The following is a 519,435-nucleotide window of genomic DNA, read 5'->3' as shown; positions in this document are numbered from 1 at the left end:
TCTTTCTTTTTCTTAACACTTCTCTATACATTCCAATATTTCTATAATGAATGCACCATGTTTTAATGAACGGGGAAAAATAGAAGAACTGAAAGGAAACTCAATCCTCAAATCACCAAGAAAGAGCCTGGAGCGGTGAGTACCCTGGGGTCTGGTCCTGGACCTTTCACTCATGATTTCTGTAGCCTTCATCTCCCTATGAGAGGGAAGGCTTTAAATCATTTCTAAACTCTATTCCAGCCATCAGCTAATGGAACATGTGAATAAGTTGATTTTTTTTTTAAGGCAAAACAAACCTCAGGGACAAAACTTCATCATAGGCAATAAAACAAAGAAACCAGCCTTGAGCAAGGTTATCGGATTCAGCCACTGACCTACCAGTTAGCCATGCTAAAAGGACTCAGCCCTTAGACCTCAGTGCAATCCTGCCATGGGGACGGTGAACACACACACACACACACACACACACACACACACACACACACACAGGAAGTAAAACACTGGAGGACTCCTTGAGCTGGAAGAATTTCTTTTATCAGTGATTTGCTAAAATGTTGTCAAAAGTAGAGTCTCAAAATACATTTAACTTCAGCGTTAGAAATGAGTAGGACGATAGTGTTACCAAGCAGTTCCCCTTGAGTGAGATGATTATTGATTAATACTTTCTCCATTTCTGAAAATTCATGCACGTTCTGCTCCCCCAAAAAAGTCTCTACTCCTACTCATATTTGGGGGAGGTCTAATGAGTGAATGGCATCAATCCCCTTCTCCAAGACACTAGAGGACTTCCCCATGTTCTGAGAGACAAATAACATTTTGGGGTCTCCACTGTCAGAAACGTCTTCCTGTTTAACAGAGAGCCAGACACGGGAGACCTGTTGGTAGAACCAAAATCAGAGTTCACCTGAGTTTCTATGGGGGCTTTATCATATAAGAAGAATAGTGAGGCTCCCTCTCCACCTCTCCCTGTCTCTGGATGGTCAGCAAGGGAGAAATTGCCCCCTCTACCCGGCTTGAGTTCTTACAGCTGAACCAATAATAAAATCAACATGACACAGATTGACGGGAGAAAAAGAAACACATTTTAATTTGTGTGCACAAAGGTCTCATAGAAAGGGCACCGAAGTGGCCAAAGCAGACAGTGTTTATGCTTTTTAGATAAAGAAACAACAAATTTGTGAACAATCGACAGGACAAAGAAACTTAGGTTTTGGGTGCTCAGGTAGTGAAGAATCTAAATGGAGTTTGGGCTTGGGGTAGTAAATTAAAGAACTAACAAGGTTTGTCTATATAGGCTTCCTGGCCCCAATTCCCCATCTCTGGCTGTAAGGGTGTCCTACCTCCAGATGTAGGGAGTTCACCTTTCACATGAGAGATTTATTTCCTGTTTTCAGGGAGACGGAGAGGAGGGTCAGAGCGTCCCTCTTGCACTGGTCATTTCTTAAGTAACTTTATTATTTTTTTAATTAATTAGTTTATTTATTTGTGGCTGCTTTGGGTCTTAGTTGCTGCACACCGGCTTTCTCTAGCTGCGGTGAGTGGGGGCTACTCTTCCTTGTGGTGCATGGGCTTCTCACTGCAGCGGCTTCTCTTGCTGTGGAGCACGGGCTTCAGGCGCACGGCCTTCAGTAGTTGTGGTGTGCGGGCTCAGTCGTTGTGGCTCGCGGGCTCTAGAGCACAGGCTCAGTAGTTGTGGCGCACGGGCTTAGTTGCTCCGCGGCATGTGGGTTCCTCCCGGACCAGGGCTTGAACCTGTGTGCCCTGCATTGGCAGGTGGATTCTTAACCACTGTGTCACCAGGGAAGCCGCCTTAAGTAACTTTAATTGAAAATGATATGCCTTGGAGGCACATTTTTGGGTGGCCTGCCCTGGACTTCAACAGGATCACGGTTGACCTCGCCACCACCACCTGCACATTCCCACCACTCGTGGGGATTTGCTTGAACTTGAGAACATTTGTTTGTGGGTGCCTTGAGAGAGCTTGAACCCTGAATCACAAAAATCAATGTCTAAAACTGACAAGTTGCAAATCAACTGAGAAAGCTATTCGCATATTTGAAATGTATGGTTCAACTGTGTCATTTAACCTCCACAATAGTAGACTGCTGGTTATTGGTGCTCTCATTTTGTAGATCAGGAAACAGAGGCTCCTTGAGCTATATTAGGTCTGCATTGAATATTAATCTACCACTTTAATGTCAGACCTAAAATAACTGGGAATAAGAGATCAAATAAAAATCAAAAGGCTAAAAAGAGAAAACAAGTCTATCATGAGTCAGGAGAGTATCAGGAGATTTCACAATTCCCTGAAATCCCTAGAATATCACTGTCTAATCTGATCACTGTGACTCGCATGTGGCTATTTAAATTTTAATTAATTCCTCGGTCACATGAAGCACATTTCAGTGTTTAATGGCCACACATGGCTAGTGGCTACCTTATTGGATAGCACAGATTTATATAGCGTTTCCATAATCACAGAAAAGTCTATTAAACAACATGGCTCTAGAATGTATCCTCATGAATGATGGGGTCTATTCTTAGAAGATGATGGTTTTTTAAATGCTATTGTCTGAGCAATACTTATACTGAGCTCCTAGAGAACAGAAGGAATCGGCTTTCTCCCACTGAAGGGACAAGAGGCAGCAGACAGTCTTTCACGAGACTTCCCTGCTGGCGCAGTGGTTAAGACTCCTCCTGCCAATGCAAGGGACACGGGTTCAAGCCCTGGTCCGGGAGGAACCCACATGCCGCGGAGCAACTAAACCCATGCGCCACAACTACGGAGCCTGTGCTCTAGAGCCCGTGAGCCACAACCACTGAAGCCCATGTGCCTAGAGCCCGTGCTCCGCAACAAGAGAAGCCACTGCAATGAGAAGTCCGCGCACCACAAGGAAGAGTAGCCCCCGTTCGCCACAACTAGAGAAAGCCCGCGCGCAGTAACGAACACCTAACGCAGCCAAAAATAAATAAAATTAAATCTTAAAGAAGAAAAAAAAAAGAACCCGCTCACTTGCCTAGGAGGCAGAGTTGCTTCAGTGGCCAAAGGGTGAGGTCTTTTATGGTCCAGTAGGCACACAGTCTTCCTCTGAGCTCTCTCTTCCACTCCAGGTGGCCTGATGGACAAGTGGACTCAGGGCCTTCCCTCAGGAGGCCCCATCAAGTTGCTCACCTCAACATCCTTCTGTGACGCAACCAGCCAGAGGTAGGTAAGATCCTAAGACTTAGGTTTGACCCAGAGTGGGGAAGGGCCAGGAAATTCAGGGTCACAAATCTCATTTATGCCTCAAGCCTAAAGAGCTCCATCGTATCCCCACCAGAGCTGCATTGAGAGTTATTGCCATTGGCTTGGTCCTTAATAAAAACTGCAATGTGATTTTTATTTGATATTCCTGTATATACTGTTCTTTGTGGAACCTGAGAGAAAGAGACTAACAGGCAGGGAAGGATGGAGGTGACCCTGGGATGCTAAACATTAACTATCATTAAAACCCCATCTCCCAATCACCAACACTTTGTCCATTTTCTTTCTTGGGGACACACTGCCCATTCCCTTCTTTCCGAAAGTCTCCTTCCTTTGTTTCAACGACAGGATTCTCTGAGTTTTCTTTCCACCTGTTTGACTTTTCATTTAAAAAATGCCTTTAATTTGTTCTTCTTTTTCAACTTCTTAAATGTTGATCTTTCCCAAGAGTCCACACAGAACTCTTTTCCCATTCTGAACAGTCCTACACAATCACACCTCTTTTTATGGTTTTGCCCACTTGCCATGTATTAATGCTCTGAAGGTTCTAATTACATCTCACACCTCTCTGTTGAGCTCCGCACACAGCTACTCAATGGCCTGCTAGATGTCACCATTTGGATGCCCCACGGGCAATCCAAAGTTATTTTATCTTAAACGGAGCTTGTTCTTTTCTTCTCCATTGCTAAACCTTTTTTCGCCCAGCTTCAGCCAAGGCTGGTCATTGCTAGTGTTACTCATCTTTGCTGGTCAGCTTAAACCAGGGTTATGTTTCCGTTGACCCTAGGCTACCTCAAACAGCCTGAGACACAGAACTCCATGAAAACAACTGATAACATATCAAAGTTTTTTTTTTTTTTTGGCTGCGGCACTCGGCTTGCAGGATCTTTGTTCCCTGACCAGGGATTGAACACGGGCCCTGGCAGTAAAAGCACCGAGTCCTAACCATTGGACCACCAGGGAATTCCCTGCAAAGGTTTTTAAGATAATGTTCAGTGCTGGTGAGGATACAACGTGAGAGCCCCTATCACATGCTCTTATGATGGGAGTATAAATGTATACATTTCTGGGCAGCAATTTGGTGATATGTATTGTTAACAATATTAAAACACTCCTTTAGAACACTCTTGGGTCCCTGTAATAACATAGTGAGACAGAGACCAGTCTGGCGTGGAGAATCTTTGGAGTCTCTACTGCCTTCTTGATGCCAAGAGACACTCCTACAAGCATCACAGGTATAAGGAAGGTGATGCCTTAAGACCAGGTTATCAGAATAATTTTTCACAAAAGTTTAAGTGTACTGAACCCATCTTCAAATTACATCATCCGTAATTCCCTCCAGACCCATTTGTCTTTCATCATGATAACAATTCACAATTTATTATATCAGAATATCAGGTCTGATGATAGACATTCCCTCCCAGTTTGGAGACTTTTGTGCTCAAGAGTCTCATCCAGGGCTAGTTTCTTCCTCTGGCAGGTGCTCAGATGCTAGATACAAGACCTCAGCCAATCAGAGCTTGAGAGACACTTTCTAGACTCAAGGCACTCTGCTATCTCATTTGCAATGAGATTATATAGATATATCCTAAGTAGAAAACGTGGAGACAGCAAAGAATTCCAATTCTATCAAACCACACTCCAGGCACAAAAGTCAACTATAAAACTTTATAAATAAAATGTAACGCAAAACAGCACTACCAGAAATGGGTAGAAAGCTCTATTCAGGGAAATCAAAGAAACAATGAATGTAAACCAAATTAGTGCGTGGATTGGAGACATGATGTGGTACTTTAGCCCCTAGAGCTGTGTGCCTGAAGAGATGCTAAGTCTTCCCAACATGTGTCGAGAGTTTCCAAAAATTTATTCTCAATTCCTCCCGAATGGATGTATACTAAATCAATAAGTAGAGACATAGGTAAAGATTTGTGGTCTAGGGTGTTCAGTGCAATATTATTTATAAAAATAAAAATATTGAAGACTATAAATGTCTAGTTATAGATGGGTAATAAATAAATTATAGTACAATGAATACTATACCTCCATTAAATTATATTTTGAAATAATTTTAATGTCATGGTAAAATGCTTATGATACAATACTATTTAAAAAAGATACAATTTAAAAAAGAACATACACATATGTACAGGTATAGTTTAATTTTAAATGTCTAAATATATGTATATGTGCAGTTGAAAAACAAGAGTTAAAGAAAATATACTGAGTGATGGCACTAGAGATTTCCCTACAATGTGTAGCTGTTATCTTTTGAATGAGAAAAAAATTAGGAAAGCAATCAGGCTGTCTCCAGCGTATTAATCAATACCTGGTGACAAATAAATAGTTTTTTTAACATCTTTATTGGAGTATAATTGCTTTACAATGGTGTGTTAGTTTCTGCTTTATAACAAAGTGAATCATCTATTCATATACCTATATCCCCAGTTTTTATAAGTTCTTTCCTCCATTTAGATTTGAGTACCTTGAGAGTAAAGACCCTGTCTGCTATGTATTTTGTTTTCTCCCTTATAGTACAGGGTTTTTTGCACAAGGAGGCAGTCAACCACTAAGTCTAAGGAGAAACAGCTAATGTGATCAGCTCAATGATCACTTCTAAAAAGGCTCCATGGTCAATCTGTCAACAAAATGAATGGCCACTAACCAGGTGAAATTCTACAGCTGTGAAGATGCCAAAATTCCCAGTGTAGAGGAATACCAAAAAAATTCGAGTCAAGCATATCTGAGTTCTAACCCTAACTTCATCACTTAATAGCTAAGTAAGTTTGGCTCAGTTACCTGCTTCTGTGAGCCCCAGCTTGATCACCAATAATAATACCACTCCTAAAGGTAGTTATAAGAATTAAAGGAGGTACAGTGCCTGGCAACTTGTCGGTATTTTCGTTTCCCCCTTTTGAGACATGCATCTTTTCACCAAGAAACAAATGTTATGAATAATTAAAATTGTCATCAGCATCCTCTGTTCATTACTATCTTCTTTTGAAGAACTCAAAGGATTTAACGTTAAATTTTAAATGATACTTACGTGGACAGAATCCACCCACATCTAGAAAATTAGAGGGTGAATCTTTGTTCTTGCTGCCAGCAATTGAATTTTTCAGTATTTTCCTGAGAACTTTTTGTTGTTTCATCAAATCTGAGAGGGGTGGGACACTAGTTTCCCCAGGGTCTGGGGTTAAGCATTATACATAAAAGTCACACAGATATCAGGAGAGATGAATACTTTGTCTCAGGTCACTTATTTTCAAAAGGCTTTTGAGGCAGGAGAAGAGGTGGATGGGAGGAACTTTGAAAGAGTAACCAGCTTTATGAGGCGAAAGGAAGTCATTTTCATAATTTAATACTAGGAAGCAGAATTATCTTTGATGAAATAGTTACCTTGGAACTAGAACAGCTACTATTTCTTTTGTGTTTTTCCCTTACAATACAGGAACATTACAGTGAATGTAATAGGGCCATGTAAAAATTTATTTATCACCCAATCCCATTTCTCCTTGTGCTGTGACTAGTTGGTTAAGCAGTAATTTTCAAAATATTTTTTTCTTAGTTATCTACTGAGAAAGATATTATTCTTTCAAGAGAATATTCAAAACACTTCTATATTCTTTCATTTGATCCATGAACAATTCAACCTTTACATTGCCCCTACTTTGAAGGTGGTGGCAATAATTAGCTTGCGCTATTTTTGCATTAAGCAAACTAGTCATTTCAACAGAGAAGAAAACTGGATAGTAATAATGATTTGATGTGCATGATTCAATGTTATTTAATCTAAGTCTGTGTACAGTTCCACTTAAACTGATTCCGTTCCCCACCACCTTTGGGAAATATAGTTTTGTCATTATCATATCATTCACATTCCAGAATCCTTGATCCTTAACACTACAAAATTCTTACGGTGTAGCTTTTGTTCTCAGGGACTCAAGCTTGTACTTCTACGTCCTCTAGATACTACATCATCATTCCAGGTAGGAGGAAGGGGTAAGGACAACAGAGTGGGTCTACCAGCTACTCTTTGATTTTCACCAGGAAACAATAGTTTTCCTAGAATTTCCACCTCAGTCGAATGCAGCTTGCATATCACTGGTCAGAATTATGTTACATATTCATTCCTAACTGCAAAGAAAGCCTGAGAAGTCATCCTCACAAAACATTTTTCCTCTGCAAATGTATCAGATATTCTATCAGATCCATTTTCACCCCCAGAGACATCTTCCTGGTGCCTATTGCCCTCCTCCAATCTGAGCTCAAGGTGCTCTAATCTTAATACTCAGCCAGAAACCCAGGACACCTCAATTTTCATCATCCTAGGAATTTTTCTTCCTCTTGCTCCTGTGTTAGATCCTCTGTTTCTCGGATGCTTAGTTCTTGGCTTACTCCCTTATTTTGGTGGTGTACATCCTTCAGTAGCTTTTTGAAAAGACAAGAAAATTTTTGAGACCTAACATCTGAAAATATGTTTTATCTTGTGTCACACTTGAATGATAGCTTGGCTGAGTAGAATCCTAGATCAACAATCATATTTTGGGGCTGATAGTTTATTTTTTTCTCTCAGTATTTTAGCGATGTCGGTCAACTGTCCTCTGGCTTTCATTAGTTCTGATGAGAAGTTCAACAATCATTTTTATCACGGTTCTCCTGTATATAATACATCTTTTCTTCCCCTCTGGCTGCTTTCACAGTTATCTTTGATTTTATTAATTTTATTATGATGAGCCTAGGTGTGGTTTTCTTCATGTTTATACTGCTGAGGTTTTGTTGAGACTCATAGATCTCCAGGTTAATATTTTCCATCAAATGTGAATATTTTTTAGCCAATGTGTCTTCAATTTTTTTTCTCCACTGCCTAGGATTCCAGTTACATATATGTTACACCACTTGATATTTTCCCACAGCTCACTGAGTTGGGTTCCTTCTTCTTCTCAATCATTCTTCCACTCTGTGCTTCAATATGGATGGTTCCTATTGATTTATTTTAAAGTTTATTGACTTTTTTTTTCCTTCACCATTGGTCAAATTACTGTGAAGTTCAGTCAGTAAATTTTTCATTTCATATATTTTATTTTTCAGTTCTAGAATTTACATTTGGTTCTTGTATTCATTTATTTTGACGTTGCATATGTTCTTTCCCAGCTTTATTGATGTATGATTGAGATACCAAAAGAACTGCATATGTTTAGTGCATATAATTTGATAAGTTTGGACATGTGCATATACCCATGATACCATCACTACAATCAAGGCAATAACATAAACATATCCATTACCTCCAAATGTTTCCTTTTAGTTTTCTGCTTATTTTATTTTGTTTGTTTTGTTTTTGTGGTAAGAACAGTTAACATGAGATCTACTCTTTCAACAAATTTTTAAGTGCACAGCACCATATGGTTAACTGTGGACACTTGGGTGTACAACAGATAGCTAGGACCTATTCATCTTGTATAATTGTAACTTTATACCTTTGAACAACTCCCCAATTCCCTCTCCCTCATCTGCTGGCAACCACTGTTCCACTTTCTGCTTCTGAAAGATTGAGCGTTTAAATACTTCATATAAATGGAGCTATGTAGAATTTGTCCTTCTGTGACTTATATATTTTACTTAGCAAAATGTCTTCCAGGTCCAACCGTGTTGTGACAAATGATAACATTTCCTCCTTTCTTAAGGCTGAATAATATTCCATTGTCCGTGTATACTGCATCTTCTTTATCCATTCATCCATCAATGGACATTTAGGTTGTTACCATATCTTGGCTACTGTGAACAATGCTGCAATGAACATGAGAGTGTAGATATTGCTGCAAGATCCTGATTTCAGTTTTTTCAGATATATACCCAGGAGTGGGATTGCTGGATCATATTGTAGTTCTATTTTTAATTTTTTTGAGGAAACTCCATACTGTTTTCCATAGTGGTTGCATCATTTCACTGTCCCACCAAGCATGCATAAGGATTCCCTTTTCTCTACATCCTTGCCAACATTTGTTATTTCTTGTCGTTTTGATAATAGCCATTCTAACAGGTGTGAGGTGATATCTCGTTGTGGTTCTGATTTGCATTTCCCTGAGGATTAGTGATGATGAGCACCTTTTCATATACCTGTTAGCCATTTGTATGTTTTCTTTGGAGGAATGTGTATTCAAGTCCTTTGCCCATTTTAAATTTGGCTATTTGTATTTTTTGCCATTGAGCTGTATGAGATCCTTATATATTTGGGAAATTAATCTCTTATCAGATACACGGTTTGCAAATATTTTTTCCAATTCTCTGGGTTGCCTTTTCACTCTGCTGATTGATTCCTTTGCTGTGCAGAAGCTTTTTAGTTTGATGTAGCCGCACTTGTTTATTTTTGCTTTTGTTGCCTGTGCTTTTTGTGTCATATCCATGAAATTACTACCAAGATGAATGTCATGAAGCTTCTCCCCTGCTTTCTCTAGGAGTTTAACAGTTTCAGCTCTTGTATCTAATTTTTTAATCCATTTTGAGTTGATTTTTCTGTAGAGTGTAAGATATGGGTCTACTCTCATCTTTTCACATGTGATTATCCAGTTTTCCCAATACGATTCGTTGAGAGAGTATCCTTTCCTCATCATGTATTCTTGGCACCCCCCATCTAGTTCTTTTAAAGAGTTTCATTTCTCTGGTGACATTTCCCATCTAATTATTGATTGTGGATATTTTCCTTTAGATACTTAAACATAATTATCACAGTTATTTTACAGTTTTGGGTGCTAATTCCAGAACTGTGTCATATCTGGGCTTGTTTGTATTAAATGTTATTTCTCCTGGTTATGATTCATGTTTTCCTGTTCTTCATATGTGAGTAATATATATATATATATATATATATTTTTTTTTTTTTTCGGTACGCGGTCCTCTCACTGTTGTGGCCTTTCCCATAGTGGAGCACAGGCTCCGGACGCTCAGGCTCAGTGGCCATGGCTCACAGGCCCAGCCACTCCACGGCATGTGGGATCTTCCCGGACCGGGGCACGAACCCATGTCCCCTGCATTGGCAGGCGGACTCTCAACCACTGCACCACCAGGGAAGCCCAGTGAGTAATATTTTTTATTGTGAGATGAACACTGTAGATACTCCAATGGGTTTTGCTGTCTTCTAAGAGTGTTAAGTTGTGTTCTAGCAGACAGTTAACTGGTGGTTCAGCTTAATCCTGTCGAATCCTAGTTTTACTCTGTATGAGACAAGATGAAGAGCAGCCTTGACTCTCGGACTTCCCTAAGGTGTAGTCGTATTATCTCACCTAAATAACCAGAATATGTAGTGAGGTCTCTCCACCCTGGCGAATTAGCATTCAGATGTCTCCCCAGCACTGTGAAATCCCCGGAATCTTCAGTCAGCTTCACGGAGTCTCTCCATCCATGTGTGCAGTTTAGTATTTGGCCAAAGATTCAGGAGGACTCCTTTGCTGATATCTGAGTCTCTCCTACTCTGTGCCCCTTCCCTCTCCCTAGTACCTGACCCACAGATTTCAGCTATCTTATTGTCCGCGAGTCCCAATTTCTGTTTCTCCCCGCTCTGGCTTCATTTCCATGTGTCACCTTTATAGAGAGCCTTCAGGTAGAAAACAAAGGTGAAGGTGGTAGTTACTTTATATGTTTCCCTTCTCTTAAGAAGCTTAGCCCTGCAGTGTTCAATGTTTAATAACTGAAAAGTTACTTCATATACCTTGCCCGGTTTTACAGTTGTTTGCTGTAGGAGGGTGAGTCTATACCAGCTACTTCATTAAAGCTGGAACTAAAAGTCAGATTGACTGAATTAATTAATTAATTTTTTATTTTATTTTATTGGCCGCACTGTGCGGCTTGTGGGATTTTAGTCCCACGACCAGGGTTAACCACTGGACCATCAGGCAATTCCCTGAATTTTTTACTTTTAACTTTATATTTCCAGTGCCTATACAACAGTTTAACTCAACACTTTAAAAGGGACAATTTTTATGATGTTACTGATTCTGCCCACCCTCACCCCCTGTATTTAGTGATCAGTATAGGAAAAAGTGGGGAGTTTGAGAGTGTGTAATATATGTAAAAACTTAACAGCATAACTGCTGGTAAGATTTATTTCTCACTATAAAGTAAGGCATGAGTCAAAGAAGATGTTTTTGCTCTGGATTAATTCAGTGCAGATTTGGATTTCTATTTTGACAGGCTCCCCGGAGTCTTCAAATACTAGCTTTAGAAAAATGATTCCCAGCTTAAGAATGGAGAGAAGATTCTGCCAGAATGGATACATATAGAGGAACCTCAGTTCACCTGGTTGGTAACAAAAAGGTAGAAACTGAAAGTATTTGAATCCTGGTCATTGTCCAATTTGGCCAGGACCAGAGAAGTCATTTTACATACTCAGTACTTCCCTTTCTTCTCTGGTGAAAATCAAGAGGCAGACAGGGTGTTTATGGCAGTGATGGCTATCTTCTTTTTATACTGAGGGAGTAAAAGTATATAGTTTGAGTATGAGAGAACAAAACACAAAAACAAACTTCTTGATTCTAAAGAAGAGATTCTCATAGGATCAAGAAGGGGACGAAGCAGTAACATTTGGTTTGAAAATTTTGAACAGTTTATCACCATTGTTCAAAATATTAGATGCAAACGATAGATGATAGATAGACGATAGAAATATTGCTTTATTTTTCTCTTTAGGGTGTGTGTGTGTGCGTGAAAAGAGAGAGAAAAATAAAACAGATATGGAAAAATGTTAATTGGCAAATTTAAGTGAAGGATATATATGGGTATTTCTTTTAGTAATCTGTAATTTTTCTGTATATTTGAAATTTTTCAATTAAAAATATAATCATGATTAATAAAGGTGAAGCTCTGTATTTTTAAAATATTATATGTGTCTATCCAGGGAGTTTGTAGAAGCTTCATTTAACAATCCCCTGCATTCCTCTCCCCAAGATTCTATCTTTCTACACACTTAGAATACCTAAGAATCTCTGCTGTGGGACATGCCCAAACCCTCCCCTCTTCCCACTCCTCCCAGACATCAAGCTAGTCCAACTAAGAGCCACCGCTCTAGGGGTTGGGACATTGGAGCGGAGTACCAAAGCAGGTTATGTACCATCATTCTCCTGGAGAGATTTACATGCTTTGAAGTTTTAGATGTAATCTTCCTCAGAGACAGATGGTTGAACTGGATAAGCCTCCCAAGGTCCTTTGGATTGCAAACGTGTCTGACTGCTGAGAGGTAAGGGTTTAGAGTCTCTGGAGGAAGTATCACAACTGTTTATTTTCCCCTGTGGTCTGACTACTCAGATTTTTGAAGCTAGCACACACTTTTGCTTTGCTCTGTTTGCTTTTCCATCTCCTGAAAGAGCTAAGATCCAGTGTCTGCCGGGCAAAGTTGCCAATGGCAGCATATTCCCGGAAGCTCCCACCTCCAGATGATGTCAGACCTCACGTGACCCAACCACCACTCGTTGGGATGCGTGACATCATTCCAGGATGTGATTCCTTCTAATGCAGAGCTTGCTGTCAATGTGCTACTGTTGCTGCTGCCACTGCTAGGAACAGCAAGCCATAACCTCAGGCAGAGTCAGCTTTACACAGGTCAGCAGTCAAGGCTAAGTAGACAAGAGACTCACCTGAAGGTCACATTGCCCCCACCAAAAGGCAGGGACTTTGAGGGCGGGCCACGCAACACATTAAACACACATAAAGCATTCTCTGACCGCAGATCAGAAATGAAAGAAAGGTGCTTTTTTCCTGCCAAGATGTGGTAGCATGTGGTTTATGCTTTGTTAAGTCAGGCGTTTTGGTCTGTCAGGATGGGGTTATGTGGGTAAATGTTGGGGTGAATCATCACTGTTCCTTGGTGGAAAGAGACTGAGTATAAAACTCACATATGAACAGTAACGGGACAAGAAACCTTTAGAGGGGCATTAAAAGAAGACAAGGCATACTTTAAAGACACTTGTAATTCATAATCACCTCAAAATAATTATAGATGCAAAACCTGGGGGTGGAGGGAGAAGATGAATAGTCAACACCCGTCTCTAGGATAGTTATAAATAAAGCACTAGAAATAATAGCAACTGTTTATTGAGCTCTTACCACGTGCCAGGTGCTGTGCCAAGCAAGCTTGTGGCCTTGTTAACAGCATGACCAGGTAAGTAGGAGACAGGCTGGGTGGGGCCTGGGACCTGGGACCCTTTGCTGCAGTGCTTGCACCTGGAAAAATATCTCCTGGAGCAACAGAATAGAGAAACTGTAAGGGACTAAAAATAACTGCATGCATGCGCAGTTGGGGCAAATTATAAACAAGAGACAAAAAGGCCAAAACCCAACTGCCGCTTCTGAGATGCCAGGAGCCAAAGCAGGGGCCGCACATGATCCCTGCACACAGCACCACCAGGGGGTGGGCAGACCACCCAAGCCACGCCTCGGGTCCGACTCACTGATCTGCCCTCACTCTCACTCCACTTAAGGCACCAGCTCTACCCACTTCAGGGAGCGAGCAAGCGCACCTGTTGCTTGTTTTCGCTCCCTTGGGCTGCGGCATGGGTCCCAATAAAGCCTTTCCTGAATTCCTCGTCTGGCCTGTTATCAATTTCTATTGATTAAAGAGTCCAAGAACCCAGGTCAATAACAAGCAGGCCTTAGAATATAGTCTTAACCTTGTGTCCCAAGGGGTTCCCATCATGGTCCAATCGACCATTGCTCCCACCTAGTGACACTGAGCTCCAGTGCATCAGCCTCTTGCCATCTGGAGCAATTCAGACACATCTGCTTTTGGATCACCTTGAGTGATTCCCAGAGACAAGCTCAGGCCCAGGAAGGATGGCCTCAGTCATGTGCATCTAAGCAGTCCTGCAGGCATTCAGCCACCTTGTCAGGCCTGAGGAGAGCAGGGAACCATTAGTCCCACTCCAATTCATCAGGAGCTTCAATCAAGATGACTTCATCTCTATTTATCTCCTCTGAGCACGAAGCCTTTGGTTTCCTTGCTGTCTACACAGCCTCAGGTAACACCCACCTCATGTAGAGCCTTGTCTTGGATCGATCCCTGTCTCTTATCTATAAGCTCTTCCCTAAAACTTCCTCCTTTCCCTTCCCCAGCCTACTCCCATTTGTACTATAACTCTGTTTTTAGTTTGTTTGCTCGAATTTCAACGGCTTTTTGATAAATTGAAGTATAGTTGATTTACAATATTGTGTTAGTTTCGGGTGTACAGCAAAGTGGTTCAGTAATATTTTTTTCTGATTATATTCCATTATAAGTTATTACAAGATATTGAACATAGTTTGCTATGCTATACAGTGAATCCCTGTTGTTTATCTATTTTATGTATAGTAGTTTGTATCTGTTAATGCTATACTCCGAATTTGTCCCTCCCTCCCTCCGTCTCCCCTTAGGTAACCATAAATTTGTTTCCTACGTCTGTGAGTTTGTTTATGTTTTGTATATAGATTCATTTGTCTTATTTTTCAGATTCCACATATAAGTGACACCATATAGTATTTGTCTTTCTCTGTCTGACTTACTTCACTAAGTATAATATTCTCTAGGTCCATCCATATTGCTACAAATGGCAATATTTCATTCTTTTTTATGGTTGAGTAGTATATATATATATATATATATATATATATATGAACACTGGGGTGCGTGTATCGTTTCAAATTACAGTTTTCATTTTTTCTGGATATAGACACAGGAGTGGGATTGCTGGATCATGTGATAGCTACTTTTTGTTTTTTAAAGAACCTCCATACTGTTTTCCACAGTGGCTGCACCAATTTACATTCCCACCAACAGTGTAGGAAGGTTCCCTTTTCTCCGTACCCTCTCCAGTGCTTATTATTCATAGACATTTTGATGATAGTCTTTCTGACTGGTGTGAGGTTGTACCTAATTATGGTTTTGATTTGCATTTCTCTAAAAATTAATGATGTTGAGCATCTTTTTATGTGTCTGTTAGTCATCTGTATGTCTTTTTTGGAACAATGTCTATTTAGGTCTTCTGCTCATTTTTTTTATTGGGTTGTTCATCTGATGTTGAGCTGTATGAGTTGTTCATATATTTTGAATATTAAGCCCTTTTCGGTTGCATAGTTTGCAAATATTTTCTCCCAGTCTGTAGGTTGTCTTTCTTTTTTGTTGGTTTCCTTTGCTGTGAAAAAGCTTTTAAGTTTGATTAGGTCACATTTGTTTATTTTTGCTTTCATTTCTTTGGCCTTGGGAGACTGATCTAAGAAAATATTACTATAATTTATGGCAGAGAATGTTTTGCTTATGTTCTAAGAGTTTTATGGTGTTATGTCTTATATTTAGGTCTGTAAACCATCTTGAGCCTACTTTTGTATATGGTTTGAGGGAGTGTTCTAATTTCATTGCTTTACATGTAGCTGTCCAGCTTTCCCAACACCACTTGCTGAAGAAACTGTCTTTTCTCCATTGTATATTCTTGCCTCCTTTGTCATAGAATAATTGACTCTAGGTGTGTGAGTTTACTTCTGTGATCCCTCCTCTGTTCCACTGAACTATATGTCTGCTTTTGTGCCAATACCATGCTGTTTTGGTTACTGTAGCTTTGTAGTATAGTCTGAAGTCTGGAGTCTTTGTCTCCTGCTTTGTTCTTTTTCCTCAGGATTGCTTTGGCAATTCTAAGTCTTTTGTGGTTCCATATAAACATTTAGATTATTTGTTCTAGTTCTGTGAAAAATGTCATGGATATTTTGATAGGCATTGCATTAAATCTGTAGATTGCTTTGGATAGTATGGTCATTTTAACAATATTAATTCTTCCAATCTGAGACCATGGAATATCTTCCCATTCCTTTGAATCATCTTCAATTTCCTTTATCAATGTTTTATTGTTTTCAGTGTACAGGTCTTTCACCTCCCTGGTTAAGCTTGTTCCTAGGTATTTTATTTTATTTTTTGACATGATTTTAAACAGGATTTTTTTATTTTACTTTCTCTTTCTGATATTTTATTATTAGTGTAAAGAAATGCAACAGATTTCTGAATATAAATCTTGTACCCTGCTACCTTGTTGAATTCATTTATTAGTTCTAATAGTTTTTGTGTGGAGACTTTAGTGTTCTCTTATATAGAGTACCATGTCAACTGCAAATAGTGATAGTTTTACCTCTTCCCTTTCAGTTAACTCTCTTTTTAAAAACTAGATCTGGAGTCCAGGAAGCATTTGCTTCCCCACTTACTCAACAGTTGTGTTCACCCTCCTTGCTCTCCCAGTGAGCTGAGACCCCCTTGATCACTGCCTGCTGCTTCAGCCCCAGTCTCCTAGCAACACTCAGCTCTTCACAGTTTGGGAAGTAGAGGTGTCAAAGGGAGCCTAGGTGGCAGAGATGAGAACACGGGGAAAGCTCTTTGCTCTCAGGTCCTGAAGTAAAGAATTGCTGCTTCACAATCATTAATATTACAGAAGAAGGGATTTGCTTTCCCTGGCATATTTAGGACTCAGCCTTAGGGTAGGAAATAATGTGCCAATGAGGGCAGGGCTGTACTTTGGTGCCAGAAGCAGAGAGTTCTGTTTGAAAGATGCTTAATGATTCCTTATCTAGCTTGCCCTAAGGACTGATGAAGAGACGGTTAAGTTAAATGTTTATCTTTTTGGTACAAGAACAGTTAGACTGACTTGCCATTCACAAAGCATGTGCTTCAGTTGTTCTTTGAGAATAATGTCATTTTAGAGTCCGATGATATCTTAGGATCACGTCACTCAAGTATCCTATCTTTTGTAACCTGGTAAACTGAGGGCCCAGGAAGTTAAATGACTCTTGGAGTCTCCCAATAAGGGAAAGGTGAAGTTGGAACTAGAACACGACCACTTAAGGCTCAATCTTATCCTCCTTCTATTAGGCCATGCTCCAGAGTCATTGTAGACATGCACTGACCCATGCTGGTATACATCATGGTCAAGGTCATGGGTTGCAAAACAACTGGCTGTTTTTAGGGGTAAGGCCTGTGTTGTAGATAGAGCAGAAGTAACTGAAACACATGAACTGTGCCCTTGGCTTCACTAGCAGCATGTTCTTCTTGGTTGAGCTAACCAGGACAGACAGTGAGGAAATAGCAAAAACAACAGCTAAGCACTACTCACCCATGAGTCTGGTATTTGAAAGATGGACTCTTGGCTTGACCCTTTGTTTATGGTCAGAAGAAAGGTGATATCACCCTATAGAACTGTCTCTGTACTCGTCAAAATTCTTTTTTGTGACAAAAATCTAACTCAGGGCTTCCCTGGTGGCTCAGTGGTTAAGATTCCACCTGCCAATGCAGGGGACATGGGCTCGAGCCCTGGTCCAGGAAGATCCCACATACAGCGGAGCAACTAAGCCCATGTGCCAAAACTACTAAGCCTGCGCTCTAGAGCCCTTGAGCCACAACTACTGAGCCCACATGCTACAACTACTGGAGCCCGCATACCTAGAGCCCATGCTCCGCAACAAGAGAAGCCACCGCAATGAGAAGCCTGTGCACTGCAACGAAGACCAGCCCCTGCTCACCGCAACTAGAGAAAGCCACACACAGCAACAAAGACCCAATGCAGCCAAAAATATATAAATAAAATAAATTAATTAAAAAAATCTAACTCAAACTATCTTTAAACAACAAGGACGTCCCTAGTGGCGCAGTGGTTAAGAATCAGCCTGCTAATGCAGGGGACATGGGTTTGATCCCTGGTCCTGGAAGATCCCACATGCCGTGAAGCAACTAAGCCTGTGCATCACAACTACTGAGCCTGTGCTTTAGAGCCCATGAGCCACAACTACTGAGCCCACGTGCCACAACTGCTGAAGCCCACGTGCCTAGAGCCCGTGCTCCGCAACAAGAGAAGCCACCGCAATGAGCAGCATGCGCACCACAACGAAGAGTAACCCCTGCTCTCTGCAACTAGAGAAAGCCCGCATGCAGCAACGAAGACCCAATGCAGCCAAAAATAAATAAATAAATTTTAAAAATAATAATAATAAAAATTAAATTTTAAATAGTTTTAAAATTTTTTAAAAAATTAAAAGAAAACAACAAAAAAGGAATTGATCTTAGCTCACGTAGCTAAGCATAACAACTAGGGAAACTCAAAGAACACAAGAACCTGAGGAGCCAGGGCTGAGGACAGGAACTGGGATTCAATCCTCCATCTGGCTTTATCTCTGGGTCTGTGATTAGCTCTCATATATCCTCCAGTAGCAAGTCTTCTCCATTTAGTTCAAAAGAGGACCACAGTCATCTAACTTCATATCCTTTTGGTACCATAACCCCTGAGACAAGACAGTTGTTCCTCCAATTGCAAACTCAGAAATTCCAGGGAAGGACTTTGATAGGCTCAGCTGGATATCATATCTTCCCCTGAACCATCACTGTGTCGGGAGGAACAGGAAGTTATGACTAGCCAGAACTGTGCTACTGGCCCACACCTCTGAGAGTAGAGGAGGGGAGAGGGAGGATATTTACAAGAATAAGTGATAAAGGAAAGCTTGTTTGTATAACAGAAAAACCATAACTACACCAGCTCCTTCCACTGCATCTTGTCTTCTATAAGTGTTGGCATTCAGCACAACTGCCGTTACCTCATGCTACTCCTCGCTCCAGCCCACACGTATAGATATGGACTATTAATCAATACACTTGGATGATGACATTGGTGGCCCAAGGATTTCTTAGCAAGTTAAGCAGCCTTGCCTAAATCGATCCGTATCCGTGGACCCTGCAAGAATCCTCCAAGGACTGGAGGGCAGGAGAGGGTGTACAGAAATGAAGAGTGCTAGGAGAGAAAAGAAGAGGTGTGGGGTTTGTTACTAACCAGCCCCGTGACCTTAGGCAAATTCTTTCGTCTCTCCATTTGTTTATGAAATGGGAGAAGTTGGCCCATGAGATCACTAAGCTCCGTCTAACCCTAATGTCCTACAGGTGCAATGCAGGTGCAGCAACAGAGCGTGTGTGTCACTGCCCCCTCTAGTGGTTAATTTAAAGTAGGAAAAGCGTGCAAGAGTATTTCAAATTTGAAATGAAGAGCGGAACAGCTATCTCTACAGAGCCTGACAAGAGCATTCCCACAGAACAAAGTTAAAAGGCAAAGTTCTGGGGGCAGAAGGACACCATTGCTTTGTCAATGGAAGCCCTGGGGAAGTGCCAAGAGAGACCCTACTCCTGCACAGAAATGCAGCGGCCACCCTTGACGCCAGGATTCACAAAGTCACCACGTGTCTAACCTAGGTAGTGAAAATTAGAAACTGACCATAGAGTCAGAAACCTTGTAGAAGAGTGTAAACAGCTCTGCAGACAGTAGAGGGTGAGAGGGAGAGAGAGGTTAGTCTCACAAATGCTGTTGATCGAAACTCATTTATTCCAAAATGTTTATTGAGCATCTACTATGTCCTAGGCACTGATTATGATTTATAGCACTGAGGATAATGGAATTCACAGTTCCATCCCGCATCTTTTTTTTTTTTTTAGAACACATATCCACAATAATAGTATATTCAATTCAAGCCAACTGTAGTAACTTGAGTCTCCTGAGCTTTGACCCGATGAATAGGCTTTCCTAGACAGTGTCTTCTGGCCCATGCTCTGGAGCCTTTCAGCAAACACCTTGGTGCCCTGAAAACAGCTCTTAATTAAACAGAACCCATACGGGTTTAGAAGGGTTTCTCTTCCTCCTTCACCTTGTCCCTCTGTGCCTTCACCCACATGCAGTGAAACTCAGAACATCCTTCTTTTCTTTCTTCCTAGTTAAACCACACTCATCCTACAGATGCAGGTCAAGTCCCATCTTCTTGATATAGGTCCTCTGACAACCCCATGGCACAGCAATCTCTCCAGACCTCACCATGTTTGCCTGAACCACTCTCTTTCAGTATAAAATCACATGGGACCTCTTTTGATTTACCTATTTTGACAGCTATGTCTTATCTGTCCAATGGCCCTGCTGGCAGGCAGGATCTGTTTCATGTCATTTATCTCCACCCTCTGGTTACTGGAACCTTCCTTCTTTTCTTCTTTCCTCCCTTCCACAAATATTTATTAGCAAGCTCCTTGTTTTTCAGGTACTTGTTTGCTAGGCACTGGAGAAAGAAACAAATTTGAATAAACCATTGTCTCTGAGTCTATGAGTCAGAAACAAATTTGAATAAACCATGAGTCCTTTGAAGGTTGTGCCCCTCCTTCCCTCTCCAGCCTCACCTTAACACTTTTCTTTTAGCTCTAGACAGACTAAAAGATGTTCAATTCTCTAAATACACTACTTCCTCTCACCTCTGGGGTTTTCAGCTGTTTCCTGTGTCTAAGAATGCTTTGCCCTTTCTACTCCTGTTCGGTCCTCCATCCAATTTTTATCTGACCAACCAACACCTACTCAATCCTTCTGGTCTCAGCCTAGATGATAATTTCTCCAGGAGCCTTCCCTTATCCCCAAAGTGGGGTGCCCTTTTTATGTGCTCTCTTGTACCGTTCCTGGCATTGCACTTCCAAAATGGAGTTATAATTGCCTGTTTATTTATCTGTGTGTGTCGTTGAAATCTATTATCTATTCGTACAGATATGTGTTTCTGGTGTGCACTGGGTGAGTCATGTGCATGGTTAGCTCTTGGTACCTAGCAGGTATTTTTAAAAATGTAATGAATGAATGAATGAATAAATGTCACAAAGGTAAACAGGTCACAATCCCTGCCCTTGAGGACATCACCATCTAGTGGGGGAGACAGAAATGCAAACAGATACGCATAATACAAGGTTCTACATTTTACAATAGATACATGGGGGTCCAAAGTGACTAATTTTGCCTGCGAAGACAAGTCCTTCACCAAGGAGGTGATATTTGAGCTGAGTTTTGAAGTCTTTCAAAGATGTACTGGGTAGAGAAGAGGCACATAGCAGATGCTCAGTGATTAACTCCTTTCGAATGTTCCAGCATAGCTCTGTACAAGTCTATATGGTCTTAAATGGTTCAAACCTTCCAGGTGCCTTTCAGTGTAAGAAAGAAAAGAATAGAGTATGGCCATAAATGAAGGATTCAACTAAGCAGGACAGTGGGAAGATTGTATTTGGAAAAAGGTTCAACAATGTCAAATATAAATCACACCAGTGGCTGCTGGGAAGATATTATCACTGACTACATCTACTGGAAAGAAACTGTATCAAGAAGAGTGAAACACTAGATTGCCTATGCCGGTCAATGTAAGGAGAAGAAATTAAAAGGCCTGAGAGAGGGGAATTCTTCACTGAACACATAAGGGAAGTTCTACAGCTCTGGAACCTTTTAGTCTGTGAAAATTTTACCAAAGAGGAACAGAAAGCCAACATTCAACACAAATCTAGACTCTAGTGGAAATAGTCAAACATGTCATGTGGAGCTGGGCCAAACTAACATGTATGACTCTCACCTATAAAACCTTCCCTCCGCAGCCCTTTAGACTGCAAGCAAGATGTGAAAAGTGGTAGTAATAAAGAAAATGAACAAAAGGTGACTTTTCTCACCTTTAAGCAAGCACAGAAATATTGATTAGCCCTTAATTTCTGGAGGAATTAAAATTTAAGTTAAAATAATAAAAAATAAAATTTTGGGACTTCCCTGGTGGTGCAGTGGTTAAGAATCTACCTGCCAATGCAGGGGACACAGGTTCGAGCCCTGGTGCTACTGAGCCCGCGTGCTGCAACTACTGAAGCCCGGGCACCTAGAGCCCATGCTCCGCAACAAGAGAGGCCACCACAATGAGAAGCCCAAACACTGCAATGAAGAGTAGCCCCCGCTCGCCACAACTAGAGAAAGCCCTCATGCAGCAATGAAAACCCAATGCAGCCAAATAAATAAATAAATTTTTAATTTTCCTTTTTTTAAAAAAATAAAATAAAATTAGAGTAAGTTTAAAATCACTATGGCTACCTCTCTGGACTCACCCCTGACCATGACGTCACAATTCACATTCCAGAAACAGCCCCTTGTGTTTCTCTGCACACACAAATTGTTGCTCCAAAGCTTTTGGAATGTTATTTCCTTTGCCTGAGTTACTTTCTCCCATCTCGCTTCTACCATCATTAACCAGCTGAAATCTATTCTACTTTCAAGACAAAGCTCAGATATTACCTCTAAAAAGTCTTTTCTGAATCCCAAGACTGTGGTATTCACCGCTGCTCTGTGCCCTTGTAATATTTTTCCCTGTTTGTGTCTTGGTAACCTATCAATTCTGCCAGTACAGGGTCTTATTTATATTTATGTTCATAGGGTCTCTAGCTATTCCTAGGACCTACCGGGCACCCAGAAAATAGTTCTTAAATGAATGAACAAATTGAAGAATATATTAAAGTGCCATTGGAGGATTTACTAAGTACTTTGATTAGATCGATGCCTCAGGAAGACAAATCTGGCAGCAAAGTGCAGGGTGATTAGAGTGGGAAGACATCAGAATCAGAAGCAAGAAGAACTGGGGGCTATAAAAAGAGTTCAGGCAAGTGGCCATGAGGGTCTGGATTAAGGAGACGGCAGTGAGGACCATAAGGAAAGGGTCAATCTGATATACATTTTGGAAGTTAAATCAATGGAGCTTGGTGGCTGGCTGGTGAACAAGGGGGACAAATAATATTTTTAGTCTTTCTGTTATTCAGTAACCAATCAGCAGAAGAATAATGCCATTAATGAAAAGAAAGGAGTCTGGAATAAGAGTGACTTTGAAGAAAGGACTGGAGAAGGGAAGAAAGACAGCAAGAAGCTAATAAAATATCCAGACATAAAGTGATCAAAGGGGAAGAAAGGGGCCAGGAGGATGCAGATTCATTGAAGCTAAGGTTTGGGACAGCTTTAAGGAAAGTGTGGTCCAGAGTGAGAAAGCTGCGGTGAAGTCAAGAAAGATGTCAGGGAATTCCCTGGCTGTCTAGTGGTTAGGACTCCATGCTTCCACTTCAGGGGGCATGAGTTCAATCCCTGGTCTCAGGATTAAGATGCCGCAAGCTGTGCAGTGTGGGGAAAAAAAAAAAAAAAAGTAAGCCTCAGTTATCTTAGCTCACAAATCCCAAGGCAACGGCTTTTGGGATTTAGGGTGCCAGGTTTAAATACAGCTCCCTCCAACAGTTTCCCCTCTTCCTAACCTGCCCTTGATTTTCCATTATGAAAATTCTTGGTTGAAACTTATCACTCAGCCAGTACACAACCTTGGGGATATTCCTTTATTTCATAGAACCTTTTAAGGAGCTATTTCAGTTGTGCCAAAAATAGGAAAACAAGAAATATTTGGTCATTTGGAGCATATTTTTATGTCCAAATGAAACCAAATTATTTAAACAATTAAACATATCCAGGTAATTGGTTTAATCTCTTCTGAGCTATGCTGAGAAAAACGATCAGGGAAATAAAAAGGCTTTTATTTAAACAAGACATATGAAACAGACCAAGCTTCCTCTGCTAAAAGTTCCTCTTGTGTCGGGATTAGGTTTAGCTACAATAAAAGAACCTAAAATAACAGTAGCTAAAACATGTAAACATTTATTTTCTTATATAAAAGAAGTTCAGTTGTGGTAGTCCAACCTTAGATGGCAGCTACAGGAAGCAAAGGACACTCAAGCTCCTATCTCCATGCTCTGCCATAGTTCAAGTCACTTCCTGGTCTAAAATGGTTACAGGAGCTACAGCCATAATATCAAATTCCATGAAAAAAAACAAAAAAGGGGAATGAAAGGTTAGAACAGTTTTCCTTAGCTGTCTGTTCCTCTTTTCAGTAAACTTTCTGGAAATCCCTCCCAATAATTCCAACAATTTGTGCTCCATCTCCATGGCCAGCACATGATCATTTGGATCCACACAGTCAAGAGAAGTTGAGGAACTTCCTTAATATGGTAAAGGAAACAGTCAATCAAGTCCAGGAAGCACAGAGAGTTCCATACAGGAAAAATTCAAGGAGAAATACTCCAAGACACATATTCATCAAACTATCAAAAATTAAATACAAAGAAAAACTATTAAAAGCAGCAAGGGAAAAACAACAAATAACGTACAAGGGAATCCCCATAACGTTAACAGCTGATCTTTCAGCAGAAACTCTACAAGCCACAAGGGAGTGGCAGGACATATTTAAAGTGCTGAAAGGGAAGAACTTACAACCAAAATTACTCTACCCAGCAAGGATCTCATTCAGATTTGACAGAGAAATTAAAACCTTTACAGACAAGCAAAAGCTAAGAGAATTGAACACCACCAAACCAGCTCTACAACAAATGCTAAAGGAACTTCTCTGGGCAGGAAACACAAGAGAAGGAAAAGACCTACAATAACAAATGCATAACAATTTAAAAAATGGTAATAGGAACATACATATCAATAATTACCTTAAAAGTAAATGGATTAAATGCTCCAACCAAAAGACATAGACTGGCTGAATGTGTACAAAAACAGCACTCATATATATGCTGTCCACAAGAGACCCATTTCAGACCTAGGGACACATACAGACTGAAAGTGTGGGGGGTTGGAAAAAGATATTCCACGCAAATGGAAGTCAAAAGAAAGCTGGAGTAACAATTCTCATATCAGACAAAATAGACTTTAAAATAAAGACTATTACAAGAGACAAAGAAGGACACAATGTAATAATCAAGGGATCAATCCAAGAAGAAGATAATAACAATTGTTAATATTTATGCACCTAACAAAGGAGCACCTTGACATATAAGGCAAATGCTAACAGCCGTAAAAGGGGAAACCGACAGTAACACAACCATAGTAGGGGACTTTAACACCCCACTTTCACCAATGGACAGATCATCCAAAATGAAAATAAATAAGGAAACACAAGCTTTAAATGATACATTAAATAAGATGGACTTAATTGACATTTATAGGACATTCCCTCCAAAAACAACAGAATACACTTTCTTGTCAAGTGCTCATGAAACATTCTCCAGGATAGATCATATCTTGGGTCACAAATCAAGCCTTAGTAAATTTAAGAAAATTGAAATTGTATCAAGTATCATTTCCGACCACAACGCTATGAGACTAGATATCAATTACAGGAAAAAAATCTGTAAAAAATACAAACACATGGAGGCTAAACAATACACTACTTAATAACCAAGAGATCACTGAAGAAATCAAGGAGGAAATCAAAAAATAACTAGAAACAAATGACAATGAAAACACGATGACCCAAATCCTATGGGATGCAGCAAAAGCAGTTTGAAGAGGGAAGTTTATAAGAATACAATCCTACCTCAAGAAACATCTCAAATAAACAACCTAACCTTACACCTAAAGCAATTAGAGAAAGAAGAACAGAAAACCCCCAATGTTAGCAGAAGGAAAGAGGTCATAAAGATCAAATCAGAAATAAATGGAAAAGAAATGAAAGAAACAATAGCAAAGATCAATAAAAGTAAAAGCTGGTTCTTTGAGAAGATAAACAAAATTGATAAACCATTAGCCAGACTCATCAAGAAAAAAAGAGAGAAGATTCAAATCGATAGAATTAGAAATGAAAAAGGAGAAGTAACAACTGACACTGCAGAAATACAAAGAATCATGAGAGATTACTACAAGCAACTCTATGCCAAGAAAATGGACAACCTGGAAGAAATGGACAAATTCTTAGAAAAGCACAACATTCCAAGCCTGAACCAGGAAAAATAGAAAATATAAACAGACTAATCACAAGCACTGAAATTGAAACTGTGATTAAAAATTTTCCAACAGGGATTCCCTGGTGGCGCAGTGGTTGGGGGTCTGCCTGCCGATGTAGGGGACACGGATTCATGCCCCGGTCCGGGAGGATCCCACATGCCGTGGAGCGGCTGGGCCCGTGAGCCACGGCCGCTGGGCCTGCGCGTCCGGAGCCTGTGCTCCGCAACGGGAGGGGCCACAGCGGTGAGAGGCCCGCGTACCGCAAAAAAAAAAAAAAAAAGCTTCCAACAAACAGAACCCCAGGACCGGATGGCTTCACAGGCGAATTCTATCAAACATTTAGAGAAGAGCTAACACCTATCCTTCCCAAACTCTTCCAAAATATAGTAGAGGGAGGAACACTCCCAAACTCATTCTATGAGGCCACCATCACCCTGATACCAAAACCAGACAAAGATGACACAAAGAAAACTACAGGCTAATATCACTGATGAACATAGATGCAAAACTCCTCAACAAAATACTAGCAAAAAGAAGCCAACAGCACATTAAAAGGATCATACACCATGATCAAATGAGATTTATCCCAGGAATGCAAGGATTCTTCAATATATGCAAATCAATCAATGTGATACACCATATTAACAAACTGAAGGAGAAAAACCATACGATCATCTCAATAGATGCAGAAAAAGCTTTGACAAAGTTTAACACCCATTTATGATAAAAACCATCCAGAAAGTAGGCATAGAGGGAACTTACCTCAACATAATAAAGGCCATATATGACAAACCCACAGCCAACATCGTTCTCAATGGTGAAATAATGAAACCATTTCCACTAAGATCAGGAACAAGACGAGGTTGCCCACTCTCACTACTATTATTCAACATACTTTTGGAAGTTTTAGCCACAGCAATCAGGGAAGAAAAGGAAATAAAAGGAATCCAAATTGGAAAAGAAGAAGTAAAGCTGTCTCTGTTTTCAGATGACATGATGCTATACATAGAGAATCCTAAAGATGCTACCAGAAATATACTAGAGCTAATCAATGAAGTTGGTAAAGTAGCAGGATACAAAATTAATGTACAGAACTCTCTTGCATTCCTCTACACTAATGATGAAAAATCTGAAACAGAAATTAAGGAAACACTCCATTTACCATTGCAACAAAAAGAATAAAACACCTTGGAATAAACCTACTTAAGGAGACAAAAGCCCTGTATGCAGAAAACTATAAGACACTGATGAAAGAAATTAAAAATGATACAAAGAGATGGAGAAATATACCACGTTCTTGGACTGGAAGAATCAACATCATGAAAATGACTATACTACCCAAAGCAATCTACAGATTCAATGCAATCCCTATCAAACTACCACTGGCATGCTTCACAGATCTAGAACAAAAAATTGCACAATTTGTATGGAAACACAAAAGATCCCGAATAATCAAAACAATATTGAGAAAGAAAAACAGAGCTGGAGGAATCAGGCTCCCTGACTTCAGAGTATAAAACAAAGCTACAGTAATCAAAACAGCATGGTACTGGCACAAAAACAGAAATATAGATCAATGGAACAGGATAGAAAGCCCAGAGATAAACCCACGCACATATGGTCACCTTATCTTTGATAAAGGAGGCAAGAGTATACAATGGAGAAAAGACAGCCTCTTCAACAAGTGGTGCTGGGAAAACTGGACAACTACATTTAAAAGAATGAAATTAGAACACTCCCTAACACCATACACAAAAATAAATTCAAAATTGATTAAAGACCTAAATGTAAGGCCAGAGACTATCAAACTCTTAGAGGAAAACATAGGCAAAACAATCTATGACATAAATCACAGCAAGAGCCTTTTTGACCCACCTCCTAGAGAAATGGAAATAAAAACAAAAATAAACAAATGCGACCTAATGAAACCTAAAACTTTTGCACAGCAAAGGAAACATAAACAAGATGAAAAGACCACCTTCAGAATGGGAGAAAATTTTTGCAAATGTAGCAACTGACAAAGGATTAATCTCCAAAATTTACAAGCAGCTCATGCAGCTCAATATCAAAAAGACAAACAACCCAATCCAAAAATGGGCAGAAGACCTAAATAGACATTTCTCCAAAGAAGATATACAGATTGCCAACAAACAGATGAAAGAATTCTCAACATCACTAATGATTAGAGAAATGCAAATCAAAACTACAATGAGGTATCACCTCACACTGGTCAGAATGGCCATCATCAAAAAATCTACAAACCATAAATGCTGGAGAGGGTGTGGAGAAAAGGGAACCCTCTTGCACTGTTGGTGGGAGTGTAAATTGATACAGCCACTATGGAGAACAGTGTGAAGGTTCCTTACAAAACTAAAAATAGAACTACCATATGACCCAGGAATCCCACTAATGGGCATATACCCTGAGGAAAGAAAACCCCTAATTCAAAAAGAGTCATGTACCACAATGTTCATTGCAGCTCCATTCCCAATAGCCAGAACATAGAATCAACCTAAGTGTCCATTGACAGATGAATGGATAAAGATGTGGCACATATATACAATGGAATATTACTCAGCCGTAAAAAGAAATGAAATTGAGTTAATTGTAGTGAGCTGGATGGATCTAGAGTCTGTCATACAGAGTGAGTCAGAAAGAGAAAAACAAATACTGTATGCTAACACATATATATGGAATCTAAAAAAAAAAAAAGGTTATGAAGAATCTAAGGGCTGGACAGGAATAAAGACGCAGACGTAGAGAATGGACTTGGGGACACAGGGTGGGGGAAGGGTAAGCTGGGACGAAGTGAGAGAGTGGCATGGACATATATATACTACCAAATGTAAAATAGATGTCTAGTGGGAAGCAGCCGCATAGCACAGGGAGATCAGCTCAGTGCTTTGTGATCACCTAGAGGGGTGGGATGGGAGGGTGGGAGAGAGAGGCAAGAGAGAGGAGATATGGGGATATATGTATATGTATAGCTGATTCACCTTGTTATAAAGCAGAAAGTAACACATCACTGTAAAGCAATTATACTCCAATAAAGATGTTAAAAAAATATATATATATATATAAAACGGCCAATTAAAGCTAAAAAAAAATAGTGGTTGAGAAATGTAGTTTGCTTTTAAATCTGGGCACATAGCTGCCCCAGTAATATAGGGGTTATTTTGTAAAAATGAGGAGGGGGGATGGCTAATGGGCCACAAGTAATCTCTTCCACATGTCGTCTCATTGTTTTAAATATGGTGGCTTATTTACCTGAAGTCCTAAATGCATTAAGTTCAAGAATATGGAGACTTATATGTGGAATTAAAAAAAACAAAAACAAAAAAAGAGCTGTTAGGCAACATAGTGGTGGTTGCCAGAGGGAGGGGTGGAGGGGATGGGGAAAAAGGATGAAGGGAGTCAAAGGGTAAAACTTCCAGCCATAAAATGAATAAATCACAGGGGATGTAATGTACAGCATGGTGACTATAGTTAATAACAGTGTAATTACACTGTAACTTAATATTTGTAAGTTGCTAAGAGAGTAGATCTTAAAAGTTCTCATCACAAGAAAAAAAATGTAACTATGTATGGTGGTGGAGTTTAACTGGACTTATTGAGATGATCATTTCACAATATATACATATTGAATCATTATGTTGTACACCAGAAACTAATATAATGTTATATGTCAATTATGTCTCAAAAAAAGTAATCAATAGCACACACACACAAAAGAAGATGGAGACTTAAAAGCACTATAGCACTTAGATTTTTTAGCTGAGTATGTTAATATCTTCCTTTCTTATGCTATTGTAAAGTACATTTTGGCCCACTATAAATATTGGAAAATATTGAAAATATAAATATATTTTCTTGTATTCAAAAAAGCAATAAATGTTGCTTTTGTTAAGTGAAGTTAGTTTTTTCGTGATTGGTAAATGCCAGCAAAACAAACTCTTCTTTTTCTTTCTAAAATATTTCTCCTTAAGCCAGAGTTAAAGACAAAGATTGCCATAGCTAGCCTCTGTGGCTGTTCGAAAAAGAATCTACTGCTGAAGTGAGGTTACAAATTTTCTGCCAAGGAAACAAAGTTTGGCTCATCTGTAAGTTGGATAATCACTTGTGACTTCCCCCTTACTAAATGCAATCATCTCTTCTCAGCCTTCACTGACCTTAAATTCTTTATTGAATTCAACACAGTAGATTCAACTGTTCATGAAATTTTCTTTTCCTTCCCTTGCCCTCTGTGACATGGTGCTACTATGTACGGTTTATTTCTTTGACTGCTTCTTTTCAATCTCCTTTTCTAGAGCTTCTTCCTCCATGCACCCCTAAAAACGTAATCCTCCCATCTTGTTTCCAGGACCCAGTCCTTCTCTTACTCCATGTAGAGTTCAGTGACACTTTCATCCCCACCCTTCAATATAACTCCTGTGGATGGCCTCTCTAATCCCACATTTCTAACTTCTGTTTATAAAAACCATGTTTGTTTGTTTGCTTGTTTTAACCTAGATCTTCCATAGACACTTCGAATTCAACAACTCCGATACTGAATTCAGCCTATTCCTATCTGCACCCTAATTCATTCCCCCTTTTGCCTTCTCCCTCTTGGTTGCTGACATGACACTGCCATCTCTCCAGTTCTTCAGACGGAACACCTCAACGTCATCTTGAGTCTCGTCTTCCCTCCCCACCATCCATATCTAATCATATACCAAAAATCCATTGATTCCAGCTCCAGAATCATTTTCATTGCCATTACTTTTCATCTAGAATAATGTTATGTTATCTTGAGGTGTCTCTCTGCTGTCGGTCATGCCACGTACTGCTACCCATCATGTCCTACCTCTTCTAAAAAAGATCTTCAATTGGCTACACCTTGCACAGAGAATAAAGTTCAGATTCTAGTATTTGGACTTTGAAGTTCTCGCTAATGTGGAACCAATCTCTTTATCGCCTTTCATACCTCTTTCCCCACTACTCCCTTTCCACAGGACAAGCCTAGGAATCAAAATGAATCTCCCCCTTATTTCTCCCACAGCACTTTATGAGCACCGGAAGTCACCCATGGTACTCATCACACTCTGCTTTTTAGAGCTATTTGGGCTTGTCTGTTTCCCTGGTTAGGCAGTGAGTCTCTGGAGGACTCATTCTTATCACCTCACTGTGCTCACAACAGTATCTTTAGTGTAGTAAGATAGATGTTATCCTCCGTGGATGTTTGCTGAAGAAAAACGAGTTGTGTACAGCCTTTGCTTCCGCTCACAGAATTCAGAGTTCAGTTCAAGGATGACCCTCAGCACAGCTATGACATAAGGCTTCAGTGCTTCAAGATATTCCCTTTTTCCGCTCTCCTTTATTTCACTTACAGATGCTCAGTGCCTTCTTGTTCACTCCTGCCCACCCAGGCCCCTTAGTAGGGTGTCTACATAGACCTGTCCTTTTGAGCAACTCCAATGCCGAGAACCTTTACTTCCCATTTTCTTACCAAAACCTACACATCCCTGAGATGGGCTTCAGACTCCATTCTTCTCATTTCATAGCTCAAGGGACTAAGGTCCAGCAAGGTGATATGAATTGCCCAAGTTCATGTGACCTATTAGGAGGCCTAGCTGAGACAGAGTCAGGTCTCTTGACTCCAAGTCCATTGCTCTTTTTTTCACACTTTGCTGCCCACCCTGTCTCTCAACACCTTCAGCCTCTGGCTGCTGTTAAAAGACTGGCAAGGCCAAGCCTGTAATGCTCAGCGAGCATCTCTCTTTTAAAGACAGTTATCCATGCTCTAACTCACAATAACAGATATCGGAGAGAGTTCACATTAGTCCCCTCTTGCGATTGTTTGGTCACAGTCTCTTCCTAGCTTCTGAAGTCAAACCTTAGAGAGACACTGTCTAGGCTGGGATATGGAAAGCCTGCCCATTTTCTGCAATGTGCTTTCTTATGGCTGTGTGGTTAGTGATATTCAGTGTGTAACACAATCCTCCCACGCCCCACAGAAACCATGGCAGCAGAACTCCAGAGGCATCCCCCTGCCGCTTTAGAACTTCCCCGGGGGGAAGAGTTCAGTTCATGAATATGAGGTAATTTCTGTGAAGGGTATTTAAAGTCCTTAAAAACATTCATGAATGAGTCTTTTCAGTACTACTTGGAAGGAAGTCAGGGATTTCACCATTGAAACCGAGCAGTAATGAAATTCAATGTCCCCCACGCAAGAGATATGAATGCCTCAGGGCAGAACAAAGACCAGCTGAATCAGCGAAGGGCAGTTACTTCCACAAAATGCATTTACCTGAATAGGAACTTGAAGGGTTTTCAAGGAATGACACTGTGTCGTTTCCAAAAGTATCATGTGTTCTTTAGTCATCATGTAAAACTAAGAATCTAAATTAAAATTTTATTCTAGTTTGGTCTTGGCGTCATATTTTACGGTTTAATCATCAGGGCTGGATGATGTGAGGAAGCACTGCATTTTTTCAGATGGAAAAAGGAAGCAGTGAAAGCTTGCCTTTTCTACAGGTTTTGATTTTAGAATTATAGCTCTCTGATGCTGAAGGAACTTTGTAGCACATCTAAACCAACCATATATTTTAGAGGTAAAGAACTGGTCCCTGTTCATCTGATAACATAGAAATTATCCTATTTTATGAAAATCATTCTACTTTAGAAACAGAAGTTAATGAAGTAGGAATCTGGGCACTAAATCACAGTTGTTATATTACTAGGACTGAGTGGGCACAGAGATCTGACAGAAATGAATGCTCTGGACTTCATCTATTTGCCTTCAATTTATTTCCATCCCATTTTTCTGTTGTACAAAGTAGACGACCACTTTAGGTTTCCTTTGGAAAGTTTGTGTCTACATTTCTTTATGCTAACATTAAAATAATTCCTTTGGGCAACAAAAATTAATCCATTGATCTAAGAAAGAAATGGAAAATTTTATTTGAGCCACATTTCAGGATTATAACCCGGGAAGAGCATCTCAGAAAGCTCTGAGAACTGTTCCGCCAGTTAGAAGTCCAGGCACAGTTATATAAGTGTTTTTTGAGACAGAAGACTGTACATCAAATGACGTATTATTGACAGTTTACATAATCCAGATCTAAGTGCCATGTGACCCCTTACAAGATCAAGAAGGAATGTTATCTTTTTTGGGTTTTACTTTTTAGAAAAATCATTTAAATGGACTTAAAGAGTCTTCTCAGAGACACACAGATAAATTTCTCCGTTAAAAAAATGAGATAAGACACACTTTTTCAGGATGGCATTGTGACTACCTAATCGGACAATGTGTGGAAAAATACTCTAAAAAATATATAGTGCTTTGTAAAAGAAGCAGGTTGTTCTATTTACTTTATGTACACATTCCATTTATTCCTCCAGCAAATATTTATTGAGCTATGTGCCACGTCTTGTGCTATACACAGGATATAAAGGGCACGAAATGACATCCCAGCCTTCAGGAGCTTATAATGAAGTCTGTTCCTGATCTTGGCAACCCTCCACCTCCACCCCAGCAAAACAAAGCAAAAAAAACACAACTAGGTGAGGTTCCCTGTTATGTTGTCACAGCACTTTGAACTTACTTCTTTCGTTCCTGGCATTATCACAATTTGAGTTAAATAGGTAAGTAAATAATCGCTTACTACCCGTGTCAGCCACTAGAATTTTGAGCTCCATGGAACAAGTATTTCATCTCTTTTGTTCTTTGCTTTATACTCAACGCCTTGCGTGGCTGACGTAGAAAAGAGGAGCAATGTATTTGTTGAATGGATGGGTGAACGAATGAATGAAAGGGAAAATGCATGTCGAAAACATGACTACAATACCGTATAACACGTTCTATATTAGGCGTGCACAGGATGACAAGAGGATTTACAGGAGGAGCATTTAAAGCTAGGCTTGAGGGGGCTGATTTCCAGAAGGGAAATTAATCTTTTCAGATTCAGATACTAGCGTGATACTGTCCCCCACTGGCCTGCCAGTAGCTTAACAGGGATTATTCTCTGAAATATCAAGATCATGCCAATAGTAGGACGTCAAGAAGCTCGGTTAAATGAATCAAAGGCCGGCGCGGACAACGTCCAATTAGATCATCTCTGGCTAACAGCCAGAATGAATAAAAGGGATCAATCCCGGGTGCAAGCGCAGAACTGTGACTAAAGCCGACTCCCAGCCTCCGCTTCAACGTTAGACACCCCGCTGGCCGCCGCTGATCACGTGACCCGGGCCGCTGCAGCCTGGGCACCTGGGCCGTACCGCGCATGCGCAGTGCCCGGGCGGCGGACCCGAGGGTGCTGACAGCTTCCGGTTTTGTTTCCCCGTCCCTGCGTGGCGAAAGCTCTTCAGGCTCCGCGGTGGCGGCTGTAGCGGCGGCGGGGGGGCGGGGGGCAGGGCGTGGTGAGGTAAGGTGAATGCCCGAACAGGGTTCCCCGGAGCCATGGCCTGCTCCATTGTCCAGTTCTGCACCTTCCAGGACCTCCAGGCCGCCCGGGACTTCCTCTTCCCTCGTCTGCGGGAGGAGAACCCCAGCTGCACCGTGAGGAGGGACCCCAGTAAGTGCCCCCGCCTCGCTGCTCCCTTCCCCGCCTCCGCCCGCAGGACCTGCTCGGCTGCGTCGGGCCTCCCACCCGCTCCGCCCCTTCTACCCCGCGGCTCCTAGTTGCCCCCGCGCCTCCCTTGTTCTCTCTGCGCGGATCCCTTGCCCTCCTCGTCCTGAAGCCGCCTCCGCCCGCCCTGGCTGCGTCGTTGCTGTCTTCCTCTCGCCTAAGCCACTCCGCCCTCTGGCAGTACACTGCGTCTTGCTTCATCTGGTCTCTACCTATCCCACTTCCCCATGCCCAACTCCTACTTGTCTCTCCTCCATCTTCCCTCCCTCCAGCCCGGGGTTCCCTGTTAACACTCTGCCTGCTCCGCGATCGCATCCTCCTCCCCATTCCTTGCCAGCTGTCAGCGCTCTAGCCTCGTTTTTCCTCAACCCCTACGCTCCTCTATGCCTGGGACTGTGGCCTTCTGCTACCTCCCCTCCCGAAAGGGTTTATCATCGCCCACACTCTCCCTTCTTCCCTCCCCTTTCCTCCCATTCAGATTTAGAGAATAAGTGATTGACAAGTGAGAGACTCCAAAGGTGGCGAGTAGGCGGCTCTCAACAAAGGAAAATAACCTGTCGGGGAGCGAGAATCCGCATCAGGAACTAAAGTTACACTAGCATGGCCGTGAAAAGTTAATTTGCTTTATTGAGATGAGAAACCGTCCGCCTTTTATTATCATCAAACAGTGTGACTTGTCCACGTAGTATAAGATCCCAAGTCTGGTTTATTGGCTACTGCATAGTTCTTCAGAATTTCCTACATTTCTCCTATTGAAACGGTGTGTTTTTTGTGTTTGGTTTCTTCGTATTTCCGCTCTACTACAAAGCCGTATGTCCAAAGCACATTTGGCTTTGCAGTATAGTGCTTTTACTTTGTGCTCTACTGGAATGGTGATGAAAGGCCCACTAACTAAGCTCCTCCCCTTTTTAAAAATTTAGAAGATATCAAATCAAACCTACTTATGAATATTTACTCTGTGCCAGTCAGTAGTGCTGCACATCCAATACGGTTGGTGGTCTCTGCCATCTAAGAGCTTATAATTTGCTGGGACAAGTAAATTAACCCCTTGTTAATTTATATATATATATATATCTCAGTATAGCGTGATTATATATATATATGGCACTAGGGGATACTTCCTTGAATTGGAGGTACTTAAGCCTACCTTTGAAGTAGTAGTTAGATGAATAAGGGAGAGGTAATAGCATATGCAGAGGAAGGGAGGCCTGAAATGGCATGCTATTTAGAGAGCTAAGAAAGGCTGAATGGCTGAAGAGGAGAATATGAGGGAAACGGTTGCGGGGGTGAGCTGTAAAGGTAATAAGGAGCTTGATCCCAAGCCTTCTGAAAGGAGTGGGATGCATCTGAAAGACATTAAGCAGAGGAATGACGTGGTCAGATGGTACTTAATGTAATCAACAAAGTTTTGAATACCTGTTTTGTGCTTTGACAGCAGTGTGGAGGAGAGACAGGAAGCAGGGAAATTGGTTGGGAGGCTATTCCAATGATCCATGCAGAAGTGATGCGAGCTGGAACTAAAGTAGCTTCAGCAGGACTTGAGAGCAGGAGCTAGATTAGAAAGATATTAAGGAGGTAGAGTCTACAGGACCTAATGAAGATCTGGGGCTAGGGGTTGTAGCTGGTGAGGGAGAGGGAGTGCAGGATGCCTTTGGCTTTTGGCTCGGGCAAGGGTTTCTCATGAAGGGGAATGAAGGAAATAGGTTTTGGACCTTTTTCATCTTAAATGTTTGCAGTTTGTCCAGTTTTAAATGTATGCAGTGAGTCTAGTAGAACAGGTCTAAAACTTAGTAAGTTTCCCTGGGCCAGAGGCATTAATTTGGGAGTTACCAGCAAAACGTGTCAGTCAGTCTCAAGGGTTATGAATATAGTGAAACGAATGCAGGACTGAAGATGTAACCGTAGAGGAGCACTGAAGTTTTAAGAGTCAAATAGAGATTAATGGGAAGAAGACTGAGAAAGAGTAACAGAAAGAGAAGAAACCCAGGTGAGAGTAATGCCCCAGAATTGAGAGAGGATTTGATGAAGGGAAGAGTGGTCAGCAGTTGCAAATGCAGCAGAGGTCAGCTAGGATAAGAATGGAAAAGGGCTCATTGGCTTTGGGAAGGTGGAGGTGACTGGGACCTTAGGACAGCTTCAGTGGAAGGGTTGGGGGCAGAAAGCATATTACCAGATATTGAGGAGTTAAAAAGTGAAGTTGCCTATTTCAAGGAGCCAGGTTGTGAAGGATGGTGAACACAGGACTGTAGACAGGGGATGTAGAGCATTGACACATTTTCTCTATCCCATTCCCACTCCCCTGGTCCAGGCCACCATCTTCTCTCACCTGGGCAATGGCACTAGTCTTCTTTTAACAGATCTTCCTGCTTCTACTCTTGGTTTCTTTTCTTTCTTTCTTTCTTTCTTTTCTATATATAATAGTTTGCATCTACTAATCCCTAACTCCCAGTCCTTTCCTTCCCCACTGCCCCCCATGACAACCACAAGTCTATTCTCTATATCTGTAAGTCTGTTTTTGTTTTGTAGATATGTTCATTTGTGTCATATTTTAGATTCCACATATAAGTGATATCATGTGGTATTTGTCCTTCTCTTTCTGACTTACTTCACTTAGTATGATAATTTCTAGGTCCATCCATGTTGCTGCAAATGGCATTATTTCATTCTTTTTAATGGCTGAGTAATATTCCATTGTATATATAAATACATACCACATCTTCTTTATCCATTCATATGTCAGTGGACATTTAGATTGTTTCCATGTCTTGGCTATTGTAGGTAGTGCTGCTATGAACATAGGGGTGCATGTATCTTTTCAAATTATAGTTTTGTCTGGGTAAATGCCCAGGAGTGGGACTGCTGGATCATATGGCAACTCTATGTTTAGTTTTTTGAGGAACCTCCATACTGTTTTCCACAGTGGCTGCCCCAATTTACATTCCCACCAACAGTGTAGGAGGGTTTCTTTTCCTCCACACCCTCTCCAGCATTTATTATTTGTAGACTTTTTAATGGTTTCTTGTAATTTGTAGACATTTTAATGGTTTCTTATGGTTAGTTCCCAAAAGCAGTCAGAGTGAACTTTTAAAGACAACATAATCATAACAGTCCTCTCTCTGTAACCCTCTGTGTCTTTCAATTGCACTTAATATAAAATCCAGAGTTCTCAAATGGCTTACAAGGCCCTTGAGGCCCTGCTTCCTGCCACTTCTTGCACCTCATACTCTTCTCTCCTCATTCCTTACACTTCATACACACCTTCTGGTTGTTAAACCAGTCAAGCCCATTCGTGCCTCAGGCCTTTGTCCTTGCTCTTGTCCCTGCGTTGGATATTCTGTGCAGGTCCTTGCGTCCTCGGTGCATTTTGTTCAAGTCTCAACATCTCAGGGAGGCCTTTTCTGACCATCCAATCTAAAACAGTCACCCCTACTCCCTTGTTCTCACTTGTTACTCGAAATCATTTCATCTTGTTTATTTTTCATCACCAAGCCTATACTGTCCAGTATGGTAGTCTCTAGCCAGAACTAGCTGTTGAAATGTGGCAAGCGCTACTGAGGAACTGAATTTTTGATTTTAGTTAGTTTTAATTAATTTAAATTTAAATAGTCAGATATGGCTAGTGGCTACCACATTGCATGGCACATTTATAAATGCTAAAATTTAGGTACCAACAGATTGAATACTTGTCCAAGGTCACACAATGAAGGGTAGCCTTAGGCTATGAACTTGATCCAGGCATTTGGGAATATAATCATACCCCAAACATCTAGATTAATTTATAATATGCCTATGGGTTTGCAAATATGATTTAATTTATTATCCTTTTAAATAAAATTCTTAGGCATATGTGTGTTGGTATTATTGTGCTTACCAGCGATTCAAGTAGAAAAAAAGTGGAGAAAGAACCTCTTTACCGGTGAGCCCCTTTGCCAAATCTGTATTTTACAGTTAGAATGGTGCTTTAGTTCAGAAATGAAAATCAGAAAAATAGCTTGTCCTATTGTAGATGGTTTACTTGGAATTCTTGAAATGACTGGGACTACAGATTTCAGTACTCACTCCAGGCCATCCTTTACAAAACATCAGGCTTTGTAAAGCTCATCATTAAGAAAACCTGAACCTAAACTTTTGTGAGGGTGAAAATTTAGAGTAAAAATGAAGTTATGGTGGTGTTTGGCTTTGCTTTTCTTCACTTTTTTTATTAGTGTTGTAAATGATTACTTTATTGGGCAGTAGAAATCATGAGATCATTTTATTTAGCTTATGTAGTTTTAATTTCTTATACTAGCTCATCTCTAGAGGCTATATAAGGCAACTGATAATTTTGAAGACTTATCTATTAGTTTAATAATTTTTTAATTTTAATATGGATAGCTGCCACTGACATAGTGATACCTAGTACCTGGGCACCCAGATCTCAATACTACTCTTCTATATTTGAATTGTCAGAGAATAACAGTATGACTTTACGTTACTTTGTATCATCAATTATAAAATGAGACTGTCTTCTATTGCTTTAAAAGAGGTCTTGAACCCTACTATTTCTCAGTGTTTACATTAGTGATAAATATTTATAATTGGTTCTACTCAATCTAGTGCTATCTATTTAGACATAAAATTTGGTCTCATACTTTGAAATTTTGGAGATGGGCAATAGTATGTGTCCCCACCTGGCCTACAGTGACATAATTTCAGGGAGATTGGATTTCTATACCAGAGCCGTCTGATATTTATAATTGAGTTAGGTGAAAGAAAGGAGAGAAGGAAGGAAGGAAAGAAAGAAAGACATGTACAGAGAGGGAGAATCAAAATATTTGGAGGTAATTTAAGTATAATATTGTGGATCTATTAATTTACCTAATAGTAAAATAATTTTCTGTTGCCATACTAATGAGGTAGAGCAGGTTTCCCTCTTGCCTCTTTTATCAGAAAGATAGAAGAAGGTAAAGCATACAGAGGATTACCTTGGAGTCATCAATTAAAGTCACGTTTTTGTCCAATCACTGAGAAAAGTATGCTTTTTAGGATAACCTAAGATCATGGAATCACTTTGGGATATTATAAATGGTGTAAAGTACCCACTTTTTTATACTGAGTGAAAATGCTTTCTTTGTTTGTGACCATAGTGGGGAGAGAAAAGTAATCTGAAAGTAGAATATTTATAGGAATTTCAGAAAATTTATAGAGGTATTGGATTTCATTAGCTATTTAAAATTGGAAGAGGATCTTAGAGATAAATTTTTGTCCATGACAAAAGTGACACATGAACAGTCTAATTCCTTTATTCAGCTAATATTTATTGAGCACGTACTATGTACAAAGTAGTCTTAAAGGTAAATAAAATAGGTCCCTCTCCTCAAGGAGCGTTCAGCCAATAAATGAGTGTTAGAGGTGTTATGCTATAATTTGACACATGATAGTTGGAGAATGAAGGAGTGTTGGTTCACGCTGTTTAGGGGACTTAGGAAAGTCTTCACAGAGGAACTGATATTTTCACCATGTCTTAATAGTTGTCCATCAGGTGGAGAGAAAATGGTCAGGCAAGGGATGTGAAACAGCACGGGGTTCAGAAAGATGCAGATAGTAAATTCTGGTGGAAGAGTGGGATATGGTGGGATAAAGCCAGAGAGATTGGCAGAGAAGTTTAGATTTTACACAGTAGCAAGGAAGTAAGACTACCTTGGGGATTACAGGGAAATTTGCTGAAGTTTACTTGGGAACAGATAGTTTTAAGTAGGTCAGCTTCCAGATGCACCTATATAAGTGCCAACTTTCCCACCGTACCTTCTCCTGTTTACTAAACAAAGGCTCACCTCTCACACATTTCAAATATTATTATAGTAAGTTGCTTCCAAGGCATTTTAAAAAACCTCCCCTTTAAGGCACCGTAAACTCCCCCATCCATCAACAAGAGACTTCCAAATAATTTTTGCTATTTACGTTTAATAATTATTTGTCAACATTTGTGATAATGTATGTTGTTTTTCTCAGTTATCTGCTTCTAATAATAATTACAATAAGTCAAGTAAAAAAAAACTTAATACTTAGAGCCTTTGATCCCAAGAAAACTGCTTTTTCTCAGTTCTTATCTGTTTTTGCAGAGAAATTTTTGGACTGATGATACATATCTGTATTATATTAGAATAGCATTCTGTGGAGGAAGTGAATGGAAATAAGAATTCAAGGAGAAAAAAGGACTTATAAAATTACTCTTAGAGAAGATAATCATATTTTTTAAATGGGTGTTTGTGGGTAGTATTTCCCAGTAGTATTTAGAATCCACTGAATAAATTTAAAGGATGATATAAATCTATATTGAAACATCCATGTTTAATATATCAGAAATTACATTTTTTGTGCAAGGGATCCATATTATTGAAAAACTCTTTTGGGGTGTATATAATCAAAAAGTTTGAAGACATTCTTCTATAGGCCTGTCCTTCCCAATCTTTTTTCTTTTTTTTCATCATAGCATGCATAAAAAGTGAGACCTAGGCCCTGAATAGTGAAAACAATTTTGAAGTAGGAGGAAAAAGTTGGAGTACTTCTACTTCCTAATTTCAAAACATATTGCAAAGCTACAGTAATCAAAAGTGTGTGGTACTGGCATAAAGACAGACAACTAGGATAATGGAATAGAGAGCTCAGAAATAAGCCCTTGTGTATATGATCAGATGATTTTTGACAAAGTGTCAGGACCACTCAATGGAGAAAGGACAGTCTGTTGAACAAATCGTGTTGGGAAAACTGCATATCCAAATACAAAAGAATGAATTTGGATCATTATCTTATACCACATTCAAAAATTACCAAAAAATGGATTAAAGACCTAAATATAAGACCTAAAACTATAAAACTGTTAGAAGAAAACATAGGGGGAAAACTTCATGACATTGGACTTGGCAGTGAGTTTTTGGATATAACACCAAGAGCACAGGCAACAAAAGCAAAAACAGACAAATGAGACTATATCAAACTTTAAGACTTTTGTGAATCAAAGGCTGCAATCAACGAAGTGAAAAGACAGCCTACAGAATGAGAGAAAATATATGCAAATCATATCTGATAAAGGATTAGTATCCACAGCATATCAATACAAAGAACTCCTACAGCCCAACAACAATAAATAACTCAAGTGAAAACTGAGCAAAAGACTGGAATAGACATTTTTCCAAAGATTTTATAGAAATGGCCAGTAAGCATATGAAAAGATACTCAATATCACTAATCATGAGAATCACCAGCTTGGCTACTATTAAACAAAAACAAAACAAAGAAAAACAACAGAAAATAACAAGTGTTGGCAAGGATATGGTGAAATTGGAACTCTGTACACTGTTGGTAGGATTGTTAAATGGTACAACTGCTCTGGAAAACAGTATGGAGTTTCCTCCAAAAATAAAAAAATAGAATTACTATATGAGCCATCCCATTTATGGGTATATATCCAAAAGAATTGAAAATAGTGTCTAGAAGAGATATTTGCATACCCATGATCATAGAGGGACGTTCATAAAAGACAAAGAGTAGAAGCAACCCAAATGCCCATCGATGGATGAATGGAATGGGGTATTTATGTACAATGGAAAAGTATTCAGCCATTAAAAAGAAGGAAATCATATCACATGCTACAGCACGAATGACCTTGAGGACGTTATGATATGTGAAATATTCGCCAGTCAAAAACCATAAATGCATGGTTCCATTTATATGAGTTATCTAAAGTAGTTAAATTCATGGAAACAGGAAGTAGAATGATGGTTACTAGGACCTAGGGAGAGGGTGAAAAGGGGTCTTGTTTAATGGGTTTTACAGTCTCAGATTTGCAAGATGGAAAAGTTCTAGAGATCTGTTTTATAACAGTGTGAATATACTTAACATTACTGAACTGTACACTTAAAAATTGTTACAATGATAATTTCTATGTTATGTGTTTTTAACATAATAAAAATATATAAATTAGTATGGTAGTAAAGAAATGGGTCATAAAATGTAAAACAAAGCTGTTCATGGTGGGAGGTGACCTGCTAGAGGTTCCAGTAGTCCCAGGCCCTACTTGGCTGTCCTGAGAGCTGAGAGGATCAATATCTTGGCTCACCTGTAACCCATTTGCAGTTTACGGGGAATCTCTGCTACAGACAGAGGGTAACCATTGGTGGTTTTAAGCAAAAGTATAGCATTTCAAGATTTGAGTTGCAGAGAAATGGATTTGGGGGCTCTGAAAAAGGTTGGGTAGTTCAAAGCTAGAGGTAGGTGACCATTTGGGAGATGTTCATACAAGTCCAGATCAGGGCCTTCAGAAGTAAAGACAGGACTAAGGTAGTAGCAGTGGTGATACAGTTTGAAACTTGCTAGCTATAGCAGTGGCAACCTATGCAAAGAATTTGAGCCGAGAAACAGGATAACCAGGTTAATATTTTAAACACATTCCTTTGTCGGCAAAGAAGAGAATGAATGGGAATGGTGGGTGAAAGTGGAAATAGAATGACCAGTTGGGTGGCCTTTGCAGTATCTCCCAAAAGGGGAGATAATCTTTTCCTTAGCTTGGTATTCTTCAGATGTTACTTAATGGTCTACACAGTGATAATCCTGGAACTATAAGATAGCAAGTATTTTTGAGTGACTACTATGCTAATATCATTTGGGACTTTTGAGACCCTAAATGAACTTTCCTCATGAGAGGGAATCCTTGCAACTCTACAGTGTCTGCCATGCCATATTCCTCCTTTGAAAAGAAGACCAGAAACAGTCCCTTGAACACAGATCACTTTTCTTTGTATCATGTGAGCATAAGTCTCACATATAAATTCCTCAGAAGAGAGAATCTCAGGTCAGGAGAGAGATAATTACCCATGATCACATTGCCTCTTTTTATTTTTTTTAAGTATATAAAATCAGACGTATAAACAACCTTCTGGCTACTCACATCCCACATTCCAAATGTTAAAACTTTAGTATTATGCTGTCCAGTATAGTAGCCACTAGCCACATGTGGCTATTTAAATTTAAGTGTAAATTAATAGAAATTAAATAAAAATTCAGTTCCTCAATCATACTAGTTACATTTCAGTGGCCACATATACCTACCTAGTGGCTAACTAATTGGACAGCACAGATAAAGAACACCTCCAGCATTACAGGAGGTTCTATTATAAAGTGCTACCTTAGTGAGAATCTTCCAGACTTTCTGCTGAGACAATAAACACACATATACTGCTTGGGTATTTTATTTATCTATTTTAAATTTTATATCATGGACTCATTCTTGTAAAATGTATATGCTGGAACTTTTTTGGTTTACTTAATGTCAACCACTTTTCAAGCTGTATATATAACTCTATAGCATTTTTTCCTAATGTCTGTACAGTATTCCAATGAAGACTCTACCAGGTTTTAGTTAACCATTCCCCTATCAGTGAACATTTAGATTATTTCCAATATTTTTGCTATAAGAAAATGCTCCAGTAAGCATCCTTATATATGCTTTTACCCATGATGCTAATATTTCTGTATGTAAATTTCTGGGATTGGAATTGCTGAATAATAGAAATTCACATTTTAATTGTTGATCATAGTTGCCCAGTTACTCTCAAAATTGGTCAGGTTCATTCCTATCCATGGTAAACAGAAGTGCCCATTTACACACTTACTTGTCATCTTTCTGTGTTATCAGTTTTTTTGATTTTTGCTCTTCTGATAAATGAAATGTGGTTCTTGTGTGATACTAAGATAATTATCAGACTTTATCTGTATTTTTTTTTAAGCAGCAAGTAATAGCAAAATTAAGCTGGTATTGCAAGAATTTAGCTTAAATATAAGGAAAGTTTTCTCACAGGGACAATAATTGAATATTAGACTGTTCTAATAGAGGAAGGAAGGAAGGAAGATACTGAATTGGTTTTAGAATATGCAGAAATTAGCTTTGGTGAGCAGTGTTTATGTACCTCCATCCTCATTTACATTCCCTCACATTATTTTCTGCTGCTTTGGATATAATAAATCAACACATAATTATGAAGTGGTAGGAAAGAATTATATAAGTTCTATCTAATATACGTAATATATTATTGCCTTTAGTGACTTCCTTTGAAAAATAAAATGAAAAATAAAATAGGGCATATTAAATTTCTCCAAGTCTACAGATTTGTTTTGTTTTGTTTTGTTGTTGCTTTTGTCAAGATAGGTCTAAAGATTTCTTAGGTTTTTGAGCAAAGGAAGCATGTTTAGTTTTTAAATTTTAGAGGAGGAGGATACACTCTATTTCTGCTTAAAAATATTTTCAGTTCTGTCCTTTTGTGATTTGATTATCAGAACATTCTTCTTCTGTGATATAGGAGGCCACTTATTTGACAACAGGAGTCATTAGAATTCCAGAACTGGAAGGGACCTTAGAGACCTAGTCCGATTTAATCATGGTGTTTTGAAAGAAACTCCTTCTTATTGAAAATGGGGTGGCCTCGTCATTTTAGATTGCTGCATATTTTTATGTGCTGAAAGGAATATGCTAATTTGAAATTTATATTCCCATTTCCATTTCCTTAGAAATAGAAAAAGATTAATAATTCTGAGGCATAGGAAATTAAGCAGCTTCTCTGTTCTTTAGTCCTTTTTTTGGCTTTGTATTGCTATGTGATGCTTCCTGTGCCTTGGCCAAGAAGAGCCAACTAAAATTGTTACATCCCCTGAATTATTTACAAGTCATAGGTTCTAGAGGTTCGTGCTCTTTATAGAAACAAGTACATTATCTCTGTTTTTTTCTTGTCTTAGAAGAATGGAAATGGATTTGCTTCAGCGCTAATAAGATCTTTTCTTAGACCACGGAGATTAAGTTTTCCTTTTCCTAACGTCGAAGGATTTCAGTTTCTCATTTACTTTTTGATCTTGACATACTCATATTGGAAAAAGCAAATACTGTCAAATTAATTGCCCACTTCTAGAATTCAGTTTCCTTTCTAGCTTCAAGTTCTTGTTAAATGAAAAACCAATACTCAGTTTATGAGGACAGACTGTTCAGAAGCAAATCAGAATAATGTATATTTTAAATTAAATAGACCTACGGAAAGCAGCAGTTGAATTTCTCATTTAAGCTTTTGTTGGTAGAATAATTCATTCGTTGGAAATGTCCCTAAAAAAGACATCTATAATTTTTTGATGATTGAATTACAGTGTTTTCTCTATAGTTTGAAGGTTTCAGTGACTATAATTTGTCAAGTGAGAAACTGAACAGTTTTTTAATACTAGTATAATCTACACTTCTCCTCAGGGAAAAAATTCTCTCCAGAGGGAGTTGTAGTTACATTTTACTAATATATTTTAAAGTCATTGGTTTTATTCATTCAGGCAAAACATTTAACTTGATAAGGGTAAGAACAAGAGTTTATGTTTATGTTACCAATTATTCTAGACAGTTCAAAATAGTCCTCTTCAGTGATAGGTATAAAAAAATGTTAAGGATTGAAAAGTCAAGTTACTAATCAATGAAGAGGTAGTTGCTTTTTGTTACTGTTACTTGTAACTTCATCTTGCTTGTTTTTATTTCTCTATATATCATGTCAGTTGGTTGGAGATCAGCTTAGGAATTTTATTTATATAGAGAGCAAGTATGATTCAAGGTGTGGTATGAAATAAAAGTGAAAGGTAATTTCAGCAGATGAGGTCGACTAACAAAATAATCTAAACTGGCAAACTTCTTGAAAGACTTAAATTGAATCCTCAGTGCAATCCTTGATTATCTGTGAATTTTAAGGAAAAATGATTAAGAATGTGAAAAGAATAGAGTTTAAAGGAAACTCACCCCTCAAGAATGGTTTGCTCCCCCCTCCCCCCCAAAAAAGTTACAGATTCAAAACTAAGCAGAAATGTCTCTTGGACTTGGAAATGCCATTTTTTTTCTAGTAAGTTGTACAGGAAATGAGGTGGGAAAGCCCAGTTAAAACATGGACCTTTGAAATATTTTGCTTATAGCTGATGCTGTCCTGATGTAATATAGTCGTAAAATGACTGCTTTAGGAGCAAACATCTGGCACATGAGTCATAGCACTAAAGTAACAAGACTAGGGAAGCATTTTCATGATCTATTTTTAGATGTCTCCAATAGGCAATTTTAGCTGTTTTTAGTATAACCTGTTTTATTCACTATTGGCAAAAAGAATATTTGCATAATAGAATACAGACAGAATTCAAGAATGATGTGGGTGTTCTTTTCTCTCTCTCTTTTTTTCTTTGCCTTTAAAATGGTATGGTAATTTATTTGGGGACTCAGTGTTCTTTGTAATTATTTTTTTCTAGCCTACTAAAAAATTAGGTTGAGAGTCATACTTAATGAATGTGTTGGTTTTCCTTTATTGATGCAGGATCTTTTTTTTAAATTATTTTATTTTATTTAATTATTATTATTATTTTTTAAATTTATTTTGGCTGTGCTGGGTCTTCGTTTCTGTGCGAGGGCTTTCTCTAGTTGTGGCAAGTGGGGGCCACTCTTCATCACGGTGCACGGGCCTCTCACTATCACGGCCTCTCTTGCTGCGGAGCACAGGCTCCAGACGTGCAGGCTCAGTAGTTGTGGCTCACGGGCTTAGTTGCTCTGCGGCATGTGGGATCCTCCCAGACCAGGGCTTGAACCCGTGTCCCCTGCATTAGCAGGCAGATTCTCAACCACTGCGCCACCAGGGAAGCCCCGATGCAGGATCTTTTTTAAGTAATGATGCACTGTTGTTTTGAAATGTTGAAATATACATTGTGTATGTGTGTGTGTTTATGAAATATAAAGATCCATTAATCCATATCAGGCCAACTATTTTGAACTGTATTTCTAGAGGATCTTTTTTTACATAGTCAAATTCTGCCACTTAGACTTGAATTAGAACAAAAATACTCTATTTTTCCTATTCTTAATCAAAACTAAAGCTAAGAATTGTTTAATTTTTTTCTTACTAACTAAAATTGAATGGAACAGAGAATTATCAAAATAAATATATTTATAATTTTATATAGAAAGCTTATTTGAAAGATGGTTTTGATCTGGGATATAAAGTCTGAGTATATAAAATTTATAAAAAATAAAGTGTTTTTGTATTTCTTTGGAAATGTAAAAGGTTTAGAATCAGCGTCTGATTTGGTTACTATATTTAAATATATTAATTTAAATCTTGATGCTTTGATCCCTATAAAGGAATATATAGGGAAACATTTGGGTGAGAAGGTCATTTTATTTATATTCTAAATGGATATAAATATTTACTACATACTTATAGTGTCCTTGAAGATACTTATATATGTGTGTGTGTAAGAGTTTGCGCGCACACACAATATACATATTCCCTGTCCTCCAAGGCTTAATGGTTAATTGTATCGACAAGATGTACATTTATGATAAACAAGTTAACAATGCAATAAATGACCCAACGCAGTTTATAATTAAGTTCTGAAAGAAAAATATAATCAAATGCTATGGTTTCACAAGATCATTGGTGGGTTCAAGAAAACGTCATGAGGAATTAATCCGAGTCCTGAAGGAGAAGTTGGATTTGGAGAGGTGGAGACAAATGGGAATGCATTTTAGTTGACAAATATGGGATAGGCAAAGGCAGAGAGTAAGAATGAGGAATGAGGGTGCTGTATTTGGAGAGTAATCATTTTAACAGCCATTAAGGGTGTATATGTCGCAAGCACAGTTATTAACTCCATTTTGCTAAAGAGGAAGCTGAGAGGGAAGAGATTAAATCGCCCAAGGACATATGACTCTTCAGGGGTAAAGCTGGGTATCAAACCATGCAACATGATATCAGAGACCTAAGAGTTGTTCTAGACTTGTGCTGTCTCAGACTGTAGCCAAGAGCCACATGTGCAGTGGAGCATTTGAAACACGTCTGGTCCAAACTGAGATGTGCTCTAAGTGTAAAATACATGTCAGATCTTGAAGTCTTAGGATCAAAGAAAACAATGTAAAATATCTCATGAATAACTTAATATTGATTACATATTGAAATAATGTTTTGGCTATATCATATTAAATAAAATGTATTATTAAAATTAATTTCACCTGTTTCTGCTTTTAAACTATGGCTACTAGTCAGTTTAAAATGGTATGTGTGGCTTGCATTTTATATTTATTGTACTGCTGCTAAGGACTGCCCACCAGTGAGTGAAGAGTCTAACTGAAGTGAAAGAACAGAAACAAGGGTGAGGGCAGGCAAAGGAAAAAGGAGATTAGATTGGCATTGAAATTTATCCTTGAAGCTAGAGTTCCTCAGAGCGTGATCCGTGGACGATCTGCCTCACGTTTTCAGAATGGGGTCAACCCTGAAACTTCAGTCATCCCTAATTCATTATTTTAGTCTCTTCCTTGCAGACATTTTAAGGCTACCTAGAGAGGGGAATCTGCAGAAGAGACTGTAACCCTGGTTTTACAAAAACAATGAACATGGATGCCATTTTCTTAATATTCTGATCAATGTTGCTGAATTGGACTTCAGCAAAATAAAGGATACAGGCAGTTGATGACAGTGTCATTTAAAGAATTGCTTTCTGGAGATTGGATGGCTGCTACTTATTTATTTAATATATGGAGGGGGAAAAAACGCTTAAAATTACCCCGTAACTTATAGCTTAGCCTTTGACTGAAGTGATTGCCACTTGGCTCATTAGGTGAACTAGGTAAATGCCAATACCAATGTGATTTGGCGATTTGTGGGGTCTTTGGAATGTTTACATTGGACCCTGACCACCCTAAAGAAGTTGTATGTCCTGGTGTCCATACGCTATAGTACATTTTGTTAAGCTGACTTACCTCTTAAGTCATACCAGAGCTTGGCACTTTCAAATTACCCTGGCCGATAGGAGATTTTGATCTGTTTATTCTAAGAGACAATCATAATTGGATAACAAAAAGTAAATTAGTTTTATTTCTTCATGAGTACATAGAAATTTATAGATCTTAAGGTTTTACAGTAGATGTTCCGTATTGACATTAAACAGTGCATAGTTCTCAAATGATAGACACGTTGCTGTGATCATCAACAACCTTGATCAGTGATCAGTTAAAATACACTGATGATGATGTGGATTGAAGAATACCATCCCTCATAGAACTGAATAAAATTCAGGACTGCCTGAATAAAATTCTGTACATGAACGGCAACTTTATCAGACATTCAGCGGCTATTTTTTCAGTATAAACTTTTTTTTTTTTAAGAATGTGCTTGATCTGCTTGCATATTTTGAGGGCATAAGAAACAACCTTGGTAAAGTGCTGAGATTTTGACACTTTTTACCAGTCGACAATAATAGCTGTCAAATAGCAGCCTGCAAAACAGTATCAAATGATTTTCAACATAAGTCAGGAGGCTGCAAAATTTTTAGCACTGGCACTGAGTAGAAATAGCCACAAGGGTAGTACCAAATCTGCAGCTATTTCCGTTTTTGTTTTTTTTAATGTTTCCCATTTTTAGGTTGACTAGAATTTGGAATGCATTTTCTTACAGGATTATAAATAGAATTCTAGACCAGCCTTCAGAAACATCTTTAACCTATCTGAGTCAGTTCTGTTTCACCTTCCTTTGACCTCTGTTTGTACTGTGACCTCTTTGGGAAATGTATTCCTGTGATAGTGGGAGATGCCTGATTAAATTTTCTTTGTCTTATTAATAAAAATTCCCCAGTCAGAGGCATTGAGGTATGGGTAAACTGTCATGAACACAAGTATTTTGTAAAAAGAAGGTATTTCTCAAGGTCTTTCTCGTCCGGATTGGATTGTTTTGAATTGCGCTGTAAGGAGATAACTGGGTCTCTGCAGGGGCAGGAAATCCAAATTCCTGCTGTCTTCTGTCGATCCTGTGAGTCATTTGTGAATTGAGTCAGGTACTTTTTATACCAATATGGAAGAGAAATAACACATTTTTCATAGTTTTCTTTTGTACAGCATTCAACAAGGTTATGTGCACAAACCAAGCTCTTTGAAGGCTTATTTGCTTTTGTATCTCCAGCACTTAATTAGCACAGGGCCCAACACAGAAGAGGTGCTGTGCTGTGTTTGTTGAATGAATGAATGAGTGAATGAATGAATAAATAAATGAGTAGCTGACCTTTATGAAGTACTTTAAATGCTGCATGGTCTCCCAAAGATTTGTGGTAATTTGATAAATATTTTTATAGGAATTTTAACATTGAATTGTGGACCTTAGAGTGATAAGCTTTACTGGGTCTTTGCTTCTCACGAGAGAGAGCATTTTCTAGATGCGTATAAATGGGATGGCCTAGTTGCCATCAGCCCACAATAAGACAGTTGTTTTTGGTGCAGTGGAAAAATTAGCAGAATAAAGAGATTGCCTAACGGAATTAGATTGCCGAAGAGCAAACTGTAACTTTCCAAGTTACAAAAAAAATTTACAGGTCTGAATATCAAGGGAATACTTCCCTTTTAAAATAATAAATATCTTGCTTTTGACCTTATTTGCAAGCACCACTGTTTCCTAATCTTATCCTTCTTTATAAGCCGTAGGAGTAAGTATAGCAGAATACTTGCTAGCTTGGGCTTTGGATTTCAGGCAGACCTGAGTTCAAACCCCATTCTGCCACTTAATCCTCTGTCATCTTGGTAGAGTTACGTAAACGAGGTAATCTGTATTTCTCATTGTAAAAAGGGGGTGATAAAAGATCCTTGTCATGCTTATGTGAATTAATGTCTATAAAGCATTGAAGCATATAGAAATGCTGAATAATGTTAGTTGCTATGTGATAACCCCTATCTGAAAATGGCATTTTTTGGCCTCTGCCTTTGAAAAGTTCCTAGCCACTTTTTAAAGACTTAGTTGAAGATGACTCCTCACTATATTTTTTCATCTCTGTCACTACCTCATCTGAGTTCCCATAGTATTCGATTACAGCACTCACCATGGCTGTTACATGTTTGTTTCTCTCCTACACTAGATCACAAATTCTTTCAAGAAAAGGAGTTCATATGTTTGTGTTTTTCTGTGTTTCTCCTACAGGGTTTGGCACATGGTATTTAACAGAACATTTGTTAAATTGTTTTGTTTTGGTTTTTTTTTTGCGGTACACGGGCCTTCCTTCCTACTGTCAGCATCCTAGATAACAGGTTCAGTCCCATCTTTTAAGTTGATTCTTCCCCCAGAATTTTGAAGCTGATTGGTTTAAATACAGTATTTTATTTATATTTTGTAGTATTTTGATAGCTAAATCCTGATGACTAGCATTGAGAACTTATTATGTGTCAGGCACTGAGGACTTTCGTGTGCTGTCTGGTTTAAACTCTCACAGCAACCCCACTAGGTACTGTTGTTTTCCATGATGTTATGGTAAGAGAACTAAAACTTATAGGTACAGGGTAACTTGCTCCAGGTCGCAGAGCTGGTAAGTGCTGGATCCAGGATGTGAACCTAGGTAATCTGATTCTGGGGCCTAAACTTATAATTAGGCAACTGCCTGCTCTTCTCACATTTTCGGGGAACTTTTTTTTTTTAAATTTAATTTGAGGTAATACATATAAAGTATACTGTTTGTTTCAGAGTAGTTCCTTTAAAAATTATAGTTTTATTCCTTCTCTTCTGATATGATGTGAGATAAATTCAAAGATAATTATATAAAAATGAGTAACACGAGCATTGTAAGGGATCACACTGTCCAAATCAATTTTGGGATTTTTAATTCCCCGTTGCAGTGTTGGTTGAACATCTTATTTTAATCCAAGAGAGTGTTCTCACATATAAGAAATCACAGAGTATCAGGAAAAGGTGGTGAATAGTAGACCTATCTGGTTTCAAAATTCAGTTTTCTTTATCTTTGATACCTTGTCTTATTAAAACACTTCTAAAGATATCTGTGTGGAATTTTAGGTATGTTTTTGGTCATTGTGTATATTTAACTTGTCTGATGTCTTAAGTAACAAATATTTGTCATTTTAAGATTCTTTTAAAGTCACGTTTGCAGTTTGATCTAAATGTAAATAAACTCGATGTCCAGTATCTTAAGGTCCAAATAACCTGCACACTTTTACAGACATTTGGAAATTCAGGTCAAATGTTTCCCGGTTGTCATTACATAGAGCAAAATCCTGATCTAGTATAGTTTACCATTGTTTTCTTCCTTAATATGAACATTATATTTATATAATACTTATTATATATCGGGTTGATTCTATTATGTTTACAGGAAATGTTTTTAAAATATTTTAAGCTCTATATTTCATGTAAGCACTTTTCATCTTTTTCAAAATAGGTAAATCAAACTGGGAAGATGATGGTTGGGGAGCATGGGAAGAAACAGAGCCCCAAGAACCTGTAAGTCTTTGTAAACATGTGCATGCTTTTTGATAGCGGCATTTTCCTTTTGTTATGATGGTGACATATTTCAGTGTTAGGTTAACATTTTAAAATCAGGCAGGCCTGGTGTAAAGCTTTGTAAATTTGAAGTTTAGTCTGCATGTGATCAGAAACTGCGCTATCTGATTTCTGGTTTTTAAAGCTCACCTTGGCTGCTTTATGGAATAGGTTGCCTCTCCTCCTCATAAAGGTCATGTGTTGGTTTATTTTACAGTATTTCATTTTGATGTTCCACTGTTTCAGCTGATTCTGGGTGACGTAGACAATGACAGCCTAGTTAGAATGTGTAAGTGTTGTCAGGCCTCCTTTAAATCTGACCTGTAAAGTATGTTGTCTTCTCTTTATTGGCAAGGAGATCCTGAATCTGGGGATGACGTATCTTAACTGTTTCAGTTAAAAGCTGAAGTATGCTTCTGCTCATTCTGAAAACACATGAAATTACTTACACGTGGAATATATTTTCATTCGGATAAAATTTGAATATTTACAAGTGGCCCTCAGGGATGAGGGAGGCTTGTTGTTCTCTTTGTCTTGACAGATTTGCCCACACTGTGGATTTGGCAAATGTGGCGAGTGAAACAGTATTGTTAGGCCTCGTTGACAACAATTCTGGGTGTAGCAATCATTCCTAACTGTTTGAACCCTTTACCCTGTCACAGTCTTTTGTACATGGTGAGGGTATTTGGAAGACAACAAAAGTGGGCCAGGACAGTGGGGTTCAGAGGTTATTCAGATGTTAAAGTCACCCTGCAGTGTTTAAGAGAGCTTCTTTGAATTTGGATCCTGTCCTCAAAACAAGACAACATCTTTGCCAAGGGAGCCTGTTTGGTGGGTGAGAACATAAATGGCACTGTGGCCAGGGAAAAGGGTATGACCTCTGCCTTACACTGCAGCGTCATCCAGAACTTTCCATGTATAGGATCATTATGAAGTTTGGCTGAGAAACATGTTTTATACCAGGACTATTAGAAGGTTTACTAAGCTGAGGCAAAAGATTACTGTTATTTCTGCTACCAGCTATGGTGATGAACCAGTCCAAAGGCACAGCCAGCTCCAGAGGCATGGCAAGAATCAGAGTTAACTTTTGGCAGATGTGTGAAACGCAGAAGTACACACCCTAGTCAAGGTTAATAGGTGTAGCCACCTAGTCGGCATGGAGAGGGAACTTCGACTCTCTCTTGTCATGGACAGACAGCAAACTCAAAACCTGCCTTCCTTCAGAGTCCATCTGGCGGGCCTTGGCCACATTAAAGATGAGAGAGACCAGGACTGGAAAAAGCAGACTGTCATAAAGTCAGTTTATGGTTGTGTCAGGGTGCTTTAACTGTCAAAACAATGATAGGCTTCTCTATCAATTGCCATTGGGTGGTGGTTACTGTGACCAGCAGAAGAAAGTAGGCTTTCATTCTTCATTAGTCTGGCATTAGAGACATGTTGTGTCCTGGTCCGTTTAGGTGGGCTGCAGCGGTGTGTCGGTGAACCACAGAGAAGGGTACCTAAGAGGAAAGTGCAGTAGCCACTGCCACCGAATGCCGACCTGAAGGCCAACTCGCTGCTACTGAGTCCAGCAGACAACTATAAAAACTTCAGGGTGCTTTTTATCTCCAGAAGTCTGTCAGCTCTTTGAGAGTAGTTTCTTATTTTTATGGCAGAAGAGAGTAAAGGGCTTTTGTAATCATAGAGATTTAGTACCAGGGGTCTGGATAAGGCTTTTCTAAGGAAGGAGAAATCCTCTTTAATTTCGATTCTGGGGTGTCAGCTGTAATGAGGGCTTAGGGAAGAAAGCATATTCTAGTATCTGTTATCAGCAGTAGCCAGCCACGTCCAAGAAAGCAAGCATCTGTGACGCTGGTAGGCTTTGGAACTTTAAGGATGGCTTCTCTTATAGAAAAGGACAAATGTCCTTCTCCTATAGATATTTCGTACCTGTGTTAGCCTGCTTGGCTGCCATAACAGAATACCACAGACTGGGTGGCTTGAACAACAGAAATTTATTTTCTCACCGTCCTGGAAGCTGGAAGCGCAAGATCAAGGTGCCATCAGGGTTGGTTTCTGGTGAGACTCCTCTTCCTGGCTTGCAGATGGCTGCATTCTTGCCGTGTCCTCACCTGGCCTTTCCCCTGTGCACGAAGACAGAGAGCCGGTTCTGGTGTCCCTTCCTCTTCTTAGAAGGATACCAGTCTATCAGAGGGCTGTGCCCTTATGACCTCTTTTAACCCTAATTAACCTCCTTAAAGGCCCCATCTTCAGATACAGTCACATTGGGGGGTTAGGGTTTCAACATGTGAAGTTTGGCTGCAGGATACAATTCAGTCCATAACAATGCCCCAAATAATGGATGCATGTCAGGCGTAACTTTTATGTGTACAAGTGCAATGAATAAGGTTAAGGAATTCCTCCTTGCCCGTGAGTAAATACACGAAAGGATTGAAAGGCAAACAGAATAGGCTTTCAAGATGGAAGAAAAGGCAAAACAAAGATCTTCCTCTGTACTGTATTTTAAGCTGACATCATGACAAAGGGGACCTGGCTGGGGGAAATGGGAAAAGAAGGTAGTTGTACTACAATGTCTACCTATTAATGATCCTATAACAAATAGTAAATAGAATTGTTTACAGTGTTGTAAGGGCTTTTAGTTGGGGTTATAATTGTTTTGCTTTGGGAAAGAAGTGGTGTGTTGCTCAGCCTCATGCTGTGATGGGAATCTAGGCGGTTCGGGAAGAAGCTTGGTAGGGTTTAATTTAATTTTAACTGGCAAGGCAGATTTAATGAGCTTTCCTTCGTTGGTGTATTAAGACCAAAGGGTTGGAAGTGTAGAATCAAGGATTTGTTTGACGGCGATTTCTGGAACAGGAAGCACAGAAGGTCCTGGGTTAAGGTCCTCAGTTAAGGTAGGCAGCATGGAAATTTTCCACTTAAGAGACACCTTAGGAATGTGTCCCATCTGTTTTACAGAAGGTGACATAATGCAGTTTACGGAGGCACTAATGATTTAGCAGATTAACAGGGAATGCAAAAAGCATGCTGGTCAGATAGAGGCCCCAGAGAAATGTTTGTTTACAGGCTGAGCAATAGGAGACAGCATGACCTGATTAGAGCATTAGAGCATTAATAATCTGGGGTAATGCTGGAAAATATTTTGCCTTACTTTAGTGTCCTTAGACTGTGGTGCTATCTACCACGCAAGAGACATAAGCAGTGGATTGGCCAGAGGCAGAAGGAGAGCACACACATTACGCTAAGGATGCGCCCGAGGCCCTCCTCCTGTGAGGGGATGGTGGCCGCAGAGGGTCTCTTTCCTCAGGTGGGCTCTCATCAGGACTTTGGACCTTGGACTATTAGAAACACTCATTTTGCCAGTGACTTTCCATGTTAACACAAGCTGGGTTTAGCCTAGTGCTTCTCAACTGGGGGTGATTTTGCCCCTTAGGGGGCATTTGGCAATGTCTGGAGACATTTTTGTTTGTCACAACTTGGGGGAAGGCACATCTAAGTGGGTAGAGGCCAGGGAGGGATGCTGTGAAGCGTTTTACAATACACGGGACAGCCCTTCAAACAAAGGATTGTCCACCCAAAATGTTAGTCGTGCTGGAGTTCAGAAGTCTTGGGCTCGCCCATGGCTTTCAGTATAACTCTCCCAGCTTTTCTTGCTGCCTTTACCTTTTTGTTCTCTAAAATTTCTTGGCCCCTTTTGGGGGCCTCAGAACTTTTGATCTTGTAAATCAGCCCTACCTCAATTTAAAAAAAGTTATTTAATAAATGAAAAAAAATAGCAGAGGGGGGTAAAAAAAACCCTTTGATCTTTATGGCCATGAGTTGGGTTTTCGTAGATACCGGTGGAGTGATTTGCTAGTGTGAAAAGTGCAGTTAAAGGATTGTTTGCCAGCCAGCAAAGGTGAGTGTAAGCTGTTCCCCGGTCTTTGGCCACAGACCAACCAGTATCCGGGCTCAGTCTTGGGGGCACTATTTATGCCTAAATATTTAAAAGTGACCTATTTTTAGTCTCACTATGCGGTCAGCCACCACTTTTCCTTGCTCTTGTTGACAGTTGTTCATTTTAGTTCAAGTCTGGACTCCTCAGGCATTCCTGTAGGGTAGCTCTGTCAGTTGGTTTTGGCTTGGTGATGGCTTCTGCCAGGGAGGGAGGGACAGTGGCTGACTGTGTGGGATGGGGGAAGGGATCTGGGGAGCTGCTTTCAACCAAGCCTCCCGACTTCAGCCACATCTCTGCCCTCACTCCCAGGGGGAGCTGGCACCAACTCCTAAGCCTATTGGCAATCTTGCAGTGCAGCTGGGGTTGCTTCTCATCTTTCCTCGCCACCACTTTAGTGGGAGTTAGTTTTCCAGGGACTGTAAAATCAGTTACCACCTGTCCGTCTGCTTTCTAGCTCTCAAATTTTAGTGGCTTTTCTCCTCTCCTTCTTTTTGTCTGTACTTGAAACAAACTCTTCTACTGTTGTTTTTAGTGGGGTTGAGAGTGCTGGGGAAAGTGAGAGTAAAATTGATCTGTTTAATTCTCTCTTTACCTGAAAGTCCATGTAGACTTCATTTTTACGTATTGTTCTACCTCTTGCCTTTTACATTTAATGTAATATGGAGGTTTTTCTGTGTCTGCATATATAAATCATCTAGTTCTTATAAAGGAATACTAACTGTTACATTGTATAGATATACTATGATTTATTTAGCCACACCCCTGTTGAGGGACATTTTGTTTTTGTTTGTTCTTTGTCTTTTCTGTTTTCTATCACAGGAGATGCTGTAATCATCTTTATATCTACTATGCATCTTTGGTTACACATGCGTGTAGTGTCACATGTGTAGAAAGTCAGACTGCCTGAATTTCTATCCTAACTCTGCCACTCAGTGACTGTTAAACCTTGGGCAAGTTACCTAACTTCTCTCAGTCCAGTTACGTCATTCCTAAAGTGGGACTAATAGGATTATTATAGGATTAAAATCACAGGATTATTAAGAGGATGAAATGAGACGTGCTTAGAATAGTACCTGGAACATACGTAGTATGTGCTCAATAAATGTTAGCCATTCTTATTTTTCCTTTAGAATAAATAACTAAACGTGGAATTGCTAAGGTTAAAAAGTGTGCATGTTTCAAATTTTAATAAAAATTGTTGAAGGGTGCTGCCAAAAGCCTGCCCCAGTGTGTATTCCAAACACAGTACATGAGAGTGCCTCCTTCTACTCTCTGTGTCACAGAAATGAAAACATCTCCGAGGTAATTGCTTTTTACCATTGTGCTCTATTTATTTTGTAAAAAATGAAATATTTCTCTGTACCCATATTTTTATCAATTTTGGGAAACTCAGAACTATGAGAGATGGGTATGTTTTCTTACAGAGGCCTGCTTTTCTCAGGTACTTTTTGAAATTGTTTGCCCCTAGTAGATTATCCAACTTTAATCTTTGCAAAATCAGAATGGTGTGAAATGCCATTTCAGTGTTTTAATTTGTACTTTTAAATTTATGAGTGAGGTTTGTCATCTTTTCAAGCTTTTCACTCAAATATTTTTTAGGAACGTGTACTGTTATCGTGTGTGTGTGAGCGCGCGAGCGCGTGTGTGTGTGTGTGTGTGTGTGTGGACACTAATAGCAATTTAAAGTCCATAGCATTTAATTTAACTATTAGCTCTATTCTGATTTATATTGGGTGCTAATTGATTCTTGTTTATTAGTCTTATTTGTCCAACTAGACAGTAAAGTTTTTGAGCAGGAATTGTTTGGTACTTTCTTATATCCCATGGTGACTAGGGAGCACATAGATTTAGTATTTAATATTAAACAGTTGTTTCAAAAATAAAGAAGTATGCTTTTTAGTTTTGGTGTTTTATTCTAGTTATTTGTGAAATGAATTTTTTTGTGAGTAATGAATTTGTTTTGTAAAAATGACACGTTTATTACCGAAAATTCAGGTATTATAGAAAAATAAAAAGAGTAAGATAATCAACTTTCTAACACCTAAGGATAATCATCATTATTAACTTTAAGAGGTTATAAATGTAGGCATATTTGGTTGAGTGGTTGGATGAATGGGCCACACAGAAAATTCTCTAAAAATGGAGTCACATTATATATACAATTAAAAAATAAATAATAGCAGAATTAATCCTACTTGAATTGACAATTGAAATAAAACTGTAAGAGTTACTGAATTATCATTAACTTCCTCTAAGGTTAGGAAGAAAAATAATTTTAAAAATTGAGATTGAAGTCAGAGGGTTTTGTGACTAATTGTGTTTGTAATTCTTTTTTTCTTTGGGTTATCTGTAATCAAATTTGTAACCAGATTTAGAGCTCTTGCCTTGCCTCATTTTAATTTTGACAAGACCTTAAGATCTTTCACTTGAGAATTTTAGTCCCTGATCTGGAAAATGGCCGGGACCAGTACTTTTCATGCCATGTTAGAGAAAGCTCTAGGGCTCTGCAAAGGTGCTAGGTAGCTTCCTCATTTCTGCTTTTATCTATATCATATATTAAGATATTGTATAAAATTTTGTTCGGGAATAAAAAGTCTTGCTACCTAAAAAAATGTTTGAGAAGCATTGGGTATTATATATGCTAATAGTAGACTAGAAAAAAGGAAAACTTACATGGCATTATTTACTTTTTTGTGTTTCAAAATTGCTGAAGCACTTATGTCTCTTTGTTTAGAAAGTGTAGCTGACTAGTTTATTTCTTTGCTTTAGGTAGTAAACTACTGAGAATTACAGTGAATATGCTGACAGACCCTTATTTATACTGAATTTTGCTGGCGCCACTGTTACGTGTACATGCCTGTGAAAGTTAGCACGATGACAGTGACAGTGAAAATTGCAAACGACGGACTTATTAACTAAAATTGAAAGCTTTGAAAAATTACTGTGGGCTACTTCAGTGGTTCTCTAGTCATCACAGTAGCTGATACACCAGAAAACATTTGCCACTATGTTTACAGAGTGATAATTTACCAGCCCCCATGGTGGCCAGCTATAATTGAAAGGCGGTTAAATTACCGCAGTTTTACCATCTGCTGCGTTGTGAAAGACTAATCGTTTGACAAATTTGTGGGCTTAAAATCGAAAGAAGTAAATTTTTAAAATATATATTTGTCACAGCCCTAGCGTTTAGAAAAGATTCCTTTTCATAACCCACACCAGTGGTTTCCGTTATATGTGCAGATTGAGAAAAAATTTTACTAGTCTCAAGGCAAAGAAAAATCCTTGAAGTTTAGGCCATACTAAAATAAAATTATACTTTCTCTCTTCCCACCCCGAAACAGGGGCTGTGTTTTATGTCTAATGGATGTATTTAATGTTACCTTTAGTAACTGGGTACATGCTGGCTTTTGTGAAAAGCCGTGGTAGCCCCTGGTGATGCTGTTTTTGTTTTTTTTAATATCATGCCTCGCTGGGGAAATTAACTGCCTTGTCAGAGGATGGCATTATTTTAGGATCATTATCTTCAAGGGAGTTTTGTTCATGGCTGTGGGCCCCATTATTGTGTGGGAGGTTTTCAGAAAAATCTGATTGGTAGGCAGATGCCCTTATGGTAGAAAACAGTGATGAGCTTACATCTTACTGGCCAACGAGTGTGTGCTGAGACTTCCTGGCGCATCCTTACTAGGCCTTTACAGCCCTCTTTCCTCCGTTTACTTTTTTAATCATTGAGGGGCACTCGTCTTTTAGTCTAGAAGCGGGGTAGAGCTTCTCGTCACCCCCTTCATTCTGAATGCCCAGCAGCAGAGCAGAGTTAAAGGTGCTGTGGCAGTTCTCCTTATAGGGCCCAGCTTCCCGGGGCAGTGCAGTTGGAAGCAGCACAGAGGTTGCCCAGGCAATTGAACCCCAGGGCCTGTGTCCAGATGCCTGTGTCCAAATCCCTGCCCGGTCTGTGTCATGTGGAGAAGTTACCTTGATCAGTCTCTGTTTCTCCATCTCAAAATGAGGGTAGTAATAGAACCTTCCTTATAGAGTGACAGTGAGAATTAAGTAAGACTTATGTGTAAAGCATTGAACACAGTGTCTGGCTTAGTAAGTGTTTGGCAGATGTTGCTGTGTACATCATCCAAATCACTGCCGTCCTTCCTGTCTCATTCCTGCCGAGTTAGGTGGCCAAACGCAAGCACACATCTGGGGCAAACGCTTCTTGACGGACCCACTGTCCTCTGCTTAGGATGATACCAAAGGATTTCCTTATGGTGAGAGGAGATTTCAAGTGACTGTGGCCTGATTTCTACCAAATTGCTTGGTTACAGCGTAGCAGACATTATAGAACCATTTAGGACATGTACTTTCCCATCCTTTTATTCTTTGTTTGCCTTTGTATATAGCATGTTGATTGTTGATGCACATCACCCAGATGTACCAAGGGATTTTTTTTTCTTTTTTGAGGACTTATTGAAAGAAATTTGATTTATGTAAGACTTCTTCTCCCACCTCCACTGCCAGTTGTTGTCAATTTGTAAATTTGCTTTATGCTTTTCTGATAACATTTACACTGCTTGGGGAAAAATAGCTAAACCCACGGAGAAATAACAAAAATCTACCACTGTGTATAATTTTAAGGATATCACTTGTTTTTAGTTGTGTCGTTAGCAGCCTTTTATCTTATTGAACCTGATACACTGAATGTTGTGCCTTTGGAATTACATGTGACCGGGAGCTGGTGGTCGTCCCACGCCCACCCCACTGTGGCTGTGGATCAGAAGAGCTGTTGAGCTCGTCCTCAGAGCACGCAGCCTTGCATTTCGTGACAAAAGCTAGCATCCTTCCCAAGTGGCAAGACTAAAACTTTAGCTCTAGAATTTTATGACACGTCAAATCCTAATGATGATATGATATAATAATATAGCATAACATATACACTACAAGCATGCCCCGTTTCATTGCACTTTGCAGATACAGCTTTTTTTTTTTTTGCAAATTGAAGGTTCGTGGTAACCTTGCCTCAAACAAATTATCGGTGCCATTTTCCAACGTTTGCCCACTTCATGTCTCTTTGTCACATTTTGGCGATTCTTGGACGATTTCAAACCCGCCACCAGCAAAAAAGATTATGACTTGCTGAAGGCTGAGATGATGGTTGGCATTTTTTATCAATAAAGTATTTTAAAATTACAGTATGTACATTTTTTAAGACGTAATGCTATTATTACACACTTATTAGACCACAGGACAGTGTAAACATAACTTTTATAGGCACTGGGGAATCAAAAAATTCACGTGACTCACTTTGTTGTGATATTTGCTTCATTGTGGAGGTCTGGAGCCAAACCCGCAACATCTCTGAGGTCTGCCTGTATAACAGAATCACGTGAGCGTTTCCTAACCTGTTTTCACAATTGGTGTATGGAACTCCTGCTTGTACGCGTCCAGCTTTGCCACGACAGACTAAGGGGGTCTGCTTTTAGTCCCACAGCTACAAGGAAAGATGGAGAGTTAGAGAGGACATAGAAAAGGAAATGCAGTGAAGAATGACAGAAGATATTGGTTTTCACCCCCTTTCCCCCCCATCATCAAGAGATGAAACCGGAATGCTGACCCATGTGAAGATTCTTTTTCTGGTTTCATGCTACTAAAAATGTACATTTATGAGATGGCTCAGCAGGGTTGGGGATGTAACTAGTCATTGTGGAGTAGTGTCTCTGAATTTGCTTCTGTGTAAGTGATATCGGTTTCTTGTGCTTTTATCTTGGTTAGTACTTATGTGGCAAAATTCATGTTTGCTCTGGGATCACTTGTAGTCCATTTGCTGGCAGACAGAGCATGATCATAATTTGACATTGAGTTCTAGGCCCAACTAAGGGAGTAGTACTCTGTCCCTTTTTATATATAACTTGTACCTGCCATGGATATGTCAGCCAGAATCTTGAAATGTTAAATCGTAATATTACTTAAGGAAAAACATAACTAAAGATACTATTACTTAAGGATACCTTACTTAGGATACTAACTTTGAATCAATTGCTCATTGTCGTACAGTTTCATGTGCAAGAATAAATATTAGGTTATTCAAATATCTTTGTGACTACAAGTAAGGAGAAATTGGAACGCTATTATTTCCTCATTTTTACCATTAGGGCTGTGCTGTATGTGGAGTTGAGTCATAGAAAGTATAGAAGGCTTCTAGTCTAGCATGGGAGAAATGCAATCCCAGCATAAACAGAGGATGGTAAGAGTTTTCATTGCAATAAGTTCGAAAGACGGTAGAAGTCAGAGGAGGATGGAATTGTGATAGGAACTGGAACTTGAGATGGACAGACAGAAAAGAGAGGGAAGAGTATTTCTAAAGGAATGCTTAAAGGAATGCCTCAAGAATATGCTGGCTCCCATGTTCAAGTATGGTTCTTCATGGCTCTAAGTCGGTTCACAGAACCACAGAAAGACTAGCCTGGTATATAGTGATAAGTAATAGGGAAGTTCTTTTTGAGAAGGACTTTTCATTGACTGAGACTAGAGTCAAGTCCCAAGGGGAGCCAGGCTTCTCGAAGAGCTGTCGCAGGTACCCGCCAAGATGAGCAGGGCCCTCCTTTGGGCTCTGACACTGATTGTGTGGCCTGGAGCACATCTCTCAACTGCCCTAAGACTCTGCTATCTTTATTATGAAATGAGGTTTGGGCCAGTTAGTCTTTCAATGCCTTCCATCTTTGAATTTCTTAAACTCTTTGTCTTTTGAGCAAACATAAAAATACAGATCTCATCCTTATTAGTGGCATTATTTTGAAAACAGGATAGAAACACAGAAATCGTGTTCTTTGTTGAAAAGTAACTTTTACAGACTTTTTAGAGTTTACTATTTGTACATAATTTTGGAAGTATGATAAAAGGAAGAACCCATTTGTATAGATGTTCAGTTATTCTTTTCAGTTATTTTTTGTGGAACTTGCCAAAATGAGAGCTGCATTATCCCTTTTCTGGAGCATTGTTTGGATTTCTTTTTTATTGCAATGAGATGGAAATTTTAGGATAAGAGACCAATCAAAGAGTTTTAGACGCTCCTAATTTCTTATCAAACACAATACCTAAATTATATCCCTGTATGACTTGCCCTGCTTCTAGCCTTCTTACTGAAGGGGAGACTCCAATCATGTGAAAAATCCTGAACCTCAGAGTTGGTATAATTGGGTCTCAGTTCCTGGGGAGGGAACCATAGGGTTGTGATGCCCTCAGCTTACAGCCGAGGCACCGTGAGGAGTTCTGGGTGAGTGCCAGCTAAACAGAGACTGTATGCTCTGACAGAAATTGTGGGTCCAGGGAGAACTGAATTACAACTTACTTTTAACTTATAACTTTCATCTTTAGGGGATCGTTTTCTCCCTAGTTTATATGTAGAAAAATACACATTCAAAACAGCAAACTGAAAAAACAAATCAAAACAAAACAGCAAACTGGATAGCAAAATTCCTAAAAAATGGAGCTTTACTAAAACAAAACTGGGATTTTGCCAGTATTACTCTTCTCGTTATCTTTCGGGAGCGGGTGCAGCCTCTTCAGCATACCTTGCAGAAGAAAGAAGTTCCAAATCTATTCCTCAGTGTTCCATTGAGAAGGAAAAATAATCACATGACTATCCCAGAGGCTTCAGACCTACTTGGAGATTTTCCTGAAGATGTCCTATAACCCATATTTTATTTATATTTTAAATATTTCTTTGATAGTATCACAGCAAGAAATAATTTATCTTTCCTAGAAATACTACTGTAATATTTCTGATTAGGATGATTTTCTGTTTTTAAAATATTTAAAATTTCATTATGCTAGTAATACATGCTTACTGAAAGTTTAAAAAACACAAATGTGTGTTGTTGTTTTTTTTAATGAAAGCAGGCTGCATCTCTTCCCCCCTCTTACCCGCCCCCATCTTGATAAATTCAATCCAAAAGCTATCGGGTAGGGTTGCGTGAGGTAGGAGTCCGCATGACATAAAACCTAGAAGCCGTAAGAGAATAAGTAGGTTGATAATTTAGCTACATAAAAAAACTTCTGCATGAAGAAAAATAAGCTACGACATGAACTGGAAAAACTATTTACAACTCTTAGGTTCAAAGGACCAATTTTCCTTGTATGTAAAGAGTATATACAAATCAACTAGAAAAAGAACAGCAATCCAGCAGGAGATCTGCAAAGGAAAGAACACGCTGTTCATAGAAAAGGCTCTTAAGCATATGAAAAAATGCCTCTTCTCACTCATAAGAGGAACGCAATAGACTGAGGTATTACTTTTTACCTGTTAGTTGGACGAAGATCAGTCAGAGTTGAAGCATCATTTGAAGAGCCCCTGAGGAAGCAAGCACTTTCAAAACTTGCTGGGTCAGATTATAAATTAACACAACTTCTGTGGAGCACACTCTGGGGATATCTGGCAAATTTACTAATACACATTCCCTTTGACCCAACAGTTTCACTTCTAGAAACTTAGCTTGCTGACACACTCCCACATAAACTGACAAATGTATAAAGTTATTCATTGTAGCATAGTTTGTAGCAGCAAAAGAGTGTAAACAACACAAATGTCCATCAGTAGGGCGCTGGTTGACTAAATTATGGTGTGTCTATACAATGGAATGCTATGCAGCCGTTTAAAAAATTAAGAAACTTCATGTAGAATGAAGTCTGAGGTATATGCTAAGAGAAGAAAGTAAAATATAGAAGTATGCATATAGTATGCTACCATTTGTGTCAGAAAAAGGGGAAAAGGGGTAGTTAAATGTATTTGCCCATGTGAGTTGTGTCTCTGGAAATGATGTACGAGAACCGGTCACACCGCTGTCTCCGGAGTGAACAAAAGGAGGGCCGGAATACAGGAATATCAGAGAGACTTTGCAAAGAAGACCTTTTTAGATCTGTGAATTTTTAACCATGGGAATTTACCTACATAGTGAATGCATTTTCAATTAAAAAGGGAGAACACCTTTCAGGTTACATAAAAAGATGTGTCCAAATTATCATACTTTACAGGTCATAATTGTCAGATAATGTTTTCTTTGCTGTCTAGCTGCAGATACCCTAGCTATCTGTCTCAAATAGGGTTATTTACTAAATTTCCTAGTACTGAATTATTCCTAGAATAATCCCTATGGGAGGTTCTTTTAATGTCTTGCTATCTGTTTTATTTTTTTAAATTTCAATTAATATTCAAAACTGAGATCTGCTTGTAGTAGATATTTTGTTTATTGGTCATCTTTGACATGTTTTGATAAGGAATATTACTGAGACTATAAAAGAATTGGGAAGGTTTCTTTTCCCTTTTTTCTTCTCCCTTGCTTCTCAAGGTGGACGTGCTGAGTTGAACTTTTCTCGATATTTTTCCATGGAAATAATTGTAGTTTTATTCACAGGAAGAAGAAGGAAATACGTGCAAAACACAAAAAACTTCCTGGCTTCAAGATTGTGTTTTATCCTTATCTCCAACCAATGATCTTATGGTTATAACTCGGGAGCAAAAAGCTGTATTTCTAGTGCGTAAGTACTCTGTTATTTTCATTTATTTTAATGCATAGAATAGAAAATGGATTAGGCAGAAAGAAAAAGTTTTACTTCTCTCGTATGCATTATATGGTGGCATTCCATAGTTTGATACGTTATATAACACTTTTTATTCTCTTTCTTTTTATTTCTCTCTCTCTCTTTTCCCCTTTCTTTTCTGTTTCTTTCCTGGCTGCAGATACTGTAGCTGTCTCTCTATGGCATTTCAGAGGCAGTACTGGGCATTGCCCAGTTCTTGCAAGGAGCAGTCAGAGCTAAAAAGGGCACTGACTGCTTCTTAGTCATAATGTGAGTCAAGTGACTTTCAACTCTAATTTGAAAACTCACAGTGCTGTAGTTTCCTGTTTGGGGCATAAGTTTTCAGCTTATAATTTTTGTTGAAGATTAAATTTAAAGTTTGGGTATATATAGAATGTGGAAAACCTCACTGATCAAAATAAGATCTTATCTTAAATGGATATGGAATGGTCTTATAAAGCAGATTTGCCCTCCAGTAGCATAAATCTAATAGAAAAATTTTCTCTGCCAACTAAAGATAAAAAGTAGTTTTATAAATAAGAAAGGTGGGGGCTTCCCTGGTGGCGCAGTGGTTGAGAGTCTGCCTGCCGATGCAGGGGACACGGGTTCGTGCCCCGATCTGGGAAGATCCCACATGCCGCGGAGCGGCTGGGCCCGTGAGCCATGGCCGCTGAGCCTGCGCGTCCGGAGCCTGTGCTCCGCAACGGGAGAGGCCACAACAGTGAGAGGTCCGTGTACCGCAAAAAAAAAAAAAGAAAGGTGGGGTGATACATAAGAATTAATAACTTTATTATATGGATTGAATTGGAGGAAAGAGACTAGAGAGAGAGTTTTATATAAATCTTATAAAAATTTTTAAACATTATCTTATATTTACCTAGAAAAAGACCCAAATCAATTAATATAGAACTATTCAATTCTGTACTCATCATTCTAAAGGGAGAGAGTGAAATTTATAAATTCTGTTTTAGTATACTATAGTTAAAGAAGTTATTTTGTGTGATAACTTAATTTTTTCTCAGCAAAATGGAAACACAGTGATAAAGGGAAGGAAGAAATGCAGTTTGCTGTTGGTTGGAGTGGCTCTTTAAGTGTCGAAGAAGGGTAGGTACCAGTTCATTTTTTTTTGTCTCTCTGTGTGTTAAATGTATATGCGAAATTGTTTGACTTGTATGTGAATCTATTAAGAAGTTTCATTGTTTGGAATGTTTAGTAAATGTATATTCTTTGCAGCTTTAGAAGTTGTAGAGCATGATTTGGCCAGTAAATTTTAATTTTATTAACCATGTGATTACTTAAAAAAAAAAAAAAAGACCTGTTTGGAGAGAATTTAAAGGAGAATTCAGAGAGAATCCCATAACATCCTGCCTACATTTTGTCTTTTCCTCAGCTCTTCATTAATTTTATTCAGCTAAAAAGTCAAGGGCAGCCCTTGTCTTCTCTGCTTTGCCAGCATTGGGCTTGTACTTAAAGGGGACAGTGCTACATTAATTCTTAGAACTCATAAATACTTCAGAAATGCAAGCTGGTAAATTCAAGTTTCCTACTGATCCAGTAAGAGGTTTTTTTTTTTTTTAATTTTATTTACTTTTATTTATTTATTTTTGGGTGCATTGGGTCTTCATTGCTGCCTGTGGGCTTTCTCTAGTTGTGGTGAGCGGAGACTACTCATTGCGATGGCTTCTCTTGTTGTGGAGCATGGGCTCTGGGTGTGCGGGCTTCAGTAGTTGTGGCACGTGGGCTCAATAGTCGTGGCTCGCGGGCTCTAGAACGTAGGCTGTTTAGTTGTGGCACACAGGCTTAGTTGCTCCGTGGCATGTGGGATCTTCCCAGACCAGGGCTCGAACCTTTGTCCCCTGCATTGGCAGGCAGATTCTTAACCACTGTGACACCAGGGAAGTCCCAGTAAGAGTTTTAAAACCAGATCTCTAGCATGGTTCCATGATGGAGCTGCTAGCCTGGAACCTGCAGCCAAAACGTGTTTTCAGTTAAATTTTTATGACTGAAAGGTACCTGGTCGGAATGAATAAGATTCTTCAGACTTTGAATTCAGATAAAGACAACCAAGTAGAAATCCGTAGTACATGTCTGACACTCTGTAGATACTCAATGAATTGTCTTCTACTTTTATCAAAATAAATAGTATTTCTCCTTAAGTCATTTATTAGTCTAAGCATTTTGAAGACATTTAATTTCTGTCCGAAATGCAAAGCAAACATAATGGTTCAATTACTTTAGAGACGACAAACAAACAAAAAGGTTAATTTTGTTTGGTGATTATCTGGTTTGATGTATGTGGAAGAGGGTTTATATTTTGTTGAATAAGCTGGTGATGGTCCTGAGGTTTTACAGGTTAAATGAAAGTCAGTAGGAGTTATTTTAAGTAGGAGTCTTTTCAAGTCTATGTGTCAGGAAAAAAAAAACCTTTTAGGGACCATCCAGCCTAGCAGGTGCGTAGAAATAGGTTATCAGGAGCAATTTCTGCAAAATATAAAAGAAGCAGCCAGCCAATTGAAATACAGTAAGTCTCTAGATTAACGTACTCAGCAGAAATGCAGCTTGCCTGTAATGTGATTGCCAGTTCCTCCCACCCTCTGCCCAAGTTCTTAGCTGATGCAGGGGAGAGGGGAACAGTAGGAAATGACTGCTTGGTGATCATTTGATGTTTTCTCAGTTTTGTGCTTTTCACGACAATACAGAGTGAAAAACACTGTTTTTTATTAACTACAAGTGAATATGACATTACCTTTTATGTGAATGGATTTTATGACCCTACTTGTGGGGGGAGTTTTACTGTTTTTTTATGTAGGCATTGGATACAACTGATCCACAGAGCTCCTCTTCCGCTTATTGCCCTTTAATATCCCATTATAGAGCTTTCAAAGTAATTGATCAGTTCATTAGGTAAGCATATGCTTTTGTTTTTGTTTCTAGGGAATGTGTAACCAGTGCTCTGTGTATCCCACTAGCAAGCCAGAAGAGGTAAGGATTAATGAGTCATTTGTTTTCTTTGCTTTGATTTATGAGCGCTTCAGATCGTCACTTTTGTTCGTAACAGGAGTTCCACTGGACGACCAGACTGGACCTGCATTGTGGTGGGCTTTACTTCGGGTTACGTACGCTTCTACACAGAGGTGAGTTGAGTGCTGTGCGGTTCCGAGATAACAGCTGACTGGTAACCCATCCCCATCACACTCACTTGTGACTCATGACCACCTGCCCCTTGGGACTGTGTATTTGATACTTTATGGGGTGGAGGCTGGAACAGGGGGAGCAGTGGTGGTAGAAAGTTCTGATAGGAACTATAGAGAAGAGAAGCCATATTCTGCAAACAGACTACCAGGCATCCACGGAAGGCCTGTTGGGGGAATGATGCTCTCTGGCCGTACCTGTTCCGGTATATTGGTAAGAAAACAAGCAGGACTTATCTCTGTGCTTCCTCCTAGAGTGGCGTGCTCTTGCTCTCACAGCTCCTGAATGAGGACCCAGTGCTACAGCTCAAGTGCAGGACCTATGAAATCCCACGACATCCCGGCGTGACGGAGCAGGTAGCATAAGAGATTGTGTCCAGAGTAGTAGTGGCTTTACTTTGAAGTCGTTTCTTCCCTCTTTCATTGGGTGGAAACTTTAAGTATCTTCTTGTGGCACAGTTAGCTGTGCTATCATATTCTAAATAGAAATATAAGCTACTCATAGCTGAGTAAAGAATACCAGTCTTGCTTTTACTTAATGAAATATTGTATGCTTTGCTCTATAATGAAATAAAACACTTAAGTCAGAAGATAAAAAGTTTTCTCAGTATTAGAATTTAATAGTGACTTAAGGTACAAAATGGTATTTTGTAACTTTATTTGAACTTAGGTGTCAAAATTATATAGAGAGTAAAAGAAAAAAGTTCTAGCTGTATTATTCATAGTGCTACCACATTGCACTAACCTATTTCTCAGAAACGGGGTTATTAAATTTTTATTTATTGTGGAAAATATTTTATATTCATTGAAGATTTTGATAGAGAAAATAATACTGTTGAGTGTCTAAGGCTGTCCACAGTTTTCGCTTCTTCCTGGTGCTGTGTGAGATTTTCATTGTCTCACAGTCACATAAACTGATACACTCTTAGCACATCTTGTTTGGTACCCTGTCAAAACTATATAATATGCCTTCCTTCTTTGTGCTGTCCTGCTTCCAGAAGATTTGAAGTAAACAAATCTTCAGATTTGACTATGTGGACTTAAATTGTGCGATAGATGGACTGGAACTCTAGAAGAAACTTAACTAGTAAGAGAGACTAGACTAATACCTATTAATACCTATGAATGAGTTAATCAGTAATATTAAACAGTACCGTATTATTTGCTAGTTTTTATGAACAGAATAACTTCTGTGCACGTTTAGAGAAGAGGGAGCTCAATTAGGACTAGGACAAAACAGGAAAATTTCATTGAGGGGGGTGAAGTTTGAATTAAGCCTTGAAAATGGGTATCGAACTTAATTAGTGAGAAAAGAAGGGAAAGCATTTTAGGTAGTCAGGAGAAAAATGAAGGAAGATTCGAACACAGGACTATGTATGAGACAACAAAGAAACCTATGTTAGAAACTAATGAGACATTGTTGAATAGGCTGAGTGGCCAAATTTTTCATAAATTTGAAAGCCAAGTGAAAATCGGAGTTGATTCAGGAGATTTAGAAGCTACTAAAGATTTATGAGAAGGAAGTGATGTAATCAAAGGGATCTTGAAGGACTCTTTCTTCAGGATGAATTGGACTTGTGAGAGCCTGGAATCAGGGAGGCTAGTTATCTGGTTTTTTAAGTGATCTGTAATAGATGTACAGTGCTGGGAGCCAGGACTGCAATGGCTGTGGAAAGAGAAAGGACTAGTACAAAAATCATTTTGGAGGAACATTTGACAGGACTGGTTATCGTATTGAGATGTTGAATTTTTTTTTTTTTTTTTTTTTTTGCGGTACACGGGCCTCTCACTGTTGTGGCCTCTCCCGCTGCGGAGCACAGGCTCCGGACGCGCAGGCCCACCGGCCATCGCTCACGGGCCCAGCCACTCGGCGGCACGTGGGATCCTCCCGGACCAGGGCACGAACCCGCGTGCCCTGCACTGGCAGGCGGACTCTCAACCACTGCGCCACCAGGGAAGCCCGAGATGTTGAATTTTAAAAAGAAAAATGGGTTGGCTCCAAGATCTCCATCCTGAGGTGTGCCGTTGACAAAGCTGGAAGAGGGGACTGCTTTGGCAGTAAACAAAGGTTATTAAATTGGGTTTTGGACGTGTTGAGTTTGAGGTGATGGTAGGAAATAAAATGAAAATACCATCATGCCTGTAGTGATACAGAACTACCATATAGACACAAAGACTAGATTGAAGACGATGGTTGAAGTCATAGGTAATGAATGAATTCTTCCGCATAAAGGTTATAGGAAAATAAAACTGAAGACTTAAGTCTTATAATAGTCATCGTAAGGAGACAGGAGAAAATGGAACTATTGAAGGAAACAAGGAAGAAGCTGTTGGAAATCCAAGAAGATAATTTTTTTTTTTTTTTTTTACAAATTCTCTGGAAGATGAAGCTTCTTTAAACACTTTAAATTTGGTTATGTCTATAATAACCTTTTTTTTAGAGCTGGCGGGAAAATATAACTCACATTTAAATATTTGTTTGCTCTTTGCTTTTGTGAGTCAAGAAAATCCTTTAGTTGAAAAATAACTCTTATTAAACATGCGGAGAGAAGCCTTTGTCGTTACCCTGCATTCTACACAGTATCTCTGGATCTAATACATCAGTTTATGTATCAAAAATATCTATTTGCTGCTTCTTCAGTATACTCCTAGATCTATTAAAGATCACAGGAGCAGATTTCCTGTAATTCAGTTCTGGGGGCAGTGAGTGTAGTAGGTGTGATGGCTGATCATTGCAGGAGAAGATTCCAAATGTTTTTCTGGAATGTCAAAGAAACTTCTTCCGCGGTTTCTGCATAAAGATCTCTGTCATTTAGCATAATTTCTGCTGCTGTTGGACCACTGGTGTTTGTATGAGTGTCTTCTTCAGGAAGGCGGTCTCGTTTTGGAGATAACTGATGAGCTGGTGATTAGTTCCTCCGAGTTGGGGGCTCTCTCCCCGCTGCTACACTCAGTGGACTGTGTAAGCGTAGCTTTGTGAACTTGTTATGTGAGCCCACACCCCAGCTCCCTCGTCCCCTGCTTCCCACCCCTTGTGGCCCACAAATGTCTTTTAAAAATGGAAACACCCCAACAGTCCAGTAGAAAAAGGGGCAAGGCAATTCTCAAAAGAAGAAATATAATTGGTCTAAAGCATATGATAAAATTTTGAACCTTATTAATAATCTAAGGACTATAAGCAACTACATTTGGATAATTTTTCGCCTTTCAGATTGGCGAAGATTAACAAAAGTTGGTGACAATATGGAAAAACAGACACTGTCATGTATTGTTGATAGAAGTAAAAATCGATAGGTACTTTGTTGAGACAGTTTAATAACACAAATGAAAATCGTGAACACCCAACAGACCCCCTTGAAGGAATTTACACCAAAGTGATGTGAAAAGATATATACAGAAGAATGTTTATTGCAGTGATGTTTATAATAATGAAAATATTTAATTCATTCACAAATATTTATTTACTGCCTATTATGTGCCCAGCCCAGTTCTAACCACTGAGAATCCATTGGTGAACCAGACATGCAAAGTTTCTGCTTTCGTGGGGCCTGCAGTTTGGGGATGGTGGAGGGAAACCAACGATGAATAACTAGGGATTCCAAGACGATTCCAGCCTCTGATAGGTGCCGTGAGGGAAGTAATCATGTGGATGAGAGTGTACTGAGATGAGGGAATGGAGATGATGTTCGAGACAGAGGCTCAGGAGTGGCCTCTCAGAGCAACTGCATTTGAGCCGAGACCTGAACGAGCAGAAGAATTAGGCAGGCAAAGACCTGGGAGGTGAAGGTCCAGGCACACGGAAAGTACTGAGGTGATAATGGCCTTCGTGTTCAAGGAGCCAGGGCAGGGAGGTGAGATGAGGTTAGAGACGGGCCGCATCTCGTAGCATGGTTAGAGTTCAGGTTTATTCTAAGTGCAGAAGGGAGCCATTGGAGAGATTTAATCAGGAGAGTGGTTCCATCGGCCGAGTCTCAGGAAGATCGTGCTGTCTGTGGAGCATGGGTGGTGGAGAGCAAAGGCAGAAGCAGGAGGCCAAACTAAATGTCCATCAGTAAGAACTGGTTAACTGAATTGTGGTTCATACAATGAAATACAGCATCTCTACAACAAAAAATGATTTGCTCGCTTATTGAAATGGAAGAATATAATGGACGTATTATTGAGTAATGAAAAACATGTTATAGAATAGTTTTAGAATACCAAAAACATGTTATATGGTGTAGTCTCATACAAAAGTGTGCGATTATATGTGACACTATATACTGATGTATGTCAGGGATTTCAGGTGAGTTTCCTTTTTCTCTTCTTTTTACTTTTATGTGTTGTTTTTAATCCATACAGTGACTATATTTCATTTTTATGAAACTTGTACATTTTTTTGGTTACTCCCACCATCTATCCTGAAAACGTTATTCACCATGTACAAAGGCTCATATTTGAGAAGAATGTTAAGTCCTTGGCCAAAAGGCATTCTGAAATTGTCTATTTTTACTGTTCCTCTGCCTGATACTGTTTTGTGTGTTGGGTGTTTGACAGTTGTTTAGTTATAGTATTTTTAAATTTGACATTAATAATGACATTCAGCTATAATAGAAAAATAGATATGCTTATTTGGCAATAATGAAAATTTATTATTTTCTTCTTTCTTATTCCTTTAATAGAATGAAGAGTTGAGTATCTTATATCCAGCTGCCATCGTGACTATTGACGGATTTAGCCTTTTTCAGTCTCTTCGTGCTTGTCGAAATCAGGTGGCCAAAGGTAATTTTGGCCAAGAAATAGCTAACCTCTGGTGATGTTTGTCTTATTTAACTTAATCTACTTAGAGAATTAAATATGTCTTCTAAATTAAAAAGGCCTTCTGAACTAGATTTAAAGGGAAAAAAAAAAACCGGTTACTGTAGAAATGGGAGTGCATTGTTGGGTAGATTGCTTAGTAAGATAAAGGCCAGGACTAGAACATCAACTCTCTTTACATGTTGTCAGTTGAACTGCAGGCTTTATTTACTGATTCAGCAATATGTCTTGGCCAGTTAAGAGAGAGATTCAACGCTGAGGTGGAGAATTTAGTTGCATCTAGCTGAGAGACCAGATTTCTCGCTAGATGGGCAGCTGTTTGGGCCAGCATACTAAAATCTTGTGATTCTACGTTGTTTCCATTCTCACTGAGGGTAAAGATAGCATAAAGTTTGCAGGGGGCGTTTTCCTCACAGGAGGCAGGACCCAACAGGAAGTTAACATCAGCTGCTTTCCGCAACTTGAAACACTTCTGAACAGAGAAAAGTTAGAGACCTAAATATAATCTACATAGGCGGCTACATCATTTCCAGACTTTGGCATGAAAAATGCACAAATAATCAAGAATTCTTAATCTTTACTACCCCTAGTTTACACTCTGATGCTATTATGTCTTTAGAAGAGGATATTGGTTTTCATCAGATTCGAGATGCCATTGATTATAAGGTGCACTATTATTTTCTGTTTCACTAAGAAGTAAAAATGCTGCCAGTGAGAGTCACACCATTGATTTTAAGATTCCAGTTTTAGAGATGTTAAAGTCATGGGAACAAAAAGCCTTAAAAGCAATGAAAATACCAGTGTTGGTGCTGACTTTCCCCACTGGGTTTGGATAAAGGAGCCTAATGGTCCTAAAAAGAGCAAACAAAGTTTAACTCTTAAATGATTTAGACAGCTCCCTGAAAGAAGAGTTTAATTAACTCTGAAAGAAGAGTTTAATTAAGATGTGTTATCTGATTCATAAAGATTGTTCATAAATCCAGAACTAAACTATAAGACACAAAAGAAACAATTTCTTCTAAGGAAAGAATGCAGCATCTTACATTGCAATAGAAAAATTTTCACTGTCCTTTTAGCAGATTGTAACATTCTTGGTTATATTGCTCTTTAATAGTACATGCTTTTCTGTAAAGTCAAAATTTGTTTGACTTTTTATACCTATTTTCATAATCTTTTAAATTATTTAAATTTAGCCCACCATAAGTTTCAATATCTTTGTTGTCTTGGAGACATAATAGTTACCGTTAATGTATGTGCCCAAAGAGACTGGCCATTTTCTGTAGATAAAAATTCTGTCCATAAAATAACCTAGAAATAGACAATTGTGTTTTAAATGGTATCGTCAGCCGTTTCATTTTTACTATTTTTGAATTTCCATTTATTTTGTTATGTATGAGTCCATAAAGCCATTTTATCTCCTAGGAGGTAAGTAAGTAAGCCACTTTGTGCCTTCTTATTTATTTTAAGTTGCTCTAAAAATAACTCTGATTACTTAGCTGCAGACTGTTGTGACTTTTATTTCACAATATAGGAAAACTCTCTTCTTGGCCTTACTCTCCAATCTGGAGTGCTAGGAGGATTACATTTTTCTTTTATCAGAGTACTTCTACTTCCAGAATAAACAACCAGAATCCAGCCGTTTTCTAATATGTAGCATGAGAATGTACTGATGACTGGGGCCTTGGGCATGAACCTGTGACAAGAGCTGGAACTGTTGCTTTTCTTTTCATTATTCACTCCCTAGGTGGGAATGCTGAGGTCAGTGATCAGCATTGCATTCATTTTTCTGGCAGTGCTATCACTGTTAGCATATCTTTCTGTCAAGCCTGGCCTCAGTTACTTGCATTCAAGACCCTTCTATGATGTGTCCTTTGCTGGGCATACCATCAGGTTTCACTAAGGCACTGGTTGCTGTTTCCAGGATTTTATCCACTGTCTTACTCAAGGGGGAGAAATTAGTTACTTGGCTTCTACTGCAGTTTGAATTCACCTTGATTTTTAGTGGTAGTCTAGAATTTTTAATAGTCTTCTCTAATTCCTTGAGTGTTCCAAAATCTCTTATGACAGCCAACTTAGTCTTTTAATGTTTGCATTTTACGTGCCTTGTATTGGTGGGAATAAATCTCACTGTATGCCTAGTTTACATTACTTTGCCTCATTATTTTTAGTTGAAATTTTAGAATAATAAACCAAGTTATTCTTGATGATTTTTTGGTAAAACTTCATTTTCTCCATTATATTTAAGTTTGGATTGTCTAATTTTTCTCTTTGACAGCTGCAGCATCAGGCAATGAGAACATACAGCCACCACCGTTAGCTTATAAGAAGTGGGGTCTACAAGATATTGACACAATTATCGATCATGCTAGTATTGGTAAGCCTGACTAGTTCCAGTTCTTTTGGAATTTACTTCTTATACTTTTTGATTGAACTATCTCATTTATTGGAAATGTAGATTTATTCTCATATGAAAAGAATATGCATTGTCTTTAGTGAGACATCTGGAAGGTAGTTCAGACGTAGAGATTATCAGAGGTTTAATGTCTTTAAGAAATGGTAACAGTTTGAGCAGTTATGCCCTCAGCAGCAGTACCGTACAGTTTTAAGTCACCCACTATTTGACTTGTTTTTATACAGATGTGTTTAATTCATATAATTACCAGATAGATCAGTCTTCTACACATGTAACTTGTAGGCCAGCAAAATATAGAGAAAAGCAGATTTTTTCTTGCAGCTAGTATTTGAAGGCACACTGTCTTAGGTATCGGGAATGTGGAGGTGGAAGGACGTGGGTCTCTGCTGTCAGGAAGCATGAGGCTAGTTGGGAGAAACATGTGAAAACAATACGGTGCCACACAGCATGATGGTAGTCATAGTAGATAAGTGGACCGGCTGTAGTGGGAGCAGAGGAGAAGCCCAGCACCAAGGGAATCAGGGAACAGGAGGTTGACTTCAATCTGAGATGGAAAGAATGAGTAGGACTTGACCAAGAGAACAAGCGTGGGTGAGGCACTCTAGCCAACAGGTACTAGGCCTGGGGTGGAAGTGCCTTGTGTGCAGGAAAAAACAATGAAGACTGGCCCAAGCGAGGCCAGTCTGTAACTAGGAGTCAGATTCTGAAGGACTAGTATACTATGCAGAGGAACGTATATCTTCCTCCTCACCACGTTGAGAGGCATTGAAGAATTCTGAACAAGAGAATGGTATTATCACTTAGCCTGTTGGAAAAATCACTTCGGTGGAAGTCTAGAGGTTGCAATGTAGGGGTCAAGACTAGAAACTAGGTGCAGTAAGGAAGCTATAATAATCTTGGTGAGAAGTAATGGGCATCTAAATTAAGAGTAGAAATGGGTGTGGAGAAGAAGGAAATGCTATTTTAAAATACATACTTATTTTTTTCTGTTTAATAGTATAGTATATGCTTGTTAAAATTTTCACATAGTACATAAAAATATAAAGAAAAAAGGAAAAAAAAATCCCTCTAAATCCTACCGTCTAGAGATACTCACCATTGGCTTTGTGGTAAACATCCTTACAGACGTGTGTAAGTGCAAGTGTAATATGTGTATGGTTATGCAGAGATATGTCTTCATAAAAGGATTCTATCATGACAACTACATTGTAGCCCTTTTCCAATCAACATATTACAAAGAGGCTTTCACCACAGTTTTGCTAAATATACGTTTTCTCAGAGTCCTAGTAGAAGACAGATGGCATCCTTGAAATAGGATAATTGAAAGAGGTTTTATTTGCAGAGAAACTACTTATACAGATGTTGTATAGGAGAACCACAAAGGATAGTACAGCGTCTTGCGGGCTGATTAGCAGTGCAGCTGTTAACCACTCCTAGGCCTAAATTCTGCTCATTGGAGATAATGAGTAGAATCAGCGCCTTAAGAGCAGGATGGCTTTTGGCCAGTGGTCGCAAGGAAATAGATATCCTGTCTTCGTTCTCCTTTCTGTCTTTGATGTCCTGGTGAGACTTCCCATTGTCTGAACCCAACTTGAAGTCTGGGCTAATAATATGCACATACTGGCTCCTGGGGCCAGCAGGGAGAGAAGGAAGGAGTGTGAATCCAGAGGGGGGGAACAGAAGATACCTGACACGCAGATTATCTTTGTGTATTGTTGCATTTCTGGTACAGAATACAGGTAGACCTTGTTTTATTTTGCTTTGCTTTATTGCGTGTCACAGATACTGCTTTTTTACAAACCCTGTGTTGAGCAGGTCTGTTGGTGCCGTTTTTCCAAAAGGATTTGCTCACTTCGTGTCTCTGTGTCATATTTTGGTAACTCTTGAAATATTTCAACCCCTCTACCAGCAAAAAGATCATGAGTCGCTGAAGGCTCAGATGATGGTTAGCAATTTTTAGCAATAAAGTATTTTTAAATTAAGGTAAGTATATTTTGTTTTGTTTTTTTTTTTTGCGGTATGAGGGCCTCTCACTGTTGTGGCCTCTCCCGTTGACGCGCAGGCTCAGCGGCCATGGCTCACAGGCCCAGCCGCTCCGCGGCATGTGGGATCCTCCCTGATCGGGGCACGAACCTTTGTCCCCTGCATCGGCAGGCGGACTCTCAACCACTGCGCCACCAGGGAAGCCCAGTATGTTGTTTTTTCAGACATCATACTGTTGCACACTTAACAGACTACAATATAGTGTAACCATAATTTTTACTTGCACTGGGAAACCAGAATATTCATTGACTCACTTTGCTGTGATATTTCCTTTATTTCAGTGGTCTGGAATTGAACCTGCAGTATTTCCGAGGTCTGCCTATAATCTGTAATAAGCACCTTGTTGGTAGACATTCGTTTGTCTTTACTTTTTGCTAAGATAAAAATGTGCGAAATTCCAAAGTGTTGAGTTCAGTTCAGGGTGACTTCCTTGTTCTGTTAATTAAACTTTGGAACATTGAGACAGGCTAGGAGAAATGATTGGATAGAAAATATTATTCTATTCATTTATCTCCCAGCCTACAAAATGAAGAAAGAAAAAGTGCCATGAGCTTTATTCTGTGTACATCTTTATGTAGAGGTCTGACTAATTCATTCAACAAAGAAATGAATGAATACCTGTTACATCCCCAGGCACTAATATTGGTGCCAGAAATACAAGGCAGACAGTACCCCTGCCCTGATGAAGCTTACGTCCTGGTGATGGGGAGACAAAAAATAAACAATTAAACCGAATGAATAAATAGGGTAATAACGAAATGTTAGTAAGCATCATGAAGAAAATAAGCAGAGGGTTATGACAGAAGTAAAGGAAGAGGGGACTCTGGGTAGACTGGTGAGCACAGGCCTCTCCTGAGACATGCAGGATGGGAAGAAGCCGAGATAGAGGCCCGGGGTGGGGAGACATGGAAGACTGGAGGCTTAAAGAACAGAAGGGAGGTTGATGTGACTTGATTGTACAGTGAGGGGGAAATGGGACCAGGTAAGGTTGGAGATGTAGACTGGGGTCAGATCTCATAGGGGTGAGAAGTTCGGGTTTTATTCTAAATGCAGTGGACGTCATTGATGGAGTCTAAGTAGGAGATATTTAAAAATATCCCTCCGACTGCTCTTTAGAGAGAGGCTTACGGAATAAAGAGAAGACCAGCGAGGAGTTTGTTACAATAAGAGAGAATGAGGACTTTGTCTAGGGAGGAAGCAGTGGTGCTAGAGAGAAGTAGACAGGTTGGAGATGTATTGGCACTTGCTAAGGGATGGGTGTTAGAAACGAGAGAAGGAAAAGGGTCAAAGACTTCTTAGCTTTTAAGTTTGAGCAGCTGAGTGGATGGTCAGGCCATGGCTGCAATGTGCGTAGAAGGCAGAGGTTTGGGTGGACAAGTGGAGAGTTGTGTTTTTTACAGGTTAACTCCTGGCACAATCAGACATTGAAGTGGCGATGCCAAGTAGACAGTTGGATATACGAGTCATAAGGTCAGGAGAGAGCTCCCGATTCATATAAATTTGGGAGGGAATGGCTAACTGTGGAATGCGTCATAGAATTCAAGAAAGGAGAGGGTCCACTGGATTTGACAACATAGAGCTAGCTCTTCATTGACTCTCATCTGAGAAGTTTAAGTGGAATGGCAAGGATGAAAGCCAGATGGGGGTGCATTTAAGAATAAATATTTCCACCCCCTACTTTCAAAACTCAGCAACATAAGAACAGGAAATCAACTCACAGCATCTCCATTTTGACTCCTGTCCTGACCTCTTCACTAAACTTCTTACTCATTTTCCAACTACTGAACATTTCCCCCTGGGTATCCAAACTTAACAGATCCCAAACAGAATTCTTAATTTCCTCTCCTCACACTTGGTCCTGCTTTGCTCTTCTCTCTCGTCTTCGTCTGCTTTCACCACCACCAAAAGCTTTTGAGTCGTCCTTGACTGTTCTCCTTTTGTCACACTCCTCATCCAGTCCACCTTTGTCTCTCCTACCCCCACAGTAGATCCTGAATCTGACCGAGTCTCATCTCCATCGTTGGCAGCACAGCAGTCCATGCCACCATTGGCTTTTGCCTGAAGTATCGAGGAGAAAGAAATCCTAACTGGTCTTCCTGCTTCCTTTCTCTGATCTCTAAAATCCGTTCGCCAATTAGCAGCTGATTTTGAAATATAAGTCATATTTTTGTCACTTCTCTGCTCACAACCTTATAGTGGCTTCCCCATCTTATTCCTGATAAACCCAACGGCCTTACGGTGGCATCCAAGGCCCGACATTGTCTGGTTTATGGTACCTTTTGACTTCACCTCCTGTAGAACTCTCCCCTCCTCACTGCCCTGTTCCACCACGCTGATCTCCTTACTGACACTCAAATACAACAAGCATTCTCCCACTTTGCAGTCTTTGTAATTGTTGCCCTTTCTGCTTGGAAGGTTTTACCCAGCTAGTCACATGGCTCTCTCCCTCACTTCGTTCAGGTGTCTGTTCAAATATCATTTTGTCAAAGAGGCCTTCTTTAGCCAGTAAAATAGACCTAGAAAATTATCCAGTGAGTTTGACTTTATGGAAATTTATATTAAGAAGAACTGTAAGGTGTTTGAAAGTGTGGAAAGGCCTCAGTTGTTCAGGGAAAACCCTAAATAACAAGGTAGTAATAAATCCAGAAAAGAAAAATTCACATCTAAGGCAGTGTAATTACAGTAGGCAGCTTGTCTCAGCAGCGAGTTCTTTATAATGAGAACAGAGAGTGTGAATTTAATTTAAAAATTGAGATATGGTTATATTGGAAGAATATGGGGGGAAAAAGAGGGGCTGTATATATGCTACGTCTTCATTTACCTTAAATCAATGAAAAATGGTGCTAAAATTGGTGAATCAAAAGACAACAGTCCTCTAGAGCCCACCAATTTGCCACAATGTAGAGAGCAGGAGAGAATGTTAAATAATACCACAGGGATGCAGTCAGCAAAATCTAGACTGTAGGAAATTAGTGTCCAACAGCCTGGTTTCTTCAATGAATAGATTTCAAGAGATTTGGGCATGGGAGGGTAGAGGGGCAGAGAAAGACAGTAGGATTTTGGGCTGGTGTTATATGCCCATTTGTTTGTGGTCCTTATGCTAAAACTCAGGTGTATTGTTTTTCTCTGACAATGATCAGCTCTTTCGGTGCAGACAGCAGAGAATGCAGAAAGTTTAGGTCAACCAAGGGTGAGATTGAGCCAGGTGAGTATGTGGAGGAAGAGGGGGACAGGGGAGTCGTGCAAGAGTGATTGTGATGGAACACAAATCAGAACCAGGTAAGAAGCGAAGTGATCACATGAGTTACTGGATAAATAGTGTGAAAATGGTAGGAGTAATGTACTGAAACTCTTAATGAGATGCAGAATTATTACAGGGCATTACTAGAGTAGTTAAGATGGAAAGCTAAGAGGTGGTGGTCAAAAGGTGGTACGCTTAAAATCAAAGTTTCAAAAAATATATAGTTGATAATGACAGGATGCAAGGGATGGCATTGAAAGTGGGTGACCCTACTGGGTGAAGTAAGTCAGACAAAGACAAATATATGATATCGCTTATATGTAGAATCTAAAAAAATGGTACACATGAACTTATTTACAAAAAAAAAGTCACAGTTGTGAAAAACAAACTTGTGATTACCAGAGCGTGGTGGGGAGGAGGGGGAGGGATAAATGGGGAGATTGGGACTGACATATACACACAACCATATATAAAATCGATAACTAATCAGGACCTACTGTATAGCACAGGGAACTCTATTCCATACTCTGTAATGACCTATATGGGAAAAGAATCTGAAAAAGAGTGGATATATGTATATGTATAACTGATTCGCCTTGCTGTACAGCAGAAAGTGACACAACATTATAAATCAACTGTAGTCTAATAAAAATTTTTAAAAATTGCATTTGACATTATTAATAAAGATTGTCAATTGTACTTATTAATGTTTCAAAATGATATTGCGGCATACCTGGCTGATAACTTGAAAGTTCTGTAGTTATAAGAAATGACAAAGTGTTACTGAATTTCCTATATAATGAAAACAAAAAGCGGGTGACTTAAATTGTGGGAAGAAAGAGATCATTCGTGGCAGGGATGGAAAGAACTGGTCAACCATCTCTTTAGAATGGGTGAGAATAAATCCACTTAAAATTTTGGATCCATTTTGCTGGATAGCTTGTAGCCGTTTATACTCACACCTATAGTGTGTGGGAATATGAAGAGAGAGTATTGAAACTTAAATTTCAGTTTCTATGTGACACCATTCAGCCTTTGATGTTGTGCTGGTAGAATAAGGCAGAACTTATGCCAGTTTTAATTATGTAGTAAAGACATTCTGTATGTTGAATCATGAATTCATTCATAAATATGAGACAGGCATTGTAATCTTTCAGAACAGTTCAGCTTTTGTAAGGATTATTTGATGACTTGAATCCCTAAATCCAGTAAGTTGTTTGCTTATGAACTCCCTAAAAGCATTTCCTTTACCAGGATTCTTCTTCAGGAGCAATGCATTTTTTGGACCATTTGCATTCAAAGTCGAGGCAGTACACACATATGAAAATTAGAATAACTCATGTTCCATTTTGCAGTGTGTTTGTGTTCGGAAGCTGTCAACCGGGTATCTTCATGTACCAAGAGTACCCGAGTTGGAAGACGCTGCCCAAGGCCACATGTGTTGGAATCTAGCAGGATCTTTACTTTCTAGATCTCTAAGGTCACTGCCCCCCTGCTTCTCTCCCTGCCACCTGGTGCGTTTAAATGGCGCTGGCTTCTCTGCTGCCCCACACAGCATGTGGGCGTCAATATTCAGTCTGTCTACTTCTGTTCTTAGAGCCTTGGGGAAATGATCAGTACCTCTGCATTGTAAAAGCCTGGGGATTTCTGGACTACAGGGTATCAGTAGATGTTTGAAAGGGTTTATTTTCACTGTGTTGGGAAGGATAAGGGAGTACAGATGCTCTCCTACCTTTTTGGTCGGGGTGTACATCGGCAGCACTCTACAGCATGCAACGTCACTGTACTTAATAAAATTTTTTTTAAAAGGTAGATCCCCTTTGAGCCTGCACTTCTGTTTATGAGGATTTGCCATACAAATGAACTTATATATAGATATGCACAGATCTATCAAGGATATATGTTGCAGCATTATTTGTAGTGGCAAAAGGTGGGAAACAACATAAATGTCCATCAGAAGGTCAGACCAGTTATGGCATGGCCACACAGTGGAATACTCTGAGTGATTGCCAAGAATGAGGCATGTCTCCTTGATATTTTATTAAATTAAAAAAAACAAGGCACACAGCAGTTTATTTGGTGTGCTGTCATTTATGTGCATACAACATTTCTGGAAAGCAGCATAAGAAACTGTTTCAGTTGTTACCTTGAAGAAGTGAACTAATACCTAGAGATATTGGTGGACTCTATATATCTGTACCATTTGAATTTGTATGTTTAAAAAATTAATATTTAAATTTTGTAGTATTTTATAGCTTAGAGTAATTATAGGTGGCAACTTTAATATCTTTATGTTTTATGATATTGATCTTGTAGCTTTTGAAAATGACTTTTGTCTGTTAAATGAAACTCAGCAGTTAGCATCTTAGAATGGAGTGGAAATAAAAATCTGATAACCTAAAATGACAGTGTCATTTCAGTTCATTAAAATCATGTGTTGTTATTGCTGTTTTATCATTAGGTATTATGACTCTGTCCCCTTTTGATCAAATGAAGACTGCCTCCAATATAGGTGGATATAATGCAGCAATTAAAAACAGCCCACCCGCTATGTCTCAGTATATCACTGTAGGGTCCAATCCATTTACGGGCTTCTTCTATGCTTTAGAGGTAAGTGTTTCATCACTGATCTTGATTTTTCAACATATCTACAAATTGGGATGGTAACATAGCCTTAGAAAGATTAAGCAGTTTACATTTCTAAGTTTCAGTGTAAGCTAAAATTAGTCTCAACTCACTTTCTTCTAAATTCTTTAGATTAACTGAGAAGGTACTAAAGTCAGTGTAATACAAGCAGCCTTCTTTGTTTCTGATGCCCCGAATTCTTAGTTGAGTTGTCTTTAAATATTGGTGCAGTAATCAGAGGCTTAGTGTTGTTAGTGATGTCAGCCCACCAGGGATTTGAGTAAATGAGGAATTGTAAAGACAGAGCAAGCCGCCAACTATAGTTGATAAAGTGGTGAAAATTGCTTCCTAAAATTGGGAAAAATTAGGTGTTAGATTTGGTATCTACTGTTGTTCGCTTAAACAGCACCCTTCTCAAAATGGTTCAAACCATCTTTTTGCTTTAATAAATACATTTTAAAAAAAAAGAGGGGGAGGGATAAATTAGGAGTTTGGGGTAAATATATACACACTCCTATATATAAAATAGATAAATAACAAGGTCCTACTGTATAGCACAGGGCACTATATTCAATATCTTATAATAATGTATAATGGAAAAGAATCTGCAAAAGAAAAACATATATATATATAGCTGAATCACTTTGCTATACACCTGAAACTAACACAACATTGTAAATCAACTATACTTAAAAATTTTTTTGTATAATACGAAACATTTCTAAAGAAAAACTGGTTAAAAAATGGAAAAAAAAAATAAGAGGGAAAAGGGCCGGTTGTATATGGATAAGAAATCAAAAGCCCTGGTAGAAAAATGCCATTTTACTGTTGTAGTTTAATTTTTTTCATTAATTACAATTTAAAGAGGGAAATCCTAAAGATAACTAAACTACTAGTGATTTTACTTTTCTTTTTCTTGTTTTAATTGGCCATGCCACATGGCTTGCGATATCTTAGTTCCCGGAACAGGGATCAAACCCGAGCCCCCTGCAGTGGAAGCATGGAGTTCTAACCGCTGGACCACCAGGGGATTCCCTTTTAAACTGTAGAGTTAAAACTTTTGATTATATTGCTACCTCCTACCTTTTTAAGGTACATCTCGTTTAGAAAATATATTTTGTTTTTCTGTCAGCTGTTGTTTTCTCTTTCAAATGTTCTGTTTTTCAGGGAAGCACGCAACCATTATTATCTCACGTTGCACTAGCAGTGGCAAGTAAACTCACTTCTGCTTTATTTAATGCTGCCAGGTAATTACATCACAATTTAAATGATCTAATTTGCATCTCACTAGGTTTTAACTTATATTTTGATAGTCTGCAGTTTAAAACTCTGGAAGCCCTGGTTTTAGTCTGAATTTGCTTTTTTCCAGTGGTTGGCTTGGTTGGAAAAGCAAGCATGAAGAAGAAGCTGTCCAGAAGCAAAAACCCAAGGTTGAACCAGCTACCCCATTAGCTGTAAGGCAAGTCTGTCGTGCTCTTCTCACATTTTAGTATTCTTAGGAATGCGCTCTTGAATTAATGGTCTTTCTGTGTGCTTAGCTGATTTGTTGATTTCCTGAGTCTTTGGAGCTTCTAAAAGTCATTAATGTGGGACTAATTTATATATATATATATAAAAATTTATTTATTTTATTTATTTATTTTTGGCTGCATTGTGTCTTTGTTGCTGTGCACGGGCTTTCTCTAGTTGCGGTGAGCCGGGGCTACTCTTTGTCCTGGTGCACGGGCTTCTCGTTGCAGTGGCTTCTCTTGTTGCGGAGCACGGGCTCTGGGTGCACGGGCTTCAGTAGTGGTGGCACGTGGGCTCAGGAGTTGTGGCTCACAGGCTCTAGAGCACAGGCTCAGTAGTTGTGGTGCACAGGCCTAGTTGCTCCGCGGCATGCGGGACCTTCCTGGACCGGGGCTCGAACCCGTGTCCCCTGCATTGGCAGGCGGATTCTTAACCACTGCGCCACCTGGGAAGCCCAACGTGGGACTCGTTTTTTCCACCAGAATGTAAAGTCCACGAAGACTAAGCTATCTTGCCTGTTTTATCACAGCTGTCTCCCTGTCATATAGTGGGGACTCAGTATGTATGTGTTGAGTGTGCTCTTCTACAAACACCTGTACACTTAGCGTAAGTTGCAGGAAAATTGGTTTTTTGATAGCTGTTGGATTTCTTTCTGTAAAAAGTTTAGTTTGTCATTAAGGTGTAGAAACTCAAAAAGGACTTAGTGATTTCTTTAAAAAATAAATAAATAAAAAGGGGGGGTCCCGTGCATCCAAGCATCTTCAACATGCCGGCTTTGCTTCCTTGCTTGCTTCAGCAGTGCTGTAGGATACTGAGTGGATTCGTCAGGTTTTGCGGGGAGTCAGTATGATTTTTGCCTGATTCTGTTTTTAAATCATTTTTTATTACCCAATAGAAAGGGAACTAGAAACCTCCCCTCCTTTTTTTAGATGTTCTTCAACTAAAGAGATATAACTAATTATCTGTTATTAAAATTGATTAAAGATAATCTTCCAGGGTTTTTTCCATCTTAAAGTATGTTATAACACATCACATTTTCTAAGATCACCCAAGAATCAAGAAATAAGCCCAGTGGCCCTTATGCATCCAAAGAGATGTAACAAAGTTTGAGTACTTTGTCGCAGGGACTTTTTTCAAAATGAGCTCTTCTGGTCCTTTCTCAGTACCTCTTTACTTTTATTTTACTCACAGTTCTAATAAGATTAATAATAGACCAAGAGCAGTTTACAGATAACTATTTAGAAGAAGGAACGTTCTTGTACCTGCATTGGTATCAGCAAGATATGATATCTAGGGAAAAAAAAAGAGAATAGATCAGAAATCAGAACTACACAGATGCCTGTGTAGGAGCAGAGTATTCTAAAATTTAGTTGGTTGTGAGGGTATTGTTTCCTATGATGTATCACTTAATCAAGGAAATCTAGTTGTACTTGAGACTCTCTGAAAATAGGTTGTGGATATCTATATAGAAAATCTCTGAAATAAAACCTAGGTGTTTTTATTTTGTAATAGAAGAAATTTCCTTATGCATTTTGTATTGCAAAATGTGGTGTAATCAGTTAATAAATTAGGTATTAATCCATAGAAAGTTCATACTTCTTTATATAAAAACAGATTCAGCCTATTTTGTTAATGCATTTCATTATTCTTTTATGTATTTCTAGATTGCACTTTGATTTGAGCTTTCTGTTTTCTTTCAAATATCAGGTTTGGACTTCCAGATTCTAGACGCCATGGTGAAAGTATATGTCTGTCTCCATGTAACACGCTGGCAGCAGTAACAGATGATTTTGGCAGAATTATTTTGTTGGACGTAGCTAGAGGAATTGCAATACGCATGTGGAAAGGTACTTCCTTACAAAAATCCAGAAAAAAAAGTTAATTTGCTTTCTACCCCAGCAGTTGGACAGTGTCATCCTTCTTCAGCTTCTGGTTGATAACAGTGTTTAATTCTTTACGTTTATGCTTTTTGTTTGTTTGTTTGTTTAAACCATAAACTCAGATCAGCAACACTTGGTCCAGTAGTCTAACTGATACATCCTTTAAGTTTGACCAACTCAGGCACTTTTAACCTCTTCCTTACATACCTCCTTTCAGTTTTCACTGTCATTGTCAATTCCTGAATTCAGTTTCTTGCCCCCTCGAATGCCAAGGCAAGTGTTTCAGATTTAAGATGGCAAAACCTAGCAAAATTCATTTTTTTCTCATTTGACTTCCATATCTACGTGCTTGGGTCAGTTCACTTAAGTGTCTCAGGAACTTTGTCAGTTAGAAGTTGCATTTAGTGGCAAACAATAGAGCCAAGTACAGGGTTGATATGGTGTCACTGTGATGTCCTCAGGAACTCAGTCTCCTTCCATGTAGCTTCCCCATGCAAAGGTACCTCATGGTTCAAATGGCTGCTGAAGGTGTAGCCTTTTAATCTGCATCCCAGGAAGGAAGAAGGGGAAAGGAAGACTGCCAGTTTAGTCCACTTTGAAGATACTTTCTGAAGTCTTGCCGAGCTTTTTCTACAATACATTAGCCAGGACTTAGTCACGTGGACAAACTTAACTATAAGGGAGACTTGAAAATATCTAGGCACATTGTCAACCTGAGTAAAATAAAATCTCCTCGACCAAGGAGGAGGGAAGAATGCATTGTTTGAAGTTACCTGGAATAGCAACATTTCAGCTCAGACTACTGGTTAGAAATCACAATTCTGGTGCAATCTGGTCTGTTTTTAGCATTGTGAGGAATAATGGATTTGAGGGCATTAAATTACTGTGGACCAGACTGAGGCCACTATTAACCTTCTTGCCAGAGAATTCCTGCAGTGTTTACCTGCCACAGGTTTAAGTGTCTTTAGAAATAGGTTTTAATGCTGCAGATACATCATTTCTCCCTGAAATGGTGTTTGTCTTCTGAAACAACATCAAGGGTATGTTCTCAGCAAGACTTTTCCAGAATATATACCAGCTGGTCCAAATCCCCTATGGCGATCTTATCGCTGCCATTGTTGCCTGTCCTTCTGCAGCTGGTGCAAGTCTGTCGTTTTCCTCCCTGTACTGGAAAGAGAGGGATCAGTTGCCTGTGAGAGGGGCCGCCCTCAAGTGGAAGATGTGTCAGCTGCATCTTTCTTCTCACAAGCCGGAGCTGTTTCCCATCTCTGCAGTCCGTGTTTTCCCTCTGTCTGCACATCACCAAGGGACTTGAATAGCAGGGAACCAATTTGATCTTTTTCTTATATTTTAATTGTATTTTTAAGTCTGAACCTGATAACCTCCCCAGAATTTTTTAAAAAGAGGGAGGGAGGGGAATGAGATGAGGGAAGGGTGCTCACGAAGCCTCCGGGATAACTGTTTTTTTCTTAAAGAAATAAAAGTGATCAGAAGCAAATATAGCAAAATCTGAAGTTTTAATAAGACTTGGTGATTTAGTATTATCATAATTATTATCTTCTTTTCTGTTTAATGTATTTCATAATAAAAAGATAATGTACTTTTTTTTAACATCTTTATTGGAGTATAATTGCTTCACAATAGTGTGTTAGTTTCTGCTTTATAACAAAGTGAATAAGTTATACATATACATATGTCCCCATATCTCTTCCCTCTTGCGTCTCCCTCCGTCCCACCCGATAACGTACTTTTTTAAAAATTTTTTTATTATTATTATTATTTATTTTTTTTTTTTGCGATACGCGGGCCTCTCACTGTTGTGGCCTCTCCCGTTGCGGAGCACAGGCTCCGGACGCACAGGCTCAGCGGCCATGGCTCACGGGACCAGCCACTCCGTGGCATGTGGGATCTTCTGGGACCGGGGCACAAACCCGTGTCCCCTGCATCGGCAGGCGGACTCTCAACCGCTGCGCCACCAGGGAAGCCCCCGATAATGTACTTTTACAGCTTTTCTTAAGGCTCCCCGCCTCGCTGCCAGAAACATCCCAGAGTGCTTCAGGAGGCTACTGCTAAACCTAGATGACATAACTAAGTAGCTTTCCTTTCCTCTGTCTCCAAGGGTATCGAGATGCACAGACTGGTTGGATCCAAATTGTAGAGGACCTCCACGAAAGAGTGCCAGAAAAGGTGGACTTCTCCCCCTTTGGAAGTCCTCAGGGTCCAAGTCGAGTAGCTCAGTTCCTTGTGATCTATGCACCGCGGAGGGGCATTTTAGAAGTGTGGAGCACACAGCAGGGCCCTAGAGTAGGCGCTTTCAACGTGGGAAAGCACTGCAGGTAAGCTGCAAACGCCGGGCCTTTTCCTGGTTACAGAAAGGAATGCTTTTGTTAGAGTAAAGCTTTTATTAAAGCTACTTATTAGATTACAAGTTGTTTGAGAATTGAAATGTCCTTTATTACGTTTTTTTCCTGCGAGTGCCTGGTATATAATTAAGGATTAAGTATTTAAGAGCAAAGGAATCTGATTGAAGAGGCCGTGATATGCTACTGAATTAAAGTCAGCTTTGGTGCTGTCATTTGTCCCCAGCCCTTACTTACACTGTGGAGGCTCGAAAGGAAAGATTCTTTCCGGTTCCCCTGGTGATGATGTTGAGTGAGGTGAATGCTTTGTTTGCCACTGCAGCTTAGGCCTGATTGTGTTCATTTAATTTTCTAGCACATTTTAACAAGGTGTAAGAACCCTGCTAGTTGGGTCCTGCTTTCCTTATGTTTTTGGTCTCAGTATTTATTTGCCTTACGAATGCTCCTGAATTGGTAATAATGCAGGGGTCCCAAGCTGTAATAATAGCATCTTTTAACATTTTTCCTTTCTCTACGATTTTTACCATGTTGGTATGTGATTTCCTCAGGCTTCTGTATCCTGGCTATAAAATAATGGGCTTAAATAACGTTACCAGTCAGAATTGGCAGCCGCAGACTTACCAGATCTGTCTGGTTGATCCAGTGTCTGGAAGTGTGAAAACAGTAAATGTCCCTTTCCATTTAGCATTGAGGTAAGTTGTATCACGTGCCAGCTTACTCATGTCCCTCTGCTAACTTTTCCTGGTCCTTTATTTGCTACTTGTTTTACTTTGTTTCATAGTTATCATTTTGTTCTCTTTTCGGATTAGACTGATAACCTCTAAAGTTAAATAGGAAGAATAACAAGGAAAAAGAAATCTGGAGCGTGTCAAAATTAGAAGGAAAACAGTTTCACATTCTGTAAGAATTTGTTGTATTTATTGTTTTAGTGATAAGAAGAGTGAACGAGCCAAGGACATGCACTTAGTGAAGAAACTGGGAGCCTTACTGAAAGCAAAATCTCCCAATCTTGGTAGGTGTCCTTCAATAAAAATGAAGCAAACCGTTACGTCATTTTTTTTAAATTAATAGAATATTCTAAATGGAACAATCAAAACACTTCAGTGCATTTATGAGCTATTTCAGCTCCTTTTTTGGAATGAGGTGAGGTACAAGTAGTCATGTGTAGTTTTTACTGGAATTACTCTGGAGGATGAAATGTGCCATCGAGGGAGTATTAAAATTGGTAACAATAAAACAATGATTTCCGCGAGAACCCAGAAATCCTTTAGACTGACTGATATTGCAAATACATGATTTTTTCTTTCAGAATAAAGTTTAACTGTCATAAAAGTGAAAATCTTACTTTGGTTAATTTTCTTTCTAGATTTGATTGAAACAGAAATAAAGGAATTAATTCTCGATATTAAGTACCCTGCAACCAAAAAACAAGTAAGTGTATATAATAAATGAACTTTCTTGCTGAGTAGCTAGTACATATCCTTCTTAACAAAATCTTTTTCTTCCTATTTCCCTCCAAACATGACAGGCTAAAATCTTCCTTTGTGTTTTCATTCCTGTTCATCCTTTTTTATAGTCCCATGTGGAAGCTTCTATTGTTTCTTTTTTTCCTCTCTTCTTTTTTTAATTAAGTAATATTACCATACGCGGAAGCACATGTGTTTTATACACATAAACAAACCCATACATAACGTATATTCAAATTAAATAATAATAAGACAACGACGTGTGTGACCACCCACCTTAGGAAACAGAATGTTACCGGGAAGTCTGAAGAGCCCTGCACGTCCCTCCTCCATCCCGTCCCCTTCTCCCGTCCCTAAGGTAACCAGTCTTCAGAATTTTGTGTTCCTTTCTCTTTTGCTTTTCTTTACAGATACAGCATTTCTGTATGGCTCCTTTAAAACATATTGATGCATTTTCTGCTTTTTTGGAACTTTATATGAATGGGGTCACGCTCTGCCTTCCTCTGTGACTTACTTCATTCCTTCAGCATTGTGTTTCTGGGACTCATCCACGTTGCTGCCTGCAGCTGCAGTTGACTCATGTACTGTGCTATATGAATTCCACTCTGTGACTGCCATTTATTTGTTCACTCTCCTGTCAGTGGACATTTAGCTTGTTTCTAGTTTTTTGCTATTAACAACAATGATAGTGTGCTTATCCTTGTACATTTTTGCTGGTGCACATGTGTAAGAGTGGAATTGCTAGGTATGAGCTTTGGCTGTACTAGTTGATGATAAGTTGCTTCTCAAAGTACTAATTGACATTCGCATTTATACTGTGGAAGAGGCCTTGTAGCTCCACAGCCTCCGCCTCTCATGATATAGTCAGACTGGTTACCTTTTCCAGGCTCCTGCTTATAATACGGTAGCTCATTATATTACTCCCACTCTCCTCCTATCCAAGTCCCTCATAATGCTGCTCAGGTTCTAACTATAAATTCTTACCTGACACATCAATCCTCATGGATGCCTCTGAGCTCTACTTTTAATCAGAACCAGAGAGCTAATGACTATAATCGTCCCTAGTATCCTCGGGGGCATTGATTTCAGGACCCCCTGTGATACCTAAATGTCAGGATGCTTAAGTCCCTTATATAAAATGGTGTAATATTTGCATATAACCTAGGCACATTCTCTTGTATACTTCAAATCCTCTCTAGATTACTTGTAATACCTAACACAATGTAAGTGCTATGTAAACAGTTGTAAATACAATGTAAGTGCAATGTAAATAGTTGCAAGTGTGTGGCAAATTCAAGTTTTGCTTTTTGGAGCTTTGTGGAATTTTTTCTTTCCAAATATTTTCAATCCATGGTTGGTTGAATCTGCAGATGCGGAACCCATGGATACAGAGGGCCGACTATGCTTGTTTTCTAATTATTTCATGTATATTAGTCAAGCTCCCCAACTTTTTCCTCTTTACCTCTTTTAAGCTCCTTCAAACAGGGACCTTACCAAATACGTCATTTTCATAATGCACAGCATCTAAAGTAGTGGGATGAGTTAGTGAATACTAATTTCTTTCTATCCCTCTTATTCTACTGTGACAGTGTTTTTTTTTTTAACATCTTTATTGGAGTATAATTGCTTTACAATGGTGTGTTAGTTTCTGCTTTATAACAAAGTGAATCAGCTATACATATACATATATCCCCATAGCTCCTCCCTCTTGCGTCTCCCTCCCACCCTCCCTAGCCCACCCCTCTAGGTGGTCACAAAGCAAGGAGCTGATCTCCCCGAGCTATGCGGCTGCTTCCCACTAGCTATCTATTTTACATTTGGTGTATATATGTCCGTGCCACTCTCTCACTTCGGCAGTCATTTTTTAAAAACGCTGTTTATCGTCTTATTGTACAACAGGCAAGTCTCTGACTTTTAATTGAGTTTTCCATTCCACTGACAGCACTCATGGGCTCTCATCTTCCTCAGGGCAGCCTCCGTTATTAAAGGGACTCTTGTGAGAAGGTGGGCATGTGGAGAGGCAGTTTAGGGCATCGGTCGTGGAAAGGAAGCTCATAACCCACACAGTTCTCATTTTGATACCATCTTTCTTATCTTACATCGTGGAACAACGAAATTGGGAAACTTCAGCATAGTGCAAACTGTCTTCTTGATTTTTTTTGTTTTACTCTACTACTGAATTTTGTATGAAGCTATGAATTTTATTAAAAATACTAGACAACCTAACAGTGAAAGTTGTGTATTGTTTTACAACAGTTAAGGGGGAAAAGAAACCAGTTTAGACTTTGGAAGCCTGAATAATAGGACAGTGAGCCAGCTGCTAGCTTGTGTGATAGTAGACAGAACAGAGGCAGATTACATTTTCCAGGGTATTTGCCTCTTTGGTCACTTTCTTTATATCCTCCACCCAGTTGCCTCATCATAGGCCGGACCAACCTCTTGAGCCGCCCTCTACGCCCATTTCTCCTCCACAGACACACAGAGTTGTTGTGTTACAATCTGATATTTGTCTCATGCCACATTCTTAGCCTACCTTTTAGACTACTTAATGTCATCAGTCAAAATCCAATTTAATGTGCTGATATGAACAGATAAGTAGGAACTTCAGGTGCTGTGTCTGACCCATTTGTGATTCTGATTGTTGCTTCTTTAGGCATGAAGAGGGATTTTGGAACTGATGATAACCACTCTTAAATATCTACTAGTGGGTAGGAAGCGGGTAGGTGGGGAGTGTGTGTGTGTGTATATATATATATATATATATATATATATACACATATCTAGCATGGCCTGTGGATTCAGCCAGCCATGCTCAAGTGCAGTAATATAGCAGTAATTAAGTTATTGTCTGCTTTTATTATTGACATGACAATGACAGTGTCTGCTTTTCATTTATACCTATAGAGTATAGACTTATTCAGACTCTTATTGGTGAATACCTTTATCTCTGTTTCTGTTTTGTCTTGGCCATTCTGTTGAACATCAATAGCCTTCTAAGTTGTTTCGTTCTCAGTCTGGACTTTCTGTCATTGTACCATGTTTGGCATGACATGAAATTGATTACATAGTACTTATGATGCAACTTTAACTCTCAGGTAAGTATAATAAAACATCTTAAAAATGGATCTTCCCTTTGAAACTTGGGGTAGTGAAAGTATAGGCATAAATGTAAACTTTAAAGAACAAAATCATTGCCTTCTAATTATGAGAATTGCTCCATATCTTTCTTCTAGGCATTGGAAAGCATTTTGGCAAGCATACGTTTACCATTTTCCTGCCTTAGAAACATCACTCAGACGTTAATGGACACTTTACAAAATCAAGGTAATAGGATTTGTACTGACTGGAGGTTATGGTCTCATCTCAAATTTTATAACTCTGACGATAGAAAGTATTAACTGCTTATGATGCCATCACGTTACTGTATTTTTTAATTAATTAATTTTTAAATTTTCGGCCAGGCCGAACAGCTTGTGGGATCTTAGTTCCCTGACCAGGGATCGAACCTGAGCCCTCAGCAGTGAAAACGCAGAGTCCTAACCACTGGACTGCCAGGGAATTCCCCATCATGTTACTTTAATGTGGAAATAATATATAAGAAAGAAGGAAACTTATTTCATACCTTTAGTATTGGGGACTTTTTAATTCCCTGTTGCTGTTTTAATTCCCTGTATGCTGTTGATCTTCCTCTGAGCTTTCTCTGAATATGTTGCCTCTGTTTCTTACTGTAAATAGTTTTCGTTTGACTCCATCTACTGGGAGGAAAGATATCAGTATAGAATGATGGGAAGTGATTATTGTGGTAATAGCTGTAGAGCATTGTGAAAGCCATTGGCAGGAGGGGACGAGATGACTGGTGGTAAGCAAAAAACAACCAGGTTCTCTTGCTGCCATTATGTCTTATTTAACTTTAAGTAATGTTGTTTTGACTATGATAATGATTAAAAAAAAATTCTAGGCTTTGATTTATGTTTTGTTAGTGTATGGAATCCACAGTTTTTCATCCATGTCCCTCATGAATGGAACTAGGGCTTCCAAAATCACAGACTATGATTACATGACCAGTTCTGAGTTTTCTGGTTGTTTGTTACTGTTCAGAATGTATTTGTCTGGAAAAGAATTACATCTGTAACTGTGGGTTTGTAACCCCACATTCTGTCCAGCCGAGCTAGCAAAATTTAATTTATTCTGAATTCCTAACATCATTTAAAAATGTAGTGTGTGATGCAGTGACTTCATCTAGTCATGACTGTTTGCTTGTTGTGTAAATATGAAACCAGCTGTGTATTTAATTACATTTAAGCCAACTTAGAGTAACTTAATAGATAAGTCGTAATATGCTGTTTCAGGACTTCAAGCATCCTAATTTTGAGAATTTTTTTTTCCAATACATGTGTAAAGCTGACTCTTGGTAAATAGTAAACTCCTGTAATGCATACAGCTTGTTAGAAATACCTCTTTCAAAAAGTATAGTGCACTGATAAAGTCCCCTATCCCATCCTAAGGCCTTAAAAAATATCAAAATTTATTAAGTTAAAAATTACCTTGCCCTAGGCTGGGAGTAAACCAGACACCATTGTCAGAGTTCTGTAACATCACTAGTTCCAAGTTCTACCCATAAATGAGACTCCTAAAAATGTCAAGTATTTAGTATGCTAAGTTTTATTATGGCTGTAAGAACTTGGACAGTCTTCCATGTTGCTATATCCCATATCAGAGTTCTTGGGAGTTTTCAGTGTCTGCCTTTTTAGAGAAGAAGTATTCATTTGTATTAGAAATAAACATTTAAATTATCATATGTATTATACAGAGAGTATTTTTCCAGCACTAACCTTGAAAAAACACCTGATTGATGGAGGATATTAAGTGGAATTCTACTTTTTGCCAGCCTTTCTTGAGGATACCTCTGTCACAATCCACATTTTCTGGTCGAATTATAATATCTTTGACCATGATAATAAGAAGAGGCAGGCAACTTTCTATTTGTCCTTCCTCAGGGTGTGAGCATAATAGACAACATATGATTGACAGGGTGAGGGAGAACATTTTCAAACCTGTTTCCAAATCATTTATTTAAATTTGAGTACTAGACTAAAATATTTCTTCTGTCTTTCTTTTTTTTTTTTTAACGTCCCCTTCTATTAGAGCACCTTATTTCATTAAAAAATTTAGACATTTTGCCATGACGGGAAAAATTATTTTTGCCTTCTTAATCCATTATAGCTTAAGCATCCCAATATTTAATAAAATAGAGCATCAAAGAATTATGTAATATTAAGAGATTTAATGAAAGAAAGGCCTTTTTTATCAGTCTGTTAAATATATCTCTTTATTTTTTCCTTCTACCTTATAGAGCTTGAGTGTGTTGATGAAGGATTGCTACAGTTTTGTGCCAATAAATTGAAATTACTCCATCTTTATGAGTCTGTCAGTGAATTAAATTCCATTGATTTTCATTCAGACACGCCATTCTCGGATAATGTGAGTAATCCCATTATTCATTATACAAAATAATCTCTTTGATTATTTTTTATTTTTTTAATTGGTAGTAAAGAAGTAGAATATTAAGGTTTTGGTTTTTTCTAGGTGTAAAAAAACAGTATTTTCTTTACAAGACCTTCTGCTGGCTTTCCGTGCCTTGGTGCTAAATTTATATTATTTAGGCTAGAATATTGAACTTATTGTTAATCCATTTTTAATACCTAAAAGCATTTGGTTTTCCTTGTTTTTTAAGGTTACTTCATACAATACAACTTCTTCTGGACAGGGTTTGCCAATTAAAATATATGCAGTTTACTGAAGTAGCAAAATTTTAATTTCTTTTAAAGAAAAAAAAAGATTCTGCCAAACAGAAGAGTCCAGCTTTTCTGTGTTGTTAGCAAGCTCATACTACTCTGTTGTTTCCTGTGTAATGAAATACATTTAAAAAAATATTTTATCGTACATCAGAGTGTTTAAAGTCATTGTAGAAAGTGTTCTGTGTTTTTATTCTATAAAACGTAAAAAACTGATAGCACCTTGTAATCTCTGTTACAGTGCAGTGGTGCTCATTTCTGAGGAGAGTATACAAAATTCTTACTTTCCATCTAGAGAAATCGCATTTCTCCTGATAGAGAATAGAGAGAAATATTGTCCTCTCTTCCCTCGACTACTGTGTGACCTTGGGCAGGTTGCCTGGCATCAGGGCCTCATGTCTTTTATTTGTCTAAAGGAAAATTATTAAGGTGATTTTAGTGATTTTTCAAGTCACTGGTAATGCTTTTATAAAACTCATCTGGTGTATCTGAAAGTTAATTGAGTTTTAAAGTGGATGCCTTTTATTGTAAATACACATACACGAATACAAATTTTTAGACAGAAAAATGAGAGAAGGTTTTCCCTTTGTATTGGAAATAACCTACAAGTCCTAACATCTTTTTTTATCTTTGGGGTTCTAGATGGATTTTATAAAGCGTTTTAACAATCTCCACAATAATATTCTGTGAGTGCCATTATAAATGACAAAGCCATTTTTCAGGAGCTTTTGTTTTGCTATCTATTTCACCAATGAGAAAAATCATTTCAAGCAACAGAAAAGTTCAAGTTGATTAAGTTATGTCTATAGGATTGCCTGGACATTTCATAGATTCTTCAATGCCTAAATTTTTTTTAATAAAATCAAAACTATCTCTCTTGAACCCTGCAAAAGAAACTTAAATATATGGCATTAATAATCCCTTGTAGAATTCATTTCCACTGGATAGCCCCAATATAGTGTGCAAAAGAATTATAAACGTTTAAAAATCAGTTGACAGATTGTTCTTCTTTATTATTTTTTTTATCTTTAAAATGCTTTTAAAGAATTAAAACCGTATTTTGCTGTAGACTTATTTGGATCCTTAAAAAAACATGCAGTCAACTTCTAGGCTGAATGGCTAATTTTGTACATACAAAACTAAAATTCAAATCTAAACTAATTCATTTTTGCTGTCTGTAGGACATAGTTCATATAAGTTTGGTATAGCATTGAACCACCTGTGTGTATTCCATAGCATTTTGCAGTTTACTACTTGTTCTTAAAACAACATCCATAAGTAAATAAATAACAAAACTGCTCTTGTTTAAAAATGCAACTTTAATCATGTAGCATGAGGGGAAGAAAGTTTTGCTTGCTATGGCGAATGCGTGCGTGTGTGTGTGTATGTGTACACTTGTCCCTAGTTTAGAAGAAGAATAGTAGATCAGGAGATGTTTCTGCACATAAGGTGTGTAAAAACAGTTTGAAAGGCTGGCAGGTTGTATCTCTGCAGCCCCAAGAGGCACATAGAGGATTTATATGTAGATACAGTGAAGACTGTTTTCCACTGCTTTTATTTTATAATGTTTATGCTGCTTAATAAACAAGCATTAAATTTCAAATAGTTCTTTAGTTTCCTCGGAATCACAAGAGTTGGCAGTTGACACCCTTTTAATATTTTTTTTTCCAGCAGAGAAAGGTTCATTGCGGGGCCGAGCCAGGAGAACAGGGGGCTCATGCTCAAAACCCCCGAACTCCCTGATGGTTTGGGGGGAAAAGCTTAAATTTTTTTTCTGATTAAGCAATAATACATGTTTATTAAAATTTAGACATTTTAGAAGAGTATAATCTCAAGAAACTTTCTAAAAGTGGTACTTTCAGTAATATGTAGTATTTCAAGATTAGTTTATTTAAATAACCTCCTACTCATGAATTGAGAGTAAAGTTTTAAGCAGAGCACATCATAGCTATGACATTAATTCAAAAGTCATCATCTTTTGCTTAGTCTTGCATTTCATTTCAGATGACAGTGTTGACACTTACGGAAGAGTCATAGAAAGAGACATGGTCTATTCAGAACTGTTTTTTTTTCCCCTTATATTTAAGGACTTGGCTGTGTTACTAAGGCTTGATGAAAAAGAACTTCTTAAGCTCCAGGCGTTATTAGAGAAGTATAAACAAGAGAACAGCAGGACTGCTGTCCGATTTTCTGATGATAAGGATGGTGTATTGCCTGTCAAAACATTTCTGGAATATTTAGAATATGAGAAAGATGTGATCAACATAAAGAAGATAAGTGAAGAGGACCGTGTGGCTTTAGGTAGGTAGAATGAGAAATTGCTCTTTGAATCCTCCCTATTCTAGATGAAAGCCTGGGAGGAGCTTATAGCATCTCAGAGATTGAGTTTGTTTTGAAATTAATTAACCGAAGAATTTAATGTGTGTTTCACAGTCAACAGAAGATCCTCTGGACAGGTAGGCACTATGTCATAAAAGTTGTACTGAATTAGTAAGTACGCTCAGGAGACAGTGTCAGACATGTAATGATTTGCCTTCTGCTTTAATCACTTACGCCGGTTACACCACTGATTTCTCTTCTCTCCTGTTGTCTTGCTCCTCTGGGGATCTAGGTTGCAATTCAGGAAGATGGTGAGTCCAGATGGTAAGTGGTCATTGACTGACGTGTCTTGACTTTGTTTTACCAGGCAGTTTCTTTTTTTGGAAGTGCTTATGTGGAGAAAGTTCCACTGAGGATATGTGCCACGCTCTGGAGTCAGCTGGACTTAGCCCCCAGCTGTTGTTGGTAAGCTGGAGTCAGCTGGACTTAGCCCCAGCTGTTTCTTCTTTCTGGATGCTCTTCCTTGCTACTGTCACCCAGACGTGTCAGTCTCTCTTTTTTTTTTTTTTACCATTGTCTAAAGCATATCATAGAACATACATGAAAACTTTCTAAAAATGATCAAGGCTATTTATAATCACCGTATTTAATGGAATAATATTACCTTACTTTTCTCGTTCTCTGTAAGTTATAACCAGCATATTCCGGGGTGGGCCTAGAATAAATGTAGAATCTGTCACGTATGCACGCATTTACAATGGACTGTGATCTTCAGTAAAAACGTTCATATTAGAACTAAAAAGATCTTCTCTGGAGAACAAAATGGAGTTCCCTTAAAGCATTATAGAATTATCAAACACTCCCAGACTCTGAATATATATTAGGAGTTAATGTCTGTGCTATAACAAATGCAAATAAAAGAATCGTCCAATGGAAAAACTACAACGCTAAATTTTCACCCTTTCTGAAAAGGGCAGGGGAGTTAGCCCACCATCACTGTCCTGCCCTCTACCACCTCTCACATGTACACATACACATACTCTGTCACAGCCCCACACACACATCTTAAATTTTGGCCAGGATTTGGGCATTCCACCTCTATGAACTTGTTGACTGTGTTAATGTATTGTTTTAATTGAACATGTAAACCCTTTAAAAAGGAATTCTGTTCTGCCTCACTCTGCAGTGTATATGTCAGGAAGGAAAGCAGTTAAAGATACACATGGTTGCGCGTGGAGGTCCATAAGATGCTTTATTCATACTAGCCAAACACTGAAAACTACTCAGTGCCCTTCAGTGGGTGAATGGATATACAAACGGTGACACATCCTTACCGTGGAACACTCCTCAGCAACAAAAAGGAATAAACTCTTGCTACAAGCAATAGCTTGAATAAACAAGGAAAATATGCAGATAGAAAACAGCCAATCTTAAAAAGATACATACTACGTGATTTTATTTTCTTTATAAAATAACACAGTTGTAGAGAGAGAGGACAGATTAGTGGTTGCCAAGGGTTAGGGATGAGTGTAGGGGAGGAGACGGGTGTGGCTATAAAGAGTTAATAGGAGGGAGTCTTGTGCCGATGGTAGAGTCGAGTGTCTTGATTGTGGTGATGGTCATGTATGCAGTGCTACACGTGATAAAATTGCATGATGCAAAACGAGTGCCTGTATTACCGGTGAAACGTGTGTCAGCTTTATGGATTTTACAAATGGCAGTTTCTTGGCTTTGTGTAGGATGTGAACATTATGGGAGACTGTGGGAAGGGCGCACGGGACCGCCGTGTGCATTCCTTTGTGCCACCAGTGAATCTATAATTACTTCAAAATAAAAAGTTAAAAAGAAAGGAGACAAGTATTACCTATCACTCAAAATTGTGATGCTTAAATAGATGAACACAGAATACGACTTATTTTCCATTGTGTTTAATCAATTTCATTTAAATTTGTTGTCTACATTAAATCGGGGTTAGAGAAACACCTGGAAAAAACAAACCTCACACCTTTACCTCAAGCCATATATAAAATTTAAGTCAAAGTGGAACATAAATATGAGGTAACACTAACCAAACCTATAGAAGAAAACACCAGAGAAAGCTTGGTTTAGGCAAAGGTTTCTTAGGGTACAAAGAGCATGAACTGTAAAAGAAAAATATTGATAAACTGTGCTTCATGAAAATTCAGAACTTCTGTTTTTTAAAAGACTGTTAAGAAACTGAAATGGCAAGATTTTTTCAAAACAGATCTGATAAATGAATTGTGTCCACATTGTACAAATAATTTGTACAACTCAATAATAAGACAACAGTACCGTTTAAAACTGAGCAAAGGATTTGAACAGACACATGACCAAAACACATACATACAAATGGCAAATAATCAATCACCTGAAAGATGTTGAACACCATTAGCCATTAGGGAAATGCAAAAATAAAACCAGTATGGCCTCTGTCCCAGGAGGCCTAAGGAAGTGGTGGAAATGGGATGTAGATCCCCAACAAATGATAATCTCTTAAGTTAGACAAGCTGCCTGTTCCACCCCTCACGCTACATCATGTAACAAGCAAGCACTTCCCTCTCAACCAGAGAACCCGGATCGCTCACGTGTACATGTGTGCTCTCTAGAAAAGTACAAGATTTTGTTTATGGTAAATATTTTTTTAGACTGAAAAAGATTTAAAATCTGATTTCAGTCTCTGCTCCTGAGTGTTTGGCTTTCTAAGGAAAAAGATATTTTGGACAAACCGCAGTCTGTCTGCTGTCTCCATACGACGCTGTGCCTCCTGAGCAAGATGAAAGGTGAGCGTTGTGGGCGCCGAGGTTCAGCTCTTCGGGAGCGTGGGCCCCACTCCCGGAAACCGCGTGCAGTGTTGAAATTCTGCAGACACGGGAGGGAGGGTACTTTCTCTTAACAGGAGGAGGCCAGAGGGTACCAAACATTTCACTAGAGAGACTCTTCTGTGTAGTCATAGAAAGCTCTTAATGCGTTCAAAGTGTGCTTTATGAAAATTATATTTTGCATCATCATCAAAAATGATGTGAACAGTGCATTTTCTCAACTCAGTGAGGTGAATCGAATGGTCTTCTGTGGAGGTAATATTTCTCTTATTGTTTTGGCATGATGAGAACAATAGTCTGTTACATTAAACATTCAAGAGTAGTTTTCAGCAATGATGAAAATTTTCCAAACGGAGCTTTACAGTTGATTCAGAAGCAAGATGTCTAACAGCGTAAATAAATAGACTATAAGTGTTCTGAATAAAATAAATTGTAGATTTATTTTCCAATTCATTGAGGAATATATAGATGCATCAGTGGGGAATTTAGTTTTAACATTATGTTTAATGTCAAAGTTTGGACCAATTAAAAAAAAAAAAGTCTCCCAGCTAAGCGTTTCTTTTTTTTAACTTTCCCCCTTTGCCTGCAGTGGCCATCGAAGAGACCTGGGACTCTCAGTCAGTGTCCCCTTGGTGGCAGCAGATGCGCACGGCCTGTATTCAGTCTGAGCACAACGGGGCTGCTCTGCTTTCCGCGCACGTCGGGCACGCTGTCGCAGCCCAGATATCCAACAGCTTGACCGAGAAGAAAGTGAGCGGGCAGAGGGCTGCTCTGTAGGTGGGGGGCACCTCTCCAGCTGGCTCCCGGGCCGCTTTCCCCTTCCGGGCTGCATCGTCTTCAGTGTTGTGCGACATCTAGGATTTGACGTGTGTGTCCAGCAGGATCTTTTCTGTCTCTCTGGGGGGTGAAGGGTGCTGTCCTTAGTTTGTTTATTCCGATGACATGCATACTTGAACTTAGTCTCCACGTGGCGTAAGGGGAAAAGCACTGGATTCGGAGGGCAGAGATCTGGTCTCCGCCGTCAGCTGGTGATCTGTGGTGAGTGCCTTTAAAAGGCGGGTCCTGGTTCAGTTTCCTCGTCCAAAAGGATCAGGGTTAGACGGCATCATTTCTCAGATTTCTTGCGGCTCTGAAGTCCTACAATTGTATTTATACTCCCCTTTTATAAACAAAGGTGGCTTTGGCATAGAGTGTTGAATGACTCAAATGGAAGTTTCCGGTTGACCTTCTGCTTTGTGGCTTTTCCCCATCTCTTGAAAACTGAAATTTATTTAAGAAAAGAAAAAGACTTAATTAACATCCCTTATATCTCATGGTAAATCAAATAATTTTTTCTAGGGGGATGTTGCATTAAATTAGATGAGATACTTAAATAGGTCCGTAGAGGTTCACTCAACACTGTCAGTCTCAGTAGTTTATGGGCTAACTTTAATATGACTGGCTTACGATGTTTATACTAATGGAGAGAGAGAAATTTAAGACACATTTTTTATGTTGGCAAGTACATTCTGAGGAACTGTCGGTATCCTGGTGCTGACAGAAAAAGCTGTGGCCCTCGTAGGGATGGCCCTGAAAGCTTTGCAGAGCATGCTAGCTGAACTGGAGGCCTCACTGCTGTTCTCTTCGTAAATGCCCCGACTCTATCATCGTTGCCCCTAAATCTCCAGGCTCCTCCTGACCCCCATGTTCCATCCAGCCAAGTAGTAATATTTGTGAAACAGCATCTGTGTATCGCTTTGTGATGTATCCTGACTACGCATCAGCTTTCAAGTTAAAAGCTCCTTCAAGTGAATGTAGATCCAGAATCTTGGCCAGAGTATCACCTGTGCATTTTCTGTTAGTTTTCCCAAACAGTTTCGGGTACTGATTCGGAGGCCCTCACTGATTCCTGGGAGGCCCTTTCCCTTGACACCGAGTACTGGAAACTTCTGCTGAAACAGCTGGAGGACTGTCTCCTTCTTCAGACTCTGCTTCATAGCAAAGTGAATGCCTCAACCTCCAAAGCATCATCACTGCAGGCTGAGCCGCTTCCGAAGCTTTCTGTTAAAAAGCTGTTAGAAGGAGGAAAAGGTAACCTGAAGCTTATTTGAGCATCTGTATCCATATACGTTTTTTTTTTATGGTTATGGGCTATTTTGGGGTTTGCTTTTTATAGAAATGACTGAAAGAATAAGGAAAGAGAAATACACTCAGATTTTAAAAATAAATAACCCACCACATACTTCTTCTCAGTTAATCTCCTCCAAGTCTGATCCTGTCAGTTCCTTGCTCAGGAACCACCAGCTACTTCCCCTCGCCTTAGAAAATAAGCCGCGGTTCTCAGAGTGGTCGCACTCCTATTTTTTTCCAACTTCATATCTATGTGAGGCCAGATCTTCCTCATACACCTCAACCAAAACATCGGATCACAGTGGATAGCATGTCGAAGCTGATTTGGGCAGTCCAGATCCAAGCTAGACATCAAAGAGATTTGCAAAAGTGTAGTGCTCACTAAATATCTTGTTTTGCTTTGGCAGATACAATTATTTTCATAAAATACTAGCATGTAATGGGTTTATTATTTTTATTTTAAAATGAATTAATAAAATTTTTTAAACATTTTCTCAGTTTTAATTTCTGATACCGTAATTATCAATAAATATAACCCATAAGCTAAAGTCCTTTGGGCTTGTCAAAAATTTTTACTGGGGGGCTTCCCTGGTGGCGCAGTGGTTGAGAGTCCGCCTGCCGTTGCAGGGGACGCGGGTTCGTGCCCCAGTCCGGGAAGATCCCACATGCCGCGGAGCGGCTGGGCCCGTGGGCCATGGCCGCTGAGCCTGCGCGTCCAGAGCCTGTGCTCCGCAACGGGAGAGGCCACAACAGTGAGAGGCCCACATACCGCAAAAAAAAAAAAAAAAAATTTTACTGGTTTAAGGGACTAAGATTGGGACTAGGAAGTTCAGAAGTTGCTGTGGGACAAAGTGTAAACTCTTAGGCCTGCTCCCCACGGACCTTCACCTTGGAATGCAGCTCATTTCCACCTCCTGCTTGCTTGTTGCTAGATTCTAATTCACACGGAACATCTGTGATTCCCCATCTCTGGGTCTGAGAGGCTGAGCTGCTCCCGCTCGTGGGCCCTAAATCTTACTCAACTGCCAAGGCCCGCCTCGAATGCTGCCTCCCTCCGCGAAACCTTGATCCACTGACTGCAGGTTCTCTCTTCTTCCTCCTAACTTCCCCAGAACTTCATACCGCTTTTCCGATGCACCACTCTCTTCTGTCCCGGAGTCGCTGGCTTCCTTTGCTTCTATCTTGCAGGATCACAGGCGTCTTAAATTTTGAGTTTCTTGTGGCGTGTACCCTCTCCTTACCAGCCGCTCTGTCAGGCTTTTGATACCAGAGTGACTACATGTCTGGGTTTAGAAATACTGGTATTTATAGTTTTTATTTAGGTAACTCGTTTTTTCATTCATTAGAAGGCTTGTGAACATTTTTAATTGTAAACTCACTGCACTCCGTGCTGCCACCTGGTGAAAATGTAGGAACGCCATTTTAATATTAACCCGAGCAATAGGATCAGGGCCTTGATCCTGGAACGGGAATTATCAGATGATTTAGAAGCCAAGCATTTATTGATATTTCCACTGATAATTATGACTTCACATTCTTTTTGTCAAAAGGTTTATATTTGAATCAAAATAGAAAGAAAGTCTGAGAGGAAAAGTTTTGGTTTATTACAGAAGTTTCTATTTCTTTTAGGTAATGGGACTCTTCATCTTGAATGTTTTTTATAATTTATAACTTCCTAAACTATATTGATGACGGAAATATGGTATCGCATCATGTTGTTAATTAACTATGGCTAAATTTTGCCCCCAAATATTCCATATAGGCAAGTTAGTTGACTATTAACAGTAGTGTTTTGCCCTAAGAAACCTAGACACAAGTATCATGCTAATCAGTCTGTTTTCACTTGCATTTAAATGAAAGCATTTGAAACATGTATTCATGTCTCCATCTATGTCCGATAAAGTGCATTTTGAATTTGTGGACTTTGAAGGTATGTGGTATACAGACTTATATATGCATCTGCATTAATATTTAGCCAATCTTTTACAAGAGTATAAAGATGCCCTTAGAGATCCAATATCCCACTTGCCCTCATACAGTGAGTGGTAGGCGGCGACACCTATAAATCTCATAGCTTTGGGGTCCCTTTCAGGCTTAAAACAACGTGGCACTTAGATCTTCATGGAGACATTCAGATCCTGTGCTGTACGGGCTCCTTTTGGCAAATGCTGCCAACTTTCATTTCCTTTCATATCTCCAAACTATAGGTGGCATTGCAGACAGTGTAGCCAAGTGGATATTTAAACAGGATGTCAGCCCTGAAGTATTAAAACTGGCTAATAAAGAAAGAAATGCAGAAAACTCAGATGAACCCAAAGAAGGTATTAACAGAGGTTTATCTGAGGTGTCAGAGGTGGAGACGGACTTGGGAGCCATCCCAGGTAAGACGTAAACACGGGGAAACATGAAATCTGGCATAGAGAAGGCGGGCGGAGCTTTCCTTCAGGCAGGAGCAATACATCGCTCTCCTCTGACTTTCAGACCTGCTGCATTTGGCCTACAAGCAGTTTCCGTGTAGCCTCGAGCTGGACGTGCTGCACGCCCATTGCTGCTGGGAGTATGTTGTTCAGTGGAATAAAGATCCGGAGGTACGACTCTCGTCACCACTTTAGTGTTGGTTCTGTTTTGTGCTCATGCTGTACGTACGTGGGACTGTTTCCATAAGTCACTTACAAACACTGGCTTCTTCCCCTTTGGAATGTCTCCATACCAGGAGCTGTGCCAGGCCCTTTTCATACACCCTCTCTCAAAATCCTCACCGTAAACCTGTGAAGTGTGGGTGTCATCATTATCCCCACTCTAGAGAAGAGAAAACTGGCTCGGAGGAGTCAGGTTCCTTGCCTGAGTCGGGCCAGGATTCATGCCTAAGCTTCTCTAACGCCAGCGTGTTTTGCCCTACTCCTGGTTAAACTGTGATGAGTGTATTTTGTATTTCCTTTGGACTGTCTGTGTGAGATAGCATCTACCTATAGACAGTTCTTCGTATTGTACTGTAGTCATCATGATAAAAACCAGAGTGAAGACTCTGATGCCAGCCTGACTCTCCGCTTGGGCATCGCTCTCTGCCCCTTCCAGCAGCCGCCCTCGCTCGCAGGCATTCTCAGTCTGGAAGCGGTGCAGGGAGAGGCCCGAGGTCTGGAGGCTGGAGGCCTGGACTTGATGACTCCAGACAGGTGCCTGGGTTTGGCCCAGTCACTGAACCTGGTTTTTTGCTCGCACCCTTTTTTAATGATGGTGCCATTCCTTCAGGGTTGACACCAGGATAAGATAAGATGTAAAAACACATGACATGTATTTCTCTTTGCTGCACAGTCGTTCACATAGGCTTCCTTAGTCAGTACTCTGGTAAATTAACCTTCTCAAATCAAAATTCTTTCCTTTATTGTCCTTATATCAGGTTGTACTTTTGAAGAAGAATCTCATTGATGAACTAATTCACACTAATACATTAATGATAACAGTAGTTTTCCTTCCTCTGAGAAAAATGTTGTCTTGAACATGTAATCTCTTTCATATTAAAGGAAGACATTTTAAAAGTAAGTGCTTGAAACAAAGTAATCGTCTTTGATCAGTTAAACTTTGACCAAAAGATGATTTTAGGGTAGGGGGCCTCTTGATACGCCTCCCGTCGCCGTCTTCGGTTGACTGTCCTGCGGCCTGAATGGTGGACGTATTCAGGCTCCTCCTATACAGGATACTTTTCCCGCATGAGAAAAGAACGTTAGGACCGGAACAGAGACACAGTAGTTTCTAAAATCTGAATGAATTAATTCCAGATTCAGGTCTAACATTTAAAATAAGTGGTCAGTTTAAAATGTTTGTTTAGTGGTCATTTTTCTTGTTTGTTCTTTTCCTGTTAAATATTTATCTCCTTGTCCCATTCAACAGCCCCTATCCCAATTCCACCATTTTACACACACAGCTTTATTAGGCTCAAAACAGTCAAAATTACTTGTGGGGAACTTCTGACACGTATTAGCAAAGGTGATGTGTTTAATATTGTACAGGCCACACATTTTTTAAAAATTAATTTATTTATGGCTGTGTCAGGTCTTCGTTGCTGTGCACGGGTTTCTCATTGTCGTGGCTTCTCTTGTTGCGGAGCACGGGCTCCAGGTGCACGGACTTCAGTAGTTGTGGCACGAAGGCTCAGCAGTTGTGGCTTGCAGGCTCTAGAGCGCAGGCTCAGTAGTTGTGGCGCACGGGCCTAGTTGCTCCGCGGCATGTGGGATCTTCCCGGACCAGGGCCCGAACCCGTGACCCCTGAATTGGCAGGCAGACTCCCAACCACTGCGCCACCAGGGAAGTCCCCCAGGCCACAAATTTATTTAGCAAACATTCAAATAATTTCATCAGTTTTACATACCATATTTGCGTTTTCATACGTAAACTACCTTGATTAAAAGTAGTTGAATTTCCAACATCCCCTCTGCTATTTCCTATTTCCCTTTACTGCTTTAATGTTTTCTCTTTGGCACTTATTACTAACAACCTATGTAATTTACTTATCATATTTATTATCTAGCGCCCTCACTAGAGCATAACCTCCGGGAGGGCAAGGATTTGGTTCTGTTCTGTTCATGACAGTATCTCTGGTGCCTCCAGCAGACGGGTGCATAGTAGTTGCTCAATAAACATTTGTTGAAGAATGAATGATATTTGCAAAGAAAGTAAACCTATTGTTTTCATATCTGTGTGAAATTCAAGTATTTATTGGAGAGAATACTGCTATGATGTACAAACCACAGTAAATTTTGAATCAGATGTCCTAGGAATCAATCATTATATAGATGATGTAAATTTAAGAGCGACCATTAACATTATCTTATGCAAAATTACTTCTTCCCTAATAATTCTGTGTTCTTAGTATAACATTCTTGGGTAACTTTATGTGGAAATTTATGTAAGAAGTCTCCGTTTGTATTTGAAACACCTATTAAATAATATCTTTTTTCTCTCTTTTTGCTCCCTCTATGTAAGGAAGCACTTTTTTTTGTTAGGTCAATAGAACACTTGGAGCACATTCTTAATGCACATGTTCAGAATGGTAAGTAAACAGGTGTTAAAAACGTAACTGTTTCATTCCAAAGAGCCAAGTCTCTTAAATTCACATCCTGTTAAAATTTTCCTTGACAGTCCTGCCACCTAACACATTACTGTGTATTGCTGTATGCAAAGTATTGGCTGTTTTAACTGCTTGAAAAAAGGCTGTCCCCAAAGGGGGAGGGGGCTGGCACTAATTATCACCTTCTCTCCCCACCAATCAGTTTCCCACACTGATGACTATTCCTAGGTGTAAGTAAGGAGAATATTATGCATGAATTATTGATTCCCTCTGTAGTTCACAGGTAGATAAGAAGAATGGTCTGCTCAGGACTGTAATTCCTGATGAAAAAGTTAGATAGCCAAAGCCTAATAATACTGTACCCTACAAACTACTTTGTGCTTCTTCTTCTTCTCCATTTTTTTTTGTATTTATCAATAACCTAAGTTTATTTCATTTGTTTACAAAATGAATTGTCTGTGTCAGTATCTGCATCAATTAAAAAAATGTTTTTATTGAAATATAGTTGATTTACAATGTTGTATTAGTTTCTGGTATACAGCAAAGTGATTCAGTTATACACATATATGTTCTTTTTCATATTCTTTTCCATTATGGTTTATTATAGGATATTGAATATAGTTCCCTGTGCTATACAGTAGGACCATGCTATACAGTAGGACCATATTTTATATATAGTATAGTTTGTATCTGCTAATCCCAAATTCCTAATTTATCCCTTCCACCTTGTGCTTCTTTTGATAAACATGAATATTCTCCATTGGCTGCTGTACCACAGGGACTGCTGATGTCTCCTTGAAAAAAATGTTACAAATTATTGTAGAAAAATTGTCACCAGATTGCTGGTTCCATTTAATAGATAGATTAGATTCCCTATGAATTAATCGAGGAGCTCAGTACTAGGCTAGTCAGATACTAAGATAGGAAGTTAATAAAATACTAAGTGGTGAGACTAGGTTTGGGTCCAGGTAAGGGGAGGTATCTATCACCTTTATGTCTCTGTGTTACATTCTAGAGAAGCTACTTATTTCCTCTCCTGTAACACCTTGTTGCAGGTGGTATGAGGTCAAATTGCAGAAATTCTAAAATGTCTCATTTTACATGATAAGAACTTAAAATTTATTTTATATATTCATATCTTAGCTCTTACTTTCTTCCAAAGGCGAAAACAAACGATTTAAAGTGGCTCATTTGGAAAATATTGTCTGTAGAATATTCTATCCTTACTGAAAAAATGGTGTTTCTTCAAGTTAGAACTTTACCCAATTTGTTAGGGGAGGGATACATTAGGAGTTGGGGATTAACATATACACACTACTACATATAAATTAGATAACCAACAAGGACCTACTATATAGCACAGGGAACTATACTCAATATTTTGTAATAACCTATAAGGAAAAAGAATCTGAAAAGGAATATATACATCTGAATCACTTTGCTGTACACCTGAAACTAACACAACATTGTAAATCAACTATACTTCAATTAAAAAAAAAAACTTTACCCAATTTGCGCATTGAGTAAGCTTCCTGGCTTCCTCTGCAGGACCTCACTCCTAGATACAGAACCAGCTGTGTGGGTAATAATACAGCATGTGAAATGTCATGTTTACACTGCCTGTCAGCTGTTACAGAAATTTAATATCAGTGCCACAGTTTATTGTATATGGACATGTAAAGCCCAGATTTTTTGTTTGGTTGAGTTTTTTAAAAATAGTTTTTTTGTATTTTGTTTTGCTTTTTAATACTTTTTTTGTATATCACTTTATTTAGTGGTCACATATTAGAAAACTCCATTGAGGTTGTTTCCAGTGTTTGGCTGTTATGCATAAAGCTGTCCTTGCCTCTCTTCTACACGTTTTTGTGACTGTTTCTGCAGTGGAATTGCTGGGTCACACGGTAGACATACTTAGCTTAGGTAGATACTGCCAAGTAGTTTTCCAAGTGGTTTTACCAATTTATTATCCCCCCAGCAGTGTATGAGCATTCTCATTGTTTCCACATCCTCGTCAACACTCGGTGTTGTCATATAAAAAAATTTTAGCCTTTCTGTTGGTTGTGTAAAGCTCTCTCTGTGTAGTTTTAATCTCTGTTTCTCTCATGACTAATGACATAGTCTTTTCTTATGCTTATTGGCCATTTGGATATCCTCTCACGCGGCCCAGTTCTGATTTTTATTAAAGATAAAGGTTTTTATTAATTTTATTACATAAGATATAAGAAATAATATCTAAATAAATAGCCCAGATAGTTTTATAAGCTTAAGGAAGACAGCAATTTGTTATATATGATGAAAGAGAAAATATAGAAGCATTCTGGTCACTGCTTTACTTTTCTTGTTGTCCAGGCATCGCACTGATGATGTGGAACACATTTTTAGTTAAAAGGTTTTCTGCTGCTACCTACTTGATGGATAAGGTAAGGTAATTGTAAATTTCCTGTACCGACTTCTTGTTTATTTGGCTCCCTTAATAATTGACTGATATAAGAAAGATTATTTACATTAAGCCTTGTTAGACTGTTTTTTATTTGACATTACATTTTATTTGTGCTCAGCTGTGCTGGCCTTTTGATGATGATGACTTGAAGAGCCCAAATCCTTGAAAGAGAGTAATGTCCTGTAAAAGCCTCTTAACCCAAGTGATTAGGACCAGAGGTCGATTCAAGCAAGGATTTGCACTTTATTTTAAATTAAAACATACAAATGCACAATTCCTCGCCAATCTTTGGATGTAGGGCCAAGATATTTTCTCTGAATAGGGTCGATTGCAATTTTACTTAGGTTTTCCTACATTAACCTCACCCATAAAGCATTGCCTGTGATTTCTAGATCCTGTTTCTTTAAAGCTATGATGCAATCTGAGTGCAAAATCTTCAGATTTTTATAATTTACCCCCTAGTTTTGTAGTTGTTTCCTCTGTATCTAATCCAGTAGACCTAGGAGTTAGCTACTCTCCTCCATAAATCTTTTTAAAGGGGTCAACACAGTATTCACATAAAGAACTCCCTTTTTTCCTCGTTCATATTTCATCAGTTACTTAATTACAGTATGTACAACCAGCATAAGTAGATTTGGGAACAAACCTAACAGGTAAGCCTATAACTCAACCGGTGGGAGAAGCTGCTGGTGTACTGGAGGGGAGCCTTTGGGCCTCAAGCAGTGTGGCCAGGCCCTTGTCAGTGTGCTTTGCAGGCCAGGTGAGCATGTCGGTTACTCTGGCAGCAGTTAAGTGGATGTCAGGAGAACTACCACTATAATGACAACATGTTCTTTGAAATGTACAATGACAGACATTCCTAAACGGAAAACAGCACTCCAGCTCAGACCCCCTATAGGCCATGGCTCCTCTAGAAAGTGCTTTGAAATCATCGGTAACCTTTTTGTGTAGTTAAATCTGTTTCCTGTGCGCTCATCTTTCTTGCCCACTTACCTGCTTCTTTCTTGAAACACACTCCTTTTGGCCTTTATGGTATTGTTCTATTTCACCTCTGACCACCGTCTTGAGAGACTAATAATACAAAGCCTTTTCTATGTTTGTGTTACCGTGTACAGATGTTCAGCATTCTATACCCACTGTCCCATCTGACCCTCAAAACTCGGGGTTTAAGCAGTCCTGAACAAGGAAGCAGAGAGTTTAGGATCATTCATTCAACAAATATTTATTATAAGTGTCTCTTATGTGCCAAGGACTGTGCTAGGTTCTGTGGTTGCAGAGGTAAAAGTCACAGCCCCTGCCCTCAAAGAACCCACAATCAGAAAGATGGTAAACAGACAACAGGGTGCTCTTTGAACTCGGAAGAGGAAGTAAATGACAAGGGAAGGCTTCTGGGCTGAATTTTGGAAGATGAGTATATATGAATCAGTAAAAAGTGGGTGAGGAGCAAATGTTTCCAGCAAAAAGTCCTGGAGATGGGAGACAGCAATGTTGGATTCAGACAGCTGCAAGTAGCTTTGATTGGTTGAAGTACAGGCTATAGAAAGGAGCAGGAGGCCAACCGTGGAGAACTTCCTGTGTGCGCTCTGGATCTGGGGTTTTCTAACATGTGTAAACTACTTAGCATCGCGCCTGGCACAGCTGGTGAGGGCGCAGTAAATGGTAGCTGTCATTTTTGTCTTGAAGACATTGGGGCAGTTTTAAGCAGAGGAATGATATGTTCAGATTTGCATCTTTAGAAAACGATTCTGGCAACAGAGTGAAGTATGTTGAAATTGGGGTTGAAGGCCATTGCAGTAATCGCAGTGAGAGGTAATGAGGCGAAGAGTCTGTTGTCCTTTTCATTTTCACTGTTTCCTGTGAATTGTCTTATCAAGTAATGTTCCTGAAGGGCAGAACCTTTATCTCCCACTTATTACCCTGTATAAAGTATACAGTTGAATCTCACTAATTACTTACTGAATAAGGACACCAGCTGATTTTCTGAGCCAGGAATATAACTTCTGTCTGCTTTAGACGTTTCTTCCTTCTTTCTGACCATTTAAAGTTTCGTATTGTGTGTGTCTTCATCAACTAGCAGAATTCTTAGCTGCTGCTTATTCGTAGCCTTGAGTTTGGTTCTAGGTTTTAAGGTAGTGCAGTAATCTGATTATGCAAAGTGGGAACCAGATTTTTGGAGTTTTTCTTATTTAATAGTTCAAAAATAAGTATTTTTGAAAAGGGTTATTTGTGAGCCTAGTGTATTTTTCGTAATATATTTTTAAGTTTCACCACAAAATTAGTTGCGTTGTGTTATAAATGAGTAGAACCAATGTTTAATTGATGAAATTAGTACTGCCTTTATTCATAGCTGCATTTACATTTTTTAAATTTGGTTACTTTCTACTTCCTGTACCATGGTAATGCCTTTTGATTTAAATTATTAATTAAATGCAGCATCTTATGTCCTCTTGTCTCAGGTTGGAAAAGCACCAAAGGATAGGTTATGCCGAAGGGTAAGTGAATCTCCCTTAACTAGATGTGTAGTTGTTAATTTTGCACTTTATGTAGTACCTTATTAACTGTGGCGATGAACTCTGCCTTTAACCATTTTGATGACGCATCGGGAGATAAGAAAAATGCAAAGAGAATAGTATATCAATAAGGAAACTGGTCATGAACTATGGCCAATTTTAATTTACCTTTCCAGATTATCAGATAGTATGTTGAAACTAAGTTTGCCAAGATGTCTGCAACTTTGGACTGTGGACAGGAGGGTAACATGCGGCCACTGCTGCGTATTTTTGCTGTCCTTCCAATTAGAAATTTATAATGGAAGTGGATTCATATGAGTAGTGAGTTTGATCTACCTTTATCTAATAGCTATTGTACAAATAGTCTTCAGTAACGTTCCAGTCCATGGATACTGGGGCTTATATTTGAGGTCAGTGATTCACAGTGCTAGCGTTTGCTCAAAACTTTGAAATATTCTTATTACAAATATCTTAATAAATACTTGGACACAAGAACCCAGCCATTATAGGCCCTTAGGTCCTGAAAAATCTCCGTTGTTGAAGAAATCATCTGTATGCTCTTGAGAGTGGCTGTATGACTACCGTTCATATATGTGTGTACATACACACACACACACGTGCTGTATTCCTTAAGGACGAATTACTTAGGGATGTAAGGGATTTGTTGGCTCTTGGTTTAAAAAAAGACTGCATGTGAGCACAGTGGCCCCTTGGACAGGCCCCTTCAGGAAGGATCCGTTGCCCACAGCATCAGTCTGGTGTTTAGTTCACTGGCTTGGGGATCCTAGTTTTGTTCAGAGGGTTCAGTTCAGTCCCTCAGAGATGCTCTGGAACCACACCAAGCTGTTTTCTTGGAACTTTTAAGATTCACACACGAGAGGAATCTTACCGCACACCGTGACGGTTTGGCTAGCAAATGCCTCAGCGAGCCAGATGGGAGCGGGATTGCCACCCCGCTATCTGTGGTTCACCGATGACACTGCGTCTTTCCAATACAGAGAGACATTTTTTAAAAGTTGAGGGTAAAACCATCTTTTTTAAAGCCTAATTTTAAAATTAGTTGAATCTAAAGAAAGGAATTAAAGTCAAGTGCCTTGACTTTCAATTCTTACCTGGCTATTCAGTGCAGAAAGTCAGTCGAATAGGTGCGTTTTTTGTGTGTGTTCTGTTTTTCTGATTAAAAACTAGCAGTTTTGCTGCCGGAGCTAATTATGTCCCTTCTTAAAAACAGGATGTGGGGATGAGCGACACAGCAATGACATCTTTCCTTGGGTGTTGCTGGGATCTTCTTCAGACTTTAATGGAGGTAAAAGAGCTGTATTTTCATTCTGAACTGTCTCTAAAGTGTCAAATATTTTGAAAGTCATTGGACTTAAGAACTATTAAAAGAGATTATTTTTCATTGATTCACATCTAAGTTTTGACTTAAGCCTAAAAAATAGTGATGTTTCTTATTAGAATTAGATTTTATGGTTTTGTTTTTTTTTTTACTATTATAACTTGAGGGGTGGGGAGAAATACGGGTTTGTACTTTGCTGCTGGTAGTAAGCTCATTAAGATGTTTGCAAACTATTATTTCTCCAATTCTGAACACGGTTCTCCCTTCTCAAAACACCCAGGCAGACGTCAGCCGGGATGAAATGCAAGTGCCCGTCTTGGACACGGAGGATGCCTGGCTGGCCGTGGAAGGACCGGTCTCCATAGTGGAGCTGGCGCTGGAGCAGAGGCACATCCACTACCCACTGGTGGAGCACCATTCCATCCTGTGCTCCCTCCTGTACGCTGTCATGAGGTTCTCTCTGAAGGCCGTGAAGCCACTCTCTCTCTTTGATAGTAAGGTAATCCTCGGAGGACTTGAGAGCCTCTCGGAGCTGAGGGTCTAGCAGGACTGTCTTATCGAAGTCATTCAGCCCTTTGTGTGTGTCTTGTATAGGATTATTCGTCACGGGGGTCTCTGTCCCCTATTCCTTGCCAGGCTTCCTTGTTCTGGTCTACCTTAACTATTGGTGTCCCAGGGTTCTGCCCTCTCAGCCATCTGCCCTTCTCATTCTGCACATGCTTCTTGGATACACTCCTTTTCTCCCTCTTGTGTGTCTTGTGTGTCTCCAGGCCTGACCTGTCCCCAGAGTTTGGGGCATGTATTTCTACTGAACGCCTCTCTTGGCATGTGCTGTGGACTGCAGATACCTCCTTCCTAAAATCTCTCTACCCTCACCTGCACCTCCCCTTACCTACACTTGCTGTTCCCCCCGAGTTCGCTGGCTTGGTCAGTTGATGAGTGATGTCGCTGTCTGTGCCCTGGCGTAAACTAGCAACCTTGGAGACAGCTAGCTCAGTTCCCTTCTTCACGTCCCACAGTCACTGTAAGTTCATTCTTACCAGTTCTTCCTTAAATCCTTTCCGTCCGTCCCTCTCCATCACTGTAGCCTGAGCTCAGCCCTCGTTGTCTCCCCTAGGGTGGTACAGCAGCCTCCAGTTTCCCTCCACCCAGTCCCATGCTGCCAGAGCTTTCTTCCCAAAACACAGATTCAGTTGTATTAGTTTCATGCCAGTACGTAAAACACAGCCTCAACTGGCTTCTCCACCCCAGCTTGTGTCAGTAAACGATGATCCCGCTCTTGCGCAGCCACGGCACCCCCGGACACCTGCAGGCTTCCCGTCGGGCTCCTGGTGCCGGGAGCTCCCCCAGGAAGACTGCGTCCTGGAAGAAGGGGGAACAGGGCGCTGCTGAGAGCTCAGTTCCTTCTCCCAAAGGCACCGTCCATTTGGGCAGCAGCGAGTGAGGGCGGGAGACCTGGCATAGTATTAATATTTCCTGCCACGGGGAAACATGGAGCCCGAGGAAGGCTTCCCCACCCCATAATTTACCTTTTCTGCCGTCCATTCCTCTCTTACCTTGTGCTCTAGCCACTGTTCACTACCCCCCACCCCTCAGAGAAGGCAGACATTCTTATCATCTCTTGTCGTGTTTGTATCGTTCTGTTTTCACAGGCAACTATTCTGTATGGTCAGCTCCTATTCGTTATTCATTTATTACTTAAGTGTCACCTTCGCTTCAAAGTCTTTGTCTACATTTCCTGAACTGACCACCTCTTTGCCATATCCCCATGTCTATGTGCCATGCTGGCCACATAACAGGAGCCCAATAAATGTTTAATGCATTCATAAGTAAGGAGGTGATAAAGAGAAGGTACATGACAGAGGTCTGCAGAAGGGATGGGAGGGCGTGGTGAGTAGAGTCTGGGAAACCACTGGGAATCAGGAGTTGGTGAGGATGTGGACTGGGGAGAATAATACAGATCATGAAGGGATTTCCAGGAGTCAGTAACCTGAGGACACGCTAGGTTCAGCGCTGAAGCAGAGGGGATTAAAATTAAATCCAGTTTCAAGTTTGGGAGACTGGGCATGCCATTTACAAGGAAGCCCATTTACAGTGGTTTGGAAGTGTTGAATCTGAGAGTATATATAAGCAGAAATAGTATGTTTTAAGAAATTTATTTCCATAAGTACTTAAAAGTTTTTTTTGTTTTGTTTTGTTTTAAAGCAACCAAAATAAAGTACCTAGCTCAGTATTCCCCTCAAAAAGTTACTTTTAGAAACCAGAATATGTCCAGAATTGGACAAGCACAGTGGTGATGTTAGTCTCAACCCGGATCATGCTGGGATGGCCTGAGACAGCTGTGTGACTCTCATGTGCAAATACCAAAGCAGTGTGTTTTGGCAGGTGAAACGGAATCCCACCTCTGCCATTTACCGGCTAGAGTTACTTCAGTTCTCCTAGCCTGAGCGTGATTATTCTAGTGCCTACCTCATGGTTGTCATGAGGGTTAAATGACATACTCAACATGAAGTACTTTGTGTCTGGAACGTAGTAAATAATAAATGTGCACACATATTCCCAATCCAAAGGCTCTGGTGTAGAATAGACCCTTATATCTAAGACCTCCGGGTAGAAACTACAGAGTAACAGACTGTGGGTGAGTGTGTGGGAAAACTTTCAAACGGTGATGTCCACAGGTGGTGGGTTGCCGTTGGAAGTCTGGTATCTCTCACCACTAAAGGATGAGTGGCTTCACCCTACTTGGCGGTCACACCAGCTGACCTGCAATCATAGATTAGGTCTAGAAAGTACCTTAGGTGATATCTGGCATGACCTGAAAAAACTGCAGCCCAGGATGGTGGGGTCATTTGTCCAAGGTGACCTGTTTGGAAGGGGTGGGCCTGGGACTAGAGCCTGGGTCTTCCAGCTCTTTGCTCTGTATTACATTTCCTTCCTGGGGACTTCTGAAATCCTATTTCCTGATATTCCTTTTTGGCTCTTCGGAAACAGATCTGTTCTCTGAAACAAATGTTTTTAAACAGTTCAACAAGTGTTTTTAAGAGGATGCAGAGTATATACTATGTGTTAGTTATCAATTATTGCACAACGAATGATCCCCAAACTTAGTGGCTGAAAACAGCAAATGAGTAGCATGTGTGTGTCTTGTTTAGGTGGCTCTGGCCCCAGGTCTCTCGCAGGTCTGCAGCTGGGGTGTCAGCCAGGGTTGCAGTCTCACCTCTGGGCTCCACCGGGGGCGGGATTGGGGATCCCCTTCCAGGCTTACACGACTACCAGCGGGATTCAGCTCCTTGCCACACGCGTGACTCCGTAGGGCAGCTCACGGCACAGCAGCCCTCTGAGTAAGTGAGAGTGATTATGAGCTCCTAGGGCAGAAGGCACAGTGCTTTTGTTACCTGATCCTGCAAGTGACCTGCCTCATCTCTGCCTAATTCTGCTCACTAGCAGTGAGTCACCAGCACCCCCTCGGGGGAATGGGATTACACAAGGCACGGGTACCAGGAGGAGGGCACCACCGCGGCCCACCCTAAAGGCTGCCTACCGCACGCTAGATAATAGTTATAAAAATTAAATGAATAGAATTAAGTGTTATTGTTCAAAGACAAAATAAATCAAGAGTTATTCTTGATTAAATGACTTCGTTTTTAAATCTTTTTTTTCACCTTAATAACAGTTCATACTCATCAGTTTTCTTGGTCTCTTCTCTTTAGGGGAAAAACGCATTTTTCAAAGACCTAACTTCAATTCAGTTATTACCTAGTGGGGAAATGGATGCAAATTTTATTTCTGTACGACAGCAGGTAATTACAGTTATTGGGATGACCACCTCTAAGGTGTTCTTGGGAGTTAACTTCCCTTTAAATTATGTGTCTTTTTTTGATAACTATTTTAATGGAAAAGCCACAGTAATTGACAGGAAAGTCAACGATTACTTGGATTTGCATATTTTTTAATGAAACATACTAACAAGATGTTGCTCTCCTTCTTTGCCCATCTTCAAGTTCTTATTGAAAGTCGTCAGTGCAGCTGTCCAGGCCCGACATGCAGTCACGAAGGACAAAGGCTCCTCAGAAGAGGCAATGACCACTCTTTTGGGGAAAGACCAAGATTGGCCAGTGCTGGCCCTGGATCTGGCCCATCACCTTCAAGTTAGTGAAGATGTTGTTAGGAGGCATTATGTGGGGGAACTCTACAGCTATGGAGCTGACCACTTAGGAGAAGAGGTAATAATCACCCGGTGAATGTCATTTGGGCTCAAGTTTTAAAATTGATAGCTCGAGTAAAGAATCAGTAAAGTTGCCAATAAAGCTTTTTGCTTTTCCTTCTTTTGTTAGAACTTCTAGGCACAAAACGTGAAGAGAATTAAAATAGAAAACTAATCAGATTCCTGTTTCTGGTCAATGTTTAGTGTAACTCCTGCCGTATGCCAGGCCTGTTTTATGCAGAGGGACAGAGCCATAAACAAAACAGACAGGGTGCCTTCCTCAGAATCCACAGTCTACTCGTAGGAGCAGAGACGCATGCTCAATTCTGTACTGAGTGGTAAATGCTGCGAAGAAAATTCACAAGACCATGTGAATAAACAGAAGTATAACAGGGTGGTCAGAGGTGACATGAGAGCCGAGCCCCCAAGGATAAGAAGCAGCCCAGCCACTCAGAAAACCAGGGGGAGGTTTTCTGCCTCTTACTGCTAGAGGCAGAAAGAACACGAGGTCTGAGGTCAGGGACCAGGTCACAGGAGGTCTCGTAGCCCACGGTTAGTCACAACATGATTTAATATAATCCCTTCTTTTGCCTAAAGCTTGAAAATGACTCCTGTAGTCATGCTGAACTGAAAAATTAGGAGATAAGAGGCGGCCAAGGTCAGGTGATGAGAAGAAATTTGGGTTTTAAATGCTGTTTGAATTGGGCTTTCTTTTGGTTGTATAAATGGCCATACCTCAGAAATGAAGTAGCCTCTCCTAGGCACCGAACTAGGCACGGGTGGTGCCTTTCCTAAAGGAAGCCCAGCTGTTAGCTTTTGCATCTGTTTGTTCACGTTCATCTCCACAGGCCATCCTCCAGGTTCAGGACAAAGAGGTCCTGGCCTCGCAGCTGCTGGTGCTGATAGGGCAGCGGCTGGCACACGCGGTGCTGCGCACGCAGACGAGGGAGGGGCTGGAGCTGCTTGCCAGGCTGCCCCCGACACTGTGCACCTGGCTGAAGGCCATGGTAAGTGCCGGCAGTGAGAGGAGTCAGCAGGTCACTGGATGTTTTTTCATGTGCATTTTCAGTAGAGGAAAAATTTAAGTTTAATCTACTTAGTTCTGAAGAAAAGCATTTTTATTGGGAAATTACTCTCTGGCTAATGCTTAAGTTCAAGTAAGATGATTCAGTTGTATGTAACTGACGGGTTATTTTTGTGTCCCATTTGCAGAGCCCCCAGGATCTTCAAAACACAGAAGTGCCAATTGCAACAACAGCTAAACTAGTAAATAAAGTAATTGAGCTTTTACCAGAAAACCACGGGCAGTATAGTTTAGCCTTGCACCTCACTGAAGCTGTGGAAGCCATAGCTATTCCTCCTTTATGACACTTTATCTACTGTAAACAGTCTAAAATTGTGTGACTATAATATGAATTAGTGCATGGTTATTTTACACAGTAAGATCTGGAATTTTATGGAGGGAATATGGTTTTTTTCCTTTTGTAAAATAAATAAAAATACATTATTACTTTTAAAAAGTGCAGTCTTGGCTAAATTCCCCTCCTTTGGTTAATACTGATGATAAAATATGAACAAGTATCAACTATACTATTAACTCCTCTTGCAGATGTTTGACTGTTTATTTTTAATTCAAGCACTTAAGTAGCTTTATTGTTAAACTTTGCTATTTAAAACTGGTTATAATTTACAGATTATGTTCTTATTATAACATTCTACATTTCGTACTCAAAACGTTATTGTAATTAAATTTAAACGTGTTCATGTATAGTCCCCACCAGTTACATGAGAGAAGTACACCACTTTCTTTTTAGTAAATGCTGGGAAAACGCTTTTGTTATCATGCTTGGTCCCGTACTGGGGCACTGCCCCCTGGAGCTCTGGATGCTGACAGGTTTCTTTCCCAGAGGTTATGCTGTTGCCATCGGAGGAGGATGACCCTGCCTGTGGCGGAATAATGGGTTCAAGATCATATATTCATCAGAATGGACACTAAATGGAACCCTTAACCTGCTGTACTTGCCAAAACAGAATCTAAGATGCAAGCAACACAGCAAAATTAATTAAAATGCAAGTTAAGATTTGCTTTTTGCCAAGATTCAAAGCTGTATCCACATCAGGTAATTGTAAAAATGTATTATCTTGTAAAACTTACGTTTAAAAAAAGGGGCAAAGATGCTAAAAATCTAAGGTCCAACTTTATTTTTCCTACGAGTGTTTTGAGATGTCTGCTTCTGGGATTTCGTAATGTTACCTGTTCTTAAGAACAATACAGAAAATGCTTAGTGATGATACTACAGCTTTAGCGAACCTACCTCACAGCTGGCTTGAGAGGATAAATACAACTAATTTTGTACCCTACAGTGCCTAGAGCAGTCCAAGTGCTGAATAATCATTTGTTGATTAAAACCAAATTAACCAAAAAACTGTAAACCAAAACTCTGTAAAGAGCTGTACAAATAACACCAAGTATTTATTATGGTAAATCTTTGGAATGTAGCCATACAGTGCGAGTACTGACATGTCCTGGATCACAGTTGTTATTCGTAGCAACTCGTTGTGATACAGAAGTTTGTTCTTCACTTCCTTAGGAAGAAGCCAACTCTCGCAATTGTACAAATTTGAGGCGTTAATCAGGAACATAAAGGAAAAGTCTGATGTTTGAGGATATCCCAGTGTAAATTCTTTTTAACTAAGAGATCACATCCAAATAAGAACTGTCTAAAACTTAATAATTACTGTTTCATTTGTCGATAAAATCTTGAAAGATTAATTTTTCCGATGTCTTGAGGACGTGGGGTGAGGGCCTTGTATGTCTGATTGAGGCACACGCTGCAATAGAAACACTGAAAACGACCTCGGGCTGGTCTAGCCTCTCAGCCTCTGCTGGAATCTCTGCTGCCCCATCCAGACACATTTATATGATTTCTCGTAAACATGTCTAGCTCTATATAGTCACTTGCGTGCATTCTGAAAGATTAGTTCTTTCTGTGACTTTTCTAAATACTCTGAAAGTAGTTATGAACCTTGGAGGCTGGTCAAAGAAACTTGGAATTACAGGCGTTTTTAAAGATTAATAAATCATAGTCACTTTGATTCCATTATCACTTTTGGGGGAGAGGGTATCTAATAAGCATTTTAGATAATAAAACTGGCTGAACTTATTCTAGTAGGACATGTAATCAAATTTGGGGATTGTTGAGAATATTAATCAGCTGAAATATGGCTCCTAGAACCATAACAAAGCATTGAGTCTCTAGTTAAGATTTATAATCCTAAACATTGCCATTCAAAGAATTTTAAAATTGAATTCTCAGTTGTATGATTAAAAAAAGCAGTTAAATATTTTACTACTTCATTAAGGGCTTTTAAAATAAACCTGATAGAGGAAAGGAAAATAAATACCTGTGTATGCATTGTGTAACCATGAAGAGCCACAAATAACGATACAGAATGGACAGTTTCTGAAACAGGCATGTTGCACATACTGCAGTTATTGGTGGGAAACCGATAACTAGCGAGTAGTGTTTTCTTAGATCTACTCCCACCGCCAACCCCCCAATGCACCTTTCCTCATGAACATTAAATAGGCATTTTATACCTTGTTAAATTCTGTTGTATAATGCAAAGGAAAACAAAAGCGTTCAAATAATCATAAATTCTGCATTACAGGTTGTATTTAGATGTAGAACTAGAAGAGACAGGATAAATGCAAATGAAGAGGAATATAGCACACCAAGCTTCTAAATGGTTCATGCTTTTGCAAAAAGAAAAATGAGGTATGGAGAAAAGTGTTTCACCTTTGTTATAAAAATTAAACTAAGGTTGAAGTAAACACTGTTCAATTTAAATTGCTTTCTTTAAAAAAGAAATTGATTACAGTTTAAAATCACAGAAAACTCAGATTTAATAACACTAAGCATACATGGAATAATAAGTTCTCTTAGCAGTTGCTGTGGTTCATTTCACTTACAAGAGACAAATATTTTTAAAGTACTCAACAGCAACAGTGAAAGCCCTCTCTCACCCTGACAGGAATGGATTTGCTGTATTTCTGCTAAACAGAATTAACCATCCTTGGAAAGATTCTAATCCAGTACTGAATTGTTTATAAAATGCCCTATTATCTACTGTAATGTATTGTAAGTAGTCAAATTCTGTATATACTGCTATTTTCTGTGTCTGTTCATTGTAGTGAACTTTTATGTGTATTAGTGAAATAAATTTTCAGCTTTCATGTTGTTTCCTTAACATTTATAAATATAAGTATTAAGATACTTTCCGCTCTTACAGGAGAATAACAAACTTGGTGATGTCTTCGCTTCCGAGGCAACCCAAAAACTAGCTGTTCTGAAAAGGTCGGTGCGTGCTGTTAAGGCGGAGTGAAATTACTCTTGTCATCTCTTAAGCGAGACACCCCTCTGCCATTCCCCTTCAAAACCACAGGTTTTTTACTGGATATTCACAACTTTTGCACCACCATCAGTCAGTAATTTCCCAGGTGCCTTTATTTTTAGACAGACATTATAGAACTTAAATACTGAGTCAAGAAGACTGATAAAATATAAAACATTTTCTGCTGAGCCATATTTGTAGGCAAGCATTTTCAGTGTCTGTGTTCTGAGGAAGTCCATTATGGATCCATCTGCATAGGTATATTTTTCCATGTGTATATATACACATCATTTTTTATTTAGTTGTTGCAGAAAAAGCTTGTAGCTCTAACTCTGACTCTCATCCTCTACCACTTACTCTTCCACTCATTACCTAAATCTTGGATTTCTTTGCAGTGCTGTGAACAGTCCACCTAAACCCCCAGGCAGTCCCGTCAGAAGTTCTTGCTCAGAAAGCCCTCAACACACAGCGAGGTATTACTTCCCTCTCACAACTTCTGTGCATCGCGGACAGAGTGTGTCTGATGACTCAGCAGTGTACTTCCAACAGCGAGGGCATTTTTCCCTGGTAGTGGGCATGACAATTACTTTATATGAAGACTCTTCACGAATATCACCACCTATGAAAGAAAAACACGTGAAGAGTATTTTTGATAGGCCACTGAACTTGTACAGCTCTTTACTTTTTAATTGGTTGGCAGGTGCTCCTTTTTCAAAGCTTCCTCCTTCCTGCCTTGGAAAATACCGCTTCATTTGCACATCTGTACATAAACAGCCAAGACAGTGGACTCACTCACTCATACAACCTGACTGACTGGGGAGAGATGAGGAATCTGAGACCCTGAGAGACTGATTTTTCCACAGGTCACTGAGTTCTGTATCTACTCAGGCAGAGCAGGCCTTCTAGCTCTTCATCTGGGTGCAGTTCTGATAAATTACACTGCCTCTCCAGCTACATACTGGTTTAAGAATTTTAAAAAGAGCCAAATTAGACTGACAATGGCAGTGTCCCCACATTAAACTTCTTGGTTTGGACAAAAGGAAACAAAAACTTCTCCACAATGAATAGACCTCAGACTAGTAATGTACAGTAAAGAAAGTAAATTATTTTCTGGTCATTGCACAGAGAATGTAGATTAACATTTTGAAAAGCAAATTAAGCCAGAATCTACTACATGGTCAATGCTGCCAGGCCTCAGATTTCAACCGATGCCTCCCACCTCCTGCTGGTACCTAAAAGCTATTATGAAAAGCACAGACAGCATCACTTTTCCCAAAATATCTGCAAGTTTTTCTCTCTTACCATTACTCGGCCTCCTTTCCATCAACGAGAATGAATTAAGCTGACAAAATGCCCTATCAAACAAATAACTACAAAATGCTTATATCAATGTGGGAATGAGTTCAATAAAACTTCCTTGATTCTTCATTAACGGTGGCTACATGATACTTTAATTTGGGGTGAGCATAATAAGAAATTTTAGACTCAACAGTGGGGAAGGGTAGCAGGGCTGGGCAGGACTAAGTATCAAAGGACAGGGGGCACAAAAGCCAACCAAAGTAAGGTAGACTGACTTCACATGCAGTGACAATGACTTATTCCCTCTCCTCCCCCTACCCCTGTGTTCCTAAGATCGGCAGGTACCGCACTTTGAGAGCTAGTTTTGAAACCTGGCCATTGTTGACACTGCTTCCATAGAAAACCGTATTCCAAGTGTATATGTGCCTTTAGAATACAAGTAGTCCACTGCAAAGCTGGAGATGACCTATAATTATCATTCAGTTCCCCAGATACCGCTGTTACCCTCACCTCCTTCTTACCTTCTAGGTTGATTAGAAATGTCCCTTTAAGCTCAGTGACATCTGCAGTTACTGCTCGTGGTTCCTGAGAGAGCAAAGTTGTCTGGGACGCCATCATTAATTCATTCAGCTGAGAGGTGCTGGACGTCTCTTCAGCCTGTAGCATCTGGGCACGAGCATTTGCAAGTTACTATCTATCTAAATTAAGCTGTTACCATAAACAGGTTATAAAAAGAGATGCTGCAAGTTCTTGTGTTTGGTGAGGAACCCTTTGGGACCATTACCTCCTGAGCTAATACTATTAAATAAATCAATTCTTACTAGTATAAAAGGTAATAACTAAAAACTTCTAATTAATTATATTGATTGAGAATACACTGTAAGCCAGGCACTTCACTTTGCTAGATGGCTAAATGTCCAACCAGTATTTGTAATGATCACAAAACAGCTACAGTGTTTTTTATCCCCATTTTACAAGTGAGGAAGCTTGCTCAGAGAGGTTAACTTGCCAGGCGTTCCCGACCAGTAAATAGTACAGCTGCAGTTCAGCCCAGGTCTGTCCACCTCAGAGCCCATACTTCTTCCCTGTATCATGCTTCCTACAGTAGGAGAGGGGTTAAGATACTATCTAAACAAGGATCTGCTTTTAGCAGTGTAGACCAATGGTGACAATCTGAGTAATGCACAGAGCTCTTCTGAAGCACACAATCTGGATATCTGATAAGCACTCTTACATTTTTTGTTGTAATTTCCATCTTCAAAACGAGTGTGTGAGCTAAGTAATACAAAATTCCTTAAGGAGAAAAAAAATCAGCTCATGACAAAACAGGAGATTCAGAGATTAATTTGGTTTTAACAAATTCATACAGTTAGTAACTGACAGATCCAGGACTCCATTAGCTAGTTAGTGTAATTCCTAAGAAAAATACATTCACATTTTTGAAAATCCCAAAGTATTTTTTTTCCAATATAAATGATCCAAACAAGCTGTATTGTTTTCAGCTTATTACTCAGACCTAATGAAGTCAAAGGAAACATGACATGTAGGGGAAAAGCCCAGTACTAGGCTGTGTGGCCCCAGCCAGGTCACAGCTTCAATGGGGCTCAGTTTCCTGGCTCATAAAATGGAGTCATCAGCTTCCCAACTTGTAAATTTTAAAATGTGAACATCTTACCAAAATTCTGTTATCTGATCAACAATCGTATACCTACTGGCTATTTCAAGCCTCAAATCTTAATCAATTTAATTATATTATTAAAAGTTTAAATTGAAGTTCCAACCAAATGAGACGGTCATTTTTTAGTAAACTATGATACCAGTAAAACTTTTTTAAAAAACATATTCACTACCAATTTTCTTCTCAAACGTTAAAACTAGAGAAAGATCTTGAGTCTATGTTAAGCTACAAGTCAGTCTGCCCAATCAACCCCTAAGAATCCCAAGAAGAAACTTCTGATGGCCCTTTTGAAAATTAAAAAATAGGATGAATGCTTTGAGATCCCATGATAATTTGCTGGAGCAAATGAATTTTCTTCAGATCTCACGAGAAAAAGATAAAAATATTTTTTGGGATTTGTTTTGAATCTGGTCCAGATGGACAAAATTCTCAAAAGCTCCCAATTTTTGTGTATTCTGATACAACTGCCATATTGTCTAATTAGCCCTGAGGGCTTACATTTCAAACAGAACTTTATTACACCTTCCCATCCCAACCTAAAAAATAAGTAGCAACAGTACATGTTTCATAAGAGAAGAAAAAGGAAGCACAGAGAAGTCGGAAACAAAGAATCAGTGATTAGTATTAGGATTAGAAAACAGAAATCCTAATTTATAATTTTTTTAAAATATATTATTTACACTGAGATTTTTTAAAACTAGATTTCACATGAAGCTGTATGATATGAACACCATTTCAAAAGGAACAAATTGCTACTTACTTCTATTATCTCAAAAAGCAGTCCAGGCTCAATCACAATGATAACCTCATACTCAGCTGCATTTCTGCCAGGGATGCTTCCAAGAAATGAATCTCTCATCGCACATGCACTCTCTATTGCTTCTTCCAGTCCAGGCTTCTTCCAGATAGAACTGGTTCTAATCCATCCAGTACGAAAAACACTCTTGGGTTCTTATAAAAAAAAAAAAAGTTAACCAATTTACATATATTTTAAACTGTATATAAAGCTCAAACCATCAAATATTTACTATGCATGGAAAATAAGAATTGTTATTTATGACAATTAGCATGGAGCCATCCTAAATGCTTACCAAACATTTCTATCAACATTTGGAAATGTAAACAAAGGATAAAGATATACAGTGAGATCTCAAAGGATGCCTAGAAGAAAATAAAATAGAAATATCCCAATATTACAGTAGTTGTCTCTGGGTTATAAGTAAGATCATGAGTGACTTTTGTCCTCTTTCTAGAATTCTACAGTTTCTAATTTTCTGTAAGCTGTAATACAACCAGACAGAAAAAACTATTATAAAAATATTACAAAAAAAACTATTATAAAAATATTCACAGACACTATACGTTTGTTTTAGTAAAAGCCTAAAATATATTTCTGACATTTATAAAGGTATTTAAGAAAAAGTGATTTCTCAATATAGTCAAGCTGCTAATACATTTCAGAAAGCACTTTAAGGTGGCATGAAGACCACGCTGAAATTCATCCTACTCCACACACAGGTGCAGAAACTACTAAATGATCGAGATGCAAAAGGCCACAAAACAGTCACTGTAGATGAATAAGTGCCTCTTTTGTGAAGTAGATAAAATGAGAAGCTGCACCCTCAGCCAGGGTCTTTCTCATTCAGAGAACAAATCAAGTATTTCTTACCTTTAATGTAAGGTACGTACTGGAATACCTCTTCAGCCAAGTGAGGAAGAATGGGAGCAAAAGAACGAACCATTACATCCAAAATTTCGGCTAATGCAGTCTGACAAGAGCGTCGTTTGGGATCATCTGCATTTTCACAATAAAGCCTGTTGAAGAACAACTTATTGAGCGGTTGACAACACTTTGTACACGATGACTGCCAAGATGGGATCTGCCTCAGGCTGAGTTCATTCTGACAGTGCCTAAGCCTATGGCTCCAACGTCTTCTAATTAAAGGATAAAATATTCCATCATACAACTTTTTTTTTTTAATTTATTTATTTTTGTGTGTGCTGGGTCTTTGTTTCTGTGCGAGGGGTTTCTCCAGTTGCGGCGAGCGGGGGCCACTCACTGTCACGGCCTCTCCCGTTGTGGAGCACAGGCTCCAGACGCGCAGGCTCAGTAGTTGTGGCTCACGGGCCCAGCCGCTCCGCGGCATGTGGGACCTTCCCGAACCGGGGCACGAACCCGTGTCCCCTGCACTGGCAGGCGGATTCTTAACCACTGCGACACCAGGGAAGCCCCATACAACCTTTTTGATAACATCCTCTATGCCTTCCAAGTGTGCCCACCTCCTCAAAAACTCTCATACCTACGCTATGTCCAATTCTGTTTTTCCGATCAGTAACAGCTAGAATCTAGACAACTGTGTTAAAGGAAAATTAATGTTAGTTGAAGGTATTTAAAAATGTGACTCCCCACCCCTGTGACCCTCTCAGTGTGTCAAGGGAAGGACTGGGAGTTACAGTCCCAGTGGAAGGTCCCTGAGGTGCTGATAGACTGCGGCTGACACCTCACACTGGCTCAGTTACTGTCACACATAAGAGTCACACCGTGTCGCCTGCATTCTGGAGCAAAACATGAAGACAGCACCAAGCCTGCCTCTAAAAGGGTATCGCTGATGTTATACAATGTCATTATATTAATAACTGGCTGAATACTTCTCTCTGAGAAATATCCCCCTCAAAGTCAGCAAACTCCTGAGGACAAGCAGTACGTTCGCTACCTCATATTCACAGCTAGTACTTACTGAGCACTTACTCTGTCAAACACAGCATTCAGCACATGACTTACATTGTATCTTTTCATTTCCACATTCTGAGACAGGTATTATCGTCACCATTTTACAGATTAAAAAACTGAGATTATAGGATAAGTTGCCTCAGCTCATAAAGCTAGTGACAGGATGAAACTTCCTAATCAGACTTGACTCAAGAACCCAACTTCTTAATAACGGTACAGGGCAGCCCCTCTTGCTCGCCTCTGCTTTCCAACATCTGCCAGGCAGCGCAGATGTTCAAGCAGTGTTTGCTGAGTATTTCAATATTCAGTCATACATACCTATCTTTGATTATGCTGAAATAAAAGTTGGAGAGTTCTCTGGTATAAAATGCTCGTAATAGCCGAACAACTTTTCCAAAGTCATACTGCTTATATGCATCGGTAATCTAGGGAACAAAGCCAAAATAAATTCGGAAGCTGGGATAAGCAAATAAAAATGCAAGTCATCATGAGCAAAATATGTTCCTTTTCAAAATATGTTTCAAAGGCAGACAAATACAAAACCAGCAAAATGCGAGAGCACTTAAGGATCTTTAAAACGTCATTTCTGGATATGAAAGTCACCATCCTCAGAAAACACTGAATAGTCTACCCTGAAAACTACAAAAGAACACACACCAAATGAAAAGATCAGGTTTTAAATGATGAAGCCACACTATTTTAAAACCACAAAGAGTTTAAGTTACCAATGTTCCTTCATTTATGCCTGAAAAGTCAAATTGGGCGAAAATCTGCATGTACAACTCTTAAGGGTATGTGGAAGCAATTTTAATTTTTGAGAAAACACAAAATATTTGTGTTTATATATGACAGGATATCTTATAAGACAACATAGGAATCATCATTTCAGTTATTTCTATACTTTTGAGAAGTATATTTCTATACTTCTGCAGTTAAATAAAGTACAACTCTATTTTATTCCTTCCTATTAAAGAAATACATGGAACTGATTTCAAGAGAAAAATGTGGTCTGAGGGGAGGCCTGTGCCTACTGCTGCCACCAGGTACTCCTGTAGTCTTTTGAGAGACCAGGAAAGAAATCATAAGACTTCATACCTAATCAACCTAGGACCATGTGGAATTTATCAACTTTTTTTTTTTTTTTTTTTAATTTGCGGTACGCAGGCCCCTCACCGTTGTGGCCTCTCCCGTTGCGGAGCACAGGCTCCGGACGCACAGGCTCAGTGGCCATGGCTCACGGGCCCAGCCGCTCCATGGCATGTGGGATCTTCCTGGACCGGGGCACGAACCCATGTCCCCTGCATCGGCAGGCGGACTCTCAACCACTGCGCCACCAGGGAAGCCCAAGTATAACTTTTTTTAGTGCTTTTAGATACTATTTCTAACAAGGAATGCTCCACTCGTGTACAACCCAAATTTCAACATACAACTGTGCTATTTCCAAAAGCTTATTAATGCACACTTACCTTGTTTGCTAAATCCTGCAGTAAGTGTAGCATATACTGGTCTATGAAATACATATTGTTAACAGGGATAGAATCTGTTTCTGGGTTGAAACCAGCCACATTTCCCAAAAGAAAGCGGAGTGTATTCCTAAGCTATAAATATTGAGGAAAAAAATATACAGTCAAACAATATATGAGTCCTTCAATTATTACTGAAAAATTATTTTCTTTATAATTTTTATCCAACTCATGTTACTTTCTTAATGGGATACTTTGTTATATCATTCCTATAATAAGACTACAAATGCAGAAAAACTCTCATTTCAAAAGCTCAGTTGCAGAAACAACCACTGTACTTTATACATAAAAACTGAATTTTCATTATATTTCTTTAAAATCTAAGGGCAAATCGCCTTTCAGTGGCCTAAGTTTGTTCATCTGTGTCGCTAAGAATGTTGTGTAGGTAAAAATAAATGGAATAAATGTGCACAGTCATTGAGCACATAAAAAGTATACAAAATTAGTATAATTTCATATTATATTAAAATATAAAAAGACAGTGTATAAAATTATCAGCATTACTACTACTGGTTTTAAACAAATAAATTAGCACAGGATATTTTTAAAAGCTCCTAACATGTGGAGACCTCATTTTCATTCAGTTGTGAAGTGCCAACAAAAATGTGCCTCATTTTTTTTTAACAACGACTCAGTAAACTTTTCATTCGGGAATAGTACATAATAGAAAGAGTAGTGACTCTGACCTTGCTAATATCATCTCTGGCAGCATTCAGTACAGATGGACTAATTATCACTTCAGTGAAGACATTGGACTCAGCGACCCACCAGCGAAGGACATCAGCACCATAGGGAGGCTCTTTGCTTTGATCCTTTTCATTGAGGGAAAAAAACATATAAACATATAAATGGCTTTCGATTACAATTTGGTGAACAGAGGCTTTAGGTAAGACTCCTATTTAGAAATGTTTGAGCAAAATGTAAGCATAAAATATAACCATACTGTAACAAAATAAGGGCTAATGATCTCAGAGATCAGGCTGAATCTAAAACAACAACAAAACTGGAAAAAGGGAGAGTTCGGCCTGCAATCTTGTTCAATGGTTTCCTGTCATGTCTGTAAACAGCCACTACAGCAGGTGGACAGAGTACTGGCCCAGATGCGTCTGTGATGGGGGAGCGGGCCGGGGGAGGGGAAGGATTGCTTTTCCCTCGCAATATTCCCAAGCTACTCCGACAAAGAGAGTTGATTACTGGACACTAGGAGGGCAGTAAAAAGCCAAGGGAGTAAAATAAGAGAAGGGATTTCTTTTCTGAAAGCAACTCCAAAATAAACCAAAGTATCAGCAACCCCAGACTGATGTTCATTAATGACTTGCTTTAAAGTGTATCATTTCCAAGAATATAATAATAAAACATTAATTAATTCATTCATTTATTTATTCATGGCTGCATGGCTTGCGGGATCTCAGTTCCTTGACCGGGGATCGAACCTGGGCCCCCACAGGGAAAGCGCCAAGTCCTAACCACGGGGCCTCCAGGGAATTCCCTGAAACATGCATTTAGAAGATGTGATCTAATTTTTTTCCTATACTGTTTCTGTTTAACTGTAAAACTACAGTTTATAAAGTTTTAAAGTTCAGACAATTAAAAGAGGGATAGCATGGCTCAGGACCTAACTGGAGATTCAGACCTGAAATGAGTCAAAAGGGCCACAATCCCAACCCTGCCCTTTTTCAAAACAAAAGAAAAAAATCACATATCATTCGAGAGTCTAGATTTAAAACATGGTAAAGCATTTGCTATTAGTATAAAAGATAGTTTTGTGAGGTTTTTGTTTTTTTTTTTTTACATTGAAGTAACTATATTAAGGGTTCTGGCTGCCAACTTAGCCTTAAAAATAAAATGAATTTTTAGGGAACCACCTACTTGTCCTCCATTAATGACAACATCAGGATCAATGACATTCCCGAGAGACTTGGACATCTTTTCTCCCTTTTCTCCAAGGGTAAATCCATGAACAACCACTGTCCTAAGAAGACAAATTAGCTATTATAATAATGAACACAATGATGATGGTCTTTTTGAAGATGACTCACAGCTTAAAAAGAGTAACTTAGTTTGACATAAAAATCTTTTTTCTTGACAAATTATGTATGAAAACTTTTCTTCAAAGTCTGATTCTCAGCTACTTGTTTATCCTGATAAATAGTAAGCTCTCTTATACACAAAATTTTTATGTTTACATTCACTAAACAATTATCTCCTGAGCATCTATTATGTACTGATTTTGATCATTAAAACTAACCAGGAAAAAGTATGTCTTAAAAAAAAAATTATCTTCAAAAGGACAATTTGAGAGAAATATATATCTGCTGTTCTATCGACTTTTAAAAGCATGTTATACAAGAGACATAAAACATGCAAATTGTGAGATGGGTTTTCACTTTAAGATAGCAAAAATCTTAAGCTATTAAAGAATCTTTCTGATTAGAACCTCCATTCACATATTTGAATAAGGAAAAGCTATTCTCTGTAACTAAATAAGAATCCCTAATTTAATAAAATTCACTAAAGAAATATTTCCATCCATTAGCCACTTGTGGAAATTACAAATGTAAGGGTATCTGACTGAGGCTGTCCTCAGTCAAGCTAGAATATCCTTCTCCACATCCATCGTGTGGGTTTCTCCACTACTCCAGTCAATGCCGGTTTTACCTCTTCTAGGAATTATGACCTGTATTGAAGTGACAAGGCTTCTTTGTACTGCTGTCTCCATTTTTGTCTCCTTTTTTTTTTTTTTTTTTTACTTCAAACCTATTTCTCTCCTGAGACTGCAGACTATAAGCTAATTAATTAAGGGCAGTGTTTTATCACATACATATTATTCAGTACAGTGCTTCACACACTGGCGAATATTCAGTAGAAATACTCAACCGTGTGCTGACTTGTTTAGCTCAGGTGTAATACTTACTTAAAAGGTGATTTATTCCTTGCTGCCACACTTGTTAATAAGGAAGACTGAAACCAACCCCCAAGCTGGTCTTTTCCTTCCATGTACAAATCTGCTCTTTGGTCAGTACCTCAAAAATAAATATGAAAAAACAAATTTAAGTTAATTAAATAGGAAAATGGAAATGAATATTTATCAAGGTATTAAAATATTAAAAGTAATCATGTTACTTATTGCTTGTGTCATGCTATACCCAATGGCTAGGTTGCATTCACTTGGGCTGTTACCCTCACTGCCAATTTATTAATCAAGATGAAGAAAATAAACCTTGGAGTATGATCTCCTAAACCACAGATAACTAAAATATTATCTAAATTAGGGACTGATTCATATTAACTACCAATATCAATATTTCCAGTTAAATCTTTTATGAAAATAAACTATTTTTATTAATTCAACAATTATTTGCTAAGTATCCAATAACTTTATATGTTGTCATTTAATTCTCATAGTAACTCTAGAAAGTAGATATTATTATTATCCCCATTTTACTGATGAGGAAAGTGAGACACTGAGAGATTTTATAACTTGCCCAAGGTTATGCAGACAGTAAGCAGTAGACATGGAGTCTAAATGTAGACCATCTGGCCACGGAGCATATGCACTTAACCAAGATATTAAACAAATTAGGAAAAAATGTCTTATAAAGGGCAAGTTATTAACTTCTAATTTGACAACGACCCAGTCAAAAGATGGGCAAAGCATAAAAAAGCCCTATGAGCCAGGGGTTGAGGCACGAGGTTGGTGGCGGGGCAGGGGAGGAATGAGCAGGCAGAGTGCAGAGGATTTTTAGGGCAGTGAAAATACTCCAAATGATACTATGATGATGGATACATGTCATTATACATTTGTCCAAACAGTAAACCCTAATGTAGACTATCTACTTTGGATGATAATGATGTGTCAAGGTAGGTCCATCCATTGTAACAAATGTACCACTCTGGTGGGGGACCTTGATAACAGGGAAGACTGCCTGTGTGAGGGCAGAGGGTACAGGGAAATCTCCGCACCTTCCTCTTCATTTTGCTGTGAACCTGAAACTGCTCTTAAAAAATTAAGTCTTGTGAACCTGAAACTGCTCTTAAAAAATTAAGTCTTTAAGAAAAAACATGGCAAAAGAAAAAAAAAATGCCGTACAAATAATTTAGCCTCAAATTCGTTAGAACATATATGTACCCAAGCTTGAGAGCTACTTCAGCATTCAACAAATAACAACAGTTGATTCAAGAGTTAAAAATCCGAAATACGGGACCATTTGGCAAACATCATAAGTAATGATCATTTCAGTCAAAAATCATCAAGGACGCTTAAATACTAGGTGAAAATCTGGTGAGAAAAAAGGATATTTCCACAGTCTTAAAGTATCTCTCTACAAGATACAGTTGACCCTTGAACAACACTGGTTCGAAATGTGAGTGCCCACTTACACCCGGAATTTTTTAACTAAATACGTGCTATAGTGCTACATGATCTGCCGCTGGCTGAATCCATGGATGTGGAACCACAAATATGAAGGGCCAACTATGAAGTTAGACTTGGACTGCAGGGAGGGTTGGTGCCCCTACCAACGTTGTTCAAGGGTCAACTGTACGTATAATAACAATTACGATGGGGAGATGGGGGTGGGGGAGGAGTAACCCTGCAAGAGAAAATGGGCAGGCACCACCTTAACCAAGTGATCAAAGTTAAACATCACCAGCAAAGACATCATGTGACTTCTGACATGATGCACTGAAAAGGACACAGTATCACTTCTGTGATATTTCTGCCGAAAATGCACAATCTAAATCCAACCATGAGAACACGTCAAAGAAACCCAAACCGAGGTACTATCTTCTACAAAATAAACCACCTGTACCTTCATGAATGTCAAGTTTATGAAAGACAAGGACAAAATGAGGAGACTAAAGAGATAACTAAATGTCACATGAGATCCTAGATTGGGTCTAGACCACTTTTTATTTATTTTTTTCTTTTCCCATATAGGACATTACTGGGTGAAATTGGAGTAAGATCTATAGATAGGTAACAGTATGGAATCAGTGCTAATTTCCTGATTTTGATGTTCATATTGGTTATACAAGAGACCGTCCATGTTTTTAGGAAACACACTGAAATATTTTGGGATAAAAGAGCATCAAGTCTGCAACTTACCTTTAAATTGTACAGAATAAAGTTTGTTTATATATCCATATAGAAAAAATATATATAAAGCAAATGTGGCCAGATGTTGACTATGGAAAATCTAGGTGAAGGTATGTACTTCTTTATACTATTCTGTGACTTTTCAGAATAAAAATGGTTTTCAAAAACAGGAGCATGAGGTCTTTGGGGAAGATTACTTCCATATTTTAAAGCTAAACTCAGAACTCTAAGAAACCCCCACAATCCCTTTTTATTTGTAAAATGATGGTGATTTGCTCTTATGTCCTAACATTGAAGATTCAGTGTTGTAATCCTTATGTGACAAAGAGTATCTGGGTGAAGGTGGGAGACAAAACTGAAATAATGTAATCAAACATTAAATTAGTTAAATTCAACTAACATTATCAAGCACCTAGCAGGCACTGTGCTATCTGCCCTCTTGGAGATGATAGCCAATAGGGTAGATTTTCTGTTAAACAAGAAATAACTATGTTGTTATCAGGGTGAAAACACAGGTTAGCCTAGTCTATGTAGTTAGGAAAGCGTAGGATAATATAAAATGATAAATGCCTATGCAATGAGAACAAAAATTTTATCCTCAACGTCTAGAATGTTACATCTATATCCTACTTTCCTTCTTCCTCTACCGATCTGTAACCATTTAAACTTTTACAATACCAGTACTTAAACCCCATCCCACCCAAAATGTTAACTTCCTACTGGAGACCACATTTTGGATGTAGCAATAATTAATGAGAAGATTAATAACAGAATACTAGGGGAAATCCTTCTCTGAAATAAGTGGAAAATGAAATAGCAGGAAGTATTCCCAAGAAATTTTCATTTCTTCAGAAAATACCTACTTCTGGCCTAATGAAATGACAGTCCATAATCATGAAATCCAACTAACGTTCTGTCATCTTGGAGAAATAAATCATAGCTTCCAAGCCTTGATTAACACACCTAAAAAAACAAAGGGTTTAAATAATCTCTAAAATCTTTGCCAGCTCTAAAATTTTTAGTTTTAAGAAAGCTGGCTGTTGCCTAAGGACTTACACTATGCCGAATAAAAGCAATTTGAAGACTGCACAGTGGCTAGATTCAGACTGCCTGGGTCCAAATCCTGGTTGTGGCGCTTACTACCCATGGGGCCTTAGCATAACCTTTCCATGCTTCCATTTCTTCCTCACTGAAATGAGGATAACACCAAAATCTACTTACAAGGTTGTTCTAGAGATTAAACACGTAATATAACATGCTTAGGACATAGTAAATACTCAGTAAATGTTAATTATTATTAAGATACATCATAAAGAGCACTTGATAGTTGCTGATGGTATATTTTTTCAAACAGTTTTATATGAAGGAATACTTGCAAAAATGTGATTAGGTATACTAAATTACTTTTAAAATACATGGTCTCTGATTCTGTCCTAGAAACACATGTTGTACCTAATAAAATCAGGCCATTAATAATAGCACAACAAAACAACTAATTCATATTAAGGGTAAAGTCTTGGTGTCTTTCTCATTTCTCATATATGTTGAATTACTGGAATTGGGTAAGGAGCAAAATATCATTCTGGAAAAGGAAGTGTAACCCTAGAAAATTTCTGCAAACAAGAGCCTGCCACGATGGTGTATGAAACCAGAAGAAAAAGATGGAGGTGGGGAAGTTTTGGAGTAGCAAAGCACTGAGTAAGAAATGAAAAGATAAAGTTTATAGGAACTTTCAAAATGAAGATGAGAAGTTTAGTCTTGGATGGTAAGTAATACGAACCACAGTCAAACTCAAGTGCTGGTATACTGTAGAATCATTTAACAACCTCATATAATTAATTACTGGGACTATTTTCTGTTATAGTAAGTTTATTTTTAGTAATGCTTAATTTCTTTTCTCACAACAAAAAGCACATTCTCACTTTAAGAAACTTGTAAAATAGTAAAGTTCAAGAAAATAAAATCACATATATTCCCGATACCCGGAGATAATCACTTTATTTCAGCATATTTCCTTCCACTATTTTGTCTATGCATACCAATATTTACATGAGTAAATATCCTACATCTTTGTATTCTGCACTTTTAAAAATTTAACACGCCCTTAAATAATACTTTCCCATGACCATTTAATGTTCAAAAAATGTTCAAAAACATGACTTAATGGAGGCATATCATTCTATCATATGAATGTATGCCATATCACTTCAGCCATTTTTCTACAGATGGACATTGGGTTGTTGGTCAATGTCATTTACTATTTGAAATAATACTGTAATGAATATCTTCACACATAATTTTTCATCCAGATCTGATTACTTCTATACTACAGAACAGATTCCTGTAAGTGGAATCCCTCAGTCCAAAGACAGAAAACTACTTCAAAGCTTTTGACGCATAATGTGAAAACCCCTTATGGTAGGGCTGTGCCAATTTACACTTCCACTAGCAGTGTACAAGAGGGAGAAACGGTACCGCTTTTTTTCTGCCTATTTTTTATCCTTTTTCCTTCCTGCATAGATTTTTTTGTAATTTTATTATTATTACCATTATTTTTTAATATTTTCTTGGCAGCATGTGGATCTTAGTTCCCCAACCAGGGATCAAATCTGTGCCCCTTGCATTGGAAGTGTGGAGTCTTAACCGCTGGACCGCCGGGGAAGCCCCTGCATAGATCTTTTAGTGAAAGAAAAATTTAGAACCTTCTTATGGAGGCATAGTATGTTTGGTGTCTTAAAATTCCAGGAAAAGTAGCGATTAACCATGTGGTAAAAAGTTAGTATTTCTTTACAATAACTTTTGCTCTTATGAAAATTGTAGGAATTCCCTGGTGGCCTAGTAGTTAGGATTCTAGGCTTTCACTCCTGTGACCCGGGTTCAATCCCTAGTCAGGAAACTGAGATCCCACAAGTTGCCAGCGCAGCCAAAAAAAAAGTAAAGATTCACGTTTAGAGGAAACAACTGTTCAATACCTCTAGGACTGTGATTTAGGTATGGTAAAAATTTAAAGAATAAACCAACTGCTAAAAAATTACTATCAAAGAGGAATTCGCAAAAAACTGAGTAATCTACAATTTCATTACTAAATTGGTATAATTTTGCTGAATTGATGAATTTTGAGCAAGATTATTATATTGAACTAAGAAGGCAGGTTGTAGAACCAGCACAAACATTTGGCAAAACTACTGTTTAAGATACATACATTTAAAAATAATTTAAACAAAAAATAATTACTAAAAATAATCATTAATTTTTGAAATTAAGCTATTAGTACTGTATATGTCCTTAAACAGGTAACTTTAAAAAAAACTTATTTGTAAATCTAAGTTTCTGTTTCAAAAAATGATCTCTTTTCTCTACTTCAAGTTATTTACCTGTTAAAAAGAATCAGAAATGATGTAGAATAAATATTTTAAAACACTAATTACTTCACCAGGTGAATGGATAAACTGTGGTATATCCAGACAATGAAGTATTGTTCAGCACTAAAAAGTAATGAGCTATCAAGCCATGAAAAGACATGGAGGAACCTTGAATACATATTATTAAGTAAAAGAAGCCAAAGTGAAAAGGCTACATCCTGTATGACTCCAACTATACCACATTCTGGGAAGGGCAAAATTATGGAGACAGTAAAAAGGTCAGTGGCTGCCAGGGGTTAGTAGGGAACAAGGGATGAAAAGGTGGAGCAGAAGATTTGGGGGGCCATAAAACTATTCTGTGTGATACATGCCATTATACATTTGTCAAAACCCACAGAATGTACATCACCAACAGTGAACTCTAATGTAAACTATGGACCCTGGATGATAATGATTTGTCAACGTGGGGTCATCGAACGTAACAAATAGACCACCCTGGCGTGGGATGCTGATAATGGGAAGGCTGTGGGGAAGGGGTTCAAGGGGTATGGATTCTCTCTACTTTTCTATTTTTAAAAAATTTTAAACATTAATTCGTTTTATTTTTTAGAATTTTTATTGGAGTATAGTTGCTTTACAATATTGTGTTAGTTTATACTGTAGAGCAAAGTGAATCAGCCGTACATATATCCCCTCTTTGGATTTCCTTCTCATTTAGGTCACCAGAGAGCAATGAGTAGAGTTCCCTGTGCTATACAGTAGGTTCTCATTAGTTACCTATTTTATACATAGTATCAACAGTGTATATATGTCAATCCCAATCTCCCAATTCATCCCACCACCCCCTTTCTTTCCCGTTTGGTATCCATAAGTTGTCATCTGTGTCTCTATTTCTGCTTTGTAAATAAGATCATCTATACAAATTTTTTCAAAAAAATAAAGCTATTTATTAAAAAGTTTAAATATTAATTAGTTTTAAATCAATGCAATAATTAATATCTTTGGTTAACATTTAAGGAATGTTTTAGAAATATGGATATGACTTATTACTTATATTTAATTCACTTTAAATGCCATTCCCTTTCAGAAAGTGTTCAAGTTTCAATTTCTTAAGTTTTACTGACCTTGAACTCACTCACAGTGAAACTCACAAAGAACTCACCAGGTACTTGACCTGGTGTGAAAACAGAAGCGAAATCTCTTTCACTGCCATAAAATCTGTCACCAAAAAGTAAAACTAGATATGTATGCTATGTAATCACCAAATTCAACTCGTTAAACATTAGTAGATACTGATGAAGACTGGTATCTAAAATTAAGCTCAAAATCAAGCTGATTTTACTTTGCAATAATACACTCTCAAGGAAACATGCAGACATTGAATCATTTCATATTAGACTTGATACAAGCCATCTGAGAATGAAAAGTACAATAAGCCTTCCCAGGAAAGTAGATGACTGCTCATTTTGTTTTGTTTTTTAAAGGAAAATCACCTTTGCTTTATGGTTTTTTGAACTATGAATTCACCTAGTATCTGGACTCCTTCCCACCTCATTCTTTCTGCCTATCTTTTGAAATTTTTTATTATGAAAGAAGAAAAGGGAGGAAAACAGGATGAAATATAAACCAATTAATCTGTTACTGATCAATCTCATAAGATTTTTATTTTATTTTTTACTTTTTTTTGAGGAAGAGGAATATAAGATCTCAGTAAAAAAGTAGAAACTATAGTCTAAAATTGGGTTTGTGGGAATTCCCTGGTGGGGCAGTGGTTAGGACTCAGCACTTCCACTGCCGGGGGCCCGGGTTCAATCCCTCGTCGGGGAACTAAGAACCCACAAGCCGCACAGCACGGCCAAAATGAAATAAAATAAAAAAAATAGGGTTTGTGTATCTGTGAAGATAGTTTACTTATGTTCTGGCATCCTCCTATGCATGCAACACACATTTAAATGGCAAAATGATTTTCTTTCTTTGAATTAATTAGCTATATATGACATGGAAGGAAAAAATGATTTACTGATTAGGTGCATCTTTACCACTAATTGAGTTTGATAAACTATTTCTGTCACTGTCAAATATTTGGTTAAGAACAAACTTGAAATAGTACAACTAAACTCTATCTGTACCACCAACAGCAGCACAGATAGGTTTTAATGACAATTTTCACACAGTTTAACAGTCAATGGCTCCAGGTATAATTTGCACGTGCTGCACTTGGTAACATAAAACCACTTTAGAAATTAAAAAGCAACAATGCCAGTAGCAGCAATTCTCACCAAGGCTGAAGCAGCTAATGAACTTCGAAATATACTTTATAAGCACTATTTCACATATGGCATATTTATTCTATTTTGAAATTCAGGATGCTGCCCCAAATGTGGTAGGAGGTAACTCTTTTTCCTGTTTATAACATAACACTATTTAACCCACCTACCTACCTTCTGTAGTGTTATCCGCCGACATTTTCAATATAATTTAGGAAAACAAAGTACCTAAACTGGCAATATTTTCTCTTGAGTATGGTGGGAGAAACGTATGAAATAATAATTCTGAAGATTACTGCATACAATATTATAAAAATTATATTAGATCATTATGAATTTTTATGTACAGTTTAGCTATAATACAGAGTAAGCATGAATTTCTGTGTATTTTGCTTTTCAAATTTCCTATGCTGAAAGAAAGGCCCAATTAGAGCATTCCCAGCATTTACCTGCTAGGAATCACATTGCTGTCCTCTCAGTAATGAGGCCTACTACCAGAAGTATATCCCAGGTAAAACTTGACCACGATCCCTCTTCATCCCTTTAACAATGGTCAGCTGAACAGGCAAGCTGTTTTCCCACATTCCTTTGCTCCAGAAAGCAAACAGGATCTCCTGGGTAAAAGCCAGCACTCAGCAGCGATGTGAGGACCTGTCTGATGCAGCGCTGCTTCCCTGGCACCTCATCCCGGTCTTTAACCTCACAGTGGGGACAAGCTCTATTTCATTGCACTTCTAGCTTCTCACTTAGTATCCTTGAAGGTATCTTCTCACATCTAAACACGTCCTCTGTGTGCCTGCTACTACTCCCTTCTAATTCCTGCCCAATCTCGCCTCCCTTTTTATCCACGGAGTCAAAAGCTTCCCCTAACTGTGAGGAAGTAGAAATTAGTCAGCTGTCTGCATAGACAGGGGTAAAGCTGTGAGAAGGTAACAGAGTACAGACGAATGAGAACCGGAAAGCAGGGTACCCGACTTCTAGCCTGACACTAAGCTATGTAACCATCACCTAATTGGACCCTAATCCAATCTCATCTCCTCTTCTGAAAAATGATTGGGTCAGGCTATTTCAGTGATTTCCAAACTTCGTTTTACAGAACTGAGGGCCTTGGGGTCAAGGAGAACGAGCTGACCGAGAGGAGGAAGAAAATTCCCATTTTTATTAATCTTATATATTGTGGTTCTATATAAAAATTTCAAATGGAAAAAAAAAGTTTAGAAAGCATTGGATTAAATGATTTTTAATCATTTTTTTAAAATGATTAAAAGATCCAATAGCTCTTCCAGATCTAAAATTATATTATATTATAGCCGATGTACTTCCAAATAAAGCATAAAAAAAAAGAGTTCTTGATTATAGATTTCTTCTGATAGCATTTATTTATTTTCAAAACTGCTTGATTGGTATTTAATCTACTATTTTAAATTACCTGGAAGAACATAAGACCATGAAGTTCCACTGTCAAACCAGATGTCCAAAATATCCTGACCTGGCACATACTCCAAAGCATCAGGACCACCAACCTAGTAAGATAATGTAAAAACATTTTAATTACACAGCCATCACAACATTTACAATTAATACCCAAAAAGGTCTTAAGAAAATGAAATACAACCATTAAATTCACATTTTAAAATGAAATTTCAGACATTTTTAAGTATTCTGCAATTACGTACAGCTGCTTCATTTCCATGTAAAAGTGATTGTGGCCACTTAAGTATACATTTACTAATGGAAATACAAACTTTTTATTTCTTGATAATCTTCCAATTTGGATTCTTCAACATGTGATGCCATCAGTTAACTCGAATTCATGTCCTACAAAGGCCTGATATACCAATGTTAGGCACTGTTCCCTCAAAGTCACAAGTGCCTCTCTCTGCTCAGCCAACAAAGCAGTTAAAATCAATCTTGGCCCTCAGTGAGACAGCAAATATCCCTCACACTCTACTGCTACACTATATACCCAGCTTCTCTAGCTAAATAAAAATGTCTACTCTCAAACTGCACCGGCTCCTCATTTAAGATGAATAAACTCATGCACTTGACATGATAACTACTTTTTAACTCCCAGGGAATCTCGTGTTGTCATTAAATCATGCAATACATAACAAAGGCTGTTAAATACGAACAGAAATTTACCTGAGATAAGACTTCTTTTGGAAGAAGTTGCTCCGGGGGAAGAGTCCACCAGATATCACTGCCATGTTCCTCCACTAGTTTAATAATGTGCTCAATAGTTTGGCTATTTTAGGGGGAACAAAGTAGAATTGTTCACTTAATTATTGTGATTAATACCTAATATTTTAAATTTAAGAAACAGTAGTACTTTTTCCCTATCTGCAGGATATTTATCCCAATATGCAGGGTATTTTTTCCTATCTTTTCCCCCAAATTTAGTGGTATTATCTTCAGTTACTTGCTTACTTAGTTCCTGCTGTCATCTTAAATTCAATAAAATAAAATAAAATTGATCATATGGAGCCCTTAAAAGAAAAAGAAAAACAAAAACGACTTCTCCTGATGTCCCTATTTCAGTTACTGAGTTCCCTGTTTCTATCAATCTATTTTCTATCCAAGTACCTATATTCAAAACCTGCTAATTATCTACCTCCTCCAATTTCTGCTCAAATTAAGCCAACACATTCTGTCAGTTTCTACCTGGAAATATTACTCAAATTTATTCTTTGAGTAAATAAAAGAATATTAGTCCAACCTCACTGCGTCAATACTAGATTGATGCAATGGTCTGACTTTTCCCCTATGCTCATTCCTCTACATGACACATGAAATTTAATTTATATGACACATCTTTGAGAGAGTTGCACTCCTAAAACTGCTTTTATCACACCAATCCCCTCTCAAAGATTTGCAGTGCCCCCTCACTGCTTATAGGACTGAGTCCAAATACATCTGTATAAGAGGCAATACTGTACCAGAGCACAGATTTTGAGATCTGATATTTGATAACAGATATCCAGGTTTATATCTTGACTCGGCTACTTTATATATATATGACCACACACAAGTACTAAAACTTCTCTAAGTCTTGGTTGTCCCTTCTGTTAAGAAGAATAGTACGATTTTTGTTCAAAAATAATTTGAGTATCTCCAATGTTTTGGACGCTGTTCTAGGCACTGGAGATACAGCACTTAACAAGGCAGATAAGAGTCCCACTGTAGTGGAACTTGCATTTTAATGATCCTAGATACTCTCCTCAGAATGACTGCAAACTAAATGAGATGATCCAGTAAAATTTAACACATGCCTAACACACAACAGAAAGCCAATAAATGCATATCAAATGAGTACTGAAATTGATCATTATCTTTGGGAAGATAAAATACACAGTTATAAATTGTCTGAAAATTAAACTCAGGGAAAATCTTATACTAAATTTTCTCACAGGAATAATATACTTTTAAGTTATTATCACAGCTTTATGGACATTACAACTTCCTCTAGTTGCTTTCCACTGAGACACAGAATATATTGGTCAAGAACATGGACCCTGTGTGGAGAGAAGGGAACCCTCCTACATTGCTGATGGGAATGTAAACTGCTGCAGCTACTATGGAAAACAGTTTGAAGGTTCCTCAAAAAACTAAATGTAGAGTTGCTATATGATCCTGTAATCTACTACTGGGCATATATCCAGAGAAAACTATAATTCGAAAAGTGACAGATGAATGGATAAAGAAGATGTGGTACACATACACAATGGAATATTACTCAGCCATAAAAAAGAACAAAATAATGCCATTTGCAGCAACATGGATGGACCTAGAGATTATCATACTAAGTGAAGTAAGTCAGACAGAGAAAGGCTAATACCACGTGATACCACTTATATGTGGAACCTCAAATATGACACAAATGAATTTACCTATGAAACAGAAACACACTCACAGAGAACAGACTTGTGGTTGCCAAAGGGGAGAGGGGGGATGGATTAGGAGTCTGGGATTAGCAGATGCAAACTATTACATACAGAATGGATAACCAACAAGGTCCTACTGTATAGCACAGGGAACTATATTCAATAGCCTGTGATAAACCATAATGGAAAAGAATATGAAAAAGAATTCAGTGTGATACACTGAATCACTCTGCTGTTCAGTAGAAATTAACACAACATTGTCAATCAACTATACTTCAATAAAATAAATTAAAAAAAAAAAAAAAAGAACATGGACTCCAGAGCCAGACAGCTTTCATTTAATTCCCGGCTCTATAACTTACTAGCTATGTGACCCTAGGCAAAGCACTCAACGTTTCCGTACCTTGGTTTGCAAAATGCATATAATAACAGTATCATTAATAGAGCTATTATGGATATGAATTGAGCTTATATGTAAAATGCCTAGAACAGTGTCTGGCACATATTAATAGGTATTATATAAGCATTAGCTATTATTTAAACCGATTCTTTTGGGGTTTTTTTGGCCTTGCCACGCAGCATGTAGGATCTTAGTTCCCCGACCAGAGATCAAACCTTGTGCCCTGCATTGGGAGCACAGAGTCTTAACCACTGGACTGCCAGCGAAGTCCCATAAACTGATTCTTTGAAGTCAGGAAACTTAAGACAGTTAATTTTGTTAACCAGTTACCAAAACACATATCCATATTAATATTTAGAGATTAAAGTATATACACTAAAGCGAACTTTCCAATTATCCTCTTTTCTACCACACTCCATTAATGTAAGTAACTAAAAATGTAGGTCTATGAGAGTCGATGGAAATGGAAGGAGGAGTGGATAGGAAAAGTTCTAAGTTCTTAATCTGGATCTGCTTCTTATTAATCATGACTATGTATGGCAAATCACTGAACCTCTCTGGGTCTGATAATTCAGATAAAATGAAGTGTTTATGAAAAATTGTTGTGGGAAGCAAAAATCAAATGGGCATTTAAATTAAATATGCTCTACAAATTGATATCCAAAATACCTAAGTTGATTACACTATGAAGGACAGAATGAAAAAGTATAATGCTACCACATCTATTCTGAAGAAATTATGAACAATAAGAATGTTTAAATGGGCACAAGTCCATATTTCTAATACAGTCACACATTTCAGATGGACTTTAACAATAAAGATAAACTTTTGTGACAAGAGACCATAAAAACTTTGCGCAATAACAACCTAGTTATATGACAATATTTAGTTACATATTACTATTTTAATAGTTTGCACAGAACATTTTATCAGTTAAGAAAATATGAATATACTGTAATAGAAAATCTGAATAAACCTAATGCTATTACTCTTAGAACTAAAAAAAAGACAGATACTAGCAAAGTACATTTATACACATATATCATACCAATTATGAAATTTTCACTAAAAAAAGATTCTAAATATGAGTGTCATTTTTATTTTGCCCTTCTTTTTTTTTTTTTTGGCCGCTTCATGCGGCATGTGGGATCTTAGTTCCCTGACCAGGGACTAAACCCATGCCCCCTGCATTGGAAGCTCAGAGTCTTAACCACTGGACTGCCAGGGAAGTCCCCTCATTCTGCCTTTCTATCTTTACAATGTTATCATTAGATTGTAATTTTCGGTAAATAGTAAAATAAAAACAGTGAAGCACCTTTAAATGTGTTGGAAAGAAACAGATAAAAAAATACAAACATAAAGGAAAATCATTCAAATTTCATATTAATTTAGAAAATAAGGTAGAGACGTTAAGAATAATATTATTATTAATCAAAATAAAAGCATTGGGCTTCCCTGGTGGCGCAGTGGTTGAGAGTCCGCCTGCCGATGCAGGGGACACGGGTTCGTGCCCCGGTCCGGGAAGATCCCACATGCCGCGGAGCGGCTGGGCCCGTGAGCCACGGCCACTGAGGCTGCACGTTCGGAGCCTGTGCTCCGCAACGGGAGAGGCCACAACAGTGAGATGCCCGCATACCACAAAAAATAAATAAATAAATAAAAGCATTTATGTGTATACCACAAATTATATACACACATTTATGTGTATAATTTTAAAAGGACTTTACAAGCACTCTCTAATTGGATTCATAAAAAAACATATTTATAGCTAAACTGACAGATAAACTGTTCTGTGCCTTGGGGTTCCTTAAATCATGAGCCTAATAAGCAAGTAACACAACTAAAAGTGAGGCCTCGAAACTGTCTCTCCTAAATCACGGCTTGATTCTGCTTTTACTTCTCCATTCAGCCTTTCTAACTCATTTATGAAGACAAACACTGTATCTGTGAACTCACACTCCCCTTCTCTGGGGTTTGCTAAGCAAAGGCAAAAAGACTCTTATTACCCATGTGTAATGAAAGCGTGAACCAGAGACCAAGTCAGGGCAGCAGGGAGTCTCGGGAGATTAGTGTGCTGACAGAGCAGGCACCAAGTCCAAAGAGCAGAGGCTATCTGCAACTTATTAGATACTGACAGGAATATATCATTTTTTTTTCTGAGCTTCAGTTTCTATGAACATTCGGAAAAGCTGGGAGAAGAAAGGCTATGTGAAAAATTTTATTCTTAAAAAAGTCCTAACATTGTAGTCAGTAACCTTAACAACTGTAGATGATACTTACATATCTGTTTCACAACGCCTGATTCAACTCTAATGAAACTAAGTTCTTTTTTATATCGCTAAATAGCAGATAAATTCAACGAAGTTTCAGAATTATATTTTAAGTATTACTTAACTATATTCAAGTATCTTAGAGAGTCTGTAACTAAAAATACCCAACAGCAAAGAAAGATTCCAATTTTGCAGCTGGCATGTTATTAAGGCAACTATAAAATCCTACCAAGTTTAGTCAACCAGCTCTAGTCTAACTAAAGTTGAAGTTTTAATTGCTACATTTTCTTATAAAGATATAGGTTGTTCACTTAGATATACAATATAATATTTCAATATGAGAAGAAATTTAATCTTGTATTATATACACCTTATTTGCAAATATACTTTTTAACTCATAAAGGTCTCTTATTTCAGTGAGGAGGAAAGTTTGGTTTTGTTTTTTTTAGTTTACCTAAATAATACTTACTAAAAATGGCATAACCATACAATGTTAACTGCACCAATGAAAATAATCCTGTAGTAGCTTTTAAAAATCTAGTTTCAAAAAGGCTGTCATAAATAAAACTACATACTACTAAAAATATGACTCATTATATTTGTGTCCCTTCTGACATATACAGATGAATTTGGACCCCCAAAAAATGTTTTTTCCAGTGTATCGAAAAGAAATATGAAACATTTTAAAGAGGGGAGAGAAGCAGCTCTGCTTCATTAATAGACCAATTCCTACTAATATTTAGAGCAAGACTTGCTTCCTTTCTTTTTATTGTGAAATATAAAAATATGATGTACTAAATATACTTTAATGGGCATTATCTTCTGTAACTTAATTCTATTTTGAGATCTTAGACAACTATACTACTTAAGTTTTTAAAAACAGGAAAATAAAGACAACTCAGAGTATAAAAACTGAATAAAATTTATGACAAATAAGAATGCAGATTTCAAAGACAAAAACATTCTCACAATCCAAACAAATCAAAATTTAAGTGCACGGAATTGGTATCACTAAGTGAAAACTTTCTTCTGACTTGTACTCTGGTGGTCTGAATGCTCCTAAAAATATTGTGGCAGAGTTTTAAAAACAAAATTTGCAATAAAAAAACACATATAACCTCCAAACTTGAGGTAACTATAGTAGATTGCAAAATAAAGATAAATTTAACATTCAAACAAAATCTGAAAAGATAATTGCGATAAAATATACAAGTAAATGCTGCACAAGTGCTCAAAAGATACTCATTATAGCACTAGCAAAAACTTAGAAACAGCCAAATGTCAGGATGGGCTACATTTATTTGATTTTCATACACAACCATTAAGAGCTAAGCTACCATTTTTAATGGCTACCTATTCATTCTTCCAGAATTGACTTTAATTATTTCTTCTTTTTCATATAATTACGTTTCTTTATAAACAACTGTATTAGACATATATTAGACATTAGATATATATCCTTACAGATATATATATATATATATATATATATATATATATATACACACACACATATATCTTTGTACAAGAGATGTTAGTCCTTTTGTTTCCTTCGGATAAATACTTAGAAGTGTAATTTTTTATTACAAAACTGAGATGGTGATTTAAAAAGTTTTAAGACAATTTTATGGGCATTTCTAGTGATATTAAATATTCTTCCAAAACACACAAGTAGTCAAAATTTGTCTTTTGAAATGTAAGAATTCCCCCCCTTGTTAATTATACCCTATACTTAACACAAACACACAGTTAACTTATAACCTAAAGATCGTATAAATTACTGTTGATAAAAGTGGGTGAAACCACTTATCACTACATAATCTCTATGCTTCCATCTTAATGCTGTATTTCATAAAGCAGTAAGTCCATCATAAAACTTTGTACTTTACGCAACGGCCTTATCTAAACACACGCATTATGTGTCCTTCTTAGGTTTCAATCCATGAAAATCCGCTAGGTAGTACCAGCCACTATAACACCAACCAATCATTCTAAACTTTGCTATCAACTGGGCTGAAGCTTATTTAACGTGTTACCAGAAATTAAACAGCATTAAGATTGCTACGTAATGAACAAACTGTTGCTGTCGTTTCATTTTCCTGTATTTCGTCTTTATAAAAGCCAAAATATTAAGGACTATAATATTCTTTTCTTCTGGAAGTTACTGGAATAAGAATGAGGTAAGAGGCTAAATCTTTCATATTTATTTACTAAGTTTAATTCTAGAACACAATGAAATGTGGGGGAGCTCTATTTTTAATTTAATTCTATACTTATGTTTTGAAGATGACAGGAAACAATTTTGGAGAAATTTTTATTTGATGAACATTACCAAACTTTTTCACCAAAAAGTCATTATTATTAACATGAGCAAAAATTTGAGGTAGCTAAAGCTAACACCCAAACTTGAAAATCCTTGCCTGCTTCTAGTGAATTTCTCACAATTTCCAGAATTTGGGGGCTAAGTTTCCTAAATGCATGTTAACTATTGCATTAATACTCTTAAATTGATTAAATGGTCTGAAATGAAAGCAATTTAACTAACAACCTCTTTTCCTTCCTAGGTGGCAAATGTTTCTACATTTTATCTTTTTTATGCTAAAAAGTATTTGTTTTATTAATTAGTAATAGATTTCCACCTAAATTATAAAGGCATTATATTACAGATTAAGAAAAATGATCAATGATGTTAAAGTCAAAAATGGAATTATTTCTTGAGAAAATACAAAGTGCAAATGAGAACATTAATTCAAATAAAAATTAAACATCAGAGTTTCAAATCTACCCATCTCTCAGCTTATTCAGAACATGAATAAATCAAGATTTTCTTCTGTGAAACTAGTATCCTTAAGAGAGACTTTATAGACTTTCATCAAGAAAAGCAGAAAGGGGCTTCCCTGGTGGCGCAGTGGTTGAGAGTCCGCCTGTCGATGCAGGGGACACAGGTTTGCGCCCCGGTCCAGGAAGATCCCGCATGCCGCAGAACGGCTGGGCCCGTGAGCCATGGCCGCTGAGCCTGCGCGTCCAGAGCCTGTGCTCCGCAACGGGAGAGGCCACAACAGTGAGAGGCCAGCGTACCGCGGAAAAAAAAAAAAAAAGGAAACTTCTGATCTGCTTAATGGGGTCATCAACTGTAACAGCAACTCCATGTGGACTGTGCACCAATTTCCAGTGGAGATGCTGTTACTTTTGATGGCTACCAACTCACTTCAATGTAGAGGCGTATTCAAGAAAGACAAAAAAAAATTATGGTCACTTGAGTCTCATTTGATTAAGGAGGAAAAAAAAAGACAGCCTTTCATGCCGTCTTTAAAAACTGACAAAGGGGCTTCCCTGGTGGCGCAGTGGTTGAGAGTCCGCCTGCCTAATGCAGGGGACACGGGTTCGTGCCCCGGTCCGGGAAGATCCCACATGCCGCGGAGCGGCTGGGCCCGTGAGCCATGGCCGCTGAGCCTGCGCGTCCGGAGCCTGTGCTCCGCAACGGGAGACGCCACAACAGTGAGAGGCCCGCGTACCACAAAAAAAAAAAAAAAAAACTGACAAAGAATTAACATCCATTTTTAAAAATTAACTGTTATGTCACTTAAAGGACCAAAAATGGAAGAGGATTAGAGTCATTATTCAGAAATGGTGTACAGGAAAATGACCTATGAATTGACAGACAGTATGGTTGTTTGTCTGTCATTTCTGTAGGCCAATATTCTGTATATCTCTGCGACTTCAGCATCAGAAATCAACTACACCATGCAAGCAACACAACGGCAGATGCACAGAAAAGAATCTGTTACATACCATGTAAGTGTATTGACTGTAAATAAAACATAAATGATACCTAAAGAAAATCTGCTTCTGTTTCTCTGACAAAGCTCACATTTATTTCACCTAGGTCACTGACCAATCGATCTATGTACCATTTTATTGTAGTGATTAAATAATGGTCAAATAAACCAGCTTGCTCTACTTACTAATACGTACATTGGTCCACTTGAATCACTTCAAGGAAACACCCTAAAAATCCTGCTCTCTAAATATGGAAAAGAATGAGGAACAATGGCAGCGTCTTATAAAGGTTTCCTTAAAAGAAAACTCTCCAGTGTGGAATTTTAAGCAATTCTTGTGTAAACTTATCTCAACTTTAATTCTTAGTAGGGGAAATAAGATATTAGTTTTTATGTGATCAAGCTCTAAATTTTAAGAACAACATATGCAACAATATTTAGGCCAAACAGTCTTAGCTCCAAGTTGTAATAATACTGCAATAGCCTTAAAATCACTTCCTGGTCTCTAACCTCTAGTTTCTTTTCCTAAAACATACCGTGACTCTTCATGCCTACTTAAAAGTTTAAATTCCTTAGCCTGGTATTTAAGACTCACTTCAATTTGCCCCAATCAATCTTTCTTAAGTGTTTATCTTTCTGTTCCCCTCACACAACCTGCAGCCCCATTATGGTTCCTGTAAACATGCTATGTTTTCCCCACTCTGGGTCCTCAGCTCCTAATCCCACTACCTTCCCCCATTTGCCACCTAATCCTCCAGGCCCTACTCAAATGCCATATCCTTTATAACTGAAGCAAATGAGCTGTTTTAGGGTTCAATATTTGTTCAAGGCAGAGCCTTTAGTTCTTCCCTCTGAACCATGTTGCCATAAGGTGTCAGCCATAAGGTGAAGCAGTGATACAAGGAACATTTCAAAGTGAAAAGGAACCTTCACACCAAGGATACTAAGAACTAACTAATACTGGCTAAAGGTAATATAAAAAAAAAAAACCAACAGTGTAGTCAACAATTTAAAAAAAACCTAAAATGCATATATTCACAAAAGTACCACCTAAAGAAATACTAATAATGTTGACAATGAAAAGCAGAACCTTTTTACAAAAATGATGATGAACCCCAAGGTAGGACATTCAACTCTGTCATCTCTCCATTACTTAAATTCTCCATTACTTGCTGGCGTCCATGCCTTCAAAACTCTCACTAAATCCTCAACTGATGAAATGTGAAAATACTTACCAAAACACAGTCAAACTCTTTGCTCATGATCTAGAATAACTTAGTAAAATGTCCAAAACAAAATTACTCCAAAAAAAATGATAACCCAGGATGTATTCGCAAAAGAAATGATTAATATTCCCCTTTCCACATCTGTTAATAACAGCAACAATACTGAGAGCCACCTTAATTTACTAGAAGATAAACTAGCTAGATTATCACCTCATCAAGAGCAGGGACCATGTCAGTCTTGTTTACTGCCTCAAAAAAGGGTCTAGTATATGATTAGGGAAAACAATCTTCTTTTTACTGTATAAGCTTTTCTACTCTGAATTGTTCACTAGGTTCATGTATTATCTTTCCAAATTAAAAAAAAAAATTAAGGAAAAAAGAAATAACTAGGAATGTAATCATCACTAGAGTTAGTTATGTGCATTCAATTATATTATAGTTTCTTAAATTACCTATACAATTACCTAATGCCATTTCTACTGAGAGGGAGCGTAGACTCGGAGTGAAAGACTGACACTAATTCCTGAAGAAAAATCACATACTGGGCTCCACCACTCAACACTGCTTATCTCTGGGCTCCTGACACCTTATCCCAGCACAGGGCACAGTCAGGGATAATGAATTCTCATAGGAAAATATTCACGGTCTTTGCTTCTACGTATCAATACTGAAAAAATAATCCAGTGTTTGTTAAAATTTCATCCATCTGAAAGGATCTTTCCGAAATTTATATTTTACTCCCCTCAAAAAAGATAGCTATTTTAGAATATTTTATTTAACATATATCAAGAGTTTTCAATAGTCCACTATTTTTCCATTTTTGAAGAAAATACAACTCACTTTAAAATGTTGACAATTTTAGAAAGAGTTCTACCTGTTGATCAAGAATTCATCTTTTGTCTTATGATGAAACACAGGAATTGGAACACCCCAAACTCTTTGCCTTGATATACACCAATATGGCCGCCTGTCCATCATTTCAACCATGGCATTCAGTGCTGATCCAGGAATAAATTTCACTTTTTTTAACAATTCCTGCAATTGATTCACAAATCAAGTTCAGTGAGAGAAAGCAAAACAAATTTTCTAGAACTGCCATTATTTATCCTAATACAGTTCTTTATTTTAGAGGTTTATAGTCATTTACATGCCCCCTTCCCCCACCAAAAAGAAACTAATCTAAAAACACCATAGATTTCAGAGCAAATGAGACAATGTTAAAATAGGACCACAAATGATCTAATAAATAACATCCAGAGCAGACTTCACCTTTGGAGGATGTGACAAGAAATTTTATACTAATTTCCAAGCACCCTAGATCAAAACTGGTAATAACAGGTTTAGTAGAAGTATTATACTTTATTAAACTACAGTTAAAATCAATTCAAACTTGATTTCAATAATTCTTCTTTAAATGCTTAAGAAATAAGCTACTATCTTAGGTGGACAAACAAGGACTGCAATGTAACCTAATTTTACATAGTATGGTTTACAACATAGAAAACACTTTCTCAAAATAAGTTACTTCCTATTTACTGGCTGTCTCTCAAGAACTCTCCTTCTCTCCACCTCCCGCCTCCAAAAGTTGTAAACTACTAGCATTTGCTTTCATTCGTTAATTACCAAGAAAAGAATTGTATAGCAAAAATGTTTAAAAATATCCGTAAGTGAAAATATAACTTCATTTTAAAAAGTCTCTCTACCCATCGATAAAAGCATTTTTACATTTTTAGAGCATGTTTAAACAGTTTCCTCGCTTACCTGAACCACCAGAAATCCCCTCCCCCAAAGCCCTTTGTAGCACCACCCACTGGTAGAAAGGCAACATTCGCAATTTATTTTGATTAAAAATTGAAACGTGATACTGACTTGATATTTGATTTTGTTAAGGAATAACTTATTTTTTTAAGGTGGTAAAAATGGCATTAAAATTATGTTTTAATTTTAAATGTCAGATATACATGATGAAATATTTATGGAAAACATAATGCCTTTTAAGTTGCTTTAAAATAATCCAATGGGTAGGAAGTGTAGATAATGGGTAGGGATGCAGATAAAAATAAAATTGGCAAAAAGGTGATTATTGTTGAAGTTGGGTGATGGAAACATGGCAGTACATTATTCTCTCTATCTCTGCGAGGAACAACTGAAAATTTTCTATAAAGAAGTTAAAAAAATATATGGCTTCAGCGTATTGCATCAGCATCAGACTCAGATGTTCTGCAACAAAAATCCGTGCAGAGCTGAAAGTTACAAATTGTAACATTTACAGGTAAGAAAAACAGCCTTCACAGAAATGTAAAAAACAGAAGAAAACAAAGAAACGGTCCATAGCACAGTTATCCACTCTACATGAATGTAGAAAGCATAAATTGCTTGCATAGCTTTGGCATGGACCCCAAATTGCCATGTCAACAAATGAACCAACTAATATTAGCAATGTTACATGCAAGCTGTAAAGCAAAATATCTGTATACTCAGCCTGGTTACCAAATATATATTTGAGTTCTTTCATTTAATAGAATCAAGTTGTTCATGAGATATACACACACACAGATACATAAACGTATTGAATGAAAGAGCTCAAATATATATTAATATTTAAAATGCCAGTTATAAAATATTTGTTAACTCAAAAGAAATAGCTTTTCAAATGAACTGCAATTTCAATTTTAAGGAAGCAAAGAGTTTTAAAAGAGTTTTGCTGAATGCCCACTATGTGCCAGACACTGTTCTGGGAACTTTTATTCACTTATCTTGTGAGGTAGGCATTATTATCACTTTTATACAGATGAGGAAACTGAGGTTCTGAGAGGTTAAACAATTTGCTGAACTGAAGTCCTAATTCTATGCTATTTTCACTACACTGGGCAGGAAATTAGAGCAACTTAAACTCTTTAAGCGTGTATAATGAAGGCATGGAAACCCAAGGTCCTTCCAGATCTAAAATTCTACAAGTTTATGAAACCAAATAATACTAGCATTAATCCCTTCTACTCCCAAAACCCTACCCCAACCTCACAGGTAAACCTTTCATACTGAGGGAATGATAAACCCAGCCCTTACAGTAGGACGCCTTTTATACCTTGGCTGTAGTCTTAATATCCGTGATATTTACAAACCACTGCTTGCTGGCACGAATAACTACTGGTTTCTTAGTCCTCCAGTCATAGGGATAGCTGTGTACCAATTTTTCCTTTTTCAACAAATTCTTTGCAGCCTGAAGCATCTTTATAACTTAAAAAACAATTAATAACAATTTACATTAGACACAATTAAAAAGCACTATGAAAATCCTAATAACTCTCTAAACTCCCAGGGAGTACTAAATCTGGGCCAACAGGTGACAGTAAGAGTAGCCATCTACCAGGTAGCAAAGGCATAATCTGGGAATCTCCAGGCAATAAAAGCAGAAACTGTAAAACCTTAATCAGACTCCAAATTATGCCATTCCCATGGCTCTTCTTTTCAAAGATGACAGAATACATCTAGAATTCTACATCTCAAATTCAGAGTCACAATCTTTCATACTATGAATCTTAAAATGGTCTCCAGGTAATCCAGAAGAAACCAGGTATACTGAGTTGAATTCTGTCCCCCCAAAAGATAGGTTCAAGTCCTGGCCCCTAGTACTTGTGAATGTGACCTTACTTGGAAATAGGGTCTTTGTAGATGTAATCTGCAATTAAGATGAGGTCACACTGGATTAGAGTGGGCCCTAATTCCAATGCCTGGTGTCCTTCTAAGAAGAAAGGACACACAGAGACACACAGAGCAAAGAAGAACATGTTATAATAGAGGCAGACTGGAGTGATACAGCTATAAACCAAAGAATGCCAAGGATTACCAGGAGCCACCAGAAGCCAGGAAGAGGCAAACATGAATTTTTCCATAGAGCTTTCAGAGGGAGCAGAGCCTGGCCAACACCTTTGATTTCAGACTTCTTGCCTCCAGAACTGTGAGAGATAAGTTTCTGTTGTTTTAAGCCACCAAATTTATGGTAATTTGTGACAGGAGCCCTAGAAAATTAATATACCAGATCTAATTAGCCTTAGTCTTAGTGTGGGCAAAGAAAGGTTTTCATAGTACCTGGTCCTTGGATCCATATTTATAGAAAGGCAGAAAGAAAACTCAAGACTGGAGGACCCCTAAAATTGTTGATACATCAACTATCCTATATGTATCAGTGATATAAGGGTTACAAATGGAGTGCGAGTGTCCGATTCACAGTCAGCATCTAGTCCCAAGGTTGATTTCATCCTTCCACAAAACTAACACTGCTGATGACTATCTTTATAGTCCTAAAATAACATCACTCTCTGTTGACTGCCTTGATTTGCTTAAACAAGTAGAGCAACTTCAAAGCAAAAGATGAAAAAGTGCCAAACTCCATTTTAAACCATGTGGCAAAATAAAATATAAATAAAATATAATTTTAGCTTTTTGTTGAAAGTACAAAATGAGAGAATTGTCAGCAAAGGTTACTTCTGGCTGCTTTTCAGAAAATACATATTTATGATACCAACATAAACAGTACTCACCCGCATCTGTTCCCTCTTCAAGAACAGCTTTGTTTTGCAGTTCAGGACCTGCAGCATCTGTGAAGACTCCATCTTCATTCACTAAACAATCCTAAAAAGAGTCATTTTGAACAATTAAAATAAAGTATCAAGACATTTCATCTTATGACAATATCTAGCAAAGCAGTATACTATATAAAACATCTCATTACAGTCTAGTCTTTCACTACACTGAAAATTTGGATACTACTTATTCAGTCAATCAGAATTTGTGAATTTACACATTTAAATCACCAAAGGCAAAATGTATTATTAAAACATACACCTAAAGTTTAATTACAAAAAGTAACAAAATATACTAAAAACCTCAATTTACAGATCTATGGCAGTGTACATACATTGTGACGACTTTGAGACTTGCCTTTAGCTAAATGGAAAAACTTGCTAAGTAACTGACGTGTGTAAAATAAATTTAGAGAAGACTGTTTAGTCTGAAAAAAATTTAAAAACCGGCTCTTTTCAACTATTTAGTAAAACCCACTTGCCATTTTTCAGGGATTGAAAGTAATTTGTCTATGTGACTTAATACTTGGAAAAAAAAATGCCCCCATTTACTATGCATTCTTCAATTCTAACTCTGTGACAATTTTGTGCTAATTCTGGGAAATCGTTCTCAATTAGTATGAGTTAATAAGGCTTTGGAGGCTTATTGCACAGAAGCATTTCACAACTTAACTACGATGACAAAAATTATTGTTTATTATCAAAAGTAAAGACATTAGTTAGGGTTTATTGCTTTAATTCTTCAAAAGCAATAATTTAAAAGGAAAAAAGAGGATCAGTACCATGGACAAGTTGTGTTGAGAAGCTACACTGTAATCTTCCATACCATGAGCTGGGGCTGTGTGAACCAATCCTGTTCCTTTTGTCATGGTCACATGACTGGCAGGTAAAAGAGGAGACACCCTCTCAGAAATGAAAGGATGAGCACAAGTACCATTTTCCAAGTCAACACCTGTGCGGAAAGAAAGCCACAATTAAGAATTATTTTAGGGTTTCCCTGGTGGCGCAGTGGTTGAGAGTTTGCCTGCCGATGCAGGGGACACGGGTTCGTGCCCCGGGCCGGGAAGATCCCACATGCCGCAGAGCGGCTGGGCCCGTGAGCCCATGGCCACTAAGCCTGCGCGTCCGGAGCCTGTGCTCCACAGCGGGAGAGGCCACAACAGTGAGAGGCCCCCATACAGCAAAAAAAAAAAAAAAAAGAATTATTTTATATAGCAATTCTTCTACCTCTTTAAGATTAGCAATAGACATCAGCTGAAAAGAGCAGAATCTGGGATAAGACTGGGCTCAAATTCTGGCTTTCCCTTTTATTTGTTCTGTGACCTTCAGGAATCTATAAAATGTGAACAATTACGGTTCCTACCTCAGAGGTCTGCTGTGAACATAAACTGGGTTAATGCACGTTAAGCATTTTGGGTACTTATCACAATACTTGCCACACTGTAGATGCTTTAAAATATTAGCAATTATTATAAAAAATAGATAATCAAATGAATCCAAAATAACTTCTCTAATTTATGTGCAGTTATGTACCTTTTAGAATAGAGGACAAAAAATTCTAGATCAACAGGTCAATGACTAGTACGTTCTAATACTATCTCTGCGGGAACTCGTAGCTTTTCATGTTACCCTAAAAAGGTAAGAGATGATAAATAATACCTGACAGTTACTGGGCACCCACATGTACTAGACTCAACATAAATTCTTACCTCATCTTCATAATACTACAAAGCAGCTAACATTATCCCCAATTTACAAATCAGAAAACAAGAAAATATAGGCCACGAATGAGAAGTATATATATTCCTCTGAAACATGGTGGCTAAAAATGGCAATAATTAATTTTTCACAAAGTAATAATTTGAAACAATAATGCAGTCTAGAAAAATGACCTTTAAATTTAACCTTAATACTTTCAAAAACCCTTTGAGAAGCCACTCAACTTCTGTAACAACATCTAACATGTCAAGGAAGTCTATTAATACCTTTTGCACTTAAAAAAGAGGTGGACTGTGGTTAATAATACTGTGCTGTATATTTGAAAGTTACTAAGGGATTAGATCTTAAAAGTGCTCATCACAACAAAAAAAATTTGCAACTATGTGTGACGATGGATGTTAACTAGACTTATGGTGATCATTTCACAATATATACAAATATTGAATCATTATTTTGAATGCCTGAAACTAATATAATGTTATATATCAATTACATATCAATTTTTTTAAAAAGAAGTGAGAGAGGTGTATGGAGTAAAGAATATACTGGAGCCTCTAAGTTACCTAATGCACCAACAAGGTCCAAAGGGTATTAAATATTAAACATTCTGGAGCTTCTTTCATGCCTTTGGCATTAAAAACCTTTTGATTTTTGTTAAGTTTGTTTAAACCTCTAACTGGTTTATATCTAAAGCAGTGCATTTTGAGGCCTTCCTTACTTTGCTAGACAATCTTTCCATTTTTGAGTATCTACTCTTGTGATTTTTTTTTTCTTTTGTAAGAAACTCAAAGATATATCATCCCTAAGGATCAAAGGTAATTTTAAACTTCCCTAGATTTCCAGTTATATTTTTTTAACATCTTTATTGGAGTATAATTGCTTTACAATGGTATGTTAGTTTCTGCTTTATAACAAAGTGAATCAGTTATACATATACATATGTTCTCATATCTCCTCCCTCTTGCGTCTCCCTCCCTCCCACCCTCCCTACCCCACCCCTCTAGGTGGTCACAAAGCACGGAGCTGATCTCCCTGTGCTATGCGGCTGCTTCCCACTAGCTATCTATTTTACGTTTGGTAGTGTATATATGTCCATGCCACTCTCTCACTTTGTCACAGCTTACCCTTCCCCCTCCCCATATCCTCAAGTCCATTCTCTAGTAGGTCTGTGTCTTTATTCCCGTCTTGCCCCTAGGTTCTTCAGGACCTTTTTTTTTCCCCTGAGACTCCATATATATGTGTTAGCATATGGTATTTGTTTTTCTCTTTCTGACTTGCTTCACTCTGTATGACAGACTCTAGGTCCATCCATCTCATTACAAATAGCTCAATTTCGTTTCTTTTTATGGCTGAGTAATATTCCATTGTATATAGGTGCCACATCTTCTTTATCCATTCATCTGCTGATGTACACTTAGGTTGCTTCCATGTCCTGGCTATTGTACATAGAGCTGCAATGAACATTTTGGTACATGACTCTTTTTGAATTATGGTTTTCTCAGGGTATATGCCCAGTAGTGGGATTGCTGGGTCGTATAGTAGTTCTATTTTGTAGATTTTTAAGGAACCTCCATACTGTTCTCCATAGTGGCTGTATCAATTTACATCCCCACCAACAGTGCAAGAGGGTTCCCTTTTCTCCACACCCTCTCCAACATTTATTGTTTATAGATTTTTTTTGATGATGGCCATTCTGACTGGTATGAGATGATATCTCATTGTAGTTTTGATTTGCATTTCTCTAATGATTAATGATGTTGAGCATTCTTTCATCCATAGTTGTATTTCAAAATCAGCCACTACTTCAGAAGTCCCAAATTATAGCTTACTAAGGATCCTTTTGATAGAAATGCTATCTTGGAAATAACTTTCAGAATTTATTCAACTTCCTTATTAAAATCATATACCCCAAAATAAATGTATTTATTTCCTTCCTTGCTCCCTTCATCAAATCAGATAAAAGTAATTTTCAATAATTTAATTTTGAATAAAATTTTAGAGGGAAATTTGTACATTATATGTTGTACAAAGGGCATCTGTCTAATTTTCCACTGGATATTTGCCAAAAATGTTTTTTTAATCTATTGTGCCTTTGTCAATGTTCACATTTTCTATACTCCTATCATGTTCAATGCATATTCTCCTTCAGTTTAATTAATGTAAAATATATTCTAGAAAGGTAGAGGCCATATCTGTTTCGATTCACAATAAGAAATCTTTAGCAAGGTACTAAACTAAGATCAACCCAATATTTTGATGACTTTGATGGTCAGAATACCTGTAAATCCTTACCAGAAAATGTTGAAATAACCTCAAATGTTGTTTCCAAAGTAGAAGCAACAGATGTTACTTTATCTGCAGCTAAAACGTAGAAGTCTCCAGATTTGGAACACTTCACGACAGCATACCTAAAATAAAATTTTAGGAGTAAATTACTAATAATGAAAAAAGAAAAACCACAGATAACATTTTAAATGTTTTACATTATTTTAGAAAAACTAACTTTAAGATCAAAAAAGTACTATTTTCAAGGGACTTCATTCCTTACATTTCTGTTTTCTTTTCCAAAAAAGGTAGAGATAAGGTCTTAAGTAGAATCCTCTAAAGCTTAATAAAATCTATATGAACTGAAACTTATAATCTTTTTTTTTTTTTTTTTTTTTTGCGGTACGTGGGCCTCTCACTGTTGTGGCCTCTCCCGTTGCGGAGCACAGGCTCCACACGCGCAGGCTCAGCAGCCGTGGCTCACGGGCCTAGCCGCTCCACGGCATGTGGGATCTTCCTGGACCAGGGCACGAACCCGTGTCCCCTGCAACGGCAGGCGGACTCTCAACCACTGCGCCACCAGGGAAGCCCTATAATCTTTAATCTATATGAACTAAAGCTTAATAAAATCTATATGAACTAAGTTATAATTCACTAATTTTAAAAGGATAATAAGGATTAAATAAGATCAAAATAATGCTAAAAATGGAATTGATCCTATTTGTGAATAAAACAAAAATTGCAATAATATACCTACTTTGATTCTGGCATATAACAAACAGCCTGATTGGCTGGAATTGTCCAAGGCTGGGTGGTCCAGACTAAGAAACTAACAGGAGATGAACCATCTGTGAAAATAAAATTTCAAATATGCTAGCAAATCAAATGTTATAATTCCATAACTTTAATAAACTCAAGCAACAGATAAATCTTACCTATAAGAGATGCCAACTTAGGAGAAGGTTTCAAGAGAGGAAATTTTACATATACTGAGCAACTGACATGCTCTGGATTATATTCAAGTTCTGCTTCAGCCAATGCAGTCCTAAGGTTTAAAAATATTAAACATAAATATTTGGAACCCTCACAAAATTCTCCCCTTGAATACCAAAAAGACATAAATACCTTGATGAGGGAGACCAAAACACAGGTTTATAAGATCGATAAATTAAGCCCTATAAAAGACAAAGAAAAATGAAAGCTGGAATTCTGTAACACATATTTTAACATACTCAAAGAAAAAAAAACTTTTATTACCTTATCATACATTTCATAGAAAATTCTCAACTGTCTGGCTTCATATCTTCCATCAAATGTATAGTAGCAATTATTCCAATCTGCCATTATTCCCCAACGAATAAATGCCGATTTCTGTTTCTCAATTGCTGCCTTGGCGAATGATCTAGCTAAAAACAATAAAGAAACAAAAAGCTTTTGAAAACAAATTAATTCAAATTCTTAAACGTGGTTTAGCATGTATCTCTCTAAATGCAGGTACTGTACACAATTTAGACTATAAAAATTTTTAATAGGAAAATTATCTGAAAGTTAAAGTGTTCAGAAGATACCTACAACAAATTCTAAAATTAACTAAAATTTCAGAAGTTAAAATTTTGTTACCATCTCCTCTACTATTGAGAGATCATAAAATGGCCTTACTTTTAGAAAAAATAAACTGGAAACGTTATTCTTCATATTTCTCAGTTTAAGAAAAGGTCAGAGAACAATTCTTATTTCATTATATATACACACACACAAAATTAACCAGTACAACCAATAATACTCTTTCATAAGGAAGTATGAAATCTTCACAATCATATCCAATTATAAAATAGTTTAGGGACTTCCCTGGTTGCACAGTGGTTAAGAATCCCTCTGCCAATTCAGGGGACACGGGTTCGAGCCCTGTTCCAGGAAGATCCCACATGCCATGGAGCAACTAAGCCTGTGCGTCACAACTACTGAGCCTGTGCTCTAGAGCCCGCAAGACACAACTACTGAGCCCGAGAGCCACAACTACTGAAGCCCATGTGCCTAGAGCCCGTGCCCTGCAACAAGAGACGCTGCCACAATAAGAAACCCATGCACCACAACGAAGAGTAGCCCCCGCTCATCGCAACTAGAGAAAGCCCGCACACAGCAGTAAAGACCCAAAGCAGCCAAAAGTAAATAAATAAATAAACACTGGGGAGCCCTTAAAAAAAAAAAAAAACAGTTTAACATATAAGAACAGAAGGGGGACTTCCCTCGTGGCATAGTGGTTAAGAATCCGTCTGCCAATGCAGGGGACACGGGTTCGATCCCTGGTCCAGGAAGACCCCACATGCCGCAAAGCAACTAAGCCCATGCGCCACAACCACTGAGCCTGCGCTCTAGAGCTCATGAGCCACAACTACTGACCCTGTGTCACAACTACTGAAGCCTGTGCACCTAGAGCCCGTGCTCCACAACAAGAGAAGCCACCGCAATGAGAAAACCGCGCACAACGAAGAGAAGGCCTGGCTCATCGCAACTAGTGAAAGCCTGTGTGTAGCAACGAAGACCCAATGCAGCCAAAAAAATTAATTAATTAAAAAAAAAAGAAAAAGGATAGAAGAGTCCTCCCTGACACATTCTATGGAAGGAAAGGATCAAAAAAAGAGATCTTTTAAAACAATTTTTAATTTAAAATTTATTTTTGGTTTAGCACCTAAAATAGGTCAAGTCCTAGCCAAGAAAGTAAATAAAAACATTGACCAAAATCATAATTTCAACAAAATGTGAAGACTAAAGAACTGAAAAATGTACTTGGATGTGTTTACAAATCTTTCCTTCATTTCTGAACATAAGTTCTCATAAAAGTCAGTTACACAAAATCTTAATTTTCTTTGACACAAAGTGGTTTCCAACAGATGTCATTATAAGCGAAAAACAATAGCAAAAACCAAAAAACAACAGGTGTCTTTGATAAAGCCCTGACTTTTCCAAGGAAGCAGTGTTTACAAATACCATTTTAAAACAGAAATAGAGATTATTTACCTTTCTCTCTAATTTCCATAGCTGAAAGATTCTGAGCTTTTCCACCAAGTTCTGATAATACTTTTATTTCAATGGGTAAGCCATGACAATCCCAGCCTGGCACAAAATGTATTTTGGAACCTCTCATCATATGGTATCGGTTGGCTATATCTTTCAAAATCTGCAAAGATAAAATGATAATCATCATTCACACATAAAGCATGTGGCCTACAATTTATATTCTCTTCTTAATATTTTAAAACACTAAGAAAACCTAATTTTAGTAAGATTTATATAGAATTATCTATTAAACCTACCAACTCCCTCAAGTTCTACATAAACACAAGAGTAACAAATACCTGATTTTTCAAATGCCATTAACTCCCCCAGAAGGAAGTTGAATTATAAAAGATTCTAAAGTGAAAAACATTACATCCACATTTACTAATTTGTTTGTAAAGTTGGAGTATGCAAATATGCAAACCATACTACCTTTTTAAGAAGTGATTTGAGGGCTTCCCTGGTGGCGCAGTGGTTAAGAATCCACCTGCCAATGCAGGGGACACGGGTTCGAGCCCTGGTCTGGGAAGATCCCACATGCCGCGGAGCAACTAAGCCTGTGCGCCACAACTACTGAAGCCCCCGCGCCTAGAGCCCATGCTCTACTACAAGAGAAGCCACTGCAATGAAAAGCCTGCACACCGCAACGCAGAGTAGACCCCACTCGCCACAACTAGAGAAAGCCCACGCGCAGCAACGAAGACCCAACGCAGCCATAAATTAATTACTTAATTATTAAAAAAAAAGAAATAATTCGAACTTTCTAAATATCAGAGTACAAATTTGCTTTACTCTTTTGAAAAAAAGTATTAATGTGAATAATCCAATATTATGTATATTTAGTTAATAAATATCATAGAATCAATGAAGAATTTATAATGCACTCAGAGTATGAAATATCACGGTTAACTTTTGTTTTTTTTTTTTTGGCCACACCTCACGCAGCATGTGGAACTTCCCTGATCAGGGATCAAACCTGAACCCGCTGCAGTGGAAGCATGCACGGAATCTTAACCACTGGACCACCAGGGAAGTCCACGGTTAACTCTGTTATTACTAAAACCTTAAATAAAACAATAGACCTCTTCACTTAGTATAGTTCTAGAACTGTTTCTCAGCTCATTTTAGATAGTAGGGGGCAGCAGAGTCTTTTAAAAAATATATTACCACTAAGAAATGGGGGCGGGCTTCCCTGGTGGCGCAGTGGTTGAGAGTCCGCCTGCCGACGCAGGGGGACATGGGTTCGTGCCCCGGTCCAGGAAGATCCCATGTGCCGCGGAGTGGCTGGGCCTGTGAGCCATGGCCGCTGAGCCTGCGCGTCCAGAGCCTGTGCTCCACAATGGGAGAGGCCACAGCAGTGAGAGGCCCATATACCGCAAAAATAAATAAATAAGCAAACAAACAAATAAATAAATAAAAATTAAAAATGGGGGCTCAGGGACTTCCCTGATGGTCCAGTGGTTAGGACTTCCCCATCAATTGCAGGGCGTGCAGGTTTGATCCCTGGTCTGGGAGCTAAGATCCCACATGCCTCTTGGCCAAAAAACCAAAACATAAAACAGAAGCAATATTGTAACAAATTCAATAAAGACTTTAAAATTGGTCCACATCAAAAAAAAAAAATCTTAAAAAAATAAAAATAAAAAATGGGGGCTCAAAGACAAAGGACAGATTTGGCTCCAAGCTTAACTCCTTCCCAAAACTGAACAGTGCAGTAGTCCAGAAAAATATTTCTTCCTTTCCATGTCTCTCAAAAGTAGAAAAGATAATACACATTCTTCCCACTCACCCCTTCTTCCATGTAAAAGTCTTTCAAACTTCTTACCAAAGGGCAGGGGGGCCTTGTGATCTGGGTGGTAGTCATACTGCATAAACATTCATCTACTGATATATACTTAAGATCTGTACACTTCATGTTATGTATATTACTTAAATCAATCAATATAAATAACATCCTTCCCACTTATCCCTATTCAAAGTTATTTTATTTATTTAATTATCTGTCCCTTTGTGAGAAAATATAAACTCCTGAAACCAGAGATTCCATCTGTCTTCTTCATCCACAAACTCCAAGCATTTAGAATGGTATGTGGAACTATTCTAAAGTGCTTACTGAATAAAGGAATGCATGCATATATGTTCTAGACTGTGATGCCTTATACAGTAGTCACTAGCCACCAGCAGCTAATGAGCATCAAAACTGACTAGTCTAAATTGAGATGTACTGTAAATATAAAACATATACCAGATTTCCAATACTTAATACCCCAAAAAAGAATGTGAAATATTTCCAACAAAATTTACAATGGCTATATGTTAAAATGATGGTTCAGATATGTTGAGCTAAACATAATATTAAGATTAATTTCATCTATTTCTTCTGAAATATTTTTATGTGGCTACTAAAAAATTTAACTTACCTATGTGGCTCACATTTGTAGCTTGCAACATTTCTACTTTACAGTGCTGCTATCCATCATGTTAACAGAAAGGCATCATTTAAGCTACTTTTAATCAACGAAAATTTTAATTTAATCGAGCTAGTAATTAACAATGTCCTTAATAAGGAAAGACAGAAGCCTTTATTAGAAGCCTCTAGTAAAAGAAACAGCAGGGATGCAACAGGAATATGTTCCTAATTGCTCAGTATCAAACATTACCCTCCTCCTCTCCAAACAAGTTCCTCCATACTTTAAAACCCAGTTGTCTCTTTTGGTCATGACAGTCCTCTCTGCCCTCATTTCTCCTTTTGTTTTTCATTTTCCTATCACAATACTCGTGTATTCCTTTGTTTAACAGACAAATATTTGAATGCCTGCAATGTGCCAAGCACTGTCCTAGGAACCTAGAGTATGGCAGTAAACTGGAGAAACAAGGTCCTTCTTCAGATGGAGGAAGACAGAAGATAAACATATTCACTCACTATGAAGTTAAAAGCATGGTAAAGGGTTTGAAAGAGGCATGTGGCTGGTGGTGGTGGCACTATTTTACAGGGACATCAGTAAGCCTGAAGAGATGACATCTGAACAGAGATATGAAGGAAATGAGGAAGGCAGCCATCTGAACATCCGGGATGTATCCCAAGCAGAGAAAAACAAGCAAAACTATACATGGCACTGTCTGAGGAAGAACAAGAACTGTTCCTCCTCTAGTTCCAAAGTGCCCATGGTCTTGGACAGAGCCTCCAACTAGGCACAGAAGAGACTGTTTTGTGGGGTGCCTCAGTTTTTCAGAGAATTACTCCTCGATCCTTAAGCCATGTGGAGCCTACTGCCCTCCATTCCAGCTCTAAGGGTGAACACATGATCCACTGCAGCCATCAACATATTTTATCCCCAAGTCCAAATTGATTACTTCGGGGATAGACTTGTGACCCCAAACAGGCCAAGTACTTGTGTAAGAACTGTTAGAAAAGAAAGGATGGACGAATGTAAGCCTGAAAATGTTGGGAAATGAGGGGTGGAGGTAAAGGTGAGGGTACAGACATCAAAAGGGGGAAAGGCTGCCTAAGAGTGAAAGTGAGAGAAAGCAACCCCTAATATTATCTGAGTCCCTGGGTGCAGCCATGCACGGAGCTAAAACTACCATTAAAACAGTCAATAAATTCCCTTTTTTGATTAATCCACATAGAGTTGGCTTTTCTATTCCTAGGAACCAAAAGAATCTGGAACAGTAGAGTTTTGTTTTGGACTTTTATTATAACATACAGTCTCATTGAGTGTATTAAAAACAAGAGACTAGGCTATCTTTCTCAAATTAATTTAAAGTGTCTTCACTTAACATATGCAGCAGAAAGTTCCAGAAGAAGAATGGAACAGTCAGCCTTAAATAATTTAAAATAGAAGAAATGACTTAAAAGCAACAACTTTAAAGCAAAGATAATACCTATTCAAGCTTCTGTGTGGTAAATAACAATATATTAGACTAAAGATTAGTCCAGACACCTGTTTTGTCTTATTGATCTGAACCACAACCAGATAATACTGCAGGATACTCCTAATGGATAGAGCAATTCAGTCCTCAGTCTTCCTCTAAATTTTCTTGACTATTTAAACTCATTAACTTTCCAGATTTACTTTTTATCCATTAAGAACATTTAAAAATTTTTTCTGTAAGTGACGGCCTTCCTTTGCCAGAGAGGTATCAGTGAAAACTAGCTAAAACAGAAAGTTCTAAATAAGATGCCAAATCTCACAATACAGAAAATGCCAAGGTTTCAACAAAAATTCACTCATACCCAAAACCAGGAAGATCTGAAACTGAATAAAAAAAGACAGTCACTAGATAACCAAGACTGAGACGAGAATAACCTGAAAATGACTTTAAAGTAACCATGATAAAAATGCTTAAATGACCAACTGTGAACATACTTGAAAAACATGAAAAAAGAGAAAGCCTCACCAAAGAGTCAGTAGATATCCAAGAAAAAGTAAATGGAAAACGTTTTTTCTTATATTTGATAGCTCAATTTTACTGAGCTATCAAATGCAAATTTTAAAAGAGAAAATAAGTGAAATAAAAAGTTCTGTAGGGCTTTCCTGGTGGCGCAGGTGGTTGAGAGTCCGCCTGCCGATGCAGGGGACAAGGGTTCATGCCCCGGTCCGGGGGGATCCCACATGCCGCGAAGCGGCTGGGGCCGTGAGCCATGGCCGCTGAGCCTGCGCGTCCGGAGCCTGTGCTCCGCAACAGGAGAGGCCACAACAGTGAGAGGCCCGCGTATCGCAGAAAGAAAGAAAAAAAAAGTTCTGTAGTTGGGCTCAACTACGGAATGGAGGGGAAAAAGGGAAGAACCACTAACCTTGAAGTCAGAACAATAAACGACCCAATCTAAAAAGAAGAGAGAAAAAGGACAGAAAAAAAATATCATGCAGCTGTGGGACTATAACAAAGATTTAACTTTGGTGCCACTGCTGCCCTGAAAGGAGACTTTTTCAGAGCTGAGAAAGGTACACAAAAAAATAATGGCTGAAATCTCCCCAAACTGCCATGAGACATAAACCTATAAATTCAAGAAGCTTAACAAAATCCAGAGGAAAAATCCAAAGAAATCCATGTCAAGACACATAATCATTAAATATTTGAAAATAAAAATGTCTTGAAAGCAGCTGGAGAAAAATGACATGTTGTTTATTAGGGGAAAAATAATTTAAAAGACAGCAAAGTTTTCATTAAAAAACATGGAGGCCAGAAAGAAGTGGAACAATATTTTTCAAGTGCTAAGAAAAAACTAACAATCCAGAATGCTATATACACTGAAAGTATACTTCAAGAATGGAAAGAAATCAAGACACTATCAGATGAAGGAAAACTAAAAGGATATGTGACCAGCAGACCTACCCTAAGGAATGGCTAAAAAAAACTGTCTAAACAGAAAAAAAAACAATAAAGCAGAGATGCTGAAACATCAAGAAGGAAGAAAAAGTATGGTAAACAAAAATATGGGTAAATATAATAAACGTTCCATTTCCTCAAGTCATCTAAATTATGTTTCACAGTTGAAAAGATAACTGTCAAACACTGTCTTATATGGACCAAAATACATGCAGAGGAAATATGTAAACCAAGCTAAAAGCAAGGGAAGGAAAAAAGATATAAAGGGACAACATGCTTCTAAATAATCCATGGATCAAAGAACTCTCAAAGGAAATTTTAAAAATACGATAAGATGGGGCTTCCCTGGTGGTGCAGTGGTTGAGGGTCTGCCTGCCGATGCAGAGGACATGGGTTCATGCCCCAGTCCGGGAAGATCCCACATGACGCGGAGCGGCTAGGCCCGTGAGCCATGGCTGCTGAGCCTGCGCGTCCGGAGCCTGTGCTCCGCAACAGGAGAGGCCACAACAGTGAGAGGCCTGCGTATCGCAAAAAAAAAAAACAAAACAAAAAAAACGATGAGATGAATAAAAATGGAAATTCAACATGACAAAATTTGTGGGACACAAGCTACAGGAGTGATGACACAGAAATTTATAGCAATAAAATACATACATTAGAAAAGAATAAAAGTCTGATCAATAATATAAAGTCTTATCTCAAAAACTAGAAAAAGAAAAACAAATGAGCCCAATGCAGGCAGAAGCAAGGAAACAATAAAAAAACCCAGAAATTGATGAAATTAAGAACAGAAAAATAAAAGAAAATTCAATGCAACAGAATTTGACTTCAGGCATGACAGTGTAAAAAAGCTACATGGATGGGATTGCCAGGAAAACTGGTGAAAATAATTTAAAACCCTAATCATTTAAAGCTTCTGGAGGGACTTCCCTGGTGGCGCAGTGGTTAAGAATCCCCCTGCCAATGCAGGGGACACAGGTTCAAGCCCTGGTCCAGGAAGATCCCACATGTCACGGAGCAACTAAGTCCGTGCGCCACAACTACTGAGCCTGCACTGTACAGCTCGTGAGCCACAACTACTGAAGCCCACGCACCTGCAGCCCGTGCTCTGCAACAAGAAAAGCCACAGCAACGAGAAGCCCGTGCACCCCAACAAAGAGTAGCCCCCACTCGCTGCAACCAAGACCCAACACCCAGCCATAAGTAAGTAAATAAATAAATTTATATTTAAAAATAAATAAAGCTTCTGGAAATGGTCCTAAGGGCATACAGCAAAGGAAGAAATATCTAAACAAGAAAAATGCCATGAAAGTTTGGCAAGAAAAATGAGAACCAAGACCACTCCCTCCCTCCAGCCTGCCAGCTCTGTGAGGCCGACTCCACTCCAGACCGTGCAGCCAAGGACACAGGGATCCTGGGGAGAGCAGGAGGTCGGCATTTATGATCCTGTCCACCTACCTGTTGCTGAGGCTACAAGGTCGAGATTCTCTACTTCTAAGACCCCACTCATGGAACAGAAACTTTACCGTGTGTGAGAGTCTGCTGGGAATACTGGAGCTCTAATCACCCTTGTTTGGGCTCATGAAATGGTGGTTCCACACCCGGAAAGGCAGTTCAGGAAGATCTCAGGCTACTGACCCTCCCCATGGGTGCTCAGCTCCAAAAGTCGGGGTGTCTCTCACACAGAAGTGTAGTTTCCCCCACTCCCAGTTCCAGAGCCCTGCCTGGCAGGTTCTGCCCGGGGGAAGGAGAAGCGGGCAGTAAAACAAATAGCTCTTACTCTCCTCCCAGCAACAGAGCAAGGAGAGGTTCAGGCCTAAGAGGGCTCTGAACAAGAGTAGAGGCTGTGGTGAAAGGTAATTGGGAAAAGGTTCATAGATTCAAGATGACAGAGCTAAACTCTAGGCCAGCTCATTTGCAGGAGAGAAGACGGCTGGGAGGAGTCCTCCTGAGATCAGAACAAGAATCAAAGACTGACCTCAGGAACCAATACTTCAAAGGACCCCAAATTTGATTGAATTAGTCTACAAAACAGTTTATGCCCAAGGGCACTCTTGAAAACAACAGAGCCAAGAGCTGGAAAATTTCAGAACAAAACAAATGGGTGTTGGCAGGGAAAGAGGATGGGAGCTCTGCCCAAACCACTATCCTCTGAGGGTGACTGAGCATACCCAAAGCTGCTCCTCCCTGGGAAACAACATCAGAGGCTTAACACTAGAGAAACACGGGACAGGGTGGGACCAGACCTCATGAAAATAACCCTGCCAGTCACCAAACATATAAACAAGCAAATTACAATGAAAAGCCAGGGCAGGAAGCAGGCGGTGGCAGAAAGACCAATATACAGACTTATTATATTACTAGAATGCCTAATTTCCAAGAACAAAAAAAATTACAAGACATACAAAGAAACACAAAAGTATGGCATATAAACTGAAAAAAAAAGCAGGCAACATCAACTACCTATGAGGGCAACCAAATGTCAGGTTAACAGAAAAAGAATTCAAGACTGCCATTATAAACATGTATAAAGGGGAATTCCCTGGCAGTTCAGTGGTTAGGACTCGGCACTTTCACTGCTGTGGGCCTGGCTTCGATCCCTGGTTGGGGAACTAAGATCTCACAAGCCACTTGGCATGGCCAAAAAAAAAAACAATGCGTAAAGAACTTAAAAGGAAACTAGGATTAAAGAGATAAAGGGAGGAATGATAATGATATCATATCAATAGAAAATATCAATAAAGAGACAGAAATTGCTATTTTTGTCAAAAAGACCAAAAGGGGAATTCCGGAGTTGAAAATAATAGCTGAAACAAAGAATTCCCTAGAGGGGCTCAACAGTATATATGAACTGGCAAAAGAAATAACTAGTGAATGTGAATACAGAGCAACAGAGATTACATAAAACAAAGAAAAAACAGAAAAAAGAACAGAAAAAAATGATCAGAGCCTCACAGAAATGTGGAACATGCATATTCAGTATACGAACATAATGGAAGGAATGGGAGTTTCAGAAGAAAGGAAAGGAGCTTAAAAATATACAAAAAAAAGGGGGACCTTCAAGATGGCGGAGGAGTAAGACGTGGAGATCACCTTCTTCCCCACAAATACATCACAAATACATCTACACGTGGAACAACTCCTACAGAACAGCTACTGAACGATGGCAGAAGACCTCAGACTTCCCAAAAGGCAAGAAACTCCCCTCGTACCTGGGTAGGGAAAAAGAAAAAAGAATAAACAGACAAAAGAATAGGGACGGGACCTGCACCTCCGGGAGGGAGCTGAGACGGACGAAAGTTTCCACACACTAGGAAGCCCCTTCACTGGCGGAGACTGGGGTGGGAGGGGGGTGACAGGGGCGGGGAGGGGGGAAGCTTCGGAGCCGCGGAGGAGAGCGCAGCATCAGGGGCGCGGAGGACAAAGCGGAGAGATTCCCGCACAGAGGATCGGTGCCGACCAGCACTCACCAGCCCGAGAGGCTTGTCTGCTCACCCGCCGGGGCCGGCAGGGCTGGGAGCTGAGGCTCGGGCTTCTGTCGGAGCGCAGGGAGAGGACTGGGGTTGGCGGCGTGAACACAGCCTGCAGGGGGTTAGTGCACCACGGCTAGCCGGGAGGGAGTCCAATAAAAGTCTGGAGCTGCCGAAGAGACTTTTTCTTGCCTCTTTGCTTCCTGGTGCGCTAGGAGAGGGGATTAAGAGCCCTGCTTAAAGGAGCTCCAGAGACGGGCGCAAGCCGCAGCTATCAGCGCGGACCCCAGAGGCGGGCATGAGACGCTAAGGCTGCTGCCGCCGCCACCAAGAAGACTGTCTGCAAGCACAGGTCACTATCCACACCGCCCCTCCCGGGAGCCTGTGCAGCCTGCCACTGCCAGGGTCCCGTGATCCTGGGACAACGTCCCCGGGAGAACGCACAGCGCGCCTCAGGCTGGTGCAACGTCACGTTGGCCTCTGCTGCGCAGGCTCGCCCGGAATTCCATACCCCTCCCTCCCCCCGACCTGAGTGAGCCAGAGCCCCCGAATCAGCGGCTCCTTTAACCCTGTCCTGTATGAGCGAAGAACAGACGCCCTCAGGAGACCTACACGAAGAGGCGGGGCCGGTCCAAAGCTGAACCTCAGGAGCTGTGCAAACAAAGAAGAGAAAGGGAAATCTCTCCCAGCAGCCTCAGGAGCAGCGGATTAAAGCTCCACAGTCAACTTGATATACCTACCCTGCATCTCTGGAATACCTGAATAGACAACGAATCATCCCAAAATTGAGGCGGTGGACTTTGGGAGCAACTGTAGACCTGGGGTTTGCTTTCTGCATTTAATTTGTTTCTGGTTTTATGTTTATCTTAGTTTAGTATTTAGAGATTATTAACATTGGCAGATGTGTTTACTAATTTGGCTGCTCTCTTCCTTTTTACACACACACACACACACATATATACATACATATTTTTTCCCCCTTTTTCTGAGTGTGTATGTGTATGCTTCTTTGTGTGATTTGCTGTATAGCTCTGCTTTTACCATCTGTCCCAGGGTTCTACCTGTCCATCTTTTTTTGGTTTTTTTTAGTATAGTTTTCAGCACTTCTTATCATTCGTGGACTGTTTTTTTTTTTTGGTTTGGTTGCTCTCTTCTTTCTTACTTTCTGTTTTTTTATTATTATTACTTTCCTATATATTTTTATTTTATTTTATTTTGCGGTACGCGGGCCTCTCATTGCTGTGGCCTCTCCCGTTGCGGAGCACAGGCTCCGGACGCGCAGGCTCAGTGGCCATGGCTCACGCGCCCAGCCGTTCTGCGGCATGTGGGATCCTCCCAGACCGGGGTACGAACCCGCGTCCCCTGCATCAGCAGGCGGACTCTCAACCACTGCGCCACCAGGGAAGCCCTATTTTTATTTTTAATAATGTATTTTTTTTTACTTTTTATTTTAATAACTTTTTCTTTTCTTTCTCTCTCCCTCCTTCCCCTCTTCCCCCTCCCTCCCTCTGTCTGTCTGTCTCTCCCTCTCTCTTTCTTTCTTTACTCCCTTTTCTTCTGAGCTGTGTGGCTGACAAGGTCTTGGTGCTCCGGCCAGGTGTCAGGCCTGAGCATCTGAGGTGGGAGAGCGGAGTTCAGGACATTGGTCCACCAGAGATCTCCAAGCCCCACATAATATCAAGCAGTGAAAGCTCTCCCAGAGACCTCCATCTCAACGCTAAGACCCAGCTCCACTCAACGACCAGCAAGCTACAGTGCTGGACACCCTATGCCAAGCAACTAGCAAGACAAAAACACAACCCCACCCATTAGCAGAGAGGCTGACTAAAATTATAATAAGGTGACAGACACCCGAAAACACACCACCGGAAGCGGTCCTGCCGACCAGAAAGACAAGATCCAGCCTCATCCACCAGAACACAGGCACTAGTCCCCTCCACCAGGAAGCCTACACAACCCACTGACCCAACCTTACCCACTGGGGGCAGACACCAAAAATAACAGGAATTATGAACCTGCAGCCTGCAAAAAGGAGACCCCAAACACAGTAAGTTAAGTAAAATGAGAAGACAAATACACAGCGGATGAAGAAGCAAGATAAAAACCCACCAGACCAAACAAATGAAGGGGAAATAGGCAGCCTACCTGAAAAAGAATTCAGAGTAATGACAGTAAAGATGATCCAAAATCCCGGAAATAGAATGGAGAAAATACAAGAAACGTTTAACAAGGACCTAGACGAACTAAAGAGCAAACAAACATTGATGAAAAACAATAAATGAAATTATAAATTCTCTAGAACGAATCAATAGCAGAATAACTCAGGCAGAAGAAAGGATAAGTGACCTGGAAGATAAAATAGTGGAAATAACGACCACAGAGCAGAATAAAGAAAAAAGAATGAAAAGAGTTGAGGACAGTCTCAGAGACCTCTGGGACAACATTAAACGCAACAGCATTCAAATTATAGGGGTCCCAGAAGAAGAAGAGAAAAAGAAAGGGACTGAGAAAATATTTGAAGAGATTATAGTTGAAAACTTCCCTAACATGGGAAAGGAAATAGTCAATCAAGTCCAGGAAGTGCAGACAGTCCCATACAGGATAAATCCAAGGAGAAACATGCCAGGACACATATTACTCAAACTATCAAAAATTAAATACAAAGAAAAAATATTAAAAGCAGCAAGGGAAAAGCAACAAATAATATACAAGGGAATCCCAATAAGGTTAACAGCTGATATTTCAGCAGAAACTCTACAAGCCAGAAGGGAGTGGCGGGACATATTTAAAGTGATGAAAGGGGAAAACCTACAAGCAAGATTACTCTACCCAGCAAGGATCTCATTCAGATTCTATGGAGAAATTAAAAGCTTTACAGACAAGCAAAAGCTAAGAGAATTCAGCACCACCTAGCTTTACAACAAATGCTAAAGGAACTTCTCTAGGCAGGAAACACAAGAGAAGGAAAAGACCTACAATAACAAACCCAAAACAATTAAGAAAATGGTAATAGGAAAATACATATCGTTAACTACCTTAAAGGTAAGTGGATTAAATGCTCCAACCAAAGACATACTCTGGCTGAATGGATACAAAAACAAGAGCTATATAATTGCTGTCTACAAGAGAGCCACTTCAAACCTAGGGACACATACAGACTGAAAGTGAGGGGATGGAAAAATATATTCTATGCAAATGGAAATCAAAAGAAAGCTGGAGTAGCAATTCTCAATTCAGACAAAACAAACTTTAAAATAAAGACTATTACAAGAGACAAAGAAGGACAATACGTAATGATCAAGGGATCAATCCAACAAGAAGATATAACAATTGTAAATATTTATTCACTTAACACAGGAGCACCTCAGTACATAAGGCAAATGCTAACAGCCACAAAAGGGGAAATTGACAGTAACACAACAATAGTAGGGAACTTTAACACCCCACTTTCACCAATGGACAGACTAACCGAAATGAAAATAAATAAACACAAGCTTTAAATGATACACTAAACAAGATGGACTTAATTGGTATTTAAAAAGACATTGCATCCAAAAACAACAGAATACACTTTCTTCTCAAGTGCTCATGGAACATTCTCCAGGATAGATCATATTTTCGGTCACAAATCAAGTCTTGGTAAATTTAAGAAAACTGAAATCATATCAAGTATCTTTTCCAGCCACAACGCTATGAGACTAGATATCAATTACAGGAAAAAGTCTCTAAAAAACAACAAACACACGGAGGTTAAACAATACACTACTAAATAACCAGGAGAACACTGAAGAAATCAAAGAGAAAATCAAAAAATACCAAGAAACAAATGACAATGGAGACACGACGACTCAAAATCTATGGGATGGAGCAAAAGCAGTTCTAAGAGGGAAGTTTATAGCAATACAATCCTACCTCAAGAAACAAGAAAAATCCCAAATAAACCACCTAAACTTACACCTAAAGCAAGCAGAGAAAGAAGAACAAAAAAACCCCCAAAGTTAGCAGAAGGAAAGAAACCATAAAGTTCAGATCAGAAATAAATTATAAAAGAAATGAAGGAAACAATAGCAAATATAAATAAAACTAAAAGCTGATTCTTTGAGAATATAAACATAATTGATAAACTATTAGCCAGACTCACCAAGAAAAAAACAGAGAAGGCTCAAATCAACAGAATTATAAATGAAGAAAGAGCAGTAACAACTGACACTGCAGAAATCCAAAGGATTATGAGAGATTACTACTAGCAACTATATGCCAATAAAATGGACAACCTGGAAGAAATGGACAAATTCCTACAAAAGGACAACCTTCCAAGACTAAACCAGGAAAAACAGAAAATATAAACAGATCAATCACAAGCACTGAAATTAAAACTGTGATGAAAAATCTTCCAACAAACAAAATCCCAGGACCAGGTGGCTTCACAGGTAAATTCTATCAAACATTTAGAGAAGAGCTAATACCTATCCTTCTCAAACTCTTCCAAATTATAGCAGAGGGAGGAACACTCCCAAACTGATTCTACGAGGCCACCATCACCCTGATACCAAAACCAAAGATGTCACAAAAAAAGAAAACTACAGGCCAATATCACTGATGAACGTAGATGCAAAATTCCTCAACAAAATACTAGCAAACAGAATCCAAAAACACATTAAAAGGATCATACACCATGATCAAGTGGGGTTTCTCCCAGGAATGCAAGGATTCTTCAGTATACACAAATCAATCAATGTGATAAGCCATATTAACAAATTGAAGGGGAAAAACCATATGATCATCTCAATAGATGCAGAAAAAGCTTTCGACAAACTTCAACAACCATTTATTATAAAAAACCTCCGGAAAGTAGGCATAGAGGGAACTTACCTCAACATAATAAAGGCCATATATGACAAACCCACAGCCAACATCATCCTCAGTGGTGAAAAAACGAAACCATTTCCTCTAAGATCAGGAACAAGAAAAGGTTGCCCACTCTCACCACTAGTACTCAACATAGTTTTGGAAGTTTTAGCAGAAGCAGTTAGAGAAAAAAAAGAAATAAATGGAATTCAAATCGGAAAAGAAGTAAAGCTGTCACTGTTTCCAGATGACATGATACTATACATAGAGAATCCTGAAGATGCTACAAGAAAACTACTAGAGCTAATCAATGAATTTGGTAAAGTAGCAGGATACAAAATTAATGCACAGAAATCTCTTGCATTCCTATACACTAATGATAAAAAACCTGAAAGAGAAATTAAGGAACCACTCCCATTTACCACTGCAACAAAAAGAATCAAATACCTAGGAATAAACCTACCTAAGGAGACAAAAGCCCTGTATGCAGAAAACTATAAGACACTGATGAAAAAAATTAAAGATGATATAAACAGATGGGAGAGATATACCATGTTCTTGAATTGGAAGAATGAAGACTGTGAAAATGACTGTACTACTCAAAGCAATCCACACATTCAATGCAATCCCTATCAAACTACCAATGGCATTTTTCACAGAACTAGAACAAAAAATTTCATAATTTGTATGGAAACACGAGACTCCAAACAGCCATAGCAATGTTAAGAAAGGAAAACAGAGCTGGAGGAATCAGGCTCCCTGAATTCAGACTGTACTGCAAAGCTACAGTAATCAAGACAGTATGGTACTGGCACAAAAATAGAAATATAAGGGCTTCCCTGGTGGCGCAGTGGTTGAGAGTCCGCCTGCCGATGCAGGGGACATGGGTTCGTGCCCCGGTCTGGGAAGATCCCACATGCCACGGAGCGGCTGGGCCCATGAGCCATGGCCGCTGAGGCTGCGCATCCTGAAGGGGCCACAACAGTGAGAGGCCCATGTAAAAAAAAAAAAAAAAAAAAAAAATCCATTCAGCCACACTGTTTTTCCCAAAAAAAAAAAAAAAATAGAAATATAGATCAATGGAACAGGAGAGAAAGCCCAGAGATAAACCCACGCACATATGGTCACCCTACCTTTGATAAAGGAGGCAAGAGTATACAATAGAGAAAAGACAGCCTCTTCAATAAGTGGTGCTGGGAGAAGTAGACAGCTACAAGTAAAAGAATGAAATTAGAACACTCTCTGACACCATACAGAAAAAAAACTCAAAATGTATTAGAGACCTAAATGTAAGGCCAGACACTATAAAACTCTTAGAGGAAAACATAGGCATAACACTCTGTGACATAAATCACAGCAAGATCCTTTTTGACCCACCTCCTAGAGAAATGGAAATAAGAACAAAAATAAACAAATGGGACCTAATGAAACTTAAAAGCTTTTGCACAGCAAAAGAAACCATAGAAAAGATGAAAAGACAACCCTCAGAATGGGAGAAAATATTTGCAAAAGAAGCAACTGACAGAGGATTAATCTCTAAAATATGCAAGCAGCTCATGCAGCTCAATATCAGCATCAAAAAAACAAATAACCCAATCCAGAAATGGGCAGAAGACCTAACCAGACATTTCTCCAAAGAAGATATACAGATTGCCAACACACACATGAAATGATGCTCAACATCACTATTAGAGAAATGCAAATCAAAACTACCATGAGGTATCACCTCACAGCAGTCAGAATAGCCATCATCAAAAAATCCACAAACAATAAGTGCTGGAGAGGGTGTGGAGAAAAGGGAACCCTCTTGCACTGTTGGTGGGGATGTAAATTGATACAGCCACTATGGAGAACAGTATGGAGGTTCCTTAGAAAACTAAAAATAGAACTGTCATATGACCCAGCAATCCCACTACTGGGCATATACCCTGAGCAAACCATAAATCAAAAAGAGTCATGTACCACAATGTTCATTGCAGCTCTATTTACAATAGCCAGGATATGGCCGCAACCTAAGTGTCCATCGACAGATGAATGGATAAAGAAGACGTGGCGCATATATACAATGGAATATTACTCAGCCATAAAAAGAAACAAAATTGAGTTATCTGTAGTGAGGTGGATGGACCTAGAGTCTGTCATACAGAGTCAAGTAAGTCAGAAAGAGAAAAATAAATACCAAATGCTAACACATATATATGGAATCTAAAGAAAAAAAAATGGTTCTAAGAACCTAGGGGCAGGACAGGAATAAAAATGCAGATGTAGATGTAGAGAATGGACCTGAGGACATGGGGAGGGGGAAGGGTAAGCTGGGACAAAGTGAGAGAGTGGCATGGACTTATATATACTACCAAATGTAAAACAGATAGCTAGTGGGAAGCAGCCGCATAGCACAGGGAGATCAGCTCGGTGCTTTGTGACCACCTAGAGGGGTGTGATAGGGTGGGTAGGAGGGAGATGCAAGAGGGAAGGAGATATGGGGAGATATATATATATATATATATATAAATATATATATATAGCTATATATATATATAGCTGTATATATATATATAGCTATATATATATATATATATAGCTATATATATATATATAGCTGTTTCACTTCGTTATAAAGCAGAAACTACCACACCATCATAAAGCAATTATACTCCAATAAAGATGTTAAAAAAAATTTTTAAATATATACAAAAAAACAATAGTTGACAATTTCTGAAATTTACTGAAAAACACTAACCTACTCAACCAGAAAGCCAAATGAAGTCCAAGAAGAATAAACACAGACGAATCCAAGCAAAGATACATTAAAAATGCTGGAAGTGAGAAATGAGAAAACCTTGAAAGCAGCAAGAGAAAAAAAGACTATCTACAAGAGAACCCCAATAACACTAACAGCTGAGTTGTCAGCAGAAACAACGTAGGGCAGAGAGCAGTGGGATCACGTACTGAAAGTGCTCAAAGAAAACATTCTCAACCAAGAATCCTACATCCAGCAGAGCTAAATTGAAAAAATGGAAGCAAGATAAAGCCACTCTTTTATTTAAAAAAAGAAAAAAAGAGAAAGAGAGAGAGAGAGAGAGAGGGAATGAATTTGTTGCTGCAGACCCATCTCATAGGAAAGGACATGAGAGGATGTTTTTCAGGCTAAAAGCAAGTACCCACAGATGGTAATTCAAATCCACAGGAAAAAAACATTCCGTAAGATGTTACAGAAAAACCCTGAACGAAGTTTTTGGCCAACTGAATACTCTCTTCTCCTAACTGGTGTAAAAGGCAAATGTTCAAAAATATGTATGTAATGTGTTGTCCAGTGTAAAACATACAGAAATATATTTGCAGATAACAGCACAAAGGAGGTATATATGAGAAGGGCTGCGTTGGGCTAAGAAAATGACTACAGATGGGAATGTAATTTGGTGCTGCCACTATGGAAAATAGCATGGAGTTTCCTCAAAAAATTAAAATAGAACTATATGATATGATCCATCAATTCCATTTCTGGGTATTTATCTGAAGGAAATGAAAACACTTGGAAATATATGTGCACCCCCATGTTCACTGCCCCATTATTTACAACAGTCAAGGCAGGGAAACAACCTAAGTACCCACTGATGGATGAATGAATATGGAAAATGTGGTCTATATATACAATGGAATATTATTCAGCCATAAAAAAGAAGAAAATCCTGCTATTTGCAACAACATAGATGGAACTTGAGAGTGTTATGCTAAATAAAGTAAGTCAGACAAAGAAAAGCAGATACCCTATGATCTAACTTATATGTGGAATATAAAAAAAAAATCAAACTCCTAGGAAGATTCTAAGTTTGATGAAATCAAATTTATCCGTTTTTCCTCTTATATATCATGGATTTTTTAAAAAATCAAACAGAGAACAGATTGGTGGTTGCCATAGGTGGGGGCCGGGGGGGGTTGGAGATATGGGTGACAATGGTCAGAAGGTACAAACTCCAAATTATAATACTTACCAGCTCTGGGGATGTAAGGTACAGCATGCTGACTATAGTAACAACACTGTATTATATATTTTAAAGTTGCTAAGAGGGTAGATCTTAAAAGTTTTCACCATAAGAAAATAAAAATTTAGAACTATGTGACACAATGGATATTAACTAAACTTACTGTGGTAATCATTTCACTATATGTGTATATATATATATAATATTATATTATATATAATATATGTATAATAAATATATATATAAATAAAACTGGGGGTAATTTTTTAAAATTAGTTCTCACAAAAAATTTGCATACTGCTTGCTGTTTACTACCTACCCACACAATTGACCTGGTACCTGCTAATACTCCCAAAATTCAAAGTCAAAAAAATTATTCTAAATTTTAATGTAAAGGCAAAGAAACCAAAATAGCTAAAGCAATTTTGAAAAAAGAAAATGGGAAAAATCAGACTACCAAATTTCAAAACTTACTCTACAGCCATAGTAGACAAAACTGTGGTTATTTGTGGAAAGAGAGACATACAGAACAAAAAAACCAAACAGAATATCCAGAAATAGGCCCACACAAGTTTGCCCAACTGATTTTTGACATTGGTACAAAAGCAATTCATTAGGGAAAAGATAATAATGGTGCTGGAGCAAGTAAACAACCATATGGGAAAAAATAAACCTCAATCTAAGCCTCACACCTTATATAAACCCAAGACAGATCATGGGGTTTTTTTAGAAAAAAAAAAAATCTTCAGGACCTCAGGTTAGGCAAAGAGTTCTTAGACATGACACTAAAGGCATGATTCATGAAAGGAAAAACTGATAAATTAGACTTCATCAAAATTTAAAACTTTCAATTTGCAACATACCCTGTTAAGAGGATGCAAACACAAGCTACAGACTGGGAGAAATAGTTGCAAACCACATATCCTGGCAAAGATTTAGTACCTAGAATATATTAAAAACTCTCAAAATAAAACAGTAAAAAATTAAACAATCTAATTAGAAAATGGCCAAAAGACATAAAGAGACATTTCACCAAAGAGGCTCAACAGATGGCAAATAAATAGATGGAGATGTGTTTAACATCATTAGCCATTAAGGAAATGCAAATTTAAAACCAAAATGGGATACACAGCCATCAGAATGGCTAGAATAAAAAACAGTGACAACACCAAATGCTGCTGACCTGCAGAGAAACAAGATCATTCGTAGGTTACTGGTAGGAATGTAGAGTGCTAAAAGCCACCACTTAAACCAGTTTGGTATTTTCTTAAAAAACTAAACATGCAACTACCATATGACCCAGCAAGTGCAGTCCTGGGCATTTATCCCACAGAAATGAAAACTTACATTCAGACAAAAACCTATACGTGAATGTTTATAGTAGCTTTATTCCTAATAATATAAAAAACTGGCAACAAGCCAGGTGTTAACAGGTGAATGGTGAAACAACCTGTGGTACATCACACCAAGGGATACCACTCAGCAATAAAACAGACTATTATTGATATGCTCAGTAACCTGGATGAGTCTCAGGGAAATTATGCTGAGTGAAAAAAGTCAATACCCAAAACTGTATGATTACATTTACACAGCATTCTTGAAATGACAAAAATATAGAAGTAGAGAACAGATTAGTAGTTAGAATAGCTAAAGGAGGTGGTGGGAAAAGAGGGAAATGAATATAGCTATAAAAGGGCATCATGAGGGGTTCTTGATGGAAATGTTTGGTATCTTGATTGTATCGATGTCAACATCCTGGTTGTGATATGGTAGTTTTGCAGGATGTTACCATTGGCGGAAACTGGGTAAAATGTACAAGGAGTCCTCTCTATTTTTTCTTACAAATGCACTTGAATCTACAATTACTTCAAATATAAACTTTAATTAAGACAAAATTTGAATGATATTGCTTTCGAATAGCATGTACTTAAAAAACAATAAAAAAAAAACCAAGCACTTCAGTTTTGTCCATGGAAAGAAATAAATGCCCTTTTTACCATCTGATGTAATATGTCTAATAATTTGAAAGTGAGCTATCAAGCAGCATAATTTGGCCTCTGTGGAAGCAAACAAACTTAATACTGAGGAATGTGCAATATGTGTAACACATCTCAAATGTTTCAAAAGTTTTCAATACAATTAACTGTTCTAATACATTGTATAATACATATTATAATTCTGCTTTAATAGCAATACTGACTTGTTTAGTGACAAGATTTCTGGTTTTGAAAATACAGACAGATGTCAAAGGTCATGCCCTCTCCAAATTTTCCATTAAAGTATACATAAAAATAAAGGACTGAAAAATATAGTGAATAAATTTTGGTACATTCTCTCAGTGGAATGCTACTAACCAATTAAAGACAATTAAAAAGGAATCAATTACTGACATCTATAACAGCACCTACGAGTATCAAAAAATACTACATGAGTTAAAGAAGCCAGACACAAAAGAATATATGTTATGATTCAACCCACCTGAAATTTTACAATGGGAAAAAAAATTAAAGCAATAGAAACCAAAACAGTGATGAGGGCAGGAACTCCTCATTCTATGAGGCCAACATTACCCTGATACCAAAACCACACAAGGACACTACTAAAAAAAGAAAATTACAGGCCAATATTACTTATGAACACAGAAGCAAAAATCCTCAACAAAATGTTAGCAAAGTGAATTCAATAATTCATTAAAAGGATCATACACCATGATCAAGTAGGATTTATTCCAGGGATGCAAGGATGATTCAGTTTCTGCAAATCAATCAATGTGATACATCACATTAACAGAACAAAGAATAAAAATCATATGATCATTTCACAAGGTACAGAAAAAGTGTTTGCCAAAATCCATTTATGATAAAACTCTCAACAAACTGGGTATAGAGAGAACATAACCTGAAATAATAAAGGCCATATTTGACAAACCCACAGCTAACATCATACTCAGTGGTGAAAAGCTAAAAGCTTTTCTTCTGAGATCAGGAACAAGACAAGGGTGTCCACTCTTACCACTTTTATTTCAACATAGTATTAGAAGTCCTAGCCACAGCAGTCAGACAAGAAAAAGAAATAAAAGGACTCTAAATCGGAAAGGAAGAAGTAAAACTGTCACTGTTTGCAGATGACATAATACTATATATAGAAAATCCTAAAGATGTCACAAAAAACTATTAGAATTCATCAAGTTCAGTACAGTTGCAGGATACAAAAATAATATACAGAAATCTTTTGCATTTCTTTACACAAACAACAAACTATCAGAAATAGAAATTAAGAAAACAATCTCATTTACAACTGCATTAAAAAGAATAAAATACCTAGGAATAAATCTAAGGTAAAAGATCTGTGCTCCAAAAGCTATGGCACTGATGAAAGAAACTGAAGATGACACAAACAAATGCAAACAAATGGAAAGATATATTCTGCTCATTGATTGGAAGAATATTGTTAAAGTGACCATACTACCCAAGACAATCTACAGATTCAATGCAGTCCCTATCAAGATACCAACAACATTTTTCACAGAACTAGAACAAATAATTCTAAAATTTATATAGAAACACAAAAGACCCTGAACAGCCAAAACAATCTTGATAAGGAAGAACAAAGCTGGAGGTATCATGCACCCTGATTTCAAACTACACTACAAAGCCACAGTCATCAAAACAGTATGATACTGGAACAAAAAAGACACATTAATCAATGTAACAGAATAGAGAGCCCAGAAATAAACCCCACATTTATATGGCCAATGAATCTATGACAAAGGAGGCAAAAATGTACAATGGGAAAAAGACAATCTCTTCAATAAATGATGTTGGGAAAACTGCATAGCTACATGGAAAAGAATGACACTAGACCACTTTCATATACCATATACAGAGATAAACTCAAAATGGATTAAAGACTTGAATTTAAGACTCCTAGACAAAAACAAAGGCAGTAAGCTCTCTGACATGGGTCTTAGCAATGTTTTTTTGGATCTTTCTCCTCGGGCAAGGGCAACAAAAGCAAAAATAAATAGGACATCAAACTAAAAAGCTTTTTGCACAGTGAAGGGAACAATCTAGAAAACTAAAAGGCAATCTAGGGAATGGGAGAAGATTTTCAAATGATATGTCCAATAAGGAGTTAATATACAAAATCTATAAAGAACTCATACAACTCAACAGCAAAAAAAGAAAGAAAACACACACACACACACACACACACACACACACACACACACACACAACTCAACTAAAGAATAGGCAGAGGACCTGAACAGACGTTTTTCCAAAGAAGATATACAGATGGCCAACAGGCACATGAAAAGATACTCAATATCACTAATCATCAGGGAAATGCAAGTCAAAAGCACACTCAGATATCACCTCATATCTGTAAGAATGTCTATTACCAAAGAGACAACAAATAATAAGGACACAGAGAAAAGGGAACCCTTGTCTACTATTGGTAGGAATGTAAATTGATACAACCATTATGGAAGACAGCATGAAAATTCCTCAAAAATTAAAATCAGAACTATCAATACCATACTATTTAGCAATTCCACTTCTGGGTATTTATCTGAAGAAGACAAAGACACTAATTTGAAAAGATACACACATTTCCATGTTCACAGCAGCATTATTTACAATAGCAACCTAAGATATGGAAGCAACCTAAGTGTCTATCAATAGATGCATAGATAAAGGGTATGTGGCATATATATAAAATGGAATATTACTCAGCCATAAAAAGACAATAAAATCTTGCCACTTGGGACAACATGAATGGACCTAGAAATAAGTGAAATAAGTTAGACAGAGAAAGACAAATATCTATGATTTCACTTACATGTGGAATCAAACAAAACAAAACAAACAAATATAAAAAAAAGAAAGACTCATACAGAGAACAAACTGGTGGTTGCCAGAGGGAAAGGGGGTAGGGTGATGTTCAAAAAGGTGAAAGGAAAGGTGAAAGGGATTCAGAAGTCCAATTTACACTTATAAAATAAATAAGTCACAGGGATGTTATGTACAGTATAGGGAATATAGTAATATTGTAATAAATTGTATCGTGACAGCAACCAGACCTACTATGGTGATCATTTTGTACTGTATAAAAATATTGAATCGCTATGTTGTACACCTAAAACTAATTAATACTGTAAATCAATTATACTTCAATAAATGTATGTATATATATACACATATATACATATCTTCTATATCTTGCAATGGGAGACTAACAGATGTATACAGCTGTCATAACTCATCAAACTGAATAATTTAAGATTGGTGCATGTTACCACAGGTTATTCTGGAAAAAACTTTTTGAGAACAATGAAATTATACATTCGTCTAGTACTATGCAAAGGTGCCAGTCTATTTCAAGAGAAAGAGCTTTACATCATAATGTAAGTCAACTCACTGCTTCCTTCATCAAGAAAGTCTTGCTACAAAAATAGTCACTAAACTGTGTGCTTAGTAACCAAGTTGATTTACATTCTGGTTTAAACTCTCTATTTCAACACAGGCAGGCCTGTAACATACAATTGGATATCAACAGCCGCTCAGCTGGGCTAGCAGCCTGTGGGAGAAGGATGAAAGAAGAAATGGGGCTTAGAGCAAGCTTAAACTCGAAAATCCCTTCCATTCCTCTCAAATTCAAAGGAATTTTGTATTCCATTTCATATCATGTGTTACAGTCTGAATGTCTGTGTGTCCCCAAAACCCCTCCTTTCATATGTTAGAGCCATAACCCTCAATGTGTTGGGAAATGGAATTTTGGGGGTAATTAGGGTTAGATGATGTCATAAGAGTGGGGCTCTAATGATGGAAACAGTGCCCTTATAAGAAAAGTGTTCTTCCCCCTCCCCCTCTTCCCTCCACCACCCCCTACCCCCATGTGAGGACACAGTGAGAAGGTAGCTTTCTGTAAGCAAGGAAGAGAGCCAAGATCAGCTGGCACCTTAATCTTGGACTTCCCAGCCTCCAGAACTGTAAGAAATAAATGTATGTTTGTTAAGCCACTCAGTCTAAAGTATTTTGTTATAGCAGCACAAGCAGATTAATATGTATCTTAACATAAAATGGTTTTGAATAACTGGTTAAATATCTTTTTTCTCCCAAACTACAAATAAAATTGATATTATGGGAAGATATACCACACTTACCCTAGTTTTAAAAATACCACCCAAGACTGGGGTATCATAATACCTTAAATGGATCAATCACATACCTGCCTATTTTATTTTATTTTATCTTATTTTATTTTTTAATTTAATTTTTCTTTAATTTTCTTTATTTTATTCTATGCTATTCTATTTATTTATTTCTGGCCTTGCGATGCGGCTTGCAGGATCTTAGATCCCCTACCAGGGACTGAACTCAGGACCCCGGCAGTGAGAGCCCCAAGTCCTAACCACTGGACCACCAGGGAATTCCCATGCCTCTTATTTTAAATAGAAAAACAAGGTTTAATTTATAAAAGTGCTCAAACATATCCATTGTAAATATTGGATAATACCCATAATGCAAGAACAGAAGGAAAAAATTACACGCCATTTTGTCTACAAATGGGGGCATTTTGGGCTTCCCTGGTGGCGCAGTGGTTGAGAGTCCGCCTGCCGATGCAGGGGATACAGGTTCATGCCCCGGTCCGGGAAGATCCCACATGCCGCGGATTGGCTGGGCCTGTGAACCATGGCTGCTGAGCCTGTGCATCTGGAGCCTGTGCTCCGCAACGGGAGAGGCCACAACAGTGAGAGGCCCGTGTACCGCAAAAAAAAAAAAAAAGGGGGGGGCATTTCAAGGAGTCTTACAAGGCTCATCCAAGTACCTGAGTAAGTTGAATAAAAGGGAAAAAAAATTCTGACTGGATGCTAGAAATTAAGATTTAGATACTCTTCTAGACTCAAAAGGAACACTGATGTCAAGCAACAAAATCACTGCTTTGCAAAAGGCATGCATGTGTAATTACTGCTCTACTTGGCAAAAAAAGTCTCTTGGGGTTCTGTAGGGGGTGGGAGGGAATGCCAAATGAATTTAAAAACTCAAGGAGAGTACTAATATAAAATGATTTAACCTAATGTAGGTGAGAAATAAGAATCAGTAAAGAAAGGTCAGCTGATAAATAGCCTGTAATAAGAAACAACTGTTTCCTGGAAAGCAGACCACTTAACTACTATTACCTCAGCATAACCATGAAGCAAGCTATAACCATTCTTACTCTTCATGGTAGAAAGCAGAGAAAGCCTACGTGACATTCAGGGAAGTCAAGTGAGTTCTCTTAGAGGAGAACCTAAATTTCTCACTCAATTCATTTACTATTTAAAATGCACCTAGCAGCCACCCCTCAAAAACAAAACAAAATGCAACCCTGAACTGTATAGGGTGATGACCTGTCACTTTACATATCCAGTATGGACCTCTCGCCTCCAACTGCCTATTTAATATCTCCACCTGCACGTCTCATCTTGTCTCAAGGGAAACATGCCCAGGTCTGAACTCCTGACTTCTTCCCCCAAACTGATCTTCCCAGTCTTCTCCATCTCAGGTAAGAGCTCTTCTGACTTTCTAAGTGCTCGGGATGCTTCTTGGAGGCATCCTTGACTCTTCTCATTTTCTCACCCCACACATCTAATCCATCAGCAAATCCTGTCAGCTCTACCTCCAAACTATACCCAGAACCTGACTATTTCTCACACCACTTTCATGGCTTCAACCCTGGTCAAAATGGCCATCATCTCTCTCCTGAATTATGCACTAGTCCCCTTCTTAGTCTCCCTATTTCCAAACTCCCTCTACCTCTACAGTCTATTGCTCACACAGCAGCCAAGAATGACCTAATCACCTCTCAAAGGCCCCACCTCCAAATACTACCACATTAGGGATTAGGTTTCAACATATTATTTGCAGGGGGCGGGAGCCAGGACGACACACAGACAAATATTCAGTCTATAGCAGTTGCTATATTATCTAACATATTAAATATTTTACTTATTTATCTTATTATGCCTTCATGTTTAGAGCACAAGCTCCATAAAGCCAGGACTTATCCTTATTTTGTTCACTGCTATTCCCAGAGTCTAGACAATACCTGGCACATAATAGGCGCTCAATAATGATTTACTGAATAAAATGATGCTTACTAACATAAAATAAGTTCAAAGCAAATATGAGTGATGTTATTTTTCACACAGTACTGAAACTGTTTATTGCTACTTTCTATTAAGACATTTTAGTTTAAGTATGCCAATGCAAATTTACATAACTGTCATAAAACTAGAATATACTCTTTTGCAAAGTGTATTTAAATAAAGGTGTTCCCTCAAGTCTAGTAACCTAAATTATAATTACCTTATTTAAAGCATGTCCAACATGAGGGTCACCATTTGCATAAGGAGGTCCATCGTGAAGACAAAACTCTGTCTTCACTTTTCTTTCTCTTTGCCATGAATAAAGTTCCAAAAATCCACATTTCTGTTTAAAAAGAACAATAATGTCTGAACATCATGTAAATACATACTCCTGAATCTTACCATAAATAACAACCAACACTTGCTTATTTCCTATCCCATTCTAATGTATTCAACTCTAAAATACAAATGGTGAGGTTTCTAAAATGCACATCTGAGTATTCATCTTTTAATACTTTTGAATAGCTTCTCCGTAGACTTCAGTTTAAAGTCTAAGTGCTTTATAAACGTATACAGGACCCTACAAAGGTTTAGTACCACTAAGTTCTTGGGCAGTCTCTCAGCACTCCCCACCCTCCACTCCATGGTGAAGGACCTGAAGATCCCCCATCTCTCTCTCTCTCTCACACACACACACACACACACATACACACACACACTCACATCTTATTTCTGCTATCCTTTGGCCTCAACACTTGCTACTCTCTTAATTTGGAATAACATTTATTATTCATTTTGCCTTTGTAGGCCTATTCCCTCATCTGAAAAAAATGTTCATAATATCCAACTCACCGAGCTGGTGTGAAGATTATATGAGAAAATATCTGCAACTGTCATAGTTCCAGAAATACAGAAGGTACTGGATAAAACACTTTAAAAAATTAGATGGCCAAAACAGGTTTGTGAGTCTAGAACTCTGAGAGCTGTCATAAGAATATTTAATCTAAGCATATTTACTTAGACAATACATCCAAAATATCAGGGATTTTAAAGACTCTATAATTACACAAACTAACAAGTGAATCTCTGCCCTTAGAAAATTCAGTCTAATACAGGAGACAGAGGCACAGTTTAGGAAGCGGACTCTGAGGAAGTAACCACACTACCTGACCTTTCAAACAAGCCGTAATTCCAACTAGGGACCTACTGATACCACAAGAGTGAGCTTCAACTTCTCATAATCGAATTTTTATTTATATGTGTACATGTTAATTTACTTTTTAAAAGCCACTGGAAAAGCGTTCAAATTCGACTGGTTCTGTCTAAGCTAAAACTGGGACTTCTATTCCATCCGTGCTGAGAATCGCTGGTTCCCCCTTAGCATTCCGCTCTGGAACCGGCCACCTCTATGGTACTTGCCTAGAGGTTTGTGCACTTCTGTTTTCACCCAATACAACCTGTGGGAAGCGCATGATTTCCACTGACCTGGTCGCAACACCCCCGGCCCAAAAGGGCCTGGAGCCTGCGGCCGGGTCCCGCCCCACCCGGGGTGTGAGTGGCCCAAGCGTGGCTCCGGGAAGGGCCCGTGTCCCCCCTCCCGAGGCCCCCCTCCCGGCCCGCGCCGCGCACAGGCCGGCCCGTACCTGTTGGACCTCCAGCTCCGTGTCGGGCTGCTGGCGGCCCAGCAGCTTCATGGGGAAGCTGGTCTGCGGCAGCAACACCGTGTCCCGATAGCTGCCATTATTCGAATTCTGCAGCTGGTTACTGGCCCCGGTGACTGACCGCACCAAAAGCTTCCTCGTCGCCCCTCGCCAGCCAGGCCGACGAGGAAGGCGGGGCGGCACCCACAAATTCCGGGCCACGGCCAGGGCCGCTGCTCCCGGCCCGCGAGGGCGCAGCCCGCAACGCATGGCGAGCCAGGCCAACCCCAGGCTCCAGAGAGGCGCTGGGGCCTAGCTTCCCGCCCGGCTCTGGAGAAGAGGGAGGCCAGAGCACCTGCGCGAGCCTTAGCAGGAGTGCGCAAGCGCGGGGCGGGGAAGGGGCGGGGAGACGCAGGGGGCGGGGCCACATCCGGGTCCCCGCGGCAACCATCCCGGATCGGGGCTGATACCCAGGCGCCGAAGGAGATGGGGCAGGTGCGACCGGCTCATATTTCAATCACAGCGGCCTGCCTTTTTAGAAAGTATATTTTCTTTAATCCAGTATAACCCAGATATTATCACTTCAACAGGTAATTAACAAAAATTACAAGTATGATATTTCACATTCTCTTCATGCTAAGTCTTCGAAATGTGCTATGTATTTTACACATACAGCACATCTCCATTTGGACTAGCAGCTTGCCAAGTGCTCAACAACTACACGGGGCTAATGGCTACCTTACTGGGAAGCACCGCCTTAGCAAGTACAGCCTACCTCCACATAACATGTTGTTGAATGCAACAGTGCTCTCTGTTTACTCCTAAAACCTGCACTGAGGGTACACTGAGCTATCAGAGCATAAGGCAACTCTCTAGGATACCCGCACACTTCTCTTCCCACCTGTTGGGCTCACAGTCGGTTGTGTTTATCCTTGAACTTGTTCATGCCAGTTGTACTCGCTGTGTAATTATACAATTTAATTATAAAAACCAGTGGATGGTAAATTTTGTTATACTTATTTGTAACATAATAAAATAAATGGTCTGACTTAACTCAGTTATTATGAAAATCAAATGAGATTGTGTAAGTAAAAGTCTTCTTAAACTAGAACTCCATGTAATGGCAGCCATTTGTTGATACTGCTCTCTGGTGAGTTTTGTTTTTTTTTTAATAGAAATTATTGTTTCTTTCTAATTACAAAACTTTGGGAGTTACAGAAGAGCACACAGGTGTAAATTGTTCACTAACCACCCTCTCCCCGAAACCAATTTTTTTTTTTAATTTTGGGCCCTGCCACATGCAGGATCTTAATTCCCTGACCAGGGACGGAACCCGTGCCCCCTGCATTGGAAGCACAAAATTCTAACCACTGGGCCACCAGGGAATTCCCAAAGCAATTTTTTTTTTTTAATGAAAACTAAGCTGATGTTCTTAAGAATCTAGTAAAGGCATGTCTCTAAAAAACAAGAACAAACTGCTGTTGAATTAGATGAAGCTAAAACAATTGTAAAGTAGTGGGGAAAACATTGTAAAAATTTTGTAAGTATTCTGCTCTTAGAGTTTTCCTAATTGTCTAACCTACAAAACCAGATGGTGCAGTATGGCTCTGCATTGTCAGGAAAGATAAAGCAAAATTCCAATCTGGGGACAGAAGCTCTAAGAAGGTTTGGACACTCCTACACTGTTGATGGGAATGTAAATTGGTGCAGCCACTGTGGAAAACAATATGGAGGTTTCTCAAAAAATTAAAAACAAAACAACCATATGATCCAGCAATTCCACTATTGGGTATGTATCCGAAAAAAACAAAAACACTAACTGGAAAAGGTACATGCACCCCAATGTTCATAGCTGCATTATTTACAAAATTGTCAAGGTATGTAAGCAACGTAACTGTCCATCAACAGATGAATAGATAAAATGTGTTATGTCTATAAACAACGGAACACTTCTCGGCCATAAAAAATAATGAAATTTTGCGTTTGCAGCAACATGAATGGACTTGGAGGCCATTATGCTAAGTGAAATAAGTCAGAGAGAGAAAGACAAATACCGTTATGGTATCACTTATACATGGAATCTAAAATATACAATGAACTAGTGAATAAAACAGAAAAGAAGCAGACACAGATATAGACAGCAAACTAGTGCTTACCAGCAGAGAGAGCGGAAAGGGAAGGGGCAATATAGGAGTAGGGGGAAAAGGTTATTATGGGATTATACGAAATCATGTGCAAAATTTTTGAAAATTGTATAGCACCATAGAATTTAATGAATCTTTTACCCAATAAAAAAATGGGGCTTCCTTGGTGGCGCAGTGGTTGAGAATTCTCCTGCCAATGCAGGGAACATGGGTTAGAGCCCTGGTCCGGGAGGATCCCACATGCCTCAAAGCAACTAAACCCGTACACCACAACTACTGAGCCTGCGTGCCACAACTACTGAGCCTGCGTGTCACAACTACTGAGCCCACAAGCCACAACTACTGAAGCTCGCATGCCTAGAGCCCATGCTCGGCAATGAGAGAAGCCACCACAATGAGAAGCCCACTTTCCGCAACTAGAGAAGGCCTGTGCACAGCAACGAAGACCCAATGCAGCCAAAAATAAAAATAAATAAATTTATTTTTTTTAAGTGAAAATAAAATAAAGCATATGAAACTAGGAAAATAAGAAAAAAAAAGGCTTGGACAGATTGTTGTGGGGTTTTTTGATTGTTTTTCTTTTTTAGCAACGAGAATGCAGTGATGGGTTATTTATTTAATTTTAAAATGTTTAAAAATAAAGCAGTTTTATTAATATAAATGATACCTTTAACAAAAAAAAAAGACTGTTCCCTTTGATAATTTTTCTTACCCTGAATTCTACTCTGATGAAACAGTGGGTTTGGCTTTCTAATTAATCAGAGAATTTCTGTCTTTAAATGGATGAGTTTAAACAATTTACATTTGTTGTTATAACTGATATGTTTGCTATTAACTCTGTCATCTTATTTTATGTTGTTATATTTTAATGACAGTGCCCTACTTTTCAATACTGAAAAAAAAGATCATTGCCTCTTCGATCTGCTGTTCTCACCGCAGGTTGGCTCCCACATGGACACAGAAATACAGGCAGACACAAGAAGTGTGCTCCTTAAATATGTGGTGAAAGCCGAAATGAATAAACAGGCAATTTTTGGTTTTGCTTGTTTGTTTTTACTTTTGGCAGTGCAATAAAAGTCGTAATTAGGTTTTTTTTTTTTCTGTGCTTCAAAAAAACAAACAAAAATAATTAATATGGTACATCCGACCAGGAAGAGAAAAAATCTCCCAGGACTAATCAGTAGCCGAATGAAAGGGTCACAGACCCTTTCAGGAATCTGATAAATGCTTAAAAAAATAAAAATAAACGCTAGTAACACACTTCTGCATAAAGTTTTCTTAGGGGGAACAGACGTAGGGGCGTCGCGGACCACCTGAAGCCAGTCCACGGACTCGTAGGGTTTCGAGGTTAAGTAGCCGCCTGCCGCCACGGGGCGGTATCACTAACCGGACAAATATCTTAAGAGTAAACTGTGCGCACAAAGTGGATTGGAAGACACCTGAAACCAGAATGATTACTTAATACACCTTTCGGTTTGACTTCAGGGGACTGGAGCCTATGGAAAGCTTGGAAAGCTTGGAGAAAACACGGACAAGTGGAACTTTCCGGCGGTCTGAAATCAGACCGGGCGGTGGCAAAGTAGCTGTTCTGCGCCTGCGCCGAACTTCCCGCATGCTCAGTAGCTGAGGTAGGTTTAGTCTGCATCCACTGAAGACCTATCCGCGGAGGGTAATCGCTGTACTGGACGCTGCGGGGGACCTGTTGCTTGGTAACGCTTTTTTGGTTACCCCTGAAGTCTCTTTCGTCTGACTTGGTGCCAGTCTTGTCACTGTAAGTAATTTTCTCTCCTGCGGGGCAGCGCAAGGGCCTTAGGCAGATCTGAGTAGTTTATTGGTCCCCTAACTCCACCCCTCTGCACAGATATGAAGAGATTCAAAGGATTTATGTTAAAAAAAAATTACGCAAATCAGAGTACTTTTCCAGATATTCCGATATCGGACCTAGATTCTTCAGTGTCAGCATTTTGATTGTTTACCTGTGCCCCGGGGTCTTTTTATGGCCATATGTTGTTGAAATAACAAGGCAGACTTAGACGGTGAGTTCTTTAGTGCATCCAAATTTAGAGACTGTCTTACGCCTAAAATTAAATTTCGTTAAAATAGCAGACATTCTTCCTACTGCCTTTTCTGGTTGTAGACTTGCTTTATTTATTTAGATTCCCTGAAAATGTGATTGCTAGTTTAAAAGATGTGTACATTTTACTGTTAATAAGATTTTCAAAAAAGCGGTTTCACCACTTTACATCCTCGCTAATAATGCTCAGGAGGATCTTCCCTCACACTCCAGCCAACACTGGGCAAACTTTCTTATCTATGCCAGTCTTACATATGAACAATCATTTCTCATTGTTTTAGATTGCATTTCTTTCATAATTAGTGAAATTGAGCATTTCACGATTTAATGGCCTTTGCTTTTATTTTTCTAAGTATTGCCTGTTGGCGTCGCTTCCACATTCTTCTGTTGAATCATTCATCTTTTACATATTGATATATGTAAACCCCTTATGTAACAAAATTAGCACATTTGTCTAGTATGTGATACAAATTTTTGTTATCATTTTGTCACTCATCTGTTTGCTTTGTTTATGGTATTTTGGCTATATAAACATTTTAATTTTTATGCCTTCAGATTTATGAATATATAATGGATTCTTGGTTTTAGTCATGTTTAAAAGTGCTTTTCCAAATTTATAAAACATTTCAGTCATGTTTTATCCCCATACTTTTATAGTTTCATTCTTTACTTTTAAAATCATGCATTGATCTGGAATACACATTGATATAAAGAAGGCAAAAAGATTCCAACACTTTTTTAAAAGATTAACAATTGTCCCCACCGTTTTTTGCACAATTAACTTTCCTCCATGATTTGAATTATCACCTTTAGTGTATTTGGATCTATCTCTGGAATTTATTTGATTGCATTGATTTGTCTCTCAAATTCTGCCCGGGACTAAACTTTTAATTACTATAGTTTTATATCATATTTTGATATATGCTCATTTCTCTTTTTTTCAGAATTTGCTCTGTTATAGTCAAGTTCCAAAAGATAAATTATCTTAGTATTTTGAGTGGGAACTCACCATTTATTTATTTATTTATTTTTCTTTTTTTTTTTATGATTCTGGCAGCTTTATTGAGGTAAAATTATCATACAATCAATGTAAATATTTAAAGTGTATAATTTGATATAATTTGTTTATCCACTCACCTGTTGAGGGACATTTGGGTTGTTTTCAGATTTTGTCTGTCACAAATAAATCTGCTATAAACATTCATGAAGAAGTCTTGGGACTTCCCTGACGGCCCAGTGGTCAAGAATCTGCGCCTCCAGTGCAGAGGGCATGGGCTCGATCCCTGGCTGGGGAACCAAGATCCCACGTGCCGTGCTGTGTGGCCAAAAAATTAAAAAAAAAAACAAAAAAAAAACAACCAAACAAACAAAATTCATGAAAAGTCTTTGTGAGCACTTACACTTCTTTTTCTCTTGGCAAATAGCTAGGAGTGGAATGCTGGGTCAGCCAAACTGTTTCCCAAAGTAATTGCACCCTCTTACATTCCCACCCGCAATGTGTATTACTCTAACCAGTGTGTTGTAAATGATGAGGTCTCCCACTGGCTAGTGGGTGCATGAACTCCCAAGCCGTGTGAGCTCTGAAGATCACACCTACTGTTCCTTCAGGTAGTTTCCTCACCTGCCTGCACTGATTAGCAGGTCTCCAGAGGTCTCTCTGGTACTCTGCCCTGCACACTCCTATCATCTTGGCCTCCGCAGACACCCAGCTCCATCTCCTCAACTTGGATACTACTGCACTCCCCCTGGGTTCCGATTTCATCATTTATTTTAAGAACCTAATCCTCATATGCTCACCACCTTTATATTGAATTCAAGATACCTCTCCCAGGCTATGAGAAGAAATGGATCATTGATTCCTATTGTTTTTGTCCTTCTGAACTAGCCATGTTGACAGCTGTAAAGATTCCTTAAATGATAGGATATTAGGTTGATTGCCTTAAATGTTGTACAACCTTTTTTCATACTCCAAGCCTCAAGCCCAGAACATTATGAAAAAGAACCTGTGCTGTGATTCTGGGTCATATTGGTAATATTATATCCTCAGAGTCAAAATAATGTTGCGGAAGCTATAGGATTTTTTTTTTTTTTTTTTTTTTTTTGCCATTAACGCGGCCCTAATGTCCCTGCAGGATAGCCAGCAATGAGAATAATCATTGTAATAATGGTTAGCCAGCATTATTTAGTGCTTACCTTGTGCCAGAGACTGATTTAATAATTACCATGACTCTGTGTTATAATACTATTGCTAGCTCCATTTTACCAATCGAGGCACAAAGAATTTAAGTGGCTTTCCCAAGGTCACACAACCAATGTGTGCCAGAGCTAGGGATTGAACACAGGAAGTAGGCTTCAGTGCCTGTGCCTTTAATCCCTGTTTTTGATGAGCTTTCAGAGAGACATGCTTACAAAAGTTAGTGTTTTACAAGCCAGAAGGTGTAAAACTAGTAGAGAAGGAAGTACAGTGGATGTAATCTGAACTGCTGGATGTAATCTGGATTTAACCTGTAAACTGGATGTAATCTGAGCTGCTATAAGGAAGTTAAGGACTTGCAGCTTCATTTTATTGACATATTTGATAAGTATCCTTTCTACATCCTCCTCTTCCACAGCACTTTTGAAAAGATGCGTTCAACAAATTCTTTAAACTGTATTTAAGGTAATGGCTAAAGAGAAAAAGACAGTCAGGGCCAGAGTCCTGCAATCTGTCAACCAGTGACGCTTTTCCAACTTGAAAGTGAATCATGAATAAAATTATGGGGTAACATTGTTCACCTAGTTATGAGTACACCTAACAGTGGCTCAGGATGGGGGATGAGGGCAGTTGGACCATGATTCAGTCCCAACTAAGGCTCAGCCCACCCCACTGGGAATTTGGAAGCTAGGAAGGCCCAGCAGAATTGGGGTGGCAGTCCAGCTGGAGTGAGGAATGGCCTTTACACCCCCCTGTTGACCAGTTTCAGGTGAAATGAATTCCTCAGCAGATAAATTCCTAAAGACGTGGCAGCCAAAGACCATCTGTTGGCAGCCCTCTCAACAGCTGGGGAAGTAAGTCCTTCAACCCCAGAGGGAATCTGGGTGATGTATCCCAGCATCAAAGCAGTCAATAAAATTGCAGGATTTGAATCTGTATTTTCAAAAAGGAAAGTACTTGATCCTAAAGACTGTTTTTTTCATAGTTTTTAATTGGGCCAGGGACTGCTTGACACTCATTACTTTTCCAAATGCTTGGTCTTCAGTCCAGTGGTTATCCTGCTTGTTCTCTTTATTTTGCTACTGATGAGGATGGTAGCCAATAACCAGCAGATTAAATTTTATTCAATCTCTAAAGGAATATTCATTGAGTTTCAGAAACTAAATGTAATCACAGGCAGTCCCTCCCCTTTTTAATTACTTCCCACATACACACACATCCCTTATGCTCTTCATACCTCTGTCAGCACTTACCAGTTTTATGTTATAGACATTAGCTTACAGTATTTTACCCTCAGCCCACCAAAATATTAGCTCCTTAAGGGCAGATATTATACCTTATTTTTTAGCCCCTGCAGCACGTCCACAGCTTTTGTACATTACATTTGTCATACATAAAACTTATTCACATGTTTATAGTCCTGGGCCAGTTACCCCCATGCCTCAAAATGTCCCATCTGCAGAGAAAAAGAATACTATAGAATTTATTGGGAGAGCTAATGCTGAAATGGAGTCTTTTTCCAAGTCTCTCTTAGTAAATGTTTATTAGAGAATCTATACAGTTAATTGAAGCAGTCTCAAGTAAACACTCAATACCAATATGTTGAATTGAATTCAAGTAAATGAAACCAGCAGTTGGCTTTGAAAGTAACATAACATTTCTCTCGATTTTCCTTTAGGGCACATCATGGCTTCCAGTCACACTGTGTTGATGCGGTTGGTGGCTTCAGCATATTCTGTTGCTCAAAAGGCAGGAACGATAGTCAGGCGTGTTATTGCTGAAGGAGACCTGGATATCGTGGAGAAGGTACTGAAAGTCTTGTCTCATTTCATACTAACTCTGTTTTTGTCCCTTGAGGTTTAGTTAAAAGGATATAATAATCTGGACAGACTTTAATAGTTGAAATACTCAATGGCTCCCTTATGGGGATTGCAAGACCCTTAGTTCAAATGGGCTCCATTTCTGCTCTGCAGAGGACTCTAGACTTCCTACCTCCAAAACCTTTACTTATATGACTGGGCCTTCTAACCGCTGTCTAGCTCCAGAGCACTGGAACCAAGCTTCATATCCTGAAGTAATCTACTTCATGCAAAGCTGTGCAGTCCTTGGTGAACTTGACATGTTTGGTAACATTTGGCATTTAAATAAGTATCCCCTATATTCAAAGCTTTAAAATGTTTTTTCTGCATGGAAAAGAAACCTAAAGCAAAGGTTTTCTTTCCAGTATGGTAATTAAAAACTTAGGTAAATTAACAGAAAGATAGTTTATAGTGTTAGTTGATTCTTAAAAGAAATCCCACCATGCATGTGTTCTAGTTTAAAATATAATTTCTTCCACAAGATTTTATGATTATTTCACATTACAAATTTTTTTGTTTTATTTTTGCGGTACGCGGGCCTCTCACTGTTGTGGCCTCTCCTGTTGCGGAGCACAGGCTCCGGACGCGCAGGCTCAGTGGCCATGGCTCACGGGCCCAGCCTCTCAGCGGCTTGTGGGATCTTCCCGGACCGCGGCACGAACCCGCGTCCCGTGCATCGGCAGGCGGACTCTCAACCACTGCGCCACCAGGGAAGCCCTGTCATAATCTTTAAGGAAAATTGTATTGTAATTTTTCCCAAGTGGGAAAATTTTAGGATATGATAAACATTTTAATGATTTGAAATAGAGATGTAGTTAAGATGCTCCTTTATGATTAGTCAAGCATCTATTTAAGGCTATTTGTATAAAAAAATAAGGACCTTATATATATAAGTAAAAAACAACTTAGAAATAAGTTCCTGTGAACTAATTATAGGATATTCAACATAACTACTTTTAAGAATAAAAATCACAAGAACTAGTGAAATAAATCTCATTTCCTTTTTTGATAGATTTATGGGCTTAATAGTATAGGAAATAGATATAGGGTATCTTGATTTTGAAATCAAAATTGATTTGAATCAACTTTTAAAAAAATTTGTTATGGTCCCTCATTTTCCATTTTCAAAAAGCATTCAAGCTATTTATAATATATAGATGATATCTCTCATCCCCCATCCTGAGCCACTGTTAGGTGTACTCATAACTAGGTGAACAATGTTACCCCATAATTTTATTCATGATTCACTTTCAAGCTGGAAAATGGTCACTGGTTGACAGATCGTAGGACTCTGCTCCTGACTGTCTTTTTCTCTTTAGCCATTAACTTAAATACAGTTTAAAAAAATTGTTGAATGCATCTTTTCAAAAGTGCTGTGGAAGAGGAGGATGTAGAAAGGATACTTATCAAATATGTCAATAAAATGAAGCTGGAAGGGCTAGTTGTTGTATTGGATTACAGAATAAGTATTCAAAATAGTTGCAAACTCTGAGAAAGGTGGGCCAAATTCAACAAGATATCACAATAGGAATAAAGTCCTATATTAATGTTCAAGTAATAAGGGGGGAGTCTGATTCAAATTTTTGTGAAAAAGAGGTTTTAGTTGATCACATACATGCTCAATGACAAGCCAACAATGTAAAACAGCTACTTTCAGAAGGCTACTAATCTTACTGTCTTTCCTTTTTTATTGTTTTCTCTATCATGAAACATAGGAAGTGGAGAAAAACAGCAAAAAGTACAAAATCATCTATTAGGCCACCACTGCCAATATTTTGGATCATATCTTTGCATATTTTTCTCTTAGCATTATTTATTTTGTTTAAATTGATTTTCTCTTGTGATTATATTAGATGGACCACTTTGTAGCCGATAGCTAAAGAGTAATAGAAATATAGTGTTCAAGTTAGAAAGAAAGATAATAACCTCACTGTCCTCTCTACTGGTCAGACACTTCTAGTACTTGATATCCACTTGTTGACACCTCATTTTAAAAGAGGGCAAAAACAGATTTGTCACACAAAGTATCTAGAATGGTGAGATCTGGCACTATGTCGGTAGAAAGAGCAGGGAATATCTTATCCTAGAGAAGAGTTGGGAGAGCTTTCCTCATAGAGTTGAATGGCTATCAATGTGTCTTTTTTTCTCTGGAGCAGTGGTCTCTAAACTTGATTGATAGGTAAGTAATCTTCAATTTCAAAAATTCTTTTAAGTAGTTTCATTCCACAGATATTTACAGAGCACCTACTGTGTGCCAGGTACAGTTCTTTAGAAAATAAAACAAAGATCTCTGCCTTTGTGGCACTACATTCTAGCAAAATTGTTCTTTACATTGAGATAATCAGCAAACTTCACTGTGGCAGAAAACAGTTTGATTTTCATAGTCATTCCTTATCTCACTACGAAGTATTGCGAAAGATCTGCTATTTAAGATAAAATAATGTGTAAATCCACCTAAACAGGCATGTATAAATTGCAACATGTCCTAATTCTCTGAAAGCAAGCTAACCAAGGAAGTGGTCACTGTCTTTCACAAGTGTGACTATATGAGTTATGGATTGAGTTGAGTGCCATAGGTGAGTTATGTAGTAAATACTACTGCCATTCACTTTTTTTTTTTTTATAGTTTAGAAATAAAAATTTTGAAATAAGAAATAACGAATCATTCTGAGGACCTCTTGAATTATTAAAATTAGGATTGAGTGGAGTTTATAGAAAGATCCATATAAGAAATACCTTTTAAATAACGAAAGAGTTATTTATTATTATTAACTGCCTTGAAAATTGTGAATTTCTTGTCTGTCAACCTGCTTAAGCAAAAGATTAACATAGAGATCTTATAAAAGGAATTTGTGAACTGGGGGAGAAAATATTCTAAGTAATTTAAAAGCTCCTTTCCAAACTTTAGCCACTATAAATCCCATGAGAAAAACCCAGCCAAGAAACTGACTCATATGATGTTAATTTAAGCTTGATCAATCTTAAAACAGACAGTGTAATTTAAATGGATATAGATAATCACGCATGAGGCATCAAAGAACAACTTATTTCATACTTAGTTCTGCTAAAATGTGCATTCTTTGTTGCAGACCTGTGCAACAGACCTGCAGACCAAGGCGGACCGATTAGTTCAAATGAGCATATGCTCTTCTTTGGCACGGAAATTCCCCAAACTAACAATTATAGGGGAAGAGGTAAGACTATCATATATTTTTTTAAATCCCTGTTTACTGTATGGATTTGTAATTGCCCCTTTAGTGATTTATACACTACTTTTATGATTTCAAGCATTATATTTTTGTGTTTTAACACAAAAATAACTATCATTTTTCTTGGACTTTCAGAAAATATCTGCTTTTAATATTTTGGTTTATTTCTAGCCCACATATGTCAGTTCTTGACCATAGATGATATGGTTACTGTTGTGACATTCAACATACAAAGTATAAGATGGGTGGAGTTCTAGAACTTTGGAATAAAATGGGTTTTATGGTTCCTGTTTTTTTTTTTAATTAAGGCTTATTTGCATACTTATTCAAAGACTAACACTGTGAAGGTGAAGGAATTGACATCTCATGTATTTGAGAGTTAGACATAGCTGATAGCAGAGTCACTTGTGTAAATAGGTGTATACTACTTAAAAATTCTTTTCTTTTTAATCCTTGAACAGGGATCCTTTGAAGTTGGGATCCTTTGTAATCAACTTTGATGAGCCATATGTGGTTGTTTTTGCAATTTTATTCGGTGTGCTTTAAAAGCTCTAAATAGAAATGGTAAACAGGAAGGACTAGTGAAACTTGTGATACTGCATTTCTTCTTGTTGCTGAGACAGACGGTATTCTGTAAACAGGAAACCGCTTCGGTCATCATCTGTGTTCTCTGCTTTAGGATCTGCCTCCTGAAGACGTGGATCAAGAGTTGATTGAAGATGGTCAGTGGGAGGAGATACTGAAGCAACCATGCCCATCACAGTACAGTGCTATCAAAGAGGAAGACGTATGATCCATGTTATTACTTAACTTTCTATTTATCTTCAGTTTTTGTCGTAGTAAAGGAAATAAAATTTGCCATCATGATGAAAACTTGGTAGTTATAAAACAAGGGAAACCAGGAACTTGAAATCTTTCAGAGCCAACATATAAGTGCCTGGCAACCATATGGGATGTCTGACCTATTCACTTCGAGTTCATTTTCTCATTCTATTGATTTCCTCTTCACTCTAAAACTGTTATTAAAAATACTTTTGGGGGAATTCCCTGGCAGTCCAGTGGTTAGGACTGGGTGCTTTCACTGCTGGGACCTAGGTTCAGTCCCTGGTCAGGGAACTAAGATCCCTGAAGCCGCGTGGCATGGCCAAAAAACGAAATACTTTTAGGGAGAAAATCTAATTTGTTATTTAGTAAATTTGGTAGTAAAACATTTCATTGGTAGTTGGAGCTGGAAGGAGATGAAATGGATTGCTACCTTATATTTTTGGAAGGCCATAAAAATTACCCCCCTTGCTTTTGATTGTTGCTTAAATTAAATCTATGACTTCAGATAACTATCACACTTCTTTAATTTTTGAGTTTTAATTTATGTAACACTCATTCGTTGAGCACTTACTATGAGTAAGGCACTTTGTTCTGTGATATGCAGTATAGAAAAAAAGATGTGTCTCCCGTCAGAAATATGCCCTCACAAATTTACATCAAGCATCTAGTGGTTAATGGCTGCGTATCCTGAATCATATTAAAAGTCCTAAGAAGAGGGGACTTCTTTTTTATGCTACTGCCAGTTTTATAAACCATTCATTTTTCTTGGCCGCATATACGTGTGTCCTTACAATAATCAGACTGTCATTATTTATCTTAAATCAACATTTATATATAAAAATGAGTAGCATCCACACAAAACATTTTTGGTGCCACTTTAAAGTTTTCCTTATATCACCATCTAGAGCCCAGGATGTTCATGGCCACATGTTTAGTGTTCAGGTAACAATAAACTTTTACCAGTTAACCATTTTATATCAAAATTTTTTTATTGAAGTATAGTTGATTTACAATGTTGTGTTAATATTTTACTTAATATTTTACTTTTTTACTATTATTTTTTAATTATTTTTAATTATTATTTAATTATTTTAAAATTATTTTTATTTTTAATTATTTTAAATTATTTTTATTCTAATTATTATTTTTAATTTTTAATTATTTTAATTATTATTTTAATTATTTTTAATTATTACAAAATTATTACAAAAAATTATTACAAAATTATTACAAAAAATTATTACAATGATGACATTGGCTTAAGCCACCCATAATATAATTTCAAAAATTAAAAAAAAAGATAGTTTTAGTTTATCCATTTAAATCAATTTTTTAAATTTTATATGCTCAATTTGGACATTTCCTCTTTTTTAGCTTGTGGTCTGGGTTGATCCTCTGGATGGTACCAAGGAATATACTGAAGGTTGGTATCTCTTTTATATTTGTATTTGACAGCAGTAGGACTAATATATGATGTTTAGTTGTAAACATTTAATCTCCTTCAAATACCACCCCCCCCATACTCCACCAGTCCCACAATCCTAATGTCCCCTAGATGAAAATAACTAACATTAAACCAGTGTAACCGAAGGGACTATACTGAACCCCCAGCTTTATTGGGTAGAAAAATGATGAAAAGTGTCACTGTATCGCCTTGCTCTGCCACCATCCCATGCCCATCCCTCGCTAGCTTCCTCTGCGAACTGCTGTCTCACTTCACAGCCTCACCTCTAAAGATGGGTTTTGAAACACAGTGCAATATTTCTCCTTCCTGAAATTATCTAAGATGAGCAAAATTAGAAGGCAGCAAATTAAAATAAAGTTGGCAACGCTGAAGTGAGAAGTGCCAGGCTCAGAGCCAGAGTGGTAGGTTTTAGGAGCGTAGCATAAGCTTAGATTCTTATTTTTGAGAGGAAGATCAACGTAGCTTTTCTTATATTGGTTCTCAGCTGAAAAAAGAAAACTGTCTCGTAATTCCTAGAAAAAACTCTCTCTGCCCTTGGATGAGACATATCTACGAGGAGTGAATCCTGTAGTACGTGTGAAAATGTCTCTGTAATCCATTGAGAAATAGGGGCGCTCTAGGCAGCTTCAGTGCATGTAAGAACACCTAAACAGCTCATTCAGCTCTCAACCCCGACCTCCAGAGGTTTTGATTCACTAGCTCTGCAAAGGAGCCTGAGAATCTGTACTGAAAAAATTGAGCCAGTTAATTCTAATGCTGCTTGTTAGTCCATTGGCCCCACTGTGAGAAGTCTTAATTTAGGGGCTTGAAATGCAAATCTAGAGAGTAATCCTGCAATCGAGAGTGATCTAGCAGGCAGAGGTGAGTCGGATGGTGGTAGAGGGGGGCACAGAGGAATCTGATGATGATGGCTGCAGAGTTATGGCTGATTTACTTGATTGGTTTACAGATGATTACTAATGGGACCATGAGACGATGTGTATCAATTCAATTAAGTGGCTGTAGTCCCTACTTCTGTCCCTGGCCATCTCTCATAATTTGTGTATTTTGCCAGAGTAGGTTTAATCATGGATGAATCATTGCAAATTCCTTACCTTTATTGCAAAAATAACTTGGAGCCATTGATGTGCTGATGATGAGTCATAACCTGAGAAGGTTATGTAATTGATACAAATTTCTTCTTTTTAGGTCTTCTTGACAATGTAACAGTTCTTATTGGAATTGCTTATGAAGGAAAAGCCATAGCAGGAGTTATTAACCAGCCATATTACAACTACCAGGTATTACTATAAATGATACCAAAATATTTTATTAGATAAATAATTATGGTATTATATGATTCTTAATGTTATCTGATCCAATGATTTCTAGCTTGGTTGCACATGCAATCATCTGAGGGAGCTTTCCAAAGTAAGGATTCCCAGGTTATACCCCAGATGTATGGAATCAGGTCCTCTGGGGGGTGTTGATACCAGGAATGTGTATGTATGTATGTGACTGTACACAGACACACTGTATGATTTGCACATATTTGTTATGTATGCCTTATGATTCAAATCATAAGCAAAAGTGTGGGAATTACTGATATGGCTCTTGGTTAGCTTGGTCATTGAGACACCTGATTTACAGGTGGTGCTTGAAGCACGTTGAAGAAATGAACCATTTCAACCAAGAAAAGAGGCTAGCCATGTGGTTTTGCAGGTAATACTACATAGTGCCTAAATTATAGTCAGCATTAACTAAACATGTTCTTGTACTCTTTTCTCTCATTTTGTCTCTCTAATCTGCTTTGACTTTCTACTATACTCCCAAGAAATTGTCTTCCTTAGAAGTAAGAGGCTAATGTAATTCCAAATCAGGAATATACTGTTAGATCACATTAAATGTTAAAGGAAATTGTTGCAATAAAATACTTAAGGTATTTACGTTAGTGTGACCTTGATAGAACTTTGGAGAAACAAAGTAACCAGAGTGGGGACTATTACTTCTGAATCTCTAATTTGAGTTGAGAGCAGGATTAATCTCTAGTTCTAGGATAAGTTTGTTGTTTTTCATATCATTTATGTGATTATAACTTTTTATTTATAATCGTGTGCATCTTACGATTATTCAGCAAAACTATTTATGCATTCATTACTGGGAAAGTCTCACATTGAACTGCTTAAGAGTCCATTCATTCTTTTAATACGACTAATGTTTATACAGTATGATACGCAGACACAAGTTTGCCGTTATCATGTAAACTTTAAAGCAAGTGAAATAGGGGCATTTAATTCATAGATAATATTGCAGTGCGTGGCACCTTCTATCAAAAAAGGATCTAAGCGCTTAGGAATTGTTGACAATTTCCATCACTTCTTTCTGAGATTAGAAAAATTGTATTCATTTTCCACAGAACAATGAAAATCAAAAGTTAAGGGAACCCAGGAGTGAAGCAAAGGTGAGAAAAATAGCTAGGCTTTTGGCTGCACTGGTAGGCAGAAAAGAGGTAGGCAACTTGTGGTACCCCAGTAGTCACTGTCGGTCCCACGTACCAGCTCATTTTCTCCTGCTCTGCTTCTCTCCTTTGTTACCTGTCCCTTCACCACATTCCCTTCTGTACACTTTCTTTCCCTCCTCTCTTCCTTCTCTCTTGCTTATGCCTTAAAATTTGTTGCAACCAGGAGAAAAGTTGCTTAGCTTTGTTGGTAGTTTTCAAGGCTGAATGTCCAATTTAAAGTCATTATCATCATAGCTAACATTTATCAAGAGCTTACTGTGTACTGACAGACTCGAGGGATTCACATGCATTATCTCATTCTGATACTCACCAAAGTCCTTTAAGGAAGCCTTTATCCCTGTTTTAAAGAAGAGGGAACTGAGACAAGTAACTTGCCCTAGTTGGTCAATGGCAGGTCTGGTATCTAAACTGCAGTCCAAGCTCTTAGCCACTGCTCTACATTGCTCTCTTGAGCCAGGTAGAAGACTTTTTATAGTTCAGACTTTATTACTGCTTCTAATAGATCCTGAAGCTGGGAAGCACTCAAAGGAAAGAGCATGGAATAGTGCAAAGAAACCCAGTCTGTCTGTATATCGGAGGTAGCTCCTTAACCATTAGGAATCTTACTGAACTCATCAATAAGGTGAAAATGTTAGCCTTTTTTACCCCCAGACAGTTGGTGTGGGAACTCTGAAGGAGAGAGTCAGCAAGAGAGGCTGAGAGATCAGGAGCACAGAGGAAGGCTAGTTGGCTGCCTCATGGGATTGCATTTACCTCATCAGGGCGCCAGATTCCACAGTCCCATCCTCTTTGCTGACATATTCATTCACAGAGGTCATATGAGTTTTTAGGGACCAGAGTCCTCATGTCCTCTATTTAGTATGCTTTCCTTTCTTTTTCAGAATAACTGGAGAGCTGAATTAATAAATAGGTTTCTTGGGCACATGAAATTAGTCTCAGCAATTGAGCTGAAGCATAACGAGCACACAGAGCCTCTCTGTACTTTTCCGATTCCAGCCTCTCCTATAGTGTAAACTCAAGAGGGAAGAGGGGAAGCACTTGAACATATACTGAGCCCCCAGTGCTTGTTTTTTGGTTCCTCTGTTGCCCCATTTGCTGGGAGTGCTGCCCGCACAAAGCCTTCAGCTCTCAGCCTCTTTGGGGATCGCCTCACCTGTGAAGAACCGCCTTGCCAGTGACACGCTCATTCCCAAGGTAGTCCATTTCTAGTGACTGATGATTGGAGGGGTGTAAAGGCCTGGCATCTCATCCCAGTTTGGGATGTGTTCTCCCCAGTTTGGTACAACTCTGAAGAGCCATTCTGGCTCCAGAGCTCCCCATGGGGTTGGCTGAAGCTGTGGTCGTGTCTGCATCACAGCTCGGTTTCTCCCTCTGCCCACTCCCCTCCCTTCCACAGGTGTTGATCTCCGCTTCCCAGGGAATCCAACCCTGCAGCCCAAGCATATTTCACTATAACAGCACCCAGAGTACTGCTGTAGGGTAAATAAGATGATGTGTGTGAAAGCATTTTGAGAAGTAAACCGAGGTAGTCTACTAGTTTAGTGATGACAAACATTGGCTTTTTAAAAAAATTCTATTTATTTATTTTTGGCCATGTCCTGTGGCATATGGGATCTCAGTTCCCCAACCAGGGATCGAACCCACGCCCCCTGCAGTAAAAGTGCAGAGTCTCAACCACTGGACCACCAGGGAGGTCCTGAAAAACACTGGCTTTGAACACAGATGAGCCTGAGTTTGATTATGATCTTCTTAGAGTCCTTGGTCAGGTTACGGAATGATTCCAAAACTCATTTTTCTCATCTGTAAAATAAGGATGATAATACTATTTCATGGGATTGTTCTGGGGATTAAATGAGATAATATATGTAAAGCACTTAGTATGGTGCGTGGTACATGTTTAGTATTAAGTAAAAATATATGTCTGTATGTCTACTCTATTGATATAGTGGTATTTTGACGACTTTGTGTTAACCTTTTATGCATCAGGTTTACTTTCCATGAAATACCGGTTATGTTTTTCTATATGAAGTGTATAGTTATAACAATGTGGCTGAAAGTTCTTTGAGCGCTGCAAAGGAAAATACAGATTCTGGGATTGCACTGTCATTGTCATTTTACCACCCCAATTGCCAGTAAAATCTTTTAACCCTGACCCCATTATACATGGCCACTCTTCAGTATCGGCATATGCACTCGCTTTGTCTCTATAGCACCATTATTATATTATCACCATTACCTATTCCCATAGTAATGTGATCCTTATTGTTCCTTGGACAATGAAAAGTAATCAATACACGGTGTTTCATTTCCTGGGGACTTTATGTACCTTTTGCAAACAGCTATTTTCAAATACAGTAATGAGATTGTTGGATAATTCTGAAAGGAACAGGAATCAGTATGTGATGTTGCCTTTCCTGAAGACTGCAGGGAATTCCAGGGAATTCCAGGGAATAACCAGAAGTTCCTTTCCGTACCTTTGGAACCCAATTATTATTATTTTTTTTGGCCGTGCTGTGTGGCTTGTGGGATCTCAGTTCCACGACCAGGGATAGAACCCAGGCCATGGCAGTGAAAGCCCAGAATCCTAACCACTAAGCCACCCGGGAACTCCCTGAAACCCAATTATTAACCAAAACAACAATGAGAACGATCAGTTGATGTTCTCAGGAAAATTTCTTTGTCGATGATACTGCTTTTGTACTTTATAACATTATCATGTTTTTATTTTTAAAAAAATCATGTTGCTAATATAACTAAATGTTCTATTTATGGTGAACCTTTCTCTCCAAATGATGACAAGCTTTGCCATTGTTTCACCCATTTACATAGGCAGGACCAGATGCTGTGTTGGGGAGAACAATCTGGGGAGTTTTAGGTTTAGGTGCCTTCGGGTTTCAGCTGAAAGAAGTGCCTGCCGGGAAACACATTATCACAACTACCCGGTCCCATAACAGCCAGTTGGTTACGGACTGCGTTGCAGCTATGAACCCTGATGATGTGCTGCGGGTGGGAGGAGCAGGAAATAAGGTACCAAAATCCATCCATCATCTACCCTGAAATGCAACTGAATTATTAAAATACTGCACTGTTACAAAATGTGAAATAAGAGTTTGGGAGAAGAGATTAAAGATTGTAATTTGCCATTAAAGACACATTTCAGCAACATGAATTTTTTTTTTTTTTTTTGGCCGTACCATGCGGCATGTGGGATCTTAGTTCCCCAACCAGAGATCAAACCTGTGCCCCCTGCAGTGGAAGCGTGGAGTCCTAACCACTGGACCACCAGGGAATTCCCTGAATTTTTTTTAAATGTTGTGGTTCAAGTCTTTTTTATCTAGGAGAATTCAGTGATAAGCCATTTGGATAAGACCCCGGGCCTCTTGCCAGTCCTCATTTTCTCAAGGATCCTTTTGGATTACTTCCCAGACCTTTCTTCTACAGACTCCAGGATGGGCCTGCCTGCCCCTTTCTGGATACTTACCCCATTCATTCACCTAGGCTCCCATCCTCCTGAGAACATTGTGAATTGGAACACAATTTGATCTCCATCCCTGATCTCTTCTCATCTGATTGCCCCTTGGTTGTCATGATGACATCCATCAGGTATCTCAAATTCGGCATCCCCAGTTGGAACGCATCCTCTTTCTACCTGCCCCCAGATGTGTTCCTCTCCCTACTTCCTATCTGCTTAATGGCACCGCCATTTTTCTAACTGCTCTAGCCAGACATCTGAAAGCCATCCTAGCCTCCTTCCTGCCTCACATCCTATCAATCTGATCCTACCTATAGATCTTCTTAATTCTTCCCTAATGTCTCATCCATCTCAACCGCCAGTGCCTTAGGTGAAACCTGTCATCATCCCTCAACCAGCCTTTACAGCAGCTTCCAAAGTGATCTCCCTCTAAAAGCATTTACTTATAAGAGGATGAAAAATGGAAGTTTAAAAATAGCAGCATTTTGAAAAAAATGTAAAACATTTCAAAGTAAAAATATATTCCTGATAGTCACTGAAATATGATTTCTCTTTGCCCCTACTTTTGTAACTACAAAATGCCATTACCTCTTTTATTCCCAAGGAGGTACCATTCCCCGTAGGAGCAAAGTCCCCACCCTACACAGCTCCCACCTTTTCTCCTTGCAAAGACCTTGTTGGGCAGTTCTTAACTTTTCTGCATCAAGGACCTCTTTGAGAATCGGACGAAAGCCACAGTCCCTCTTCCCTCAAAAAATGTACCTGGCATAGTTCTTGGCACGTAATAAGACTTGACACAGATTTCTTAAAAGAAAGAGAAAGCTTTTACTCAGAAGTCTGCAGCAAGGGTTAACGGTTTGAACGTGTCATTGAATACAGTAATCCTAAAAAGAATAGCTGGTTACCTTGTGTTCACTGAGGCTCTCCTTATTCTCCCAGGCTGGCCTCTTCATCTCAATATTTGAAGTCTGAATTTTACAGCACTAATTACTTTATAGTATAACCAAAAAATAAGTCAAGCAACTAATGAAAGGCTGATAGCAAGTTACTGCTGAGAGTCATGCAGTTTCTATCGGTGACCTCAGATTTTTTTTTTTGGCTACATCACGCGGCATGCGGGATCTTAGTTCCCTGACCAGTGATCAAACCCGCATCCCCTGCGGTAGAAGCATGGAGTCTTAACCATTGGACCACCAGGGAAGTCCCTCAGTGACCTCAGTTTTGTATGAATATTACAGGGCATTAGTAAGATGACTGTTTGATTTGATTTTTATTTATTTATTTATTGGCACACTGTGCAGCTTGCGGGATCTCGGTTCCCCAACCAGGGATCAAACCCGCAACCCCTACAGGGGAAGCACGGAGTCTTAACCACTGGACCACCAGGGAAGTCCAAGATGACTCTTTTAAAATTCATACTTTGGTAGCAGAAATAGCAACAGATATGATACCAAAACAAAGACTTATGAAACTGCTTTTAGACTAGTCAGCATCACATATCTGTTAGGATTTATTACAACCTATACACTATTGTACTGGTCGATATTTCTGTATCCTTTATATAATAATGGTCAAATTTTTTACAAGATTAAAAAGCTTTATTTTTTCTACAACAAATATATATTGCTTTTACTGTAAGAAGAAAAGAAAGCATAAAAAAGAAAACCTTATTTTAACTAACTTAGAATATAGAGACCATTCAGATATCCTCCTTGTAGCTTATTTGACTTCTTTTTTTCCCATCAGATACTACATTATTATGCATGTATTCTATATGTTTTTTCATAATACTCATTTACACCCGCTAAAGGCTTTAACCCAAGTCTGACAGAGGAATTGAAATATACTGATAGAAACAAGCAGTTTCTCTTTATTTGTACCTCAGTTATTTCATGGTTAAGGGATAATTATTCTCTTAACCTTACAGATTATCCAGCTGATTGAAGGCAAAGCCTCTGCTTATGTATTTGCAAGTCCTGGATGTAAGAAGTGGGATACCTGTGCTCCAGAAGTCATTTTACATGCTGTGGGAGGTTAGTCCATTTTATTTGGGGGAATTACAGTTTTTATACAGTTTTCGTACTATGCTAGGACATGATATTTCAGTAATGTTACTTTACCTAGACTCTTAGGATATAAAAGATAGAAGGAAAGTTAGAGGTTATCCAATCTAAGCCTCGCATTTCATAGGTGAGAAAGTAGATTTTCAGTGAATTCATTTTCCTTTAGTTACAGTTTCTCTTTTGGACCTTGATCTACACACAGTTCATTTAATTAAACCCTTATTAATTTATGGCTTTAATGCTTTTAGGGGTTTTTCTTCTTGAAAAGTAAAATATTCATCATCATCCTCATTAGTTTCTTTTGAACCAATATTGTATTGGTAAATGTCTCAGTGCTAGGGCTTAAAGATCATAGAGTTGGAATTTTTTTAATCTACCTACAAAAATACTACAGATATATACACAGCAAGATGATTTTTCTAATTCAAATAGACATCAGATCACATCTACTCTTTTTTTTTTTTTTTTTGCGGTATGCGGGCCTCTCACTGTTGTGGCCTCTCCCGATGCGGAGCACAGGCTCCGGACACGCAGGCTCAACGGCCCTGGCTCACGGGCCCAGCCACTCCGCGGCATGTGGGATCTTCCCGGACAGGGGCACGAACCCGTGTCCCCTGCATCGGCAGGCGGACTCTCAACCACTGCGTCACCAGGGAAGCCCCCACATTTACTCTTAAACACTTGACTTTTATTTTATCATTTCTCCTGGTACATTATTGTGTCGATATCTCAGCATATTACATGACAAGGAAGTTAAATTCATCACGATCCATTCTCATTAGAATGTTAAATGAGACTGTAATATAACACAGTTATGTTTTATGAACATACTTCACTTAAACTCTTACCAAATAAAATGTTGCTAATAAATGGTAGAATGAAGAAAACACTTTTGAAACCGGGAATCGTGGGTGATGGAGTATAACCAATAGGAAACGTAATCACTCCAGGAAAAGAGAAATTAATTGATACTGAGAAGTATAAATTGAAAATACTAAGTGAAATTATTTTAATGAGGCAGAAAAAATAATGATTTAGCCTTTAGTTAGTCAAGTTCCTCTGTAGTCTTAAATTGTAAGTGAATTAATACTTAACCTTTGTGGTCATGCATTATCTTCCTTATTTTATCCAGAATTCAATGGATATTATTATATAGGGAAGCAAGAAGCTGTTAGAAATAACTAGAAACATAATGATCCGATCAGCCATTGACATTGTATTGATGTTTTTTCCATAGGCAAGTTAACCGATATCCATGGAAATGCCCTTCAGTATAACAAGGAAGTGAAGCACATGAACTCAGCTGGCGTCCTGGCCACACTGAGGAATTATGACTACTATGCAAGTCGAGTTCCCGAATCTGTTAAAAATGTACTTGTTCCTTGAAGGGAAATCTCGTCGACTCAGCCAGGAGAAGGACTTGCTCCTCAAAAACCAATTGGATGGAATTTGAGCTCTACCTTTACTTCATTCGTTGTTGATCACTGATTTACATTTGGTTACTTAGGAGTAGAAAACTGAATTTTTAAACGTCTTGATTAATGAATCAACCAGACCAATTTTGACATCTGGAAAACTTGTAAAGTCAGTATATTTCACATTTCATTTTTCCTCCTTTTATTTGGAGCAGTGAAAGTAAAGCTTAGTTCCAACTGGCCATCCTGGTGCACTGTTGAATCAGCATTCCTGTTTTGTAAACCAGATTTCTTTAGGGCACAGAACCACAAGTTATTACCTAAATCTCATTCTTGTCTTTCACAGTAATGTAAAACGTTTTCCTACCCCCATTCTGAATACATTAAAATATCATTCTATATGTTGATGAAACAGATTTTGAAGAAACATTTCTTTATAATAAATTATTTAATTCTAGCTCTCTCTGTTATTCACCAGCATTTTTTGTTTTTAAGTAGTTGGAAACTATGTATTCTCTGCTGTGGGCATTACTTTATCCTTATGGCATCGTTATGCAGTTTAACTGTGGAAAGTTAGGTAATTGCTCCTATTCCTTCCAAAGGAAGATTATAATGTATGCTATCAAAATTATTCTGACATTCTGCCTAGGTTTTTAGTGTTTAGGACTCTGTCCTGTGCTTTTAAATAAATTTCTCTCATTGTATTAAGCAAGTGGTTTAAATTAATCATTCCCAAACCCACTGCATGTCAGAATCACCTGGGAAGCTTTTCAGAAAATACGAATTCACAGGCTCCAGCCAAGCGGTTTTGTCTTAAAATTCCATGTATTTTAAGACAGCTACTCCAGGGATTCAGTAGTCATTTAAGTGTAACACTCACTAGAGATGGTGTTGGAGTACTGTTTTCACAAGGCACCTGCAGGAAGAGGTCTTTGTGGCTTTGACACCATTGGCCCCTCTCCCTCTTGCAACTCTCTTCTCACTGTCCTGTTTTTCTTCTTCCCCCTAATAGCCACTCCTACTCAGTCTCCTTTCTTGGTTTCTCTTTGTCTCCCTTTCCTTGAATGTCAGTGTTCACCATGATTCTGTCCTAAGTTCTCTCTAGATGATCTAATCCACAAATATGGCTTCACTTAAGGGCCTTTTACCCAGAATTCCAAAATCTGTATCTAGCTTAGAACTCTCAAACTCTAGATTTCTATACCCAAAAGCCTACTTTGATGTCTCACAGGTATCTCTGAATTATGTCTAAAAAACTCTTCATTCTTGCCTACCCCTCCCTAAATTATTTTACAAATCCCCAAGGTGATCCTGATAATTGGCCATGTTTGGAAAGTACTTCCTTCTAAAAGAGTTCTCTGTCTATATGAAAACAGTGGACTAGACCTAATTTTTTTTTTTTAGACCTAATTTTTTAAAAAATCTAAGTACAATGTGAGAATAACTTTGAAGTTATTTTCTATAGGCTCTTATATAAAAACTTTATCCAAGTGACATATTTGGAAGTCTGCATTCTCTCTCCACTCTCATTTCTTCTACATTAATTTACACACTCACACCCCTTTATTTCTTCCTTGAATCACTGCAGTGTCTTCCTGTCTAATCTTCCTTCCTGCACTGTTACTCCTCTCCAATCCATCTCTCATTGGCTCCAGGTTTTTTAAAAAGCCAAATCTAGTAATGCCACTCACTTCCTCAAAAATCTTTTATGGCTTCCTATTGCCTTTAGGATAAAATGCAAGTTCATTACAATGACATGTGAACCTCTTGATGTTATAGCTTCTTCCTTCTCCAGGATCACCTCTGTTCACTAACCTGTACTCCAGCCATGCTCAACCATTTAAAGTTCCCCCAAAATACCATGTTTTCTCTCACCTTGGCCTCCATTTATTCCATCATTCATTTACTCAACAAATATTTATTGAGCACCTGCTGTATATTAGGCATGGCTCTAGGTACTGAACATTCAACAGTGGACATAAGTCTGTTCCATTGTTGAGCTCATGTTCTTGTGAAGCAATACAGATAATAAGTAAATGAAATTATTTTAGATTGTGGAAAACGCTGTAGAAGAAATCAAGCAGGAAGATGAGCTGGGAAGCGGCGGAGGCAGGGAGGGAGTGGGGGGGAGAAGATATCCGGTAGATAAAGTGGGGATGTCTTCTCTGAAGAGGTGATGTCTGAGCCGAAAACTGGCTGGAAAGAGGTCAGCCATATCGAGAGCTGGGATTATTAGTAGGAATAATAAGCACATTGTCTCTGAGAAGAGAAAGGAAAATAACAAACACAAAGGAAGCCAGAGTAGGCGGAAGTAAGATGAACAAAGAGAGGAGTGTTATAAAGTGAGGTCGGGGAGGCAGGCAGGTGCCACATCATCAAAACCATTTTTTTTTTTTAATTTTAAGGGTTGAGGGAAAATGAGAGTGCCTATTGAAAGGTACAGAGCTTTTTTTGGGGAGGTGATGAAATGTTCTAAAATTGATTGTGGTAAGGATTGCATGATTCTGAATATACTAAAAGGCATTGAATTGTACTCTGTAAATGGGTGAATTGTATGGTATGTGAATTTTAGATATATTTTTTTTTTTTTTTTTTCATGGTACGCGGGCCTCTCACTGTGTGGCCTCTCCCGTTGCGGAGCACAGGCTCCAGGTGCGCAGGCTCAGCAGCCATGGCTCACGGGCCCAGCCGCTCTGTGGCATGTGGGATCTTCCCGGACCGGGGCACGAACCTGTGTCCCCTCCATCGGCAGGCAGACTCTCAACCACTGCGCCACCAGGGAAGCCCGCAAACACTATTCTTGATAGTGAAATAGTGACATTCTCACTAAAGTCAGCAACCAGACCAATATGCTTTTGTTCAACATTACCACTGCTCCTATTCAGTGTTGTTCTGGAAGTCCTAAACAATGAAAGAGATAAGCCTTCAGAGATACAAATGTTGCATAGAAAGAAAAAAAATATCTATCTAGAAAACTCAGCATAACTAAAAAAAAACTCTTGGAACAAATAAAAGCATTTAACAGATAGTGACATTAAGATCTAAGACACTTACTGCTGTGTCTCGCTTTCCTGAATACAGGTTTCTTTTTGTGTACCACAGCTCTACACTGTTTTTATTGTTTTTATTGATGATATCCCTTTCTTGATGATTCCATGCTTCTCAAAATCAGTGATCTGGGATGTAATGCTCAGCATGGTGACTATAATCTGGGAATGGGAAGAATAATAAAACTGGAAAACTCTAAACAACTGGAATAGGTATCATTACTCCCTAGCACTTACCTCACCGTAAACAGTCCCACTCTCTTCTGAACTCTTTCCTTTTTTTTTTTTTTAAGATGTTGGGGGTCGGAGTTTATTAATTAATTTATTTATTTTTGCTGTGTTGGGTCTTCGTTTTCTGTGCGAGGGCTTTCTCTAGTTGTGGCAAGTGGGGGCCACTCTTCATCATGGTGCGCAGGCCTCTCACTATCACGGCCTCTCTTGTTGCAGAGCACGGGCTCCAGACGTGCAGGCTCAGTAGTTGTGGCTCACGGGCCCAGTTGCTCCGCGGCATGTGGGATCCTCCCAGACCAGGGCTCGAACCCGTGTCCCCTGCATTAGCAGGCAGATTCTCAACCACTGCACCACCAGGGAAGCCCTCTTCTGAACTCTTAAAACATCTCTGGACTCAACCAGTCATTGGGCCCCTGGAATGTTCTGCTTTGTATTGCAGTCTTTTTAGAACCTTCTGTTCCGTTTGACAGTAGTAGATGTACTGAATGACAGAGATGGGACTAAAATGATCTCAAAAGTTAAAATTTAGCAATATTTTAAAAGAGAATATTGGCTCCGTCGAATCCCCTGTGCGTCAATATAAGGGTAAACTGATACATGCAAGGTCTTATATTAGATAACTGGAGGATGGAGAACTCTGGGGATTTTCATTGTTTATAATCTTACTATGAGTCAACAATTTAATGTGGCTGTAAAAAGCTAGTATGGTGTATGTTAATACCACTGTAATGGGCAAACTAAGAGAGGCAATGCTTCTGCCTTTGCTCTGCCCTGATCACACCACACCCAGAATGTTTTGTTCAGTTCTGACTATCCCATTTTATTTTATTTATTGTTTTAATAAATTTATTTATTTATTTTTGGCTGCATTGTGTCTTCGTTGCTGCACGTGGGCTTTCTCTAGTTGCGGCGAGCAGGGGCTACTCTTCATTGCGGTGCGCGGGCTTCTAATTGCTGTGGCTTCTCTTGTTGTGGTTGTGGAGCACGGGCTCTAGAGCGCAGGCTCAGTAGCTGTGGTGCATGGGCTTAGTTGCTCGGCGGCATGTGGGATCTTCCCAGACCAGAGCTCGAACCTGTGTCCCCTGCATTGGCAGGTGGATTCTTAACCACTGCGGCACCAGGGAAGACCTGAGTATCCCACTTTAAAAGGCATACTGAGTAGCAGGAGTATGTTTGGAGGAGGACAGCCGGGATAGTTTAAAACTATCACTTGAAGGAGACATCTATCCTGGAGAGCAAAGGAATGGGAGACATAATGACAGCCTTCAATATATGAGAGATTGTCATGTGGAGGATTCTAAGCCTGTAAGCCTCAGAGGAGAGTGGATAGAGGTACAAAAAAGCAGATTTAGGTGCATCTAATAGTAGTAGGTGTTTAGAAACAGAGGGAGCTGTCTTGGGCAGTATTAAGTTCCTCATCACTGAAGGTGTTCAAAACCAGATTATTTGGTTATTCATTTGTTGAATAAATGATACCAGGATCCTCTTCATCCCTAGTGCATTATATGGTAGAAGACCATATAATGGCCAGCATGACCAATCAGTATGAAAAGAAACTTGAAAAGAGATCCAAGGAGTTCTCAGCAAATAAACAGAAGTATCTAACAAAAGATGATTTAAGACTACCCTGATTTCAAGTAGAACATTTTGTCTAATTTACTGACTGAGATATAACATCAATAGAGAATATGAGGCTGAACAGGTTATGGGACCAACTTTACAAGGCTTTTTGTGTTTGTATATATGTTTAAAAGACAATCTGTAAAGATGATGTTTGAAAGATGATAGATAAGAAAATCCAAGATTAGCAAAAAAAAAAAAGCTAAAGACATCAGAAGAAGGTGAAGGTATATTCAGATCTCAGATTTGAATAAGAAGTTGGTCATGAAAACCTGGGTGAAAATTATTTCAGGCAAAGGGAATGTGCGAACAGATAAAAGGTGTGAAACGAGGGTACAGTCTGCAGGAAGCTTATAATACAAAAGACAAAATAGGCAATTACAGTGTAAAATGATGTCTGAAACAGTGATAAATATAAGATGTTAACAATGCAATGATAATAAAAGGTATAAGTTGTGCTAGTATTTTCTCTTTTTTGTTTTGATTTGAGTCAGTCATTGTTTCACTGATAATTTACTTTATAAAATAAAAAATAGGCATTTAAGGGCCCCAGATATAACCTAAATGAAAAGAAATGTAGGTGTCCAAGTTAAAAAGTTTGGAGAGCAGGTGTAATTTGGTTTGGTTCATTTAAAACAGGTCACATACAGAACAATATTTCAAATTTAGACGATAACAGTATTGAAATATCCCCTTACCTTATCTTAAAGTTGAACAATTTGTCCAAAGGGAATTTTTTTTTGCGGTACACGGGCCTCTCACTGTTGTGGCCTCTCCCGCTGCGGAGCACAGGCTCCAGACGCGCAGGCTCAGCAGCCATGGCTCATGGGCCCAGCCGCTCCGCGGCATGTGGGATCTTCCCGGACCGGGGCACGAACCCATGTGCCCTGCATCGGCAGGCGGACTCTCAACCACTGCACCACCAGGGAAGCCCCAAAGGGAATTTTAATGGGACAAAAAAAGGGTTTCTCTTGTGTGTGGAGAGAGATTGCCTGACATTCTATTTCAACTATTAAATTCTTAGTGATGACTATGATATTGGAAAGGAAAATGAATCAAAGAGAACCTATTATTTCTAGCAATCAATTTACTGGAACAACTCTGTGATCTTTTCCCAAACGCAGTGACAGGCTAATAGCCTCTGAGGGAAAGCAGCTCTGCCAAAGAAGATGATGCCGTTGGTTTTACTGTGCTTGATAAAGAGAAAGGGTAATCACAATAGAAATGTTCATAAATTGGTAATGATGCTAGAACAGTTTCCACACCAGTGGCAGCTGCAGCCTCCATGCTCTGCTCAGTCACCTCCACATAGAACTTGTGCAGGATTTTAGACACCATGGTGCCCGAGAAGCCGGTGTCCTACTGACTGAAGGTGTCCACCGTCTCCATGGCTCCCAGCATGGCCTTGAGGTCCTAGCTCTCTTCCATTTTGAACTGAGGTAAGTACAAATCCACATCACTCTTGCTCATGTTCTGTGAGCTTGCTCAGGCTCTTAATTTCTCAGTGCTGAGTTTACCCTCAAGCTCCTGCAGACCATTTACATTTGACAGCAGCAGAGTCATGCTTGGATCAGCAAAATCATGCTTGCTTTGTATGGTATTTTCGGGATCTTGGCTTGCACATCCTTCAGGAAGGTGAAGTGAAGGGTCTTGCTTTGTTTCATCATCTGCATGGATTTGCTCACATCCTTGTTCAGCCAAGAGCCTCCTTCTTCAGTATTTTCTTTATCAAGGTCCTGGTCCCACTGCCCTTTGTAATAGACTGTGTCCACCAGAGCCAGGATGGCAGAGCTGCTGAGAGAGCCCTTGGGAAATGGATCCTTGATTTTTTTTCATTCGTTTGGCTTTCCACCCAGGAATTAATCTTTTTACTTTCTTCTACAGCATTTACAAAACCAGCATACTCCACACTGACTAGGTAAAATTTCCTACCATTATTCAAGTACCCCTAAAGAAATCTATACATCATTTCTCTTAGAGTCTGTTGGTGATGTTCAGTTCAATATATATCAGTGGTTTCTTTAATTCAGAAGCTTTCGAAATTGGGGATGCACATTTCCCGACTTTTCAGCATGATCTATTGTAGCTCTTAATTTTGTGTTCATTAAAGTAAAGGACCTTAATTTTGAATGCAGTGTTTTCTCAGGCTTCTACACACAGCAGGCCTAAGGCTGATAAGATACCGATGGGAAAAGAAAATATTGTCCTCTCTTGACTTTATGAACTTATGAAACAGATGAAATGCAAATTGGGTGTTTGCTTCACTGAGTCATGTGCTAGTATTTTCAAACTAAAGACCTATTACGCTTTTAATTTTTTGATCTATATTTTCTTCACCTCAAGCTTTTCTTTTCCACGAATTACTGAACTGCAGAATTTTTGCCTATAAATATTTTAAAATAAAATATACCTTTTAAACTTAAAAACAATACATACTCACTAAGTGAATATTCATTGTCTTCACAGTACACATAAACTTTTTCATAGCGCTTTCCTCAGCAGTTATGAAGAAAAATAAGTTATCCACAAACACCATTTTCTTTTTTAGTGTCTGCTAAATATGGCACATATCATGACAACATTTATAATTACAGTTCACTGCACTACCTTCTATAAGAAAGAGGCACAGCCAAGAGTAGAGAACTGTTATCAATGACACTATGATAAACATGATTTACTCTATACAGTAAGACGCTGAAGAATTTTTAAACTTTGTAGTAGCCAGTCTCCAAAGATTGCCCATCTGTTAGTTTTCCAGAGCGGCTGTAACAAATGACCACAAATTTGGTGGCTTAAAGCAACAGAAATTTATTCACTCACAGTTCTGGAGGTCAGAAGTCAGAAATCAAGGTGTTGGCAGGGTTGGTTCCTTTAAAGGCTCAGAGGGAGACCATTCCATACCTCTCTCCTCCTTTCTGGTAGTTTGCAGTCATCCTTGGCATTCCTTAGCTTGTGGCTGCATCACGCCAGTGTCCGCCTCTGTCTTCACATCTCTTTTCCCCACTATGTGTCAAATCTCTTTCCCCTGTCTAGGATGATGTCATTGCAAGATTCTTAACTTTATTTCTTATGCAAAGACTCTATTTTCAAATAGTTAACATTTGGGGGTACTGGGGGCTAGGACTTGGACATATCTTTTCCAGGGGACACAATTCACCCCACTACAGTCCCCAGTGAAACACACGTCCTGGTATTCATGCCTTTGTACAGTACCCTATTTTGTATCCGGGCGGGTCCTGTGACTCATTGGTCACCAATCTAGTGCCACAGAAGTGATGCTGTGTGACTCCCAAAGATAGATCAGGAGAAGTCTTGCAGTCTTCATCTTGGTCTTTTGGAACCTCCACTCTTGGGGCAGCCAGCCACAACTTATAATGTCTTACTACCCTGCTTATTGTATCACAGGGAAAGTACCTGAGAAAATGTGGAGAGTAAGCACGGTCCATCTGAGCCTAAGCTTCCAGACTTCCTGTCCTAAGCACCAGGTGAGTAAAGTTTTTTGCAATTTCAACCACCCTAACCTCCAGTTAAATAGCACCAAAAGACCCCACTCGACGTTACTTGGGGCTTCTATTGGTTACTCAGCCAAGGACTGTCCAAATTCCTAACCCACAAAAATATGAGATCTAATAAAATGGTGGTGTTGCTTTAAGCCACTAAATTTTGTGGTGATTTGTTAATAGCAAGAGATAAACAGAAAAAGTTACTTTGAATTTCTATTTTTCTATTGAAAATAAATAAATCACATATTAAAATAAGGGGACCAATAATAGTTACATAAATTTAATTGTAAGGAACCCATTTATAATTAAAGCATCAAGAATCCTGTTAGATAAGGAACTAAATTATTCCTCTTCCAGTTCTTACAAATCCATATGTGCACTTGACATTTAACTCATGTCTTTAGTTTTTAAGTCTTCACGTGTGTTATTAGGTGGGTTATTGAGTAAGCATAGTATATTATAGATTGCTTTACATGCATTTATCCACTCATTCATTCAACTCAACACTTATTGAGACCCTTCTATAAGTCAAGCACAGTGAATAATGTTGGAGACCCAAAGATGAATAATACATAGCTCTTGGCATTGGAGGGCTCAGGTTCAGTGACAATAGTGGGTTGGTTTATATCAGAGATTTGCATCTGAAAGATTCTCCAAAGCAGGATCTACAAATCTTTCTTTAAGAAATAAGTCAACTTTCCCTCCAGTGATGAAACATCAGATCTTTGAATACTTGTATCCTTCTCATTGGACTGGGCTCAGTGTACATGCCTTCTTAAAGAGGCCTTCTTTGACAACTGTATCTGAAGTTCCCCTTCTCTGATTTCATCCCTTTTAATCCTATCATATCCTTTTGTTGTCTTTATTAAACTTATTATTTTATGAAATTAGCTGGTTTATTTTTTGCCTCATCCCACTATAATGTAAGCTCCACGAATTTAGAGACCTTATTTTTGTTCACTACATATTCCTAGCACAAAGAACACTGCCTGGCACATAGTTAAAATGCTAACTTAAAAAATGTTGTTGAAAGAACAATGTATCAAAATTACTGTAGTATGTGTTGAAACCTTTTATGGTGCCCTCTCTATAAGAAACCTTGAGAATGTCTCTGTATTTAATTTAATTCTGGTCTCTGTATTAGCACAGTTGTGCTTTCCTCAACATATAGTAAATATTTTTCCTCTTGGCTTTTATTCCAATTTTTTAGCTCATCCCAAGAAGGTGAATAGAGTTTCATGCCATCTATTTAGTGTTCTAGCTTCTCTCTTGATGTCACCTTCCTTTTACATTCTTATTGTCTGCTTTCCACAATTAAAATGATTTGTTTTATCACGTTTCTAAGTGAGGAATTGAAGGATTTACTCCTCAGAACAAGATAAGGCAATATAAGTAAATAAGTATGATTTAAACTTCGTAAGATCCCAGGTGACTGTTTTCCATTTTGCAAGTCTCTCATAGACCTGTTTTCCTGATATCCCTCAAACTAGCTGGTCAAAGAGCAGGCCCAGGGCTTCCCTGGTGGCGCAGTGGTTGAGAGTCCGCCTGCCGATGCAGGGGACACGGGTTCGTGTCCCGGTCCGGGAAGATCCCACATGCCGCGGAGCAGCTGGGCCCATGAGCCATGGCCACTGAGCCTGCGCGTCCGGAGCCTGCACGTCCGGAGCCTGTGCTCCGCAACGGGAGAGGCCATAGCAGTGAGAGGCTCACGTACCGCAAAAAAAAAAAAAAAAAAAAAAAAGAGAAGGCCCACATTGCTGCATTTGCCCTAAAATGGGATGAATCATAAACGATTCTAGTTTGGTAATGAGTCACTAATAGGCAAAAATGTAAAGTTTTGTTCTTAAGCCCTTTCTAGGCACTTGTGGTCAGTGCTTTCCAAAAGGACAGCTCTTAGGTTCCTGGCCCAAAACTCTTGCCTCATTCCCTTTGCTCAGCAAAACTCAAACAATGAAAAGAAACATTCAATATCTAATTTATTCTTTGTTCTATGATAAGAATTAACACATAGTTGCAAGAATACCTAAATTTTGTAAGATAAAAGATACAAATTTATTTATTTTAAAAAATTTATTTATTTTTATTTTTGGCTGTGTTGGGTCTTCATTGCTGAGCATGGGCTTTCTTTAGCTACAGCGAGCAGGGTCTACTCTTCATTGTGGTGCATGGGTTTCTCATTGTGGTTGCTTATCTTGTTACAGAGCTTGGGCTCTAGGCGCGCGGGCTTCAGTAGTTGTGGCACACGGGCTCAGTAGTTGTGGCTCACACGCTCTAGAGTGCAGGCTCAGTAGTTTTGGTGCACAGGCTTAGTTGCTCCACGGCATATGGGATCTTCCCGGACCAGGGCTTGAACCCGTGTCCCCTGCATTGGCAGGCGGGTTCTTAACTACTGCGCCGCCAGCGAAGTCCTGCAAATTTATTTTGTTTCATAATTCTATTTTTCGAAGTCAATGTTTAAAAAATTAATTAATTAATTTTTGGCTGTGTTAGGTCTTCGTTGCTCCACCCAGGCTTTCTCTAGTTGCAGTGAGCGGGGGCTACTCTTTGTTGCAGTGCGCGGGCTTCTCATTGTCGTGGCTTCTCTTGTTGCAGAGCATGGGCTCTAGGTGTGCAGGCTTTAGTAGTTGTGGCACGTGGGCTGAGTAGTTGTGGCTTGCGGGCTCTAGAACTCAGGCTCAGTAGTTGTGGCACATGGGCTTAGTTGCTCTGCAGCACGTGGGATCTTCCTGGGCCAGAGCTCTAACCCATGCCCCTTGCATTGGCAGGCGGATTCTTAACCACTGTGCCACCAGGGAAGTCCTCAAAGTCAATTTTGTATCACTCCCCACTGCCCCAGCAATCAATGGCTTTCTGTCCTTTTCCCTGTACCAATTATGATAGAGTAGGAAGGACCCACAGTATGTGCCAGGCATTGTGGGGAATCCAAGGATGTCTGTTAGATAAGGTTTCAGCAAACAAGAATGTGGAGAGCTAGCAGTGTGTGCAGAAGGGAAATCAATTTCAACAAAGAGGTGGAAAGGTGCCGTATACGTAGGATCACCTGGGGGACTTGATAAAATGAGATTATGGATCCCAGCCCTACAGATTCTAATAGGAAGGTAGGGGTAAGGGGACTGGTCCTGTTCTGATGCAGGTACCTTACCTACTCTGGAGGATGGCCATACATAAGACGGAGCCATCTCTGATAGTGGGTTAGGACAGGCACGGATAACGCCTCTATAGCTGTATTAAGCACTCAAGGTTCATATTTAATTTAAGCAACACTCACTTCCTAGTGATAATAGAGATGTCTTTGGGAAATTGAGGTATTTCTGTAATCAGTCCTTGGTCCCTTAAGCTCTAATACCGGCCCCTGGAGTATGCTTGCAGAACACTCGCCAGCACACAAGTCACAAGGTTTAAGAGGAGGACAGACAACCCTCTAAAAGGCACGCTTCCACAGCCCAGGCAAACAGAGCCAAGACAAACTGGGGCAATGGCTTTTAGCATTGCCTCTTATAAATAAACCCTTTATTATTCAAGTAGGAAAATCACTTTTGAAAATACATTCTTCTTTTGAAAGAACTGAGGAAACATGAGAAAAACCTCCCCCATCCCCAGTGTAAACATGGCTGTTGGTCTACATGCTTCCAGGACTTTTTTTGTGTTTACATACAGTGCCCCCCAACAGTATGATCTCTGGTGGCCTCGGCCTGCAGTGGCTTGAAGCTGGGTTTCGGTTCCCAGCCAGAGATTGAGGTTGGGTCACAGAGCGCCAAATCCTAGCAATTAGACCGGTGGTCAGTGACAAAACCCTGGCCGTTCGGCTTTGCGGAAAAGAATTCCCACAAAGATAGAAAGTAGTGAAACAAGTAAAGTATTTATTAGGAGGAAAAGAGTACAGTACATGTGGATAGACACACGGGAGGACTTTGAGAGAGTCGTGCCCTTGGCGTAGTTTAAATCACTAATGAGGAGCATTTCTTCCGGGTTCCCTTTGGCCAATCATTTTGATTCTCCTGGTTCTGAGTCCATGTTTGGTTTATCTCACGTTCCTCCCATGTGCACACGCATCTCTCAGCCAAGATGGATTCCAGCGAAGAGGCCTATGGGCAGCTTGGCATCACTCCCCTTTTGACCTCCAAGGAGCTCTCTAGTCGGGAAGGTCTCCTCGACTTCGAGAAAGAGAAATAGGTGGTCTCTTATCTTTTACCTGCGCAGGGCCCAGCCTCCTCTCTTGACTGCCCTGCTATTGGTATTTCGGGGTTTCTGTCCACAGGGAACGAACTCCAATTAATCACCCTGGGGGCGGGGCGCCCATCTATCTCCTGCCTCAAGTATACCACCCGTTTGTGCGTTTTGTTTTGGGCTTCCGGTGAACGCCCATCACACTGCAGAAACCGTCTTACCACTTACTTTTCTCGCTTTACGAACTGTCGAAAAATGTCGTGAGTTTCAGCGTCTCTCCCCCTTCAGCGGCTTGAAACTGCACGTTGGCCCTCGTGACCCTAGATGCCCGGGGCACGGTCGAAGGTCCCCGGAGCAGCTGCCAGACGGCTGCGGCGGGCGGTGATGACGCACTGTGCTGTGCGCCAAGACGCTGGCTGCGGCGCGGGGGAGGGGCGAAGGCTTCCGCAGCGTCAGGCGTGCGCACACGTTGCACCTTCTCGCCTTGGGCGAGTCGGGGGTGTTTTCGGGTGGCAGGGCAGGCGCACCGATAGACCGGCGGAGCAGAGCAGATGGCGACGCTCTGTCTGACTGTGAATTCGGGAGACCCTCCGCTGGGTAAGGGCCCGGGGCCGCCAACCTGTGTGGGTTGCATCAGCCCGGGAGGGTGCGGGGAGGGGAAAGTCGCCGCGCCCAGTCTTGGCGCAGTGACGGTCACGGTCTGGGAGGTTAGGCCTGCCTCTCACCCCCAAAGTGTACACGGGGTAGGCTCCGCGCCCCTCGCCCTATGTCCCTGGCAGGTGGATTTGCTCCTGAAGACGTTTTTCTGGGGCGTGGAGGTAGGCGCTGTGTGAGCCGGGGCAGGGCCACCCGAGGCTCAGCTTTGGACCTTCTCTCCCGGAGGGATGACTCCCAGCTTACTCTCCTCTCCCTTTTAGAAATGATGTCTACTGGAGACCGAGCACCGGACGTAGAAATAACATTTTTAAAACTTGAAATCCCATTACTTCGCTCCCCCTCTTTTAGCGTTTTCCCCTAAATCCACTTATCTTTACCTCCCTTCCTTCGTCCTCAGAAAAGATCTTCAACCCCCTTGACTTAACTTTTCTTTACGTTTCATTGGGTTCAAAGGGAACGAGGAAGATGGTCGTAGAAGCATTTAAAATTTTAACCGAGGTTGCATTTATATTAATTAAAGGTTGAAGGGTGATTGCTGGAACACCCAAGTACACTGCGGACTGATGGGGTTGGTTTACTACACATCCGATGAAGGTAGTAAACGTCAGAAAAAAGGTCGGACTTGTCATCTTCCTGATACATCTTAAATTCGATCTGGAATTGCATTTTCAACGTGGCCAAGGTTACTGTGGATAGATAGCTTAGACTTTCTGCTGTTTTTTTCTATTGCTTTCAGAAATTACACAAAATAGTCAGTTTATTGAGCTCATATTTGCTAATGCATTTCTTAACATATGCATGCAAGTACTTTTCTAATGTTTGAGAGGCCTAGACTTTTAGATACAGTTGCCCACATAGGGCTGATGATTACTCAGTACATTCTCATGACAGGGTGTTTAGTGTCTGTTGGAACAAAAAACACAATTTAATAGCCATTTAAAATACTTTAAAAAATATCTTTTAGCATATTGGTTCAAGTAATTATGGGCTAACCTCACACAAATCACTGAACTCTGAAAGAACTGGGTTTGATTCTGCAGTTGGAAAGCACTAAACAGTGTGACCTCATGGTTAAGGGCAACGACACTTGCTTCTTGGAGAGCAGGTCCATCCTGACTGCCACTTACTAGTTGTGGAACCTTGGCAATTCCTTTTTTGGCATCTCCCACTGTTTCCTTGTTTGGGAAACATGGAATAATATCTCCCACATACAGTTGCTTGCCAGAATCAAATGAGACTGCAGGTCAAGTTCCTGACACACTGTAGATACTCAATAAATAGCTGTCGTTTTTACTGATGTAATTTAGAAAATCACCCTGAATATGATAGATCTGTTTCCTTAGTGAATACTGAGAATCACATCTGCCAGTATACTGGAAGTGGGTCTTAAAGAAATTTGTTGTCATTATGAACTATAGTCCAATTATAGAATATATGTTTCTGTTTGCTTCTCTCCCTCCTTTTTTTGTTTTTGATTTAATTGTTCCCAATTATTTAATTCAAATACATTCTGTTTTTAAATAATCAATATAATTAGATGAAACATTCAGAAAAACAGATTGCATTGTGAGAATTTCCCTTATTTTACATGCATTCACCATTTTTTTTAATGTTAAAATAAGTTCACACTTAAAAAGGTATAAGAATAGAACAAAGAACATTTTTTCTCCAGTGCCTTTGGAGAGCATACTGCAGGTAATGATGCTTCAACACCCCAGAATACTCCAGTATACATCTCTCTTAAGTAAGAAAACTATATGACTTCACAGGACCATTAAAATCAGGAAATACACATTGATACAATTCATCCATCTTCGTAGTGCAAGGATCAAAATCTAGGATCATACCTTGCACCTACTCATCACGTCTCCCCAGTTTCTTTCAATCTGGGATGGTTTTTTTAGTCTTTCATAGGTTTAACCTCTCTGGAGATTACAGGCCGCTTACTTAAAGAATGTCCCCTGATCAGGTGTTTCATGGTCCCTCATGACTAGATTCAGGCTACAGATCTTTGGCAGAAATAGCATAGAAACAATTCGTTGTTCTTCATTGCAGCCCAATAATTGGTACCTGAATTTTTCCCATTACTGATGATCTAATCTTGAGTACTTAAGATGGTGTCTGACAGCTTTCCCCACTGCAGAGTTTTCCGTTTTGCAGTTAACGGGCATTTTGTGTGGAGATGCTCTGGTACCATGTAAACATTTCAGTCCCCATCAAACCTTTACCCACTGGATTCAGCATCCGTTGGTGCTTCCTGCCCAACTTGATTATGATTAAGATGATGCCGGATGGTGACCTTCCATTCTGCCGTTCTTTCCACATGTATTAGTTGGCATTTTTTTGTGAGAAGATCTTTTTCTCGTTTAAAAAAAATTCATAGCAAAATATACTTAATAGGTTATACTCCGAATTATTTTTCATTTTCTGTTTTTAAAGTTAAAATTTTTCTCCGCAACGGGAGAGGCCACAACAGTGAGAGGCCCACGTACTGCAAAAAAAAAAAAAAAAAAAAAAAAAAAAAAGTTAAAATTTTTAAAATTAGTTTTATTGAGTTACAAGTTGCATATAATAAAGTTTGCCAGTTTTAAGTTGTAAATTGATTGACAGATGTGTACAGTGTGTAACCACCAAAATAATGAAATAAAATACTTCCCTCACTTCAGAAAGTTCCCTCATGCCCCTTTGCAGTCAGTTCCCTTCCCCCATCTCTGGCCCTTGATAGTCACTGATCTGCTTTCTGTCACTATTTTTTTCTGCTTTTCCTAGAACTTCATATACATTGAGTCATATGAAACTATTGTTTTGTACATAGGATAGTTCTTTGAGATTCATCTATCTTGTTGCCTGTAATAGGAATTCAGTTTCAAAATTTGCTGTATAGGATTCTTTGGTGTCGGTATTCTAAAACTTAGATTATTTACTTTAGTGGTTAAATTGGCTCTATTTGCCAGTGGGAGCCCCTCCAGGTTGACCTCTGTGTCCTTTTGGCATATCTCTTATCATTCTTTGAGTACTTCTTGCTTTCTAGCACAGTGAAATTTTCCAGGTTTATCTTGTACCTTCCCTACCACAGCCCTGTCTCCAGTGGAGCGTGGTATTTAGAAACCAGTATCTGGTTACCAGTTGTCCATCTTAGATAAATTAAGGACAACGGATTAATGAATATTTAGTAAACTTTATGATGTGTTGAGAGGCACGTATCACTGTTTTAGAATATGAGTTCTGGACTGCCATAGACCTGCGTTCAAATCCTGACTGCCACATATTAATCAAGGACTTTGGGCTAGTTATTTAACCCTTCCAAGCCTCAGTTTTCTCTTCTATAAAACAGAGATAAAGGTGCCTACCTCTTAAGGTTACTACAGAGATTAAAAATGATAATGAATGTAAGGCATTTAGCACAGTCCCCACCACATAGTAATCACTCTAATACTATCAACAATAGCTTTTATACAAGGAACTATTCTAATTTCTTCTTTTCTCCCGAGAGAGGGGAAGATTAATTTCAGTGTCCCTAACTGGACACTGAGTATATTCAAAAGCAGTTGGATTATGCCAGGGAATGGTTTCTGGTTTGTTACTTCTCCAAGACCAGAAGGCCATACTTTGCGTCTACAGACTCTAGGGAAAAATGTTTACTCCTTGCAGGTCTTAATACTGGTTTGTTGACTCATTCTCATTGCTTTATGATTCAGGTTTTAAATAGCACATTGTTTATAAAGAGAAATCTTTTCATCTCATTTTTAGGAGCTTTGTTGGCAGTAGAACATGTGAAAGACAACGTCAGCATTTCTGTTGAAGAAGGGAAAGAGAATATTCTTCATGTATCTGAGTAAGTGCTTTTATATCTGGTTTTCAGTACTGAACAGCATTTTTAAAATATTTAGGATTAAATGTTATGCTTGTTTCACTTGCTAACTGGTAAACGGTCCCTAAAAAGAAATACACTTTCTTCCTCATTCTAAAAGAACTATATCCAGAGACATATCTGTCAGCACACTATCTGATCATATATCTAACTTGTCAGAAAGAAACTAGAGATGTACAGAAGGATTTATATATATGGGTTTTTAATTCTGTTGTAATGTATTCTGGTGGAAAATTGGAAGTTTTTAAAATCAGTAATAATAGGAAATAAATTTGGTAAGTCCACAGCATAGAATATTAGGCATCTGTGAAAAAAAGGCTTATGAAGAATTTTTAATGGTGGATATGTTCATAATCTAATGTTAGTAAAAAAGCAAGACATAAATGTAAAATTACATATCTACAAAGAAAAAAATGAGAAGTATACAGCACTTTTAATATTATTTCTTTCTGAGTTTTGGAATTGTGGGGTTGTTTTTTTCTTTTTGCTTCTCTGTGTCTTCAAAATTTTCTGTAATGAGCATATACTTTATGTTCTTGATTAAGATGGATTATTTGCATCCCAGGATATAGGGAAGATTGCGTGCCCTCGGACTTATCTCTTTCTTTTGGAACCCACTGAAAAGAATTTAAAAGAACTGGGAAGGGAAACATTCTCTTGTTTAACGAAACTAAGGAATAAACACAACATGGTTTCAGGTCCTTTGAAGAATATTTTGCCAGATGGTGGGATTTGGACCACATTGAAAGAGGGTTTCAAGGGTATTCTCAAGCAGGATGCAGAATTCTGAAATGGTTTAAATGGTCTATAATAAACTGACAGAAAGACTTGTATTGGGGAAGGGCAATGTATGCAACGTATACAACGTATGTATGATTGCTCTTCATGTACAATTTTTACTTTTCCGTGGAATTATTGTTGTTTGCTTTGTTCTCTTCTGAAGCCTTTCTGATTCCTATCTTTTCTGTGTGACTTCAGGAAGTTTGCGGACATCTTCCCTTAGGATTCAGTATTTAGAAATTTCACAATAATATGCTTTAGTCTGGATCTATTTTTCATCTGTTCTTCTGGGTGCTTGATTGCTCCCTTTAATGTGGAAACTTAGAAATCCTCTTTTGGGGAATAAGAAAATATTTTCTGTGATCACTTTCCATTTACTGTTCTTTATGTGGGTGCTGGGATTTGTCCTCTTATTTTCTTAAAGTGTCACCTTCACTCTCCTTTTTTTTTTCATTTTTCCTCACTTTCTGGAGAGTTCTTCAACTTTTTTTATTCTGTTTTTCTATTGAGTTTTTGTTTTTGCTGTTACCTTTTTTGTATCTGAGCTTTCTGTTATTTATTATCTAGATATAGTATCCTGTTCTTATTTTACGATTGCACTGTGTTTTGTTTTGTTTTTTCTTTTTTGCGGTACGCGGGCCTCTCACTGTTGTGGCCTCTCCCGTTGCGAAGCATAGGCTCCAGACGTGCAGGCTCAGCGGCCATGGCTCACGGGCCTAGCCGCTCCGCGGCATTTGGGATCTTCCCGGACCGGGGCACGAACCCGTGTCCCCTACATCGGCAGGCGGACTCTCAACCACTCCGCCACTAGGGAAGCCCTGCACTATATTTTTTAATTGCTCAGAGGAAATTTATTCACTTACTTTTAAAGTTTTCTATTCCTTGATTTGTTCAGTTTACATCTGTGTGTTTGTTTTGGTTGCTATCTTTTAAGTTAAAGGCTTTCTTCAGATATTTGGTAACTTCCTATGGTTTTCTTAGATGTTGACTGGGAGAGTAAAGCTATTTACAAGTTCTGAACTCCAAGGTGAGCCTGTCAGTTCTGAGCTTTACTCTGGGGCGATGTGACTGAGCTGCTCATTTGAAGGAACTTCTGGTGTTAGCATCCTTGGTTCTTTTCTTCCTGGGTGGATCAGATTATCTATCCAGAGATGACTTTCAGTCTCCTGTTCGGAAGGTGAAGGAGAGCTGGTGCCAGAATATTTTGGGAGCCGAGGGTCGGAAGAAAGCTGAGGATCTCAGCATCCAGTATACGTGTATTCTTTTATTCTCTTTGTTACCTCTATAGCCCAACTTGCACCTGTGCCAGATTTCCCCCATTTGAGAGACCCTCTGTTTTAGTCTTTAGAGAATAAGGCTCCGGTTTTTGCCAGGATTGGGTAAGGGGAGTAGCCAAGCTCTGCAGCATAGGGTTTGGAGCTATCTGTGTTTCTGACTGATTTTTAAGTAGACTTTCAACCAAGCCTCCTTATTTTAGTCCCAATTCACTCTCACTTCCAAGGATACCTGGTTTCATTGATTCGTAAGTCTTTAGAGGATTCTAAAATTTAAATTGGCTTGGTTTTCAGCTTTGTCCACTGTCCAGTTAAGATTCAGTTTTTTAGGCCTATTAACTCCATCTGCTTTCTAGCTTCTGAAATTTTACTGCTATTGTCTCTTCTCCTTAGTCTCTTTTTCCTTATGGGATCAGTTTTGATGAGGTTTGATCTACCATGTTTACCTGCAAGTTGATAAAACCAGCTTCTTTATGATGGTATATCCTTGGCTTCTTTGCCTTGATTTATTTTAAATCACTTTATTCTCGATATCCCAATTTTCCTGTTTTCACCACTGAATAGACATGTAGAAACCAATAGTTTTAGAAAGATAAAACATCATATAGATAGTCTACTCTGAAGTGAATTATTGGATTTAGCTGAACATCTCAAAACAAATTAGAATTTGATAGAACAGAGTAAAGAACAAATTAGATCTATGTTTTTTTACTATACTAGAAAATACATGGCATATATTTGTATCTTTTATAAGATTTCTATTTTTACATTTTTCATAAGTCTCATGACTACTGATTTGCTAGAGCCACAGTAATATTTTATCTCATACTTATATATTCTAGAAATGTGGTATTCACGGATATAAATTCCATACTTCGCTACTTGGCTAGAATTGCAACTACAGCTGGGCTGTATGGCTCTAACCTGTTGGAACATACTGAGGTAAGGAATGAACGTTTCCTTGGGTGTGTTTTATTTTGTTTTGTTTTAGGCTTTGGCTTTTTTGCGAACTTCATTTTATTGTTGGCTTATGGACTATTACTCTATTTAAGGATATTAACAGAGTGTTAATCAGAGACCAAGTTAAGGAATTCTCATCTGTTTTTATTTTCAGAAAAAAAGTCTTAGCTCCTAAGTTTGCACTTTCAAACCCATACCAGCTGTTGGGTCATTTAGTGCTGTCTTCCTCTTCCTGGATTCCTAGAATTTCATAGCTGGATGTGACTGCAAAGGTCATCTTATGCTCTTATGCAGCTTTCTTACCTGGCAGATGAGGCAGCAGTTCTTGAAAAGTTACAAGGGCCCAGGGTCACACACATTTTCCTTTTTAAGTATATACCTTATTAACTATAGCAGTAGTAGATTAACTTTCAATACGGCACTTTAGATGCCTTTTTTTTCCCTGTTTGTATTCAGCTCTAACTTTCCTAAATCTTAGAGAATTCAGAATACAAAGAATAGTTTCCAAGTATTTACTTTTAAATTCCGCAAGTGGATGAATCTGTTTGGCTGGGTACTGTCTGTTGCATTCGGTCAGGCTCATTATTCCTTCCTGCTTCCAGTTCTCATATTTTCCTTTTTCTTCCCTGAAGTGCCTCTTCATACCCCTGCAAAAAAAAAAAAAGAAAACAGAGAAAAATAACCATATGTGTTTAAGTGCCAGTTTAGATCCCAGGCAATTACAGTTAAATCCACGTAATGGTAAATTCTGTAATTGAGATGAGACAGGCATGGTTCTAACTGAGGTTGTTTGTTTGCTTGTTTGTTTAACTCTAAACCCTGGGATGCATTTCTTTTCACAGATTGATCACTGGTTGGAGTTCAGTGCTACAAAATTGTCTTCATGTGATTTGTTTACTTCTGCAATCAACGAACTCAGTCACTGCCTATCTCTGAGAACATACTTAGTTGGAAACTCCTTGAGCTTAGCAGATTTATGTGTTTGGGCCACCCTAAAAGGTATCAGTAATTCTTCTTGAAGAATTCCTATTTTAATTATTTAATATTTTGCTGGATAAGAGGTACATATGTTTCTACGTATATGAGCATCTATCTACCTCATGGCAGTCACTTAGGACTTTCTCACAAAGGAACGACCTCCCTGGCAATTTTATTCCTCTCCGGTTACAGGAATTCCCCATCCTCTGCTGTCCCTGGAGGTTGGCCCCATCTTGCCGCTGCAGCTCCTCTCTTGCCTTTGGAGCTGGCCTTGTTCCTCATCCCATTTATGTCAGCACCTTTCCTGTCTCAGCCATTACTTAACTCCAGTTACTGTTGTTTCTGGTTGTTCAGTATGTGTGTGGGGGGCGAGGTGAGCTGGAGTTGTTTCTCTGGGAGGTCACTTTTTCCATCTTCTATGAGTAGTCAGAATATGGGACTGATGAGAGACACAAAGGGGGCTTGAATTTTGTTAGTTTATTTAAAAAACAAAAAAACCCTGCAGCAAATATGCCAAAATGTTTTATCATTCTTTAAATCTGGGTTATGTGAGCGTTTTTAAAATTTCTTTAATATACTCTGTACCTTTTTTTTGGGCCACGCCCCGCGGCTTGCAGGATCTTAGTTCCCTGACCAGGGATACTGAACCTGCGCCCTCGGCCGTGAAAACATGGAGTCCTAACCACTGGGCAACCAGAGAACTCCCTCTCTGTACTTTTTTTTGTGGCTTAACCTTTTCTCCAAATTAAATTAAATTGTTATAATAATAACCAATGTAAAATGAAGGACTTTCCTAGCTAGAACTTTTCATCTGTAGGTTTATGACATTTTGGTCTTTTGATTTTTGAGTTAATGTTCATAAAAGGAAGATAATATCTTATGGAGGTAGCTTTGTGATGCTAAAGAATTACGTAAACTTTCCTTCAGTACCGTTTTTGATATTACAACTGAAGAAAAGAGCTACTTCTTGATCTTGATTTTTATTTTGTTCTCTAGTGGATCCACTTAAAGCTTTTCCTCAATTATGAAATGTAGCATTGGCCTTGTAGTGGGTGTGTGGCAGTGGTGAGGGCAGGATTTAGGATTCACTCTAGTGAACTGAAATGAAAAAATACTTTAAATTAATTTTTGTGAATTCTTAAAATATGTTGAAGTATTAGAAATCACTTCCATGTGTACCCAGATTTTTAAAATTGCATTATAGAAGCACAGCTTTAAGCCATCTCATTTACTTAAATTAACCACAACTGGAACTTTGCTTTTGAATTTGCAGATATGTTGAATGGTTTTAAAATTATGTTTGCTAATAGGAAATGCTGCATGGCAGGAACAGTTGGAACAGAACAAAGCTCCAGTTCATGTAAAACGCTGGTTTGGTTTTCTTGAAGCCCAGCAGGCCTTCCAGTCAGTAGGTACCAAGTGGAATGTTTCAACAACCAAAGCTAAAGTGGTAAGCCTTTAAAATTTTTTTTAATGCTCACATCTTGTCTGCCTGAGATCTTAGATCTGAAAAGAAAATTATGTTCATAGTTTGGTTGGTTTTTTTTTTCCCTGATCAATTAAAAAGGATCTTCTTGGAAGAATTTGTCATTGTTGAGTCTTGGCTTGCCTTTAACTGCTTGCCTACGTTAAGCCTTAATCTTCATAATTATATTTCTAGATGATTATGATCATCTAGTGTGCGTCCCTTAGGAAATCCAAAGTCCAAGTAACTAAAATTATTTTATAACTATACCATCTTTTCTTCCTCCCAGATTTTCTATTCTCTGGGTTTTGAACCATTGTGACCTTTGAGTCCTGGGGTTCTGTAGAGCCTTTTTGTTGATTCTGTAGGAAGATGTGACACTGAGTACAGTAGAAAAAGGCCTTCCCCCCAGTTAGCGTCGCTCTACTTTGATCTGTTTACATATTACAGAGAATATGTTTACATATTTACATATTACAAATTTTACTCCGATGCAGTACAATTTGAAAACTGTTGTCTGCTTGGGTAAAGACACCACAGTCACCTCAGTTGTTCTGAGAAAGTATTCACCACTTTCACCTCTAACTGGTCAACAAGTTCCATTATTATTTCTTGTATCTATAGATTTGTTTTCTCTCTCCACTGCTGTTGATTTTTATTGAGACCTCATTACCCCCAGTTTGTTTTAAGACCATAATCTCATCACTGAACTTCCTTTTTTTTTTTGGTCTCTTCTTTTTTCTCGTTGAGACTTTGCACTGTACTGGGTATAGTTTTAGAAAATACAGATAAGTAATTCCATACCCCTGAGGATTCCCCATTGCCAGAAACATAAAAGTCAACCTTATAAAGGCCTTCATGTTTTGGACTTAATCGACTGTCAGCGTCTTGCCTACCCACTCAACATGCATTCCTAACATTGCACTGCTCTTCCCTGACTTTGAGTCTTACCTGTGCTGTTATTCCTTTTCTTAGAATGACTGCCCTTGTATACTCTCCATCTGATACATTTGCATTTATTTTTCAAGGTGCAGCTTGGTTCTTGCCTCCTTTTAAGCATTTTCCTGATGACCCTAAATGCTGTTGGTTAACTTCAGCTGATTTTGAATCTTCAAGTGCAGGGACAGTATTCTAGCCAGTTTTTTCTCATAACCATGCTTGGTGCATAGTGGGTACTGAGTAAGTATTTGTTGAATGAATTTATTTTTTAAGCATTTAACCGTGTAACTATTTTTGTTGTTGTTGTTGTTCTGCTTTTCAGGTACCTGAGAAAAAGCAAGATGTTGGGAAATTTGTTGAGCTTCCAGGTGCTGAGATGGGAAAGGTTACTGTCAGATTTCCTCCAGAGGCTAGTGGGTAAGAAAATATAACTTATAATTGGATACATTTAGTGGAAAAGCTTTAAGACAGTTATCAAATACTTTAAAAATCAATAGGTTGATATATAGAAGGAAATAAGTAAGATTTTAATTGTGGGAGTTAAAATTCTAAACATCTTAATAGTTTTAAAATTATTGATAGTTAATTTATAAAAAGTTTGTAGTTTTTGCTTATTAAAGCAATAGGAAAAATAACATTTTAATTTTATTCCAGGCAGAATTTTAATTGTAAATAGAAAAACATCCATTAATAGAAAGGCTTAAGTTTTATTTACATTTTGAGATTTTGGGGGTATCTTTTAATAAGGGTTTGTATTTGTACCCTGAGCAATCCTTTCAGTTAGCAGAAGAAGTTATGGTAGACGTATTTTAAGTTATTTTTTTCCCCAAATAAAGTAAGTGGAGTCTTGAAAAGCCCATTCCTATTCATTTGTTTCCACTATTAGTAGGTTTCAAAACCCTTTTCACTCTTGGCAGCCATAGAAAATAATAATATATGACTAGCTTGTTAGGGAAAAGGAATGCTCTGGCTGGAGCCACCGGCATGGGTCTGCCTGGGTCCTTGCCCAGCATTCCCCAAGGCTGAGGGCAGTCTCTGCCTTTGCACATGTCAGTCTCTGTGACTCATGCTGGACGAACTTTGTAAAAGAACCCTTCCAGTGATGCTAATATAATAAAATGCCTTTTGTTAAAGCAGTTAGCCTCAGGAACTTAGCCATTGGGAAAGTATTGTGTCATATTTTACACATGAGATGGTTTTTTTCCCCCAAATTTTGTTTAATTTCAGATTTTGTATTCTATAGCCAAATTCTTACCCATCTGTGATAAATGGAGTATGTAGACAGTAGGAAGTGGCAGATAAGGAAACAATTTTATTTTAGCCGTTCTTAATATAGTTCTTCACAAGCTATTTTATAAGTGCCATTAACAGCAAGCCAGTTTTAGAATTCCACATTTTCTCTCTGCTTTTCTAAGTTTGCCGATTTAGGTGGTGAAATAAAGGACAGGTAGAAGGAGATGAAGGGGAAATAACGGTTCTGGGAAATACACAGACTGAATCATTAAATGATTGATTGATAGCTAAGTGGAGTCAGTCATAAATAATATTTATTTTACATAGTTTAATTCCCTCAGATATCCTGGGTCCCTACCACCCAATATTCTGCTCTTGTGTTCTTGGTGTGAGAGGTCATGGTTGTTCTGTTGGGTAGTGACTTTAATGGTTTGATAAAAGCTGGTTTTTTAGCCATGGCTGTTTATAGCTATGCCATTTGAACATTTGTCCCTTTTGAATCTTTTTATATTTTCTGTCACTCTCACTTCTTGGAATAGTGAGCTCCTCATATTTATTATTTACTGTATAAAATATGTTTATTTGTTGTGAGTTATGTCATTTCAGTCCAATAGTTGAATACAGTTTTGGAATTTGGAATATAAGTCAGTGTTCAGGTTTAAAAACATTCATAATTTTGATCATATCTCCTTATACTGCAAAACAAGTCTTCTATAATTGGTTTTTTAATCATTTTTTTTTCCTGTGTCTTTCATGAAGGCCAGAAGGCTTGAATTTTGCCTTTTATTCGTATTCATAGCTAACACATAGATAGCACCTGTTATGTGCAGGTACTAACCAAGCACTTTACGTGTAGTAACTTGTTTAATCCTGTCAGCCCTGTGAAGAAGGCACTGTTATTATCTCGTTTTCCAAATGGTGTCAGAAACTGATTCATACAACGTTTTAGCAACTTGCCAAATCCAAACCTACGCTGTCTGGCTCTAGAATCCATATGACTGAAAATTATGTGCCTATGTCTGTTTTGTGTGGGAAAAGCCCAATATAGCATCAGTACTAACTAATGCAGCATGGAACATATTTTTCTTTAGCTCTCCTGATGTAGTTGTCTCTTGAGCCAATTATTTTACTTATCTTGTGAATATTTTGTAGTCCTGTTAGCTTTTCTGAGGTTTAGAATTGTTAGAATTGCACACATTATTTTAGATTCAGAGATAGTATCTTTAAGTGTAATAGTTTGATTTCATCACACCTCTTAAGGGTAATTCCTGTATGTAAAGCACATTAACTGTCAATTAGTAGGTAGTCAGTGATTATTAGTCTTCTTTTTTCTCTTCTTAACATGTTATTTGGGTGTAACACTTTCAGTGAAAACTGCACAAAGTATTTCTGTTTCGTTTTCAGAACTCACAGTCCTTTGTTTTACTTTTAATAAACCTTAAATTTTAGAGTAGTTTTAGATTTATAGGAATATTGCAGGAAAAAAAAGAAACCCCAAAAGTTACCTTGTACCTGTACCCAGTTTTCCCTAATGTTAACTAACATCTTACATTACTATGGTACCTTTGTCACAATTAATGAACCAATATTGATATATAGTTATTACCTAAACTCCATACTTTTTTGGATTTCATTAGTTCTTCCCTAATGTCCTTTTTCTCTTCCAGGATCTCATCTGGGATGTTACTTATGGTGCTTTATTTTATGCAGAAAGTTTTGAATAACCCTAAATGCATTGCATTGTACTTGCCTGCATTAACCTATGCATATAAACTCCTTAAAATTGAATCATTGACCTAGAATGCTGTGTGACTATCTAAAGAAATAGACTGATTTTAGAAATGATATAAAGGCATATCATTGTACTTTTCCCTCCCGGAGCTCTTGATATCAACTGAGATCAGAGGTGTGCATGAAACCAGGTGACTGTAGAGCAGTGCAACTGTGGCTGCTGTTATTGATGAAAAGTGTATTTTCAACAATAGTGGTTTAGGATATTGCTTTTTACCCACTTCATTGATAGAGGAGGATGTTGATATGTAATAATATTAACAGTGCCTCTGATTTATTTTATTCTATGTAATGGTCAGCTGCCCATAGAACAGAATAGTGTTTTCATAGGTTGTGATCTGTGGAATATTGGTACTGGATGAGACCTTCAAGATCATTTAGTTAAAATCTTTTCATTTTGGCTTCTGAGAAAACTAAAGCCTAGAGAAGTAAAGTGCTTTCTTGTGGCTTTCTAATTCTCATGTGCTCTTTTATTTGTCACAGTCACAGTGGCATCCTCAGAGGTGCTTCTGTCTTGTTTGCAATGGATGGGCTGCCAGTTCTCAGTAGCATCTGGTCTTAGTAAAGATCCACTATTGTGTAGCGTTGCAAACAGTTTTGGAAGCAGTTTTCCTCTAACTAAATTACCTTTCATTCCTCAGTTAAAAAAAAAAAAAAAAGGAAAATAGAGATTAGCCTTAAGGTTGTAATGTTTGTAAATAACTTATTCCTTTGTGAGAGTTTACATATGAAATTGTTTCTTATGATTATTTTATAATTGTTGTAGTCTTTTTTTCTTCCTCAGGGGCAGATTTTCTATTACAGTACTTCTTGTTAGCAAATAAAATAAGACTTGGAATACCAACTAGAAGGATTTCTGTTTAGTTCTCATCTCCTCGAAAAGGTTAAGTTTAAGTATTTAGTTAAAACATGTTAATGAGTTTCTTTGTAAAATGTTTTTGTTTTAGTTACTTACACATTGGGCATGCGAAAGCTGCTCTTCTGAACCAGCACTACCAGGTTAACTTTAAAGGGAAACTGATCATGAGATTTGATGACACAAATCCTGAAAAAGAAAAGGAAGATTTTGAGAAGGTAATTGGTGTAGTGATGACCCTTTGTCAGTAAAGTTGATTAAAATTAGAGGGTGACCTGGTACCTTCATGGTATGAAAATTTAAGTTTGTTCTCATAGCTGCTTCTTTTGCTCATCTATATATTCTTTGCCTGAGACCTAAGCCAAGAATTGTTGAGCTCCCATACCAAAAAACGTCAGTTTATTTTTTTCCTCCTCAAGCTGTTGTAGAATTTACTTAAGTGTTACATTTTCCTGCAAGTATCACTTTCTTAAATGAATTGGTCACTAGAGGCAGGTTTCCTTTTTGTCATATAATTTTATGAATGAAACGAACACTAAGTAGGTATTGGAAAATGTGAAGGTTTCCTAGCCTCTTATATCATCTGTTTAGAAGCACTGTAATATATTCAAAGAGAGGGCAAATAATTGTCAGCATGACCAATAATAATCAGCTTTTCCAGAATAAATGGAAAGCACCATGAGATCAGCTTTCTCAGCTGAAAATTTGGAGGCTAGTATAATGAATATCTCTCTCTTTTGTTTGTTTGTTTTTTTTTCTTTTCTGATCTAATATCATACAGCTTCCACAGCCATTTCCAGGCTCTGTAAGACTGATGGTGTATTATTACATTTGCCCAAATGCAGTGTCAAGGATTGAAAATACACAAGAAAATGCGAAAGATAAACTGATGGTTATTTCGGATTCTTACTGCAGGTTATCTTGGAAGATGTTGCAATGTTGCATATCAAACCAGATCAATTTACTTACACCTCGGATCATTTTGAAACTATAATGAAATATGCAGAGAAGCTAATTCAGGAAGGGAAGGCTTATGTGGATGATACTCCTGCTGAGCAGATGAAAGCAGAACGTGAGCAGAGGATAGAATCCAAACATAGAAAAAACTGTAAGGCACATTTAGTGTTTTATATTTTAATCGATATTCTTCTTGTATTCTGCTTCAGTAGAAAATGATTTCTGTGAAAGATGATGGTTTGAAACATGTTTGGAAATATGTTTCATATGTTAATTCATCTCTTAGAAACCTTTTCTCTTTCTCTATCATCTCTACGTTGTTATTACTTTGTTAGCATGTGTGTGCCCTCAGCATCTCACTTGTTACCTGTAGTCTTTTGCACTGCATTCACTCCATGTAATTCCTTCTGCAGCTTTTTGTAGTTCTCTCAATTTAAATACTTAGACTTTCTAATTAGAATGTTTGATGATAATGTTAGCCATACCCACATCTTCCTGTCAGCGTGTGAGTAAATGTGAATATAATATGTAAGCTTGATGCTACCCTATGTCTGAAATATCACTTAACAAAAAAGTATATCTTTGTTATTACTTGTTCTGAGCTTCTGAATCTGGCAATTTTTATTCTGTAATTATGTTCCGGAACTTCCACACTACTATACTTAAATGTTTTTTTTTTTTTAAGTTTTTTTAATCTTATTATCCAGTCTTTTTTTAGTATACATATATATTTTTTAAATTAATTATTTTTGGCTGTGTTGGGTCTTCATTGCTGCACACGGGATTTCTCTAGTTGTGGCGAGTGGGGGCTACTCTTCATTGTGGTTCACGTGCTTCTCATTGTGGTGGTTTCTCTTGTTGCGGAGCACGGGCTCTAGGCACGCAGCTTCAGTAGTTGTGGCTCGTGAGCTCTAGAGTGCAGGCTCAGTAGCTGTGTCACATAGGCTGAGTTGCTCCGTGGCATGTGGGATCTTCCTGGACCAGGGATCAAACCCGTGTCTCCTGCATTGGCAGGCAGATTCTTAACCACTTCTCCACCAGGGAAGCCCTATACTTAAATCTTGAGTGTCACATTTGGGAAGTGTAGTAAATTCAAAGTGTTATGGAAGTCTGTCTTTTTTTTTGTTTTTTTTACCCCCTTTTAAATGTTTCTCTACATTTTCAGAGATAGTTAACAACTGGACTTTTAGACCTAACCTGATTCTTTGAGAACAGGTAAAGCGTCCATCGTATCTTCAGTAGATTCCACAGAGAATCATTGTTTAACAGTTCTTTCTTATTCATATGGAGCAGGTACCTACCTGAGATAGGTAGGACCGTAGTCAGTGGGGATATAGAGTTTTTTCCCTGGGATAAACTTGTATCACTGTTTCTATCATCTCTCATTTTTGGGGATCCAAGAGTATCCTGCTTTCTGCTGGAATGACTGAAGGTGCTTTTGGGGAGCCGAGGGGCTCAGGCTCTCAGCCAGAGATGTGTTCTTTAGATGGGCCTGTGCTGCAGTATCAATGCCTGGGCCGGGTCAAACCGGTCTGTCCCATGGGTGTGAGGTGGCAAAGGAACAGAACGCTTCTGCTTCCAACACCCAGTGTTAAATTGGAGGGGGCGACTGACCGGCCAGCTGTGCCATGATGGGAACATGGAAAACACTGGCTGAGAGAAGCCTTCAGGCCTTAGACATCATCTCTTACCCTTCATCAGTGCTACATCAGTGGAATGTATTGACTTCTAAAACAGAGAGAGAGTACGTTTCCTAAGTGTTTTGTGGAATTTCTTCATTAAAAAAACAATGCATTTACTCTTGGTATCAGATATTGGAACTATTACGTTACTTTTAAACTAGTGGAGTGTGCTTATAAAATGAGAATGTGAAAATTTCTGTCAAATTATAAGGCTGTTAAAATAATTTGAATTCAACCAGATGAGTAATACATTAGATAAACTATAGTATAACTATCATTTTATAGCTGTTGAGAAGAATCTACAAATGTGGGAAGAAATGAAAAAAGGAAGCCAGTTTGGTCAGTCCTGCTGTTTGCGAGCAAAAATTGACATGAGTAGTAACAATGGGTGCATGAGGGACCCAACGCTTTATCGCTGCAAAATTCAGCCACACCCAAGAACTGGAAATAAATACAAGTAGGTGTATTTCATTCATTATGCTCGGTAGCTTACTATGCTTTTGCTTTGATGCTTCTGTGAACATGGAGTAGGGAGTAGCTGCAGAATAGTCAAGAGATCTGGATCTTTGTTCATTCCTGGCCTTCGGTAAAGCATGTAGCCTCTCGTTACTTACCTATCAATTAATGTTATACTAGGTTATGTCTAAGATCATTTCCATCTATAAAAGTCCTTGAGTCTGCCTAAAGTTGCATTTTATGTATTGATCAGGTATGCTGTGGTGTGTTTCTTTAGATGAAGATACTTCTTTTCCTATTATAAACTTTGATTCTGCTAGACATAAGTTTATTCGTAAACATGATAGAAGGTTTAAAGAAATATGAACAAGAAAGTATCGTCTTTTTTCTAATTTTGGTTAGTTTTCTGTGTGGTTTTCAGGTTAATAGATGTTTTTTTTTAAAATCTCCCCCACCTGGCCATTAATTTATAAAGTAATCACAGAATATATTTTCTTATACTTTGAAGAAGCCTACTACATACAAATGCTGAATTGTAACTTCTGAAGAGATTGGTGAATGTAAATGATTTCCTGAGTAGCTAATATAACTTTCTTTACACTTGTGGGTACAGGTATGTGTATCTGTATCTGGACAAACACTTCATGTGTGTATATATATGTCCTTCATTTTTAACAGGACAATTGCTCCTTGTTTACTGAATAGATACTTTGAATACATTTGGAAAAGTAAATTTGGATACACATTTTCAGTATCAGATAATTGCAAAGCATAGTGCAGTAGCATCTTAATGAAGTTGTACCTTAAAAATTAGAAGGCATAATGCAGTAATATATGTGTTGTGTACATTATTTTAGACAGAAATTGTTTTTAAGACTATTCCATCTTAAATGGAATTTTAATCAACCTAATTTTCTTTTTTACTTGACAGAAAAGGAAACATTCTATTCTTGAATGCATTTACTTATGAAAGTATTAAACCTAGAGATTTACTTGAGTGTGGGGTTATTTCAGATATTGAAAAGCTAAATTCCCTTGAAATTATTATTGCTTCTTACCATGGTATACATTGGCCATTACAGGAATATGATTATAGAATTCACTGCACCAGTATCCAATTGTCTGTTAAGTTGCATATTTGCTTTTGTGTTTGAGTATTCAGTGGGTAACTGATGCATTGTCCTCAAAGTCTGATTAAAAAAAATGTTTTGATGTACTTTGAGTATTATGAGTCATAACACCTGTTGGTTTTTAAGGAATTCTTACCTTGTAAAGAATTATGTTTTAAATTAGTACTGCTGCTTATAATGCCTAATCTGAGGTGAAAAGGGTAAAATCCTTCATTGATTTTCAACATATTCACTTTTTTTCCTAGTGTTTATCCGACATATGATTTTGCCTGCCCCATAGTTGACAGCATTGAAGGTGTTACACATGCCCTGAGAACAACAGAATACCATGACAGAGATGAACAGTTTTACTGGATTATTGAAGCTTTAGGCCTAAGAAAACCATACATTTGGGAATATAGTCGGCTAAATCTCAACAACACAGTGCTATCCAAAAGAAAGCTCACATGGTTTGTCAATGAAGGACTAGTAGACGGATGGTATGTTTGCTCTTATCTAGAATTTTGAGAGGAAGTCAGGACATGGTATATCACTAATTTTTAAACTGCTTTGAGGCGTGGGGAGGATGAAAGGGAGGGGTTGAAATGGATAGGGCTATAGGGTTTCTGGTCCTTGTCTTTATTTTATCCAGGTTCTCAGGTACTGCTCTCTTTTGCTTTAATGCAGCAAACATGGAGTGCCCATGTTTGGGCACAAAGATGGAGTCTATGTTTGGGACTAGAAAAAGTTTGAAAATCTCTGTAGCACATTAATAACCTATAGTTTGAAAATCTCTGTAGCATGTTAATAACCTATATGGGATTTCCATGAGAACGATGAGTATAAAAATTAAAGTCATCTTAGAGGCATGTATCCATGTAAATGAAACCTGTTCAGTTGGGTTACCATACTTACAAGCCTAAGAATGTTGTTTTTTTTACATGAATTAACAAGAATATATTAGTTTTTATTAGTATCATGTAATAGTGACACATATTAAGTATATATTGAATAATATGTGATTTTAGACTGTTTTACTGTGGAGCTGAATTTGATAAAGGGGAAGTTTACCTTGGGCCGCATACAAAGGGTGTTATTGCAAACTTACTGAAGTTTGCAGATCTCTGCAGAATATTAATAACCAACATGTATATTTTTTACAACCCAAAAGGCTTTATAAAGTGTATTTGTACATGAATGAGAGGCTAACCATCTCTTATCTGTGTCTCATGGTCATATGTAGAATAGGGATCTTGTATGTTTGTTAAATAAAAAGCAAAAAGCAAATAAAAATGTTGTAATGCATATGTTTTCTGTATTTGAAAATGTCACCTTTGTGTCTTTTTTCCAATGTACTTTTACTGTTTCCAGTAGTGCATTTCTTTTACTGAGTAATTTTTGACTAGTAAGCAGCTTTCTTCTTCCATGAACTTGGGCTCAGTGGTATTATGATCTGCCTAATTATTATAACCAGCTCTTAGTCCACATATTTAACAAACGGAATATAATGTTATGCAATAAGGTATATTGTACTCTCTGCACCTACACGTTAAAAATGTCTCCTTGGTTCTTAAAACTTGCCGTATTTCCCAGGGATGACCCACGATTTCCTACGGTTCGCGGTGTGCTGAGAAGAGGGATGACAGTCGAAGGACTGAAACAGTTTATTGCTGCTCAGGTGAGTTATGGTTTCTTTTCCAGCTCCTCTGTTTGGATTTTTAAGTATCTAATAATATCCTTTTAGTCTTTATTACTCCTGTTGTTCTTTTCTGTTCTTTGCTTGTTGCTTATAATGCAAGGGCAGAATGTTTTTGAAAAAAACACTGTTATGATAGTGGGAAATTGAGAATGTCCTAAACTATGCTAGGGTTGGACAAAGGCAGCTGTGGTGTTTTCACCCAGTGAAATCTATGACTGTTGACTCTAACTGTTCAGGGTAACGAGATTAGTGTGTACAGACTAAGTTTTATATTCCAGTGGAAGTAAACTTGTAAGTATTGACTGGGTTTATTTTCTGGCATGCTTGACTTAAAGAAAATATTCTGGTTAATACTTCTTGCCCTTTAAGCTGTTTTATTATTGTTTTTCTAGGGTTCTTCACGTTCCGTTGTGAACATGGAATGGGACAAAATTTGGGCATTTAACAAAAAGGTACATGTTTTGACTCCTGGTCCTCTTTTTTTCATGCCTAACTCCTAAGTAATAGATTACATGTAGAATTCATTAGTGTGCTCATGGCAGGGAAAATTTTGTGAAGAATATTACAGTTTTGCAGAGTTTTCAGGAAAATGGAATGTTTTACTTTTTTAAACATATAAAGTGCATTAAGCCTATAAACTATACCAAACAAGAACAATGATTAAAACAAACTTGGAGTTATGGGGAATGGTAACAGTTTTTTCCTTAAATCTTTTTTGAACACTTTGCATTTCATTTTTCTGCTTTCAAGCTGCGAGCTCTCTGTAAGAAGGTATTACTTAATGCTTTTATTTGCCTTACTTAGCACATAGCTTTTAGCATCCTACATGTTATAACCTGAGATGTTATACAGCTTTGAAGCACAATCACATTTATATGAGACTTGCTTATACAGACCCACTGAAATGCATTATTCCTAGTTTAAAAAAACATGTCCTCTAGTTTTCTTAGTGGCAAAGGGAAGATTTGGCTAACTCCATTCTACTGTTCCCTTGTTTACTGAGAGGACATAGAGTTTTAAAGTTACAGATTTCATTGAATTGTATTGAAGGTTCATTAATTATAATCCCTGTGTCTTATTGAATCTAGCTTAAAAAAAAAAAAGCTGTGTCTTAAATAAAAGTCAAATGAGGAATACTGCATATTGACATTGTTAATTGGAAGCAGATGCTTAGACACTATAATAAGGCAAATCACTGAAGTGCCATGTTTTATACTATGGTTTCTGTGATTGTGTTCTGTAAATTCTTTTTCTTTGTATTGCTGCTTGATTGTGCTGATGCCTTGCCTCAAAAAATAGTTGCTTGTCTCGCATGTGTCTTGAATTTATTTTGTCTTTTGTGTTTAGTCAGTTTTTGGATACATAATGGAATTATTAATTGGTTCACTCTGTTGCTGCAGTTACTAATAAATACATTCAAAACTTATAGGCAGAGTTAACATTGGAATACTTTTCATTAATAATCCGTGTACATTTAGTTCAAATATAAGAAATACATTTCACTACAGGCTGATAATTCTATAGGGTTTGTTAAATGAACAGCATATTCCCCTGTCTTCTTTCCTTCCATTTTCTCTCGCTAGATAAATCACTTTCAGCTCTTCTAGATAATTTTTTTGGTATTTATTGCCCATGTCTCTAAATGAGATGTGTGTTTTGCTTCTTCTTGATTTTTTTGTTTGTTTGTTTGCTTTAGGCATCATCAGTTTACTTTTCACAATGGAAGATGAGGATTTAGGTCTCCTATTTTTTCTCATAACTCGTTGGCTTTCTTGTGGCTAATTGTTTTGTTTCCCTCGTTTGTTTAATTTTCTAATTCCATCTCAGACTCTGCGCAAGTTATCTAAATTTCCTGCCAAAATGTTCACATGCCTCAGGTATTTCAGTTTCACGTTAGAGACGTCTCTGCCGGGCCCTTCGTGCTGCTCACATCTGATCTAGATGAGAGGCCTGTTAACTTCTGAAGCCCAGCTGTGCTCCCAGGTCAATCTTCCTCATCATCCTGGGAATTCCCTTTGCTTTTCTTCTGTGATGGATCATCTGGTTCTTGGATCTTCCTTCTCTTTTTATTGCCTTTTTGCTTTGCTGTACTATATCCTCTGGTAGCTCCCTGAGAAGGGGAGCATGGGATGAAGATTTTTGAGACTTTTATATGAACAGCTTCTTCACTTTGAAATTTCACAGTGATGTGCCTTGGGGTGGGTCTGTTTTCATTCATATCCATTGGAAGAACATGTGGCTTCCAGACTGGAAACTCATTCCGTCAGTTCTGGGAAATGTTCCTAAGTTCCTTCTGTTTCTTTGTTTTTTTCTCAACTATGTTGTCTTTCTCCTCTGTGGAACGTTTCTTGAGCACATGTTGGATTTCCTGGACTGTTGCTCTAATTTTGTTTTCTCTCTTATTTTCCATCTCATCTTTTGGCTCTACTTTCTGGTAGATGTACTCAGCCCTATCTTCTCAACTTCTGTTGAGTTTTTCATTCATGCTGTCATATTTCCAAGATTTCTCGTTTGTGCTTTGAATTTTCAGAATAACTTCCTGTTCCTATTTCATGGTTATAATATAATCAATGGTATTTTTTCTTATGTCTTTCCTCCAGGTTGTTTATTTTGTTTTTTCTTTGATATTAAAGGCATTTCTCAGACATCTGGTGAGCCTTGGTTATCTGCTCATCTTTAACACAGGGGACTGAGAGAGGGATTGGAAGCCCTGAGAAAAAGATTGGGCTTGTCAGCTGTGCCTCACTGTAAGATGGTCTGGCTGGCCGGTTAATTGAAAAGCCTCGGCATCAGTAACCTTACATCTCATCTCTTGGACTAGGCAATTTTTCCAGAGGAGATTCTTTCAGTCAAGTTGCCAGAAGTGTGAAGGTCTGACTGCCAGGGGAAAACTCTGGGGACTTGACATTTAATATCATACATTTTCGTAATACCCTTGTCTCAGAGCAGAACCCTCAGCTTCAGAAGAAGAGTCTCTGGACCTTTTGGAGTAATTTAAAACCACTGATCCAGAGATTTTGAGAATTGTACAATTTTAGAACTGAAAAAGACTTAAATCTTTTAATCCAAGATTTCCCAAACTTGTCTGATCCTAACCATCCTATGGAATGCTTGTTTAAAAATAGATTTCCAGGGCTTCCCTGGTGGCGCAGTGGTTGGGAGTCTGCCTGCTGATGCAGGGGACACAGGTTCGTGCCCCGGTCCGGGAAGATCCCACATGCCGCGGAGTGGCTGGGCCCGTGGGCCATGGCCGCTGAGCCTGCGCGTCTGGAGCCTGTGCTCCGCAACGGGAGAGGCCACAGCAGTGAGAGGCCCGCGTACCACAAAAAAAAAAAAAAAAAAAAGATTTCCAGACTTTACTTCAGATGATTAGAATCGTTGTCGTTCAGGGTTAAGTGGCATGAAACTCTGTGCCAGCCAGTGCCCTAAGGGATCATTGTAATTAGTCAAGTGTGAGAAACAGTCTTCTGCTCTCTTTGTCAGTTGAGGAAACTGAGCTGCAGTGAACTGAAGTAAGTTTCTCAGGTTGGATCGTCTAGTTTTAGCTTCTTTAAAAGAAGAAATTGTATCTTACTGGCTTAAATACTAAACTGAGTAGTCACAAATTAAATCTGTGATCATTCTAACCCAGTAGAAGCTGAAAGAAGGAACCCTTAACCAGTAAGAATGACTTTTAAACCTCAGGGAAGGAAAGAATGAAACAGTAAGTTTAGAGGGGGGCTGGCGCTGATTTAGTACTGGCATGAAATATAAGCAGGTAAGGAGTAGCAATCAAGGGGAAGTTAGATGGCTTTTCAGACTTTTCTGACTGACCCTCTGAGCATGGTTTCTTCTCTAAGTTCATTCAGAATTTCTGAGAAATACTCTCAAAGCAAACAACAACAACAAAATACCAGCCAAACAATAGCAACAAAAACCCAATATAAACCAAAAGGCACAGCCAAGTTTAATTAGCCATACCACTGTTTCCTGCATCCTTCTAATGGGAAGAAAATGACTTTCATTACTTTACTTAGCTATTTGACTCCACACTTGCTTCTGTCTACATTTTTCTTCCAAATGCTTTATTTAGTATCTAAATACTGCTGTTGTGATTGGTCATCATGGATAATTTTAAATTGAATAGTGAAATGAGAAAGATACATCGGATCCAGAAGGGGTGCTGCTTCTGTTTTGGAGGTAGAGTAGGTTAGAATGTAATGAGTACTACCATTCATTCAGTTAACCTGTAAATATGTGTTGACTACCTGCATGTGCCAGGCCCTTGGTAACACAGTGGTCCCTATATACGTGTGTATATATATATAGCATGCAGACCAGTAGAAATACTTGTTTACTTTTACTCTATAGAATTGCCTTATTATAGTGATCTAATGCTGTTCTGCTTTTGATGGTGGTGTGTCGCCTAACACTGCTTATAGAAAATGATACTAAAACACATATTTCTATATTCCTTCAAAACAGTCTTCTCCAACAATACAAAATGGAGTATCACATTTACCTGTAGGATTGTTACATAACCCCACAGGATAATTTTCCTTTCTAATATCATAGTTAAAAATTACTTTCGGAATATTTCTAATATGCTTTAACTATTGGTTTCTTTTCACTTGTCAGTAGTTACTCTTGGAAGGGAACTCTAAATCCTTCATGCAGTCTTTGTTTATGATGGTTTTTCTTTTTTCTACTTGACAGCTAAATGTTAGAGAAGAGTTAGCTGGTAAACCAAAAAATTAGTAAATGCAGTAACAAAGAATGCCAGTTGTTATTCCTCTGCTATTACTTATTTTATTGATGAAGTTCTAAAAAATCTCTGAATGCTCTAACACAAGGACGCCTTTGTTGCAGGTTATTGACCCGGTGGCTCCACGATACGTCGCATTACTGAAGAAAGAGGTGATCCCGGTGGACATCCCTGAGGCCCAGGAGGAGATGAAAGAAGTAGCAAGACACCCGAAGGTCACTCTCCGGTTTCACCAATGTTGTTCTCTCTGTTAAAGGAGCAGGATAATCAAAGGGAAAAATGTACTTCGGTGGCAATAGCATGATTGGGGACCATTTTTTTTTTTTTTTTTTTGCGGTACGCAGGCTTCTTCCATTGCGGAGCGCAGGCTCAGCGGCCATGGCTCACGGGCCCAGCCGCTCTGTGGCATGTGGGATCTTCCCGGACCGGGGCACGAACCCGTGTCCCCTGCATCGGCAGGTGGACTCTCAACCACTGTGCCACCAGGGAAGCCCTGGGGACCATTTTTGATCCAACATTATTTGTCAGGATTTCATACTAATTAAAAAAAATTTTTTTTTCAATTTTTTATACAGTTTTTAAAGGTTACTTTCTGTTTACGGTTATTACAAAATATTGGCTGTATTCTCCGTGTTGTACATCCTTGAGCTTATCTTATACCCATTTGTTGTACTTACCACCCCTCACCCCTATATTGTCCTGTCCCCCACCTCTCCCCAGCTGGTAACCACTAGTTTGTTCTCTGTATCTGTGAGTCTGCTTCTTTTTGTTATAGTCACTAGTTTGTTGTATTTTTTAGATTCCACATGTAAGTCATATCATATAGTATTTGTCTTTCTCTGTCTGACTTATTTCACTTAGCATAATGCCTCCCAAGTCCATCCATGTTGCTGCAAATGGCAAAATCTCATTCTTTTTTATGGCTGAGTATTCCTCTGTGTGTGTGTGTGTGTGTGTGTGTGTATGTGTGTGTATGTGTGTGTGTACACACCACGTCTTTGTCCATTTATCTGTTGATGGACACTTCGGTTGCTTCCATATCTTGGCAATTGTAAGCAATGCTGCTATGCACATTGGGGCGCATGTATCTTTTCGAATTAGTGTTTTTGTTTTTCTCGGATATATACCCAGGAGTGGAATTGCTGAGTCTTATGGTACTTTTATGTTTAGTTTTTGGAGAAACCTCCATGCCGTTTTCCACAGTGGCTGCACCAATTTACATTCCCACCAACAGTGCACAAGGGTTCTCTTCTCTCCGCATCCTCGCCAGCATTTGTTATTTGTGTTCTTTTTGACGATAGCCGTTCTGACAGGTGCAAGGTTACAGTATCTCATTGTGGTTTTGGTTTGCATTTCCCTGATGATTATCAATGTTAAGCATCTTTTCATATGCCTGTTGGCCATCTGCATTTCCTCTGGCAAAACGTCTGTTCACTTCTTCTGTCCATTTTTAAATTGGCTTGTTTGTTTTTTTGATGTTGAATTGTATGAGCTGTTTAAGAATTTGATACTAATGGAAGTAAATGTTTTTGTGGATTTCTTACTGAAGAAATTTATTCTAGCGGTATTACTATCCACAGCACATCACACAGAAGTGTTACACTCGGTGCCTATTTTTTATTTTGTGGAGATAGCATATTAGTGTATGATAAGAATTTATTTCTTCCTGGAGGTATTATATAATCCATGCTCTTATCTCTGTGTGAAAGCTGAGGTGCATTCTCTATTAGCTGGGTTATTCGCTGTTGCCTTTAAGCCAAAACATTTGACCTAATAGTATTGAATCACAGCTTGAGTCCAGAGTCTATCATGCTGCCATTGGCTCTGTTTTAGAAAATATCAGTGAAGTGACAATGATATCTGTCTATCTGAATTCGGAATATAAATCTTAAATACAGGTAGCAGGGAGTTCTTCTTAGTTAAGCCATGTTTGTTGTCTCACATGGTTATAACTGCTAGGTTGATAGTCTTGAAGAAAAAATAGATCCTTTTGTTCCAGCTTTGTGAGTTGTCTGTAAATATCTTTATTATCCAATGAAGCTTATGTCCATAGACTAACTCACTCATATACTAATAGACTAATATATTCATAACCTTACTCATAACTATGTTATGTTCATAGACTTACTCAGGTGTAAGGTGATATGTTTCATGAACAGCTATAAATGTTTTAAGTGGTAGCCTATGATTGCCTTTCTCTGTATGACATTAGCTTCTTTTTAATTTGGAAGACTTATTTTAAGGGTACCCCTAATAAGACTTGGGGAGAGAGAGAGAGAGAGAGAGTGTGTGTGTGTGTGTGTGTGTGTGTGTGTGTGTGTGTGAGTGTGAGTGTGAGATTGATTTGGCTTTACCGTTGCCTTTATCTTGCATCTGATGGGTTCAACCAGGTGAATGGTGGTTTCTGATGTATCATATCGCCCACTACAGTCAGCTTAAATGTGAAGCTTAATGTTTTAAAATTTGAACGGTGAGAATAAAACTTTTAAGGGTGCTTATTTGTAATAATAAAGAATAAGTAATAGTTAAATAACTAATTGATTAGGAAACACTTTAAATGATGACTGGATTGCTCAGTTTGCTCTGTGGAATTTTCATTATCCTTTCCCTCACAAAGTGTTCTACATTTAGCCTGTCAATATTCTGTTCTGAGCCCAGCATAGTATAAGTTGTTGCAACATACTGACTTTTTTCAAGTGCATTGGTGCATTCAATGAACAATTATTGAACGCGTGTTATTTAACATTTATTCAAAGGATCTTCTTACACTTTTTTTTCTTTTGATTTCGGTCAAACAAAAATCTGAAATTTAACAAATATAGCATTCTTTTTATTTTCTGGATCTCTTTTTCTTCTTCATATAGTATATACTGAAAAGGCGAAAATTCATCTTTCTGTACATGTATGCTACTGTCTTTAAAATTTGTCTCCTAAAATGTGAAAGATCTACCATTTCCTGCTAAGATGACGTCTGTTCCTATAGTGACGTTCCACAGCCACTGATGAGGAATGACTATTTTCTCCTTTGCTGCAAAAGCAGTGAGATTTTTGAGGCTAGCAAAGCAGATTCTGGTTGGAGGGACACTGTGAGACAAATACTGTCTTAGTTCTAGAAACAAAGAATGATTGTTTTAGGCTGGAAGTAATCTCAGGGGCAGACCACCCTCATCTGACTCCAGTACATTATTGGTCAGGTGTCTGACCCAGGGTCACAGAGCTGGGAATCAGACTAATACAGATGACTTCTGTTTTTGTTAAGGAATAAAAATGAATGAATGTATAAATTTCATACTGGGTTCAATAGTTGTTGTTTCAACCAACATTCTCTCTTTTTTTTTTTTTTTAATCAGAATCCTGATGTTGGCTTGAAACCCGTCTGGTATAGTCCTAAAGTTTTCATTGAAGGTGCTGACGCAGAGACGTTGTCAGAGGGTGAGATGGTTACATTTATAAATTGGGGCAACATCATCATTACTAAAATACACAGGTAAGAACTTTTTGTTTGTTTTCAAATAAATATGGAAGGAAAGTCTTTTATGTTTATTCATTTATTAAAAATTACCTAATTCAGACGCATTGATGGTGCTGGCTGGTACATCTACCCAGGCATAGATGCTGCAAATTCTGGACACATTAAGGTTTTTTTCCATATATGTTTCATTACATTAATAGGGTATTAGGATATTGCTTGTGATGTTGAAAACGACAGCATGTAGATATAAAAAATAATTCTAATGCTTTAGGCCCCCCTTTTATCATCTAATTCTCAGAATGCGATTGCATGGTGGAGAGATCCTTTGGACAGAAATTGTATGTATAACATTCTGTATATCCTAAAGTCTACTTTATTTTTTATTTTTAAATTTTTTTTATTAATTAATTTTTATTGGAGTACAGTTGCTTTACAATGTTGTGTCAGCTTTTGCTGCACAGCAAAATGAATCAGCTGTACATATACATATATCCCCTCCCTTTTGGCTTTCCCTCCCATTTAGGACACCACAGGGCATTAAGTAGAGTTCCCTATGCTATACAGTATGTTCCCATCAGTTGTCTATTTTATACCTAGTATCAGTAGTGTATGTGTGTCAGTCCCAGTCTCCTAATTCCTCCCGCCCCACCCCTTTCCCCCTTGGTATCCATACTTTTGTTCTCTACGTCTGTGTCTCTGTTTCTGCTTTGCGAATATGGTCCTCTATACCATTTTTCTAGATTCCACATGTATGGGTTAATATACGATATTTGTTTTTCTCTTTCTGACTTACTTCACTCTATATGACAGTCTCTAGGTCCATCCACGTCTCTACAAATGACCCACTTTTGTTCCTTTTTATGGCTAATATTCCATTGTATATATGTACCACATCTTTTTTATCCATTACTCTGTTGATGGACACTAAAATCTACTTTAAATTTAATCGTTTTGTGCTGAATGTGAACTTTCCAGTTATTATAGTGTGCTACACTTACCAGTTCTTAAGATCACACAAATGGGACATAGTATGCTAAGATTAATTTAGTAAACTCTGAAATATCAGTTGTCGTGTCATTACATATGATCTCAAGTAATTGATAAATGTTTTGAAAATACAGTATTTTAGATTTTTTAATGTTTAGTCCAGGTGACTTTAAAATTCATAAACATCATTGTAAAGCAATTATACTCCAATAAAGATGTTAATAATAATAAAAAAAATTCATAAACATGTTCATGTTCTTCATCAGATGTATGGGGGATCTGTCCACATATTAGTATCTTGATAGCAGGGACTCTACTTCATTCATCTCTTAACCAGTTAATGTCTGGCACCTACTAGAAACTCAAATAAATGTTTTATTTGAAATTTTTCCAAAGAAAATTCCCTATCCATTTATTACAGGTACAGAACAAAATAGTGCATTTGTGGCAGTTAAAGTTTGTTTTCTGAAAACACTTTCCTATCTTATTTTTAGAAATGCAGAAGGAAAAATTGTATCTCTTGATGCAAAATTGAATTTGGAGAACAAAGACTATAAGAAAACCACTAAGATCACATGGCTTGCCGAGACCGAACGTGCTCTTCCTGTCCCAGCAATCTGTGTCACTTACGAGCACTTGATCACAAAGCCCGTACTGGGAAAAGACGAGGACTTTAAGCAGTATGTCAACAAGAACAGTAAGGTAGCCTCCTGAAAGAACCCCTATTTCATCTTGCTCTGTTGTATCAGTGTAACCTTTTCTTTAGAATTTTTAAAATTAGTTTTAAGTATTTGTTTCCTCAGATAAAATGGAAAAGGTTTCTAGAATTTTGTTAAAAATGATATAAAAGAATAATGTTCCCATTTTATAAATTCTAGAAACCGAGGCACAGTGAGGTTCAGTAAGTTGCTTGAGGACAGGCAATAAGGCGTAGAGCTGGGGTTCAAACCCAGGCCTCCTGGCTCTAGAACCCTTGTGCTTTAGTGCTGCGCCAGCGTGCCTTTCAGCTAGGTCTGTGTGCTGCTTGTATTGTACTTCATATTTATAGTGGGAAATTTCTCTATATCTGCAGGGACACCAACCAAGTTAGTTAAAAGGTTCATGAAGCCCATCAGTATATAAATGTTAACTTTTAGAAATATAATGAATAATTGTTATTTATTTTAATATTTCACCGTTTTACTGCATGTGCTTAAGTAGTAAAGTTTTTAACATATCCTGTTGCAGCTACTGGAAAAGCTGCTTGCATTTTAGGGTTGTTTTTAGTGCTCTGATGTTCAAGAAAGTGTATTTTGGTCTTATACCATCTTTACAGCATGAAGAATTAATGCTGGGGGATCCCTGCCTTAAGGATTTGAAAAAAGGAGACATTATACAACTCCAGAGAAGAGGCTTCTTCATATGTGATCAACCTTATGAACCCATTAGGTAAATCAGTGTAACTGAACATTTAAGTGAAAATGCTTAAAATTCTTATAGTGAATAATATTTTAAAGATTGAACTGCCACTAAAATACTGTACCTGACAATTCTCTGTTCGGTTTCATTTGTTCTTCTGTATTTACTATTTCAGACATCGTTGTAACAAATTTTAACTTTGAAACAGCATAATAACAAATTTTATTTCTAGAACTAAACCATTCATCTTCACATGGTCGAAGTAAAAACTTTCAGTGTTATCTTTGGATAAACATTATAGCTATTACCTTTTCTTTTTTCTTCTAAATTTATTTTTTATTGAAGTATAGTTGATTTACAGTGTTGTATTAATTACCGCTGTACAGCAGGGTGACTCAGTTGCACATATATATATACATTTTCATATTCTTTTCCATTATGGTTTATCACAGGCAGCTTTTCTTTATAGTGTACTTTAATTAGATATATTGTAGAATACAAATAGTACAGCAGGTACAGTTAGAGGATTATAACAAATGTTTGTGTTTTTTTTAAACCATGAAGTAATAGAATTACTAGGAGAACTTTCAGTCTCTGAATTTTTGTTCGCGTTTCTTTTTTTTGTCTTTGCTGTTTTTTATTGCATCTCTTTAACTTTGTGATCAGACCTCACTCCTGAGCTCCAGACTTGTGAATCTAATTAAATGCCTTTTAGACATCTCTGAATAGATAACTTTCAAGTACCTCAAACTTCAAAATTCAAGATCCTAGTTACCATCTCTCCTCAGTTCTTCTCCTTCATCCCCCATTCTAATCAGTAAACCTTGTTGTTTGTACTGCTTGCCTAGTTCATCTCTGTGCTTCTACTGCTCTGCCTTTGTTTCAGGCCCTTAACATTTCTTCCTTGATTGCCAAAACAGTTTCTAAAGTAGTCTCTTCCTTCCAGTTTTGCACTTCTCTGATCCACTTTTCATATGGCCCCCAGTCTAAAACTTTCAGAGTAACAATTTTATCACATTATCCTCCCCTGCTTAATAATTCTTGTTAGCTTCAGAGGAAAATCTAAACTTCTTAGTTTGGCGTGCAAGAGTTTCCATGTAATGGCCTCTTGACCCACCTGAGCCATCTGTGTTGTAGCTGACCTCTTCCTCCCTTCTGTTCAAGATACTGCACTGCTTGGGGCTTTCCAAAGTCATCAGCTACCTTTGAACTTCTTGCTTTTTCCTGGAATGGCCGTGCTTCTTTTTCTTCATCTGGGTAACCTTTCAAATGTTACTTCTTCCAGAGCTTTCTTGTATTCCTCTAATCTGGATAGGCACCCAACCTATGTGTCCCCATTGCAGCGAGCACTTTCCTCTTTAGAATATTTATCACATGCTGTTGTATCTATCTTTCTGTCTGTCTGTCTATCTACCTATCTTGTTTCCACCACTGGAAATTCATTAAGGGCAGATACTTTTTTCATGTTCATCTTAGTATCACGTTGCCGTTAGTCAAATAAGACCATGTGTGTAAACAGCATGCACAGTGCCCAGTACTTATTAAAGCCCTTGTTAAATATTTAGTGATGGTGGTGGTGGTGGTGGTGGTGGTGGTGGTGGTGGTGGTGGTGGTGGTGATGGTACCAACTAGAGTCATGCCCAGAAGAGAGTAGGCTCTCAGTTTATTCTGAAAGATTGTTGAACGTTTCGACAAATGGTGCTGTATCAGCAACCACATGCAAGAGTGAACGAACCCCTACCTCATACCATGTATAAAAATTAACTCAAATATGGATCAAAGACCTAAATGTAAGAGCTAAACTATAAAACTCTTAAAGGAAAACATAAGTTTAAGTCTTTGTAATCTTAGCAGTGCTTTCTTAAATATAACACCTAAAGCATAAGCAACCAACGAAAATATACATAAATTGGACTATATCAAAAATTTTTGTGCTTCCGAGGACACCATCAGGAAAGTGAAGACAGTCCACAGAATGAGAGAAAAATATTTGCACATGTATCTGATAAAGGACTTGTATGCAGAATAAATAAAGAATCCTTACAACTTGATAATAAAAAGACAGTTAAAAACGGACAAAGACATTCTCCGAAGCAGATATACAAGTGATCAATAAGCACATGAATAGATGCTCAATATTATTAGTTATTAGGAAAATGCAAATCAAGACCACAGTGAGATATCATTCCATATCCCCTTGGATGGCTGTAATCAAGAAGGCAGGCAGTAACAAGTGTTGAGGATGTGGAGAAATTGGAACCCTCATACAATGCTAGTAGGATTGTAAAATGATGTAGTTACTTTGGAAAACAAAGTGGCAGTTCCTCAAAAAGTTAAATATGGTGTTATCATTTGACCTAGCATTTCCACTTTTATATATATACCCAAGGAAAGTAATAACATATGTTCACACAAAAATTTGAACATGAATGCTCATAGCAGCATCATTCGTAATAGACAAAAGGTACAAACAACCCAAATGTCCAACAGCTGATGAATGGATAAACAAAATGTGGTGTACCCATACAAGGGAATATCGTTCAGCCATAAAAAAAAGTGAAGCGCTGATTCATGCTATAACATGCATGAACCTTGTAAGCATTATGCTAAGTGAAGTAAGCTAGTCACAACAGACCACGTATTGTACGATTTCATTTATATGAAATGTCCAGAATAGACAAATTCATACAAACAAAGTTAGATGAGTAGTTGCTAGGGACCAGAGGCATGGGAGACTGGCAAGTGGTAGATAAAGGGTACAAAGATTCTTTTTAGGGTGATGAGAATGTTTTAAAATTAGATAGTGGTGATGGTTGCACAATTTTATGTAACCAGGGAATAGTGTACTTTCAAAGGGTGGATATTTTGGTATGTGAATTATATTTCAATAAGGCCATATTCAGAAATACTGAAGAGATGTATAAGATTCTGTTGTTACTAAAGTCTCTCACTTATTTTTACTCTGTGGCCTTTGCCACAAAATTCAAAAAAATATTTTGCTTATGAGTAGTCTCAAGGGCAGTGGATTTTGCTAATAACTGTACCCTTTAAAATTGAGAAATTCTTACAAAATAAATGTTTTACAGAAATTCTTCTGCTCATAAGCAGATTAGGTATGGTATGTAGATGCATTTCTTTTAAGTCAAGAGTGAGACCATGAACATCCACTAATGCCATTTCTGGTGGCCAGAGTAGATGTAACTTTGTCCTGGACTTAGCATTTTCATATCCATGAAAGTTTATGGTTAGCACTGTCAATTTTTATATATTGTTTTTAAACTACTCTGAAGAGACTGATTTGAATAAGAGAATGGACTATTTACTTATACCTTGAAAAGTATTAACAGTGCCATTGAATTAATCTAGGAATTCAATTTTAATTGCTGTTCAGATAATTTTGTTCAAACTTTTTTGTCCCTTCATTTTCTTTTTAGTCCATATAGTTGCATAGAAGCTCCATGCATTCTGATATACATTCCTGATGGGCATACGAAGGAAATGCCAACATCTGGGTCAAAGGAAAAGACCAAAGTAGAAACGACAAAGAATGAGGTAAATAATTTACTTTTATGGATATGTCTCTAATCAATGATCTTTCTGTCCTAGGATTTAGAATCTGTTTGTTTACAAAGATTGTCTTCCTCACTGTTGAGATCGAAGAAGACAATAACTCTAACTTTTGCGATTTTTGTTGTTGTTCTTTCTTGTAAGATTTTAAAATACCCTGCAAAACAAGATTTTCAAAAGTTAATTTTTTTTATGTGAAAGAGTAAGAAAGACTAGATTAAAAGAATCTTTTAGAAAAGCCTTTTTTTAATTCTAATAGAGCTGTAGTAGATCCTTGCCCAAGAAAACAAGTCGTTACGACAGTGTTAGGACAGTGACCTGGTTTTCTGGCTCCCTGTCTGCACTTTATCAAACTCCAGTGCATCTTGGAGAAGAGCTCCGAGCAGTCATTGAGGGTTAGAAAAGAGAAAAAGGGCAAATAAGAAACTTTGCCTCTGTTTTTTTTTTCATCTCGGTGGTAATGCTTAATCTCTGTCTTTAAGAATGAGTTAGGGGGCTTCCCTGGTGGTGCAGTGGTTGAGAGTCCGCCTGCCGATGCAGGGGACGTGGTTTCATGCCCCAGTCTGGGAGGATCCCACATGCCGCGGAGCGGCTGGGCCCGTGAGCCATGACCACTGAGCCTGCGCGTCCAGAGCCTGTGCTCCGCAATGGGAGAGGCCACAGAGGTGAGGGGCCTGCGTACCGCAAAAAAAAAAAAAAAAAAAAAAAAAAGAATGAGTTAGGAATCTTCCTGGCAGTCCAGGTCTGGAGGACATTCCAGATAGAGACACAGCTTCTGTCCTCATTTTACAGGATATGGATTTGAGAGGCCGTGACATGTCTAGAGAATTAGGGGGGTTATTGTGCAGGCCAGAGGTCCTGAAACTTCCTTATTTCATAGCACCCTTAGTTTCCCAGTAATTTTTTTCATGACACCTCTAGGCTGAATGAAATTCCTAACTGTTCTCTTTATTAGGTAGTTAAGTTCAAGCAACTAGATAAATATTTATATCCCAGTAACTTAGTAGCCATTTGGAAAAAATAATATACATAAATTGAAGGAAAAGGAACTTAAATTTCATTTATAAAAGATTTTGTTCTTAAATGTTAAATATTTAAATTACATTCTTATTTTTATTTCATTCTTAAAATGACGTATTAATTGAAAGAAAAAAATAATACTTTTATTTCTCTCTTGAACCTTGGACCCAGATTGGACACTACCATGCTTATTTTCTGTTTCCACAATGATTTTCCTGTGGTATTTGATTTTTAACACAACAGCTGTGAAAAATCCAGCTTTGCAAAGATATGGCATCATTGAAAGGAATGTGGCACACACTAATGTTGAAACCGAGCCACCTTGAACTTGTATTACGCAGTGTTTGACAGATGTTGGATATGTTACTGTTAACCTTAGATATTTAAAACATCCCGTGGTGTCCCTAGGAATTTCCAGTGGCTCCCTGGAACACCTTACTGCATAGTTTGGGGTCCATAGGTGTTGGCAGTTGGGTAGTCATTGAAGATTTGGTAGCAGTGAAGAAGATAGTTTGGAGGGTGGATTGGACGTAGGATTAGAAGGTGTGATAAGTGGTCAGGAAGCCAGAGCATGAGGGCATGGAGGAAATAAAGTAGGACATGAATTCAGGAAGTAAAATAGGAAGACAGTAACTTCTAGTTTTGTTTTGGTTGACTAGGTAAGTGAGTGGTAAATAACCTGAGCTAGGGAAGACAGAAGCACAGTTTATTAGGAGATACAAGTTTGGAACTATTAAGAGCGGGAATGTCATGACTGGAGCTTTTAATTTACACAAACTAAAAGCTGTGTAGTCTTAGCCAAAAGAAAATTAAAGGACGAGAAGTGAGAATTTAAGTAGGGCAGTATCCTTGTGCTATTTATATACCAGCAGTTCTCAGACTTTTTGGTTTCACACTTAGAAATGATTGAGGACCTTCGTTTACGTGGATTATATTTATCAGTGTTTGCCATAAAAATTAAAATTGAGAAGTTTTAAAAGAATTTATTAATTCATTTAAAAATAGCAATAATAAACCCAACCGTATGTTTATGTAAATACATTTTTTTATGAAAAATAACTTTTCTAAAAGAAAACTTTCAGTTAGGAGAGTGGTATGGTTTTGCATTTTTGCAAATCTTTTTAATTTGCCTTAGCCTCCATAAAACTGCACTGTGTACTCATGAGAGAGTGAGAGCAAAAACTACAAATTACATCTTATTATTATCATGAAAATAGCTGTGACCTTGCAGACCTCCTTTGAAAAGGTCTCAGAAACCCTCTGGCGTTTGTAGGCCACACCTTGAGAACTGCTAGTATATATACTAGAATAGCACGAGATGGGAAATTTGGCTACTGTTCCCTCATTGGTCCCAATTTACACCTCTGCCTCTCATCTTTTACATTTTCTGTGAAGTTATTAGTATTATGCTATGAGTTAATGTATGTGTTCTTTATTTTCGGTCTTCATTGCTGCACATGGGCTTTCTCTAGTTGTGGCGAGCAGGGGCTACTCTTCGTTGTGTGCGGGCTTCTCATTGTGGTGGCTTCTCTTGTTGCGGAGCACGGGCTCTAGGCATGCGAGCTTCAGTAGTTGTGGCATGCGGGCTCAGTAGTTGTGGCTTGCAGCCCCTAGAGCACAGGCTCAGTAGTTGTGGCCCACAGGCTTTAGTTGCTCTGCATGTGGGATCTTCCTGCACCAGGGCTCGAACCCGTGTCCTCTGCATTGGCAGGCAGATTCTTAACCACTGTGCCACCAAGGAAGCCCCAGTGCGTGTGTTCTGAAAAACTTTATGTTCTACAAGGTGACATACTAATCAGGAAAAATAGGATTGGGGCAAACCACTGAAAACTACATCTTTTATGGTTTCATTCATATTGTGGCTGGGTAGCAGTCATTGAAGGCTCAACAAGGCCGGACATCCCAAATGGCTCACCCACATGGGTGGCAGTTGATGCTGGCTGTTGGCTAGGAGCTCAGTGGAGGTGTTGACAGAGAGCTGCAGCATGAGTGTCAGGGTAGTGAGACTTTGTATATGACAGATGAGGGCTCCAAAAGTGAGTGTCCAGTAGACAGGTTCAAAGCATCACTGTATGGTTTATGATTTAACCTTGGAAACCTCACATAGAGTCCCTTCTGCCATGTTGTATTGGTTGAACAGTCATAACTTTGCCCAGATTCAAGGGAGAGGATGTAGAGGCTTCTTGGTGGGAGGAGTATCAAAAAGGTTTTGGAAAAGCTTTGAAACCTGCGCAGATCCTAATAGAAGTTAAAATACAGTTGACGGGCATTTGTACCCAACATTGCAGTCAGCCATCGTTGCAGCCTTAAACCTTAGGGGTATTGCTCTCTCTTTTGATATATAGATCTTTGAGGGTATTTGCCTCCAGTAGATACCGGTGTTATCAAAATTAAAGTCTGGGGCTTCCCTGGTGGCGCAGTGGTTAACAATCCACCTGTCAATGCAAGGGACATGGGTTCGAGCCCTGGCCCGGGAAGATCTCACATGCGGTGGAGCAACTAATCCCGTGCACCACAAGTACTGAGCCTGAGCTCTAGAGCCTGCAAGCCATAACTACTGAGCGCATGTGCCACAACTGCTGCAGCCTGCGTGCCTAGAGTCCGTGCTCCGCAACTAGAGAAGCCACAACAGCGAGAAGCCCGCGCACCTCAACAAAGAGTAGCCCCCGCTCACTACAACCAGAGAAAGCCCGTGCACAGTAACAAAGACCCAACACAGCCAAAAATAAATAAGTAAATTAATTAATTAATTAAAAAAAATTAAAGTCTGATCCAGGGAGTACCCTGCTTCAACACTTTTTTTTTTTTTTTTTTGAGAAGAGGATATATATATTTGAAGCTTCTTCATCCATGCTTACACCTTCATTAGATGGTTTAATGTTATGGAAAACAATTTTTTTAAAGTACCACCTGCCCTAAAGGAATGCACTTATACAGACTTTCTCATTCTTCTGTAAGATTGTCATGTATTTCTAAAGCTTTCTCTTTAATTGTGAGTAAGCTTTTTCGTTTATGCTCCTTTGACATAAAACATTAACACACTGGGAGAAATCACGTACAAGGTGATGTGATTTTTCAGCATTATATTGATATTGTTCCCCTGTTTACCAACCATGAATGAGTCAGTTCATCTTACCAAAAATAAGTGTAGCAGAACAGACTGTATATAGTTTTGATACAATGGCTTCCTTTATTGTAGTCTTCCCTTATTATATAATATTATGCTCTTAATATATGAATGTTTATGATTGTACATATATATACCTCACGAAGAAAATACTATAAATTATGAGTGATTTAAGGAATTTGGGGGGACTAATTTTTTAGTGTATGTGGTTTTTGACTTACATGGTGATTTTAGAACCTAATCTCCATGTAAAATGCAACTTTGATACAGCTTGAGGTGCTTCTTAGCTATCCAGGTAAAGATGTCTAGAAGACCATTCAGAATACTGGATCTGGTATCAGGACAGAGTTCTGGAGTAGAGCCAAACATTTTGGAGTTTAATACATATGGCTCAATGAATATGTATGAGATTATTCTGAAAAATTAAGTAGAAGACCATTAAAGAAAAAAGTCACAGGGAAGGTATGGTGTAGCAGGGTTTTAAAGTTGGAAGGGTTTCAGTAGGAGGAAAACATTCTAAGTGAAAGAAGAGCATGTCATTGAGAATAAATATAGTATAGTTATTCACTATCCAGAAATCAGTTTAGGCAACATATCTCTGGATTTGTTGCACATGCTTATATACAACCATATGCCTATAAATATATAATTTTACACAAATGGAATTGTTTCACAGCATTACTATAAAATTGTTTCACAGTATTTCATGGAGCTCTTGCCTTGTCAACAATCTAGATATATCTCATCTTTTAAAAAACTAGTAATAATACCTAACTCATTGATATTTACATTTTCTCAGCCTTTGTAACTAAGAGCTTTACATAGATTTATTACCTTTTATTTCCCATCAACCTGATGGGTTCAATACAATTATTATCCCTCTCTTATGGTTAAAAAGCAGAACTGGCTTAAGTAACTAATTCAAGGTTGCACAGCTAGTGTGTGGTAGAGCAGTGATTTGTTCTCAGATCTGGTGGGTGTGTCATAATTTCTTCAAATAGTCCTCTAATGGTAATGATTTAGGTTCAGTTTTTTGCTGTAATAAAAATGTTCCAGTGAATATCTGTGTACCTCTACCTTTGTTTACTTCTGTTATTTCTCATTAGGATAAATTTTTAGGAATGAGATTATTCATTTAAACTTTTTAAGGAGTAAAATTTTAAAATTTTGTTTTTAACGTAAAACATTAGAAAACAGTTTGATATAATTTTGTGGAAAGATTTTTAACATGAATTAATTTTACTTTTGGTTTTCTGCCTCTGTAGGCAGCTACTCCTCTTAAGACAATGTCAGCTCCTTCTTTGAATAATACTTGTGCTACGTCTGAGGATTCCTTGGTCCTTTACAACAGAGTGGCTGTTCAAGGGGATGTGGTTCGTGAATTAAAAGCCAAGAAAGCAGCAAAGGAAGATATAGATGCAGCCGTAAAACAGCTTTTGGCTTTGAAGGCTGAATATAAGGAGAAAACTGGCCAGGAATATAAACTTGGAAATCCTCCTGCTGCGACAGTACAGAATGTTTCTTCTACATCATCATCAAATATTCTGGAAAGTAAATCTCTGTATGATGAAGTTGCTGCACAAGGGGAGGCGGTTCGTAAACTGAAAGCTGAAAAAGCCCCTAAGGTCAGTATCCTGGAATGAGTTTAGACACATTGTAAGCAAGCTTATGAGGTCAAACGACCTAGACTAGTCTCATCTTATGAGATATGTTGTCTATAGACTGTCCGATTGAGTATTTTGACATAACAGTCAACATTTATTGATACGTGCTATCTGCCAAGCTCTGGAAATATTAGTGCGAGGCAGGTTACCATCTAGTGGGGGCGTGGGGCTCTTACATGGAGTAAGAGCCATGCACAGACTGTAATCCTGTGGGATATGTATAAATGGCTCTCGAGCCATGCACAGACTGTAATCCTGTGGGATATGTATAAATGGCTCTCAGAAGTGTCTGTGTCTGTAAGTGGCAGGCCAGGGGGAACAGTTATAAAGGATATTTAAAGTAGTCCTGAAGTAGAAGAAGCCCTTTAAGGTGAATGACTTTCAGAGGAGGTACTCTTAAGTGTAGATCTGTGGTTCTCAAGCTTTATTGTGCATCAGAATTACCGGAGAGCTGGCTAAAACACAGGCTGCTGGGCCCTACCTCTTGAGTGTCTGCTTCAGTAAGTCCAGAGCATGCAGAGAGTATGCATTTATAAAGAGTTGTTCAGGTGGTGCTGATGCCGCTAGCCTGGGACTGGGTGTAGCAGATGCACCAGCAAAAGGTCAAGGGATATTCAGGGAATAATGAGTTGTCAAGAGGTTTCTGACCAGTGACTATTTCAGACTTTTTGTAGGGGAGCCCTCAAGTGATACCACATTTTGACTGAAGTATAAATTTCATTCTCGTTTTAACGATACCTTTAGGCAAAACATTTAGCCAAGTGAGTGGTAGCACTGAGTGTGGAACAGGATTGCTTGTTCTAAATAAGAGGCAAAAGGAATGGCATCTGGGATAGAGAAGAATCAAGTTCAATAATCAAGACATGTGGTTCTACTCAAATAGTAGCATAGTTCTAAAACATGATCAAACTAGTAGTGCTGTAACTGGATAAGCTACCAAAAACTGTAGAATCTGGGCTGTGGCATGAACACAGAGAGGTGTGATGAACCACTGGGCTTGACTTATGTGACTGGAGGAGATCTGTTCTAAAATGTTCCTGGGGATCTGTGGTCTGGTCAACATCCTGGGCTTTGGTTGGAGAGTGATTAAGTAACTTGAGGTTGTAAATTCCTCACCTCATTAACAAGTTTTTCTGCATCTGACCCTGTCCCCTAAGATACTTTCATTCATGGACATTTGACCTCTGCTGAGGAGAGCAAACGCTTTGGGGAGATCTTGGGTTTTGCTCCAGAAGTTATTATTTTTCTGTCTCTTCATTGTGAAGTGTGAGAAATCTCTTCTCCTTTCTCTTTAACGAGCCTGTTGAAGTCCTGCATAGCTGTGATGCTCTAAAACAGCTTTGCTTCAAGGAGTAAAGGCTGGTAGGTGTATGGGTTCGGCATATAAACCCTTGATATTTCCTATCCTGTGGTGAAGTTAGGGGCATTTTGTACTCTCTGTATATGTCATACACTAACTATGGACCCTTTTCTAGATATAATTTGAGGGGAAGGGCTTTGCTCTTTAAATTCCTTCATTCTGAGTAGAGTATGTGATATTCTGTGCTGATTCTTGGTCAGCTACTTATGTGTGGGGTAGTAACAACGGCAACCATTATACTCAGAGCAACAGCCAACTCTTATTTCCCATCCTGTTGGGTTAATGGATTACATTCATAAAATAGCACTGCTGAAGTTATGAAAATCAGCCTGTGGGTAAAAAACTCTAAATTTCTTTGTAAACTGGGCAGGTACTTTAACTAGGTGCTTTTTTTTTTTTTTTTTTTTTTTTTTTTTGCGGTACGTGGGCCTCTCACCGCTGCGGCCTCTCCCGTTGCGGGGCACAGGCTCCGGACGCGCAGGCCCAGCGGCCACGGCCCACGGGCCCAGCCGCTCCGCGGCACGTGGGATCCTCCCGGACCGGGGAGCGAACCCGCGCCCCCCGCATCGGCAGGCGGACTCCCAACCACTGCGCCACCAGGGAAGCCCCACTAGGTGCTTTTTGATAATGATAAATGTGGTACTGAAATGAATCTGACTTCAGTGTAGTTTAACCTACATTTATTGAAAGCCTACAATGTACCATATCTGTGTTTCAAAATATTACTTATATATATATATTTTTTTTCTTTCTCTAAATGCTAACAGTAGTAAATTGCTCTTTTTTCCTAGAGAACCAACACAGTTACTCTGAATGGAAGTGTTATGTAGACTATATCTGGCACTGTTCACTATACATTACTATTTTTGCATTTAATCCTCACAACACCACATACAATAATATTCAAATAATACTCCTTTTTTTATTTGTTGGTTTTAGTAGCCAATGAGAAACTACTTTCTGAAGTGAATATGAATGTAAAAGTAACTTCCTGAAGTTTGCAAAGCGTGGATTCCAATTTTGACTCATTCCCAAGTTATTTCCAGTTAGAGACATTCTAAGCACCAGAGAGTCATGGTTTTACTAGTTTGTTATTTATTAAGCAAGTCTGTGCTTGTTTTAACATTAATAATTTCTCTAAGCCACTTTATCATTCCATTTCCTACGTCATGTTACTACCACTAAAGTAAGGAAAGTGGTTGGCTGAGGTTTTATAGTTACAGGTTTCAACGAGACTTTTCTTCCTCTATTCGTTCCCCCCCACCCCCTTTTCTTTTTCAGGATCAGATCGGTGATTCCGTGCACGAACTTTTAAGCATGAAGGCAGAATATAAGCATAATGTGGGCAAAGAATAAAAACCTTCAAGTTCACCCTCAGTGCCCCTTCAAGTCCATTTTCTGCTCCCCTTTCCTTTTCCTCCTGCCCAGTAGATTGTTGCATTAAAGTGGGGATCAAGCAAAGTGTGAGGTGGAAATCCAAGAACACACCAACTATTTAATAACTCTTACTGCTGAGTTACTTTAATAGTTAAGGCCACTTTTCACATTTTAAGTATTAACTTTGAAAGTTTTAAAGTTACAGTTCCAAAAAATAAAGTTTTGATTTTGAACAGATTCCTCTGATTTGAAATTTGAGTGTTGTGTTTTTTTTTTTGAGTGAAGTGTTTTGAACATGAATTTGTAGTATTTCTTGAAATGGGAGTCAGAAAATGGTAAATCAAAGGTTTTATGGAATACTATGACACTTCAGACTCCAGGACAGGGCTTGGCAAACTGTGGCCTGCACCTGTGTTCCATAAGTAAAATGTTACTGGAACACAACCACACTTACTAGTTTACATATTGTCCATGGCCGTTTTAGCCCTGTAATTCCAGAGCTGAGTAGTTGCAACAGACTTGCAAAGCCTAATATATTTACTGTCTGGCCTGGGCCCTTTATTATTGAAAAGTCTTTCCCTTAGTGGAAAGACTTTTCAGAACCTTTATAGTTAAGGATTTAAAAAATTGAAGTAATGAATGGCAGCAAAATCAGATGATGACTACGTTGAATCAAAATAATAATCCACAATTGTTTCGTCTTGTCAAACCTCGTCTGTGTCGAGGGGGTGCTGGTCACCTTTTACTTCTGCGCCTGCAGCATTTTAATTCACAGCACCTTGCATTTCATGCCCCCAGTAATTCATCTTAAATGTTTCACCAACCTTTGCTCTTTTGTATTTTACACCAATGTTTTTGGTTTTAAAACCCAAATCACAGTTTATCAAGAAAGGAAACACATTGTTATACCCCTTTGTCCATTAAACAGGCTGTTCTGGAAAACCACTACTCCTCACACCCACCCCAAATAGCCTTAAGAATTCTCAGGCCAAAAAAATAAATGTCGTAGGCGGAGAAAATGAGAAGAAACAAACCCGTCTTTCCCTTGATGGTTTTGAGCTTCTTGTTTAGAATTTGTGTTAGTGGGTTTCTGCTATATTTGTATGTGGTACTTAATGCAAACTTAAATTTGCTCTAAGCAAGTATAAATCCAACCATCTTGTGAAACAAGACATTTCACAAGACTTACTTCAGCTGAAGGATCTTCTAGGAAAATCAGAGGAGTTTGTATTGATTTATTTGTGTCAGAAAAGTAGCAGATACATTGTGATGTAGGTAAGTGAACCAGGTGAGAAATGGCAAAACAGGTGTTCTAATCCAGGTTGACTGAGGAGTCTGGGCCCTTTCCTGTGCTGTATTGGTTCCTGGGATCCAGGTTCACTAAACCGGCTGTTTCTTACAGGCTTAAGCTAAACATAGATTTCTGATCCATTGATTTAGAGAAAAAATGCGTTTCTTTGAAAACCTTCAAACTTTAAGTTTGCTAAATCTCCAAGCAGACTTTTTTTTTTTTTGGCGGTACACGGGCCTCTAACTGTTGTGGCCTCTCCCGCTGCGGAGCACAGGCTCCGGACACACAGGCTCAGGAGCCATGGCTCACGGGCCCAGCCACTCCGTGGCATGTGGGATCTTCCCGGACCAGAGCACGAACCCGCATCCCCTGCATCGGCAGGCGGACTCTCAACCACTGCGCCACCAGGGAAGCCCCCAAGCAGACTTTTTAATATGATACAAGCTTCACACTCCCTCTCCCACATTTGAAAGACTCCCTCTTCTGATTACCATTCACCACCAACCTCCGCCCCCCCACCCCCCAGCGAAGTGAGAATCTTTGCTCTGGGGAGTCGTCATTAATGTGTGGAGGTGTAATTCCCTCAGCTGTGTTAGTGAGGAGCAAAGGTGGGTGACTGTGAATAGAGTTGGGAAAAAAATACAGTTTGAAAGAAGTATTTTTTAAAGCTTTTTTCACTGATCGTTGAGGTGCTGAGGCCATTTTGAAAGGTTCTGTTCTTACTATTTTGAATTGGTTAAGTTCTAGGTTTTTCTTTGTATTAAAGTTGCCACCTTTCCCCATGGGGAAGTGTTTCCATCTAGTGGCTGCCGCAAAAACAGTTTGTGTACTTTTCATGCATTCCAACCAGGTGTGTTCTCATCCATTTTCTACATTTTCAGTCATGTTTTAAATCATTCTTTCAACGTCATTTTTACTTCCTCAAATTCCCATCTTAAACCTTTACTGAAGTATTTTTGTAGGCTGTTTGCATTCTCATTCATCCACATCAACAATTACTTATTGAAAACTTTTTTCTTGTCTGTGTTGGCACATGTTAGGTGAGTTTAAAATAGCCTTTGTCCATTAAAGACTTAAGATCTATTAACAAGTGTTTTTTAACATTCTGCTGTTGTGTAATCTTGTACTACTGAGTAGTACTATCCAATTTCTCTTTGTAAATGTCTTTTGATCCAGAAAACTAGAATATTAAAAGAAATTATTTTTTTCTCATTCTATGAGACGTATTCAAGTGAGAATCAAAGACCTCTTTTGAAAAAGCAGTGTTCATGGCCTGTTAGTTAGTAGGATTAAAATGAACGTTGAAATTTAGATCATTGTCTCATACCTTCTGTAATGCGGTGCATACTATTGTGTTCAAGATGAAAGACTCTAGAATAAACCGTAGATTAAAATTCTCACTCTACCACTTACTGTATAACTTTGGATAAGGTACTTAATCTTTCTAAGCTTTTCTTCTATAAAAGGGATCAGGGTTGTTTTGAGAATTGAATAAGATGGTCTATGTAAAGCACTTAGCATAGTATCTGGCACAGAGTAAATAGGCCATAAAATGATAGTAATTATGTTTTATATTGATAATTCTTTCAAGAATCTTTAGGTACCTTCTAAATCATCAGATGAGACTGCATAGCAAGTAGTATGATTTCACTGTTTCGAAAAATAGCCTGAATAATTTAATAATAATTTAGTTGGAGAGGATATAGACATATATAATTTTACTCCACTTTTAGAATATTTCATTCAGTAATGAAGTGGTTTGTCCATATTAATTTTCTCCTTTATAATATTTCAAATTGTAATCTTGCCACACAAGGGTTTTTCCTTTGTGAAATGTGTGCCATCTGACTTCAAACTCTAGTCAATACCTGCTTATAGTATAAAATGGAACTTCTTTCAAATAGACCTCTTTTTGTAGAAATGGTTACAGGAAAGTCCCTTAAATATTGGATGCCATTTTCTTTCTTTTAGCTGATGGAAGTTTCTTGATTCTTGTGTGTCTGATTGACTATGTTCTTTTTCTTAGGATTTTGTTGTGGAAACATTCAGTTCTAAAGACAGAATATAAACAAGAGACAGGTCAGGAGTTCAAATCAGACAACCTACTCATTTCTCTTTGCAATTTCTCCTCTTACCTTTACTTCCTCTGTGATGCCTAGTGTGGTAGACGCTAACAGGCAGCAAAGCTGTATCATAAAGCATTAGACAAGCAAATGTCAGTTGCTATTTTGTACATGCAAATTCTTTGAAGGTATACCGGTTCTTCCTGTGTTCCTTTGACCCCCATTTTAGTATTCTTTCTGCTTGTGTTGGGTTCCTCTTAGCTATTTGGAGCACTGTTAGAACGTAGCCATAAAACTTGGATAAGGTAATTGGGAGGCACTTTTTCTCTGTTTTGATTGATGCCCTGACTTTCCAGTGGTATAGTATATAGTATATAGTGTAGTTTGTGGTTAGATGGTATCACCATTCAGGTAAGGTGTCCAGCGTGGGCCCTTTGCCTGTCCTTCTCTGCTGAAGTCACAAGTGTCTCAGTTGGGCTGAGTATTTCATTCTTTTTCATCATAATTCTGTTGAAGTATCAGAGGCTGATATATATAGCTGAATGTCTAATTAAAACCTCAACATACCTTCTCATTTCACTGTAAATTTTTAAGAGTGATGTAGCTATTCTTTAGTTGAGTCCATACTGTGGGGTTTTTTTTTTCCAGTGCTGTATTTAGTGTCTGTTTAATAGGCTGAAGAAAATAAGGATTCATACAGGCAAATTCTGATTTTGTAAATTCTGGCTCCACTGCTTACCGTCCCAGGGCTTGGAAACGGACAGTTTGCTGGGGTGTTCTATAATTTGTCTGTTTACATATGTAAAGTGTAAAGTCACAGTATTATATGTGTATGTGCATTTATGTTTACTTTTATGATTTGTATATAGATTTATGATCTTTATATTTTGAACTTTTCTTTAGCTTTCATTTGCTATTTTAGGATGATGATTTAGCTCCTTTGTGCTTGGGTTTCTCCATGATGATTATTTACAGGGATATTTTGGTGGTAATTAATGATTTTTAATAATCATTGAAATTTTCAGAAATTTCAGAAAGCGTTAAATACTTTTTTTATTTTTCTCTTTTATCTCAGGCTAAAGTAAATGAAGCTGTAGAATGTTTACTGTCCCTGAAAGCTCAGTATAAAGAAAAAACTGGGAAGGAGTACGTTCCTGGTCAGCCCCCATCATCACAAAGTTCAGATTCAAGTCCATCCAGAAGCTCTGAGCCTCGTGGTCCAGAAACACCAGAAGCCAAATCACTTTTTGACAAAGTAGCTACTCAAGGAGAAGTAGTTCGAAAACTTAAAGCTGAAAAAGCTTCTAAGGTTAGTGTGGTATTAACGTTTGTGTGTTTTTGTTTCTTACACGACAGGCCGTTTTCTTTGCCTGGAACCCTTTGTGTCCCGTCAGATCTGGCTAACTTCTACTCATGATGTCGGTTCTCAACTCTTTCATCTTGCCTTTTAGAGAAGTGTTTGTTGATCCTAACCCCCATCCCCCATCCCCCATCCCAGCTAGAGTGGCCTGGTCATTCTCATGTGACACTGCCTTTCTCTGACATAACACTTAAATCGTTTAACAGCTAGTTTAATTGTTAAGTTGTCTGTTTGTCTCTCGTCTGTAAGATCCTTGAGAATAGGGACCTAGACCATATCAGTGCCTGGCATATTGTAGGCCCTCGATGCGTACTCTTTGTTTGACTCATTCTTCTAAAGCTCTGTCAGTCTCAAATGGCAAGTTTTATCTTGAGCTCTAGTATAGTGTGCGCTAGTTGTGTTATCTTTATAGGAGGAGGATTTGTTGGTACCGATTCAGGTGAGTGGAAAACAGTAAGTCGTTATAGGTTTTGAAGTTTAACCAATAATATAGAAACTTGATTACTGTCATTTTTTATAACTCTGCAATGTTCAACTTATATAATTTAATGACTCAAATTACAGTAGAATACATATTATATCCTAGTGCTTTCTAATAGGACTTTCTGAGATGATGGAAATGTTCTCTAACAGTTCTGTCCAGTACAGTAGTTACTAGCCGCAAGGGCTGTTGAGCCCTTGAAATGGCGGCTCCGTGACTGAGGAACTGAATGTTAAGTTTTATTTACTTTAATTTAAATTTAATAGGCCACATGTGGCCAGTGGCTATTCTTTGAACAGTGCAGTTATAGTACAGTTTTTTAGTCAGTATTTTCCAGTTCTGTTTCTCATGCTCTTTTATTCATTTTCAGGAGTGTGTATTTAACATTCTCCACCCCTACCCCATACCCTCTGCCTTTGTGTTTTCAAATCTGCTTATAAAGCGTTGGACATTGGTGCTTAGCCAGTGATTTGAATTAAATGCTCTCTTCTCTGTTTCCTCTTTTATTAAAGGATCAAGTAGATACAGCTGTACAAGAACTCCTTCAGCTGAAGGCACAGTACAAGTCTCTGACGGGAGTAGATTATAAGCCTGTCTCTGCCAATGGGGCTGAGGAAAAAGATAAGAAAAAGAAAGAAAAAGAAAATAAATCTGAAAAGCAGAATAAAACTCAGAAACAAAACGATGGCCAAAAGAAAGACTCTTCTAAAAACCAAGGAAGTGGGCTGTCATCAAGTGGACCAGGGGAAGGACAAGGGCCTAAGAAGCAGACCAGGTAATAAAACGTGGAAACTTCATTGGAAGTGAAGCAAAGTTTTGGATGAAGTGAACTTTTAATTATTTTTTTAAAAAAACAAATTTTGGGTAGTTTGACTATCACATTAAATTGGAGAATGCTAAAGGTATAATGTCAGCAGATAGTTTTTGTTCATTTTCTGTTTATTTAAATAGGTAACACATTCGTTTGCTTGGTTCAAGAATCTTAGAATATAAAGAGTTCAGTGCAGTCTCACTCCTATGCTTCTTTCCCATCTTCCCAGTTCCTCCTACCACCATAATGAATTGGTAACCACTGTTACTAGTTTCTTCCCTATGCACTGAGAGATTTTCATTTGCTTACACAAGTAAAAACAAATATATATGTGTGTGTATATATATATATATTTTTTTTTCCTTTTCTTTCTCCCTTGTAACACAATTGTTAGCTTAGCTGTACACGTTGTTTTGCACTTTAGCAGATTTTTCAAATGAAAATCTTTTGTGGGGACTAAACGAGAACTTTGTTCTCAATAGGCTTTTAAAATTGGTTAAATATAAAACAAAGCTGGTTTAAAGACAGCACTGTGGAATAGATGGTGTTTCAATATCTTCTAATCCATATGAACAATATGATTCCCCCATTATCCACATCCCAAAATTAGAGTGAACTTTATGTGAGGTTCACTCTAAGCTGAACCTAAGTTAGGCTGTTGTTAGCAGCTACTATTTAGAGATACTTTGGTGTTAGATTTGTTTAGCTGAATTTCAAATTCTGCCTCTCATCACTCACAGTATACACACAGTGTCTCCTCAAACAAGAGAATACAACAGTTATTTTCTTGCCCATTGACTGGGTGATCAGCATTATAGAATAGTAGAAGTGAGAATAGAACTTCTCATTTTTTACCTTCTGACTGCTTGTGAAACGGCCAGATTTCATGTAGGCATTTTGTTGGGATGTATCAAAGTGAAACAACAGAGAATTCAAACATAAATACATTAAGATTTTAAGCCAATAAAGCCTTGTTTGTAAACTCTAAAAAGATGTACCTTTTATAAAACATAACTAACGGGTAGATTTTTCTATGTGGATCATAAGACCACAGTTTCCTGAATAATGGTTGATGTTTCATTAAAAAGATTATTGTCTAGAATAGTTTTTTTTTTATTTCTTAGAGTTTATTGCACAATCACCATCATTAATGACTTCAAACTTTTTTTTTAACATCTTTATTGGAGTATAATTGCTTTACAATGGTGTGTTAGTTTCTGCTTTATAACAAAGTGAATCAGTTATACATATACATATGTTCCCATATCTCTAGAATAGTTTTTTATTGCAGATCTAATTTATTTTGGAAGCGTCTGTCTCTGCAACTTTTATTTACTGTGGTTAAAGGAAAAACTTATAGAAAAAAACTTACATGTAAGGATATATATATATATATATATATATACACACTTATGTATTGACACATGTATATATATAGCCATTGTCTTTACTACTTTTTACATATTACTTTTAATGAGACACTGATCTTACTATATTTTTATCTGGATTGAAACTGGCAAAAGATTCTTTTTATTTTTTAGTGAGAACACTATGTGAATAGGCTCTGTCTTTGCTACAAATACATTTCCTTATAAAGAACTTTGTAAAAGGAATGTCTGCATTAAAGTCATAGCTTTTGTTACGCTTATTAGTTTTCCTAGCTTTTGATGGATAGCATCACACAATCTTTTAAGAGATGATTGAACTGTTTTCTAGGTTAAAAACATCATGGGAATGAATATAGAAGAGATGTAAATATAGAAATAACTCAGACTGAAGGAAAACCAAGCTCTTTTGAGGTTTAGAGGTTTATTTCCATTCAGCCACAAAGCAATTGCTGGATGAAGAGATTTGTATTTTTTATATCTGCAGGTTGGGTCTTGAGGCAAAAAAAGAAGAAAATCTTGCAGATTGGTATTCTCAAGTGAGTATGGGTTCTGTTGATTTTTATGTTTTAAATTTCTCAAAGGCTACTTTATATTTAGATTCTAAAATCCAGACACAAAGTAATAATGCATATTGCCTTTAAAATACATAGCATAGTCATGTAACATGTCAGTTTTCAAAGCAATGTCACAGAAAGTATTGAATTGAGAAGTAGCCCTGTGAGATAGTCATTATTTGATTTTTTATTTTGTTTTGTTTTTTTGGTGAGGTAAAGGGATTAGTCCTAAGTCACAAAATAGTAAAACAGCAGAAGCAAGGTTAGAATTCAAGTTGTCTTAAGAATTCAGAGCCCTGGTGTTTCTCAGTCTAGAATGATCCATTTTACACGCACATTAAGAGGATGCACCAACAGGGGAAGCCTCCAGACTTGAAGCTTGGCTATCATACTCTTGGCACTTATACTATAATTTTGGTTCAATTTAGGCTTCATAGACTATATTTTTCTTTTAAAAAGGTCATCACAAAGTCAGAAATGATTGAATACTATGATGTAAGTGGCTGCTATATCCTTCGTCCCTGGGCATATTCCATTTGGGAATCCATCAAGGACTTTTTTGATGCTGAGATCAAGAAACTTGGTGTTGAAAACTGCTATTTCCCCATGTTTGTGTCTCAAGGTGCATTAGAGAAAGAGAAGACTCATGTTGCTGACTTTGCCCCTGAGGTAAGTTAGCCTGCTTTATTTATTTTTTGCAGTTTTCTGTCATGAACTCAGAAGTATATTTTCAGTTCATACTTGAATAGTAATTTAAAAGGCAAGTTACTGCAGCCAACTTAGAGAAATGTAAAGCTATTTAAAAAAAATTAGATTTCTTTCATCAGGGCAAGTCATGATTCTTTTTGTTACATTCACTAATTAACTGGCTTTTACTTTTCAGTAAACATTATAAAGACAGTAAGTATCTACCTTTTCTCACAGTGAACAGAAGCAGTTACTTTAACTTGCCTTAATTGATATAGCAAAACTTGAAATAGAGTTTTGACTATAACTGTGCTCTTCCTCTAAAGTGCTGTTTAAAAAATGTATGAAAAATGATTTCATCTTACTAGGTTGCTTGGGTGACAAGATCTGGCAAGACAGAGTTGGCAGAACCAATTGCTGTTCGTCCTACCAGTGAAACAGGTGAGGATGGGCCTTGGAACACAGGAGAAAAGCTCATTGAACATTAGAGACAGCTTCTAGAGTTGAGTCTCACCTTTTATTTTGTGATATTTATAATGCTTATTGATGATATCAAGTTTAATGAATGTTGATGAAGATAAATGCAGACTTAAGTGGCATAGAATTTTATTCATTGTGGAGCTGTTTATCATTAGGATAAAGATTTTTTTTAAAGCACTTTTAAATCATTTTTAATTTCATGCTCTAATTTTTCAGAGCTTTCCAAGAAGTTTTATTCTTAGAATAGTTTTTATTCTTGGAATTGATTATAAAATTGCAAACACTAATGTTTACTGCCTTATTTTCTTCAAATTAGTCATTTTAATATTACATTTGCATTTATATAGGGTTTTTATAGGTTAGTAAGTGATTTCATTTACACCTTGTATTATTCTAACAGTAGTGTAGTTAGGAAAGTAGGGACAGCTATTGTTATTTCCATTTTGCAGGTTAAAAAACAGATCTCTGAAGGGTTAAATGATTTTCCTAAAATTGCACATAATAAATGGGAGTACCACTTGGAAATTTTGAGTCTTTGGGCTTGTCACTGTCTCCAAAGGGATTATCTATCTTTAGAGTTAAGGATTGTTTGCTTTTTATTTGATACTTTTAGCGATACTCTTGTATAATAGTATATAATGATGTATTATTAAAATTATGATACCAGCTTTTTTTCACATACCAAATTGGCAAAGTTATATTTTGTTTTACTAATTATAGATAATCCTGAATGGGCTATGATAAGAAAGGCACCTTCACTTAAATTAGCAGTTGATGGCAAGAGGTTTCAGACCCTGGGTAGATGCATCAGATAGATTTAACCTAAATTCTATTTCTAATGGGTAACTGTGCTGGATTCAGCAAGTGATTTAACTTCTCTAAGCTCAGCTTCCACGTTGAGATTATGATATCCATTTCATGGGTTGAATGTGAGGATTGAACAGGATAATGAAAGGAAAGAACGTAACATAGAACACAGTATATACTATAAGATGTTCACTTAGTGTTTTTAGAAGTAAAACAGCCGAAAAGCTATAAAATTAAATGTAAATCTCATTGTGAAGAAAATAAAATATGGTCAGTTTTAGGTGGACTTATTCCCTTGACTAATTCGTTTGATGGAATACAATACCGTTCACTTACCTGAACAAGCACAGCATTTTAATTCCTATTATGTTTCCTGTTTAACACTAACCAGCCTTCAAAGGGGAATAAAACCTTTAGTGACTAACTGCCTGTATTTTCCTGTGTCTTTTCAGTAATGTATCCTGCATACGCGAAATGGGTGCAGTCCCACAGAGACCTGCCCATCAGGCTCAATCAGTGGTGCAATGTGGTGGTAGGTGCACACCCCTTCTTACATTCTTTCATTATTCTTCTTATTCATTTAAACACACACACACACACACACACAGACACACACATTTTTTTTTCTTGTTTTTATATTCAAAGGATTGGGAGTATGGAAGCATTTTTGAAGTATTTTGGATTACAATTATGATTTCTGATTACTTACCGTATAAAGTTGTTACCAAAAATTGAAAAGCTCTCTCTAAAGATTAAATTGTGTTCTTGCCTCTTCCAGCGTTGGGAGTTCAAGCATCCTCAGCCTTTCCTACGTACTCGTGAATTCCTTTGGCAGGAGGGGCACAGTGCATTTGCTACATTTGAAGAGGCAGCAGAAGAGGTATAACAGTTGTCTTCCATATTAATTATGTTCTAATTCTTTGTCCAGGCTGTGCTTTTTTCCCCCCTGCAGCTGTAAATAATGCAGTGCTATCTATTTACATAGTAATCATTCAGTAAATAACTAAGTTGAAATTTGGTCTGATCTCAAAATGACATTAAAAGATAATTTCCTGGTATAAATTATTTTGTTCCTTAAAATTTATGTATCTGTTAAAAGAAAAAACAAGTTAATTCAAATGTACGTGGACTTAAGAAACTGCTTACTGAAATTTTATTAGAAAATGTGCCGTTTTAAATTTTCAGATGAAAATAGTTTTGGACTTCAATGTGTAGAAGAAATTATAATCCCATGGGTGAAATTAATGATTCTTCAGGAGATTTTTACCCTGGTTACTGTGTATCTTTCATAAACATTTATTTTCTCTTATATTCTAAAGTTATTTATATTTTAAAAAATTATTCCACTTACTTTGCATACTGCTTTGTTGAATATTTTAATAAATTCACACTGGCTGCTTTGACCTTGCCATAAAAAAAGATTTTTATTGTTTGAAGTGCTTTTCCCACCACAATTAGTTTTCTTTTCTTTTCTTTTCTTTTTTAATACATTTATTTTATTTTTGTCTGCGTTGGGTCTTTGTTGTTGCTGCGTGGGCTTTCTCTAGTTGCGGCGAGCGGGGGCTACTCTTCATTGCAGTGCGCAGGCTTCTCATTGCAGTGGCTTCTCTTATTGCGGAGCATGAGCTCTAGGCGTGTGCTTCAGTAGTTGCGACATGTGGGCTCAGTAGTTGTGGCTTGCAGGCTCTAGAGCGCAGGCTCAGTAGTTGTGGCGCATGGGCTTAGTTTCTCTCTCGCACGTGGGATCTTCCCGGACCAGGGCTCGAACCAGTGTCCCCTGCACTGGCAGGTGGAGTCTCAACCACTGTGCCACCAGGGAAGCCCCACAATTAGTTTTAAATAGTACAGTTTTTATAGATCTGTCATCAATAAATATACCATAAATTTGAACACTTTTCATTTAAAACGTTACAGGTTTTGCAGATACTTGACTTATACGCTAAGGTATATGAAGAACTCCTGGCAATTCCTGTTGTAAAGGGAAGAAAGACTGAAAAGGAGAAATTTGCGGGAGGAGACTACACAACTACGGTAGAAGCATTTATATCTGCCAGTGGAAGAGCTATCCAGGTATCAAACTGCTGCATAGGATTCCTAGGTGACTGTAGGCATAGCCCGTGGGCAGATCTGACAAGTTTCTTCTGTCATCAGAGAAGTAGACTCTTAAAAATCAGTATATCACATGTTTTCTAAGGCCATATTATAATTTCAGGCCAATCTGTCTCATTCCCTGTAAATCTCCAAGGTCAGTTAAATCAAGGTTTATAACCTGAATTACCAAAGCATGGATTTTTTAAAAACCTTTGTAATTAAAGTAACTCCTGTAAGAGGGGCTGCTCATAGCTGTATGCTACTATATATTTTTTGACTAATCTTAGTCTCTTTGTTGTATCAGTTATGCTTTAAAAACTTACTTAATATAAAAAATCAGGGAAGGTAAAGTAGGTCTAGTGCCATTTTAAGGTGTGTGATCTTACAGTAATTATTTTCAAAGGCATTAATAGGTTATCAAAATTAAAAGATGTGTACCTCTATTTTAGGGAGCAACATCACATCATTTAGGGCAGAACTTTTCTAAAATGTTTGAAATCATTTTTGAAGATCCGAAGACACCAGGAGAGAAGCAATTTGCCTATCAAAACTCCTGGGGCCTGACAACTCGAACTATTGGTGTTATGACCATGGTTCATGGGGACAACATGGGCTTAGTATTACCACCCCGTGTAGCCTGTGTTCAGGTAAGGAAAATATTTGTTTATCATTTCTTTTATAAAATACAAGCCATATTTAGCAAAGAAAATTTTTAAAGTGTGATTTTTTTTTTCTGAGTGTCATTCAGGTACATTTAGCTGATACAGAAACAACGTAGAATACAGTCTAGACCTTGGTATTGTGTAACTATGTATATTACTTGTGTTACTGTCTATTAATTTTTTTACCTATTTTATAAAAGTTTTAGAAATTATTTTTTGAATAATGGTTTATAATAGGTTAAATGAAAAACAAATGTATTTCGCATGGACAAACAATATGCAGCTATTAAATAGTTGCTAGATATTCTGCGTAGATTAGAAACCATCCAAGTTGATTTGTGTGAAGGCTTATAGTCACTAGGAGGTTTTGACTCCTGGCTACTGTGTGGTGATGTGACTTCATTAGTTCCATATACTGCTCCTTTGTATAAATTTGTGATACTGTGCTGGATTCTAGGTGGTGGTTATTCCTTGTGGCATTACAAATGCACTTTCTGAAGAAGACAGAGATGCTCTGATTGCAAAATGCAATGATTATCGAAGGCGGTTACTCAGTGTTAATATTCGAGTTAGAGCTGATTTGCGAGATAACTATTCACCAGGTTGGAAGTTCAATCACTGGGAGCTCAAGGTAAATTCTTCAGTTGCATATTTTACTCCTATGCTCCCAATTTGGATTTTTGTTACGTTAGAATTAAAGTGATCGTGAAGACCTTGTTTATGGTTAATAAACCTCATATGGTTGTTACTAAAATGTTTATATCAAGAATTCATAAAATAAATACGTTATTTAAATAGTAAGACTATCAGAATAGTGGTGCATGGGCATCAACTAGCTGTCATTGTTACAGCTAATCAGAGATTAATTTCATACTTGGTTTTTCACACCACATTGTTTCACAGCGGTTTGTAAATTTTTATTTTGTATATTCAAGACTAGTCTAAATTCTGGTTTAATGTTTTTGATATAACTTATTTGCTGCACATTGTCATTAATAGATGATCTGTATTCTTTATTCCATTTTTCAAACTTCTGGGATTTAACTTTTTTTCTTATGATGAGACAGGGGATCTTGTTAGAACTAGCAATTAGGAGTCAAGAATTTATAAACTCATATTACAGGCAGTGGATAAGAAGGTGTAGTGACATTGCAGCTTCAATCTTTCAAATATGGAAGCTCAGTAATACTGGGATTATTCAGTGTACATGTCGGGTTCCCAAAGTTGCTAATCTTTATCCCCTTATTTGTTTTAAATGGCCCCTAAGATAAATCTCTGTGCTGAAGAATAGTAGTTATATTGATATTGCTTTCCTTTTTGTAATATATTTTTTCCTTTAACAAAGGAAAAAAATATATTACTCTCCTACCTTTAATGAAGACTTTAAAGGTGAATATTTTCTCTGTAATTTCCCTTTAATTGCAGTCTTTTTTACTTACTTTGAAATAGTGGTTGTGTGATTGCAGTAATACCTTGTCTAAACCCATTTGTACTTGCCTGAGGTACCAAAAAGAAACCTGTTCCTTGCTACTAGCTGGACTGAAAGGGAAGAACAAAAGTCATCCACACTTACTTCTGTGTCTCTCCTCTTTCCCTTCCTCTTTCATCTCCTTCTCCTCGGACTGACTTGACTTTGTCTCTGTCCCTCTTCTTTGCAGTACCCTGGTGAACCTGTACTATGTGGGGGAGGCACCTTAGTGTGACTTGGCTCCACTGCAGCTTCCTTGTCTACAGTAGTTAGGAAAGAAACCAGAGTCCCTAAGTCCTAAACTTGATGCCGAAAATTAAAAAACACTGAGAAAGAGAGTTCATTAGCTAGTGAAAAGCACTGTTAGTGCATTTAAGGCCAGGAATTTCCAAGGAAAGAAAACAGTTTGGGAGATCTAGATTCATATTTATTCGATAGTGATTCACTTTGTAAAGTGTGTGCACGTGTGTGTGTGTGTGTGTGTGTGTGTGTGTGTGTGAGATGTATGTATTGTGAGGCTCACCCAGATTAATAAATGAGGTGTATGGTTTGGTTGCCAGACCTAGGACCCAGCGACTGACTCCCATAACTCTTCATTAGAAAATAGGGGAAAATGGGAAATAGAAAGGGGAAAATAATAGGAGTGAATTAACTACTTTTTTTTTTTTACTGTATTGGATGATTAAGATAATTTTGTATTGCTGTTGAAAAACAAACAAAAAACAGGAGTCCCTTATAAGTAAATTCATAACTAGTTACTTAGATAAACTACCAATAAAATACATGCCTCTTGTATGACTTGGCCTCAGATGATCTTTCCACTTTTGTTATCAGTTATCCCCTTTCATAGATCTTTTCTCTCTTCTCAGTCTGTTTTTCCACCTCTCTGTCTTTGCTTGTGCTGTTTCTTCCACTTGGGTTATAAAACTTGTTATCATGAAACAAACACAAATTTACAATAAAGGAAGTACAGTGCAAAAATTTTTTTCCTGCCTGAACCATTTGAAAACAAGATGCTACCTTGATGCCCCATCACTCTACAAACATGTTCTCCTTTATAATCACAATAAAGCCTATAAAATCAGGATGTTAACATTGAGACTTATTGCCATCTAATTCTAGGACCCATTCAGGTTTTGTGAGTTGTCCAACTAGTGTCCTTCATAGCAGAAGGATCTAGTTCAGAATTATGTGTTGTATATAGTTATCATGTCCCTTTAGTCTCTTTTAGTCTGGAATAGTTCCTCAGTTTTTCTTTAGTTATCATGGTCTTGACATTCCTCACTAGCTTTTTGCTTAATTAAAATTTTTTATGGACCCATGGTTTCTGAGATTATTCAGTGGGTTATAATCTGTTACTATGATTATTTATTTTGATGCTCAAATTTGTCTTCGATGGGACCAGTAGGATCCCTTAAAGCTAACTTTTGTGTTCTTTAGCACGTCCTTGCTTTTTGGCAGAAGATCTTGTAGGGTTTATCTTGTTCTCTATCTCTCCCCCAACTCTGCAATTAGCCATGTATCTAAGAAGCCCTGGTTCTTTTTAGGAAAGAATGGTATTTAGTGTGGGTGTGCCCATCACTTTTGAGCTCTCACTGCTTCCAAGCCTTCTCAGTAGATGGAGGTATGGAATGCGTGTGCGTGTGTACATACACACACACACACACACACACACACATATGTACATACATACTCACATGTATTTACATCTATTTTTCTGTATCCATCTATGTAATTTGATAACCGTGAGTTCACACTGATACCTTCAATTCCAGTCAAAACCCACATGACCCAATCTAGTTTTCTCCCATTCCATATTTTAACTCTCTTCTCTGACAGAGGAAAAACCTAGCTCCAGTTGTCCTTAGTATGTTTATTTGATTGGTCCCCCTGTGTTCATCCACTCTCTCATTGCTGTTGCCACCCACTCCCCTGCATGAATGCCCTCCTCATCCTTCATGGGCTCTGACACCCCGTGCCAGGCTCTTCTCCTGTGAAGATGCCTTTTCACCCAGCTGCAGCTTTGAAACCTTGCTCTGAGCTGTCCCAGCTCTCCCCTTTTCCAGTACAGGATGTAGTTCTACTGCATTTTATTGCCATGTCTTTTTAGTTTCCTTTAATCAGAAGTAGTTCCTCAGCCTTTCTTTGTCATTCATGGCATTGACATTTTTGTAAATATAGGTCAGTTATTTTATAGAATGTTCTTCAGTTCTGATGAATTTACTCATTAATTTTTGCCTTCTCCGGTAACTTTTCTTCTCTCTTCCAACTGAGGATAGTTTCTCACTTTTGATTTTCTGTACTGATTTTTATTATTTGTATGCATGCCTTATTTACCGTGCAAAACATGAAGCTTCTTGAGGACAGGATCTCTTTCTTATTCATCTTTTAAATCTCATTGCACTTAACACTGTTTCTTACACATGCATGCATTGCATGAATAAAGAAAACAATAAAATAATGTAATAGTATACAGTATTTTGTTCCCGATAGTTTATAAAATCAGTCTTCTCTAGGGGTGATTTTTTCTAGAGTAGCATTTAAATTTTTTCCTTTGACGTTGATTTGGGGGACCACCGATCAGCTAAACCGTATATAGAGTTTTCTAATTTAAATTCAGAAACCCCAAATTAGTTTTAGAGGGTGGCGCAGTGGTTGAGAGTCCGCCTGTCGATGCAGGGGACACGGGTTTGTGCCCCGGTCCGGGAAGATCCCACATGCCGCGGAGCGGCTAGGCCCGTGAGCCATGGCCGCTGAGCCTGCGCGTCCGGAGCCTGTGCTCCGCAACGGGAGAGGCCACAATGGTGAGAGGCCCGCGTAGCGCAAAAAAAAAAAAATCGTTAAAAACCTACTGTTTGTCAGGTAAGGTTCCATCCAGGCCCCTAAAAGTGAGGTCTTGCTAAGCCTTAATCCACTCACAGAACAGACTCCTTATGTGCATTAACAAGGATTGAACATTCCCGAGGCTTAAACTTGCGTACGGTCCTTAAGCTCCTCTGTAAAAACCGTAGACTACTGGGGAATGGTTCTCAAAGTGCAGTCCCAGGACCAGCAGTCTCAGCATCACCTGAGGACTTGTTAGAAATATAAATTCTCAGGCCCCTTCGCTGGACCTACTGTGATCAGAAACTCGGGCGGTGGAGCCCAGCAGTCTGTGCTTGGACAAGCCCTTCAGTGATTCTGATACTCAGGTTAGAGCAGCCAGAGCTAGGGCTTCCCAACCAAAGCACACCATGTGCCATGAATGAGTCAAGGATGTACCAAGGTGGCTTGGGGTGGCTTCAGCCTCAGGCCTCCTGTATTTACCCCCATGTGCCATACGAGTGTAATTTTCTATGTGTGCGTTATGGGAGAGAAGCTAGGGACGCTGAGCTGGACAGCTGCAACCACCCTCATGGTTCCCCGTTAAACTCAGCTCAGAACCACTCGGGCAGCACCTTCTTCCTTAGGTTTGTGCCTTCTCATTGGAAGAGGTTTCTGTGATATCTCAGGAATGTTACCTACTTTTTAAAGTGGTTTGTTTCTGTCTTTGTTTTTTGGATTTTTATGACTTCTAGTAGGTAAAGCCATGGAATAAGTCTATATATTCAATTGGAGACATGCATGTATTATGTTTAACTGCCTTTTTCCTAGGGAGTTCCGGTTAGGCTTGAAGTCGGGCCACGTGATATGAAGAGCTGTCAGTTTGTTGCTGTCAGACGAGACACTGGAGAAAAGCTGACAGTTGCTGAAAATGAGGCTGAGACGAAACTTCACGCAATTTTGGAAGACATCCATGTTAACCTGTTCACCCGGTCGGTTCCTTAGAGTTGCTTGTGTCTCTCATCTTCACATTGTGCTCAGCCTTTGAGATGTATACCAAGGAATCCTTGGTTGCCCCTAGGGAAAGTACTCTTTCCCTCTGAACTCTCATGGTTCTTAATTGGCCTTTCTCTTTGTGTTTTTTAACTTGTATTATGAGTGTTTTTCTATATGCTTTCTGCTCCCTACTAAGTTTGCAGTGATGGACTGTCTGCCCCATGGAGTAATTTGGGTTAATTTTAGATCCAGGCTTTCATGATATATAAAATTTGAGGGACAAAGGCATTGATTCTCGCCTGTTGGATACACATTAGCAGCACCTGGGAAGCTTTTCAAAATACTTGTGCCTGGGACTCTCCCCAAGGGATGTTAATATAACTGGTCTAGAGTGGGCCTGGCACCTAGAGTATTAAACGCTTCCTAGATGATTATGATGTGTCACCAAGGCTAAGAACCTCCTGATTGGGATTGGGGGTGAAAGGTGAGGGGAGGCCTCGGGGCTGCCCTGGCCTCTGGAGAGGGGACTTGTAGAATCACAGATTTCAAGGCAGAGGCACTACAAGATTGGTGCCATATGTGTGGCACCCTGTTTTCCTTCCTACCCACCTGAAGCAGAGAGGAAGGCCCATGGCCACTGGGGATAGAGGCTCAGTTTCTAGGGGAGAGTAGTGCCTGTATCTTACTGTTTATCTTCTAATACCTTGTGCCTGATTCATATTCATGTTCAGTAAATCTTGCATTTAAGGAGTGAACCAGTTTTAGCCTTGGCTTTGGTGCTTATTTATGTGATTTGAGGCAAGTGCTTTTGCTTCTCTTGGCTTGCTTGTCCGAAAATGCGAATGATAATACATCTTTTGAAGGGTTACTTCACGGATTTATTTGGCCTACAAATTCATAATTCACGTGAAGTTCATCTGAACGCAGAGCAGGTGATACTGTCAGAGACGAAAGATTAGAAAGCTGCCTGTCCTTGTTGCTGCCATTTGAACGGTGCTCTCAGTACAGAGGTTCTTTTCCAGAGATTCTCCTCAGGATCACCTGGGAGCTTTGGGAATAGAAACTTACCTGAGCCTCGTACCTGGAGATTCTGACTCATTAGTTTTAAGATACCTTCAGGTCGGGCTTCCCTGGTGGCGCAGTGGTTAAGAATCCACCTGCCAATGCAGGGGGCACAGGTTCGAGCCCTGGTCCGGGAAGATCCCACATGCCGTGGAGAAACTAAGCCCATGCGCCACAACTACTGAGCCTGCGCTCTAGAGCCCGCGAGCCACAACCACTGAAGCCCACGCACCTAGAGCCTGTGCTCCACAACAAGAGAAGCCACTGCAATGAGAAGTCCGTGTACCAGAATGAAGAGTAGCCCCAGCTTGCTGCAACTAGGGAAAGCCCATGCACAACAATGAAGACCCAATGCAGCCAAAAATAAATAAATTTATTTTCAAAAAAAGATACCTTCAGGTTATCTGTAATGTTGAAATGCTCTCTCTGTGATACACATGTACACCCTTGGTTGGAAAACCACTGCTTTAGTGATTAAAAAGCAGGGTTTTTTGTTGACATTTTTATTCAGTAAATTTATTAATGTAAGTTGCTAAAAGGTGCATTTTTTTCTCTCCTTGAGGCTTCAGCCTGGGAAGTGGCGAGTTCCTTCCTCTGCATCTCACTGGCTATAACTTAGTCACTTGGGCCCACCTCACTGCAAAAAAGTTGGAAGAAAAGGAAACAGATTTGGTGGACAGCTAGCAAGTTGCTACCAGGGTCCATACAAGTCTAGCCCTGAGGTTCAGAAAAGAAAAATACACCTTCTCTTCCTTGGTCACCACCTCATGTAATGTGTGACTCTGAGTGTGGAAGAGAATAATATTTATTCCCATTTCTGAAACCTGAGGTTCTTACAGAAGACTTACATAGTATGTGAAAATAGCTCGAATAATGTATATTTATGTGTTTTTCCTTTCTTAAACATTTTCATGCCTTTGTATTTGATTCTAACAACAATTTGATATGGTAGTTAGATTTGAATATTTTTCCAATTTTGTAGAAGGGAAAACTAAGACCAGAGAGATTTAAATAATAACCCAGACTCTTGTAGGTAATACGTGGTAATGCCAGGAATTAGAATGTTGATCAGTAGAGATTTAATGGCGATTACAAAAGTAATTGTTACCTGTGCATGCTTGGCAAATTCTCCATTCATTTAGTGTTCACGATTATGCCGTGATGAGCTAACTGAGATTTACTGAATGTCACTGCTAGAGACAGAGTTGAGGTTCATACTGAATTCTTCTCTCTTCCAGGTTGTTATTCTTTCATTAAATTATGCTATTAAAAAAAAACTTTGTCATATTAGTAAGAAAAAAATTTATTCTTTTCTAATTGTTTGATAGGGCTTCTGAAGACCTTAAGACTCATATGGTTGTGGCTAACACAATGGAGGACTTTCAGAAGGAACTTGATTCTGGGAAGGTAAGAGACTTCTGCAAAGTTTTGAATATAAACATATTTCAGTAAATGGTGTTTTAAGACTCACTGAATTTATGCATGATGTTAATCCCTTTTTCAAAGCCTGTCACACAAAAGGATTATATATTACTCAGCATTACATACTCTTGTTTTCCACTGTGTTTCCTGCAGCATCACAACATATCTTTTTCGGATAACACTGTAAACTGATTATGTAAAAGTTTCTTTCTCATGCTCCTTATGCTGGCTGAACAAAATTCATTCTGTATGACCCCTAATATTTTTATTATTGAAAAATTTTGTTTTCTCAGTTTGATATAAGTTCCTAAAGTAAGCATTGTTGTAGTTTTAGAAGTGTAATGTGCAGATTCCTAAAATAAGGCCCGTTTTATTCTCTGAGCATATATACTTACCCAGATCTTAACTGATTGAACTTTCTGAATAATAAGTGAAACATATTACTTATTTCTAAGCCTGTTTTTGAGAATGAGTGTGTACTTCTGGATTCCTTAAAACCACACAGGTTTCCCTAATGGCTCTTTAAGATTTTATCAGCTTTGTGTGTTGTGTATATGCAGATGTTGCCAGCCGAAACTTAATTTTCATAAAGAAGAGGTCTTGATTTGCAAAGTTATTAATTCCTGGAATGAATCACTTATGAACTTTGGTGCACGTGTTTGATTATACAGCCAGTCCTGTGTCCGCAGGTTATAAATGAGAAAACCATGGACCAGAGTCTAAATAAATTACCCCAAGCCGTACAGAAGCAGACCTGGTATTAGAATTTAGATTTCTCTTCTGATTCAGCTTAACACATTACCGACTGGGGGATTTTTGCAGAAACTAATGCCTGTGGCTGTAATATGTCTCTGGTCAAAAATGTGTTAACGTACGTTCCTCTGTATCTTTTTTTTTTATTTTTTAAATTCATGCTGAAGGTGTAAGACAAAATTTTGCTTGGCTATGTTCATTCCCTCCTAATATGTCTCTTATTGCATGAGCTGAGAAAATGTTAATCTCTCTGGCTCTCAGTTTACTAATCTGTGAAATGAGTACAAAATCCCCTTCAGATCATAACTCTTCAGTATTTAGCCTTCTGTTATTCTTGGTTTGTAATCTTCCACCTTTCTGGTGTCTGTAATTTGCTATGTGACTTCAAACTATATACTTCTAATCTCTATTTCTTCTAGCCCTCTGCCTGGAGAATGGATAGCCATCTGATTCCGTGTATATTTTTTCTTTCACTCTAATTTATTTTTTATAATTTTTTGTTCCATTAATTATTGACTTTTAAAATTTCCTTTATTATAGAAACACGGTAGTCACTTTTGCAGTACAGTCTTAAAGACATTGCATAAGAGTTAATAAATCGATAGAGTGTCAGTTAATCCATTGCTGTCAAAGAAATGAATCTCAGCAAATATTAGTGGAATCATATCTTTTATTCTAATATTAGATAAGCTACAGGAGAGATTTCAACATCTCTCCTGAACCAGAATATAGTATTTTAGTTGTGTGTCCAAAGATCGTGTAGAGACCAAGCAGATTTTGTTTCTTGTATTCAGTAGTCAGTTTCATCCCTCATCTCACCTCACGGTTGGTCAGCTTAGGTATGTTGACTGACCATCAAGCAAGCTTTGAGGCTGTTGTTTATAAAGGTGGATTTACTGGGAGGGGAGAAGGAGGAAGGGGTCTTCAGAACTTGAATGTAGGTGAGAGTTTGATTTTCTACTCTTCCCTGTTGGTATAAATGAAAAAAAACGTTTTTTTTTATGTCTGATTTATGGGACTTGATTTTAGCAAATTTTTCCAAGGGGATATGATCTTAATTGAATGAAAAATAAATGTCATTTATATGTAACATACTTATTACTGTTGACATTCATTATTAATCTATTGATCAATGATTTTTGAATATTTCTTGTCATTACCCTTTTCTGTTGCAGAGTTCAAGATATTATATATTATAAAAGATTGTGTCTTTTTAAAACATAGATGTAGAAATAATAAAAGATAAAAAGGTAAAAACCTTTCCATGGCTGAATAAATAGCCTAAAAATGCATGTTCTCCTTTCATATTAATGAATTATGTGCGTAGTAAAGAGAAATTTCAGGTCATATCATCTAAACTTCACTTTGAAGCTAATAACAGTTTTCGTTGAATTTGTTCACATGCTGCACCATTTTAATTTTAAAAATTATTACTTTAGAAATACTTTCTCAAAGCTTAGTGATTTTTTTTTTGCTTGGAGAAAAGAAAATAAGACTACTTACTGTAAACTTTGTGGAAGTTATAAAAAAATACCTTTAAGTGTTGTGAGTTAACAAAAGTAAAATTTCTGAGAAGCCAAATTTATTATTCAAAAACATTCTTTGTAATTGTCTTAATATTTTTATCATTACATAATTAGAGACTGATTAAAGTTTTCCCCCTATTCTGTCTTTTGGAATGAATTGTAATTCTTTTATGAATGTACAGTTTTTTCATGCTTTTTGTTTGCATAAGTGCTAATGGTTTACCAAGTTTCAATACAGATAAATAACTTTGTGTTACTTCAGCTCTTATGTCTCTAGGTTTGTTTTTGCTTCAGTTTTCATTGAACAATTTCTATATTTAAATTTTGTATTATTTATATATCCAATAATTATTAATTTTATATTATTTGTATATTTAATTAAAGTATATATTTAAAATAATTATATAATTGTTAATATATAATTTAAGTATATATTTTAAAACCTATACTAAAATTTTTCAAAATACTTGTTATTACCATCCTTTCCACTTTTCCCTTCACCCATTCGTCCCACCCACCATACCTAGAAATTGACCACCTCTTTATTGTCTTAATGCACATCATCAAAATAACAGTTTATCAACTTTGGGAATTAGGCTAACATATTTTGCTTAATCAACACAAGAGATGTAGAAAACTAACCCTTCCTTGCCCTGCAATAACGTTCTCCTGTTGAACTACTCTTTTTTTTGTAATGTCCTCATCTCTATTTACTTTTACTTTACTTCTTAGAGAAGCCTTTTGAAAAATGTTTAACTAAATCCCAAGTGCAAGGAAGGGTTTCCAGAAGGGACTCAATTTGAGCATGGAAGGTGTGGCTGGGACTAGTTGATGGGAAGTTGGCAAAGAAGCTGGATGACCTTCTAGTTGCTTTTAAACTAGCATTTCTAACGTTTGGGAGTTATCCATGTCTTTGATCTCTCTGCTACTAACAGGAATTTTTTATAGGACTAATGCATAATTATTATTGCAGACAAGCCTCATTTTGAAGTAGACATGCGATGAAAAATTTAAGATTCACAGCTGTGAGGAATCTTAATTCTTGTTTAGTCCAGTATCCACATTTTACAAAAGAAAGCTCAGGGCTAGAGATTTTCATATAGGCAGTGAATTTCAAAATTAGGATAAAATCCCAGGTCTCTTGATTCTGCCTATTTTTTTTTTTTTAACATTTATTTATTTATTTGGTTGTGCTGGGTCTTCATTGTGGCAGCTGGGCTCGTTAGTTGCAGTTCTCCAGAGCCTCAGTTGCAGCACAGAGGTTCCTTAGTTGTGGCATGTGAACTCTTAGTTGAGGCATGCACGTGGGATCTAGTTCCCTGACCAGGGATCGAACCCGGCCGGGCCCCCTGAATTGGGAGCGCAGAGTCTTAACCGCTGCGCCACCAGGGAAGTCCCACTGCCTATTATTCTAAATGGTCTATGAAAGAAAATTAGAGAGGTTTTTGTTTCTGATACAAAATGATTTTTGACTTTTTTTTTTTTTTTTGACTTTTGTTTTTTTTGCGGTACGCGGGCCTCTCACTGTTGTGGCCTCTCCCGTTGCGGAGCACAGGCTCCGGACACGCAGGCTCAGCAGCCATAGCTCACGGGCCCAGCTGCTCTGCGGCATGTGGGATCTTCCCGGACCAGGGCATGAACCCGTGTCGCCTGCATCGTCAGGTGGACTCTCAACCATTGCGCCACCAGGGAAGCCCTTTTTTTGACTTTTAAAATACCCTTGGACTTGAAAAATGATTCACTTACCTGTAACATGTTAAAAGCAGCACGGTTATTTTAATAAGGACGTGTAAAGTGAGGTTTACTTGATTGTTAATTGTTATTTTTTACGATACGCGGGCCTCTCACTCTTGTGGCCTCTCCCGTTGCGGAGCACAGGCTCCGGATGCGCAGACTCAGCGGCCATGGCTCACGGGCCCAGCCGCTCCGCGGCATGTGGGATCTTCCCAGACCGGGGCACGAACCCGTGTCCCCTGCATCGGCAGGCGGACTCTCAACCACTGCGCCACCAGGGAAGCCCCTGTTAATTGTTATTTTAACAACAACTTAAAAATCAGTTTACTATTTGTCCTTTCCCCTCTATCCTCCTCGTAACCACGTGGCCAGGTAGAGCAGGCAGCAGTGCAAATTTGAAATGAAAAAGATTCAGAATTCACCCTTTGTTCCTTCTCTTCAGCATTATGTTGCAGCTAGTTTATTTGGACATTTAAGTATATTGCAACGATTCTTTGTTACATCCGGATGTTATATGATGTGTGGGTTTGGGATAGTGAAAGACATTCTTTGTTATCTCGAGTACCTCTGAGCAGAGTTGCTAGCAGGTTTGCAAAAGTACCATGGCCTGAAAAAGACTGGGAGACCTATCCTTTTTGCTTATAGGTTTAATAGAGAACTCAAATGTTCCTTTTACAGAATGTAAATACTGAACGTTTTTCCTTATTAGATTGCTCAGATTCCATTCTGTGGGGAAATTGACTGTGAAGATTGGATCAAAAAGACCACTGCCAGGTAAGATAATTACATGTAACAGATAAAACCCGTGAGGTATTGCAGTGAAAAAGAATAGAAATGTATGGCATAAAAGAACGGAATTCTTATTTGTTTTTAATTTCAGGGATCAAGATCTTGAACCTGGTGCCCCGTCGATGGGAGCTAAAAGCCTTTGCATCCCCTTCAGACCACTCTGTGAGCTGCAGCCTGGAGCCCAGTGCGTCTGCGGCAAGAACCCTGCCAAGTACTACACCTTGTTTGGTCGTAGTTACTAAGGGATAAGACAGAACCCCATCTCCAACCCTCCTCACTTTTTAAAAAATTGATACTATTATCTCCCCAGATATAGACAGTTTTATGATTTTTTTTTTAAATAAAGGATCTAAAAGGAGGTCACATGAGAAAAATATCTATTCTTATGCCTAAATAGTGGAAAAGAGACTTTTCTGTAAACAACCCCAGTAATAAATATCATGAACCAATACTGTTCCATGTATTCATTTGTTTCCGAAATACCTGAATTCTATGCTACAGGGAAATTCCTGTGAAGAGGTGAAGATAACTGCTCTGATCTCAGTATCCCTCATGTTTCAGACCTTGAACCACCAGTTTCCTGTTTCTTCTCTGTTGGAGTACTTTTCCGTAACTCGTACTGAATTTAAAGTTGCCCTAAATCTTTCGGATTAAAAAGCAAAACACAACCACGAATGTAACAAAAGCGATTTCTATTGAGCTCCTCTCTCCCTCTTGTGTCTCGTAGTTACTCTGGGGTCTTCAGAAACCCAGTCACGCTTTCTGAGAGAGTGGTCAGCCCTCCTCACCTCTCTGCTTCCTGTGTTGCGTCCTTCCTCACGCTGCTTCTGCCTCCACCGCACCACTGTTCTCACGGAGCTCATGCTGCCACTGCTGCCCAAAGCTAACTTCTTAGTTCCTTGTCTTGCCATAGCTCTGTGCTTCAGTTCTGCTGCTATAACACGTTTCCCCTGTTTACTAAAATTACTCCCGAGACTTGCCCTCCTACCTGTCTGCCTCTTTTTCTCAGTCAGGTGTCTTCCACTGGCTTCCCTTCCTTGGCCTGCTTCTTAGAGCTCAGTGTCCATACTTGGTCCTCTTCTTCTGCTCCCTAATCAGCCTCATCTCACCCCATGGTTTCAAACTGCATTAATAGGATGATGACTCCAACATTTTTATCTCCCAGTCTGACCTCTAGACCTCTATTCCAACTGCATACTGGATTTCCTTGAGTGTTCGTCAGCATTTCAGGGCAGCCTGTCTCAAAACCTCATTTCACTCTCGACTCGCAGACCTGTTCATCCTGCAGTGCTTCCTGCCTGAAAGATCAGTGTTACCAAAATGGACCCAGTAACCTAAACCAGAACCGCAGTCCTCCTCCTAGGCAGCCCCTCCAGCAGCCCTACTCAGTTGGCTGTAAAACATAACGGCTATTACCTCTGATGTCTCTTGGGTCCACCCTTTCACAGATCTGGATTGCCTTCTTGCCTGTTTCCTCTTATGCTGATTACTATCCTGGCCTCCAGTGTCATCTCCAGGCCAGATTCCACATTTCCACAGGCTTTTTTTTTTTTTCTGGTGTACAGTTTATTAAGATGTTTTTTTTCCCCTTAAAATCCCTTCGTGACTCACCATCAATCACTAACAAGATAAAATGTAAACCCTTTAGCCTATTCTGGTTCAGCCTGCCTTTCCAGTCTCCTTTTCAACCAATCCAGCAGAGTCCTTTGCAACCTAACCATTTGGGATTTCCTAAAAACAACGTGCTATTTCTCACCTCTGGCCCTTTGCCTGAAATGCCTTTTATCCCTCATTTCTAGTCTACTTGGTATAGCTGCTTATTTCAGTGCCCTGCTCCAATATGCTTTCCCACTTGGTAGTGATAAATATACCAATAAAGGGCAAAGCTTCAAAAAGAGGACTTGAAATTCGAGCTGTGTTTTGAAGGGTGAGTATAATTTTAATAAATAGAAGAGGAAGAACATTCCAGGCAGAAGGAACAACATATGCAAAGCCTTTCAAAGTATCTGCTGTGTATGAGAACACAGCAGAACTGTCCTTCAGTTGATGAGAAATTGTCAAATGAAAGATTAAGTACAGCATGATTTCAAGATCAATGTTTTGAGCATGTGTATTCATATGCCTAGCTTAAATATCTGGGCCACACTTTTGTCCTCAGAATCAGTATTTCTTATTGATCTATGGCAGTTCAGGATGCTTTATCTTGTTTTTCTGCCCTTAGAAGCTGTGTAAGCTCCCTATTCAGTTGTAAAATGAAGATGAAGTCAAATATCTATTTCATAGTTACTCTACCTTATAAAGTACTCAGAACAATACCTAGCACGTTATAATAGCTAATGTTAGTTATGGCAGTGATGCAGGGTCACCTGGAAGTTGCTCCTTGTATATAGCTCTAGTTAACCGTTACTACCTTAGTGCCTGGGGCGGGGGGTGGGGGTTGGTTTTTGTTTTTCTGCAAACTAACAAATGCTTTGAAGGACAAGGGTTTTTTTAGCCAGTCCCTGACAAAAGCCTGAAAAGTAATCAAGACTCATAACCACATTTTGTTCTGTAGCCCCTGGCCATTGTGGAGGTGGCCATCTCTGCCGCAAAGATAAATCCCCAGGCTATTTTTTGAAGCTTCAGATAAGTAGAGCTGATCACAGAAAAGCTTGACCTTTGCTCCTTTAAGGGAATCCACTATTTAAAGGAACTCTACAGTAAGTGGTTATGCTAAGGAAGGAGTCCTTCACCCCAAATCTACATGGGATAAATTGTTTTCTTAAATTGAGGTTCAGCTAAAATATCAGAACTCTTTGAGACACCTTAAGCGTGGTGGTGCTTTTCAAGAGGGTGTATAAACCTGACTCCAAACAATATCCTTTAAGAAATAATCACCATTTTTACTTGCAGACCACAACCACTAACTAGATACCAGACTGACAGCCACAAAATTAATTGTGTGCCTAGCGTTTGTGGTTTGCAAAAAGAAAACAGACAAGTCAAGGTGTATTTACTACTGGCTCTGCTCACGGGGATTTCTGGTATAGATCACATGTTAGCAATCTCTAGTTTATCCATGACAGTGTGTTTAAAATAGTTCCCTGGTGGTGCAGTGGTTAAGAATCCGCCTGCCAATGCAGGGGACACGGGTTTGATCCCTGGTCCGGGAAGATTCCACATGCTGCGGAGCTACGGAGCCCACACGCTGCAACTACTGAAGCCCTCTAGCTCTAGGGCCCATGTGCCACAACTACTGAGCCCACAAGCCACAACTACTGAGCCCACGTGCTGCAATTACTGAAGCCCGCGTGCCTAGAGCCCGTGCTCCACAACAAGAGAAGCCACCGCAATGAGTAGCCCGTGCACCGCAACGAAGAGTAGCTCCCGCTCCCCACGACTAGAGAAAGCCCGCGTGCAGCAACGAAGACCAAAAAAAAAAAGTTCCTAATTATGCCAATAAGTCACATGAAGCCTTTATGAGAATTGGACATTAACAGCAACTCATTTGGCTGCTACTGGAGAGGCTTTGAGTCTTAAGATCAACAGCAGTGGAACCCTCCATAAGACAAGCAGAAACAAGACATTTGACTAGAAAGTGTGGATATATCACCCTACTTCTATTTGATTTTAGTTATAAATATTGATATTAGTCATTTATCATATAACTATGGTGTTCAGCGGCTGTCTGGATCATCAAAAGTTTGGGGAGGCAGCTACCCCTACCCTGTTATTTGCAAACATATCTTTGGCCCTTTGTCATTTTTACTACGTCTAGAAAATGCCAGCCATTTATTTCTTTAATAAGTTGAGTGCCCGCTCTGTACAACGTGCCAGAGCAGACAGTAGTGAGTTAAACCAAACATGCTTCTTCCCTTTCTTGGCTTTATCTCCTCAAAGTTGTTCTATTTTAGATGGAAAATCAGGCAATCAAGTGGACAGGGAGATGGAGCAATGGTAGGAGGCCATTGCCTAGTGACACGGACACGTCATGAGGTGATCCTTGCCAATAGTAGCACACTGAGAACTACCCTACACTTGAGATGTTAACAGCTGGAAAATTAAACTACCCTATTCTGCCACACCATCAGACTTACAACAAATACAAACACATTTCTATGGCTCAGTAGGTGATGTTAAACCAGTAGCTTTGTTCAACTTTACTGGAAGATTTAAGAGCTTGGAACATCAACAGTACTGAAATGATACAAACAGATCCTATTAAATAAGTCTCATGTAATAGGGGTATTTCAAATATATTTTAAGTATGTCACCAAAACCACATTTTGTGATTGAGAAATACCTGCTGAATGAGTGAGGAGCTTGGGGTTTAACAGGCTGGTGACAGTGTTCACATCGGGGTTACTTTATATGTGCTAAATAGGTAATCGGATAATATTTCCCTCATTCATTCATTTTCTCCACTCTCCTGGACAATTATTTCATAACTTCTTTCTCCTGGGATTTTCCATACTTGCCCCTTCTGACTTTTGGTTGATCATCTTGATTTCTATTTCACTAAGAGAGAGAAAATATCAACAGAACCCCCAGAACCCTCCACCACATCTACCCCACTCATGTCCATATATCCTCCTTCTCTGCTGTTTCAGACGAACCGTCTTCTTTTTTTAAAATTTATTTTATTGAAGTATATGATTTACAATGTTGTGTTAATTTCTGCTGTACAGCAAAGTGACTCAGTTATACTCTTTTTCTTTTCCATAATGGTTTATCCCAGGATATTGAATATAGTTCACTGTGCTGTACAGTAGGACCTTGTTGTTTATCCATCCTATATATAATAGTTTGCTAATCCCAAACTCCTAATACTTCCCTTCCCCCTCCCCCTTGGCAACCACAAGTCTGTTCTCTATGTCTGTGAGTCTGTTTCATAGATATGTTCATTTGTGTCTTATTTTAGATTCCACATATAAGTGATATCATATGGTATTTATCTTTCTCTTTCTGACTTAGTATGGTAATCTCTAGGTCCATCCATGTTGCTGCAAATGGCATTATTTCATTCTTTTTTAAGGTTGAGTAATATTCCATTGTATATATGTACCACATCTTCTTTATCCATTCATCTGTCGATGGACATGTAAGTTGTTTCCATGTCTTGGCTATTGTGAATAGTGCTGCTATGAACATAGAGGTACATGAATCTTTTTGAATTATGTTTTTGTCCCTCTGTAAGCCCAGGAGTGAGATTGCTGGATCATATGGTAGTTCTATTTTTAGTTTTTTAAGGACCCTCCACACTGTTCTCCATAGGGCTGCACCAACTTACAATCCCACCAACAGTGTAGGAGGGTTCCCTTTTCTCCACACCCACTCGAGCATTCGTTATTTGTAGATTTTTTAATGATGGCCATTCTGACCGGTGTGAGGTGATATCACATTGTAGGGTTTTGTTTGTTTGTTTCTTGTGGTACGCGGGCCTCTCACTGTTGTGGCCTCTCCCGTTGCGGAGCACAGGCTCCGGACGCACAGGCTCAGCGGCCATGGCTCACGGGCCCAGCCGCTCCGCGGCATGCGGGATCTTCCCGGACCGGGGCTCGAACCCGTGTCCCCTACATCGGCAGGCGGACTCTCAACCACTGTGCCACCAGGGAAGCCCCTCACATTGTAGTTTTGATTTGCATTTCTCTAATGATTAATGATGTTGAGCATTCTTTCATGTGTTTGTTGGCAATGTGTATATCTTCTTTGGAGAAATGTCTGTTTAGGTCTTCTGCCCATTTTTGGATTGGGTTGTTTGTTTTTTTGATATTGAGCTGCATGAGCTGCTTGTAAATTTTGGAGATTAATCCTTTCTCCTCCTCTTTGAAACACATTCTTTCTTGGCCTTCAGAATACTGTACTCTCCTATTTTCCCTTTCATCCCTCTGGTCCTTCCCTCTTATCTATTTGTATCTTCTTTTTCTATTTTCTCTCATTTCTTTGGTTATCTCAGGCAGTCTTATGGCTTTTAAATCTGTATATTGTCAACTCTCAAGATCATGTATTCCCAGCCTGTCCATCTCCTCTGAACTCCAGACTCCCTTGTTTAACTCCCTACTTAGCGCTTCAACTTGGATGTCTAATAGATACACCAAACGACGTCATTTTCACCTCTTGCTCCCACTCTGTTCCTACAACTGTCACCTTTGTTTTACCTTCATCTCAGTTGCAATGGCATTCTTCTAGGCCAAAACCCTTAGTGTCACCTTGACTGTTCTCTTTCTCTCATACCTCACATCCAATTGCTCAGCCAATGCTGTTGACTCTAACTTCAAATACATCCTGGGTATATTCAGGGCCCTGGGATTGCTTTAATGCTCTGCTGTTGCTGTGTTGAAACTTTGAATAAGGAAAAGAATTTAATTGTGATAAAATAACATGAAGTTTATCATCTTAATCATTTTTAAGTGTACACTTCAGTGTTGAGTATGTTTACACTGTTGGGCAACCCATCACCAGATCTTTTTCATCTTGTAAAACAAACTCAAAACCCTTTAAGCAACAACTCCCTCACGCCCTCCTCCACTCAGCCCCTGGCTACCATCATTCTACTTTCTGTTTCTATGAATCTGACTATGTTAAATAGCCCATATAATTGGTATCACACAACATGTCTTTTTGTGACTGCCTTATTTCACAGGGCATAATAATGTCCTCAGGGTTCTTCTACGTTGTAACGTGTGTCCAAGTTTCCTTCCTTTTTAAGATGGAATAATATTCCATTGTATGTATAGATCACATTTTGTTTATCCTTTCTTCTGTCAATGGATACTTGGGTTTCTTCCGTCTCTTGGCTATTGAGAATAGTGCTGCTGTGAACATGGGTGTACAAATATCCCTTTGAGACTCTTCTTTCAATTCTTTGGAATATATGCCCAGAAGTGGGATAACTGGATCATATGACACTTCCATTTTCAATTTTTTGAGGAACTGCCGTACCATCCATAGTGGCTGCACCATTTAAAAACTCAGTCATTTTTGAACAAGGGATCCTGCACTGCCATTGTACTAGAACCATGAGTTATATAGCTGGTTCTGCCCGGATGTTCCCACTTCCTACCCGGTCTAAGTCACCCATATTTCCTTTAGATTATTGCCAACAGCCCCCTAACTGGTATCTCTGCCCCATGCAATCTCAACATGGGATCCAATTATTCTTTTAAAACATAAATTAGATCTTGTCATTCTTCTCCATAATCTCCCGTCTCAGGACCCCACATGATCTGCCCCCTCCCTCCATCACCTCCCTGACTTCATATTCTATTTCTCTCCCTCAGTCACTCCTCGTCAACCGTGCTGAACTCTTTGGGTGGTCCTTTAATTTCCTATGCCCATTGCTTCCTCTGCCTAGAAAGATCTCCTTCAGATGTCTTCATGGCCCAGTTTCTTACCTCCTTTACTCAAAGAACATCTCAGTAAATTCTTCCCTGACCACTTTATTTAAAATTACAACCTCACCCCTTTGCCAACACTCTATCCCTCTTCTGTGCTTCATTTGTCTCCATCATTTTTTATTACCAGCTGACATTCAATATGTTTTATGATCTATTTTGTTCATTATCTGTGTCTTCCCCCATTAGAATGTAAGCTTCATGACGTCAGGGATTTTTCTCTGTTTTGGTCACTGCTGTCTCCCCAGAGACTAGAACTGTGTCTGACATGTAGGAACTCAGTATTTGTTGCATGAATGGATGAACGAGATAGTCTTAGTGCAATAATTTTTACAACCTGGTTGTATTAGAAGTCTCACTGTTAGAATATCAACTGAATTGGAGATTATTTATGAAATGCTAAAGAAATTATTAAGGCTGCATCTAAAGTATCAGGTTTTAGTCAAAGTCAGTGTGTTAGTCTAAGTTCTCCAGATAAATAGAACCAATTGGATGTGTATATAAATATAGACTTATTAAAAGGAATTGGCTCACGTGATTATGAAGGCTGAGAAGGTCCCAAGATCTACATGGTGAGCAGGAGACTCAGGAGAACCAATGGTGTAGTTCTAGCCCACAGGCTTGAGACATAGGAAGAGCTGATCTTTTGGTTTGAGCCTGAAGGTAAGAAAAAGCCAATGTCCCAGCTTGAAGGCAGTCAGTAGGAGGACTCCTCCCTTACTTGCAGGAGGGTCAGCTAGTTTGTTTTGTTCAAGCCTTCAACTGATTGGAGGAGGCCCACTGACATTAAGGATGACAATCTGTTTTACTCAGTCTACTGACTCAAATGTTAATCTCATCCAAAAACATCCTCACAGACACACTCACAATAATGTTTGACCAGGTGTCTGGGCACCTGGAAGCTCAGTGAATTTGACATATAAAATTAACCGTCAGGGATTTTTCTGTAAACCTACATTGTTGGAAATGCCTCATAGATTAACTGTGTGGTTTCCTTTACTCGTAGAACTACCTGTTAGATCTGTGGGAAAGAACTACAGGACAGAGCTGCCAAGTAAACTATGAAAAACCTAACAGTCAAACTTTTTATCTTAGGTATTGGCATATCCCAATGATCTGTACTGTTCTAGAGTGTGATGGCTTAGGAGTGAATATGATTTGAACCTAATACATTTTTAGAGGGTGTCAAATTCAGAACCATGCAGATCCATCTTCTGACCCTAAACATGGTCCTAAAGTAAATCGCTTGAGGAAATTGGATCCCAAAGATTACAGGTGGGGAATTTTGAAGTGTGTCCATATTTCACTGGAGATCAAAGAAGCCTAACTAAAAGAATTGTGGGCTGACTTACATGATAACTTCTTTTTGAAAGGACTATTTTATCTTGAAGATTATGAGTTTGGAGGAACTAAGGTGATTGGCAGTGGAAAGAATCAGAACATGTGAAATTCCTTAAAAATTTGTTGACTTAAATAATTTTGTCTGTGTTACACATAATTAAAAAAACCTTTAAAAAAATTAACCATCATAATCAGACTTCAAATTCAGAAAATATTGGGTATAGTAATTTCACTGTATTTCTTTAAAGGATTGACTGTAGCCAGTCTACTCAAAACAATAGAGGCTGCTACTGTTTTAGATATTCGGGAACTGGTAAACCTTTAAGGGTTAAAAGTGACAGATGATAAGATTAAAAACAAAAAAATTTCCTTGCATCAGTTAAATCAAGTAATTAGAATTTGGCCTTCTTCCTGAAACTAACTGTGGTTATATCTTTAGCTCCTCCAGTTTAAAGGTATTATAACTTTTCTGAACATGAGGAATGTTTTTCTTGTCTTATTTATAGAGAACGTTTGGAAGTAGGGTGCTTGTTTATTCCAGATCTGGACAAGGCAGTAGAAAAAAAATCACCCTAGCTTCTCCTTTGTCTTTCACTTACTGTAGCTCTAATGTCTGGATTAGTGACCCTAGAATATTCCCTGTTCCATGCAGTAAACAGAATTCGAAACCATTTACACACCAGGTCAACAAGATACGATTGTTTATCTCAGATACCGGAGCACTTATTGCAAACATGGAGCGTGGGATCTGAGAAGGCCACAGCTACGTGTGAGTTTCTGCGTGATTCAGACACAGAGGGTCTTAACTTCTGTAACGATACACAAAAACAAATAAACAAAAGAAAGCCCTCAAGTTCATATCTGGAAGTCAGTGTCATCGTTTCAGTAAGTCCCCGCTCACGTGACATCTCTTGCTTAATTGCCCTTTAAACTGTTTTATGGCTTTATAGCAGCTCGTAAAAGATGATTTTCAAATATGACAGGCGCTGAAAGGCTGAAGGGGAGAGTTATCCAGGAACTGCAATCACTACATCTGTAGCTGCTCCCCTAAGAGCTAAGCCTTCCCAGGAAAGGGAGAGGGACAGTCCAGAGCAGAGCGCCATGGGGCGATACTCAGGGAGAAGCTTCCGTTTAATCCTCATGTGTGTTGTGAGCACCCTCCTTTTCGTGATGGAGCTGGTGACCTCCCACATAGGCAACTCCCTCTCGTTGGCCTCCGATGCTTTTGCCGTCCTTTCCCACTTGGTCTCCATGATCATTGGTCTTTTGGGCATAAGGGCCAGCAGTATAAAACAGCACCGGAAGAGCACGTTTGGCTTTCTTCGGGCAGATGTCGTGGGCGCATTTGGCAACTCCATTTTTGCTGTGGCCCTGATGTTCAGCATCCTGGTTGAAGCTGTCAAAAGGTATATTGATCCCCAGAAGACAGAGGCTCCACTGCTGGTTCTCAGTGCTGGAGTCATAGGGCTGCTGTTCAATGTTCTTAACTATGTCATCTTCTCGGACTGCTGTTACTGCGTGGCACGAGGGCCCCAGGGAGACGCTGAAACAGGTAAACGGCTCCTCAGATGTTGCAGTTTGGTCAGAGTCCTGGCAGGTGCTATCTTAGGGGGCCCCTGGGGGTGCTATGGAGAGAGGCCCCATTCATTTGATCGCCCTCTCGTCCCCCGGACTTTACTAAAGGTCTTTCTCCAAAGAGTCGCTTTCAGTCCAAAGTTCCTTATGAGCTGGGTGGCAGCTGGCCACATGGGGGTCTTTTTTAGTCACAGGGAGTGAGAAAATAGGCAGAAAGGCAGACGGGGGAAAGGCACTAAACTGCGGCCATAGAGGGAGCACTTTGAAAGCGGAGGTGCCGTTGAAAGCAGTTTGCTTTAATTAGTGACTCTTTTGTTTACCCAGACATGACACGACTATGTTTGAATTTAAAAATAATATTTCAATGTCCCCTAAAAATATGTTCAAAAAATACTGGGGTACATAACCAGCTCACATGGAGCAAAGGAGCAAACAATTGGTTAGGCAGATCAACTCTTAGGAATATATTCAAGGAATGTGATGTAAAAGGGAGAGAAAAAAATAAAGAAGATGATCTAGTAAACTTAGCTCTTTTTTCTGAATGGAAATATTAGTATTTATTGTAGACATCTGTCCTGTTTGAGAAAAAGGAAAGCTTATTTACATGTGAATCCTTAGGAGGGACTTAAGAGTGGGTACAAAACTGATTGGGTCATCCATTCAAAAGATTGAGTTAAATCTTGGAAGAGAACAATAAATCGAAAAAATATAAATCCAAAAGATAAATTATCAGATGGAACCATGTTTCTTCAGTGCCACAAAAGGAATTTTAAAAATATATGTTAAAAGCTTCTTGCAGAGGGTTTCCCTGGTGGCGCAGTGGTTGAGAGTCCGCCTGCCGACGCAGGGGACACGGGTTTGTGCCCCGGTCCGGGAAGATCCCACATGCCGCAGAGCGGCTGGGCCCGTGAGCCATGGCCGCTGAGCCTGCGCGTCCAGAGCCTGTGCCCCGTAGCGGGAGAGGCCACAACAGTGAGAGGCCCGTGTACCGCAAAAAAAAAAAAAAAAAAGCTTCTTGCAGAAGAGCAATTCCCAGTGCTTTTTAAGGAGTCGTATAGCATGAACAGACCAGGTCCAAATCATGGTTCTCCTACAGGGCAGCTGTCAAATTACTTCACCTGGCTGTTTACCCACCTGTAATGTGGACTCAGTAAGGACTCAACGGGAATCTAAGTGTTTAGCACTTAATAGGCACTTGGTATAGACTAGTTATTGTTTTTTAAAGAAACCACAATGCAAGGCTTTGAATTATGTGATCACCCAGTATCACTGAATTCTAATTGCTCATCTGGATTTTAAGAAATTTAAAGATTTTTCTTATTTGATGCTGAAAAGTTTTCTCTTACTAGTCAGGGCATCCTATAACTCAGCCCAGGGACCTCAGAGTAAGAGTTTGCATCTTTTATTGTATTCCTGCCGTCTTTCCTGCCATTGTAAACGTTCTCAGCTGGGAGCAGTCCTTTATTCTATCTTGGTCTAAGTTTTCCTATTGGTAGAATGTATGTTATGAGAATCCCTACAGTATGTGTTAAGTATAAAAGGGGACAGACAAGAAACTAGAGTCTGTATCTTTATTTGATTTAATGAATCAGTTAGGACCTCATCTTTTGTAAAAGGCAATAATTAGTTAACTTGAGATTTTATGCCTTGTTTACATTAGTCATCATGCAAAAATTTCTCCTTGAGGTTCCAGATCATAAAATTCACATATTTGATACAAGAAAAAAATATTTACTGCTAAGTATAAGTTTAAGGCCAGGAAGCTGATCAAACCCATGGTTAGTATTGACAATGGTAGTGTCACCATTTCTAAACTTGTGTTTTTAGTTCTAATTTTGTCTTTACCCTAGACATATGATATTTACCTGCATATAGCAAAAGCAATTTAGGCAAAGAGTTTGACCCTTTGACCAATGCAAAAATTGGTAGACAGCCATAGTTCTTTTTTATATAAATTGAATTATTATCAGGTAGATCTCAGTTCAGCCCTTGTTTGGGAAGCAGTGCTTTCCAATGTTTCTGTCCATGCTTAGATAACAAGAGTCTTAAAGACAAATATTTCACCCTGACCACGTGGGTTTCTACTGTCTTAATTCCAGATTATCTATCTTCTCTTGAAGCGTTTGATGCTGTATAGTGTTCTACTTTAAATAATTGTAATGATAGGTACTATATACACATATAGATAATGCTTTAAGATTTATGTTCTATGTTTAAATTATTATTTTAGGTACTATACACACATATCGCTAATGCTTTAAGGTCCATGTTCTTATGTTAAAATTATTATTTTGGTAGCTTTTGTATTGCTGAATTCTTCTATTAGAAATTTTAGAGTATTTAAACCCTCCAAGTGATTTTAGGATAGCTGCTTAGCTTCTTAGCATTTATGTCTCGAGTTACGTATTTATCGCTTTCACTAAAATATACATTTTGATATCCTTCCCATCACCTAAATAAGCTTAAAGAGTAAATATTTGGCTTAGATACATCTTACCTATTGACATTAACCCAACTATCTCCTAGTGTAAGAAAAAATGTGATTAATCCATACATATTGCTTTAAACCAGGAGGTGTAAAATATGAAGAAAAAAATGATTCTTGATTTCAAAAGATTCAACCCAAATTCAGGATAAAGATTTTCTATATATCTAAATTTTAGCTCAAAGCATTTTGAAGTACCTAAAAACTAAAGAACTGTGGTACCTCCTGATTTAGTGATCAGAATCAAGTAATCCATCACTTTTTTTGGTGGGATCTGTGGCCAAAGAGAATGTTTTACTTAGCAAGCCTTTAGTCTCTCCCGGTTCTATGGGTCTTTTACATGTTTTGCTTTGTCTGGTGTAGGAATTGACACGAGTTATATTTTATGTCTGAGATCACAGAAGAGTAGGAAATAAGACCACTAATTTATTTTAAATATTAGCAAAACAGACTGTATGTACTGTAAAGACTTTAAACCTCTGTAGGACTCATGGAGTGAGATACTTTGAAGAATCAGACAGAGGGAGGCAGAAATTTAAAAAATCACCTGGGAGAAAAGAATGTATGGAAGATTTAGTTGAGACAGGGAGTCTGGAAGCCTTAGATCAGTAGCTAGCCAGTGGGTGTCCATCTCCGACAGGAAAAGGCGATGGTGGAGCTGATTTGGCTAAAGTAAAAAGCAAAATGAAAAAAGTAAAAATTGCAAGCACAAAAGAAAAAAGCAAACAAAATAGGTTTAAAGTCCAAAATTTGGATGGCTATATGTGTGAGTGTATTCGGGGGAAGAGAGTTATAAATGTGTTCAGGGAAGAGGAAGAGAGGTGAAAACAACATGTCGATTCAGATCCTAGGAAATACGGGGCACCCACTACCTTCTTTCTCTAGATTTAGGGACGAAACTTGCTTTGTTTGCATTTTTCCTACTCCTTGTTTACTTTATTAAATTTACCTTGACTTTCACATTATCTTTTCTGTTTGCATTTTCTTTTTGATTATTTTTCAGGCTTGAGTTTTCTTTAAAATTTAATGGAAAGAACTCTCTTTGCCCTTCACTTGCATTTGAACAAATACTGTGCTGTACATTGGCTTTTATTTTAAACCAAAGGTAATTTCGTGCAGCTCTGTCCTGGATAGGCTTGCCATGTACAACAATTTAGATCTAAAATATCTGTTTGTATTTAAAAAATTTTTTTAACAAAATACCTTTCCTGTGTATTTATTTATGTTAATTTTGTTTGGTTTCCAAACTGTTTTCTTTCCCTCTCCCTCCCTGTCTTTCTCTTTCTCTCTCTCTCACCACCTTTGTGGCATTACATTTCCCCAGCCAACCTGCTAGAGGCAGTGCCAGCCCAGTAATCAGCAAAGTTTGTTGCTGGGGTGGCTTTTAACAGGCTTCTGATTAGCTGCTCTCACAAGCTTCTCGTTGACTCAGTGCTATAGCCTAATGGGAATATTTTACACGGACAGTCCTGTAGACACTGAAAGTAACTCGTTTTCCTTTTAGAGCAGATTTTATCTAGAGACAAGCAAAGTAGGCGGGGATCCGAGGGTTTAGGAGAGGCAGGGTTGGGGGTGGTGGGGGGGATTGGCTGCCTCTCTCCCGGCAGCAAGTCGCGGAGTAAGTCAGAGATCAGAAACTTCACAAGTGAAGGCGGCTTTTCAAACCAGAAAGGGGAAGAAGGCTTTCTAGATATTGGTTCCCTGAGTACTCTTTCTACTTCAGAGGCAGGATTGCAAGGATTGGGCGTTTGCAATAATTATTAAACAGTTTTATGAAGCATGATGCTTAATTCCCAGAAGCTGTTACTTTCTCGTTCGTCCATATCTGACACTCACTGTTGTTTTCCAAGCGTTTTGAACAGTTCAGTTCCACAGGGGCACTCAGTGGTAAGTACACACACACACACCACAGATCACAGCATCTATTCCAGAGCAGGTGCTCTTATGTCTCTTTCTGTACGTTCACGCCAGCTTGCGTACCGCCTCACGTCTCTTGCTGCCCAGGGACCGGGTTCTGGGTCAGTTATAGGGAACGAGTAAGAAAGATTCAAGGAAGACTGAAAAATATGTGCCGTTTCATGGTTTTTTAAAAAAATAATAAGTAATTTTTTTTTTTTTCTAGCTGCTTTGGGTCTTCATTGCTGCGTGCAGGATTTCTCTAGTTGCAGTGAGTGGGGGTTACTCTTTGTTGCGGTGCGCGGGCTTCTCACTGCGGTGGCTTTTCTTGTTGCAGAGCACGGGCTCTAGGCGCGTGGGCTTCAGTAGCTGTGGCTTGCGGGCTCTAGGCGCAGGGGCTTCAGTAGTTGTGGCACGCGGGCCCTAGAGCGCAGGCTCAGTAGTTGTGGCTCGTGGGCTCTAGGCACACGGGCTTCAGTAGTTGTGGCACGCGGGCTCTAGAGCGCAGGCTCAGTAGTTGTGGCTCACGGGCTTAGTTGCTCCACGGCATGTGGGATTTTCCTGGACCAGGGATCGAACCTGTGTCCCCTGCATTGGCAGGCGGATTCTTAACCACTGCACCACCAGGGAAGTCCCTGTTTCATGTTTGTGAAATAAATTCAACCGAAATTTAAAAAGGAAGATAAAGAAACCAGTTCCCTGTTCTCAGACATATTTTTCTAATATGCAGAGGCCACTCTGTCTGACACCTGAGTTAAATCTTAATGAAAACCAAGTCTTTCTTGACATCTGTGAGTTGTCAAGTGCTGTGAAAGTCTAGGGAGAATAATCACAGCAGCATATCACATACGTTTGGAGCATTATATGTTTTCTGAAATGATTAGCGAGAAAGAATACTTGCTATTTCTACATTTTCAGATAAGAAAACAGAAACAGAGTCAGGACCACAATCATGCAGCGAGTTAATGGTAGAGGACAAAGACTTAGAAGGTTTAATTATAAAACCTACTCTGCTTGACCAAAGAAAGAAAAAAAAAAATCATGGACAGTGAAAACTTATTTGGAAATAATCACAAAATTGCATGTCAAAAAGTGCAAATTAATACATCACAAATTGATCCTAATTCCACTAGCTAAATGACCTCCAGAAAGTTACTTCAACTTATTAAACCTCAGTTTCGGGCTTCCCTGGTGGCGCAGTGGTTGAGAGTCCGCCTGCCGATGCAGGGGACATGGGTTCGTGCCCTGGTCCAGGAGGATCCCACGTGCCGCGGAGTGGCTGGGCCCGTGAGCCATGGCCGCTGAGCCTGCGTGTCTGGAGCCTGTGCTCCGCAATGGGAGAGGCCACAACAGTGAAAGGCCCGCATACCACACACACACACAAAAAAGTGTTAACATTAAAAAAAAAGAAAAAAAAGAAAGTTGGTTTCATCTTTCAGTTTGGATTTGAATAAAATATTAATGTCTAAGGCAAATACAATAATATATACAAGGATAATTTCAAAGGTAACAGTATCTTCTATGATAATTTTAAAAAAAGAAAAAGAAAAAAAAACCTCAGTTTCTTGATCTGTAAAGTGGGGAATTATCTATCTCCTAAGGATGTTGTGAGGATGAAAGGATATAGCGTGTATAAACTGCTCAACATGACACTTGGTGGTGGTGGTTGGTAGTGAGTGTCCAAGGGCTGAAGGGACAAGGAAAAAGGAAATGTTAGTAAGATCCCTCTGTGGACAGGTCCTTGCCTACTTCATATCCACGGACTGGCAGCTGACCTCATCCCGGGCCAACACACACAACGGTTTGCTGTTAGTCATACGTATGGTCCATACAGATCCATCGCCATTCCTGGAACACCTCACAAAACACATGTCTTCCTGATGACAGGTTAGTAGGATCTTTAGTGGGGTGAACCAGCTGGAGCAGGGACTGTAACTGGAAAATACAGGTTCTGGAACTTCTTCCCTCTTTCCGTGGGTCTGACCCTGCAGAAGACACTTAATCATTATGAGCCTCATCTCAGGTATCATTACACCTATTTTAGAGAATCTCCATGCTTTTCTTTTGATAAATAATAATACCTTCACGATGCATTATTTTTCTAAGGGCTCTCGTAAATGTTACATTCCTCATCTTCAGTGCTCAAGATAGCACTTTGTAGAAGGGCGTTACTTGTATCTTTCAACTGTTAAAGATTATATATTTTAAACGGTTGTAATGGTATTAACATGTCAACATATCACTCATTAAAATAATGCAGATGTAGCTCGTATTTCCAAGTCACATATTTACCAGTTACGAATGAAGAAACCGAGACATGAAGTGTTTTATAGTTAACCCAAAACTGATGTTAGAACCGAGACTTTGCATTTCCACGCCCCTTTTCTGCCATAAGATAGTTTGCCTTTTAAACGTTCTCCTGCAGTTCTGCCTAGTTAGATATTCCTATTTTCCTTACTGAGAGGCTTAATTTTCCAGGAAAGTGGGGTAAAAGTAAGCTTATTATTTTTTTTTCTTTTGGTCAGATGCTTACAAGATATAAAGAATATATTTGTTATTTTTTGCCTCCTCCTTGCTCTTTTGTGGAGACAGTAGTCATTGAGATTTATATAAAACATTTTGTATAACTCCCTCTGATGATTATGACATAGACTAGTTTTGTCATCATTTTTTATAAGAGGCAATGATATCTAGAGACTCCTCTTTCTTAGAAGAATGTCTTCCAACATCTGTGTCCTGCTATTTGTTGTCTACATCTGAGAAGGTGTCTTGAGAGAATTTTGAGGGAAGTGATTTTCGATGAACTGTATCTGTGGTCTTGTTCTTTATCTGCCTTGACAACACTAGAAATGTATCAGCCCAATAGACATTGGAGAAAAAAAAAAGATCCTTGACTCAGGCCAATGAGAACTAGAGGTTGGATCCTTATAGGAGAGCAGCCAGGAAGTCAGGTTGAAGGAGGAACTGCCTGGACAGACCACCTGTTTTCTGTCGAATTATTAACCTGAAGAAACCACCATGAGATTTTGCAGGAGAGAAAATAGGGGAGCTGATAACCAGCTCTACAGCTCCTGACCAGAGTTGATTGATGACATTGTTGGGACTTTATGAGGCCAATAAGTAATGTCTACTCATGAGTCTAGAGCTAACTGAGAACTAAGGGATCAAAGATAGTCAGATGGCGATAAAAATTGTAGCTCTGTTTTTGAAAAAACTGAATTGGAGGATAGACCTTGGAAGTCCCACAATGCTTCCTAATATTATACTTATCTCAGCAGTAAACATACCCATCTTCTTTGGGGCCAAGCTCAACAATGGGGGGCACAGAGTTGGACCCAGGAGCAGAGAGAATGGACACTCCGAGGACAGGTAGTTCAAAGTGTAAAGCACGGGAGGGCTGAACCAAACTTCTATTCCTTTCACTAAGCCCACCAATGAGAGAAGACCTTCCTACCCCAGGAGTGACTTCTCACATGGAGGTTGGAGAGGGAATGCTAACCCCACCAATGAGAGAAGACCTTCCCACCCCAGGAGTGACTTCTCACAAGGAGGTTGGAGAGGGAATGAGGGGGTCAGTAAGAGCCTATGTGGTGGTCCCCTCATGGAAACACAAGACCAGAGGAACGATCTCCTCCCAATACTCTCCAGCTTTATGTGTTCTTCACTGGGGGCTCCCCTTGAAGAGCTAGATAGACAGTTATCAGGATAGCATTGCTGTCAGTATTCACAAGGCCTGCATCCCCTGCAATAACCACTGTTTCCTGTGGGTATTTTCCTTGTGACCAGTGTTAAGCGATTTTGATACCCATCCCCTCAACGGCTAAAATGGGTTAGAACAGAAAATATGTAAGTTAACTGAACTCTGAAGCCCCCAAAATGTTCATTATTGCTCATTAGAGATTACACAGTGACATGAAATGATAGCATCAAGATAGTCTAATACTTCAATGTCAGTAACATAAAAATGCCCCAAATTTAAATAACATGAATCCCCTGTTAGTATCAAATTATAAGGGAAAAATTAAAATTCAAAATTAAATATATTTGACCTTATGACTATCTGAAGAAATCAAAGCCCCTGATTATTAACTTAAAGTCCAGATCAAAGGTAAATCAAAACAAAATCACAAAACACCAAATCTTCCTCAGTTTGGGAACTTCCTCTGAGTTCATTCTCAGGCCTGGGAGAGTCATGATCCCTTCAGTAGTGTTAATCTGGATTGTTTTCCACTGGAATAGATGTCATTCCTTCAGGACATCCAAGGTTGGATAAGTTTACCGCCTTTTAAAGATCTTCTCTTTGCCTTTGGTGTTCTTCAGTTTTGCTACAATATTTCCAAATGTGAATTTCTTTTTATTTATCCCCCCTGAGAATTGTCACGTTTCGCAAATCTAAGCATTTATAGCTTTTATAAACTCTGGAAGATTTTCAGATATGATCTTTTCTAGTTTTGCCTCTGCCCCATTTCTCCTTCTGCAACAGTAGTTAGATAATTTTAGATCTTCTTACTCTGTCCTCCATGTCTTGTAAACTGTTTTTCATATTTTCTACTTTTTGTTGTTCTGTGTTGCATTCTAGGTAGTCTAGGTAGTTCTTTAGATGTACCTGCACTTATTCAGAAATTGACATTGGTGCAATATGTGTATATAGTTCTATGACATTTTACCACATGTGTAGATTTGTGTAACCACTCCCAAAATCAAGATGCAGAATGATTACATCACCACAAAGTTATCCCCCATGCTACCCTTTTATAATCACACCCATAATTCCATATCCTCACTCCCCATCTCTATGCCCTTGAAACCACTCTTTCCATCTTTATAATCTTCTAATATCAGGAATGCTATATAAATGGAATCATACATATGTGACCTTTGAAATTGGCTTTTTCCTTTCAGTATAATGCCCTTAAGATCCATCCCAGTTGTTCTGTGTATCAGTAGTTGGTTTCTTTTTACTGGTGACTATTCCATGGTATGAAGGTAGTTGGGTGTATTTTTTTAGTCTCTCTGCCAATCTTATGCCTTTTAATTGGTATATTTAGACCATTTACATTTAAGGGGTGTGGAGCTCCCACGCCCTCTCTGAGTACACCACCATCCCGGCATCCTGATGTGTTCAACGACCTGGAAGCTCCTATTCATTTTCCCACCTATTTTCTCTCTGTTGCTCAGATAGGGAACTTTCTGTTATTCTATCTTCAAGTTCACTGATTTTTTTTCTCTATCTTCTCCATTCTGCTGTTGAGCCAATTCATGGAGGTTTCTTCGGTCATGCTGCGCAGCATGTGGGATTTTAGCTTCCTGACCAGGGATTGAACCCAGACCCTCGACAGTGAGAGCATGGAGTCCTAACCACTGGACTGCCAGGGACTTCCTCACTGAAATTTAAAATTTTGGTTATTGTATTTTTCAGTCTTAAAATTTCCATTTGATTCCTCTTTACATCTTCGATTTCTTTGCTGAGACTTTCTACTTTTTGATTTCTTTCAATTGTGTTTGCAATTGCTTGTGGAAGTATTTTTATAACGGCTACTTTAAAGTCTTCATCAGATAATTCTAACATCTGTGTCATCTCAGCACTGGTGACCTTTCTCACTTAAGTTGAGATTTCCCTGGTTTTCGGTATGATGAAAGATTTTCAAACGAATCCTGGACGTTTGGGGTATTACGAGACTGTGGATCTTATTTAAATTTTCTGTTTGAGCAGGCCTTCTCTGACATGGTGCTGGTGGGAGGAGGGGGGTGCTGCTTTGTTATTGTAAGATGGAAGTGGAAATTCAGGTTTCCCACCAGGTTTGTTGACCCCCTGAGGAAGAGGGGTACTTCATCACTGCTGGGCAGGACTGGGAGTTCAGGCTCCCCACCAGGCCTTCACTGATAACACCCTGGCTAGGAGGAGTAGGTATGCCTTGTATTGAGTTTTCAGTTTCAACTAATATATTTTTCATTTATAGTGCCTTGATCTTTATTTATATTTTCTTTACCTTCCTTCATTCCTGTATATTAAATATACTCAGTTTATATTCTGTAGCTGATATTCTCAACATCTGCAACTTTTGAATGTCTGATTCTGCTGTTTATTATTTTCCCTGCCTCTCTCAAAGTGGTTTGCTTCTTCATGTTTTGTGTGTTTCATAATTTTTTATTGTAAACTCGTGATCAGTGGAACTTTCTTTGAAGAATAGATTGTAAGTATATTTTTCCACGGAAGATTTGCATTTCTTTTCATCGGGTCCCTGAAGCCATTACCAACTTGTGAGCACTTTAAAAATTCTTTGCTTGAGGACTATTATTATTATTATTATTGTGAGAATTTAGACTTCATTCCCACGTGAAGGCCACAGTACCGTTCCAACTTCCCATAGGGGATGTTTTTCTCTCCACCCAAAACCAAGGCTGAAACATGCAAGTTTTCATGCTGTCTTCTTTGAGGTAGTGAGTTTTTGTTTATTTTATCATTTGCTTTGTTTTGATTCAAACGTTCACCAAAGGATTTACCTTTATGAGGGGAATCTCTGATCTCATCTTGCATGGATCTAACTTTTGTCTCTTATGCCATACCTGGTCACGTGGCTATTAAAATCCAAGGCTGGAGCTTTTGTCTTTATTGGACAGATATCCTTAAGTTGGATTCCGGCTTCAACTCACCTTTCTGGATTTGGGCTTTCACTTCATTTCTGGCCTCTGAGTATTTTCTTAATTTCCTGCCACACTTTTTGAAGCGTCCAAAACGTTTGACAGAACCACATAATATTATCCCAGAGCTAAAGCAGTTAATAGAGGTCAATTTATGTTCCCAGAACTCAGCACTTAGTATGAACCAGGCCCTCATTACTACTTATAGGGATCATAGCAGAGGCTCAGGGATGTCAGAGGAAAGGGTGAATGACAGATGGAGTCTTCTTGGTTTCTGCCTCTCTAAGATGTGGGTTGGTATGTGTCAGCAGACTTGGCTCTGCTGACACAGACCTCACAACAGGAGGTTAATAATGATACCAAGATTTTTGTATCTGGTAGACCCACTGCATCCTTTTTCAGGGAGCGACATTTAAAATATTCCCTGTCTACTTGCAGAGTTTAGAAATTTGCAGCAATGGCATCGTAGGCTCCACATTTTACTTGTGGCACTTTTCCTTCCTAGTCAGTGTGTGTGTGTGTGTGTGTGTGTGTGTGTGTGTGTGTGTGTGTATGAGAGATGGAAGGAAGGAAGGAAGGGAGGGAAGGAGGAAGGGAGGGAAGGAGGGAGGGAGGAAGGGAGAGAGGGAGGGAGGGAGGAAGGGGGGAAGGAGGGAGGGAGGGAGGAGGTGGGGGAGGGAGGAGGGAGGGAGGAAGGGAGAGAGGGAGGGAGGAAGGGAGGGGGGAAGGAGGGAGAGAGGGAGGGAGGAGGTGGGGGAGGGAGGGGGATCGAGGGAGGGAAGGGAGGGAGGAAGGAAGGGAGGAAGGAAGGAAGGAAGGGAGGGAAGGAGGAAGGGAGGAAGGGAGGGAGGAAGGGAGGGGGTAAGGAGGGAGAGAGGGAGGGAGGATGTCGGGGAGGGAGGGGGGAGCGAGGGAGGCAAGGGAGGGAGGAAGAAAGGGAGGAAGGAAGGAGGGAGAGAGGGAGGGAGGAAGGAAGGGAGGAAGGAAGGGAGGAAGGAAGGAATGCAAGTAAGCCAACTCCTGAATTCCATTTCCATCTTGAGTGCCTATTTCTGCTCCGTCTGCACTCACTCTCCTGTGAGTGGGCTCTTATTAATCCCGTGCCTCAGAGATTTGCTGCTGCCATCTCCAGCTGCAGAGCTGCTCAGGCCGGTGACTCCTGCCTCCTGAGGAAGCCTCTCCCTCACTCCCATGTTTGTTTCAGCCTGAGGGTCAGTCTCCGTGGATTTCTGAGCTGAAGCTGTTTTGAAATATTGGAAGCTCATCCTGTTGTTCGTGCTGCTGCTTTCCGACCTTCCAGAGATTGTCTGCCCACAGCCTTTGATTGCCTCAGGCCTTGCAGAGTGCATCTTCCTGCTGAATCTTCTGAAGCGTAGGAGGGACTTCTCGTGCTTTTGTTCCTCTTGTGCTCTTCTCTCAGGAAGGCTAAGTTGAGTTGTTCGTGGTTTCGTGGCTTAATAAGTTCTTAAAGTTGTTCTCTTTCCTTCTCTACCCCACATGAGGCTAGTGTTTTTGTTGGACATTTTTCCTTTTACTTGGTCCTTGTTTTCTGGGCCAGACATTTATTTTTCCAACATAGATTTTTTTCTTATCACAGTGAGGGAAATGAATTCAGTGTTTATGGATTTGCCAAAAGCAACTGTTAACTGTTGTCCAAACAGATCTCGTCAACTCTCACCTCTCTGAGTTGGATCATCTCACTTGAAAAGCATTTTCCAGATAAACCGAAAGTCTAAGCCAGGCCTGGACTCACACTTCTATGTTCTTGCCTGATCCCCTGCAGTACGTCTCATCCTCCTTCTCCCTGACCTTGGTGTCCTAGCTCTGTCTGTTTTTGACCTGTCCAACAGAACACAGGCAAACCGCCACATCCACGATCACTGTTTTGCTTTGAAGGACATCTAATGACACCTTAAATATTCTATGCTAATCTTCCTGGCTTCTCCTCTCAGATAGCTCCAAATTGTGTAGAAGCTTTGGTATAGCTCTGTCGGTCTTTACATGGTGGTTCCCTGTCCTGGTTACTGTGTAACAAACCACCACAAATAGTGGCATAAAAGAGTAAAACAACAATCGTCTGATGATACTCACAATTCTCTGGGCCAGAATTGGGAAAGGACATAGTGGGAACAGCTTGTCTGCTTCACGATGTCTGAGGCTTCGGCTGGGGAGATTCAAAGGCTGGGGGTAGTGAGGTGATGGTGAGAGGCTGCCTCATCATATGTCTGGCTCCTGGGCTGGGAGGTCTCAACGTCTAGGACTGCTGACTGGACCCCTACACATGCCCTTGCTGTGGGGCTTGGTTTCCTCACACAGCGTGGCCTCAGGACATCGTCCACGGTGGGTCAGGTTTCAAACATGAGTGTTCCATCAAACAAGGTAAACACCTCAATGCCTTTTCTGGCCCGACCTCAGATTGTATGGGTTACAAGCAAGTGACAAGACGGAAGGAGAATCAAGCCCTCAGACACGCTTCTGGATAGAAGCATCAGGGTCTCCCTGTGGAATAGGAGATACGGTTGTGGGCATCTTTGGAAAAAACAATCTGCACAGTCTGCCCTCCAGCTATAGTTCACGTCATTTCCACATACAAAATCATTTGCTGCTCCCCAAACCCCTACCGTCTCATCTCATAGGGCATCAGCTTCACGTTCAGGATCTTGTCATCTTATTCAGGGCCCAGGGCAAATGAGGCTCCTCAGGTGCAGCTCCTTAAGTCTTCTCCCCTCCATCCCCACCCTGAAGATCTGTGAACTAAAGAAACAAAGAAAGGGCCTTTTTGTTTTTTTTTTCCAATTTGTATTGTGTGTTTTATTCCCACAAGGCAGCAGGGGGTGGGGTTGCCAAGCCGTGAGCCGGGCCGAGGAAGCTTCCTCTGGCAGGGGTGCACGCCGGGTTCTCGGGTCTGCCCCACCAGGGGCTGGTTTTCAGGCAGACCATCATGGACACCGGGTGGAAGGCTCCGAGGGGCACAGGTGGCAGGCTCGGGTCGGGGGAGCACACTTGTGGAGCTAGAGGTAGCACGGCAGGTCCTTCTCCATCACCAGCGTCTCTTCCATGGGACCACTTCACCACACAGCTGTTCTTGTCAATGAGGAACTTGGTGAAGTTCCATTTGATGGCATTTCCCAGCATGCCCCTCCCCTTGAGCTGTACTTTCATCCACTTCCACAGTGGGTGGGCATCATCCCCATTCACACAGATCCCCAGCATATGACAATGGGGCAGATGTGGGACAATTGCTGTACTCCCCAGTTGCTTTTATTTCAGATGGTATCATAGCTTTAAGAGGATGCCTTTTTTGTTAAGACTATTGACTCTTTCTTTAAATTTTTTTAATATTTATTTTATTGAAGTATAGTTGATTTACAGTATTGTGTTAGTTGCTACTGCAGCAGAGTGATTCAGTTATACATATATTTACATTCTTTTTCGTATTCTTTTCCATTATGGTTTATCACAGGATATTGAATATAGTTCCCTGTGATATCCAGTGGGACCTTGTTTATCCATCCTATATATAATAGTTTGCATCTGCTAATCCCCAACTCCCAGTCCATCCCTCCCCTCCACCCCTTGGCAACCCTAAGTCTGTTCTAAGAGGATGACTTTTAATAGGTCCCTGCATCTGGTTCCCTCTGGGAGTGGTGAGGTGCATTCCTAGATGCCAATCAACCATCTGAAATCTTGCTTCCTGTCTCTGAAAGATATCTTTGGTTCCAAGTTCCCAGTCTGATCTAATCTAATCCCCTCTTTAGGTATATTTAGATAGATGTGCATCTCCTTTTCTTTTCTGCATTTGTCTAGCCTGAAGAAAACTCTCTCTTCCTGTGGTGCAATGTCCTTGTTTTTGAGAGCAAACTACTCTGTCTCTCACTTTCTTTGCACAGTAAGACTGAAGCACACAGTAAGAAAACAGTCTTCAAAACTCATGCTCTCAAAGGCCTATTAAAACATCTATAACAACAACCATTCTTCTGTAGGCAGGAAGCTGCTTTCATTTGCCAAGGTCAAAATCCTGCCTGGCTCACACTTACTGGAGACCTAAAACTTAACAGCGCCTGCCCTGGCCTCACCAGAAGCCTCAATCTCCATGTGTTAGTTTGGCCTCTAGATTCTCACCTTTATCCTTCTCAAGGTTCCTGCCAACTCACCAGTATGTTAGGGCTTTAGGTACTAATTAAGAATACCCCTTTCTTACTCTCCTAGGTTTGGAAGCAATTGATAGCTAAGAGACAGATGATAGTTGAACATAACACCAACTTTATTATAGATATGACATATTACAGGATATGGCTTAGATGTGTAGCAGCAAAGAGGTTTTTTGTTTGTTTTTTTTGGTTTCTTTTGCGGTACGCGGGCCTCTCACTGTTGTCGCTTCTCCCGTCGCGGAGCACAGGCTCCGGACGCGCAGGCTCAGCGGCCATGGCTCACGGGCCCAGCCACTCCGTGGCATGTGGGATCTTCCTGGACCGGGGCACGAACCCGCGTCCCCTGCGTCGGCAGGCGGACTCTCAACCACTGCGCCACCAGGGAAGCCCAAGTTACTTCAAATCTTTGGGCTTTAGGTTCCTAACCTATAAAGTAGTATAGGCATGCCTCATTTTTTTTGTGTGTGTGTGCGTTGGTTAATTGTGCTTGGTAGACAGATATTGTGTGTTTTACAAATCGATGGTTTGTGGCAACCCTGCATCGAGTAAGTCTATTGGGGCCATTTTTCCAATAGCATTTTCTCACTTCGTGTCTCTGTGTCACATTTTGAAAGTTCTCACAATATTTCCAATTTTTTCATTATTATTATATTTGTTTTGGTGATCTGTGATCAGTGATCTTTATGTTACTGCTATGACTCACTGAAGGCTCAGGTGATGGTTAGCATTTTTAGCAAGAAAGTATTTTTAATCAAGTTATGTACATTGCATTTTTAGACATAATGCTATTATTGTACACTTAATAGACCACAGTATCGTGTAAACATAGCTTTTAAATACACTGGGAAACCATAAATTCTGTGTGACTCACTTTATTGTGATATGCGCTTCATTGGCCATCATTGGGGTCATCTGGAACCGAACCCACAGTATCTCTGAAGTCTTCCTGTACTTATTTTATGGGGCTGTTGTGAGGATGAAATGAGATAATGACTATAAAGTACTCAGCACAAGGGCTAGGCACAGAGTCAGAGCTCAATAAGCAAAAGCTCCCACTCCTAAGCAGATATCTGGAGAAAACCATAATTCAAAAAGATACATGCACCCCAATATTCATTACAGCACTATTTACAATAGCCAGGTCATGGAAGCAACCTAAATGTCCATCAACAGAGGAATGGATAAAGAAGATGTGGTACATATACACCATGGAATATTACTCAGCCATAAAGAAGAATGAAATAATGCCATTTGCAGCAACATGGATGGACCTAGAGATTGGCATACTGAGTGAAGTAAGTCAGACAGAGAAAGACAAATATCATGATATTGCTTATATGTGGAATTTAAAAAAATGGTACAAATGAACTTTACAAAACAGAAATAGAGTTACAGATGTAGAAAACAAACTTATAGTTATCAGGGGGTTGGGGGGGAGGGATAAACTGGGAGATTGGAATTGACATATACACACTACTATATATAAAATAGATAACTAATAAGGACCTACTGTATAGCAGAGGGAACTCTATTTAATACTCTTTAATGGCCTATATGGGAAAAGAATCTAAAGAAAAAAGAGTGGATATATGTATATGTATAACTGATTCACTGGCTATATGCCTGAAACTAACACAACATTGTAAATCAACTATACTCCAATAAAAATTTTAAAAAAAAAAGCTACCAAAACCTCATAATTCATAGTAACTATAAGATGAAGTCTAAATTTTTGGCAATTAATTTAGATTATATATGTATAACCTATATATATATAGATGTGTATGTATACATACACACACACAAACTATATATATGTATATTTACACACAACTATATATATATGTACACACAGCAACATGTATGTATATACATATACACACAACTATATATATCAGAACATTTTCCTTAAGTGCTTTTGGTTGACACCCTTAGTCTTTAGACTTCCTTGAAGTCAGGAACTAGGCCTAGGCAGGGCCTAGTGCCCTGGGCAGGGCACTAGGCTTCCTCAGCCGCTGGCTTTCTAGTTCCACTGACTGCCCTCCCGGGGCAATGGCATAATTCTTCTTATATGCCTTTGGTTAGGAGAATGACTGGGCAACAGACACAAGTGATATATTTCTGCTGTTCTCAGGTTTTTCTTGCAGTTGTGAATGACAGGGAAATGCAATCAGCGGGGACTGTGTTAATGCTGTCAAGTGATCTCCGAAAGGCCTTTCTCTCTTATTTTGACTGCTTGGCTTTCTGTCATAGGTTACATGTCTCAGGGGTTTCATAGTCTGCAGTACTTGGGCATAGCTTCTTCTTGTATTAGAGTGTGTCATCTGTGGCTCAATAGCAATTTTGTTACACATGCTGTATTACTAATATTAATACTAATATTAATACTATCATGTGGCCCTTTGGACCACTTTGTTCTTCCCTTCTCTTGCCCACTCTCTTCTTCATCCCACACCTTCTTTTTCTTCCTGTCTGCTTCTTTTTTTTTTTAAATAAGCCGTTAACATTTATTGAGTGCTTACTATTATAATCTGTTACAATAGCACTGTTATAATCACTTTACCCCTATTAACCCCTTCAATCCTCACAACCTTATGAGAGGGCACTATTATTACCCCCATTTTACAGTAGTGACAACAGGCCCAGACAATTAAGGAACCTTGTGCAAGACCATTCAGCCTCAAACCTTTCATCAGCCTATATATCTTTACTGCTTTTTAGTTTTTGATCATTTTAACACTAATTTTTGAAGAAGACTTTAGTTATTGATTTATTTTTGAAATAACGGTGGTGTTTTTTTTTTTATTTTTTAATTTTATTTTTGGCCCCGCCATGGGGCATGCGGAATCTTAGATCCCTGACCAGTGATCGAACCCGTGTCCCCTGCATTGGTAGCATGGAGTCTTAACCGCTGGACCTCCAGGGAAGTCCCTAGAGAAGACTTTAAATGATCGATTTCCTCAAGTTCTCAGTGTAGGGGTATTTTCCTGGAGGTGGGAAGGGAATGCCTCACAGGGTCCCAGAATTTCGAGGCTCATCTTGTATAAGGTGGAACCCTCAGATCCAAGAAGTTTTTGCATCTTGTTAAGGACCCTTGGGGACCATTAAAAGACAAGATCATGCTTTACAAGGCTAAGGCAATGAATGGGACTAGAATTAGAATGTTCCCTGAATGGATTCTGTGGCTGTTTTGGAGTGAGACATTTTTATTCATCTCCAAGCCAAAAGCAGATGTGTTTTTTTAGGAATGGTTAAAGTTCAGGGGTTGGGAATGGGGGAGGGAGAAGAGAGATCATCAGACTTCACCCTCAGATCTTTTTCGGAATGAGACAAGAATATAAAACCAAAACAAACCAATAAAGAAACCTGCAAGATTCCTCCACCCCGCTCCCTGAACTGACTAAGAGCAAACACCCATCTTCAAGGACCACGATCCTTGGTTTTTCCCCGAGTCCTGGAGACAGTCCTTTTCTGGGTGACGTTTACTTGGAACACAGCCTGTTGTCAACAGAAAGGCTCTATTTGGAATAAGCCTTCACGTAGGTCAGTCACTGAACTCTATCAGGTCATGCTGGGAGGGACCCATGGGGGTGAGGAGAATATTCTCTCCAATGGAGAACGGAGACAAGTACACAGAGGAGGCCAGCCTTGTTTTTCTTGGTGGCCAAGGGACCTGCACCTATGACAGAGAAACTGCATTTCTGAGAGCTGGGAGGGAGTGCCAGGCTCACAGAAGTGTGATCTGAGCTCTCCCCCAGGGCTGCCTGCAGTTCACCTCTGGAAGGTGACCTTGTGAGCCAAGTTCCTAAAGGCGGACAGGGGTGATGCTGGGCCATGAGGGGGTGACAGAAGCGATAGTGTGCCCTTTATGAAGGCTGTGAGCAAGAAGAGAGGATAAAATAGCTACACCATGTGTGGTGTTGGAGTGGGAGTGCCAAGTGAGCAATCAGCTCCAACTTCGCAAAATGCAAGGCAGGAAGCACCCGGAAGGGCAGGGTGGGACGGGTCGGTGCTCCCAGCTTCTTAGGGAATCTGTAATGAATCGGTGTCTGGGCACGTACGCGAAGGTGTTCACGTCCACCACTGCGAACACACCCCGCAGCGGTCAAGGTCCTTATCACTAAAAGCCAACAGTCACGGCACAGATGATTGGAGGGACTGGAGAAAAGGGGTCGTCGGGTGAACACCACTGGTGTTTAGGGGGTGTCTGTGACGGGTGCCATCCAGGCACGCCCCCTCTTTTCGGCAGCTTTCCTCTCTGCCCACTTCCGTCCTTAGAAGGACAGACACTGGCCCGTGGCCACGTACCAAGGGAGGCCGAGCCGCGAGGGAGGGGCAGGGGTCGGGGAGGCGGCGAAAGGTCCCTTATACGGCCGCCCGGCCCTTCCTTTAGACTCTGTACGTGCGGGGACCGGGGCCGCTCTGCCTCCGCCTCCGCCTTATAAGAAGCCCGGGTGCCGGCGGGCAGGGCGGCCCGGGAGGCGGGGACCAGGCCACGGCGGAGTCCAGGGCGCCGCGCCCCCACCTGTGGCGGCGGGACGATCGGCCGGGCGGGGATGGGCCGCTACTCGGGCAAAACGTGCAGGCTGCTCTTCATGCTCGTGCTCACCATCGCCTTCTTCGTGGCCGAGCTGGTGTCGGGCTACCTGGGCAACTCCATCGCGCTGCTGTCCGACTCCTTCAACATGCTGTCGGACCTGATCTCGCTGTGCGTGGGGCTGAGCGCCGGCTACATCGCCCGGCGCCCCCGCGGGAGCCTGAGCGCCACCTACGGCTACGCCCGCGCCGAGGTGGTGGGTGCGCTCGGCAACGCCGTCTTCCTTACCGCGCTCTGCTTCACCATCTTCGTGGAGGCCGTGCTGCGCCTGGCCCGGCCCGAGCGCATCGATGACCCCGAGCTGGTGCTCATCGTGGGCGCCCTGGGGCTGGCCGTCAACGTGGTAGGGCTGCTCATCTTCCGGGACTGCGCCGCCTGGTTCGCCTGCTGCGGCCGCCGCCGCCGCCAACAGAAGCGGCAACAGCAACCGGCGGCTGGGGGCGGCCCTCGCGGCGTCTTCCCGGGTCCCCAAGGCGCTGAGGGCCGCTGGCACGCCGCCGCCCTGCCAGCCCCCGGCCGCGACTCGGCCGTGACCCTCCGTGTGGCCTCGGTGGACAGGAAGGACGAGAAGGGGGCGACCGTGTTCTCCAACGTAGCAGGTGCCTTTCGGTTGCATCTTCTGGACAGCGTTGCCCTTCCCTCCCCCGCGCGCCCGGTCCCTTCTTCCTCGCCCCACGCCCTCTTTTTACCTGTCTGCTTTAAAAACAAAAAAACACAAAAACAAAAAAACCACAACTATTTCCTCTGCCGACCGGCTTTAAGTCTGTGCCGCTAACTGAACGTATTCCCCCGATTTCTTTTCTTTTTCCTCCTGGGTCCTCGGGCCCCCTTTGCTTCTTTTTCCCCTTCCCCTATTTTCTTTGTATAGGAGTATTGATTCTCTCGGAAATCAGTTATTATTATTGGGCAACAGATAGCACTCCCCACCTCTCCCTCCTCCATTGGATACTATCTGCACTTTGTTTTTCTCCTTCCCCCTTTGCCCATCCGTCCATCCCCCTGGGAGTTATGGGTTTGGGGTTGGGGGTGGATTCCCACTGCCTCTTTTTTTGTTTGTTTGAACTTGAATGAAAGTGTGAAGGAAATCCAAAGGTGAATCACAAGGCTGATTTAAAGGCCAAAATGTGCCACTCTGGGCTGTGTGTTTGGAGAGGTGGGGGGGCTTTGAAAATAATGAAACGTTTTTCTGAGTCCATTGGTTCTTTTTGTTTGTAGAACTTATACACAACACAAGGTTTCTTCTTTGAATGCAGGTGATTCCCTGACTACGCAGAATGAACCAGAAGAGACTATGAAAAAGGAGAAGAAGTCCGAAGCCCTGAATATCAGAGGTAGGATTGACCTGGGGTCAAGCTGAAATCCTTTTCAGTGTTACGCATGGACTGGGCTGGACTCTTCCTTTCTGTTTGCCTTTTCATAGGTGTGTTAGAAAGTAGGCTGGTTACATGCAGAGACTATTACCTAGATCTCTTGCCTAATCACGGCATCGATTCGGGGGGAGTCAGAGTTGCTAATGATTTATCCTTGCTCCACTTAGGCCCATGCTCACGCTGCCTGCTCCAGAGTCTCACAGAACCCTGGCATGCTACTGCTTGATTTTGCCCGCCCGTGGATATTGCTAACATAAAATGCAGCCTGTTTGAATTGGATATCATTTTGATAAAGGTTGGAAGAGAGTAGGTGGGACCTATCCAAGGTTACGCCCCAAGTGACCTTGCTGACTGACCCTCATTGCCTCACTTATTTTGGTCAGAAAACTGCTCCTGAGATGGTCTGTTGGTTCAGTTGAGTTTCCACCTCAAGGTTTAAAGAAGGGGTTCTTTGGAGACAGAGGAAGGCACATCACTTGCATCCCTCCTACCATGCGCTCAAGGTCACAAACCCAGGGCAAAGTTGAGCTCTGGGAGTTCAAAAGTGGGTTTCTCACCAGACACCAACATGGTACAGTACATCTCCCCTTTCCAACTTCTTGGGCACAGATTTTGCTTCAGAGCGATTCAAGAAAGCCCAATTCCCAATCTGATGGAGAATCTCAACAAAAGTTATGCAGCCCTTTACCTTTAGATGGTATGAGGAAGCCTGAAGTGGGGCTTAGAGGTAAATAATACAAAGAAAAACAAATAATGCAGGAAACGCCTTCATTTCTGAGAGTCTCACATCTGTTTTACAAAGTGATACCCAGAATGAATCTGGAGGGAAAATCAGAAAAGAACGACAGCAGCACATGAGCTCCTAAAAATTTCTAAATGAATTAGTTAAAAAAATTTAACTGCAACAGGGGAATTCCTAAAAAACATGGTGGTGAATCTTTTTGGAAAGAGGATCTGTGATGAAAACTCATAATCCTTTAGTTTATCCTTTTTTTTAGGTTCAGTTTAAATATAAATATGTAGAATATATATGTTATTAATATATATTATATATGTAATATATATTAATAACATATATTTTCTATATATATATATTTAATGGGTTTTAAAGATGGAGTTCACCATCATAGCACTTCACCTTTTCAAAGCACATTCTGTTTTTTTATTCTTTCTTTAATTGAGATAGTATTGGCATATAACACTAATATCAGGTGCACAACATAATGATTCGATCTTTGTATGTATTGTGAAATGATCACCACAGTATAAATATAAATACATGAATAACAGTGTCTGGTTAACATCCATCATTATGCACAGTAACAATTTTTTTTTCTCATAATGAGAACTTTTAAGATCTACTCTCTTGGCAACTTTCAAATATATGGTACAGGATTCTTTTTTTCTTATTTTATTTATTACTATTTTTAATACACATTTATTGGAGTATAATTGCTTCACAACACTGTGTTAGTTTCTGCTTTATAACAAAGTGAATCAGCTATACATATACATATATCCCCATATCCCCTCCCTCTCGCGTCTCCCTCCCACCCTCCCTATCCCACCCCTCTAGGTGGTCACAAAGCACCGAGCTGATCTCCCTGTGCTATGCGGCTGCTTCCCACCAGCTATCTGTTTTCCATTTGGTAGTGTATATATGTCCATGCCACTCTCTCACTTCGTCCCAGCTTCCCCCTCCACACCCGGTGTCCTCAAGTCAATGCTCTATGTCTATGTCTTTATTCCTGCCCTGCCACTGGGTTCATCATTATAGTCACCCTGATGTCCATGGCATCTCCATGACTTATTTATCTTATAACTGGAAGTTTGTACCTTTTGACTCCATTCACCCATTTTGCCCACCCCTCCACCACCTCTGTCAACCACCAATCTGTTCTCTGTATCTGTGAGCCTTTTTTTTTTAAAGATGCCTCATACAAATGAGCTTGTTGATTTTGCTGCTCAAGGAGACGTTTGTCCAGGTGCAAGTACTGCAGCAAAGGGTCCCAGGTCCCAGCCTGTCTCACCACCATTTAAGACATACATATAGTGGGGTGAGGAGGGCTTAGGCAGGCGGATCTGGTTTGAGTTTTGTCTCTGCCTTCCACTAGCTATGTGACCTTGGGCAAGTAACGTTCCCTCTTGGACCTTCAGTTTCCTTATCTCATAAGGGAGATAATAGCAGTGCTGACATCTCTGTGTTGTTGTGAGAGATACACGGCTGATGGGAACAGCACAGAGGATTCACGTAATGAATTGCCTTCCCATCAGTTCTGTGCACTTACTTCTCAGTGGGTTTTCAGACGTTGTTTCACGTCCTCTATTTTTTTTAAATTTCTACAACATTTTATTTTTATTATAAATTATATATGCATATAAGTGACTCAAATTTCAGCTAGACATAGAAATAACAAATAAAACATCTTTTGACTAGCATGATAATAAGACATTATCCCTGAAAGTCTTTGAGATGGCAACATGCAACACAAATGTATTCAAGATAGTTGAGTCACTAACAAGTTTCAGAGCTCCAGATTAGGTCATATTAATTTCCAAGCGTTCTACTGACTCTGTTATTCTATGATCCTGACAGTTAATAGCAAAAAGCAAATCACGGCAGTATTTCAACAGTTTATCCTGCCACACACACACACACACACACACACACACACACACACACACACGGCTATGTTTTCGTTAGATGTTTATACACATTTTTTTCTAGTATCACGTCCTCTTCAGAACTGGCCTCTTCGAGAAGTGAGGCAGATGCTATTCTTATTCCCATTTCACCAGTGAGAATCTTGCCGCTCAGAGAGGTTGACTTTCACAAGACCCATGACTCACAGAGACTGTCAGGTCTGTGACTCTAAATGTAGCGCACCCGTCTCCCATGTTGCCTGACAAGCACATCCTCTTCTGCAGCCTCCTTTGAGTTCTCTGCTTGGAACACCTTTTCTCTGAGTTTCTCTGCCTGGGACTATTGCCTTTTGAAGCCTGTCTCCTCTTCAGAGTCTTGCCCATGTCTCGAGAAGCCTTTCTTGAGATTTCTCGTCACAGGGAATAATCCTCCCTCTGGAAGTTACTGACACACTTATCCAGAGCCCTGCCAGTGGACTGAGGTCCCCAGAAGATCATGACCATCTTTGCACGGAAGGCCAGAAAACACACCGCAATATCTCAGGAATTTAGTGAAATGAAGCTGTAAGCAGTTTTTCAGACTGAAGGTCACGATAGTTTGGGTTGTAAAATCAATTTAGTAAAGCATGATCAGCATTTTGAAAACTAACTAGAATTGAATGAAATAGAATAGAAAATAGTAGTAAGTCCCATGTAAGGATAGGTTTTGTTTTTTCGAGAAACATTTGTTTCAGTGTGTGTTTGTGCCTGGGCTAAGATGCAAAATAAGATTCTTACTGTGGATTATGTGAAAAATAAGTTTGAACACTCTTTTATATAATTCTTAGGGTCCGGTAGTGAGATTTCTCAGAAGGAGAACTTGAAACTGGAATGTAGGACTTCGATGGGGCAGGATGCCCAGTGGTTCTCTAGTCATACTATAGAGATTTATATCCCCACACGAACACTTTGTAGCTGTGTGCTCTTGGATAAGTTACTAAGCTACTCTGTGCCTCAGTTTTCTCATTTGTAGAGTGGAGAGAGTAACCACTTCAGAGAGTCCTTAAGAGGACTTAATGTGTAAATACATGCAACATACAACAATGTCTGGTGCATAGATGTTAGCTAGCATTACAGTTATTATAATTAAGTAAAAGGCAGAAGGCACTCTATGTCGTGGGAGTTATGACTGACCAACCAGAAAACTGTTTTTTATTGAGTGCCTAGATTGTACGCCTCCAGTGCTAAAATACAAACAAAGGAAATGCAGGGTACGACCCTCACCTTCATGTTACTTATAGTCTAATGGAGGAAACAAGGCTGACATCCATGAAAAAGAGAATAACAGATGGTCTCAGGCTGTGAAAATGATGTCGAGTGCATATAGGAAATGTTTGGTCTTCATATTTTTATGGTAGTATTTTGTACTGTCCTGGAGAAGGTTAGAGCTTTGATCTTCAGTTCCTCCTGGAGAAACAAGCTGTAGAGACCAACTCTTGGGAACATGTTGAGTTTCTCTTTTTGGCTGAGAACAGGGACTGGGGAGTAAGAAGCCCCCATAGGGGTGGGGTGGGAAGAAGGGGGCACAGAATTTAAAAATGGGACTACTTGATGTATTTATTGAATCGGGACCCTATTACCATAAGTAAACACTCAGCCAGAAGGAGATGTGGGGATTCTTTTTATTCTTGTATTTTTTTGGTGGGGGGGGGAGGTTGCCACAAACTACATTTAGTGTGTTTACAAAACGCCATTTGACCTATGATGCTACTCAGAATCTTAGAAGTGCTGCCAGGAGGAAGTAGCCTCTTCTAAGTGAAACTATTCAGTTGCAGCCGTGAGTGAGTTGTTAGTATTTGGGATGATTATTAATTCTACTGAGTGAATCTGGGATACATGGAGTAATCCATATACTTTCTTCTAGAGCAGTGCCTTGAAAACGTTTATGTGCATTTCAGTCACCTGGGGATCTTATTAAAATGCAGAATCGGGGCTTCCCTGGTGGCGCAGTGGTTGAGAGTCCGTCTGCCGATGCAGGGGACACGGGTTCGTGCCCCGGTCCGGGAAGATCCCACGTGCCGCGGAGCGGCTGGGCCCGTGAGCCATGGCCGCTGAGCCTGCGCGTCCGGAGCCTGTGCTCCGCAACGGGAGAAGCCACAACAGTGAGAGGCCCGGGTACCGCAAAAAAAAAAAAAAAAGCAGAATCGATTCAATAGATCGGAGGTGGAGCCTGAGATTCTGCCTTTCTCAGAAGCTTCTAGGTGATGTTGGTGCTTCTGGTCTGCAAACCATACTTTGGAAAGAAAGATTCTGATGTTGCTTTCTGTAAAGAAAAAACCTTTGTGTTTATACTTTATAATCCTAACAAATCTCCACTCCATTCACTAACTCCCAGTTCAGTCTGTGTCCAACAAACACCTGGACACTTAGATCTTCTTTAGAATTACATGCTTTCTGTATCATAATCGAAAACTTTCGAAGTGGTTCCCTTAAGTAAAGGCATCCACAATTTTTGTTATTATCTGTAGAATTTAAATGTTATTTTATTGTTACGAAGGGCTCTTTATTTAGTGGGAATGTTGCTGGACACTGTGGAGGACCTCTTAAACCAAAGGCAGTTTAAGTGACCACAGGCTAAGTGAGACGTAGGTAAATGCATTTAGGGAAGGGGAAAATGGATCAAGGTAGAGGGAAGACAAAGAATAAATAAATATAAATATTATATTTATCTGTAACAAACCATAATGGAAAAGAATATGACAAAGAATATGTATACCTGAATCACTTTGCTGTACACCAGAAACTAACACAACGTCGTAAATCAACTATACTTCAATTAGGAAAAAAAAGTTGGGGAATTCCCTGGCGGTCCAGTGGATAAGACTCTGTGGTTTTACTGCCGTGGGCCTGGGTTTGATCCCTGGTTGGGGAACTAAGATCCCACAAACCACGTGGCATGGCACCCCCCCCCCAAAAAAATGTTTGAAGCAATTTAAATCACAGACACCTGTCTGAAAGGAAAAGAAACCATTTGCATAGCGTCTGTTTCCAGCTTGGTGCCCTCTGATGGGTGGTAGGTGGCAGCCATGTGGCACCTTGAACTGGCACAGTCCCTCTTCCCGCAGGTGTCTGCAGCTCAGAATCTTCCTAGGCTGTTCCAGGTTCTCCGGGTCCTGGGACCGTGGCCTGAGGTTTTGCTTTCTGTGCAGCAGTGGCCGTTGTTTTTTGCTTTCAAATCCAGCCTGCTGTTCTAACTGAACAGAGAACAAATAGCAACAGGTATTCATAGACTTGGGAAGCCAAGTCAGTGAGTGTCACGTGGGCTTTATTGGTCTTTCTTTCTTCCCCGCAGGGGTACTTTTACATGTGATGGGAGATGCCCTGGGGTCGGTGGTTGTGGTGATTACGGCCATCATATTCTACGTGCTTCCCCTGAAGCATGAGGACCCATGTAACTGGCAGTGCTACATTGACCCCAGCCTGACTGTCATCATGGTCATCATTATTTTGTCATCTGCCTTCCCACTCATCAAGGAGACTGCTGCCATTCTGCTGCAGATGGTCCCCAAAGGCGTCAACATGGAAGAGCTGAGTAAGTCATGCAATTCTTATCTTGAACCACTGCCCAGTGACTGTTCTTCAGGCCAAAGGGCCAGCATTATTTCAGAGCAGCGTTTGATTTCTGTATCCTGAAATACTTTAAATCACAACGCAATAGAGACATCCTCGCATGTTTTGTAGATGACTGCTGCTACTAAGATGACTCACAGCTCCGAGAACCAAAGGTCCTTTTTAGCCCATCATTCTCTGACTCTACTGCAGATTTTTAAGAATGTGTTGCTTGGGCAATACCTATTCCTGGGCTATTTATTTACCTTCATGTCAGAGATTTATTCTAACTCAGATAAGGCCACTCTGTCCAGGACTTGATTTTTATTCCCCCTATTCTGAAAACATGAGTCATTCCTTCCTATTCTAGATCCTGCTTTTTAGTTAACTGATTCTTGTGGGCACACAAGTCACCGTGTGTCCTATAACACAGTAAAATGGACCATATTTAAATTCACTCATTCAGTAGTGGAATCTGTTTCTTTGCTTTGCTCAAATAGAAGGTCAGACTCTCACTTGAGTTTATGTGCATCTGAGGATAGAACATTTTTATAGACTTTATAGGATGTCTGAATGGGAACTCTTCAGATGTTGGTGAGAAACTGAATGTGCAACTTTAGTTCTAGTGTTTCTAAATGGAGATGAAGTTTTTATAGGAAAAAATTTTTTTTCATGAATATTTGCTATTATTCTATCTATGATTACTTCATCAGTGAGCCAGTAAACATGAACTATAGCCCAGGCCCACTATGCAGCTGAAAGTTGGAAGACCTTATTTCAGGACAAATAGCTGAAATTAGATTTGATAGGTCTTAATATATTAAACAGCCGTGGATAGCCTTTCCCCCTACAGGCATGATTTACAGTGTGACTGTCCTGCATGCCTACTCTTTGCCCAGTGCTGCAGGCAGAGGATGACGGAGGTAAAAGAGGCTCCGAGGAGCAGATATACCGCATCATTTTCCTTCCAGGGGCTTGTTTGCCAATGGAAAAAACAAAGGAAGCATATACAAAGCAACTTGTGATGTATATTGGCTTATATTGCCTTTTAACAAAATAATATAGATATATTGAAAAGCAGATATTAAAAAAATTAGAGTGTAATAACGATAGGAACACTCTTAGGATACTTATTACATGCTAGGTAATATTGTCCAAATGCTTTACTTATATTAACTCATTTTAATCCTTAAAATAAACTTATGAGGTACTGTCATTATCATTCCTAATTTACAGATAAGGAAACCGAGACACACAGGGACTGGGTAAATTTTACAAGGTCGTGCAGGTAGTAAATGATTAGCTGGGATTCAAACTCTAGCTGGCTACAGGTTGTTCATCATCACTGTTCAATACCATCTTTCTAAATACATACTAATTTTAGAAAGTATGGAAAATATAGAAGAGCCTAAATAAGAAAATAGAAATCTCTCATAATCCTACCACCCAGAAATTACCACTCTTAATATTTTATGTCAGTCATTCAATAAAATAAGACTTAATCTATCTAAAAAAATCATTTTTGTGTGTGTATATATACAATGATGTTTCATTTTTTTTAAAAAAGAAAGATAAGCAAAATAAGACAGAGAAACACGTAGCAGATGAAGGAGCAAAATAAAAACCCACCAGGCCAAACAAATGAAGAGGAAATAGGCAGTCTACCTGAAAAAGAATTCAGAGTAAAGATAGTAAAGATATCCAAAATCTTGGAAATAGAATGAAAAAAATACAAGAAACATTTAACAAGAACCTAGAAGAACTAAAGAGCAAATAAACAATGGTGAGCAACACAATAAATAAAATTAAAAATTCTCTAAAAGGAATCAATAGCAGAATAACTGAGGCAGAAGAACGGATAAGTGACCTGGAAGATAAAATAGTGGAAATAACTTCTGTAGAGCAGAATAAAGAAAAAAGAATGAAAAGAATGAGGACAGTCTCAGAGACCTCTGGGACAACATTAAATGCACCAACATTTGAATTATAGGGGCCCCAGAAGAAGAAGAGAAAAAGAAAGGGACTGAGAAAATATTTGAAGAGATTATAGTTGAAAAATTCCCTAATATGGGAAAGGAAATATTCAGTCAAGTCCAGGAAGCGCAGAGAGTTCCATAAAGGAAAAATCCAAGGAGAAACACACCAAGACACATATCAAACTATCAAAAATTAAATACAAAGAAAAAATATTAAAAGCAGCAAGGGAGAAGCAACAAATAACACACAAGGGAATCCCCATAAGGTTAACAGCTGATCTTTCAGCAGAAACTCTGCAAGCCAGAAGGGAGTGGCAGAACATATTTAAAGTGATGAAAGGGAAAAACCTACAACTAAGATTACTCTACCCAGCAAGGATCTCATTCAAATTCAACAGAGAAATTAAAACCTTTACAGACAAGCAAAAGCTAAGAGAATTCAACACTACCAAACCAGCTTTACAACAAATTCTAAAGGAACTTCTCTAGGCAGGAAACACAGGAGAAGGAAAACACCTACAATAACAAACCCAAAACAATTAAGAAAATGGTAATAAGGGGCTTCCCTGGTGGTGCAGTGGTTGATAGTCCGCCTGCCGATGCAGGGGACACGGGTTCGTGCTCTGGCCCGGGAAGATACCACATGCCGCAGAGTGGCTGGGCCCATGAGCCATGGCCGCCGGGCCTGCGCGTCTGGAGCCTGTGCTCCACAACGGGAGAGGCCGCAGCAGTGAGAAGCCTGCGTACCGCAAAAAAAAAAAAAAAAAAAAGAAAGAAAGAAAATGGTAATAGGGACACACATATCGATAACTACCTTAAATGTAAATGGGTTAAGTGCTCCAACCAAAAGACATACACTGGCTGAATGGATACAAAAACAAGACTCATATATATACTGTCTACAAGAGACTCACTTCAGACCAAGGGACACACACAGACCGAAAGTGTGTGGGTGGAAAAAGATATTCCATGAAAATGGAAATCAAAAGAAAGCTGGAGTAGCAGTTCTCATATCAGACAAAATAGACTTTAAAATAAATACTATTACAAGAGAAAAAGAAGGACACTACATAATGATCAAGGGATCAATCCAAGAAGAAGATATAACAATTGTGAAAATTTATGCACCCAACATAGGAGTACTTCAATACATAAGGCAAATGCTAACAGCCATAAAAGGGGAAATTGACAGTAACACAATCATACTAGGGGACTTTAACACCCCATTTTCACCAATGGACAGATCATCCAAAATGAAAATAAATAAGGAAACACAAGCTTTAAATGACACATTAAACAAGATGGACTTAATTGATATTTATAAGACACTCCATCCAAAAACAACAGAATACACTTTCTTCTCAACTGCTCATGGAACATTCTCCAGGATAGATCATATCTTGGGTTACAAATGAAACCTTGGTAAACTTAAAAAAATGGAAATCAATCAAGTATCTTTTCCGACCACAACGCTATGAGACTAGATATCAATAACAGGAAAAAAACTGTAAAAAAATACAAACACACGGAGGCTAAACAATACACTACTAAATAACAAAGAGATCACTGAAGAAATCAAAGAGGAAATCAACAAATGCCTAGAAACAAATGAGAATGAAAACACGATGACCCAAAACCTATGGGATGCAGCAAAAGCAGTTATAAGAGGGAAGTTTATAGCAATACAATCCTACCTCAAGAAAAAAGAAAAATCTCAAACAAACAATCTAACCTTACACCTAAAGCAATTAGAGAAAGAAGAACAAAAAAACTCCAAAGTTAGCAGAAGGAAAGAAATCAGAAATATCAGATCAGAAATAAAGGAAAAACAAATGAAGGAAACAATAGCAAAGGTCAATGAAACAAAATAAAAACTAAATAATAAAACCTTTTCCAGGTTCTTTGAGAAGATAAAGAAAACTGGTAAACCATTACCCAGAATCAACAAGAAAAAAAGGGAGAAGACTCAAATCAACAGAATCAGAAATGAAAAAGGACAAGTAACAACTGATGCTGCAGAAATACAAAGGATCATGAGAGATTACTAAAAGAAACTCTGTGCCAATAGAATGGACAACCTGGAAGAAATGGACAAATTCTTAGAAAAGCACAAACTTCCAAGGCTGAACCAGGAAGAAATAGAAAATATAAACAGACCAATCACAAGCACTGAACTTGAAACTGTTCTCAGTGGTGAAAAAATGAAACTATTTCCACTAAGATCAGGAACAAGGCAAGACTGCCCACCCTCACCACTATTATTCAACATAGTTTTGGAAGTTTTAGCCACAGCAATCAGAGAAGAAAAGGAAATAAAAGGAATCCAAATCAGAAGAGAAGAAGTAAAACTGTCACTGTTTGCAGGTGACATGATGCTATATATAGAGAATCCTAAAGATGCTACCAAAAAACTACTAGAGCTAATCAATGAATTTGGTAAAGTAGCAGGATACAAAATTAATGCACAGAAATAGTGTAGCATTCCTATACACTAATGATGAAAAATCTGAAAGAGAAATTAAGGACACACTCCCATTTACCATTGCAACAAAAAGAATAAAATACCTAGGAATAAACCTACATAGGGAGACAAAAGACCTGTATGTAGAAAACTATAAGACACTGATGAAAGAAATTAAAGATGATACAAACAGATGGAGAGATATACCATGTTCTTGGATTGAAAGAATCAACATTGTGAAAATGGCTCTACTACCCAAAGCAATCTACAGATTCAATGCAATCCCTATCAAACTACCAATGGCATTTTTCACAGAACTAGAACAAAAAATTGCACAGTTTCTATGGAAACACAAAAGACCCCGAACAGTCAAAGCAATCTTGAGAAAGACAAACAGAGCTGGAGGAATCAGGCTCCCTGACTTCAGACTATGCTACAAAGCTACAGTAAACAAGACAGTATGGTACTTGCACAAAAACAGAAATATAGATCAATGGAACAGGGTAGAAAGCCCAGAGATAAGCCCATGTGCATATAGTCTCCTTATCTTTGGTAAAGGAGGCAAGAATATACAATGGAGAAAAGACAGCCTCTTCAATAAGTGGTGTTGGAAAAACTGGACAGCTACATGTTAAAGAATGAAATTAGAACACTCCCTAACACCATACACAAAAATAAATTCAAAATGGATTAAAGACCTTAATGTAAGACCAGACTCTATAACACTCTTGGAGGAAAACATAGGCAGAACACTCTGTGGCATAAATCACAGCAAGATCCTTTTTGACCCACCTCCTAGAGAAATGGAAATAGAAACAAAAATAAACAAATGGGACCTAATGAAACTTAAAAGCTTTTGCACATCAAAGGAAACCATAAACGAGAGGAAAAGACAACCCTCAGATGGGAGAAAATCTTTGCAAATGGAGCAACTGACAAAGGATTAATCTCGAAAATATATAAGCAGCTCATGCAGCTCAATATCAAAAGAACAAACAAACCAATCCAACAATAGGCCGAAGACCTAAATAGACAATTCTCCAAAGAAGATATTCACGTTGCCAACAAACACATGAAAACATGCTCAACATCATTAATCATTAGAGAAATGCCTGGTGGCGCAGTGGTTGAGAGTCTGCCTGCCAATGCAGGGGACATGGGTTCGTGCTCCGGTCCAGGAAGATCCCACATGCCACGGAATGGCTGGGCCCGTGAGCCATGGCTGCTGAGCCTGCGCATCTGGAGCCTGTGCTCCACAACGGGAGAGGCCACAACGGTGAGAGGCCCGCGTACCGCAAAAAAAAAAAAAAAAAAACTACAATGAGGTATCACCTCACACCAGTCAGAATGGCCATCATCAAAAAATCTGCAAACAATAAACGCTGGAGAGGGTGTGGAGAAAAGGGAACCCTCTTGCACTGTTGGTGGGAATGTAAATAGATACAGCCACTATGGAGAACAGTTTGGAGGTTCCTTAAAAAACTAAAAACCATACGACCCAGCAATCCCACTAGTGGGCATATACCCTGAGAAAACCATAATTCAAAAAGAGTCATGTTGGCTTCCCTGGTGGCGCAGTGGTTGAGAGTCCGCCTGCCAATGCAGGGGACACAGGTTTGTGCCCTGGTCTGGGAAGATCCCACATGCCATGGAGCAGCTAGGCCCATGAGCCATGGCCACTGAGCCTGGGCATCTGGAGCCTGTGCTCCGCAACGGGAGAGGCCACCACAGTGAGAGGCCCGCGTACCACAAAAAAAAAAAAAAAAGAGTCAGGTACCACAGTGTTCATCGCAGCACTATTTACAATAGCCAGGACATGGAAGCAACCTAAGTGTCCATCGACAGATGAATGGATAAAGAAGATGTGGCACATATGTACAATGGAATATTACTCAGCCATAAAAAGAAACTAAATTGAGTTATTTGTAGTGAGGTGGATGGACCTAGACTCTGTCATACAGAGTGAAGTAAGTCAGAAAGAATAAAACAAATACTATATGCTAACACGTATATATGGAATCTAAAAAAAAAAAAAATTTCTCAAGAACCTAGGGGCAGGACAGGAGTAAAGATGTAGATGTAGAGAATGGACTTGAGGACACGGGGAGGGGGAAGGGTAAGCTGGGACGAAGTGAGAGAGTGGCATGGACATATATACACTACCAAATGTAAAATAGATAGCTAGTGGGAAGCAGCCGCATAGCACAAGGAGATCAGCTCTATGCTTTGTGACTACCTAGAGGGGTGGGATAGGGAGGGTGGGAGGGAGGCTCAAGAGGGAGGGGATATGGGGATATATATATACGTATAGATGATTCCCTTTGTTATACAGCAGAAACTAACACAACACTGTAAAGCAATTATACTCCAGTAAAGATGTTAAAAAAATAAAGAGGAAAGAATATCATACTACATATACATTCTAGCTATTTGCTTTTTCACTTAAAAATACATTATATACACTTTCTCATATCCTTAAATATGCAACTTAGTTTTTCACAGCTGTATTATATTCTATCACATAATTGATTTAACGATTTCCATTTTTTTTCATTAACACAAAAAGCATTGTCCAAACCAGTCTTGTACATAAATATTTGGTTATTTGTTACAGTTAAATTCCTAGTGTTAGAATTGCTGGTTAAGGTTTTTGATCCACATTGCCAAATCCCCTTTAAAAAAGGCATCCTTCTTTATATTCCCACGCCAGTCCATCAGAGCATCGAATGCCTTGTAAACTCAACCACCCTGGGCATTTTGTGGGGAGGAATTTTACGAAATTTATTTTCTTGAATTGCTTTTTTTTTTTTTTTTTTTGCGGTACGCGGGCCTCTCACTGTTGTGGCCTCTTCTGTTGCGGAGCACAGGCTCCGGAGGCGCAGGCTCAGCGGCCATGGCTCACGGGCCAAGCCGCTCCGTGGTATGTGGGATCTTCCCGGACCAGGGCACGAACCCGCGTCCCCTGCATCGGCAGGCGGACTCTCAACCACTGCACCACCAGGGAAGCCCCTTGAATTGCCTTTTGTGGGCTAACAGTGTATGGTAGAGGAATTCAGAGAGGAAGAAGAAGATTATGGGAAAGTGTATGGGAAGATGTAGCCATATACGGTACAGCTATTTTGCTTCCTGTTATTCTTAGTAACGACATCATTCTGGTGAGAATGCTTAAGGGGACCCTATCCTCCCGTGGTGGTTCCATGTTTCAAGTGGAACCTTCACCTTGGCTATTGTTTTCTTTCCCCTATTCTAGTGAGTAAACTCTCTGCTGTGCCCGGAATTAGCAGTGTCCATGAAGTTCACATCTGGGAACTTATAAGTGGGAAGATCATTGCCACTCTGCACATCAAGTATCAGCAGGATGGGGAAGATCAGGATGCCAGTACAAAAATTCGAGAAATCTTCCACAACACGGGAATCCACAATGTGACCATCCAGTTTGAGAAGGTGGACCTGAAGGGGCCCCTGGGGCAGAAGGACTTGCAGCTGCTCTGCAGCTCACCCTGCATCTCCAAGGGCTGCACCAAGCAGCTGTGCTGTCCCCCCGGGGCACTGCCTCTGGCCCATGTCAATGGCTGTGCCGAGCACAATGGCTGTCCCCCACTGGACTTGTCCCGGAGTGATGGCCTTGGGAGACGACAAACAGCAGAAGTGGCTCTTGAAGTATCTTTGGAAGGTTGTCTGAGTGACCATGGACAAGCTCTTAGCAAATCTCAGGAGGACTCACGTTATGTCAACAGCACACATTTTTAGTTTGGTGCCCTCATCAGTAAGCTGTATAGGCGAGGCACTTTGGAACCACTAGCTGGGCTTGTGGGAAGAGATTTGTGGGTCATAGACTCTGATCACACTCACAGTGTGCACACACTCTGTGTTCAATGAGGGTTTTGGCTGTTTGGGATGTTAGTTGAACTTGTCTGTTAATTTTTATGTGACCGAGAACCCTTTTACATTATCCTGGGTGTTTCATGCTGCTCTTCAACAGTTTTGTGTGAACATTTATTTTCCGAAGTAAATGCACTAGTATACATATCAGGGACATTGAAGGCTGGAACTCAATAATTGTGGACACAGGATTCAAAGTAGTTTTTGTTTGGAATTGCTTAGAACAGCCAGCTGACTCTCAGGTGAGCTCATAGCCAAGCACATCAAACAAAAACTTAAGAACCATAATAGCTCTATTCTTTTCTATTCCACTGGGAGATCATAAAAGAGGAAAGTTAGGTAGTCCTATAACTGCAGAAATTTTTTTCTTTGACTAATTTTTGAATAAACGTAAAACGAATACCTAGTAAGGTAGAAAATATTCTCAGAACATTAGAGGATGTCAGGTTTATTGGGGGTGGGGAAAGGCAGGAAGAAAATGCATTTTGATGATTTCTTCATTTTGAGAGGTAGAGAGAAAAAGACTTTCTGCTGTGAACTGAACTACAGCTATAGGATGCTTCAAATGTTCAAATACATAAGATGCTTTTTTTTTCACTTGGAAGTGTGGGAATATTTCTACTCCTTTAAGTATGACACAGTACCTATATACTGTCTTTTAGAGTCAGTCTAGTTAGGATTGTTTTCATTTATTGCTTATTAATGATTTACTCATTTGCCCAAATTTCCCTTCAGTCTTCTTTTATATGATCACATTGATCTACGTAGCATTTACCAAGAGAAAATGAGTATTCTCGGGATAGGAGAATATATGGCATTGAGTATGCATTCTTGCCCAAAAAATAAGCTAGATTGACTTTCCTTTAATTAGACATATTTTAAGGTACTTACTATAGTTGCCAACTAGTAATTTAATGGAAAAGTGTATGTCCAAGGGAGAAATGAGAATTAATTAAATTGCTGCCTTTAATGTGTTTCAAGGAGCTTACCTTTTTCTTTTATGTCTCTTGACCCATATTATCAAGTTCATACATCTATTAGAATCTGATTTTCGTCCCATGTACTGGAGAAACATCTGACATGAATTTAACAAACTGTTTAGGCAGCAATATTTTCACCAGAACAGTCTCAAAATAAGTATAAGAAAACGGGAGGTGCCTTGCTAAAGAACTAGAATTTTTTTTTTTTTTTTTTTTTTTTTGCGGTACCCGGGCCTCTCACTGTTGTGGCCTCTCTCATTGCGGAGCGCAGGCTCAGTGGCCATGGCTCACAGGCCCAGCCGCTCCGCAGCATGTGGGATCTTCCCGGACTGGGGCACGAACCCGTGTCCCCTGCATCGGCAGGCGGACTCTCAACCACTCCTGCCACCAGGGAAGCCCTAGAATCTTTTTTGATGGGTTGCAAAATTGACTGAAAAAAATCATCCCTCAGGCTGTAAGCATTGAGTCTGTGCAGTTTAGAATCTTCACAGTTCTCATCAGAAATGCTGGATTGGGAACAGAAAAAGCACCCACATTTTTCAACACAAACACCATTTAAAAAACTGTGTCTTAGTTTTAAATTCTAAGGCTGAAATAAAGAAGCAACTGTGATCAGTAGAATAGGAAAATTTTTATTCCTTGAAAATTTATTATCCGAGTTTAAATTGGCCATGAATTAGGTAAATAGAAAAATGCCTGAATATGTTTTTATCCCTCGGAGGTTATTAAGCATATATACTTAATAGTATTATATAGTATGTACTATAGTTATTATATAGTATGTACTTAATAGCTAAATAGTATTATATAGTATGTACTTAATAGCTAAAATGGGGGTAGATATAAGGCAACAGTTTTACTTTTAATATTAAAAGCATGGCATGTACTCACACAAAACAGAGGATTCTCTGTGAAACTCACCACAGTAAAATGTGGACCAAATTCTCTTGTATAAATGTTGGTTGAGATACACTGATTGGAGCCAAAGAAGAAATGTCTCTCACTTCCAGATTTGAAGGTCTAATTTGATTTCACATCATTCTGCTTTTATTAAAAGGGAAAAATTATAATTTTATAGTTTTTGTGCAGCTGGGTAAAGGAATGCATATTAGTTTACCTCCAAATAATGTTCTTTAATTAATCTCTAAAGTATTTTTCTGGAAAGGAAAAGGCTCTTAATTCCAACATAATTAAATCTAACCTCAGAAAATTATCTCGATGGACATTTACAAACATACCAAATTATGGAGTGTAGTCAATGTGAAATAGTACCTTTTGAAGACAGTTGGGCTCGGTGTGTTTAAGAATGTCCAAACAAGCTAATTAAGTGCAATATTTTTCTATCGGGTTAGGTGCTTGCATTGGCCACTCAGGCACCGTGATGCCTGCTGTATGGTGTTTTTACTTGGGTTTTACTCTCCCTTTAATTGTCCTGCATTTTAATTCTCCCAAGGAAACATAAAAATTTTCTTTTTTCCTTTGAATGGGCCCTGCAAAGTGGCAGTGGTGCCTAAACAACACTGTTTTTTTTTCCTGAGATTACAAAAATACTGCTACTCAGTTTCGCGTTCCTGTGTGCATAGGTTAGTTCCAGAAAATTCTCTCTCTTTTTTTTAGGAACTGAAAATAAGTTTTTAAGAGTCTAGGGAATCCTCTGGGTGTCAGATCAGGACCAGCCATCAGGTGTTCTAACCTGGGAATGAGGGATAGCCTCCTATTTCTATGGAAAGAGTCCTTTCCGCATTATTTCAGCACCAGCTATAGGAAAAACTAAGTCTACTTTTATTTTCCAACTTTCAACTCTGTTTGTGAAAATAGAGGTTACGTTTTTTATCATGATATTTGTCCATTATGAATACCCGTGGGGCTACCAGGTTCCATTGTTGACAGAAAAAAATATTATCCTTTTAATTTTTTGATCAATAAAATAGGGAGACATTGAGGAAGAATTTAGAATACTCTCCATGTTTAGTTACTTTTTTTCCTTCTTTCTTTCTTTTTTTTTTTTTTTGCCACCAGCTGGCCAAACTCTAGTGGAGGTAAATCAGGAACTTCAAAGTTCAGTAGGAATGGGTGCTTTGAATGTCAAAGAAATCACTGGGGTAGATTTTGGATTGTAATAAACTGCCTTTTGAGGTAGCAAGAGCTTTTGCTATGCTTCTTCAATCTCCTTGTCCTTGACATTTGAACTGGATAACTCCTTGTTGTGTGGGGCTGTCTTGGCCTTGTAGGATTTTTAGCAGCTTCTCTTGGCTTCTACCCCCTAGATGCCAGTAGCATCCCCTCAAGTTGTGACAACCAACAATGTCCCCAGACATTGCCACAGGTCCCCTGGGGAGCAGAATAGCCCCTAGTTCTGAGCCACTGACTTAACCTACGGGTCCTTGAGGGATATTGTTGATGAAAGCCCTTCCAGGGCCCAATAATCCTTTTAATATAATCACTCTGCAGAATTTGATCTTTAAAAAAATATTTTTAAAGGCTAGATAAAACTATTTATAAAAATACAGTCGTCTTTAGAAGGGGTTACATCAGCACAGTTGATTCTTGGAGTTAAGGGGTTTAATTTCCTACCAATTTTAAACTTGATGATATTTTTTTGTTACTGGTTTCTGACAAACAGCGCATCTTAGTGCTATGACAAATTCGAATGTTAAAAACATTTTTTTATTGTTCATAACTCACTTAATCCTTTGCCAAATCATATCCATTTTTTTCCAAGAGTACAAAATACATTTCCTGTTTTTAAATTACCCCGCGTGTAATGTATCTTCACACTCTTGCAATTAAAGATCGCAACAAAGACTGGTTTAAAAAAAACGACGAAACGCAACCTAATTTGGGTTTCTAATGTAGGCTGAGTAAGCATGCCTATTGTATAGCCCTTGTCGTTCACTTGATAAATTGTCACCTATTTGTGCTTCTGAGTGTGTTCACATGTGATTAGCCACAGGAATAAAACAGGAATGAAGCTGTTGAATCGGGGAAGTAGCTGCTCAAATGGAACTTGCATCAGACCCTCATCCTCACTGTAATCTCAATGTTCTTATGAATTTGGAGTTTAGCTAATGAAAATGTGCATCTTTTTCTGGAACTTTTCAGGTGTTTCGTTCTGGACGTTTTTGTTTACGTGGAACTTTCTTGCTTATTGCTAGATGGATCAGTGGGCTCCTCTTGGTACAAAGCCAGGCCAGAGACACTGAACCTCCTCTGAATTCTGATGGGAATAATCTGGAAAGGATGATGATTTTCAAGGGAGAAGAACCCCTTCCTGGAGGTCTGAAATTATGTTACAGTATTGTGGAGTTTTGTTGCTTAAAGTCTTCCTTCTGTCCTCACAGGTGATTTTGCCAAAGTATAATTGTCACATTTGGGGGAATTATTAAAACTCTAAGACACAAAGTTTCAATAACTCATCGCTAATTGCATGTGAAGTCCCCCAGTGATGTCTGCACAGACGCATACCTTTAAAAGTGAAGATGTTCAATGGTGCTATCAATAAAAAGTTTTTAAAATAAATATATGACTGAGAGATGTTTGTGAAAATTAAACCGATAACGCAAAGTAGCTGAACGCATTTTGTCTTTGTCACTTACTCTATAGTCAGTTTCCACTCAGTAACTCCGTGGATTGATTTTAATAATTCTGTCTCCATTTCACACCCCTCTGCCACTCTCCACTCTTGGCAGAAATGTCACCAATTGACCCAGCTACCTTACTTACTGTAACCTGGACTGATCTGGTTTTCTAGTGGGGGCTACCCAATGGGTTTGTGTATGAGGGGAGCTCCTGGGATTTAGGGAATGGTGAGAGGTTAGGTTTTTTTGGGGAGAGACCGTATAGATCTGAAAATCTCTCCAATGAATTGACTGGCATCTTTATGACTATTGAATAAGGGGAACAGTCTTCCATTTCTTTCAATTGCTTTTATGCTACCCATCAGTCAACTGATTAATCAGCTTATACTTATTGTAAACCATGTACAAGTGCTTCTTGCCTCTAAGGAGTTTATAATCTATATGTGAAAAAGGCAGTCCACCTTTGTGGGAGTTTAAAGAGAGCTACCTGTAGCCTGGATGGCCGGGGAGTGGGGGGATCTTGTGCTGGACGGGTTCTGGTGCTCAAATGTGCACCTTCTAAGCCCTGGGCAGCATCTGCAAAAGGAGAGGGCTACATAGTATTTCATGACCATTAGTTTCCTTCAGCAGTAAGAGTCTGGAGTATGGAGCAGAGGTGAAAGTACTCAGTACTCTAGGGCTTAGGCTTCAGAATCTCTGACTACTCCATTTAAGAGAGAACCCAGCCTCTCTCTGTGTCTCTTACCTTCCTTAATGTTTCTTCGTAGCACTGTCGCTTGGTAACATTATATTACGCATTTGTTTATTTCCTGTCTCTCCAAGTAGAATAAGGCTTTGTATAATCCACCACTGTGTTCTTCAGCCTCTATCCCAGTGCTTGGAACAGTGCCACAGTACCTGGCACATGAATGAATGAATGAATGAATAGGTTCAGCACTTGGTGTTCCTGGTTGGAGGCTTTGGACAAATCATTTAACTTCACTGTGCTTCAGTTTTCTTATCTATACATGAGGTTAATGATGAAAGCCTGTGTTATCTTCCTTACAGGGTTATTGTAGGAATCCTAGGAGATCAAATAGGTGAGAGCAGAGTTAAGTGTCAATGGATTTTATTATCTTATGCTTTCAATCTGACGTTCGCATCCTTCCTGCTCTTATCCCACCTCCTCTCATCTCTGTAATCCCATTTTGTCAGTTAAATACCCCTTAAAGCTAAATGGCACTAAACAGTGGTACTGTCAACACGGGTAAAAGTGAAGAGGAGAGAATGAAGAGTCAAGCACAGCGCAAAAGATTTCCATTTGAAACTAGCCTTGGGGTAGTTCAGTGGGTGAAGAAACAGGGAGAGGACAACCCATCTGGAGAGCTGAGACTTCATTCTATAAGGCAGCAGGCGCTAGGCTTTTGTAGGAGGGATGTTGGAGGGTGCAGATTGGGGAAATACCAGGAAGAAAGTTTTTTGGTGAAACGATTTTATGCAGACATCTTCCCTACCTCGATCTATGCTGCTCTGTGTTCAGCAGACCTACCACCTCATCTCCTGCCTCACGCAGGATCTTGAGCCCCAGGAGCTGTTGCTAAGGACTCCCTGGGGATGTCCCACGGGAGTCTACAGACATCCCACATTCACTGGGAGTTTACCCCAATTCTTTTTTTTCTCTAATGAAGTATGGTTGATTTACAATGTTGTGTTAATTTCTGCTGCACAGCAAGGTGATTCAGTTATTCATGTATATATACATTCTTTTTTAAAATATTCTTTTCCATTATGGTTTATCATAGGATACTGAACGCAGTTCCTTGTGCTGTACAGTAGGACCTTGTTGTTTATGCATTGTATATATAATCGCTTACATCTGCTAATCCCAACCTCCCACTCCATCCCTCCCCCAACCCCCTCCCTCCTGGCAACCACAAGTCTGTTCTCTATGCCTGTGAGTCTGTTTCTGTTTCCTAGATAGGTTCAGTTGTGCCATATTTTAGATTCCCCCATATAAGTGATATCATATGGTATTTGTCTTTCTCTTTCTGACTTATTTCACTTAGAATGATCATCTCTAGTTGCATCCATGTTGCTGCAAATGGCATTATTTCGTTCTTTTGTTATGGCTGAGTGGTATCCATTGTATATATGCACCACATCTTCTTTATCCATGAGTTTAGCCCAATTCTAAAATCACCGTTCCGTGATGCTCTTCTGTTGGTTTTAGTGGGAGCATTCCGCCCACAATCCCTCCTCCATGCTCCTCTCCCCAGACCAGCTGGAACCTTGCTGCCACATTTAATACCACCTTCCCTCTCATCCTGTGTCTAACTAATCTTTACGCTCAATTAATGTTCCCTTCAAAGGACTCTTGACATCAGCCCCTCCTTTTCTATTCCTGTCCCATTTCTTGGGCGCAGCGTTAACACCTCACACCTGTGCTGGTGCAGAAAGCTGACCAGCCTTGAACTTCCTGTCGACCCTCTTGTTTCCCTCTGCTCCAGGAAGAGGACAAACTCCTCAGCCTGTCACCAAAGCCCCCTTTGCCCCGCTGGGCCCCAGCAAGCTTTATCTTCTTCAGCAGACAATAAGAGCACCAAGATAACCTAAGGAAGTTAGAATGTGAGAGGGTGTAATGGTGGTTCCTTGTGGACTGGTAAATGGAGTTTTGTATGAGTTGGGGAGTGAATATCACACAGTAGCCTGTTCTGTTTACCCTAAAAAGGCATTTTCACTTTTTTGAGTTTTGAATGAGATTAGCCAAGTGATTTCCTTTCTGCTTTCTCTCTCTCTCTCTCTTTTTTTTCTGATTCCTTCCTTTTCTATGTTAGCATGTCACTTTGCCCCAAAGGGTGATTTTCTGTGGATGACAAACTGCCACTCTTCCAGCCCTAGTGTCCTGATTCAGGAGCACGCTCTGAAATGAATACATTCCATGCAGGGAAATAGAGCCACGATCTCACTCATTTTTGTAAGGCAGAAGGATGGTGGACTTTCCTTTGTCTCATACTTGAACCGTATGTTCACAGAGGTGGCTGTACCATTATAATAAGCTCCCATATAGAGTCACAATATTTGGTACATCACACTGGTTCTTTTAGGCTTGGAGATGCAGATGTAATTTTCATGGAATTTTTAACCACGGGGCTGGGTGGGTTTTTTGCCTGCATTTTCTCAGGGGAGGGAGGGGAAGGAGGAGGTATAAATTCTTAGAGTGGCTGGTGTCGATATGTGCTTGCAGCGGTGATGATAAAAACCAGGTCTTCTATCTGCCTCAGAAACCTGGGACCTGTGCTGGGCTGTGAGTGTGTGGCTGTAATCTGGTGTTCAAAAGTATTTAGAAAAAACGAATATGACACTTTTAGAAGGAGTGATGCCTGAAGCTTTGCTTTATAGCTTTTGCTTTCTATTGTCAAAACTTGCACAGCAGAGGGCTTCCTAAGTGGGGAGACGGGATCTGGCCCATGGCCTGACCAAATCTAGGTTATAGAAAAGGGCTTTCCAGGAAGGTGAGAGGAATTGGGAGATTGGGATGGACACATATACACTATTGATACTATGTATAAAATAGACAGTTAATGAGAACCTACTGTATAGCTCAGGGAACTCTACTCAGTGCTCTGTGGTTACCTAAATGAGAAGGAAATCTAAAAAAAGAGGGCATATATGTATACATATAGCTGATTCATTTTGCTGTACACTAGAAACTAACACACCATTGTAAAGCAACTATACTCCAATAAAAATTAATTAACGAAAAAAGAAAAGGGGTTTCCAGAGAGATTTTATTATAAGAATTAACATACACTATGAAGTATAACTTGGAGTTTGAGCGTTCTGGCTCTGGGGTCTGCCTGCTGTCAACTCCCAGCTCCACCAGCTGCTTGACCTCAGGAAGTCCACTATCTGTGAATAAAAAAAGTTTCCTGAGCCTCATTTTTACCATCTGTAAAAGTGGAGAAAGTCTTAATTCCTGCCTCATGAGATTCTGGGGAGGATTAACGGCGATGGTCCCCGTGGAGTACCCAGCACAGAGCCCGGATCTATAAATGCTCTTAGGAATGCTAGGCCTTCTTTAAACTACCAACTTTAATAAGTAAGATTTCAAGAGTTAGTCTTCTTTTTGACTCACCACTCACAGTGGAAATGCCAAAATGTATAGCATAGACCAGCCTTGAGTGTCGGCACCCAATTAGATTTTAAACGTCTTGAGGGCAGAGGCCATATTCCACTATTTCACCAAAGAACAATATAGACTTGATCACATGACAGAAAAATCCCAAGGTACCTTGTTCCTAGGAAAGCGAAATTGACCCAATGCTGAAGGGCTTCAGTGGATTACCAGGGCCCTATTCTGCAGGACCTCACCTCCCAACCAAGTTGGTGTCTCCAACAAGAGCTTTATGGAGGGGTCCTGGGTCCAGGTTCCAGTCAGAAGCAGTGAGGGCTTCAGCTCCACGGCTGTCACTGCCTTTCAGCCACAGACCACCAGGACACACCTGTGGATAAATAATAAAACAAATGGGTTTTAATGTTCAATGTAGGGAGGGGACTGTCCACCATGGGGAACCATGAAGCATCTCAGCAAGAGCGTGTTCACAAGGATTTGTTACAGCATCTGGGCTGTGTTGGCTGATCTGGGGGAGGATTCAAGGAAGGGGGGCTTTGCCCTGGATTAGATGCTGCCGGCAAGTGGGATAATTCTATGACTGGGTGTCTTAATAAATTCTGTCTATAAGGTGAGGGGAATGAAGCGAGGCTTCAGTTTGAATTGGTAAAGAACAGCAGTCATTCATATTATCCTGGGTAGGGGGATGTCCAGTATTTCTCTGGCTGGCAGAGCGCTCTTATTTTTATCTGAGCTTAAGATCAGAGGGCAGAGTGGCTTCTTGTCTGGTGCTCATGTCCTGAGACATTGTGTTCAACAGAACACTCTGACTTAGCCGTGAGCTCCAGGCCAATCCTAGCAACATCAAGGCCGAGCTGTGTCAGTTCCAGATGTCAGGGGACCTGCTTGTCTCTTTTTCATATTTTCAGTACGTCACATATTTGTTGATGCATTTTAATGAAGCAGGCTATGAGCGTTTAAATCCTGTTTTGAAGGTCACTTAGAAGCTGTGTGACCCTGGGCAAGTCACTTCACCTCTTGGAGCGTCAGTATCCTCCAAACTTTTCTATGTGAGGTATGATACCTACTCCCAGGAGTGCTGTGAAAATAAAATGAGATCATGCATGTTCCTGGCAAAGACTCAGTGACTTTAAAACGTTAGCTGTTTTTATTGAGCCCCTCTATGTATATATCTGCCTCCATGACTGTCTCATTTTTAGGACATGAATCAAATGCACTTTCTCCTTTTGCCTCATTTTATTTCCTTGCATCATGGGACTATTAAAAAAATCCTTTAAGAAAAGGGAACGCTCCTACGCTATTGGTGGGAATGTAAATTGGTGCAGCCACTATGGAGAACAGTAGGGAGGTTCCTTAAAAAACTAAAAATAGAGCTACCATATGATCCAGCAATCCCACTACTGGGCATATATCTGGAGGAAAACATGGGTTTCAGAGGATACATGTACCCCAATGTTCATGGCAGTGCTGTTTACAATAGCCAAGACATGGGAGTCACCTAAATGTCCATCGACAGATGAATGAATAAAGAAGATGTGGTGCATATATGCAATGGAATATTACTCAGCCATTAAAAAGAAATGAAATAATGCCATTTGCAGCAACATGGATGGACCTAGAGATTGTCATACTAAGTGAAGTAAACCAGAAAAAGACAAATATCACATGATATCACTTATATGAGGAATCTAAAAAAATGATACAAATGAACTTGTCTACAAAACAGAAACAGACTCATAGAGTTAGAGAATGAACTTATGGTTACCAGGGGGGAAGGGTGGCGGGGAGGGATAGATTGGGAGTTTGGGATTGACATGTACACACTGCTATATTTAAAACAGATAACCAAAAAGGACCTAATGTAAAACACTGTTGTCTTTTTAATGAATATGTGCAAATCAACATCCAATTTCTCTTATTACAGGTAGATTTCTTGTAGCTGTTTATGTTATTATGAAGAGGGAAAATATATTGGCCTAGTTTTCTGACTTTCCTCTTAAAGCAGAAAGCCATTTTTTTTGCTTTAGTTATAAAGAAGAGGGGGAATACATGATAAAGTAACTGGCTTGATTTCTCTTTCATTTTACACAGCTTCTAAACATCTAATTGTTTTTAGTTGTCTAAATAAAATGCCTCTAAAACAAACAAAAACCAAACAAAATCCTTTAAATATCATGCTTAGAAGACTTGCTAGATGCCTAAGGTGATTTCTTCTTTTGTGGTCACTCCTAGGAAATACTCTTCATGTCACTGCCGCCATCACTACTGCTGTAACCAATAAGATGGTGTCAAATAATCAGGGCTAGAGAGAGTCTGGCTAACGTGTGTGTCCTAGCATGGGCTGTCACACAGCTTCTCAGTGGCCAGACTGTTACCCAAATACTCAGGTAACTGTCTGTCAAACATCAATACATGAATGAATGAAGGGAGATAAATGGTGAAGTGTGGTTCACCTCTCACCCCACAGTCTGTCAAGTAGGTATTTTCTTTCTCTTTTGACACCAACATTCAAATGAAGCTCTGATATACAGTTTATAAGTCACTTCAGTGCTCAACACTTCACCGCAAAGAATGCCCTGGGTGAGATATCTGTGGTTTCCAACAATGTTGGCCTCCTATCTCCTCTTTACAGTGTCCTGGACTTGGACGTCCACGCCCACATATGTTTCAGGCCATCACATTTGAAACAGATGTTTTGAGCCCCATTGCTCATATGCTAAGATAGTGTCTTTTGTTATTTGGGAGTTCTCTTTTTAAAAATTTTTATTGGAGTATAGTTGATTTACAATGTTGTGTTAGTTTTTGCTGTACAGCAAAGTGAATCAGTTATACACATACATATATCCACTCTTTTAGATTCTTTTCCCATATAGGCCATTACAGAGTATTGAGTAGTTCCCTGTGCTCTACAGTAGGTCCTTATTAGTTATCTATTTTATATATAGTAGTGTGTATATGTCTATCCCAATCTCCCAATTTATCCCCCCCCACTTTCCCCCTGGTAACCATAAGATTGTTTTCCACATCTGTGACTCTATTTCTGTTTTGTAAATAAGTTCATTTGTACCAAATTTTTTGGATTCCACATATAAGCAATATCATATGATATCTGTCTTTCTCTGTGTGACTTCCTTCACTCAGTATGATAATTTCTAGGTCCATCCATGTTACTGCAAATGGCATTACTTCATTCTTTTTTATGGCTGAGTAATATTCCATTGTATATATGTACCACATCTTCTTCATTCATTCCTCTGTTGACGGACATTTAGGTTGCTTCCATGTTATCTGGGGGTTCTTGATTTCTTTTTGCCTTTCTTAGAACTATTTTTTAAATGACTAAACTGTCATAAAACAAAATTGTGCAGACATGTATAAAGTGTTTGAGATAATTCTCGTTTCTCGTTCTCAAGACTGCTGTGGCTATTCAGGGTCTTTTGTGTTTCCATACAAATTTTGAAAAAAAATTTTTTTTGGTGGTATGTGGGCCTCTCACTGCTGTAGCCTCTCCCATTGCGGAGCACAGGCTCCAGATGCACAGGCTCAGAGGCCATGGCTCACAGGCCCAGCCGCTCTGCGGCCTGTGGGATCTTCCTGGACAAGGGCACAAACCCGTGTCCCCCGCATTGGCAGGCAGACTCACAACCACCGCACCACCAGGGAAGCCCCAAATTTTGAAATTTTTTGTTCTAGTTCTGTGAAAAATGCCATTGGTAGTTTGATAGGGATTGCATTGAATCTGTAGATTGCTTTGGGTAGTAGAGTCATTTTCACAATGTGGATTCTTCCAATCCAAGAACATGGTATATCTCTCCATCTATTTGTATCATCTTTAATTTCTTTCATCAGTGTCTTATAATTTTCTGCATACAGGTCTTTTGTCTCCTTAGATAGGTTTATTCCTAGATATTTTATTCTTTTTGTTGCAATGGTAAATGGGAGTGTTTTCTTGATTTCACTTTCAGAGTTTTCATCATTAGTGTACAGGAATGCCAGAGATTTCTGTGCATTAATTTTTTATCCTGCTACTTTACCAAATTCATTGATTAGCTCTAGGAGTTTTCTGGTAGCATCTTTAGGATTCTCTATGTATAGTACCATGTCATCTGCAAACAGTGACAGCTTTACTTCTTCTTTTCCGATTTGGATTCCTTTTATTTCCTTTTCTTCTCTGATTGCTGTGGCTAAAACTTCCAAAACTATGTTGAATAATAGTGGTGAGAGTGGGCAACTTGTCTGGTTCCTGATCTTAGTGGAAATGCTTTAATTTTTTCACCATTGAGGACGATGTTGGCTGTGGGTTTGTCATATATGGCCTTTATTATGTTGAGGAAAGTTCCCTCTATGCCTACTTTCTGCAGGGTTTTTACCATAAATGGGTGTTGAATTTTGTCGAAAGCTTTCTCTGCATCTATTGAGATGATCATGTGGTTTTTCTCCTTCACTTTGTTAATATGGTTGATCACATTGACTGTTCTGCATATATTGAAGAATCCTTGCATTCCTGGAATAAACCCCACTTAATCATGGTGTATGATCCTTCTAATGTGCTGTTGGATTCTGTTTGCTAGTATTTTGTTGAGGATTTTTGCATCTATGTTCATCAGTGATATTGGCCTGTAGTTTTCTTTCTTTGTGACATCCTTGTCTGGTTTTGGTATCAAGGTGATGGTGGCATCATAAAATGAGTTTGGGAGTGTTCCTCCCTCTGCTATATTTTGGAAGAGTTTGAGAAGGATAGGTATTAGCTCTTCTCTAAATGTTCGACAGAATTCGCCTGTGAAGCCATCTGGTCCTGGGCTTTTGTTTGTTGGAAGATTTTTAATCACAGTTTCAATTTCACTGCTTGTGATTGGTCTGTTCATATTTTCTATTTCTTCCTGATTCAGTCTTGGCAGGTTGTGCATTTCTAAGAATTTGTCCATTTCTTCCAGGTTGTCCATTTTATTGGCATAGAGTTGCTTGTAGTAATCTCTCATGATCTTTTGTATTTCTGCAGTGTCAGTTGTTACTTCTCCTTTTTCATTTCTAATTCTATTGATTTGAGTCTTCTCCCTTTTTTTCTTGATGAGTCTGGCTAATGGTTTATCTATTTTGTTTATCTTCTCAAAGAACCAGCTTTTAGTTTTATTGATCTTTGGTATTGTTTCCTTCATTTCTTTTTCATTTATTTCTGATCTGATTTTTATGATTTCTTTCCATCTGCTAACTTTGGGGGGTTTTGTTCTTCTTTCTATAATTGATTTAGGTGCACGGTTAGGTTGTTTATTCGAGATGTTTCCTGTTTCTTAAGGTAGGACTGTATCGCTATAAACTTCCCTCATAGAACTGCTTTTGCTGCATCCCATAGATTTTGGGTCATCGTGTCTCCATTGTCATTTGTTTCTAGGTATTTGTTTATTTCCTCTTTGATTTCTTCAGTGATCACTTCGTTATTAAGTAGTGTATTGTTTAGCCTCCATGTGTTTGTATTTTTTCAGATCTTTTCCTGTAATTGATATCTAGTCTCACAGCGTTGTGGTCGGAAAAGATACTTGAAACAATTTCAATTTTCTTAACTTTACCAAGGCTTGACTTGTGACCCAAGATATGATCTATCCTGGAGAATGTTCCATGAGCACTTGAGAAAAATGTATATTCTGTTGTTTTTGGATGGAATATCCTATAAATATCAAGTCCATCTTGTTTAATGTACCATTGAAAGCTTGTGTTTCCTTATTTATTTTCATTTTGGATGATCTGTCCATTGGTGAAAGTGGGGTGTTAAAGTCCCCTACTATGATTGTGTTAGTCGATTTCCCATTTTATGGCTGTTAGTATTTGCCTTATGTATTGAGGTGCTCCTATGTTGGGTGCATAAATATTTACAATTGTTATGTCTTCTTCTTGGATCAATCCCTTGATCATTATGTAGTGTCCTTATTTGTCTCTTGTAATAGTCTTTATTTTAAAGTCAATTTTGTCTGATACGAGAATTGCTACTCCAGCTTACTTTTGGTTTCCATTTGCATGGAATATCGTTTTCCAACCCCTTACTTTCAGTCTGTATGTGTCTCTAGGTCTGAAGTGGGTCTCTTGTAGACAGCATATATATGGGTCTTGTTTTTCTATCCATTCAGCCAATCTGTGTCTTTTGGTGGGAGCATTTATTCCATTTACATTTAAGGTAATTATTGATATGTATGTTCCTATTCCCATTTTCTTAATTGTTTTGGGTTCGTTATTGTAGGTCTTTTCCTTCTCTTGTGTTTCCTGCCTAGAGAAGTTCCTTTAGCATTTGTTGTAAAGCTGGTTTGGTGGTGCTGAACTCTCTCAGGTTTTGCTTGTCTGTAAAGGTTTTAATTTCTCCATCAGATCTGAATGAGATCCTTGCTGGGTAGAGTAATCTTGGTTGCAGTTTTTTCTCCTTTATCACTTTAAATATGTCCTGTCACTGCCTTCTGGCTTGCAGAGTTTCTGCTGAAAGATCAGCTGTTAACCTTATGGGGATTCCCTTGTGTGTTATTTGTTGTTTTTCCCTTGCTGCTTTTAATATGCTTTCTTTGTATTTAATTTTTGACAGTTTGATTAATATGTGTCTGGCATATTTCTCCTTGGATTTATCCCGTAAGGGACTCTCTGTGCTTCCTGGACTTGATTAATTATTTCCTTTCCAATATTAGGGAAGTTTTCAACTATATAATCTCTTCAAATATTTTCTCAGTCCCTTTCTTTTTCTCTTCTTCTTCTGGAACCCCTATAATTTGAATGTTGGTGCGTTTAATGTTGTCCCAAAGGTCTCTGAGACTGTCCTCAGTTCTTTTCATTCTTTTTTCTTTATTCTGCTCTGCAGTAGTTATTTCCACTATTTTATCTTCCAGGTCACTTATCCGTTCTTCTGCCTCAGTTATTCTGCTATTGATCCCATCTAGAATATTTTAAATTTCATTTATTGTGTTGTTCATCATTGTTTGTTTCATCTTTAGTTCTTCTAGGTCCTTGTTAAATGTTTCTTGCATTTTGTCCATTCTATTTCCAAGATTTTGGATCATCTTTACTATCATTATTCTGAATTCTTTTTCAGCTAGACTGCCTATTTCCTCTTCATTTGTTAGGTCTGGTTGGTTTTTATCTTGCTACTTCAACTGCTGTGTGTTTTTCTGTCTTCTCATTTTGCTTATCTTACTGTGTTTGGGGTCTCCTTTTTGCAGGCTGCGGGTTCATAGTTCCCGTTGTTTTTGCTGTCTGTCCCCAGTGGCTAAGGTTGGTTCAGTGGGTTGTGTAGGCTTCCTGGTGGAGGGGACTAGTGCCTGTGTTCTGTTGGATGAGGCTGGATCTTGTCTTTCTGATGGGCAGGTCCACGTCTGGTGGTGTGTTTTGGGGTGTCTGTGGACTTATTATGATTTTAGGCAGCCTCTCTGCTAATGGGTTGGGTTGCGTTCCTGTCTTGCTAGTATTTTGGCATAGGATGTCCAGCACCGTAGCTTGCTGGTCGTTGAGTGAAGCTGGGTGCTGGTGTTGAGATGGAGATCTCTGGGAGATTTTCGCCGTTTGATATTATGTGGAGCTGGGAGGTCTCTTGTGGACCAGTGTCCTGAAGTTGGCTCTCCCACCTCAGAGGCACAGCACTGACTCCTGACTGCAGCACCAAGAGCCTTTCATCCACACGGCTCAGAATAAAAGGGAGAAAAAGTAGAAAGAATTAGTAGAAGAAGAAAGAAAGAAAGAAAGGAAGAAAGGAAGAAAGAAAGAAGGGAGGGAGGGAGGGAGGAAGGAAGGAAGGAGGGAAGGAAGGAAAGAAAGAAAGAAGATAAAATAAAGTAAGATAAAATATAATAGTTATTAAAATAAAAAATTAATTATTAAGAAAAAAAACGGATGGATAGAACCCTAGGACAAATGGTGGAAGCAAAGCTATACAGACAAAATCTCACACAAAAGCATACATATACACACTCACAAAAAGAGGAAAAGGGGAAAAAATCATAAATCTTGCTTTCAAAGTTCACCTCCTCAGTTTGGGATGATTCGTTGTCTATTCATGTATTCCACAGATGCAGGGTACATCAAGTTGATTGTGGAGTTTTAATCCGCTGCTTCTGAGGCTGCTGGGAGAGATTTCCCTTTCTCTGCTTTGTTCTCACAGCTCCCAGGGGCTCAGATTTGGATTTGGCCCGGCCTCTGAGTGTAGGTCGCCGGAGGGCATCTGTTCTTCGCTCAGACAGGATGGGGTTAAAGGAGCCGCTGATTCGCGGGCTCTGGCTGACTCAGGGTGGGGGGGCGGAACGTAGTGCGGGGCGGGCCTGCGGCGGAAGAGGCCGGCGAGACGTTGCACCAGCCTCCTGGCAGTGGCGGGCTGCACAGGTTCCCGGAAGGGAGGTGTGGACAGTGACCTGTGCTCGCACAGTCTTTTTGGTGGCGGCAGTAGCAGCCTTAGCTGCTCATGCCCGTCTCTGGGGTCCGCGCTTTTAGCCGCGGCTCGCGCCCGTCTCTGGAGCTCATTTAAGCAGCGCTCTTAATCCCCACTCCTCGCGCACCAGGAAACAAAGAGGAAAGAAAAAGTCTCCTGCCTCTTCGGCAGCTCCAGAGTTTTCCCCGGACTCTCTCCCAGCTAGCCGTGGCACACTAACCCCCTGCAGGCAGTGTTCACGCCAACAACTCCAGTCCTCTTCCGGGGCTCTGACCGAAGCCCGAGCCTCAGCTCCCAGCCCCGCCCGCCCCGGCCGGTGAGCAGACAAGCCTCTCGGGCTGGTGAGTGCCTGTATGCCCTGATCCTCTGTGCGGGAATCTCCCCGCTTTGCCCTCCACACCCCTGTTGCTGTGCTGTCCTCCGCGGCTTTGAAGCTCCCCCCTCCGCCTCCCGCAGTCTCCGCCCGCGAAGGGGCTTCCTAGTGTGTGGAAACTTTTCCTCCTTCACAGCTCCCTCCCACTGGTGCAGGTGCCGTCCCTATTCTTTTGTCTCTGTTTATTCTTTTTTCTTTTGGCCTACCCAGGTACGTGGGGGGTTTCTTGCCTTTTGGGAGGTCTGAGGTCTTCTGCCAGCGTTCAGTAGGTGTCCTGTAGGAGTTGTTCCACGTGTAGATGTATTTGTGGTGTATCTGTGGGGAGGAAGGTGATCTCCATGGCTTACTCTTCCGCCATCTTCCCGGAAGCCCCCTCTTTCACTCTATACCTTAATTTGTTAATATGGTGTATCACGTTGATTGATTTGCATATATTGAAGAATCCTTGCATCCCTGGGATAAATTCCACTTGACCATGGTGTGTGATCCTTTTAATATGCTGTTGGATTCTGCTTGCTAGTATTTTGTTGAGGATTTTTGCATATATGTTCATCAGTGATATTGGTGTATAATTTTCTTTTTTTGTGATATCTTTTTCTGGTTTTGTAATCAGGGTGACGGTGGCTTTGTAGAATGAATTTGGGAGTGTTCTTCCCTCTGCAATTTTCTGGAAGAATTTGAGAAGGATAGGTGTTAGCTCTTCACTAAATGTTTGATAGAATTTGCCTGTGAAGCCATCTGGTCCTGGACTTTTGTTTGTTGGAAAATTTTAAATTACAGTTTCAATTTCATTACTTGTGACTGGTCTGTTTATATTTTCTATTTCTTCCTGGTTCAGTCTTGGAAAATTGTACCTTTCCAAGAATCTGTCCATTTCTTTGTGGTTGTCCATTTTATTGGCATATACTTGTTTGTAGTAGCCTCTTATAATCCTTTGTATTTTTGCAGTGTCAGTTGTTATTTCTCCTTTTCATTTCTAATTTTATTAATTTGTGTCCTCTGCCTTTTTTTCTTCATGGGTCTGGCTAAAGGTTTATCAATTTTGTTTATCTTTTCAAAGAACCAGCTTTTGGTTTTATTGATCTTTGTTTTTGTTTTCTTCATTTATATTTCATTTATTTCTGATCTGATCTTTATGATTTCTTTCCTTCTGCTAACTTTGTTGTTTTTTTTTTCTGTTGTTCTTTCTCTAGCTGCTTTAGGTGTAGGGTTAGATTGTTTATTTGAGATTTTTCTTCTTTCTTGAGCTGAGATTGCATTGCTATAAACTTCCCTCTTAGAACTGCTTTTGCTGCATCCCATAGGTTTTGGGTCGTCATGTTTCATTGTCATTTGTTTCTAGGTATTTTTTGTTATCCTCTTTGATTTCTTCAGTGATCTCTTGGCTATTTAGTAGTGTATTGTTTAGCCTCGATGGGTTTGTATTATTTACAGTTTTTTTCCTGTAATTGCGTTGTTGTAGGAAAAGATACTTGAAACAATTTCAATTTTCTTAAATCTACCAAGGCTCATTTTGTGACCCAACATATGATCTATCCTGGAGAATGTTCCTTGAGCACTTGAGAAGAAAGTGTATTCTGTTGTTTTTGGTGGAATGTCCTATAAATATCAATTAAGTCCATCTTGTTTAATGTATCATTTAAAGCTTGTGTTTCCTTATTTATTTTCATTTTGGATGATCTGTCCATTGGTTGAAGTGGGGTGTTAAAGTCCCCTTGTATTACAGTGTTACTGTCGATTTCCCCTTTTATGGTTGTTAGCATTTGCCTTATGTATTGAGGCGCTCCTATGTTTGGTGCATAAATATTTACAATTGTTATATCTTCTTCTTGGATTGAGCCCTTGGTCATTATGTAGTGTCCTTCCTTATCTCTTGTAACAATCTTTATTTTAAAGTCTATTTTATCTGATATGAGTATTGCTACTCCAGCTTTCTTTTGATTTCCGTTTGCATGGAGTATCTTTTTCCATCCCTTCACTTTCAGTCTGTATGTGTCCCTTGGTCTGAAGTGGGTCTCTATAGACAGCATATATATGGGTCTTCTTTTTGTATCCACTCAGTCTGTGTCTTTTGGTTGGGGCATTTAATCCATTTACATTCAAGGTTATTATCGATATATATGTTTCCATTACCATTTTCTTAATTGTTTTGGGTTTGTTTTTGTGGGTCTTTTTCTTCTCTTGTGTTTCCCACCTAGAGAAATTTCTTTAGCATTTGTTGTAAAGTCAGTTTGGTGGTGCTGAATTCTCTTAGCTTTTGCTTGTCTGTAAAGGTTTTAATTTCTCCATCAAATCTGAATGAGATCCTTGCTGGGTAGAGTAATCTTGGTTGCAGGTTTTTCTGTTTCATCACTTTAAGTATATCCTGCCACTCCCTTCTGGCCTTCAGAGTTTCTGCCAAAAAATCAGCTGATGATCTTATGGGGATTACTTTGTATGCACTTTTTTTGTTTTTCCCTGCTGCTTTTAATATTTTTTCTTTGAATTTAATTTTTGATAGCTTGATTAATATGTGTCTTGGTGTGTTTCTCTTTGGATTTATCCTGTATGGAACTCTCTGCACTTCCTGGACTTGATTGACTATTTCCTTTCCCATGTTAGGGGAGTTTTCCACTATAATCTCTTCAAATATTTTCTCAGACCGTTTCTTTTTCTATTCTTTTTCTGGGACCCCTATAATTAGAATGTTGGTGCATATAGTGTTGTCCCAGAGGTTTCTGAGATGTGTTCAATTCTTTTCATTCTTTCTTCTTTATTCTGCTCTTCAGCAGTTATTTCCACCATTTTGTTTTCCACCTCACTTATTCGTTCTTCTGTCTCAGTTATTCTGTTATTGCTTCCTTCTAGTGTATTTTCATTTCAATTATTGTGTTGTTTATTTCTGTTTGTTTGTTCTTTATTCTTCTAGATCTTTGGTAAACATTTCTTGTATTTTCTCAATCCATGCTTCCATTCTGTTTCCGAGATTCTGGATCATCTATACTATCATTACTCTGAATTCTTTTTCAGGTAGCTTGCCTATTTCCTCTTCCATTTATTTGGTCTTGTAGGTTTTTACCTTGCTCCTTCATCTGTGACATATTTTTTTGCCATCTTGTTATTATTATTATTTTTCGATAAGTGGCATTGTGTTCCTATCTTACTGGTTGTTTGGCTGAGGTTTCCCACACTGGAGTGTGTAGGCTATTGGGTAGAGCTGGGTCTTGGTGCTGAGATGAAGACCTCTGGGCGACCTCACTCCAATGAATATTCCCTGGGGTCTGAGGGTCTCTGTTAGTCCAGTGGTTCTGACTCAGAGCTCCCACTGCAGGAGCTTCAGCCCGAACCCCCGGCTTGTGAAACAAGATCCCGCAAGCTGTGTGGGGTGGCAAAAAAAAACAAGAAAAAAGGAGAACAATAACAAAGTAAAAAATAAAATTAGACTAGGAAACTAACAGATATGTTAGAAAGAATATAAAAATAAAAATACAGATGAAACAACAACCGGAAGGTAAAAGAGAACCACAGTAGTAAAAAAGAGGAGGAGAAAAGAAAAAAAAAGGTGGAAAAGGCCTTGGCTGTGGAGGGAGGGCCTTAAGCAGGGGTGGGGTTTGGGCGGTGGTGGGGGGCCTATGCTCAGGACCCACAGGGATGGAAAAGGCCCTGCCGGTGTGGGAGGTGGGGCTTAGGCTCCACAGAACAGAAGGGGCCAAGGGTGCCTGTGCCTCTGGTCTCAGAGGGCAGGGGATCCCACCTGGGAGCCCGGCAGGCTTCCTGGGCTCAAGTGGGTGGGGCAAATGCCCTTCTCTCCTGCTTCTCCAGGTCCGGAGGGCCCCTCCCACCTGCCTCTCCTGTTCTCCCGGCCTCCCTCCTACGCCCCCAGGACCAACGTGGCCCAGAGGGGTCCTCTGAGGCCATAGGACCTGGCCAGAGAGCCAGGCAGACTTCCCAGGCCGATTGGGCAGGGGAAACGCTGGGCGTGCTCTCCCCTGATCTGAGCCCCCGTGGGTCCCTCCAGGGCTGAGAACCCCTCCACCTTCTCAGCCACCCCTCAGGGGTGCTGATCCTGTCTGGCCTCCACTTTCCTCCCCCCCCAATCCCCCCACGTCCTACTGGTTCACTTGGGGGTTCCGAGGTTCCCCCACTAGTGGCTGGCAGGCGCCCTAGTTGTGGGGGGACACAAACTCCGCGTCTTCCCACACTGCCATCTTGACTCCGCCCCCTTAATTCTACCTTTTATCCTTTATATAGCCTGTTCTCAATTGAGAACAGGCTCAATTGTAGATTGAGCTTATTGTAAATTCCTTGTTGGAGATTCAAAAAGTTAAAAAGGACATTAAATGATTGTCTCTTTAAGAGTCATGTCTTATATTTTTCTTCCCCATTTAAGTGAATTCTCTTTTATCCTCTAATTAAAGAATGGGTGTCTATTTTGCTGTCACATTTTGGATGTTGGATATGAACTTGGATTTGAACTGAGCTGTGCTTCAGTATCTTGGATAAGTCTTTTCCCCCTGGACCTTCTTTTCTCCCTCTGTGACATGAAGTCGTTGGGTGAATGATCTCCAGGTGCCCTTCACTGCATCTATCCTAGGGTCTCATGGTTCATGTTTGAGTTTCTTGTTTTATTCTTGAGCATCTTCAGTAATTCTTGCTACTTTGCTGTGGTGTCCTTCTCTGCTTGTACATCTGTGGCACATGACGAGTGTTTCAGTTCTGTTCTTGGCTAGCTTTATTTCCCTTCAGCTCTGCCCTGTTTTCTTTGCCTAAAGGCTTTTTATCTTACATCCTTTTCCCTTATGTTCTTGCAATGAATTCTTCTGGGCTCCTGTCCCCCTTGTAGCTCCCTCACACAGGACCTCTTTGTAACTCAAGCGTCAGAAGATTGGCCTAAGGTCTGTTCTGAAGGCCACTAGTGTTCTTTCAGGATGTCCTCCCCACAGGAGACAGCTGGATCCATGGAAATCGAAGTCTTGCAAGAACTGTGTTTTCTTTCCTTTGCTAGAGGGTTTTGGCATGTGGTCTATTACATTCCACTTCTATCTTTTTATTTTTTTTTTAATCTTATTTCTCCTACATCTAGGAAGCTTAAAACTTTCTCTAAGATTACCTTTAAGCTTTAAAAACTCAACTTCCTCTATTCTCTTTATGGATAGCAGACAGCCTGATATGGAACTGTATTCCCAAAGCAGGATATGGGAAATATTTTAGGTGATACATGAACAAACACATTTTTAAAAAAATATTGTGTATTGATTTGAGTGTTTGTTGAAATATAACTATCACATAAAACTTATAGGTTCACAGCTGTGTTATAAAAGCTCTCCTTTTTAATATATTTCCTTAACTAGCAAAATCCTGATTTAAAGAAAATTCTGAAATAATGCAAGTTAACTTTGACCACTTAGTATAGTGTTTTAACATGTTAATTCATTTAATCCTCAAAACAATTCAATGAAGTAGGTGCTATTATTCACCCCCATTTTATTTATTTATTTATTATTATTTTTATAAGGGGAAATTTTAATTTGCTATTTGTGTTTTGTTTTGGTTACACCATTTTAAAAGATATTGCTTATTGTTTTTTCAAGGATTCACAAGAGAAATTTTTCGTTAAATTAACAGCTACAAATATTTTTTCCTCAACATAAGGATATATGTATGCACCAATTTTGCATTAAACATTGATTAAATACATATTTTAATTAGAAAAAGGAAATTTAACTATTCAATACTTTTTCTTTATTCCTAGATACAAGGAATTCACCCCCATTTTAAACACGAGGAAAGAGGCATAAGCCAGGTCCACTGCCCAAAGTCACAAAGCTAGTAGGAGGCAGCACCAGGATCGGAACTTAGGTAGGTTGATTTCAGGACTGTGTTCTAACCACTAAACAATACTGGCTCTAAGAAAGTAATAGAGTACATGGCATAAGATTTTAGCAAAAGTCATGAAGGTGGTTTTGAATGACTGAAGCTTGGAAAGCTTCCAGGTAATGGAAAACACATGGGCTTTGGCCTTGGACATACCTCAAATGCTGGATTGGTTATTGATCAATTGTTTGTTTCTAGACACATCACTTAACCTCTATTAAAATGCTGGAGAAAGTATAAGGGGCTCATTGTGTCATAAGTTTTAACACATATTAATTCCCTTTCCTCCCTGTGACTCTCATTTTTTTATCCATAAGATACCAAGATCAGTGAATATTGAGAGGATTAGATCAAGTAGCAGTTATCAATGCATGGTAAGTGTTTGTAAAGACACATTGATGTCTTTCACTTTGTTGATCTCTCATAGTGGGCACCTTGACATTTATGATCCCCAAGTGCTTTAAGGAAAGGACCCTCTTACCTTCTCCCTACCAGCAACCAACACAGGGTCAGCCTGGTGAATTTAACTGATGCCAGGCTCTCCACTGGAAAGGGCAGAGAGTGTAGAGTAACCGCAGCCAGGAAGAGAATACATTCTTGATTGGAGCTGGGCTGATGGGAGAGGGGTTGTGTCTCCATCAGAAGAGAAGGGAATGGGAGATGGAGGTGACCACTCTGGGGTCCATTCCAGGTCTGTGAGGCCATGTGTGGGTAGCTTCAGAATTGGTTTGTTCACTAAATGTATCATTATAAAATGAAGTTCTTGACCTGCAAGATATAACTGTGGGCAGGGACATCTGAGGTTCAAAATGGGAAATGCCTATAGCAGCATTCTTGTGGTAAAATATTTCCAGATTTTACAACTTTGAACCCATTACCCTGGAAGGAATAATACAAATGGCTTCAGACTATTTACCCAAGTGATTACAATGGCATTTGGTAAAGCTAGGGCCATTTTATTCTTCACAAATGATTAAACCTCTATGACTAATACAAGGGCAGCTGCATTTTAAAGGAGAAGATCAATTTGCTAAGCATTTTGAAAAATAGCCGTATGCCTTGGATATCATAACTGAAAATGAAATTTCATGCATTTTGGTTGAAAGGGCTTTTTATAAGCCCTCCACCTCCCCTCATCAATGTGTGTGCCTTTAAAAAAAAAAAAAAAACTTCATTCTCCTTGACTTCTTCTGTAATGCAGGGAAAAGCAGAATTTGGGTCCAAAGCTCTAATTCAGGTCTCCGCATTTATATTTAAGACGACTGCATGACCTTGGGTAATTCATGAAACCATTCTGCACCTGAGTTCCTTATCAATAAAGTAGGGGTAATGCTACCTGCCCTGCCTGCCTTTTAGATTTAAGGTGAGGGTTATCACATAAGATAATACATGTGAAAGTGTTTTGAAAACAGTGAAGTGCCGTAAAATGCAAGTTCTTATTATTTTCCACGTCTTCTACTCAGACACCAGGTCACCTTCCAAATTTCAAGTGCCTTTCCTATCTCCTCCTTAAAGCTTAACTCCATAATGGTTCAGGAGTTGGAGAATGTGAGATTCTGCTGTCCAATTTAATCCTTGGTGACTACCGAAGAATTGTACTTTCGTTTGGATTTTTTTTTTTTTTTTTTTTTTTTGCGGTACGCAGGCCTCTCACTGTTGTGGCCTCTCCCGTTGCGGAGCACAGGCTCCGGACGCGCAGGCTCAGCTGCCGTGGCTCACGGTCCCAGCCGCTCCGCGGCATGTGGGATCTTCCCGGACCGGGGCACGAACCCGCGTCCCCTGCATCGGCAGGCGGACTCTCAACCACTGCGCCACCGGGGAATCCCTTTTTTTTTTTTTTTTGTAAACACAAAATGAAATCTCATTAACTTGGGGGAAAGTGATTGAAAATTATAGGAAGAAAGGAGCAATTCAAAATACTAACACGATTTTATTATGTTTTTCCATAATAGTAAGAGTTTTACGTGCCTACCATGTGTGCTCACCAATATTAGAGGAGATGCAATAGAAACTTTTGACGGAGCTTTAGTTCAGTGTGTGTGTGTGGTTTAGCCTTAGCTCTTCCACGAACACAGTGCGGATTTGGTTTCCTACTTCCTTCAGTTGTTTAAAATACTTTATCTCATCTTTGGCTTGTCCAATTGGCAAATGATCTGAATCTACTGAGTCTGCAGGTTCTACAGTGGAATGTCTTGTCAAACGCGTGATACAAATGTTATTATTTTAGAGGCAGAGGGGATAGCTTGGGGCTATGAAAACTTTGTGGAGGGGTGACTGCAGCCAATTGTTGAATATAGGGCAACAGGGACACAAAACTACAGTAAGTAGGGTAATTTCATTTTCTAAAGTTTGTTATTATTATTATTTTTAACTATGTGTCAAGTGGACCCTCCAACGCTAATGCAAATGTGGCCGGTAGCTCAGCTCAAGTCAAATGATTACACATTTTTAATTGTATTGATTCATCAATGACAGTTTTTTCCTTCCTCTTAAGACATTAGCATAATGAAATTAGTCCCATTTAGAGAATTATACATGCAAGAGGCTGAACAATCATAGAATTATCTTAAGACAACTTTGTGGGACTACCATAAGTGATAATAGTAAATCTGAGTAGAACTTTATAGTTTGCAAAGTACTCTTGGATAAAGTTTAAAATATTGGCATATGGTATCATGCGTGCAACAAGGCAAAGCATGATCTACATTACAGTGTCAGAAGTTATTATTTACCTTTTGTGTATGGGAAAAAAGTTACAGAGAAATTCAGTGGGCTACCTCCAGTTTACTGATGAGCTAAACTCTTTCCTCGGCTTCCATGATGCTGCTCCAATCTTTCTGGTGACTTGTCCTCTGTCTCCTTCACTGGCATCTCTTTTTCTACTGCTTCCCTATCCTCTGCCTTCTTTCCTTCTTTTAGTTCATGTTTTCACTTGATTGTGTCATGGTTTCCACCCCATGAATGGCTCCAAATCTTATCTCCACACTTCATTATTTTCCTTAGCACTAGAGCTCTGTACTTAATTGTCTGTTGAACATTTCCTAGCTAGAGGTCTTATCAGCCTCAAACTCAATGTGTTAAAAACAAACTTCATTATCCATATGCCAAATCATCTCTTCTTCTTGACCTCCTTAACTTTGTCAGTAACATCACCAACCTCCAAGCCACTCCTATAATACAAGCTATCACGTAATGAGAACTTGTGTGCTGTATTTATGTTGTTTCCATAATCTTAGCAGAACCAGCAGAGTAGGGTCTTTATTTCATTGCTCCTTGTTTCCCATATCCCTGGCTGAGGATTGGTACCAGAAAGACCTAACTCCCTATAAGAGCTTCTCAACAGATTGGTTGTGGTGACCTTGAGTATGTGACTTCAGCTCAGTTTTCCTAGAATGTAAAATGGGAATAAGAGTATCCATTTGTTTAGGAGGAAAAACATCTTGAGGTAGAAAAGAGAAGAAGATAAAAAGTCAGGTGAAATGGTAGCTGAGGGACAGTAAGTTGAGGGACTCCCTCTATGGTGGTCTCTATTTCATTCAGAAGTCAGGGTTCTTCTATTGAGAAAATATAGCCATGAGGCCAGGCTGAAGGAGAGTTGTGAAAATTTGCACAGCTGCTCTGAAGTAGAGAAGAGCTAGGGAGGACCAGAAGGGATGGCTTAATTTACATTAAAAAGCAAGATCAGGGTGAATAGGGAACAAGAAATAAATATCTAAGAGTGGGCAGTTGAAGTTTCAGATTGCAGAGGTGGAATGGTTCCTGGTGAAAAGGGTGGATTGTAAGAGTGAGTGGCTGCTATAAAATGCAGGTGAAGGTTATTTGGAATCAAGGAATTGGAGCATGGGCTACAGGATGGGTAATCCACTTGCATGGCAGAATTTGCTAGGATGATGGCAAGATTAGAAGATGGTGAACAGGTGTCAAATTAAAAAAAAAATAATGGCAAGGAGAGAGACCAAGGGTTGGGTATTCAGTAGGCAAGGAGACAATTAAAAGGTGGCATGAGGACACTCTACTCTCTGTCATACCTCTGTTCTCGCAGATGTTCATGTCTTCTTTTTGTTCATCCTGCCCAAAGTTTCCAGAATTATCTTTACAAAGAACAGAGTTGATCATGCCATTTCCGGCCTCAGAATCCTTCAAATTGTTCCTGTCCTAAAAAGAATCTGGAAAAGAATGGAGATATATATGTATATGTATAACTGAATTATTTTGCTGTACACTTGAAACTAACACAACATTGTAAATCAGCTATCCTCCAATATAAAATAAAAATTAAAAAAAGAAAAAAGTTGTTCTCATCGTCTACAGGAAAAGCCTCAACTTCTAATTTAAAGTTCAGGTGAACTCTCTTCATCTCTTCTTTTCAGCCCTTTTTTTTTTTTTTTATCACAGCCCTTTTATCACCTCTTTTGTCAGTCAAACTGAATTATCTGCTTTTCCCTTATCCTCAACTTCTCTCTCTTACCTCTGTGCACTTATCTGCTCACGTTGTCTCTGTGACTAGAATGACTGGGCTTCCTTTCACCCAGAAGCTGCACAAAGCTGATACCGATTCCCCCTGGCTTGAAGTGCTGTTTCTCTCTGAACTCCTGTAGTGCTTTACCTGAATCTCATTTCTGGTATTTATGACATGGGCCTTATTTTACAATTTTCTCTTCGTGTATCTGATTTCAATGTTGCACAGTTCTTGAGGGGAAGGATGTTGTGTTGGCATCTAGCACATAAACTATAAGTGTGTTTATACACATATGTACTTATATACAGATATATAAGTGCATGTGCTTATGTATTACATATAAGCATATTTTAAAAATAATATTTTTAATAAAGTGGTAATATATGTAATACAAAAAGATTGAAACCACAGAAAGGCACCCCCCCATACATACGCATAAAAAGAAAATTAAAATCCTAGGAATTCTAGCAGTTAGAAATAAGATTGCTAACATATTAGTATATAACCTTCCAACTGAAGGCCTAAATTATAATACATGGTCATAGCCCCACAATCCGTGGCTACACAATCCTCCAACAATCCTTGGAGTTACTTGGGGAGATTTTGTGCCTGGGCCTCACCCTTAAAGATTCTGATTTAATTGGTCTTAGATATGGCCTGGGTATCAGTCTTTGAATTTGTGTAATAATAATATCTAACATTAATCATTACTGTTTCAAGCACTTTATAAGACTAGTTCTGAGTCACTGAATTCTCCAAATAATCACTTGAAATTAATATTCTTGTTACCTATTCCTTTATTTCCTACTTTTAGTTGAGAAAACTAAAAAACAGAGAGGTAAGTAATTTGCCCCAACCAAGTGTTAAGTTGCAGAGCCAGGAAGTGAACCCAGGCATTCAGACACCCTAGCCTACCAATGAGTATACAACCTGATTGACTGTTACATAACATATATTCACAAATTATATGTATTTAAAGATCAAAAGGATGTCATTCTTAAAATTGATGCAATTTCTATTTGCTTTCCAAGTATTTAGTTTGCCTTAATTTCTCTTTCCTTGTCATTTTAAATATTGCAAGTTGATATTTAGCATGGCATAAGTAAGCATAATGATGTGTTTTTAAAATATATTTTATTAGATGTTTGAACTTGTCTTGAACTTTGGTTTTATAATCTCATGAAAGGAAGCTTTGTATTTGTTTCTGAGAAAAATTTCCATGAATTTTATGTTTGGGGTTAAGGGTTTTGCTTTGACTACCCAGAGACAGTATTCCTGAGAACTCCTAACATTATCTCTCATATATTTGGTTTTATTATAGTACCAGAAGGCTCTCAGGACATCCAATATGCAGGTCCATTTCCATGCTCTTGAGATAAACACCCAAAGATGAAACACACCAGTTCAAGAAATCTGATCTGACTGCTGAAGCAGATTATAATCTAAGCATCAATTTTCTTCTTTTAAGAGCATGTCCCAAACTAGAAATCAGTATCTGTCAGACTCAGTATGTTTGCAACAACTGGTTTATAATCTGCATCAATGATACAACAATTATCAGTTGTGAAAAATATGTTTTCCCAAGATTGTTTATAATGCCCTTGCATCTGATAAAGGAACATAGAGAAAAATGGGAATGTGAAAAAGAACTTAAACTTTTCAGAGCCTTAGGAAATTCATGTCAATTACCCAGACTTTATCACTGTTAAATTCACTGGAAGGAATCTTTCTAATCAAGAACATAGCAGAGTATCCATTCTCCTTCTTCTCCTCATTAATAGGACCCTGAATATTAGCTGGGCACGTAGATACTCAGAATAAAGACTACATTCCCAGTGTTCCTTGAAGATCAATGTGGCCTTGTGATAAGTTTTGAAAAATGGAATATATGGAGAAGTTGTGTGTGCAAATTTGTCCCCCTTCTTTCTGGCTGGCTAGAATGCGAATGTAATGGCTGGGACACAAGGAGGGGGTAACAGACGTGACCATTTTAGAGTCAACAACTATGGTCATTCTAATTGTGTGTGTTAAAAGTATCTTTTCCCACTTGGTGCTTACCTTTTCACTTTCTTAATAGTTCATGTCCTTTGATAAACAGGAATTCTTAAGTTTAATGCCATTCAGTTTATCAGGTTTTTACCCTTTTACACAGTCAGTGTTTACTGTGTGCTGTTCAAGTAGCTTTTCTACCTTAAGAGCACAAAGACTCTCCTATGGTATTTTCAAAAAACTTTGTTTGACAATTCACATTTAGATATACAGTTCTCCTGGAATTTATATACGCATAGAGTGTGAGGCTGGGGCTAAGTTTTATCTTTTTCTATATGCCTAATTAATTGACCCCGTACCATCTATTGAAAAGATACTTTACTACTCTGCAGTGTCACCTTTGTCACAAATCCAGCGTCCATATATGCATAGTTCTGTTTCATGACTGTTCTATTACATTGGTCATTTGTGTATCCTTGGATAGATACCACAGTTTTAATTGCTATAGCCTCATAATAAGTCTTTATAGCAGGTGTAAAATTCTTGGTCAGCAGTCATGTTCTTTTAGAAGGTAAATATAGTATCCTTTTGTCTTCTGTTATTTTTATAGAAATATCAGCTGGTTGTCCAACCTTTTTGAAGACAATCTTTTCTTTTTTGTCTTTCCCTTCCTTTTCCTTTCATTCTCAAAACTTCCTCAGTGACCTATTCTCATTGCCTTTGGTTTTCATCAGCTTTATTATAATGTACTTAGTGTGGCTTTCTTTTTATTTTTTTCTGCTTGGAGTTCATTTCATTTGCAGGTTTTCATCAGCCATTATCTTATCAAATATTGCTTCTGTTCCTTCTTCCTCTCCTTTTCTTCTCCGAGTAATCATATGTTAAACTTTCTCACTGCATCGATATACCTCTTATCCAATTATGTATTTTCCATCTTTTTATCTTTCTGTGCTTTATTCTGAATATTTTCTTCTGACTTATGTGCTAGTCTACTGCTTCTTTTTTTCAGATATATTTAAACAGCAGTTATACCCATCTATTTCAATTATTTTACTTTCTAGCTCTTGAATATACATTTTTTAATTTATGTGCATACATATTTTTCTTAGTTTTCTGCTGAATTTTTCATGCCTTTTATTTCTTTAAATGTCTTTAACATATTCATTTTAAAGTCTGTGTCTGGAAACCTAATAATTGGAGTCCCTGTTGATCTATTTATATTGTCTGATTTTTTTCCTGCTGTTTTTTTGTTCATGTCATATTGTCTTCTTTTTTGTCTGCTTATTTTTGATTGTGTGCTGCATATTGCATAGTAAAATTCTTTGTATAAATAATTTGAGGCTAGGCTAACCTTATCTTCCTACAGAGAAGATATCATTTTACCTCTTCTAAGCATCTAGGGGGCACTAGCAATGCTGGATCATTTCAATCCAATTTATGGACTGAGAGGATTTGAAGTTGAATTTCTATCCTGTAAGAATCTATTTACTTCTGGTTAATCATCATTGGTGTCCTAGAAGGAGAAGAGAGGGAGAAAGGGGTAGAAAGCTTATTTAGAGAAAAAATGTCTGAGAATGTCCTAAATCTGGGGAGAGATTTGGACATCCAAATTCATGAAGCTAATAGGTCACTCCAAAATTTCAATCCAAAATCATCTTCTCCAAGACACATAATTATAAAACTGTCTTGAATCAAAAACAGAGAGAATTTTAAAAGCAGCAAGAGAAAAAAAAATTTTCTCATACAAAGGAATCCTCATAAGGTTATCAGTGGATTTCTCAATAGAGACCTTGCAAGCCAGGAGAGAATGGGATGATAAATTCAACGTACTGAAAAAAAAAAAAAAAAGACACAATGCCTACCAAGAATACTTTACCCAGCAAAGTTGTCCTTTAAAAGTGAAGGTGAGATAAAGACTTTGCTAATAAACAAAAGCTGAGGGGATTCTTCAACATTAAACCTGCCTTACCAAAAAATGCTGGAAGAAAATTCTTCAAGCTGAAATGAAAAGATAGTAAAAGTAACATGAAAACATAAAAACATATATGTACAACACACTAGTAAAGGTCAGCATAATGTCAGATTCAGAATACCCTTTTACTGTAAAATGGTGATGTGTTAACTACTTAACTCTAGCATAAAGATTAAAGGACAAAAGTATTAAAAATTGCCATAGCTACAATAATTTGTTAGTGGATACACAGTATAAAAAGATGTAAATGGTGACATTAAAAACATAAAAGTGGGGAGAGTGAAAGGGTAGATTTTTGTAACTGATCAAAGTTAAATGGTTATCACCATAAAATAGACTGTTACATTCCTAAGATGTTTTATGTAAGCCTCATGGTAACCAAAGCAATCCTGAAAAAGAAGGACAAAACTGGAGGCAGCACACGTCCTAATTTCAAAATATTCTACTAAGCTACAGTAATCAAAACAGTTGGTTCTGGAAAAAAAATAGACACCTAAACCAATGGAACAGAATCAAGAGTCCAGAAACAAAGCCTCACATATATGGTTGACTGATATTTACAAGGGAGCTAAGAATATTCAATGGAGAAATGATAGGCTCTTCAATAAATGGTGTTGGAAGAACGGGATAATCACATGCAGAAAAATGAAATTGGACTCCTATCTTACACCACTTATAAAAATTAACTTGAAATGGATTAAAGACTTAAACATAAGTTTCAAAGCCATAAAACTCCTGGAAGAGAATGTAAAGAAAAAGTTCCTTGATGTTGGTCTTGGCAATGATTTTTTGGATATGATCTCCAAAACACAGGCAACAAAAGCAAAAATAAATAGGTGGGAATGTGTGAATCTTAAAAACTTTTACACAGCAAAAGAAACAATCAACAAAATGAAATCGTAACTTATGAAATTAGAGAAAATATTTTCAAATCATCTATCTGATAAGGGGTTGATATCCAAAATATATAAAGAACTCATACAACTTGATAACAAAAAATCCTAAACAATCCAATGAAAAAGAAATGGGCAGAGGATCTGAACAGATATTTTTCCAAAGAAGATACACAAATGGCCAACGGGTACGTGAAAAAGTGCTCAGCATCACTAATCATCAGGAGAATGAAAATCAAAACCACAATGAGATATCATCTCACACCTGTTAAAATGGTTGTCACCAAAATGACAGGAGATGATAAGTCTTGGAGATGATGTGGAGAAAAGGGAACTCTTGTGGGCTGTTGGTGTGAATGTAAATTGTTGCAGCGACTATGGAAAAAAGTATGGAAGTTCCTCAAAAGATTAAAAATAGAACTACCATATGATCCAGCAATTCCACTTCTTGGTATATATCCAAAGGAAACAAAACCACTATCTTGAAGAGATTTCTGCACAGCCATGTTCATTGCAGTATTATTTATAATAGCCAAGGCATAGAAATGACCTAAGCGTCCATTGATACAGGAATAAAGAAAATGTGGTATCACACACACATACAATGAAATATTATTCAGCCATAAAAAGAAGGAAATTCTGCCATTTGTGACAACATGGATGGACCTTGAAGGCATTGTGCTAAGTGAAATAAGTCAGATGGAGAAAGACAAACACTGTATGAAAGCACTTGTATGTGGACTCTAAAAACACCAAACTCAAAGAAACAGAACAGATTGGTGACTGCCTGAGGTTGGGGGGTGGCAGGGAAGGGGCAAAGGGAAATGGGGAGATGTTTGTCAAAGGATACAAACTTCCAGTTATAAGATATACAAGTTCTGGTGATCTATTTTACAACGTGGTAATTATAGCTACTATATACTTGAAAGTTGCTAAGAGAGTAGATCTTAAATTTCTCACCACAAAAAGCAATGATAACTATGTGATGTGTGGGAGGTGTTAGCTATGTTTTAATCATTTTGCAATATATAAGTGGATCAAATCATAACATTGTACACCCTAAACTTACACAATGTTACATGTCAATTGTATCTTAATAAAGATGGAAAAACATATATATATATATATAAAATATTAAGTGATACTTATATGTGGATGGTAAAACTTTGGTAGAAAGGAGAAAATGATGATGCAGGTGACCTCAGCTGAGAAGCAGTTTTACTCCTAGGGTTTGCATGTTGGGGAAATTACAGTCCCAGTCCCAGGAGCCAATGAGCAGGACCTGGTGGTAGGTGTGTCTTTGTCCGTTTTCCAAGAGAGCAGCTTGTTTCCAGTGGTAACTGTAACCTTCAGTTTTCTGTGTACAAAGCTGGCCCCAACTTTATGCAAAAAGCCTCGTTTGAATTCAGTTCCTGTTTTCCTGAGGAAGTAGAAATTCCGTTCCTCATAGTCTGGTGTGTCTGTTGGACTGAGGCTTGAGTTCTTGCAGGCTTTCTATGTGGAGCTTGAGTTAATGAAAGATAATAATATGAATTGAGTGTTTACTATACACGAGGCACTTTGCATTTATCAACTCTAGTAAGCCTCACCACAGCCCTATGAAACTGAAACACCGAGATGTTAAGCAACTTGCCAGTGGTCCCGCATTCAGAACTCAGGAAGTGGCAGCCCTGGGATTTGAACCTAGGGAGCCTGACTGCAGAACTCTAGGGTTTGATAACAGTTTATCTAGAGGGTAGATGGGCGTGTGGATTCATTACACAGCACATAGTAATTTGGGGATGCTGATCTTAAAAAATATTCTCCACCATAACATCAGAACTATATTCACATAGGCAGTGGATTTATTTGTAGCAAAACATGATTTATCACATTAAATGAATGCCAGAGATTTGGGTTTTTGTTGGCACTAAAATTTTAGATGTGTTTGTTTCTAAAGCTGTATATAAGCTAAAATATATAACCTAATTTTGTATTTATGCTTATTTAAATAATACTGTAATAAATATTATTTTAACCAGCAATGGAAGTCCTCAAAATTTTTTGTCCCAAGAGTTTGACAATTACTCAAGTATAAAATATATTGGTGAAGTTTTTTTAAATCTCTTTTTTTTCTGGAATAAAGAGGGTCTTTGTTTCTCTTCTCAGTCTCTAGAACATTAACCAGACCTCTGCTTGTATAGAGGAATTAATAGTATGACTCAAAAGAACTGTTCTCATGCTGGCTAAGAAGACTGCTTTTGAGGGACTCATCAGACTTGGCTGCAAAAGCTTCAGTTGCCTGGGTAACTGAGCAATGTAGAAGCAGAATCCTGGTATTCAATTTCTTCCCAAGGCAGGCTTTATTTAGTTCAGGAAGACAGGGAATGCCCTGTGATTCTTAAAGAAACTTGGTGGAATTTTGCATTGCAATTACAGATTTGTAAGACATCCCTTTTCCCTGTGTATTTCCTTGCGGGGCAGCGGGGAAGGAGTAGACTGCAATGATCTATTCTGTTTCACTGAAATAGCAGAAGACATTAAAAACATGAGCAGTTATATGGTAAATATATACAATGGACTATTACTCAGCCATAAAAAAGAATAATTTCTGTCATTTGCAACAACATGGATGGACCTAGAGGGTATTATGCTTAGTGAAATAAGTCAGACAGAGAAAAACAAATACTCTATGTTATCACATTATGTGGAATCTAAAAAATAACATAAACGAATATACATAATGAAACAGAAACAGAACCACAGCTATAGAGAACAAACTAGTGGTTACTAGTGGGGAGAGAAAAGGGGGGAGGGGCAAATTAGTGGTATGGGATTAAGAGATATAAACTATTAATACTATGTATAAAATAAATGACAAGGATATATTGTAGAGCACAGGGAAATATAGCCATTATTTTGTGGTAACTTAAAGTGGAGTATAATTTATAAAAATAATGAATCACTATGCTGTACACTTGAAATTAATATAATGATATAAATCAACTATACTTCAATTACCTACAGTCTGTCATACTGAGTGAAGTAAGTCAGAAAGAGAAAAACAAATAACATATGCTAACACACATATATGAAATCTAAAAAAAAAAAAGTTATGAAGAACCTAGGGGCAGGACAGGAATAAAGATGCAGATGTAGAGAATGGACTTGAGGACAAGGGGAGGGGGAAGGGTAAGCTGGGACGAAGTGAGAGAGTGGAATGGACTTATATACACTACCAAACGTAAAACAGATAGCTAGTGGGAAGCAGCTGCGTAGCACAGGGAGATCAGCTCAGTGCTTTGTGACCACCTAGAGGGGTGGGATAGGGAGGGTGGGAGGGAGACGCAAGAGGGAGGAGAAATGGGGATATATGTACATGTATAGCTGATTCACTTTGTTATAAAGCAGAAACTAACACACCATTGTAAAGCGATTATACTCCAATAAAGATGTTAAAAAACAAAACAAAAGACAACATGAGCAGCTAGATGATTCAGACTGTGAAGTTGACCAGGGACCTCTTACTGAACCCTATGTATCCATTCCTATTCTTGACTTCCGTAGCAAGATTGTAAGGCTGATGGTTTTTTTTGGCTGCGTTGGGTCTTTGTTGCTGTGCGCAGGCTTTCTCCAGTTGCGGCGAGCCGGGGCTACTCTTCATTGCGGTGCACAGGCTTCTCATTGTGGTGGCTTTCCTTGTTGTGGAGCACAGGCTCTAGGTGCATGGGCTTCAGTAGTTGCAGCACACGGGCTCATTAGTTGTGGCTCGTGGGCTCTAGAGTGCAAGCCCAGTAGTTGTGGCACATGGGCTTAGTTGCTCCGCGGCATATGAGATCTTCCCGGAACAGGGCTTGAACCTCTGTCCCCTGTATTGGCAGGCATGATTCTTAACCACTGCACCACCAGGGAAGTCCAAGACTGACTTTTTGGTGCAGGGAGCCATAGCTGTTTTTATAGCCCTGTGACAACTTTATAAGGGTTGAAAACAAATAGAACATTATTTTCATAGACTTGAAGATTGACTCCTTGGTGAGAAAGAAAAGGTTTAATTTGGATTCACGAAATTGTTCCTAAATACTGTAATAAATTTTCACCACTCCTATAGAAACTGCTTTGAATTCTAGTTTATTCTAGCAAATAATAGATAACCAATAATATTTCTTGAGTGAATTAATGAATTAACCTTTTATTCCCGTGTGATACTTTTCAAATAAATATTATTTTGGCATATTATTTGAAGAGGGACTATACTTTTCCATTTTGACCATTTACTGGCAGATATCTCATGCCTTGAAAAACTCTAATCCTAAACTGGAATTTTTCATAAAATGTGAATAAGATAACATAAACATTTACATTCCTTAACAATAACCACATTTGTTAATGAGATGTTAGGATCAGGCATCTTTATTTTTTATCACAAATTGATAGTCATCTTATCTCCAATCCAGCTGATAGACATGTAAAGGCAAAAACAGAAGTGAATGTTTTCTCCCATTCTGAGGGTTGTCTTTTTGATGGTTTCCTTTGCTGTGCAAAAGCTTTTAAGTTTCATTAGGTCCCATTTGTTTATTTTTGTTTTTATTTCCATTTCTCTAGGAGGTGGGTCAAAAAGGATCTTGCTGTGATTTATGTCATAGGGTGTTCTGCCTATGTTTTCCTCTAAGAGTTTTATAGAGTCTGGCCTTACATTTAGGTCTTTAATCCATTTTGAGTTTATTTTTGTGTATGGTGTTAGGAAGTGTTCTAATTTCACTCTTTTACATGTCGCTGTGCAGTTTTCCCAGCACCACTTATTGAAGAAGCTGTCTTTTCTCCATTGTATATTCTTGCCTCCTTTATCAAAAATAAGGTGACCATATGTGCGTGGGTTTATCTCTGGGCTTTCAATCCTGTTCCATTGATCTATCTTTCTGTTTTTGTGCCAGTACCATATTGTCTTGATTACTGTAGCTTTGTAGTATAGTCTGAAGTCCGGGAGCCTGATTCTTCCAGCTCCATTTTTCTTTCTCAAGATAGCTTTGGCTATTCAGGGTCTTTTGTGTTTCCATACAAATTGTGCAATTTTTTATTCTAGCTCTGTGAAAAATGCCATTGGTAGTTTGATAGGGATTGCATTGAATCTGTAGATTGCTTTGGGTAGTATAATCATTTTCACAATGTTGATTCTTCCAATCCAAGGACATGGTATATCGCTCCCCATCTGTTTGTATCATCTTTAATTTCTTTCAGCAGTGTCTTATAGTTTTCTGCATACAGGTATTTTGTCTCCTCAAGCAGCTCATTCAGCTCAATATCAAAGAAACAAACAACCCAATCCAAACATGGGCAGAAGACCTAAATAGACATTTCTCCAAAGAAGATATACAGATTGCCAACAAACATGTGAAAGAATGCTCAACATCACTAATCATTAGAGAAATGCAAATCAAAACTACAATGAGGTATCAACTCACACCAGTCAGAATGGCCATCATCAAAAAATCTACAAACAATAAATGCTGGAGAGGGTGTGGAGAAAAGGAAACCCTCTTGCTCTCGTGGTGGGAATGTAAATTGATGCAGCCACTATGGAGAACAGTATGGAGGCTCCTTAAAAAACTAAAAATAGAGCTACCATATGACCCAACAATTGCATATACCCTGAGAAAACCATAATTCAAAACGAGTCATGTACCACAATGTTCATTGCAGCACTATTTACAATAGCCAGGACATGGAAGCAACCTAAGTGTCCATCAACAAATGCATGGAGAAAGAAGATGTGGCACATATATATGATGGAATATTACTCAGCCATAAAAAGAAACGAAATTGAGTTATTTGTAGTGAGGTGGATGGACCTAGAGTCTGTCATACAAAGTGAAGAAGGTCAGAAAGAGAAAAACAAATACTGTATCCTAACACATATATATGGAATCTAAAAAAAAAAAAAAAGATTCTGATTAAACTAGGGGTAGGACAGGAATAAAGACAGAAATGTAGAGAATGGACTTGAGGACATGGGGAGGGGGAAGGGTAAGCTGGGACGAAGTGAGAGAGTGGCATGGACATATATACACTACCAAATGTAAAATAGATAGCTAGTGGGAAACAGCTGCATGGCACAGGGAGATCAGCTCCGTGCTTTGCGACCACCTACAGGGGTGGGATAAGGAGGGTGGGAGGGAGACGCAAGAAGGAGGGAATATGGGGATATACGTATGCATATAGCTGATTCACTTTGTTATAAAGCAGAAACTAACACAACATTGTAAAGGAATTATACTCCAATAAAGATGTTTAAAAAGAAAGCACAAGTGAATTACTACTTACTAATGTTTTTCACAGTAAGACTTATTAAATAGATGAATTCGTTGCAAAGGAAAAAGATCTGAAATAAAAGTCGGAGTTCCCAGTTACTGTCGTCGGCCACGATAAGGTATTAAAGATAAACGATAACAAAGGTAGAGCTTGATAGCTGGTCTTTGCAAAATTGGGAAAATAAAACTACCACTCTGATGTGAATACACACAAGTTCCCGAAAAGCATGTAATCATTTAAAATGCAAGTCACTGCCTGTCTTAAGCTGTTCACAGCTTAAACTCATTTGTTCCCTCAATGATTCAACAAAGCAGATATAATTATTATCATTCATTCCCCTGTCATTCATTCCTCACATAAGGACAACTGAGCTATAGAAAAATGAAGTGATTTCTCTAAATTCATCCAGCTAGTAAGTGCTAAAGCCAGGGTCTAGACCCAGGGAGTCTGGCTCCAGAGCCCTTACTCTTGACGTTCCCTCTCAAAAGTCGGCAGCGAATATAAATCAAATATTGTTTATCTTCAAATATCAAGTGAAGACCCAGCTCTCACAAGTTATGCTTTCGAAAAAAAAAAGAACACTAGTATCATTGCTGAAAGAGTCTTCTTTATCATCTATATTCCCAAGGGGGTAGACAGGATTCAGGAGATAATGCTAGTAAAATACTTTCAGCTTTCTACAACTTAAAGGCAGAGAGAATTATTATCTATTCATGTGAGCAGTTTTATATACTATAAATACACACAGAAAGGTGCATATAATAAGTCAGATAAAAAACCGGTGTTAGATACAGAGAAAACCAATCCCCTCTCTCCCCAAGAAACATACAAAGGGCACAAATTTCATAAGCATATACTTTTGCTGCATTATTGATTAGGCTGTATTTTTTGATGAATGGTTTATTTTTATTTTTCTAATTCTGTCAAACATTAGCGAGAGCAGTGGCTGTAAATAATTTTCAGATGCGAAGGGAATAATTTTATTAGTTTTATTCCAAAAAGACTACAGAAATTCTTCAAGTGATAGACTGAAATCCTGGGTACTAAGATCTCGTAATGCTTTGGAATATAAACAGTTTCCATTCAGCATTAACTAGTTCCTGGACAAATTTAATGTTGTTTGTGTTGCGTAATTTAATTCACTCAATTAACAGGGTAAAGATACAGATGTTATTTAAAAAATTACCCCCAGCTGACAAATATTATAAATAAGACAGGCATTTTATTATATTAGAGAAAATGAATTCACAGTATACGGTTATTGGTTACAAAATAAGAGAACTGATATAAATGTAATGCTATTTAGATATTTACTTTTGATTTGCAAGGTGAACCATTAATCAAACATTTTGATTCAGTGGCTAAGGGAAAATTAATCATTGATACTATTAACGGCTTGTAGGAGTGTTATATTAGGCAAGTGAGTTTGTTACTTCCGAATTTCCTGCTGACAATAGTCTCATTTTATTTCTTAAAACCTGTAGCTTATCCAAGGTAGGCAGGAATTAAGTATTATAAGAAGGCAATTTTCAATATGTAGTTATAAATATGACACGCATAAGTTTCACATTTGAAATATTTTCAAAATGAAACATTTACTCGATTGCTAAACTTTCAATGTACTTATTCAGTGATTTAATTTTCTTTTGTAGAATCAATAACACACTTGGTTGTAATAACAATGTTACAGAGTAAGTATCATATAACTTGTGCACATGTATTCATTTTCTTAATATCAATTTTTATATCCTGCACCACGTTAACTTTACATCAGACCAGCATGAAGATGACATGAAATTTATGAATTCAACAGTTTTTCCCATATATATGTAATGGATTAGAAACAAATTAAAGAATCTGAAATTCTATATTTTCTTCCTAAATATCTTGCTTATTTTCTTAAGAATCTAGTATTTCCTATTAGAAATCTGATGTCATCTGAATAGTTTAGCATGATATTACAAGCTAAAAATATTTAATCCATAAAATCAGTTCTCCATTAATTCAGAAATGGTCAGTTATAATAGGCTTGGTGAGATAAAAGTATCAATATCTTTCCATTTCCTTTTTGGTGTAATTGTCTATGTAGCTTTTATTTATTCCTGAAATACATTTATATTTAACTTTTATTTATATACTCTACAAAACTGATGGAGCTATTTAAAAATTTTGAACACATTCTGCATTTTCTCATTTAATGTTTTTGAGTTGAGTAACAGGACTGTATTTAGTTTTGTTTTGAAAATGTCCTAGTTGAAGGAAAATGACTTTACAATTAATTATGATTGAACAGGTCAACATTTCGAACTGTGAACAACTCGTCAGCTTACCTCACTGGTTATAGTGCAATTTGCATTTATATTTCCTCAATATTTCTCCCCTTTGATTTCTTTGAAAAAAGAATCTGAAAAGTTACTTGACAATTTTATAAATAAATAAAATAATCTTCTGGTATGATTATCGTTTTGTTTGTAACAATTATGAGGACATATTTATAACCTGATACATTAGTGTATAAATTTACCCACTCACAAGGAGTTAATATTTTTCAAACTGTAAAGAAAAAAGAAGACTAATGCTAATTTTTCAAACTCCAGCATTCAGTAAATAGAATTTTTGTTTGTTTGTTTTATAATGGTACTAGAACCTTGTATGTTCTCAAGATGTAGAGAAAAATTTCTGGCAAAGATTGATATAGAAGATAATTTTAAAGAACCTACTCTTTAATTAAATTGCCCACATAGGGACTGCAGAAATCTAAAACTCAGTCTGGGATTAAGTCCTGTGTAAGCTGAGGTCCAACTTTCTATTTTACAAGTTTGTTAAGGGATTTATCCAAGCAAAATCAGGATTTCCAAGGTTGACTCTCAAAGGAATAGGCTGTGTTTTATGCATCTAAATAGAGCTTGAATTTGTCCAAAAATTCATTCATGTTTATCAATACATAGTGTAAAAACAAAGAAAAAAACCTTTTGATAAGTAACTGATTAGCAATTAGTTTAGTAATTTTGTGATTTGGATAAGTTTAGTAGGTAGCAATATGAAACCAGCTAAGTTTCTACAATAAGAAAGCAGAAGAGGAGATTTAATAATCAACATTAAAAATTGTCCAAGGCTTTCTCAAATTTTAAATTTAATGGTGTTTCTCCTGCCCCCATTTAACTGTTTTCTAAGAAATTATTTTTCTGGGGGTTTGATCACCTATACTTTAAAAGTTTACTTCTTAGTGTATTACATTTATTAACATTTTCTTAAATACCTTATTTTCATTTTCATCAACTTGAAATGTCTTCTGCATTTTACACAATGTACTTTACAAGAAAATTGTATATTATGCACACATTTTGCCTCTAGTTCCTTAAGCCAACTAAAGATAAAGCATAGACGTGTAAGTTAATTTCTCTCACTACAGAAGAAACTGATCATTCCTTCCTTTTTCCCTCTGAACTTGTACCCATATTTTGCTCTATATTATTCTGCAACTTTCTAATATGAAGCCTTATGCCCTGCAAAAATTATGCTGTGTCTAAAAGTTTAGTTTTGTAAGATTATAAGTTACAGGCTAAGTTCCCTACTATCTTGATTTACTGACACTGATTGCATTCCTATTGGGATGACCTGATTTCATCCATTTCACTTACTTTGGGGACAGTCTCTGAATTTTCCAGGGTTGATTTAACCACTTTGATCTCTTCTAGGAAAATGGCTTTTTTCCTTCCATTTCAGCATCAAAGCTTAAAATTAACCTTTAGTTTTAGAATATTTATATTTTATATATTCTTTGTACATTTGTAGGATTTTTGTAAGATCAGGAAAAATGAAAACAGAAAAGTTTGAGAAATGAACATGTTCTTTCATCTGTAGACACTTTGAAAAGAAGTCCCCACAAATGCAATGAAGAGATTATCTGATATTTTAACATATAAACTTGGTTTACTGGATTTAGTCAGAAACAAATAAAATAAGCTATCACTTTTGTTTGGAGGAGAGAGAATATATATCTAGAGGTAGAGGGGGAATCCCACTGAAGCTGTTTTGACTAAATTCTTATTCGTTGCATGTTTTTTGACATTGGTGGCCCAAGATACTGTCTACCATTGCTTAAGAAAGTATACTGAATGTGTAACTAAAAGTAAGTATCTTTAAAATTGTAAGGGTGTTCAGATTTATATAAAATATGGTAACTAATCTTAAAAATTATCTTGATTGCAAAAGATGGCTATGATGGAGAAAACTGATAGGTTTATTATTAATGTTATTATTAAATATTTTTATTCTAGCTTTGCATATTACTCACCCTGTGGCCCAAAGAAAGTTTCTGCAGGTCCTCTTGAATTGGATGAGGTTTTTTTACAAATCCTCTGTAGTTAGATAAATTCACAGCAGCTTCAAAATCTATAAATGCCGAATGTGTCTGCTGAGAAAAGTTCTTTTCTTTTCTCTTCAGGGCTATAGCAGATCCTAGTGAGTTTTGGAAGTTAAAAGCAGAAATTAACTCTGAGCCTTCATCTATGGCCTGGCAGCGCCTCCTTATGTCCAGGATCTAGAATATACAACAAATGATGTCTAAATCTTGAAGTGAAAAACCAAAACTGTTGGCTTTGGTCTTGGACTGTCAGAAACAGAATTGGCTTTAATTCGCCATTTACTGTCTGTTGAAGACCCAGCACCAGTAATTTCTTGTTTTCTTTCCAGCCCCCCAGTCTGGTTTTTAGGAGGTGTTCAGTAGACTAATGAACATTAGGATATATTTGCTGGGATTTAATATGCTGCTCCCTCTGGGAGATCTGCATGTTAATTGCAGACAATGCTTTAAAAAGAGGGGCTCCTGAAGTGTGGAATTTCTGGGGTCACTGAGTCAGTACAGAAAAGCCAGGACTAGGATGAGGTGAGTGAAGCTGAACCATGCAAGTGCAAGGTGCAATTCTGTATTTAAATTTTTGACAGTTTGCTCATCCTGGATTTTCTGCATTAATTTTTTTATTTTTATTTTTCAAATTTATTTTATTGAAGTATAGTTGATTTGCAATTTCTACTGCACAGCAAAGTAGTTCAGTTATACATATACATAAATCTCTTTTTCATATTCTTTTCCATTATGGTTTATCATGGGATATTGAATATAGTTCCCTGTGCTATACAATCGGACCTTGCTGTTTATCCATTCTGCATATGATGGTTTGCATCTACTAATTCCAAACTCCAAATCCATCCCAGCAAAAAATTTTGTTTTTAAAAAGATGGCATCAAAATATTATTTATCAGGACTTCCCTGGTGGTCCAGTGGTTAAGAATCCGCCTTCCATTTGCAGGGTATGTGGGTTTGAGCCCTGGTCGGGGAACTAAGATTCCACATGCTGCGGGGAAGTAAGCCTGTGCGCGGCAACTACTGAGCCTGCACGCCAAAACTAAAGAGAAGCCCGCGTGCCGCAACGAAAGATCCCGCCTGCCACAGCTAAGACCCAATGCAGCCAAAAAAAAAAAAAAAAAAAAAAAAATTACTCATCCTAATTTCTTTTTTTTCTTTCTTTCTTTTTTTTTTTTTTTGCGGTACGCGGGCCTCTCACTGTTGTGGCCTCTCCCGTTGCGGAGCACAGGCTCCGGACGCGCAGGCTCAGCGGCCATGGCTCACGGGCCCAGCCGCTCCGCGGCATGTGGGTTCTTCCCGGACCGGGGCACGAACCCGTGTCCCCTGCATCGGCAGGCAGACTCTCAACCACTGTGCCACCAGGGAAGCCCACTCATCCTAATTTCTATGTTTTTTGATTCCCCTTTAAGTTCTGCACCTCACCTGCCCCCGCCCCCAATACCAGACGAGTGCCTTTCTTTCCTCACGCTATTCCTGACCCGGTCAATAGGGAGTGGTTTTTTTGATGTCTGCCATTCCTAGAACTCTAGATATTGCACTACTAAGTTGCCACCCAGTTCACCTTGCCAATGAACTCAGTGACCACCAGTGAATAAGCAGTTTCACTTTGTCTATCAGAAATACACAGGGGAAAAATACTGAAAGAAAACTTGCCACCAATCCAGTGATGTTGGGAGGGTTTAATGGGTTTAATGGGTTCATGTAGCAAGGGAGGACGAGGTCTTTGGGTTCAAAGGATTATAAAATAATAAAGTTGTATAACATTGGCACTACTCTAATAAAAAAAATAGAGAACCTGCCGTATTGCAAAGTTATTTAAGGGCTTGGATGATCTTTCAGTTTGTGTGTGGCTGTGTTTTCAATAGTCATTATTCACATTTCAAACTGTTGCCTTTTTCTGGTAGGATGAAATAGATGTAACCAGATTAGAGAATGCATCTCCTAAGAGCATAGGGTTTAATATTAACTTCCTAGAGAGCAGAAACTAAAGCTTCCAGTGGGCGCTGAGGACTCAGCACTGCCATGCCTGGAATGGGACCAGATTTCAGCCTTCAGATATCAGCATCTGGGCCTTCTGAGATGTGGTACTGTGAACCCTTTTGAGGTTTAGGGCAGGGAAGAATAATTCCATGTTCGGCAGCCCTTCAGATTCGTACCGGTACTTTTTTGAGTTGAGCCTGTAATGTGTTTTGGTGGCTTTTGTTTTTCTTTCATGATCAAAGTTTCCTGGTTTTAACAAAAATCAGAAAGCTTTTAACTTCAGCTGGGCAAGAAGATAGGGCTAGAGAGAGGATGATCTTGAAAAAAACCAAGAGCTTAAATTCACTTACGTCTTTGCTTTAACTCATGAAAATAGGTCTCCACCTAACTTAGGATTTTTATTTCATTTTAGTATGACTGGGACATTTTCTTCACTGTGTTTATCAGGAATTAAAATCTCTGGGGGTGGGGAGGGATAAATTAGGAGTATGGGATTAACAGGTATATACCACTATATATAAATAGATAAACAACAAGGATTTACTGTATAGCATAGGGAACTATGTTCAATATTTTGTAATAACCTATAATGGAAAAGAATTGGAAAAATATATGTATAACTGAATTACTTTGCTGTATACCTGAAACTAACACAATATTGTAAATCAATTATAGTTCAATTAAAAACCATCTCGAGGGTCAGGGTCTAGCAAATTCATTGAAGAACTGCCTATAACTCATTGTGGAAGAAATCTGGCTATAAGTAATAAACCAGTTTAACCAGTTTCATATTTGACACATGCTTGATTAGTAATAGTGATGGCAGCCTTCCATGTTCCTTATTTTCTATTTCCACAGAAGTCAGAGAAAAAAAAAATTAACAGTATATTAGGAAATAACTTCCTGTCATCTTTATAAAAAGCATAATTATATACTAGATACAGTAGATGCTTTTTTTGATATCCTTTTCATGGGAAGTTTTGTTTCTATGTTTTAAAGGGTTTTCCTCTGATACACATGGTTTAAATATGGTTTCATTAATTTTGACTTTCTGAGCTTGAATAATTTATATATACTGTAATTGGATATGAATTCAGCTATAAATCCTTGTCCTTAATTTAACAAGACTTTAAAATTAGTGTTTCAAAATTAAGAGAAAAATTTGGTTTAAAGAATATTAGCTGCCATACAACCAATGTCATAAATAAGAATAACTTCCATGATCAATGTACCATTTAATTGTATCAGTTAAGCCTCTCTATTAGGTAACACCTCTAAGAAAAGCAAAGTCAAAACTCCTAGGGTTAACATGCATAATACAGACTTTTCGTGAACTTTGGAATCTCTTGCATGTGTCCAAAATGTCACAAAAGTATTTTCACAAGAGCCCCCATTTGCCTTCTTATTTTTCTATCATTAGAAATTTCAACAGCTAATCAACAAGGACCTACTGTATAGCACAGGGAACTCTACTCAATATTCTGTAATAACCTAAATGGGAAAAGAATCTGAAAAAAATATATATGTATAACTAATCACTTTACTGTACACCTGAAACTAACACAACATTGTAAATCAACTATACGCCAATATAAAATAAAAAGTAAAAAAAAATAAAGGCACAGAATCCACAGTACATATGAAGATTATGTGGATCACAAAAAAGCAGTGTTCAGCTTAAAACTGATGTTAAATATTTTTAAAAAGTTGCTTGTAATTTAAAAGAAAAGAAATTTCGTTATTCAACACTTACACTTAAGATGAATAGACAATATTTACAAACTGAATTTGTTTCCCTCAATATATTTAAGTGCTAGCATCATTATAACAGTGCTTTATTCTTTTTATTGCATATATACTTTTTAAAAATTTTGGTTAATGTTCAGTTAAGCAGATTCTTGTGATCTAGCTTAGGAAACTGACCACAGTTTTAAATACCACTACTATGCGAAAATGAAGCAAACTTTTGGAACATAGTATTTGCACTAGGGAATACCTCTGTTTGTTATAGAGAATCATGAATCCCATCATAGCTGGCTTTTCCTACTGAGGCATCAAAATGAGCTCAGTTTAGGACCATTTAACACAGGATGGTCCCATGGCTGAACTTAGATGACATCGTTTGAGATTCTGTGTTATTAACTATCAAGATGGAGCAGAGCAACTGATACAGAAAACAATCTTTAAATTGTTCTGAGAAAAGGAGGAGTAGGGCAGTAATCAGAATTTTAAAACATTACCAGTAAGATTAACTTCAATCACATGAGGCTGGATGACCAATTAATTTACAAAATACAGTGGCTCACTTAAGGTATTAACTTAATATGTCAAATGGATGAAGTTGGTCTGAGGACTTGTGGGTCATAAAGAAAACTTTGTTTTGAATATGTTTAGTTTCATAAAAGTCACTTATCTTCACGTGTAATTAGAAGCAACAATAGGAGTCTCACCCCTCCTCTCCTTGTGTATGACAAATTTCTGATCTGGTTTTATCAACTAGAAAATGATATTGGATGACTTTGGAAGGATAATAAATAATATAGAATTCTTGCCTTGGAGAAACATTTGAGTTCTTCAACAAAATAATTTATCTGTCTCTGCATACACTTAATGCAAATACTTTATTTTGTTTCAAGTAATTGAAAAGGTTAACCAGGAATATCTATGTTAATTAACCATTATTAATGCTGCTTATCTCATACCTATATTGGGCATTTGATATACTTGAGTCATGATGAATTATAGTGTAAAACCAAAAATGAGAGTAGAGAAACCATATTTTTATTTCTTAATGACACAGATAATTTGGTTTTGGTCTTCATGATGTGTCAGTGACATACATGTAATAGAAAGCAGTAAATTGAGAGGCTATAGTTTGGAATTTTCTTGAAGGAACACAAATACTACTACCCCCAAGAGTATTTCCTTCAAGACAATTTCTTGGACTGTAAAAAGCCCAGGCTTGACTTTGGTTCTCAACCAGTATAGCTGGGAATTCAGAAACTTGCTATGTTTCTATCTTTTGTTATGGAATCAAAACAGGTACTTAACAAATGGTTAGAAATTTTTTTTTTTTAAAAAAATTTTACTTATTTAGCTAAACAAGTCATTCATATTTGTAAGAAAAAAGAACACACAGATAAAAAATAAAAGATAAAGTTATTTTTACATCTGCTACTTGATCCCAGTGGTATAATATTATTTATAGACTGTGGTAAGTTAAAAATGCACATTACAACTCTAAAGCAACTCCTAACAACATAACACAGAGGTACAACTAATAAGCCAATAATGGAGGTAAAATGAAATACTTAAAAAAATAAATCAGTTAATCTGAAAGAAGGCAGAATAAGAGGGGAGAAAAAGAAGAACAACATATGGGACAAATAAATATCTAGTGGTAAGAAAGTAGAGTTAAAGGTAATCATATTGATAACCACATTAAGTATAAATGGTCTAAATACTCCAATTAAAAGGCAAAAATTAGAGACTGTCAGACTAGAAAAGAGAGCAAGACCCAATTATATGCTATCTATAAGAAATAGACTTTAAATATAAAGACACGGGTAGGGTAAAAATAAAAGATGGAAGAAGTATACCCTGTAAACATTAATAAGAAAACTAGAGTGGCTATATTAGTATCAGACAAACTTTAAAATAAAGAATATGACCAGGAATAAAAGGAGACATTTTATAATAATAAAAGGAGCAATTCATCAAGAAGACATTGTGATTCTGAATGTGTATGCACCCAATAATAGAACTTCAAAATACATGAAGAAATAACTGACAGAACTGAAAGGGGAAAAAAACAAATCTACAGTTATAGTTGGAGACTTCAACAATTCTCTCTCAGTAACAGATAGAACAAGTTGACAGAAAATCAGTAAGTTTATAGAAGAGCTGAATGACACTGTCAACCAACTTGACCTAATTGACATTTATAAAACATTCCACATAAAAGCAGAATTTGCATTATTTTCGAGCTCACATAAATTTCATCAAGATAAGTCATACACTGGGCAAGAGACCAAGTCTTTTTAAAAAGTTGTTTGATATCATACAGAGTATTTTTCTGACCACGATAAAATTAAATGAGGCATCAGTCATAGAATGTTATCTGAAAATCTCCATGTATTTGGGAATTAAGCAACATATTTCTAAACAACTAATGTATCAAAAAAGAAATCACAAGGGAAAAAAACCACTTTGTTTTGTAACCCACTGTATTTACTTAACAGTATGTTCTAGTATGTCAATATCATCATATTTAATGACTCTGTTGCATGGAGGTAGCATAATTTATTTAGTCAGTTTACTGATGTTGGCCATTTAGATTGTTTCTAAGTTTTCACTTTTGTAAACAATGCCTCTGCAAACACTGTTGTATGAATACATTCCCTCTTTGCTTATTTCCTTAGGAGTCGGTTTCTCATGTAAATGTCTTTGATACACATTGCCAAATTTTCCAGTGGAAATTGTACAGTTTACTCTCTCCCCAGCAGTTTATGAGAATTCTTATTCCTCTATATCCTGGAAAACACTAAACATTTTGTTTTTAGATGTAAGATGTGAGGTAGTAATCTAACTAGTTAGCCAGTTGACTGACTTTTAAGAAGAAAACACCTTGTATTTGAAAGGATGATTAGCAGACAAACTTCAGTTACTCAGACTTGGGTATTTGTCAGACATTTCCTTGAAAATGAAAAAAATAAGTCTGTCAGTTCAAGGAAAGTAACTGACAGTATTTGTTGATAATGATAAAATTTAGTCTTTCAATTAAAAATTAGAAGTTTGGGGCTTCCCTGGTGGCGCAGTGGTTGAGAGTCCGCCTGCCGATGCAGGGGACACGGGTTCGTGCCCCGGTCTGGGAAGATCCCACATGCCACGGAGTGGCTGGGCCCGTGGGCCATGGCCGCTGACCTGTGCGTCCAGAGCCTGTGCTCCGCAACGGGAGAGGCCACAGCAGTGAGAGGCCCGTGTACTGCAAAAAAGAAAAAAAAAAAAAAATTAGAAGTTTGGAAAACTTGTTTCTCCCATCTTGATCTCGAAAGCCTCCCAGTTCAACATTTTTCTGATAAGAGTGGTAGTGATATTAATAATTTTAGTTTTTTGGTATTGTATAATGAAATGTGTCAATATTCAAAATATCTGCGTAATTCAAAGAGTCAATATTTTTCAAATGATCAATGATATTACAAATTCATGCACTAGTGAAAGATTCATTTGAAGTGCAAGATTTTTAATGTTACAGAGTAAAAATATCTCATTGATATGGTTTCAGGTTTTGCACTGCAACTAACTTTAAAGAAATTACCATCTGCTCTGTTTTTGTATAGTATAAAAGAAGAATATCCACAATTATTTGAAAAATCTATCAAAATACCCCTCTCTTTTCCAACTACATATATGTGTAAGGTCAAATTTTCTTCATGAACTTTAGACTTTAACCAAAACAACATATTGAATGTAGAGACAGATAGGAGAATCCAGCTGTTTTCTCTCAAGACAGATATTCTCAAAGCTATAAAACAATGCCAATGCCACTCTTTTCACAAATTGATTTTTGGTTTGGAAAATATGGTTGTTAATAAAAATACATCTTTTATGTTATCATGTATTGGTTTTATTATCTGTCAAGGAATTCATAAATGTTTTAAAGATATCTTAAATTTTAATTCCTAATATGGTAGCCATTGGAAGATATAACCCACATAAACTCTTTGGCATCTTCAATCATTTTTCTTCCTTTTTTTTTTTTTTTTTTTTGCGGCACGCGGGACTCTCACTGTTGTGGCCTCTCCCGTTGCGGAGCACAGGCTCTGGACACGCAGGCTCAGCGGCCATGGCTCACGGGCCCAGCCGCTCCGCAGCATGTGGGATCTTCCCGGACCGGGGCACGAACCCATGTCCCCTGCATCGGCAGGCGGCCTCTCAACCACTGCGCCACCAGGGAAGCCCCTTCAATCATTTTTAAGAATGTAAAGAGGACCCTGAGCTCAAAAAAAGTTTGAGAACCTCTGTACTAAAGCGCCTAGCATAGTTGCTGCTTCCTGCAGATCCAATCAGCATAATTTTATTTATGTACTGGAGCAGGGTGAAGTTCTGTGAAATATCAGCATGATCAGGATCCCTGTGGATCATATTATGAGGAAGAGTAGAATTAACGTCGCCCTGAGGCTAGACAGTACTGTTGGTCTTTCTGTGTAACAGTAAATGTCTTTTGACCCTTGCTACAGATGACGGTTGTTAAGAAAGCTTTCACCAAATTCCTAGGCACTGGTAATGCTAAGTGACAGAGTATGTGTTGTATTGTTCCTGTAAAGATACAACATTAACATAGCAGCTGTGATTTGGGATGTTCTCTAGTTAAGTGTATGGTAGTCCACCATTATCTGCCACCATCCATCTCATTTTTATAGAGGTCGGACAGGTGAATTGGATCTTGATAGCATGAGGCTCAGTGTTCTTGCATCTTCAGGTTTTTGATGGTGGTGATAAACTCTGATGCCCTGAAGAATTCAATATTGTTACTGATGCATTACCTTTCAGTTTCAGAGGATTTCACTTTGTTCTTCCTACCGTAAGAGCCCTTACTCTATAGGTGGGGGAACCAGTGTGAAGGTTGTGCCTGTTGCAAAGTCAATAGTCCCACTGCCCCCAGAGATAGACTTGGGCCATTTAATGTCTACATTATAACCGTGTAGTGGTTTGTAAGATGCATCTCCTTTCGCTCTGAAGATCTTTGAATGAAAAGACACGTTATCTACTCCCATCACCCTGCACCCTCCCCCTTCAAATACAGTGGCAAAATAGGGACAGGATAATTATAATAAATACTCCTGTTCAAAAAGGGAAGGCACATGCCAGCCACTGGTTGATGACAGTTCTGAAATACTCCTGGGAAAATGCTTACAGATCCTTTTGCAGTGAGGATTGTTCCTTGATTAGGCCCTGCTTCTACTCTTTGGAGTTACTCCACAGGGAACACTGGTCCTTGGCTTTGTCCTCTGAGACATACTTCCTTTTCTTTCACTTTTGGTCAGTTCTAAAGAGGGCAGTGGAAAATATGCTCTTTAAGCATTTTTTTCAACCTGCCTTAAGAACACTGGGCCCCCGAGATCTTTTTCTCTTTGAGGAACCTCAATCACTTTTAGTTCAAGTTAGTGGCACTTGATCCAATGCAACTCCCTTAAAAACATTTTAGGCTTCTTATGATTTTGATTTAAGGTCACTTCATTACATAAAAGCTCCATTCATGATTATTTTTGAGATGTGCCCCTGAATACTTATTTGTTGCTTCTTAGGGATTAAGCATCTATGGGACAATGTCTTTAAGGTTCTTATCAGAGGGTCTACTAGGTACTGTCTTAATTCTTTCAGTGGTTTTAGCAAAAGGTCTTAGAGCCACATCCTTGATTTTATCTTTGTTCTCAGGCCATATTTTACTTTGAGAATCTTTATCACCTGGAGAGGCTACAGATGAGAAGCTGTTTTATTTTTCAACTCAGCAAATTCTAGCATCTTCATACTCCCTTTAAATTATACTTGCAATCATATCAGTTTTTCTTTAGCTCGTCTCTTTCTTGCAATACTTTATCATATGCACCTAGAAGCAGTCAGCTGACACTGAGCATTTTGCCCTGGAAATCATCTTGCTCAAGTCCAGAGTTTTTTCCAAACTTCCAAACTGCCACGAGTGAGAGTTTTACCAGCTGTTTTGCCACTACACGGCATGGATTTCATTTTCCCAGTCTGTTATAGCAGTTTCCTTGCTGATTTTTCTAGTTTCTTCCTGTTCTCCAGTCTCCAAAGCCAATGTCACATATTTTAGGTTTTTGTTGTGGCCGTGCTGAACTTCGGGTACCAATTTCTGAATCATTTATCTATTGTCACAAGAGTGCTGCATGAAGAACCATAAAACCCCAGTGATATACATCAGTGAATATTTGCTTTTGTTTCCAGCTCTGTGGGTCTGCTTGTTCTGTTGCTCAGAGCTGAGCTCAGCAGGGCTCATGCATCTCAGGTCAGCTCTGAGTCAGCCAGGTGACTTTGCTGATTTTGGCTGGGTCCTCTCCTACATCTGGGGCTTCAGCTGAGACAACTACTTGACTTGGCTATGCTCCACATGTTTTCTCCAGAAGGCCAGCCTGGGCTTGTTCCCATGGTGAAGCAGAGGGGTAAGAGGGAGAACAGAAATACTTAGGGCTTTTTGAGACGCAGCCGTGTAAATGGCACACATCACTCCCATTGTATTCTTTTTTTTTTTTTTTTTTTCAGTATGCGGGCCTCTCACTGTTGTGGCCTCTCCCGTTGAGGAGCACAGGCTCCGGACGCGCAGGCTCAGCGGCCATGGCTCACGGGCCCAGCCGCTCTGCGGCATGTGGGGTCTTCCCGGACCGGGGCATGAACCCGTGTCCCCTGCATCGGCAGGCGGACTCTCAACCACTGCGCCACCAGGGAAGCCCACTCCCATTGTATTCTATTGAGCAAAGTAAGTCATTGGACCAGCTGAGATTTAAGACCTGTAGAAATAGACCCACTCTTTATGACTCTTTTTTTCTGAAGCATCCAACTCTTTATGGGTGCTTTAGAAAAGCCCACCAGAAGCAGAAAGGAAGAACAACTTAATGCTGTTTTTCCCCTGTCTCCTCCCCCACTGGTCAGAGTGCATTCATTCTGTGCTGTATCATCTGGCCCCTTTGGTACACTGCTGGGAAAACCATATCCCAAGTCCTGTGATGTGGCATTTCGAGTAAGTCCAGAAGTGCTGAGAGGAGCCCAAGCCTCTGTAGTTTTGGAGGGCTTTACCAGGGGTTCTGGGGCTTCTACTGCGGCCGGTGCAATGGAGATCCTGCCAGAGTCTGGCACTTAGGTTTGGGGAGGCCAGTTTAGCCAATGGAGTGAGCTGTTTGAAGATGTGGTAGTGGCAGCAGCCAGGACTCATCATGAGTGAACAGCTGAGGGACCCAAACCGAGATAAGACTAAGCAGATCCAAGGGGGGTATAAATGGCGTCCAACAAAGTCACATGCCTGGCAGTGCCAGGATTCAAACCCAGGCCGTCTTGCTCCTGAACACTATACATTACTGTCTCATATTTAATGCATGTGGTTAGTAATTTATCATTTACTCAAAGTCTCCACTCGTTTGCATAGTCGTTTTGTAACCAAATAGATGCCTGGTTTTTGAGTTGATCTTTAGATTTTCTAGAGAGACAACCATGTTGTAGGAAACACCATGGATTATACACGCAACAACTATTCATGCGTCTTCTTTATTATTTTTTAAATACAATCCCAGTTTTTCCTTAGGGATTCCCCACACTCCATCTGCTTCAGGGGAGGCAAACCCCATCCACATCACAGGAGGGTCAGTTATGATTGGTCTGGGTCAGAGTAAGTCAGGATGATCCTATTCGCCTTTCCGATGGGTGGCTTAGAATCACGGGCATCTGATACAATTCTGACCAAGGAGGATTGAGAGAAGCTGTGCTAAGGGCTTCTGGGAAATGTTTTCTTTGTTAAGAAATAGGGACTCAGAGGAGATATTTTCTTCTCCTGGTGGGTGTTGTCATCAAAGTTTCACAGCCTTTTTGCAACCACAAAGGGCTGCGTATAGCTCAAAAGACTACACTTGTGTGCTGAAGGAGACAGACCAGACAGATGGAAAGAACATGGTATTCAGTGGCACCACTGGACCTTTCCTAGCTTGGAATTTTTATGAGTTAGTAAATATTCCTCATGTCTTAAACCATATTAGCTGTTTCCTTTAATGAAAACATTCTACCTAGTACACGTAGCTCCTGTAAATAATGATAATTTTGCTTCCTCCTTTAAAATAGTTACTATCTAAGCATATTTGCTAACACTTTAAGAACACTATTAAATGATAGTTGTGACAATGGACATTCTTTACTCATTCCTGATTTTAATGGGAGTGACTCTAATTTTTCAACATTATGTTGAAAACTAGCCTTTGGTTTGAGGTAGATTTTTTAAAAACCTGTCAAGAAAGTTTTCTTTTCTTCTTAGTTTATTAGTAATTAAAAAAATCAGAAGTGGATGTTAAATGATTTTAAATAAATTACCACACCTTAGGGGATGTCAGCTCACTGGAAGGTGGATAGAGTGGAGGGAAAACATTGGGCTTTTTCTTCTATCCATTTAATAGATGTATAGAGAAACTGAGGGATTTGTCCTGTCTTGTATTTAGACTTCTCTAATTCCTCTGCTAGAAGTAATCTCTCTCTGAGAACACTTCATTTGTACTTCTCTGTAACGTCATCCATCACCTTGTCACCCTCATCATCCATCACCCTCATCATCATCGTCACCATGTTTCTCCTCTTCCTTCTCTTCATCACTATCACCATCACAGCAAAAATGGAACAACTGCCATTTGTAGACTGACTGCTCTGTGCACACTGTGATGGTTGCTAATTGAGTATTCAAAATCGTTTTATGAGATAATTATCATTTCTCTATTTCACAGATGATGAAACAGATGCAGGGAGATAAATTACCTTACTCAAAACCATGTAGGAATTTGAAGCCCATCGAGTTAGATGACATGATTCATGACTTTCCATTCTACTCTGTTGCCATCCAGTGTAGTTTACCTTGTATCCTGCTATGCATCTTTCACCTCTTCTACTATATTGAAAGATTTTTGAGGGCAAGTGTGATATTTTGAATCATAATAAGAGATAGATATTTGATCTTTGTCTCCATCTCTGGCACAGAGCTCCTAAAACCCTTGGAATTTCTTAAGTGATGGAATACAGGTGGTTTTTTGTTATGTTAATGAGGTGACTTTTGGACCTCCTTTAAGGATGGAGACTGGTTGCCAGGGGAACCAACCACGTGATTAGAGGGTTGGAACTTGCAGTCCCATCCCCCTGACCTCCAGCGGAGGTGGGGAGGGACTGGAGATTGAGTTCAATCACCAATGCGCCATGTTTTATTCGATCATGCCAATGTAATAAAGCCTCCTTAAAACCCCAAAGGACCAGTTTTGGAGAGCTTATGGGCTGGTGAACACATGGAGGTACTTAGAGGGTGACGCGCTTCGAGACGGCATGGAAGCTCCGTACCGTTTCCCCATACCTTGCCCTGTGTATCTCTCCCTTCTGGCTGTTCCTGAATTATATCCTTTCATAGTAAATGGTAATCTAAGAAGTAAAACGTTTCTCTGAGTTCTGTGAGTCACTCTAGCAAATTAATCCAACCCAAGGAGGGGGTTGTTGGAATCTCCAGTCTGCAGTTCGTCTGTCAGAAGCACAGGTGACAACCTGGACTTGTAACTGGAGTGTGAGGTATGCGGGGGCAGTCTTGTAGGATTGAACCCTTAACCTGTGGGACCTGATGCGATCTTTAGGTACATAGTGTCAGAGTTGAGTTAAATTGTAGGAAACAAGGCAATGGTGAAAAATTGTTTGGTGGTGGTGGAAACCCTGCACCCACTCCATCCCAAACACACATTGCACTTGGTGACCAGAATCTTATCAAGAAACATCCCTTATTCGTCTCTATATATACCCCATCCTCTAACACTGTATCTATACACAAAATGGGAGTGTATCTTGGAATATATTTATGTACTTTTCTCCTTTGCTGTTCAAAATTCTTGACCTCTCTGATTGGCCAGAAGTTTCTTTCTGTCTGGGGGAGAAGGGATATTCAACTTTTGACATCATAATGAGATTTCTAATTTTTTCATATCCTTCTTTAACTTCTTAAGGGCTAGGCTCCTAGAGTTACTGTGTAGTAGGAAGAAGAGACACTATCCACCCTTGGTCACTGGTCTTGCTTATGCTAATTGGAGCACATTAAAGGTCTGGGGATTATGGAAAGAGGGGAGGGGAGAGGGAAAGGAGAGTGGTTAGACCTGTGGGTTTTAATTTGTCTTTTCTGGGTTTTGCCCTGGAAAGGAGAGGTGTGTTAGATACGTTGAAGAGAATACTTGTGAGCCTGAGGATTCTTTTCTCACTCTCTGAAAGAAGAGATCTCATGGGCAGCTCCTGCATCCAACTTTGAAGGAACACACAGCTTAGTAGTACTGTATAGGGAGGCAGAGGAGCACCCTCAGTCTTGGCTTTACCGAGGTCCCCATGGTTTCTGTATGGCGTGAACAGGACCCAGATGGAGCTGAGAGATGTTGGGGACTTGGCTGGAGAGAGTTGGTGCAGCCTGTGCAAGGTGGCTCAATAGCGTTCGCCGCAGGGCAGATGGTCCAGGCTGGAGCTGAGTGGAAGTCAGCAGCTAGATCTCAATGGGGTCTGTAGTGGTAGAGAGCATGGTGGTGAGATATAATCATGGAGGTGGGATATAATCACAAAGGGTTGGTGGTCCTGGCTTCCTGGAAGCAAGGCTCGACTTTCTAAACCAAGAGAATGACCATAAGTTCATCAGTTGCAAACTTCAGCATTGTGCCCAGTAGGGCTTCCAGTACCTGGGCAGAAGACAAATCTCTTTGGAGACCAGAGGACACCATGCATTAGAGTCCTTCCCCTTGGTCACAAGGCTCTGTGAGCCACACCCCTTCATGGCTGCCTTGGAGAAGAAAAGTGGCAATGATGTGGAAGACTAAGAAATCTGAGTGTCTGGTCAGTTTTTCCTGGAGAGATCAGCATTTACTTTAAGGAGATGCTTTTAAACCATTATTCCCATTAACCAGTGGAAGGGGAATTAGAAGGAAAGCAATGTTGATACAAATAAAACAAAGATGCTAATATTTATTGAACACTTACTATGCATGAGGCATGTGCTAAATGTAATAATCACAATAATGCTAGGAAGTGGTTACTCTTGATGTCCCTATTTTACTTATTAGGAGATTAAGGCACAGAGAAGTTAAGAAATTTCCCCAAGGTTACACAGTTCTGGTAGAACCAGAATTCAAAACTAGAAAGTTTGAAACCAGAATGTATTTCAAAATATTTCCTTTGCACATTCAAACTGGAGAATGAGATAACTCTGCAATTCCAGTTCATATATGATAATAAGTATTTTGGGGATACATAAATGTTATGGTAAATCAGATTAATAGAGATTGCACTTGTCTAATTGACATGTGGGCTTGATTTGAATCCCATTGCTTTGAGAATTGCTAAAGAAGCAGCTCTTGTTAGACTGTAAAGTTTAAATAGGGGGACTGCTAGCCAGAAAGATAAGCAACATACTCATCTCTGTTTCCTGAACGATGTTGAATTGAGAGAACATTTTGATGGACTCTGGTGAAGACTCAGAAGTGTTACATTAGTGATTTTGAGATCACTTCAACCCATGAGAGGCGACAGACCAAGTCTCTGGGAATAAAGAGACAATAAAGAAAAGTATGAAGAGAATTTGGTTACACAACCAGGGATGCCATAGGATGAAGGGAAGGGGAGTAGTTGAAAGCAAGAGGTCTAGTAGTGGGTAGAGGAAGGTTCTGGAATGGCAAAGTCTACAGGGCTTCAGGTGTGCCCAGAACAGTAAGCATGGCCACAGCAGATGGAGAACTCTAGAAGGCTGACTTACTGATAAGCCAGGATGCAAAGAACACAGTGAGTTTAACGCTTGGAGAAATGTATGTGTCGTGGTCTCAGCAGATTTGTCTCCTAGGTGCTGGCTGTGCTGCTGGCAGGAAGGTAAAGGAGCATATTACAAGATGACCAATATTGGAGGTTAGAGAGGTGTCTTCAAATTCCAAGGCTGGATTGAAGAGAATAGTAAAAAACTAACATTTTTTTGGTCAAGAGTAAATGCATTCCTGTTAAACACATTTTTAAAGCAAATATGCCTTTATATTTTGCCCTCTCACTATATCCCTCCCATGACCTTTCCACCATTAATCTTTCCAAAGACTCACTAGTGAGGCAATGTGTCAGATGCTTTCCCGTATGTGCTCATTTAATCCCACAACATCTCTGTAAATTAGGCATTATTACTCCCCATTTTACAATGTGGAAACTGAGACTCAGCAAGATTAACCTCCCCAAACCACCTGCTGGTACAGCTGGAGTTGGAATTGAACCCTAGGTTGGTTTGATGCAAAGTCAATGCGCCATCTGCCCTCCGTCTACCTTGAGTTCCTCCCCGTTCACCTCACTCAGCGGTACTTTCTGAGGCTTCATCCTCGTAGTCACAGACTTGCTGATGCTACCATGACTCAACCACACCTCCCTGTCTACAACCACGGATACAGATGTTAAAAACGCTTGGCGCAGCGTTGCGTATAATATGCATCAGCCCACCCTAGAACAAGATTTACCCTGGAGTTTTATCTGTTTGTTCAACAAATATGATGAAAATATAAAATGAGTCCTTTATTTTCATTATAAACAGAGGCTCATTTATTCAATCTTTCATTGCATAGCGATTGGGTACCTGCTACCTGAAAACGCTGTGCTGCGTCCTGGAGATGGTGGTGGGATGTGTGGGCGATACATCCCAGCCCGAGGTCCAGCCTCCTAGGATATGACAGTAGTTACGATCTTTAACTGTGAAGAGTGAATTCAGCTTTGCTTGATTAAATAAATAACTTACAGTTTGATTATATGTAGCTAAATGGACCTCACAACCAAGGTTTGCCAAAGCAAATACTGGGGGTAATAACGGACAGACTCGGTGACCTTAGGTATGAGATTCCAGCGTGATAACAGCCCCATAAAAAGCTGCTGAATTGGAATTACCCAGGAGATAGAGTCTGGCAGTCAGTTCACTCAGCTTAAGGTGTTCCCTGAAAGCAATTTTCAGGGAAGGAGGAGTAAGCCTGGGATACTCAGATGGAAGGGACAGATAAATGAGACATAATTCTAGTGTTTTTCGTTTTGTTTGATGTCTCTCAAATAGTTTCAAAGAGCCATCTGTAAACATGCAGTGTCCTAAAGAAATCTGTGTTGACAGTTGAGTCTATTTGAAGAGGGTCATTTTCAGGGCCCAAGCTTCCTCTTAGATTTGTTGATAATTGGAGGAATGCAGTCTGTAAACCCAGCCTTTGTGCTTGAGACCGCTCATTTCTGTGGCTCATCCCTTGAGGCCCAGCCAGTGGAGGGGAGCCGGCGATTGCCTGGATGCCTCCTTGTGGCCTGGGTAGACCAGCAGAACGGAATGCATGGATATAGGATGCAGGACCAGCAGAAACGATGGAAGGTAGAAGGCATCCTGTGCTTATGGAGGGCGGCTTCCGAGATTGCTTGGACACAAGGGGAAGAAGAGTCTGATTAATTTTTGCTGAATGCTAGGATAAAAATATGGGCTGCCTTGGTAGCTTTAATTATAGTAGCATGTCCAGGTTCATTTCTTGGTTGAATTGTGAAAATTCCAAACAAATGAACAAACAAATACATCCCTCTTTTTCTGACAAAAGAGAAAGAAATGTGAAAAATGTTTTTCTACTTTAAAATTTTATTTTATTGAACTACAGTTGGTCTACAATGTTGTGATAATTTCTGGTATACAAAAAAATGATTCAGTTATACATATATATATTCTTTTCATTATGGTTGATTATAGGATATTGAATATAGTTCCCTGTGCTATACAGTAGGACCTTGTTGCTTATCCATTCTATATATAATAGTTTGCATCAGCTAATCCCAAACTCCCAATCCATCCCTCCCCCTTGGCAACCGCAAGTCTGTTCTTTGTATCTGGGAACCTGTGTCTGTTTCATAGATAAGTTCAAAGAAATGGGTTTATATTTTACTTTTTAGAGACATCTTACATGAGTGTTGAGTGTCACATTGTTGATTTATGGGGGAAAATTGTAGCCAGATGTCAGAGAGCACAGCACTTATGTTTGGTGACATTAAAGGTGGAAGTTTGGGCCACTTCTCCAGATCACATACTTTGAGCTATTTATCTTGATTTCCTCCACCTTCCTCACTATCCTGGAAAGAAGATGGAATTTTCTGACTCCTCCACACTCTCAGTCCTCACATTCCACCCATCTTGGGATGTCTGTTACTGCACTTACAGAAAGAGCACCCACCTGTCCTACATTTTGGACTGTTTTGCATAGATTAAAACTCATCTCTAGCATTTAAAAATAGATGAAAAATAGAAAATGTAGGTTCTCTTTTCTACAAAAATTGCCTGCACAGGAAAAAATGTATGCTGCTTAAGATTCGTCCTAAATCCAACTTGTTTAAAGGACTAAATTCTGCATTGATTAAAAAGTTATATTACATATCTTTACAAAGGATCTCAAACATCTGAGTCAAATTATATTCCCTGAGTACCTAGTAAATCATAATTTTTTTTATCCTTGTTACATGGAAAACTTAATATAGGTGATACTTTTTCTATTTTAGTATTGCACTTCTTTTTAAGAAATTTACCAGCCATTTCTATGTTTACCGTCATTATTACTTTAGCAAGCTTTTTATTTCTAATGATTCAGAATTTAAAAACCAAGATTTGTATATATGTGTTTGCCTTTGATTCTCACAGAAACCCAAACTACCTAACTTTCAAACACTTGGAGTCCCAGGAGAGCGGAATGTAATGCAGTGATTGGCGCGTCTTCTCAAAATTATTAAAGAGTGTGATTTTTGTCTCAAACCCAATTTACACATATTTAACTTTCTTCTCATCATTTCTTTCTTCTACACTCTCCTCACCACTCAGTATTATTTCTTCCAATTCCATCAAAATCCTAAAGGAATGTAATAAAAAAATTAACTATGCCTTACTTATTAATCTGTTTCTGAAAGTATAGAGAAAAAATACACATTGCCTCTAAATAAAAATTAAAAACTGAAGTTGATGAAAGGTCTGAGCATGAATTTTGCGTGATCTAAATTTTTAAGCCTTGGTTTTAATTTGAGGCATTAGGTTTACTTTGCTTTATTAAGTTTGGGATAACCTGGACGTTTGAAATGCTTTATAAATAATGGTGTCACATATAAGATCTGGCTAGGACTTCAGTTTTAAACTCTATTCCTATTCACCATAGAGACTTGAGGGCAGGAAGAAAACAAAGGAAAGAAAGTAAAACAACTTGAGACTGGAGTCAGAAAATCTGTGGTTGATATACAGAACAAATTAGTGATTACCAGTGGGGAAAGGGAAGGGGGGAGGTACAATATAGGGGAAGGGGATTAAGAGGTACAAATTCTTATGTATAAAATAAGCTACAAGGATATATTGTACAGCACAGGGAATATAGTCGATATTTTACAATAACTATAAAAGGAGTATAACCTTTAAAACTTGTGAATCACAGTATAGTACACCTGTAACATATAATATTGTACAGCAACTATACTTCAATTAAAAAAAAAAAAGTAAACCTGTGATTGAAACCCAGCATTGTCAAATCACATTGACAGGAGCAGCAAACAATTGATTGAACATTTACTATATGTCAAGTGATTTTTTCTAGTTCTTCCACAGACTTACTAGCTGTTTGACTCCGAGAAATTCTCATAACCTTTGTGAAATTTAGTTGTGAATAAAAATACTACTGTGTACCCATCTTACCTCATATGGTTGCTATGTGACTCAAATGAGATAATATGTAACATAAACATAAGAGCTAAAATTTACTAAGTACTTAGTGTCAGGCATGGTTTTAACTGCTTTGCATGCATTAATTCACTTATTTTTGTCAACTCTTCTACAAGGTGGGACAATACTCTTTTATTGACAAGGAAACTGAGGCAAAGAGGTTTAAGTATCTTGGCCAAGTTTATATAGCTAGCAAGGATTTGAATGAAATGATAGCTAAGATGACTTGTGTATATGTATTTATTATTTTGCAACAGGAAGATCTCAAGTTAAATATATTGGGAAGTCTAGTGATCCCTTTGATCTTCAGTTAGGAGATTTCCATGAATTTGCACGTAGTTTGATGGTGCTGAAGGAACAGCTCTTGGGAGCTGGGACTGAGATCCATAAACCTCCAGCTTATATCTTGTTATTTGGACAGTTCAGTGACCAGTTCAATTTATGAGTGGGTCCTCTCTCCTTTCACTTACTGTCAGGTTCCTGTAATTCAGTCCACTTCAGTTCACTCCATACTTTACCAATTTATGGTCAACTAGGGATTCTGTCTTTCAGGAAAAAGTGACTTGAACACTTCACGATGAAATGCAAATGCAAACTGACAAAGTGTATTTTTACATAAAGAGTAAACACAGTGAACTGGACCTTTTCTCAGTCTACCTCCAACTCGTCCTTGTTTCTAGGACATGTCAGGGTGTGACCTTGTTAAAATAGGGCGGGTGGGAGAGCAGAGATGGGGCAACGCTTTGTTCTCCTACCTGGAGGAAGCAGCAGTGGGGAAACTTACCTCATCTTCCATTCTGACAATCAGGGAAGAACTTGCTTATGAGGAAGAGATAGGATCTTTGGAGAAAGTGACTCTACCTCCCATTATATTATAACCATCCAGAAAGTTGTAAAAGGGAATCCTGTGTTGAGTGAGGGTGGACCAATGCTATAAGCCCTGTCCTTACCTTGAATTCAGTGTGGGTGAAACCAGACTCATGACCTTATTCTTGTTTCCAATCATCTCCCTCATGATTGCCCTCTTTGTGCCATGGGATTATTATTTACCACTGATGTTGGAAAACATAAAGGCATTCAGTATAGGTGATCCAAGCACACTCTGGATCCAGACCACTCACGTTTGACCCTGTCTCAGCTCCATCACTTATACCAGCTGGGTGATTCTGGGCAAGTTACTCAACCTCAGTTTACTCCTATGTAAAACTGGGATAATAATAATTCCTGCAGCATATCCTTGTTGGAAGGACTAAATAGTTAACATTATGTAAAGTGCTTAAAAGAGTACCTGGCACAGAGTGGGTGCTCTATAATAATAGTAATAATTAATAAATAATATTATATTATACATTAATGATATATTAATTATATTAGTAATTATAATATCTATTATAGTCTATTATTGTTATTAATAATTATAAGTAGTAATTTTATTTCTTGTCTGTAGACTCTTGAGCTCAAGGTCCTTCTGTTTTTTCCCTCTTGAACAGGTCACTGTCCTCTACAACTCATTTTTTGGTTTTCTATCAAATTAACATTTCCAATAAATGCCTCTCATCATTTCTTTCTCCAGCTCACAGCACGGATTGACCTCACATTGAATAGATGATAAGCTCAAACTTCTTTTTTAAAACAATTTTAATAGACTTTATTTTTCAGAGCAGGTGCAGGTTCACAGCAAAACTGAGCAGAAAGTACAGTTTCCATATATGCCTGCCCCTCCCCCCATACACACACCATCAACATCCCCCACTAGAGTGGTACATCTGTCACAACCGATGAAGTTACATAAACTCAAGCTTCTTTGATTACCAGTCAAGGCTCTCCACAGCTGGGCTTCCACCATAGCCTCCAAACTTTCATTTTGTAGGAAAGATGTAGACACTTTGGATGGTTTCTCGGTTCAGTTTCAGAGACAGCAGCGCCATCTACCGGACAATTTTTATTCTAACTAAAACTGAGCATCAGTATTCTAGCCTCCTAAGGCAGTGGCTCCCAAGCCCAAATATTGATCAGAATCACACCGAGAGAGTTATAATGCAGATTCCTGAGCCCCACCCCAGGTCCACCTAGGAACCAAATCAATGATTACTGGTAGAATCTATGAAAAAGCAAGGCCCCTTGATTTCCAGTCTTGGGTTCTTCCTAAAGCTGCTTTGGAGCAGTTCTTCAGGCTATTCCTGGATGTTGAAAGCCTCCATCTGGAGCCTCCTGCCCCTCCCCATGTTGTACATTGTGGTAGTTTTCCCCCCTTCCCTTCCACCTGTTTAGCAAAATGCCGTTCTCTATGTCTCATTCCCTCTCAGAAATCTATACAATTGGAAAGTAATATGTTAAAATAAGCATGCAAAATTTATTTTTAAATTTATTTTTGTCTGCACTGGGTCTTCGTTGCTGCGCGCGGGCTTTCTCTGGTTGCGGCGAGCGGGGGGCTACTCTTCATTGCGGTGCGCAGGCTTCTCACTGCGGTGGCTTCTCTTGTTGCGGAGCACGGGCTTCAGGCGCGCAGGCTTCAGTAGTTGTGGTGCGTGGGCTCAGTAGTTGTGGCTCGCGGACTCTAGAGCACAGGCTCAGTAGTTGTGGCGCACGGGCTTTGTTGCTCCGCGGCATGTGGGATCTTCCCGGACCAGGGCTCCAACCCGTGTCCCCTGCATTGGCAAGTGGATTCTTAACCACTGCGCCACCAGGGAAGCCCCTGGAATTTTTTAAAAAGTCCATTTAAAAAGTTTCCAATTAAATTTATTAAATTATAAAATTGGAAATACATGATCATGTTAAAAGAATCAACCAATACAAAAGTGTATTATTCTTTCTTTTTTGCCTCCCTTATGCTGGACCAAAATTTTCCATTCCCACAGCTACGGTTAACAGTAGGAATGAATCCTTTTAAGATGTTTTGTCTATGTTGAACACCATATATTCCCTTTCAAGAACACCTTTATAGAGATTTAATTGGCATAAAATCAATGGCACATATTTAAAACGCACGATTTGATAGGTTTTGACAAATCCCACACCTGTGAAACCATCACTACACCATAGAACGTTATCTATCACCCCCTGAAGTTTAAAAGCAGGGACACAGACTTGGGACCTTGGGTTCTACAAGTATGAAAAACATTTGACATGTTTCAGTGCTTTTAAGGACAGCACATTCAGAATATGCCCACATCCAAATCCTATTTCTAACAGTCTCTGAGTTGAGTGCGTATTTTCTATGTGCGTTCTTTCTTTCATAAGGTGTAATGTGAGAAAAATCGCTTTTAAACACCCTGCCCCCTGGTGGACAGTTTGGGACTTACATGTTTTCGCGACACCCCAAGCATATGAGACGTGGGCATTTTTTCGTCACGGCAGAGGTGCCCGTCGGGGCTGGCTTTTGGTTCATTTATTGCGAGACCCCATTTCAGGGAAGAATAGGTAAAAGTCAGTGTAAGAGTCATGGAAGTATCATGAATAGTAACTATAGTAATTATTGTTTCATTTTGAAAGTCTCTGAAATCATGATTTTAGAATGCAAAAAGAACTTCTACCATTAGAAGATAATGGTAGAGCAGAGGCAATGCGAGTAAAGCCGTTATGTCTATGCATCATTTAAAACGTTTTTAAAGAACTCTCACTTTATCTTATTTGACCCTCAAAATAGCCCTGTAGTACAGGTGATACCAACTCTCTTAAAGGAAACGAGATTGAGGCACAGGGAGGGTCAGTTATGTGCTTAAGGTTTTAAAATCAGGACTTGTGAGTCCTAGTCCCATGAACTTTCCCTTACATTATATTTATCTTCTCCAAACTCTCATCTGCTGATGAGAAAACTGAATCCCAGTGAGGCTCAGCAATGTCTCTCCAACGCGTGGGAAGCGGCTAGGACGAGCATTCGGCCAGGACTCTTCTCCTGACTCACAATCCAGCATTCACATCACAGCTCCGTCCTCACTTTGCTCAAATCCCAGCAGTGACAACATCAGTGGATCATAGGTAGCCGATGAGACTGTCGTTGGAATTACTGCTCTGAATTGTGAAGGCAGGTGTGTGAAGCGTGAAAAATCTTCTTGGATGACTCCGATACGGACCACCAGCGAGATCCGTCCAGGGCGGGGCCTGACCCTGAGGGGGAGGAAGGAAGGAGGTAGAGCGGGGGTGAGGGAGTGCGGGAGGGCAGTGAGGGACCGCCGCAAACCTCAGGCGAACTCCGCAGATATTCCCGGGATGGGCTCTGACCCACATTCTCGGCCCCTCAGGGAGCCACCCCAGCAAGGCTGTTTCACACCCGCCATCTGACCTGGGGACCCACCCTCTCTCCTCACTGCAGGAAATGGGGGGCCGCTGAGGGAGCTGTGGCTTTTATAACCACCCCTGGCCAGGACTGAGACGTGTTTCCTGAGCAGCTCTTAGAGTTTGAGCTCTGGTGCTAAACACACTGGTGGGGCGAGAACGTCTTAGTTCCTGGTCTCAATTCCTACTTTGGGGAGTTTTAATGAAGATTTGATCATTCTCCATGGGCTGAATCTTGACACGAGAGAGTTTCCTGGAAATATAAAAATGTCACCTGGGCTTGCTTGCACTTAGGTAACCCCTGCTGGAGCAACTTAGTTTGAAAGAAACCCGGAGACCCTTCTAGTCCAACTATTTCAAACCATTTAATTATCAAACTTGCTCAGACGGTAATGGTTCTTTTGCAGTTGATTCAGTTTTCTAGGGCCACAATTCCTGGAGCATGTATTGCTTTATAAAAACTTCTTAAAAGTAAATGCTCACTCTAGATGCAAAATTTAGCACTACATGTATTTTCCTTGAATTCTGCCATTGACGGGAAATACTGGAACTTTAAATTGTTGGGTCATCAATTGGAGTTTTCAAATTACATTGTGTAATTTTCTCTGCATTTTTTATCTAAGAGGAAAAATTTTTTTTTGCTGTATAAATATTGGTTCCAAATATCAGAATCTGAATTGTAGATGACTGAGTTAGGTTTACATCCCATTCTACTCTACCTTCAAGATGGAGGCTTGAAGGATGGCAAGGACACAGTGGAGGAAAGTACGACTATAAGGGGAAGATTAATCCAAGATGTAAAGCAGGCTGAGAGAGGCTTGGGCAAGCAAGACAAAATTGTTAGAAGGTAAAATTTTTTCCTCCCATTTGTAGTATCTGCTCTTAGGGCACCAAAGGGCCTTAGGTGGAAGGAGCTGGGAGATTATAAACCTAGCAAAATTGCTGGAGTTAATTGACTTAGGAAAAAATGGGCTTTTCAGATGGACGCTCTTGACCTCTTTGGAGGCCATAGTCCAGGGGGGCCCAGCCAGATGTCAGAAAGATTAACAGAGACAAGGTTGAAATCCAAGGAATACTGAAAAGTGGTTAAATCTTCACGAAAATTTCTATAAAAGGTACGAAGGAATGATTCCGTTACTTGACAAGCAAAACGCCCTAAATTTCTCATCAGTGGTTTATCCTCCACAAACCTTAATCTCAAGGCAGTTTCTAGGGTGATCAGAGAATTTATTGTCCAAACTGGGACATTTTTGAGAGGGAAAGGGGTGCTCTTAATAATTACACTTGAGCAACAGGCTTATACTTAGCCCATCCTCAGCAAACCAGGACATACGGTCATTCAATGCCTATCCCCCTGCTCCGTCCTCTATTTCTTTCAAATTCTGGCATCCTCTGGTTCATCTACATTCACTTTCTCTCCCGACTAACTGGTCTGTAGGATTTATTATGTTTTCCAAGAGGAGGCAGAATGTAAACCACTGCTTTGCCCATGGCTGGGATCAGTACAACAAAAACCTGACAACTGCTCACATGTCATCTCTTACCACCATCAATCTTTCTCATTTATGTGTTAAAAGGAAGCCTCTTGGTCTAGAAGCAGTAACATTCCAGGAATGTGAGCACACCAAGCACCCAGATCTATTTTTTCTAAAAACCATTCTCTAGTAAAAGGAATCAGGCTCCTTGGAGAAATGGTTAATTCTAGGTATAGAGCAGGGAAAATAAAGGATTAGCTGGGAGGGTCTTGTAGTGGCAGGAAATAAGGAAGTGCTCAAAGAGAAAAGCATGGAGGCATGTCAGAGGGACACAGGCACCAGCCTAAAAGAGCTCCAGATGGCTAAAGCTGGAACAATTTGAACAGTTAAAAAAATATACATTATATATTGAATTGTAACCTAAAGTATAAAACAAATATACATAAGCTCATACTGATGTAAATAAATAATTGGATAACAAAATAAATAAACGGAGAAGAGACAGATCTTCCTTACAGAAGAATTCCAAATAACGTGTGTAGATATTCCACCCTCTAGTAGGTGGAGCTTAATCTTCCTGTACTCTCCCCTCGGAACCCCCAACCATCTATGGGCTTAGTGACTCATTTCCAATGAATAGAGTCTAGAAAGGGAAGAGTGATACTTTACAGTGGAGAAAACTGGCAATCACTACATTAACTAAAATGACCAAGGTTAACACCCGTGGTGATATCATGTTCCCGTCATATGCCCCCTGTGATGACGTGATGACAAAGGGACTCCATCTCTCTGGTATTCTTCCCCAAACTCCATAACTCATGTCTAACCATGATTAAAACTTTCTGTAATTCCATATTGAAGTCTAGTCTAAAAATTGTCTGACCTGTACTCCTCAAAATTGTTGAGGTCACGAAAAACAAGCAAAGACTGAGAAATGGACTCAGAATGGACTCAGATGACAGGACAACGAAATGCAATATGGGAGCCTGAATCGGATCCTGGAACAGAGAGAAAGGACATTAGTGGAAAAACTGGTAAACTCTAATAAAGTCTGGAGTTCATTTAATAGTAGTGGATAACTATTGGTTTCCTAGCTTTTTTTTTTTTTTGCGGTACGCAGGCCTCTCACTGTTGTGGCCTCTCCCGTTGCGGAGCACAGGCTCCGGACGCGCAGGCTCAGCGGCCATGGCTCACGGGCCCAGCCGCTCCGCGGCATGTGGGATCTTCCTGGACCGGGGCATGAACCCGCATCCCCTGAATCGGCAGGCGGACTCTCAACCACTGCGCCACCAGGGAAACCCTGGTTTCCTAGTTCTGACAAATGTACCAAGGTAATGTAAAATGATCACCATGGGGGGGAAATAGGTTGAGGAATATATGTGAGCTCTCTGGACTATCTTTGCAACTTTTCTGTACATATAACATTGTTCCAAAATTTGAAGTTTTTTTTTTTTTTTTTAAAGAACACAGAAGATAGCTTGAAAAGTCTCCCCCTACCCAAGTCTGGGCAAATTTGAGCCTGTAAATTTGATTATAAACAACAAATTCAATTAAGATTTATGAGTTTGTACTCATCTGAATCAATAAATCAATCGGAGAGATGGCAGAGCTCTTCCTTACTTTATATTGCCAACTAATAAATATAGGAGCAATAATGAAGTTAGAGAATCAGCAATGGATCCTAACACTAGCGATTGAAAGTTTGACGAGGAACGGTGTGTCTACCCAGTCTCAAAATATTTGCCTAAAAAGGAAGTACAAAGGGAAAAGCAGTACCTTTATGGTAAAGAAATCTGGCAGACACAGAAAGGATCCATGTTAATATCACCCAAACTAGACAAACCAATATCATGTGCTTCTGGAAGTGATGCTCTGAGGGCACCTCGTCGCTTTCTGTGGTTTTCCCGCCACCAAAGTGCAATCACGTCTTGGAGAAATGTCAGACAAATCCTAATTAGGAGGCCTTCTCCAAACGAACTGGCTTGTATTTTTCATAAATAGCATGGTCATGAAACATAAAAAAGGCTAAGGAACTGTTTCAGATTAAAAGGACAAAAGAGGCCTGACCACTAAATGCAACATGTGATAAAAGACTGGTTCCTGCACTGGGAAGAAACAAATAGCTCTTAAAGGACATTAGCGGGGCAGTCGATGCACCGTGAATACAGACTGTGGACTGGATAGTAGTAGTGTGTCAACTTAATTGTGTTGATTTTGGTAATTGCATTGCAGTTATGCAATTAACGTAGGGCCATGACGTTCTTACAAAACGCGCACCGAAGAATTTAGTTAAAAACAAGATACCCCTTGCTGCTTTGTAGGGAGTAGACTGTAGGGGGCAGCAGATGGCAGCAGGAAGCCATTTGAAGGCTATCTGAGTAATCCCAGCAAGAGACAAAGCTCTGATTGAGGGATGGTTGTGGAAATAGTGAGAGATGACTGCATTTATATTGAAAGTAGAACCGAAGGGATTTGCTCATGGATGGGTTGTGGACAAGAAAGAAAGCGAGCCAAGCCTGAGTGACTGGGAGAATGAGGAGGGTGGTGTCGTTTACCCAGCTGGGGACACTGGGAAAGGAAGAGACCTGGGGTCGGGGGAGACCAGGAATTAATTATTACACATGGCGTCTTGATTAGTCTTCCTGAAGTGTAGCTCTGATAATTCCATTTCTCTGATTGATAATTCCATCTCTTTAGCGGAAATTTTTCCGCGGAATGACCCAAGCTCTTTAACTTGGCATTCAAAGCCTTTCTCGGCTTGAGCTCATTCAAACTTTACAAAGGTGGTATTTACTTTCTCTTCAATATTCCTTTTGTTTCAGTGTAATTGAACTACTTGTTGTTCTTGATAAGGCCAAACCTCAATATTTTTTTCTCCTCTTGGTGTTTCCTGAAGTAGGATCTGTATACCTTTGCTGGTATGAATGATTGTTGTGGATGGCACATGTAGAAATATTTTTATTTTGATAGTTGTATGTTGATTTTAATGTTTGTTACAAAATGATAGCACTAGCACATGAAACCTGTGATTTCATGCATATTAGTGTTAGCTCAGGTCTTGGTAAAACAGTTGATCAGTTTAAAGTTAATACAGAGAAGAATATTATCTATGATGTGATATAATAATACCGCTAAGAAATGGCCCAAATTATGAAGGTGGTACATGGAACCTGAAATTTGGGAAATACTCTACTCTTAGAGTGTAATTAAAAAATACTTCTTATTATGGTAAAATTTCAAATATACCAAAAGTAGACAGAAGGTATCTATCTTTTAGCATATAAAGCAGATTGCTTAGACCTGCCCTCTGGCTCACCGCAATCTTCTCCAGCTTAGTAAATCAGAGGAACCCATAGGGGTTCAGTATCAAAAGTCCCTGTTTCAAAATGAAGGGCTTTGGTAACCACCAAGGAATTTGAACTTTGTCATTTGATAATGGGATGTCAGTGAAATTATTTGAATAGGGAAATCGTGCTATGAAAGGGTTACATTTTAGTTTAGGAAGGAATTATTTAGGAAGTAATAAGGTACGTAATATCATAAGGTATAATGACTGAGATGGTTTTTATAAATCTGGGGTTTATGTAATTTAATAGCACTCACTATTAAGGACCGTATCTTGTAATGCAACCATGGTTCCAATCAGAGCTCAGCAGGAGAAATGTTCACTTCCTCTAATATGGCAGACACATTGGGGAGAGCATGGGGTGTAGAGCCAGGCGGCCTCAAGATTGTAAGACTCCAGACCCATAATTTGCTGTTGTCTAGTTATGTGGCAAGTGGGTAGGGCTTTTTAATTCTCTGAGCTTTTCTTTCATTTTCTAAGCATGGTGTTTTCTACACAGGTCTAATGAAATGATAAGAGCTGTAATTATGACACCAGAGTAGAAGTGTTCTGCTCTTTTTAGATACACTGCTTTGGTTATTTGGGGGTCTTCTACCATGGCTTACCCTCCACCTCCCCACTGCCCACCCCTCCGCTCCAAGTCAATTTTTTTTTTTTTAGTTGTGTGGGTGAGGACCTAGGGATAATTGTGGAGATGTCTTATAATACGTGAAGAAGGAATAAACGACAGCAATTTAAAACTTTGGCCTGCAAGCCCAATCAGCAGGTTATTCTCTGTAGCTGCCTGTGATGCATTTGGAAATAAATAAATCTTGATCAATGGAGGCGCTGATGTTCGTGAAGTTCCTTCCTTCAGCTGGTAGAAATCAGAAAGTATTGAAATGTATAGCAGTGATTTCCCTGGCCTCCTTCTCATAGAGAAGCAGTGGGATCTTGGGAATAGTTATGCCTTTGGAAAGAGAATTTCCTCAATCAGAGGACATAAAAGAGTAACGAGAATAAGCATTTGGTAAATTCAGGAAATCAACTTCAGCTTGAGAATCCCAAAAGGGAGTTTGCTTTGGGGGGTAGGGACCAATTTTCCAGGGCTGACCTTTGTTAAAAGGGAACTTCTGATTTTAAGTTTTAAAGCTCCAAAGGGCTAATTCAAAGAGGAGAAGGGAAAATAATTTCCATGGAGATTCCGGCTAAGACATTTGCATACTGTAAACCAATTGCCTGTTGGCTGATGGGGTTTGAATTTTCCGGCCTGTACACTTTTTAAAATTTCCACCACTGAGTAAAATTATTCCCTAAATCAACTCCTATGAAAGGTGATGAAATAAATGTAAGCCAGGGTGGACTTCCTAGACTAAATCTTTATTATATTTTAAAGGGGGAGATACTATAGTTAGCAAGTAATTTAAAAAAATTTTTTCCACCACATTAAAAATAGCAAAGGAAGGATTTGCCAAGACTGATACTCAGTAAAGCATTCTCCTTTCTGGTTATGTATTGGTGCCTTCCAGAAATTCACCTATAACACTTGGTAGAAATAATCTCAACATACACAAAATTGCTGGGGCAACCAATTAAGAGATGGTCTTAATTTAGTTCTGACCAATCTGTTTTGCAGATTCTAGAATTCATAGAGCTAAATGGAATACAGCTATGCTCACCATTATACCCCCAATGCTCATAGAGCTAAATGAATTGGGACCAAAAAATGGGAATTTGACTTAATATGTTTGGAAAAGCTTATCTTACCAGCACTTTACACTTAAACACATATGTTCCAATCTGCACTCTCTTCAAGTCCCTTACTCGATTTCCACCCCTCCTCTCTGAGGAGATGCAAATCTCCCTGTAGCACTTGTTGGCCTTTCGCTGACTCCCCTTTAATTTTTTTTTTCTTAATTTAATTATTTATTTATTTTTGGCTGTGTTGGGTCTTCGTTGCTGTGCTCGGGCTTTCTCTAGTCAGAGCTGCTGTTTACATAAATTGAAGCTCTTTAATGTGGCCAAACTTTCCCTCCTACCCAGAATGCTTCTTTAGCCTGTTGCCTTTGCCTTGAACTTGACTCCCCAGGAGATCAAATGACTGGTAGTTCTGGACATAGAACATGATAATAGACTCAGGTCCTGCCTCCTGCCTGAAGCATCCCTCTGTCACCCCTTCCTTTTCATCTGTTACATGTTAATTCCCATTCATCTTTCAAGACAAAGCTGTCACTTTCTGCCTGAAGACTCCCCCCCCCCCCGTATTGCTATTCTCTTTACTCTCATATGACCTTGGAGGTACTACCATGATTACTTTTACTGTGGCATATTAAAAGTATCCATTTATTTCCACTCCCCTCATTCTCCACCTGATAAAATTAGATTGCAAGCTCTTTGAGGGCAGGGACCACACCTTATTCATGTATTTTTTATTCTAGTGTTTTAAATATGGAAGGTGCTTACTAATTTTGGATGGATTTTTGAAGTCAAGTCAGATCTTGTCCTCAGGTGACTCAGGGTCTAGGGAGGAGACCGGGAGTAAGGTAACAGTGACAACACAGGGGCACATGTGTACACAGGAGCCTGTTTGAACACAGAGATTGGGCCGCCTACTCAGTGGCACTGACATTTACATGGATACATTGATGTATAGCCTGCTTTTAGGTGTGACTTTTATTATTGCTGCCACTGGCTTACTTGGCTTTTTGGGGGTATATTGATTTATTTTTGTCCTTTTTTGTGCTTTCTTCTCTTTAATTTTTTTTTCTTAATTTAATTATTTATTAATTTTGGCTGCGTTGGGTCTTCGTTGCTGTGCGCGGGCTTTCTCTAGTTGTGGCGAGCAGGGGCTACTCTTCGTTGTGGTGTGTGGCCTTCTCACTGCAGTGGCTTCTCTTGTTGTGGAGCACGGGCTCTAGGCACACGGGCTTCAGTAGTTGTGGCTCATGGACTCAGTAGTTGTGGCGCACGGGCTTAGTTGCTCTGTGGCATGTGGGATCTTCCCGGACCAGGGCTTGAACCCGTGTTCCCTGCATTGGCAGGCGGATTCTTCACCACTGTGCCACCAGGGAAGTCCCTCTTCTCTTTAATTTTCTATGAGGCTGTGGGACAAAAAGCTTCACTTATTGGGCCTGTCTCTTCATTTGTAAAACGAGAGTGAGTTTGTGCTTGATGAATGAAGCTCCTTCAAGACATCATGTTGACAATCTTGTGATTCTCCAAAGGCTGCAAAATGTAGAGGTCCATGTACCCAGGAGTCCTCTGTGAGAGTATATTAAAATGGGACTCTGTGTACATTTAGGCTGATGCCCAGAGTTGATAACTATATCATCGGTGGCAGACCACCTACGTGGAATATGCTAAGGGCCGTGAACATAACTTTGTTACCTTTCGCTTATCTCTTACCTCAAGGCTATAAAAGATGTTGAAGATTGTTCAGAGAGAGATTGGGGGGTAAGAATTCCTCTGGCAACGGTTGTAGCATGTCCTATTCTTCCTCATGGGAGTGGGTAGAGTATGAGTCCCTGTACCTTAAGCCAAGTGTAGGGGGCACAGAAGGTTGAGTACGTGTTTCCAAGAGCTTGGGAAACATAGAGTCTGGTGTTTGATGCCTTCCTGTAATTTTCAAGAATAATAATGTGTTACCTCTTGCAGTGCATGAGGGTCAGGTGTTCTGGAGCAGCACGCCTGTGCCGTTCTGGCTTGGGTATCTCATGAGGTTGCAGTCAGATGTCAGCCAGGATTGCATTCACCTGATGGTTTGACTGGGGCTGTAGGATCTGATTCTAGTTTGGCTCATTCATGTGACTGACAAGTTGATGCTGGCTCTTAGTGGAAGACCTTGTTCCTCTCCATGTGAAACTTTCTACAGGGCAACTTGAGTGTCCTCTTGCCCTGGTGGCTAGATTGCTCAGAGTGAGCAATCCACAATGCCTTTTATGACCTAATCTTGGTAGCCATACATCATCACTTCCACTGTATTCTACTTGTCACACAGGCCATCCCTGATTCATTGTGGAAGGAGAGTACGAAAGGGGGTAAGAACTAGAAAGCAAGTATTGTTGGTTGCCGTCTTGGAGGCTGGCCACCAAAAACTGTTATCAAGTGACCATAGACTATCTACTAAGGACAGCTTTATCAATCATCAGTGGTTGGGTACATTTTTATGATGTGTCTGCTAGGTATGTCCTGTCCCATGCATAACTATGAAGCCAGTGACATCTCTTCAAGGTCTCTGTACGCCTGTGATTTTCTGGGTCCTTTACTATAATAATAACCCTCTAGTTATCTTGATGCCTTCCTGTTTTAAAATACAGTGTATTAATAAAAAATGTGAGTTATAGTAAGGCCAGCAAATCAGGAGACTCATCATTGAAAAAACAGTTTGTTTCTCATAGTTTCCCAAGAGGAGAGGCATGCTACACCATGCCCTGGGGCACACGAGGAAGCACCAGGGTCAGTCAAGAGGAAGAGGGAGAGCCTGTGGGTAAAAGCGTCCTCCCCTCTCCCCTCAGTGGGTCTGGGCTGGGGGGCAGAGACGAGGGGGACAAGTTTCTGACTGTCGGAGTTTGGATGTAATATCAGTCTGGATTGGTGTTGGGCGGTTATTAGACTCTATTACATTTTACATTATTTAAGTGTGCTTGGCAAAGCTCTGGGATCTGCCCACGGTTTCATCTGGGGGCAGAGAAGGAACATGGTAACAGGTGGGTTTGTAGAGGCAGATGGGGAAAGAATAAAACTGTAGTTTGGTTACAGCCTGTTGTTTTCCATTCAAACCTGTTATATGAGCAGAAAGAATTATAAAGGTCAGTTTGAGATGGTTTACTTAAAGCCTCCTTTGCACAGCACAACATCCTAAGAACTGGGGGAATGAAAATTAAGTAGACAGACTATCTGTCCTTAAAGGGTTAGCAGTTTAGTGAGAAGAAAGAACAGGTTAGTCTATTGCAACAGCCTGCCTCTTCCAGGCCTCTGTGACACTAGTCGCTCCCCACTTCGGGCCCTCTGGTCCTGCCAGGAGAGTTACAAGCTCAAAGGTGGTGACCTCCTGACTGGAGATCCTGGGCTCCATCTGCATTCTGAAGCTTTCTCACTGGGTTCTGGGTACCAGTTGCAGCAGCTTGACCAGGGCAAGGGACTTAGACAGACCTAGGTGTGAAGCATTTTGATCTTGGGTCAATTACTGAACTACTCAAGCCCCATCTTCCCAATCACTAAATAGATATAATAAAATCTAGCCCTTGGGCTTGTTGTGAGAATTAAATTAGTGTTTGTTAAGGGTTTACCAGAGTGCCTTCACATTGAAGTGCTTTATAAATGAGAACTATTGTTATTATCATCTGTGCCAACGGGCCCCTCCCCACCCCTCTGGCCTTCTCCCTAGTGTATTTGAAACCTACTGGATGAGTTTCAAATGACTCTAGTCTGTGGACGATCTTTATGGTTAGATGCTTCTAGGGGGAAAGAAATGTAAAAAAAATTTTTTTTAAAGTAAACTAAGGAGTAGTGCATGACATCATTCTTAATAAAACAGAGTTAAGGAGTCCAGCTGGAAAGGTTGATGACTTTGTAGTAACTTTTTTTGTGTATGAGTATACCAGTGAGATTGGGCATGTCAGACACATGTATATTTTGCAGAAGGGGATAATTTAACTTTCCTTGGTCTGTGATGTCCATGAAACTAATTGTACCTGGGATTTGTAATGGCTGATCCATTTAGTGAAATGGAAAGACGTCTGAAAAAATTATAAAGTGAAAATATGGTTGTTTGTCGTTCTTTTGTTAGATAATCTTTAATTGCCCCCGCCAGTCTGATATATGACAATTGGCTTTCCCAGAGGTAATTCTGAGTCCCCTGAGGCCCCGTCTTTGTTGTCTAGTGTGATTAATGAAAATCTTACCTTTCCAACAGATAGTCTGGGTCTTTAGGATAAGGATTATCTCCTTTACTTAAAAAAATATATATATATGTATATATTTTTTAAGTATTCTACAGCAATCAGATCACAATTATTACTCATTTACTCTGTCTTGTGAGTGACTCTTGAATCATCAAAAGTAGTTTAAAATAGGTTGATGGTACTTTTAGTGTTAATCCTTTTCCACATCCTCTTTGAACATAGCTATTTGAAAATTGGCATGGCAATCTGTGTATTTATTAACCAGAACAGTCCATTCTCAGGCCCTGCCAGGTAACAGGGAGTTCCCTGCGTTCTTTTTATTGTTATGGCCCATATGAGACTTGATGAGTGAATGGGATTCATCTTCACACACGTCTTAGCATTTGGATTCACACAGATCCTGAAATTCAGAATTAATATTTGATTTTAAATTCTGATGTGGAAATATGTGCCCACTGAGAATTCTGCTGAGTTGGTTTGTAGAAAATACATATTAATTTTGTTAAATTGAATGCATTTGCATTTATTTTCCCAAATAACCACCAGCTTGCTTAACGAAAGGCAGATAGAGGCAAATGTTCTTTGGTTAGTGACTTTTCTATTTTTCTCAGGGATGCTTTCAACAGAAGCGTGTGTGTATGTATATATATATAAATAATTTTTTGGGGGGAGCAGTATCAGTTTACATTGTCAGTTGAAATGAGAACGCTCTTATTTAAACATCTTTTTGACTGATTTTTCTTACATTGTCTGAGTAGGTGATGGCCTTGATGGGACAGTTTGTCAAACACACACAAGACACCGTGTAAGGCCAAGGCCTGACTGATTAGATAAAGATAGAAAGAGCCACTTTTCGATTCAGACCGTTTATTAATTATACATACAGCAAAGGGGAAAATAGCCGATTGCACCCAGCTCCCAGCAACACAGGTTATGGGAGTCCCCATTGCCGAGGAGCCCGTCGTATACTGCAGCTAAGTGGGTTTATCCTCTGCATTTCTGCTTTGAGTGAGGCCAGAAAGCCCCAGACCTCAGCAGAACCTCGGAGGCCATGAGAACTGTCTCCTGACAGCCTTGCAGGGCAAACGGGGAGGTGAATGGGCAGGGCCTCTTGGCTGCCCCTCTCAGGCCTCCCATGCTATGTGTTCTCAGGGGATCCTGAGATATTCTTTGAAGACTCAGAGGAGCTGTGCTTCAAGCCTTTCCTGCGTGGCCTACTTGGGTACATGGGAAGTTGCCAGGCCGCCATGGTGGAGCTGTTGCCCTTGGCCATCCTTTGGAAGCAGCCGCCCCCGGGATGGTTGAGGGACACAGCCTGCAGCAGGGATGCCCGCGCTCCATGTTGAAGCTCTGGCTCGTTCTGCTTGCCCAGTTTTCTCATAGCTGCTTGGTATCCATTGTGAAGCTTTCCTCTGGGCAGATCTCAGGGACTGTGTAGGAGAGCTTAGGTCTGTTACACCTGACCTCAAGAGGATGCCCACTTTATTAAGAAAGGGGAGCACTTTCCGAGTGTTTTGCTGCCCTGAGTTTTAGGTGGTAAGCACAGCCTGGTGGCTAACGGCTTAGACTCTGCCCTTGGATACTTCTGCCGTTGACTAGCAGGGTGAATTTGAGCAAGTTCTCTCCCCTCCGTAGCTCTCCATTCTTCATCCACAGACTGGGGACAATAGCATGAGAAACTTGTGTGAAGCAGCACACAGGCAGCATGCCTGGTGGTGTCTGATGCATTGTAAGCACACCATGAATGCAGCCTTTGTTACGGTTGAGAACATTCAGTGGTACTGAGTTTTCTAGTGAGCTCCTGGGATAGGGGAGAAAGACAAGGGGAAAATACCCCAAGCTTTCTTAATTTACCATATAGCTGAATTAACTGAACATGGACAAAGAGTCATAAAGCAATCAGTGAACATTGACAATGGTTATACGGTGGTCTTTGTAAAGGAGAGATCAATGCTCATAGGATTTATCTTCCAGTTGAACTGCCTTTAATTTTACCTCTGAATTGGCCCAGCGACTTGTGGCTACAGGTGGCGGGTCACTTGACAGAGGCCACCACCAAAGAGTGCTGTCCACAGAATCCCTCTGTAGAATGGTCTTGGCCAGGGGCCGTGCACACACCTTCATTTTCCTTTTGTAGTCCAGCCTGAGAAATACCCGCATAATCTGTTTGATCACTTTGACTGGAACAACCTGTCATTTTACATCCTATGGGATGTTTGCCGAGGACATGAAACACAGGTGTGTGCAGATGGAGGGTTGAAGGCACGACCATTTTCCAATTAGGATCCCCTTGGTTCCCTGAAACCCAATCACAAGGAGTGAACCAGACGCCCCTGTCTGGAGCTCTGTATTCAACACAGGATCCAACTCTCAGTGGAAAATTAAAACCAAAGTCATTATTATATATTAGATTTATTAGAAATGCAACTATTACCAAGAGCCTCTGGGCATGTGTGGAAAATACCATAATTAAATTAAATTAAATTAAATCCAGCAGCTAGAAGTAACATTTTCCACTAAGGAGGAGGAGAAGAAAGAAAAAAAAAAAATAAGCCCACAGGAGAATTCCAAACCAGAAAAGTGCAAGAAGTGGCCAGGATTCTTCTAGGAGAAGGAAGATGTTATAACTGTTATTATTATTATTATTGCTGCCCTGAAATAATGGAAAAGTAATATGTAAATTTGGAACAAGATGGGAACTTTCCAGGCATTGGGAAATGATGTTTATTTGGAAGACAGTGAATAACATTAAAGCCAGAAAAGGAATAGCTACTATTATAGACAGAAGGTTTATTTGTAGTGATTATCTTGAGTAACTATTCAAATAGGGACTATCAGATCAGTGGGAAAGCAGTGCTCTTTCAACGTTGCCAGGGTCAGAGGAGGGTAAAATTATCTGCTGGCGGATTCAATTCTCATGCTTTATTTCTGGAAGATTAGGGGCGTGTTAAGATATTAGGTGATGGGTAAGGCTGGACCTTTAGTTTTTTCTTGAAGAAAGTGTCTGTTATGAGGATGGTAGGGAAGTGAAGGTGGAGAATTAGTGGGATGAACCCTTATATGTATTGTTTTTGTTCTTCCGTTTTTGAGATATGCTGCTACAAAGAGGTTGGATGTTCTCACAAAGGCTCCTAGGCATATTCCCATGTCCCTTAGGACTAGAGGCTCAGAAAGGCTTTCCAGGGGCAGAAGCCTCTTCTGGTTAGTTGCATTGCTGGCCCAGAATCTGTGTTGCCTGGTTTGCTGGCTTCTTCTGCAACACCAACATTGGCTACAACTGCACTGCTTTTTCAGAAATTAGGACAATCCTGGGGTATTTTTAAAACATGAGGTGGTCCAGGAAGCTCGAGGGTGAGGTCAGAGTACAGTCAGTACTTCGAGGGTGGTAGCTCCCTAAAATGCATGGCCCAAGGAATCCCCTGGCAGCAATAATTGACACAATTGCTATTCTTGAGGTTGGTGGTTATGGGAAGTTTTGTATCAGAAACTATCGTTTTTCTTCTTTATCTGAGACATTTGTTATCCATCTGAATTCCACCAAGAAGGTATCTTTGCTCTCAGATGGCTTGTGTTGATCTGGTTGAACTCATCAATCAATTGGCACATTGGACTTTGTTGATTTATCCTTGGCTAAATAATCTAGCTTGCGTCAGTCAAAATGATTGAACCGGTTGCTTGAAGGTAACTCCTGATCATTCCCAGGGGATTGTGATTGAAAGCTCTGAGACCCAGAAAGAACCCTGTCCTCTCCCACCTGGCGTTGTTGGGACATTCTGCACAAGGACTGGGTTCACTTTGCTCGAGGGAGAAGCCATGAGGATTTTTAAAGATTTTAGGAATTTTTTATGGCGAGCTCATTCTTTGCAGTTCTGGGGCTCTGGAGGGACAGGGGAGGTCATGAATTCTGGCATCCAGGCTGGCAACACTGTAGTCAGTTGGGCTCTTTGGATCTGCAGTGGGTCTACATTTGTCTCTGGCTATAAATAAAGACTTCCTCAGTTTACATAAAAGGGGCTCACTCATACCCCGCAACCCTCCATAGGAAGGATTGGAGAAATCAGGGGCTTATTTAATGTAACATAATTTAAAGGAATACACAATACCCCTTTCAGATGCACAGAATTTGAGTGCCAAATGCTGTACCTCGAGTAGTCTGGTTTTATTCCCATGCAGGTTCTCACAGGGTGTTATTGGAGGGGTGATCAAGCCCTGGTTGCAACAGTAAGTTTGTAGTTATTTCTTTAATCCTTGCAAAGTGGCAGGATTCACGTGGAGTGTGAAGGGAATCAGATACTTACAATCATTTTTATCTAGCTGTGTCAGGTCTGCGAAACTATACAAAAGGCCAGCAAGCCGTTCAACCTGCCACATGGAGCAGGGGAAAGAACTGGTTTTACTGCTATAGAAAACCCTATCATTTGCCAGTTGAGACTATGGATAATTTCAAGTGATTCTCAGAGGTTTCTTTGTAATATGTTCGCCAGTTCTCTCCACAAAAAAAGTAAGAAAGATAAGGTAATATCAGGAAAAATAAATCATACTCCTTTAAAATATTTTTTCTACATGTGTTTCTAATGCCTGTAACAGAAATTATGAGGAAGAAATGTAAATGATGGCTTTATGTGTTTGATGGGCTCTCTGATGTCCTCATGAAGTCAGGTTGCCAGAGGCAGACTGGGGAGACAGACAGGGAAGTGCAGGACAGAGAGAGGAGTATCAGAGAACTCCACACTATTTCTAAGGAGGCACACGACTTATGAAGAATACTGTTAAGGTTTTTAGAGTGTGGCATCTCCATTTCCACTGCTGTATGTGTGGATGTGTTTAGATGGAGACTGGGAGAGCACAGCTGGAACATGGCAGGGTGTTTGACAGCTAAAAGGACTGTGTAGCTCACCACTCCAGCTACCGAGCTGCCTTCCCAGGTGGGTTGGAGGAGAGAGTTTTGGGGGGTGCCGTGTAGTTTGAGAAAATCAATGGACAGATCAGTTGAGAGTGATAGAGAATCCCAAATAACCTTTGACACAGGCCTTACCTCCGTGTCAAGTGCTGAGCACAACAAGGGGTCAAGAATCGCCCCGTTGAATAAATATTGCTAATTTTATTGACTGTGCTGTCATTCTGGCACAGCCAGTTTCCATAAATACCATGAACCAGTCTTCCTCCTAAACGTGATTCATGTAAAATGGTTCCCGTAGGGTGGAAAGCAGAGCTGATGTATGTAAGAAGGAGCTTAGTCTAGGAAAAATATGTATATTTCCTCTGTATTAGGCTACTCATTGAAAGGTGTGAACATAGCTTTGGATGTGGCCCCTTGTTTTTTTCTTAATCCTGTGAGAGAGAGGCAGCATGTGGTTAGAGCATGGACTTGAATCAACAGATCTAGATTTGAATCCCAAATGATTATTGATTAGCTGTTTGATCCTAATCATGGCGGTCAACTTTTTTCAGCCTTAGTATAGTTGCAAGGATTAAATGAGATGATGGATCAAAAGTGCTTTCAGGGGCTTCCCTGGTGGTGCAGTGGTTGGGAGTCTGCCTGCTAGCGCAGGGGACACGGGTTCGAGCCCTGGTCTGGGAAGATCCCACATGCCGCGGAGCAACTGGGCCCGTGAGCCACAAGTACTGAGCCTGCGCGTCTGGAGCCTGTGCTCCGCAGCAAGAGAGGCCGTCCGGGATAGTGAGAGGGCCGCGCACCGCGATGAAGAGTGGCCCCCACTTGCCACAACTAGAGAAAGCCCTCGCACAGAAACGAAGACCCAACACAGCAAAAATAAATAAATTAATAAACTCCTACCCCCAACATCTTCTTTAAAAAAAAAAAATAAATAAAAAACAAAACAAACAAACAAACAAACAAAAAAAACTTTCTTTAAAAAAAAAGTGCTTTCAGTTTTTTCAACTATAATCTGCAGGAGGAAATACATTTTTTGCATTATTAGATGGTGTACCCAAATGTACACAGAGAGAGAGACACATAACTTTAACAAAATTTTATGAAGCAATAGTTACCCTTACTATGTGTAATACACTCTGATATTTTCTGTTCTATTCTATTGCATATTTTAAGGAATTCTGGTCATGATCCATTACATTAATTTTATAATCCATCAATGAATTGGGACCCATAGCATGAGAAACACAGATCTAGTACTTAGCACAGTGACTGGCACACAGTCATTGCTCTGTAAGGAATAAATATTGCACTTGGGAGGGAATGATGTCATGTAGTAGGTTTATTGAGGCATAATCCTTTGGCCAGAGGAAGTTGTAATAAAAACGCTAAACGTTTCTTAATGAGAGTAGCATGAAGCTTGCCAATATGATAAAAGCACTTTCTTCTCCTCCTCTTCTTTCTGATTAAGGCACAACATTGAAGACCAGAGACAAAGACAATGGGAAAACTTTAAACAAACCATCATTCCTTTTTCCTTAACATAATTTAATTAAAATTTCCTAGCCTAAAGATTGATTTCAGAATGGTTAATATTGACAAGTTTGAAAAATAAATACTCAAAGGGGGAAAACAGCAAGGATGCTGTTTATATGTAGTTAAAGCACATTTAACTAAAAGCAGAAAAGGTGAGGCCTGATTAGTTTCTATCCGATAGATGATGGTAGAACATAATTTTCTCCTCTCTCTTCTCCTTCAGAAACAAGGAGAAAATTAATTCAGGGCCAAGATGATATAAGTATACTTGGTGTACTAGTCTTCTGTTGCTACTATAGCAAATTGCCACAAATGGAGATGCTTACAATAACTCACATTTATTAGCGCACTGTTTCTGTGGGTCAAAGTCTGGGTGCATCATGGCTCGGTTGGTTCCTCTGCTCTGAGTATCACAAGGCTGAAATTAATGAGTCGGCAGGGCTGCATGACTTTTTTGGAGACTTTGGGGTTAGACCTCTTCCAAGCTCTTTTGGGTTATTGGCCCAATTCAGTTCCTTGTGGGTGTAGGACTGAGGTATGTTTCCTTGCTGGCTGTCAGTGGGGGACCAGACTTTGCTCCTAGAGGCTGCCTACCTTCCTCCTCAAGCTTTCTATGTGGCTCGACAGGGGGTTGAGTCTCTCTCACCCTATGAAACTCTCTGACTTCCCTTTCTGCCACATCTCTCTTATCCCAGCAGAAGAAATTCCTCTGCTTTTAAGGGCTCATGCAATTAAATTGGGCCCACCCAGATAATTCAGGATAACCTCTCTATCTTAAGGTCTGTAACCCTCATTATATCTGCAAAGTCTCTTTTGCCATGTAATGTACCATATTCGTAGGATCAGAGATTAGGGTGTGGCCATCTTTGTCGGGGGTTGGGAGGGAAGTATTATTTGCCTACCATAATTGGTTTGGAAATTATTTTCTCTTTAGAGAAGATCTTTTATTGTTAGATTTTTCATGGCTCTTACAGGTACTGAATAAACCTTAAAGTTATAGAATTTTAGAGGGGTATGACGTGTTAAGACTCATGAGGTTCAACTTCCTCGTTTTTCAGATGAGGAAATGAAATGGAATTACTTGTTTAGTCTTACAGGAAGTTGGTGAAAGGGTCAGGGGTGCAGCCCATGATTCTTGATTTTTGGTCCTTCTTCATGTCTCAGATACTCAGAAATGCTGACGGATTATGCTCCTGGGTTGGTGCATCTTTAGGAAGAAATAAATGAAGAGTCCTAGCAATGGGCAAGCCAGGCTTTTTGTTTCTCCCCTCTCCAGATCTGACTTCTAGGAAGCATTTGCAAAGTGGAATTCTGATAGTTATTAAGGGTTAGTTTATATCATCCTAGAATGGTGGAACATTTGAAAAGGCTTGATTCTTAAAAATACCAGGGATATTTAAAAAATTTCTCATCCAGTTATTTTAGATGAAAAAAAGAGAGTAATTTTGTTTTCCTTCTTCTTAATATCGTAAAAATACCATTGTTTCTGAGGTTAATAAGGCCTGAGAGAATGAGGAAGAAAAGGAATGAAAGAGGATGAAAAGAGAGCCTAAAACCATCAATTCCAGGGGCCTCCAAAATGAAAGTCTCACTGCTGTGCCTTGGCTGTCTCAGGCTGAGAAGAACACACAAGACCAGCAGTGGTTTATTCTTTGTTAATATCAGTGGAAGCTGGAAAGAAGTTCTATCTGTCTCTCTCTCTCTCTTTTATCTCTCTCTCTCTCTCTCTCTCTATCATCTATCTATCCATCTGTTAATTATTCGTTCATTCCCACTTCACTCAATCTGTGTTTACTGAGGTCCTATTACATGGCTGGTGCTATGCTAGGGGCTGTGATACATTGAGGAATAAGACAAGGCATCTGTCTTTGAGGAGCTAACAGTTTGGTCAGGAAAACAGATATAGGAACAGATGTAATAGCATGTTGTACCAGAATTGTGACTAAAACCCCAATATGAAAGTAAGAGGCTCAAAGAACCCTACTTCTTAAGAAGAGGCAGAGGGGAGTCAGACAGCTCCCTCCAGGGCTTCCTCGGAGGCAGTAGAACTTCCCACCATGACCTGCCACCGCACCAAGGATGAAAGAGTAAGGAGGGGGGTGGTGACAGTTTACATAAGAAGTCTTAAATTTTTAGAGTTGCTAGCCTTGTGGGGAGTGCAGTGCTCATGGTAAGAGGGGATTGCTACCCTCCCATGGGGAGCACAGGGGTTTCTTTTCCTTCCTTAACATCAAATGAAGGGACCCCCTCAGGCAATCATTTATAAAGCCTGGGTGTGTCTGCTGCAAGGCAGGGGGAGACTGACATCTCATACCCCAGGCATCAGACTTGCTGATCTGCCCTTGAGTACCCGAGACAGAGAAAAGAGCTGAAGGGAGACCTCAGGGTTCAGAAAAGGGGCGGCAACAGTGCCACGACCTGCACAGACACCAACTGGGAAGGGGCTGTGAATCTCTAATGGATTGAATGTACCCTCCAGAAGGTGGCTGGCCTTGAGCCCTTTTGCTGATATTCCATATAAGAGGGCTGCCCACAGGATGAAGGTACCCCCTTTTCAAAGGGCTGTTGGATGGACCACTCGTGACAGGAGTTGGGAGGATAGAAGAGATGGAGTTAAGATGTCCCACAAGCAGTGAACCATGGAGGGAAGAGGCTCCTGTGATATCCCCAAAGGATCTGGAATCTGTGGATGGAGAAGGGACAGCCATGAAAGAATGTCTTCCTTCCTGCTCCAAGTCTCTCAAGCCAAACACCTGACTTGAAAGGAGAGAGAGGGAAAGTTTTGAATCAGATATGAGCCCAGCCTTATTAACAGGATGGGGCTGAGTTTTAACAGCTGAAAATAGCTAGAAAGTTATGGGACCTGCCTGAGGTATTAAAAGATTTACTATTGAGCAGGGAAGGAAGATCTGACAGAGTGTGAATGAAAACAGTGATTAAAATTTTTTTGTTGTTTCTTTCCCACTGATTGGAAATTTTAATTCCCTCAATACACTGGTTACAAAATAAATGCAAACCAGACTTGACTTGCCCTATAACGGTGGCAAATACAAGTGTTTTTCCTTTCTTGCACAATGTTTTGTTTTTTCCGAGAACTAATAAAATTGTTTTATTTTTGGTTTGCTTATTACATTTGGTTTTCTATTTATGTATCCCAAATTCAACCCCAACCCATTTCCCCCAATTGTCAAAATCTCTTGGTATATTGAAATACATAAGGTATTCTATCAAATTCACCTTGTTGAAAAAGTTGTTTTTAGAGTCTTTCCTGATCTACTTCAATTTGAACTGATGGATTGCTCTCTGGGTCTGCCACAGATTAGTCATCATGTGACCTCCCAGGAATATTGTTTTCTTGGAATTCCTTTTGTGATAGAGCCCCCATTTTCTGGATTCCAGGTCTTCTTTTTCTTAATTTACTTCTTTATTTTGGTGGAGTACTTTCTCCAACAACTGAAAAATATTGCATGGGACATCAATTTGGGGGACCTTGCATATAAAAAATATTTTTAGTCTATCTGTGGTAATTTGTTTGCCAGATAGCTGCAATAATTCCCCACCCTGAATTCGTGCCATTGGGTAACATTTGACCATACTGAGTCTGGGCTTTGGTCAATGGGACAACATCAAACATGAAGTGAGCAGAAATGGGAATGCTTGTGCATTGGGTGTGTCTTCTCTTGCTTCCCTGAAACCACTATGGGAAGAAGATGGGCTAGTCTGCTGGAGGATGAGAGATTGTGTGGAACAGAGACAATCTCTTTCAACTGAGGGCCCCTCTTCTTTCTGTTCTAGACCTACCAGCCTGCAACGTGTGTATGAGGCCATCCTAGATTATCTAGTCCCTGGTGAACTGACACCTGACTGCAAAGATGCACCAAACCTGCAGAAGAACCACTCTGCTGACCCACAGAATTATGATAAATAATAAATGTTTTGTTTCATTTAAGCCAATAAATTTTGGGCTGATTTGTTTTATGGCAAAAGCTAACTGGTATTCCTATCATGACACTTCATTGATAGTTCATCTGGGTAGAGAATTCCGTGCTGAAAATTTTTTCCCTTTAGAAGTTTAAAGGCATCGCTCCATTATCTTCCAGTGTTGCTGTTGTGAAGTCTTAGCCATATAATTCCTGTTTTTCTGTGTGCATTTTTTTTTCCTCTTTGAAAACCTTAAGGTTCCCTTTTTACCTCTAGTGATTTGAAATTTTGCAGTGTGCTTGGTCTGGGTCTCTTTTCATCTACTGTGGTGGGCCTTTGATGAAAATGGGAACTTTTAAACTGAAATTTGGGTCTGCCAGCTCTGGGATTCTTTTATTTTTTTGGCTGAAATATTCAGTTGATGATTTCTACCCATGTATTCTCTGTGTTCTCTCTGAATTTTCCTCTGTTTAGATACTGAACTCCTTGGGTTGCATCTCAGGTTTTCTTATGTGTTCTTTTCACCTTTGCACTGCTTTGTCTTTTTGCTCTATTGGAAAATTTCCTCAGATTTCTTTTCGCACATTTTTTTTTGAGTTTATAATATCTGTTATCATATTTTTAACTTAGCGCTATTTCTTTTTTTTCCCTGATGGTTCTGTTTTTAAAGAACACTGTTTTTGTTAAATGGAGGAAATGTCTTTTATTTCGCCAAGAATATTAGTCATTGTTTTTAGAGTTTTTCCTTCCTTGCATAGTTTCTATCTCCTTGCAATTCTTCTGTGCTTGCTTGTCTTGGTTTTTAACTACAATGAAACTGTAGAATTTCTAGGTAATTTGAAACTAGGAGACACTTTGAATGCACTGGGTCACAGAAGAAGATTCCAAGTAATCTTGAGCAGTTGAAGCAGGATGTATCTGAGAATAAAATGTAACATTTGAATATAAGGTTGGGTTCGCCGTATCAAATGTAATATGGGAGAAGTGTAGTTTAAAGAAGAATATATAAAAAATGATTTAGCGGTTCTACTTGATTGTTGATTTAATTGATAGGAAGTTCATAGTACTTCCTTTAGTGTACCAGCGGACCCTAACAAAGCTAATGAATCCTTAAGGTTTCATTAATAAAGGTATAATGTTTAGAATGAGGGAGGTGATTGACTTACTCTACTTGGTGAAGCCATATTTTGGTGATAATAATGATAGCTACAATTTGTTGGGCAATTTCATTGTGCTTCACACTATTTTAAGTGCTTCACACATACTAACTTATCTAATCCACATTTTATGATGAGAAAAAGAAGACACAGAAAAGTATACGTTTCTGTCCAAGGTTACACAAATAATAACTTGTCCAGGGTCATGCAGATTCTAACTAGAAGAGTTAGATTTTGAACCCAAGGAGTATGGCTTCAGAACCTATGCTCTTGACCTCCACGCTGAATTGCCTCTCTAACTATTGTATTCAGACACTTGAAAGAGATCTGGACTGGAGAGAACACACACGATGGTAAAAGGACTTAAAACCAAGCTAGACAGGGATGAGCTGAAAAGACCATGGGTGCTAGAAGACAAGTCTCACAAGAAACAGATAAATACCTTTAAATATTTGATAACTATTAAGAGGAAGAGGAATTAGATTCATTCTCTCTGACTCCAAAGATAAAACTAGGACCAGTGATTATTACTTATTTCGAGGCAGATTTTAACTAAGTATGCAGATGACCTCTCTAATGACCAGGTTTTAAGGGACTGCTCGAACTGCCTTGAAAATAACCAGTTCTGTGGCATTGGAAGTGTTTAAGAAGGAGCAGGGGGCTTCCCTGGTGGTGCAGTGGTTGAGAGTGCGCCTGCCGATGCAGGGGATGCGGGTTCGTGCCCCGGTCCGGGAAGATCCCACATGCCGCGGAGCAGCTGGGCCCGTGAGCCATGGCCGCTGGGCCTGCGCGTCCGGAGCCTGTGCTCCGCAACGGGAGAGGCCACAGCAGTGAGAGGCCCGCGTATAGCAAAAAAAAAAAAAAAGAAGGAGCAGGAATGCTAGTGGTAGGATTCAAGCATCAGTCAAGGGAGGGGGTTAGATGATCATTAAGGTTTAAAATCTTGAGATGCTAGGATTTTCTCCATTAGGCAGACGGGCTATTTTGAGGAGGATCCCTAAATTCCCCAGAATTTGGAAGAGAAGGTCATCTGGAAGGTCATTTTCATCATTCCCCTGGTTGCAAGTACATCTGTGTCCAAACCAATGGAAACAGTTAAAAATATTCCTCTCCCACCATCCCCACCACTCCCTGCCTCTCTCTTTGACAGCTTCCAAAGGAAGCATCATAAAATCTTAGTTTTATAAATATTTAGGGCTGAATGGACAGTTATTGTTTAGTGTGACACTCTCTTTGCAGATGAGGGGACCAAGAACTGTGACACGACCCTCCCGAGGTCACACTGCTGGTTTGTGGCAGAACAGGAACTAAAATCCAGCCCTCAAGACTTTAAGGTCAGTTTTCTTTTGCAACATACAACATTATCATTCACACTCCCTTTGGAAACTTCTTCCTTGCGTCTAATTTAAATTCTTCACTGTGTGCGTTAATCCCAGTTTCCTCCCGTCTCCAATAAGAGCGGTGAATGTTGGCCATTTTTCCTGGCAATACAAAGTCTTTCGTCTTGAAAAATGAACTGCTCTGTTAGCTGTATGTTATAGTCTCCTCCCCTGGGATGGGGCGATGTCCATTTCACACTTGAACTCATCTGAAGTTAGCAAGGATTATGAAGAATAAAGGGCAAAACGAGTAGTTAACTGCTGTTTGCAGTCATTTCTCAAACACTTGTTTGAGACCAAGGATGAGGTCTCCTTCTCACATGCCTGTAGGGTTCATGCAGATATCCTCTCTCCAGGGACAGGCAGTTGTGTATTTCATAAAGGACTGAAGGCATTGTTCCCACCCAGCAAAACGAGCCAGGTGGACGAGCCAGTGGGTCCAGAACTTAAAATAGCTTTGTCTAGGGGAATCCTTTTCCCACCACTCTGTCCCTTAATTTCCATGATCTATCAATACGTTGGCATTCAATTCCTCTTGAGCTGGGCTTTCTAAACATGCAGGCACTACCTCTTTGCATTTAAAAACAATTTGATAACACTTAGATCAGTGTTCTCTGTGCTGTAGGAAGAAAGCCCAGGTGGCTATAACCCTGTATAACCACAGGAGGGCAGGAGAGGCTAAAGAATGAAAAGAAGACTGGCCCTGAAAACCAACTCTTTGTTCACACATAGAGGCCAAATTAGCAAATGACCTGCAAAATCTGGCAACTTTAAAGAACAATAGCGAAGTGTTATGCATTTAGTGGCCAGCTTGCTAGCTTGACCGTCCATAGCAAAGCAGAGGACTTCTGGGCTCAAGATTTACAAGCTGTGATCTTTGGCAAGTCTGTTAACCCATCTTGAGTCTCCGTTTTCTTCTCTGTAAAAATGGAACTGGTATTGCGCATCATCCCGTCTTATGGTGGGACCTAAAGAGCATGGGGAAGCACCTGCCCCGGTTTCCTTGCAGCCCTTCTTAGTAGTTGATTCTTTACGCTCAATGCCACTCTTTCTTCAGTGTCAAATATCACTCCTCTGAGAAGCCCTACAGCACCCCTGATCCAACTAAGCCTGGATGGGATGGTGTCCCCAGGCAGAAAGAGGGGGAAGAGGGAGGGATTGAGGAGGGAGACCCCAACACTGGCAAAGTTAACTTCTTCATATTTACTTGGGAGTCTTAGGTTTAAATTTAACTGAGTGATAATGATATGTTTGCACCAAGTGAAGGCTAAATAACATCCCAGAAATTTGTATAAAAGAAGGCTTTGTAATTATTTGAAAATAGAAAAGGGCCAGAAGTATTGAATCATCATGTGGTACCCAGTGGTACTGTCTCGGGATCTCGAAGGAACCTGTCCTGAACATTCATTCATGATTTCATTTCAGCCAAATGACATTGTCAGGCATGTTAAATTCATGTAACTGACTTGATTGTCAGTGTTTTTTCAGTTTTCTTCATATTTAAAATGTAAACTTATTTTATAGTTATATATCAATAGTTGTACATATTTGATCAACATTTGTACCTATTTAGGTCACAGTTAAAATAACTTTTGTCCACACTAGGAAGTTGCAAAATTTTTTTGAGTTCAAACATTATTCGTGTTTCAGAAGTCCTGGATTAAAGGAAATTTCAGGGAGTTTTTACCACACCAGGATTCAGTCAGGGAAGGAGAACCATTATGAGAGATATAGAATAAGGGGTTTTTTGGAGGGATTCGACCTCACAGAACTGTGGGAGTCGGTGGAGATGTCTGTGGAAGGCTGTTCCCTAACCTGCACCATACAGAGGGTGGAATTCTGGGAAACTTACTTTTGGACTAGCTAAATTGACAGAGTACAAAGCCCTCAGAATGATTCATTTTCACACCTTCCTGAGATGAACATTTAAGCAGCCACTACCCCATGGTGTGTCTTCAATGAATTATTGTTGAATGAATAAAAGATTTAAAGAGGAATACTGAACTTTAGTCTCTAGTATCTTGTTGATCCCAGTTTGGCAGTTTAGCACAGGGTTTGGAATGTAGCTGGTGCTCAGTGAATATCTGTTGAATAAATAACTGAATGATGCGGCAGTAAAAGCAAAGCACTGCCAGTCAGGTGGCCTGGAGTGGTCGCAGTTCTGCTACCGCTTAGCTGTGGGACTTAGGGCAAAGCACGCAGCTCTGTGGCCTCCGTTTGGTGGAGGGTCAGATGAAATCATCTCTAGGTAACTTTTTTGCTTAGAAATTCTGTAGTCCTATGAGTTTGTCAGATGGCTTTCCAAACTGGGTGCTTCGTATGTGGAATACGTTAGAGAACGTGAGTGATGGTTGAGAAAAGCCGTCGTGGGTGGGACTCCAGAGCTGAGTCCTGGAATCTAGCAGTTTGCACAGGGGCCTACCTAGAGGATGCTAAATAGGAAGAAGAAAGACAGGTGCAGAAAGGGGAGCTGTGAGGGAGCTCAGAGCCAGCATGGTCTGCTTGAAAATGGTGCCTCAGGCTGGCTCTAACTCAATCAGAATCTGGCTTCTCATCCACGTCGGTTTTTGTGCAGAGCTCATTTTTCTCTGCAGCAAAGTTCTCTGTCCCAGAGCAAGAGGCAGTGTCATCTTAGATTCCCAGGCTCTCTGGGACACAGACCCTTGCCTTTAAAAGCCTTCTCTCTCTGCTTGGGCACCGATTTCTGAAAACCACCCCAAGTCGGCCAGACCTTCTCAGGCATATGCTGTTTGTACTGAACTTGGCTGAAGGCTCACAATCTTTTAGGACTTGATGAATATGGGATGGGAAGTCTTTTATTGCAATTTCTTGTGTCCTTTCTTAAAGCAGCCGTTGTTTGCTTTCTTAGTATGTAAGATGTCATTTGTAGTCTTGGAGCATGAGATAAGAAAACTCTCTAGCTTAGACCACGGGAAATGATAAAAAACCATGGTAAACTCACTCCTTCTTTAGATGGGACAACCATTTTCCTGTGCATACTATCCTGCCTCCCTGGCCACATCCCATCCCAGGACCTTAGAGGTATGAGACCCAACTCAGGTTAAATTCTACAGTTAATCTAGAATTTAGAGTCAGTCATCAACTGTTTACTGATTATCTACTATGTTGTTTGGCTAAGTAGATGCTGGGGGAATCCTGAAGTATAATTAAGCGTAGTACTTTTGAAGAATGAATCGTCTTCTTGGAAATAGAACAAACAAATATATGAACAATTAGGAAATTAAGGTACACTACAGTTGGGTTATAGTCATGGTGGGGCTCTAGGAAAGAGCTTTACAAACTATGTGATTTTCAGAAAAGTCTTCTTGTAGGTGTTGGGTATGAAATTTTAATGGTTGTAAGAAAAGAAGAAAAACATTCTAAGCTGGAGATGGGAGTGACCAGGAGGTGATAAAAAGCATGAAGGAAAAGTGAACAAAAAGTAGAAGGAATGTTTGGTGGAGATGTAGTAGGACTTCTGTATGTTTTTAAACTCATCTTTCCTTGATATTTCTAGACCCTTCTAAGGCAAGATGCCATTCTGGGGGTTTAGGAGCTCCTTGGCATCATCTAAATCTAGGGATGGGAGCCTCTGTTCTTGGAGAATATTTTTAAAGAATTATTATTCAAGATATCCAGTTTAGAATCCTGGGCTTACAGCCACATTCCTGGACCCTTTCTTATTTTTATAGTGTGACTCTCACTTTTTGCCTCTTTCCCTTCTTGCATTTCAGCTTCTATCAGTTGCGGCTCTCGAAGAACTTTACAGGTGGCAAGGCTAAAAAAAAAATTATGCCTCCCCCCCTCCAAATACCTCTTTAATTTATGCCTTTCCAGCATCTTGTATAGCTTTCCAAAAAATGAAACACGTACATAAAGACAAACTGTACTCAGTATGATGAGTGGGTCAGGAAGATACGGGCATCTTGATCATTACCCAAGGCTCCGTGGAGGAATTTAAGTTGTTTGATTTGTAGCTCCAGACCTGGTGAAATAGGTAGTATTTCAATTGAATCCTTAGTGGGATTAAGGCTGCCAATATCTAGGCTTTGAAGTGGTTTCACCTCCTATGATGTAACTGGACTCCCTGTGTTGGGCTTGAAGAGGCTGTTTCTCAGACTCACTCCTGTTCTCCCACACGAGTCAGTGGTATTTTGCCAGCCTGTGAACCCGATCAGACTGGCACTCTGGTTTCTAGCATTTCTCCCCAAAGGTCCGTATTTCCTAGATAATTTGAGAGCTGAAGATTACTGCACATTCTGCTTGTAAGTGTGCTCATTGGAGGGAGCAGGTGCTGGGTGGGTGCAAGTGCTGTGAATTTCAACTCTCTGAATTTGATTCTGATTAAGAGTGACTCTACTTACCCCAATTTTTTTTTGGTCCATCCACACTGAAACGGGGCTTGTTTGACTCTTTCGTTCCCATTAGAGGACATTAGTTTTACCCTTTATCTGGTTGACTGGTGAACAAAATGAATATTTTGATAACTCAGAATCATAGAATATCTGCATTCCAAGGTTTCCCAGAAGTTACGAACCTGACCTCTCTTCCTTCCAAACTTTTTCCACGGCCCGACGTGAGATATAGTTTTGAGGATTTTCTGAAAGGTAGAAGCAGGCTTTCCACACCTCGCTTTACCTTTGAATAAAATCACTCTGCCGGGGGGCTTCCCTGATGGTGCAGTGGTTGAGAGTCCGCCTGCCGATGCAGGGGACACGAATTCGTGCCCCGGTCTGGGAAGATCCCACATGCTGCGGAGCAGCTGGGCCCGTGAGCCATGGCCGCTGAGCCTGCGCGTCCGGAGCCTGTGCTCCGCAACGGGAGAGGCAACAATAGTGAGAGGCCCGCGTACCGCAAAAAAAAAAAAAAAAAATCACTTGGCCAGAAAGCTGTGTGCTTGGGATGTGTTTTGGCTTCTTGAATAAATGGTTTCACTGAATTTCACCATGATGCTATGTATTTCGCCTACACTGAGAAATGAGATAGAGATGACTGTGTGAAACATACTATATTTATTGTCAGGAAGTTTTGGAAAACATTATTCTATGTGTCTTCCGACCAGGAGAACAACAACAACAAAATAAGTCAATAGAGTCTCCCATGTTTCAATATCAGGAAAAATGTGTTTCTTCCAAACTGTGGTTTCTTAGGAAAAACAATTTCATAGTGGATATAAATAAAATCTCATTGGATTGGTCCCTGCTGATTTGAAATTTCTTGTAGTTTGTACACATGATTTTGGTCTTAAAGTAAGTGTGGCCGACCTTGGAATTTGTGCCCATGGTACCTTCTTTGCAATCCAGCGTCATAAAGTCTTCACCTGGTTTGTAATCATGGCCTCAGGTTACCGCATTTGACCTATGAATACTCATTTGATTTGTAGCTGATAAAATAGTCTGGGGAGAGTAAATGATATTTATTCGAACATGTTTTGCAGTTCGGAGGTGGTACTGTGTTTCTTCTTCTATCGACCCAAATCTTTTCATCTAGATCTCTTCACACTAGGTGGCAGGAGTGCCTCAAAGAGGAGTTTACTTCCCTAACCCAGGACTTTAATAGCTTCTGGGGGGCAGGGGATTGGGGGTGGTAAGACAGATATTTATGATGGACCCTGGGATGTCCTGCTCTGCTGAAGTGAGTGAATGTGTGGCTTGGGTCTATGATTCTGGGCCTGTGGTCCCACACATGTTCTTTTTGCCTCTATCCTTTTGCCTAAGAGACAGAGAGAGGGAGGGAGACAGAGAGACAGATGGGGCTGGGACGGGTAGGGGAAAGAGTAAGATTACCTCCTTTTTTCCTTTTATTAAAGTGACCACAATTGAATTTAATAAACAAGAGAGATGAGAAGTGTCGAGCTGTTGTGCACCCTCGTCGTGGGCCCCTGGTGAGCTCTAGAAGCCGGGGGTCTGTCATTGCCTGTGTAATTCTGCTGTGTTGATAGGTACTGGTTTAGCAGAGTTCCTGCTTGGAATTCTGCTCATGTATTGTTTTCAGATCTTTCAGTTGTTTAGTTGGTGTCGTGAGGAGTGCAAGAATTGGACTGTGTGTGTGTGTGAAACATGGCCTCCTTAGATCTGGCTTTGTCTTGGGCGAATCACTATCTCCCTAATACTACCTATGCTCATTTGTGAAATGGGAGTAATAATAGTCCTTATTTCAGAGTGTGGTTTTGAGCATTAAAGGAGATAATACACATAAAGTATTTGGCACATGGTATGTATAAAGTATATGTTACCTGCCATTTTTCGATCTTGGACAAATCAAACTCTGTGAACTTCAGTTTCATAACTGATAAAATGATAGGTTTGAATAATATGATGTCCACAGTTTTCTGTAGCCTCCAAAGCTTGAAAATGTGTGCGCTGTGTGTAGTGTTGTTTTGTATGACTCATAGGGTCTCGTACATGGCTGGGCACACCGTAGTTACTCTTGTGTTTATTAGATGCATGTTGAATTCCAGATGAATAGAAACCATAAGGACCTATGCTTCTAGCTTGATTTATTTTACATATAAGAAGATGGTTAGGGCATAGGTAATATATTCCATTCTTTCTCCTCTTGTTCATTCATTACTTCTTTTTTTTTTAATCAAAAAAAGTTTTTGTTTATTTATTTATTTATGGCTGCGTTGCGTCTTCGTTGCCGCACACGGGCTTTCTCTAGTTGCGGCAAACGGGGGCTATTCTTAGTTGCAGTGCTTGGGCTTCTCGTTGGGGTGGCTTCTCTTGTTGTGGAGCACTGGCTCTAGGTGTGTGGGCTTCAGTAGTTGTGGCACGTGGGCTTCAGTAGTTGTGGCACGCAGGCTCAGTAGTTGTGGCGCGCGGGCTTAGTTGCTCCGCGGCATGTGGGATCTTCCCGAACCAGGGCTTGAACCTGCATTGGCAGGTGGATTCTTAACCACTGCGTCACCAGGGAAGCCCCATTCATTACTTTTAAATTAGGGAACATTTATGGACCAACTCCTTCCTACCTCCCAGGAACCGAGCTAGAAGCCATTAGGGTTAGAAAGCTAAGGTAAATGTGACTCCGGTCCTCAAAGCCCTGACTTCCAGACTGTCCAGAAGACACACTGTAAGGTGGTGCCACAGAATCTATGTCTGCACGGGATCTCTTTGGGACACAGGGTGAATGAACTTATTATATTAGGGAATTGCAAGCTATTTGGTATAGCTGGTGCATACACTACTTATGGTGCATAGCGCTGGCAGGTGACGTTACTTAAAAACATTTTCTAGCATCTGCAGTGGGCATAGGCTGTCAGAGTTTCACACTTTAAGTTTAGATGTGCATAAAATTCTGCATTTTTAATAGATGGAAACCTATGCTGGCTTTATTTTAACAATTTGTTCTAAAAATTTCTATAATAGAAAGGGTAACAGGAACAATTGCATTTACTCCGCAGTTTATAAAAGGTTGACACTATCTCATTTGGTTAATCATAATAATAGTCTCTTCCATTTAATGAGCCCCTATTATTGACCATGTTCTGTGTTTGACATCTGACATATGTTATCTCATTTATTCCTAATTAGAACCTTTGTGTCAAGAGCCCAAGTTTACCAGTAAGGGGTGCTGAGGTGAGGAGGGCCAGATTAAGCTCTGTGAGAGCAGAGACCACGTTTATCCATCCATCTTCTAGTGTGTCTCCACCATCTGGTATGGCCTGGCACATAGTAGGCATTTCGCTGATATTTGCTGACCGACAAAATGAAATGACTTGTCCAGGGTGGCATAACTAGGAAGGAGTAGAGTCAAACTGAAAGGTAGCTGACTTTGACAATTTAGATTTGACGTCATCATGGCTAGAGAAAGTCTGTTTTCTGTGATGCAGAAGAGAATCAAGTTCAGAATATGTCCTTTTGGCCACAGAGCCTTGCTAGAAAGGAACACAATCTTGGTAGTCAATTGATTTCATTTATCAAGGATATTGCCTCTTTGGTGAGCCAGTCTTTAGCTGTATGTGGGATGGCAGAGTAGGGACTCTTTACCCCTTTCCCAATTAGGTGGATGTGATGAGAAAAGCAAATAGAATCAATGGAACACTTCATTCCTGCTTGCCTTTTCTTCTCTTATAGCCAAGTATAGATGGGCTTTCACCTTTTGTTAGTTTTGAATAAGGCTCAAAGGGATTTGGGAAGATTCTTTCATTTCTCCTATATCATTGAGACATGAGCGGGCTCCAGAGGTAGAAATAAATGTATTATATTTCTGAGAAATCTTTCTTCTCACTCTTAGTATGATCAAATAACATCTAGTCAAAGGCATTCTATTATTGTTTCAGCTTCTGGTCTTGAAGGTCATTTTGACTGAGGAAAGGTCATCAAAATTTTTGGAAAAAGTTTAAAGAAAATTTTTTTTGAGATTTTTGAGTGTAGCCTCTTTAAAAAGAATAATTTTCTCTTTAATGAACTTCTTGAATAATTCAGCAAATTACTGATTGCATGTCCTATGATGGGTGCTGGGGATACAAAGATGACAAGACACAACCCTGTTTTCAAGGATGAGAAGTGCAGGTGGACTCGTAGGCAGATCATTGTTGTACTTGCTGTGTGTGAGACCCTCAGTGAGGGAACATGCGAAGGCATATGGATGCCCCAAAGAGGCAGACACGGAAGCCACAGGCAGCTTCCCAGCACTGGCAACTTGAGGCTAGGAGAGCACTATAGACTGAATGTTTGTGTCCCCCAAATTCATATATTAAAATCCTCACTCCCAGTGTAATGGTATTAGGAGGTAGAGACTTTCTTAGGTGATGCCTTATGGGATGAGTGCCTTATAAAAGAGACCCCAGAGAGCAACCTCACCCCTTCCATCGTGTGAGAATACAATGGGAAGTCAGCAGTCTACAACCTGGAAGAGGGATCTCACCAGAACCCAACCCATGGCATCCTGATCTTGGACTTCCCAGCCTCCAGAACTATGAGAAATAAATTTCTGTTGATTGTAAGCCACCTAGTCTGCGGTACTTTGTTATAGCCAGTCTGAACTAAGACAGGGAAAGTGAAGAGGAAGTGATGGACTTCTAGGAGGGGCAAAATCACCTACTGGATAGGAATGGGTGAAAATTCCACTGGCCGCAATCTGATACCTCTACTGCATCACTTTGATGTCCAGCAGCCCCCCAGATTTTAGAACCAGATTTAGCACTGCCTGTATTATTATGGTCTGTTTCATATTCCCCAGCTGAAAGAAGCTGAGCCGTAAATGACCTAAATGGTTCTCAGGTGGAGAAGCTGGAGGGCTCTTCCTCCACTGATGGCCACTGATGCATGTACTTCTCATGGTCATCCTTGGGTGGGTGCTGAGTTGCTGACTTGTCCTTGGCCATTTATCTTGAGTCTTGTGCTATTATTTATTCTTTCTGCAGTCTCTTCTTCCCCCTTTTCCTCACCTTGTTTCTATTCTGTTGTTCAACCCATAACAGGGATTATCTGTACTTATTCTAAGAAATGTGGTAAAACAGTTCATGCAGACCTGAGTGCAAAGACTGTTGGGCAGAACTGATTAACTCCATCTACTATTAGAGACTGAGGGATCCCTGGAGGACCAGGGGCTCCATAACACATTCAGTAATCTGACCAACTCTCTGCTCTTGACTCCCAGCTGACCAGACGGAATCCATGATGTTCGTCAACATGAGAGGCCAATGTTAAAGTCTGAAAATGCCAGCATTAACAGTTTGTCTCCTGTTTAGAAGCTAAGGGCAGGTAGCAGCCATTCAGAAACTCTGAAATGGCAAAGTTAGGGAATTGGGTTTTGAAAATGAGTCACCCAAACATTTTCTTTCCAAACATCTGCAGGTTGTTAGCCTGATTTATTTTGAATTAAAAAAATCTTTTTGAGCTGGCTGACAGCTTATTTTAATTCCCAGCTGTTAAAATGTTTCAGCAATTGGAATTAGGGGCTGTACCATTGCTTTTGATGTGGTGGGAACCAGTTCAGCACTCAGGTACACCTGGGGAAACCGCCCCTTCTCATCGTGGCCCTTCCTAGTTTTATTTCCTTCTGTTTAAAAGCGTGGTGCTTGGAGCTCTTTGTTTATGATCTATTTGCTTGGGTCTTATAGGACTGGTGGCCAAAGGAGTTTAGCTCATATCCAGGATGTGGTGGCTTTTCTCCAGCACATAGCGCTTTGTGGCTGCCTTAGATTCTTTCTGAAACAAGTTGGGGGAATAAACAAATACACAAATAAGTTTATATTTAATTAATATTGCCTCCTCCTTTCCAAAAATATGCTGAAATGAATTTTCTACTCAAAGCTATGGTTCTTATAAATGTTTTCAAGATTTCTGTGCAGATGCTTGGCTTCGTGAAGGCCTTTGACTTGTTCCCCATATTTCCCTGGTTGTGGGTGAGCACCTCTCTTTGTTTGCTGTGATTTTGGATAAGGGACTCGGAGGCTCCATCTCTCCTCTCTCCCAATCCAGCCCACCACAAACAGTAACGCAACCACCACCATCTTCTACTACCAACACCAGCAAGAGGCTGTTTCTTCTTACTTCTGACTCCCCTACCATACCATCCTATCACCTTTTGGGCTAATGTGCCCCCCAAATTATGTACACTAGCTACTTTCAGCTCTTTAGCTCCCCTTTATGACTCAGTTTTTTCATACCCATTGTGGTTCACTCCCACCACTCTGTTGAGACCGGGCTCTCCAAGGTCATGCATGGCTTTTCAGTTGTTCCTCTTGTGACTTGACTTCTTTACTTGTTCCTTGACCTCTGTGTATCTGCATTAAGGGACATTTTGAAGCCAAAAACTAGAATGATGGATTGGGACATTAAATATTAGAGTAGGGATTTAGGACTTCATTCAGTAGGCACTGGGGACTCAATCATGTTTGTAATTTACGTTTAACCAAGCAGTACGTGGATTCATCCAAAGAGGAAAAATGAGTGGAAGACTGTCACTATAGTCTAGGTGGAGAAAGGCACTGAAGGTATAAATGAGAAAAATGATAAAGAGAATTTAATATAAAGCAAAGGTGGAAGCTATATTGAAGGAGTCCAATAGGCAAGACATGGGGACTGATAATATACGTGGAGAAAAAGTAGCAAGAGAGCCATGCCCTTCTTTAATTTTAACCTTTTTTTAAAAATTTATTTTATTTTATCCATTTATTTAATTTTTGGCTGCATTGGGTCTTTGCTGCTGCACGCGGGTTTTCCTCTAGTTGCTAAGAGTGGGGGCTACTCTTTGTTGCGGTGCGCAGGCTTCTCATTGCGGTGGCTTCTCTTGTTGCGGAGCACGGGCTTCGTTGCTCCGCGACATGTGAGATCTTCCCGGACCAGGGCTCGAACCCATGTCTCCTGCATTGGAAGGCGGATTCTTAACCACTGCACCACCAGGGAAGCCCTGACCTCCATTTTTGACCTTCATGTTTTTGCTCATATTCTTGCTTTTTATAATGTCGTTTCTGGGTCATCCCTGTTTGTTGAACTCCACACTTCTTATCAGGACAGTTTAAAATTTTCATGAAATCTTCCTTGATCACCCCAGGTAGATGTTGTCTTTAATTTCTAAGAATTCTGTAATACTTAGTATATCTTAACTTTTATCTCATTATTTTACACAATCTCCTCAGTATGGTTTTAGGTGAATGGCATGTGATTATCTATCTATCTATCTATCTAGATATAAATAGAGGAATAAAAAGATACAGGAATCAGGAAAGTGAGAGGAGAATGCTGGTAAGTATAAGGTTACAGGGTCTCATGACCAAGGTGAAATTATAAACTCTATCTCATGGGTGGTATGAGTTTGAATTTTTTTTATCACGTTTTTACTCCTTTTATTTCAAAATATTTTAATGTGTGATAAAGTTTTAAAGTTAGATTCTCAGGACCTTTAGTTAGAATAGAATGAATAGGAGGAATTCAGCCTTTGGTAAATATTAGTCACACTTTCCATGTCTCTCAATGAACTGGAAGAGGGTTCAGGTTCTTATCCTTGGAAATTTAAGAAATTTTTCTGTTTATGATTTTAAGTTAAACAGTTCTCCACTATTATCTCCTGAGAATCTTTCTGAAGAGTTTATCCTCATGTGGCTGAATGCAGATTAACCTGTTTTCTAGAATTGTGTTGGTCATACCCAACAAAACAATGTTTTTTTCCCCCACTGGGTTTTCTTTCTCTAAAGAACTTATGTTTCAAGTCTTAAGAAAAATGTAGTATTGAGTGTTTGAGTAATACATTAAGGCAAATGAAGGTTCTCTGCTTCTATCCTTCTATTTTAAATGTGAGTAAACTTTGAGAATCATTTTAGAAGCCTTGGGTAATGTTTCTAGTGAGATAATCCCAGATGCAGTTGAGTTGAGAACGAGTTTCATGGATGCTTTCTAAATGATACATTCTTACACATTAGCACATTAAGAAGATGCCTAGATTTCTGTTTTCCTCTTTCTCTGTGTTAATATATAATCTACTTTGCCTCATTTCAATGATGACTAAACTGATTTGCCTTTTCACTTTCTTTCACATATTACAAATATGGTTTCACACCCAGAATTTATGAGAAATGCAAATTTTTGTGAAAAATGCTAATTTCAGAACCATCTTCAAAGATTCTCTTCAGGAGTTCTGGGATGGAGCCCCATTTTCATCACCCCACCTTTCCCTGAGGATTTAGATATCCTTGGGATGTGCACCAGACTTTGAGAAATACTGGTCTAGAGAAACTAGCAAGTGAACTTCGCCTGTCATTACATCATCTGTTCCCAATTGCCTTGGCCTCCTAGGGAGTGACCAGTAGATTTAGATTTGTAAGTTTCTTCTAACCCATCTCTTTGGAAGAGTTATATAGGGCATAGACCCTGTTACAGCTCAGTACATATGAACTGAGAGGATTCTCTTAAGATAACCTCCCTTTATCATTTCTAACCTCTTAATCTTGGGTTATGACAATTTTGCATATCTCAGGGAATCCTCAAATAACCTTTCCAAAAAAGTGCACTGAAAAGTAAATTAAAAGTAAAAGACATTGTAAATGGTATTCAGGTAACAGATAAGGATTTGGACTTAATGACCCTGAAGTTCTCTAATTCAATAAAATGTGCTTCTGTAATGTTATACTGGATGTTAAAATGACATATTGAGATACAGTAAAACTCCTTTCTCTGTGAGAAAGTGCAGCTAAAGTTGTGAATTTACGTCTCATCTCTTTCCAGCCTTTTCTTTTCCCCTTTTGTGCAAAATACTTGCTTTTATCATTTGATGTATTATTGTTTTGGTGTTTGGTGCATAAATATTACAACTTGCAATATTACTATGAGTAACTAGACCGGCTATTGACACTGTTTGCCAATTGCTATAAATAAGGAAACCAAGACCTGTCAAAATGTCAGAACCAGGGCTTCCCTGGTGGCTCAGTGGTTGAGAGTCCGCCTGCCGATGCAGGGGACACGGGTTCGTGACCCGGTCCGGGAAGATCCCACATGCAGTGGAGCGGCTGGGCCCGTGAGCCATGGCCGCTGAGCCTGCGCGTCCTGAGCCTGTGCTCCGCAACGGGAGAGGCCACAACAGTGACAGGCCCGCGTACCGCAAAAAAAAAAAAAAAAAGTCAGAACCAGTTAATGATAGGGTCTCAATAGCTGTAGTTACCACAAGAATGGAGAGAGGTAGATGCCATTTTTTGTGATACTGTCCCAACTGTGTTAAACACCTGTCATCATTTCATTCTTCTTAAAAAATTTTATTCTTACTTGAGTCATATGAGATAACTATAATCATTTCAGTTTTACAGAGGAGAAAACAGAGGCTCAGAGAGGAATGCGCCTTGATCACACTGACCTAAGTGGTAGAGGCAAAATATGGACTGTGGCTTGCCTGCCTCTGAAGTCTGTGCTTTTTCCACTATACTGTGCTGTTATGATTCCTAATTCAGTTTAGCAGATGCCAACTGAATCAAAATAGGTTTTATTCTGATTCTGATGGGGAACTGACCCTTTTCTAAAGTTCGCAGCTGTTGATTGGTGAGTGGCTGGGCGTTGCTTCTAGGACACATGTATGTAAAACTGGAGAGGTGGGCGATATCAAGACAGAGCAGAAATAGCTACTTGAAGGGTTTCAAACCCTTGACCAACATTTGCCTCCTGGGACGGTTCTGATTTTGCTGCTCTTCCCTCAACTCTCTCTTTTCAAGACTTAGCCTACCTTAACCTGAACCCTTCCTAGTGGTGGGCACCCCATTCACAAGGGAGCAGATACCAGATGGGAGAAACTGAAAAAGCAGTTGTTCGGTGATTGTTCTTATGAGTTATATACTCATGGTTGGACGGTTCTGATCTGAAAGCTTGGCTTCAGATCCACTGAGAAAATTGCATGATTTAAGCAGTGAATTGGAGATGGGAGTGGGAGTGGCCGACAGTGAGGACTAATTTGTTCTTTAAATTTACCTAATGGGTTGCAAGGGTGGAAATATCTGCTGAGGAAATGTGATGGATTCTCCTAGGAAACTGACTTCACCAGATAATTCTTTAGAAACTGTTTTCAGAAAGGAGACAAGTGGCATGAATCTATTGACAAAGAGAATCAGCTCTGTGTCTGGGACTGGGTCAACGACCTGAGAGGCATTCCAGTCGCGATACAGCTTAGACATTTGTTCAGGGGGCGAGTGCTCACGCTGAGTGATTTTCAAAGCTCTTCCAGGGCATCTATCAGGCTTTTAAACTCTGGGTCATCTTTCCCACAGTGTGAAGGCCAAGAGAAGGGATCCTGGGCTCTTTTTCCTGGTCCCTAGGATGGGAATTCATGGGGAGAAATCACCTATTCTTGTCCCACAAAAGAAAACTTATTCATCAGTTGTCAAGCAGAGGAGCTCCAGATCCTGCAAATAGGGGAATTACTGAGACCTTATCAGCAGTACCCACACCCAGCCCAAGCTGGTGCTGCAGGGAGAATGATGCTGCGGCCATGGGTCTTGTCCTACTTCAGGTGAAAAGGGGGATTCGTTCTGGACTTCTTTTGACATCTTTCCTTTCAAGTCCAGTAAAAACACGCACTCCAAAACCATCACCTCTCTTATTTTGTACTGGGGGGATTCCAGGAGAGAGCGTGAGAGAGAGGAAGAAGAGGGGGAAACAGCCTTTTCTCACTCAAGAATATTTCACATCACAGGATTTTCCTTCTTCTCTTCTGTACTGTTAATACACCCAAGATCATCATATCCTTTCAATCACAGATTAAAGACGCAGGGTGGGGGGAAAAGAGGAAGAAACTGTATTTAACAATTTTGTTCCATTTATATTACTAGCAATTAAAACTCTTTGTGGTCCCCGCCCTGATTATAACAGCAGGGGCCAGGAGGCCACCACCCTGCCGTGAATTCATTTCCAGTCCAGCCAGCTACGACAATGCTCATTTGAATTAATGGGTCCTGCTAGACCTCAGCTTCCCCATCTTCACCTTACTGAGCACAGCCCCGGGCTTCAGCGGCTGCAGGTGTGAGCACACCCACTCCCGTCCTTGACCCAAAACACATAATGAAATTGGTGCATGTGTGAAACATGCCATACCTCCAGCCTGGGGTGTCAGAACAAATCTAGCTGTGTGGCAGGGGACCTGGGGTTGCTCCTCTGCCCCAGTGAAGGGGTCTTCCTTCCCTCCCCACATCTGCCCACCCTTCTCAATTTTGCAGTATGCTTGGATACAGCCTCTCGGGGAAGTGAAATACAGTGTCGCTTTGGGACAGCTGTGGTTTGCTCATGAAAGCAGAGGTGCTAGAGTCACAAGTCGATGGTGTGGATGTTGCCAGCATTTCTTAGGAGTGAGCCTTGCAGACACATCCAAGGAGAGGAAGTTAGGTTAGGGCAAGACAAGTGAGTGAAATTGTTTAAAGCCTGCAAAAAGATTTAAAAAAATAATTGCTCTTCGTTTGGGGTTATGATGTCCCTTTTCCTGGGTAAATCCACAGGCAGTGTGAAGTTAGAGCGCTCCAGCCTAGACCTGGTAGATTCATGTCAGAGGAAATTAGAATTGGGGGAATTTGTGTAGGAGCTGAACTGTGAGCCAGCGTTGCCACTTTAAATTGAGTTTCCCAAGGCAGGCCTTCCTCACCTCCCATAATTGTGAATTATTCTGCCGTCTGAGAAGAGGCTGCCTCGATTCAGGGTCTCCTGTACAATAGAGGGACAGCGGGCTGGGGTTCACATCTGGGGGTAGAGCAGAGACAGAGAAGCGCCTTGTACCTGGCAGTCACTCAATAATTAATCGAGTAAATATATAACAAATAAATACATTAATTAATTATTGACTGACTGAATGAAGGATTTTTAAAATAGATCTTTATTGGAGTATAACTGTTTCACAATACTGTGTTAGTTTCTGTTGTACACCAAAGTGAATCAGCCATATGCATACATATGTCCCCATATCCCCTCCCTCTTGAGCCTTCCTTCCAGACTCCCTATCCCACCCCTCTAGGTCATTGCAAAGCACTGAGCTGATCTCCCTGTGCTATGCTACTGCTTCCCATTAGCTATTTTACATTCGGTAGTGTATATATGTTGATGCTACTCTTGCTTCGCCCCAGCTTCCCCCTCCCACCCCATGTCCTCAAGTCCATTCTCTATGTCTGCATCTTTATTCCTGCCTTGCAACTAGGTTCATCAGTACCTTTTTTTTTTTTTTAGATTCCATATATATGTGTTAGCATACTGTATTTGTTTTTCTCTTTCTGACTGACTTCACTTTGTATGACAGACTCTAGGTCTATCCACCTTACTACAAATATCTCAATTTCGTTTCTTTTTATGGCTGAGTAATATTCCACTGTATATACGTGCCACATCTTCTTTATCCATTCATCTGTTGATGGACACTTAGGTTGCTTCCTTGTCCTGGCTATGGTAAATAGTGCTGCAATGAACATTGTGGTACATGTTTCTTTTTGAATTATGGTTTTCTCAGGGTATATGCCCAGTAGTGGGATTGCTGGGTCATATGGTAGTTCTATTTTTCATTTTTTAAGGAACCTCCATACTGTTTTCCATAGTGGTTGTATGAATTTACATTCCCACCAACAGTGCAGGAGGGTTCCCTTTTCACCACACCCTTTCCAGCATTTATTGTTTCTAGATTTTTTGATAATAGCCATTCTGACCAGTGTGAGGTGATACCTCATTGCAGTTTTGATTTGCATTTCTCTACCTAACACCATGCACAAAAATGAACTCCAAATGGCTTTAAAGACCTAAGTAAGACCAGACACTATAAAACTCTTAGAGGAAAACATAGGAAAAACACTCTTTGACATAAACCACAGCAAGATCTTTTTTGACCCACCTCCTAGAGTAACAGAAGTAAAAACAAAAATAAACAAATGGGACTTCATTAAACTTAAAATCTTTTGCACAGCAAAGGAAACTATAAACAAGATGAAAAGACAACTTTCAGAATGGGAGAAAATATTTGCAAATGAAACTACGGACAAAGGATTAATCTCCAAAATATACAAACAGCTCATGGAGCTCAATATCAAAAAAACAAACAATCCAATTAAACAATGGGTGGAAGACCTAAATAAACATTTCACCAAGCAAGACATACAGATGGCCAAGAAGCACATGAAAAGATGCTCAACATCACCATTTATTAGAGGATATTTTTCAATAAATTTTGTTTGACAGGTTATTGCCCCAGAACCGTGGAAGATGTGCTCAGTTTTGAGGTTTGCAGCTGTTCCCTCCTTCCCGAGGTTCTACTCAGGCATCGTATACCTACCATTGGTAGGTGTGAGATGTAGCAATCCCTGTGGACAACTTGGAAGGAAGGATTGATGAGTAGTGTTTTGGTTCCTACCTGTTACTTCAATGTAAGCCAAATTCCTCTAATATTTTTATTTTTAAAAGATAGGAGATTTCATGTGTGACTTGATTTTTCCAAATAAAGATATTAACTTTTTACTGAACATAAAAAATGATAGGAGATTTCTTATGCCCTGTGCTGCTGGAGTAACCCAAACTAATGGTACCCCTTGAGGGAAACAAAGCAACCAGAACTCAAGAGAATCCACTTGCATGAGAGGCTTCAGATGGTGGTTTAGATCTAAAAGTGGTGGCATCTTTAAGACAACATATTGCTTGGGAAGGGCATCTGGTTTGGTCAGCCTGATGTAGGGTGAGATTCATCGTTAGTTCTTGAATGAGGTCCGTGACCCATGTCAACATTAGCGACGAAATCCCAGGTTGGTGGTGCAACTTTTGAGACCTCCTATGTTATAGTAATTTCCAAATGGTTTAGTAAAGTTGAAAAAAAAAGAGAGAGATGAGAGAGAAACAAAAGATTCTTTTTCTGTCTGAGTAATGAGACTCTTGGATGAAAGGCTTGGTTTCTCTCCTCATCTTCCACTTCCTGCAGGGGAAGGGAACTCTGTAATCTGGGTAGCAGGTTGGCATTTCTAATTTGACCCCAGTCTCCTCCTGTGTGTATGAGATGTTGAACAAACTACCGAAGAGTCTTGCTTGAATGATGAGCTGCAGATATCAGCTTGAGTTGAATACTAACAAGAACTGGCATATGACTCCCACTTCATTGAATTCCCTTTTTTCTCTTGCCAGTAAACATGACAGCCCAGGATAAGGTGACTAGGAGATCACGAGGGAAAATGTGACACAGAGCAGAAGGCTATCTTAAGCCTGCCAGCTGGGACAGGAGCCTTCCTTTGCAGGGTAGAAAGGTAATGGGACCACCACACAATTTTATGGATCAGTTTTCACTTCTCCAGATGCAAAGAGAGGAGTCATAGTTACCTTGCATACATTTTGATAACATCCCTTGGGCTAGAGGTAAGGGTAACTCACAACAGATAAACTCTGCTTTTGCTCTGGCGTTGTCTCCTTTATCGGCAACATGGGGGTGTTGAGTGATGCCACAGGCAGCTGGAAGGGCTCATTTATTTGACCTAATTATTCCCACTGTAGACCTGACTCATCATAACGGGCTCTTCTTCAAAGGAAATGAGAGCCATATTGTCTCCTTGGCAGCAATGGAAAACAAATGCTATCCACAGAATGGCTGTTAGATTGAAAAAAGGTGCAACTCACTTTTGGGGCCAGCCGATATTTAATGATGTTACCAAGAATAGAGGACTGGAAAGAGAGTAGCGTCAACTTCTGACATTCTAGCTTTCTAAAAATGTTCTTAATAAAATTAACTTGCCCTTGGATGCCATGGACAAAAGTAACCACATACTCAGAACCAAGGGAAAGATGGAAACCTTGGTTGGGGCATTTTTTATTAATAATTGGTTAACTCCTTATGGGTACACTGGGGGACTTTCCACATGGCTACCTTATTATTTCTTTGTCCTCTTAGATGCTCTATTGAAGAATTGAAATTGTTTCTTCTTTAAGGGATAGGGAAATGGAGAAAGAGAGTTGAAATGACTCTCCTATTACCCTTAGGCAAATCAAACACAGAATGGGAACAGCCTGCCACATTCCCTCTGTAAAGCCTTGGAATGGACCACATTAGCTCAGTGATGCATTTCTGAATGTTGAAACTTCATCTTAGAGAATCACAAATTGTCCGTATTGAAACGCAGGTGCACTGAAAATAATCATTTCAATGTTCTCTGGTTCCACCTTCCTGTTTCATAATTCTGGTTGAGAATGTCACAACCCTAAGAATTTGGGAAAGATACAAGCTTGGCTGATCCCCGAGGCATAGTCTGGCCCTCTGCCTTTTGTTCAGCAATTCCTGAAGCACTGGACTGCAAAGATGCCCTGTTGACAGCATCGTTCAAAAGTCAGCCCGTTGTTGATGGAGTGGAACCTCCCAGAACACGGTGTTTGATCTCAGCCTGGATCCTCCCTGGGAGAAAGAGAGGGAATCCCACAAGCTGTTTGTAAAGAAGATCCTGTTGTTCCCATCAAGTCCTCTGACACCGTAGCAATCTGTGCATACAGTTGCAGTTGGCATTCTGACACGTGCACGATGTTTTCATCTCTTTCCTGGAGTTGAGGCCAAAGCCCGAGGTTCCTTTTGACACAACTCTGAAAAAACTCTGGCTTTGTGCTCTCCAGCGCTCTGCAATAACATACCAGCTCTGCGGTGCAGCCAATGTTTACTTAATTGGTGGGAGGACTTTTTAATGTCAAAAGGAAAACATTTCTTCTGCATTCCACACAGGTAAGATGTGGTTTGCTGTTCTACAGGGCTGAGATTTGGGGTGAGGAGGGGAGGAGAAAAGAAAAACAATCCCATTTTTTTTTCTTTAGGGCTAAAGTGATGGGTGAGGGTAGATGGACAAGAAAGCGAATCAAGTGATGGGGGAAGATGAAAGATCAACAGACGTTGTTTGAAAGTCAGAGCTATGACTGAGCATATGCTGGCTTTGCAGTTAGTTCCCAAAATAGATGATCAGTAGTGAGAAGCAACTGGTTTCTGATGCTTATCAGAGGGTCAGTTAATATCATTTCCAACTGTTTGGATAAGATACAGGGTAGGCTATATATCTAAAAGAAAGTGATGACTAACTTCATGGTGCATTGGATTCGATTTCACAGAACTCTTTACTGGCCAGACAAAGTTGTGAGCTAAGTAAGAGGAATTTACCACAGGATAAAAGGGGCTGGTACCTTGTAGTGGTCCTTTAAGAAATTCTGTATTTTAATTAGTGCTAATCTACCAGCAATGGAAGAGTCATCAAGAAATCAGGGCCAGTGAGTGCAAGGATGGGCAAAGGGGACACACTGCAGACCAACTAGGCAAAGGGACAGGCTCCCATTGGGGGAGTTAGTGCTCTGCCTTCTCCAAAGACCCCTGGGTGGGTGACTCCCAGACCAGAGATTTCTTGAACCTCTAATATTACCTGGAAAAGTGAAGAGGCTGAGGGTGTCCTGTTTTCAGGGGAAGAACAACCTTGCTCTATGTTGTGTTGCTAAATGTTTATACATTTTTACAGCTTGGATTTATTTTGACCGTGGTCATTCATGAAGGATGTCTTAGTTTGTCCATTTCTAACAAGAGACCCCAAGGTGTAACAAATGTACCAGTTTGACTTCTTTTCTGGATGCACATAGTGCCTTCACTTCCCTTTAAAAGGAGGGTAATGCTAGAGTTTCTTGAAATGCTCACAAGCCCTTGAAATAGACCGCAGGGATTTGCAGTGATCTATGTAGGCTGGACATGCTTCAAATGGAAGGTTGATGACTGAATTTTTGTCCCTAGGGCTAACATTCCATTTTAAAGATTATGGTATCCAGCTTTCAAGTTCAAGCTGAGCTCTGAATAGTTGTTAGGTCTTTGATGCTCATATACCCAGAGGCTGATCTTTCAGCTGACTGCCGATTGCAGAGCCCTGTACCATACACTCCGGGGGTGATATAGGATGTCGTAGCCCTGGTCTCCTCCTTCAGCACAAATATGCAAAAGCCCGGTTGGTGAAGGTGAGCATGTGTAGGGGGACAGGTTGATTTGTTGCTTTTTAATGTAGTTTTCTTTTTATTTTTCAGATGGAGTGAAACAATTACATGCAATTATTAGTACATTCTATAAACATTTATGGTCATCTGTGTCGGGCTGAGATTCAGAGCTAGATAAGACACAGACCAGCCATGAAGGAATTTATATTTGGTTTACATTTCTCTCCCCTCAGTAGGCTCAGCCTGGGAAGCACAGCAGAATTCTCCTTTACCTTCTGATCTCTGCCATCTAGTGTAGAGCCTGGTCCAAAATGGGTGTTCAACGCATGTTGAAATGATGTGTCAAGAGAAGGTTGCCTTGATATTTTCCTTTCCTTTTCTCTCACCTCACATATACCAACTGACTGACTTCTTCCCCTCCAAATACCAGAATGCCTATTTCCCATTGGCTTCTTACAACTCCTGTGAAGAGAAACAGTCTTTCCCCCTTCATGGCAATAGCGACTTCCCCAAAGTATGTATTATGACCCACAAAGGCAGGCATTTTGTTTGTCCTTTTGTTCACTGCTGTATCCCTAGTACCAAAAATATTGTCTGGGATGTAGTAATTATATGTTGAATTATTTGTTGAATGAATGCATCAAATTGAAATCAGAGCCCAAAATCCTAACCTATTAGACAGGTTAAGCTACGCTGCAGTAACAGACAAATCTGCAGATCTCAGTGGCTGAACACATATAGGTTTATTTCTTTTTTTCACAAAGTTGGCTGTGGGTATTGAAGCTTTCCAGATCAGCTCCTTTCCCAGTGGCAACACAAGGATCCCGTCTGGCTGCATCCCGTAGCTATCTGGTGTGGAACATGTTGCTCTTGGGTTGCAGTTGTAGGGGAAGGGAGGGTGGAAGGGTTGCACATTGACTTGATATTGCCTGGAAATGGTGCATGTCACCTCTGTTCACAGTCTTTTGGTTCCATGGCTGAGCCCATGAGTATCTGGTGAGCGTGCCACACTAGAGATGGCATGTCAGTGCTTGCTAAATGATGCTGTAATACCCAGGGAAAGCGACTGTTGGCATCCCACCCTCACTCTTACCACTTCAGTGCCTGCCGGCCAACTTCCCAATGCCAACATCTGCATTTCTCGGTCTGAAGTCTATCTTGGGACCCCAGAGCTTTGTGTTAGCATCCTGCTTTGCCTCCAGCATAGAAGGTTCTCAGTGCCAGGAAACTATGTTATGTCAGGCTGAGCTTCAAAGTTGAATAAGACATGTAGCAGCCATCAGGGAGTTTATACTGTTTAAATTTCTGTCTCCTCTACTACACTAAGCTTGTCCAAGGCAGTATCCGCTCAACCAATGGGAGTTGGTGTATAAATACTTCGGATCCCTCACTACTCAGGTGACATAACTCTGAGATGCATTTTCTATGCTGGCTCCCAGAGACCCCAGCAGAATTAAGCTCCATTTGTCCTCAGTGGTGACTTGCTTGATAACAAACCTATTAATGGCTGTCTTCTCTTCCTTTCCCCATTTTATTTCCCTACACTGTTCGCAGTGTTTCTTGGGATTCCCTTTCCAAGAAACTGTTTGCACTTGAAGTCACGTCTTAGGATCTTCAAAAGGGGGAACTCCAAACTAAAATAGAAAGTTATCTAAACAGTTCTCATTCTATGTGTGTGTGGGAGAGGGGAGAACATCATACAGATTTGGGAGGGGCCATAAGAGAGACCTCTTCTGCTGTCTCCATTTGTAGAACTGTTTCGTTAGTGGGAATGAAGGGAGAGAAAAGAACACAAGTGAGCCAAGAGGAGACTCCTTGAGGTGCCAGAAAGCCCTTCTTCTATGCCACGTTGTTACAGACATAAAGCCTGGACCTTGTTATGAAAGTACTGGCTCCCCGAAGTCCCAAAGGCTTTCTAAGGTGGGTCAACTACTGCGTAGTCAACATAAAACTTGGGGTGACACATTTCTGAGCACCTTGGTGGGATTCCAGAAGTGTATTTGGACAGGTTGACAAGCAGTCATGGCCACTCATTGCTGTAACACAGGTCGCGGAGTCCAGGCTGGACAAAGTCCTGAAGTGGTAACACTGGGCTTTGATGGTTCTTCACCTCTCCTTTTAGTGTCTTCTGCTCCTTTTTGGTGATCTTCTATGCACCAGGGTCAAATAATGCTAAAATGATCTTATAACTTATCATCCCAATCAGGGCATTTCTTTTATTACCTCCCCTGTATACCAATGAGAAAATAAGAATTCACGTAAGCACGTCAAAGTCACTCAGCTGGTGGTGTTGCCAGGATTTAAAGTGACGCTTTCTTACTGTACCACTCCTGCCTCTTATTGACTCTGTAAGAAGCTTCGTGGCAGAGGGGAAGGGGCTGGGGCTCTGGCGTGAGAGTCAGGGCATCCAGGAACGCTCTCAGGTTTGGTGCTTATGCATCAAGGAATGTTGGCAAGTCCTTTGGCTTCTGTGGTGTCAGTATCAGTACCTATAAAGGAGAAGCTTAGGACTAGATAAAAATAACAATAATAACAGTAGCAGCCACACTTTCCTGTATACTTAGTGGCTCTGCTAAGTGGCTTAAGACTGTTAAGAACATGGATTCTGGAGCCAGAAGCCTCAGTTCAAATCCCAACTCCATCACTTACTAGCATGAGATGCAGGATAAGTCACTCACAAATTTCCTTAACAGCCTGATGACAGTACAATTGTCATACAGTAAAATGTACATACAGTACAACTGTCATACAATAAACTGTGCATATTTAATGTGTATAATTTTTAAGGTTTAATAATTAATTTTTAAAGTTTAATAGTTTCATCTTTAAAATGTATTATATATATTCTTTTTCAGGTTCTTTTCCATTATAGGTTATTACAAGATACTGAATATATTTCCCTGCGCTATACAGTAGGTCCTTGTTGTTTATCTATTTTATATATAGTAGTGTGTAGTTGTTCATTTTGATATGTGTACATAGCCAGGAAGCTGTGAAACTATCACCACAATCAAGATAATGTACCTATACACCCCCCACCTTCCAATTTCTGCATGTTCCTTCCTAATAATCTCCTTACCACCCCTCCCTGGCCCCTATCCTCTGCTCCACTCCACAAGCAACTACTGATGTTTCTTCCACTATAGATTAATTTGCATTTTCTAGAGATTTATACAAATGAACTTTTGCAGTAGGTATGCTTTTTGGCTTGACTTCTTTCACTCTGCATAATTCTTTTGAGATTCATTCTGTGTTGTATCAATAGTTCATGTCTTTTTAAAAAAAATTTTATTGGAGTATAGTTGATTTACAATGTTGTGTTAGTTTCAAGTATACAGCAAAGTGAATCAGTTATACATATACATATATCCACTCTTTTTTAGATTCTTTTCCCATATAGGCCATTACAGAGTATTGAGTAGAGTTCCCTGTGCTATACAGTAGGTTCTTATTAATTATCTATTTTATATATAGCAGTGCGTATATGTCAATCCCAATTCCCAATTTATCCCTCTCCCTGCTTACCTCCTGGTAACCATAAGTTTAATTGTGATTTTAATTAATTTTTTGGCTCATGACTAATGAGGATGAGCATCTTTTAATGTGCATATTTGCCATCATATATCTTCTTAGATAAAGTGTCTGTTGAAATATTTTGTTCATTACAAGAGTTTGGTTTTGAGAGTTCTTTATGTCCTAAATAATTAGTTCCTTATTAGATATATGAGAGTAAGTATTTTCTCCATTTCTGTGGCTTATCTTTTCATTCTTTGTCAGTGTATTTCACAGAAAAAAGGTTAAAATTTTGATAAAATCTGATTTATCAATTTGTTCTTTCAGGTGTAATCCAAAGTCAGGTTTTCTCCTATGTTTTCTTCTAGAAGTTCTAGAGTTTTAGGTTTACCCAGGGTATGATCCATTTTGAGTCAGTGTGGATCAAAGTTCAATTCTGTAGCATATAAATAGTCAACTGATCCAACACCATTTGTTGAAAAGACTACTTTTTCTCCACTAGACTGCTTTTGCACTTTTGTCAAAAATCAGTTGTCCACGTATAGATCGGTCTGCTTCTGGATTTTCTAGTCTGTTTCATCAATGTTTTTTGTTTATATTTACATCAATAGTACATTGTTCTATAGGTTTATAATAAGTTTTGAACTAAGGTAGTGTTAGTACTCCCATTTTGTTCTTTTTTGAAGTCGTTTTGGCTCTTCTAGGCCCTTTGCATTGCTATGTGCATTTAAGAGTCAGTCTGACAGTTTCTACAAGAAAGCCTGCTGAGATTTTGATTAAATTTTTGTTGATTCTATAGATTATTTTCAGGAGACTTGACATCTTAACAATACTGAGTCTTCTGATCCATGATCTTGCAAACTGGGACACAATGAATAATTATGCTGGGACAGCCAGCATCAACTAGGGCTGTTCTGGGCAGCCTGGGAAGTATGGTCATCCTATCTTGTGCCCTCTCATCACCCCATAAGATGACATCTCACTGGTGGCATGGTTCCCAGAACTCTCATCTACTCCTGTCAACTTCAAAATTTATTATGCTTCCAGTAGTATTAAGTACATTCCTGGCACAAATATATCAATAAATAAAGTCCTAAAATCTCAGTATCCCACTGACCATTTTTCTTGTATGACAGGAGTGACAACGGGCTAGCCTGATAAATCAATCCCTAGTAAGAATTACATAGCAAATATATTATTCTATTAACTTACTCATTCTCATCACTTACGATTGTATCCAACTTGCATATTCTTTAAATTTTAAGGACTAATTTTGAAAGTAGGTGTTTGAAGAAGGAAAGTCTTCTAAATAGTTTTTAAATGTCCATCCCACTGAATTAAATTAAATAACAAATGTAAAATACCCAGTACTATTTCTGGTGCATCCTAAGGTCTCTGTAAATCCCTATCCCTTGGAGCATATCAGAGCCCTGGAGAGTCCCTGCATCCGGTCAGGAAGGACTTTCCTCAGGAGGGAGAGGAAGCTGTGAACCCTGGCCCTCCTGTATTCTTCTGGATGGATCAAAAGCAAAGCTCATCTAAAGCTGGCTAAATAAAACCCAAAATATATCGTAGCAAAAAATCTGGATGAGTTCTTCTTGGTATCAGTGCCAGCAATCTTTCAAGACACTTGGGGACCTGACCTTTATTGCTTTTTGCTGTCATACACTCAAGGGTCAGGGCTTGGGTAGAGTAAGGAAGGAGGTGGTAACTTTGAAGCCTGAAGCTATTTTTGTGAGCAGGAAGAGAAGTATCAAGGATGTTATTCCAGAATTTTCTCTCTTCTTAATTCTATATCATCATGGCTTCCTGTGCTATGCTTCTTCTCTGGGAGGCTCTGAATCCATTCAGGTGGTCAAGATGATGAGCTCAGCTGGTTAAGCTATGGGGCTAAGGAGATCAAGGTCATAGTTTCAGTCTCCGTATGAGCCAATTAACTCTGGACATAAAGAAATCTGTCCAAGTCCTCAGAACGCCTCACTGACTCTCACTAGCTGGCTTGAAAATATGTGTTGTGCAGGGCCTGGAACAAGGATAGCTACATAACAGGCCTATCTCCAGTCCTGAAGAATTCCTTTCAGAGGAGGCCCTCCAGACGTTAGAAACCTCTCATTAGATGCTGGAACTGTTCATTAATCTGGCAGCACGTCGCTTCAAGGCCTGGTGTTTCTCTTGAAGTAATTTATGAGTGGCTGAGGATTTTGCATTTTTGCAACAATTGCTTGTTGATAGTGTACCAGCCTACTTGAATAAATGATTCCTTTCCTCAGTATGCTGGAATGCAGAATCAACTGAATAAGACTTGAGGAGGGAGGCCACAGGCCAGCAAGTTGGGGTTTCAGAGGTTGAGTTATCCATTTAAAAACTTCCATGGAGTGCCTTCCATGGGCCAGGCACTGTTTTTGATACTGGGGGTCTAAGGACCCATTATTTCCACAATGTTTTCTTAAAATTTTATTGAAGTATATTTGATTTGCAATGTTGTGTTTATTTCTGCTGTACAGCAAAGTGATTCAGTTATACATGTACTTTTTCACATTCTTTTCCATTATGGTTTATGACAGTATATTGATTATAGTTCCCTGTATTTCCACAATGCTTTAATGCTTCTTGCATACTAGGCATTGTACTGGACCCTAAGGGTACAACAGAGAATGAGACACAATCCGTGCTCTCAAGGTGATCTGGGTTTAGGGCAAGGGGTCTTAACCTTTGTGCCATGGACTCCTTTGGCAGTCTGGGGAAGCCTATGGAAACCTCAGAGGAACAATTTTAGAGGCATAAGATAACGCACATGAGATTACAAAGGAAACCAGTTATAATACAATACTGTGGTCAAAATATTAAATAAATATATCAGTGCTAAGTATTGAACATGTAACTAATGCTGAAAGCTCAGCCTCTCTGTACACTGGTGCCGAATCGAATCTCTGAGACAGAGTTTCGGGTGAAGTCGAAAAGAATAGCTTTATTGTTTTGCCAGGCAAAGGGGGACACAGTGGGCTCCTGCCTTCAAAAACTATGTGTCCCAACCCAGGAAGATTTGATGAAGAGTTTCACAGCAATAGTTCAAGGGTAGGGTTGCTGACAAGGTTACGGTGTGTGCAAGGCTTGCACTCCTTTAATCTCATCTCAGGAAAACTTGATGAGCTTCTCTGGTTCCTTTAGTCTGGCCTCAGGTGGTTTTCTCCAGTATGGAGAATGCTGACATCTTCCATTTGTTGGGTTTTAATTCTATAAAAGGGCTTAAAGACATTGTTATGTGTGTCCCTTGAGGTGGAACCAGGACCCTGCCCCAAGGCTGCACTATTGTTTCTTGGCTATTCCTCCCTTGACTCTGCATACCTTCCCTTCCCAGATTAGCAACTGTTTGAATCTGCCCTTTAGAACTCAGAGAAGGTCATGGAGTCTGAACAGAAAGACTTCCCATGCCCGGGAGCCCCTACAGGGTCCTGCTCGGTTTTATAACCATGGTCCGTGCCCGCTCACAGCTCCTTCTCAGGGACACTGGCCCCATCTCATTTCCTGCTGCTGAGGGGTCCTAGCCTGCCATGCTTGGATCTGTGTGTCTTTATTCTCCCAGGCACAGCAGAGTAAAGAGAGGGAAGCACCGACCTGAAGGCTGCTGTTCCATCTTGAGTAACTAAGATGCTCTTACCAAAGAGTGGTCTCGGGGCTTCCCTGGTAGCGCAGTGGTTGACAGTCTGCCTGCCAGTGCAGGGAACACGGGTTCGAGCCCTGGTCTGGGAAGATCCCACATGCCACGGAGCAAGTGGGCCCGTGAGCCACAATTACTGAGTCTGCGCGTCTGGAGCCTGTGCTCCGCAACAAGAGAGGCCATGATAGTGAGAGGCCCGCGCACCGCGACGAAGAGTGGCCCCCACTTGCCGCAAGTAGAGAAAGCCCTCGCACAGAAACGAAGACCCAACACTGCCATAAATAAGTAAAATTAAAAAAGAAAAAGAGTGATCTCAGTTATCACGTCATCCTTAGGAACCTGTAACTGGGAAGGAGGACACATCGCGGATATGGCAGGGAACTGAAAATGAAAAAAATGCAAACAGTGGGCTCCGGTGCAGAGCTGTAGTCTTGCGATGTCAAGAGCCAGATGAGGTTATGAGGAAGCTGAATCAATGAACAGGCAGAGTGACCAAGAGAGAGAAGAGAGTTAATAAGTCGCCTGTAGTGGGAGGAGAGGTAGAGGAACACACAGAGAAGCAGAAAAAACAGAGTAGCTGAATGGGGTTAAAGGCAGAGGCTTAGAATGCAAATCTAGAAATCTTTTTGCTGAGCTCCCTAGAATTGCTTTGGACTTAGAACGATCCTTCCTTTCTGTCTCCACTTCAGTTTTTCCCATAGGGCCTGGTTGTTCATCTTTTCCTAAATTGTACTGAAACCTAGCTTGTTGGCTAACAGTCCCTTTTTCTTTATTACTGTGCACATTCTGATCATAAGCCTTCATTTCCTGAGGCAACTAGAGTGGATCTCTGTTTCTGGTGATTTAGAGAGTCAAATGCAAACGTGACAGGAAGTGGGTGATACCCCAGAGGACAAGGACGGTGGGACATCTGACTGCCTCAAGAAGTAGATGTGGGCAGGGAGTGCCTCCCAGCACCCTTCAAAACTGATTTTTGGATTTGTCAAAAATTATTCAGTTAGTTCCACATTTTGGCAGAAAAATTTCATGGTTCATTAAAATATTGCTTCTTTTTCATGTTGGTGATATTTTAATTCCATTACACTATGTGCTATTTATACTCACAAAAGGAAAGAGGAAAAGTCCGAGTTAGTAAAAAAAATTTAAGGTCACTAAACATGATATTTAATAATGAAATCTCATTTACATCTATTTCACTTGGTAATTGGTAGTAATGCGAGAAAAGTAAAAAATGATCTTAAAATCTGAAGTTGCATATGGATCACTTAGTAGAAAAGAAAGGGCAGACCATCTTAGATATGAAGGAGGAGGGTTTGGGGGTCAAATAGGGATTCATTCGTTTAGCTACTGAGTGCCTCTTAGGTATCATGCAGAAGCTAGACAGATTCTCCTGGAGGAGCTTGGCTTCCAGAGGAGGAAGATAAACAATACATAAAAATAAACAGATAATAATACATTGTGAAATGTGCTAAGAAGGATATAAAAGAAGACTTGATAAGTGAGCAACTAGGTGGGTAGGGGCTACTTTAGATAAGATGGGTAAGGAAAATCCACCTCTGTAAGGAGGTGACGTTTGAGCTGAGACTTTTTTTTTTAATTAAATTTTATTGGAATAGAGTTGATTTACAATGTTGTGTTAGTTTCTGCTGTACAGCAAAGTGAATCAGTTATATGTATACATATATCCCCTCTTTTTTGGATTTCCTTTCCATTTAGGTCACCACAGAGCACTGAGTAGAGTTCCCTGTGCTATACAGTAGGTTCTCATTAGTTATCTATTTTATACATAGTAGTGTATATATGTCAATCCCAATCTCCCAACTCATCCCACTCCCCACTTCCCCCCTTGGTATCCATAAGTTTGCTCTCTACATCTGTGTCTCTATTTCTGCTTTGCAAATAGAATCTAGAAAAATGGTACAGATGAGCTGTGACTTGAAACATATGATAAGCCAGCCCTGGATGCCACCAGAGGAAGTGCATTCCAGCCAGAAAGAAACAGAAGAGAACCTGAGAGGCCTTTGTGACAGGAGCTTAAGGAGGCGGTGGGGGAGGGAAAATAGCATGAGTAAGGCTGGAGTTAAGCAAGGACTATTTGCTTAACCACAATTCATCAAATGCCTTCAATGTACCAGGCTCTGTGCTCTGCCCCCAGGGATATAGCAGTGAGCAAAACAGACAAAACCCTCTGCCACCAGGGAGCTTACACTCTAGAGTGAACCAGGTCGTAATATGACTTATTTGTCATAATAAATGGTTTCGACTTTAGTCTAAAGGCAATGGGGAACCTTTGACATGCTCAAAGCTGGGGATTTGAGCATTTTAGAAATCACAACTGACAGCAGTGTGGAGAAGGGACAGCAGTGTTGGGAAAGGGCAGTCTAGAAACAAGGAGACTATAAAGAGATTGGTGCCAGAAAAGAAGATGCTGTTCTGAATTGAGATAGTGCAGTAGGTTGGAAATAAATGGAGAGATTCCAGAGATATTAAGAAGGTACAATGATCAGGTCATGGACAAGTGAAAGATCTAGAAGGACACAGATATGTATGGTCAGGTTTCTGACTTCAAGAATTGGGTGGATCTCCAATGTTCATAGCAGCACTATTCACAGTAGTCAAGACATGAAAGCAACCTAAGTGTCCAACTACAGATGAATGGATAAAGAAGATGTAGTATATATATATATATATATATAATGGAATATTACTCAGCCATTAAAAAGAATGAAATAGTGCCATTTGCAGCAACATGGAGGGACCTAGAGATTATCATACTGAGTAAAGTAAGGCAGAGAAAGACAAATATATGGTATCATTAATATGTGGAATCTAAAAACTAGTACAAATGAGCTTATTTGTAAAACAGAAACAGACACACAGACATAAAAAACAAACTTATGGTTACCAAAGGGGAAGAGGGGGAGGGATAAATTAGGAGTATGGGATTAATAGATACACACTACTATATATAAAATAGATTAACAACAAGGATTTACTGTATAGCACAGGTTACTATATTCAGTATCTTGTAATAACCTATAATGGAAAAGAATCAAAAAAAGAAAAAATATATATAACTGATTCACTTTGCTGTACACCTGAAACTAATACAATATTGTAAATCAACTATATTTCAATAAAAATGAATTGGGTGGATCTTGTTGTCATTTATTTTTTTGGGCAAGACAAGAACCTATTTTTTTGGTGGAAAAATTAAATTGTATCATTCTTGTCCTTGATGAAATTTCTACTTTGACGAGGAGACAAACATGCAAATAAAACCACTTTATCAACCAATGTACCAGTCACAATAAGTTAAATTAAGCTGTACTCACAGACCACCACCAGAATAGTGGTTTAATACAGCAAAGATTTATTTTTCTATCAAGCTACATGTCCAAAGCAGACAGGGTGGTGGTGGAGTGGGGGAAGCGGGCAGCTCTTCTCATTGTAATCAGTAGACTGAGGCCAACATAAGTCCCATCTTGACACATGCTTCTACCCCCACCAAGACAGGGTAAAAAAAAAAAGAAGACAGGCATAGTGATGCTGCCTCTTACAACTCCTGTCTGGAAATGATCTGTGCCACTGCTGCCCACATTTTGTTGGCCAAGTCACTGAGTTTCACTTAACTTCAAGAAACTGAGGAAGTGCAATCATACCGTGTGCTGGGAAAGAAGAAGAATTTTGGTCATTTATTTCATCCTGTCAGGTGGTGCCCAATATCAATTTGTCTTTTACTGATGACAGTCATTTTGATAACTTGATTAAAGTGGTGTCTGCCAGTCTCCTTCACTATAAACATTTTTCCCCTTGTAATTTATATATATATATTATAGGGAGTTACTTTGAAACTATGTAAACATCCCATTCTTCGTTAAACTTTTAATTTATTCATTCATTTACTTATTTATATCTGAATGGACCCATGGTTTCTCATTTATTCAATGGGTTATCATTTGCTGCTATCATTATTTATTTTGACACTCAAATTGTCCTGGATTGGGCCAGTGGTAACCCCTTCAATCTGGCTTCTGTGTCCATTTGTCACATCTCCAGCCTTCTTTGAGTCTTTCCTAGCCTCTGGCTCTAGCCAGGCTCATCTTATACTTTCCTTGCTCCAGCTCTAGCCTTGGAATCAGCCACTTTCCCAAGGAGCTCTGGTTGTTTTTGGCGGAAAATGGTATTTAGAGACAGAGCTACAGGATATATGTGGACATGTACATATACACGTACACCGCCACACATACACGCACGCATACACACATTTACATATATACTTGTATCTTTTTTTTTTTTTTTGCGGTACGCGAGCCTCTCACTGTTGTGGCCTCTCCCGTTGCGGAGCAACAGGCTCCGGATGCGCAGGCTCAGCGGCCATGGCTCACGGGCCCAGCCGCTCCGCGGCATGTGGGATCTTCCCGGACCGGGGCACGAACCCGTGTCCCCAGCATCGGCAGGCGGACTCTCAACCACTGCGCCACCAGGGAAGCCCTATACTTGTATCTTTGTCTATCTATTATGTATAATGAAAACCATGAGTTTACTTTATATCTCCAATTCCAGTTCAACACCACAGAGTATATTCTGGTTTTCTCTCTTTCCATATTTATAAATCCTTTCTCCTGCATTGAGAGAATTGGCTCTCATATCCTAATATGCTTACTTATTTCATCAGCTCTGTCCTGCTCCCTCTCCCATCCCCTCCCCTACGTGGGTGCCCTACCCACTCTGCTTGACCTCCAACACTCCATTCCAATCTCCCATCCTCACCCTCAAGCAGGTTAATGGGACCATTGCATTATCTAAGACATTTGCATGGTCATATTCCTATATCCTACCAGGAATCTGTTTGGGGCCCATTTTTACAGGCATGTGTGATAATGAGAAGGAATTGCAGCCAGCTAAGAATTAGAAACCCAAGCCCTCTGATTCCCCATTCTTTTTTTCTCTAAAGCCCATGGCATCAACAGCAATGAATGGAATCCATGGAAGATTTCTCTGGCTTCTCTTTCTCAGTTTTATTCCTAAATGGATTTATTTTGGAAAGTAAATGAAAGCCCATTTACCCAATTCAGAATTACCTAAAGGTGAAAAAAGTGTTATTTTTTCAGCAGGTCAGAGATTTTTCAAATGCTTTTTTGTCTTTGAATTACTCAAAAGCAGCTTTGTTTGGAAATATAAAACTTGGCATTTCTGGTACATAACCCTGAGTAAGGAATGTGTGCTTTGCCTTGTTGGAAGAAATTTGGTTTTGAAATAACAAAATTATGGATGTTTAAAAATACTGCACTGAGCAGACACTGTGGGTTATTTTCCTTTGCCTTTAAAACATGCTCTATATTGTGAAGCTGATAACTTTCATGGGTGGGGGAGTTTAATAGCGTGTACTTAACTGATGCAAATGTGAGATCATTTTATAAGCCACATGGGAATGTAGCTGAGTTGTCTTTTCCATTTTTACTTGGGAAACTCACATGATCGCCAAATAACTTAGAATCCTTGGCCATAGTCCCTGTGTATATATCAGGTGCTCAATAATTGTTGGGATGATGGGAATTGAACATGCTTGTTCTCATTTGGCTACAAAATTTCCCTCCAGCTCTGAGTACCTAATTATGATCTAGGACAGGCAAATTAGGGCCCACAGACCAAATCCAGCTGGCTGCCAGCTTTTTTATGACCTGTGGACCGAGAATGGTTTTCACATATTTAATTTGTTGAATAAAAATCAAAAGAAGACTAACATTTTATGACATGTGAAAATTACATGAAATTGAAATTTCAGTGTTCACCAATAAAGTTTTATCAGAACATAGTCATGCCCACTGATTTACATACTATCTTAGAGAGCTTTCACATTACAATGACAGAGTTGAGTAGTTGCAACAGAGACCCTATGACCTGTAAAGCCTAAAATATTTACTATCTGGCTCTTTATAGAAAAAATTTGTGGACCCCTAATCTAGAAGATAAGTACATGTTATCTGTTCATTTTTAAGATTACCTGCTATGAAATTTAAAGTCAAAGTGAAACAGGAGAGAAGGGGGCAGGGCACAACCTTTAAAAGAATGACATAGCTATAGGACATGACAAAAACTTGTTAGAACCAACTAAGCCCAAGATGGCAGAAGATTTGACTTCCAATAGACCTTGAGCCTCATTATACACCATTGTCACACATCAGCATGCTAAATGACACACCCACAGGCACCATGACTCTTCACAGGCTAACCATAAAAGGCCATAAAGTGGTGGTGGCCCAATTCCTGGAAATCCCCACCCCTTCCCTGAAATAATTGAAATAATCCTCCCACTTATTAGCCTATGCAATTATCCGGCTCATAAAAATTATCCATACCATATTCCGGGGCCTCTCACCTTCTGAGATGGCCCACACTTTGTCTGTGGAGTGTGTTTCTCTCTAAATGAATCCACTTCTTACCTATCACTTTGTCTCTCACTGAATTCCTTCTGTGATGAGACATCAAGAACCTGAGCTTCATTAAGTCTTGAGACAAGGTGTATGATCTCAATTAAAAGACCATGGGTTCAAGTCCCAATCTGAGGTGCACAGTTTCAAAAGCTTCCTTTTCACTTTCTACCCATCATACTTCTGGCCTGCCTCCTCATTGCTCTTCGATTGGATTCCAACTTAATTTCATTAACAAAAATTATTGGAAAAGAATAAAAGTATAAAACACCAAGTCACATATAAAATTTTTTGATTCTGTTCTCTTGTTAATTGTCTGCAATACTAATTCCATATTAGGTGAGTAATAGAGACAATTATGAGTAAAGAGACTTGAATGATACTGCCTATTTTATACATCACTGGGTTTGCTTCTAGTTGCTGTGTTAATTTTGCTTTCTCAAGCTGTTCATAAGCTCTGTGAAGATAGAGACTGGCTTTTTTGCTTCTTTTGGATTTCATGCACATGGTGTGGAAAATAGAACTGATAATCACAACTGTCTAATGGCACTGCCCTGCATCTGAGCCCCTGAATCTTATTGGAAATAATCACATATCTGAGATGATGACAGATCTCAAAAAGATACTCCTCTCTGCCTCATCATCCTACCAACCATCCCTAGTAAGTTCACTTTTCCATTCTCATCCTCCTGGCTAGCTCATCTCCTACTTCACAGAGAATATAGAGGGAACCAGATGAGAATTACTCCAATTCTACCCATGTTCCTGCATCTTTAGCTACATGGTGATATAGATTGTCATGTAACAATAGGTCTCTTACTACAGGTAATAGTCCTTCCAGGTACTCCTGGATCCCATTCCTCCAGCCTTTGAAAGGACTTGGCTCCTCACTCACCCCTTCCTTGTCTCCACCACCAGTTGTCCTTCTCTTCTGCATCATTCCAGTCAGCACATAAGCTAGTCTTAATAAGATCCATCTTTTAAAATCTTCCCCCCCCCCATTTCCTGGCACCTCGTCTAACTACTCTTAAAGGCATCTCTTGAAATCATCATGCATACTTGCTATCTGCACCTTTCTCACTTGTTGTCTAGACCTCCCATCTGCCTATTCTCCCCTCAACCCATTCTAAACAGGCTCTATTTACCACCATGCATGAAACTTGTCAAAGTCACAAGTGACTCCATCTGGAGAAATATTGTAGTTGATCATCCATTTGTACCTTACTTTGTTTATCATTAGCACATGGTGTGGTTGTTTACTTTCTCTTGAAAACACTTCTTTTCCTAGCCTTCTGGGGCACCACACTCTTCCAGTTTTCCTCCCACATCACTGATGACTTCTGTGTCTCCTTGGATGACACCCTGTATTAACCACGTCTTTTCAAATTCTGATGCTTTGGCATCCAGAGTCTTGTGGAGCTTGGAGGGACTGCTCCTCCCAGGGTTAGATAATGAACAACTCATCTCTGAGTGTGCCTTTCAAATGCAAACCAACCGATCCAAAGCCCCCCCCCCAATTCCTTACCACCCCCCATACCCTGCCCCAGCCACCTTCTTTATTGGGCTCTCACAGGGCTCTTACACTCCAGGACAATATTCCCTTGCCCTAATCACCTAGGGCCAAGTACCAGACAACTGGGGACAGTCCAGCACCTACTGAAATTATTCAAAATAGCCAGTCTTAAGCCTGGTTACCCCTTGCCCATTCTTTCCCATGGAAACCACAGTAAAGACTCTTTTGTTTTATAAATTTATTTTATTTATTTATTTTTGGCTGTGTTGGGTCTTCGTTGTTGCACGTGGGCTTTCTCTAGTTGCAGCGAATGGGGGCTACTCTTTACTGCGGTGCATGGGCTTCTCATTGAGGTGGCTTCCCTTGTTGTGGAGCACGGGCTCTAGGTGCGAGGCTTCAGTAGTTGTGGCACATGGGCTCAGTAGTTGTGGCTCTCGGGCTCTAGAGCAGAGACTCAGTAGTTGTGGCACACGGGCTTAGTTACTCTGCGGCATGTGGGATATCCCCAGACCAAGGATCGAACCTGTGTCCCCTGCATTGGCAGGCAGATTCTTAACTCCTGAGCCACTAGGGAAGTCCCACAGTAAAAACTCTTGCTCACATTTTCCCCATCACTTCCTCTGCCTCCTGACTGACTCTGGTGCTTCCCCATGTGGCCCTGCCTGGTATGCCATGCCTCCTGTTTCTAGAGATCTGTGAGTATAACAAACTACTTCCTTCATGACAGTTATTCCATGTCTATATGTCTTACCATAGTTGATTAAAATAAATCCTGGGTACCTTTTAAGTACTCTTCTTCTTTCTGAACTTTAAATATTGGAGCCTCTCTGGAATCTTCCTTGCCCCTCTTCTTTTCTCTCTTTACCCCTGCCATCCCCCCCCCCAATTCCCAACTGCCAGGATGATCCAATTTATGTACATGGCCATGAATACCATCTGCATTTGCTAAAACCCTCAGATTTCAATATCCAGACCGGATCTCTTCCCTGAGCTCCAGATTCATGTATCCAACAGCCTTGCTGACACATTTATTGAGTGTCTAGTGAGCACTTCAAACTTAATATGTCCAAACTGAACTATTTATTTACCCTGCCCTTCCTTATCCCACCCAAACTGTTCACACTCAAGCCTGCTCCGCATCAGTAAGTGAACCCCTTCTAGCCAAATGCTCCAGCACATGAGACCTAGGAGCTACCCTACAGATCTCTCTTTCTCTTATACCCCACAACCCATCTGTGGTAGAAAGAATTCTACGATGACCCCAAGGAAGCACACCCTTATTTAATTCCCTCTTTGTGAGTGCTGGAGGAACGTATAACTCGCTTCTAACCAATGGAATAGAGCAAAGGTGAGAGCCTGAACACAGGACCCAGGGAAGCTGTGCTTGAACTCCTGATCCATAGAAACTATGAGATAATACAAACGTATGTTGCTTTTAAGCTGCTAGGTTTGTGTAAATTTGTTATGCAGTAATGAAAGATGAATACACAATCTCTCAGCAAGTTCTGCTGGTTCTACCTTGAGAACTTATCCGCAATCTAACCACAGTCTATCCCCACCACCACTGTGGTCCTACTCTAGTTCATGTTGTCATTTCTTCACAATTCCACCAGCCTTCTCTCTGACCTCCCTACCTCCACTCTTGCCCTCCCACATCTCACTCACCAGTTTCAAGAATTGTTTTTTAAACATGTAAATCAAATTACATGACTATGATGTACAAACTCTCCAAGATCTGGCCTTTGCCTCTCTCTGACTTATAGTGCCCTTTCCTCACCACTGTTTTCACATGGATCTCACTGATCTCAATGTTCCTCAAACATGCCAAACCCATTCCTGCCTGTGGACCTTTGCACTTTGTGGTTTCTGCTGCCTGGAATACTCGCATGGACCATTACATGGCTCTCCCCCTCACTTCCACCCTGTCTTGGCTCAAGTGACACCTCTTTATTGTTTATTCATTTTTGAAATTCAAGTATAGTTGACTTACAATATTGTGTTAGTTTTAGTTGTACAGTAAAGTGATTCAATTATATATATATATATATATAAATATTTCAGATTATCTTCCATTATAGGTTATTACAAGATACTGAACATAGTTCCCTGTGTTATACAGTAAATTCTTATTGCTTATTTTTGTATATAGTAGTGCGTATCTATTAATCCCATACTCCTAATTTATCCCTCTGCCCCCCTTTCCCCAGTGACACCTCTTTTTTTTTTTTTTTAGTACTTATTTATTTGGCTGCACTGAGTCTTTGTTATGGCATGAGGGATATTCCTTGTGGCATGCGGGATCTTTTTACTTGCCACAGGTGGGCTCTTAGTTGTGGCATGCGAGATCTAGTTTCCTGATCAGGACTCGAGCCCAAGCCCCTGGCACTGGGAGTGTAGAGTCTTAACCACTGGACCACCAGGGAAGTCCCCCACCCCCACCCCCACCCCCACCCCCACAGTGACACCTCTTTAATAGGACTTTGCTGATAAACGGATACGGAGAAACCACCTTTCCTTTTTACTCTCTAACCTGTTTTCTATTTATTTTTCTAGTGAGCACTTATTATGATCTGAAATTAATCCACACTTATTTTTATATCATATAGTTATTTATGGCGTGTCCCTTCCTCTAGAATTTAGGCTCCACAAGGGCAGGGAACTTCTGTCTAGTCTCTGCTTTATCCACCACAACTAGAACAATGCTGGGCGTAGACGTGTCCTCAAAAATGATTTGTTGAATGAATGAGCTCACCAGCCTAATCCCCATGCTTTGTGTTTGCTGTCTTTTCTGCTAGGGATGCGTTTCCTCCACTGACTGTCTCTTTATCATCCTTCAGCTCTCATTTCAAGTCGCTTCCTCAGAGAAGCCTGTCCCTGCCAGCCTTCTGTTCCCCATCCCCTTCCCCTTCCCCATGACTCTGGTACAGAGGGAGGTGAACTCTTTCTGTAGTGTCAAATAGTAACTGTTTACAGCTTGGTAACCCACTCAGGGCCTGTCACAACTACACCTCTTGGCCGTTGTAGCTTGAAAGTGGCCACGGACAATTCCTACCTGAATGCGTGTGGCTGTGTTCCCATAAACTTTATTTATGGACACTCAAATTTGAATTTTGTGCAATCTTTACATGTGACGAAATAGTAACCTTTTTCGGATTTTTTTCAATCATTAAAAATGTTAGTTTGCAGGCTGTACCGAAATAGGCAGCAGTGGGTTGGATTTGGCCCCAAGGCTGTAGTTTGCTAACTCCTGTGCTAGTATATTACCTTCTTTTTTATTTTTATTTTTTTAGTTAAAGTATAGTTGATTTACAATGTTAATTTCTGCTGTACATTAAAGTGACTCAGCTATACACACATATATACTGTTTTTTAATATTCTTTTCCATTATGGCTTATCTGAGGAGGTTGAATATAGTTCCCTGTGCTATACAATAGGACCTTGTTGTTTATCCATTCTAAATGTAATAGTTTGTGTCTACTAACCCCAACTTCCCAGTCCATCCCTCACCCTCCCCTCTTCCCCCTTGGGCACCACAAGTCTGTTGTCTATGTCTGTGTTATCTTCAAAGAGCTGACAGTTATCTTATTTGTTCCTTTGTTTTTGTGCTTGTTTTATCCTGTTAAAACATGGTCACCTTCAGGGCAGAAACTTAATCCCCAGGGCCTAGAACCTGCCTGGCTAGCGCTACGCCAGGGCAGACTTTGCTCACTCCCTAGAATCCCCTTTCTCCAGAAGCTTCTTTACCTTCTTCTCTTGTATTGATACTGCCCCCTTAGGAATTCAGGTTTCATTTCAGGAGAGGGAGCCAGTAAATGTGACATCTGGTTGGAATAAGAATCTCAGCTTTCAGTGAAGAGGGGCCTAGTTTACCTTGATCGCAGCTGTATCCCCAGCATCTAACGGTTCTAACCATATCCTATTTACCCCTGTAGTAAAGGAGTAACCACCCTCCATAAACAGGACAAGTTAGCCGTACATACAACACCTGACACTGTCAGGCTGGGCAAATGAGCTTTTGTGGTTTTCAAACCCAGGAGACAAGCTATCACCATGACACACAGAGGACAAATTGGGATTATGAAGAAGGACACGCTAACGTGGTCTCAGCAATCTGCCTGAGCATTGCAGATGTGTGGAGACAGTATGAGTGGTGTTCTCACGCAAGTGTGGCGAGTCAGGGGGTGCCGTGGAGGGGCGTTTGGAGTTCAGGCGAGTGACGGACACCGATTGGCAGGAAGCGGGGGCAAAGCAATCCAGGCATGAATCAGTCTCTGGTTGGCTTCCTTGTTAAATAGATTTTTCACAGGGAAGAGCCATGTCCTGTCCAACTACTTTCCTCTGATGGATTTGTGCAGCAATAGACCACACCACGCTGTTTATGGGATTACGAGGTTGTGTTTGCAGCTGAATTTTAGTCAGGCAGGACCTCTTAGGGTCCAGAGCCTGGTCTTAGCCTTAAAATATAGGCAGGAAATGGGAAGTATAACTGCCTGGCTCTCCTAGGTCAACTTATTATTATTATTTTGCAATATACAAAAGATCCCGCCTGCCACAACTAAGACCCAATGCAGCCAAAAAAAAAAAAAAAATACATTACTCATCCTAATTTCTTTTTTTTTTTTTTTTTGTGGTACGCGGGGCTCTCACTGTTGTGGCCTCTCCCGTTGCGGAGCACAGGCTCCGGACGCGCAGGCTCAGCGGCCATGGCTCACGGGCCCAGCCGCTCCGCGGCATGTGGGATCTTCCCGGACCGGGACACGAACCCGTGTCCCCTGCATCAGCAGGCGGACTCTCAACCACTGCGCCACCAGGGAAACCTGATCAACTTATTTTGACAAAATTTTCTAGTCTTCTTTCCCTACTTTGTGTGGTGGGAATTTGGCTATATATTCATTAATTCGTTGAGCAAGTGCTTGGTATCAGACACAGGGCCAGGGTCTGGGAAAAGCAATAACAGTGACAACAAACAGATCTCTGTCCTTGAAGAACTTGCAATGTAATGGGGAAAAATAATATCACAACAAAAGCAGCAAATAAAATTGGATGTGATAAACTTTAAGACATAGACTATTATAATTACTTTTTAATTGAAATATAGTTGATTTACAATGTTGTGTTAATTTCTGCTATACAGCAAAATTTTACATATACATACATTCCTTTTCATATTCTTTTCCATAATGGTTTATTATAGCATATTGAATATAGTTCCCTGTGCTATACAGTAGGACCTTGTTTTTATTCATTCTGTATATAATAGTTTGCATCTGCTAATCCCATACTCCCAATCCATCCCTCCCCTGCCCCCTCCTCCCCCTTGACAACTACAAGTCTGTTCTCTAAGGACATTGACTCTTAAACCAGAGAGCTCTGGGTTTTGATTCAGCCATCTACTAGCTGTTAGTCCTTGGAAAATAGCTTAACCTGTCCGTTTGCTCTTTTCTAAAATGGGAATAATAGTGGAACTACCACATAGAGTTACTGTGAGGATTAAATATTGTAAGAATTTAGGGCAGTGTCTGTACGAACAGTCAACAAATGCTGGTTCCCATTATTGTGATTATTGTGATAGAGACAACTTCAGGGACAATGAATGCATACAGAACAGGCACCTAATCGTGAGAAAAGGATTCATGGAAAGTTTCCTATAAGTGGTGATAATTGAACTAAATCTAGAAAGAAGAGTAAGGATCATAGCTAAAATGTATCAAGTGCTTACAACGGGCCAGATACTGTTCTGAGGATGTAACATGGATGACCGCTTTTAATCTCACAGCCCTCTGAAGTATGTGCTAATATTATCTTTATTATTCCAGATGGAAGGCAAATAGGACTTAACCAGGCAGAGAAGCATTTTGGACAGTGGTGCAGGTACAATGGTCCAAGGATATGAAAGAACAGCAGATTGATAGAACTGAAAGCTGTGCAGTGTGGCTGGAAGAAAAAGGATGTGTGGGCAAGCTGTGTGAGCTGAGGCTGGAGAAATAGGCAGATCAGACTGTCACTGTTATCCAGGTTTGTTGGACCCCAGCTGAATGGAGTCCAGCACTATCTTCAACAAAGCTCTGGCCGCCCATTTCCCATTGTATTGATGGGAAGCAGATGTAATCAGGCTCTTCTTCATTGGAATAGGTGCTCTTCACGTATAAAAGCACATCAGAAGGTTCTTGGGAATCAACTGAAGAAACCATTCCAGAAAAGATTGGACCAAGAGACAGAGGCACAACTACTAGCCTCTCTCTTTTACCATGTCCAGTTCAAGTGATTTTAAATCCCAAAGTTAAACCCACATAAAGATGAGCTCAATTTGAGCTCAGAAATATATGCACAAAAATGGTTCTGTCTTGATGCTGTGAACTTCTCTGATGATTGCCTTCTTCCTAGGCCTTGTTCTGGTCTTGTTTTGTTGGTCACTTGACCCAAAGCAATGAACTACTGACCTGACTTAACCTCTAACCTTCCCAAGAGGTGTGAACAAGCACCAAAAGGCGTTTTTAACTAAGACACATACAAAGAAACATGCAAAAGAGAAAAACAGTTAAAAGCAACAAACCAATATAGAACTATAACACAAAGCCCAATGCTTAAGTCATGTCCATGATTTAGGGCTGGTCTTGAAAGGCACTGGAAACTTCTAGCTGTTAGCAACCCTAAAGCCACCAGATCAGTTGGGTAACACGTTTGAAGACAGACCACTGGACTGGCCTGGTTCAAAGTGCAGCTCACACTCTGCTGTTTGGGATTCGAGATTGGCCAAGAAGCTCATCACTTCTTCTCTTCCTCTCCCTCCTCCACCCAGTGTACCCACTGGGGACTTTCATTAATAGCATCTGCTATGCCAGTAACTTGTGGCTTCGGATTAAACATTTCTGTCTTTTCTTTTTTTTTTTTTTAACTGCCTCTCTCTGCCTTTATTTTGTAAGGCAAACATTATTTCTGGGGGTGGTACAAAACTTCAGGAATACTTCAATATGCCTGTGTTCACTCTGGTGAGACCAGGACATTAAAAATATCCCCAAATTTAGAGAAGAGACAGAAAGGAGCAATGTTCAAATGGAGGAAAGAAAGACTATGTGGTATCCATGAGATGCCTACTGCAAACCTTTTCATTTTTTTTTTCTTCAGTTTGCACTGCACTGAACTGTAGTTCCTGGGAAAGAGAATTTTGGGAATATTGTATGTGTGGTTGATTTCATTATAAATGTTTAATTAAAGGAATGGTGTCTCCTCCTACACTTCTCTACTCCCATCCACCACACCTATTTTTGCCTTCTCCTCTTCTTACGCTTCCTAGGTTAATCCACGGTATCCAGTGGTCCAGGTTAGATACTTTGGGGGCATCCTCAATTCCTCCTGTTCCCCTGCCCATGCAATGAAATACTGACCCAATTTAACTTAATTCTTTTTGGGGGAATAATATTTATTGAGCACCTATTTGTGCCAGAGATTGTGTTGAAGCCTTCACATATTTTTAATTTACTCCTCACTATAACTATACAAGAATAATTTTAATGTACTAAGGAAGCCAAGGATCAGAACTTTTGCTGAAAACATCTTTAAAGTACGTGGAGAAGCCAAGTTTTGAGTGAAATTTTGTGTGCCTGTGAGGTTTCAAAATTGAAGGTCTTAGGCTGTACCCACCTAGTTAATCAGCTTATGTTTACATGATGTTTGCATTACTGGTTGAGGAACATTCCAAACTGTAGGTACTATAAGTACCTGAAGCACAATGTGTGTGAAACAGAGTTTACCGTAGTCTTTTAAAAGCTGCTCCTTCCCCTAATTTCCCTAATTTGGTCAAAGGTACTACTTTTCTTCGCATCGCCCTAAAGTGGTGTTTCTCAGCCTTGGCAGTACTGGCATTTGAGGCTGGATACTTCTTAGTTGTAGGGGGCTTTCCTGTGCATTGCATGATGTTGAGCATTAACCTTCATAATGGTATCATCCACACCATCCCAGTTGTGACAATCCAAAATATTTTCAGACACTGAAAAATGTTCTGTGGGGAAAAAATGGCTCTCAATTGAGAATCATTGCCTTATAGTGAAATTCCAGAATCTCCTTTTTCCTCTCCATCCTCTTTATTTATTTATTTATTTTGGTTTCTTTAAATACTGCATCAGTTACTAAATTCTATTACTTCTGCCTGTGCAACGTTTCTTGCATCCATCCTTGTGTTTATATTGTCTTACCTAACACTTGCCCTTCTCTCTTCTTAAGGGGTTTTCCCTGTCCTTGGCATTTACTGCTTCCAACCTGTCCTACACATCTGTGCCAACTTAATCTTCTCATCCATCATGACACCTATCTGCTGAAACCTCTCAAACAGCTCCCTGTTGCTTACTGAATACATTTTGGACTCTCTGAAACTGTATAGCTCTGCCTATGGTTAGTGGGTGAGATTAAACGTGGGATCTTTGCTTCATGAAACCATTGTAGATACAGATCAGAGGCACCAATCTGCTTCATGTGAATTGAAGGTGATCTTTTGTATCTCCATTTATTTTATAAAACCTAACATTTTAAACATTCCCTTCCTTGTAGTTTCAGTAGCATTATCCTATTAAAACTCTCTGGAACTGGTCTCCATTGAAGGGAAGTACTTTGGATGACCAGTTAAATTTTTTTAATGAGTTTTTGGTTTATTCAGGTTTTCTATTTCTTAAGGTAAATTTTAAAATGTATTAGCTTAAAAATATTCATAAATCTTTTAACTTTGAAAGCTCTACCACATCTCTAGATATGTCCTTTTTTCCACCTAATATTGTTTAAGTATATCTTTTCTCCTGGTTTTCTTTTTTTAAGATTGGAGTGTAGTTGTTTTACAATATTGTGTTAGTTTCAGGTGTACAGCAAAACTATTCAGTTATACATATACATATGTATGTATATATCTCTATTCTTTTCTTGATTCTTTTCCATTATAGTTTATTACAGGCTATTGAATATAGTTCCCTGTGCTATACAGCAAATCTTGTTGTTTATCTGTTTTATATATGGTAGTGTGCATCTGTTAATCCCGTACTCCCAATTTATCACTCCCCCCGCACTCCCTTTGGTAGCCGTAAATTTGTTTTCTATGTCTGTGAGTCTGTTTCATAAATAAGTTCATTTGTACTATTTTTTAAATTCCACATATAAGTGATATCATATAATATTTGTCTTTCTTTGTTTGATTTGCATCACCTAGTATGATAATCTCTAGGCCTACCCATGTTGCTGCAAATAGCTCTCTTTGTTTTCTTGACTCATTTTGCTAAAATTTTGTCTCTTTTATTACATTTTAGAAAGTATCAGCTTTTATTTTTAATTTTACTGAAGTATAGTTGATTTACCATGTTGTGTTAATTTCTGCTGTACAGCAAAGTGACTCAGTTATACATATATATATATTCTTTTTCATATTCTTTTCCTTTATGGTTTATCACAGGGTATTGAATATAGTTCCCTGTGCTATAGATAGGACCTTGTTGTTTATCCATCCTGTATATAATAGTTTGCATCTGCTAATCCCAAACTCCCAATCCTCCGTCACCTCCCACTTGGCAACCACAAGTCTGTTCTCTATGTCTGTGAGTTTGTTTCTGTTTCATAAATACGTTCATTTGTGTCATATTTTAGACTTCACATATAAGTGATATCATATGGTATTTGTCTTTCTCTTTCTGACTTACTTTGATTAGTATGATAATCTCTAGGTCCATACATGTTACTGCAAATGGCATTATTTCATTCTTTTTAATGTCTGAGTAATATTCTATTGTGTATATATATAAAATATTCTGTTATATATATCTCTTTCCTTAAGAGAACCAGGCATGAGGAGCACAGGTAGCTGAAGGCCTCCACCTGTCACACCTTCCAATTCCTTCCTATGTTCACACTCTGACTTCTTCACCCAGGCTGATCCTAGACAGTGACTGAACAGAGATGCCTGGTCGTCTCTGGACCCCTCTAATGGGCCATCTCTCCTCCAGGGCCTCCCATCTGCCTGGCCAAGACTTTCTCAGAGCAGCACTGCAGTCTGAGACCCTTCCTACCTGCAGTGCTGAAGCCTTTCTTCCTTGATTTTTTTCCCACTTCTTTCAAGGGACTGGGGGCTATTTTATTTAAAGGAGTGTTTCTCAAACTTGAATATACGTATACACTGAAGGTCTTGTTAAAGTGCACTGTTGGCTTCAGTTGATCTGGAGTGAGGGCCCGAGAGTCTTTGTTTCTAACAAGCTCCCTGGTGATGGGCTGCTGGCCCAAAGGCCACAACTGAGTGGTAAGGGTTTAGATTGTAATTTGTATTTATCAGCCAAGCAGTTGCTATAGAGAGAAGCAGTCAAGTCCAATTCAAGTTGGATGCGTAAGTGGAAATAACAACATGCATTTCAGCAGAACCAATTTTTCTGATTGCTTTGACCTGAGTGGTAGAAGCCCATGATAAAGTGGGCTTGGCTATTTAAGTTATAATGAGAGAGATGCTTCATAGTTTGGGGCACATCATTTGAGCCTCATACAAACAAAGTACTATTATAATGAGGCACTTCAGAATGGCATTTAAGTGTCAGGTAGATTTAGGTTTCCACTGCAGAAACACCTTTTGAATAAACGTTCCACGAGGAGAAACAGAAGGTCCCATTGATGTGAGAATTATGAACAAAACAGTTGGAGTGAAGACCTAAAGAAGAGAAATGCACGTAGGGTTGGAATGCAGTACAGAGGGGAAATATATCCAAACAAAAACACCCAGACCCAGTAGGCTTGCCATTTAGATCTGAGCCAAAAGAGCAGGCTTGAGATCAATCAGCCTGAAGTCTCCATGTTCTGAAGGCAGTAGAAATGCTAAAGTTAGCATGTGTGGCTTCCTATAAACTGGGAGTAATCTAAAACAGATATTCTCCAAAGGACACTTCCAGTGTTTCCTGGCCCCGGGCCAGATACTTCAAAGCCCCATTATCAGTGAGCTGTGGTCCCTGTGCTGGGAAAGTTGGGCGATGCTCTGAGGAAATGTAAGCTCCGGATCACAGTTTCCTCTCATTGCAGTGCGAGGAGGTCAAAGTTGCTGAGGGCGGCTCACTCTCCAGTGGCCTGCCAAGTTGCCAACTCTACGTGCATTAGAGTTTGCCTTCAATCTCGTTAAGTGTTAGGATGCTATCTGACAGGAGTCAGGGTTTGAAATGTTCTCCACTGGCTGATTTATGACTCCTCTCCAGAAGTCTGACTCTGCCAGAAACCCCTCACCTTTTTAATGAAAATCACACAGAGAGATTCCGTGTCCTTTTCTTCTCCCACTCAACTTGGCTTTTGGAACGCTCCCAGTTGAGTTGGTTGGGCACCCATGCAGTGCTGAGCATCATATAAGTAAGTGTGTGGGATGGGGACTCTTTAGAATGCTATTTTGAACCCATGAAGACATTACACATCTCTGTTTCCCCAGTCTCTGCAGTTTTCTTTTCATTTCTGAGCAGTAGTGCTTGCTCCTTTAGACGTGAACCATTGGAGCTGACCTCTCTCAGCCCAAGAGCTCTTCCATTAGGATGCACTTGTCCTCTTTGTAATTCAGTGAGCTGAGGTGGTATAAAGGTGAGACATCTACACAGCAGGCCAACGTTCCAACCTGGGAGCCGGGCACAGCACTATTACCAAGGGTGGCAGGACACCTCGATTCCTTTTCCTGGCCTTGAGGAAATATCGTACAAGAGGTTAAGGTGACTAACTGGCATCCAGGAAATTGTCCATTTCCCCCTGAGATTGGTTGATTCTTGCTTCTGGGACCTGGGTGGAAAGAGGAGAGAAATAAAAGGGGTACAAATAGTGAGAAAAAATTGCTCCAGGCCAGGTAGTACCCACCCTTTAATTCTATAAGGGCTGGAGTGGCAACTTTGGGTGAAAAAGAAATGTCTCTGAGTGGATTAAGTATTATATGACATTGTAAAAATTGTCACAATTTTGGGTTGTCTGGTAAGTGTGTCATTAGGGCAAGTTCTTGGAACAATTAGGAGGTTTGTCCTTAATAATCACTTCTCATTCTCTTTCCCTAGTAAGGTATTAGCTGATGAGGCTTACTGTGTGATGTCTCTCAGGGATAATTGCGTCTTTTTAAAATACTCTTTAAAAAAAGTTTGTTTGAAATTTTAAAAACTAGCTTTATTAAGGTATAATTATATGCAGTAAATTATACATATTTAAAGGATACAATTTGATAAGTTTTGACAGATGTGGAACCATACCTGTGAAACCATCACCACAATAAAAATAATGAACATGTCCATTACCCCCCCAAATTTCCTCTTGCACGTTTTACTCTTTCCCGCTCACCCATCTCTGAATTATCCTTTTGCAACTACAGATCTGCTTTCTGTCACTATAGATTAGTTTGCATGTTCTACAATTTTGTACAAATACGACACATACTCATGTTTAGTTTGATTTCTTTCACTCAAAATACCTTTCTGGGATTCATTCATGTTATGCCTGTATCAATACTTCATTTTTATTGTATTAGTATGCCAGGATGTGTTTATCCATTCACCTGTTGATTTGGGTTGTTTCCAGCTTTTGCCTATCATATTCTGCTCTGAACAAAGGAGCTGCTATGAACATTCCTGTCCAAGTTTTTGTATAGTTTTACTTCTCTTAGGTCAATACCTAGGAGTGGAATGGCTGGATCATAGAAGAATGCTTAACTTTTTAAGAAACTGAATGCTTAGCTTTTAAAGACACTGCCAAAGTGTTTTCCAAAGTGGCTGAACCATTTTATAGTCCTACCAGTTCCTCCACAACCTCACCGACACTTGATATAGTCAGTCTTTTTAATTTTAACTATTTTAAGATGCATTTGGTGATATCTTTGTGGTATTTTTCTTTTTTTTTTTTTTTGGTATGCGGGCCTCTCACTGCTGGGGCCCCTCCCGTTGCGGAGCACAGGCTCCGGACGCGCAGGCTCAGCGGCCATGGCTCACGGGCCCAGCCGCTCCGCGGCATGTGGGATCCTCCCAGACCGGGGCACGAACCCGTGTCCCCTGCATCGGCAGGGGGACTCTCAACCACTGCTGTGCCACCAGGGAAGCCCTCTTTGTGGTTTTAATTTGTATTTATCTAATGACCAATAATGTCGAGCATATTCATGCACTTATTTGCCATCTGTATATCGTCTTTGGTGAAGTATGAGTTCAAACTTTTGCCCATTTAAAAAAAATCAGGTGTTTGTTTTCTTATTATTGAGTGTTGAAACATCTTTATAGATTTTTGGATAAGTCCTTTATTAGATGTATGATTTGAAAATATTTTCTCCAACTCTGTGGCTTGTTTTTTTTATTTTCTAAACAGTCTTTCCAAAAGCAGAAGTTTTAAATTTTAGTAAAGTCCAAATTATCATTTTTTAATTTTGCGGATCATGCTTTTGGTGTTGTATCTAAAAAATCTTTGCCCAACCCAAGGTCACAAAGATTTTCTTGTATGCTTTTTCCTATATGTTTTACAGTTTTAGGTCTTACATTTGGGTTTATGATTAATTTTTATATGGTGTAAAGTATGGATCAAAGGTTATTTATTTAGCATAGGAATATCCAGTTATTCCAGCACCTTTTGTTGAAACTCGTATCCTTTGCCCACTGAATTTTTTTTTTGCAGTACGCGGGCCTCTCACTGCTGTGGCCTCTCCTGTTGCAGAGCACAGGCTCCAGACGCGCAGGCTCAGCGGCCATGGCTCACGGGCCCAGCTGCTCTGCAGCACGTGGGATCCTCCCAGACCAGGGCACGAACCCATGTCCCCCACATTGGCAGGCGGACCTCAACCACTGCGCCACCAGGGAAGCCCATTGAATTGTTTTTGTACTTGTGTCAAAAATCAGTTGTCTCAAGCTCCCTGATTTCAAACTATATTATAAACCTGTAGTAATAAAAACAGTATTGTATTGGCATAAAAACAGACACATAGTTCTATGGAACAGAATAGGGAGCCCAGAAATAAACCCACACATATATGGTCAGTTGATTTACCACAAAGGAGCCAAGAATATACAACAGGGAAAGGACAGTCTCTTCCACAAATGGTATTGGGAAAACTGGACCAGTCACATGCAAAAGAATGAAACTGAAACTTATATCACACATAAAAATTAACTCAAAATGTATCAAAGACTTGAACATAGGATCTGAAACCATAAAATTTCTAGAAGAAAATGTAGGAGGTAAGCTTCTTGACATCGGTCTTGGTGATGATTTTTTGGATTTGACACCAAAAGCAGATACAACAAAAACAAAAATTTTAAAAATGAGACTACATCAAACTAAAATGCTTTTGCATAGCAAAGGAAACCATCAACAAAATGAAAAGGCAGCCTATCAAATATTTGCAAGTCATATATCTGATAAAGTGTTAATATCCAAAATACATAAAGAACTCTTACAACTCAATAGCAAAAAGCAAACAATGCAATTAGGAAGTGGGCAGAGGGTCTGAATAGACATTTTTTCTGAAGAAGACATGCAGTTGGTCAACAGGTACATGAAAAGGTGCTCAACATCACTCATCATCAGGGATATGCAAATTCAAAACCACAATGAGATATTACCTTACATCTGTTAGAATGGCTATTATCAAAAATACAAGAAATAAGTGTTGGTGAGGATGTGGAGAAAAGGGAACACCTGTGCACTGTTGGTAGGAATGTAAATTGGTGCAGCCACTATGGAAAGCAATACAGAGTCTCCCCCCCAAAATTAAAAATAGAACTACCATACATTCCAGCATTTCCATTTCTGGATATTTTTCCAAAGAAAACAGAAACACTAATTTGAAAAGATATATGCAGTCCTATGTTCATTGCCACATTATTTACAATAGCCAAGGTATGGAAGCAACCTAAGTGTCCATCTATGAATGAATTGATAAAGAAGATGTGAAATATATATATATATGTGCGTGTGTGTATATATATATATATATATATATATATATACACACACGCACATATATATATAAAATAGACTATTATTTAGCCATAAAAAAGAAGGAGATCTTGCCATTTGTGACAACATGGACAGACATTGAGGGCATTATGCTAAGTGAAATAAGTCAGAGAAAGACAAGTACTGTATGATCTCACTTATATGTGAAATCTAAAAAACAACACAACAGAAAACAAACGAAAAACCCCAATAAACCCTACCCTGAACGCATGGATACAGAGAACAGATTGGTGGTTGCCAGAGGCAGGGGTTGGGTGGGTGAAATAGATGAAGGGGGTTAAAAAGTACAAATTTCCAGCTACAAAAAAGTCAGTCATGGGGACATAAAGTACAATATGGTGACTATAGTTAATAATATGGTATCGTGGGGCTTCCCTGGTGGCACAGTGGTTGAGAGTCCACCTGCCGATGCAGGGGACACGGGTTCGTGCCCCAGTCCATGAGGATCCCACATGCCGCGGAGCGGCTAGGCCCGTGACCCATGGCCGCTGAGCCTGCGCGTCCGGAGCCTGTGCTCTGCAACGGGAGAGGCCACAGCAGTGAGAGGCCCACGTACCACACACACACAAAAAATAAATAAAAATAAAAAATATATATATATATATATATGTATATATGGTATCGTGTATTTGAAAGTTGCTAAAAAAGTAGATCTTGTAAGTTTTTACCACAAGAAAAGAAATTTGTAACTATGTAAGATGATGAATATTAGCTAGACTTTTTGTGGTGAACACTTTGTAATATATACAAATATCAAATCATTATGTTTTACACCTGAAAATAATATAATGTTTTATGTCAATTACTAAAACAAAATTCAGTTGTCCATATATGTGAGACAAATATGGAACATATATTCCATTGACTGTTTGTCTCTGTTGATGACAATATCACACTGTATTGATTACTGTAGCTTTATAATAAGGCTTGAAATCTGTGGTGTCAGTTCTGTAACTTTGGTCTTCTTTTTCAAAATTGTTTTGGTTTTTTAGGTTCTTTTCATTTCCAGATAAATTTTAGAATCAAATTGTCAGTTTCTACAAAAAAAAAAGCCTACAGGGATTTTGATTGGAATGGTATTGAATCTATAGATCAATCTGGGAAGAATTTCAGGTCTTGCACATATTTGGGGATATTTATTCTTTAGTATTTCATATTTTTTGCTGCTATTGTAAGTAGTATTTAAAAATTTCAATTTCCAATAATTTGTTGCTAGTATATAGAAATATGGTTGATTTTTGTACATTGATCTTGTATCCACAACCTTGATAAAATCACTATCTCTAGTAGTTTTCTTGCAGATCCCATTGGATTTTCTACATAGACAATCATGCTGTTGGAACTCTTTAAGATTAAAAAGACTAATTAATTTTAAAAGCAGGTTTTTTGGTACATGCGTATGTGAGTTTAATTAAAACTGCTCATGGAGAAAAGTGATTACTTTAACAATTTACTTCTGATGATGTTTTTGAAGGGCACCAGAAGGTGATGAGTGGAACAGACATTTCCTTGGTAGACACATGGACCCTATGTCTTTAATTTGCCCAACTGTGGATGGTCTCACTCTTACTTTCTCCAGCCCAGTCTGTTGCCGGACTGTAAATTTCATTTTACAGTCATACTTCATGTGCACTTAGAATAACTCTACAAACCACACAGGAAAACCCCATATGAATGGCTAGGTGCTAGCACACATTTCAAATTATGGCTTTCAGTTAATTGATACTGAGTTATGACCTTTTAAACATTTTAAACTGTTTTATAAAAGGGAAGAGAAAATTTAAAAAACAGCAAATTCAACAATAGTATTTTCTCATCTTTATTCTTTCTCTATAGTCCTAAAGGTTTAAAATAAAAATGAAAGTTTGCTTTTCTTTTTCCTTTGGGGGGAAGGGTTGTAGAGGGAGCTAAACCACATGGTGAAAACTCATGTAAAGACTGAACTTTTGATGTGTTTATATTTGCTGGCTCAGGGAGGCATGGTGATTGACAGGTGGGATTGCTCGCCTCCCAGGTGGTGTAGGCACAACGACTATTAAACATGCACTCCCTAACCTCATTCCCTCACACTTGTACATATGCACTGTCTTGTGTTACCTGCAGAATCTCCCTGACCTGCATGTGTAATCCACATTCCTCACTCTACACTCTACCCCATCTTTCCCACCTCAATGTATCTCAATGTACTTGTTTTTTATTTTTTTTTAATTAAAAAGTTTTTTTTTGCCTGTGTTGGGTCTTTGTTGCAGTGCACAGGCTTCTCATTGTGGTGGCTTCTCTTGTTGCAGAGCATGGAGATCTAGGCCTGCAGGCTTCATTAGTTGCAGCATGTGGGCTCAGTAGTTGTGACACGTGGTCTCAGTAGTTGCGGCGCGTGGGCTCAGCAGTTGTGGCTTGTGGGCTCTAGAGCGCAGGCTCAGTAGTTTTGGTGCATGGGCTTAGTTGCTCCATGGCATGTGGGATCTTCCCAGACCAGGGATCGAACCCACATCCCCTGCATTGGCAGGCAGATTCTTAACCACTGCACCATCAGGGAAGTCCTCTCAATGTACTTATTGATGATGCTGTGGATAGTAGGTATTACTCATGCTTGTGGTTCTGGAAGAAAAGGCAAGAATATAACAATCCTATATGTACACACATCCATGGCAACCCCTTAGCTTTAGTGCTCACCATCTCCAGACAATGGAAGCATGACAGAGAATACTGAGTGGCCAAGGAAAGACCTCATGACTGTTCATTGAACATATTATTTAAGGAGTGGGTAGAAGTTAGGATGAGAAGATCTTTGCTAGCATTCATTTGTTCAACAAATGTTTTTGAGTGCCAGCTAGGTGTTACCTTTTATTCTAAGCACTTTGGAAATTCAATCAACAAAAGGGACAAAAGTTCCTGCCTTCTAGGAGCTTATCATTTAATAGGGGAGAGGGGAGATGAAAAATAAATATAAATGTAATAAATTATATAGTATATTAGAAGATGACACTTACATGGAAAAAAGCAACAGAGTAGTGTTGGCAGAAATCCAGAGAGGAGTAGAGGATGATTACAATTTAAAATATGGATTACAGTATATAGAATGATATTTAAGCAGAAGCTTGAAGGAGGTGAGTTAGCTGTGCACAAGAGCCATCTCAGCCAGTGTGAATAATGTAAAGTGAGAGCATGCCTGACATGCTGTTCCCCTGTTATTGAGACCTGGTGCAGTCTATCTTGGTCTCTGATAGCCCTGAATGTGGGAATAAACCCAGCTTGAAAGTGGAAGATGGGTTAGGTATCTTTCTCAGATCCCTCTTAGTTTCCAGTGTCACAGCTTTTGAGCCCCTCATAAGAGGATACCAGCCTGTGCATTGGGCACAGTACATGTTACCCTCCAGTCTCTAGCCATTTCATTAAAAATCAATTGAGTTAGAGTGAACAATGATAGAAGCTTCAGTTGTGAGAATAAGCTGGAGTGTCCTTAGAAGGGTCTTTGGGGCTGTGTGAGATGGGATGGTGTGGGGTGCATGTGTGTGGAGGAGATATTGTTGCCTGGCAGCTGTTCAGGATACACTCAATAATGGCAAAACATTTGGCCTTTTTTCAAGATCCAAGTGCATGTATATGATGAATAGAAAAAAATATAATGAAATTGATAACCTTGGGTGAGCCATAGCTTTTATCTGAAGACAGTTCTCAAAGTGAAGTTCCAAAAGTGGTCTTAGCATCAGTAGGACTTATAGGGTGTGTGTATGTAGTTTCCTAGGGGGCTACTTTTTTTTTATACAGCAGGTTCTTAGTAGTTATCCATTTTATACACATCAGTGTATACATGTCAATCCCAATATCCCAATTCATCACACCCCCACCCCCACCCCCCACCGCTTTCTCCCCTTGGTGTCCATATGTTTGTTCTCTACATCTGTGTCTCAATTTCTGTGCCTAGGGGGCTACTTTAAGGGGAATACTGATTTGGGTGAATAAGCTATGGAGCTAGACTTGATCCTCAAAAAACAGAGCTGGTTTATTTTTAACTTTTGAAAATATTTTGAACCTCAGAGGGAGGGCCATCTCTTCTCCAAACTTGGAGTATACCTGTAGCACTCTGGCTTCCTAAAATGTGGAGGTGGTGGAGAAGGGGTCAGATGGCTTGGACCTTGGGTCACCTGCAAGGAGGAAGCAACACCTCCGTTGCTGCCTGTGTACATTTCTCATTATTAGAATGTTATGGCCATTGTATACTTTAACAAAAACTTGGTGAATCTATAAGGAAGTGTGGTTGTACCCTCACATGGGATGAGGATGTTTCTGGCATGAGTAAGAGTCATGGTTCATGTCATAAATTTGTACAAGGAGGGAGAACATGAAATGATGTCAGGTGTGAATCAATTCTGTTCATCTAGTGCTTGGTCTTAAGCATGGATGAAGATGTTGAGATGTTTCAAAGGGCACTACCAGGTGATAGGACCTAACATGGTGGCTTCTTTGTGGAAAGAAGTCAGAAGTTAGAACTGAGGAGCAGGAATGGGCTTCCTAGTTGTACCATCCCTTTGGGACTTGAGTATAGTTGTCTCAGATGGTGGGACAGCATCTATGAGCCCTGGGATCCAGGAAATCAAGGTAGAATCAGAACCTACCTTGTGTGTTTCTTGCTTTCTCTGGACTTTCTTCATGTTAAATGAAAGGATCTTTGAAAGTTTGAACTATGCTAAGGGGAACCAATTGTGTTGAAAGGAAAGCAACTCACCATAGGGCCTGTAAAGTGATAGTAGTGGGGATTAAAATTAGAGAACTTGAAGGGAAAAGTCTAAGCTAAGGCTACAAATCAAGGCTACTGCTCATTGACTTCTCTTGTCATCCTGGAGATTTGCCTTTGCGAGCTAAAAATCTCAAGTGGGCTGTTCTGGCTTTACCATTTTACATTTACCAGCACAATACCTGTCTTAGTGCTTTTTTCACTTTTAATAGAAGGAAAAAATAAAATAAAAAATACTTCTCTTATGGTTCCATGAGGGACAAAATAAAAAGTTATCAAAAGTTTTGGTTATTTGCATGGTGGCTCAATTTCATTCACAAAACAAGAAAGGCACTTGATCCAAGATCTTATGAGCCATTTCAGAATTTTCTAGGCATCTTTGTGTCATATTTCTTTGGATAGCATCATGAAATATTTGGAGTATTTTTTTGAAGTCAGATAACACTGGACACTTTTTAAAAAATTAATTAATTTATTATTTATTTTTGGCTGCATTGGGTCTTTGTTGCTGAGTGTGGGCTTTCTCTAGTTGCAGCGAGCGGGGGTTACTCTTTGCTGCGGTGTGCGGGCTTCTTATTGCGGTGGCTTCTCTTGTTGTGGAGCACGGGCTCTAGGTGTGCGGGCTTCAGTAGTTGTGGCACGTGGGCTCAGTAGTTGTGGCTTGTGGGATCTAGAGTGCAGGTTCAGTAGTTGTGGCGCATGGGCTTAGTTGCTCCACGGCATGTGGGATCTTCCCCGACATGGGCTCAAGCATACGTCCCCCGCATTGGCAGGTGGGTTCTCAACCACTGTGCCACCAGGGAAACCCTGGACTCAAATCTTAACTTACTATCTTTCAGGTGGGCGACAGCAGATAATTACTTACATTCTCCAAGCTTCAGTTTCCTCACCTATAAAATTAGAATAAAATTGATTTTACATGTGAGGCAGCTTTGTAATTTGTAGAACTCTAAAACTGAGATCTACTATTCTTACCCAAACTCCTCAAGCAGGTGGTAGTATTTTTATTAGATTTATGTGGTAAAAGTATTAAGGACCAGTTTACTTTTTCCTAGAATGAAAAAATGTGCTCCCTCTTTCTTTTTTTTTCTTTTTAAAAAGCTATTATGGTATCAAACAATAGCCAAATATTTGGTTGACCAACCCCTTCCCTTTCTGATGGTTGCAGAGAAGGTCTTTTAAGTCTCAGATGAATGATTGTTTAGCATTAACATTGGAATCATGGCAACAGTGTATGTTTATCCCATTGCTGACTGTTGTCCTGTGCAATGGAGGATAATAAAACATAAATGCACATGGTTTACAGGGCAGTAGAAACAAAGAAGGGAAGCTTTTCCACACTCATTTCCCTCTTTCTCCACCCACTCCCCTTCTCAGACTGAGCTTCCTTCTTCAAACTCTCTGGAGTATAAGTGCTGATAATGGTCTAAATACAGGCGTGCACTTTAGCCGGAATGCCTGCTGTGGATCAAAGCTGTATCATCCAATCTCCTGTTCAAGGATTTCTGACTTCCTGCTTTATCTTTGGAACGTCTCTCAGCTCTCCACTACCCACACCCATCTCCAGCCCCGGGTACCTACTTTCAGTAGTAATCCCATTTCATCATTCAAGAAGCAGGTACTCTGGCTTAGCAGGTACTCGATCCATACATTATGTTCTCCTTCTATACATTACAGTGTTGTTTTTTCATTCACTTTGTAATCAGTATGGACAATAGGTTCTCCTGTGGCCTTGTAATTATTCCATTTGCATTGATTTTGCATTGTACACTGGTTATAAACTCTTCTATGTCTTCTCTACAACCTTTCCGAGCCTTTGTTTCCTCATTTGTAAAAAGAAAAAAGAGGATACTAATACTTATCTTTCAGAATTGTGTGGATGAAGTGAAATGATGCATGATGTATGCAAGAGCCCTTAGCATGGTGCCCGGCATTTATAGGTGTTCAGCAAATGCTGCTTCCTCCTCTTTCTTTGCTGTTCTCCTTCATGCCCAAGACAAAGTTTGTTGCCAACTAAGCATTCAGCAGATTCTTGTGGGATGAATGATCATAACACCCATATAGATAGGAACTGCTCTTCTCCAGTATTGATGTTTCTTTCTGTGTTGAGGGACTTCTATTAACAGAACACCCTGGTCTCACATCTTCTGTGGGAAGGAATGCCTCATTGGAGAATAAATTTGGGATGAGGAAGTGAAGAAATTTGGAGGAGGAAGAGGATGAGGAAGAAGGTCAACCTCTTTTTGCCTTGAGTGTGTGGGATGGTGGGGAGAGATGGGGGTTAGAGAGGAGGTTTGGCTGCTGATAAACACATTCTGACCTGCTCTTTCATGCTGAAGGTTTTATAGGGACAAGCTCCTAAATGAGGAGGCCTGTGTTTTTTTCAGCCTTATGTGTGCGGGCTTCTGGGATTCAGTAATAAAGGGTTTATTGTTGGTGCACGTGTAAGCCATGTTCTCCAATACGAGACTAATCAAAAGTAAAGGTGATATTTTTTCATCTCCATCTACTGCTCTTTTGTATCTCTCAACTGATTCTGAACTTGGGTATGGAAAATAGTTTTTGTTCTTGCTTTTGTGTCCTTCTACTATCCCCAGAAATCTGTTCTTCCAGTTTGTGTAATAGCATCTTGTTTCTGTTATCCTAGACCTAAAAGTTTCTTTCATATGGAGTCACATATATTTCAGAACCAGTGGAGACATCCTTAATTGGTTTTTATAATGACAGCACCCTTCTTTGTCTTCATTCCATAAAGATGAATCTTTTTCATTTGGTGTCTCTAAAAATTTTTGGTGCATTTCTACCAAGTGGACCTGTTAGCATCATGATTGCTGTGTTTTTTCATCTCAATCTTTACCTAAAAATTATTTTTCTTCATCGTCGTCCTTCTCCAGATGACAAGATTTCACTATGGAACATGGTTAGAGGCCAACATTGTCAGCTTTTGAGTGATTATAAAATTCTTGGGTGGACTCTTTTGTTCATTTCCCTTGGTTATGATTCTGGACCTATGTGTAGGGTCACAGAGAAGAGAGAATGGGAAGGAGGTGATGACTAAATAAAAGGCAGAAGAGAAGATGGACAGCCAAATAGGCTTGTGACCGGGGGTTGGAAGAGCAGGGTTTGTCCCCATGCCAAGTTGCTTTTTCCTATTCCAGGGAGCCTGTGACCATTGATCATCTTCATGTGACACTAGTGGGGAATGAGTCAACATCGGTTGTTGGAAGGAGGAGAGTTAGTCAAGCACAGGGACGTGTCATTTCTGAGACGCTATGTTCTCTGGGATTTTGATGGAAAGAAAGACTGGCGGTGAGCCACTGACAGAGGGATGCTACACTCAGCTAAAGGAGAAACACAGGGGATGTCATTCTCTTCAGAGTCCCATGGGTTTTGTCTGAGCACGTCTCAGAGCTGAGGTTGGGGAAATTTATCGTTGACTCCAGAGCAGTTGGAGTGGTTTGCATTGTTGAGAGTTTTTTCTTTCAGAACCACAGTTCTGTCCATTGCTCACAGGATCCAGCAACTTGTTTCACGACAGATACCAGAACACAAATTACATGAACTTGTGGCCTAACCTATATAGTCCATCTTCAGATTTTAACTTCATTGGTCCTACCCATGGAAAACCAAAAAGATGCATTCTCAAGCTCATATGAATTAATCAGTTTAATAACGGTTTATTCTTTTGACATTCTTTGGACCCCTGGCATTGATAACGGGAATATAAGAAATCAATTAACTGTGACTCTTGGTCTGGTCTTGGGAAAACTCACAGGGTTATGGGGGAGACAGACATGCAAACAGATAAGACACAAGCTTATACAAATCAGGAACAAAGTGCTGTGGGAGCACAGAGGAGAAAGCAACTCATCTCACATGGCATGAGAATGTATGTGGTGTGGCTTTTCCAGGCAAAAGGGTGGACAGAAATGTGAGCCCTTCCTGAAAACTGCTTATAATTTGAGCATCGTTAGAATTTGCCCTGCCTACTTGGTTGAGTGGTCTCGACCTGAGTGAACTGCATGGAATGCATCAGTGTAAAGAGAGTCTGAGCACAAATGATTTCATTATCTCAGTAGTCACTATAGAATCTAAATAAGCATGTCACAGAAAGATAGATGCCTGTGAAGGAATCGCCTGAAAAAAAAAAAGTATGGTGAAGAAATTTCATTTTTCAAGTGTATTTGTAAACATGCACAAGCTTATCTGGGTGACCTTCTTGCAAGTAGCAGAGGCTCATGCTAATTCTGTGGTGTCTGGGAGTGGTGAGGTTTTGGATATTTGAGCCCAGGAGGAGAAAGAGAAGGCTTCTACTCTGCAGACACTTATCAGATGCAGAGTTGGAAGTATCCTGATAAATCTGGCTCTAAGCTAAACATCCGCTGAATTATGTGCTCCCATGGGAAAATCCTACCCTTGAGAACTTGGTCTTTTTATTTGCTTTTAAAACCTCAACTGCTGAATTGCACAATTCCTGGAAGCATCTTGACAGCATGAATTGATTATGAAGATGGTGTAAGTAGCACTAAAGTTCCGGTGCATTAGGTCATTAGAGTTCTTCCTTGTGAAAGGAGTGGTTGGGACATTTGTTGAAACGATGATGACATGAAAGAAACATCATTTCCCCCCAAGTCTACCAAAATCACACAGCATTACCTCCAAATGGCTTGCGCAAGAGAGAAGATTTTTTTTACAGATCGTGCTGCAGTCAGTGTTTCCACAATTAGCCATTGAGAATGAAGATGACTTTCAGCATGCTGTTTTATTTTTGTGTTTGTAATAGTGTGTCAAATTTTGAAACATGGGAGCCAGGGGCACAGCCCTGTGATCAGAGCACTGGGCAGAAGGGAGGGAAATCATTTTACTGAGTCCCAGACAGGTGCATATATGGTCCTCACATTTCATCCTCACAATTACCAGTTAGATACCATGGCTCTCAAGGAAGCTGAGGCAGCAATAGATTAATTAATTGAGTCACAGCAAGTGGAAAGAACACTGAACTAGGACTTAGAATTTGGAATATAAATCTAACTCTCATTTCTTTGTAATGTAAACTTGGGCAAGTCATTTAATCTCTAACCTCTGTGTGTAATATCTCAGCTGAATAATAATAATAACAACAATAATAATAATACGTTACATTTGTGTAGTAGTAAATACTTTATGAAGGGCTTTCATAGTCATTATCTTATTTATTCCCCACCCCATGTCTGTGCAGTAGCTGTGGAGATGGTACAAAATTGTGGAAAATTCTTGAGTTGTGATGTGAGAGAGTCCTGGGTTCAAATCCTGACTCTGCCTTTAATCTGCTTTTTTAAAAAATTGAGGTATAGTTGATTTACAATGTTGTATTAGTTTCTGGTGTACAGCAGTGATTCAGTTTATATATATATATATATATATATATATATTTTATATTATTTTCCATTATGGTTTATTACAGGATATTGAATATAGTTCCCTGTGCTACACAGTAGGACCTTGCTGTTTATCTATTTTATATATAGTAGTTTGCATCTGCTAATCCCTAACTCCTAATTTATCCCTTCCCCACCCCCTTTCGCCTTTGGTAACCATAAATTTGCTTTCTATGTCCAATCTTCTCTTTTGAGATTCAATCTCTTTTTCAGTAAAATGGGGCTAATAATACATGTCTTGCAGCATTTTTGTGAGATCTGAAAGAGAACTAGGTAAAGGATGCCGACAAATGGTAGCTCCTATGACGGTCCCATTTGAGGGATGAGAAGAATGTTACTCAGATGTTATGTGAGGTCCTCAAAGTCACACACACTTACCACACTAGGCAGGGAGGTAAGGTGTAGGAGTGTGGGCTTTGGAGTTAGGTGGACTTAGGGTTTAACTGTGCTCCATTTCTTAAAGGCTATCTGACCTTGGGCAAGTGATTTAATCTCTCTGAACTTTAGTTTCCTCATTTGTAAAATTATCTGTAAAATAATTACAACCTCGTAAGCCAGGTGGGTGAGGAGTATGATAAAATTATAAAAAACACTTTGCTAATGAAATGCCTGTCTCTTTCCTCTTTCCTTGCTCCCTCCTTCCTTCCTACCATTTGTAATATAGTACATGCTCAATATATTTTGGGAATTATGCATGACCTTTATTAGCTGGATCAGCTTGATATAGTAAAAAACACATTGGGGGCTTCCCTGGTGGAGCAGTGGTTGAGAGTCCGCCTAACGATGCAGGGGACATGGGTTCGTGCCCCGGTCCGGGAAGATCCCACATGCCGCGGAGCGGCTGGGCCCGTGAGCCGTGGCCGCTGAGCCTGCGCGTCCGGAGCCTGTGCTCCGCAACGGAAGAGGCCACAACAGTGAGAGGCCCGCATACCGGGAAAAAAAAAAAAAAAAAAAAAAAAAAAGCACATTGGATTTGGAGCTGGGAGCAACGTGGTCGAGGTGGAGGAGTTCTGGCTCTGCCATTCTAGCTCAGTGACCGTGTGCAGGCCCCCTCACCAGTCTGTTTCATAGTCCCTGTTAATAACCCTTCTTTCACAGGGTTGCTGTAGCAAGAACATGAGATGATGACTCTGACAGTGCTTTGTAATGTTGTAGAGCTAGAGAAGTGTTTTTACTAATATGGAATTTGGGGGCATTAGGCAATGAATTAAGGGCTGTTTGTGTGAATGCAGTGGGCCTAGATGTTAATAGTTTTAATTCAAAAGTCAAGTCCGGTCTCATGCAGGGCTGAGCAAGCTTCACTTTTCACCATGTTGCTTTCATGGTTCATCTCACTAGTGCTGTGCTTCTCTGCAGCCTGGAAATACGCAGAATTCCTGTAAGGAATCTATAAGTCAATATGCATACGTATTTTTTCAACCAATGAATTTTAAGAGTGGGTTTCCTATAATTACTCTCATCAAAGTTTTTGGTATTAAAAAAGAAGCCCTATGACAGAAAATGTTACAAACCACTGCGCTTGAGTGTGAGGGAGCCTTTGGTGGTTAAACACTGGGCCTTGGTTATCTTTATCTCCTAGTGTCTAGTGTAAAGTATTAGGAACTTAATAGATGTTCAATAGCTAGTGTGAATAAAAGAATGAATAAAACGTGGGTGTTTTCACTGACAATGCTTTAACCCAATTCCTCCTTTTAGAAGCCTGTAGAGTTCAGATGTGCCCAACCTGACCTCTGGCTTCCTTTGCCTTTTCAGATGGGCTGGTCTGCTTCTGTTTATAGAGCTCTTTGTTTGAAGAGTATCCTGCTCCCTTGGAGTCCTTTGTCTTATAGACTTTTTCCCTTACAGGATGATGATATCACTTGAGAAATTCAGTTCTTAAAAATTCCATCTCTTCCAAAATAGGAAATGAGCTCATCTTGGTTAAGCTGTCTACCTGTTATAGTATCTCAATGATATCCTCTCCTACCATCGCTTTTGTCTTTAGTGTTAAGAGGAAGAAGAAATGCGACAGCTCCAAATGATCCACGTGAAACATCTCAGAAGTCTTCAGCACTTAACTTAGTTATTATCACCTCTCATGGAACAGAGCCTTAGGCAAAATGTGAGAAAATGGCCCCTTAAGTGGAAAAAATGAAGAAAGGGGAAAAAATGAGATCAGTGCAAAAGGAATATAGTACAAAGCTCCAAGTGATTCAGCTTTCTAAAAAGTAAAGTGATGATTGGTACAGAGAGTGCCGTGATTGTGTGGGTTATTTTCTGAAACCCCAAACAAGGGATCTGGAAAGCTGAAAGGCAAATCTGTCTCTTATGCTTCCCCAGAGAGACCTTGCAGGGAGAGCTAATAACTGTAGCTATTTTGAGAAGGTCACCTATTAAACAATAACCTCATGTGTTGGATTCATGTGGGGCTAGCATACAAGGTCATGGACATTCATGAGTCAAAATGTTCCTGAATGTGGAGTGTCTATAGCCAGTTGGACCTTGGTTAAATTTCTTCAGGGGTTGGAACATAATCCTTATCTCTACAGATGTAAGCAAATACTAGACAGGAGCTCTCTGGTGGGCCTAAAATTATTCCATACATTTGAATGGCAGATCCATTTACTCCAAGTAACGTTCTTAGGAGCAGATATGTGTTATCCAAATGCCCACATGTTCTCTTCTGGGTGGGTGGCTGTGCAGGACACAAGCGTAGAATTTGGAGCTGGGCACATGGTCTAGGAACCCAGCACCAGTTGCGGTGACTCAGGGCTCTAGGGGCAGAGACCGGGACTTTGGTGGAGCATAGCAGATAAGAACATGACTTTAGAATTAGGTAAGTCTCCCTCAGCCACCTACTATTTACATAACAGAGGACAGCTTGAGTGTTTTGGAACCTATTGCCTTGTTTAAGTAAGACGGAGATAATATTTATATCACAACATTGTGTGAGGATTAAATTAAATCAAGCTTGTGAAAAGTATCCTGAACTGAACTTGACCAGGGTTAAGTGGTGGCTGTTGTTATCATTATTCTCCAACTAGAGAATCAGGGGGAGGAACATGGGCATAGAGTATAATAGATGACAAAAAAACTGGGCTTTTGTTGCCTTTGTATTCTCTTCTCATGGGGAACCACCTTGCATGTGATCATTGCAGCACTGTTAGAAGTGGAGTTTAGGTTCCAAGGCGAACCCAGAATGTGTTGAAATAGTGTACTTCAGCAACAAGATTTTACATTTTCTCTTCTATTGTTAGTTTGAGTGATTTAAGTTTGGTGAGCTGCTTTAGGAGATTTATCGTACTGTTTTTATGGGCAAATAAATTCCAGGCTATAGACAACTGGAATACAATTTATTTGTGTGCTGGGGATTTTCAGTTTTGGGTAAAAGGATTTTAATTGTGTTGGAAATCAATACTCATTATTCCTGTTGAGATTAAACAAATCCTTTAGGAAATTTCTAGTGCTCTGGCTACATGTCTGGCAGGGAACCTCAGGGTTAGGGTTAGGGTGGGTTAGAGGGCCTCTGGCCAGTCAGCCTTTCTCTTTCTTTCTCCATCTCCCTTTCCTTCTATCTCCTGTCCCAGGATCTTAGGTATGTTTCTGAGTAAATGAACCTATTTGGAAGGTATATTTTTCCATTTGGGGCTACTGTTTTGATGCAGCCTTTTCAAAATGTTAATTCAACAAGTTTACTAAAGAAATATTTTACAGTATCCAGCTTGTCCCTGCATAGATTAAGGCTATAAGATTTCCCATTTCTACCATTTCCCATTTTTTCCTCATCCTTACCAGTAATAGGTATTGTTATTTTAGTTTTTTTCAGCCTGATAGATCTCAGGTGCTATTTTCATGTCCTTACTAATGAGTTTGTACCTCTTTTCACACATTTGATGGCTTTTTGGAATTGTTCTTCTCTAGAGTATATGTGGATATTCATTCTACTATTCCTGTAATTTTTTGGTAGACTCGGCATTTTTCTAAATGTTGGAAAGAGGAACATTGAGTATAGAAGAAGAGGAATTAGAGACAGGGTGCACATTTTTGAGGGATCTAGTGCACAAGTAGAATGATTGGTTTTAGATGGGAACGCATCATTAATAAAAGGCAGGGGAGACTTCCTTGGTGGTGCAATGGTTAAAAATCCGCCTGCCAATGCAGGGGACACGGGTTCGATCCCTGGTCTAGGAAGATCCCACACGCCGCGGAGCAACTAAGCCCGTGTGCCACAACTACTGAGCCCGGATGCCACAACTACTGAAGCCCGTGTGCCTAGAGCCCGTGCTGTGCCATAAGAGAAGCCACTGCAATGAAAAGCCCATGTACTGCAACAAAGAGTAGCCCCCGCTTGCTGCAACTAGAGAAAGCCCACATACAGCAACGAAGACCCAACGCAGCCAAATATAAAATAAAATAAATAAGTTTATTAAAAAAAAGGCAGGAAAGCAGAGTGTGTAGGTACAGATGTCTACAGATATTGGTAGATATGGTAGTGTGGGTCTGTTGAAATTATCTTCTGATTGTTCAACTTTCTCATTGAAGTGGGAAATAAGATCATCAGCTCAGCATAAGGCTGTGTGAAGAAGTATTGGAGGCTAAAGGAGAGGAGATAAAAAGTGGGGAAGTGAGAGCACCAGGGAAATCTAATATGACTACCAAGCAGCATTAAGGGGCCATTTGAGTGAGCTACAGTGACAAACATACTAGTGACCAGTCAGAGTAGCTATATGTTTTTCCTTAGTCATGTTCAGATACTTGGATGAGAACATGAGAGTTGAGGTGTTGGATTTAGCCAGGGTTGTAGTATTCTAAGAAAGTACAAAATCAGAGAGGGCAAGATTGTTGAAGGTGTATGCAAGGACATGATTAAAACGATTAATCTTGGAGTAGAGCTGGGAGAATGGTGAGGGCCAGTGAAAAAACAATTGTATGACCAAGGGATTAGAGATCCTGTTCAGGGGAATAATTGTAGGAGGTGAGTACAAAAGAGAATGAGCTAGAAAGATCAGAGGTGGTGGACAGAGAGTGGGGATTAGGGTAAGGAATTTACAGAGGGGTTATAGTTATTGTCAATATTGAACCATCCTTGCATTTCTGGAATAAGCCTTCATTAGTCATAGTGTATTATTAATTTGATGATTGCTATATTTCTATTTTATTTAGATATTTTGCTTTTATGTTTAGAAGTGAGATTATATTTATTTGCTTGTTATGTTTTGGCCTTAGAGATATACTGATATCATAAAGTGAATTGGGAAACATAATTTCTATGACCAGAGCAGTTTAAATAACATCAAAATTACCTGCTCTTTGGGGGCTTCCCTGGTGATGCAGTGGTTGAGAGTCCGCCTGCCGATGCAGGGGATGCGGGTTCGTGCCCCGGTCCGGGAGGGTCCCACGTGCCGCGGAGAGGCTGGCCCCGTGAGCCATGGCCGCTGAGCCTGCGCATCCAGAGCCTGTGCTCCGCAACGGGAGAGGACACAGCAGTGAGAGGCCCGCGTACTGCAAAAAAAAAAAATTACCTGCTCTTTAAAGATCAGATAAAGCTTAGCTGTTGACTCACCCACCCTCTGCCCTTGTCCATAGTAGATTTAAATCACCTTTACCATTTCCTTCTAGGTTATTAGTCTATTCAAGTTTTCCACAGCTTTTAAAATATATTTTTATATTACAAACAGATCATTTCTTTCTTACGAGTTTGAACATTTATTGGCACAGACTTGTAGTAAATATTGTCTTATAATTCTTTTGATCTTTCCTGAAGCTGTGATTTTATACCCTTTCTTTCTCTCTTTTTTCTTTTTTTCTGATAATGGAAGTATAGTTGATTTACAATATTACATTAGTTTCAGGTGTACAACATAGTGATTCAATATTTTTATAGTCTGTACTCCATTTAAAGTTACTATAAAATATTGGCTATATTCCCTGTGCTGTACTATATATATCCTGATTTCTTTCCCTTTTCTCATTCCTAATCTTCTCTACTTGTGCTGTAATCAAATATATGATGGTATTTCCTATTTTATCTTATTTTCCAAAAGTGTTAAAGTTATTTATCATATCTACCAATTTTATTTTCTACCTCACTAATAGCATATTTTAGATTTATTAACTCACTTTTCGTATGTGTTTTTAATTGATTTTAATGGTCTATTTTTAAGTTGTTAATATGTGAACTTAGTTCTTTCTGTTTTAAGTCTGTTTTTAAATTATGAAGGCATTTAAAGCTATGCATTTAGCTTTTCTTTTTTTTAACATCTTTATTGGGGTATAATGGCTTTACAATGGTGTGTTAGTTTCTGCTTTATAACAAAGTGAATCAGTTATACATATACATATGTTCCCATATCTCTTCCCTCTTGCATCTCCCTCCCTCCCACCCTCCCTATCCCACCTCCTCCTCGGTCACAAAGCACCGGGCTGATCTCCCTGTGCTATGCGGCTGCTGCCCAATAGCTATCTACCTTATGTTTGGTAGTGTATATATGTCCATGCCTCACTCTCGCTCTGTCACAGCTCACCCTTCCCCCTCCCCATATCCTCAAGTCCGTTCTCTAGTAGGTCTGTGTCTTTATTCCTGTCTTACCCCTAGGTTCTTCGTGACATTTTTTTTTTCTTAAATTCTGTATATATGTGTTAGCATACGGTATTTGTCTTTCTCTTTCTGACTTACTTCACTCTGTATGACAGAGTCTAGGTCTATCCACCTCCATACAAATAGCTCAATTTCATTTCTTTTTATGGCTGAGTAATATTCCATTGTATATATGTGCCACATCTTCTTTATCCATTCATCTGATGATGGGCACTTAGGTTGTTTCCATCTCCGGGCTATTGTACATAGAGCTGCAATGAACATTTTGGTACATGATTCTTTTTGAATTATGGTTTTCTCAGGGTATATGCCCAGTAGTGGGATTGCTGGGTCGTATGGAAGTTCTATTTGTAGTTTTTTAAGGAACCTCCATACTATTCTCCATAGTGGCTGTACCAATTCACATTCCCACCAGCAGTGCAAGAGTGTTCCCTTATCTCCACACCCTCTCCTGCATTTATTGTTTCTCGATTTTTTGATGATGGCCATTCTGACTGGTGTGAGATGATATCTCATTGTAGTTTTGATTTGCATTTCTCTAATGATTAATGATGTTGAGCATTCTTTCACATGTTTGTTGGCAGTCTGTATATCTTCTTTGGAGAAATGTCTATTTAGGTCTTCTGCCCATTTTGGATTGGGTTGTTTGCTTTTTTGTTATTGAGATGCATGAGCTGCTTGTAAATTTTGGAAATTAATCCTTTGTCAGTTGCTTCATTTTGCAAATATTTTCTCCCATTCTGAGGGTTGTCTTTTGGTCTTGTTTATGGTTTCCTTTGCTGTGCAAAAGCTTTGAAGTTTCATTAGGTCCCATGTGTTTATTTTTCTTTTTATTTCCATTTCTCTAGGAGGTGGGTCAAAAAGGATCTTGCTGTGATTTATGTCATAGAGTGTTCTGCCTATGTTTTCCTCTAAGAGTTTGATAGCTTCTGGCCTTACATTTAGGTCTTTAATCCATTTTGAGCGTATTTTTGTGTATGGTGTTAGGGAGTGATCTAATCTCATACTTTTATATGTACCTGTCCAGTTTTCCCAGCACCACTTATTGAAGAGGCTGTCCTTTCTCCACTATATATTCCTGCCTCCTTTATCAAAGATAAGGTGACCATATGTGCATGGATTTATCTCTGGGCTTTCTATCCTGTTGCATTGATCTATCTTTCTGTTTTTGTGCCAGTACCATACTGTCTTGATAACTGTAGCTTTGTAGTAGAGTCTGAAGTCAGGGAGCCTGGTTCCTCCAGCTCTGGTTTTCATTCTCAAGATTGCTTTGGCTATTCGGGGTCTTTTGTGTTTCTATACAAATTGTGAAATTTTTTGTTCTAGTTCTGTGAAAAATGCCAGTGGTAGTTTGATAGGGATTGCATTGAATCTGTAGATTGCTTTGGGTAGTAGAGTCATTTTCACAATGTGGATTCTTCCAATCCAAGAACATGGTATATCTCTCCATCTATTTGTATCATCTTTAATTTCTTTCATCAGTGTCTTATAATTTTCTGCATACAGGTCTTTTGTCTCCTTAGGTAGGTTTATTCCTAGGTATTTTATTCTTTTTGTTGCAATTGTAAATGGGAGTGTTTTCTTGATTTCACTTTCAGATTTTTCATCATTAGTGTATAGGAATTCCAGAGATTTCTGTGCATTAATTTTGTATCCTGCAACTTTACCAAATTCATTGATTAGCTCTAGTAGTTTTCTGGTAGCATCTTTAGGATTCTCTATGTATAGTATCATGTCATCTGCAAACAGTGACAGCTTTACTTCTTCTTTTCTGATTTGGATTCTTTTTATTTCCTTTTCTTCTCTGATTGCTGTGGCTAAAGCTTCCAAAACTATGTTGAATAAGAGCAGTGAGAGTGGGCAACCTTGTCTTGTTCCTGATATTAGTGGAAATGCTTTCAGTTTTTCACCATTGAGGATGATGTTGGCTGTGGGTTTGTCATATATGGCCTTTATTATGTTGAGGTAAGTTCCCTCTATGCCTACTTTCTGCAGGGTTTTTATCATAAATGGGTGTTAAATTTTGTTGAAAGCTTTCTCTGCATCTGTTCAGATGATCACATGGTTTTTCTCCTTCAATTTGTTAATATGGTTTATTACATTGATTGACTTGCGTATATTGAAGAATCCTTGCATTCCTGGAATAAACCCCGCTTTATCATGGTGTATGATCCTTTTAATGTGCTGTTGGATTCTGTTTGCTAGTATTTTGTTGAGGATTTTTGCATCTATGTTCATCAGTGATATTGGCCTGTAGTTTTCTTTCTTTGTGACTTCCTTGTCTGGTTTTGGTATCAAGGTGATGCTGGCCTCATAGAATGAGTTTGGGAGTGTTCCTCCCTCTGCTATATTTTGGAAGAGTTTGAGCAGGATAGGTGTTAGCTCTTCACTAAATGTTCGATAGAATTCGCCTGTGAAGCCATCTGGTCCTGGGCTTTTGTTTGTTGGAAGATTTTTAATCACAGTTTCAATCAGTGCTTGTGATTGGTCTGTTCGTATTTTCTATTTCTTCCTGATTCAGTCTTGGCAGGTTGTGCATTTCTAAGAATTTGTCCATTTCTTCCAGGTTGTCCATTTTATTGGCATAGAGTTGCTTGTAGTAATCTCTCATGACATTTTGTATTTCTGCAATGTCAGTTGTAACTTCTTCTTTTTTATTTCTAATTCTATTGATTTGAGTCTTCTCCCTTTTTATCTTGATGAGTCTGGCTAATGGTTTATCTATTAGTTTATCTTCTCAAAGAACCAACTTTTAGTTTTATTGATCTTTGCTATCATTTCCTTCATTTCTTTTTCATTTATTTCTGATCTGATTTTTATGATTTCTTTCCTTCTGCTAACTTTGGGTTTTTTTTGTTCTTTTTTCTCTAATTGCTTTAGGTGCAAGGTTAGGTTGTTTATTCGAGATGTTTGCTGTTTCTTAAGGTGGGCTTGTATTGCTATAAACTTCCCTATTAGAACTGCTTTTGCTGCATGCCATAGGTTTTGGGTCATTGTGTCTCTATTGTCATTTGTTTCTAGGTATTTTTTAATTTCCTCTTTGATTTCTTCAGTGATCTCTTGGTTATTAAGTAGTGTGTTGTTTAGCCTCCATGTGTTTGTATTTTTTACAGATCTTTTCCTGTAATTGATATCTAGTCTCATAGCATTGTGGTCGGAAAAGATACTTGATACAATTTCAATTTTCTTAAATTTACCAAGACTTGATTTGTGCCCCAAGATATGATCTATCCTGGAGAATGTTCCATGAGCACTTTAGAAAAATGTGTATTCTGTTGTTTTTGGATGGAGTGTCCTATAAATATCAGTTAAGTCCATCTTGTTTAATGTATCATTTATAGCTTGTGTTTCCTTATTTATTTTCATTTTGGATGATCTGTCCATTGGTGAAAGTGGGGTGTTAAAGTACCCTACTATGAATGTGTTACTGTTGATTTCCCCTTTTATGGCTGTTAGTATTTGCCTTATGTATTGAGGTGCTCCTATGTTGGGTGCATAAATATTTACAATTGTTATATCTTCCTCTTGGATCGATCCCTTGATCATTATGTAGTGTCCTTATTTGTCTCTTGTAATAGTCTTTATTTTAAAGTCAATTTTGTCTGATACGAGAATTGCTACTCCAGCTTACTTTTGGTTTCCATTTGCATGGAATATCTTTTTCCATCCCCTTACTTTCAGTCTGTATGTGTCTCTAGGTCTGAAGTGGGTCTCTTGTAGACGGCATATATATGGGTCTTGTTGTTCTATCCATTCAGCCAATCTGTGTCTTTTGGTGGGAGCATTTATTCCATTTACATTTAAGGTAATTATCGATATGTATGTTCCTATTCCCATTTTCTAAATTGTTTTGGATTCGTTATTGTAGGTCTTTTCCTTCTCTTGTGTTTCTTGCTTAGAGAAGTTCCTTTAGCATTTGTTGTAAAGCTGGTTTGGTGGTGCTGAACTCTCTCAGCTTTTGCTTGTCTGTAAAGGTTTTAATTTCTCCGTCAAATCTGAATGAGATCCTTGCTGGGTAGAGTAATCTTGGTTGCAGGTTTTTCTCCTTTATCACTTTCAGTATGTCCTGCCACTCCCTTCTGGCTTGCAGAATTTCTGCTGAGAGATCAGCTGTTAACCTTATGGGGATTCCCTTGTGTGTTATTTGTTGTTTTTCCCTTGCTGCTTTTAATATGCTTTCTTTGTATTTAATTTTTGACAGTTTGATTAATAAGTGTCTTGGCGTATTTCTCCTTGGATTTATCCTGTATGGGACTCTCTGTGCTTCCTGGACTTGATTAACTATTTCCTTTCCCATATTAGGGAAGTTTTCAACTATAATCTCTTCAAATATTTTCTCAGTCCCTTTCTTTTTCTCTTCTTCTTCTGGAACCCCTATAATTTGAATGTTGGTGCGTTTAATGTTGTCCCAGAGGTCTCTGAGACTGTCCTCAGTTCTTTTCATTCTTTTTTCTTTATTCTGCTCTGCAGTAGTTATTTTATCTTCCAGGTCACTTATCCGTTCTTCTGCCTCAGTTATTCTGCTATTGATCCCATCTAGAGTACTTTAAATTTCATTTATTGTGTTGTTCATCATTGTTTGTTTCATCTCTAGTTCTTCTAGGTCCTTGTTAAATGTTTCTTGCATTTTGTCTATTCTATTTCCACGATTTTGGATCATCTTTACTATCATTATTCTGAATTCTTTTTCAGGTAAACTGCCTATTTCCTCTTCATTTGTTAGGTCTGGTTGGTTTTTATCTTGCCTCTTCAACTGCTGTGTGTTTTTGTGTCATCTCATTTTGCTTATCTTACTGTGTTTGGGGTCTCCTTTTTGCAGGCTGTAGGTTTGTAGTTCTTGTTGTTTTTGATGTCTGTCCCCAGTGGCTAAGGTTGGTTCAGTGGGTTGTGTAGGCTTCCTGGTGGAGGGGATTAGTGCCTGTGTTCTGGTGGATGAGGCTGGATCTTGTCTCTCTGGTGGGCAGGTCCACGTCTGGTGGTGTGTTTTGGGGTGTCTGTGGACTTATAATGATTTTAGGCAGTCTCTCTGCTAATGGGTGCGGTTGTGTTCCTGTCTTGCTAGTTGTTTGGCATAGGATGTCCAGCACTGTAGCTTGCTGGTCGTTGAGTGAAGCTGGGTGCTGGTCTTGAGATGGAGATCTCTGGGAGATTTTCGCCGTTTGATATTATGTGGAGCTGGGAGGTCTCTTGTGGACCAGTGTCCTGAAGTTGGCTCTCCCACCTCAGAGGCACAGCACCGACTCCTGGCTGCTGTACCAAGAGCCTTTCATCCACACGGCTCAGAATAAAAGGGAGAAAAAGTAGAAAGAAAGAATTTGTAGAAGTAGAAAGAAAGAAAGAAAGGGAGGGAGGGAGGAAGGAAGGAAGGAAGGAAGGAAGGAGGGAGGGAAGGAAGGAAAAAAGGAAAGAAAAATGATAAAGTAAAATAAAATAAAGTAAGATAAAATATAATAAATCTATTAAAATAAAAAAATAATTATTAAGAGAAAAAAAGAAAAAAAATTTAAAAAAAAGGACAGCTAGAACCCTAGGACAAATGGTGGAAGCAAAGCTGTACAGACAAAATCTCACACAGAAGCATACACATACACACAAAAAGAGGAAAAGGGGAAAAAATCATAAATCTTCCTCTCAAAGTCCACCTCCTTAACTTGGGATGATTCGTTTGTGTATTCAGGTATTCCAGAGATGCAGGGTACACCAAGTTGATTGTGGAGCTTTAATCTGCTGCTTCTGAGGCTGCTGGGAGAGATTTCCCTTTCTCTTCTTTGTTCTCACAGCTCCCAGGGGCTCAGCTTTGGATTTGGCCCCGCCTCTGCCTGTAGGTCGCTGGAAGGCGTCTGTTCTTCGCTCAGACAGGTCAGGGTTAAAAGAGCCGCTGATTCGCGGGCTCTGGCTCACTCAGGCCGGGGAGAGGGAGGGGCACGGAGTGCGGGGCGGGCCTGCGGCGGCAGAGGCCAGCGTGACGTTGCCCCAGCCTGAGGTGTGCCTTGCGTTCTTCCCGGGGAGTTGTTACTGGATCCCGGGACCCTGGCAGTGGCGGGCTGCACAGGCTCCACGGAAGAGGGGTGTGGACAGTGACCTGTGCTCGCACACAGGCCTCTTGGTGGCGGCAGCAGCAGCCTTAGCGTCTCATGCCCGTCTCTGGGGTCCGCGCTTTTAGCCGCGGCTCGCGCCCGTCTCTGGAGCTCCTTTTAAGCAGCGCTCTTAATCCCCTCTCCTCACGCAGCAGGAAACAAAGAGGGAAGAAAAAGTCTCTTGTCTCTTCGGCAGCTCCAGACTTTTTCCCGGACTCCCTCCCGGCTAGCCGTGGCGCACTAACCTCTTCAGGCTGTGTTCACGCCACCAACCCCAGTCCTCTCCCTGAGCTCCCACCGAAGGCCGAGCCTCAGCTCGCAGCCCCGCCCGCCCCGGCGGGTGAGCAGACAAGCCTCTCGGGCTGGTGAGTGCCGGTCGGCCCTGATCCTCTGTGCGGGAATCTTCCCGCTTTGCCCTCCACACCCCTGTTGCTGTGCTCTCCTCCGCGGCTCCGAAGCTTTCCCCTTGCGCCACCCACAGTCTCCGCCCGCGAAGGGGCTTCCTAGTGTGTGGAAACGTTTCCTCCTTCACAGCTCCTTCCCACTGGTGCAGGTACTGTTCCTTTTATTTTGTATCTGTTTATTCTTTTTTCTTTTGCCCTACCCAGGTACGTGGGGGGTTTCTTGCCTTTTGGGAGGTCTGAGGTCTTCTGCCAGCGTTCAGTAGGTGTTCTGTAGGAGTTGTGCCGCGTGTAGATGTATTTGTGGTGTATCTGTGGGGAGGAAGGTGATCTCCGCGTTTTGCTCTTCCGCCATCTTGAGCTGAAGCTCAGCTGAAATATTTTTGTTAATGACAACGTTTACTTACACTCATAGGTAAATAATTATTTAATGTTTTTCTTCCATATTAGATTATAGAATCCAATAATTGATTTGGCCTCAGCTCCTAATATAGTACCAGCACATAATGTGTTATTAAAAGTACATTTTGAGTGAAGGAATGAATTTATATAGTACTTTCTAATTTCCCAAATGTTTTCATGTACATTTTCTTATTTTGCTTTTTCATAACCTCTTTTCTATAGCTTGGGTAGATATTATTGCCATCTGAATTTTACAAATGAGGTCACTAAAACTTAGAGAGTTAAGTGATGTGCTTATGGTCACAGAGCTACTAAGAGTAAAACAATGATTCTCATAGTGTGGTACCTGGACCAGAAGTAACAGTTTCACCTGGGAACTTGTTAGAAATGTGAATTCTCAGGCTCCACCTCAGACATACTGAATCAGAAACTCTTCAGGTGGGGTCCAGACATTTTTGTTTTAATAATTGTTCCAGGTGATTTTGATGCATGCTAAAGTTAGAGAAGCACTGCTGTAATGAATGAACTTTCACTGTATCTTCTTAATCCGAATTCTGTATTATTTCTGCTTTACCATTTTGGCTCTCTAATACTGCTTAAATGTAAAGAGGAAGGTCTTTGATATTATCATGCCAACTTGAGTCTCTAAGGGGAAGAGTCCTTACTTCCATAGCAAATAATTACTTAGTGAGGAACTAGTTGGTCTGTAAATGTCTTCCTCCCCTGCCCTCCTTCCTCCCTCCCTCTCTTCCCTCTTTCCTTTTTTCCTCCCTCTCCCTCTCCCTCCACCCCCCTCTTTCTTTTCCTTTCTCTGGTATTGGTACTAGGATAACACTATCTTCATAAAAAATTTTGGGAGGTGTTCCCTTCTCTTTTAAATTTTGGAAGTGATTGTATAGAATTAGTGTTAATTCTTCTTTAAATGTTTGGTGGAATTCTCCAGTGAGAATATCTGGGCCTGGAAATTTCATTTTTGGAAGATTTTAAGTTAAAAATTCAATTTCCTATTAGTTTGAGAGCTCTTCATAGTACCTATCATATGAGGTGATTGTGATAGTGTTTTTTAAGGAATTGGCCAATTTTGTCAAATTTATGTGTGTAGAGTTGTTCATAGTATTCTCCTATTATTATTCAGTTGTTTGCAAGGTTTATAGTGATATACTCAGCTTTATTCCTGAGTTTGGTAATTTATGTCTTCTCTTTCTTTTTCAGTCTTGCTAGAAGTTTGTCAATTTTGTTGATCTTTTCAAAGAACCAGCTCTTTGTTTCAATATTTTTCTCTATTGTTTTTCTCTTTTCAACTTAATTGATTTCTGCTCCAGTTTTTATCATTTCCTTTCTTTTCTTGCTTTGGATTGATTTTGCTCTTCATTTTCTAGCTTCTTGAGATGGGAGCTAACATTATTGATTTGAGACCCTTTTTAAGCATGTGCATTTAGTGCTATAAATTCCTGCAGCACTGCTGTAGCTGTGTCCCACACATTTTGATATGCTGTATTTTCATTTTCTTTTGGATAATTGTACATATTTTAAATTTTGCTTTGAGACTTCCTCTCTGATCCATAGAGTATTTGGAAGTGTGTTGTTTAGTTTCTAATTGTTTTGATAGTTTCTTATCTTTTTGTCATTGATTTCTAGGTTGATTCTGTTGTGGTCAGAGGACACGTTGTATGATTTCAATTCTTTTAAATTTGTTGAAGTATGTTTTATGGCCCAGGATATGGTCTATTTTTGTTTCATGTGTACTCGAAAAGAATGTATATTTTGATGTTGTTGGATGGAGTATTCTATTAATGTCAGATCCTGTTGATTGATGGTATATTAGTCTGCTAGGGCGGCCACAACAAAATACTACAGACTAGGTGGTTTAAACAACAGAGATTAATTTTCTTTCAGTTTTGGATCCTGGAAGTCCAAGATTAAGGTGTTGGCAGGTATGGTTTCTCCTGACACCTGTCTCCTTGGCTTGAAGATGGCTGCTTTCTCACTGTGTCCTCAAAGAGTCTTTTCTATATGAGCACACATCCCTGGTGTCTCTTTATCTGTATGTCCAAATTTCCTCTTTTTATAAGGATACTAAACAGATTGGATTAGAGCTCACCCTGATGGCCTCATTTTAATGTATTTATTTAAAGGCTCTATCTCCAAATACAGCCACAACCAAAGTACTGTGGGTTAGGACTTCAACATATAAATTTTGGGGGAACACAGTTCAGACCATAACAGATGGTACTGTTGAATTCTTATATAGTCTTGCTGACTTTCTGTCTAGTTGTTCTATCAATTGTTGAGAGGTGGGTGTTGACATATCCAACTATAATTGTTGATTTGTCTATTTCTCCTTTTAGTTCTATCAGTTTTTACCTCACATATTTTGTAGCTGTGTTTTTTGGTGTAGGCACATTTAGGATTGCTATGCCTTCTTAGTGTGTTTAATTTTTAAGGTCCCTCTCTGCCTCTGGTAATTTTCTTGTTCTGAACTTTAAATGATAATAATATAGTCACTCCTGCTTTCTTTTGATTAATGACAATTATCATTAACGTTTGAATGATATATCTTTTTTCATCCTTTTACTTTCAACCTACCTATATTGTATATTTGAAGTGAATTTCTTGTAGACAGAATATAGTTGGTTCAAGTTCTCTAATCTACTCTGACAATTTTTGTCTTTTAATAGGTATTTTAGATAATTTACATTTGATGTAATTATTGAACTACAGTACAAAATACTGATATATTCTTGAACAGTGTGGAGGTTGGGGCACTGACCCTCTACACAATTGAAAATCTGTGTATAACTTTATAGTCAGCCCTCTGTATCCCCAGTTACACATCCACAGATTCAACCAACTGTGGAGTGTAGTACTGTAGTACTTATTTATTGAAAATAATCCAGATGTAAGTGAACTTGCTCAGTTCAACCTGTGTTTTTCAAGGGTCAAGTATATTAGGGCTAAATTCTGCCATTTATTTGGTTTTCTCTTTGTTCACTTTACTTTTTGTTTCTCTGTTATCTTTTCCTGACTTTCTGTGGATTTATTGAACATTTTTTTAGAATTCTATTTTAATCTGTCTATAGAAGTTTTGAGAGTGTCTCTTCGTATAGCTTTTTTAGTGGTTGCTCTTGGTATTACATTATATTATACATAACTTATCAGAATTTAACAGTCATGTTAATTTACTCTTTCAAGTGAAGTATAGAGACCTTATCTCCCTTTATATCCCAATTTCCTCCCCTCTTTATACTTCAATTTTATTAAAACTTTCCCTTATGCACACTTAAAACTACATCAATGTGTGTTATAATTTTTGTATCAACTATCATACATACTTTAGAAAGGTCAGGAGGAGAAGGAAAGCCTATTGGATTTACTTATCTTTTTGCTCACCTGCTTTTTCTTCCTTTGAAAGTTCTTTCTTTTACTGTTTGTTTTCTGTTTAGAGAACTTCCTTTGGCCATTTTTGCATGTGTTTGCTGGCAACAGTTTCCTTCAACTGAGAATGTCATGATTTCTTCTTCATTCCTGAAGGATGTTACCACTGGGTATAGAATTCTGGGTTGACAGTTCTTTTTTCTCAACACTTAAACAATATTGTGCCACTTTCTTCTGGCCTCCATGGTTTCTGATGAAAAATCTTTCATCATTAGAACTCTTTTCCCCTATTGGTAAGGTATTGTTTTTCTCTGGCTACACTCAAGATTTTTCTTTAGTTCAGAAGTTAATTATGCTGTGTCTTGTTGTGGATTTTTTTGGGTTTATTCTGTTTGATATTCACTGGGCTTCCTGAAACTGTAGATTTGTGACTCTTGACAAATTGGGGAAGATTTCAGCCATTAATTTCTTCAAGTATTTTTTCAGCACTGCCCTGACAGTTTCCTAAGGCTCTGTTCATTTTTCAAAACTCCGATCTTCTCTCTATTGTTCAGATTGGATTTCTATTGTTTTATCTTCTAGTTCCCTGATTCTTTCCTCTATCCCCTCTATTTTGTTATTGAGTTTTAATTTTTTTTTTTTCTTTGTGTACGCGGGCCTCACTGTCGTGGCCTCTCCTGTTGCGGAGCACAGGCTCCGGACGCGCAGGCTCAGCGGCCATGGCTCACGGGCCCAGCCGCTCCGCGGCATGTGGAATCTTCCTGAACCGGGGCACAAACCCGTGTCCCCTTCATCGGCAGGCGGACTCTCAACCACTGCGCCAACAGGGAAGCCCGAGTTTTAATTTTGATTATTGTAATTTTCAGTTCTAAAATGTCCATTTGGTTGTTTTTTATATCTTTGGTTGCTTTGTTCTCTGAGACTTTCTATTTCTTTGCTGAGGGTTTTATTCTTTCATTTGTTCATAATTACCTCTCCTCCATCTTCCAGGAAATGAAAGTCTGTGTTTCCTGATATAGTTCTTTTCCCAAAGTGATGAAGTACTTTTTTTTTTCAGCTATAATTTATTTTTTTGAAGAAAATATACCTGAATGAAAATGTATTCCATGTAATTTTTCCAGTGCCTTGACTGTTATGTTTATCCAACATACTTCATCAGTATTTAAGAAGCTGCCTTATTAATTTTGCCCATTCTGCCTTGGTTTTCAGACTTCCTTTCTATGTGTACAGGGAGTTATGTCATATTAGTCATTTAGCCAGGAGAGCCTATTGCCAACAGGCCTCCAATATCGAATAATTCTGGTTGGGAAGTGGCTAGGAAAATATTAAGATTTGTTCATGGAAAGTAGATAAATCATTAATCAACTAATATATGATAAAAAATGTAGCCCCTGGGACTTCAGTTGGGCCTTGACTAATTGGTAAAATTTGATTAGGGCTGGAAGAAAGGGATGGATTTTTAGATTTTACAACATTGCTTAAGTAAGGAGACTATTTGAGTGAGTATTAGATAGTCCTATCTGGAGTGAAGGGAACATTCTGGAATGCCCTGTGAAGTACTCATTGAACTAGTTAGAAGGTCAAGAGAGATCACAGTGGCTCATGTAATCTAGCTCTCTGGCTTCCATGAGGACCACTTCAACGTGGAATCCTGAAGCATTGGAATCCTAATATGGTCAGCTGATAGGAGCAAGAAGCATCACCAGAGGGAAGGATTTGTTTGCTGAATCATCAAGAGTTCTGTGAGCTCTTATACTTCAGGTTATTCTGTAAATAGGTCTTTCCCTTCTTCTCTGATGATGTTCAGTGGTAAGCAAGAGGTATTTAAGTCTTTGTGAACAAGTCTGAGAAAACTGGTTTATATATCTCTTTGTATTTTGATCCTTAAATTTTTCATGTGTACAGGAGAACTCTCTGTTTACACATAGTAGTTAAGCAAGACCTCAGGTTGTGCATTTTTATCTTTGACTCCCCTTTCTGTGCTGCTATGATTATACCTTCACCTTGGTTTTACTGTTATTACTTTTATCCTATTGCATTATATGAATTTCTATAAGCTATTTAAATAATTCTTGAATACGCTGGGATCTAAATAAACAAATAAAAACCTATTTGCCCTACCACACAGCACATTTCTGGACCTCCGTTTTCTACCTATCTTCTTCTGATCTTTCCTCCTTCTCAGGAAACCAATTCAAACTGACACAGAATGAAAATGAAAATCCCCTTTCACCTTCCCTAAGTCCTCAATCTCACTTCCCAGGACTAACCATTAAGAGTATCTTATGTATGCTGGGTAATGAATGTTAAAAGAAGCCTGAAAACTGTTTGATTAGATATTTTTTTCTAAATTTTTCCCCTAAAATCTTATGTATCATGAATAAGAAATATGGGACTCATTATCCTCTGAGACCATATAGGTCAAGTATATGAGCAGTTTTAAACAAGTTTTATTTAAATTTATAGACAAAAGGTCCATCTAATGAATTTATTCATTAGACCACAGGGATGTTCAGGGCCTGTATGCAGCATTCAAAGATAATAAAAGGGGGGTAACCTCCATGGTGTCCATAACCATCCTTGCATCTAATGTCTAATGATGTGCTAGTAACTGTTTAACTAGTGGCAAAAAAAAAAGATGTGAGCGTGTGTGTGTAATGTCTAATGATGTGCTAGTAACTGTTTAACTAGTGGCAAAAAAAAAGATGTGAGCGTGTGTGTGTGTGTGCATGTGTGTTAGATACAGAAATACATATATATACTTTGTTATAAATGTTACTGGTATACGGATGTGTAGCACACAATTTACAAGTAATAATAGCATATACAGTATTCCTTATCATAAATGTTTTGTTGATTTTTGCTGAATTCTTGTGTCTATAGACAACCTATGGGTGCAATTCAACCACGACATGAAAAATGGAGTTTCATTCTAATCTGCCCTTTTCCCAGTAAAATTTATTGTCATCACATCTGTTATATGATCTATGATTAAACTATTTTTCATTCTTGTACAAATCACATTCATTAAACAGAAATCTCTTTCAGCTTCAGTACTACGTATGTCAAAACTTCAGTCACTTATCAATGACATGAGTGACTTCTTTGCTGAATTAGATACTTTTCAAATGCTGGAAGAGTATTTCCTCCCTATTTTGTGTGCCTTAGAATATATGGCTACAGATATGATACACTTTTAAAAAAACGTTTCATCTGCAATGTTAACATTTTCTTCATCTCTTTCTTAAGCACAGACAATCAATAAAACAATAAATCAAACCCAGATTTTTAGCTTTTGCTGATTTCCATGGTGCAGACACTCCCACCTTGGCTGATTTCTAGTTACCAACATGATGCTTCTGAAAGAGGAACTGGGAAGAGATGATCAGTAACACACCATATATAGTAGAGTCGTCCTTCTGTATCCACGGAGATTGGTTCCAGGTCCACCGTGGATACCAATATCCATGTATATTCAAGTCCCTGAAATAATATAACACAGTATTTGCATACAACCTATGCACATCCTCCTGTATACTTTAAATAATCTCTAGATTACTTATAATACCTAATCCAATGTAAATGCTATGTAAATTGTTGTAAGTACAATGGAAATGCTATGCAAAAAGTTGCCAGCATATGGCAAATTCAAGTTCTGTTTTTTGGAAATTTCTAGAATTTTTTCCAAATATTTTTGAATATTTGGTTGAATTCATGGATGTGGAACTGGAAGATATGGAAGGCTAACTGTATTTTCATCATAAAAACGTAATAGATGTATATATAGGAGTATAAATTTTTGTAAAATGCAGTAAAGTAATTAAGAAGTGAGAATTTTGAGTATTTTTTTACCTTTCTTTTTCAGTATAATTCATTTAATTTTAATTTCTAATAATGGCTATGTTTAACACTGGCTCACAAAATCTGTGAAACTTTAACAAGCCACTCCTTTGTGAGCCTCCATGAACCAGCTGTATCACCCCAATGTTTATGCCACTGTCAGAGAAAGAGTTGAAGCAGATCAGAATATGCAACCCCAAACTATGGTACTTTGGCTTAAAGATTATTTTGAGCTGAAGGCAATTGAGAAAAAGCAGATACAGGATGAGCTCTCTGTTCTCCCCTCACTGCCTAACAGCAGGGCATAAATTTATCTTGTGATGTGTCTCTCCCCTCCCATACCAGGAAGAGAACAGCCTTTATCATTGGAGCCATAAATGGCACTGATTTGAGTCTGCATAAACAGAGCTTACTAAATGATCCTTATCATGAGCTTCCTTTATATATTTCCTAGTCACCTTCCCACATGTCATTGCCCTTAGAAACCCAAACCTCCTTTCTTTTGTCTAGCTACATATCCACAATTTATAGTCCTTTGTTAAAATGGTATATAAGCCTCTGGGTCTAACTGCTTCTTTGTTTTTCTGTTTTTGTGTGTTTGTTTGTTTTTCTGTTTTCTTTCTTTCCTGTGAAGCCCCTATGCAAGTGAAATTAAAAATAGTAATACAATTTGTATGGCTTTCCCCTCCTTACCTGTCTTTTGTCAGTTTACTTTTCAAGCCTCTGTTATGGAATCTAAGAGGAGAGAAGAAAAGTTTTCCCTCTCTATAGTTCATTGGGGGTAATTCTGGTTTATAAGGGGATTTTCTAAAGCCAAATCCTGAAGAATAGAAAAGACTTTAGGTTTTCCAACTTTGGGGTTTAATCACTCCTCCTTCCCTGATAGCCTCATGAGTAAATGCATTGTGTGTAGGCAGTTTCTTATCCTTTATACCCCTTACACTGTACATCTTTGATTCTCTGTGAATATTTTTTTTTTCTGAAATAATGAGCTTTGTAATGGCCACTTCAGTGGCAAAAGATGATGGTGGTGTTAGAGAAGAGAACTTTCCCTGTGAACGAAAGCCTTCATATCCTTGGCATCCCTGACTGCAGTGAGAATGGCCTATTGGATCTTGCATACTTTAACCTCTCAGAAGGGGGATAATGTGTTTCTTTGGTTTTCTTAAGGCAGTGGGGTGTTCCTTCTGACATCCTGCAATGCCAAGGCAGAAGCTGCCCACTCCATGGGAGGCATTTAATTGAGTTTTCTGAGGTTCTCCTACCAAAGATGCTTGTCAGTGTATGTACAAACTCCTGAGCTGGACCACTCTCTTCTGCCATATCATAGCGTGAGGTCACTTTCCAAGGGGAAGAGATCAATCTGCTATCAGCAGCTCTTGCCTCTGCTGCCTTCTTAAAGGAGTAGACTCCCTGGAGCCACCCTTACAATTGCAGGCGTTGAACAATAATCAGTATCAAGGCTCCAAAGAACTAAGGCCTATATTTGTGGTCTTAAGAGCTGCATTTCAGGAGACACAGATTAAGGTGAAAGAGTCAAAAGGCTTATAAAGACAAAAAGCCACACGACTGTTAAAGTTGCCCAGTGAGAATTGTGATTGACCCTGATGCAAGTCAGGAAATACTTGTCCTTAAGGAATCATGAGTTGTTTCAGGAGAGGGGCTTGATAAGTAGACAGGCTGTTACAGTTATTTTAGAGTAAGAATCCAGTAAATATCTTGAGTTTCTTACAGATGTTTTGGATGCCTTCATTAGGACAGTAAGTGGTCAATAGGTCAGATTCCACCTGGGCCGAGATGTGCAGAAGTCACACTTCCTCAGTGGTCTCCTGGCTCCATTTTAGAGAGCTCATATAGGGCTGCAATTCCATTTTGCTTTTCTTCTCACACAAGACAGCCCCCTTCTCCTATTGCTAGTGATGACATCTGTGAATGGTATGGTAGCATTCAGTTTGAAGTTTGCTTTTTATGTATATGATATTTCCATTCCAACAGCAACATTTGTTGGTCTGACCCCACTGTGGTAGGCAAAGAAGGTTAACAAGAGTGTATGGGAAATAAAAAATAGCAATTAGGAGGGATATGGAGAGGACTTGTAACATTTTTTCTTACAAAAAAAGAAAACAAGCACTATAAAATGTTTTCCTTTATGCTGTGTTGAATTTATAGTAATTCAGTGAAGGTGTTTTACTGTTTTTAACACATCAATGACAAGAAAACAGCCTCAAGAGATTTCTTTGATTCTTTTTGATCTTGAAAAGGAACACAACTTAGAAATGGGGAAGAAACAGACCTAATTAAGATAGTCCGTAAGTTCTATTTTTTTCTTTCATTCAAAAGGAAAGATGTCAGCCGTGTCTAGAAAAGCAGTTTGATGACTTTTCTCTTGCCTGTCTACCATGGATATTGATTGTCCTGTTGTGTTAGAACTTAACACCTTTCTCCTGAAACTCTGAGGTCTGGTTTCAGAGCTGTCCTCCTAGAGATGAAAAGTAATACTGGAAAAGGAACATATAACTGCTTTTCTTAGAGTGCTGAGTCAGGGACAGCAGCTGGTTCAGAAAGGATTCTGAACTGGAAGTGAGCTAACAAGGTCAAGGGAAAGCTTGAGAATCAAGTCCAAGTTCAAGATGCACAGGTAATTCAGAACCGTGAAAGGATGAAGACGTTAGTGACGAAACTTGCAAAGGCCAAAGAAACACAATCCCCAAGAAGCAGAGTCAGAGGGGATTTATTAGCAAGAAATGTTCTCCCATAGGAGACAAAGCCTGCTT

General features: G+C 39.3%; 5 protein-coding genes and 2 non-coding genes across 13 annotated transcripts; 6 read left to right on the top strand and 1 right to left on the bottom strand.

Moving 5' to 3' along the window:
- Positions 1-34,257: 34,257 nt before the first annotated feature.
- RAB3GAP2 (RAB3 GTPase activating non-catalytic protein subunit 2) lies at positions 34,258-124,682 on the top strand. 4 transcript variants are annotated; one of them, XM_060127203.1, is made up of 37 exons: positions 34,258-34,412; positions 52,701-52,762; positions 66,134-66,257; positions 67,322-67,403; positions 69,234-69,281; positions 69,358-69,433; positions 69,746-69,847; positions 74,152-74,251; positions 76,563-76,661; positions 84,446-84,594; positions 85,777-85,856; positions 85,979-86,068; positions 87,826-87,965; positions 90,118-90,334; positions 90,907-91,050; positions 91,288-91,370; positions 91,725-91,789; positions 95,058-95,148; positions 97,178-97,305; positions 99,707-99,920; positions 100,306-100,403; positions 102,634-102,739; positions 103,368-103,528; positions 104,620-104,848; positions 107,095-107,268; positions 107,369-107,475; positions 109,868-109,934; positions 112,302-112,372; positions 114,849-114,884; positions 116,134-116,208; positions 116,522-116,740; positions 119,952-120,041; positions 120,243-120,464; positions 121,294-121,452; positions 121,658-121,711; positions 122,353-122,565; positions 123,037-124,682. In XM_060127203.1, the coding sequence occupies exons 1-36, from the start codon at positions 34,298-34,300 to the stop codon at positions 122,401-122,403; spliced, it is 4,128 nt and encodes a 1,375-aa protein (XP_059983186.1). In that variant the 5' UTR covers positions 34,258-34,297; the 3' UTR covers positions 122,404-122,565; positions 123,037-124,682. The 4 variants fall into 4 exon arrangements, with proteins under 4 accessions (XP_059983186.1, XP_059983176.1, XP_059983197.1 ...); XM_060127193.1 differs by having other exon boundaries at positions 34,261-34,412; positions 121,658-122,565; XM_060127214.1 differs by lacking the exon at positions 90,907-91,050 and having other exon boundaries at positions 34,262-34,412; positions 121,658-122,565.
- On the top strand, positions 79,139-79,270 carry LOC132516587 (small nucleolar RNA SNORA36 family). The gene has a single exon (XR_009539410.1). It is a non-coding gene; the product is annotated as a small nucleolar RNA SNORA36 family (small nucleolar RNA).
- A 253-nt stretch (positions 124,683-124,935) lies between the features above and the next one.
- Positions 124,936-193,739, bottom strand: IARS2 (isoleucyl-tRNA synthetase 2, mitochondrial). Of its 2 annotated transcripts, XM_060127225.1 has the most exons (23): positions 193,385-193,739; positions 191,962-192,084; positions 165,940-166,099; positions 164,179-164,327; positions 164,047-164,096; positions 163,857-163,966; positions 163,679-163,769; positions 162,949-163,064; positions 159,720-159,889; positions 158,896-158,986; positions 157,440-157,591; positions 155,229-155,389; positions 144,941-145,043; positions 144,228-144,321; positions 134,986-135,094; positions 133,941-134,043; positions 132,758-132,883; positions 132,015-132,146; positions 130,867-130,973; positions 129,487-129,632; positions 128,578-128,768; positions 126,661-126,805; positions 124,936-125,459 (listed from the first exon to the last, which is right to left on the bottom strand). In XM_060127225.1, exons 1-23 carry the CDS (start codon positions 193,649-193,651, stop codon positions 125,317-125,319), a joined length of 3,039 nt encoding a protein of 1,012 aa, XP_059983208.1. In that variant the 5' UTR covers positions 193,652-193,739; the 3' UTR covers positions 124,936-125,316. The 2 variants fall into 2 exon arrangements, with proteins under 2 accessions (XP_059983208.1, XP_059983210.1); XM_060127227.1 differs by lacking the exons at positions 191,962-192,084; positions 193,385-193,739 and adding an exon at positions 174,367-174,519.
- Positions 193,740-193,832: 93 nt separating this feature from the next.
- Positions 193,833-217,309, top strand: BPNT1 (3'(2'), 5'-bisphosphate nucleotidase 1). 2 transcript variants are annotated; one of them, XM_060142046.1, is made up of 10 exons: positions 193,833-193,971; positions 197,011-197,153; positions 201,472-201,599; positions 204,742-204,846; positions 205,541-205,648; positions 207,061-207,109; positions 208,340-208,431; positions 212,481-212,678; positions 215,051-215,156; positions 216,424-217,309. In XM_060142046.1, exons 3-10 carry the CDS (start codon positions 201,480-201,482, stop codon positions 216,570-216,572), a joined length of 927 nt encoding a protein of 308 aa, XP_059998029.1. In that variant the 5' UTR covers positions 193,833-193,971; positions 197,011-197,153; positions 201,472-201,479; the 3' UTR covers positions 216,573-217,309. The 2 variants fall into 2 exon arrangements, with proteins under 2 accessions (XP_059998029.1, XP_059998028.1); XM_060142045.1 differs by lacking the exons at positions 193,833-193,971; positions 197,011-197,153 and adding an exon at positions 197,160-197,296.
- A 12,288-nt stretch (positions 217,310-229,597) lies between these two features.
- Positions 229,598-298,268, top strand: EPRS1 (glutamyl-prolyl-tRNA synthetase 1). Its single transcript, XM_060127178.1, has 32 exons — positions 229,598-229,766; positions 233,577-233,661; positions 236,594-236,693; positions 237,554-237,710; positions 239,000-239,139; positions 240,416-240,510; positions 244,065-244,191; positions 244,889-245,081; positions 246,898-247,069; positions 248,444-248,677; positions 249,771-249,855; positions 250,269-250,328; positions 254,725-254,835; positions 257,971-258,107; positions 259,574-259,781; positions 260,395-260,507; positions 263,912-264,029; positions 269,457-269,816; positions 277,022-277,255; positions 278,300-278,562; positions 280,471-280,522; positions 281,000-281,209; positions 281,596-281,668; positions 282,967-283,046; positions 283,293-283,394; positions 284,429-284,584; positions 285,055-285,252; positions 285,725-285,898; positions 290,369-290,529; positions 292,924-293,002; positions 297,740-297,804; positions 297,911-298,268. The coding sequence occupies exons 1-32, from the start codon at positions 229,721-229,723 to the stop codon at positions 298,059-298,061; spliced, it is 4,539 nt and encodes a 1,512-aa protein (XP_059983161.1). The 5' UTR covers positions 229,598-229,720; the 3' UTR covers positions 298,062-298,268.
- A 7,842-nt stretch (positions 298,269-306,110) lies between these two features.
- Positions 306,111-306,239, top strand: LOC132516601 (small nucleolar RNA SNORA18). The gene has a single exon (XR_009539421.1). It is a non-coding gene; the product is annotated as a small nucleolar RNA SNORA18 (small nucleolar RNA).
- A 1,395-nt stretch (positions 306,240-307,634) lies between these two features.
- Positions 307,635-343,667, top strand: SLC30A10 (solute carrier family 30 member 10). Of its 2 annotated transcripts, none has more exons than XM_060142044.1 (4): positions 307,635-308,085; positions 329,133-329,210; positions 335,224-335,463; positions 343,168-343,667. In XM_060142044.1, exons 1-4 carry the CDS (start codon positions 307,635-307,637, stop codon positions 343,665-343,667), a joined length of 1,269 nt encoding a protein of 422 aa, XP_059998027.1. The 2 variants fall into 2 exon arrangements, with proteins under 2 accessions (XP_059998027.1, XP_059998026.1); XM_060142043.1 differs by lacking the exon at positions 307,635-308,085 and adding an exon at positions 327,839-328,478.
- The last annotated feature ends 175,768 nt before the right edge of the window (positions 343,668-519,435 follow it).

Source organism: Lagenorhynchus albirostris, chromosome 2 (assembly GCF_949774975.1).
Source record: "Lagenorhynchus albirostris chromosome 2, mLagAlb1.1, whole genome shotgun sequence".
NCBI lineage: Eukaryota > Metazoa > Chordata > Mammalia > Artiodactyla > Delphinidae > Lagenorhynchus > Lagenorhynchus albirostris.
Note: the sequence above shows the minus strand (reverse complement) of the source record. Positions and strands in the feature narration are given on the sequence as shown.

Bases quoted from the DNA above. Each gene is read 5' to 3' on its own strand.
- RAB3GAP2 (XM_060127193.1), top strand. From the start codon at position 34,298: ATGGCCTGCTCCATTGTCCAGTTCTGCACCTTCCAGGACCTCCAGGCC. The intron at 66,258-67,321 runs GTAAGTACTCTG...ATTTTTTCTCAG, and splicing joins AAAAGCTGTATTTCTAGTGC to CAAAATGGAAACACAGTGAT. The intron at 120,042-120,242 runs GTAATTACAGTT...CCCATCTTCAAG, and splicing joins TTATTTCTGTACGACAGCAG to TTCTTATTGAAAGTCGTCAG.
- IARS2 (XM_060127225.1), bottom strand. From the start codon at position 193,651: ATGCGTTGCGGGCTGCGCCCTCGCGGGCCGGGAGCAGCGGCCCTGGCC. The intron at 163,967-164,046 runs GTATTTATGTCT...TTTAAACCTTAG, and splicing joins TTTTGGTCTCCCTCATCAAG to GACTGCATTGGCTGAAGCAG. The intron at 155,390-157,439 runs GTATAAAAGGCG...AATCAATTGCAG, and splicing joins ATATTAAGACTACAGCCAAG to GAATTGTTAAAAAAAGTGAA.
- BPNT1 (XM_060142046.1), top strand. From the start codon at position 201,480: ATGGCTTCCAGTCACACTGTGTTGATGCGGTTGGTGGCTTCAGCATAT. The intron at 205,649-207,060 runs GTATGATCCATG...CCTCTTTTTTAG, and splicing joins GTGCTATCAAAGAGGAAGAC to CTTGTGGTCTGGGTTGATCC. The intron at 212,679-215,050 runs GTACCAAAATCC...TTAACCTTACAG, and splicing joins TGGGAGGAGCAGGAAATAAG to ATTATCCAGCTGATTGAAGG.
- EPRS1 (XM_060127178.1), top strand. From the start codon at position 229,721: ATGGCGACGCTCTGTCTGACTGTGAATTCGGGAGACCCTCCGCTGG. The intron at 245,082-246,897 runs GTAAGGCACATT...ATCATTTTATAG, and splicing joins ATCCAAACATAGAAAAAACT to CTGTTGAGAAGAATCTACAA. The intron at 264,030-269,456 runs GTAAATAATTTA...CTGCCTCTGTAG, and splicing joins TAGAAACGACAAAGAATGAG to GCAGCTACTCCTCTTAAGAC.
- SLC30A10 (XM_060142043.1), top strand. From the start codon at position 327,839: ATGGGCCGCTACTCGGGCAAAACGTGCAGGCTGCTCTTCATGCTCGTG. The intron at 329,211-335,223 runs GTAGGATTGACC...TCTTCCCCGCAG, and splicing joins CGAAGCCCTGAATATCAGAG to GGGTACTTTTACATGTGATG. The intron at 335,464-343,167 runs GTAAGTCATGCA...CCCCTATTCTAG, and splicing joins CGTCAACATGGAAGAGCTGA to TGAGTAAACTCTCTGCTGTG.